Source organism: Eurosta solidaginis, chromosome 4 (assembly GCF_040869045.1).
Source record: "Eurosta solidaginis isolate ZX-2024a chromosome 4, ASM4086904v1, whole genome shotgun sequence".
NCBI lineage: Eukaryota > Metazoa > Arthropoda > Insecta > Diptera > Tephritidae > Eurosta > Eurosta solidaginis.
In genome coordinates, this window is record NC_090322.1 from 47,735,149 (window position 1) to 48,311,864 (window position 576,716).

Genomic DNA, 576,716 nt, shown 5'->3' on the forward strand with positions numbered 1-576,716 from the left:
CTTACCAGGATCGTAGATAGAAGTTTTAAAATGTAGGCCAAAATTTTCAGACGTTTGTGTTCGATACATTGATGATATAAGAGCTTATTATGGATGACCGCCTTCAGATTTCAGACTAGCTCGACTATCCCCTACGTTAGGGTAGTAGAACACCCGATCATTTGTTGGACTGTCTTAAGAAAGCTTTTGCTTCACCCCTTGGAGTGTTCCTGCGAAGGACATAGCATAACCTGGTTAAAAAATGTGCCTACATTTTCACATTTGTAGGAGGAGCCGTCACGTGTAGGTTATATTTAAACATGATTGATTTGCTCTATCCAATGTAATTCACTCCAAGGGACTAGTTGAGGACAGGGCCGCCAACTCTAGGAAATGTCAAACCGGGAGACTTGGGTGTTGAATGATGAAGTGTGAAAATCAAAATTAAGATTTCAGACGCTATTTTATAGTTCAGCAAATAAAGTGATTTTCAAACCTTTCTCATACGTGTTGAAGATACATGCAACTTACGTGTGAGCTGAGAATCATTTCAAAGGAGAATTTAAACCACTGGAGCCTACTAAAAGATTTTGCATCACTTGTTTCCTTTATTCTTTCAGCCAATCGGGATATAAATTTCGGTACCTCTTTCGGGTAACTTGCTTTTTTAACAAATTGAGGGCAATTTGAAAACATGTTCGATATTTTGGGGCAGTTTATTTAAATTCATTGTTCTTTATTAGTTTTTTGAAAAAATTGTGCGAAGTGAGCATTCAAATTTATTACATAACTTTTCTTTAAGTGTTTTGTTTTAATAACTTGGTGAATTCGGTGATGCGAAATCCGTGTTAAGCTGTCATTGAAAGCGCCTGTTTTCTCAAATAACTTTTGAACGGTTGGAAAGCGTCAAATTTCGCAATTGGATTTTTATAACTGGTAGTGATGCGCATCCCTTGATACCCCTTTCGACCTTATCGGACCGTTTTTCGAGATTAACAAGAAATGACCTAGACAGTCTTGAAAGCGTAGAAAGTATAGTGACATTCGGCGGCGGCGGCGGTTATCGGCGGTGTATACCTCTAATTGGCAGGAACCACACATCTAAATCTGCAGAGCAAAGGTAGTCTAACTACTGTAAAGCCATGTACCTCAAAAGCTGCAATGCAGAATTTGAAGGGCAATAGTGGCATGAGAGGCATGACAAAAAAGTTAGTAAGCTAAAGGGAGGTAATAATCAGACTCCGGCTTACTCGATGATACTAAAGGAAGCTAACATGAAACAACGGTAGACGTCCCAATCCGCTTGTGAGAAATCAAAAGGAGACAGGAGTTTTATATGATTCGTCAAGCAGGAAAGCGTAGACAGACATGCGGGACCGAAATATGCCTAGGGTCAAGGGCAATTCCTACGACGTTAGACTCAAAAAGTTGTTCATATCCCTAGGGAGGGAAGACTTGAGGCTCACGTTGGCATAATTGATCCTGCAGGTTCAGTAAAAAGAACCATTAGGGTACTGGTCCAATCGTTTCGAAAACGTTTTGATATGAACCAGGTGACCCTAAGCCTCGCCTGCTAAAAAGCAAACAGGATTCGCCACAGGAGTTGAGGCGTTCGAGAAGCTATAAACTGCACTAGCAATTCCTTGAAAGGATTGCCCTACACAATCCCTTGAACCCCGTCTATCATCATATCTTTGTCCACTTTTATCATGGAGACATGCAAACACGGAAAGCCAGGTATTTGACGAACCAAGGATAGACATATCGACGGTTATTTCTCCCTCTTCGAACTAGCATATTTGCGAACTGCCAAACATCATCACAGATTCGTTTCATTGCATACCATTAATATATAGATTAGTCAAGGTCTAAGCCAACATCATGTCAAGTATACTAAGATCCTCTCGCCTGACTACAGTCATTCTGCTCGAAGACGGCTTTTTCCATTATAACTCCAGCCAGGACCGAAAAGGCCATTATATATACTCTAATCTTAGATTTCGCGACCATTTTTGGACCTAGGCAAACTAAAGGGCAATGAGGCAAGTGGTATAAATGTACTTTGAATATATTCCGCTCTGTTTAGTTTTAGCATTCCGATCCATTGAAGAGTGTTTCGGGCGGAACATAGTCATAAACGAGGTCGCTCTTTAGGCCGGTATCTGTGCCAATTAACAGTCAAGTAGCGATCAAATCCCTTCATCAATCATGGCAATAGATTTTAAAACGAACTGGATTCGCAGCCTGGGGTCGTTGCTGTTGTGTTAACAGTGCTTTGCAGTTTCAACAGAGTTGGACCACAGAGATGCTGCTATAGGTCGGAGTTGCTTCTAGAGAAGTGAGATTTCGCTCTGTTACAATACAGAGCGAAGTTGAAACAAAGCGTCGAGTCTCTCCCTGGGTTGTCTTCTTTTCTCTTCCTCAAACGACTAAGTCAGTAAGTCCGGATGTCATCGTAGTGCAAGTGTCTCCATATAAGCCTCAGAGAAGGGGCTAGATTGTGGCAAACTGTTACCTCAGTGATGTGAGCTCCAATTCACAACGGTGTACTACGGCAAGCTAGCGCAGAATACCACTTAGCATAACAGTTAAGGAGCATCGCTCCTCTTGTTGCTAACTTCCAACACTGTCTCATGACTGATTTCACCAAGAGGGTTAATGCCAAATGTACACTGGAATGTACTTGAGAGGTGTCGAGCAAACTACACATGAACAACATGAAAACTAGCTTCTTAACTAATCTTAAACGTCTACATACTTGGATCTTAATAGGCCACTGTATGTTGGGAGTAAATAGTAAGCCTATTAGAATCGAAACTAATGGCTTCTGTCGCAGAAATTGAGACGAGGTGGAGATAGAAAGCATTAAATAAATTCTATGTAGTTGTTCAGCACTAACCAAGACACGTCTGGAATATCTGAGTCAGTAAACAAATAAATGGGCTGAATTATGCGATCCAGCAGCGTAAAAAAGTCGATATTCTTACGGTTATTGATCCGGTAGGCTCTGGAAAATAACACCATTAAGCTACTAGTCCAACCATCTCGGGAACGATTTAAAGTGTCCGCCTCCTTCCGAGTGGAACTTGAAGATGTCAGAGCCTCGGCTGCTAGATAAAGTGGGTTTGCAGAGTATGGGAGGCTGACAATTATGTTAGAGAAGCTATAAATTGCGCCGGTAATCCATCCATGTCGACGCAGCGTGCTTCGTGTACCTACCGTTAGACCGATCTTCATAAAAATCCATGAATGGCTATCTCGTATGAGTAGCGTAAATGTGTGGTATGTAAATAAAATCGATGCATCAAAACCACCAAACACCAAAAGGCAGGGAAAAGTGTGAAGAACTTATCGGGAATTCATTTAAAACCAAAAAATTAATAAATAGCTTAGTGCTACTTAAACGCTACATAATTGTGAAGAGGGGGAGTATATACGTATTCAAATAACAGCAAAACAAACAATTTTTATACATGAGAAAATGTCAATTTTTAACCACACATATTTTTTCAGTGCCACAAACGAAAAGAAGAAAATTAAGCGTCTTTGCAGCACGATCAACACTTTCAAGGCCAAATATAATCGCGTGGCCGCATTTCACATTTTTTGTTTCAGCATTCTTTGCCGTCTGGCATTTGTGGCGCTTACCTTTCTTTTGTGTACTCTTTTGTATGGCTTTCTTCATTTTGCTCAATAATTTGAAGACTTTTTTTGGCTGTGCCTCACCACTTCGCCTGGCATTCTTCTAACGACACGTTTGCCTGCAGGCCAATAAACTTTAACCGAAACTCTTTGTCTCGTCATCATCATTTCTACCGTCGTCTATGTTTGGGTCAGGTGAATTTGCTTTGCTACAAGAGGAAACTACATTTTCTCACTGCGCTTACGAACAAGTAGAGACATAATTGCTTTTGCTCTATGAATGTACACTTTTGTCTGCTGTGTTTCGTTTTCCGGTTTAAAGCCGCATTCAAGATCTTGTCGCACATTCATAGCAGAAATTGCGATCGACAGTTATCTTAACAGACTATCTAATGATTGCTAGTACAGTCACGAGGTTCGTTCAACAGGTATCCATGTGTGTTTTTCACAAAATCTCATTATGATAGGCAACACCGGCTACTGAAGGTGAGAAACTAACACAAGAAAATTTTTTTCTTATATGAAATTATTCCCGAGATAGACCCACGTGTTAGGCCGACACTCATCAGATCATTCTTGACATCCTACCATTGGATCTGGCTCATTATCGCGCAATAGCAACGTCAGCTTTGCGTTTAAGAGAGTTTTCCAATTGGAACAATAAGACGACACACTAGCATAATAAATAAAAAAGTTTTCTTCCTCCTAGCACAGAGCCCTTTGCGACCACAACAGGTGAGGAAAGCAACTTTGTGTACCAGTAGGTATGATTGGGCGTAGTCGGCTGTTGCCATGCTGTTGAAGGCAGCATTTCTATATACCAACAGTTCTAGGCAGAGTTGGAGGTGGAGTTTATTCAAGGTACCTAGACGTCCAACTCCCTCTAAGATCATACGATCCCTTTAGTGTCCTGGGCAGAAGTATCAGCCATCATGGATGCCGCAGTTTGGTTAGAGGCTCACAATTTCGGCAGCTAAATATTTATTTTCAGCGACAGCCAGGCTGTTATCCAAATCTCTTGGCTCTACTCGTTCAATTCTGAACTAACTCTAAACTGTCGCCGATCTCTTCAAGAGCTGGCTATTTATTTATTGTAACAAATTTTGGGAAATTCCTGATAATTATACACTTTGTGCTAACGTTCATATCGCTGAACTGCGAATAAATAACTCCAATATAAAGTATTGCAAAATAGTCTTTATTTAGACTATTTTGGGAGTAGTACTTCACAATCATCATTATCATATAATAGCGCGTGTAAATTAAACTGATTGCTGATTCCTCGGCTTGCGCTGCTTTTATACTCTCGGTTACCTCGTTCGCCCATTTCCCCTAAAGTCCAGACGTTTCACAAACATACCTTCTATATCAGTTGTATTTCATGCTTGATTGTTTAGCTATATACATTTATATCTGTAGTTTATGTTTTTCTTCTAGCTATATGCGTGTGTATATGTGAGTAACAACTTCTGCTCATAGCTGATGATAACGTGATGTGTATGTAAAATAATCTTTTTGCTTCAAGCTGCTGGTTAAAGCTGGAGTCATTGGTGCCGTTTGTCGTATCGCTGTAGTCGTATCCTAACGTAATCAGCTGTTTATCGTTACGACGGTAAACCAAAACCCAATTGGTTGGCTACGATACGGTTACGATCTTAGCGGCACCAATAATCGATTGCATTGATTCTCATAAGGTTGGTCGAATCAGCTGTTAAAAGGTTACCGATACGGATACCGATAAAGCACCAATGTCTCCAGCTTTAGTGTATGCGTAGCTACTTACTTGCTTTAATGTGTACATGTACATAAGTGTGGCTGCTTGCTTTATTGTTGTTGTGCATTTATTTAGTGGCAGCACAGTGATGTATAAAACTGCCAACATTCGCCACATTGTCAATTTAGTGCATTCAGCGGTGTACTAGGAGCAGGCCCGACGAGAGGGAGGGGGAATGGGGGGATTTCCCAGGGCCCTGGGTTGCTCAGGGGGCCCGCGATTTAGAGGTACTAAGACAAATTTTTTAAATCAGGAGAGTCTTTAGTTGTTCCATGTGCAATTTTTAAGCCGAATTTCAAAAGCAACGAATATCTGCATTTCGTTTTAATATTATAGTGAAGTGTGAATATTTTGAAAAGTCCTTTTCCTTAAAATTTAATAATAAATATTTCATTTGGCAGCTGGCTTAAAACGCTTTATAAAGTGCAAAACACCTGAGGGAAACTATATTATATCAACGCAAGAAAGCGAAGTATTTAGACTCGCCTGATGCTAGTCACGTTGATCAGACTACGTTCATTTTGCGCCCTATTTCAATTCGAGAGCAACAAATTTTACAATTCAAGAACGGTTTTTGCCTTTCGAGGATTTTAACTATTTCTTACTATTTCTTCTCGAACACAAGCGAGATTTTCGAGACCCGAGAAGTCGAGAACTCGACTATTCGCGAGTTTCTCGTGTCTCGAAGTATTCGTAAATCTCGCGAGTTTCTAGACATAAACTTAATCGCTGTATGGACAGTATTTATGCACTTGGTTTTTTTTTCTTGTGACTTCTTACTTGATTTTATTGCTTTCCAATGACATTTAACTAAAAACATATTTATTATACATATGATTTTGCTCGAGCTTGATGGCGGCCACCGTGGTGTAATGGTAGCGTGCTCCGCCTATCACACCGTATGCCCTGGGTTCAACTCCCGGGCAAAGCAACATCAAAATTTTAGGAATAAGATTTTTCAATTAGAAGAAAATTTTTCTAAGCGGGGTCGCCCCTCGGCAGTGTCTGGCAAGCGCTCCGATTGTATTTCTGCCATGAAAAGCTCTCAGTGAAAACTCATCTGCCTTGCAGATGCCGTTCGGAGTCGGCATAAAACATGTAGGTCCCGTCCGGCCAATTTGTAGGGAAAAATCAAGAGGAGCACGACGCAAATTGGAAGAGAAGCTCGGCCTTAGATCTCTTCGGAGGTTATCGCGCCTTACATTTATTTTTTTTATGATTTTGCTCACAATATTTTATTTTTTTAACGAGACATCGAGAACACGGCTTCACGCGAGATTTTTGAATCTCGAAATACTCGTAATACTCGCGAGCTTCTCGACTTTCAATTAAGTCCCTGCATTGGCAGTATTCTGTACATGTCGGTGTTTTTTACTAGTGGTCTTGTGGAAATTTCGCTTGTGCTCCAGAAGAAGGCGAGACTCGCGAAAAATCTCTTTTCGAACAAGTTCGAGAAATCGTAAGCTTTAAGTAAACATGAAATCCCATTAAAAGATTGTCCTGCACACGGGTACGAGAACGGCGCCAATATGAAAGGAGCTTACAACGGAGCACAACGTCACATTCTCGACAAAAACTCGAATGCTGATTACTCGCCTTGTGCTACCTACAGTCTCAATTTATGTGGTGTTGATGCTGCAGAATGTTGTACGGCTGCAATTACTTTCTTCGGAGTTGTACAAAAATGTTTTACTATTTTCAGCAGCAGTCCACAACGATGGGACATCGTCAAAAAAAATGTACCGAGCTCTCTTCACAGTCTTTCAGACACTAGGTCGTCGGCTAGAATTTGGCAATCAGACCATTCGCAAACCATGTTCCAAGATTAACACAAGCACTAAACGCATTACTTAAGCTAAATTTGACTGCACAAGCATACGGAGATGTTGTTACCGGCATTCTCAAGTACATAAACAAGTTCGAATGTATCTTGATGTCCTCAATTTGGTTCAAAATACTGACTACCATTAATGAAAGAAACGTGGTCCTCCAAGCTAGAGACGCCACAATAGATGTTGAGGTCCGACATCTAGATGCCTTATTAGCTGATTTGAACTTGATCAGGAACCAATGGGAAACAATTTTAAACGAATGCAAAACAGTTGCTGTTCAATAAAACATCTCGCCAAAGTTTCCGGACATTCGAAAGATAAAACCCAAAAGACGTTTTGAAGATAATGGAAATGAGATGATTGCGGATGATCCAGAGTCTGATTTCAAACACAATACATTCTTGATGATCGTTGATTCGGTAATCACTGACATTACTGAACGATTTGTAGGTATGAGAAATTTGAACGAGACGTTTTCCTTTTTGTGACAATTTGAAGACATGGATGAAACTACGGTTCGGCAATTTTGCAGAAAAATACAAGCCCGACGTTTCTCAAAGCTTAGAATGCGAAATAATACACTTGAAACACATTTACGAAGCAAATTTTGATATGTCACCATTGGAATTGCTAAATGCTGTCCATGTTCAAAATCTCTATATAATTTTCCCCAACATTTGTGTTGCTTTACGTACTTTAGCTGTCACTGTAGCTAGTACAGAACGTTCCTTCAGCGTCCTTTCAAGAATCAAAAACTTTCATAGATCGTGTTCATCTCAAGAACAAGTTTCGGGAGTTGCCATGCTTTGTGTTGAATCCGTTTTGGCAAAACAGTTAAATTTGATATTATTATAAAAAATTTTGCAGCGAAAAAAGCAAGAAAAGCGACTCTTTGATATCGGAACATTCTATATTGCATAATTAAAATTTATAATCATCATTAAATTTATCAGAAATGTATTATAATATTACCAAATAACTAGAAAAGATTATTTGAAACAATATGTGGCTGTTAAAAGAGAATTTTATTTCTAAGTTACAATAAAAATGTATAAATAGTAAATATTCTGTGTTAATTTTATTTTCAGCTCTTACATGCCAACCTAATATAAACGCACGCAAGTCATTTTCTGTCTCATGCACATACAACTTGTATGAGAGCAACCGAAATTGAAACCTAACTCGATTTCCAATTTTTGCTCTGCGTGACATTTAGATTTGACGTTTGCATACATGTTTTACATTATCGCAACGCATACTTATTTCGGTTAGGGCAAAAAACGCCAGTTGTTTGCGTGCTCTAAAAACACGTAGTTCGGTTTTATTAGGTTGGCAAAATTCATTTAAAAAAAAGCATAAAAAAATTTTTTTTTGATGTAATCCATCAATAATGATTCATGAATGGGACGTCATTAATTCAAATTAGTCAAATGTATTAGTGGATTTTTATAGGGGGCCCGTAAATTGTTTAGTCCTGGACCCGGATTTTCTCTCTACGGCCCTGACTAGGAGTTATCGAATGCCCCTCTCACATTAAATTACATACGTACAACTTTCATAGCACGCTTGTATATCATTCATTAATGCAAATATGAATTTCTGTTCTACATTTGTCGCAATGTAGAAACATAATTATAGTCTATAATTAAATTGGTTTACTTAAGCAATTATTTAAGTGCGCCGCAGTTCTTTGTGATTTCGATGCCTTTTCCGGTACCTACCTGTTCTACGTCGCTGTCAAGCTTTGTGTACTCATCACTCTAATCATTAGAGTCTAATGCATGTAGCCACTGTCGTATTAAAAGCGAATTGTCGTCGTCAGAATTATATTCCCACTTAAAGTTTCTATTTTCCGGTGAACTCGCTCGATTTTCTCGAATTCATGCCGAACTCTTGCTGCTCGATTAGATATATGTATGATAATCACTTCCATAATTGTTTAAGTACAGAAAATTGTCTTGTCCCAATTATTTCTCCAGTTGGTAAAAATACATAAAAGCCTATAGCTTTTGCTCGGCTTTGAGAATGTAAATATAAACGAATAAAAGTTCAATGATCTGACCATGTCTGACCCACTCATGTTGCAACTCTATATACATATTTACACACAATTGGCATACGAATGTCAAATAGATGAGTCACTCAATATTTCAGTTTATGAGCCTTTTAATTACTACCATTCTTTCTTTGTGTAATAAAATTCTGAAGAGTAAACACAATAAGCTTCTGGAGCTTTGACGTCTTTGAACTATATATGGGCGAGTAACTAAAAAAGTAACGTATTATCTTTCAGGCAAATGGAGAAGATTGCTCCAAAAGGGAAATTAAATTGGTGAAATTTGAACCATTACTATTACGTAATTTTGTATTTAAATTATATTATTATTATTATTATTAGGCCTGAAAGCACTGCGACCTTTGTGTTGATCTATTGTGCATGACCAGTCAGCCTAATTTTGTATGTGAACGCTTTTGATATATCTAAGTACCTCTTCGGGCTTTTTACTCCATATCACATAGCTGCCTTGCCAGAGCGACGCATTCGACAGAAAAATCAGTTAGATTGTTTAAGAATCTGTCATTTTTACAAAATATTGTTAACTTGATACTTGATACCAACAGTTTTTCTTCTGCTGAGATGACTAAACAAATTAGCTCTCTTGAAAACAAAAAACAAAAAACAGGCGTGATTACCAAGTACTCGTTAAGTTCGTTGTGTAAAAATATAGGATAATGTTTTCCAAAACAGATTGGTAACAAACACTGCAATAAGAAATCGATAACATTTTGAAATCAAATCGATAACATTTTGAAAATAAACCGATACATTATCGAAAAAAAATCGATAACTTTTCGATAAGAATTTAAAAAATCGCTTACAGGCTGCTAACAAACTAGTAATACAATCAATAACTTATTGATAGCATATCGATAATTTTTCATAAGATAATCGATAACTTTTTGTAAGATAACCTATAAGTTTTATATAATTAATCGGTAATTTTTTTTAAATTGAAAAAGTATCGATAACAATATGATAACAACTCGATAACTTTTCGATAACAATTGAAAAAATCGATTACAGGCTGATAACACACTAGTAATACAATCAGTAACTTATTGATAGCATATCAATAATTTTTCGTAAGATAAGCGATCACTTATCGTAAGATAATCGATAACTTTTTTATAATAAATGGGTAATCTTTTGATAAAAATCGATAAATTTCTATAAATAATCGATACATTTTCTATAACAAATATCTTTTCAATAACATATCGACAACTTTTCGATAACACACTGCTTACAAATCGGTAAGGTTAGGTTAGGTGCAAGTGCTTGCCTTCCACATCGGAGCGGCAAACTTAGGCCTTTATAGGCCCATTGTCAAACCACACGGATTTGTTCCTACTCTCCTAATCAAACCAATTCGTTGAATTTGTGAAGCTAACTCAGCTATATCAGCCAGATCTACGAGAAACATCTTGCCCATAAAACGTTGCCTTCTTCTACCGAGCGCTGGACCTTCACAGAGTAGATGCTTAACAGTTTCAGGCTCTTCTTCGTTGCTGCAGCTTCTACAATAATCATCAAATGGAGCGCCAATCCTTTCCGCATGCGGTCCAATACAAACATGACCAGTGAGAAGACCTACAACTAGGGAAAGATCCCTCTTACGGAGGGTGAGAAGCTCTCGCGGTATCTTCCCATTCCATTCCGGCCATGTGAGTTTTGCCATGTGCCACATATCATGATGCTTCCACCTGGCTCCCGCTTTCATCAGTAGAGCCTCCTCTATCTTGAGCTTGCAGGTGGAGAGCGGCATGCCCAACCTCTTCCAGGATGGCGAAAGTGGAAGGGAGGTACCCTTTCTCGCAAGATCATCTGCCATCTCATTACCTGGTATGCCCTTATGTCCCGGAACCCATACCAAATGCAGAGTAAACTGTTCAGCCATCACGTTAAGTGATCTGGGACAGCCTACTACAGTTCCAGAATTAGTTGTGACAGTTGCTTTCAGTGCTGCTTGACTGTCTCAGAAAATATAAATGTGCTTCTGAGAGACTGCCTTCTGCCACGGCGTCTTGTATGGCCTCAAGCTCGGCCTGAAATACGCTACAGTGATCCGGAAGGCGAAACGATCTTTGTATGACCAATCGTTAAGAATGGATACCCCCTCCGACCCTGCATTTCACCCGCCAGGTCACAGAAACGACAAATTTGAGCATCGGGTAGATTTAATTTACTTAGGTGATATCGTAGACCACAGTGTCCCGTATAGTACCCAGTGAGAGTTCGTAGGTCCTCCCGGCTCAGATTATTGAGTTTGGCTGATACTTTCGTTGCCATAGGAACAAACAGTTTGGCCTGTCTTTGCCCTGGGCAGTCAATTTAGTGACGTCTGAATTGTTTTGTTTCCCAGTTACTTGTAGTTTCCCTGGTGTGTGCTTTTGTAAGTCCACAAAAGGGCTCTGGACCATAGAATGTTGCTGTAGCACCCTGCTTTGCTAGGTAATCTGCATGTTTTTTTTTACCTTCATGTCCCTGATGTCCGAGAACCCATCCTAACAAAACCTAGTTTTTGACTCCTAATTCATTAAGGAGTACAATGCAGTCATCCATTAGCTTAGATGTAACTGTTTAGGATTGCAAGGCACGCAGGGTCGCCTGGCAGTCCGACATAATGTAGATGCTCTTCGAGGAAGAGCCTCTCCGTAGACATTCTCTACCGCAAATTTCTATTGCATGGCCTTCTGCCAGAAATATGGTAGGGTAGCATCATTTTGGTATCGATTTCTTGAAGTTCGGCCCATATATGCCAGCTCATGTTCTTTCGTCATCGAATTTCGATCCATCCGTGAACCAAACCTCTGAGTCAGGGTCATTATAAGGATTTCCTGTTTCCCAGTGGGTTCTGTTCACAATGGACAGTTCAAAGTTCCGTGAAATTCTGAGCTTAGGGGACATTACGTCACGCAGTAGTAATGTGGAAATTCCTATAAATTTTTTTTTTACTTTCGTATGCCCTATCATGTTTCCTAGCTTCCACCCCGAAATATTTTGAAGTCTTAGTGCGCCTTGTGTTTTGCCTCTTTCTCTATCAGAATACGGAAGGAATGTATTCCCACTAAAGCACTAAGTGCATCAGCAGGGGACGTTCTCATCACACCCGTTATGCCAACGCAAATTAGTCGATGCAGTTTGCTTACTTTTGCTGTTGCCGTCCTTTGTGTGGCCTTCTGTCACCAAACTTGGGAAGCATAGGTGACTATTGACTTTACAACAGTACTAAAAGTCCAGTATACCATTTTTCGAGATATCCCCCATGTTTTGCCGTAGAGTTGAGTATTTAAATACGTAAAGTTTACCGAAGTATTTTCTAAAGAGTCTTTAAACGATCAAAATCTCTAAATGATCCTGAAAATACTTCCGGAAATGTTCAGAAATTACAACGAAAATAATTCCGAAATGATTCTTGAATGCACCCAAAAATACCCGTAACGATCACGAATATAACCCGGAATTCATCTCGAAATAGTCCAGGAGTTATCGAAAAAAAAAATCCAAAATGATTCTGGAATAGTTTCAAACCAATCTGCGTCAAATTTAATGCCAGTAGTTCAAACAGACAGAGACGAGACAGTGAACCTATTTGCCGATTTCTTCAAATTCAATTTTGTGGTTGATTCTGACATAAATGATAATAGATATTGTATAGGTACAGCCAAATCGTTAGACTTTGAGTCCTTGTCGGTATCTAAAACAGATATCCTTAATGGAATATCCTCCTTACAATCCGCTCTGAAAAGAGACATTGATGGTTTGTCCTATTTTTTTATACTCACCGAGCTTTGCACACAGGGTATATTAACTTTGGTAAGATAACGGTTGGTTGTACAGGTACAAAGGAATGGAGATAGATATAGACTTCCATGTATCAAAACCATCAGTCTCGAAACTTGTGATAAAATAAATTTTACAAATATTATTAATCATAAATCGAAAACCTATCATAACTAAATTCGGCAGAGAGCTTTCTTTTACTATAAGGAATGCTTCGAAGAAGTAAACGGATCAACACAAAATTTGACTTTGACTTCAAAGCATTATAAAAAATATATGGCATGAAAAAGTTTGCTTTCCTATTTAGGAAACCGCTTGAGCGATATTTTTCAAAACCGTTGGTTTTAATTTTTACTTGAAAATGAAACAATTCAAATAAATATTTTTATTAACTTTTGCTATCGAAATAACTTACAAAAAAGTAGAAAATGATTTAAAAGTGTACACTTTTACTTTTTCTTTTATGTGCATAGGTACTATCCCTCAATAAACCCCAAATATAGTCTCCCATCATGTTTTCATTCTATTGGCCTTGATAACATTGTTCGAAGCTCATAATGTCCTGATGAAAACGTTCTCCTTGCTCTTCTGAATGCGCTCCCATGTTCCTTTTGAATTTATCTAAAGGAACGTGCAGCATATGTACTTTTAATGACATCTTGCAGCCCTCGCCTTAAAATTTTTTAGCATATTTTCAACTAGCTTTTCGTACTTTTCAGCTTTGTCATTTCCTATTCTATCCAGAAATCCAGAAACGACTGCTTTGAAACTGTTCCAACTCGCTTTTTGAGTACGATTCAGCAATGTTGGAAATTTTTCATCGGCGAAAAGCTGCCTGATTTGCAGCGGCGGATTTTAGTTTAGTGGGACCCCTGGGCACCAATGATGTGGAGGCCCCCTTGTAAGGGATTTTAGGGAGAAATAAATAAAAAAGGCGTGGAGGTAGTTAGGTTTATTATATTATTGATTACCTGCAATCATAGGAAGCGCTTCCGTGCCTTTTTTTCAGCGAAACGTTTTATTATATCGTCACTATTAATATCACGTCCAATGTCACGATCCATGCTTATAATAGTAAATTGATTCAATCTTTTTTGAGTCATAGATACTCTTAAGGAATCATTGACTAGATTTAATTTGGAAAAAGACCTCTCTCCAATACAGTTGCTTATCAATAAAGTTAAATTAATTCTTAAAACCATTTCAGTGTTCGGGAGCGTTTCTCGGACTCACTTTTCAATTATCAAGGAGTACATCGCTTGTTCTATGCTAATCCCAGAGTCAGGTTCGAATTCAAGCAATTCAGAACAAAATTTTTGAATAAAAAATTCCATTTCTAAATTAGAGTCAAGATCATTCTTGTAGATATTAAGTAACTTTTAGCACTCTCTGCTAATTCACATGGAGTCAATTTATCGGATTTCGATAAAAAGCCAAATCTCGATTCGATCATCTTGTATACCGCAATTCTCTCATTCAAAGCGCTGATAAAATTATCGACTAACGGTATAAATTCTAATATTCTAAATTTATCACTGGGAGTAAAATCAGCATTTTCTGCATAGCCATAATCGAGAGGACTCAACCTTACATTTCTTCGACGAACACGATCTTTCTTGTAATCAAAAATGTTTGTCCACTTTTTACCTAAATCTTCATAATTGTTTTTGTTTTTATCGGCCTATTGATAAATCATTCAAGGTTCGAATCGAGCTCAAGGCCAGAACAATAATTTTTTTCTAATGATAATTATTGTTATTTTTTAATTTTTCTAAATTTGAAAAATTGTATTTTGTTTTTGGAATAGTAAGTAGAAAATTTTTCAGACAACCTGCCATAGCTGCACAGATAGATCCATTTCGAAGGGTGCTAAGCCTTCATCATCAGTACGCTTTAGGCAGTGCACCAGATGGCGCAACACTGAATAAATATAGTTGGTAAAAAGAATAGAAGTAGCAAATTTGCCAGTCAAACAAACCACCGCTGTATAGCTAAATGGTTAGCGCAGCATGCCTAAAGCGTACTGATGATGAAGGCTTAGCACCCTTCGAAATGGATCTATCTGTGCAGCTATGGCAGGTTGTCTGAAAAATTTTCTACTTACTATTCCAAAAACAAAATACAATTTTTCAAATTTAGAAAAATTAAAAAATAACAATAATTATCATTAGAAAAAAATTATTGTTCTGGCCTTGAGCTCGATTCGAACCTTGAATAATCTTCATAACGTAAAAATAAATCTCTTTTATTGGCTACAAATTCTTTTAATGCTCGCATGCACTGCAAGGCTGTATTTAATAATACATTCGGACTTTGAATTGTTTTACTGGTATTATTGACATTATCAAGAACGTCATTCCAGAATGTTGCCATAATACCAATTTCCAGAGTACACATTTTTTTATAAATTCCTTCAGCTTGACATCGTATTTTTGCTTCATATTCTTCTCTGTTATTCAATATGGATAACAGAGTTTCCTATATTAATGGATAACTTTTCATAAAAGCTTTATTAGCTTCAGCTCGACTTGACCACCTAAAAAAAATTTTAAATTTATCTTTTTCACTAAACATTATTTCATAAAATATGTGAATTGATAGATTCAAATTAAATAAGATCTCATAATATTGTAACGAATTTACTGCAATTCCGCTTATTCCAAATCTTCTGCTAACGTCCGATTCACTAAATTGTTGAATAAATAACTTCAATATTGAATAATGCAAAAATGGTCTTTATTAGACTACTTGAAAATAACACTTATACTTCGCAACTGATAGCTTGCTTAAATCAAACTGATTGTCGTGCCTCAACTGTTGCTGCTTTTATATTGTTTGGTTTCCTCGTTGGCATATTTCTAGGCGGTTCTATTTCTAGAATTTACTAGTTAGTTACCAGCTATAACTACGTTTATAGCTTCTCATATGCACAAATTATTGCCTACTTTTGGGAGTATCTCAGATATATGCATGTGTTTGGGCGTTGCTCTCTGCTGCATGTATGGGCATATGTGTAGTAGGGCGGGTCGATTTAAAAATCGCTCATTACTCTGTGAAAATCGTATTCTAGGGATCAAAATAAGAAACTTTGCCGAAGGAACCATACCTCTAAAACGAATTCTGATGTCCCCCCTTTGGGTCGAACTTTTGGGTAGGGGCAATTTCAATTCTACCTGCTGTGTCTTGTGGTGGCTTAAAAAAAACAACACAAGCAATTTTACGATCTGCAATTGTGTCACAGTGATACCTTCATTTTTCAAAACGGTTGAATAAAAAATGTTTACGACATGCAAATGCATCACAGTGATGCCTTGGTTTTAAAAGGGGTTGTAAAAACGCTAATTTCTAATAATTTTTTTAAATTTCTTTTCTATTAGTAAATTAAATTCATTTTTTCATTTACACATGTTCTGACTAAATAAATTTCTAAAGAGAAAATAAACTCCAAAAAGAAAAAACATAGGCATTTCAAAGTGGGATTTTTCAAAATTTGCAAGTTCGACCCAAAGGGGGGGGACATCAGAATTCGTTTTAGAGGTATGGTTACTTCGGCAAAGTTTCTTATTTTGATCCCTAGAATATGATTTTCACAGAGCAATGGGCCTCCCCACAAATCGACCCGGCCTAATGTGTAGACATAATGATTAATTTGGTTATGTGCATACAAGTCACTGCTCAGTATCGGCTTAAAGTTGATATCCCTTAGTGTTGCTAATATTCGTAACAGTATTATACTTGTTAAACCACAAAAGAGTGAGAGAGAAATATTATGCTTTGTTTTTTAATAATTTAAAAATATTCCTCCATCTTTTATTTGTTGATGTATTGTTTTTTTATTATAATTTCATAGTATTTCAGATTTCTCCCCTGCCTGTTATAGGTTTAAGGGTTAAGAGTTAGGGTTTATTTATTATAATTTATTAGTATTTCTCCCCCGCCTGTCTGAGCCCGGCAGGGCACCTTCTGAATTTCAGTCTCGGACCTCACGCAGTTTTAATCCGCCACTGTTCTGTGGGGCCCCTTCCTTGTGTGGGCCCCTGGGCACGTGCCCCAAGTGCCCTTATGTAAATCCGCCGCTGCTGATTTGTGGACCAACAAAAACACCAGCTTTAATTTTTGCTTCCGATAACTATTGAAAAAATTTTCTCAAGAACTCAAATGCTTTTGAAGTTTGATCCAGTTTTTTGACAAATTGTTCCATCAACCTTAATTTAATGTGCAGAGGCGGCATTAACACTTTTTCTGCTTCAACAATTGCGTCAAATTTTACGTTTTCTTTCCCGACACTGTCCCGTTCCGTTCCCGTTCTCTTCTTATAACACGGATACTTTGTGTATCCGCTTTGAAGTCCTATAAAATCTCCTGCCAGTTTAACTCGCGAGTACTGAATGAGCAATTGTAAGACATGGAAATTGATTTCCTTTGTGAAATAAAACGGCTTCTAAGCTTTTTGTTCAGCTGTCAATGAATAAACGCCATTCGCTAGGAACACAAGGTATGCCAATTTCTTCGAACACACCTTTTATGCCATTACAAAAACAAAGTCCATCTTCTTTTGTGAAAAATGTTGACAACCCTTCAAAAAACGCGAGTACTCCATAAATAATGTAAGGAATACTCCTTTGGGAGTATAGGAGTGTTCCAAAACTAATCTGTATTCATACAAAAAATGTGCTCCAATTAACATTGCGATGTCCTAGGAGAGGAGTAGGTGATCCCACTCTCGCTTTGTTTGTGAATATTCCATAGAGTACATACGTGAGAGTACTTTCCAAAGTACTTTCACTGTTGTACTCCATGGAGCACCCACAGAGGATCATATGCCAAAGTACTAAAAAGGAATTGTGTCGGAAAGAATTATCGGAGTGAATTTAATTTAAAACGAAAGTAAATGAAGAGGGGCAATACAACTTTTATATTTTTTACTACGAATATTCTTATGTTATTTAGCATTTGCGTGAATAATGAAACTAATATTTCTCTATATTATAGTATGTATACATAAAACCAGTACGCATTTTATCAGAGTTGCCATAGTAAAATTTTATTATCAGTTATTTGTATGCAATATTTTACTTTTGGCAACTCTGTTCGATCGTCATCGTGTCGTGGTCACGGTCGTTAAAAAACGAGCAATGATCGGCTGATGGTGGTCCGCAAGCGCATGGCAAAGGAGTATTGTTAGAGTACTCCAACATGAAGAAAATGGAACACGTAATCCAACAATTTTTGCAGGGAATGTTTCATGCCTAGTCCGCTGATCAGTGATATTAACATCATCAAGCAAATTCCAGTTTTTTAAGCGAGAGCCTAAAAGCTCTGCTTTACTTTTTGATAAATTTAAATTTCTAATCAAATCATTAAAATCTTCCGTAGAGATGAAATTATGTTTTGGTTGTTCTGGTGTCGATAAAACTCCTTATTGGAATTGCTTTTATAAAAAATAAGAGATGAGCCACTTCTCTGCTATAATTTTTTCGGTGGCTGAAGTATTGGCTGTGTCAGATCGTGTGCAACTGCAGCAGAAGAAGATTCAAAATCAGGATATTAGATAGGTTTTGCATTTTTATCTCTACGTCTTTTACTGGGATTCACAATGTAAAAGTAGCAGTCTTTACCGTGATCTTTTGGTTCTCGCCAGATTCTTGGTATTGCAAATTTCAAATATCTTTTCTCACCTCGATACCAACCTAAAATATAGAAAGAAAAATCAATATGTATATTTAATTTAATTTACTATTTAAATAAAATTTGCTTACCTCCCAAACATATTTTACAATAACTACAAGCAACATGTGAAGCCCGCTTCCCAAGGCAGTCGGTTCTATGTACCGGAGCGACTTGGGATTTTTCCCGACCTTGGCTGTCATTTCAGTGTAACCCCATTTAATTTGTTGCATCCCTCCCACAAATTGTCATCCTCCCAGCAGCTCCTTGCAGCGGGACTGCTCCATATTCTCTTGCTCCGGGAAGGTATCGAATCCAATACAGGTCCGTCTCCTGACCCCGGTCCTGAGAAATGGATTTGCTGCGTCTGCCGGAAAAGAATCTTTTTAGGACGGTCATACTCTTGTTAGTGTGTCTAGTGCAAGGGATGGTTGCATCGGACAGGTTGTTCTGGGCTAGATCCCAAAACCCGACGTCCACGTAACTTTCACAATTCTTTTGTGGGCCCTTGATGTTCACGCCCAAGGGCGTCTCGTAGTCTACGCCTTAGCGCCCCCACTACCTTCCAGCAGCCCCGCTGCTCAGCAAGCCAAAACAAGTACCCACTGTTGCTCGCGCCCCACGGCACCACCAACTCATACGGCCGTTCGGGAGGAATGCCGAGCATCAGCCCCTACCCCCGTCTTCTTCCCCCTCTTTTCCGGCAGCAATCGTGTAGGTCAGGGAAACAGACTCTCAGTCCCTACCTCCTTTTGAATATATATGTTTGCGACATCCGCCCAATGCAGCACCTGCCTTGGACGGTGTCACTTTCCTAGATGTTCTGGTCTCCGCGACGGCAACCCCCCGGCGGGTTTTATAGCGCCATGTTGCCAGGCCGCAGACTCAAACACACCCGGTACCCCAATGCTTACCCAAACCCCGAGTGACGACGTCTCCCCTGTTGCACTTCAGAATTCTGCAGTTAAATTGTAATGGATTAACTGGGAAGATCATGAAGCGGCACAACATCCGCATTGCTGCGACTCAAGAGACTAAACTCACAGCAAGATCTGCTCTGCAGACTTGTTCTGGGTATAATGTCCACTCTGTGCAATATCATATATATGATCCCGACATCGGCCGCAGGGACAGTGTCTTAGAACGTCAAGGCTTATCTGTCCGGTCAGGCGATGCAAACCTAGAAATCATCAACATCTACATCCCTCCTGCCACCTGTTGCCCCAGTGCATACCGCCCTAATATCAGCGCCTTACTCACTTGTAATAAACGCATTATCTTAGGCGATTTCAATGCCCATCATGATCTATGGCATTCAAACTTGCAGGCAGACAGTAGGGTTGAGATATTGGCGGATCAAATAGAAGAAACGACGTTCTGCACAATAAACGGAGACGCCCCCACATGCATGGTAGGAATCTGTCACAGTTCGCCGGATATATCAATCGTGAGCGCAGGACTCATAAACTGCGTCAACTGGCAGCCGATGGTAACATTGGCATCCGACCATCTGTCTACACTCATTTCGTTCGAGCGTACCGCCGACTTCATCGTCACAGAAAAACGCACTTTCATAAACTTTAAAAAAGGAAAGTGGGATTAAGACAAATCCTTTACAGACAACCGCTTTGCTGCTCTCCCAATCCCAACTGATGCTCGCCAAGGGGAGCGTGCTTTTCGCAAGGTCATTGAATCCGCCTCGGCTCGCTTCATTCCCGCCGGTAGAATTCCCGAAATTCGGCCTCACTTTCCGTTGGAGGCCGCAAATTTAGCGAGAGAACGTGACCTTATAAGACAGCTCGATCCCCGCGACCTCCATATAAGGGATATAAACCAGTGCATCAAATTGCTTGTGGATGAACACAAGCGGGCGGAATGGGAGGAACACCTAAGCGATTGTAACCTCTCTGCCGGTGTAGGTAAGCTTTAGTCCACCGTAAAGTCCCTATCGAATCCGTCTAAGCACAATGACAAAATTTCCATCGCCTTTGGCGATAAAGTGCTGTCGGATGCAAAAAAATGTGCGAGCGCTTTCTGCCGGCAATATATAATGCATTATACGGTCGACAAAGATAAACGCGTCTCCAATTACCATCACCGCCAAAGAGGTTGAGGATGCCATCGGTCATGCTAAACCATCCAAAGCAGTGGGCCCAGACGGCATAGCCATGCCGATGCTTAAAGCCTAGGGAAAGAGGGTTTCAAATATTTAGCGCATGTCTTCAACCTGTCTCTTTCCACCTTCGTCATTCCGAAAATGGCCAAGATGGTCCCGCTACTAAAGTCTGGGAAACCAGCTAACATAGGAGGGTCATATCGCTCGATATCTCTCCTATCCCCAGTAGCCAAGACGCTTGAAACCATTTTGCTCCCCTACTTCAAAGCGAATTTGCAGCTAGCCTTTCATCAGCATGACTTCAGAAAACTCCATAGCATCACCACCGCGCTAAGTGCCATTAGCACCCAGGTAAATTGCGGTTTAAATCAAATCCCCCACCAAAGAACAGTACTCGTTGCGCTAGACCTATTAAAAGCTTTTGATAGGTCAATCATGGCACGTTACTGCAAGACCTGGAAGGGTCTACCCTTCCCCCATGTCTTAAAAGGTGGACAGCAAATTATCTGGGTGGTCGGCAGGCGCAATTTAGAAACGAAACATCAAAACCAAGAAACAAGGGTGGTGTCTTTTCCCAACTTTTGTTTAACTTCTACATACCAAAGCTATCTTCGCCACCAGATGGAGTTACTATGGTTCCCTACTCCGGCACAATAATGGCCACAGGCCCAGGCCCATAGATCGATGAGCTTTGCAACAGAATAAACCGCTACCTCCCTGATCTCTCCAGTTTTTTCGCCTCGCGAAACCTGGCGACTAAATCCTCCGCGACCTTATTTACAACATGGACGTCCCAAATGTCGACCATTTTGAACATCCATGTCGATGGCACTAGGCTGCCGACTGTCATACACCCCAAAATCTTAGGTGTGCCGTTTGATCAGGATCTACATTTTGGTGAGCATGCAGCCGCAATTGTACCGAAAATCCAGAGCCGTAATAAAATCCTCAAATCTCTTGCTGGCAGTACTTGGGGAAAAGACAAAGAAACGCTCATTACCACTTACAAAGCAATTGGCCATCCGATTGCATCCTAAGCGTCCCCTATATGGTCGCCAAGCCTAAAATGTACACACTGGAAGAAGCTACAGGCCTGCCAAAATACAGCTGTCAGAACCGCCACGGGCTGTCTTCTTATGCCCCCAGAACACCGTCTACATAATGAGGCGAGAATACTCCCAATCAGGGAGAGAAATGAGATGCTAACCAAACAGTCCCTTATGAATACCCAGAAACCTGGGAATCCCAACAGATATCTGATTGATGAGCCAACACCGCCCAGGGGCTTAAGGAATCATCTCCGTAAGCATTATGAGGAAATACGGCACCTGAGAACTCAGCCGTATGAAGCAAAAAAACACAAGCAAGTCCTCAGTGAACTCCACAAACAGGCGTCGGACCTCTTTGGCAGGAATTGCCCGGTGAATCCAGTTCTCAAAGAACAGTACCCAAAACTTGCGGAAGAGGAACTCACACTCCCCAGAGAAACGCGAGTCACTCTAGCTCAACTTCGCTCTGGATACTGTAACAGGCTAAACTCTTACCTATCGAGAAGCAACCCCGACATACAAAATATATGCCCTGCTTGCAATGTGCCCCCACATGACACCAACTATCTCTTTAGTTGTAATGTGGAACCAACGCCTCTAACACCCCCCCTCCCCCACCTTATGGTACACCCCTGTTGAAACAGCAAGTTTCCTTGGACCCCTTTAGAGGGTATTGATAACAATTTGTGGTCGGTCGCACCTATTGGATGGGGCGAAGCACTGCTACAACAACAACAACAACATGTTAGGCCAAAGTCTTGCCTTGATTCCAAACCGGACAGACAAAGTAAGCTTCACAGAGGACGAGAGATATATTAAATTCATATTTTATATCTATTTATACCATATTAGCAGGCCCGGCAGACGTTGTTCTGCCCTAAATTTGGTATATCTGCATATATTTTAATAAGCTTTTTCCGTCTAACTCTGCCCTCCCCCCTCTACACTTTTTCCTAATATTTTTCTTCACTCCTCCTTTCGTTCCTTCTCTCTTTTCCCTTCTCTCTTTTCTCTTATCTCAAGTTCTTCTTCATCCCTTATTGCCAGTACCAGAGGGTGGTACGTATTTTGTTCCAGTCCCATTCCGAGTCTCAGTCCCAGTCCCACTTCGAGTCTCAGTCTCAATCTCAGTCTCCGTCCCAGCCCTAGTCCTAATCCCAGTCCCACTCCGTCTCTGGTCTACTTCCCGGAAAAAAGCATCGCAAATACTAATATAGGCAAATTTATATACCAAATTTCAGGCAAATCGAATAGGACGTATGTAAATAGGTATGTGGATTATTATGAGTTCATGTTTTTATTTCGGCTTCGCATGCATATTTATCAGTTTTGCCAGGTTGATGCGACTAAATCGAATATCACAATGAAAGTCACTTTAAAGCTCTCAGCAACAGCCTCCATTTGATATGCATAATACACACAGATTCTAGGGGTATCCGGGTCCATGTTTTAGTCTATATCTCGATACCCTAGTCACCCAACAGTGTAAAATTTACTCTGTACTAAAGCACACATCAACAGCTTCAATTTGATACCCATAATGTAAAAACACATTCTAGGTGTGTCCTGGTCCACGTTTTGGCCTATATCTCGAGACCCCAGTCACCCAGCGGCGTAAAACTTACTCCGTACTAAAGCACACATTAACATCTTCAATTTGATACCCATAATGTAAAAACACTCTCTAGGCGCATATCTCGAGACCCTAGTTACCAGTAGGTATGAAAACTACCCTGTACTAAAGCACTCATCAACAGCTTCAATTTGATACCCATAATGTAAAAACACTCTCTAGGCGTATATCTCGAGACTCTAGTCACCCAGGGGTATGAAAATTACCCTCTACTAAAGCACTCATCAACAGCTTTCATTTGATATACATATTCTATGAGCACATTCTAGGGGTACCCGGACCACGTTTTGGCCTATATCTCCAGACCCTGTGCGGCGATCGCAAGCAAACCATGCGCAAACCACCGCGTGAGGTATACGCAACTTACGTGAAAGTTTGAACAAAATCGACCAGCGCATCTCTTCAAACACCGGCTACAAACTAACACACATTTTAGCCGACATTTTAGGTTATTCTAGATTTGTACAAAACACCTGATCGATTTTTATCACTCCAGCGCCATCTAGTGGCAGCGTGTAAAGGTAAAAACCGCACTCTAATCGCGCGGTATCTTTTAGTGTATTAAAAACAATTAAAATACGTAAAAAATTAAAAAAAATAGTATTGTTACTATAATTATTACGAAAGCAAACTTTATACCGAAAAAAGGTATTTTCTTTTAGTTTTTGTTTATAATAAAACAGAAAATCATAAAATAAACTTTAGGACAAAGAACGAAAATTTTTTTGCAGAGTCGTGGAATTAAAGAAAACTGGACCGCGCCCACTTGTATACAAAATATTTTTAAAAGGGATCGTGGTCGAATAAAACAAGCAATTTTTTGCAAAAAAGAGCTTTATATCAATTGTATTTCTTTTCCTAAGTGGAATTATAAGAAGAAAAAGGAAAAAATTCAAATTTTTGAAAATAGGCGTGGCACCGCCCCTTTTTTGACTAAGCAATTTTCTATGTTTCGCGAGCCATAACTCGAAGAAAAGTTACCAGGTCGTAATAAGATTGGGTACACATATTTTGGTTATAGCAGGAAATATTTATAATAAAATTGATTTCGGAACATTATTGAAACTATCCAAAAAGGTCCTGAAACTAATCCGATAACAAGCATTTACATGGTACACACAGCGTTCTCTAATTTCACATCGGAATGTACAGATTCCCAGAAACTGATTTGTCGCAGGTCTGTCATAGGGTGGAAATTGATCAATTCCAATAACAACTGCATGTTAAAATTGCTGGTTTCTTTCATTCCAAAGCTCCGGAACTGTAACAGATATCTTTTATCGGGAACCTTAAGAATTCTCTCTTTGGAGTTATGAGTAACTTTGTGAATGATTTGCATATGGTCATAGAATTTTTGCAGCCCAGCTCTTCTGCCTACGCCTGACTAACAATATATTTATTGATGCGACTACAGCTTAAGCAAGCTTTCTTCACACCTACAATTTCCTCGTCTGAAGAACACCGCTGTGATCTGACACTCTGAAGAATCTACTTATTTCTGGATAGCAGACCCGACCCCTTCCGTTAATTTGCAATCATCGTTTTGTATGTGTATAGTATGTGCTGCTACTTCGGCACCCTTGCGCCAACCTGAATGGCTTTATCTTGACCTCTAAAATTACCCATTATATATGTGAAACCAGACCCGTATAGGTCCGAAGTGAAATAATTCCTCAATTGTGTGGGACTGCTTCGATGATTAACAATTACCGCAAAGTCCGTAAATATTCTCGTCGCGTAGTTATCCTAAAATGTGCCTGAATAGGTTTTAACTGGCCCCAAATTAAAAGCTATCTTTGTATGAATTCAAGGTTGCCCAGCAATAGTTCGAAATGGTCCGAAAAGGTTGTTCCAGTGAACCTCACTCAAGTAGTCCTTCAAAAATATAACTTTGGTTAAGCAATGATACAAAATCGACCTTACCCCATTACATCTTACGATGCATGTAACTATTACTGAATGTGTCACCGGCTACTACCAAATGTAATCTTAGAATGCTGCGATAACGGTGCCCTATATGGCTTTGGCATCGTTGATATGCTCAAAAGTGATTCTTAGAAACATACGTGCGATGCCTCGGGTTAGGTTAGGTGGTAGCTGCCCTGATAGGGGAAACTCACTTGGACAACATGAAGGCCCGTTGTGATACCACATACAGTAAAATAACGGTGACGTCGATATAGCTACTTAGAGAATCGTTGGGTAGCAACGATAAAGTTCCGAATGATACCGATCTCAATCTTGTATAAATCGTCGGGAGATCCAAGTGAGTCGCGACCGAAGTACTTTCGCCTAATTCTGGCAAAATCTGGGCTATCAAGCATAAAGTGATTTAATAATTCCCCCTCATCATCCTCCATACAGCTGCAGCAGGATGGAGTTTCCAGTATATTGAGAGGTTCCGCATGGATACCCATTGAAGAGTGTCCTGTCGAAATCCCAACGACCATTGATAGGTGAGCCTTAGTGGACCCAATTATTACGGCAGACCTCCTGCCATCTCCGTTCGGCCAGAAAGATCTTGCCACCCTGCAAGAGGTGGTGCCCGCCCAAAGTTTGCTGAGCTGACTCGAGGCCCAGCTATGAAGGAGCAAACCACAGGTGGCCAGCGGAATCCCGAAGTTCCTACAGCCCTCTTCATCCGGTTCAGTTGTACCGATGCGGACTAAGAGATCCGCTTGACAGTTGCCCGGGATATCACTATGGCCCGGGACCCAGATAATCTTAAGTAGATGTTGAATTCCCTAACCGCAGTAGCACTGGATATCATTTCATCCACCGCATCCTTAATCGCAGCAACTTCCGCTTGGAATAGACTGCAGTGATCAGCCAACTTAAACTTGCGGCTTACATTTAGCTCTTGACAAAAGACCCCCCACCAACCTTTCTGTTCAACTTCGACCCATCCATGAAACAAGTTAACTGGTTCCTTGTCCCAGATGAATCCACTTCCCCATACCTCGGGTACTCATATAGAATTCTTGCATATATCATTTTGGAGCACAAGAACCTCCTATTCTGCCCACATATGTACATACTTTCTCTTTTTTAGAATCTGTGAATTTGATTTAAGGAAAGTCATTGTTATCACCGGCTTTAGAGAAGCCTCAAATTAAATTTTATTTATTTAATAAAAACTACAAAAAATTTTTGATGATCATGTTTGGCGCAGGAATGAAACAAGCATTATGCGTACATACTTACTTACGAGTAGATATAAGTGTATTAGGGTGTGCCATACATTACAGTCCTTGTTTAATCTCGGATTCGGTTTTCTAAGTTCAAAATATTTTACGACGAAGTAGCAGATGGAGATGTGGGACAAAAAAAATAAGGACAGCATGCTGCTTTTGTACCTACAGTCGCTTTTTTGGTAATTGCAGTGAACCTTGGAAACATTTTTCTCTTTATACCTTTCATGAACATGAAATTGTGGTCATATTAACTTTGAAATCTACCAAAAGAAAAAGAATACTTGTAGGTGAAATAATCAGGACGATGAGCTGGCGCGATTTAGCTATGTTCGCTATGCACCTGAGTGCTTGAACGCAATATAGGTAGTCTAAATTTTTTAATATATCCATGAAGTTTGTTCAGTTGTGGTACAACACTCAGCTGGGTATTGAACGAAACCAATTCTTTTCAAGAGGTTGATGCAGCGTGTGCTCAAAACAACTGGCACGATGAGGAATGTCACGCTGCCCTGAAAAAAAGGGCACTGCCTATAGAATTCAGAAGAAAAAAAAGTGAAGCAGAACGGCGTGAGAGCAAAAACCTTCAGATACTGGCTGAGAGGAATAATACCCGAAAATTCTACCAAAAATCCGGTTTATGACGGAAGGTTTCAAGGCCGGGGCAGACGTACAAAGTGTGTTATATTTGTGGAGAGAACACTTGTCCTCATTGCTATATAGCTGGGGAGAAGACAAACCCGATACCTGATATCCCCGATGACGGAAAACAATTACCCAACTATGGTAAAGCGAAAATGTCAATATCCCGGCTAAAGAATAACAAGGCGCCGTGTAATAACGAACTAAATGCCAAGTAGTTCGAGCACGAAGGCGAAGAGTGGCAAAAGAGCACGCATCTCAATTACTATACAAAATATTGTCTGACGAGTGCATGCGAACCGCGCCAATTACCGCGGAATCAGCCTGCTCAATATCAAGTATAAGGTCCTATCTAGCGTACTGTACGAAAGGCTGAAGCCCAAAGTCAACGAATTGGACCATATCAGTGCGTTTTCAGCCCTGGTATATCTACTAGCCACCAGATATTCACGATGCGTCAGATCCTGAAGAAGACACACGAGTGAATTGGCACTTTTGTCAACTTCAAAGCAGGCCTTGACAGCGCGATGATATCTGAACTAAGTCTCCCTTAGAACAAGACGAAAGAAGCAGAAAGAATCGGTGCATATGGACCTTGGCAGCAACGTCACTGGAATAACTCGAACTTATGTGAAGGACTTCGTCTATCTGGGAACTAGCATTAACAGCGTAAACAATGTCGGCTCAGACATCAAACCGAGAATAACTCTTGCCAAACAGTGCTATTTTGGACTGAGTTGGCAACTGAAAATTAAATTACTCTCTCGACGAACGAAAATTACGCTACAAGTCGCTCAGTATACATGCTCTGATGTGTGGCTCGGAATGGACGATGTCGAGTGACTTGTAACGAAAGGGCTAAAACCGCTAGGGTGGCTAAGCGCCAGAGAGAGCTCGCCCTTGCTGAAATTAAGCCACAAATAATTTCGCGCTATTTGAGAAGAGCTCCGTCGGCTTCTTATCGATAACGAGCTATACCGGTGAGTTATTGTTTTTAGTACTGACCTAGCGAAATTATCGTCGGGATGTCGGTTTGTTATCTTCCTGTTATCGCTGAGTTATCGACCGTTGAGTAGTCGTCAACACGGCGATATCAAATTGCCAAATTTCCGTTACAAATTGATAAATTTTCGTCAACAAACCGATAAATTTCGATAACAAACTTATAACTTAAAAGAGGACTAAGTCCTGTAATTTAAAATAGTATTTATTGAAGAGCTTCTGTCAATGTAGTTTTTCACAAACTGAACTTCTAAGCAATATATTTTCCACAAAAGTCATTTACAAATTAGTTATTTTTCAAGGCAATATCGATATTACATGCGTATATATAAAACACTTCATAACACGGCCAATCTGACATCTAATAGACCTCGATTACAGTCACAAATATTAGTATTAGACAATGATTCTTAATGACCTAGAACATAACACCATACTAAAGGCTATTCATTCAATGGATTCAGCATTATTATTCATTAACCATTTCCGCATTTTCTTAGCTTCAACAACTCCATCGTATGGAAGCTGCCTAAGTTGACAATTTTCTATATCCCTAATTACATAGCGGTCATTCCCAAGGATTTTGAAAACAACGTATGGTCCGTTATATTTAGGAACAAACTTTTTATTTGTCCCAATTACAGAATCCACATTTTTTATAACAACAAAATCACCAACCTCATATTTTTTAGCATCTATACTATGATTCAAAAAATAATTATAAGTATATTCTTGAGCATGTTGAATTGCTAACTCTAACTAAATCTCGTTTTACAGATAGGCCTAATTTATTATCTAAATATTCTGAAAATTCATCTACAAACTCTCCTCTCTGTTCTATGCCAAAAAGAAACATACTTGGAGAATTTTTAACCGTACTATGATGCGAATTATTAATTGCATGCTCTGCTTTCAATAGGCGATTCGACCAAATAAGCATGGTCTATTGGATCGGTAATTTTTCCTAACATAGATTTAATGACCCGATTAACTCTCTCCACTTGGCCATTGCACTGCGGAGACCCAACAGCAACTTTTATATGAACTATATTACGTTTAAGTAGAAGCTCACTAAATTCTAGTGAGGTAAAACAAGTGCCCCGGTCTGAAACAATTTGGCCTACTATAATAACTAAAGTACTTGTCTAAAGCACTGGTAACTTCTTTACTGCTAGTTGAATTTGTTGGATATAGTTTCACAAACTTTGTGAAAGCATCAACTAGTACTATATATTTTCTTTTATTATGCTCTTAGACGTTTTCGGCCTTACTTAGAAGGAGTACCGTTCAAAATTGTAACATATTGTACCTCACTAGCCCTAACACTTCAGAAAAAACAAATTAATGCTCGCATAGCAAGATGGGCATTGGAATTAGAACTTCTACCTGCCTCATTCAGCCACACAAATCGATCAGTAAACATCACCTGGGGCTCTGAATGAGCACACAGCACATGCTCATTAACCTACGAACTATAAATACAACAACAGATCAGAAGGAAAATTGACACGGATGATGGAACAGCAGCGGACCAGTTTGTCAAGGGATGACGGAAAATCGTTCCAATATACATCAATTATTCACCCTGTCGGAAAATCAACAAAACAAAATGAATCAGTTTTGACTTTGATTAGATCTTTCCTTTTCCCTCATTTTCTTTTTCCTTTGCTTTGCTTTCTTTTCCTTTCCTACGATTAACTGCTCTCTGTATGATTTCGCTCTTATTGTCATATAGTGTCGTATAGTTTTATAAGATCGCCAAATGTAGCATATGTCCGCAATAGAAGCAATTGTTCATATAAAAGAGTTTTGGTAAACTTTTTCCAATTTGCAGTTAGGCTAAATTACACACCCTAATGTGCCAACAAATAATTGTAAATAAACAAACAATTGCCGTTTACAACAAAAGTGTCTTACTCACCCCAATAAACACATTTCTTATGAGCTCGTCTTTTTATTTCATTACATTACTCCATGTCCACTATAATCATTGGATTACATTCCAGATGGGCTGTTTGTGTGGGTGTCGTCGAGAGCCATGTAGAGTAGAATATGCCAAGAGTTGCATTGTATGAATGTAAGCATGTATTTGTGTAGGTAAATGTTTGTTTGTCAATGCATATGTTTTGTGTGATCGCTGTTTTGTGACTTTTATTTGCTTTGCATTTCAATTAATTTAACTTAATAACTGGACGACACTTTGCTCCACAATAGAATGCACATGCGCGAATGTGTGTTTGGGTATGGGTATGTATTACAATATGTTTGCTTTTATTTGACACATTTTACTTGCATGTTAAATACAAATATTTGTTGTATGAATGACTTGATTTTACTTTGGATGGTTTCAGTATTGAATAACAATTGCACTCACTTTTTTCAGAAGCTTTTGCTTTTCATAGCTTAGTGAATATAATATGAACATTTTTCTGTCTCTTGGACTTTTTTGTGATATTCATACAAACATTTGTGCTTTTTATACTCAGCGTGCTTTGCACACAGAGTACCTATATTAACTTTGATTGGATAACGGTTGGTTGTACAGATATAAAGGAATCGAGATAGATATGGACTTCCATATATCAAAATCATCAGTATCGAAAAGAATTTGATTGAGCCATGTCCGTCCCTCCGTCTGCCCGTTAACACAATAACTTGAGTAAATTATGAGGTATCTTGATGAAATTTGCTACGTAGGTACCTGGGCACTCATCTCAGATCGCTATTTAAAATGAACGAAATCGAACAAAAAAAATCGGATGACGAACACGCCCACTTAAAAAAAAAAATTTTTTTTAAGTAAAATTTTAACAAAAAATGTAATATCTTTACAGTATATAAGTAAATTATGTCAACATTCAGCTCCAGTAATGATATGCTGCAACAAAATACAAAAATAAAAGAAAATTTCAAAATGGGCGTGGCGCCCCCAATTTCATTTAATTGTCTAGAATACTTTTAATGCCGGCCACCGTGGTGTGATGGTAGCGTGCTCCGCCTACCACACCGTATGCGCTGGGTTCACTCCCCGGGCAAAGCAACATCAAAATTTTAGAAATAAGGGGTTTCAATTAGAAGACAATTTTTCTAAGCGGAGTCGCCCCTCGGCAGTGTTTGGCAAGCGCTCCGATTGTATTTTTGCCATGAAAAGCTCTCAGTGAAAACTCATCTGCCTTGCAGATGCCGTTCGGAGTCGGCATAAAACATGTAGGTCCCGTCCGGCCAATTTGTAGGGAAAATCAAGAGGAGCACGACGCCAATTGGAAGAGAAGCTCGGCCTTAGATCTCATCGGAGGTTATCGCGCCTTACATTTATTTTTTTTTTTACTTTTAATGCCATAAGTCGAACAAAAATTTACCCATCCTTGTGAAATTTGGTAGAGGCATAGATTCTGCGAAGGTAACTGTTTTCTGTGAAAATGGGCGAAATCGGTTGAAGCCACACCCATTTTTTTTACATAGTCGGCCGTCTGTCCCTCCGTTCGGCCATTAACACGATAACTTGAGCAAAAATCGATATATCTTTACTCAGCTTAGTTCACGTACTTATCTGAACTCACTTTATCTTGGTATAAAAAATGGCCGAAATCCGACTATGACCACGCCCACTTTTTCGATATCGAAAATTACGAAAAATGAAAAAATTGCAAAAGTCTATACCAAATATGAAAAAAGGGATGAAACATGGTGATTGGATTGATTTATTGACGCAAAATATAACTTTATAAAAAACTTTGTAAATGGGTGTGACACCTACCATATTAAGTAGAATGAAATGAAAAAGTTCTGCAGGGCGAAATCAAAAGCCTTTGGAATCTTGGCAGGAATACTGTTCGTTGTATTACATATATAAATAAATTAGCGGTACCCGACAGATGATGTTCTGTGTCACCCTGGTCCACATTTTTGTCGATATCTCGAAAACGCCTTCACATATACAACTAAGGGCCACTCCCTTTTAAAACCCTCATTAATACCTTTAATTTGACACCCATATCGTACAAACGCATTCTAAAGTTACCCCTATTCCACCTTTATGGCGATATCCCGAAATGGCGTTCACCTATAGAACTAAAGTCCACTCCCTTTTAAAATATTCATTAACACCTTTCATTTGATACCCATATCGTACAAAACGCATTCTAGAGTCTCCCCTGGTCCACCTTTTTGGCGATATCCCGAAATGGCGTTCACCTATAGAACTAAGGCCCACTCCCTTTTAAAATATTCATTAACACCTTTCATTTGATACCCATATCGTACAAAACGCATTCTAGAGTCTCCCCTGGTCCACCTTTATGGCGATATCCCTAAATAGCATCCACCTATAGAACTATGGCACACTCCATCTTAAAATACTCTTTAGTACCTTCCATTTGATAAACATGTCATACAAATACAATGTAGGGATACCCTAGGTTAATTTTCCTACATGGTGATTTTCCCTTAGCTCTCAGCTGAGTATGTAATGTTCGATTACACCCGAACTTAGCCTTCCTTACTTGTTATTATAATTTTTCTTCAATTTCTATTTCAGTGCTGCCCGACCATCAAAAGAACGCACACACTAATAAACAATCTTCTTCTTCTTCTTTATTTTTTGTTTTGAATTTCCGGAAGATAGGGTCAGGCACGATCATAAACGGAAGGGGAAAACTAACACGAACACAACGTCACGGTTTCACTTCACTGCCCAGCGCATATGCAACACAAAATAACAATGCACAAGCTCATAATTTGCCATTGAATGCAATCATTACATTACTTGAAACATTACATTACATTGTAATGTACCTAAGCTGATTATGACGTTTTAACTAAATTAACCACATTTTTGCAGATTTTCGTTCATTCGAAAAAGGTTGATTAAAAATACTATATGAAGGTATTGTTATTTAAATTGAATTTAATTTCATTTATAGATTAATCACATTCATTTATTGTAATTAACTGATCTTAATTACTTTGTACTCAATTTCACTAAGCTCAGCATCTTTAAATACGAGTCATTAATTTTTAGTCGTTATAAGTTTTTCTATTTAATTTTATTATTTTGATTTTGACTTAAAAAAAAAAATGTAAGGCGCGATAACCTCCGAAGAGATCTAAGGCCGAGCTTCTCTTCCAATTTGCGTCGTGCTCCTCTTGATTTTTCCCTACAAATGGACCGGACGGGACCTACATGTTTTATGCCGACTCCGAACGGCATCTGCAAGGCAGATGAGTTTTCACTGAGAGCTTTTCATGGCAAAAATACAATCGGAGCGCTTGCCAGACACTGCCGAGGGGCGACCCCGCTTAGAAAAATTTTCTTCTAATTGAAAAATCTTATTTCTAAAATTTTGATTTTGCTTTGCCCGGGAGTTGAACCCAGGTCATACGGTGTGATAGGCGGAGCACTCTACCATCACACCACGGTGGCCGTCGACTCGATTTTGACTTAGGTTAGGTTAAGTTGAACTGAGCGGTCCATGAGGACCTCACATAGACTGAATGACTCCAAAGTATTTCACAAGTTTGTTTAACGATCAAACTGAAAAACCCTAGCATAAACCAGGACCTATGTATGTTATAAAATAACTTCGTCCCCTTGGTAAATACTAGAAGCTTTCTGGGACCTATATATGTCACTTGCTGCCTCTCGATATCACAGCTGTATCACTACTTATAGCTAGAGTTTTAGCCTGGCAAGCGCAGGGCACGAGTACAAACCGTGCTCGATCGTTTCCTCCTCCAACCCGCACTTCCTAAATCTGCAATCATTGTCTAAGCCTAATTAAAATGCTTCTGATGCCAGTAAGCAGTGTCCAGTCAGAATACCTCTCATGTTTAGACAGTCTGCTCTTTTTAATGACAATAGTAACTTTTGTAGTCTAAGGTTATAAGACCTACACATAATCTTCCACACTTTACAACCCACCCCTTGGTTTCACGCCTTTTCCGCTTGGGCGATTATGTGCAACTCACGCCTTCTCTTAATATCGCCCAATCTAATTGGGACGTCTACAGAGCAAGCTTCGTGGTATACGTCCGTTTAGCTAGTTCATTAGCTTTTCCATGTCTATCTATTCTCACCCTGGGACCCGATGTTGATGTAAGCTTCTTCCTATACCGATTATTTGCAGGGATTGCATACACTGTAACACACTTTTAGATGTTGTTCTATGCGAGTTTATTGCCCTAATTGCTGCTTGAATGTCAATATATAAGTTGACGCGGCTGCAGTTTGTGCTATTCTCCTTCAGTGTTTCTACTGCTTTAGTTACTGCTACATACTACTTCCACATGAAAAACACAACAGTTATCTTGCAGCTTGTAGGATCTGTTTATTCCCGATCCTACTCCTTCCATTGCTTTGGAACCGTCGGTGTGCACGTGTATTGGGTACGGAATTAGGTAGTCTATTTGTCTAATATTTCGCCGCCACGTTCACAGGTGGAATGTGTAGAATGGCATTGATAGCCTGCATACGCCCTCTAATTTTTGAGGTAGCTTTTTTTTTGTGTAGCTGTTCTCCAAACAAAAACTCTATATATAACTCTATAGTATAGGATAGGCTTTACAATTGCTGTAAATACCCAATGAGAGAGAGAGAGAGGGCGAAAGAGCACACGTACACCCACCATAGCATTATTTTACATACATAAAGAGCCGTCGAGGCCTTTCTCACTCTCCCCTTCACGTTCAGCTTCCACGACAACTTACTGTCTAGAATGATTCCTAGATATTTGGTGCAAGGTTTCTTCTGCAGGGTTACCCCTCCTAGCTGGACCACTTTGGGGCCTTGTACCTCTTAATAAAAAAAGAAACCATATCCGCCATCTCCGCATTGGTGGTCAATCCGATTTTAGAATCACAGATATGTGAACGCTAAAGCGCTCGATCCATCGTTGTAGGCGTGATAATATCCTGTCCTGCGTTGTGTTGCTGTTCACTGATTTCGTGGCCTCATACAATTCCGTTTTAGAGTAATCTACATGCAATGTAACATCCCTGCAAAAATCGTTGGATCATGTGGTCCACTGGAGTACTTACCATTGTACTCCATTGTAATGCAGCAATGGACCAACTCATATTTCTACACGAACATATTGTAAGCCGATCATTGCTCGTTTTTAACGATTGTAATCACTACACGATGTTTATTGAACTGTGGGTACTCCATGGATTACTTTGATGTAATGCGGAGCTGGAGTATATGGTCCCGTCCTAGGACATCGCAATGTTAATTGGACCATATTTTTTATATGAATTGTGGTTAATTTTGGAGCACTCGGTTGGTCCATAGCGAGTACTCCATACATGCATGCATGGAGTACTCGCGATTTTTGCAGGGATATAGCCGATCCATGTCGTTATGGTTGGATGTACTTCAATGCAACTAAGACCATCCATAATAGCCCTTTTAAAGACATTGTTGAAAGCCCCGGCAATATCTAAGAAGACATCTAAGGTGCACTCCTTATATCCAAAGGCTTTCTCCATGTTTATAACTACCCTCTGCAGTGCCGTGTCCACCAACTTGCCATTGGTGTATGTATGATATGTTGTAGAGAACTGTTTTTCATCCATGTTGGAATTTATATATGTACACATCTATCAGTCTGTCAAAGATTTTGAGCAGAAATTATATTAAGCTAATATGTCTGTTGTCTTTGGGATACAAATGACCGATCTTCCCCGCCTTTGATAGGAAAACTACACGAGCAGTCCTTCAGGTGTGGGGTATATTATTCAGTCTTATGCATCCATAGAATATTATTTAAAGCCATTCCAAGATCGCTCCACTTGAAATTTGTAGCATGACAGGGAGTATTAGTAGCATCTGGGCTCGACGATTTAAACTGGGAGACAGTCTTCACCGCCAACTCGATCTTGATATCGGTCATCAAGACCAGCACTACCCGCTCCGTTATCGGCTCTTCTGAATTGTCTACCGATGGAAAATGTGTGTCGAAAAGCGCATCAAGCGACTCTTCACTACGGTGTGGCCATTCACCGTTCTGTTTATGTAATAGTCCCTGAATTATATATCCCCTGCACTTTCCTCAACGGCGGGGTTTCGGTGGAGAAATGTTTCCATGAAACCCTCTTCGCCCTGAAAATTTCACGCTTGTAGATCCTCAATAGATCCCTATACCCGTCGCTGCACGCCTCGCTTTCCGCTACCTTTGCCAGTTTAAAAATGTCTTTTACCTGTCTTCTAAGAAGACTCAGCTCCTTGCTCCATCATGGCGGCTTTGCTTTTCTTCTAAATCTTCTTAGAGGGCAAGCTCTGTTCTTCCCCATTGGCAACCTCTTTGGGTTGCCGTAGTTTTATTTCTACATACGTCTTTACCGTCCTTAAGGGGATACTGAAGTTGATATACGCGTGGTCGGAGAAGGATGGACCATCCAATCAATATAATATCAAGAACATTGCTGGATATTGGACCAACATTTGTAGGGGCGAGTAGGAGGAAACTATACAGCACTACCCCTGTTGGCTATCTGCAACTTGATTTTGACTTATTTCAGAATTATGAATTCCATTTATTTAGTTTCGTTTAGTTTAATACAAGTTATTAGTTTAAAAAAAAAATAAAAATTATTATTAGTTTTTAATCATTTCTAATAAAGTCTATGTAACAAGCACCACTTAGGTATTAGCCCGAAAATCTCGGCAACCTTCTAGGCCATACCGCCCTCCCACCCCCTTGATCCATGAGGAACTTGGGGTCGCCAGAGCTTCGGATAGGATACGCCATATGTAGATGAGGTTGACAATTAGGTTGGAGAAGCTATATATTGCGCTGGCAACCCCTTGAGAGGGTTGCGCTACACTACCTCTTGAATCAATTTGGTATTTTAGTCGCCTCTTAGGACAAGCATACCTACAGCGGATATATTCTAAGCCCCCTAACCCGTTCTGCTCTCTTATTTTAATGCATTTTCTTTCACTTATTTTTTGCTTTTTTCTTTCTGCATATTTCCCCGCGCAATCTTCAGGATGCATACATTTCTCTAAATTTAGCTCACTTGTTTACATTCTTGCTTAATTTCGCAAATTTTGTTACACATTTACACATGTGTGTGTATGTGTGCATTTGCACACATTTGGGGTTTTACCGTTAATAATTTTTATTGCCGCATTTAATGACTCCAGCACGAGTTTATTACGAGCCTCTGCGACCTCCTCAACTCATTGCAAAACTTTTTTCAAAATTCGAAGAAAATATATTCACGCGCGCGTCACGCACCGATCACTTGATTATTCCATTCGCTGCGAACACAATCCATCAACTGAATTTTTCTTTGCATTTCCACTTCTTCACCAGCCAGTCAGCTGGTCTCGCTCGATTCCACTGCCATTGCCACCAGCTTCGTTGCTTACCCTATTATGGCTTTTCAATTTTCTGTCCAAGTCTTTATTTCTCGACACACAACTTCAACTGTCGCTTATGCATTCGTACTTGTCGACCGATCGGTTTTGTTGTGTTCTGAACTTACGTTGCACATTGAGTTTTCGGCGCTCTTGGCATTTTCTTTACACTAACGCCCATTTGAAACACCACCGCGTCCACTATCGCCACCACCGGCAATTCTTTTCAAAACAACTCTCATACAATGCGTTCATATGTATGTATGTATGTGAGCACGTGCATATGTGTGTGTGTATGTGTCGATGGTGGCTCATCCAACAAGGCGTGCTGAAGTTGTTCTCGTTTTTGGGCTACCATAGCTTAATTAGTTGATCCGAACTGCTACTGAATTTTCTGTGATGCCACAATTGTATAAATATTTACGTAATAAAAAAGCAGAGTTTCCCAAATGGTGCGTGTATTTATAGTGCTCCTACTTTTAGATTCTAATTTAGAAGAGCATAGCCCTCAGAACTGCAACAAGACCCAATGCTTCGATGCATCTAGAGCCCGGGCCATGCCGTGTTAGTAGCATAGCAACCACCTGATCGCGTATCTGCGGCTCGGCGGGTGTCTTAGAGATACAATAGAGGTGAAAGGTTCGTACACGGGCGCTTAGATGGCGGAGGCTTCCGAAAAATGGAGTGCTGATTGGGAAATAAACAGATCCTGTAAGCTGCCAGATCATTGTAGTGTTTTTCAGGCGTAAGTAGTAGCCGTGACCAAAGCAGAAGAAACACTGGAGGAAAATAGCAGGCAAGCTGAAATAAAGGCAATTAACTTGAATAGCACAACAATAAGTTCAGATGAGATGGCCTAAAAGCTTAGAAGCTTGTGCCACAGACGTCTAAGTCAGATTTGGCGAGATTGATAGAAGGCGAGAGTTACACATGATTGATCAAGGAGGAAGAGCGTTGAACCAAGCGCGGGGTAGCAAAGTGTCGAAGATCAAAACTGTCCTTAAAACCTTAGATTAAGAAAGAGGACTGTGGGCTTATGATGGGTATTTTTATGGGACACTGCCTTTTGACGTCGCATGCAGACGCATCAGCACTCGTCAGATATAGCAAGTATGGGAAATTCGGAGGAGTGAACTATCCAGCACGTTTTGTGCCCGTGCTCTGCGCTAGCTAGGCTAATACTCCGGCTTTTAGTAGTGGAACAGCTTTCAGATATATAAGCAGCAAGTAGCACGGGTCCTACGAAGATTTTATTATTGGCCAAGAGGAGAGGACGGAGATATTTTGTAACATGGGTTGTGGTTTTTGCTAGGGTTTTTCAGTTTGCTCATTGAGCGAATTTCTGGTAACACTATGGACTCATTCATTTTATTCCCCACGCGGCAGTCCGTTCAACCTAAGTTAACATTACGAGTTAGCAGTTCTCATATTTTGGCGAAACCTGTTTAAAAGTGTCCAAAACATTCTAGTCTAATCATAGTAGCCACTATATCCTGGCTGAAAATAGACATCCCTCCTTTCATTAAGTAATAAGGTTTATCAATGTATTCCTCTTCGGGAGTACAAAATGGCCTCGCTTACAGTGGAACCAAGCTTCGCCAAGAAAATACGGTTCTGATTAACTAATAGCGTTTTCTTTTCTGAAATAAATGGTTGCCTAAGTAAATGGTAAAGCCTTAATAGAGTTACTTTTACGTATTGCAATTAGGTTGGTATTGATTGAGCGCGAGGAGAATATAAATGTGAAAGCGATTCGGAACAATAAAGGGACAGTTCTAACCCTTTGGAGCTAATTGATTCACTGTAAGCTAAAAATTACTATTGTCAGCCCTTTTGAATAACAAGTTAATTTTTGTTTCAATTAGCTTTCGCCAATATTACAGGCTAAACAAGCCGGCATTCTAATATTGGCTAGATATTCTTACCAACTCCTTGCCACCATTGAAGCAAAAATTTGGAGTTCCACCAATTGTAAAGTTGAGTACATGTATTCGTTTTATCGCATAGGGAAAAAGCGTTGGAAAGGACGAAATGGGTATTAGTCAATCTTGTTCAAGTGATGTGTTCAACATTTTGGAACCGTCGCTTTGTCCACAATGGATAACTTGGCCGACTGATACGTTGTCATAAAAAATATAATTTACATACTTAGGAATACAGGAATTTCACTTTTTTCCACTCAGCTTCCGATTGTGCATTATTTATTGATGTATTTCTAATAATAAAAGTACATATAATCATAAGAGTATCAAATTTCAGAACAAAAAATTACTTAGCATTTTCTTTTCCTCTCGTTCGCCTGTAAAATATAAGTGAACAAATTTGGGCTGCCCCGCTGTTCATTTCGCCCGAACAAAGAGTTGCCGATAAGGAGGTGAAATCTTTTTCGAACACGAAACATTTTTTCGCCATCCTCTGCGATAGGGTGAACAAAAACTGTGAATATTTTCGGGTGAAAACAAAACTCGCGATAAGGGTGATTGTGTTTTATCGGGTTAGAGGATTTGACGGTTGACCACAATTTATCGACACCCGCAGAGAGGCTGTACAGTTCTTTAGATGCGCTTTCCACTTGGCACGTTTTGTGTTCATTTACCAACCGCATAATATCCACATTGGGTTTCCTAATGTAAGGGTCTTTTTGGTGGATCTCTCACTAGGGTTGTAGTTCAGCCGTGCAATGTGGTATAATTTCGGGTATTCTACCGGCCGGGATGAAGAGTTCCGAAGCTGACGTGAGGACTTTGTGTAACGCGCGCTCGCCTTGCCGAACACTAGTCGGAATGGTGAAAGCAACGAAAGTCCGCCGTTCAGAGGTGACGAAACTTGCTGAACGCTGTATTCAGAGGAGTATAAAAAGGTAGCCTGCTGTCATTTAATTCGGTTTATAAGTCCTGCGCTGATGATGGAAATGTTTCCAGCGATTCGAGTGGGGACATCGCGATTTATCGTGCGCAACATCGTAATGTGCTAGTTCCCTACCTCTGCTTACAGCTGCGAGGCTGAAGTGCCAGAGGTTGTTGTTGTTGTTGTAGCAGTGCTTCGCCCCATCCAATAGGCGCGACCGATCACAAATTGTCATCAATATCCTCCAACGGGAGTCCAAGAAATCTTGCACTTTCAACAGGGGTGGACCAGAGTGAGAGGAGTGTTAGAGGCGTTGGTTCCACATTGCAATTAAAGAGATGGTCGTTGTCATGTGGGGACACATTGCAAGCACGACAAACATTATATATGTCGGGTTGATTCTGGATAGGTAGGATTTTAACCTGTTACAGTATACAGATCGAAGTTAAGCTAGTGTGACTCGCGTCTCCCTAGGGAGAGTGCGTTCCTCTTCACCGAGTTCTGGGTATTTTTCTTTAGGAATGGGGTTCGCCGGTAAATCCCTGCCCTAAAGGTCTGAGTCCTGTTTGTGAATATCACTGAGGACCTGTTTTTGTTTTTTTTACTTTATACCGATGTGTTCTCAGTTTCCGTATTTCCTCATAAAGCTTGCTGAGATAAGTTCTCAAGCCCCTGGGAGATGTGGTGTCATCAATCAAATGTCTGTTGGGATGCACAGGCTTCCGGGTATTCAACAGAAACTGTTTGTTTTGGCATTTCATTTATCTCCTTTATGGGGAGTACTCTCGCCTCATTGTGTAGGTGGCGCTGTGGGGACAAAAGACAGACCGTAGCGGTTCTGAGGGCGGTGTTTTTACAGGCTTGTATTTTCTTCCAGTGTATAAACTTTAGGCTTGGCGAACGTGGCATGTAATCGGCCGGCCAATTGCTTTGTAAGTGGTAGTGAGCGTTTCTTTGTTTTTACCCCAAGTGCTGCCGGCAAGAGATTTGGGGATCTGGATTTTAGGTACAACTGCAGTTGTATGCTCGCCTGAGGTCGTGATGTAAGTTAAAATCGCCAAGAATAAGACGGTTTTCACCACCAAGGAGCAAGCTGAATTCTCTCGGAGTGTCTCTAGATTATTTCAGAACTTTCTTTCGATTATTTCGGATCATTGTGAAAACCATCTCTGGATAATTTCGGGTTTATCTGCGGACTAGCATTTAGGGATCTTTCGGGAGTATTTCAAGAATATTTTCTGAACTGCTTTAAGGATAATAACGGGGCTATAGACAATCAATTTGTGTATCGTGTAGACGGAACCGCCGCTAAAGGCCAGTCAGAAATAATATTTAAGCAATGTTATTGAAAAACTGCTTTTAATTTAAATTTCGCATACTTTTTATTTTTTTATTATTCACTTATAAATGTTAATTAAATTTTTTTATTATTTAATAAAGTATTTACACAGTAAACTAATAGTTTTTTACTTCACATTTTCGTACATTTTCATTTTAATTTTTTTTCTTTTTAGTTTCTTTCAATAACGCAACAAATTAAATAAAGCAAATACATACAAATAATAAATTAGCTTAGGTGAAATTTTTTAAGTTCTCATTTCGTTTTATTGCATACATAAACGCCAAAAAGACAAAAAGGGCAAACCATTTTTTTTTTTTTTTTCGAAAAAAGTATTTAATGCTTAAATTAGAGCTTATTTTGTTGAATAAACTTTAGCCAGAAAGGCAGCTAATGCATATATTGGTAAAATATCGAATCCTAACAAAAATTAAAAATCGCAAATTTTATCGCTTACGTCTTTTTGGCGTTTATCACGCGATATTTGCGGTGTTTTTTTTTTGTTTTGTTCATACATAAAACATACTCACAGGTGAGTAATAATTACATATTAATAAATGCAACTAAATAGAATAAAAATTTTATATACATACGTACTTACATACATACGTTTATACAAATTTTTTTGTTTAGTTTTTATTCCATACACATTTGCACACTTTTATGCGATAATTTTATTTGTTTTATTATTTTTTTTTTCTGTAGCTTGTTACAAATTTTGCTTATTAAGTTTTTTTATTTGCATACAACTTAAGACATTTTGTTTCCTTTTTTCTCTTTCACCTGTTTCTTGCATTACAAAATAAAAAGAAGTTTATATTTTTATTTTACTGCTATGTATGTATGTAGTAGTACACTAACTGTGAACACAACAATATCAGCAAATTTTTTTTTTTTTTATTTTAAGAATTGATTTATTTACTTTCGTTAATTTTGAAAAAGTTTGAATAATAAAGAAAAAGTTTTTTAAAATAATCAAAATTTCAAAAACTTTTTTAGAATTTCCAGAAACTTTTTGAATTACAATTAAAACTATTTAAATGAACTTCGCACTCGTTTTTGAAAAAATTCGAAGATTCCAAAATTTTTGTTTTTATCTCTTTATAGAACTTTAAAAACTTTTAATTCGAGTTTTCGATACCCGAAAATGTTCGGAAGTTCAAAAAAAAATATATAGCAATACATTTTTTATTTGGCGTTTTCAAAACCTTTTGAGTTTTATATACTACTAATGGTCTAATAAAAACACTTTAACAGAATCTAGAACAATTTGAAAAACATCCGAAAGATAAAGATGTTTTTCTAAAAATGTTATCAAATTTTCAAAATTTCATAGGAATTTTCAGAAACTTTAAAATTTTTTTTTGAATTACTAATCAAAACTATTTAAATGAATCTCGAACTCATTTTCGAAAACACTCCAAAATTCCTATAATTTATTTTATCTCTTCATACAGCTTTCAAAATTTTATTTCGAATTTTCAAAAGCTTTTTGAATATGCTATTTTTTAGTTCAATCAAAACTATGTAAACCAATTTAGGAAACTTTTTTGAAAATATTCAAAAGTTCAATAAAACTTTGAAGGTCAAGAAAATTCAAAAAGTTTTGTAAAATCATAAAAGTCTCAAAACTTTTATTAGAATTTCTAGAAGACATTTGAACCATCAGTCAAAACTGCTTAAATGAATACTCGTTTTCGAAAAAAATCGATGATTACAAAAAAAAAATGTTTATCTCTTTATAGAACTTTCGAAGCTTTTAATTTTCAGAACACACAGTTTTACTTCAATCAAAATATTCGAAAACAAACTCTGGAATTTCCAGACATTTTTGAAAATTTTTTTCTGACTTGTTTTCGAAAAAAATCGAATATTCCAATAATGTTTTTATCTCTTCATGGAGCTTTCAAAATTTTACTTCAAATTTTCAGAAACTTTTTGAATACGGTGTTTTGTTGTTCAATCAAAACTATGTAAACCAATGTAGGAAACTTTTTTTGTCGAATGACAGTTCAAAAAACTTTGGTGAAAACTCAAGAAAATGCATATGTCACTTGGAATCATGAAAGGGACCTATTGTGTGAAAATACCGTTGTTCACTTTTTGAGTGATTCTTATAGGAAATTTAACTAAAACTTAAATTTAACTAACACAAATCGCATTTAAAGCCAAATTGGGCCACAAATACGATTTTTTAAATATTTCGATCCATGCGCCACCTAACGGAGATTTTTTTCTTATTATTGTATTGTCATCGGGTTCTGAACTATATTCTAAGTTTAAAGCTTGTAGCTTATAGGGAAGTTACTTAAACTTTAATTACAAAATTCGTTCACAACGGCCGGCCGCTAGCCAGAATCAAGCTAAACAAAAACTTTAAACGCGTTTTTATCGAAAACTTGTTTTCGCACAATAGGTCCCTTTCATGATTCCAGGTCACATATATTTGTAATCACACCAAAACTTAAGCAATTTTTAAGCAACGTCACTGGAATAACTCGAACTTATGTGAAGGACTTCGTCTATCTGGGAACTAGCATTAACAGCGTAAACAATGTCGGCTCAGACATCAAACCGAGAATAACTCTTGCCAAACAGTGCTATTTTGGACTGAGTTGGCAACTGAAAATTAAATTACTCTCTCGACGAACGAAAATTACGCTACAAGTCGCTCAGTATACATGCTCTGATGTGTGGCTCGGAATGGACGATGTCGAGTGACTTGTAACGAAAGGGCTAAAACCGCTAGGGTGGCTAAGCGCCAGAGAGAGCTCGCCCTTGCTGAAATTAAGCCACAAATAATTTCGCGCTATTTGAGAAGAGCTCCGTCGGCTTCTTATCGATAACGAGCTATACCGGTGAGTTATTGTTTTTAGTACTGACCTAGCGAAATTATCGTCGGGATGTCGGTTTGTTATCTTCCTGTTATCGCTGAGTTATCGACCGTTGAGTAGTCGTCAACACGGCGATATCAAATTGCCAAATTTCCGTTACAAATTGATAAATTTTCGTCAACAAACCGATAAATTTCGATAACAAACTTATAACTTAAAAGAGGACTAAGTCCTGTAATTTAAAATAGTATTTATTGAAGAGCTTCTGTCAATGTAGTTTTTCACAAACTGAACTTCTAAGCAATATATTTTCCACAAAAGTCATTTACAAATTAGTTATTTTTCAAGGCAATATCGATATTACATGCGTATATATAAAACACTTCATAACACGGCCAATCTGACATCTAATAGACCTCGATTACAGTCACAAATATTAGTATTAGACAATGATTCTTAATGACCTAGAACATAACACCATACTAAAGGCTATTCATTCAATGGATTCAGCATTATTATTCATTAACCATTTCCGCATTTTCTTAGCTTCAACAACTCCATCGTATGGAAGCTGCCTAAGTTGACAATTTTCTATATCCCTAATTACATAGCGGTCATTCCCAAGGATTTTGAAAACAACGTATGGTCCGTTATATTTAGGAACAAACTTTTTATTTGTCCCAATTACAGAATCCACATTTTTTATAACAACAAAATCACCAACCTCATATTTTTTAGCATCTATACTATGATTCAAAAAATAATTATAAGTATATTCTTGAGCATGTTGAATTGCTAACTCTAACTAAATCTCGTTTTACAGATAGGCCTAATTTATTATCTAAATATTCTGAAAATTCATCTACAAACTCTCCTCTCTGTTCTATGCCAAAAAGAAACATACTTGGAGAATTTTTAACCGTACTATGATGCGAATTATTAATTGCATGCTCTGCTTTCAATAGGCGATTCGACCAAATAAGCATGGTCTATTGGATCGGTAATTTTTCCTAACATAGATTTAATGACCCGATTAACTCTCTCCACTTGGCCATTGCACTGCGGAGACCCAACAGCAACTTTTATATGAACTATATTACGTTTAAGTAGAAGCTCACTAAATTCTAGTGAGGTAAAACAAGTGCCCCGGTCTGAAACAATTTGGCCTACTATAATAACTAAAGTACTTGTCTAAAGCACTGGTAACTTCTTTACTGCTAGTTGAATTTGTTGGATATAGTTTCACAAACTTTGTGAAAGCATCAACTAGTACTATATATTTTCTTTTATTATGCTCTTAGACGTTTTCGGCCTTACTTAGAAGGAGTACCGTTCAAAATTGTAACATATTGTACCTCACTAGCCCTAACACTTCAGAAAAAACAAATTAATGCTCGCATAGCAAGATGGGCATTGGAATTAGAACTTCTACCTGCCTCATTCAGCCACACAAATCGATCAGTAAACATCACCTGGGGCTCTGAATGAGCACACAGCACATGCTCATTAACCTACGAACTATAAATACAACAACAGATCAGAAGGAAAATTGACACGGATGATGGAACAGCAGCGGACCAGTTTGTCAAGGGATGACGGAAAATCGTTCCAATATACATCAATTATTCACCCTGTCGGAAAATCAACAAAACAAAATGAATCAGTTTTGACTTTGATTAGATCTTTCCTTTTCCCTCATTTTCTTTTTCCTTTGCTTTGCTTTCTTTTCCTTTCCTACGATTAACTGCTCTCTGTATGATTTCGCTCTTATTGTCATATAGTGTCGTATAGTTTTATAAGATCGCCAAATGTAGCATATGTCCGCAATAGAAGCAATTGTTCATATAAAAGAGTTTTGGTAAACTTTTTCCAATTTGCAGTTAGGCTAAATTACACACCCTAATGTGCCAACAAATAATTGTAAATAAACAAACAATTGCCGTTTACAACAAAAGTGTCTTACTCACCCCAATAAACACATTTCTTATGAGCTCGTCTTTTTATTTCATTACATTACTCCATGTCCACTATAATCATTGGATTACATTCCAGATGGGCTGTTTGTGTGGGTGTCGTCGAGAGCCATGTAGAGTAGAATATGCCAAGAGTTGCATTGTATGAATGTAAGCATGTATTTGTGTAGGTAAATGTTTGTTTGTCAATGCATATGTTTTGTGTGATCGCTGTTTTGTGACTTTTATTTGCTTTGCATTTCAATTAATTTAACTTAATAACTGGACGACACTTTGCTCCACAATAGAATGCACATGCGCGAATGTGTGTTTGGGTATGGGTATGTATTACAATATGTTTGCTTTTATTTGACACATTTTACTTGCATGTTAAATACAAATATTTGTTGTATGAATGACTTGATTTTACTTTGGATGGTTTCAGTATTGAATAACAATTGCACTCACTTTTTTCAGAAGCTTTTGCTTTTCATAGCTTAGTGAATATAATATGAACATTTTTCTGTCTCTTGGACTTTTTTGTGATATTCATACAAACATTTGTGCTTTTTATACTCAGCGTGCTTTGCACACAGAGTACCTATATTAACTTTGATTGGATAACGGTTGGTTGTACAGATATAAAGGAATCGAGATAGATATGGACTTCCATATATCAAAATCATCAGTATCGAAAAGAATTTGATTGAGCCATGTCCGTCCCTCCGTCTGCCCGTTAACACAATAACTTGAGTAAATTATGAGGTATCTTGATGAAATTTGCTACGTAGGTACCTGGGCACTCATCTCAGATCGCTATTTAAAATGAACGAAATCGAACAAAAAAAATCGGATGACGAACACGCCCACTTAAAAAAAAAAATTTTTTTTAAGTAAAATTTTAACAAAAAATGTAATATCTTTACAGTATATAAGTAAATTATGTCAACATTCAGCTCCAGTAATGATATGCTGCAACAAAATACAAAAATAAAAGAAAATTTCAAAATGGGCGTGGCGCCCCCAATTTCATTTAATTGTCTAGAATACTTTTAATGCCGGCCACCGTGGTGTGATGGTAGCGTGCTCCGCCTACCACACCGTATGCGCTGGGTTCACTCCCCGGGCAAAGCAACATCAAAATTTTAGAAATAAGGGGTTTCAATTAGAAGACAATTTTTCTAAGCGGAGTCGCCCCTCGGCAGTGTTTGGCAAGCGCTCCGATTGTATTTTTGCCATGAAAAGCTCTCAGTGAAAACTCATCTGCCTTGCAGATGCCGTTCGGAGTCGGCATAAAACATGTAGGTCCCGTCCGGCCAATTTGTAGGGAAAATCAAGAGGAGCACGACGCCAATTGGAAGAGAAGCTCGGCCTTAGATCTCATCGGAGGTTATCGCGCCTTACATTTATTTTTTTTTTTACTTTTAATGCCATAAGTCGAACAAAAATTTACCCATCCTTGTGAAATTTGGTAGAGGCATAGATTCTGCGAAGGTAACTGTTTTCTGTGAAAATGGGCGAAATCGGTTGAAGCCACACCCATTTTTTTTACATAGTCGGCCGTCTGTCCCTCCGTTCGGCCATTAACACGATAACTTGAGCAAAAATCGATATATCTTTACTCAGCTTAGTTCACGTACTTATCTGAACTCACTTTATCTTGGTATAAAAAATGGCCGAAATCCGACTATGACCACGCCCACTTTTTCGATATCGAAAATTACGAAAAATGAAAAAATTGCAAAAGTCTATACCAAATATGAAAAAAGGGATGAAACATGGTGATTGGATTGATTTATTGACGCAAAATATAACTTTATAAAAAACTTTGTAAATGGGTGTGACACCTACCATATTAAGTAGAATGAAATGAAAAAGTTCTGCAGGGCGAAATCAAAAGCCTTTGGAATCTTGGCAGGAATACTGTTCGTTGTATTACATATATAAATAAATTAGCGGTACCCGACAGATGATGTTCTGTGTCACCCTGGTCCACATTTTTGTCGATATCTCGAAAACGCCTTCACATATACAACTAAGGGCCACTCCCTTTTAAAACCCTCATTAATACCTTTAATTTGACACCCATATCGTACAAACGCATTCTAAAGTTACCCCTATTCCACCTTTATGGCGATATCCCGAAATGGCGTTCACCTATAGAACTAAAGTCCACTCCCTTTTAAAATATTCATTAACACCTTTCATTTGATACCCATATCGTACAAAACGCATTCTAGAGTCTCCCCTGGTCCACCTTTTTGGCGATATCCCGAAATGGCGTTCACCTATAGAACTAAGGCCCACTCCCTTTTAAAATATTCATTAACACCTTTCATTTGATACCCATATCGTACAAAACGCATTCTAGAGTCTCCCCTGGTCCACCTTTATGGCGATATCCCTAAATAGCATCCACCTATAGAACTATGGCACACTCCATCTTAAAATACTCTTTAGTACCTTCCATTTGATAAACATGTCATACAAATACAATGTAGGGATACCCTAGGTTAATTTTCCTACATGGTGATTTTCCCTTAGCTCTCAGCTGAGTATGTAATGTTCGATTACACCCGAACTTAGCCTTCCTTACTTGTTATTATAATTTTTCTTCAATTTCTATTTCAGTGCTGCCCGACCATCAAAAGAACGCACACACTAATAAACAATCTTCTTCTTCTTCTTTATTTTTTGTTTTGAATTTCCGGAAGATAGGGTCAGGCACGATCATAAACGGAAGGGGAAAACTAACACGAACACAACGTCACGGTTTCACTTCACTGCCCAGCGCATATGCAACACAAAATAACAATGCACAAGCTCATAATTTGCCATTGAATGCAATCATTACATTACTTGAAACATTACATTACATTGTAATGTACCTAAGCTGATTATGACGTTTTAACTAAATTAACCACATTTTTGCAGATTTTCGTTCATTCGAAAAAGGTTGATTAAAAATACTATATGAAGGTATTGTTATTTAAATTGAATTTAATTTCATTTATAGATTAATCACATTCATTTATTGTAATTAACTGATCTTAATTACTTTGTACTCAATTTCACTAAGCTCAGCATCTTTAAATACGAGTCATTAATTTTTAGTCGTTATAAGTTTTTCTATTTAATTTTATTATTTTGATTTTGACTTAAAAAAAAAAATGTAAGGCGCGATAACCTCCGAAGAGATCTAAGGCCGAGCTTCTCTTCCAATTTGCGTCGTGCTCCTCTTGATTTTTCCCTACAAATGGACCGGACGGGACCTACATGTTTTATGCCGACTCCGAACGGCATCTGCAAGGCAGATGAGTTTTCACTGAGAGCTTTTCATGGCAAAAATACAATCGGAGCGCTTGCCAGACACTGCCGAGGGGCGACCCCGCTTAGAAAAATTTTCTTCTAATTGAAAAATCTTATTTCTAAAATTTTGATTTTGCTTTGCCCGGGAGTTGAACCCAGGTCATACGGTGTGATAGGCGGAGCACTCTACCATCACACCACGGTGGCCGTCGACTCGATTTTGACTTAGGTTAGGTTAAGTTGAACTGAGCGGTCCATGAGGACCTCACATAGACTGAATGACTCCAAAGTATTTCACAAGTTTGTTTAACGATCAAACTGAAAAACCCTAGCATAAACCAGGACCTATGTATGTTATAAAATAACTTCGTCCCCTTGGTAAATACTAGAAGCTTTCTGGGACCTATATATGTCACTTGCTGCCTCTCGATATCACAGCTGTATCACTACTTATAGCTAGAGTTTTAGCCTGGCAAGCGCAGGGCACGAGTACAAACCGTGCTCGATCGTTTCCTCCTCCAACCCGCACTTCCTAAATCTGCAATCATTGTCTAAGCCTAATTAAAATGCTTCTGATGCCAGTAAGCAGTGTCCAGTCAGAATACCTCTCATGTTTAGACAGTCTGCTCTTTTTAATGACAATAGTAACTTTTGTAGTCTAAGGTTATAAGACCTACACATAATCTTCCACACTTTACAACCCACCCCTTGGTTTCACGCCTTTTCCGCTTGGGCGATTATGTGCAACTCACGCCTTCTCTTAATATCGCCCAATCTAATTGGGACGTCTACAGAGCAAGCTTCGTGGTATACGTCCGTTTAGCTAGTTCATTAGCTTTTCCATGTCTATCTATTCTCACCCTGGGACCCGATGTTGATGTAAGCTTCTTCCTATACCGATTATTTGCAGGGATTGCATACACTGTAACACACTTTTAGATGTTGTTCTATGCGAGTTTATTGCCCTAATTGCTGCTTGAATGTCAATATATAAGTTGACGCGGCTGCAGTTTGTGCTATTCTCCTTCAGTGTTTCTACTGCTTTAGTTACTGCTACATACTACTTCCACATGAAAAACACAACAGTTATCTTGCAGCTTGTAGGATCTGTTTATTCCCGATCCTACTCCTTCCATTGCTTTGGAACCGTCGGTGTGCACGTGTATTGGGTACGGAATTAGGTAGTCTATTTGTCTAATATTTCGCCGCCACGTTCACAGGTGGAATGTGTAGAATGGCATTGATAGCCTGCATACGCCCTCTAATTTTTGAGGTAGCTTTTTTTTTGTGTAGCTGTTCTCCAAACAAAAACTCTATATATAACTCTATAGTATAGGATAGGCTTTACAATTGCTGTAAATACCCAATGAGAGAGAGAGAGAGGGCGAAAGAGCACACGTACACCCACCATAGCATTATTTTACATACATAAAGAGCCGTCGAGGCCTTTCTCACTCTCCCCTTCACGTTCAGCTTCCACGACAACTTACTGTCTAGAATGATTCCTAGATATTTGGTGCAAGGTTTCTTCTGCAGGGTTACCCCTCCTAGCTGGACCACTTTGGGGCCTTGTACCTCTTAATAAAAAAAGAAACCATATCCGCCATCTCCGCATTGGTGGTCAATCCGATTTTAGAATCACAGATATGTGAACGCTAAAGCGCTCGATCCATCGTTGTAGGCGTGATAATATCCTGTCCTGCGTTGTGTTGCTGTTCACTGATTTCGTGGCCTCATACAATTCCGTTTTAGAGTAATCTACATGCAATGTAACATCCCTGCAAAAATCGTTGGATCATGTGGTCCACTGGAGTACTTACCATTGTACTCCATTGTAATGCAGCAATGGACCAACTCATATTTCTACACGAACATATTGTAAGCCGATCATTGCTCGTTTTTAACGATTGTAATCACTACACGATGTTTATTGAACTGTGGGTACTCCATGGATTACTTTGATGTAATGCGGAGCTGGAGTATATGGTCCCGTCCTAGGACATCGCAATGTTAATTGGACCATATTTTTTATATGAATTGTGGTTAATTTTGGAGCACTCGGTTGGTCCATAGCGAGTACTCCATACATGCATGCATGGAGTACTCGCGATTTTTGCAGGGATATAGCCGATCCATGTCGTTATGGTTGGATGTACTTCAATGCAACTAAGACCATCCATAATAGCCCTTTTAAAGACATTGTTGAAAGCCCCGGCAATATCTAAGAAGACATCTAAGGTGCACTCCTTATATCCAAAGGCTTTCTCCATGTTTATAACTACCCTCTGCAGTGCCGTGTCCACCAACTTGCCATTGGTGTATGTATGATATGTTGTAGAGAACTGTTTTTCATCCATGTTGGAATTTATATATGTACACATCTATCAGTCTGTCAAAGATTTTGAGCAGAAATTATATTAAGCTAATATGTCTGTTGTCTTTGGGATACAAATGACCGATCTTCCCCGCCTTTGATAGGAAAACTACACGAGCAGTCCTTCAGGTGTGGGGTATATTATTCAGTCTTATGCATCCATAGAATATTATTTAAAGCCATTCCAAGATCGCTCCACTTGAAATTTGTAGCATGACAGGGAGTATTAGTAGCATCTGGGCTCGACGATTTAAACTGGGAGACAGTCTTCACCGCCAACTCGATCTTGATATCGGTCATCAAGACCAGCACTACCCGCTCCGTTATCGGCTCTTCTGAATTGTCTACCGATGGAAAATGTGTGTCGAAAAGCGCATCAAGCGACTCTTCACTACGGTGTGGCCATTCACCGTTCTGTTTATGTAATAGTCCCTGAATTATATATCCCCTGCACTTTCCTCAACGGCGGGGTTTCGGTGGAGAAATGTTTCCATGAAACCCTCTTCGCCCTGAAAATTTCACGCTTGTAGATCCTCAATAGATCCCTATACCCGTCGCTGCACGCCTCGCTTTCCGCTACCTTTGCCAGTTTAAAAATGTCTTTTACCTGTCTTCTAAGAAGACTCAGCTCCTTGCTCCATCATGGCGGCTTTGCTTTTCTTCTAAATCTTCTTAGAGGGCAAGCTCTGTTCTTCCCCATTGGCAACCTCTTTGGGTTGCCGTAGTTTTATTTCTACATACGTCTTTACCGTCCTTAAGGGGATACTGAAGTTGATATACGCGTGGTCGGAGAAGGATGGACCATCCAATCAATATAATATCAAGAACATTGCTGGATATTGGACCAACATTTGTAGGGGCGAGTAGGAGGAAACTATACAGCACTACCCCTGTTGGCTATCTGCAACTTGATTTTGACTTATTTCAGAATTATGAATTCCATTTATTTAGTTTCGTTTAGTTTAATACAAGTTATTAGTTTAAAAAAAAAATAAAAATTATTATTAGTTTTTAATCATTTCTAATAAAGTCTATGTAACAAGCACCACTTAGGTATTAGCCCGAAAATCTCGGCAACCTTCTAGGCCATACCGCCCTCCCACCCCCTTGATCCATGAGGAACTTGGGGTCGCCAGAGCTTCGGATAGGATACGCCATATGTAGATGAGGTTGACAATTAGGTTGGAGAAGCTATATATTGCGCTGGCAACCCCTTGAGAGGGTTGCGCTACACTACCTCTTGAATCAATTTGGTATTTTAGTCGCCTCTTAGGACAAGCATACCTACAGCGGATATATTCTAAGCCCCCTAACCCGTTCTGCTCTCTTATTTTAATGCATTTTCTTTCACTTATTTTTTGCTTTTTTCTTTCTGCATATTTCCCCGCGCAATCTTCAGGATGCATACATTTCTCTAAATTTAGCTCACTTGTTTACATTCTTGCTTAATTTCGCAAATTTTGTTACACATTTACACATGTGTGTGTATGTGTGCATTTGCACACATTTGGGGTTTTACCGTTAATAATTTTTATTGCCGCATTTAATGACTCCAGCACGAGTTTATTACGAGCCTCTGCGACCTCCTCAACTCATTGCAAAACTTTTTTCAAAATTCGAAGAAAATATATTCACGCGCGCGTCACGCACCGATCACTTGATTATTCCATTCGCTGCGAACACAATCCATCAACTGAATTTTTCTTTGCATTTCCACTTCTTCACCAGCCAGTCAGCTGGTCTCGCTCGATTCCACTGCCATTGCCACCAGCTTCGTTGCTTACCCTATTATGGCTTTTCAATTTTCTGTCCAAGTCTTTATTTCTCGACACACAACTTCAACTGTCGCTTATGCATTCGTACTTGTCGACCGATCGGTTTTGTTGTGTTCTGAACTTACGTTGCACATTGAGTTTTCGGCGCTCTTGGCATTTTCTTTACACTAACGCCCATTTGAAACACCACCGCGTCCACTATCGCCACCACCGGCAATTCTTTTCAAAACAACTCTCATACAATGCGTTCATATGTATGTATGTATGTGAGCACGTGCATATGTGTGTGTGTATGTGTCGATGGTGGCTCATCCAACAAGGCGTGCTGAAGTTGTTCTCGTTTTTGGGCTACCATAGCTTAATTAGTTGATCCGAACTGCTACTGAATTTTCTGTGATGCCACAATTGTATAAATATTTACGTAATAAAAAAGCAGAGTTTCCCAAATGGTGCGTGTATTTATAGTGCTCCTACTTTTAGATTCTAATTTAGAAGAGCATAGCCCTCAGAACTGCAACAAGACCCAATGCTTCGATGCATCTAGAGCCCGGGCCATGCCGTGTTAGTAGCATAGCAACCACCTGATCGCGTATCTGCGGCTCGGCGGGTGTCTTAGAGATACAATAGAGGTGAAAGGTTCGTACACGGGCGCTTAGATGGCGGAGGCTTCCGAAAAATGGAGTGCTGATTGGGAAATAAACAGATCCTGTAAGCTGCCAGATCATTGTAGTGTTTTTCAGGCGTAAGTAGTAGCCGTGACCAAAGCAGAAGAAACACTGGAGGAAAATAGCAGGCAAGCTGAAATAAAGGCAATTAACTTGAATAGCACAACAATAAGTTCAGATGAGATGGCCTAAAAGCTTAGAAGCTTGTGCCACAGACGTCTAAGTCAGATTTGGCGAGATTGATAGAAGGCGAGAGTTACACATGATTGATCAAGGAGGAAGAGCGTTGAACCAAGCGCGGGGTAGCAAAGTGTCGAAGATCAAAACTGTCCTTAAAACCTTAGATTAAGAAAGAGGACTGTGGGCTTATGATGGGTATTTTTATGGGACACTGCCTTTTGACGTCGCATGCAGACGCATCAGCACTCGTCAGATATAGCAAGTATGGGAAATTCGGAGGAGTGAACTATCCAGCACGTTTTGTGCCCGTGCTCTGCGCTAGCTAGGCTAATACTCCGGCTTTTAGTAGTGGAACAGCTTTCAGATATATAAGCAGCAAGTAGCACGGGTCCTACGAAGATTTTATTATTGGCCAAGAGGAGAGGACGGAGATATTTTGTAACATGGGTTGTGGTTTTTGCTAGGGTTTTTCAGTTTGCTCATTGAGCGAATTTCTGGTAACACTATGGACTCATTCATTTTATTCCCCACGCGGCAGTCCGTTCAACCTAAGTTAACATTACGAGTTAGCAGTTCTCATATTTTGGCGAAACCTGTTTAAAAGTGTCCAAAACATTCTAGTCTAATCATAGTAGCCACTATATCCTGGCTGAAAATAGACATCCCTCCTTTCATTAAGTAATAAGGTTTATCAATGTATTCCTCTTCGGGAGTACAAAATGGCCTCGCTTACAGTGGAACCAAGCTTCGCCAAGAAAATACGGTTCTGATTAACTAATAGCGTTTTCTTTTCTGAAATAAATGGTTGCCTAAGTAAATGGTAAAGCCTTAATAGAGTTACTTTTACGTATTGCAATTAGGTTGGTATTGATTGAGCGCGAGGAGAATATAAATGTGAAAGCGATTCGGAACAATAAAGGGACAGTTCTAACCCTTTGGAGCTAATTGATTCACTGTAAGCTAAAAATTACTATTGTCAGCCCTTTTGAATAACAAGTTAATTTTTGTTTCAATTAGCTTTCGCCAATATTACAGGCTAAACAAGCCGGCATTCTAATATTGGCTAGATATTCTTACCAACTCCTTGCCACCATTGAAGCAAAAATTTGGAGTTCCACCAATTGTAAAGTTGAGTACATGTATTCGTTTTATCGCATAGGGAAAAAGCGTTGGAAAGGACGAAATGGGTATTAGTCAATCTTGTTCAAGTGATGTGTTCAACATTTTGGAACCGTCGCTTTGTCCACAATGGATAACTTGGCCGACTGATACGTTGTCATAAAAAATATAATTTACATACTTAGGAATACAGGAATTTCACTTTTTTCCACTCAGCTTCCGATTGTGCATTATTTATTGATGTATTTCTAATAATAAAAGTACATATAATCATAAGAGTATCAAATTTCAGAACAAAAAATTACTTAGCATTTTCTTTTCCTCTCGTTCGCCTGTAAAATATAAGTGAACAAATTTGGGCTGCCCCGCTGTTCATTTCGCCCGAACAAAGAGTTGCCGATAAGGAGGTGAAATCTTTTTCGAACACGAAACATTTTTTCGCCATCCTCTGCGATAGGGTGAACAAAAACTGTGAATATTTTCGGGTGAAAACAAAACTCGCGATAAGGGTGATTGTGTTTTATCGGGTTAGAGGATTTGACGGTTGACCACAATTTATCGACACCCGCAGAGAGGCTGTACAGTTCTTTAGATGCGCTTTCCACTTGGCACGTTTTGTGTTCATTTACCAACCGCATAATATCCACATTGGGTTTCCTAATGTAAGGGTCTTTTTGGTGGATCTCTCACTAGGGTTGTAGTTCAGCCGTGCAATGTGGTATAATTTCGGGTATTCTACCGGCCGGGATGAAGAGTTCCGAAGCTGACGTGAGGACTTTGTGTAACGCGCGCTCGCCTTGCCGAACACTAGTCGGAATGGTGAAAGCAACGAAAGTCCGCCGTTCAGAGGTGACGAAACTTGCTGAACGCTGTATTCAGAGGAGTATAAAAAGGTAGCCTGCTGTCATTTAATTCGGTTTATAAGTCCTGCGCTGATGATGGAAATGTTTCCAGCGATTCGAGTGGGGACATCGCGATTTATCGTGCGCAACATCGTAATGTGCTAGTTCCCTACCTCTGCTTACAGCTGCGAGGCTGAAGTGCCAGAGGTTGTTGTTGTTGTTGTAGCAGTGCTTCGCCCCATCCAATAGGCGCGACCGATCACAAATTGTCATCAATATCCTCCAACGGGAGTCCAAGAAATCTTGCACTTTCAACAGGGGTGGACCAGAGTGAGAGGAGTGTTAGAGGCGTTGGTTCCACATTGCAATTAAAGAGATGGTCGTTGTCATGTGGGGACACATTGCAAGCACGACAAACATTATATATGTCGGGTTGATTCTGGATAGGTAGGATTTTAACCTGTTACAGTATACAGATCGAAGTTAAGCTAGTGTGACTCGCGTCTCCCTAGGGAGAGTGCGTTCCTCTTCACCGAGTTCTGGGTATTTTTCTTTAGGAATGGGGTTCGCCGGTAAATCCCTGCCCTAAAGGTCTGAGTCCTGTTTGTGAATATCACTGAGGACCTGTTTTTGTTTTTTTTACTTTATACCGATGTGTTCTCAGTTTCCGTATTTCCTCATAAAGCTTGCTGAGATAAGTTCTCAAGCCCCTGGGAGATGTGGTGTCATCAATCAAATGTCTGTTGGGATGCACAGGCTTCCGGGTATTCAACAGAAACTGTTTGTTTTGGCATTTCATTTATCTCCTTTATGGGGAGTACTCTCGCCTCATTGTGTAGGTGGCGCTGTGGGGACAAAAGACAGACCGTAGCGGTTCTGAGGGCGGTGTTTTTACAGGCTTGTATTTTCTTCCAGTGTATAAACTTTAGGCTTGGCGAACGTGGCATGTAATCGGCCGGCCAATTGCTTTGTAAGTGGTAGTGAGCGTTTCTTTGTTTTTACCCCAAGTGCTGCCGGCAAGAGATTTGGGGATCTGGATTTTAGGTACAACTGCAGTTGTATGCTCGCCTGAGGTCGTGATGTAAGTTAAAATCGCCAAGAATAAGACGGTTTTCACCACCAAGGAGCAAGCTGAATTCTCTCGGAGTGTCTCTAGATTATTTCAGAACTTTCTTTCGATTATTTCGGATCATTGTGAAAACCATCTCTGGATAATTTCGGGTTTATCTGCGGACTAGCATTTAGGGATCTTTCGGGAGTATTTCAAGAATATTTTCTGAACTGCTTTAAGGATAATAACGGGGCTATAGACAATCAATTTGTGTATCGTGTAGACGGAACCGCCGCTAAAGGCCAGTCAGAAATAATATTTAAGCAATGTTATTGAAAAACTGCTTTTAATTTAAATTTCGCATACTTTTTATTTTTTTATTATTCACTTATAAATGTTAATTAAATTTTTTTATTATTTAATAAAGTATTTACACAGTAAACTAATAGTTTTTTACTTCACATTTTCGTACATTTTCATTTTAATTTTTTTTCTTTTTAGTTTCTTTCAATAACGCAACAAATTAAATAAAGCAAATACATACAAATAATAAATTAGCTTAGGTGAAATTTTTTAAGTTCTCATTTCGTTTTATTGCATACATAAACGCCAAAAAGACAAAAAGGGCAAACCATTTTTTTTTTTTTTTTCGAAAAAAGTATTTAATGCTTAAATTAGAGCTTATTTTGTTGAATAAACTTTAGCCAGAAAGGCAGCTAATGCATATATTGGTAAAATATCGAATCCTAACAAAAATTAAAAATCGCAAATTTTATCGCTTACGTCTTTTTGGCGTTTATCACGCGATATTTGCGGTGTTTTTTTTTTGTTTTGTTCATACATAAAACATACTCACAGGTGAGTAATAATTACATATTAATAAATGCAACTAAATAGAATAAAAATTTTATATACATACGTACTTACATACATACGTTTATACAAATTTTTTTGTTTAGTTTTTATTCCATACACATTTGCACACTTTTATGCGATAATTTTATTTGTTTTATTATTTTTTTTTTCTGTAGCTTGTTACAAATTTTGCTTATTAAGTTTTTTTATTTGCATACAACTTAAGACATTTTGTTTCCTTTTTTCTCTTTCACCTGTTTCTTGCATTACAAAATAAAAAGAAGTTTATATTTTTATTTTACTGCTATGTATGTATGTAGTAGTACACTAACTGTGAACACAACAATATCAGCAAATTTTTTTTTTTTTTATTTTAAGAATTGATTTATTTACTTTCGTTAATTTTGAAAAAGTTTGAATAATAAAGAAAAAGTTTTTTAAAATAATCAAAATTTCAAAAACTTTTTTAGAATTTCCAGAAACTTTTTGAATTACAATTAAAACTATTTAAATGAACTTCGCACTCGTTTTTGAAAAAATTCGAAGATTCCAAAATTTTTGTTTTTATCTCTTTATAGAACTTTAAAAACTTTTAATTCGAGTTTTCGATACCCGAAAATGTTCGGAAGTTCAAAAAAAAATATATAGCAATACATTTTTTATTTGGCGTTTTCAAAACCTTTTGAGTTTTATATACTACTAATGGTCTAATAAAAACACTTTAACAGAATCTAGAACAATTTGAAAAACATCCGAAAGATAAAGATGTTTTTCTAAAAATGTTATCAAATTTTCAAAATTTCATAGGAATTTTCAGAAACTTTAAAATTTTTTTTTGAATTACTAATCAAAACTATTTAAATGAATCTCGAACTCATTTTCGAAAACACTCCAAAATTCCTATAATTTATTTTATCTCTTCATACAGCTTTCAAAATTTTATTTCGAATTTTCAAAAGCTTTTTGAATATGCTATTTTTTAGTTCAATCAAAACTATGTAAACCAATTTAGGAAACTTTTTTGAAAATATTCAAAAGTTCAATAAAACTTTGAAGGTCAAGAAAATTCAAAAAGTTTTGTAAAATCATAAAAGTCTCAAAACTTTTATTAGAATTTCTAGAAGACATTTGAACCATCAGTCAAAACTGCTTAAATGAATACTCGTTTTCGAAAAAAATCGATGATTACAAAAAAAAAATGTTTATCTCTTTATAGAACTTTCGAAGCTTTTAATTTTCAGAACACACAGTTTTACTTCAATCAAAATATTCGAAAACAAACTCTGGAATTTCCAGACATTTTTGAAAATTTTTTTCTGACTTGTTTTCGAAAAAAATCGAATATTCCAATAATGTTTTTATCTCTTCATGGAGCTTTCAAAATTTTACTTCAAATTTTCAGAAACTTTTTGAATACGGTGTTTTGTTGTTCAATCAAAACTATGTAAACCAATGTAGGAAACTTTTTTTGTCGAATGACAGTTCAAAAAACTTTGGTGAAAACTCAAGAAAATGCATATGTCACTTGGAATCATGAAAGGGACCTATTGTGTGAAAATACCGTTGTTCACTTTTTGAGTGATTCTTATAGGAAATTTAACTAAAACTTAAATTTAACTAACACAAATCGCATTTAAAGCCAAATTGGGCCACAAATACGATTTTTTAAATATTTCGATCCATGCGCCACCTAACGGAGATTTTTTTCTTATTATTGTATTGTCATCGGGTTCTGAACTATATTCTAAGTTTAAAGCTTGTAGCTTATAGGGAAGTTACTTAAACTTTAATTACAAAATTCGTTCACAACGGCCGGCCGCTAGCCAGAATCAAGCTAAACAAAAACTTTAAACGCGTTTTTATCGAAAACTTGTTTTCGCACAATAGGTCCCTTTCATGATTCCAGGTCACATATATTTGTAATCACACCAAAACTTAAGCAATTTTACTGGAATTGCCAGAAACTTTCTGAATTACCAATCAAAACTAATACCAATAAATTTCCAACTCGTTTTCAAAAAAAAAAAAAAACCGATTATTCCAGACAAATTTTTATCCCTTCATAGAACTTTCAACTCTTTTAGTTCATTCGAATTTTCAGAAGCTTGTTGAGCACGAAGTTCTGTGGTTTAATCAAATCTATGTAAACCAATTTTAAAAACCTTTTCGAAACTATGCGAAAGTTCAAAAAAACCTTGAAAGCCTTTATAGAAATAATTTTTTTTTTTAATTACTATTGAAAACTATTTAAATTAATTTCAAAACTAGTTTTCGAAAGATATCGAAAAAATTCAATTTTTTTTATCTCGTTATAGAACTTCGAAAACTTCTATTCGAATTTGCGGAGGCTTGTTGAATAGACTGTCAAAACTATATAAACCAATTTTAAAAACGTCTTCGAAAATATTCGAAAATGCAAAAAAAAACCTTGGAAATCCTTATAAAAGAATTTTTTGCAATTTTCAGAATCTGTTTGAGTATACGTTTTTTGGTCCAGGCAAATCTACAAGATTTCAACTACCCTTTCGAAAAATTCGAAAATCCAAAAAAGTCTCATGAAAATGGCAAATCAACTGGTTACAGTTTCAAAAGCTGTTTGAATGTGCGCAGTTTTATAATCCTCTCAAAAACGTTTTCAAAATAAAAAAAAACCAAAATTAAAGCAATTTTTGCAATTTCGAAGTAATAAATTTGGAATTTTTATAAACATTTTCGTTTTTAAATTCTTTTCTTACATTACAAAAAAAAAGAAAATTTTAAAATTACTGACAAAATTTTTTAGACATTTTTGCAGCTTTTATTGCGCTCACAAGTGTACATATGTTTGTATCAGATGTATATTTTATTAATTATTATATATGTATATGATAGCTAAATATATATATATTTTTTTTTTTTGCAATTGGGTGCTGGTGGTGTAGTAGTTGTAAGGTTTCTTGTTGTAAGTCTATTATTATTGTGGGCGGGTTTTATGTGTTATTTTGTTAAACAAAACCATAAAGATGAATCGAAATGGAACAACTCTGCAGCGCAGCCGCTCCAAGGGGCTGTCGGCGCAGTTATCAACTCTCCAACCCAATCGTCAACCTCACCTATGCGAGGAGATTGCTGTTACAAATATGAATCTAGCAGGCAGGGCTCTGGCGATCCCAAGATTTTCACAGTTTGAGGGCGTTTCACTCCCTAGAAGGTTCCACGTGCTTCTAAATTTTGAAAAATACTGGATAAATATCCAGCAAACGACGACACTCTCCAAAAACCTTCGCTAAAAGTATGATGCACTCAGAGTTTCTCCAAATCGATTTACCTACATAGTTGTGCATGTTACGCTTACTGTTGTTGTTGTTGTAAAAAAACAGTAAAACTCTTACTAAAACTGTGCGTTTTAAAAAATACAAATAATTGTGTTTACACGCTTATTTCACTTTCGTTCTAATTTCGTTTTTATCAACATTTTATTTCTAGTCTAAATTTAATCATGTTTCTAGAGCTATAAACTTGTTGAAAGATTTCCATAAGCGGATTTTAATTATTTCAACTGACTTTAGAAAAGTTCACGGCATGTGTGCTGGACTTTTACGCAATTTTTCGGCGATTGAGTTGAGGTTGGACTTACTTTGGGAACACGTTCCAAACGGCGTTACACTGAAGATGACCCCATATCAGAATTGAATCCTCAGTGTTAGCCTTAAGTATCTCAGTTGAAAAAGTTTGGAGTTTATGTGTGAGGTCTTTATTGAACGGCCAGTTCAACCACGTTTCGATAGTGCGTTTCGAAACAAATTCTGCGAAATTGCGTTTTATTGAGGCGACAGCCAATATAGAGTGTGTTTTCTTACACGCAGCCGTTGATATAATGCATAAATTGGTGTACTATTCTAACATTCTTTGTATATTTTCCCAAAAAAAAAAACAAAAATCCAATACAATTTAGTTTGGCAAATCAAATGTGACTAAGTTTATTCTATAATCATTTCGATTTGAATATTAACTGCTAAGTGGATTATCACTCTATCCCACCAGCCAGTTCAAAAAAGGTCAATCTGAATTTTTGTTGAGATAGGAGTTTTTTTTTTTTAATTGAGCGTTTTCAACTAAATTCCTCCCACGATTGGAATCTAATTGTTCTCTTGCTATTACACAAGAAGTGGAGTCCAGCAAACTGCGCCAACTAACGCAGAATCAGCCTTCCAAGTATCGCATATAAGGACCTGCAAAGCGTATTGTGCGAAAGATTGAAGCCCACCGTGAATCGTCTGATTGAACCTTGTCAGTGCGATTTCAGACCTGGTCGCCGATTGTTATAATTTTTTAAATTTTTTTTACATAATTTTTACTGATTTATTATCCAATGACTTATTCATTCGTTAATTTTATAAATGCTACTTAATTCATTAATTAATTACAAGTACATTACTTATATACTTTTAAGTTTTACGCTTACATCACATCAATTCTCAAATGCTATACATTTATATGTATTTTATTCAAATTGAAAGGAATGCTTTCTGCCGCCCTTACTGTTTAAATTCACATATCGACTGCTAAGTGGAATATCACCCTATCTAGGCTGCCATTTCGAAAATGTCATATATCAGAAATTTTTGAATAACGCCCTATTTTAGGTTTTGTTTCAAATCCGACCTATGTGAGCTTGAATTTGTGAAACAAATTCTTAAATAGGACGTTCTTCAACCGAATTCTTAAATAGGGCGTTTTTGAACTGGCAGCTGAGACGCTGTGTTGGTACAACAACAACAACATACTGTGATATTCCACTCAGCCGTCGATATGTGAATGGTATAAACTAAATTATATAAACGCTTGTATATGCAAATATTCCAATATATTCAATTCAATTAATTCATTACTTTACATACACATACATACATATTTTTTTATGTAGACATTCTTTTTAAGTATATATACAACATACATATATAATAGTTGCAGAAACATTCATATACATATAGTAAATACATACATAGCTTTAATTATATACATACATACATATATATTAGTATATATATATAAATCTAAGAATTTCCATATTTACATACAAATATTTTATTCTAATGGTATGGTTTCAAGTGTTCAACATAGTTCTGTGGTATAAGTCCCGTTTTACCGTTAAGCGTGCCTTGCAGCCAACCTGGCTCATGCGAGTAACGAACTGTACATATAAAAGAAGAGACAAATCAGTTATAAAATCTCATGTAATTTCAATTATAAATGAATATTTACCATTCGTGATGATCTGATTTGGTTCAAATGACAGCTCACCCTCACTTTCGCCCATACACGCATACAGGGTGCGCACACGCCTGCAAGAAATGAAAAAAAAGTAGTAATTTGAAATTAAAACAGTTTCTTTTTTTTTTAAGGAAAAAAAAAAAACTTGAGTACCAAGTACTCGTCAATACGGGCTGCGGGTAAGTCCAGCAAATGCAGAAGTTGTCCTGTTCACAAGAAAAACTATTTACCGAGACTAAACGGCACAACGATAAATATCTCTTCTGAAGCAAAATATCTTGCCATGATACTCAATTCCAAATTAAGCTGGAAGTTTAAGGAACCTTGAGGTGAGATCAAAGGAAGCTCTGGCAGCATACTACACCAGCAAAAGGGCTTTCGGAAGGAGCTAAGGACTGCCACCGCATACCATCCGCGGCTTGTACAACACAGTCATTTGAATGTTACTAACGTATGGATTTGATCCCGTATTGGTGCTTCGAAGGGCATCTTGGGGCGGCCACATTATAGATGGAGGGTTGGCGCAAGGGTGTGGAAAAGGCCGAGCACGCTATGCACGTGTATACCGATGGTTTCAAATCAACAAAAGGGGTCCGGTCTGCTGTTTACTGTGTCGACCCAGATTAGTGTCTACAGTGTCTTTCAGGCGGAAATTTTAGCCGTGAAGAAAGCAGCAGACATTCTGGAGAAAGCGTGCTTAAGCTTCAGTCGCGTCAATATATACATATTGTTACGAATATTAGCAAAACTAAGGAGTGCTGCCATCTCTAAGCCGATGCAAAGTAGTGACGCGAATTCACATCAATAATTCAATCATTATGTATCTACATAAACGAAACAATAATTGCGTCTACACATATGTACCATGTACGTATACGAGCAGCGGAGAGTCAATGCCCAAACACATGCATATATCTGAGATACTCCTGAAAGTATGCAATGAGAAAAGCTATAAAATTGTGCAATTGTAGTTACAGCTGAGAAGTTTGAGAGCTAATGGCAACTAGTAGATTCTGGAAGCGCCTAGAAGATGCAACGTTGAAATCAGAGAGTATATAAGGCAGCAAATGTAGAGGCGCTAGAATTCAGTTTGATTTGAGCTGTCAAGCAGTTTCGATTAAGACGCTATCTAGCGAGCAAGAGCAGTATTATTTTGAAATTCAGTTTCATTTCAGCTAACAATCAGTTTGGAAATGAGCAAGAGCGTGTCGGATGTAAAGAACGAAAACTTGCCCCGGCTATTGAATGTCCTGTGATATCTGTGTCGCAAATTGGAAGGAAATCAAGCAGTCTTACCGTCAGAGGGAATGTGGATGGTAAAGAACGTGTACTGACTGTAGATACGGGCGCATCTCATTCCTTGATCCGATCTGACTTGGTCAACAGGAGAATAAAACCGTTACCTGGAGCAAAGTTGCGTACGGTCACTGGCGAGTATAACCAAGTTCAGGGAGAAGTGATATGTGAAGTCTTGATTGGAAAGGTCACGGTTCTACACAAATTCGTTGTGGCGAAGATCGTTGAAGAAGTCATATTGGGAGTGGACTTATTGGTTGACCATGACATCAAGATCGATATGCAGAGAAGGGTGATGCGTTATGAGAACCAGGATATACCACTTAACTTCAGTTTGCGGAAAGGATTCAGTAGTAATCGAGTACTGGTGGAGAAGACTCGACAAAAACCACGGAAGTCAAAGGCAAATGTTAATAGGTCGAATGGGCCAAATAAAGCAAAACCAAAAGTACCTGCGAGAGAAACACTGGCATTGACAAAACCTAAAAGACGCAGGAAAACAAGCAACGAATTTCCGAGAAAGAATGCGAGGGTAGTTTCAAGCCGGAGCGCACTATGTTGTGAAATGTGGGAACGATACTGATTATGCGAAGCCAATCTGTCAAGCGCAAGCTCTACGAAGTAGTTCATTGGCCAAGCAACAGAGTGCGAGGGAACGTTCCCGGATAATGAGTAGTAAGATGAAACACAGGTACGACAAGGAAAATAATTTGGAAGGTTTCCGGAAGGGAGATTTGGTACTGCTATACAACCCTCACCGGCGGAAAGGTGTTCCATCCAAATATCGGTGCAGTTCGGAAGGCCCGTACAGAGTTGTGAAGACGATCAGTGATGTCGTCTACCGCATAGGTACAAGCAATTGGGAAATCACGAAATATAAGAGTGGTACATTTGGCGATGCTAGCAGCGTTTAGATCGAGAGATTTGTCTGATCGGGACGATCAGACTTAGGTGGAGGGCAGTGTTACGAATATTAGCAAAACTAAGGAGTGCTGCCATCTCTAAGCCGATGCTAAGCAGTGACGCGAATTCACATCTATAATCCAATATTATGTATCTACGTAAACGAAACAATAATTGCGTCTACACATATGGACCATGTACGTATACGAGCAGCGGAGAGTCAATGCACAAACACATGCATATATCTGAGATACTCCTGAAAGTATGCAATGAGAAAAGCTATAAAATTGTGCAATTGTAGTTACAGCTGAGAAATTTGAGAGCTAATGGCAACTAGTAGATTCTGGAAGCACCTAGAAGATGCAACGATGAAATCAGAGAGTATATAAGGCAGCAAATGTAGAGGCGCTGGAATTCAGTTTGATTTGAGCTGTCAAGCAGTTTCGATTAAGACGCTATCTAGCGAGCAAGAGCAGTATTATTTTGAAATTCAGTTTCATTTGAGTTATCAATCAGTTTGGTTATTAAGCAAGCTATTCGTTGCACAGTTTGAGTGTTATTGTGAAGTACTTTAATAAAGGTCATTGTGCATTATTACATATTGGAGTTATTTATTCAACAGTTTAGTGATTCGAACTTAGCAGAGGGTTGCAAATAATAGGATTTTCAGGAAATTCGTTACAATATATTGATAGTCAGACAGCGATGAAGGTAATAATCCAACACAGCACTTCATCAAGAAGTGTGCTGGAATGCAAAGAAGCATTACAGAGAGTTAGCTCCGGCCAGACCATACATCTATACTGGTTTTCCGGCCATAAAAGGATAGAAGGTATCTAATTGGAATTTTTCATTTTTGTCTTCAAACAATTTCTGGTAACACTATGGACACCATCAGTCTATGATAGGTCTTTATTGACCGGCCAGTTCAACCTAACCTAACCTAACGTATTGAGCTTTTGTCTGGCGAAAGTCGCTGAATAAAAGGAGTAGTAAACATAAGTGCGGAACATATAATATCCTTCAAGGGAGGAATGGGAGGAAGGCCTAGTCAGTGGTAGGAGCATTACAATGTACACAGACGGCTCGTAAATGGAAAAGGGAACTGGAGCAGGAATGTGCTTAAATCAAATGCAGGCAAATAGATCGTGCCAACTTCCTAACTTATGTCTTCCAGGCGGAGGTCTATGCCATAAAGAGATCAACCAGACTTCTCCAGAATAGTCTGTCCCAGACATCGATGTAACGATCGACAGCCAGGCTGGCTTAAAAGTATTAGAATCCTAAGTGATAAAGTCGGATACTGTGCGGATGTGTCGAGCCTCGCTGGCGTCTATAAGGCACCTAAATGTCTCCGTTTGCTGGGTTCCGGGGCACAACGGTATTGAAGGGAATGAATTTGCAGATGAGATGTCTAGTAAAGGTTCGGAAATGGCCAGCGGGGAGTGTTTTTCGCCGCCCTCAACAAACACTACTGAGAAAATAAGAGATATATTAGATAAGGGCAACGGACTAACTGTGGACCGCCTGGAATGATTGCGAGGTCTCAAGGTCTTTATGGTCGTATTTGGTTAGGAAAGGAACTAGCTTCCTTCTCAAGCTGGAGTGAGAGTACTTATGGGTCACTGTGCTATTGCACCAATGGTCCGAAGGTGGCGCATACCAAGAAGCTCCGTCTGCAGAAGCTGTGAGGATGAGGAGGGAGAGGAGTCGATTCGTCACTTTCTCTTCCAATGTCTAGGATTGCACTGGACGGGATGTTGACAGACTGGCAGAGGTTTGGAAGGTGGTTCTTTCAATCCTACTTAAGTTCATCAGAGAAACCAATAGTAAATCAATAACGAGCCGATAACGTTTCGATAACATGGCAATCAAAAACCGACAGCTCGCCGAAAAAGTCGATAGCTCGTCAAATAGAAAACATTTGAAAAAGGTTTTAGAATAATTAAAAGCCCCTGGGAATACCACAGGGTCCCACTAATCTTCCCCGTTGAGATTAAAAATTTGAGAAGCTTCCCAGCGTAACATGCCTGAGTTCCGGGATTGGCTCTAGAAAAACGGTTGTCCAAAAAGTTTAATTCAAATCTACTTCTTTATCGCTCTATCAAGTTCTGCAAGAGCGTTCAATGACCGGCGAGTACCGTGAATCGTTTCAATATTTGGTTCTTGAAATTCTATAGCACTGCCAGCACGACTATTACCAGCATCGCTTAAACAGATCAGAAAGATAAGTACCTTGATGAGTTTCAGGTGCGCAAGAGCGTCCTTCGCTTCTGCCACAACAAGAAGGGATAGACGCCGGGCTATCACATCGGGTATTTTGCTTCCCTGCATGATAATCCGACAGCCAAACTAGATAGGCGCTTAGTCGACTCACCAGGTTCCTAGACCATTGTTCCACCAGCTAGACAGACTTGATGTTTTATTTGCAGAGCTAAAAAGCCGAAAAACTGCATGATTATTAGGGAAAATGGCTACTCTGTTGCCGTTCCTATTTGTACCCACATGACTAATGAATAGCATATGATTTCGTATTGAAAAACGCTCGTTGAGCACGGAGATCGCACAAGCTATTTTACACACGTTCGTGAAAACGGAGATACCGAATCTCTATGTGAGCTACCCACCTTTCTAGTATTTCCTTGTAGGAAGGAGATCCAATGTTTTGTGTAGAAGCCTTTCATAGCACAAACATAGACCAACTTTGTTGTACTATAGATAACACTCAAACATAAATAAACTTATCTAACTTCAGCTAGGGCAAAGTAAGATTATTGGAGAAAGCAGAAAGTTTAAAGAAATGCGTCCGTCAATAATTCGAGCACAATACTTAGATAAGAGATAAATAAATAAATAGTTTACTTACGCTGTTCCCGCATTAAGCTCGCGTTGTATCTCCTTGCTACGATGCACTTTAGTAGGCACATATTCACCATCCTTTGGTGAGCTGCTGCCGCCGCCACCAATCATAGATGGTGCCGCCGTTGCTGTCACCCCATCATCACAGGTGGAACCCAAAAGCGTTGACAGTGAGGAGGCTTGCGAGGAATGTGGCACATAATCCAAAGAGTTTCCACCACCCAACAAACGACTGCCGCTAATGCTTCCGCCACCACCACCACCACCTCCGACAATGCCATTAAGCGACGATAAAGAATCACAGACACTCTCATTGGAACTAGAGGTGGAGGCCGCCGCTGCCACCGGTGAATAATGTTTCGCCTGCGCATACGAAATATGATTGCGGGAAAGCTGTGATTGGCTGCCGCCAACTCCTCCACTGCCTACGCCGCCGCCGCTACCCGTCAGTGGTGTCGTGCCATACAAAGCTTCGGCGCGCATTGCTATCGTTGGTGGGGAAACATTGTTCATATTTAGGCGTGTTGTGCTGCCTGCTGATGCTGTGGAGTAAATGCCACCACTACCACCAATACCTCCCGTGGACGCTGGGGTTGCTGTGGCCATTAGGTATTCTTGTCTCAGCTGTGTTGTATTCGCGGGTGTGGCGTGATGTGCTGTCAGCCCTGAGCCGTTCGTACCACCAAGTATGCCATACACCGCCTCAGCAGCGCTGCTATTGACGCTACCACCACCACCAACACCTACAGTACTACCGCCGCGTAAACTTCGCACGCTGATATCACTCTGTGACATGGAATGTAAATTTTTCACGCTGCCCATATTGACGCTCATGCCAAGACTTTTTGGACCGCTACTACCACCACCACCCCCGCTGCCATTGCTGGCGTGCCCGGTAATTAGGCCACCATTTGTGCGACTGGTAAGATTGGTAATGCCATTACCGCCGCCACCACCACTACCATGCGAATAGATGAGGCCATTTGGAATGTTTTGTAAACTCGATGACATCGGTGGATCAGTAAAATTGGACTTGGTTACAAGTCGGTAGACTTGCTGTTGTGGTGAATACATGGATGTACGTCCGCCATTGCCCACACCGCTACCAGCGGAGGATGGTGATTTACCGGCTTGACTAGCACGTGGCATGCGTGTCGGTGGACTAGTGGGATTTGTGGTGACGCTCAACAATGGCGCGCTCGGATCACTCTTAAAAATGCGATCGTAGTTCTCAATTAAAATATTTATAACAATATTGTTGAACTTGATGTCCAATATGGCAGCTACAGTTTCCTCTTGAGGGCGTAATAATGTCGGGCCGAACACGACACCCAAATTGAATACCGACATTTTGTTCTTTTCAAACTTGCGCGAAACTCTGTAAAGAGAAAGAGAGAAGAGAGTTTGAGAAACGAAAGGTAAAACAAACTAAATTCGGTTGGATCTGAACATTCTGCACGTCCTGCAGTTAGCGCGAAGGAAAGCCACGGTGTTGAAGTAAGGAGTTGATTCTTCTTAGAGGCCAGGTAAAGTAGATTTTTAACCTAGCAAAAGTTGCGGAAAGCGAGGAGTGCTGGGACGATCGGAGCGGATTTCATCGAAAAATTTCTGTGCGGGCATAGAATGCTCCAGCCAAGCGGCATGACAGAAGAAAATCCTATCTAAGGGAGACACAGTACAGGGACTGATCAAAAGGAAAACGGGAAATGGTCACGCAGCAGTGAAGAGTCCCTTTAGGCGCTACGTAACACACGCTTCCCATCAGGAGATGATGCGGAAGAGTTGTGTAACAACATTTACTCCCCAAATACAGAGCGAACAGTACCAGTATTGGCGACAAATACCAAAATTTAATGGACGATAAAAACGTTTGCCACGTTTAAATCGGCGGGTCCGGTGGAGAGTGAAGAATGGCCTAAAACAATCTTTGAGCGTTGCATAAAACTAAGCTATACCGAAAGCGAGAAGAAGTCTGCATCCGAAAGACTCCAGCCCCAACTCTATTGGGACCTATGCGAGGCCACAAAATCCGCAAACAGAGGAACCAAGCAGGGTGGCGTATTATCACCTACTCTGTGGACGCTGGTCATCAGCCAGTTGCTTAGGCAGATGACGTTTCAGTCGTAATAACTCCGATTCGTCAGGCGTTTCGGAATTTTTATATATGAGTGTTTATTTAATTAATGAAATAAGTTAATTCTTACATTTTAAAGTTAATGCGTCAAAGTATAATTGTTGTATATATAAATAATTTATTGTCGTGGCGCTGCCATCTCGTTTAATACATAACAGTTTTCCCTCCTCTGCAAGGGCTAAGGTGAGTATCCGACAGGTGCCCTTCTCTGTCTGGTTGATCGCCGTGGAATTTGAGGTATCCTACTTGTTTCGGGTGTTGTATGCGGTGTCGATGTAGGATTTTGCCCTATTGTACTATTGGCCGAAGCAAAGCCTTCAAAATCTTCCGATCGCACGATTCGTTTTGCGCCGTTTCAGTAAACACTGGTTGCGTTATTGCTTCAGTGCTACCTACTTCAGCTGATGCCTCGGTTTCATTAGTGTTGTCTTCGGTTGACAGCATCGCCTTGTAATAATCAACTTCCCGAGCTGTTTTATCAGGTCCAACCGGGGCTTTGCGTATTTGGTCCACATGCCGTTTTACACTTTTTCTATTGAAGAGTATTTCATAGTGCAGATCACCTAGAAGTGCGTTTATGGTTCCCCTGAGCCACTTACAAATTCGTGGATTTCCAGACAAAAAGTAAACATTTTGATTTGGTTCAAACTCTCTAATAGTTTTCTTGGACTTAACGTATTGCTTCTCTTCTACCTTCTTTGAAATGTCCTCTGGGCGAATCAGATTCAACCTTGTGCGCAACTGTCGCCCCATAAATAGTAGTGCTGGTGATGATCCTGTGGTTGCATGCGGTGCGTTTTTGTATTGCCTCAAAAATTCATTCAAATTTGTCTTTAATGAACTGCTCGTAGTACCTATCGCTTTCAGTGCTTTCTTGACTGTTTGTACGCTACGCTCTGCTTGTCCGTTAGTTGCTGGGTGATACGGCGCTGAATATTTGCGATATTTAACACCAACTGCTGTCAGAAAGTTGTTAAATTCTGCAGAAGTGAAATTTGTTCCATTATCAGAAACGACTGTTAGCGGTACGCCGAAAGCCGCAAACACTTCGTCCAACAACGCAAATGTCGCCGTTGCTGTTATAGATTTAGTAACTCTCACTTCTAACCACTTACTGTATGCGTCCGAGATTACCAGCAACATCGCTCCCTCGAAAGGTCCCGCATAGTCGATATGAATACGTTCCCATGGTCCCTTGGGGTATTCCCAATGATGATCCTCACTTTTTGACGGGTTGTTTGCTTGTCTTGCGCATGCATCACATTGGTTCGCAATATTCTCGATATCATTGTCTATGCACGGCCAGTATATGAATGAGCGAGCAATCCCTTTCATCTTAACAATTCCTAAATGCCCCGTGTGTAATTTGTCAAGCAGTTTGTTTCGATATTTTGGTGGAATACCAACACGAGGTTCGAACGTCAAACATCCGGAGGACAACTTATAATTAACTTCTGGGGATTTGTACCCTGCCCTTTTCAAGCACTGGCCACTTTCCAGTAGTTTAATTATCTTACCCATTCCTTCATCTTTTCTGGACTCTCTTGCTATGTATTCTGAACTTAGTGGTAATTTGTTGATTTGGCGAATCATGAAGTGGTCGAACTCATCATATTCGTCTAGATTCGTCATGGCTGTCTGCTGCAACTGCTTAATTTGTAATGATTTCGGTGGCTGAAAGTGGGCGCGTGAAAGATAATCGGCATTCGCGTTGTCCTTTGAGCTCTTGTACACTACCTCTTTTATATATGAGTGTTTATTTAATTAATGAAATAAGTTAATTGTTACATTTTAAAGTTAATGCGTAAAAGTATATCAATTGAAAGATAAAAAAGTAATAAAGAAGAAGAAAAAGAATGTTCTGGCAACACAGTTGCCAGATGTATATATAAATAATTTATTGTCGTGGCGCTGCCATCTCGTTTCATACATAACATTTTTCCCTCCTCTGCAAGGGCTAAGGTGAGTATCCGACAGGTGCCCTTCTCTGTCTAGTTGATCTCCGTGGAATTTGAGGTATCCTACTTGTTTCGGGTGTTGTATGCGGTGTCGATGTAGGATTTTGCGCTATTGTGTTATTGGCCGAAGCAAAGCCTTCAAAATCTTCCGATCCCCACAATTCGTTTTGCGCCGTTTCAGAAACCACTGGTTGCGTTATTGCTTCAGTGCTATCTACTTCAGCTGATGCCTCGGTTTCATTGGTATTGTCTTCAGTTGACAGCCTCGCCTTGTAATAATCAACTTCCCCAGCTGTTTTATCAGGTCCAACCGGGGCTTTGCGTATTTGGTCCACATGCCGTTTTACACTTTTGCCATTGAAGAGTATTTCATAGTGCAGATCACCTAGACGTGTGTTTATGGTTCCCCTGAGCCACTTACAAATTCGTGGATTTCCAGACAAAAAGTAAACATTTTGATTTGGTTCAAACTCTCTAATAGTTTTCTTGGACTTAACGTATTGCTTCTCTTCTACCTTCTTTGAAATTTCCTCTGGTCGAATCAGAATCAACCTTGTGCGCAACTGTCGCCCCATAAATAGTAGTGCTGGTGATGACCCTGTGGTTGTATGCGGTGCGTTTTTGTATTGCCTCAAAAATTCATTCAAATTTGTCTTTAATGAACTACTCGTAGTACCCATCGCTTTAAGTGCTTTCTTGACTGTTTGTACGCTACGCTCTGCTTGTCCGTTAGTTGCTGGGTGATACGGCGCTGAATATTTGTGATATTTAACACCAACTGCTGTCAGAAAGCTGTTAAATTCTGCAAAAGTGAAATTTGTTCCATTATCAGAAACGACAGTTAGCGGCACGCCGTAAGCTGCAAACACTTCGTCCAACAACGCAATTGACGCCGTTGCTGTTATAGATTTAGTAGCTCTCACTTCTAACCACTTACTGTATGCGTCCGAGATTACCAGCAACATCGCTCCCTCGAAAGGTCCTGCATAGTCGATATGAATACGTTCCCATGGTCCCTTGGGGTATTCCCAATGATGATCCTCACTTTTTGCCGGTTTGTTTGCTTGTCTTGCACATGCATCACATTGGTTCGCAATATTCTCGATATCATTGTCTATGCCCGGCCAGTATATGAATGAGCGAGCAATCCCTTTCATCTTAACAATTCCTAAATGCCCCGTGTGTAAATTGTCAAGCAGTTTGTTTCGATATTTTGGTGGAATAACAACACGATGTTCGAACGTCAAACATCCGGAGGACAACTTATAATTGACTTCTGGGGATTTGTACCCTGCCGTTTTCAAGCACTGGCCACTTTCCAGTAGTTTAATTATTTTACCCATTCGTTCATTTTTTCTGGACACTCGTGCTATGGGTTCTGAACTTAGTGGCAATTGGTTGGTTTGGCTAATCATGAAGTGGTCGAACTCATCATATTCGTCTAGATTCGTCATGGCTGTCTGTTGCAACTGCTTAATTTGTAATGATTTCGGTGGCTGAAAGTGGGCGCGTGAAAGATAGTCGGCATTCGCCTTTGAGCTCTTGTACACTACCTCGAATACAAATCTGCTTAAAAAGTCTGCGTAGTTCGCCAGTCTACTTATGCATAATACTGGAAGCGATTTGTCAGGTTGTAATATTTGTGACAATGGCTTATGATCGGTGATTAGTGTCCAATGACGCGCGTATAAATATTTGAAAAATTTCTGAACCGCCCACACAATTGCCAATACTTCTTTGTCTATCTCTGGATAGCGTTGTTCTGTAGCATTCAATGTTCGACTTGCGTATGCAATTGGTCGTTCGGTCTCGTTCTCTAAACGGTGTGAAAGCACGGCTCCTAGTCCTGTTGGACTCGCGTCTGTTGCCAGTAGTACAGGTAGTGTTGGGTCGTATGGCATCAACACTTGAGGTGAAACCAACGTCTCTTTCAATAGGGCAAACGCTGCGTTTGCCTCCTTAGTCCAGTAAAATTTCTCTCTTTTCAGCATATCCCGCAATGGCCGTGCACTTGTGGTCAAATCTGGAATAAAATCCTAAAAACAGCTGTAACTCTTCGAAAGTCGTTGGCCAAGGAACTCCACCGATGGTGTTGCAAAGACACACTTTGACTTGTTCAAATGCAAAGTATGTGATTTAATGCGATTTAGTGTCGTTTCCAAAACTATCAGTAGCTGCTCGAAGTTTTCAGCAAACACCAAGATATCATCAAAAAAATTTAAAACATTTGGGACTTCCAGTAACACAGTCTCCATTTTTCTTTGCCAGATAACTGGAATATTTGCTGCTCCATATATCGCACGAGTAGGTCGTATTAGCCCATGCGTCACTGTATTTAATGTCAATAACTCATCGTCAATTGTTAAATGCGTATATGCATCTATTATATCTAAGTGACAAAATATTGTAGCGTTTTTCATTTTATTAAACAAGTCTTCTGCTTTTGGAATCGGGTGTTCGTCGATGATCATTTTTAGATTGGCAGTGGGCTTATAATTACCGGTAATGCGAATACCCCCATTCTTTTTTGCTACTACGTGTGTTGTTCAGGCCCATTCTGCATGCTCCACTCTCTTGTAAAAACCTGACTGAATTTTACGATCTATTTCCTGGGCATACTCCTCTCTCAGCGCCATCGGAACATCGCGCGCTCGCGCGAAAACTGGTGTTGCTCCAGCTTTGAGCTTTACTTTTGCAGGTGGGCCACTCAACTTCCCAGCTGTCGTACTGAAGATGTCCTCAAAACGTGTAATGAGATGTTGCAGTCGCGTTTGTTGGTTTATTGATAGTTTTGGTGCTGTTGAATTTATAGTATTGATCCGGTTAGACGATGAAAACAGTTCAGTGAAGTTTATTTCTCGTGCGAATTGCGATATCCATTCTCGGCCGCAAAGTGTATCACAATTTCCTTGAACGACATACAAATTAAGTCGTCGTGAAGTTTTCCCCATTGTCGCAGTTGCTACGACCCGTCCAATGCAGTTCACCTTGTGGCCCGTATAGCTTGTAAATCGTCGATATGTCTTTAACAACCTAAAATTTGGTTTGCAACGTTTTGCAATTCATTACTGCACATGGTGCACCCGTATCTAATTCCATCTGAATTTGTTTCCCATCTATATATATATAGGAACCGTTTTTCTATCTACTGCATTGCATGCATTAACACTGTTTAGTTTTTGAACTGATTCACATTCATCCTCTGAAATCTGATCTAATTTGGTCTTACACACTTTGGCGATGTGGCCCACTCATCCACATGCAAAGCATTTGGAATTGTTAAATTTGCAGTCTTTTCTAAGGTGCTGCCCCCCACATCCGTAACAATTGGACCCTTTCTCTTTTGACCTCTGCATCGGTTCTTCGCCACTTGGGTTTTTCGAATTTGTATTTCTTTTTGTTTTAACTGGTGCTTATCCCAGTTTATACGTTCGCTCGCTTGTTTGTATCACTTCTGTGCCCTTTAGGTCTGTTGTGGCGTTTTGTGTTAATTCGATTCTATGCGCAATTTCGTATGCTTCAGCAAAATTTTTTGGTTTCTTTGCAATAACTTCATTACAAATAACTCTTGATCCTACGCCATACAACAATTGCTCTAGTAGCATTCTATCCAAGAATTCTCCATATTCACAGTGTACAGCCGCTTCTCTTAACCGAAATGCAAACTTGCAAATCGGCTCTCCCTTTTCTTGTTTGTTTTGCCGGAACTTGATACTTTCTGCATACTTATTCCTACAGCCATCAAAATGGCGAATCAAGATATTTTTTATTTCGCTGTAGTTGAGCGAGTCTGGTGTTTTTGGGCTAACAAGAATTTTTAGCGCTGTATTAAGCTGTGCCCCCATGTGTACACGTACGAACTTGTGCTGTTCCGCTTCTGGGACCTTGCTCAACTGTACACGTGTGAAATAATCCTGTACTGAGGATTTATCTTCCGATTTGTATTCCGTAATTCTAAAGGGTGGCGGTTTGGGTGACAACGAATGATTTACATTTGTATTTGCCGCAGCATTCTGTGCAGCCTCCTCCTTTTAAATCCTCCGGTGTAAGGCTCATTTTTAAATACACTTCTGACACCACTTTTATATATGAGTGTTTATTTAATTAATGAAATAAGTTAATTGTTATATTTTAAAGTTAATGCGTCAAAGTATATCAATTGAGAGAGTAATAAAGAATAAGATAAAGAATGTTCTGGCAACACAGTTGCCAGATGTATATATAAATAATTTATTGTATTGGCGCTGCCATCTCGTTTCATACATAACAGCAATGTATAGGCCTGGGCATCTGGAGCGGCGAAAAAACGATCTAGGATTATTTGCTAGGAAGTTTAAAGTCCCTAATTGGACTAAACATATGCTTGGAGCAGTAACACTTCAAGAAAAGTACAGCACAAAATATGTAGGAATTATACTAGAAATAAATTGTCATGGAAACTCCATTTGGATGAGAGAGCGAAGAAAGCCTCCGTGGCACTGTATGCATTCAAGGGGGTACGTGAGGCCTATCGGCGAAAATAACTCTTTAATTGGGTATTTACAGCAAGTGTCAAGCCCATACTTTACTATGGGGTCCAAGTTTGCTGGACAGCCACACAAAGAAGTACGTTTGCCAAAGAATTTGAGGGGGTATCCAGATTATCAATGATTTGAATAACGGAGGGCTAACAACTATCCCGACCACAGCATGGCATGTCGTTCTGCATATCCGACCTGCAGTGGGCTATTAAATGTAGGAACGGATTGTATGATCCAATGCCTTGGCGTCGCAACAGATCCTGGAGCCACAATGGAATTGGTGGTTGGCGCAAGGGTAGACGTCCCCATTCGTTTGGTAGAATTCAAAAGTAGGCAGGAGTTGCATATGATCCATGGAGCAGGAAAGGCGTCGACAAAGGCGCTGCAAAATTTCTAGGATCATGTGCAAATCCTACGACGTTAGACTCACAAAGCTGTTCATATCTTTAAAGAGAAAAGGCTAACAATGGCCAAAGAAACTGATCACTGCCTTCTGGCGTCACATGTTTATAAGTTAGGCCTCGTCAGTTATAGCAGATATAGGAAGTGCGAGCTGCAGAAAGAAACGGTTAAGAACGTTCTGTGTTCATGTCCTGCGCTAACGACATGAAGGCTCCAGCTACCATGTAGAGGTGGCAGAATTGCCAGATCTTGAAACAGCAATTAGGCTTGTATGGTATCTAATTGGGATTTTTCAGTTTGGTTGTCAAACAAATTCTTGTAACACTATGGACACATTCGGTTCATGTGAGGTCTTTATTTAGCGGCAAGTTCACCCTAACTTAACCCTTTTTCGAAAGTTTGCTAGCTTTACTGGGTATATACGCAGCTTAGAATATCTGGACTTACTCTGTTAAATGCCGTATGACAAGATCGAGCATCTCGAAGTTTGCTTGCGGTAGCTTGTGCACCAGTTTATGTACCTCATGCACGCGCTGATTCAAGCTCTCTTGTTCTGAATATAAAAAGAAGAAAAGAATTAGTTTTTCGAAATTCCAAAAACAAAAAAATACCAAACTACTCACTTGCAGCATCAATAAAACCGCTATGATAGCGATATGTCATCAATGGCTCATTTAAATTACGCAAATAGGTTTTCAACGCACTCGCTATGGTATTGCTCTCCATGAGATCACGATATTGCTCATCGCTAAAAACACTATCTGCCTTCTTGGGATCCATGCCCAGCGTTAGCAATTTCGAAATTTTAGTACCAACGCCACTTTTGCGATAGATACCCTCATCTTCGAGACCCCGTCGTTCCAGCACATCGATGCAACGGCGCACAAAAGCGAATCCCATGTCATCCAATTGATATTCCTCGCCAGCCTTCACTTTGCCTGGAGCAAAGTAGGTCTACGAAAAGAAATAAAAAACGAGTATGCATAAATTATCGAAACCTTTTTCGCACTCATTATTTTACTTACCGATTCAGTGCCATCCATTGCTTTTACCCACGCTTGTCGATCGTCCTCGCTAAGCGCTTGAAATGTATATACAATACCCGGTTTCTCTTTGAATGTCAAATCGAAGCAGAAACGTTTTTCAAATTCCGAATTGCGCGGATGACACGAGTAAAGCGTTAATTTTTCTTCTTCACGTCCCTCAGGCCGCGTTGAACTGTGATTCATTTGATTGAATTGCAGCATGGTGAATTCCTTTTTTTGTTTCTTGTATGTGCAATAGTATTTCGTCCATGTTGCTTTAAAGGGCTCTAAAAGTGAGATTTTCAACAAGGAGCCTATTTTAAGTGTTAATCAGGGGGGTCACGCACATCGAAAACTTAAGAAGAAATTAACTTATAATAACTTAAGTGGAATCTATAACTGAAAAAAAAAGCGCTTGGAGCCCGGACATTTACTTCATATAAATAGGTAGGAACTACAATTACATCTACTTAGAGACCAACAAAAGGTGGGGGAGCTAGAAAATTGTGGCATATGCTGATGACCTACCTATTGCCTTCAGAATCAAGTTCCCTTGTATGCGACTTCATGTAGCTAGCATTGCGAGAAGTTTCTCTATGTGCCTCCCGATGAAGGACTCACCGTCATTTTGAGCTTGTCTTATATACCAAACGATACAGAACACCACCGTTAAACTTACCAGAAGAGATAGTGTGCGCCTAAACCTAGCATTCAAGGCCAAATTCCTAGGCGTAGTTCTGGACAAAGAGCTGAACTGGAATACGTGTAAAAGAACCATTGGCAGAAAATGGGCATAGTCGTATTGTGGTTGAGAAAGGCAAGCCTAAACTTTTTGGGTAAAGTCCACAGATCTATTAGGTTCAGCATAAGTGGTGCAACGCCTAGCGAAGCTCTACAAATCATTCCTGTCATCCTACTCTTAGATCTAGCTGGCTACCGAGCAGCGGAATCGACAGCTCTGCGTTTAAGAGAGTTGTCAACTGGTTCACCAAAACCAAACGAGCCTTGCTGTTGATGGTACCATTTCTAAATACACTGAGGCTCTAAGCTAAGTGGGAGGAGTCTTTTCAATGGACCTAGACCCCCAACTCCAATTCACTGTTAGAGATACACAATATCGGCAACTACATCTTTATTTTTAGCGACAGACAGGCGGCTATCAAATATCCTGGAATCCAAAAGATACCGTCATGTTAACGCCTAGGTTGGGTTGAAATCTCCAAGCTGGTAGGAGTACCAACTAGGCACTGTCTTATAGCCAGTCATGCAGAAGGGCTAGGAATACGTTATCGTCGGTGCACCAGGAGTTCCAAGGAGGATGAAGGGAAAGTAATGGTGGTTGACCTCATCTGCAACTGCCCTCCGCTAAGTGGCGCGAGCCAGGGCTTCCTGGGAGCTCCCTTTCTGGATAATCTGCATCAGGTCGCGGAGTATGACATCAAGGACTTGGTAGCCTTTATTAGGTTCTAAAAATGGTTCGTAAAGGTAATAGTGTCTGTTCGTGGTATCGCAACGGGCCTCATTGCCACTGGCCTACATATGTGTGCCCTTGAGCATCGAGCTCAACCTAACCTATAGACCAATAGGATAGAGACCACTAGTCTGATGATTGTCAAACCGAAGCTACGTATCGTCCACTGGCAGGGTTCATCTCTTCCCCAAACGCACCAGAAGATATATGAATATATACACGGTTGAGGAAGCTCTGAAGTAATCGAATCCATGTAGTCTTATGAAAGCCATAAGAACATTCCCCTATCATTATCTCATTCCGGTACACACAATGTAAAGGCATCTACACTTTGCTCAACTTAACCTTGTCCGGCTACTTTATAGACGATTTAATTTTTTTCACAAACTGCCAACAGCTCAGAGATCATGGAAGTTACCTTAGATGGCCTTTTTCTATTTTGCAGCGCAATTATGCACAATAACGGTACAATAAAGGTAAAAGGTTCACAGCAAATCTTTATTCCACTTGCCGACAGCACTGCGGGTGGCGAGATAAAATTTTTGCTGTCTGTTTGGCGACAACACAACAACTAAGAACGATTTTACTAATATACAAAACAATCTATGGTTGGAGCTACTCTTCGCTAGATGGTCACATGCCACATGTAGAAATCTCCCATCTACTATGACTGGTAGGCACAACGCTGATCGGAAGACTTGGCGCTTCAATTACTTCCTCCCCACGCTTTTTTGTGAGACATGACTTCACATTTAAAATTTTCTGCATAACCCATTGGATGGAGCACTATGTGCGACCCAACCACGGGCAAAAATACTGCAGCGGGTAAAGGGGTTAAGAATATTGTCGCGGGAGGCAAACCGGTAGTTAGGCACGTAAAATCCATAGAATAGCGGGGTAAAAAGATCCGTTCGTAGTCGAGCTAGTACCAGGAGATGCTAGTATTGGAGCGTACCGGTTTCAAGGCCTGAGCGTACCAGTATCATATCCGTTATCCTACCTAAACCATCGTTTTTATTGTTAAAACAGAAGCGATGGACCTATGCTTACTTTTCATCGGGCCACTTAACCTTCAACGGACAAACGAAATAATCTACATAAGGTCGAGCATACGATGACTAGCTGGAAAGCCATTCTGGATAACTATTTGGCGGCCATCTCTACAGACTTCAGCCATAGTGAAAGAGTTTCAACACATCCTCGAAACTGCTTCGGAGTTCTTTGTTCTATTTTAGGCCGAGCTTCTTTTCCAATTTATGTCGTGCTCCTTTTAAATTTTTCTTACAAATTGGCAGGACTGGATCTACATGTTTTATGCCGACTCTGAACGGTATCTGCAAGGCAGATGAGTTTTCACTGAGAAGCTTTTCATGCCAGAAATACACTAGGAGTGCTTGCCAAATCACTACCGAGCGGCGACCCGCTTAAAACTTTCTTCTAATTGAAAAAAATTCTTTATAAAATTTTGTGGTTGCTTTGCCCGGGGCGTTAACCCAGGATCTTCGGTATGGTGGGCGGAGCATGCTACCACCACACCACGGCGCCCGCCAACTAGTAGCTTCGTATAACACTTAAACCGCAAACCTGCGGCCATGAATATCGTCGCCACTGCGCTAAATGCGACACTGACAGCCATGTCACACTTCTTGAGGTCCTCGAACGAATCAAACTGTTCACTAAAAAGAAGCACCAAAAATTATATGCATGGTGGACAAATACCTGTTTCATTCAGAGACGAGTCATCAAAGCCAGGACATGACTCAATGAGCTGCCTATGAGAATATTACAGATTAGTAGTAAATAAGAAAAAATGGCTGTCGTTCCTTTGTATGAAAGCACCTTGGTAAAAATAAAACAATACACAACAACAACAAGGAGGAAGGGTCATGCACGTTTCGCAATTTGTTTGATACGGATCTCGTTTTTATTTTGTTTCATAGGTCGGACAAACACATGATCTAAGCCAAAACTGATTTAACTAGGATTATCTTCTTCTTCTTGTAACGACGAAGCCACTTCCCGAAGGTTTTTTGGAGTGTTATTGATGCTGACGGTTCTTTATCGAATACAGGACATTAAGGTCCTAGCCCGACCATCTTGCAAACAACTCATTATGAACTAATTGAATCCCCTAGTGTCAAGAAAACACAATACGACAGTTTTAGAGAAGTCTGAAATAGCAAAACGACTGCTAGAAATCCAAATGTCCTATGTAAACTTCGTCAAACGGCTCTCATAGCCACAAACGTAATAAAGGTGATAGAAAAGCAAACAAAAACTACATTTCACATATATAAAAGAAAAGGCACTGCTACAACAAGAATAAAAGTAAACTAAGAAGGAGCTTGACATTGAACACGAAAAACTTACTTTTTTCCATCAAAAATAAATAGCCGCGTTTTGTGAATTTCTCCTCGGGTTTCTGAAATAAAAATTACATTCAATTCCTTTCTTTAATAAAAATAATTTTTTATGGTCCAAAATGTTAACTTCGTAAACTCGGTGTCCTGTATTTTTAAACGCGTTCCAATAACTAGCGTCTTCCTCACGGACCCTAGCCTAGTGTGTTTGCTTTGAAAACAAACCCAATTTTTATAGGATGCGATAGGTTGAACTGGCCGGTCAATAAAGAACTCACATAGACTGAATGCGTCTATAGTGTTACCACAATTTGCTTGACGACGAAACGGAAATACCAGGACTTACGCTATAGAATAACTTCGTCCTCTTGGCAAATACTAGAAGTTTTGTAGGCCACCATCTTAATTACCTGAGCGCATTCCACTAATACCAAATAATCTCAACCGATTCTCACTGCACCTCGCACTTCCTAAATCTGAAGTTAATGACGAGGCCTCACTTCTGGGCATGTGACGCCAGAAGACAGTGCCCAGTTAATATTCAAAAGACAACTCTCTTTAGAGAAATGATAAACTCTGTGACTCTAACTCGTAGGATTTGAACATGCTATAAGAAACTTTCCAGGTCCGCGCTTCTGTCCACGCCTTACCTGCTTAAGGGATCATATGCAGCTCCTGTCTCTTTTTAATATCTCCCAAAAGGAATGGTACGTCTATCGTCGATTCATTGAGTGCTGCACGCTCCTTTGCCAACTCGTCCGGCTTTTCGTTACCTTCTATGCCTTCTTGGCCGAGAACTCAGTATAGATGTATGGTCCGGCCGGAAAGTACCGGATCTATATCCGGCAAAGGACCATCAAATCGATAACACTCTCCAAAGCTTTCGGGGAGTGTCTTTATCGTTAATACACCAACAATAATATTAAGGTATTAGCCTCGGGAACGATTAATATGACCACATGAAACCTTCTAGGCCATACCACCCCCACCCCCTGATTCCGTGAGGGACTTGGGGTCGACAGAGCCTCGCCTGCTAAATTTGTGTATGATACATTGATATTTGTAGCCTCGCGTAGGTGAGGTTGACATTTGTATTGCGCTTATCAGCCCCGTGAATCCCACTTGTTTCTATGTCGACACAGTAAACAGCAGATCCGACCGCTTCCGTTAATTTGGAAGCTTCGGTATACTTAAATGGTCTTATTGTGGTTCGTTCGCCCTTTATTCAATAGCGCTATACTGCTATGGCCACGCGACCTGCAATCGCTATATTTTTGGTCATTAGGTCTGCAGGTGGGATGTGCAGAATTACATACAATGCTGCTATTGGCGTAGTTTTTTGGGATCCCGCTATGCTAATCATTGATAATCGACATACACCCTCAAGTTTTTTATATACGTCTTTTTAGTGTGGCTATGCACCAAACTAGGAGCCCATAGTAAAGTATGGATTCCTAGATATGTGGTCCTGTTTTTTTTTTTTTTGTTTTTTTTGTAGAGGGTCCTCTCCAAGCTTGGGCTAAGTCCAATGTCAGGCCTTATATTTCTAAGTAAATAATACTAGATCAGTTTTTTGCTAGTTGGCGGCTAACCCGACTCGAGATACCCAGGAGTTATACCGCAGCGCCTGTTACATCAGAGGGGTGATTGCTGGTAGACATCTATCGCTTATGATGACTGAAATGTCATCTGCATACGCCGTGAGTTTGCCTGGTTCTCTGTAGAGCCGCCAAAGCAATAGGTTGATGACAGATTTATATGATTGTTGAAAAAAAGTGGTTATGTTATGCATGGTCCTTAAATAATTGATCGTTCCAAAAAGAAAAGGCATTAACTCCCTGAAGAAGTTGTGGACGCGTTGAAAGGCGTAGGTGGATACAGGAAACCGATTTTGTTTTCGTTCTGATTTACTGAATTAATTCTTACCGTTCTCTTTTCCATATATTTTGTCTTCAGTTCAGTGACCTTCTCCCGGGTGCCTTCGAAATTCTCACGCGTCTATAAATGAAACATTTAAATTTAAATATTAACTTTGACTTTGTTGGCTTACAAATCATCTCAAATACCTTTTGCACTTTGTGCCTTAAATCTTGCAGATAATCACGATTATCCTCCGCTTGTTCGTGCGCCGTATGATAGAATACCAACCAACCAGAAATGAAACCAAGCAGAATTTCTACGAATTCAAATTTAATACGCTCCTGCACTTCCTGTATGCGTAATACGTAACTCAAGGATTCCTGTACATATTCACGTTCATGCATACCCAGGCTGGCATCAGCCTACGAGAAAGAAGAAACAAATACAATAAGTCAATTTCAATAGAAAATTGCAGGTGTGAGCTTCTGTGAAAATTTTCGAGATTCAAAAAATCGTAGCTAAGCCCGCCCACACAGTAATGCTTGCCAAATAACGCCTAAAAGTACACTACCAGTGAGACAGTGGTGAGGCGCTAGTATTTCATTGAAATACCAAAAGTTTGCACTTCGCAGTCACGTCATAAACTTCTGCATTCAAAGCTGCAGAATTGCTGAGCTGAGAGTCTTCGTAGGCAAGAGCCCCGGAAGGATAAAGAAACTGCCAAAATCATCGCTTTGATATCATAGATTATTTTCATACTTTACTCTTAAAATATCCACAATTTTTACCGCCTCGTTCCATATCCCATGAAGCAATTGTGAAGCCATCGGCTAAAGGTAGGAAAATGTCCAGTGCCTTCCTTATCGTGCTCAGCTGTAGAACAATTATGTTGTAGATCAACGGCTATCCATCCAATCAAGAATAATCGATCAATTCACCCGAGAAAATTAGTTTTTTTTAACCACTGCACCTCAGTTTAGATGACGTTTCACCCCACACATGAGTGCTTTAGCCATATGATGGTTGCTTCCCTGCAAGCACGGTGACAGCTGAATCGTAAAGAATGTCTATTACCACGGATTGCTGCAGTGGTAGTCGTTATTATTGTTATAAAGTCAACACGGTTACTGCATTTGAGTAACAACTTTGGATGGCTTCGATGCCTTTTCAACCAATTCAAAAGTATACATAGAGCGGCTTCTCTTAAACCTATCAGCTGAAGATGCCGTTGAGCTCCAAAGTAGTGGTCGCTAACAGCTTTCCCCTTAAACTGACTTTTTAATGTTAAGGAAAAGTCTCATGTTGATACTCGCTTAAAGTGATGGACACCACTCTCTTGCTGAGATTCGTGATTTTACCATCTGAAGCATCAAATTTTCATACCAAATCAATTGACGCTTCTGAAAGGAAATAGGCACGATTTTCCTTTATCTACTCAGCAATCAAAGTGGCGATAACCTACCTCGATATCAGCTGTGCATGTGTTTGTTGCGATATTAACATTCTACACTACCCCACAAAAAGGCGAATAAGAAGTTAACCCGCCAGCTAACATAAAATATATTCACATAAGTATTAATGGGTTAGCATAATTACCCAGAGACACGCATACGTGTTTACCATGTGTAGAATAACTATTATTTTCGGGCTCGGGACTATCGAATTAGAGAATAATGCGGCATAGTTTAAAATAAAGTTAAAGGCACTTAAAAGCACTCTCATAGCACTCTCTATCGTATAGATGAAAAAACTCAACAGTAGTTTGCGTATGCCGAATAACAGCCCTATCGAGCTTATTGTGAATGCCCCTATTTATGCCCCACCGGGTTAAATGTGGTGATAGCGGTAATATAATACAAATCCCGAACGTTTGATGTATCACTGAAACATCACACCACAAACTTATTAAGACCTCAAAAACTAAATTGAAGTTTTTAGTTGAGTTTTTTTATTAATTAATACGGGGGTACTAACAAAAGTTCGAAGAATCGGTGAATTTTTAATCGTTTTTTTTTTCACACCACAAAATTATTAAGACCTCAAAAACTAAATCGAAATTTTTAGTTGAGTTTTTTATTAATTAATATGGGGGTACTAACAAAGGTTCGCATAGTTGGCGAATTTTTAATAGACTTTTTTTATAGCCAATCATCTAGAGAAAAAATGGAAATCGCTTTCTCTCGGGCGTCAGTTCGAAAATATTCTACGCCCATATTTTTTAACATTCTACTTTAATATGTGGATTAAGTACCATAAATGCGTAGACCAAGGGGAATCTATAGATGACAAAGCGGAAGAATGTCAAGTCAAAAGAAAATTTGCATTGATTTCGATTAACTGAGGAATTTCTGAGCCAAGGCGTTGGTTGCAAATTATCAAGAAGAAGCCATCTGCTCATGGAACAAGAACACCCTGTACCGAATTTGCCTTGGCATAGACTAAACAAATTTTTAGCTAAGAAGACATTTTTGAAATAGGGAGCAATATAAAAGTTAGAAAGAACATTCTTCAATCTTTTGTAGGTACAGAAAGTCTTCAAACCGCCTGGCGAGATAGGGCGAACCTCCATTTAGGTGACCAGTTTCCACAGTTTCTAACCGATTGCTTGAAATGGGCGGAAGAAACTGCAAAATATTTCAGTTTTAAACGCATTAACTTTCGTCACTAATGTGAAGAGAAATTCTATGTGTGATTCTCGGTGTAAGCTACAGCCATTAAAAGTATTTAATGAACCTTTTCTATCGACTAATTCCTATCTAGTATCGAATTTAAGGAGATATTTAACCTAGACGTCAACGCCCAAGCAAGCCGACCAAAACCTTATTCTTAAGACAAAAGAAATGATTGCTCATGAACTAGACCAGCCTTAACTGATGAATTAGTCTCATAGAAGGGGGAGGAAATGGAGAAAGGATAGGCAAAATAAGGAGAAAAGGCAGAAATTGAAGAATAAATATGATTATGATGCTGGTAATAATGGGGATGATGATAAAATGAAGTCGGAGCTTTAAACAAAAACGGATACAAAGATAATTATGGAGAGTGGGACGAGAAAAGAGAATAATGATGGCAGTGATAGTGATGATGTGAAGACAAAATCATTGACTAAGGCGGGAACGTAGACGAAAATCGAGAAAATTACCATTAAGTCTCCTTACGGTCACAGTATGATTAAAGTTAATGATTACGGTTGAAGATTAGAACAGAGTTCTAGACTAAGGATATGGTTTCGGTTATGTTAAGGTAACGGTAACGGCCAGTCGGTTTTTACAATAAAAGTCACACTAAAGGTCACAGTGAAGGTTGCGGTTACTGAAGTTTACTGAAAAGTAATAGGATTAATAAAATGAAAATATAGTAACCATGCACGTTGTTTTTTTAAAAACCAACTAATTACACGCAAAGAATGCCAGAAAATACGGGTACCAATGCGTATACGTAGCATATATTATTTGGTATGCCGTGAAGGAAGGAGAATAATGTTACGAATAATTATGAGAATGGTAATTATAATGCTGTTGTGAGACGAAGACAATGAAAACTTCGGGAAAGTAGATAGAACCAAGGAAAGTTACCACTAAATCTCTTTACATATACATTGACAGTGACAATCACGATTGAGGTTAGTGCTGCGGTTACGGTAAGTGTACGGTTTAAGCTTAAGGTGCGTTTCAGATGACGGGTATAGTTATGGTTACGTTAAGAAATAAGGTAATAATTGCGGTACTGTTAGCTTGAGGCAACGGTCTCGGTTATAGTAAAGGTTGGGGTAAAGCGTTTATAAAATTCCTTTAACGATTACGACTACAGTTTACTGTGACCTGGTAGCAAAGAACAAAGCGTTAACGACCGCAACCAGGCTCGGTGCTTCGGGGCAGCTTGAGCGCCGACCATATGGCCATAGTAGTACAGCGTCATCAATCACAAGACGAACAGACTACATGATTCCCTATCTGCGCTTCGAGGGAGATCTTAAGGCCACAATAGAGGTGGACGGTTGGCGCAAGGGTGCGCAAATGGCGGACGAGGCGATACATGTGTACACCGATGGTTTCAAAGTAGTGGAAGGAGTAGGGTCTGCGGTATACTGCGCTGATCCGGATATAAGCAGATCCTACAGGCTGCCGGATTACTGTAGCGTTTTCCAAGCGGAAATATTAGCCGTAACCAAAGCAGTAGAAACCCTGGAAGAGAATAGCTTAAGCTGCAACCGTGTTAACTTTTATATTGACAGTCAAGCAGCAACTAAGGCAATATTCTCACATAGCACAGAGTCTAAATGCGTGTTAGAGTGTAAGCAGTCTCTGGAGAGAATCGGGACAGGGAGAAGCATACATCTATATTGTGTCCCAGGGCATATGGGAATAGATGGGAATGAAAAAGCGGACGAACTAGCTAAAAAGGGCGCATTCCTTGAAGCTTGCTCCGTAGATGTCCCAATTAGATTGGGCGAGATTAAGCGAAGCCGAGAGGTGCACATGATCGACCAAGCGGGAAAGGCGTGGGTTCAAGCGCGGGGCTGTAAAGTGTCGAAGATTATGACACTGCCTTCTGGCGTCACATGCCTTTAAACTAGGCTTGGTCAGTGATATCAGATGTAGGAAGTGCGGGTTGGAGGAGGAAACGATCGAGCACGTTCTGCGCTCGTGCCCTGCACTTGCCAAGCTAATACTCCAGCTATTAGGAGTGATACAGCTGTCAGATCTAGAAGCAGCAAGTGCCTTAAGTCCTAGGAAGCTTCTAGTATTTGCCAAGAGGACGGAGTTATCTTATAACATAGGTCCTGGTTTTTGATAGGGTTTTTCAGTTTGGTCGTTAAAACAAACTTCTGGTAACACTACGGACTCAATCAGTCTATGTGAGGTCCTCATGGACCGGCCAGTTCAACCTACCTACCTACGACTACAGTTACGCTAGCAGCTGCGTTGCACTTAATGCTTCGGTGATTGTAAGCCCTCGGTTAAGGATGACGTTGCGGTGACGTTTATGCTTATTGTTAAAGTAACATCTGCGATCACGGTTACGATTAGTGCCGCAGTCGCGGTTATGATTTCAGTTCATACAACGGTGCCAGTCACGGTTCCTTTCATGGCTGCATAAACTGCATCACATTACTGGGTACGGTAACTTTCACGGTTACAGTTATGCTTACTCTTACGGTGCCTTCATTCTGGCCCTTATAGTTACGATGCATATTATGAACACGTTTCCGTTTCACGATTATATCACCAACTTCTATTACATGGATTTCTGTCTGAAAAATAGTGGGGTAGCATGCCATTGGTATCGATTGCTTCAAGTTCGGTCCATAGATGCCAGCTCCCGTTTTTCCGTCATCGTCTGAGTCAGGGTCAGTATAAGAATTTCCTGTTTCCCAAAATATTCTTTCCCCAATGGCACCTTAAAATGCCGAGAGATTCTGAGCGTAGGCACCATTTTATCACGGGATTTTCTATGAATTTTTTTAACTATTGCTTTCATATGCGCTTTCATGTTTCTGCCCTTTAGCTCATTTTGAAGACTTTGTGCAGCATGTGTTGGCTCTTTCTCTATTAGAATAGTCACTGAGTGCCTAATGCATCAGCAGGGAACGTACTCAACGCACCCTTTATGCCAATACAAACTCGTCGACGCAGTTTGCTCAATACACATTCTAACTCTTATCTGAGTTGCAGCTCCTGCCACTTGTCTGTGATCATGATTACGTTAAGCAGTTTGAGCATAAATCTAGAGTAACTTTGATGCCAGGGATATACGGGCTGTAAGAAAGCTCATTGGATGCCAAGAAAGGTGGCAAGCAGGCACTCCTTGAGCTAGAGTAACTCCTCTATTAATACGTGGCTCTGTTGACCTGCGTAGGCATAGGCATGTCGTAATGCCGACAGCCACTTTACAGATATCCAACCAGATAAGTTGGAATCCATCAGGGATTACAACGTTTGTGAGGGTAACTATGATAGTGTGATATGTCTAAAGTAATTGCGAGAGATTTGGTTTCTATTTTGTCCAACTTGATAGATTTTGTTAGTAGTAAGAACTGCATTGTTGTCCAAAACAAAACCGCAAGTACGTAGTTCTTTAAAAGGCATCCACAAATAAGCAAAACTTAAACTCACACACACACTCAAATCGGGTTAGAAATCTCTTATACTCAATGAAAAATATAAATGAAAACAAACTGCCTGCCAATATGCAAACAATGACTTATCAAGTGCCAATTGAAGACCAAGAGGACCACAAAATGCATAAATCTTGGCACGCTCGCCGTCGCAGCAAGAAAATCAGTTAACACAGACTTTGTGGGGATAAGTAGAGTAAGTAGCAGCTGCAGTATGAATAGGTAAGTGGGACCGACTGCAAAAGTTCAAAGCGAAGACTAAAAGGACAACGAACACATGAGATGGCAAGCAAACCAAGTAGGTAACTAATATGCAAGGGCAAAACATGCCGATCAACCTAACATACACTGAAATTGTCCATAGTGTTACCAGATTTTGTTTGTGGACCAAACAGAAGACCCCCAATTAGGTACCAGGACTTATGTTATAAAATAACACCGTCCTCTTGGCAAATACTAGAAGCTTTCTAGGACCTAGCTTAATTGCCCGCTCTAATAGCTGGATCATTGTCCTGGCGAGCGCAGTACACGAATAAAGAAGCGCTCAACAGTTTCCTTCTGCAGCTCGTACTTCCTTCGTCTGCTATAACCGAGGATGCCTAGCTTATAACCATGTGACGCCAGGAGGCAGTATCCAGTAAGTATGCCCAACGTGAGCCCAAGGCTTTCTTTCTTCCTTTACAGATATCAGGAACTTTGCAGTCTAGCGTCGTAAGATTTGCACATGATCTTAGAAACTGTACAACCCCGCGTTTCTATCCACGCCTTTCCTGCTTGATGGTTCATATGCAACTCCTGTCTTCATTTGATTTCTCCTAAACGGATTGGGACGTCCACCGTCGATGCATGTAGTGCTGCATGTTCCTTTGCCAATTAATCGGCCTTTTCGTTACCTTCTCTGCCTTCATGTTCGGGCACCCAATATAGATGCGAGATCTGGCCAGACCGAATTCTTTCCAATGTTTCTTTGCGTCCCAAGAAACTTTGTGATGAAGTACTGTGTGCGATTATAGCCTTAATCTTCCTATAGAAATACTGCTGCTTTCTTCATGACTACAATTTTCGTCTGAAAGACACTGCAGCGGTCTGACAGCCTGTAGGATCTACTTACTTCTGGTTTGACACAGTAAAAAGCGCCCGACCTTCCGATAATTTTGAACCATCGGTATACCAGTGTTTAGTATGTTCTGCCGCAGCCTTGCGCTAACCTTCCGACTCTTTTATGGCCCATGTATCTCTTACGAAGCTCAGGTACGCGACCATGTAACCCAACTCCAGATGCCTAGGCATTTACATCCTGAAGCGCCTTACCCATCCCCAGAGCTGATTGTTGGTAGACATCTGCCGCTTATGATGACTGAAACGTCATCTGCATACACCGTGAGTTTGACTGGTCATCCGTCGCACCGCCTGAGCAATTGCTTTTCCCTTGAATATTCACAGGGGACAAGCTCTGTTGTACGCAGTTGCCTGCGCCTTCGACAATAAGTTGTTGCGCTGCTCCAACTCCTGTACGGTAGTGACTTATTTAGGTTGCCTCAGTCTCGCCGCTTCATATTTCTGGAATTTGTACCAGTTCGTCATCCTAGGCTGGAACTAAGTAACTGTTGATATATATAGCAGTATGAAAGCATAAAATTATTTATTGCATACTTCTAGGCGAGTAAGCATTCTTTCTGCGATATTTGGCGATACAGTTTGAGCGATGTGAATGTTAGAATCTCGCACTGAATTTAATAATTTTAGTTAGAGTACACTATAATCAGACAGAACAAACAAATCAAATTTGGTAAGGAAGCTCGAGCTGCAGACAATTGGTAAAGCACGCAAAGGGAAAAGCACAAATAAAATTTTCTTAGTTGGTATAAAAGATCCTTGAAAACACGCACATTGTGGCAGCTGGGTGCAAAGATCTACAAAAGAAGCGAAGACAAATGGGTGGGAATTAGGTAAATTTAATATGGAGGCGCAAGTTGGATAACTAGGAGAATCATCTTTATACTTAAATAATTAAATCGAGCATAGAATGTTGCTCACAACTTTTTTGTAATTTTTTTTACAATTTCACCTTCATTTATTTTTCCTAAAATACTTGAAAACGTATACTTTTCACACTTACTTCACTTACCAACACACACACGCATAGTTTATTGCGTTGCTTTGATAACTGTTTTTGACTTTTTTGCAGATGTTTGCTTCATTGCATAGTTTTAAACGCCTAAAAGCATGCTACAGTTGTTGAAATCGTCTTTTCTGTGTATAATTTGTAGTCCAAATATGCAAATTTTTTATTTAAACATTTTATTTTTACTAAAATAACTAATCAATTGAAAATCTAACTAATTTTCTTCGTCGTCGTCGTCGTCGTCGTCAACACGTCACGCTGCTTCGCGTCGTACAAACTAATTTTCCACATCTCAAAAACGCGTACGTAGCACATGGCTGCAGACGAGAGCAGGCGTTCGTTTTTCGCTAAGTCTCGCGAAAATTACGAATAACACAAACATGCAAATACATATATGTATGTCTTTTTGGAAAAACAAACAAACTTGCACACTTACAAACATACATAATTTGCTACAAATCTACGGGTCATACTCCCCTCCCAATTTTGTGAGACATCAAACCAAAAGGCAGCAAGTACACTAAAGCCAAAGGTCTAGCGTCTACAAAAAGGAAAATAGGAAAAGCTTATAGCGTATAATGAAGTGTTTGGAAAATAAAGTGGAAAATTTTACCTTTGTCTAACAAATGTCACCACGTTGCGCTATATAGAACAACAACAATAATGACAACAAAAGCGAATAACAAACAACCACCGTACGAGCGAGACAATGTCCGAGATTCATCGTGTCTACTTAGTATGTCATAATCACAAACATTGTAATACATAATGGCAACAACAACAAGAATATAAACAATGAAACAGAAGTTATTGTGTAAGGGTAATAATAACAAAGAGAGAAAAAAATAAAAGTAGAATACTTTGATAGCTAAAGCTGAGCTAAATAGAGAACGAGTACAGAAAAATTCTGAAAACCAGCTTTTTATGTACATAACGTGTATTATTTACAAACAACTTGGAGAGAGCATAGTTGGAAGCTTTCGTGAGAAAAAGCTTTGACAGCAAACGACATACGCATTGATGTATGCTTTAAGGCGTAGAGCATTGCCGTTCATTACAATGCACCCAGTTGGAAACTGAATGAAATAAAAACAAGTAAGAAAGGCTAAGTTCGGGTGTAAACGAACATTACATACTGAGCTTTACAGCTTGAAAAACTTTTAAATTACCTTCTTTTAAAAGTCGGCGGTGTCACGCCCATTGTCCAAAATTTTACGAATTTTCTACTCTGCATCATAAAGTCAACCCACCTACAAAGTTTCATCGCTTTATCCGTCTTTGGTAATGAATTATCGCACTTTTTCAGTTTTTCGAAATTTTCGATATCGAAAAAGTGGGCTTGGTTATAGTCCGATTTCGTTAATTTTAAATAGCGATCTGGTATGAGTACCCAGGAACCTAAATACCAAATTTCATTAAGATACCTCAAAATTTACTCAAGTTATCGTGTTTACCGACAGACGGACGGACGGAGATGGCTAAATGAATTTCTTTTTTCACGCAGATCATTTCGATATATAGAAGCCTATATCTATCTCGATTAGTTTATGCCGTTACGGGGTACCATTATGAGATCAAATTTAATATACTCTGTGAACTCTGCTCAGCTGAGTATAAATAAAAAAGTTGATGCCTAACTATCAGGGCGGATCTGGGACCACACAAGAGTGGAAGGTGCTTGAAGAATTTACTAGCGAAACAAATACATTTCTTTCTTAGTAGGGACAATTAGAGGAACCAGCAGATGGAACGTGGCAAAGCTAAACACGAAGCCCTAAACGCTGCCATCGACACATACCCGCTAAACAATCTCATCTCAGCAAATGCTGAAGAGCATGTTAAAGCTAGCGGGCTTGGCGTCAAACAGGCATGCAAGAAATCTATGCCAATGTTACCAAATAAACAGTCTAAAAAATGCGTTTACTGGTGGACGAAGAAATAGCAGAGATAAGACGAAGCTGTTTACACTTAATGCGATTATATAGCAGGCCCAGACGCTTGGAACAAGCTACTGTCGAAGAAGAGTCATACAAAGAAGAGAAAAGGCAACTGAAGGCTCCTATTATTAACAGCTCCAAGCGGAAATGGGAGGAACTTCGAGAAGTTGTCAATATTCATCCTTTTTGCATGGATTACAAAATAGTACTAAAAAAATGTGTAACAGGACGTCGACACCAGAGCTAGATACAGCTGAACACACGAAATAAGGGAAGATAGTGACTTCCACGCATAAGCACAGTTGAAGAACCTTCGCTTTAACAGTAATTGCAGTAAGAAGCTTGAAAAATAATAAGGCTGCAGGGCCACATGGCATCACAAGAGAAGCCCGTCAACAAATTGAAATGCTGACTGATTTGCAGACAACATTGCTGCAGTAATTACAGCCCGTAACACAGAATAAGCACGCATAAAGCTCAAGCTAGTCATGATACGCACAAAGGAGTGGCTAGACTTGCGCGGACTCCAGTTGGCAGCAAAAAAAAAGCAGAGGATAATGCTCCAAACAAAAAGCGTATACCGGTAGAAGTTTTCTTTTTCCGGAAATATAACATCGAAGAAGGTAGTCAACTAGGTAAGATTAGACTAACTTAACTATAACTTAGAAAGGCATCTAAACACGTATCATTGATAATGGCAAACATCGTAGCACCAACAGAAAGCAAAAGAAAGCTGCTGATGGACTTCCCTCTATCCACTTTACTATCTGCTCCGAACTGTGGACAACAACACTTCGTAAAAAGAATAGCTGAAAGCTTCTAACGGCTGTACAGCGAACAGCAGTTCTGAGAGTAGCTTCCATTTATACCACAGGACCAGCCGTACTAGTGTCAAAATTTTGAAATCTTTCCTAATTTGTCGGGTATTTAAGTGCGCTTTCGTACAATCCGACGCTCCTTGCATGCACCACTTTTAGATTCACGCTTGTTTCTTCGAGTTGGGTGTCTCCCTCTTCTTCGTACCAGTCATTAGTTATTTTGTAAGGGCTGGAAACGTGTGATGGCGCTTGCGGTAGTGAGTTGTGAATGAGAGGGATGTGCCTCCACTGTTCGGTACGGAGTAGTCATCAGGTGTATTGTTTAGTAGGCAGCTTCTCGACGGACAACAATTCTTTTATCTGACGAATATGATTTGGGGCAGATTTCGACCATAACAAAAAAAGCCGGTATCGCATGGCACATGATTGCGAGGCTGTCTACCGCACCTTGCGAGTTAATGTTATTAGCTTGGATATCATACGTGATAGCACACTTTGGGTCAGGGGTCGGCAGCATCCTTAAAGTGGGCATAGTGCTGAGATGACACATGCTGCACGAGGTGCTCCTGCTTTTACTAATAGCCGCAGATCTAGAGAAGACAACACAGTTAAACCCGCAGCCCTGAGCGATTGCGCCATGCTCACTGGCTATATTTAACGAAGGTTTTGATATCATTGATGCTGCTGCTATAGACAACGACGTGACCAATAATGCGAACCTACACATCCGGGCACAGATAGCGGTTCTTATATACGATGGACACAAGCTCAATGTGGTCGACGCTTGGTTGTGCAGATCCTGAAGCGGTGTGGCATTTAGAATGCAGTTTTGTTAAGGAGTAGACAATAACGGGTGGTGGCAACCGAGTGCTAGGAGAAGCATCGTGGAAAGTATTAACCTGCGCTTAATTGTTTAGTCTTACATTCAAAATCGTACCAGCTCTACTTCCATCAAAGTTATCGGGAGCTTTGGTTTAGCAAAAGCTCTGTGCTGTCAGTTTTCATTCTATAAAACAAATATGAAAAAAGCTTTATGCTTAAAAGAGCTTTTAAGTTTGAGCGCCATAAAACTGTAAGGAAGTGTAGTCCAAAACGACTTTCACCGAAAAATTCCTCCAGCTAACGAAGTCGGGAAACCGTTTTTGTTGTAATTATAGTAAAAGCTTGCATAAACTTAATTAAACACTTGAAGCTACTTTAGTGCATAACTTGATGGTACTTGAGCCATAAATAACAGCATCAGCAACGCTGGTTCTAACACACGTCTATGGATTTGTGTAATGGGCGACTGGATGTATGTAACTTTCTACACGTTTATTTGTTTATAGATCCATGTACATAAGTCAAGCACTGCATTTGTCAACTAATTGACAGCTAGAGTGCTTTATATACGCCCACTTATTAACAAACACCCGCATAGGACTGCGTTTCTGTGCATGAAGGCCGGCCGTGTTGTGGGTATTGAAACGCCGTATAGAGGAGGCTGATTCAGACAATACAAACAAAGATGAAACACGAAAGGATAAATTTGTTTGCGGTTTGGCTAGGATAATATAGATTTTGGATAAAGGTTTATATTCAATGGCAATATGCAGGTAGAAGAAGTAATACATATACATATGTATGTATGTGCACATTTGTATTTGCAGTTATATGGATTATACATGATATAATATAATAATAATATTTACTAGGTACAGGGTTACGGAAACTTTTGCTGAATATAAAGAAATTCAATATCATTAAAAACTCTATAAACAGTCTATCATAGAAAACGGTTGAAGAAAGCGTTCTAAGTAGGTACAGTTAGGTTAAAAAAGCGTGGGGGGAATTTTCCACACTTCCACTCAGATACATTTTTGTCCATTGTGAGTGCCGTCAGTGGAAGCCGGGTGGCGGCACACTCGTCCAAGCAGATTACTCCCTAGAGGTCCTGAAAGAACCACTTGATTCCTCTGATGAACTTAAGTAGGAGTGAAAGATCCACCTTCCCAACTTCTGCCAGACTGTCGAATAACCGTGCGTACAAAAATCCGCGTCGTCTTGCTTGCAGTCTTGAATATAGGCAGAGAAAATGATGAATCGACTCCTATTCCTCCTCATCCTGACAGCTTCCGCAGAGGGAGCTTATTGCTATGCGCCACTGTCGGAGCATTGGTGCAATAGCGCTATGACCTGCGATAAGTACTATCACTGCAGACTAATTTAACTTCAAAAGGAAGCTAGTTCCTTTCCCATTCATTTGAATCTTGAGACCTCGTAATCATTCGTCTAATCTCTCTCATATTCCGCGGGAGCTGTCAGCCTCGATTTTGATTATTTCGGAACCTTTCCTGGCCATCTCATCTATAAATTCATTCCTTTCAATACAGCTGTGTTTCGGAACCCAGTAAAGAGAGGCATTTAGATCCAAAATGAGGCTATTATTGAACACAGTGACTCGAAACCTCCGTACGATATATGCATGTACGACTTTTACGCGCTGGATTATAATGCGGCCTGGTTGTAAATAAAGATGTCTGGAGCCGTACTATCCTTTAGCAGGCTCGCTGCTCTCTATGTATGTCATAGACCTTCGCCTGGAGGGCACTGCGTGAGTCAGGAAGCCGGCACGATTAATTAGCAGCAGTTGCATTGAGTAAATTCGAGTTCCAGTTGCCTTTCCCATTTTTGAACAGTCTGTGTTGATTGTCATGCCCTACCACTGTCTAAGCCTTCCCACCATTCCTCCCTTGAAGGATATCTTATGTTCTGCACATGGAAGTCACAAACGTCGGTGTCGGACGCAAGGTCAGTTCCGATTCCGTTTGTCTCCTTGTCGCGTCATCTTATATTGTTGCGTAGCCGTACGTGGCAAACTCCTACACAAGCACTTACAGAGGTATCAATGGAAAGAGCGTTCTTAGTAAAACAAGCCACTATCTCAAACTCAGGCTATTAAACAAATTCTGATTAGCTAGGACGCAATGACAATTTGCTGAGGTGTTGCCTGTGCAAAATCAGTTCGAAGTAACTGACTCTACTGTCGGCACTCGGATATGCTCTCAGGGAGGTGCCTTCTCTCCCCTCTTGTTGGCCCAAGTCATAGACGCTCTTATTATCTTGTAGAAAACACTATGCGTCATAGAAAAATAGCGTAATATCAACCAAACCCTAATAAAACGATCTGATTTCATATACCTGGAAAAGATAGGGATTCTATCTAGCATGGGTTGGCGCCCGAGCACGTTTCAAAGAAACAAGCGAAATAGTGAAATGAAACTATCTGAAAGATTTGACTTGAGTTGAGATGGTTAAAACGGCCTTTACTGATGCACTTAATGCGATGAAGATGATGGAGAAGGACGTCAGGCCGAGTCTGTTAGCACTATAAAATATATTTGATCCGAAGTATGACGATAGCGAATATTCATAGATAATCCTTAAATGGTTATACGTCAAAAAAGAGATGAGGTCGTCCCTATTATGATCAGATTTAGATATCTGGTATACGGAAAAATCAAAACTAGTTGATGACAAATGCCCGCTGATTTTTACTTATCTAACTTCAAGAGGATAGTGACAGTACTTCGTTTTATTTCAGGCAGGATTCCATGCAGTAGAAGTTGCTGTAGAAAACTCCTTCAAAGAAGATTATTCTTGAAGCGGATTTATGTTACGTCTTGCGGCTTAAACAGTCTTACGCAGGTACATCGAAGCTTGCGTACATGAATTTATTAACGACATGCGAGCCGAAATCAAGATTTTGTTGAGATGGATTCCCGAATATAGGGGGTATCTTCTCTTTATACAGTTTTACTAAAGCACGAGAGGGGCAAAACAAACTGAGTGAGTCGCATAATAACTAAACTCGTCCTTTCCCTTCTTCAAATTGCCAAAACTGAAAGGCAAAACGACAAGCATCTCTTCTGAAGCCAAATATCGTGACATAATTCTAGACAAATAAAACTGGATAAGGAACGTTGAGGATATATCAAAGAAAGCTGTGGCAGCGTATTTCACCTGCAGAAGCACTTTCGGTAGGTGCTGGGGACTATCGCCCTATATTATACATTACATGTGCAATGGAGTCATTCGAGCATCCTTACTCGGTACCTCTAGATGAGTTCGTGGAGGGCTAGGCCGTAAAATGAGCTCTTGGACTGGAAGAGTACAATATGTGTGTAGATGTCATGGGAGGATAAAACGGTGTCCAAACTGACCTGAAGTGAGTTATTATGTTACGGCAATTTTTACTTCCAGATACAGAACATAAGGTATCCTACGACGAAGTCGACCGGCTCAAAAATTCGAAAGGGACTGAGGCTGATCTCTACTCGAAGTCAACCAGTCAGTTTTACCGCACTTCCAACTCTTGTACTACCTTCCAGACGAGGTACATTCCAAAAAGAGCAGCTATGATGCTCCAGTACTGATTTCTTACGGAAGTGCTGAGCTTCGCTGGCGTTCATAGGCCATTTCAATATCTTCCGCTTCAACTCACAGCTCTGTACGGCCACCACTGGGTTAACTCTACGGGGAAATACACCGCATACACTATGGAGGCAATGAAATCGCTGTGAACTAAGAGGCATGATTTTGGGGTATCAAGATCCCTATGGCCACGTTTGGAAAAGCGTTCTCGTCAAACTAAACAAATCTGCAGTGAGAATTCTGGCGTCCTCACAGGTCACAGTGCTATTGCACTCATGCTACTACATTTAACTCACCCTGTTTCTACACAAAACTGCACGAGAAAATAGCAATGTGAGTTTGGCGCTTTTTGCTCACAGCCGCTGTATTTAAATAGCCGGCTTATACATTATTGCCCTCGCACGCGCTCCTCTTTATCGTCAGCCTATTGAATCTCCCACCACTACCTCTTGTTTGTCCACGCTGGTGCTCCAAATCAATGTTTGTTATAGCAATCAACCTACTTAAACCTTTTTTCTTCTTAAACACACACAGCCCACCTCCTAAAATAGCCCGAATGCACTTGATGTATTCCCACTTTGTCCACCCTTCCTTTTCATTGTCGACTGTCCTGAACAACAAATCTATTTCGGTTCAATAAATGTAATTGTGAATAATGAAAGTACTTAAATAGAAATCGTAAATCTGGCTGGCAGATAGAGCCAATGTACAAGACTTAATCGGAAAAAGAATGTATGCGGATGGCAAGGAATATTGTTAGAGCAGGTAATTATTATGGATTAGATGTGAGGTTAGTTTTTAGAAGGTATATGTGTGTTGATTTATTTAAGTATGTATCTTGAAATTCAGAGGGCGTCAAAAGTCGAGGAAACAGTGCTCTGCGCTTTACTTGACATCGAAGGTGCGTCTCGTCCATACGTCTCATGAAAGCGTAGATATAGTACTGCAGAGACGAGAATATGGATAGACTCTCTATACCGCACGACAATCGCTAAAGCCTAGGTGGGGAGCACCGCAGTTCAGATCATTACCACGTGGAGGTGTCCCCAAGGAGGAGTTCTGTCACCCCTTATGTGGAGCCTAGTAGTGGATGCAAAGTCTGTCAGAAAATGGTATCAAATGCGAAGGTTGCGCGGATGATATAGTCAGTATTGCAAGGAGTAAATTCGAGAGCACGCTATGTGATGCCGTACAGACAACATCAAACATAACAAAGAGATCAAAGACGGCCATCATCCCTTTCACGAGAAGAAGAGTTTTATCAGCCCTACGAAAAATAACAATAGATGGCGTAGCATCAGAATATGGAACAAAAAGTAAAGAACTTGGAGGTCACCTTTGATACCAAGCTCCTATGAAAGCAACATTTTGAATCCATGTCGAGTCGGGCCACGAAGTCAATAATGGTATGCAAGTGTCTAGCGGGCAAATCATAGGTCTTGTCTCTCTTTTCGCGTGAGCGGTCGTGCTGTGTCATCCTCGGCTCAACGTCAATTTTCGGGCTTTTTTGCGTTGAGTGGAAAATTAAAATAGGTCTCAAGGTTGGCTTCGGTGCTCCCCTCGGGCGTTTTGGCGAAGTTAGGAGATGCGATACCTCCATGACCGGAGTTAGGGGGATATTCTTGCATTCCTAACAGGAATCAAAAATTCGTTGACAAAACATGGCGTCTAGCCACATATGGAAAACAACACACATCTACAAAGTGGAAAAACATGGCCTCTAGCCACAGAATGAAGAAACAAATTTATATAGAAGGAAATTCTCGAAATTTCCTTAAACAAATAAAATTTAAACTACAATTATAAAAGTACATTAAAGAATTGGCGACGGCAATGCAGCTTTCGAGCTGGCTAAGTAATTCGAATCTTATCGACCTTCATCCGGTATTATTATATACGGGCAATGAAGTAACTTAAATATAAAAAAAAAAAATAAAAAATCATAGGCATCAAGAACATTATCGATTGATAACTAGTCAAGCGCTGACAAAACCCCAACAACTGGCGCGTGTATGCATCACGGGGGCTATGCGTACATGCCCCACAACAGCGCTAGCGGCTATCCTCTACCTAACTTCGCTATGCATAGCGATCGAGCAATATTCCAAAGAAAAGCTCGGGCAAAGGAAAGGATACATGGAGGAAATAAGAAAGAAGGTTCCAATCGCCTAATACCCGAGCGATGATATTCTCAAGCATTTGGTATTTCATAAAAGATATAAAGTAGAATCGGGAGACAAAATGACATAGTATGCAGCCAGGCTAGAGAGCTTGCAACGAATACACAACAGTTCGTGTGGTACACAGGTGTCTTTGGACCCAGAGTCAGAATATAAGCGGAAGTATACGCCATGAATCAAAGTGTTGAGCTGAACTTTCAACGCGGATACCACGAGTGAATAAGATCGAGAGAGAGATAGAAAAGGCGTGGTGAAGGGGTGAAAGAGGAAGAGAGGTATGGGAGGGGCACATGCGGAGAAAAGGTTGATTGAGAGGGAATGGGAGAGGGAGGGAGAGATAGAGACAGCAACTTTGTATATACACCGCGACCACTCAGCCGCTCAAATTTTCAGGAGAGGTTCATAGAAATCCGAATAGGGTTCCAGTGAAGAAATTTTTTTCTGGGATATGGACAAGGTTTTAAAGCGTTTATTAAAGATAGGATTTGCTTGAGAAATTTGTAGAGAGAGAAAAAGGGAAAGGGCAAAGTAAGAGATGAAAGTTTTGTGAAAGTTGCTTAAAATTATGCAGGTCTACGAAACTTCGGGAAACATCTTACAAGTCTGCTATTGTTCCACAATTTCCTATTCGTTTTGTATGTCCTAGTAAGCGATTGCTCTGAACTACAAAACTATCACAAGACATTTATCTTCTCTTTTCGAGGGGTTCTTCTCCCCCTACTCTGAAGCCTCACTGTAAACATTTTTTTTGGATATTTTTATTTATTAGTTGCCAAGTCGTTGGGTCCACCGATGACAAAGTTTTAATTCAACACTAAGTTCTTTTGGTTCCCAGATGCGCAGGCTTTATGCGTATTTATGCCATGAGCCCAAACCGAATAGACGTCTTTAAACCATAAATATCAATTCGTTTTTAAATCTTAAAGCTAAATACAATTCAACAAATCACATTTCTATGCAAATTCCATAGCAGGAACCTTTTGAATATCAGGAAGTATCTGATGTCGCTGACACAAGCCTGAGGCTCAGACAGTTGTCAAAGTTAATCTTAATCAATCAAAATGCAAATGCGATAGTTGATAGAATCCCAATGATACGCAGAAACGTGCAACAACGCATACGCTGAAATACAAGGTCCACCATAAATACAGGTGGATGAGTATGAAACTGTTGTTAAAGCCTGCAACATAGTCCCCATACGGATCGCTAGTAAAAAATGCGCCGACAGGATTGTTTCCGTTGTCTCTTTATGTGGACCTTGTTAGCAGATTTTGTTATTGTGGTTCCGCTTTCTGTAGAGCCTACAAAGGCAGTGGAAATCTTTTTTAGTAGCGAAAAGGCGAGGATCTCTAAACCAACCACAGGTTTCTGCTCATCTGAAGCCTTTCCAATGAGAATTTCGAATCATCCCGATGAAAAATTACAAAAAAAAAAATAATTTCAGCAATTCTAATGTTTTTCTCATTAACGTGAAAAGGATACGCGAGTAACTGATAGGAGGGCTCACGCCTGTACTCAAGTAGTACCTCGGAGAAGTGAACAGCTACAAGACCTGCTTTAAGAAGATAGTAAGTACCAAGAGTTTTACAATGGAAGAGTTATCAACACTGCTGGCCAAAAATAAAACGTGTTTGAAATCGAGACCAATTAGTGAAATACCAGACCACAACGTACCTAAAAGCAGGACCTTTATAGAGCAATAAATATAGGAGTCGTCAACATAGGGCTTATTATAACTTAGTTCCTAATGAGAGGCAACTAGACTGAGTTGTGAACGATCCATTAGGAAAACGAAAACACATTCGCCTTGTAAAAATGCGTCCGACCTGCCGCGTGATTACACGGTCAATAGTGAAACTAGGGTCATTAAGAAAGTTTACAGCAGTGTAACGGATATTGCCAGTCCTACGGCAGCCGCCGTGGTGTGATGGTAACTTGCTTCGCCTGCCTCACCGAAGATCCTGGGTTCACGCCCCAGTCAAAGCAATATCAAAATTTTAGAAGCAAGGTTTTTCGATTATAAGAAAATTTTTCTAAGCGGGGTTGCCCCTCGGCAGTGTTTGGCTAACACTCCGAGTGTATTTTTGCCATGAAAAGCTCTCAGTGAAAACACGTCTGCTTGGCAGATGCCGTTCGGAGTCGGCATAAAAACAAGTAGGTCACGTCCCGCCAATTTGTAGGAAAAATTAAAAGGATATGAGTCCAGTACATTGCGAAACTAGCACCTTCTGGTACTACCTCATTGGCCTCATTTTTTTCGACACTGGAACCTACGCGAGTGTTGAATTTAGTCGGCTCCTTCGACAAGCAAGTACCGTCGCCTTTTGTCTGGCGGCAAAAGACAAAATGACACCGCTGAGGAGTTTCGCCGAATCTCCCTATGTTCTGCCGATTTACAGTCTACGTGTTCCAACAACGAGATAGTGAGATGAAAGCGGTAGCACAGACTCCACGTACGGGAATATCACCGATTAAAAAAACTCGGAAGCAAACCAAATAGAAGACCACGAACTTCGCTCGAGAGTTAAAGAGTGAAGCGAAGAAGTGCTGGGCGCCCACCTCACCAGAAACGATATTGCTTGCTTCAGAACAGCTTCAGTATAGAAGGGATACGTTCTCTGTGTTTCCTTTTGCCAAGTTTTGCAAGCTAAATATTACGAAATCCGGCCGAAGAAAATACATATTGGTCGAAAAGAGATATACATACAGTTAGTTGCCTTGAAGAGCAGGTAAATGGAAATGTTCAATGAATGGATTTAAATTGGATCTATGAAGATCCACACCTCGCACATATAGAAGTGATTCAAGATATACAAGTATATCAGACAAAACTGTCTAGCTTCAATTGGGCTCCTAAAAATCTACCTTCAGGCAAGGCTGAAATAAGGGCTCTCAAGTAGAACAATTGGAACATGGGTGTAACGGCGGACAATGTTGGATGTACACAGAAAAGTGGACCTAAACCTAATTAAAATTTCTCGGACGACATTTACGATGTTACCCTAAGTCCGGAAACTGCTGCAGTTCTTGACGGTGCCTGAATCGGAGTTTTGCCGTATCCAAATAACCAGGATATTAAAGGATGTACACAGACGCACCCAGTTGGAAAGGTGGCTTTTCGACGAATGGCGCCCGAGTAGGCACAACGCGCTGTCCTACGCAAATGACAGAGGCCAAGCGTCAAAACACTGAACTACTTCTTATTGGATGATGAATAAATTAGCCTAGGGAACTTAGCGTATGAGAAGTATTTCACCACTATTTCAGTCTCAATTCACAGAAATTGAAAATTAGATTAGATTAGAATAGATTAGATTTATTAATTTTCTTTCAAATCAAACAATATTTTTTAAATGTGTACAGAAATAAAAATGCCACTTAAATTAATACATTGCAATTGAATGAAAGAAAAGTAAGGCATTCTGTAAAGTTATATAAAACTTTAGTTTTGAACGCCATCTCGAAGTAAATTAATGAATATATGAATATGTAGAAATGTGTGTGGGTGAAAATAGTTAATAAGCTATAACCCAAGTTGAAGTTAAAGATTACAAATTGCAAAATAAAATGTATTCAGCGAAACTTTCTGCACCACCTAGTGCAAACATTTCCCATCTACAAAAGTCATGTGCACTGTTGCATTGGAGATGCATTTCGACATTTGAGCTGACAGCCATCGCCGAAACAATGATAGACATTGCCGACGAACACAATTAAATCCAAAATGATTTGCATGTTAAGTCCTTGTCACAGGACACCAACAAAAACTGGAAGTGAGTAGTTGAGAGTTTGTCGAAGGATTTTAAGTGGATTGAAAGTCTAAAAAAAAAACAAGAACAACAACAAACACAAAACAGCAGATGGGACTGTTAGGCGCATAGACGACCAAAGCGTGCAAAAAAGGTAGAACAAAGTTCAAAAATTAAATGAGAAATGTAACGCTGGTGGGATAACAAATGGAGTCTGGGGTTAATGCTGCCACAAACGCATCAACCCCCATTAAAGGGAGCTAGTATACCTGAGTCATCAGCGTTCTACCCGCAGGACCAACAAAAAAAAACGACTGGCATATATACTACACAGGTAAGAAAGACACGTTGATAAGCTTGAGGCGCAGAATTCGAGATTTTTTATTCATCAACAATTTACAACAAAAATTTGAGTTGCATGTTTTTAAGGGTGCCGATAAAAGTGAGTAAATGGATGGCAAAAGCGGTGTAAGAGAGGCAAGCTGCATTTTCAATTTCACAACTTTGAAGTTTTGTGTTATCTTTTTTCATTTAACAACATTCACACCTCTGAATTGGGGAGTGAGCCACTTCTTTTGCTGCATTGTGGCAGTAAAATCACCGCGCTTTAGGCGAATATGTAACAAAGGGCATCGCATGTTGTCTGCTTGCAACTTCAATTTAATGGAGGCTGAGAATACTGAAAAAGAGGACATAAATATACAAGGTCACGCGATTGAGCTTCTTATAACAATTCCAAAGGGTCTACATTGAAACCGATTCATCCAGGAGCGTAAGCATTTCTTCTCAATAAAAATCTAGAACTTTGTCATATAAACTCTCACGAAATGCGCAAAAAACAAATATATTAGCCGTGTTTTTTTTTACCCGCGTATACGTTTACGTTTGCGCGTAAAAAAAGCTTATCCTCGCTTAGATAATGCTTAGGAGACCCATCTAGCGGCAGTGGTTAAATAACTATCTACAGCACAGGGTGTACCGAAAAGCGCAGACACAAACCTCTGGTGGCCATAATGCATAACATACGGCTGAATCAGTTGCGATGAATTGTGGACACGCACCATTTTCAGAGGTGATACACAGAATTAGTGTAGAGGTGAAACATAGACACATATTTCAGTTACATCTGAATATGATGCGTATTGAAATTTAGGAGTATTAATTTTATGCGCAGCAATTTCAGAGGTGTATTTAAAATTTGACGCTTAGCAGTCCATATAAAGTTTAAGCGTACACGTCTATAGATGTAAAAAAAAACACAGCTATTTTAAGAGTTGAGATCTTCACACTAGTTACGCTTATTGGAAGCGTCTTTGCTCAGGGCTGGGAATATACAGCATAAAACTTTCTGATAAGACTGGTGGAGTGTTGATAGACCAAATTTGAACAAACACGTAAGCGAGGCTAAGTTCCGGTGTAACCGAACATTACATACTCAACTGAGAGATTTGAAGACAAAATAAGAGAAAATCACCATGTAGGAAAATGAACCTAGGGTAACCCTGGAATGTGTTTGTATGACATTGGTATCAAATGGAAAGTAATAAGGAGTATTTTAAAAGGGAGTGGGCCATTGTTCTATAGGTGGACGCCTTTTCGAGAAATCGCCATAAAGGTGGACTAGGGGTGACCCTATAATGTGTTTGTACGATATGGGTACCAAATCAAAGGTGTTAATGAGGGTTTTAAAAGGGATTGAATTTTAGTTGTATATGTGAAGGCATTTTCGAGATATCGGGATTCAGGGTGACCCAGAACATCATCTGTCAGGTACCGCTAATTTATTTATATATGTAATACCACGAACAGTATTCCTGTCATGATTCCAAGTGCTTTGGGTTTCTCTCTGCAGAACTTTTTCATTTTCTTCTACTTAATATGGTAGGTGTCACACCCATTTTACAAAGATTTTTCTAAAGTTATATTTTGCGTCAAAAAACCAATCCAATTCACCATGTTTTCGTATTTGGTATAGAATTATGGCATTTTTTTTCATTTTTCGAAATTTGCAATATCGAAAAAGTGGGCATGGTCATAGTCGGATTTCGCCCATTTTTAATACCAAGATAAAGTGAGTTCAGATAAGTACGTGAACGGAGTTTAGTAAAGATATATCGGTTTTTGCTCAAGTTATCGTGTTAACGGCCGAGCGGAAGGACAGATGGTCGACTGTGTATAAAAACTGGGCGTGGCTTCAGCCGATTTCGCCTATTTTCACAGAAAACAGTTATGGTCATAGCAGCTATGCCCTTACCAAATTTCACAAGGATTGGTAAATTTTTGTTCGACTTATGGCATTAAACGTATTCTAGACAAATTAAATGAAAAACGGCGGAGCCACGCTCATTTTGAAATCTTCTTTTATTTTTGTATTTTGTTGCACCATATCATTAGTGGAGTTGAATGTTGACATAATTTACTCATATAGTGTAAAGATATTAAATTTTTTGTTAAAATTTGACTTTTAAAATTATTTTTTTTCGTTATCCGATTTTGCTAATTTTTATATAGCAAACATATAGTAATAAGAGTACCGTTCCTGCCAAATTTTATCATGATAAGATATCGACTTCAAACTAAAGTTTACAGAAATTTTTGGCCCGTTTTTCATTTTAGCTGGACAGCGTATTGGTAACATTTCTATAACAAATCGATTACTTTTTGATAAAAAATCAATAACTTTTCGATATCGAACCGATAGCTCGTAGATAACAGTTCAGATTAGAGGCCATTACCAAAAAAATATCACTACGATAACAAACTGATAGCTTTTAGACAATATGTCAATAGCAATAAGTCGATAAATTTTTTTTATATTTCATTTGTTTCCTCTCCCTTTCTTTCTATCGTTTCATTTTTGCTTCTTTCCTCTCCGTTCATTCACTTCCCTTTCCTTTTTTCTTTTCCTTTACCGTCCTTTCCTTTCATTTAGTTTCCTTTGCTTTCATTTCCTTTCCTTTCTTGTTCTTTCGTAGTCTAGCTACGATAGCAAAATTGTAAACTTTTAAGAAGTCATATTTAAAAGGCACCATAGCCCCGCCCTCTCCCCTCTTCTCTTATCAATTCTTGCTTCAAAAAGTTGAATAAATAAAAAACCGTTGAACAGTTTTTAAGGAAGACACTTATCGTAGACCAAAGGTCTGCATTTCATGCAAAATTGTGCTCTGTTTGCGTATGGGCAAAATGGCAATCACTTTAAAATTTTGGAGACCCATGTCCTGGACCATAACCTGCGCCACCCTGTACAAATTTAAAAATCACAAGTTTTGAAAAAAAAAATTGACAATACAACCAGCTTGGAAGAAGAATTGTAGGCAACAGGATGAGCCTATAGCCTCTGAGGCAGTAAACACTGAACATAAAAAATGCGACAAATAAAAATGGAAGTAATACAAACAAGTAAGGAAGGCTAAGTTCGGGTTAACCGAGCATTACATACTCAGCTGACAGCTTTGGAGACAAAATAAGGGAAAATCACCATGTAGGAAAATGAACCTAGGGTAACCCTGGAATGTGTTTGTATGACATGGGTATCAAACTGGAAGGTACTAAAGGGTATTTTAAAAGGGAGTGGGCCATAGTTCTATAGGTGGACCCCATTTCGGGATATCACCATAAAGGTGGAACAGGGGTGACTCTAGAATGTGCTTTTACGATATGGGAATCAAATCAAAGGCGTTAATAAGTATTTTAAAAGGTAGTGGGCCTTAGTTCTATAGGTCGACGCCTTTTCGAGATATCGCCATAAAAGAGGACCAGGGGTGACTCTAGAATTTGTTTGTACGATATGAGTATCACATTAAAAGTATTAATGAGGGTTTGAAAAGGGTGACCCTTAGTTGTACATGTGAAGGCGTTTTAGAGATATCGACCAAAATGTGGACCAGGGTGACCAAGAACATCATCTGTCGGGTACCGCTAATTTATTTATATATGTAATACCACGAACAGTATTCCTGTCAAGATTTCAAGGGCTTTTGATTTCGCCCTGCACAACTTTTTCATTTTATTCTACTTAATATGGGAGGTGTCACACCCATTTTACAAAGTTTTTTCTAAAGTTATATTTTGCGTCAATAAACCAATCCAATTACCATGTTTCATCCCTTTTTTCGTATTTGGTATAGAATTATGGCATTTTTTTCATTTTTCGTAATTTTCGATATCGAAAAGTGGGCGTGGTCATAGTCGGATTTCGTTCATTTTTTGTACCAAGATAAAGTGCGTTCAGGTAAGTACGCGAACTAAGTTCAGTAAAGATATATCGATATATTTGCTCTAGTTATCGTGTTAACGGCCATGCGGAAGGACAGACGTACGACTGTATATAAAAACTGGGCGTGGCTTCAACCGATTTCGAACATTTTCACAGAAAACAATTAACGTCACAAAATCTATGCCCCTAACAAATTTCAAAAGGATTGGTAAATGTTTGTTCGACTTATGGCATTAAAAGTATCCTAGACAAATTAAATGAAAAAGGGCGGAGTCACGCCCATTTTGAAATTTTCTTTTATTTTTGTATTTTGTTGCACCATATCATTACCGGAGTTGAATGTTGACATAATTTACTTATATACTGTAAAGATATTAAATTTTTTGTTAAAATTTTACTTTAAAATTTTTTTTTAAAGTGGGCGTGGTCCTTCTCCGATTTTGCTAATTTTTATTAAGCGTACATATAGTAATGGGAGTAACGTTCCTGCCAAATTCCATCATGATATCTTCAACGACTGCCAAATTACAGCTTGCAAGTTTTAAATTACCTTCTTTTAAAAGTGGGCGGTGCCACGCCCATTGTCCAAAATTTACTAATTTTCTATTCTGCGTCATAAGTTCAAATCACCTACCAAATTTCATCGCTTTATCTGTCTTTGGTAATGAATTATTGCACTTTTTCGGTTTTTCGAAATTTTCGATATCGAAAAAGTGGGCGTGGTGTGGTTATAGTCCGATATCGTTCATTTTAAATAGCGATCTGAGATGAGTGCTCAGGAACCTACATGCCAAATTTCATCAAGATACCTCTAAATTTACTCAAGTTATTGTGTTAACGGACGGACGGACCGACGGACATGGCTCAATCAAATTTTTTTTCGATCCTGATGATTTTGATATATGGAAGTCTATATATATCTCGATTCCTTTATACCTGTACAACCAACCGTTATCCAATCAAACTTAATATACTCTGTGAGCTCTGCTCAACTGAGTATAAAAAGTTCTGATAAAAAAGAGCAAAACAAATCAAAAAAGAAAACATAAAGAAAAAGAAAAACACAAAATTACGACAAGTTCATAGAAAAACCTCACGTGCTGCGGAAGATGGAAAATCCCAACTACAAGCCAACAACACGAGCAAAAATAGTTGTAGTTCAAAATGGCTAAGAAACGATCAAATACAAAATCCCGATAATAGAGAGCAACAAAGACGAAAACGGAAATTAACTCTAAACGCCGAAGGTGTAGGATTAAGATGCGAGTTACTGCAAAGGGAGTTGGAGTTGGAGATGACAAAGCAAAACAAGAATATGAAAAAAAGACTAGACGAACGTAGAATCTAAAACAAAAATAAAAATCGATATAACACATGAGCTAAACACATAACAACGCGACGCGGGGGAGGCAGTAAGCAGTTGCAGGCAAATGTTGCTCTCATGCATATTAAATGAGCATAAGATGGGGGTAAGCAATGGCAGGCAGACAAGTGCGAAGGATGTACCGTTAAGGTGAGGCGGGTGAGAATGAGGTACATATATACATGTGTACCATAGAGATGTGGAGGTGGAACAACTGCTACGTACAATTAAAAGGGAAGGAAGCTGACTAAGTAACAATCAAAGGTTGGGGATGTTATCGCGCATAACGTTGTAGCGTAAATTGCTAGTCACTTCGTTTTCTACTTATTCAATCCATAAGGAGCAAACTATGAAATTATAAGCTGATGGATATTAAAATATATATTTTATGAAATAATAGACTACAACTTTTCGAAGCTATTATCAACCATCAAAGAGCTGAGCATTGACAAAGAAGGCTTTAAGTTTAAGTTTTAAAATAAGATTCGTTAAAAAATTTGACTCCAAAGCTTTGCGATAAAGAAAAATGACAACGCCGACGTTTTCAACATCTTCATCGATGATTCTGGTATTGGGAGCGCAATGAAATCGGAGCTATCGGTGTATGCCATTTTAAATCGGTTGAAATGGTTCCAGCTCATTTCACGGTCATGAATGATATTCTGTCAAGTAGTTTACTCTACATCAGAGGTGCACAACGTCAATAGCTTCGAATACAAATGCCACTTTTTTTGTAGTAGTATGTGTGTACAAGAAGAATGCTTGAGAATAGAGGTCACGCATAACATGTTTACTGCTTGAAGTACCAGCGAAAATGATTGGTTGCTTGCTTGCTTTGCTAAAACTGCGTCGCTGTGCTCACACGACGTGTAGGTGAGCGTCGAATGGTTTTCCGAAACTGTACGAAGCTTTCGATGGCATCTCTGTTGTAGATATTGGAAAAAGTCGTACGTATCGGATGGTTAGGTTAAGTTAGGTTGAACTGGCGGTCCCCGAGGTCCTCACACAGACTGAATGAGTCCGTAATGTTTCCAGAAGTTTGTTTAACAACCAAATTGAGAAACCGGGTAGAACTGGCCGGACAATAAAGACCTCACATAGACTGAATGAGTCCATAGTGTGAAAAAACAGGACCTATGTTATAAAATCACTTTGCCGTCTTGGCAAATACTAGAAGTTTTGTAGGACCTATGCCATTTGCTGCTTCTAGATCTAGTATCACTTCTAATAGCTGGAGTCTTAGCCTGGCAAGCTCGAGACAGGAACAAATAGATCGCTTCCTCCTGCCATCCACACTTCCTACATCTGCTGACCAAGCCTAATTAAAAGGCATGTGGCGCTAAAAGGCAGTGTCCAATCAGAATACCTGCATGAGTCTACAGTTCGCTCTTTTTAATGATGGGAGTAAGTAACTTTGTTAGTTCAAGGTGGTAAAACTCGCATATGATCTTCAACACTTTATAGTCCCTGCGCTCAAGCTGCCCCGAGGCACTGAGCCTCGCTGCAGTTTTTAACGCTATGTTCTTTGCCACCAGATATACAGGTGGAATGAGCAGAATGGTATACAAAGCAGTCGTCGGTGCTGTTCTCAGGACTCGCGTAATGCTAAGCATTGATAGCCTGCATACCCACTCAAATTTTTTGAGGTAGATTCTTTTTTTGTGTGGCTGTCCACTAAACAAGGACTCCATTGTGAAGGACACGCTTTGCAATCGCTGTAAGTAACTAATGAGAGAGAGGGCGACAAACCCCACGATTTCTAGACATTTTGTGCAAGATTTCTCCTGCAAGGTCACTCCTCCTAGCTTAGGTCTGGTCGAATTGGGTACCTTGCGGCTCTTAGTAAACAAGATCATATCCGTCTTCTCCGCGTTAGCGGCTACCGCGACATAAGATGCCCAAATATTTATAACACAAAGCGCCCGATCAGTCAAAGGGCTAATTGTTGGAAGGCACTTTCCACTTAAACCGTAAGTTTGACGGGCGCCTCGTCAAACCGTCTGAGCAGTTGGTTAGCGACCAGAATTCACAGCATAGGTAACAAAAGCTCGCCCTGCAGCGTGCCCCTGTCCACTGATTTCGTGGCCCAATTCATCCCCCATCATGGAGCAACTGCCTGCAATTTACCATGTAGCCGGTCCATCTGGCTATGGCTCGATGTACTTCAATTTCGTTAAGACCATCCATGATCGCCCGTTTAGAGACATTGTCGGAGGATCGGATAAACCTTCCAATGAATTTTTAAGACACTTCGCATTGAGCTACAGACTTAATTCCTCACATGTAGTTAATAACCCGATAACAAGGCATTAAAAATGGGAAAGTATTACCGTAGAAGGCGCTAAGAGCGAGATATTTAGAAGTTTGATACCTAACTAAAGAATTTTGTGATAGTTTTCGGGAGCTTTGCCATTGAGCTAAAACTTAAAACTCTGCAGTGGTTTTGCAAACACTCCGAGTATATTTTAGCCATGAAAAGCTTCTCATTGAACACTCATCTGGCTTGTAGCTACCGTTCGGAGTACTTATTCTACTTATTCTAAACATGTACATATGTAGGTAACGTCTCGTCAACTCCCTGGGGAAATTGAAAGGAGCAGGACGCAAATTGGAATTGAAGCTCGGCCTAAATCTCTCCTTAGTTCAATCCGCCATGTATTGTGATATTGATGTTGTTCTAATAATAAACTCGTTAATAACTCAGATGGTTTCATAACTTATTTAAACACTCAGAATGTCGACCAATTAGCTTTACTAGAGTTCGCCCAGTGGTTGAAAATCAACCACAGGAAAGGAAGGGACAGGAAAGGAAAGGAAAGGAAGGAAAATCAATGGAAGGGAAATGAAAATAAAAGAAATATAATTTGACATTTTAATATAATAATAGGAACATTCGATGGGTAATATAATGAATAAGTAAGCTCAAAATAGGGAAACTTTATATTGCTCTGGCAGGAAGGGTATGATTTAATCAATCTGCTTCTCGTAAACAAAAGGTAGGAAAAGGAAAGGTAAGGAAAGGAAAAGAAAGGAAAAGATGGAAAATCAATGGAAGGGAAATGAAAATAAAAGAAATGAAAGAAAAGAAAAGTAGAGGAATGGAAAGGAAAGGAAAGGAATGGAAAGAAAAGCAAAGGAAAGGAAAGAAAGGAAGGAAAGGAAAGGAAGGAATATGAATGGAAGAGAAATGAAAGTAAAAGAAAGGAAATACAAAGAAAATTAAAAGAAAATTAAAAGAAAGGAAACGAAAATAAAGAAAAGGTAAGGAAAGGGAAGGAAAGGAGAGCAAAGGAGAGGAAAGGAAAGAAAACGAACGGAAATGAAAGAAAACGAAAGGAAAGGAAAGGAAATGAAAGGAAAGGAAAGGAAAGAACAGAAAACAAAGGAAAGGAAAATAAAAGAATAGAATGGAAAAGAAAGGAAAGCAAAGGAAAGAAAAGAAATAGACTTGATGCATGATCAGCTACGTATTTTTGTTTAATTTTTATTGTGTACAAAGCAACACCTCGGCCATGCTCACGATTCAGTATAGTACACAAAAAGCAAGTACACACACACAGTGTGTCTACAGTGTGAATAAGTGCATGTGTAGTGGTGTGACTTTTATGTTAAATTTTTTATATTAAAATGATTTTTCAAATTTTTTTATTTATGGATAACACTTCACCTCAAAATTTCCTATCAATAAATATATAATTTGTATACCTTAGAATTATAGATTAGCAGAAAACGGTTCCACATTTTTTCATCTTGTCTATTTATATATAAGATATTCAAATTGTTTTTAATATTACTTTTTTAATTTATTTTCTTTTATAGCATTCAATTGTTTTGACATACATTTATTTATGCAAAAATCACAAAAAATATTAAAATACCAACAACAATGAAGCAACATGCAAAGCAAAGCTGTCAGCATAAATTAAAACGCCAAGTGCGATATGCGACAAAGCTTTCGAAGTGCATTTAAACAAAACTCAGAATGCAAATTAAATCACAAGGAAACATTGACCTGACAATTAAAATCGAATGAGGGATTTTTGTGTTTGCAAGCAGGAGAAAAAATTGCTGACGTTCTTAAAATTGTCAACTCTTTTTGCGTGCGTTCAATGAACTCGACGTTCGGTCAATGTTTTTGTAACGCGAGAGACTTTTAATGAGTGGTTGGGGTCCTTTTCTAAATGTTTACTCGAGCGCGTTAGTAATACAATAACAAACATGTCTAAATGTATCATAACTGAAAGTGGAGTTTTATATCGTAAACATGACCATTTAAATCGCAGCTCTCAATTTTCAACTCACGTCAAAACGTTCCGAGCGCTGTTGAAAGCTTAGAATGTAGGAAAAAGAACTTTACTCTCAAGTATGAGGTATGCAAGATATTTAAGGTATGTAGCGTCCAAAGAAAGTGAGATGTTTGAATAAAAATCTGATCGAGGCGAAAATGGGAAAAACGAAGGTTAGGTTAGGTTGAACTAGTCGGTCAATTAAGACCTCACATAACTTGAATGTGTCAATAGTGTTACCAAAATTTGTTTGACGACCAAACGCAAGAACATCAATCAGCTACCAGGGCTTATGTTATAGAATAACTCCGTCCTCTTGGGAGATACTAGAAGTTTTCTAGGACCTACCTTAATTGCTGTCTCGAGATCTGACAGCTCCTCAGCAAACACAGTTTCTAACGTTAGAGAAATATTGTAATTTTACATTAGAATTCTAATGTAGTTCTCTAATGCATTTCGAATCGAAAACTAGGTTAGAGAACTAGGTTAGAATTTGACAGTGAAACGATTCGAATAACACTAGAAATGCGGTGTTATGATTGCCGTAACAGTTATCGATTATTTGCACGACATGGTCACTCATTCTTAGTGTTATACAAACAAAATAAATATAGTGGAAATATTACAAGTTGCGAAATAAGTTTTTTATTTATAATAATAAATACTAGTATGTGAAAATGAATCAAAAAAAGTTAAAAAAGGAAAGCGAGCATATTATTGAAGTGCTATTTGAATGGCATGAAGAAAACGCTTCCTCATCCGTACCTCAAACCAATGCCGAGCTCAATTCTGAGGAAATAAGTGGAAGCGAAAATTCCAACACAATAACTAGTACTGAAAACTGTGAAACATACGATAGGATTTTGAATTATTTTTATTTTATTATAATTTATAAGCTTATAACCAAATAAAAGTATCTCTTATAATGAAACAATGAAAATTTCGCTGATTTTAAATAACTGAACTAAATTGCGCATCACTTAAAAATTCTCATTAGAAACCCATTAGCAATTGACGTTAGAATTCGATTAGAATTCTAACCCTTTTCTCGATATCGAGAACGAAGTCCCCTTTTTGTCGAGAATGCTATAATTCGCGACAGTTTCGCAAATCGTCCTCTAACCTTCTACCTTAGAGAAATACATAAGAATTCGATTCGTCTTCTAATCGTTTTCTAACCTAAATGTTTGTTGGGCCTGCCGCACTAATAATGACCTGGTGAGCGCTGGACACGAACAGAGAACGTGCTCAACCGCTTCTTCATGCAGCGCGCAGTTCCTACACCTGACGTTGCTGAAGAGACCTAACTTATCAGCATGTGACGCCAGAAGGCAGTGCCCAGTTAGTATGCTCATCGTGAGCCTTAAGTCATCTCTCTTCAGAGATGTGAGCAACTTTGTGAGTCTAATATTGTAGGCTTTGCACATGATCTTAGAAATTTTGCAGCCCCGCGCTTTTGTCCATGCCTTGCCTGCTTTTTTTTTTTTTTTTTTTTTTTTTGCGGGGAGGCTGAAAAATGCCTAATGCACCATAATTGCTGCCGTCGCAGCAACCGTGTGTCCGTAGACTAAAAAACAGCCCCGTTCTGGAACCGTCGCCCACCCCGGCACCACTTTCGCATTACTTCAGGGTGGCGTTCCATATTTCTCATTTTTTAAGAGCCTACTGTTGTCCCTGCGTCCAGGTTCCCGCTATTTGCTCTGAGTGTCCATTTAATCGCCACTGCTTCGCATGCGCATTTCTCTGCGCTCCCTCTCAGCATCCATCAGGCGTGTCATTACTATAAATGCCATTTTGCTCACTGCAGTCCAGCATTCTTTCCTGCTGCACATATGTGAAACTAAATTTCTCGTGGTAGGTTCCTCCCCAAAGACTCCATGCAAGGTGAGTCTTTCTTCGTGGAAACGGGGGCAGTAGAACATGACGTGTTCTACGTTTTCTAACTCTGTGGTACACATTGGGCAATGAGGATCTTCCTCTATCCTACGCTTCCATAAATACTCTTTGAAACCGCCATGCCCATCCATTATCTGCGTGAGATGGTAGTTCAGTTCGCCGTGCTTCCGCTCATTCCATTGAGCTACGTTCCAAACTAGTGTGAAAGTCCAACGCCCTTTACTCGAGGCCTCCCACCGTTCTTGCCACTTAGCTATTGTTTGTGTCCTTGCTCTTTTCTTGTCTTCTTCAGATGGTCGCTCGATATTAGTGTTATACAGATCGGCCATTTCGCTTGCCAGTAAGTCCACTGGGATTTTCCGGGTTAGAACCAGGATCGCGTAGTCGGACACCGTCCAATAAGCACTTGCTATTCTTAAAGAAGCAAGTCGGTACGCTGCTAAGATATATTTTTGATGGGTCTGTTTAGATCCATACCACACTGGTGCTGCGTATAGTATTATTGAGCTGGTTACTCTGGACAATAGCTGACGTATAGCTTCGCTCGGACCACCAATGTTAGGCATTATTCGCATAAGTGATCCATTAACTTTGGTAATTTTCTCCCCCACCGCTCTGAAGTGCTCTTTGAAAGTTAACTTAGAGTCAATGTGCACTCCTAAGTATTTTAAGGAATCCTTTGAGGTGATTTGATGATCCCCGACAGTTAAGACTAACTCGTTCGCCGACCGTTTGGAGCTTACTAATACCACTTCCGTCTTTTGGCTAGCCAACTCCAGTCCTGTATTGGTCAGCCATTCCTTTATTCTTGCTACGGCGTCATTACATAATGCTTGAAGCAGGTCCAGTTTCTTGGCCACTACTACCACTGCAATATCATCAGCATATCCCACAATTTGCGTGTTTTCTGGTAGATCAATCTTTAGTACCCCGTCATACATTACATTCCAAAGCGTTGGACCGAGAACAGATCCCTGCGGGACGCCTCCTGTGATTTTGTACTCTTTTGCTCCTTGATCCTTGTCAAAAGAAGTACTCTGTCTTTAAGATAGCTACCTATAATTCTGCGTAAGTAAGCTGGAGTGCCGAAGCTTTGCAGCGCTGCCATTATCTGCATCAAGTTCGCAGTGTTAAAAGCATTCTTGATGTCCAACATAATCAGTGCACAGAACTTCCTTTTATTTTGGCCTCCAGAGATAGCTTCTCTAGCTATATTGACGACTGTTTGTATTGCATCTACGGTGGATCTTGATTTGCGAAATCCATATTGACTATTCGATAAGCCACCTGGTCTTTCTAGAGTCAGCTGTAGGCGCTCACTAATTATACGCTCGAAAATCTTCCCTAGGGAATCCAGCATACAAAGTGGCCTATATGAGGATGGTTGGTCCGGCTGTTTACCACGTTTCAGCAATAGGACAAGACTTTGTCGTTTCCACGGGCGAGGGAACACGCCTTCTTGCATACGGGCATTAAAAAGATCAGTAAATAATGTAGCCCTAGTTGTAATCGCGGCTTTAAGGGCTATGTTTGGTACTTCGTCGGGTCCTGGGGATTTGTTATCAGCAACTCTTTTTGCAGCGTCCAGCACCTCTTGCTCTGTAATTTGCCGAATTTCCGTACTTTCTAGATCCTCGCTTCGATAAGTCCAGCGATCTTGCGCCGGGAAAAGTGTTTCAACAATAATGCCTTGCCTGCTTGATGGATCATAACAGTGCCTGTCTTCTTTTAAGTGTTGCACCCTCCTTTCCACTACGAGTGTATTTCTGCCATGAAAAGTGTCTCAATGAAAACTCATCTGCCTTGCAGATGTCGTGCGGAGTCGGCATAAAATAAGTAGGTCCCGTTCTGAAAATTTGTAGGAAAATTTAAAAAAAGAGCACGCCGAAAATTGGAAGAAAAGCTCGGCCTAAAAGCTCTTTGGAGGTTATTACGCCTTATATTTTTTTTTTATGCTGCAATGGCAATGGCCTGCACTCAAGCTTCCCCGAGGCCTTAAGTCTTGTTGCAGTTGCTAACGCAATGTTTTTGGCCATTAGGTCTGTAGGCTTACTTTTTAGTGTGGTTGTCCACAAAACAAGAACTCCTTAGTAAAGTATTGGTTTTAGAAGTGCCGTAATGAGGAGTTTGGTTGATAGGCCCACGTGCATTCTAGAGGATGTTCTTGCAGGGATACAGTGCCGCGGAGGTTTTCTTCGCTCTCTCTTCCAAAGGGAGTTTCCACGACAACTTACTATCTAGTATAACTATAGATACTTTGTGCTATATTTTTCGTGTAGGGTTGAGCTTAGGCTTAGTCCAATTAGGGACCATATATTTCTTAGTAAATAATACTAGATCGGTGTGCATCCCGAAGTACCTGATCCATCAGAGAGCTGATTGCTGTTGATGACTGAAACGTCATCTGCCAATGCGGTAGGATTGACAGGTCCACCGTCGAGCCGCCTAAGCAATTGGTTTATAACCAGCGTCCACAGGGAAAAGCGAAAGAAGAGAATAAACTAGAAAATAAAGAAGTGAATAATAAAGCTGATGATGATGAAGCAAACGAAGGGATTGCACTCATACCTTTCAAGAAGGGATTAAGTAATAACCCGACTAAATTTCCGCGATGTCACCTCGAGGTTTATTGCTATTATCACTGCAGCCACATCGTATACGAAAGCGACAAGTGCTTTTTTAGGTCGGTCGAGCTTTGGTTCGGATCCCTGGGCCGATTCTTAACTTCACATTAATCGACTTACGCTAGATACTCTTCCCTCAGTTATCCTTCAAACTATCTAGCAGTTATTGTGTTACCTTGAAACAGCGTCCTAACGTCTCATGGACGTCGTCCTACCTGGAGGAGTGAATATCTGTAGAACTCGGACATAAACGATTAAAGTAGTTGGGAAATAATTGTTAGGTTAATTGGGGTTGAAGTTAGTGACACTCTCTCCACTAATCGGTCGTTCGAATTATTAAATAAGTATGTACGCTTTAGATGTTTTTAGACGGAGGATGGCAGTTGGTTGTCAAAGTGGCCACTTTTCTCTTTATTTTCGGAAGTAGCTTCGAGGCATAGATAAGCTCACGAAGCATGCTTCGTGTCTGCTCTGCTGTCATGGTATAGGCTTTGGGGGGCATCGTGGTGGCTATGTTTGATATCAATATGCGGAAGAGTTGTTTAACTCAAAACTTGAGCTGCATTGCAACCCGTCGTTATAACCCGTATAACGGAAAACGTTTTAGACAGGTCTTCAAACCATACCAAGGTGATGGCGTGCTCACTTGCATCATCAATTGTGACCAAGGTAAGCGAGTATTGGCCGCTGATCAAATGTTGCTTTGACGCTGGGAATTGGTGCTTCGTGAGGTCGGGCGGTCAAACCTACCTACATACGTAAACTTAATCACTTCCACTAACTCTCTTACTTCTATTTTGTCACCTTTTGTGGAGTAGCCTCTCTAAAAAGCACGTTGTCGATGGAATAGTCGGGTCCTATGTTCTCATTATGGCTGCCGTGGGGGTTCCCTTAGAAGTATATCTATTATGCAGCATTGTACCCTTTGCGCAAGACAATAGGAATCTGGAGTTTATTTTGCGCCTCCTAAAGAAAACTAGGTGCCCTTCCATCTTGTTAGTTCTTTGCAGTTAGCTTTTTTGTACCCGCAGCCATTCTATTATCGCCTGTGACATTCTTAGCCTACATTATATGCAAATCTTAAAGCTTTTCCAATCCTGATTCCTTATCTTTATTCAATTGAAGCAATGTAATAATTCAAGGGAGTGCTCTCAATTTTCGTACAAGTATGTGGAATGTTTATGAAACTCTCAAGAGTTTATGAAACTTTGTCTTTCATCTTTAGAACCAGCTTTAAATGAATGAGCTTCGTTTGTTCGTATTTACGCATCACATTTCGGAAGCCGCTCGCTTATATCCTTTTATCAGTATACTTTTCCCCATTTTCTTTTACACAACTAATAGATGAAAGCCTCAAGTCTCAAGCGCGCGTAAAGAAGTAATTTATCTATGCTGAGCTCTTTTCGCTGACGGAAGCATTGAATGAAATATGTAAGACAAGACAAAGAGGAATAAGGAGCAATCGGCGCTTGTCAAAAGCCTAAGGAGTTAATGATGCGGCAAGATGGAAAACTAAGAATTCAAAGTGCCGGCAGAGGTTGGGTGAAGAGTGTGGAATATGATGCAAGCAAGCTGGGTGTGATACTTATTCTAAGTGAAATGCTGTGACTATCACTTCTCACTACGAGGAAAATATTAATACGTAAGTGGTTTTAACGATATTTGATTCTCTTTTTTCACATTTTGGGAAAGTGGGCTGAAGCGTTCAGCTTTTACAGCAGTGATCAGCTTTTATAATTACATGAATGAGTTTTGATATTTTTAAGCGGCTTTTTTCTTTTGTTTGCACACAATTCCTAGCTTGAGTGGCCTAATGACCGCATTTCCCCGTCTAAACACTACATACAGATGATGGCTTATAAGCAGCTGACAAAGCCGAGCGTTTCAAGTAGCAATGAAGCAGAGAGCAAAAAGGTGTGAAAATACGAGGCAGAGCGAAAGGCGAGAAGATTTATTAGTTGAGGCAACAGAAAAACTAAATACCTAACAGCAATAGTCGCTAATCACCAACAGCATAAAACAACAACAGAAACAAACACAATAGAAACAACATCATATCAACAGTCTTAGAAAACACAGGCGTGAAGAATACCCTGCAAAAATCCTTGGATCATGTGGTCCACTGGAGTACTTACCATTATACTCCACTGTAATGCAGCAATGGACCAACTCATGTTTCTACATGAACACATTGTAAGCCGATCATTGCTCGTTTTTATAAGCTTTTATTTAGTTTCACTTTTGTTGTCTGTAATGGAATCTTGCAAGTTAAATTTGAAACACTTCCCGGTGTCCGATTGAGCTGAAATTTTGCACACATGTATAACTCCGATGACAATGCAATATTACTTTGTTAGAATTGGATAAATTAATCGATAACACAGTTATCGGTAAAGATTTGTATTTACTTTGGCATAACAGCCTAAGTCCCATACAAACCCGCCGGTACCTATCCGTGGATTGTGATATTTGGACGTGGTGAATCACGCGTGTCACGCGTGGTGAATCTCAACGCTTGCGAAAAGCCGAGACACAACCCTCTGTTGTATTTCTGTGTATAACCAACAAGGCTGTTTAAGTCTGTAATCTTTTCTGTAATTTATTTTGCTTTTGGAAAAATTACGTATTTGAAAAAAACTGGCAGAAAAATATTGGCATAACAGCTTAAGTTAAATCAAGAATGGAAAAACTTGAAAAATTTGAGCAATTACGCGTGCCCGTTGAACGAAATATTGACAATCTATTGATAATCGCTAGGAAATTAGCGACATTCCATCAACTTGGCAGCACTTTAGCAATACTACTGTTATTATTTGGCCGCTCAAACACACCCATATTAATTGTGCATTAAATTTAAAATATACAACTCAAAAGCTGAACTACCAGCGCTACCGCCATCAGCTCTTTGTCATCATTGCCAGTAGCGCCAATAACACCAAACTCGTGCCTGACACACAAAAGTCGTTTCACTCAATAGCGCAAGTGAAATGTACTACGCACTCACTACTAAGTAACGTCAAATATTCGATTGGAGTCATTTCGTCAATGAGCTACCATTGAGCTGGCACCGCATTGGCGCTGGCGCCATGCAATTTACATCACTAAAATTGCACGAATGTCCAGGCTCATGACTTTGGTAATCCAGATGGTGAAAACGAAGACTCAAAGGAATGCAACCTTGCAAACAACAGCCGTCATTTTCAAAGTGTAAAAATTCTGTGATACAACGAACGCTAACGCCGTTAGGCTGTTATCGGTAAGTGTTGCATACTTTTCTGCGCACTTGATTTTGTTTTACAGATTTTTGGCGATGGAATTTTAGCTAAGCGAAAGTAGAATTTTATTTTAAAACAGATTTAACCCACAGATGAGAGATCTGCAATAAGTAGTTGTAAACTGAACGCGCCATAGGCAAAGTTAAGTTATTTAACACTGTTTGACATAATTTTATATGTGCTCTCTGTCAAAAATGCTTCAACTAACTTAGTCACATTTTATTTCGATTATGAATATGCCCCAATATATTCGGATTATGATATAATAAAATTAAAGAAAAAAATAAAATTAAAGAAAAAAAACTTTTTTAAAAATAAGCTTTTATTATTGGCTAATAAAATTAACTAAAAAGTAAGTTGATGCATTAAAAGAAATGGATAGAATGAGAAACGTTACAAATAACTAAGTAAAGATTACGTAACTAATTTAAACAATATTTTACCCTACTAAAAATTAAAAAAATTCCTATTTAAATTAAATTTAAGAAAAAGGCTTTTCTAAGAACAAGCTTCTATTACTTGTTAATAAAACGAACTAAAAAGTAAAAAATAAAATTAAAGAAAAAAAAACTTTTTTAAAAATAAGCTTTTATTATTGGTTAATAAAATTAACTAAAGAGTAAACAATAAATTGACTCTAAAGAAATATAACACTTTATAAGTTCATTGTAAGCTTTAACGAGAATTAGGCTTTTTCGTCTGCGACAAAAGAATTCTATATTGTACATAATTATATATTTTTAACATTAAAACTTTACACCTAAATTATTAAACCTTATAGTTTATATCACAGTTCTAATTGTTCTAATAAAAAACGTGTTGAATTTTGATGGTATAATTAAGAACATTTAGGATCTCCTTTTCTTGCTATCGCAATGTAACACGCTTTTATTAGAACAATTAGGACTGTGATATAAACTGTAAGGTTTAATAATTTAGGTGTAAAGTTTTAATGTTAAAAATATATAATTATGTATGTACAATATAGAATTCTTTTGTCGCAGACGAAAAAGCCTAATTATCGTTAAAGCTTACAATGAACTTGTAAAGTGTTATATTTCTTTAGAGTCAATTTATTGTTTACTTTTTAGTTAATTTTATTAACCAATAATAAAAGCTTATTTTTAAAAAAGTTTTTTTTTTCTTTAATTTTATTTTTTACTTTTTAGTTCGTTTTATTAACAAGTAATAGAAGCTTGTTCTTAGAAAAGCCTTTTTCTTAAATTTATTTTAAATAGGAATTTTTTTAAATTTTTTGTAGGGTAAAATATTGTTTAAATTAGTTACGTAATCTTTACTTAGTTATTTGTAACGTTTCTCATTCTATCCATTTCTTTTAATGCACCAACTTACTTTTTAGTTAATTTTATTAGCCAATAATAAAAGCTTATTTTTAAAAAAGTTTTTTTTCTTTAATTTTATTTTTTTCTTTAATTTTATTATATCATAATCCGAATATATTGGGGCATATTCATAATCGAAATAAAATGTGACTAAGTTAGTTGAAGCATTTTTGACAGAGAGCACATATAAAATTATGTCAAACAGTGTTAAATAACTTAACTCTGCCTATGCCGCGTTCAGTTTACAACTACTTATTGCAGATCTCTCATCTGTGGGTTAAATCTGTTTTAAAATAAAATTCTTCTTTCGCTTAGCTAAAATTCCATCGCCAAAAATCTGTAAAACAAAATCAAGTGCGCAGAAAAGTATGCAACACTTACCGATAACAGCCTAACGGCGTTAGCGTACGTTGTATCACAGAATTTTTACACTTTGAAAATGGCGGCTGTTGTTTGCAAGGTTGCATTCCTTTGAGTCTTCGTTTTCACCATCTGGATTAACAAAGTCATGAGCCTGGACATTCGTGCAATTTTAGTGATGTAAATTGTATGGCGGCAGCGCCAATGCGGTGTCAGCTCAATGGTAGCTCATTGACGAAATGACTCCAATCGAATATTTGACGTTACTTAGTAGTGAGTGCGTAGTACATTTCACTTGCGCTATTGAGTGAAACGACTTTTGTGTGTCAGGCACGAGTTTGGTGTTATTGGCGCTACTGGCAATGATGACACTGAGCTGATGGCGGTAGCGCTGGTAGTTCAGCTTTTGAATCAGAGAAAGATTAGTATGGCTTTGGCCGTGTAAATTATTATGTTGTATTTGCACCAAATAAATGCTGCGGACATAACAACCGGAGTCATTTTTGAGTTGTATATTTTAAATTTAATGCACAATTAATATGGGTGTGTTTGAGCGGCCAAATAATAACAGTAGTATTGCTAAAGTGCTGCTAAGTTGATGGAATGTCGCTAATTTCCTAGCGATTATCCATAGATTGTCAATATTTCGTTCAACGGGCACGCGTAATTGCCACATCTGCTCAAATTTTCCAAGTTTTTCCATTCTAGATTTAACTTAAGTTGTTACACCAATATTTTTCTGCCAGTTTTTTTCAAATAGGTAATTTTTCCAAAAGCAAAATAAATTACAGAAAAGATTACAGAGTTAAACAGCCTTAAAAATTCAGCTATGTTGGTTATACACAGAAATACAACAGAGGGTTGTGTCTCCGCTTTTCGCAAGCGCTGAGATTCACCACGTCCAAATGTCACAATCCACGGATAGGTACCGGCGGGTTTTGTATGGGACTTAGGCTGTTATGCCAAAGTAAATACAAATCTTTACCGATAACTGTGTTATCGATTAATTTATCGAATTCTAACAAAGTAATATTGCATTGTCATCGGAGTTATACATATGTGCAAAATTTCAGCTCAATCGGACACCGGGAAGTGTATCAAATTTAACTTGCAAGATTCCATTACAGACAACAAAAGTGAAACTAAATAAAAGCTTATAAAAAGTTTTTTTTTCTTTAATTTTTAAGGATTGTAATCACTACACGATGTTTATTGGACTGTGGGTACTCCATGGATTACTCTGATGTAATGCGGAGCTGGAGTATATGGTCGTCCTAGGACATCGCAATGTTAATTGGACCATATTGTATGTATGAATTGTGGTTAATTTTGGAGCACTCGGTTGGTCCATAGCGAGTACTCCATACATGCATGCATGGAGTACTCGCGATTTTTGCAGGGTATGAAAAATGTGATTGAACAACAAATATCCATGCATACAAATAACTAAATATACAGTGCTGTGCGAAACGATAGCAGTGCGTATTATTTTGATGTTATATTTTAAGGCTAGGCTCATAGTTAATTAAAATTTGTAACTCCCTAGTGACAACTAAACCAAAGGATATGGAAATCCACCAAAAGACTGTCCAAAGTTCCATCTTGTTGTTGTTGTAGCGATAAGGACACTCCCCGAAGGCCTTGGGGCGTGTTATCGGTGTTGATGGTCCTCTGACGGATGCAGATCCGATACGCTCCGGTAACAACCACCATAAAGGTACAAGCCCGACCATCTCGGTAACGATTTGGTATGACCACATGAAACCTTCTAAGCCATACCGCCCTCCCACCCCTAGATCCATCAGGAGTTCGGGGTCGCCAGGGCCTCGGCTGTTAATGAAACAGGATTCGCCACGGGTAGGTGAGGTTGACAATTGGGTTGGAGCAGCTATATATTGCGCTGGCAACCCTTTGAATAAATTTGGTATTTTAGTCGCCTCTTACGAAAGGCATACCTACCGCGGGTATATTCTAACCCGCTGGGGGTCTCAAAGTCCCTTTAGGAAGATAAGCTTATCAACATGATTGTTTGGTTGCTTTGTCGCATGGACACCAAAGATACGAGCCCAAGTAACGCAGGGGGCGCCATTTTGTTACACATTTCTCCTGTTTTAGTGTGACTAGACGGTAATCCGTTTGAAGCATTTGGTGCGTACAACGAACTTGCTGATATCTTTTACATAGCCTTTAGCTACTTCCTGAATTTCCGCCAGTATATATGTAACTGATCATAGTTAGAAACCTAGAGTGTTCTAGAGCTGGGCGTTCACACAGGTAGTTCGCGACTGTTTCTTCGCTTTCTTCCTCGCCGCAGTTGCGGCAAGTGTTGTTAAAAGGGCCAGTGTCCCGCGATTGTGGCAGTGATCCTAAATATTTCTATCCTTGAGATATTTATTTGGTTCTCTGTTCTCGCAATTCGGCCAGGTTTGTTTGGTTATCTTGCAGGTGTGCGTTTAATACCGATTCGAGACTGCTAACTCCTTGAATCTACATATGTATGTTTATTTGATTGATTCCTGTAAGTGAATGATACATCTCGACCCGTATGCACCTGTATGCAATGCTGGATGATTCTTGGAGCAGTGGACTTCTACCTAAACCTAGTCTTAACGACGCATAAAGAAGAAAATATGGAAGTAAAGGCATAGCAACGTGCACTCTTAACTTTTGGAAACGATGGAGTCGACTAGGCCATTTCCCCCGTCGTTCGCTGTGAATTCCGGGCACACTTTTCCCAACTCCGCGGATTGACCTATACGTTTGCGGTTAATGGAAAGCTCCTTTCATGCTAACACCTACTAAGCTAGCTAGCTGAGAGTAAAGAGTATTACCACTGCGCGGGTCACCCTTCGTTTGGCATGAACAAAGTCGAACTAATGTGTAAACAAAGAGGGTTGCTACTGTGCCTTCAGGTGCACTATCCTTAAGCACGCGTGTCGGCCGCTGGTAATACTCCGCTTTCCATTCTGTCGCATTTCACGTAGCGTGCGACTTTGAAGCCATTGCAAGAGAACTAGCGTTCAGGAACCAGAACCAAAGTTTCCACAGCCTTTATAGACAATAGACCCGGCACTACGACCTCCAGCCGCTCTCAGTTTTTCTGCAAGTCTCGCAGTAGTCTACGTCCGCTTAACTGCCGTTTGCCGATCTACACGCCGCAAAAGGAATCTTTGATCGATAAATTATACAAAATGAAGCGACCGCTACTGAATCCTCTTTATGATCAATGTTTCTGTATTAACAAACTCTTCTTGTTCAATATATTTTCCCACACTTGTATCATATGCCTTCGTTGCATCATAATCCGCCTGAAGATGATAACAGATTTTAGAATCCAATCTCGTAGCTAAGAGGTAGTGTAGACAGTTGTCAGATGCCACGCTATCCAATTGTCACCGTCCATATTATGAAAATATTTTCAAAGGAATTAAGCCAAAGCGACCAATCCCATGTGTTGCTATTATATTGCGCAAAAGTGTACATACATGCATACTAAAAACTATTTATCTACAATGTTGATTACCTCTCAACAACCAACAACAAAACGTCACATCTATTCAGATCTATGTAGCTATTAAGCTTTAACTATTTATTTATGGCAAGCGCGAATATCTCTTGACGCTGTTAAGCATCTTCTAGTGTTTTAAGTTTTTTGATCTTTTTTTTTTTTATGAGTTTAATATTTTGTTGTTACTACATGTTGTCATAGAACCTGCAACATCATCAACGCCTAAGGCTAGCAATTTGGTGATGAGCTGTCCCTCTGCGAGCTTTTCTTATTGGAAATCGGGTGTAATGGGAGCAAATGCAAAAAAAAAAAAACCAAGTAAGGACGGGACTGCCTTTGGCTGTGCTGAAGACTTATCCCATTCGTAATATCAAAATAACCGGCTGTATAAGATATGAAATATATAATGAACAGATGTACACACCTAAGCGATTTTTAAAATAAATATAAAATAAAAAATAGCTAGGTACTTTGTGTGAGGATGCAGTTTCACGTTTTTTGTGATCTATATGAAAAAACTATGACAATGAATACCTTATTTCAACAATATATGACGTAAGCATAAGCATTTGGTGCAATTTGAAGCTTATAGCTGTTAAAATGAGGCAGAAATTGCGAAAAGTGTCTTATCTGAACAATCGGTTGTATGGGATAAATACTATATATACGACCGATGTCTAGCGCTGATTGTGGCAGCACCTTTTCTGGATAATATTTTAATTTCAGGTCGTGGAGTCCGACATCAAGGACTTGGTAGCCTTTTTAGAACCTCGAAATGGTTCGAAGAGCAGAGGTCTTTTGGGGGTCTTTTCTTGATGTCATACTTCAAGCTAACCTCAACTTATGTCTGCTTTTTTTTTCAACGGTGGGTTTTCAAAAACGTCTGCTTCTTTCGAGCTTTTCTCTGAAACATTAATAGGACTTAACGAGGAACACAAACTTTTGCTTCTAATAAAGAAATTTCTACACAAGCATTTCTGTTAGACAGGTCAAAATCGATGAAGGTTTTACAATTCTCCCTGCGCTACTGAAAAAGAGAACTAAAAAATGAGTTGGTATTTCGTCAGTCACGAGAGTCACGATGCGTCTCATGAACAGTAGTTTATGCGATATCAGGGTACCGGAAAGAAAATTTTCTATACAAATCAATGATTAAATCATCTTTAGCTTAGATTCGGTTGAACTGGTCGGTCCATAAGAACCTCACATAGACTGAATGAGTTCGTAGTGTTACCAGATGTTTATTTAACGACCAATATGAAAAACCCTATCAAAAACCAGGACCTATGTTATAAAACCACTCCGTCCTCTTGGCAACTACTAGAAGTCTTCTAGGACCTATGCCACTTAATTCTTCTAGATCTGACAGATGTATCACTCCTAATAGCTAGAGTCTCAGCCTGGCAAACGGCAAGTGACGCCAGATGGCAGTTTCCACTCAGAATGCCCATCATGAGTCTACAGTCCTCTCTTTTAGATGATAGTTAACTACTCCTCCTTTTTGATAATTGTCATCCTATTCAACCTAGTTGAATGTAAATATAAGGACAGAATACTCTCCAGGAGCATAGAGGGCGAAAGTGTATCAGTTATGAAACTTCCTTATTTGGACGATATTAAACATGCAAATATCCAAACAAAAATGCATCTGTAAGGCTGCGCTGTGAAAGATCGCAATAAACACTCAGCAGGACAAGAAAATGGGAGGAAACGAAAAAGAAAAGGAGGGCAGAGGACGGGGAAGAATAGAAGGAAGGAACAGAACCGAAGCCGGCACCAAAACCGGCTGCAGTGTTATGAATTTTTTATGAAAGTGTTTTTGAGTTATCGGTTTCTTATCGATGGGACTTGGGCGTGTTATCCATTTATGCATTATCGACGAATTATCGCTTTGTTATCGGTGTGCTATAGCTTTGATATCGGTGTGTTATCGACAATGTGTAAATTTTTTAATCGATTTGTTATCGAAGTTTTATAAAGATTATCGACAAGTTAATGACTTTCTATCGACAAGTTGTCGGTTGGTTAACGATAAATTATCGATTTGTTATAGAAAAATTGTCAATTATTCACTCAAAAGTTATCGATTTGTAATTAAAAAGTTATTAATCTCTTATCGAAAGGCTATAGGAGTGCAGTCTCTTTGATATCGGCGTGTTATCAATTTGTAATCGAAATGTTATTGATTTGATATCAAAAAGTTATCGTTTGTTATCGGAGTTTGCCAATTTGTTATCAACGTGTTATCGACTAATCATCGGTTTGTTATGAAACAGATACCGATAAAACTTTAATAGAAAGCCGATGACACATCTGTAACCAGTGATTTGGAGATAAACTTGAGAACTATAAACTTCTTAAGGGCTAGGGAGATATATTTTGTCCATTTTCGCTGGGAAAATGGCTTCGTGATTTTTTTACTTGCACAAAATTCAGCCGGGTTTGCAGTAAAGCGCACTTCATTTTTTACAATATAGTAATGAGGTTTTGGATTCAAGTCCTGGGCAAAGCAACATCTAAACGGAGTCTGACCCCGGATTCTTGCTGGCCTTTCAGCTGCCATTCGTCGTCGGCATAAAACGTGTAGGGCACGCACGTCCCGTCAATTTGTAGGAAAAGTTAAAAAAAAGCACCTTGTAAACTGGAAGAGAAGCTCCGCCTAAATCTCTTCGGAGGTAAATCGCGCCAAGCATTTTTCTTTTTAATAAGGTCTTATAGCAAAATAATCCTCAATGGACCATTTAAGATTATCTTGTGTTTCTTACATTCAATCCCCTTTTAGTTGCCGCCTTTCTTTTCGTATTGATACTGCTTTCAACTCCTTTACCTCCTCCTTGCTCTCAGAGCAATCTCTCATCTTACTTTTCAGTAAAATCCAAAGTAGCACACCCCACGCCCAAATACAACAACTTTTGGAAGCACAAGTGGCGCTCTTAGTTCGCAGCAATGCAAGCAATATTTAGCGGCTGAAATAGCATTTTTGGGGCGTATTAACCTCTTTAATGTCGATTCAACAGTCGGTAATTGGAGCAGCAAATGAAAATGAACGATTGATACAAAATATTTTTAATTTGTGGTTGCTGGAAGTGTTGTTGTTATAATTCGGCTTGTTTGAAATGTAAACAAATAAATGGTTTGTAATAAAAGTAAAGAAGAGACTCTGATTGAGGAATTTTGCATTGAAACGCAATAATGCAGTATCAGCAAGGTATGTATACGAGGGGGATAACAAAAGTTCGCTTACCGCTGCCAAAGCCAGGAACAAAAACCAAAACCAAGAACATGGCAAAGACCGGAATAAATATAGGGAGAAAGACAAGGATCGAGAATGCCAAAACCCATAAAAAAGAGGGATGAATACCAAGATCTAGGATAAACCAAACCAAGGCCATAACCGATCCAAGAACACGGCCATCACCAAGAACAAGGCCAAGACCAAGTCAAAGACCAAGGCCAATACCAAGGCAAGGCCAGAAACCACGACCAAGAGTAATGCCAAGGTTACGACAAAAAACAGGGACAAAAACGAAGACCAGTAACATGAAAAAGACAGGGTCAAAGATAGAAACAAAGACAAGGATCAAGACAAAGAAAAGGAAATAGACGAAAAACACGAAGGCAAGAGCTCGAACGAGAACTAAAAATATTAAAAACGAAATCGAAGACGACGACAAGGACGAAAAATACGAATACAAATTTGAAAGTGAATACGAACTCTAAGGAAGAAGAAGAACAACATAAAGCAAATGCATTTCTGCTGACACTTGCAAGCAGATTTCTGAAAACGAGTATATGCGCCTAAAAAATAACGAGCCGACAAGACGATCATTGCACTACCACGCGGACACGAGCATCGGTTTGTCTTGACTTCTCTTGCGTTTTTTTATTTATGCTTGGGCCCAACTCACATCGACTCATTTCGTTTCGTTTCATCTCGTCTCATCTCGTCTCGTTTTACCTCTCTCTCGCCTCTTTTTTCCTTATCTTACTTATCTCGTCCCGTCTCATCTGATCTCATCTTAACTCATCTCATATCATTTCATCTCGTCAAATCCCATCCCATCTCATATCATATCATACCATCTCGTCTCGTCTCGTATCGTCTCATCTCATCTCATCTCATCTCATTTCGTTTCATCATATCTCATCTTAACTCACCTCATCCCACCTCCGTCCCACCTATCGTCCCATTTCATACCATCCCATCTCGTCTCAGCACATACTCCCTCATATCATATTATCTCGGCTCATCTTGTCTCATGTCATCTCATCCCATCACGTCTCATCTCATCTCATATCATCTTATCCTTTCTCATCTCATATTATATCATCTCATCAAATATCATATCATATCACCTTGTCCCATCTCGTCTCGTATTGTCTCATCTCTTCTCATTTCATCTCATCTCATCTCGTCCCATCTCATCTCATCTCATCTCCTACTATATCATTTTATCTCTTCTAAGCTCATCTCATCTCGTCTCGTCTTATCTCAACTGATCTGACCCCATCTCATATCTCGTATCGTCTCATATCATCTCATCTCTTCTCATTTCTTCTTACTACATCTCATCCTACTCGTATCGTCTTATCTCATCTCATTTCATCTCAATTCAGCTAATCCTATCTCGCATCGTCCCATCTAATCTCATATCATATCATATTTTCTCATCCCATCTCATCTCAATCATCTAATCTCATCTTATATCTTATCTCATTTCATCTGTTTTCGCCCCTTCTCGTTTCCTCCCGCCTAGTCTCATCTCTTCTCATTTGATATAATCTCACCCCAACGCCTTAATAAAGCTTTATCTTCAACGTAGCAAATAATTCCATTTTTCAGACCACCACTGTATTTCCACAATAGATAATGGTGTAAATGTAACAAATTCCACGAAATGATGCAAAAATGCATACCTAATAATACAACTCCACACATGAATATCTGTGGCTAGCATTCATGGCATGTTCTTTCATATCAGCGCCGTCGCAGGAATGCCTAAACCCACAATCTGAATAAACAAAAACTAAACGAGCGAACCAACGGTCAAAAGCACGATACAAGCAGCAAATCTATAATAGCTATGTAGGCCCATCCGCTCTACTGCTGTACAGTAAGCGTGTCGGCCGCATTTGGAGGAGTCCGCTTAGCCCCACTCAGCGCACATTTGCAACGGTAAGCCGTCAGCCATGCCTCGCCACATTCGATTGCAGCGTCACCATATCACGCCAACTAGTTCATTGTAATTTAAATATAATCAAAAATCAATTGAACAAATGCAACAACAACAACAAACATGTTTTATTTGTTAATATAAACAACAACTTATGACATTAACAACAATAGACACTGCCCACAACTGATAGTCATGGATATACGAGTATAGAGAAAACAAGTGCGCACATAGAGATTATTGTGTGTTGTTTGTTTCATCTCTAAGAATTTCGTTGTTGTGAGTATCGCATAGATATTTAACGGTTTCACAGCATTGCACTGAGCGGATTATTTGTGTGATGGTGATAACTGGTTAGATCTTAGCCATAAATTTTAAGAATATCAATGGTGTTTCTTATCCCATTACGTCCCGGCATTTCAGTCTCGCTTCATCCACTTTCATTTCTTTTCGTCTATTGCGACCTAGTCGCATCTGACCATGCCTCATCTAGGTTCATTTTCTCACGATTTGTTGGTAGCAGCATGTTATTCTATTTTACTTCGTCTAGTCTTGTCGTGTATATTCATGTCTAGTTTCGTCTCATCACATCTCGTCGCATCTCATTTCATTTCATATCAACTCGTCCCATTTCATTTTGTTGTTTTTATGGTGTTATATCACCTTTTTTGCATACGCTCAATCTTGTCTCATTTCGTGTTATCAAATCTCGACTTATCTCACCTTTGTCTTTTCATTTCTTTCCGCATTGAGTTTTCGTTGTTGTAACAGTATTTCGGCATGCTTAGTCACTATATCCATTCGCGGAAATGGAACCAAATTATAGCCCGAAACATTCCGGTACATAGCCTCGAAATTCCGTGGATCAGTATTTGTCTCAAATCGTCTTTTTTTCGTTTCCATTAATTTTCTCACTTCCCATCTCATTTTGTTTCATACAAAATCTGACTTACTGCATTTGAAGTAATACCAGCGAGTAAATTTTGGGCTTTGTGCAACATTTTCAAGATACATATGTACATAATCCAGAAGATATATTACATTTTTTAGGTATGGGAACTGGAAAGACTTTGGGAAATAGAGCTCAAAATGAGTTCACTCCGGTCTTTCTCACAGGTATGGTCATAACAAGACAGACCTTGCAGACGTTATTCTCCCCTAACTTTCGTCTAGCTGCATTACTTTTAATAGGTTTTTACCTCTTACTCTCTATCCCCCGTTTCTTTATCCTTTTATACACTCCTCTCTCTACGTCAATTTCGCCCTCTCCGTCTTTTCCATCCCTTCTTTTCTTTATAGCTCTCTATACTTTCCGCTTCATCTATTCCTATCTCTCTATCCTCGTCTAACTCTATCATTTCCCAGCATTTTTCTCCGGGGGGCGTTTCTCTCTAGTTCTTTTTAGTCGTCTTCATCCCTTATTCCCAGGATCTTCGGTGTGGTCGCCTGGGGTATGAAAAGTATATAGATTATCAGACGTACTCAATATGCTCACAAAATTTCATAAGTATCGGTCGAGCCGTTTCGAAGAGGAGTATTTCCACCGTTTGATTCAAACACGAGGAGAATAACATAAGTGACCATTGTGGAGGTGAAGCAGAAGAGGGTGTATGACACATTCGTTGGGCACATGCACCAAAATAACGAAAAAAATGCACAGGCGCGTGCGCTGTTATCGCCTGTGCAACCAGGCAAAATAATGAGATCCAAGACGCGTATTCAAGGTTCAAGGTTCAAGTGGCTGCCGTCCACATCGGAGCGGCACACTTAAGCCTTTATAGGCCCATTGTGAAAAGACGCGTATTAAAACATGCCGTTTCCAAGCCGCAAAATAAGCGAAAAAGGAAAAGATAGCGAAGGTATAGGTAAAAATTGGAGACAAGGCCTCTTCAACCTTAGAAATAACGACGCAGTATCTATATAGCGGCGTACAAGTACATAGTTGTTGTTGTTGTAGCGAAAAGGACACTCCTTGCAAGTTTTGGGGAGTGTACGGTCTTTAGTCTCAGTTTAACAAACGCCGCGCAACTACGAAAGTACTGCGCTCAACCCACCTCCCGACGGAATGCTATTTAAAACAATCTTCATTTAAGAAAAAATTTATTATAACAATAATAAGAAAACTAGCCGGACCCGTGCGCATCTTGTGCCACATATATAAAAGTATCATATGAAATATCAACAGAAATCTGCTGTTCTATCAATCAATCATCTATCAATAAAAACTTACATGCGCTTGCGCTGCCATCTGGCGAATGTTAGCAACTGCCGGTAATGCAGTGTTAGTTCTAATCAAATATTCACAATAGTGCCATAGTACAAATAGATGTCTTTGTGTGCTCACTAGCGTTTATCTTCAACAAATTATTTTAATAAAATATAGCTAAACAACAACACTACAACCAATAATGCCCAAAGCTCGCTAACAGCACGAATCTCCATCTTTACAACCAAAACTTTATTTATAGATTTGGATTCCAAATAAGAACGAAAACGGATGTGCACATAAAAACAGCAATTAGAAATAATATATAAGATAATTATTGTTCGGCCTTGAGCTCGCTTCGAACCCGCTATCTTACAAGTCAGTAGGCCGATATAACAGCGAAAATTGGTAGGAGTCCCACGCTGACCTTGATGTTTTCAAACCTTCCTCCTCTGAAAAAAAAAACAAACAACAACATATCCAGCAATTTTCCCCAATCATGCACCAACAAATTATAAATTCCAGACTAACAATAAAAACAGATCAAAACGAAAATTTACACTGAAGATGGCACAATCCAGAAGTCGGTATGTCTCCAAACGAAATTTTACAAGGACTATCAGAAAATTGTTCCAATATACATAATTTCCGCTGTCCGGCGTTTGCAATGCAGAGAGTCGCTCCAAATGAATCTTATCGATTTTTTCTCAGTGTATAATTATTCTATACAGAGAACGAAATGATGTTTGCACTTTGTTTCTTCAAAAACAGCAGCAATAACAATCAGCAACAACAACTGCTGGCATTTACTATTATGGCTAGTAACTTATTACTAGCCTATTTACAACAACAACAAAAATTATGTCTGAGCAATAAAAACGCAACACAATCATTTTTGAAACAACAACAAAATGTTTGCGAATCAATCAAATTCCAAACTAAGAGCAACGCCAAAGTGCAATAGATTTTTATTTTTGGGGCGTGTTACAGCGGCATAAACAAAAAGGAAACTACGAGACAGGGAGAGAGGGAGAGTGAAGAAAATGAGCATTCCAACTAATGGCAATGAACATTAAAACTGTTGTTGCTGATAGCCGTTACGCTAAGGCTCTAACCACAAGGCTGCGCATAGGCACGAAAGCTGGAAACACCAGGTGGTCACTGGGAGCAGAAGGTGATTGTAGATGGTGGCGGCGGCTGTTGGCTGGTACACTTGCCAAAGCGATTGTTTTTGGACATTAAAGAAACAAATGAACGGATGCTGGTTGCTGGTCTACTTAAGTACGGTTGCATGTGAAGCATGTTTACTAGAAGCGCGCCGTTAGCCCATCGTAACACAAATCGATACGTATGAGGTTTTGGAAAAGAAAACCAAATAAATCTCAAGTGTAAAAAATTTGTGCAGAAGGCGGCAGGCATGGAGCAACACAGCTGCAGCCTAAAACATAATTCAAGTGGATGTTAACAAATCGATACATTAAACTTGATCAGGAGGAGAGAGTAGTTAAGCACATGTGGTATGTAGTTAATGTATTTCGGTATGTTTACATGTAGGAGAAATTCCCCAAAACTGTGTAGGCGTATTCATAAGGGGGGACGCCCGAAGGTCAAAGCTTTCTAGTTCAAACTTAACGCCGTACCTTAAAAGGGATCGACTCTAAAATCTAAGAGTTCGAACTCTCTGACGTACTAGTACTTACATTCCGACCTCGGAGTGAGTGGAGCCAGGGTTGAAAAACTATTCCCAAAACCGGGAAAACTTTTAACTCTCTTACAATTCTTCCGATAAAAATCAGCTTTCCATCTTGTCGGAAAATCCACCAAAATAAAGGCTTATGCAAAACCCGGCACAAATTTCGGGATTATCATTCGAAAACCAGAACAACCCTGATGGTGGCCATCGCAAAATGAATGCAAAATATTTACTTTTATTTTTATGCAATTTTCGTCTTGACAATTTCTTCGCAAAGTCCAGTTCAGCCGCATACAAAATCAACAAGATTGTAAAGGTAAAGCGAATGTAAGGGCAAAGTAAACATTGTAGAGCAAAGTGTTGATACCGGTGGTATAATGATGAAGGGTATCAGAGATATATGATAATACGAAGCACAGTAAAGTATTTCAGGCAGTAAGCACAGAAAACCTTAACAGAGTACTGGGTCATATAATGCGACTCTGATAATTTGACGGCGGCCACTGTGGTGTGATGGTAGCGTGCTTCGCCTACCACACCGTATGCCCTGGGTTCACACCCCGAGCAAAGCAACATCAAAATTTTATAAATAAGGTTTTTCAATTAGAAGCGGGGTCGCCCCTCGGCAGTTTTTGGCAAGCGCTCCGGGTGTATTTCTGCCATGAAAAGCTCTCAGTGAAAACTCATCTGCCTTGCAGATGCCGTTCGGAGTCGGCATAAAACATGTAGGTCCCGTCCGGCCAATTTGTAGGGAAAATCAAAAGGAGCACTACTGAAATTGGAAGAGAAGCTCGGCCTTAGATCTCTTCGGAGGTTATCGCGCCTTACGTTTATTTTTATGTTTTAAGCATATCCGTAGTGCGGGGGCTTAAGCTGCTCTCGTTGGACTCTGGTCATACTGATTGAAGCAGCTTCGGTTTCTCCATCTGGATGGTCGGTTTGCAGTCGGCTGTATTATAACAGCGCTTTCTTAACATCGGGCCGCCGTGATGAGTAACTATGACCTTACCGCGTCAAGGGGCCCTGCTGCGGCATTCCAATTGAGTTCCCCCAATATAAACCATAGACTACAATGCTAACCTTGTCAAGCATGTGGTCGTACGAATAAGTTGATGAAAAACAACAACAAATCGGAAGGGAGAACCGCAGTAGGCAGTAGCAACAACGCCGAAGGGAAAAGCACGGCGATATAACCTACTCCCGGAGCTACTTATACCTCACAACGGAGGAACTTGGTCTCGTTGAGGAACATGATTAAATGTCCGAGAGCGAGATCGTGAAGAACGTGAAGAAAGACACCAGCAGAACACTACTAATTCGGAAAAAGGCTCTAAATAACACTCGACCACACACCACGGTGGATCAAGCCAAGTTGAAGCTGGAAGGAGTGGCCAAACTGCAAGCGTTTCATTATAGAGCTGGGGAACAAAGTTGCGTGGAACACTTCCAAACTAGAAGACCTCGACCAGAAAACCACTCTCACATGGCACACCAATGGTTCGAAGACACCGGACGGCATCGGAGCGTGGATATTCGGTCGTGCAACTAAGATATCCATAACACTCGGGCATTATACGAGCATATTTCAGACGGAGGTTGTCGCCATAAGCCGGTGTGCGGAGATCAACCTGCAACGAGGATACACAAATGACAGAGCGACAGTCAGGCCGCGCTCGCCAGTTGAGATTATATTATCAAAAGTCCTTGAGTGCGTGGAGAGTTTGAATCGTTTAGAAGCGGATTTGGCTTGGATATCGGTCCACAGAGGCGTGTTGGAAAACGAGGAGGGGAACGGGCTGGCGAGGAAGACATCGGCCGGAAGACATGTAAGGAGCCGAGCCCATCATGGCGCTAAGGTCTCACACAGTAAGAAAAGAGTTTACGCAGGAGAAGGCACGCCTCAAAGAACGACACTGGTGCGGAATTCCAGGACTTCGGCAGGCAAGGACAAGTGAATATAAAAAACAAGGCGATTTAAAGGCATGATTAACCTCCCAAAAAGCAGCCTTAGAATTTTTACAGGCATACTCACAGGTCAGTACAGACTAAATAGCTGCACGAATATTGTGTAATATCCTCTGTCGGTTCTGCGACAACGAGGAGGAGACTACAGAACTCATCCTTCTCGAATGCGATATCGTCGCGAGAAGCAGACTAAGGATCTTGTATCGCTACAATTAGAAAGTATGCATATACACTCTCTGAAGCCAAGCACCATCTTCGATTTCCACAGGGACCTTATTTTGGATGAGGTGCTGTAAAGAGAATGAGGGCTTAATCGAGCGATTGGAAGAAGAAAAGTATTCGCTAAATCCTACTGTGCCTCAGTGTCAAGTACACACTAAAAGCATTGACTGTCACCACCTTGCGGTTAGCGCAATTTTGTTACCATTACATAATCTTACAGGATAGATGGCTTTTGATGGGTGTGGAGTACAGATGCCCCCAAAACTATGCAAGCATAATCACTACAGGCGCATTATTGCAACTGTTACTAAGCTAAAAGCTAAGTTTAAAGTGAAGTCTATGTGATGGAATGAGGACGATCCACCAAAGGCAGACAACTACATAGACAAATATTTGCAAAACAGCGTGTTTAGATAGCACTATCACAAATATACACACATAGCTGAAATCATAGTTGCCGGTGTAATACGCAGATATAAGAGACAGCGAGGGAATATTAAAAAACCCTCTAAGAACAGCCAAACGCACGGAATTATTGCGAGTTCGTTGAACGAATGGTGTCTTGTAAGCTGTAGCGAACTAAGTTTTATAACTCCAGAATTTATTAGATATTCACAGATAGTGATTCCAAGCTATGCTGATGCTTCCCAGCAATATGCTTCACTTAACATGTCACAACGAGACTATTTGGCTTCTCCCTTCAGCACGTGGGGGCGTTCAATGTTTTTAAGTACCTCTTCAGGCCTTTTACTCCATAAGACAAAGGGATTAAGAGCCACGCCGCCTAGATGAGAGAGTCACTGCCATGTCAAAATTGTGAACCGGTGTTTCCTCCTCCAACTCACAAAAGCGGCAGACTTGTGTATCGGACAGATGTAACTTGCTTGCCAGTCACTGCCGAGGGGTGACCCCGCTTAGAAAAATTTTCTTCTAATTGAAAAACCTTATTTCTAAAATTTTGATGTTGCTTTGCCCGGGAGTTGAACCCAGGGCATACGGTGTGATAGGCGGAGCACGCTACCATCACACCACGGTGGCAGATGTAACTTAGTTAGGTGATAAAATGGACTACAGTATCCCATTTAGGATCAAGGGAGAGTTCGTGGGTCCTCTCTGCTTAGATTAAAGAGTTTTTGCTGATTTTCTCGTTGCTAGGAGTATAGACAATATGACCTGTATTTGCCCAGGAAAAAAAACTGCTTTGTATTCCAGTTTCTAATGGTTTCTCTGGTGTGTGCCTTGTGAATCCACAGAAGGGCTCCGGACCATAGAATGCTGCTATAGCACCCTGCTTGGCTAGGTAGTATGCCTGTTCATTACATTCAGGACCCTAATGTCCGGAAACCCTTTCTAAAAAGCCCTTGTTTTTGTCTCTCAGATCATTAAAGACTTCATGGCATTCATCCGCTAGCTATGAAGTAATTGTAGGTACGTAAGGATGCCTGGCTGTCTAACGTAATGAGAATACTCCCCGAGATTAGACTCTTCGTATACATTTTCTACTGCAAACTTTTTTTGTATGGATTTCTATCTGAAAATAGTGGCGTGGATTGCCATTGGTATCGATTTCTTAAAGTTCGGCTCATAGATGTCAGCTCCGGGTTTTTCATCATCACATTTTGATCAATCCATGTACCAGACCTCTAGAGTAAGTGGAGCTACAATGGACACCATAAGATTCTGAGCGTAGGGGCCATTGCATCACGAAGTTCCAATATGGGGTTTCGTCTGAATATTCTTATTACCTTCACATGCTCTATCATGGCCGTATTAGGATAGGGATGAAGATACTCCAAGTAAGGCACTAAGAGCATCAGCAAGAGAAATTTTTATCGCACCCGTTATGCCAATGAAAACTATTGGCTGCAGTTTGCTAAATTTTGTTATTGCTTTTCTTTGCCTGGTCTTCAGCAGCAAACAAAGGAAGCATAGTTGATCATTGGCTGTACAATATTATTACATCTCCAGTATATCATGGGAGATCGCCTCCATCTTTTGTCACAGAATCAAGTGCAGGCGAAGAAAGCGTTCTTTGCTTTGCTTAAGGTAGCATCTAGATGAGCATTCCACGTAAGGGTTCTATCCAGTTTTTGATGCCACCTAGGGATGGTTTGGGCATGGATAGCTTCCTTCCTTCTCCGGGTAAAAAGCACTTGCGGCAGTGTTGTTAGGATTGGTAGACACTCCTTTGGTATGACATAACATTTAAATAATGCGCAGGGCTTGTTGCATGCGATTGGGCCTCAGTACAAAAGAAGAGAGAGTACCGCTCCTTGAGGTCCCTAGAGGATGCCCACAATTGACCCAGTAGTCCCTCCCAACGAGATACTGATTTTTTTCTTTTTAGCATGGTTAGCAACCGGCTAAAGATCACTGCATTTATAGTAATGCAAATTATAGCTTGATCGATAACTTGATGTTTCGTGTTATCGAAAACTACTGTAAAGCTATGAATAGCCGTATCCGCTTCCTAGCAGGGAGTTTTTTTTAGGTTACCCTCCATAATATGCTGATGCAAAATTTTCTTCCTACACTTTAGAATAAGCGAACTGAGGCTTATTGGTCGATGCGACGAGGGTTGTTGGTCTGGTTGTCTGGTTTCCTGCCTTTGGAATGTAGAGTCTTAATTATTTACATGTTTTATTCTAGTTATCGATGCGTAAATATATTTGTCATGGCTAAGGAGCCTAGCTCCTTGTGCAAAAGTAAGCTTAACCGGTTAACTAACCGTTAAAGTAACCGGTAAGCTACCGATACAAGACAAGCGTGATGTTATCGAGTCTCTTAAATAGGTCCGTCAAGCTGGACCGCCCCCCCCCCCACGATGGATTCGAAATTTGGTAGGCCAGGTATTATGTGCTATTTATGTGCTAATTTGTTCCCAAAATAAAAAATTGTGTGCTCAAAATTTAAGTACCTACTTTTTTTTTAACCTCAAAATGGGGGGTCCAGCTAGACCCCCCCTCATAAGCACTAGGTCAAACAAAAAAATTTAAATGTGGGAATTATGTGCTATTTATGTGCTCCAACATAAGCTACGGTCTGCCAGAAAAAAAAAGGGGGGAGCGGGGGCATATAACCCCAGACGGAAAAATCGACACGGGATAGGTGCAGAATTTTGTGCTATTTCCGATAGTTCCAAAAACGATTCGTTTTTTTGACAACTTTTAATGTTTTTTTAAAACATCAAAAGTGGTGGGTACAGCTGGACGTCCAGCTAGACCCCCCCCCCCCCCCCCGCCTCGTAAGCCCTAGGCCCAACAAAACAATTTAAATGTGGGAATTATGTGCTATTTACGTGCTCATAAGCACTAGGCCAAACAAAACAATTTAAATGTGGGAATTATGTGCTATTTACGTGCTCAATAGTGCCAAAAAGAATTCGGTTTTTTGACAACTTTTAATGATTTTTTTAAAACTCCAAAAGTGGGGGGTCCAGCTGGACGTCCAGCTAGACCCCCCCTCGTAAGCACTAGGCCAAACAAAACAATTTAAATGTGGGAATTATGTGCTATTTGCGTGCTCAATAGTGCCAAAAAGAATACGGTTTTTTGACAACTTTTAATGATTTTTTTAAAACTTCAAAAGTGGGGGGTCCAGCTAGACCCCCCCTCGTAAGCACTAGGCCAAAGAAAACAATTTAAATGTGGGAATTATGTGCTCTTTACGTGCTCAATAGTGCCAAAAAGAATTCGGTTTTTTGACAACTTTTAATGATTTTTTTAAAACATCAAAAGTGGTGGGTACAGCTGGACGTCCAGCTAGACCCCCCCCCCCCCCCCTCGTAAGCCCTAGGCCAAACAAAACAATTTAAATGTGGGAATTATGTGCTATTTACGTGCTCAATAGTGCCAAAAAGAATTCGGGGTTTTGACAACTTTTAATGATTTTTTTAAAACTTCAAAAGTGGGGGGTCCAGCTGGACGTCCAGCTAGACCCCCCTCGTAAGCACTAGACCAAACAAAACAATTTAAATGTGGGAATTATGTGCTCTTTACGTGCTCAATAGTGCCAAAAAGATTTCGGGTTTTTGACAACTTTTAATGATTTTTTTAAAACTTCAAAAGTGGGCGTCCAGCTGGACGTCCAGCTAGACCCCCCCCCCTCGTAAGCACTAGGCTAAACAAAATAGTTTAAATGTGGGAATTATGTGCTATTTACGTGCTTAATAGTGCCAAAAAGAATTCGGGTTTTTGACAACTTTTAATGATTTTTTTAAAATTCAAAAGTGGGGGCTCCAGCTGGACGTCCAGCTAGACCCCCCCACGTAAGCACTAGGACAAAGAAAACAGTTTAAATGTGGGAATTATGTGCTATTTACGTGCCCAATAGTGCCAAAAAGAATTCGGTTTTTTGACAACTTTTAATGATTTTTTTAAAACTTCAAAAGTGGGGGGTCCAGCTGGACGTCCAGCTAGACCCCCCCTCGTAAGCACTAGGCCAAACAAAAAAATTTGAATGTGGGAATTATGTGCTATTTACGTGCTCAATAGTGCCAAAAAGAATTCGGTTTTTTGACAACTTTTAATGATTTTTTTAAAACTTCAAAAGTGGGGGGTCCATTAAAAGTTGTCAAAAACCCGAATTCTTTTTGGCACTATTAAGCACGTAAATAGCACATAATTCCCACATTTAAACTGTTTTGTTTAGCCTAGTGCTTACGAGGGGGGGTCTAGCTGGACGTCCAGCTGGACCCCCACTTTTGAAGTTTTAAAAAAATCATTAAAAGTTGTCAAAAACCCGAAATTTTTTGGCACTATTGAGCACGTAAAGAGCACATAATTCCCACATTTAAATTGTTTTGTTTGGTCTAGTGCTTACGAGGGGGGTCTAGCTGGACGTCCAGCTGGACCCCCCACTTTTGAAGTTTTAAAAAAATCATTAAAAGTTGTCAAAAACCCGAATTCTTTTTGGCACTATTGAGCACGTAAATAGCACATAATTCCCACATTTAAATTGTTTTGTTTGGCCTAGTGCTTACGAGCACGTAAATAGCACATAATTCCCACATTTAAATTGTTTTGTTTGGCCTAGGGCTTACGAGGGGGGGGGGGGGGGCGGGTCTAGCTGGACGTCCAGCTGTACCCACCACTTTTGATGTTTAAAAAAAAACATTAAAAGTTGTCAAAAAAACGAATCGTTTTTGGAACTATCGAGCCCATAAATAGCACAAAATTCTGCACCTATCCCGTTTCGATTTTTCCGTCTGGGGTTATATGCCCCCGCTCCCCCCTTGTCCCCCTCTGTTTTTCTGGACAGACCGTAGCTTATGTTGGAGCACATAAAGAGCACATAATTCCCACATTTAAATTTTTTTGTTTGACCTAGTGCTTACGAGCACGTAAATAGCTCATAATTCCCACATTTAAATTGTTTTGTTTGGCCTACTGCTTATGAGGGGGTGGGGGGGGGGGGGGGGGGGGGGGGGGGACCAGCTGACGGACCTCTCTTAAATATCGCCTGGCAAAATTATGAAGGGTTAGCAAAAAAAAAGGTTTATTGACGCTTAGACGTAAGACGAAAGTGACAGCTTAGTTAAACACTAAACACTTTTTTGTGTTCGCAACAAATTTCCGACAGGGTTTGTAGTCATACATATGCACACACAAGCAAACAAACGAATTAACATGAGAATATGATGGAAGAACTGAGAATAGTTCATACATAGTGGGAGTCCTGGGTGGATAGTGTAAACTTCCTCTACCACTCACACGCAGACACACATACATACAAGGGAGTGTACGCGTATTTTCAATGGTTTGTGGCATTTACGGTAAATAAATGCAAACTGTATATAGTCTTATATAGCACATATGTATGGGTGGTAAAATGGCAGTCAATGCAAATCCCATATATGGACATAGTCATCCATGTATATGTAGTAGTGTTCTATGTTTTTTCACTGTATACTCACATTCATTCATTCTCCTGTAGGTATGTATGTATGTGTGCTCACACGTAAATATCTACAGTAGTTTCAGTTGGAGGGCAGTAATGCAATTCTTTTGTTGGTGCAGGTCATGGAACTCTGCAAGTAGCACAAAAACTATTTACTATTTTCTGTCTGCCACATACAACGACATTGTATGTAAGTATGCCAAATTGTGAGCGTTAAGTATGTTTGTATGTATGTCTAGTGTAAATATAATATTTGCAGAAATTGGAAAATGGAAAAAGTTCAAGTAAATGGCAAATGAAAGTCTGTTGCAGCGGAAAGCCCAAAAGACTAAATCACGACAAGAGGGGTACAAAAGTAATTGTGAGGAAGCAACCGCTGGCTAAAAGACCAACCAAATGCATTTTGAATTTAGTGCATTTTCCGTTTTAACTCTTTCATATAGATTGGTTTTGTGAAAAGTTAACGACACTGAGAGAAGCTTTTTCATAGAAATATAAATGCAGGAAGTCGAATGGGATTGGAATATTGAGGAGAGTCGAGAACTTGGGACGATTTTATTTCCTTTCAAGAGATGACCCAACATAACCGTGTATACCTCACTTTCGTGCCGCGGCACAGGGGCATCGAGGCAAACTGCATTTGCAGACGAACTCGCTAGGCAGGTTACGACGAGGGAAATTCTTCCTGGCAAAGAATGGTTAGCTATGCCCTACGAGATGCACGCTAATGCTAAAATACCACATCTACAGTCAAGCCGACAAAAGACGACTACTAACACCGGAGTGTCGAACATTTAAACAAACTTGGACAAAGTGGGATCCTAAAACGTCTTGTCACGTTTACACCTTCACTTATAATCAGGCTTGCAGAAAAGTTAGGAATGCCTTATCGTCGTTGCTGCAGGAACTGCAAGGAGGATGAAGAGGAGTAAACGGTAGTTTACCTCATCTGCAACTGCCCGGCGCTAAGTAAGGCAAGACAGCGCTTCTTTAGAGCTCCTTTTCTAAATAGTATGGGCAGTTCAAGGATTTGTAGCCTTTAGCTGGTTCCCATAATGATAATGATGTCTTTTCGCGGTATCACAACGGGCCTCATTGGCACTGGCTTATGTTATCCTTGATGAAACGAAATAACGAAAACGATGGACTTTAATGGGCATAATCACAGTGCGTAGTAACTTTCCAAAACCAGCTGGGAAGATAGCTAGACTGTGCTGCTGAGCTGTGACGACGAGCTCACTATCAATAATGCGCTTTGTGAGATATCCTAGAAGGTTCGACATATTCAAATCATAGCCTTCAGAAGGCAGTAGAGCTGATATCTGAGCGTTGTCATTCGGAGGCACTAGCCAAGCCCAGTTGGGAATTGATGTATATTGGAACAATTTTTTTGTCATCCTGTGATTATTTTGGGCTTGGAGGCATAGCAGTTTCGGCGTTATACCATCTTTAGTGCCATTTTGGAAAAGGGATGAGAAAAAATCGTTCCATTGTATTTGATGTATAAATGCTGTGCTCTCTAAACTAAAGACAAATGCATAGGGTTTTGAAAGGCCACCATGACACGGAGCGTTAAGGATAGGGGGAATAGAGGTAGAGCTAAGGAGACGGACAGAGCAGAAAGTACTCGACGTAACACATTGAGTTGCCGATAAGTGCGCAGATTCCTATAGAGTGCCAAATATAGCCCTTAAAGCAGTGATAAGATCTAGAATATCAGTACTTAGGGATTTCTTTAAACCTGGTATCCAGGCAGGCTTCGTCTTCCGCTAATGGAGATGTTTAAGACAGGTCCTTTTGCTGAAACCTGGTAAGACACCCGACCAACCGCCCTTATAAAGGCCATTCTGTATGTTGGATTCGATAGGAAATAATATCGAGCGTATTATTAGTTAGTGTCTGCAGAATACCCAGGAAAAGCCCAGGAGGGTTTTCATATAGTCAGTTTAGATTTCGAAAATCAAGATCCACGAAAGATGCAATGCAAACCGTTGTCAATATAGCGCGTGCAGTCATAACCGGAGGTCAAAGTAGAAGGAATCTCTGTGCACTGATTACTTTGGATATTAGATCTAAGACTTCGAACTGCTTAGCAGCGCAGAGTAATTGGTATCTATTTTAGCGACTCCTTTTGGATACGGAGAGAGGCCAAAAACGCACAACATCGCCGACGGCGTCTCTCAGCCATAGGGCCAACGCTATAAAATGCGATATATCGCGGTGTACTATAAATCGATCTTCCCGGAGGCACGCAAATTGTCGGATATGCTGATGATATTTTTCGCCGTAGCAGTGGCCAAAAAAATGGATCTGCTCCACTATGTAATGACGCCTTAGAATAAAGGTATGGCTGACGATCTGACGATTATGGGGCTGGAGATAGCTAGCAATAAGACCTAAGTAGTTTTGGTGAACACAAACAGCAGATAATCAAATTAATTCTAAGACTTACTTGAAACATTTAGGAGAAAACATTGACTCAAAACTAACTTTTAAGGAGCACTTCAAGGCGGTGGGAGAGAAAATGTCTAAAGTTAGCCCTCATGCGAATAATGCCCAACATCAGCGGCACAGATTAAGCTAAACGTCAGCTATTGTCCAACCAGTGTGGCACGAATCTAAAGTGGCCCAACAAAAAGATATACTAGCAGCCTACCGAATTACTGCCATACGAATTGCAAGTGCTTATCGGACCGTGTCTGAGGTGGCGATTCTTGTTTTATCTCCAAAAATCTCAGTAGATCTTCTGTCAGGTGAAATGGTCGATCTGTATGACAATGGAATCGTACGAAGATACCAGGAAAAGACCAAGGTCACGAACAATAGTTAGGTGGCAAGAACGTTGGGAAGAATGGAGTAAAGTGCGCTGGACCTTCATGTTACTTCGGAATATAGCAGAGTGGTATGTGCGGAAGCACGGCGAACTGAACTATTACGGTGATTTGAAGGAAGTATTTACATAAGCGTAGAATAAAGGAGTCCACACTGTTCCACCGAATTGGATAACGTGGAACAGTGTCCTCGTTTTCTCAGCGAAAGACTCTCCGTACACATAGTTTCAGGGAAGCATGAACAGAATTAGCCTGGTTTTATTGGGCCACTTGAGCAGTATGGGGATATAATAGGGACAGGTTGAGAGACGCGTAGACAGTTAGAACGATTAGGATACCAGCAGCAACTGGAGGAATAAAGGAAAACGCAGTGGGGGACGGGGCAGAAATATGTCTGCCTGGTCTGTTCAAGTGCGGAAATTTCTCGCAGTGCATCCAAAGAAGTCTTTACCAACTAAAATGTAATAGTAAAAAGCTGACTTTATAATTCGTATATGGTTATAAAAAATAGCAACAAAAAATCAGATAAATCACAAATTCTACAGTTTTTATTAGATCGCTTTCCTTGCGCCATCTATCCTCCCGCTGCGCTCAACCACAAAACGACGAACTTTCCCCACTAAAAGCCGTAAAATACCTTTCCGCTACAGACATTCACGTGAACTTACCTCCTGTATTGTATTCTCTGGCTTTTTTGTTGACATATTCAGGAAACGTTCTTGCGTCTGGCAAAATTTTTCCGTTTTTTTGTCAAACTTTTTCTTATTCTCCTTAACGCCACCAATATGCTTCTTACGAAATTCCTCCAATGGCATTATAATGTGTTGATCCGCCAGCGTCAGCTGTAAAATTGTGCAGAAAATTGTTATTAGTTGTAAACTGACATACATAAAGGCATATGTGCACATAAGTAAATTTGTTTAAGCAAAAACTTTGTTACTACAAAAAAGTTTCAGCTAATCTTTTAGGTTAGTTTTGCCAGCATATCGAATACTCCACACTTTTAGTAATTGGGAGCAATGAAAGCTTAAGCGTTTGATAGTTTGTAAGGGTAAATATTTAAGCGCATGGGGCATTCTATGCCTACTCATCCCAATATGCTCGAAGTTTACAAAAAGAGGTGCGAATATCAGCGCAAATTATGTTCGTATCCTGATGAATGAGTAGACATGGAATGCCCCATAAGCATTTTTCATTTTACTTACCATTTTTTCACGCTCATCTTCTATCGTTCCAATTATGGCTGCAAAATGTTTCAGACTTTCACAAATGACATTCTCGTCATCTGTTTGCGCTGTGCCAATGCATTCGAAATTGAAATCGTCCAGCAAGTGGGCTAGTTGTTTCATGCGGGTTGACAACACTGTAAAGGGAAAAAATAAGTTATTATTAAGCGAATTAGTTCTATAAAAAACTATTTTAAATATTCACAGAGCCCAGATGAGTTGGCTTTAGTCCCATTGGAATTCACAGTCACTCACACATTAAATTGCCCAAGCTTCGCTAAAAAAATTGTACACTGAGTTTTTATGGTACAAAAATTCCGCGGCGCAATCTCAGTAGCCGAAAAATTTGCCTACACTGCATAAGCGAGTTTCTCTTCACTCAGAAGTGTGACCTAATATGTGCCATTGAATTCTCATTCGGTCCCAAGTTTGCCGCCTTCCACTCCGTATTTTCTTCCGACTTAGCTTCATCATTCTCATAATTATTATCTTCTTACTTGTTCACTCTTTGAAGTTCTTTTACTTTTGCATTTTCTTTCCATTGTCTCCACCTATCTTCTTTAATACAAGAATTTTCTTTTTTGGTTTATGTTCACTTACTTATTACTCTAAATCGCTCCTAGATTATAATGGGAAGTAGAGTGGGTGTGGCAGTTTTTTGCCAGGTATAAATCAGATATGTTCGGGTACGAGCATGTTTAGACTTCGTCTCGACTGAATACCTGCATTGCAACTAAACAGATCCATATATGACTCACCGCAGCTTTAAAAAAGCTTCCTAGATACTTTCGTTTACTAGCTAAGCACAGTCACCCCAGCGGGTTAAGGGGTTAGAATATATTCGCGGTAGGTATGCCTGTCGTAAGAGGCGACTAAAATACCAAATAGATTCAAGTGGTTGTGTAGCGCAACCCTTTCAGGTTGCCAGCGCAATATATAGCTTCGCCAAACCCAATTGTCAACCTCACTTATCCGTGGCGAATCCTGTTTCCTCATGGATGCAGGGGGTGGGAGGACGGGATGGTCTAGAAGGTCGCATGTGGTCATAACAAATCGTTCCCGAGATGGGCGGGCTTGGAACCGGAACGTACCGGATCTGAATGCGGCAAAGGACCATCAACATCGACAACACTCCCGAAGGCCTTCGGGGAGTGTCCTTATCGCTACAACAACAATAACGAATTCACTAGGTGATTCCCCCCCCCCCCCCCCCCCCCCCCCATGAAAAGGCAGCAAGTATTCAAGGGAATTACAAAGACGGCTGACCCTAGCGATTCATGTGGTTGATAAGCGCAATTCACATCTTCAACAACACAATTGTCAATCTCACCTAGGCGAGGCGAATGCTATTACAAATATGAATGTCTAATACACATAATTAGCAGGCGAAGCCTTGGCGACGCCAAGTTCCTTATGGGGATGGAGCGGTCTGGCCTTAAATGTTCAATGTGGTCGTACTAAATCGTTGCTGAGATGGTCTGGCTAGTACCTTAATGGTGCTTTAAACCGGAACATGCCGGAACTCCCCGAAACCTTCAGGGAGTGGCTTTATTGCTACAACAAAAACAACAACCCTGCCGGCATTAGGAAGTTGTTCTTGTAACCGAAGAAACTCTTCCCGCAGATTTTAGTAGTGTTACGATTATGAGCAGTTCTTTGCCGAATATGAATCCGGTCAGCTCCCGGTGCTTGGCCGATTCACACTGGAACAATTTTTTGTGGTCCCTCAAACTTTCGTTTCTATGGACTTTATTCGACTTTTGCGACAGGCAAGCCTTCATACGCGAATATTCTAAGCCTCTTAACCCGCTGGGCCAAATCTGTCGGCACAACTGCTGGTGTCTCAGGGTCTAAATTGGCTATCAAAGTAAGTATTGAATTGCGAAGCTGCAAGAAAATAAAATGCAGTTCACTTTGCCTGCTGGGCTCCGCGCGATCTATATCTCATTGACAACATTTTAATTGTACGGGATTCATAACTGGCAAAGGACTACTCTAACCGAGAAAGAAAGTGCAAAATTAGGAAAGTTGCCAGCTCTTAACACCAACAAAGCCCTTTCAAAACGGAGATATTTCAAGCACTCATAGCATCTTAAACATCACACATACTCATGCAAACGACAATGAGGCCTAAAAACGGTGTCGCGCATGCGCAATCAATAGGCATATGAATAATATTCTTGCGAGACTTTGCAAACTAAACAAGTAAGGAAGGCTAAGTTCGGGTGTAACCGAACATTACATACTCAGCTGCCAAATTACAGCTTGCAAAACTTTTAAATTACCTTCTTTAAAAGAGAGGACTGTAGACTCATGACGGGTATGCCTTTAAATTAGGCTTGGTCAGTGATAGCAGATGTAGGAAGTGCGGGTTGGAGGAGGAAACGACCGAGCACGTTCTGTGCTCGTGCCCTGCACTTTCCAGGCTAAGACTCCAGCTATTAGGAGTGATACAGCTGTCAGATCTAGAAGCAGCAAGTGGCTTAAGTCCTAGGAAGCTTATAGTATTTGCCAAGAGCACGGAGTTATTTTATAACATAGGTCCTGGTTTTTGATAGGGTTTTTCAGTTTGGCCGTTGAAACAAACTTCTGGTAACACTACGGACTCAATCAGTCTATGTGAGGTCCTCATGGACCGGCCAGTTCAACCCAGCCTAACCTTCTTTTAAAAGTGGGCGATGCCACGCCCATTGTCCAAAATTTTACTAATTTTCTATTCTGCGTCATAAGGTCAATCCACCTACCAAGTTTCATCGCTTTATCCGTCTTTGGTAATGAATTATAGCACTTTTTCGGTTTTTCGAAATTTTCTATATATATATATATATAGTCCGGTTTCGTTCATTTTAAATAGCGATCTGAGATGAGTGCCCAGGAACTTACATACCAAATTTCATTAAGATACCTCAAAATTTACTCAAGTTATCGTGTTTACGGACAGACGGACGGACATGACTAAATGAATTTCTTTTTTCGCCCAGATCATTTTGATAATAGGAAGTCTATATCTATTTCGATTAGTTTATGCCGTTACGGGGTACCGTTGTGCGAACAAAATTAATATACCCTGTGAGCTCTGCTCAGCTGAGTATAAAAAGTATGTGTAGGATGAATAAGCAAATATTTTGTTCTAGATACAAATGTTCATGCATAATGTACTTAACTTTGAACCGGTAGCTCGCCTTTAATGTGAAGAAAGCCACTTCGAGGCTGGATCGGGTCAAAAACAAAGCTGGAATCGACTTAAGATGCCAAAACAGGGTGTTTCAAATGAACAAGAAAGCCTAATCCAAACGGCAAGACGTTGCATTAACATGATAGTCGAAAAGATGGGTTTAAGTGCAAGACTTGACGGTTTTATTGAATATGGACTTACCTTAGATAGGGTCCCGGGGATCATGGCAATAGATGGAAATGGAAAAGCGAAATAGCTGGCCAAAAAGGGTATATCCCTCGAAACTTCTACCGTAGAAGTCATAATCGGATGAGGAGAGATTAAAAGAAGGTGAGAGGTTCACCGACTAAGCATGAAAGACGCAGAGCCAACCGTCATTAAAAATAGAGTAATGTAAGCTAATGATGGGTATGCTGACTGGGCACTGCCTTCTGGCGTTGTGTGCTTTCCAATTACACCTCGTCAGTCATAGACGATACAGGAAGCAAAAGGAAACGATCGAGCAGGTTTGATGCGTGTGCTCTGCGCTCGCCAGGTTAAGACTGCAGCTATTAGGAGCAAAACAGCTATCACATTTAGAAGCAACAAATCGCAAAGGTCGTGGAAAGCCTATAGTATTTGCCAAGAGACCGGAGTTATTTTATAAAATGGGTCCTTTTTAAAGGGTTTTTCAGTTTCAACGTTGAGAAAATTTTTGATAAGATTATAGATCCTGCAGAACGGCCAGTTCAATCTAACCCTTATCTTTCAAGTTGAAAGTTGCAGCACTGACCCGACTAGGCTCATAATAGACTGAAAGGTTTGCAGATATGCAGAGTCCATTTAGGTGTGTTTTGAATGAGAGCGGTATACGTAAAGTGTCACTCAACCCATGATATAGTACCAACTACCCTATTCGAAACTTCTTCGAGGTCCAACTGTGTTGGAACTGCTATTTTTTGCGACTTTTGTGAGAGGATGCTGATGCTAATTATGTGAATGGCTGTCCTCATTCAACGAGGTGCTACAACAACAAGAAGATAGTTTCCTTGCAAACCCTGTGAATATTTGGCTGCGAAGTGTTGGCGTCCTTGGGCCCGTTTCCGCCGCACAGGCCGCGAATCGCCCAGTGTAGAGCTGTCGTACCGCCCCCGGCACCTTACTTTAGTGTGCGAACACGGGATGGGCGATGTCCAGCGAGTGAAAGGGGTGCCGTCGTGACACTGATCACCCTTTGGCTTCGGGGCAACGGCCCTTTGGCTTCTCGTCCGTGCCCAAGCTAAGCGAGGGAGGCACTAATCTACCGCTCTGCCTTAAAGGTGCTCTTACCTTCACTACATACAGTGTTTCGGCTTGTACAACTCCGTACTCTGTCTCTGTGCAGTCTGCAGGTGGTGGTGCTCGGCGGGTGAACCAGCAGATATTGATTCCTCGTAGTCTCGTTACTGGGAACGACCCAGCATCTGCCCCGTGGAGAAGCCGCCACTGCCTCAAGAGATTCGGCGCTGCTGCGACTGTTTTCCTATTCACAATCATCTCCCTGCACGGTTAATCTCCGACATCATCCGTCGAATACTGCAACGTCAGGTCATCGCTCTCTCTAACCCCTGTCTTTGTACGAAAATCTGCCGCCCTCCTTACCCCTCAAGGCGTGTGTGTGTGCATTCGTCCTTAGCACATAAATATTATGTTAAGTGGGAGTTTGTGGAACCTCTGCTTGACTGAGTGCTATCTCAGCCCTAGGCAACACCCACCTCATAATTCGAATCAGTGAATTGACTGAGTGCTACCTTAGCCTTGGACGAAAGCCTCCTCATAATTCGAATCAGTGGAGAGCACACTAAACAACAAACTAATCAGGTGAAGTCAGAACGAAAACGCCTCTTTCAAGAATCTTGAGGAGAAAAAATAAGACATGCTCGCTTTGGGTTGATGGTCACCCTGTATATAACCCCAGATTGCGGTTATTTTCATATGAATATGAAAATCATATTGCACAAAAATAACAATACGTGATCACGTCACGCATAATCCGTTGTACCGTACACATATGTCGGTACCTACAAAAAGGAGAGCACAAACAGGGTGAGGCGCGACAGCGGTGCAGGTGAGATTGTCATGTTGACCCAATTTGGTATGTGTCGGTTTGAAGTTGTTCTTGATTACAATTTTTTCTTAAATGTTTTTTTTTGTAACGTCTTATCTTTACTGCGCTTCTTCGTCATAATTCTGTTGCTGTTTGTTGTTGTTGTGTGTTCTTGTGAAATCGCTAATAAAACGCTTAAACAAAACCATTTCCATGATGATGATGCTGTGGCATGGTGCGTTGTTGTTCGATGAAACTGATCTTTTAGCTGACCGCGCTTGCGAGTGCAGAGTACGTCGCGGGCTATAAGACGCGTTTCGAAAGAAATTTCAGCAAATAATAACAACAAAAAAGTAGCGTAAACAATATGTTTAAGAAACATCATTAATAAAAAGAGAAAATCAGAAAATTATTTCATTGTCTTGCCCTCTTTCTTGTAAACTTACAGCTAATTAATTGAACTATTCGTGCCTGCGGGTTCTGGCGATCGCGACACCAAAAGTTTCTCAGCTTAGCTCGCTAGCAATTGCTTGAAACTTCGCAGATTTTTACATTTTTGGCAGCGTAGACCCTAAGAAATTTTTATACTCAACGTGCTTTGCAAACAGAGTATATTAACTTCGGTAACTTAACGGCATAAACGAATCGAGATAAATATAGGCTTACATATATCAAAATGCTCAAGACGAAAAAAGGAATTGATTTAGCCATGTCCGTCCGTCCGTGTGTCCGTCCATCTGCCTGTGCACACGATAACTTGAGTCAATATTGAGATATCTTATCGAAATATGGTTTCCTTGGCACTCATCTCTCATCGCTATTGAAAATGAGCGAAATCGGTTGATAGCCATGCCCACTTTTTACATATAAAACCACAAAAAACCTGATTTTTAAGTAAATAATACACCTAGAATGTTGATTTGTGGACTGTTGTTGAGACTTGATAAAAATTTGCAAAATTTTTTAAATGGGCGTGGCACCGCCCACTAATGAAACAAATTTATTTTACAAATATTATTAAACATAAATCAAAAACCGTTAAACCTATCATAATAAAGTTCGGCAGAGAGATTGCCTTTACTATAAGAAATGCTTCGAAGAAAAATTAACGCAATCGGTTAAGGACCACGCCCACTTTTTCATAAAAGATTTTTACAGCGTATAAAATAAGCTATATCTTTGCAAAAAATAGCTTTATATCAATTATATTTCTTTTCTTAAGTGGAATTATAACAAGAAATAGGAAAAAAATTTAATTATTGAAAATGGGCTTGGCAACACTCCTCTTATGACTAAGCAATTTTCTATGTTTCGGGAGTCATAACTCGAAGAAAAATTAAGGGATCCTAATAAAATTGGAATACAAAGCAGGAAATATTTCTAATAAAAAATGGAGGGGTTGGTTAAAGACCACGCCCACTTTTATGTATAAAGGATGTTTAAAAGGGTCGTAGACTAGAATAATAAGCTATATCTTAGCGAAAAAAAGTTTTGTATCAATGATATTTCACTTACCAAAATTTTATTGTAAGAGGAAATTGGATTTTTTGTGTGTTTGTTTTTAATCGGTTAAAGACTACGCCCACTTTTATTTAATTAAGAGATTTTGGAAATTTTCGTAGATGAATTTAGTATGCAAAATCTATTCGAAACATCTTATATATTATTTCTAATTGCTGTTTTTATGTGCAGGCCCCTTTTTCGCTCTTATTTGAAATCCAAATCTATAAATAAAGTTTTGGTTGTAAAGATGGGGATTCGTGCTATTAGCGAGCTTTGGGCATTATTGGGCGTAGTGCTTTTGTTTAGCTGTATTTTATTAAAATAATTTGTTAAAAATAAACGATTGTGAGCACACAAAGACATCTATTTGTACTATGGTACTATTGTGAATATTTGATTAGAACTAACACTGCATTACCGGCAGTTGCTAACATTCGCCAGATGGCAGCGCAAGCGCATGTAAGTTTTTATTGATAGATGATTGATTGATAGAACAGCTGATTTCTGTTGATATTTCATATGAGACTTTTATATATGTTGCACAAGATGCGACCGGGTCCGGCTAGTTGTTTTATATCAGTGATATTTTACTTTCAAAATGATTCAAAATGTGCCTCAGTAGGATTAGAAAAGTAATTTATCTGAAACGAAATGTACAACTAAAGCTCACGCTGAGTATATAATGTTCGGTTACACCCGAACTTAGCCTTCCTTACTTGTTTTTTTTTTTTTTTTGACTTTCTTTCGCTGCCTCTCAATTTCTTTACTTTGGCGCTCCATTGCATACCCAAGTGGGGCTCGACACTTCCGAAAAGCGTTTATGTGCGCATAGTAAAAAAAAGCTTTTAAGTGAAAGTTTCTCTTTGTTGTGGTTGTCGATATTTAAGTTCTTTGATAGCATCAACACAAAGGAAACTTAAAATTTCTTTACATAGCCCTGGCAACAATGAGCGTTCGTTTTGCTAATGAAGTGCCGATTAATCGCATATGTTAATATCGTGAATTTCTCAATAAAAACTTTATAACAATGTTTATGCAAATTAATTAGTTAAATTTATCTTTAATAGTATTTATTTACGAATTTCCATTTGTAGTTATGCATGCCATTTTGTATCGCTGTCGACCAACATACCCGCCCTACTCCACTACCGTTCTCAGATCTCTTAATTTGAGTTGCCTCCTAATCGTGCACGTATTTTGTGGTTTTGTTTTGTTTTTTTTTTTTTGTTTATTCTCACTTACAATTCTCCATAATAAATAAGCATATTCAAGGTCAAATTTGCTGTTGTTGTTTTTTACAACAACTACAGCAATTAAGTAGACAAAAAAGGCACAATATAAAACTGAAAACAATACAAATATATAATTTACTTCCTCAAATTGAACGTCATCGCGCCCAGCTACTTTGCTTTACCCTCACTTTTAGTGACGTGTGAACTTAAGAGGGTGAGTGCTCTTGTTTATGAAAACGGAGATATATATATCAACTCCTGTTGACTAAGACATATTTGAGAAGTTGGTCAGCTAAAGGAGTTGTAGCCCAATGAAGTGAAAAAGCACTCAGAAACTGAACATTGAGTTTCATTGGGTTATGAACCTTGAGCCAGCACATTTCTATAGATGCACCATGAAATTTCCATTCCAGAGAAATATTGTTTCTAGGGTATTGTCCCCTCTGCTGTGCACGCTAGTTATCAACCAACTTCTCAGGCCGTTTGACGAGGAACCGATCAAAATTATAGAGTACGCAGATGACCTTGCAGTTGCCATAAGAGGAAAGTGCCTTTCAACAATCACATGATCCTTTCGGAACTATTTCTGGTTGTATGATTTGAAGATTAGTACCGGTTCGTACAACTTCTGCAGTGGTGTCGGTCCAATAGACTCCTTGTCCTACTTTCACTGTAGTCTAGCTCTTAAAATTGCACAGCCCGTGCTGCTCTTCCAATAATGCTAAGCTTTGTTCACGTAAAAATATCGAATTTCCCTCTTAGCTACTCCCGGTACTATAACCACTTCGACGCTGGTTATTCCCACACTTTCTTTCGTTGCGCCCCTACGTGCTCACTTCATCCGCGATCTCATTTACTTTCGATTCGCCTATGCCGCGGAACCAAGATAATGGATATTTCCAGCGTTACGGCTGAGCAGAGCTCACAGAGCATAACGGTACCCCGTAACGGCATAAACTAATCGAAATAGATATAGACTTCTATATATCAAAATGATCTGGGCGAAAAAAGAAATTAATTTAGCCATGTCCGTCCGTCCGTCCGTCTATTCGTAAACATGATAACTTCAGTAAATTTTGAGGTATCTCAATGAAATTTGATATGTACGTTCCTGGGCACTCATATCAGATCGCTATTTAAAATTAACGAAATCGGACTATAACCAGGCCCACTTTTTCGGTATCGAAAATTTAGAAAAACCGTAAAAGTGCGATAATTAATTACCAAAGAAGGATAAAGCGATGAAACTTGGTAGGTGGGTTGACCTTATGACGCAGAATGGAAAATTAGTAAAATTTTGGACAATGGGCGTGGCACCGTCCACTTTTAAAAGAAGGTAATTAAAAAGTTTTGCAAGCTGTAGTTTTGCAGTCGTTGAAGACATCATGATGAAATTTAGCAGGAACGTTACTCCTATTACTAAATAAAAATTAGCTAAATCGGATGACGAACCACTTTTTAAAAAAAATTTTTTTAAGTCAAATTTTAACAAAAAATTTAATATCTTTACAGTATATAAATAAACTATGTCAACATTCGACTGCAGTAATGATATGGTGCAACAAAATACAAAAATAAAAGAAATTTTCAAAATTGGCGTGGCTCCGCCCTTTTTCATTTAATTTGTCTAGAATACTTTCAATGCCATAAGTCCAACAAAAATTTACCAATCCTTGTGAAATTTGGTAAGGGTATAGCTTCTATGACGATAACTGTTTTCTGAAAATGGGCGAAATCGGTTGAAGCCACGCCCAGTTTTTATACACAGTCGATCCTATATCCTTCCGCTCGGCCGTTAACACGATAACTTGAGCAAAAATCTATATATCTTTACTAAACTTAGTTCATGTACTTATCTGAACTCACTTTATATTGGTATTAAAAATGGACGAAATCCGACTATGACCACGCCCACTTTTTCGATATCGAAAATTACCAAAAATTAAAAAAATTCCATAATTCTATACCAAATACGAAAAAAGGGATGAAACATGGTGATTGGATTGGTTTTTTGACGCAAAATATAACTTTAAAGCTTTGTAAAATGGGTGTGACACCTACCATATTAGGTGGAAGAAAATGAAAAAGTTCTGCAGGGCGAAATCAAAAGCCCTTGGAATCATGGCAGGAATACTGTTCGTGGTATTATATATATAAATAAATTAGCGGTATCCAACAGATGATGTTCTGGGTCACCCTGGTCCACATTTTGGTCGATATCTGGAATTGCCTTCACATATACAACAGCTCTGTGAAGTTGGCACCTACTTGGTCGAATAATTAAAAAAACCATATCTCATTCGTTTGTCCATGTTTGTCCAGGAAAAATTTTCGTTTGTCCACCTTTTGTTAAAAAGTTATTTCAAAAAAAAAATCGTGTGTGAAGTTGGCACCTCCATTTGCGAGTATTTAAAAAAACTAAATGCCATTCGTTTGTCCATCGTTTGTCCACGTTTGTCCAGGAAAAATTTTCGTTTGTCTACCTTTTGTTAAAAAGTTATTTCAAAAAAAAAAAAAAAATCCCGTGTGAAGTTGGCACCTCCATTTACGATTAATTAAAAAAACCAAATGCCATTCGTTTGTCCATCGTTTGTCCACGATTGTCCAGGAAAAATTTTCGTTTGTCCACCTTTTGTTAAAAAGTTATTTCAAAAAAACAAAAATCGTGTCGTTTTCCTGGACAAACGATGGACAAACGAATGGCATTTGGTTTTTTTAATTACTCGTAAATGGAGGTACCAACTTCACACACGATTTTTGTTTTTTTGAAATAACTTTTTAACAAAAGGTGGACAAACGAAAATTTTTCCTGGACAATCGTGGACAAACGATGGACAAACGAATGGCATTTGGTTTTTTTTAATTAATCGTAAATGGAGGTGCCAACTTCACACACGATTTTTGTTTTTTGAAATAACTTTTTAACAAAAGGTGGACAAACGAAAATGTTTCCAGGACAAACATGGACAAACGATGGGCAAACGACGGACATACGATTTAGCACAATAAAGCGAAACAAATTTTTTTTTTTTGGGTTTTTTCGAACAAAAATGTTTTTGTTATAACTTTTTAACAAAAGGTGGACAAACGAAAATTTTTCCTGGACAATCGTGGACAAACGATGGACAAACGAATGGCATTTGGTTTTTTTAATAACTTGTAAATGGAGGTGCCAACTTCACACACGATTTTTTTTTTTTTTTTTAAATAACTTTTTACCAAAAGGTGGACAAACGAAAATTTTTCCTGGACAAACATGGACAAACGGTGGACAAACGAATGAGATATGGTTTTTATAATTATTCGACCAAGTAGGTGCCAACTTCACAGAGCTATATACAACTACCACCACTCCCTTTTAAAAGCCTGAATAATACCTTTAATTTGATACCCACATCGTACAAACACATTCTAGAGTCACCCCTCGTCCACCTTTATGGCGATTTCTCGAAAAGGCATCCACCTATAGAACAATGGCCCACTCCCTTTTAAAATACTCTTTATTACCTTTAATTTGATACCCACATAGTACAAACACATTCTAGATTCACCCCTGGTCCACCTTTATGGCGATTTCTAGAAAAGGCGTCCACCTATAGAACAATGGCCCACTCCCTTTTAAAATACTCTTTATTACCTTCCATTTGATACCAATGTCATACAAACACATTCCAGGGTTACCCTAGGTTCGTTTTCCTACATGGTGATTTTCCTTTATTTTGTCTCCAAAGCTCTCAGCTGAGTATGTAATGTTCGGTTACACCCGAACTTAGCCTTCCTTACTTGTTTTGATTAGTTTCCATGTTAACACGCCGGTTCATCACTGAAGTTCATATTTGCGGTGTTAAATGAAATGAAATGCGATTTTGTGTGGCCGTTGTGACAAGGTAAGGAGACTGACTGTATATTTATGAGTGTTAATGTGCCTATTTCGGAACTTGTGTATCAGGTAATGAGAAGAAGGGGGAAAACATTTGCATACAAGCTCGATCGAACCTTACATACATTCATACATTCATACCAACAAATACAAATAAAATGTGTTTACCTGATCACTCAGCACTCAACTAACCCAGCAAACTGACTGCTAGATTTACTAATGAGCTGTTTAATTACAATTCAACTATACAATCTTTCAAATGCATGGCGTTTGAGAATAAACTATGTATGTATGTGTGAGTGAGTGCACTTATTTGTATAGCCATAAGATGTTCTACATAGTAAATCCATAGAGCAGTGGTGCAGGCTGAAGCATTCTAGCGCTACAAGGCTGCTGAACTTCGGTGACTTTTTAACAATGTCATGCAGTCTTATCAGATCGGGCTCGATGATAACAGCTTATTTAACGGCGACACCAGCTTCCAGTTATTTAATAAAGAGTTGTACATTGAACCGAATGATGCGTACATTATTTTATTACTAAATCAAACTAAGCAAGCATCGAATGTCATGTTTGTGAAAGCTGTGGGGCTTCAAGGGAGGATCTTTCGTCATTAGTTTATATTGTTATAGCAGGTCTTCCCAGTTTTTTCCTTTTATCGGTGCCATAATTATATCTGGGACAATCTTGATAGCCCTATCTAATAAGCGCGTTCCAGTTTTGCTGGATGGCCATGCTGCCTTCTCTGTTTTCTGAGCATGGACATTTCGAGGAAATTTCAGTTCGCTCCAACGGCTTTTAAAAAAATCGAATTCCTCCATATGTCAGTTCCATAGAACCTGTTCACATCTGCTACAATCTATAAATCTCCTTTTTTGTAAGCTGTGTATCATAATGAGACAAAAACTGATAAATCATTGATGGAGAATATACTTTGCTTTTAAAACCTTTCCTTTTAAAGAGGGACGCCTTAAAGGCATGAGAAACATTGACAAATATGAGATAAGGGCTACGGGGACAGAGTCATCAAAGGTGATTGCGTTACTGCACCAAAGTCCGACGGTGACGCATACCAACCAGCTCTCTCTGCAGAAGCTGTCAGAATAAGGCGCAAGAGGAGTCGATTCATCACTTTCTCTGTCAACGTTCATAACTGCTTTTCGACAGCTGGCAAAGTTTGGCAAGGTGGAACTTTCAATCTTACTTAAATTCATCACAGGAAGCAAGTGGTTTGTTGAAGACCACTAGGAAGTAATTTGGTTGCACGAATGTGCCACCACACGGCACTCACCAAAAACGCTCAGAATAAACAAAAATGTGTCCGTTTGGAATTGCTAACACCTTTTCTAGGACCGAAGTAAAGGTTATGATTCTAGCCGAGCTCGGTTTTATAATATAACAGCAAACCTGGCAGATGTTGTTCTGCCCTAAAACTGTTTCATCTGCATGACTTTAAAGAGGTTTTTCTATCTTACTCCTCCCCCCCTTTCCCCCTCTCCGCTTCCACTACTTTCTAGTATCTCTCTCTCTCTCTCCTGCCCCTATTTTATGTCCATTTTATTGTCCTATTCGGCTCGTTCTCCCTATCTGCCTCTCTCTGTCTATGTGTTCAGCTCTTCCTCTAGAATCTTCCCCCTCTCCCTTCCCTGCTCACTCTATCTTCGTCTAACTCTATATCTTCCTCTGTCTTTAAATTTTCTTCGTTTTACATTTCTCTTGCTTCCTATATCCAAATTTCTGGAAATCCACTTCCTATGAAAGCGTGCAAGATATTAACATAGGCGAATTATCCCTAGCGCACAAAATACGTGTGTATGCTCTTGCATAACGCATATTTAAGCGTTTGGTTTAGAGCGAACAAACACGCAAACAGCGAATAAGTCTCAAACTCATTAAATTTACGAATGTAATGGGTGAGTAGACGATTAAATAATTTTTAAGTGATTTCGGTTATATAAGAAAGTAATCATAAATGAATCTAACGATTTATATCTGATATCTAGAATCCAATACCAATTGTTTTCAGTATTGTATTGTACTACTTCTACTTCTAGCAGTATTTAAACATAAGTTGGCCGCCAACGTGGTGCACCACTGTTAGAGTGACGCGTTCTCATAACGATTGCGGCGTTAAGCGATTTCCACGAGCATTTCAAATCAGTCATAATTAGTTGAGTTGGGATTCAGTTCGTACTATTTTGCTAATTTCAATCTTTTTAAATCTTTCACGAATCACCGGTGTACGTCTAAGTATTACATAACTACAAGTACAGTTATGCAATGATATTTGATTTAAGATAAAGACTAAAAATAGATATAAATTCTTTCCGGAATCAGTTCTTTGCAAGTTGTTTGTTTTATAACTCAGACATTTTAATATGATCTATGGTTTGACGGCATTCCTAAATAGCATAACGTTTTTTAGCTGCCAGCATAAGTTGAACTGGCCGGTCCGTGGGAAGCGTAGTTTCTAATAGCCGCCAGTGTTTGTGTTTTCAAAACTGCTGAATGGCTAGCTCTTCTAAAACTGAGGCTATTGTGAGGTCATACTATGCCCACTTTAAGGTTTGTTCTCTTTAAACTTTTTCAAGCGTCGTAGCAGTTTAGCTTTTATAGCTACTTAAGTGATAGTTTTCGAAGCTTTTTAAGGCTATAATTTATTAATTATATTTATTATATTATATTATTTATTTTTGAGATAAGAGCTTTGTAGAGCTTAAGAAATGTCAGCTATGAAAAACTTTGAGTTTTCATAGAGGGAGAGAGGTCTTTAAACGATTTAAGCTATTGGAATTCCAAAATTGAAGCCATGCGGCTTTCATAGTTCTCAGTTTACAGATGTATGAAGCTTAAACAGGTTTTTGTAATCTGAAACGGTTTTTAAAACTTTAAACTTGCTGCAGCACCTATTGTATTTGTAATACCTGAATGTTCCGAAAACAAATCTTGTTCAAAACTCAAAAGTTACTACGCTGTTTATCAAAACTACGTTATTTTCCAATCTTTAAAATGTTATGAGCTTTTATTTTTGCAGATATTAGTATTTTTATTTTAAATGCTTTAGTATCTCAGAATTTCGTAGTAACTCTTAAGTCGCCTAAGCTAAGTTCATTATAACTTTGAGTTTTATAAATCCTTGGTATTTTAGCTTCTTCTTTCTTTAAGTTTCAAAGCTTCAAGTTAAGCTTTAAGCTTTTTAGGGATAATGATTAAAGCTTCAAACTTTCTGCCAATGTAAAGTTATATCCTTGAGCTTTATAAAGCTTTGAGCTTTTTTAGGCTTTAAGCTTTTTGACGTTTATAGTCTAGAAAGGAGATGATCAAACCATTACACGCGTATAAAAGCTCTACTGAACTTTCTCACTACAACTTCACACAGACATTACAAAAACTTGTTTACACGAAAAAAAATTCGTCTTCTCGAATAATATTTAATTCGAAGTGCAGCGTCTGACACAAAACAAAGCACTGCTACAACAACAACAACAACAAAACATAGAAATTTGCTTATAACATAAACCAATGTAGCTACCAGAGCTTATCATTTGCTAGAGTTTGGACGCCATTTAGTTCGCATGGCCCGGCTTTTATATTTGACTACTCTTCCTCCCATACAGCACTTTTGCCACGTGCCTTTGTTTATTTAATATTTCATACTAAATCCAATTTGTAATGTGTACGAGGATCATCCTCGGGTTACTTTGTCTACATGTCGGCATCATCTGTTTGTGTTTTTTGGCCTGTCAATTGAATTTAACATCATCGGTGTGCATTTGCGAAACTCCATTTACGGTGAAATTAATTTGGCAAATTTGTTTCCTTCCACAAGTAAACAAAAAAATGTATTTGCAAGCAAATGGACAGACGCGCCGCGCCATTGGGTATGAGGGTTTTTTGTATCTTTTTTTTTATACAGACGATGGCATTATAATTGGGCGGCATTTGTCATGTTGCAAGTAAAACAGAGAGCAAAACAAAAGCAGCTTAATGCAACATAAGTAACTGCAACTGCAACAACAAAATCATAGCTGCAACCAGCAAACATTTGTCGAAAAGTAATTGATGGCGTCCTGAAAATGTGCGACATGCATCAAGCCGTTACTTGCATACCTCCAGCGACAAGCTGACGGACGAACGCACGGAAGGCAGGGCAGAGCGAGCTAATCGACTGCGCTAAACATTAAGAGCTTTTCACGTATTTGACTGGTTTTTCGCATTGTTTAATTTCATTTTAGTTCGACTTTGACATTCCATATGGGCCACTAATAAGCCGTTGGCATCGCGTTGTTGCCATATTTACTCCGCCAAGCGTGCGGGAAGTTGGTTTCAATGTTGTTGCTTGAAATGCAATTTTGCAGTAAAATTTTTTCGTAACATTTAATTTTTTTATTTTTTTTTATTTTCTGTTATTGTTGTTGTTGTTACGCTATATGACGCCATCATTGACACGAAATGATTAACCGTTTGATTATATATGGTGGCGGTGCAATCATTTGTCAGTTGTGAAGCGCAAAGATGCGGAAGGCAAACATATGCCCATCCATGGTGAAATTTATGTAGGTAGACTAGCAACAACAACAAAACGAAATCATATGAAACAAGCAAGCAAGTCTAAGTTCGGGCGAAACCCAACATTATGTACCCAGCGTATGCTCTTATACATATATTAAGGATGTATTTGAAGCTGAGAGAAGCAACCCGTTACACGCGTGTGAGAGTTTTCTTGAACATACGTCCCCACACAGACATTTCAGCGGCTCGTTTACACCAGAGAATGTACACAAATATGTCAAACTATATATCAAATCTCATCACTTTATCGATCTTTGGTAAGAAACGATCAGATTTTTAAAATTTTTCGATATCGAAAAAGTGGGCGTGGTCGAATTATTTCCATCTTTCTAAATTTTAATATCGATTTTATCTTAAAGTGTTCGTGGTCGCCAACCAATTTTGATGAATTTCATATCAAAACCGATAATTCGTTGAACCCGACCTCCTCAGATTTTCATGAACTTTTGTATAGAGGTGCACTTTACCTATAAAGCACAACCTCATTTTTAGAAATTCCATTTTTATACACAGCGTGCTTTGCACACAGAGTATATTAACTTTGATTAGATAACGGTTGGTTGTACAGGTATAAAGGAATCGAGATAGATATAGGCTTCCATATATCAAAATTATCAGTATCGAAAAAAAATTTGATTGGGCCATGTCCGATCGTCCGTCCGTCCGTCTGTCCGTTAACACGATAACTTTAGTAAATATTGAGATATCTTCACCAAATTTGATACACGAGCTTATCTAGACCCAGAATAGATTGTAAATGAGCGAAATCGGATGATAACCACACCCACTTTTCATATATATAACATTTTGGAAAACACAAAAAACCTGATTATTTAGTAAATAATACACCTAGAATGTTGAAATTTGACGTGTGGACTGACATTGAGACTCTTGATAAAAATTTGAAAAAAAAAAATTTAAAATGGTCGTGGCACCGCCCACTTGTGATAAAATCAATTTTACAAATATTATTAATCATAAATCAAAAATCGTTAAACCTATCGGAACAAAATTCGAGAGGTTGCCTTTACTATAGGGAATGATTTGAAGAAAAATTTACGAAATCGGTTAAGGACCACGCCCACTTTTATATAAAAGATTTTTAAAAGCTTGTGGACGAATAAGATAAGCTATATCTTTGCAAAAAAGAGCTTTATATCAATGGTATTTCATTTCCCAAGTGGATTTATAACAATAAATAGGAAAACTAAGGAAGGGAGCCACAGCTCGAAGAAAAATTAACGGATCGTAATAAAATTGAGTACACAAATTTTCCCTATAGCAGGAAATATTTCTGGAAATAAAATAATTAAAAAAAATTTTTAAGTTAAACGGTTTTATTGAAAACAATACTTACATAAGTAATAATAATACTAAAAGCTAGAAAATAATTAGGTAGGTCCTAGGTACTAGTCATCACACTCCTCATCAATCTAGGGCGTTGATCAGGCAATTAAATAAAAGCGTTGGGCGCGTGATACTCACAAAATTGTGCAATCTTCAGCGAACTAATAAATTCTAGAAGGAGAAACGCCTAGAAATATGCCAACGAGGAAACCGAAGAGTATAAAAGCAGCACCAGCTGAGGCACGAGCAATCAGTTTAATTTAAGCAAGCTATTGGTTGTGAAGTACTTTAATAAAGGCCATTTTGCATTATTGAATATTAGAGTTATTTATTCAACAGTTTAGCGATACGAAAGTAAGCAGAAGGTTTCAAATAAGAGGAATTGTCCTAAATTCGTTACAATACACTATCCAACCCTTGCAGAAGAAGAAAGCAGGTTACCAAGGTAAACAGCAGTCATTCTGGCACCTGATTTAATCATGATCTGCATGAGGTTAACGCTGATATAAATATAGTGCAGTGGATAAGAGTCCAAGGAAAGAGGTTATGAGAATAATGAAAACGCTCCGGATAAGAGAGTATTCCTTTTGGCACCCGTCTTTAGAAGCAGAGGTTGGGCGAGACCTTCAATGAGGCTTGATGTCTTTTGGTGCGAGGTACGCAGTCAATGTCGTCCTCTAAAATCGCATTTAAATTCAATTAAAACGATTAATTGTAGGCAATGAGGTGGAAAAAACTTCAAAGAATAAAATTCGCATGTTATTTAAGCCTTTACTAAATTGGTCGTATACGATATTCGTTTTGATTTAACCAATTAACTGCAAGCGCGCACAATTAGCTGGAAACCAGAAAAAAAAACAAAGTTGGTGATACCCGTTCGATAGCTCAAAGCCAATTAATCGAGCGCAATGCAATCCAGCTAATCGACTAATGAATAAAAAGGCAATGAACGGTGTTCGCATGTTTGGCTGCATCAAAAACGTTGTTCATGATGAGTAAAACCAATAACCAAAAATAAAAAATTCTAATCAAAAAAAAACAAAAAACAATGTCCAAAACATTTAGATTTTTGAGAAACACAAGGTACGAACCGCTCAAATAAGAGGCTTAAAAGTCGGTGCAAATTGAATGGATATACCAGACACATACGAGGGGGAAGTGGTGACAAGTAAAGAAACAAGCCTACCCTGAAAGAAAAAAACTAGTAAAATCAACCGAAATACGGATCAATTCAACCGGAATTTCCGTTAATTTTTATCCATCGCAATAAGATGTTGAATCAACTGCGCACAAATCGTTGATTCGTAATTGATCGTTTCAGTAGTCAATTGAACAAAAAAAGTTGTTGCGATAAAAAAAATAAATGTAACCTCCGAAGAGATCAAAGGCCGAGCTTCTCTTCCAATTTGCGTCGTGCTCCTTTTTAATTTTTCCTAAAATTGGCGGGACGGGACATACTTGTTTTATGCCGACTCCGAACGGCATCTGCGAGGCAGATGAGTTTTTACTGAGAGCTTTTCATGGCAGAAATACACTCGGATTGCTTGCCAAACACTGCCGAGGGGCGACTCCGCTTAGAAAATTTTTCTTCTAATTGAAAAATCTTATTTCTAAAATTTTGATGTTGCTTTGCCCGGGGTGCGAACCCAGGGCACACGGTGTGGCAGGCGGAGCACGCTACCATCACACCACGGTGGCACTTACTAACCGAACTTCAATTGGGCGCACATCAAACATTGTACATTTTATTATTTTGTTTTATTAAACGTACTTTCACCAAATTTTATATTTTATAATTTACTTAATTTATAGTTTTGAACTTCGCTATGCAAATAGAAATCAAAATAGTAGTCACAAAACTGATTCTCAATTCTTTCAGTTGCAGCTCAGCTCATTCTCAATTTCTTCTCTCGCATGTAGTTGCCATACTTGATTGTGTCGAACAAAACTTTTATTATAGATGTTTGGCATAACATTTTAAATAGAGAACTTGTAAGTTATAGAAAAGTAAAGAATCAAATCGCAGGACGGTAATTCACCACTGGAGTTACTTTACATGTAATTCGGCAAGTTTAATTTTCGTAACACTTTATTTTGAAACGATTCCAAAACAACTTAAACTTTTATGTTGTCGGAAACATCAACATTAAAAAAGGGTGTTTTTATTATCTTATTAGATTCGTTCACGGGGATGAAAATTCGTAAAAACTTGAACAAAATGTTAATAACTTTGGAAAAATCCTGTTCGTTCAAACAAAACAAGAGGACGCAATTTTGCATTTCGTTTGGAGGAGAAGTTGCAAAATTGTACCCGATAAATAGGTGTCGCGGTATAATTTTTTGCAGTGTTATGCACAGTAAATTCAAAAAATGCTTTTTCGTTTTGTGTTGATAACTGAAAAACTTGTTTTTTTGTTGATTTCCCATTTTGTGTGTTTTTTTCGATTTGATGGTTTTCTTATTTTGGCGTTTTTTTTTTTTTTGAACAAGTAGCACCATCGTCATAAGTACAAAGTAGAGAGCGCAGTGAGCGTAAAATTCTCTTTGAAATTTGCTCATGTATTGACTCTTGATCGCTGTTGAAATTACCAGTGAGATCAGTTGTGTTAACAAAAAAATTAGTTTGATTGATTAGGAATCTGTCAATTTTACACAGCATTTTGTTAACTTTAGTGCGACAATTTCTGTTCTGTTGAAATGACTAAACTAATTTGTTCGCTTGACAAAGAACTCGGTCGAATTAACCATCATTCGATCAATTTCACCGAATCTCCGTTAAGTCAAGAACAACAGAACAGATTTGTTGATTTTACTAGCACAATTCGTTTCAGTGTAACAAGTCAACGATCAGAGTTTCGAAGTTACGCAGCAGCAACGCACTTGCTTCATTTTAGGATTTAAATCAGATTTCCAAATTGGTGTCAATTAACAAGCGCATAATAAATTGAAATGGGATGGGAGGAAACAAAAATATATGAATTAAGCACCAAAGAAGTATGCAGCTCAAGACTGTTCATCATTTGTATAGATATCACTCTTTCGGCCGGAAAACCACAGTTATGGCTGCTTAAGATGCTTGAGTTTAGATCAGCAGATAGATTGCTAGTTGAAGGCTATGGTCTGCCGGAAGTGGGGGCAAGAGGGGCATAGGTAGGTAGAGTGCCCTAACGCGATACATTGGCGGAGCTGCGCGTTCAATGTAAAGCTCGTCGAGCAGCTAATGATGTCTTGCCAACCATTAGTATGGGTTTATTAATTGAACTTAATTGTCAGGGAGCGTATTCCGTCATATGTGTACTTGGGGTGCGTATGGCTGAGGAGGGTTGCGATATTCGCTGCTACAGGAACCCTACACCATATACACTGGGGTGAGATGTCTTCCTGGAGGGTTCAGGGCTTTATATGACCTTCGACAGATATGAGGAAGTTGTATCTCGGTTTGTTCACACGGTCAATGAGTTTATTTTGAGAACTAGAAAAGTTTACTGCTAATTTTAAGTTTTTTTATAGTATTTTTAAAACCAAAAATTAGTTTTAAGAAATTTCTCAGATATCTTGCTTTTAATTTTAGTCCAAACGCTTGAAAAATATAATTTTCGATAAACGAAACAAAAAAGTTTTACCTGTACCGCGTTTTTAAACTTTTTTGGCCGATATTATAAATTATGAGTGGATAAACACTATTTTTAACATTATGCGGTATTTTGGGGATTTCTGATAATTATGCACCTTCCGCTAACGTTCCAATCGCCGAACTGTCGAATAAATAACTCTAATATTCAAAAATTGCAAAATGGTATTTATTTAGACTACTTTAGGAGTAGTACTTCATAATTATACTTCACCTGATCACTTCACTTCACAACTAATAGCGTGTTTAAGTTCAAACTGATAACTGATTCCTCAGCTTGCGCTGCTTTTATATTGTCGGTTTTCTCGTTCACCCATTTCTTCTAAGGTCTAGTTATTTCGCGAACAGTTGTATCTCATGCTTGGTTACCAGCTATGTACATGTATATTTGTAGTTTATGCTTTTTTACTAGCCATATGCGTGTGTATGTGTGAGTATCAACTTCTGATATTAGCTGACGACTACATATGCGTATGTGAGATATCTCTTCACTTCGGGCTACTGGTTATGTGTGTGGAATCTTCTTCGTTGCCTTGTACATAAGTGTCGCTGCTTGCTGTTTTCGTTGTTGTGATTATTTACTAACAGCATAGTGATGTCAACATTCGCCACAATATATTTGGGTTTAAATTTAAGTTTAGGCTTTTGAAATATGGAAATTGTCTGTACTAAAATTTAAACCAAAATGTTTCAATTCAAAAATAGTCATATGAGCTCGTTTCGTTTTAAATTTTGCAAGGTCTGCATAACCAAGAAGAGTTTAGTCATATATGTAGACCAAAAAGTTTAAGATTTAAACCAAAATTTTCGACCGTGCTCATCCTCGCTGGTTTATCAACAACACAGTTCCCAGGTACAGCACTGTGAACAGGTACCAGCATCAGCATTGTGGTGCACTGAGGGGCTAGTTCTTTCTTTAGCTTTGATCGCTGCGTGACAGGCAAAGTAAATTGTAAAGGACGGGAGATGAATTATATATAAATAGCTGCAGTAAGCTTCCATGACCAATCTCTTGTTGAACGAGAGCCCTTTGTTGGTAAATACTACCTAAGCGCTTGAAGTCCACTACGAAAGCCAAAATACACTTGTAACGTAATATTTCGGTAAATAAAATAAACAAAAAACTTAAGTTCTTAATGCGCCACCAAATTGCTACTGAAGCCCACGGTAAGCCCATTCAATACAATTTGGAACAAAGTTAAATATTTTGTTGATTTTTCGTGTGTTTACTCGTATTGAAATCAATTGGGTCATGCGACGATCCATCACATCAACCGATAATCAAGCCTGAGTTCAATGTAATTTGAGCACATACTACTTACACAAAACCACCAACAACACAAATGGATAGTCGATGAAAAGAAGAAGCGCTAAATGTAATGGGAAGCCAAAATCAATTCTGTTTTCGGAATTCGTGCCAAAATCTAAATATTTAATGACAATTAGCAAATAGAAATGATAACGTCAGCCGCTGAAAGAGAGCTGCTACTGTCATTTGTCACTCCTACTGCCCATAACAATTTGCAAATTAATAATATTGAAAAAAAAAAAAAAATATTGCTAGCTGCTCTTACGGTCTGATCTTTTGCTTTTATTTGTCAAAAATTTGACAGTTAAAAATTACATAAAAGTGGGTTATTGGAATAGATTAAAATGGTGATTTAATGAATGATGCTTCAACTTTTTGGGATTTATGTCTGTTAGTTGTTTTTTGTTTAAACTCATTTTTGATCTTCTCTCTCCATTTTCGTACACTGTAATCAAGTGGGCGTTTTTGTGTTTTTAATTTTTAATTTAAATCATGGCTTTTTTTAACTCGCTTATTTTGGTAAACAGGCAATTGATCTGTTGTCAGCGAAATTGTGTTGACTTTGCGAGGTTGATAGTAACTCGAAAAGGGCGTTGAGCTTGCACTAAACTCTTGCATCTACATATTACTATTCTTTCCATTGTCATTGGTCTGCTCTCTTTCCGCCTCTTAACTTCTACCTCTATCTCTACTTTCACCTCCACCTCTAAGCTTATCTTTAACACTACCGCTACCTCTATCTTTACCTCTACCTTCACCTCTGCGTCCACATCCACCAAGACCTCTATCTATCTACTCCTACCACTACCTCTACCTGTAACTATACCTCTACCTTTACCTCTACGTTTATACGTTTTTAACGGGACGGAGGCGATTGTGACATTAGCCAGAAAGCCGTTTTGATGGGGGTCACGTCATGTACTACGATTTTCGGATACCACAGCCGCCATCCCGTAGAAAATATATATATAACGTTAGTTCTATTAAACCTTAATAAAGACCTTACTGTGCTCAGTCTTAATATGTTCCCAAATACAAGCTTTCTTAATGTTTCAAGAGTTAAGAGGGGGGGGGGGGGGGGGGGGGGGGGGGTGTTCACAGGGTGCATGAGGCATTTTAAGCAAAACCCTCCTCGTCACAGTTATATTCCGAGCTGGCATGAAGGTCCTGCGCTTTTTCCCCGATTATTCCCACCTTTCTTGTTATTTTAGATCCATGGCACACTGGTTCTGCATATAATATTATCGAGCTTGTTGGACAATAGCTGCCGGCCAGCTTCGCCTGGTCCGCCGATGTTGAGCATTATTCGCATTAGGGCTCCACTAACATTACAAACTTTCTCTCCCACAGCGCTGAAGCGCTCCTTAAATGTTAGTTTTGAGTCAGTGTTTACTCCTAAATATTTCAAGTAAAATAAAAATAAATAAATAAATGTAAGGCGCGATAACCTCCGAAGAGATCTAAGGCCGAGCTTCTCTTCCAATTTGCGTCGTGCTCCTCTTGATTTTTCCCTACAAATTGGCCGGACGGGACCTACATGTTTTATGCCGACTCCGAACGGCATCTGCAAGGCAGATGAGTTTTCACTGAGAGCTTTTCATGGCAGAAATACAATCGGAGCGCTTGCCAGACACTGCCGAGGGGCGACCCCGCTTAGAAAAATTTTCTTCTAATTGAAAAATCTTATTTCTAAAATTTTGATGTTGCTTTGCCCGGGAGTTGAACCCAGAGCATACGGAGTGATAGGCGGAGCACGCTACCATCACACCACGGTGGCCGCCAAGTAAAGCTTTGGATTTATTTGATATTCTCCTCTGGCTAGGTCTAACTTATCTACTGTCTGGTTTGAGCTCACAAAAACAAAAACCACTTCTGTGTTGTTGCTAGCCATGTCAACCCCATATTCGTCGGCCTTTCTTTTGCTTGGAGCACATCAGGCTTTTTGGTCACTGCATAGCCGACAATTTGCGTCCCTCCGGGAAGTTCTCTTTCTCTGCCATCTTCGGGTGCGAGGAGATCGCAACCGGGCATCAATTCTGTGGTCACACGCAATAATCGCCTATGTCCTATCGTTTTACATGGAACTTGGGCGATTATTGCTGCTGACGACTGAATTGATGAGTATGTCTAGGGAGTCCTCCGCTGAGTCCGTTCATGACACATCCTCGTTTTTTAGGAAGTTATGGTGTTCCTTCCCTGAGACGATTGGCTGTTCTCTATTTAAGAGCAGGACTTCCAAAGGCTCAGGAGCATTTGCAGTTATAACAACGTCTTGCCGTTTCAGCATGGGATCCTCCGCAAGTTACAGCTATATTTATTCAGTTTTGCATTTTCTGGTTAGTTTAAATTTTTCCATCCTATTTTATTTTATTCCCCACGCGCTCTAAAAAATTTCCATCCAAACAAACATTTAATTCAAAATTGTCATGTGACACTTAGCAACATTCTATATTTACAAAGCGTAATAAAAGTAATGAGTGGAGAAAAAAATAGAAAAAAATAAGTGAAAGAACTAAATTGCGCATGCAAACGCCCACTAAAGTTCTGCTCCACATTCGCCATCATCGTACACCCATACATATTTATTATGTGTATGCATGTATGTATTCATCTGTCAGACTACCTCCGGAATGACCTAATAACCAATTACCATGTCGTCATGCCATTTACCGTACGTCAAATCGAGCTCTTGGCTTCATACATAAAGACACAAACTCTGCTGCAACGGCAAAGCACAATGTGGAGATGAGTCTTTGCGCTGCAGTTCATCATTTTTGCTGTCATTCGTGTCACAGTTGCAAATGAGTGAGGCGCGCTCACTCAGAAAAAGACAGACTCGCCAGGCAGACAGAAAAATTGTCTAACATACAGCTAGTTACTTCAGCGCTGTCAGTTTAGTCAACCCGTCAGCAGTCAGCAGAGTTTAGAGTTTTGAGCCAAGTTTTGTTTACAACAAACCTCTTCTAACTTCACATCATCTACGCATGTACATGAGCCACCAAATAAGCTGCAAGCTTAATAGGTCATTCATTGTAAGAATCCAGATTGAAGCCAGCCTACGCTAATACTTTTTAACGAGCGAACCCGGCATTCATTCATCAGACGCTTGTATAACCAGGTAGTCAACGAAGCCAACAATATTCTCTCATCTATTGATTCATGCATTTAGTGACTCATTTTGGTGCTTCCATCAGCAAGCGTTCCTCTAGCTACACTACTCTCTCTGTCCATCCGCGAGCGCAGCAGCATTGAAGTATGTGCCAGTTTGTCATGCACGCCCAAAGAAAGCACCAAACTCTTGTAAGCGCTCATAAGTTTTATAAAAATACGACTAAAAGGCTGTCCAAAAGTAGTGAGTTGTTTTTGTAGCAAACGCACAAAGACTATAGCTGGAGACATTGGTGCTTTATCAGTAACCGTATCGGTAACCTTTTAACAGCTGATTCGACCAACCTTATGAGAATCAATGCAATCGATTATTGGTGCCGCTAAGGTCGTAACCGTATCGTAGCCAACCAATTGGGTTTTGGTTTACCGTCGTAACGATAAACAGCTGATTACGTTAGGGATACGGATACAGCGATACGACATACGGCACCAATGACTCCGGCTTATAGACTGGTTTTAGTTCCGTATGCCGTGACTATACGGTCTTTGCCGTCAGTCAGTCAGTCAGTTCATATGCTGCACACTCAGTCAGTCAGCTATGAGGCTTTGCTTTGCTCGTCTGACATCTAATTTATTATTCCATCTGTTTATTTGTTACCACAACTGTTTTTCGAGTTTAGATGTCATGCAGTTGTTAGAGTCCCACGCGCAACAAGAGCAGTGGACAAAGCTGTTTTGTTTACAGAATATCAATGTTTACGCACATTTTCCTTAATTAGTTTAATTAATATATCATAAATAAGACTGATGCAGCTTGTCTGTCCTCAGATGGGGTAAAAACAAAAAAGTGAGATACATTACTACCTGGCGAAAACACACAAACGGAGACCTTTCAACTGTTAGGGTGTGCCAGCTTGGAACATATTGTAACTAATTCTGGGGATTTATGATAATTATGCACCTTCTGCTAACGTTCGAATCGCTGAACTTTATATAATAAATAACTCGAATATTCAGTATTGCAAAATGGTCTATATTTAGACTGCTTTGGGAGTAGTACAATTATACTTACAGTTATTCCTCAGCTTCCACTGCTTTTATACTCTCTGTTGCCTCGTTCTCATATTTCTCCCAGGGTCGAGACTTTTCACGAACATGCAAAAGTTGTATCGCATACTTGGTTATTTAGGTATATGCGTGTTTATGTGTGAGTAACAGCTTCTGCTCTTAGCTGATGACTACATGTGTGTATGTGAGATATAGCTTCACTTCGAGCTGCTGGTTATGTGTGTGGAATATTCTTCGTTGCCTTGTACATAAGTGTGGCTGCTTGCTGTTTTTGTTGTTGTGATTATTTACTAACAGCATAGTGATGTCATAATCATTCGCCACAATATTTTAGAGGCTTACGTATCTAAAGATTGCTTAGAATAGAGTAGAATTACTTCGCGTACGGATGTCGGACTGCTCAGGTACTGACAACACAGTGCAGTTAATATCACATAATATGGGGTTTCTTTCACTCCCCTTCTATGGAGTCCAGCTTCTGTTAGGTCACATAGAAAGGGCCGAGTAAAAATAGTGTCCAGTCCGACACTTGAGCCATAAGCGTTTCAACTTTTGGGTTTTATGCATTTCACTACCGACGTAAAGCTTATATTCGCATCATCGACAGATCTATAAATCTTCCTCGACACCCATGTTACCGAGCCATATATGAAGGAAGGTTTAATGAGAGTCTTATATAAATGTTTGGCCTGCGAGAGAGGACTTAAGTATTGCATATATCCTGTTCAGTCCAAAGTACGAAATGTTGACAAGCATGATTCTCCGTTTGGTTTCTAAGTGGGCATTGCTTTCGCCGTTAATGCTGGTCTCCAAAGAGAAGAAGTCTTACACAGTCTGGAATTCATATTCTGTTTTGTCCCCTTATACAATTCAGAAAAGGTTGCTATAGCTTTTATTTCAAGGTTCGTTCCCTCCATCAGATCGTTGCGAAATGGTTGACCAAAAGCTAGCTAAACCTCTTCTACTTGGTGTTCGACATTTACAGATACTGAGCACCCTCCTCCACTGCTGAATATCCAGAAACCTGGCCATCCTAACAGACATCTGTTTGAAGAGGCCCGCCTGCCAGGCACTTAAGAGATCATCTCCGTAAGAACTACAAGGCCCTCCTGAACAAATTTTAAAAAGTCGTCGGACCAGGGATTACCCGAGACAAATACCCTAAACTCACAGTTCAGGAAAGCAGGAAGACGCGCGTCACTCTAGCTCAACTCAGAGAATCAACCTCGACATACCCAATGTATGTCGCTTGTATCTTTTTAATTGCTATGTGGAACTAACGCTCTAACACCCCTTTCTCTCTGGTCCACCTTGTTGAGACAGCTAGTTTTCCGCTAGACGATATAGATGACAATTTGTGAAGGAATACACTTAATGGATGGTGCGAAGCACGGCTACAACAACAACAACAATATCACATTCCATTTGATTCGCTGTTCATTTTCACAGCGCTCTTGCCACAGCTTTTTTCTTTCTTCCTTGGCTAACGTCTACATGCGCCTTTTTCGATGGGGTTCGTTGTAAGGCTGGCCCTGATATAGTGCGATTAGCAAAGGCTACTCCTAGCACTTCTGTACACTGTACAGATGTTAGGACCTTGCAAAGATGCTTCTTGCTTTCTATAGGCTCTCCAGCAAAATGCTGTTTAAATTCCTTCTGAGCCTCATGTTGAGTTCGCGTCCAGTATATTAGTTGAAAGTCTAACCCCACGTTGAAATAGTTAATTACCTTCTTTGAGGTTATATTTTCAGAGAAGGTTTCAAAGCCAACTTTTAGCGGTTTTATTTAATTTTATTATTTTTTTCTGCAGCCGGCTGGATTCCACGCGAGTCTAGCAACTATCTAACTTGTGCGTATCACGACCTGGATGAACTCTCTGCGCGCTTTTTTCTTGTTTCGGGCTGCAATGACGAAATTTGATCCGTGTACTGCTCCGGATGTGACTTTCATGCTACGCGGTTTAACTAAAGTTTGGTGTATAAGAACCCGATCACTAAGATAGTTTCTGATGACGCTCTGTAGTTAGCGCTGTTGAAACCGTTTTTTAGGTCTGAAGATGCAGGGAAGACAACTCGGTAAGATATGGTATAACCTGGCTGTGCTGATTCTACGCTAGTGAAAACATCTTGGCTTGCTTCCAAAATGCATTTTCTATGATCAAAGCTATGTTGCCTGGGTGATAGTACTCCACAACTCGGACTGCCCTTAAAAAGGTTTCCACTTTAATTACAATTTCCCAGAATCCGAGACCAAGCTGCTTCCTTGTTTCTTTTGTTATTTGTTTTTAATACCTCATTACTTATGAACTCGTTATTACATAGCCTTTCTTTAAAGTTGTCGCCTATGCTCTACCTCTGTCCGCATTCATACATTTGCAGTCGACAACAACTAAGTTGTAAACATAACTCCAACAACAACTCTATGACTTTCATGATGCACATTTTAAGTAAACTAAATGCTAGTGAAAATTTCCATTGAGTTGCAGTCATTGAGCTTTTTCATGAATGAAATGGGTCTCCGTATTGATGCACGACAACTTTGCACCAGCAAAACCAGTGATGACATACACCGCTACACCTGTGAATGACGAATCGTGTTATTACCATTTAAAGTTCAAACAACTTTTTAAATATGAATTGTTTTTTTAGTAAAAAGTTGCTCCAACCAAAAACAAACAACTTACAACCCACACCAAACAAATCCGCAAAAGTCGGCTGACGTTGATTTCAAATGGCGGGAAATGGTCAAACTGCTGCAGCCGCTACGCCAACACAATGTGGGGACGGCAACTGCAACCCGAGCGTCGTGATCCGTTTCATAACGTTGTCGTATGCATTTTGGTGTAGGCGCAGCAACAAATGCTACTGTCATTGTCGTTGGCGCGACTTTTGTTGAGACTACCGGCTGGTGGACGAAGCGCTGATTGCTGGCAGCCGGCAGTGTTCAGTGCCAGCATCGCGTGGATTTTTTTTATGTCCATTATTGCGGGCGAAAACTTGCTTACATTGTTTTTGTTTTTCTTCCGCTTTTTGGATTTGTTTATTTTTATTACATTTATTTATGTTTTCTTTATTTTCCTCATGATTTTTTTCGCACCGAAACGAAATAGTTTTATGTGTAATTGACTTTCATTTCTTTCTATCTGTGGCTTTGACATTCAGTTTGGTATTAATCTTGAGCAATTAACTCATTTTCTCCGGTCTTGGAGCTTTGACCTCAATGTTCCGCGGCCAGAATCTGCAATGCATTGTTGACCCACAAAAGCAATTCATTCAAACTGTATTGAGGTTCAAAGAGTAATCACAGCCAGTTCAAGCCAGACAAGAAAGTGCGAAGGTCTCAGCTTTCTAGTGTTATGAGGGAAGGCGAAGCCATCTCAGGGGTAAAATCGCCGTGGCTGGCATCTGTAGTCACTGCGGTTTATATGGAAACCATGAGAGAGTTTCCTGAGCCTCGGCCGTCCTTGAGGTAGGTGGGATGGTGTCATGGGTTCCGGTTGGGTGCGAACGTTCATGAATGAAATGCGAACGTTCAGCGCATGATCTCAGGAAGATAATCCGTTTGAGCGTGTATAGGAGTCAGCTCCCTGTGGCCAAAAGCCACATTCGCAGTCAGAGAGGATTCTGAAGTTTGATGCACTATTTCAACCTAACCTTGTGGTTCATAATTGGAGCGTTCTCAGTGTAGAGGAGTTCGTGGGTCCACTTCGTTAAGTGCTGATACCCACTGTCCACTCACTGAGTGCTGTTTGCTTCAGGTTAAGGAGGGTAAGTATTCCGTTGCTGGAGGATTAGTGGGGCGTCTGCGATGATGTGGAGAATATGTTTGGTTAGAGAGGTCGTCTGCGCTTCGAGGGCGATCTTAAGGCCACAATAGAGGTGGACGGTTGGCGCAAGGGTGCTCAAATGGCGGACGAGGCGATACATGTGTACACAGATGGTTCCAAAGTAGTGGAAGTAGGGTCTGCGGTATACTGTGCTGATCGGGAAATAAATAGATCCTCCGGACTGCCGTATTACTGCAGCGTTTTCTAAGCGGAAATAGTAGCCGTAACCAAAGCAGTAGAAACCCTGGAAGAGAATAACTTAAGCTACAACCGTGTTAACTTTTATATTGACAGTCAAGCAGCAATTAAGGCAATAATCTCGCATAGCACAGCATCTAAATGCGTGTTAGAGTGTAAGCAGTCCCTGGAGAGGATCGGGACAGGGAGAAGTATACATCTATATTGGGTCCCAGAGCATATAGGAATAGATGGGAATGAAAGCGGATGAACTAACTAAAAAGGGCGCATCCCTTGAAGCTTGCTCCGTAGACGTTCCAATTTGACTGGGCGAGATTAAGCGAAGGCGAGAGGTGCACCAAGCAGGAGAGGCGTGGGTTCAAGCGCGGGGCTGTAAAGTGTCGAAGATTATGTGTAGGTCTTACAACCTTAGACTAACAAAGTTGCTTCTATCATTAAAAAGAGAGAACTGTAGACTCATGACGGGTATTCTGACTGGACACTGCCTTCTGGCGCCACACGCCTTTAAATTAGGCTTAGTCAGTGATAGCAGATGTAGGAAATGCGGGCTGGAGATGGAAACGATTGAGCACGTTCTGTGCCAGTGCCCTGCGCTTGCCAGGCTAAGACTCCAGCTACTAGGAGTGATACAGCTGTCGATGTAGAAGCAGCAAGTGGCTTAAGTCCTCGGAAGCTTCTAGTATTTGCCAAGAGGACGGAGGTATTTTATAACATAGGTCCTGCTTTTTGATATGATTTTTCAGTTTGGTCGTTAAAACAAACTTCTGGTAACACTACGGACTAATTCTGTCTATGTGAGGTCCTCATGGATCGGCCAGTCAACTTAACCTAATGTGGAGAGGTCATCAATAGTCCCAAGAGCAGGGAAGTTTTTTTGTGGCAGAAAATCCGGACTTCAGAATTGATCTGAAGAACCTTTCCGCTACTATGCTATGAGCCTCGCATTGCATTCTTACAGGGCAGGAACTTTGGCGAGATGGGGGTTGTGTATGCGAGTGTTGCGTGAGTACTGGCTGCATGTGTTATGTGAACGTTCGGAGTACTCGGTCATCAGGTGAATAATTTTTGGAGAGAGAAGGGTAAGTACAAGTGGGGCTCCCTTCTTAATAGGTACGCTTTACAGTGTGTTCGCGAATGTGCCATGGGTTCTATCCCCACCTCACCCCCTATCCCGCCGATACGAAGAGGGTGGATACTCAAACGGAAGTAGCTTCTGCTGCGAAAGTCCGACTCAATACTTTAAAACTGGTACCAGGTACAAGCCCATGCAGTTTCTACTTATTTGGGGTAGGCTCTTCGGGAGTAACGTTGGCAGCTACTCATGTACAATCGCTGTCCTATTTCTGTTGGAAAGGGTGTCATCGTCTATAGTATAGAACTGATGACAATAGCATCAGTGGAGGAGTGATGGAGAAATCTGATAAGGTTGATTAGTCATATAGACCATAAACATGGCCACAAAGATTGCCAAACATTTTGCTCAACCTTGTACAAGGCGTAGTGGATAAAGTCCTTGTCAGAAGCCGTGGCGAAGTAATCAAAAAATAGAATGTCATAGTGTATGCGGAGGCAGGTAGGTCGAGCTGATATGTACTACTAAAAATAAAGATTTAATCAATTGTTTTTTCTGGCTGATCTTTCGGCCCTACAAGGCACTTCCGCACTGAATGTGAATCCCAGTAGAGGCTTTTGGATTCCGCTAATAACTTGCTCTCTTATGCATCCGAGGGAGCCTTTTATCCAAGCTTCTTACTTTTCATTTCTGCGTCTTACAAATTCACGAAATTCATTATAAAACATATCTTCGAATCTCTCAGAGCGGAAGAATGCCCACCCTACCTTGCTTTTCATGTATTTTAAGTCAACGGAATGGTTGTACGGAAACCGAATTCCCTAAAGCTAACCGCGGCGTCAAGTCAAATCTTCCTTCACTTGCCTCTCCCAACTCAGTGGAGGTCTTCGCGTTCCTCTGTTTCTACTAAAATAGCTCTTTTGGCCGGAGCGTCTTCATCCATTCACATAATATGGCCCAGCCAGCGAAGCCTTTGGGTTTTTATACGCTGCGTTATCTTCATATCTGGGTAAGGTTCATACAGCTCATAGTTATACCACCTTTGATACTCGCCGTCGGCAATAGGGACAGGGACCATACATTTTTCGGGCATTTTTTCCCTCGAACACTTCAACAGCCTTTTAATATCTGCACATATAATAAAAAGCTACTCGCTCTTAAAGTCCACAGCATAGATACATTGGGAAAATCGAAATTTTTGGAATGAAAAGTAGAACTTTTGTTAAAACACCTTTTTTCTTCTTCTTCTTGTAGGGATAATGACATTTCCCGCAGGTTTTATGGAGTGTTCGAAGTTGATGGTCCTCTGCCGGATACTGTTCAGAGACGTTCCGGAAACTAGCACCATTAAGGCACCAGCGCGACCATCTCGGGATGAACTTGTCAAAACACCATTTAGGATCGATGTCTGCCCTCTCTTTAAGTGGTATTGAGCTTTAAACATTTTATTATCAGAATTTGCAGTGATTGTGGAAATGTTCGCTTTATTCATTCCACGCCTCTTTTCATATGTTTCAGTCTCTGCGGGGTCATTGAAGCCTCCGCTTATGCTTGATACATATTATTGCAGCCTTAGTATACGTGGTATATGTATAGGTTGGGACAATGAAAGTCCTTGCGACGTATGCGACTGAGCCTTCCTAGTCCTACCTTGGGATCTTTTCGGGGGAAGTCTTCCTTTGATCTCGACTCCACAATTAAGTTGGTTCATATTTCACTGACATTCATTCCAGACCTGGACAACTAAATTCCTCACAAGTATTGTCTTACACAACTCTGCCACAAGCCGGGCAAATATCTTACAAATCGACCGGCCATCAATATAATCAACTAAATTGCTGCGGAAGCGCAACGCAAAAACAGAGAACAAACAGCAAATAAAACTTAATTAAATGTATACATAAAAAGCTAAGAAATCTATTAACACTTTCGCCTTCGTGAACATTCCAGGCGAGCAAGCGAACAAGCCCTACTCAAGGTAAATACCAAAACAACCGACCGATAGGCGACGGAGAAACATTTCTACGCCTGCAGTTTCTCCACGCCCGCTATTGCTGGAACCCATCCTAACATCATCATCATATCAATATGTATATATCTTGTGGCAGTTGCACAGTTCAACGAGCAAAAAGTTTGTTGTGTGGAATTTCCAACCACAATGTCATGTCACACCTCGTATACACAAAATACATTTGACGACCATCAAGTATGAGAATTATTACCTGAAAATAAAGATAAAAAAAGAAAAAAGTGTTAATTTGCATAAACGCAATGAGCTACTCAGCTAAGTAGTATATAAATAGGAATATATTGAAGTCATTAAAAAAAGGCCGTAAGTTTAACACAGTTGAGCAAATAGCGCCGTCCGTCATTTGGTCGAGTCGCGCCGTACTGTGCAAGACAACAGCAGCCCAGCAGGCGTTCAATCAATTAGAACGCAATGTTAAAAGTCTCTAATTATCCAAGCAACAGTGGCATCATACGCCAACGACGCCCAAAACCGCCCTAACACCCGCCAACCGAACTAACTTCCAGCATCGTCCCACAATCGCTAACGCATTTCTCATTGTTTAAATGCATTTGAGCTCCACAAAGCAAAGATGTGCCGTGCCGCCTTTGCTACTTTAAATCTACTTAAATGTGCCAACAACTAGGGGAATAGGAGGATAGGAACAAGTAGCGCTGGCACCTAAGAGGCCTGGATGCCTTATGGTAGGGTGTGTTGCATGCCACATTGTCACCAGAATGCGCGGCTTACTTTGTGTTTGCAAAAGATAAATGTCAATACTATCGAAATGAAAAATGAGACATCATTTGTAATTTGCAATAAATGGCGGAAATTAATGTTGTTACATAAATGTCAAATGTAATGAATTGATAGTTGGAAAAGTAGATGAAAAAATAGAAAAGTAAGCGAATAGAAGATGAAGCGCTTTATAATATATAAATAACAAAGTAAACGTTGCACGTTGAACGGACCCGTTCATGAAGACCTCACATAGACTGAATGAGTCCAAGAGTGTTACAAGATGTCTTTTGAACGAACAAACTGAAAACCCCTATCAATAACCAGCATCTATGTTATGAAATAACTCCTTCCTCTTGGCAAATACTAGAAGCTTTCTAGCACCTTTGTCACTTGCTGCTTTTAATAGCTGGAGTGCTAACGTGGCGAGCTAAGGACACGAGCACAAAACGTGCTCGTTCGCTTCCACCTCCAACCTACACTTCCTACATCTGCTATCACTGATTAGGCCTATTTCAAAAGTATGTGACGCCATAAGGCAGTGTCGAGCCAGAATACACATCTGAGCATACAGTTCCGTCTTTTCAATGATAACAGTAACTTTGTTAGACCAAGGTTGTAAGTTTGTGGCTGGCTCAATCATTTGAAACTTTCGCCTTCTTTTCATCTCGCCCAATCTAATTGGGATGTCTACGTAACGGCCTTCGAGGGATGCGCCTTTTCTAGCTAGTTCATCTGCTTTTTAATTCCACTCTATTCCCGTATGCCTTGGGATCAAATCTATTCTTTAAGTGATAAATAAAAGGATAATTGAAATACATTTATTCCCTCCCATCTTTACGTCTTTAAACCACATCCTGCTCTCTATTAATCGATCATTAGATTTTTTTCAGTTAAGTATAGGCACCTATACAGATTATCTGGAAAGAATATACCAGGTTCAGAAGTAATAAATTTATTTCCAGTTGTTTTCTGCATTATTTTTAGAACTTCATCGGTATACGTTAAGATTCTTTTGCTTTCGGGGCCTGACTGTGAGCGATTCCGAATGAGAAACCGGTTCCAAAATATTAACAAAAGCGAAAGCAATAAGCCGTTCGAAAAAAAGGTACCATTTCGAAAAAATTAACAGTTCGACAAAAGGAAACGGCTCCAAAAAGTTTTACCCATTAAACGTCAAAAGAAAGAGTGTTACCAGTTAGAAAAAGTGTTACCGGTTCGAAGAGGTATAAACAGATCGAAAAAAGGAAACGGTTCCAAAAAATTTTACCAGTTCGTAAAAGTAACCGTATGGAAAAATATATCAAAAGTGTTACCAATTCAAAAAAAGAAAATCGTATCGACAAAAGGAGCCGGTTCCAAAAAGTGTTACCCATTAAACATGAAAACAAAATTTTCCAACCTTTGAGAAAATCATTGTTCTCAAGTTAATATCCAACATCAATCTCTTAATATTCTCCGAACTTCTTGTTCTCAAATTGATATTTAGAATCTTTCTCCATTTCTTCTCCAAACTTTGATACATTTTAAGTAACTTATTATTTGAGTGCTAGCTCAAGCATAAATGTTTACTGGATACTGGTTCGAAAAAGTAACCGGATCCAAAAAGAAAACGGTTCCAAAGTGTTGGCCGATTAACAAAAGAGAAACCTGTTACAAAAACGAACAGGTTCTAAAAAAAAAAAAAACAAAAAATAATCGGTTCCACAGCAAAGTACCCAGTTTAGAGAAAGTATGTTGATCGAAAAAAGGAACCGCTTAGAAGAATTGTAACCAGTTCGAAAGAGTGTTACGAGTTAGAAAAAGCGTTATCGGTTCGAAAAGTAATCAGATCGAAAAAAGTAACCGTCTCGAAAAATTGTTACCACCGAGTCTTATAAATAAAAATAAATATAGACCAGTTAATCTAGAATGTGTTTTGATTTTATGGGTATCAAATAGGATGTGTTAATGAGGCATTTAACAAGAGGGTTGTGGTTAAGAAAAAGAGGGGGGAGAGGTACAAAAAGCCATACGCTGGAAACAGAAACAGGAAAATAAGAGATCGGTGTGGAAATTGGACATGGAAAGAAAGAGGAGGGTGAGAGAAAGAATAATAGAGCGAGGAGGAGGAAAGAATAATAAAATATATTAATAATAAAATATAGAAAGGTTGAGTGATAGCAAAGAAGGTGGGAGCATAAGAGAAAAATCGAGAAAGTGAAAAAGGGAGCACACGAAGGAGGGACATGACTAAAACGTGGACGGAGAGGGAGGAGGCAAGAAGATACACAATTTTTTGTTTGCAAAAGCTACAAATGTCTCTGCCTACTGAAAAAGTAGGTACATCGTAGAGAGTGATAATATCGGACAGGAGTGGTTTATAAAAACAAAGATACTGAAATGGAGCGGTCAGCAGAAGTTAATTTTTACTTAGAGATTTCATATAAGAAGAAAGTGGGGTGAGAGAGGTTCGGGGAGTGGGAGTGGGACTAGGAGTGGAAGTGCAGTGCAAATTGGAGTGCTTGTGGGAGTAGGAGTGGGTGTCGGAGTAGGAATAAGGAATAGGACAAAAATAAAGAGAACAAGTAAAGGTGTCTAAGTTCAGGTGTAACCGAACATTATATACTCAGCGTGAACTTTAATTGTACATTTCATTTCAGATAAATTACTTTTCCACATAACACGTGGCACCGCCCGTTTAAAAAAATTTCGCCCCATTTCCTCTTACAATAAAACTTGATAAGTGAAATATCATTGAATCAAAATTATTTTTTGCTAAGATATAGCTTATCTTATTCGTCCACAAGCTTTTAAAAATCTTTTATATAAAAGTGGGCGTGGTCCTTAACCGATTTCGTAAATTTTTCTTCAAATCATTCCCTATAGTAAAGGCAACCTCTCGAATTTTGTTCCGATAGGTTTAACGATTTTTGATTTATGATTAATAATATTTGTAAAATTGATTTTATCACAAGTGGGCGGTGCCACGACCATTTTAAATTTTTTTTTTTGAAATTTTTATCAAGAGTCTCAATATCAGTCCACACGTCAAATTTCAACATTCTAGGTGTATTATTTACTAAATAATCAGGTTTTTTGTGTTTTCCAAAATGTTATATATATGAAAAGTGGGTGTGGTTATCATCCGATTTCGCTCATTTACAATCTATTCTGGGTCTAGATAAGCTCGTGTACTAAATTTGGTGAAGATATCTCAATATTTGCTGAAGTTATCGTGTTAACGGACAGACGGACGGACATGGCTCAATCAATCAATCGAAAATTTCGAAAAACCGAAAAGGTGCGATAATTTATTACCAAAGCCGGATAAAGCGATGAAACTTGGTAGGTGGGTTGACCTTATGACGTAGAATAGAAAATTAGTAAAGTTTTGAACAGTGGGCGTAGCACCGCCCACTTTTAAAAGAAGGTAATTTAAAAGTTTTGCAACCTGTAATTTGGTAGTCGTTGAAGATATCATAATGAAATTTCACAGGAGCGTTACTCCTATTACTATATGTGTGCTACATAAAAATTTGCAAAATCGGATCACGAATACGCCCACTTTTAAAAAAAAAAAATTTTTTAAAGTCAAATTTTAAAAGGAAAGTTAATATCTTTACAGTATATAAGTAAATTATGTCAACATTCAACTCCAGTAATGATATGGTGCAACAATATACAAAAATAAAAGAAAATTTCATAATGGGCGAGGCTCCGCCCTTTTTCATTTAATTTGTCTAGAAAACTTTTAATGCCATAAGTCGAACAAAAATTTAGTAATCCCTGTGAAATTTGGTAGGGGCATAGATTCTATGACGATAAATGTTTTCTGTCAAAATAGGCGAAATCGGTTGAAGCCATGCTCACTTTTTATACACAGTCGACCGTCTGTCCTTCGGCTCGACCGTTAACTCGATAACTTGAGCAAAAACCGATATATCTTTACTAAACTTAGTTCAAGTACTTATCTGAACTCACTTTATCTTGATATATAAAATGGCCGAAATCCGGATATGCCCATAAGAATATGAACCTAGGGTAACCCTGGAATGGGTTTGTATGACGGGTATCAAATGGAAGGTATTAAGAGTATTTTAAAAGGGAGTGGGTCATAATTCTATAGGTGGACGCCTTTTCGAGATATCGCCATAAAGGTGGACTAGGGGTGACTCTAGAATGTACGAACAGTATTCCTGCCATGATTCCAAGGGCTTTTGATTTCGCCCTGCAGAACTTTCTCATTTTCTTCTACTTAATATGATAGGTGTCACACCCATTTTCCAAAGTTTTTTCTAAAGTTATATTTTGCGTCAATAAACCAAAACAACCAAATATTTGATTTGTGCCCATTTCCTGAATCTAGAAGTTTCTACTTATTTGTTATTCACACAATCCACTAATGCATAAATAGCGCCACAAAACCGTCTAGATTTTTTACTCCATTAGGCACTCAATAAAGCAATAATGAGATAATTAAGAATTTGTGTTTTGTATGGAACATTGGGTTTATCAAGGGCTTTAATGTAGAAAACTTGGCTAAATATTTCATTAACCCTCAGTGTGAAATTGTTATAGAAATCTCTAAATTTTACGAATATGGGAAGGATGAACAGACGTTTAAGTCCAAAACCAACTAACGTCTCATTAACACTTAACACAGGATCTTGATGATGTCAGCCCTTTTAACTTCGAGCAATGTTGCTGCTCAAAACTTGGTGCACTGCTCCCCATTCTGTTGTTTTGGCGGTATAAAATAGACAGATTAGCAGTTTCGAAACAGATAAAACTAATTAGTGTTTAGAATTTTTGTTGTTATATCGGCCTACTGATTTTAAGATCGCGGGTTCGAATCGAGCTCAAGGCCTAACAATAATTTCAATTAGGAAAAAATTTATCATAACAATAATAATGATAAAAAATTATTGTTAGGCCTTGAGCTCGATTCGAACCCGCGATCTTAAAATCAGTAGGCCGATATAACAGCAAAAATTGTTAATACATCCCAGAGCACGGGGAAAAGTGTCAATAAAATATGACACTATGGCAGCATTGCCAACAAACAAGTCCAATTTCCACAACTATTCTGTAACAGATGTCGCAGTGCTGTGAATATCAATTGGCAAGAAACAGAACTGAAGTAGGAATAATGAAGAGAAACAAAAAAAAACCGCTGTGGTGGCTGAATGGTTATAGCAGCGGCGCTTAAACGATGCCGATGAAGGAATTTAGCAGTTCCCGAAATGGATCTATACAACGAGCTTTGGCAGTTGTCTAAATTTTTTCTTTCTTCTATTCTAATTTAAAAAAATTTTCAATTAAGAAAAAATTTATCATAACAATAATAATGATAAAAAATTATTGTTAGGCCTTGAGCTCGATTCGAACCCGCGATCTAATTAGTGTTTATTCATTAGAAATACAAACAGATACAACTAATTAGTGTAGCTTTTGTACTTTTCTGTGTTTGTTCATTAAAAATACAAACATTATATCACATGGCCTTTCTCAATTCAATAGCACAAATAAACTGTGCAAATATATAAAAAAAAAATTACGTGGAAATTTTCTTTGAAAACAGCCAAATATTTGATTCGTGTCTATTTCCTGAATCTAGAAGTTTCTACTTATTTCTTATTCTCACATCCCACTAATGTATAAATAGCGCCCACAAAACTGATCTTGATTTACTCTATATTTAACAAGCGTCTCAAAAAGTTATAATTTAAAATGAGTTTAAGAAATTATTTCGTCCTGTTGGTCGCGCATATTTTTTCTTTCACTTACACGAATGCCGAATTTCGCGGTGGAGGTAGCAGTTCTAGCCATGGAGGTAGCAGTTCTAGCCGTCCTGTGGTTACAGAGGATAAATCATATCTGGTGGCAGTATATCATGCCAAAAAATATGTTTCCACTGGATCATTGATAACTTTGGAATACGTGCTTACAGGTGAGGAATGCTTGAGAGAAGCCCTACTGGAATTGACTACAGTTAAAGCTGGTGTAGTAGAAAGTATATATGAAGGTGGGGATGTTCGCAATGCCTGTGCTCTAATGACACCCCGGGACAGCTACGAAATAGATTTAACTATAATTCAAGTGTGCCCCGCCTTTGGCCAAGATTCAGCAAGAACAATAGAACTTTGCAAAACTAAATTAAGACCGGACATGGAAATGCATGTTCATGGATGGTATTCATTTAGTGATAAGATCTGTTCTACTGTCGAAATTATAGTAAAGAAGGAATGTTGTACTCCTTATATCCATGTGGTAAGGAAAAGTTTTACAGGAACGGATTGTGCTATATATGGTTTACAAGGTTTAGCAGATAATGGAGCACCGGGCATTGTGGACGGAGCTCTTTGTGCTGTGGCATCACGTGTGTGCTCTTCGTTAAATACATATACAAATTTATCTAAAGGAAGTATTGCTCGACATTATATAAAATTAAGAACGGGATGTTCATAAGTATTATAAATTAAATGCTGTCTGTCATAAAATTATGTAATACTTCTGAATAAATAGTACAGAGAGGAAACACTCGCAAACATCAGAGTGTTCATATCTTTCTATCAAAATGTTTTCGTTTTTCTTTTCCATAAGGAAATTTACCTAAATATAATTTTTATTGTCAAATGACTGCTGACTGGAACATCGCCCTATCTCGGCTGAAAGCCCCATTACAGGATTTTTGTATAAATGCCTCAGCTCACGTCCAAACATTTTAAATTTATGCAGAGGTAGCGCGTTTTCGAAATGGTGGCTGAGATAGCGTGAAATTCCACTCAGCAGTCGAAATGGCGACGTTTTTATGGTATTATCTAGAAATTGCGATTTAATAAAAAGTTTTGGTTATATTCGTTGAATGTGTGATAAATTAAGTTGTTACTTAATTTACTGACATAAACCAAACTCATAAATTTATTTCTATTTCACCAATTATGAGTTCACGAAAAATTAATACCTTTCCCTACTCATTGAAGTACTTATCGCTATTTATGATATTGAACAAGGTAAAATTGACATCTCTCCAACCTCCTAATCAAGGATGCTAGGCACGGTCACTATTAAATGAATTGCAACCAGGGGGTATTTTCGGAAGGGAGCTTTCCCCATAACGGACCGCTTCGGGAAGTAATGATGGCCTTACCACAGCAAGGGGCGTTGTTGTAGCGGACGGCTTTTATCGCCACTTTTAATATTGGCGAACGCTGTGGTGTGATGGTAGCGGGCGCCGCCTACCTAAGATGCTGGGTACACGCCCTGTACAAAGCAACATCAAAATATTAGAAACAAGTTTTTTAAATTAGAGCGGAGTCGCCCCTCGGCAGTGTTTGGAAAGCACTCCGAGTGTATTTCTGCCATGCGTGAAAACTCATCTGTCTTGCAGATGCCGTTCGGAGTAGGCATAAAGTGTAGGTATGTAGTAGGTATTGTCCCACCAATTTGCAGGAAAAATTAAAAGGAACACGACTCAAATTTGTTACATAACAGGCTGTTGGTGGTACGTGGCATGGTGGCGAGGTAACCACGCCTTCTTTTTCGATATAGAAAATTTCGAAAAATCCAAAAAGTGTGATAATTCATTACCAAAGACGGATAAAGCGATGAAGCTCGGTAGGTGGGTTGACCTTATGACGTAGAATAGAAAATTAGTAAAGTTTTGGACAATGGGCGTGGCACCGCCCACTTTTGAAAGAAGGTAATTTGAAAGTTTTGCCAGCCGTAATTTGGCAGTCGTTGAAGATATCATGATGAAATTTGGCAGGAACGTTACTACTATTACTATATATGTGCTAAATAAAAATTAGCAAAATCGAATAAAGAACACGCCCACTTTAAAAAAAAAATGTGTTTAAAGTCAAATTTTAACAAAAAATTGATTATCTTTACAGTATATAAGTAATTTATGTCAACATTCAACTCCAGTATTTATATGGTGCAACAAAATACAAAAATAAAAGAAAATTTCAAAATGGGCGTGGCTCCGCCCTTTTTTATTTAATTTGTCTAGAATACGCTTAATGCCATAAGCCGAACAAAAATTAACCGATCCTTGTGAAATTTGGTAGGAGCATAGATTCTATGACGATAATTGTTTCCTGTGAAAATGGGCGAAATCGGTTGAAGCCACGCCCAGTTTTTATACACAGTCGACCGTCTGTCCTTCCGCTCGGCCCTTAACACGATAGCTTGAGCAAAAATCGATATATCTTTACTAAACTTAGTTCACGTACTTATCTGAACTCACTTTATCTTGGTATAAAAAATGGACGAAATCCGACTATGAGCACACCCACTTTTTCGATATCGAAAATTACGAAAAATGAAAAAAATGCCATAATTCTATACCAAATATCAAAAAAGAGATGAAACATGGTAATTCGATTGTTTTATTGACGCAAAACATAACTTTGGAAAAAATAGATGCCACACCTACCATATTAAGGAGAAGAAAATGAAAAAGTTCTGCAGGGCGATCTCAAAAGCCCTTGGAATCTTGGCAGGAACAGTATCATGGTATTACATATATAAATAAATTAGCGGTACCCGACAGTTGATGTTCTGGGTCACCCTGTCCACATTTTGGTCGATATCTCGAAAAAGCTTTCGCATATACAACTAAGGGCCACTCCCTTTTAAAGCCCTCATTAGTACCTTTCATTTGATACCCGTTTCGTACAAACACGTTATAGAGTTACCCTTGGTCCACCTTTATGGCGATATCTCGAAAAGGCGTCCACCTATAGAACCAAAGCCCACTCCCTTTTAAATAATCATTAACACCTTTCATTTGAGACCCATATCGTACAAACACATTCTAGAGTCACCTCCGGTCCTTCTTTATGGCGATATCTCGAAAAGGCGTCCACCTATAGAACTAAGGCCCACTCCCTTTTAAAATACTCATTAACACCTTTCATTTGATACCCATATCGTACAAACACATCCTAGAGTCACCCCTGGTCCACCTTTATGGCGATATCTCGAAAAGGCGTCCACCTATAGTACTAAGGCCCACTTCCTTTCAAAATACTCTTTAATACCTTCCATTTGATACCCATGTCATACAAACACATTCCAGGGTTACCCTACATGGTGATTTTCCCTTATTTTGTCTCCAAAGCTCTCAGCTGAGTATGTAATTTCGGTTACAACCGAACTTAGCCTTCCTTAATTATTTTTCGATACTGATGATTTTGATATATGTGTGCAAAGCTGAGTATAAAAATAGAAGATAAAATAGAAGACAATGAAATGGAGAACGAAGAGAGTAAGCAAGGCTCACTTTTGAAATGTAGGTAAACCGATTTTCGGACAGAACAAAGTCTGACGGATACTCTGGTTAATTCTGCTGCTACTACTTCTGTTATTGTAAACTACTGTTTTCTTTTTATTTGCACAATACACTTTCTTGAGCTGTATAAGAGATCTATGAAGTATTTCGTTATAATAAATGTTATCAGATAACTTTTCTTATATCGTTCAAATTTTTATTGCGAAAATCTCCAATTGACTGGTATAATAAATATTTTTTTTATTATACGCGAAATGTTTGCAAGAGTAGAAATCTGAAAAAAACTATTTAATCTTGAAGTGAAAAGGAAATTCTATGGCGCCTAGTCTATTACTCTTTTTTTTTTTTATTCTTTACTTTGATATTCATACGCTCAAACTGCTTCATATGTACTTATTCAATGATAAAATTAGAATTATATATATGTAAATACAAATTTGATATTATCGCTGTAAAAACAGCATTCGCTTGCACTTTTATGCACCCCTAAATCTTGACGTATCTTTATTTGGTATCTTAAAAAAAGGCATTAAATTACTACTTGTTGAGCATTGAATGCAGTTTTCTGGTGTCTGTGACGGTCTAAATTGCTGTGAATGCGTTAAATGACTTTTAATTGCAATATATATTTTAGATATTTGCATATATACATACAATTAATAAAGAACTTATCTAATGTTTGCTTTTAATAGACCAATTAAGCTTTGACTTGCATAATTTATGGCATAGCGAGTTCACTAAAATGAGAATGATGTCCGAATAGAAGGTCATTAACATACAACCGGGCATGAGCAGGCGCTTCAAGAAAGTCACGTAGCAACAAAAATCGTAGACGAACAGCGAGAGAGCTTAGAGAATGCAACAGAACTTCGAGGAAATCATTTACTTTGATAAGGAATGGAGATGTTATCAATAAGTTACCAACTTTACATCGATGAGTTCCTATTTAGTTATCGAAGAGGTATCGATTTATTATCGATAACTTTGTTTGTCGAAAATTTTTCGATGTGTTCGTAATCGGAATGTTGTTATTGAAAAGATATCGATTTGTTATAGAAAATGTATCGATTATTTATAGAAAATTATGGATTTTAATTAAAAAAATTATCGATTATCTTACGAAAAAATTACCGATATGCTATCAATAAGTTATTGATTGTATTACTAGTTGGTTAACGGCCTGTAAACGATTTTTTAATTGTTATCGAAAATTTATCGGTTTGTTATCATAATGTTATCGATTATTTATCGATTTTTATAAAAAAAATTACCAATCTGTTACATAAAATCGATCATCTTACGAAAAGGTATCCATTATCTTACGAAAAATTATCGATATGCTATCAACAAGTTATTGATTGTATTACTAGTTTGTTACCGGCCTGTAAGCAATTTTTTTAATTGTTATCGAAAATTTATCGGTTTGTTATCATAATGTTATCGATTTTGATCAAAAAATTACCGATTTATTATATAAAACTTATCGATTATCTTACGAAAAGTTGTCGATTATCTTACGAAAAATTATCGATATGCTATCAATAAGTTATTGATTGTTTTACTAGTTTGTTATCGGCCTGTAAGCGATTTGTTTCATTGTTATTGACTTTGACGTCATTGCCCGAAATTAGCCTGGCAGCCTTCCTAGACATAGAAGGAGCGTTCAATAACATCAAACCCGACTCAATCATTAAGGTACTGACTGATCTGGGCATCGAATCTCAGCTGGTGGGTCTTGTGCACCAATTGCTGCTATGCAGGGTAGTACAGGCAGAACTTGCAGGGGTATCGGTGAGCAGGTTCGTCAGTAGGGGAACTCCCCAAGGTGGAGTCCTATCCCTTCTGGTGTGGGTCTTGGCGGTGAATCAACTGCTAAGGGACATGGAGGAGGATAGGGGCTGTAAAGTTATAGCATATGCTGCAGGTGGAATTAAGAAGGGTCGAAGCATGGGCCGTTGATAATGGTCTGGGCGTGAACCCAAATAAAACGGAGCTGGTGCTATTTACGAGGAGATATAAGATACCACCTCTCTCAACTCCAGTGCTGGCAAACACAGTGCTTAAGTTAAGTGAGTCCGCCAACTATCTAGGGCTCACACTTGATAAGAAATTGAACTGGACACAAAACACCACGGAACGTGTCCGTAAGGCCACGGTTGCCCTCTACACATGCAAATGGGGTAATTGGACGGAAATGGGGTATGTCCCCTCTGATAGTGCATTGGATATAGACGGCGGTAGTTAGGCCAATATTGCTATACGGGGTGGCTGTATGGTGGCCCGCCCTGAATAAATCCTCGAGGGTTCTTGCTCTTCAAAAGGTGCAAAAATCTGCAAAACTATGCATAAGCGGAGCCATCCGCATAACGCCAACGGAGGCTATGAATGTAATACTGAACCTACTACACATAGATATAGTAGGTATAAAATATGCAGCATGTGCAGGTAGTTATTAGGCTGAGTAAACTGACCACATGGTCTCACTGCAACCATACTGAAATTCTCGATAGATTCTGCATACCAGAATGGACAGATTTTTGCAAACCATATACCAACTTTAACAAGGGATACGAGATATTAATCCCTGACAGGGAACAGTGGGTGAATGACCCTGATTGGCCCACTAACAGCATTCAGATCTACACAGATGGATCTAAACTGGATAACAGGGTCGGAGAGGGTGTCTATTCGGAACGATTGGACATACAAAGATCGTTTCGCCTTCCGGATCACTGTAGCGTATTTCAGCCGAGCTTGCGGCCATACGAGCCGCTGTGGCAGAAGGCAGTCTCTCAGAAGCACATTTATATTTTCTCATACAGTCAAGCAGCACTGAAAGCCCTTGACTCTGTCACAACTAATTCTGAAACTGTAGTAGGCTGTCGCAGATCACTTAACGTGATGCTGAACAGTTTACTCTGCATCTGGTATGGGTTCCGGGACATAAGGGCATACCAGGTAATGAGATTGCGGATGAGCTTGCAAGAAAGGGTACCCCCCTTCCACTTTCGCCATCATGGAAGAGGTTGGGCATGCCGCTCTCCACCTGCAAGCTCAAGATAAAGAAGGCTCTACTGATGGAAGCGGCAGCCAGGTGGAAGCATCATGATAGATGCCACACTGCAAAACTCACATGGCCGGAATGGAACGAGAGGATATCGCGAGAGCTTCTCACCCTCCGTAAGAGGGATCTTTCCTTAGTTGTAGGTCTTCTCACTGGTCATGTTTGTATTGAACCGCATGCGGAAAGGATTGGCGCTCCATTTAAAGATTATTGTAGAAGCTGCGCCAACGACGAAGAGCCTGAAACTGTTAGGAATCTACTCTGTGAATGTCCAGCGCTCGGTAGCAGAAGGCAACGATTTATGGGCAAGATGTTTCTCGTAGATCTGACTGATATAAAAAAAAAATAAATGTAAGGCGCGATAACCTCCGAAGAGATCTAAGGCCGAGCTTCTCTTCCAATTTGCGTCGTGCTCTTCTTGATTTTCCCTACAAATTGGACGGACGGGACCTAGATGTTTTATGCTGACTCCGAACGGCATCTGCAAGGCAGATGAGTTTTCACTGAGAGCTTTCCATGGCAGAAATACACCCGGAGCGCTTGCCAAACACTGCCGAGGGGCGACCCCGCTTAGAAAAATTTTCTTCTAATTTAAAAACTTTATTTCTAAAATTTTGATGTTGCTTTGCCCGGGGTGTGAACCCAGGGCATACGGTCTGGTAGGCGGAGCACGCTACCATCACACCACGGTGACCGCTGAATGATATAGCTAAGGTCAATACGCGACGCTTAGTTAGATTCACAAACTCAACGAAGTGGTTTGATTAGGAGAGTAAGAACAAATCCGTGTGGTTTCACAATGGGCCTATAAAGGCCTAAGTGTGCCGCTCCGATGTGGACGGCAGCCACTTGAACCTAACCTAACTTAATCGATTTGTAAGCGGTGTGTTATCGAAAAGTTGTCGATATGTATTGAAAAGATATCGATTTGTTAGAGAAAATGTATCGATTATTTATAGAAATTTATCGATTTTTATCAAAAAATTACCCACTTATTATAAAAAAGTTATCGATTATCTTACGATAAGTGATTGCTTATCTTACTAGTGTGCTATCGGCCTGTATGCGATGTTTTCAATTGTTATCGAAAATTTATCGGTTTGTTATCATAATGTTACCTATTATTTTTCAATTTTTAAAAAATTACCGACTAATTACATATATAAAACTTATAGGTTATCTTACAATAAGTTATCGATTATCTTACGAAAAATTATCGATATGCTATCAATAAGTTATTGATTGTATTACTAGTTTGTTAGCGGCCTGTAAGCGATTTTTTAATTGTTATCGAAAAGTTATCGATTTTTTGTCGAAAATGTATTGGTTTATTTTCAAAATGTTTTCGATTTGATTTCAAAATGTTATCGATTTCTTATTGCAGTGTTACCAATCTGTATTGAAAAACATTGTCCTATATTTTTACACAACGAACTTCACGAGTACTTGGTAATCACGCCTGTTTTTTGTTTTCAAGAGAGCTAATTTGTTTAGTCATCTCTGCAGAAGAAAAACTGTTGGTATCAAGTTAACAATAGTTTGTAAAAATTACAGATTCTTAAACAATCTGATTTTTCTGTTAAAATAACAGATTTCACTAGCAATTTCAACAGCGAGCAACTGTCAATGCAAATGCATCAGCTAATTTTCAAGAGAAAATTTTGCTCATGGTGCTCACTGGTCTTCCGCTCTGTTGCTCTTATGAGAATGGTGATGGAGAGCCTCCTAAGGCAAAGCCTCACTCGAGCATTAGAGGAGGGAGGAGGTATATCCGTAGAGGGCACTCCATAATCGATATCATAGCAGAAATGTAAAGTCGATACAGCGTACCACAGAGCAAGACCGAAAGTCTTGCTGACCGTGTTGGACGTCAATTACGCTTTTGACTCAGCCAGGTGAGACGTCATGCTTCGGGCGCTATGCTTATGCACAATCAAGGTACCGCAACATTTGCTTGAAATATTAAGGGACAACTGATATAGACAGGTATGTAATGTATGAAACCAATCACGGCCAATGAAAGGTAGAAATAAGAGACGGAGCAGCCCAGGGTTCGGTACTACGTCCCGATTTCTTGAATATTACTTACGACAGTTTCTTCGATTGAACATGGCAGGTCATGTGCAGTGTTATTAGGTGGATGGCTTATCACGGTCTCCAGCTAGCAACAGTAAAAACGGGAATCGTCATCCTCACAAAAAGTCGGGTTTCCACTATCAGGTATATGACGGATGGGGACCAGCAAATAAAACACGCAGATCGACGAAATATGCGGTTGAGCCTGCACAAGGGCTGCGCACACAATAGCGAGCCTGAGTAGATTAATGGCAAACACATACGGTCCAAAGCTGCTTACATGAGCCTCGGATTCTATACTCTTATGTGGTGCAGAAATCTTGGCGGACGCAATGATATACCGGAAGAATCGAAACGGCCTCACCTCGGTCCAACTCAGAGGGGCGCTGCGAATAGCTTCTGAATAGGTGGACTGAAGTGTTAGCTCTTAACGGTACGCTCGTTCCGGGCTAACACATCAATGACGTCTAGTAATCGCAATCAAATTCAGGGACCCAGATAATATTATTTTGTGGTTATTAAGGGTTCAATTCCGTACTATTATACGCACTGAAGATCAAAATCTTGCGAATCGGTTACCAAGTAAGGTCTTCATGGGCCGGCCAGTAGACTGGGTCGATTTATTAACCGATATTGCGCCATCGATTTTTCGATAGGATTTGGGCTTAGGAAATAAAGTTCCACTACGCATACCCAAAAAAATAATTTTCGAACCTGCGAAATTTCATTTTTAAGCTATTGCATAGATTTTATCGCGGGCTTGGCGACTAAATCAAAAAAAAACCCGTAACGGATATTTGTCAAAAAAGGTTCGAAAAGGTTCGGTGTTAGCAACAGGAAAAATACATAAAATTGGATCTCTATCATAAAGTTAAAGTTAAATTTAAAGTTAAAGTTAAAGTTAAATTTAAAGTTAAAGTTAAATTTAAAGTTAAAGTTAAAGTTAAATTTAAAGTTAAAGTTAAAGTTTCTTATCGGTCACCACGCTTAAAAAGTGTAACTTGAATTAATATCAAAGACAAAACTTGAATTAATATCAAAGAAAACAAAATGTTGCATAAATATTATAATTGCATAAGTTGATAATATGCAATAGCTTTACCGCGGCAGTCCCCGAGTGCCACACGTCCTTTTTTTTTACTTTTTTTCGACTTTGATTTTTAAGGATTTTTTCATGACCTACTAAACAAGTTTTCATTTGATTGTAAAATTTTCATGTATACATATGAAAATTTTTTTAGTAGGTCATGAAAAATACCTTTACAATCAAAGTTGAAAAAAAGTCAAAAAAAAAAAGAAATTTCGCAGGCTCGAAAATTATTTTTTTGGGTATGCGTAGTGGAACTTTTTTTCCTGAGCCCAAATCCTATCGAAAAATCGATGGCGCGATATCGGTTAACTCTCGTCCATACAAATCAACCCACCCTACCGGTGTGTATAAGAATTGTGAAAAAAAAATTCAGCATAGAATTTACGCATAAGATGTTTACTGCCTGAAGTACAAGCGAAAACTGTTTTAGGTACTGTTTGCTCTGCTGAATGTCTGTCGCTGCGCTCACACGACATGCAAATGAACGCCGAATAGATTTCCGATACTCAACGAAGAACTAGGCCAACGAAAAACTGCTCTACGTGGTTCTCAAGGTGCGAAACTAATCCAGCTTTGTGCTGGTGACAAACCACACAGATGCTGTTACCTCAAGAAGATTTCTATCACACAAATAAACTCAAAGTTTACTTAATCTGCGCACTTTTAAGCAGGTTATATCTTCTTCCAAGCCAGTCCTGGCAATTTACAAACGGAATCACTTAAATTTTCAGCGTATGTTTCACAGATGCGCCTACAACACCCGAAAACGGTTTACAAAACCGCCACATTCAATAAAAACCCACATAAGAGAACTCTCTTTGCGCTGTCACTTGACTCTACAGGGCATGAAAGCCATGGCGCCTACAAAATCTGACGCAATAGGCAGTTTAATTTGAAAGAAATACAATTCAAGGGAAAGTAAAGCTCCTTGGAACCTCGCCTCCAAGGACTACATGTCAGTTAATAAGGATGTTTGATGACATGCAAAATGATAACTGAAATATTAGCGCCACTTCATTAAGAGACATAAGCGAGTAATACTGAGAGATCAGTGTGTGAGTGCAAATCAAAGCACATTCCGTTTCTAAGATAAGCAGCATTTGCACGATAATTTTATTCGTTGATGCAACGCGCTAAAATTCTCAACGTAGTTATCTTATTTGAACATAACCCTTTAAGCCAGCTCATAACAAATTTATGATGCAAGAGTTTTAAGCTATTGCATAGATTTTATCGCGGGCTTGGCGACTAAATCAAAAAACCGTAACGGATATTTGTCAAAAAAGATCCGAAAAGGCTTGAAAAGGTTCGAAAAGATTTGAAAAGGTTCGTAAAGGTTCGGTGTTAGCAACAGGCCAAATACATAAAATTGGATCTCTATCATAAACAGCGGTGGGCACCACTACATTTACACGGTTACCAAATTGAGAATGTGTTAGTAAACACGAACGCGTAGCGAGCACGAATGCAAAATCAATTATTTATTTAGTTTGATTTCAATGCTTGAACGGTGAACATGTGTCACACGCACTCTTTGATACTCTGTTTTAAGCGCGCGTGCGACACTTCCTCACCGTACGACCATCGAAATCAAACTAAAAGAGCTGTCGTTGATTTTCACGAAGTAGCCATTATGCTATCGCTTATCGTATACATATATGGTCGCTTACAAGCATAGACGATACAAGGTGGCAGCATGGTGACATACCTACAAACATAAATAAAAATTTCATGTACATTGTTTTTGTAAATTCGATGGACAAATGTTAAAATCGTACTGCGCCGTATTTTGATGTATCAAATCAAATAAAAAAAGCCTAAAATCAGCTGTCCCATGCTGCCACCTTGTATCGTTGCGCCATGCTTACAAGCCAACCTAATAAAACCGCACTGCGTTTTTTTAGCGCACGCAAACAACCGGCGTTTTTTGCCCTAACCCAAATAAGCATGCGTTGCGACAATGTAAAGCATGTGTGCAAACGTCAAATCTAAATGTCACGCAGAACAAAAATTAGACATCGAGTTAGGTTTTCACGCAGCAAATTCAATTTGAGTTGCTCTCATACAAGCTGTATGTGCATGAGACATTTGTGACAGAAAATGACTTGCGTGCGTTTATATTAAGCCGGAGTCATTGGTGCCGTATGTCGTATCGCTGTATCCGTATCCCTAACGTAATCAGCTGTTTATCGTTACGACGGTAAACCAAAACCCAATTGGTTGGCTACGATACGGTTACGACCTTAGCGGCACCAATAATCGATTGCATTGATTCTCATAAGGTTGGTCGAATCAGCTGTTAAAAGGTTACCGATACGGTTGCCGATAAAGCACCAATGTCTCCAGCTTTAGGTTGGCTTGTTAGCAGGTGATAGCTCACGCCCACCCCGAATCATAAAGTTAAAGTTAAAGTTAAAGCGAAAGTTAAAGTTAAAAATAAGGTTAAAGTTAAAGTGAAAGTTAAAGTTAAAGTTAAAGTGAATGTTAAAGTTAAAAATAAAGTTGAAGTTAAAATTAAAGTTAAGGTTAAAGTTAAAGTTAAGGTTAAAAATAAAGTTAAAGTTAAAGTTAAAGTTAAAAATAAAGTTAAAGTTAAGGTTAAAAATAAAGTTAAAGTTAAAGTTAAAGTTAAATTTAAAGTTAAAGTTAAAGTTAACGATAAAGTTAAAGTCAAAGTTAAAGTTAAAGTTAAACTTAAAGTTAAAGTTAAAGTTAACGTTAAAGTTAAAGTCAAAGTTAAAGTTAAAGTTAAAGTTAACGTTAAAGTTAAAGTCAAAGTTAAAGTGAATGTTAAAGTTAAAGTTAAAGTTAAAGTTAAGGTTAAAGTTAAAGTGAATGTTAAATTTAAAGCGAAAGTTAAAGTTAAAAATAAAGTTAAAATTAAAGTTAAAGTTAGTCAAAGTTAAAGCTAAAGTTAAAGTTAAAGTTAAGGTTAAAGTTAAAGTGAATGTTAAAGTTAAAGCGAAAGTTAAAGTTAAAAATAAAGTTAAAGTTAAAGTTAAGGTTAAAGTTAAAGTGAATGTTAAAGTTAAAGTTAAAGTTAAGGTTAAAGTTAAAGTCAAAGTCAAAGTCAAAGTTAAAGTTAAAGTTAAAGTTAAAGTTAAGGTTAAAGTTAAATTTAAAGTTAAAGTTAAAGTTAAAGTTAACGTTAAAGTTAAAGTCAAAGTTAAAGTGAATGTTAAAGTTAAAGCGAAAGTTAAAGTTAAAGTTAAAAATAAAGTTAAAGTTAAAGTTAAAATTAAAGTTAGTCAAAGTTAAAGTTAGTCAAAGTTAAAGCTAAAGTTAAAGTTAAAGTTAAAGTTAAAGTTAAAGTTAAATTTAAAGTTAAAGTTAAGGTTAAAGTTAAAGTTAAAGCTAAAGTAAAAGTTAAAAATAAAGTTAAAGTTAAGGTTAAAAATAAAGTTAAAGTTAAAGTTAAAGTTAAATTTAAAGTTAAAGTTAAAGTTAACGATAAAGTTAAAGTCAAAGTTAAAGTTAAAGTTAAACTTAAAGTTAAAGTTAAAGTTAACGTTAAAGTTAAAGTCAAAGTTAAAGTTAAAGTGAATGTTAAATTTAAAGCGAAAGTTAAAGTTAAAAATAAAGTTAAAATTAAAGTTAAAGTTAGTCAAAGTTAAAGCTAAAGTTAAAGTTAAAGTTAAGGTTAAAGTTAAAGTGAATGTTAAAGTTAAAGCGAAAGTTAAAGTTAAAATTAAAAATTAACTTAAAGTTAAAGTTAAAATTAAAGTTAGTCAAAGTTAAAGTTAGTCAAAGTTAAAGCTAAAGTTAAAGTTAAAGTTAAAGTTAAGGTTAAGGTTAAAGTTAAAGTTAAATTTTAAGTTAAAGTTAAAGTGAATGTTAAAGTTAAAGTTAAAGTTAAAAATAAAGTTAAGGTTAAAAATAAAGTTAAAGTTAAAGTGAAAGTTAAATATTAACTTCTCATTTATTCAATAAAAGTAAAAAATTTGTTTTCTTATCGGTCACCACGCTTAAAAAGGTTAACTTGAATTAATATCAAAGACAAAACTTGAATTAATATCAAAGAAAACAAAATGTTGCATAAATATTATAACTGCATAAGTTGATAATATGCAATAGCTTTACCGCGGCAGTCCCCGAGTGCCACACGTCCTTTTTTTTTAATTTTTAGCGCCTCAAGCTAAACTCGCAACTCGCAATCGAAAGATTCACATTCTATTCATTTTAATTGGTGTATTATCTTTATGATTATAATTGGATTGGACAGTATTTGCTATTGTTTAACAGTCGATTGGTTATGATTGGATTATGCTATTATACGCGCCAGAACAAATTACAAACAATAATGAGTAATGAAAAATGGGAAATGCAGAAGAACCAATGCTAGAGGTGTGGAGCTACTGGCGACTGCATGTACTCAATGTAATTAGAGAAATATTTAGAATTATAATATCTTCCCATTTGCAATTAAGCACGCGTTTACAGCAAGGAGCAACAAGTGCGAAAAGAAACCGAGAGCAACAATACAAATAATATTTCAATAAAGAATAATGAGAATAATTGCTTATGAAAGGCTATAAAATGCAAACCTGCGTAAACCCTACGCACGCCACTAAAATGCATCCCTTACGCAACATAATTAGCAACCCAAAAGGATGAGCAAGAAAAAGAAGACAGTTGGATTTAGAGAGTTGTCGTTGCGGCTTCGTAGTCGGGAGATACATCGTTTTTTATTTAACTCAAACTCATTTAATAATTTTCCAATTCATTTTTCATTTATATTAATAAAAGTCAGATATAACTTAAGTTATCGTCTTTTAGTTCAGAAGTGAGACGGAACTCATGTGAATGTGCGAAGAAAAACAAATTTAATGGACAGTGACAATTATTTTCGAATAAAAGGTGTTGTGCAAAAGCATGAAAAAACCTGCAGGTTACATAAGTAGTGCATCAAAATTTTGGGAAGCGTGAAAACTTTTAGGAGTACACGAGTGTGAAAATTTATAGCCGCTACAGTAATTGTATGGTGCAATAGAATAGCGCATAGAATTCATCAAAAGAACGTGAGTGAGTTTTCTAATTTAACTTTGTAACCGAAACAAGTGCAAGATGAAAATTGCCGAGTTGAAAGTTGATCAGCTGAAAGAACAGCTACGTGGGCATGACTTGCCAACTACGGGAACAAAAGCAGAATTAGTGCTACGTTTGAGTGAGCATTTGAACAGTGATGAGATTGAAATGAGTGAATCCGTAGGTAATTTGCAAACTCAAGTAAACGAATTGCGAGGAATGTTAGAAAACATGAAGGCTATGTTGAATAATTTGTCGGGTCAAACGCAATCCAGTGGAAACAATGTAACAAGTGAGCGTATCAATATGTCACCACAAAGCACAGTGGGACGAAATGCTAGTGTGAAGGTTATTGCGGAAACAATACCTGAGTTTAATCCAACAGACGAAAATTCATTAACCGTCGAACAATTTATTGATGTGCCATAAACGCGTATGAATGGGACGAAAAGTGCTTGATACTAGCTGTGTATAGCAAATTGAAAGGCGTAGCGCGAATGTGGTTAGATGCAGCTCCATCGTTTTATTCTAACTGGAGTGCATTAGCATCTGATTTAATAAATGAGTTTGGTGTAGAGTTAAATGAAGCTCAAGTACATCAAAAGATGGCAAATATGACGCGTAAGCAAAATGAGAAGATTTTAGATTATTGTTTTCGTATGAGTGGTCTAAGTCGTCGTTATAAGCTTAGCGAAAAAGCAACAATAAAATATATTCGTGACGGATTAAAGCACCGGGAATTACAATTAGCAATCGCTGCTATACGGTTTGACTCTATAAAAGAGATGCGCGAGACAATCGAAAATTATTTGCAAAATTTGTCGGTATCGAAGTATGTAAAAAGCGAACATGTAAACAAATCAAATACGAACAGTGCAAAAGACGCGAATCAAAATGTGAGTGAAAAGAAAACTGTGACATGCTATAATTGTAATGACATTGGTCATATAGCTCGTAATTGCCCAAAGCCAAGACAATAGCGTCGGGTGAGCAATAATAATAATGAAATTGTAAAATCTGAGCAAAAAGCTAATGTTAAGTGTGCTCAATATCTGCAACTTCAGAACGTTTGCGAAAAGATAATCACTGTTAATGGTAAGTCATTATTAGCATTCGTAGATACTGGTAGCGAGTGTAGCATTATAAGACGCTCAATAGTAGACAATATGAATGGTAAACGACATCAATGCGCAATGGAAATTAAAGGTATATGCGGCGGTAAAAGAGTTTTGACTGAAAAGATCGAATCCAACGTAGATATTGATAATGTCACTATCAAAATAGACTTATTGATTGTAGACGACGATATGCTGACAACAGATATTCTTTTGGGACAGGACGTATTTAAAGATCAAGACGTCAAAGTAGAAATAAAAAGCGACAAGCTAACGTTCACATCGCAGGTAACGAGAGTAGAAAACAAACATGCAGAGGTAAATGTACGTGACGTTACATGTAGTATTGAAGATGAGATAGTTAAAAGCGAGCTACAAGAAGTACTCAAAAATTATAATGACGTTTTCGCTGAAAGTCTGAAGGGCATAGGAGTAACTAATGCAATGCACATGAAAATCGAACTGACTACTAACGTACCTGTAGCACAGAAACCGTACAGAGTGCCAGAACCTAAAAAGCAGCTAGTAAAAGATATGATTGACGAACTTTTGGAATGCGATATAATCGAGAAATCTGAATCAGAGTACGCAAGTCCAATTATATTGGTCAAAAAGAAAACAGGGGGCGAACGATTATGCGTAGATTATCGACGATTAAATCAGTACACAGCAAAAGAAATTTATCCAACCCCCAACATTGAAGAAAGACTGAGCGAAGCCATGAAATTTAAATATTTCTCTGTATTGGATCTAAATAGTGGCTATTATCAAGTGCCAATTGAAGTAGAGTGCCGTAAATATACCGCGTTTGTAACAACTGAGGGCTTATTCCAGTTTAAGAGAATGCCGTTTGGGCTGCGGAATGCGCCGGCGGTATTTCAACGCCTAATGCAAATTATTAAAGATAATACAAAACCTGGAGATATGATACAATACATGGACGACATTTTAGTTGGAAGTAACGAAATTAAAGAAATGATCGAAAAGCTGACGCGTATTTTTGAAACTTAACGTAAACTGAATCTTACACTAAATTTAAATAAATGCGAATTCTTCAAACAATCGATTGAGTTTTTAGGGCATAAACTACACCCGGGTGGTATAAGTCCTGGAAGTATAGAGACGGCAGCGGTAAATAGTTTTTCTACCCCTAAATCAGTGACAGACGTAAGACGTTTTCTTGGTCTCAGTGGATATTTCCGTAGGTTCGTACCAGGTTATTCGATTATTAGTGAGCCTCTACGTAGACTTTTGCGGAAAGAGCAGCCATTTGAATGGGCTGAGCCACAGGAAGAAGCTTTTCTCGCATTGAAACGAGCATTGACAACCAAACCGGTGATGGTAGGTTATAGAGTTGAAGCAGATCACCAAGTTCACACAGACGCTAGTTCGGTAGGCATAGCAGGTGTATTATTACAACGCGAGGGAAACGACTGGAAGCCAGTTGCTTATTATAGTAGATCAACAACCGAGAGCGAACGAAAATTCCATAGTTATGAGCTTGAAACGCTAGCTGTCGTGAGTAGCTTAGAAAGGTTTCGATATTATATACAGGGTAAAGAAGTTGTGGTTGTGACAGACTGCAATGCGGTAACGTCAGCAATGCATAAGCGAGAGTTAATACCCAGAATTGCAAGATGGTTTCTACGAATCCAGGATTTTGCGATAAAATTAGAACATCGAACAGGACGACGCATGGAGCACGTTGACTTTTTGAGCCGAATGCCATACGAAGAAAGTGTAGATTTTGATACTGCATCGCTGAAGATTGCAAAGGCAGATATAGAAATAGGCGATTGGGTATATTGCATGCAACATCAAGATTCTAATATTCGTGAAATTATTGAGAAATTATTGCAAGGTGACAAAATCTTAGAAAAAGAGTATAAAATAGAAAACGGACGCTTATATCGCAAGGTTAAAGATAAGAAGCTATGGGTTGTACCAAAGGCTATGCGATATAAAATAATCGAAGATATACATGAAAAAACAAATCATCTCAGCATAGAAAAGACAATAGAGGAAGCTGAAAAGTTCTTCTGGTTTCCTCGTATGCGCAATTTTGTAAAGTCGTATGTGAAATCGTGCGTTGAATGCACGTATAACAAACAGCGAGGTGGTAAGATCGAAGGAGAATATCATTACGACGATATAGAGCCAGTACCGTTCAAGACAGTACATCTTGATCACCTAGGGCCTTTTCCTCGTAGCAAGAAACAGAATGAACATATTTTAGTGTTAGTAGACGCTTTTACAAAATTCACAGTAGCACGGGCGGTCAAGAGCACCGCGACACGGCACGTTTTGGTACTTTTAAATGAGATAAGCAGTTATTTTGGGGTCCCGACGCGTGTAGTTACTGACCGCGGAACTGCGTTCACCTCCAAAGATTTTAAACAGTATTATACCGAAAATGATATTAAGCACATCCTTAATGCAGTACGAACACCTCGTGCAAATGGACATGCCGAGCGCACTAATAGGACGATTTTGAGTATGTTACTGCCATCGAGTAGCAATGATAGAAATTGGGACGATCAGCTTCGGGGTATACAATGGGCACTTAATACATCGAAGAATAAGACAACGCAACGTACACCGCAGGAACTACTCCTTAGTTTCAAACCCCGAGACATCCTGTAAAATAAATTAATTTTGGCATTACATAGAGATGAGGTATTCGACGAAGCTAGTACTAAAGAAATTCAACAAGAAGCAGCTAAGCGAATTAATCGGCAACGAAAGAAACCAAAACAGGTATTCGACAAGAAACACCGTAAACCAATTCAGTATTAGTTGTTGCTCAAAACGAACCGGCTAGTACAGGTGGTTCTCGTAAATTGGAACCATTGTACAAGGGACCATTTATCATCACAAAAGTTATTGGAAATGACCGATATCTAATTGAAGATCTGCCAGGGTCCAAACGTAAACAGCGGCATTACACATCGGTTTTTGCGTCTGATAAATTGAAACCGTGGTGTGAATTGCCAAATTTCGACGGATTTGATGACGATAGCGACGGAGACGAGGGCGCCTCCAATAATCAGGATTGGCCGAATGAAAGGCTATAAAATGCAAACCTGCGTAAACCCTACGCACGCCACTAAAATGCATCCCTTACGCAACATAATTAGCAACCCAAAAGGATGAGCAAGAAAAAGAAGACAGTTGGATTTAGAGAGTTGTCGTTGCGGCTTCGTAGTCGGGAGATACATCGTTTTTTATTTAACTCAAACTCATTTAATAATTTTCCAATTCATTTTTCATTTATATTAATAAAAGTCAGATATAACTTAAGTTATCGTCTTTTACTTGGGAAAACAACGCCAAAGACAATGAGATAATAACAATGACAGCAATGGAATAACAACAAAACCAGAGATGTCGTGCTTTGGCCAATTACCAGCAGAGACCAACTAATTGGCGAGTGAGAGAAGTAGCGTCGAAAGAATGGGTTGGTTGGTAGGATGGTTGGATAAATGAAGCAAAGCAAGCAAAATCTACAAATTATAAAGTCATTGGAGGGGTGGCAGCTTGTAAAGGCCAATCAAGTGAAAAAAGCGTATTAACATTATGGCGTCTGCTTGTGCTTCACATCATACGTGGTACTTTTAAATCTATGTGCCTTGACTAGAGGAGATGAGTTTAGCGAAACAAGTTGTCTTCAAGGTCTGCCAGATTTGTAGTTAAAGCATAAGTGTTGCATGCTTTTTGCTGAGGACAAAGCTTGACAAAGTGAGGGGTGAAGATGAGCTACGCTGCAAGACAAGCGTTGCCTATGTGGTGTGCGTTTACTTTAAGCTAACACGACAAGTTCCTCCAAAGTTCACAAACAGCTTTTAAATAACAATGCTTTTATGAGGTGTGCCTGCAGCAGCGCGCGCTGGAATTGCATGCGGTTGTCTGCTACTGGTTTTTTTTTTTTTTTTTTTTTTTTTTATGAAATGTTTCTTGTTGTTGATTTCTTCATCTCTTTTGTATTCAAATCATGACAGTCAGTCAAAAGTTGTCGAGTGCGCGCACGTTTTCACTTTTCTTCAAGCAATGCGCGTCAAATTATGCCGACAGTTCGTATAAGAGAAGAGCCAATAGACGTGCATACAACGCGCTCATCTCGAAGTGTAAAATGTCACGACGGATGAAACGTCAGGGCGTGGAATGCGGCATATGGGTAGCGCAGCGTTACACTATGGCAATTTGACGAAAATATTTAGTTAAAAAAAGAAGCAGTAGCGCTTTTTAGCAAAATTCCGCAATTATTATTTTAAGAAAAAACTTCTATGAATTTTTTAACTGAAACTATGCAAGCCAATCTCAAAAAAACATTTTCCAAAAAATTCGAAAATTCATGCAAGTTTTCGTAAATTTCGAATATTTTATTTGGAGTTCTATACATTTTATATTATGCAGGTTTGTAGCTCAGTCTGTTTTAGTCTTATTATAGGTCTCTCATAATTTGGATTGATTTTTGACTATTCTTCTTCAAGTGGTGTCTCAGAAATCTGTCACGCTTTGTTTTTCAACTTTCCACAAGTTCGAAGTTTTCGCAAAATTTTTATTTGGAGTTATCCGAATTTTTTTTGAGTACGCATTCTTGTAGCCCAATCAATTTTAGTACAAGTTATAGGTCTCTTACTCCAAACTGAAAAAACAAGCGGTAAGGATGGGTTTGATGGTGAATGAGGACAAAACGAAGTACATGCTGTCATCCAGCAAAGAGTCAGCGCATACGCGCCTTGGCAACCACACTACTGTAGGCAGCCATAATTCCGAAATAGTAAAAGACTTCGGCTATTTTCGAACCAGCATCAAAACTAGCAACAACATCAGCACTGAAATCTAGCGAAGAATCAATCTTGCCAATAAATGCTACTTTGGACTAGGTAGGCAATTTAAAAGTAAAGTCCTCTCTCGGCGAACGAAAATCATACTCTACAAGTCACTTATCGTACCCGTCCTGCTATAAGGGGCAGAAGCATGGACCATGACAACAGCAGATGAAGCGGCTTTGGGAGTGTTCGAGGGAAAAGTTCTTCGAAAGATGTATGGACCTCTACGCGTTGGCGATGGCGAGTACCGAAGAAGATTTAATGATGAGCTGTACGAGCTATACGCAGACATCAACATAGTCCAGCGAGTTAAAACGCAGCGGCTGCGCTGTATGCTTATGCGAATGAAAGATGATGCTCCGGCCAAGAAAGTGTTTCTATCGGAACCCGCCTATTGAAGCAGAGGTAGAGGGCGGCCCCCACTCCGTTGGAAGGACCAGATGGAAAACGATTTAAACTCCCTTGGTGTGACCAATTGGCGCCGGTTGGCGGAGCGAAGGAGCGACTGGCGCGCCTTGTTGGACGGCCATAACCGTTTAGACGGTTAAGCGCCAATTAAGTAAGTAAGTAAGTAAGTATAGGTCCCCCGAAACTCGCATTGAAAAAAATTTTTTTTCGAAGTGTGTTTCACATTTCCTTCGTACAAATTGTGGGGAATTTTTTTTTTTCTAAATCGTTTTTGAGATTTCTTTGCATGTTTTAGTTTGCTTGCCAAATTACTGCCGATGATCGACCCCGTATAGAAATATTTTTAAAATATCTTTGATGCTACTAAGCTTTTGATATGCCAAGCCAGCACACTTCCTCTATTCTATGACAGCCTTGTTGGCATCCGAGCAGGAAATCGAAACTTGAATTTTTTGATATTAAAAATTGATTGCTATAATATGCTTTACTATTTCGAAACAGAGAGAAAGTAAATGAAGCTAGAGGAAAGTTGTAGAAAATATCGCATCGAATCCCAAGCATTCTCGTTTATTCCCCGACTTCTGTTATCGTTCGTATCACTGAACTAAAGAATAAATAAATTCAAATGTCCTTTATTTGCAGCACTACTTTGGTAGTAAAACTTTACAATTGAAATTATTCGCGTACTTCACTAACAACGTGTTAAAATCAAACTGATTCGTACAGCATTCTTGGTTGCTTTTTACCTCTCTTACCTGCTGCATATAATATTCGCACTGCAGTCTATGCATATGTGTGTAGCTTATCTAATGTCAAATGCGCTCTTCATTGCTTTGTGCATGTGTGTAACGTCGTCAACGCTCTTAGCTGCTGTCTACATATGTACGTATCTGTTTGCGTTCTCATCTGCTTAGATTGCTGTTGTATTATTTAAATTGTCCCAATCAGACAAATTTCCCAATTCAAACCCTACTACTCTTTCCAAATGAACCACCGTTATTTTATTTCGTGGTTTCTCAGTTTTCGTATGCGGTAGAAGACATCGATTTACAACTTTTTAGGGTCTTACCAGTTACAATGAAATTGTGATGAAAAACCTTTCTTCCGGTGAGAATAACGGAGCCAAATCTCCCGCCAGGAAACCTTACAAATTTTTGGCATTTCGTAACTGTCTCTCATCGTTCTACTCGTGATCCTGCTGCGTTGTTCCACACTATACATTTTTTGGCCAATGGAATACTTCCAAGAGCTTAATGGATTGGCTTTGAATCAAACAACAACAGTACGTCCTGGCTTGAAATCATGCGTGCATCCTTTTTTGGGAAGTTCTTCTAATGCCAGCGTTTCCCGGCAGGTACATTTGGTTTTGATTTGTTTGTCCCATTCTTTCTATCAGTCTTTCCCGATGTACTGCCGTCAACTTTTGTGGTCTTTGTCGACTCTCCTTCACCAGCACTCGTTTACTGCTGAACCCCTGATCATAGCCAAACCCCTGGTATGCCGAGTGGCACATCCTTGTTCTTGTATCGCATAATATTTCTTTGCATGCCGATCAGAGATCTGCTTTGAGTATTAATAAAATTAATGCACTTAGTCATGTGTCTAAATGTGTACTTAGTCAAGTACAGAAAAATACTATGATTAGCACATAAAATAGAAATACACAAGAGTGGCCCGCAACACATATGTCCCATACATATATGACATTGTTGAGTATAAAATGAAATCATAGGCGCTTTAACTCAGTAGCATGTTGGTTTCGTGTGTAATACACTGTATACTTCGTTTATTATCGGTTTTTCTTTAGCGCTGTATTCAATTTAGTTTCGTGTACATCGTTGTGTTGCTAGCGTCAGAAGACTGATATGACTATATTCATTTTATTGCACTGTTAGTCTTACTGATACCAATTAGTGTTTTCGTATAACACAGTTGACTTTCTTGCTCAATAAGACAATTGAGTACTGAACTGCTTCGTGGCTTATGAGCGGTTATTCATTTTACGAAGCATGACTATGTAAATGTGTTTTAGTGGATATAAGTGCTTGATATTCTTTGTTTGTGTACGCACTAATATTCATTTTTTGGTTAGTAGTCCACATAATAGCCTTAAACGATGAATAATTGCAGCTCATTGATGCCGATCTTGATGATATGGTCAACTAGGAAGTCCAAGGATTTTTTTAGTATCGTTTGAGAAATTTCACGACCACTTCTAGTTGATTTCGAGACTTTTTCCGGATCAATTCGGAGCCTTTTCAAGATTGCTTTCTAGATTGATTCAGCTCTATTTCGAAATCACGTTAATATCATTTTGGGACTCTTTTAGAATAATTTCGGAATAGAATCAGTGCTATTACAGAATCAATTCGTAACTGCTTTAGGATTATTTCGAAACTGTTGCGGGATCACTTCAAGACTCTATGGTATTGTTTTCGGGACTGCTTCGGGGTGATTCTAGAACCGTTTCGTAACTGCTTTCGGAATCATTTTAGGACTTTTTTTGGAATCATGCAAAAATTGTTTCGGAATTATTTTAGGAACTATTTTGTGTTCATTCCAAGTCTCTTTGCAGATTGTTCTTAGGAGTATCTCCAGATCATTCAAGTACTGTGGCGGTATTGTGTTCGTGATTATTTCGGGACTACTTCGGAATCACGGCAGAACCATTTCACGTTCTGTTTTCCATGATCGGTCCTGAGCTTTTCGATAAAAATAACCCACAACTCGACTAGAAAAATTTGTTAACTCATTGATAAGCTTGGTTATCGGTAGAACATTTATAACGCTTCGATACCCTATCTGTAACTCGTCTATATCTTCCCGATAACACACCTATCACAAATCGGTAACTAGAAATGGATAACACGCCCACAAGCCCTTATAATCGATATCAAAGCGTTAACACGCCTTCCGCTTCGGGCTTCCGTTTTGACTTCTTATGCTTCCTTTTGTTTGCCCTTCACTCTTTCTTCTTCCCTTTCCTTTTCTTGTCTTGCCACGCCTTTGCCTTGCCTTGCCTTACTTTAGTTTGTTGCATGCTTTCACTCCTATCAGTTTGGTGGATAAATTTTATTGGAAGTAAGAGCGCTTTTGAACTCCAATGGCCACTACAAAAAAGCACCAGGAGAGGAAAACTTCCGTGGGGTAATCAGAGGTCACAGAGTTTCCAGCCAGATGATGGGACCTCTACAAAAGGTAAAAACAAATCAGTTATAATGAGAAATATGTTGGACTACCAGCAAAACCAATATAATCCAAACCAAAGGAAGCACACTAGATGAAACTGTAGGCCTGTCAAAACACCGTACGCAGAACTGTCACGGGATGTGTTCTTATGTCTGCAGAACATCATCTACACAGTGAGGCAAAAATATTCAACATAAACAAGGGAAATGAATTGCTAAACAAACAGTTTCTGTTGAACTCCCAGAAACCTGGGCATCTCATTGAAGAGACCCCGCCTCCCAGAAGTAGAAGAAAAGTAGCATGAAAAGGCCATCCATAAAAAGTCGCTTGTTACTAAGCCAACAATTGCCCGTTACACAACGTTCTCAAAGACAAATATCTTGAGCTGGCAGTTGTGGAAAGCAACCTTTACAGGGAGGCGCGCGCCACTCTAGCTCAACTTCGATCTGGATAATGCAAAAGATTAAACGCTTAATCACTTCAATTGCAATGTGGAACCAACACCTCTACTACCCTTATCTCTCTGGTTCAACCCCGTTGAGACAGAAAGTTTTCTCGGACTCGCATTAGAAGATATTGATGACAACTTGTGAGTGATTGCACTATTTGGATGGGGATAAGCACTGCTACAATAACATCAACAGCACAGGAATACCCTGTAGAGCAGCTCCTCCTTTTTATACCTTTCATGAAAATGAAATGGTATATTAACTTGGTCACGAATCTCAAAATTGTAAGTCCTTAAAGGAAAATAGATAGACCCACAAATAAGTACACCGAAATGATCACGATGAACATAGTTCTCATTATAACTGATTTCTTTTTATCCAACCTAACTTTGTAGAGGTCCCATCATCTGGCTGGAAACTCTGTGACCTCTGATTACCCCAGGGAAGTTTTCCTCTCCTGGTGCCTTTTTGTAGTGGCCATTGGAGTTCAAAAGCGCTCTTACTTCCAATAAAATTTATCCACCAAACTGATAGGAGTGAAAGCATGCAACAAACTAAAGTAAGGCAAGGCAAAGCAAAGGCAAGGCAAGACAAGAAAAGGAAAGGGAAGAAGAAAGAGTGAAGGGCAAACGAAAGGAAGCATAAGAAGTCAAAACGGAAGCCCGAAGCGGACTTTGTTAACGCTTTGTTATCGATTATAAGGGCTTATGGGCGTGTTATCCATTTCTTATCGACGAGTTACCGGTTTGTTATAGGTGTGTTATCGAGAAGATATAGTTGATTTAGCCATGTCCGTCTGTCCGTCTGTCTGTTTGTATGCAAACTAGTCCCTCAATATCGAAGCTATTCAAATTTCACGAGTTCTTGGTACTCACGTCTGTTTTTGCTCGAACACCGTTTCCTTTCTTCTTCTCGTCTTATTGATATTTTTATTTCATAAATTTTTTAATGGTGTAACTTTATACTTTTCTTTTTATTAAACTTTTTTCACCCAGTAAACATGTTTTATTTAAATTTTTTCTGGTTTTCACTTTTTATTTCATTAATTTATTTCATCCATTCTTTGCTGTTTGTAATTTCACCTTTTTTATTATTATTTTTTTTTCATTGTGTCATCAAGCTCATTGTGTTTGCTGTCTTTGTTTGATATAATTTAAATAATTTTATTAGCGCTATATTATTATTGAAATGTGTTGACTTTGCGCAGGCGCGGCGTCGGTAACACTTTTCAGATTGTTTCTACTTCATTTTTGTTTTTTTTTTTTTGCGTTTTCCTCACAGATCAGGAATATGAGCAGAGTAAAAACCGCACCTTTCGTTCTTCACTCATTACTTATACTTCGCTGTTCTTGCCTGGTGCCTGTTCTTGCCTTCTAGACCTCTTCTACGAAGAACTTAAGCATAATTCACGTTGTCATGCTGTCCTTTCCATTGCTGTCATTTATTAATTTTATGTTATCCTCGCTAACCGGTTGGTTGCTCTCAAGCGCCAATTATCTCTTCTTACAACAGCAAGGTGATGGCATTCGTACCCATTTCACTATTTTTTAATAGCGTTCTAAATTTGTTAGACAATTAGCTGAGTAGCCCGCACTCGATATTTCTTATCTCTCTGGTTCTTTTGAAAATTGGCATTACTAATAAAAATTGTACAATAAACGCCCGATAAAAATGTTACCAATGCACAGCATAAATATTCAATTTCAAGAGAATATCCTTTACCTTTTTAACGCTGGCACAGTAAGACTGAGTATCGCTCACAGTACTTAAATTTAGCTGAGTCAACCTGTTTCTTTTTTAAATACAAAGGTGCTGTAAGTTGGTGAGGTACACCACCTCCCCAAGCGCATGAAGTTGGAGGTACTGGGCACGGAAAGACTGCAATGGTTCAGGCAGGGGTGGCGCCTGCTGGGAGTGTGGACACAACGGCCACAAAGCTTCGGCCTGCACCGCAGCTCCAAAATGCTACTGGTGTTATTCACAAAAGTTCGATCATATCCCTGTTTCTAGAGCATGGAGTATTTTTAGAGCGGCACTCGCTGTTGCAAAGCCTTAATTGTCATGTCACTGATGATTCAAAGTAACCTAAACCGTAGCAAGCTTGCTGATGAGCTAATACAGCACTTGATCCTCGACCATTAAGCTAAATGCGTTATCATCAGTAAACTTTATAGAGCCAGAAGTGATTGGCATATTGACAACACAGCCACCGGCGCGAATTCGATAGCGGATTCTAACGCCAATGCTGTGAGCCGTGTTGCCTGACAAGTATACATCCGTCACCATAAGTAGTCAGCTATTACTTGTCCCCGAATAACCCCATTCAAACGTTCAGGGACAAGCTTGAATTTATTGAGGACGAATTGAGAGTTAACTGGTAACCTGATTTTAGTGGGAGACTGAACGCAAGTGCGGCTAAATGCGGAATTCCGGAATAATACCCGTGGAAGGTTAGTTTTCAAAATGGCAGCAAGACTCGGCCTGACCGTAGTCAACACTGGAACGACCCCAACATACCGACGGCCGGCCTTTGGATACTGGAACCCCGATATAGCTTTAGTTTCAGAAAGCGTGCTTGTTGTTGCTGTAGCGATTAAGGGACTACCCGAAGGTTTTGGGAAGTATTATCGATGTTGATGGTCCTTTCTCGGATACAGATCCGGTAACAAGCACCATTAAGGTACAAGCCCGACCATCTCGGAAAAGATTTAATATGACCACATTGAATCTTCTAGGCCATCCCTGTCCTGCGCCTCAGTGCCTGACGGAACACCCTCGGAGGCAATTAGGTTAGCTGAAAATATCTGCCCAGAACTTTTGTTCTGGATGCACAAGAAAAAAAATAGATGCGGCAAAAGTGGGTTTTGCGGTTGTACTTGCTATTATAAAAAAAAAGAGAATCTACGCCTTGGCAGATACGTCACTGTTGACGGATATGAATTCGAGACTGGAAACCAGCAATAACAGCGAAAATTTATCTTGGAAATCAAACCGAAATTCATTGTTGTCCACAAATGCAGCTTTGGACTGAAGGCAATCGAAAAGTCGCGTCCTGATGTACGGCTCAGAATGATGAACGGTGTCGAGGGACGATAGATCGCCTTTGAAGTGTTCGACAGGGAAGATTTCTAGAATTTTGTTTAGAAATCGGACTATTCACGAAAGATTAATCTACCAACTAAAACGAAACCACGAAACTTATACGTTCGTGGCGATCTTTCCGTAAAGGTACATCCATCCCCTTCAGCTTCAAATGTATTTTTTTTTGTTTGTTTGCAAAACAACTTTGTTTAATTTAACTAATAAAAAAAGGCGCCTTCATTTCAATTCAATTGTAGTGACATTCAAAAATCGCGGCATCTCAATTCAATTTCATTTTCAATATTTATTCGCAACCTGTCAATTCCAACATTGATCGCCACTTCAAGAGGCATTCCACAATGTGGAAAAAGGTAAGTGGAGGGTCCAACGCCATGGTATGCGATTACATAGCCGATGGATGAATGCAAACAAATATGGTTGTGGGGCAAAAAAAAATCGATCGAACATGTTAAGGTAAACACAAACGAAAACATCGCATGGTATTGTATCATATGAGATAGCATACAGGGTGTTATCGGTTTGAAATTAAAGCATTTTAAGAAGGATTAAAGGAATTTTGAGGGATGGAGAAAAACTGGAAAAAATATAAACAAAAAGTAAAGTAAATATGAGGATAAAAGAAGGACAAAGATGAAGCTAAAGATAAATATAAGAACAAAAATTTAGAAAAAGATAAAAATAAAGATTAATATAAAAATAAAGATTAAGATGAAGATAAAGATAAAAATTAAGCTTAGGGTAAAGGTAAAGATGAAGATAAAGATAAAAATTAAGCTTAGGATAAGGATAAAGATAAAAATAAAGATAAAGATGAAGACAAAGATAAAGATAAAGACAAACATAAAGATAAAAAATGATAAATATAAAGATAACGATAAAGATAAAGATACAGATAAAAATATAGATAAATATAAAGAAAAAGGGAAAGATAAATATAAAGATAACGACAAAGACAAAGATAAGGATATAATTAAGATAAAAATAACGATTACAATAGCCGTTATGATGCAGACAACGATTATGATGTAAATAGGCTAATATTTTGTATTTTAAACACCCTGTTAAAACTAAATAAGCATGAATTTCTGTTCAGTCTGCATTGGTACAAGCAAACATATACATTACTTAGGATAAAGATAAACACATACATATTGTTACGAATATTAGCAAAACTAAGGAGTGTTGCCGTGTCTAAGCCGATGCTAAGCAGTGACGTGAATGCACATCAATAATTCAATCATTATGTATCTACATAAACGAAACAATAACTGCGTCTACATATATGTACGATGTACGTATACGAGCAGCGGAGAGTCAATGCACTAACACATGCATATATCTGAGATACTCCTATAAGTATACAATGAGAAAAACTATAAAATTGTGCAATTGTAGTTACAGCTGAGAAGTTTGAGAGCTACTGGACTAGTAGATTCTGGAAGCGCGTAGAAGATGTATAAAATTGTGCAATTTTAGTTATAGCTGAGAAGTTTGAGAGCTCATGGACAATGCTAGTAGATTCTAGAAGATGCGAACGAGGAAACCAGGAGAGTATAAAAGGCCGCAGATGTAGAGGCGCTGGAATTCAGTTTGATTTGAGTTGCCAAGCAGTTACGACTAAGACGATATCTAGCGAGCAATAGCAGTATTATTTTGAAAGTCAGTTTCATTCAAGCTATCAGTTTGGTTATTAAGCTATTCGTTGCACAGTTTGAGTGTTATTGTGAAGTATTTTAATAAAGGCAATTTTTCCATTATTCAATATTGGAGTTATTTATTCAACAGTTTAGCGATACGAACCTAGCAAAAGGGCAAATAGGATTTGCAGCAAATTCGTTACAATTGGTGTCAGAAGAGGAATGGTTGAATAAATTCCAGAGGACAACAAGGACATGGTAAAGTTCAGTGAATTGAAGATCCAGCAACTAAAGAAGGAGTTGGAGAGCCGTGGATTGAATACAAGCGGCGTTAAACTTGAACTTCAGGCACGGCTACGAGAGGCAATGGAAGCAGAAGGAATTGATGTGGAAGAGTATGACTTTCATCTTGATGGCGAGGAAATAACAAAAATGGAAGAAACACCGCAGACAATGGCGAACACAGACCTGAACATGATATTGGCTGCAATATCGGCACAAATGTCCGAAATGTCATCACAAATATCTACCAACATGTCATCACAATTGGAATCACAGGAGGCAGGCATTTCAGAAATGTCGACACAGATAACATCCAAGATGGAAACTCAACTGGAAGAACAGAAAACATATATGGCATCCAAGATGGAATCACAGGAGACACGTATTGCAGAAATGTCGTCAGAAATAACATCAAAGATGGAAACACAACTGAAAGAACAAGAGGCACGCATAACAGTACAACTCGAAGAGCAGGAGGCGCGTATATCATCAAAACTCGAAGCGCGTATGGACGAGAAAATGACGCAGTTTGAGGAAAAAATCGAAGCCGAGGTGGATGCTTTGAGAGGTCGTATACAGGATTTGCAATTACATCGCCCAGCTGTTTCAGCGAGTAATCCAAAGGTAAAGACACCATCCTTTGACGGTTCTGTTCCTTTTCAGGTCTTTAAGCTACAGTTTGAGAAGACCGCAGCAGTGAACCAATGGAATGCTGAAGATAAAGTGGCAGCTCTGTTCGTGGCACTGAAAGGGCCTGCCGCGGAAATCTTACAGACTATTCCAGAGTACGAACGGAACAGTTATGACGCATTGATGGCTGCTGTAGAACGAAGGTACGGAAGCGAACACAGGAAACAGATGTATCAAATAGAATTGCAAAACCGTTACCAAAAAGCTAAGGAGACTTTACAAGAGTTTGCTTCAGATGTTGAAAGGTTGGCGCATTTGGCAAATGCGGACGCACCCGTGGAGTACACCGAGAGAGCAAAAATCCAGAGTTTTATAAACGGCATACGGGACGTAGAAACGAAGCGAGCGACATATGCAAACCCAAAACCCACATTCGCAGAAACGGTATCCCATGCGCTGACTCAGGAAACAGCGTCACTTTTGAGTAAGCCCACATACAAAGATCATCGCGTGGAAGTGGAAAGGCCAGACTGGGTAGACACAATTTTGGAAGCATTAAAAGGAATGCAGCAGAAAAACGATGGTGCCGTCAAATGCTTTAAATGTGGAAAGCCAGGGCACATTGCACGTTATTGCAATACCAATCCTAACAGTTCCAGCAATGTGGGTGGCCGTAAACGCAGAGCCGAAGGAGAGGAGCAAATCTCAAAATCCACTCAATCGTTAAACTAAAGCGAGTCAGCCGCAAGGGGCGACAGCTGGCTCCCTCAATTGAATGCCCCATAATCTCTATCTCGCAAATTGGAAGAAGATCAAGCAATCTTACTGTTGGAGGACGTGTGGATGGAAAGGAACGTTTACTGACTGTAGATACGGGTGCATCCCATTCCATCATTCGATCAGATTTAGTCAACAAGAAGATAAGACCATTGCTTGGAGCAATATTACGCACAGCCACGGGAGAGGACCCCCAGGTAATTGGAGAAGTAGAATGTGAAGTAGCAATTAGGAACGTCACGGTACTACACAATTTTATAGTGGCAGATATTGTTGATGAAATTATAATTGGAGTGGACTTCTTAATCAACCAAGGCATCAAAATCGATATGCAAAGCAAGACGATGCGATATAAGAACATGGATGTGCCACTTAATTTCGGCTACGAGAGAGGCTACAGCAGTAAACGAGTGATGGTGGAAGAGAGTCAGCAAATACCACCAAAATCAGAAGCAGTCATCTGGGCAAAGGTTGATGGAGATTGTGGGACAAACAAATTGTGGGTTGTCGAAGCAGCAAATATCAGCACTGAACATACTTGTAGGAAAAACCCTGGCTATGATAAAACAAGATGGACGTATTCCGGTAAGAGTACTCAATGAGTTCAAGTCACCATTCAATTTGACCAAAGGAGCTATTTTGGGAAGATGCCAAGAGGCCGAAGTAGTTATTAACTGTGAACAGCTCCAGGAACACGTTTCATCTAGTAATACTGATCTTTCAAATGATATCACGGCATGGACGCATGGGCTAGAGGAAGCCTATCAGAGTAAGGCAAAACAACTGCTCATAAAGTACGCGAACATATTTGACCAGGATGGTTCCAAACCAGGCCGCACCAATGTTGTGAAACATCAAATTGACACTGGAGATGCGAGGCCGATCCGTCAACCTCCACGTAGTGTTCCACTGGCGAAGCTGGAAGTTGTGAGTCAAATCATACAAGAAATGAGTGACAGCGGCGACATCGAACCATCAGCTAGTCCATGGAGCTCACCGGTAGTACTTGTAAAGAAGAAGGATGAAAAATGAGGTTTTGCGTGGACTACCGGAAGTTGAATGACGTTACGAAAAAAGATAGCTACCCGTTGCCAAGAATTGACGACACTCTGGACTCGCTATCTGGTACGAAATGGTTTTCCACACTGGACTTGAAAAGGGGCTACTGGCAAGTTGAGGTGAAGGAGGAAGATAAAGAGAAAACAGCCTTCAGTGTCGGTGATGGTCTTTGGCAATTTACAGTGATGCCTTTTGGGCTTTGTAATGCACCAGCTACTTTTGAGAGACTCATGGACCAGGTATTGAAAGGACTATATTGGAAAACATGCTTGGTGTACCTGGACGACATCATCGTATTGGGCAAGAATTTTGATGAACATCTTAAGAACTTGGAGGAAGTTTTCCAGAGAATAGCTGGCGCTGGTCTGAAGTTAAGTCCCAAAAAGTGTACGCTGTTTAAAAAGGAAGTAAATTATTTGGGCCACAAGGTAACGACAGAAGGTGTCTGTACAGCGAATGAAAAGATAGAGGCAATAAAGGATTGGCCAAGACCACAGAATCTGCATGAATTGAGAATTTTCCTTGGGCTGTGCACATATTACCGCCGATTTGTACCAAATTTTGCCAGCGTAGCCCATAGTCTCCACGAGCTAACAAGAAAAAATAAAGCTTTTGAATGGAATAAGGAGCAAGAAGTAGCTTTCCAAACATTGAAAGAGCGGTTGTGCACTGCCCCAATGTTGGCATACCCGATTCCAGGAGCAACGTTTATTCTAGATACAGATGCGAGCGGATATGCTATAGGAGGCGTTTTATCACAACTGGTCGATAGACAAGAGAAGGTAGTTGCATATTAGAGCCGTTCAGTTGGAAAACCAGAGAGGAACTATTGCGTTACACGGAGAGAGCTGTTGGCATTGGTAGAGTGCATTAAACATTTTCACCAATACCTCTACGGCCAGCGATTCCGTGTCAGGACAGATCACGCAGCGTTGAAATGGCTTCTGCAGTTCCGTAATCCGGAAGGACAATTGGCACGGTGGATCGAGCGACTACAAAGCTATGACTTTTCCATTGAGCATCGGAAAGGTAGTACCCATGGAAATGCTGATGCAATGTCACGAAGACCATGTAGTCTGGAATGCAAGCACTGCTCAAAGGCCGAGGCTAAAAAAGACATTATAGATGTCCGGCTAATGACTATAACGTGTACGGATGAATGGGACAAGGAACAACTAAGAAAGTGTCAGCTAGAAGATACAGATCTGTCACATGTTATGCAAGGGCTCGAACGAAACGAAAGACCAAGCAGAGAGGAGATGTCAGCAAAGAGTCCCATTGCGAAGTCATATTGGGCACAGTGGAACAGTTTAGAATTGATATCCGGTTGCTTGCATCGAGTATGGGAGAGTGAGGATGGTCACTGCAAGAAGAAACTGATAGTTGTTCCCAGGAAGAGGATTCCTGACGTGCTTAGCGAGCTGCACAATGGTTCAAGTGGAGGTCATCTTGGAATCACGAAGACACTCGAGAAAATTAAGCAGAGATTCTATTGGGTTGGTTGCCGTCAGTCGGTCACCGAGTGGATTGCCAACTGCGAGGTATGCAACAGAGCGAAAGGGCCCAAAACCCGAAGTCATGGCCAGATGAAGCAGTATATTTCAGGTGCACCATTTGAAAGGATCGCCATGGATGTCGCAGGTCCATTTCCTACTAACAACCGCGGAAACAAATACGTACTGGTGGTTATGGATTATTTCAGTAAATGGGCAGAGGTATACCCAATCCCAAACCAAGAAGCAGAAACAGTAGCAGAAGTGGTTAAAAACGAATGGGTTGCAAGGTATGGTGTACCAATGGAGTTACATTCTGACCAAGGCAGGAATTTTGAATCAGCTGTGTTCCAAGAAATGTGCAAGAAGTTGGGCATTCGAAAAACACGGACAACTGCATTGCATCCTCAGTCCGATGGTATGGTGGAACGCTTCAATAGAACATTGGAGGAGCATTTAAGGAAAGTAGTAGACAAGTACCATAAGGACTGGGATACACACATATCATTATTCTTGATGGCCTACCGATCGGCAGTACATGACACAACGGGCCAAACTCCCGCAAAGGTAATTTTTGGCAATGACCTTCGACTGCCAGCTGATTTGAAGTATGGGATAGATGCCGATGCGGAGGGGAATGTCAAGAAATCCACTGTTGTCTTGGAAGAAGAGCTGAGAGAGATACACGATCTGGTAAGGCAAGGGGAAAAGATTATGAGTGACAAGATGAAAGCGAGGTACGATAAAGCAATTAATTCGGAAGGGTTTCAGGAAGGATATTTGGTGCTGCTATACAACCCACAACGAAAAAAAGGTTTGTCCCCGAAATTGCAGTGTAACTAGGAAGGCCCAAACAAAGTTGTAAAACGGATCAACGATGTAGTGTACCGCATACAAACCATTGGCAAACCACGAACCAAAATGAAACTGGTTCATTTGGAGAGGCTAGCAGCGGTTAAATCGAGAGATTTGTCTAATCGGGACGATCAGACTTAGGTGGAGGGCAGTGTTACGAATATTAGCAAAACTAAGGAGTGCTGCCGTCTCTATGCCGATGCTAAGCAGTGACGTGAATGCACATCAATAATTCAATCATTATGTATCTACATAAACGAAACAATAACTGCGTCTACATATATGTACGATGTACGTATACGAGCAGCGGAGAGTCAATGCACTAACACATGCATATATCTGAGATACTCCTATAAGTATGCAATGAGAAAAACTATAAAATTGTGCAATTGTAGTTACAGCTGAGAAGTTTGAGAGCTATTGGACTAGTAGATTCTGGAAGCGCCTAGAAGATGTATAAAATTGTGCAATTTTAGTTATAGCTGAGAAGTTTGAGAGCTCATGGACAATGCTAGTAGATTCTAGAAGATGCGAACGAGGAAACCAGGAGAGTATAAAAGGCCGCAGATGTAGAGGCGCTGGAATTCAGTTTGATTTGAGTTGCCAAGCAGTTACGACTAAGACGATATCTAGCGAGCAATACCAGTATTATTTTGAAAGTCAGTTTCATTCAAGCTATCAGTTTGGTTATTAAGCTATTCGTTGCACAGTTTGAGTGTTATTGTGAAGTATTTTAATAAAGGCCATTTTTCCATTATTCAATATTGGAGTTATTTATTCAACAGTTTAGCGATACTAGCAAAAGGGAAAATAAGAGGATTTGCAGCAAGCCACAGTCAGGAACTTGGTGTCGTAAGATCGATGAAGTGGCTCCACATATCCTCGTTCTTATCTACCGTTTCTTCCGACAATATTATATCTTATATTTCTAAACATGCCTCAATTGAGAAGCGTTTTCTGGTGTGCATTAAGCTTGTGAAGAAGGATGTTATTGAAGGTGATCTAAGGAAAGTCAACTTTAAATTGGGTGTTGAAGATTGGTGTTATGAGAAGGTGTTAAATGCCGATATTTGGCCTGCGAATGTTAAACTTCGTCCCTTCCAGTTTTTTCGAAAGGAGGTGGTGTCTCCACTCAAACCATAAAGGCCCAGTCTCCGGTCATAATGCATAATAAGCCCTTGAAAATATATTTTCATAACGTGTCTGGTTTAAGAACAAAATCTAAAGTACTCTTTGACTTGAGCTCTCACTCGGACTATGATATTGTGGTTCTTATTGAGAACTGGCTCAATGAACATTTTTTTAGCAACGAATTCTTCGATCTTAAGCTATATAATGTTTTTAGGAAGGACAGAGACTTCGCGAAAACCAAGACTTCAAGAGGTGGAGGTGTACTCATTGCAGTTTCCGCGAAATATCGCTGTTCATTGGTTCCCTTGGCAAATGGGGACTCGCTCTTAGATCAACTTTGTGTATCAATTTGCAGCAGCTCTAAACTTCTAATCTGTGCATCGTATATTCCGCCGTCTAGTGCTGATGGACTTTATAAAGCACATATGGATAATATTTTAGCTTTATTTACTAAGCATTCTAACAGTAATTACTGTATTCTTGGTGATTTTAACCTGTGCAATATAAGCTGGAATAGACTAGATGATAGTTTTTCTTTGTTTCCTAATAATGTTACTAGTTTCGCTGAGTCTTATGTAATTGATAATTTGTTAAGTCTTAATCTTGTCCAGGTTAATAGTTTCATTAACAGACTCTTAAAAATTTTGGATCTTATATTTATTAGCGATTAATATGAATTTTTCATTAAATGAGTGCCTGGATCCTTTGTCGGCTGCAAATCAACATCATGTTCCACTAGTGTTAAACTTGGAATTTTATAATTTTAACTCTATTTGTGAAGATAACCATCCTACTAGTTTTTGTTTTAAAATTGCGATTTTGATTCTGTCAACTCCGAAATGTCCTCTTTAGACTGGGATTGTATTTTCTATGGTCTATCTTTACATGACTGCTTTGACATTTTTAAATTTAAAGTTAACAGCATCTGCAAGAGCATTATTCCTATTACTAAAAAAGAAGATCTTATAAAATTCCATGGTATACTAAAGACTTAAAGAAACTAAAAAATTTAAGAAACAAATTTTATAAAAAATTTAAGTCTTCAGGCTCTTCTTCCCATGGAGATCTATATCTGCGTTACTCGAAGGAGTTTAAATTCATGAGTAGGGTGCTACATAAAAATTATGTTCAGAAATATGAAACTGAAATCAAAACGAACCCTAAAGCGTTTTGGCTTTATGTTAAGTCTAAAAAATCGTGTTCTATTATTCCGTCTGAGGTATTCTATAAAGAAACCATTGCTTCGACCTCCTATGAGGCTGCAAATCTTTTTGCGGACTTTTTTAGTTCCAACTTTGAGTCTGACATTGAAGAAACTGAAAACCAGGGCCCAGTCGTTGACTCTGCTATCAATTTTGGTTCTCTCAACCTAATAATTGATGATGTAATAGATGGCATTAGGAATATTAGTTACACAACACAGACTGATGTCGATGGTTTATCGGCCTGCCTATTGAAAAATTGTGCAGCTTTTGCTTACCCTCTTTTAATTTTACTCAATAAATCGCTTGATAGTGGCGAATTTATCAATGCTTGGAAGATTACTTCTATTATCCCTATTTTTAAAAGCGGTAACAAGAATGATATTGCCAATTACAGACCCATCTCTAAATTGTCTACGGTTTCTAAATTATTTGAGTACATCGTTAAACAGAAAATGTTGTTTGCCATTAAGAGCTTGATATCACCTAATCAGCATGGCTTCCTGCCAGGAAGATCTACCACAACAAATCTAGCCATATTTTCAGAATTCTGTTTATCAGCTTTTGGTAACCGTTGTCAAGTTGACACCATCTATACGGACTTTTCGAAAGCTTTTGATAAAGTAAGCCACTCGCTTTTATTATCCAAACTAGCTAGTTTGGGATTTCACTCCATGTTTTTATTGTGGATAATGTCGTATCTTTCATCTAGAAGCTGTGTAGTAAAAGTTGACAATACGTCATCACGTTCTTTTTTTGCCTCCTCTGATGTTCCCCAGGGTAGTATTTTGGGTCCGGTGGTCTTTATTATCTTTATAAATGACATATCAAGCTGCTTTCGACACTCACAATTTCTGTTATATGCTGATGACCTGAAAATATTTTCGGCTGTCACCAGTCACCTGGACTCTGTTAAGTTACAAGAGGATCTTAATAACGTTGTAGCCTGGTGTAATAGTAACCGATTACATTTGAACATAAAAAAGTGTTTTCATATTTCGTTCTCAAAATCTCGTTCTCCCATTCCCACCTCATATTGTATCGAGGACTCTCAACTTTGCTCCCTTAGAGAAATTTCGGATCTCGGTGTTGTCTTTGACTCCAACTTCTTATTTCTTGGTCATATAAATTACATAATTGCTAAATCCTACTCAATGCTTGCATTTATTCGTCGGTTTGGCTCAGATTTTAAGGACCCTTATACACTGAAATTATTGTATACGAGTTTGGTACGTTCAAAGTTAGAGTATGCTGTCTTTATCTGGAGACCTTATTATGATTGTCATATCAATAGGATTGAACGAATTCAAAAATCTTTTATTCGATTCGCTCTTCGGTCGATTGGGTTCATGGATCCGTTACCCTCGTACACTGCTAGATGCCAGCTAATTAACTTAAAATTGTTATACTCCAGAAGAATCATTCTGTCACTTTCTTTTGTTTATGACATAGTTCATGGATCTATTGATTCCTCTGCCTTGCTGGAATGCATTTCATTTCATATCCCAGCCCGAAGCTTGAGGAGTAATGACTTCTTTTTTATTGATTCTGAGAGCATTAAGAGAATTTAATTTGTACTCAAGGGTACATGATGTTGATTTCTCTCTACCAAAAACTAAATTTAAATTGTTATTAAATAGGATCGTTAATTAATTTGTAATTTAATGTTTTTATTCTACTTAGTCTGTATGAAAATGTATATTTTCTAGATGTCTTAAATAAATAAATAAATAAATAAATTCGTTACAATATGTACGTGTTGTATCTGAAATATTGTCATACTTTGTACGTAAGTAAATAAAAATAAGTGCAATAACAATCCGAGTTTCAATCAAGCGAAAAAACACTAGAAATATCACAATACAGTAGCGGGCATAACATATCACCCGCAGAGTAAAATAATAAATAAGGAGAATTCTAGGAAAATTTTGCCCGTGTTAGATTCGGCCTCTGCTTCTATTTTTTTCATATCTCGACTTGAGTTTTATCTTTCGATTAAATTTTGAAACAAAAACACTTACCAAGTGTTTAGGCTATGAATATATATTTGGTTAAGACGATTTTGAAAAATTTTATCTTTTTTCGTTGATTTTACTTTAGAAAAAATGGCACTGAAGATGGCACTGAAGATGGCACAGTACCTCAGTAAGTCTGTTTCCAAACTAAATTTTACAAGGGTTGGGGTTAGCGATAAATACTTACATGTGTATAACTAGATGGCGGAAAATGGGCAAATTTTCAAAATTCAATCATAGTTTCAAATGAACGTGAGCTTAGCGTAGCACCTTCGGCGGATCAAAAAATTAATAGATCGCTATTTTGTCGCAAATTATTAGCTTATAAGCAAAAAATTTGCCGCGCTTTTCTTAGCACCTTTTTGTTTGGAGTGCAACTCTAAGCTCACGCGATGTTACCGAAGGCACCCTCGTAAAAAATGGCTTATACTACACTGATCGAAATGCGACATAGCTGGTATTTTGCCGCGTATAAGAAAAATGTTGTCACTCTTTTTTAAGTGTTTTTGTTTTGTATGCTTCGCTATGTAGATGTGAACTTAGCGAAGCTCCCGCGTAAAAACTGACTTACACTCACCTCCTGGCGATGCAGCTTAGCTGGTATTTTGCCGCATATTATGCGCTGATTAGATGCGGAAAGAAATATGTTGTCACTCTTTTTTAAGTACTCTTTATTTTGTGTGCTTCGTTTAATTCACGTAAACTTAGCGAAGGACCCAAAAAAAAAAAAAAACAATTAGAAAAGCGCAACACATGTTTTCTCATCGCAACTTATTAGCGCATAATATTCAATAACATACCGACCTATCATGATTCAATTACTAGAGGTTTGTTCTTCAATGACGGCAGAGCTTTGACACTCCCAAATTGAAAAATCTGGACGGGTTGCTTTTACGAAGTAAGAAAAACGGGTAATAATTCAATCCCCTTTAGCGAAAATTGTATTAGAAAAATACCTTTAGTAGAATATTAGTAGTGATAATAAATTTGTAAATGCCACAGGTTTTGGAGGAAATAATTCATTTTCTATTAAATATATCAAGACTTAATAAAGAGCTATGTTGGTTTAGAATTTTATTCAAAAATACACTATATGAAAATTTGTTTCAAAAACTCCCTATATGAGCATAAGTTCAATGCATTTTGACATAAGAGGGAGTTAATGAAAAACATTTTGAGGCGTTCTTCAATATAATTCTAATATAGGGCGTTTTTGTGACAAAACATGAAATGTGAAGTTTTTGAAAAATATTTTGAGATAGGACGATATTGAAAAGGCAGCCGGCATGGTCTGACAAAAAAAAATAAGAGAAAATGGCTTATTGTCTTAGAACTTTATATTCCGGTCTTGACTTTGACAGAAGAGTTCAGCTTTTATGAGATCCTGCTACACAGGGAGTATTCAATTTTTTATTCTGAAATTTCGGAAAGCTCCTTTACGTTAAGTATTCATGGAAGTGTTCCGGATAAACCGTTAATTTAGAATGTTCGGAACACGACCGTTTGATAATACATAATATTCAAAATATAAACCGATTTCCCATATTCTTAAATGGAGACGAATGTTCCGAACATACGGAATGAATAAGTTAACATGCTCAATGAGTACATTTCGTTATGGCATCTTCATTATTTACTAATGTCATTTTTACGTGAATCGATTTACTAGTCGAGTTTTTGACGTTGAACGATGAATTTTGAAGTGGTTTAGGTTTCGTATGTTCATAGGTTTACGAAAGTACACGATTCCTTGGTGTCCGTACTTTTCATAAAACCTATGTTCAGCTACACTAATAGATCATGGCATAGTTAAGAAATTCTTCATAAAATTAAAATAAACGTTCTAAGGAATTATGCAGTTCAGTACTTATCGGGTATTTGAAAACTGATTGCTTCCTATTTCTACTACTAATATTTTTCGAAAAATCGCAAAGAAACAACACATTTAACGGATGTCAATTCGATTTGGAAGCAAAATGGCTGCAATTGTCAAAAAATTTGTCTGTCGAGCAAACCTCTTGTGATTGAATCATGCCGACCTATTAATTTTCTGCCGAAGGTGCCTCGCTTACTTCACTCTCATCAATTTCAAACTACCTTTTTGTTAGTCAAAAAATTCTAAAACCATTGAAAACTTTTTATAATGCTTTAGAAGTTTTATGATTTCTTTCATTGTTCGAAGAGCAATTCCAACCAAATTCAGTGGAGCAATGAGCTGAGTCTTCTAAGAAGACAGGTAAAAGAAATGTTTAAGCTAGCAAAGACCGCGGAAAGCGAAGCGTGTCGGGACGATTACAGGGATCTACTGAGGATCTACAAGCGTGAAATTACCAGGGCGAAGAGAATATCATGGAAAAGTTTCTGTACGGACATAGAGTGCTCCAGCGAAACAGCATGGTTGAGAGAAGTCCTAGCAAGGGGAAATATAGTCCAAGGACTAATAAAGAAAGAGAACGGGGAATGGTCACGTAATAGTGAGGAATCCCTTGAGGTGCTTCTCGATACACATTTCCCATCGGGAGACGGTTTAGAAGAGCCAGCAGACATCACTCACACTTCGATCACGGAGCTAGTAGTGACGGGCTTGGTGACCGATACCAAGATCGAGTGGGCAGTGAAGACGTTTTCTAAGTTTAAATGGCCGGGCCCAGATGGTATATTCCCGGCCATGCTACAAGTCTCAAGTAGGGCGGTCGTGGAATGATTTAAAATAATATTCGATGGGTGCATAAGACTGAATCATGTACCGCACTCTTGGAGAACCCCTCGTGTAGCTTTTCTACCAAAGGCGGGGAAGATCGGTCACGTGTATCCCAAAGACTATAGACCCATTAGCTTAACATAATTTCTGCTCAAAACCTTTGAGAGGCCGATAGATGTGTACATAAAGTCCAACGTGGATGAAAAGCTGCTCCCCACAACACAGCATGCGTACACCAAAGGCAAGTCGGTAGACACCGCATTGCATAGGGTGGTAATAAGCACAAAGAAATCCCTGGAATATAAGGAGTATGCTCTAGGAGTATTCTTGGACATTGCCGGTGCTTTCAATAATGTTGCAAAATGGGCGATTATGGATGGTTTTAATTACATTAAAGTACATCCTGCCTTAATCAGATGGATCGGCTGCATGTTAAATTGCAGAAAGATTACATCACAATAGGGATTGTACGAGGCCACGAAATCAGTGGACAGAGGCACGCCGCAGGCAGGGGTACTATCACCTCTGCTGTGGACGCTGGTCATCAACCAACTCCTCAGGCAATTCGATGAGGGACCCGTAAAACTTACGGCTTACGCAGTAGACGTTGCAATTGTCATAAGTGGAAAGTGCCTTCCAACGATTAGTTCTTTGATGGATCGGGCGCTTCGGGATATTCATACCTGGGCATCTAATGTCGGGTTGAAAGTCAATGCGGAGAAGACGTTAGGAGGGGTGACTTTACAGGAGAAACCTTGCACAAAATATCTAGGAATCATTCTAGACAGTAAGCTGTCATGGAAGCTCAACGTGGAGGAGATGGTCAAGAAGGCCTCAACGGCACTCTATGCATGTAAAAGAATGCTGGGGAGTACGTGGGGCTTATCGCCCTCTCTTTCTCATTGGGGTTTTACAGCGATTGTAAGCCCTATCCTATACTATGAAGTTCTTGTTGGTGGAAAGCCACACAAAAAGCAACACACCTCAAAAAATTAGAGGGGGTATGCAGACTATCAATGCTTAGCATTACGGGAGCCCTGAAAACAACCCCGACAGCTGCACTGTATGCCATTCTGCACATTCCACCTGTAGACCTGGTAGCAAAGAACATAACGTTAACAACTGCAACCAGGCTCGGTGCCTCGGGGCAGCTTGAGCGCCGACCATACGGCCATAGTAGTATAGCGTCATCAATCACAAGACAAACAGACTACCTGATTCCCTATCTGCGCTTCGAGGGGGATCTTAAGGCCACAATAGAGGTGGGCGGTTGGCGCAAGGATGCTCAAATGGCGGACTAGGCGATAAATGTGTACACAGATGGTTCCAAAGTAGTGGAAGGAGTAGGGTCTGCGGTATACTGTGATGATACGGAAATAAACAGATCCTACAGGCTGCCGGATTACTGTAGCGTTTTCCAAGCGGAAATAGCAGCCGTAACCAAAGCAGTAGAAACCCTGGAAGAAAATAGCCCAAGCTGCAATCGTGTTAACTTTTATATTGACAGTCAAGCAGCAATTAAGGCAATAATCTTGCATAGCACAGCATCTAAATGCCTGTTAGAGTTTAAGCAGTCCATGGAGAGAATCGGGGCAGGGAGAAGCATACATCTATATTGGGTCTCAGGGCATATGTGAATAGATGGGAATGAAAAAGCGGATAAACTAGCTAAAAAGGGCGCATCCCTTGAAGCTTGCTCCATAGACGTCCCAATTAGGCTGGGCGAAATAAAGCGAAGGCAAGAGGTGCACATGATCGACCAAGCAGGAAAGGCGTGGGTTCAAGCGCGGGGCTGTAAAGTGCCGAAGATTATGTGCAGGTCTTAAAACCTTAGACTAACAAAGTTGTTTCTATCATTACAAAGAGAGGATTGTAGACTCATGACGGGTATTCTGACTGGACACTGCCTTCTGGCGTCACATGCCTTTAAATTAGGCTTGGTCAGTGATAGCAGATGTGGGAAGTGCGGGCTGGAGGGGGAAATGATCGAGCACGTTCTGTGCTCTTGTCCTGTGCTTGCCAGGCTAAGACTCCAGCTATTAGGAGTGATACAGCTGTCAGATCTAGAAGCAGCAAGTGGCTTAAATCCTAGGAAGCTTCTAGTATTTGCCAAGAGGACGGAGTTATTTTATAACATAAGTCCTGGTTTTTGATAGGGTTTTTCTGTTTGGTCGTTAAAACAAACTTCTGGTAACACTACGGACTTATTCAGTCTATGTGAGGTCCTCATGGACCGGCCAGTTCAACCTAACCTAACCATAACGAAAAAAACAATGCACTGAATTTCAGTGCTATTTTCTCACCCGCCACTGTATATGACTATATATGAGCAAACACTTGTTATGATAAATAACAATTCGTGCTGGTGCAAAAGTCGAGCGATAGAATGGAAATAAAAAGGGAAATAATAACAAAAAAATTGTAAAATAAAAAGTTGAAAAAAAAAATAAAATAAAATAAAAAACGAAAACTTAATTTAATAACAGTGATATACGCCAATGCGATAAAAACTAATGAAACTAAAATAAGTGCAAAAATTTGAAAATAAAAACACTCAACTTGAAATATAATGAACAATTATCATCAGCAATGGCGAGATTTGTTGGCTTTTTTTTTTTGCATACAATATTTGTTTGTTTTACGACTCATCTTTATATCTCCTTTGCTCTGCTAGTTCTAGTACTACTCTCGCTTTCTTGTGTGTGGGTGTGTGTGTTGATTAAGCGCTTGTTGTAACCACAAATTCTTCCAGCTCAAAGTCGATTAAATAGACTAAAAAAAACAATAATAGCATATTTAGTTACATTGCATTTGTTTATGGCCATGGGAGTTTTGTGTTTATGAGCTCAAAGCAAAGCTCATGATATCAGTTTTCCATGTTGCTAATAAGCGAATGTGCTGCATTAGGGTCATTTGTATTCACACGAATTAACTAAATATATTTATGTATCTTGATGAAATTTGGTATGTAGGTTCCTGGACACTCATCTCAGATCGCTATTTAAAATGAGCGATATCGGACTATAACCACGCCCACTTTTTCGATATCGAAAATTTCGAAAAACCGAAAAAGTGCGATAATTATTTACCAAAGACGGATAAAGCGATGAAACTTGGTAGGTGAGTTGAACTTATGACACAGAATAGAAAATTAGTAAAATTTGGGACAATGGGCGTGGAACCGCCCACTTTTAAAAGCAAGTAATTTAAAAGTTTTGCAAGCTTTAATTTGACAGTCTTTGAAGATATCATGATGAAATTTAGCAGGTACATTACTCCTATTACTATATTTATGCTTAATAAAAATTAGCAAAATCGGAGAACGACCGCGTCCACTTAAAAAAAAATGTTTTTAAAGTCAAATTTTAATAAAAAATTTAATATCTTTACAGTATATAAGTAAATTATGTCAACATTCGACTCCAGTAATGATATGGTGGAATAAAATACAAAAATAAAAGAAAATTTCAAAATGGGCGGCGCTCCGCCCTTTTTCATTTAATTTGTCTAGAATACTTTTAATGCAATAAGTCGAACAAAAATTTACCAATCCTTGTGAAATTGTTGTAAGGTGATAATGTTTATATCAGTGCTTCGCGAAATTTTGTATGTGAATGCGCAAGGCGAAATAAACTTCAATTGCCACGTCTGAAGGTCCTTCATATTTACAAACGCAACATCTTGGTTGATTGTGGCGATGTTATTGCAATGTATAAGCTTGTGTTAAACGCATCTATATGAAAAATGTCATTGTGGCACCGCCTTTGGATTCTAGGACGATAACCGTTTTCTGTGAAAAAGGCCGAAATTGGTTGAAGCCACGCCCATTTTTTATACACAGTCGACCGTCTGTCCTTCCGCTAGGCCGTTAACATGATAACTTGAGCAAAAATCGATATATATTTACTAAACTCTGTTCACGTACTTATCTGAACTCACTTTATCTTGGTATTAAAAATGGACGAAATCCGACTATGACCACGCCCACTTTTTCGATATCGAAAGTTACGACAAATGAAAAAAATGCCATAATTCTATACCAAATACGAAAAAGGGGATGAAACATGGTAATTGGTTGGTTTATTGACGCAAAATATAACTTTAGTAAAAAACTGGGTGTGACACCTACCATATTAAGTAGAATAAAATGAAAAAGTTCTGCAGGGCGAAATAATAAACCCTTGAAATCTTTGCAGGAATACTGTTCGTGGTATTATATATATAAATAAATTAGCGGTATCCAACAGATGGTGTTCTGGGTCACCCTGGTCCACATTTTGGTCGATATCTGGAAAACGCCTTCACATATACAACTACCACCACTCCCTTTTAAAAGCCTCATTAATACCTTTCATTTGATACCCATATCGCACAAACAAATTCTAGAGTCACCCCTGGTCCACCTTTATGGCGATATCTCGAAAAGGCGTCCACCTACGCAAGAACACCCTTCATTTGATACCCATAACGCACAAACAAATTCTAGAGTCAGCCCTGGTCCACCTTTATGACGATATCCCTAAATGGCGTCCACCCATAGAACAATGGCCTACTCCCTCTTAAAATACTCTTTAATACCTTCCATTTGATACACATGTCATACAAATACATTCCAGGGTTACCCTAGGTACATTTTCTACATGGTGATTCCCCCTTATTTTGTCTCCATAGCTCTCAGCTGAGTATGTAATGTTCGGTTACACCCGAACTTAGCCTTCCTTACTTGTTATTTTTATTTTTTTTATTTGTTTATACGATGCAAAATTCTATGGCCTTATATGTGGTGCAAGCTTATTACGATAATGAATGCAGTTAGAAATCACCAGTAATCCTGGAATCCTTAGAAATATATTTAGGGTTCGGTTAAAATGACCTCATGCAGAATCTATGGACTCTTTAGTTTGCGAAACACCTCCTCAAAAAATGAATGGGTCGGTATTTTGCCACGTATTAGGCGCTAATTAGTTGCGAAGGGAAAAAATGTTCGCGCTTTTCTAAGCGCTCGTTTTTTGTGCTTTGCTAAATTTACGTGAAGTTCGCAAAGCACCCTCAAAAAAGCTGACTTATATTACATTGATCGAAATGCGACTAAGCTGGTATTTTATTTATTGGGCACTTATTAGTTGCTAGAAGAAAAATTTTGCCACTCTCTTATGGGTGCCTTTTTTGGGTGCGTCGTGAACTTAGCGAAGCACCCTCGTAATAACTGACTTACACTTCCCTGATGGAAATGCGACTTAGTAGGCATTTTGCCGCGCATTGAGAGCTAATTAGTTGCGAAAAGAAAAATGTTGGCACTTTTTTTTATGTGCTCTAATTTCACGTGATCTTAAGAGGCAACCAAAAAAGCAGGAAACAAAAGTAACAAAACGTTTATTTTATCTACTAACGACCTTTACACAACAAAAGACCAGCTAAGTCACGTTTCGATCAGAGAAGTGTAAGCCATTTTGTATGAGCGTGCTTTGCTTAGTTCACTCTAAACACTTAGAAAATTTAGAAAAGAAATTTTCTCCCCGCAACTAAGTAGCGTATAATTTGCGAAAGAGCGATACGTAATTCCGATGGCTGTTTTATTTCGAGCGCAGCCATTGTTGATATTCTCTGCAAACTAAGCTATATCTTCAAGTTATAATCCTGCCAAAAGAACGGCTCCAGAACGGCCGCATAGTGTTGCAAACAAGTTTGAGTTTCTATACCAAGCCTCATCATCATCATTTAGGCCGCTTCGTAACAAGTCACGCCAGAGTACCAAGGTAGGTCAAGTCTTTCTCCACATGTATCTTCCAATTCAGTTGAGGCCTTCCCTTTCCTCTGTTTCCAAATTGCGATGTCGACTCAAATACTTCGTCCATTCGCATAATATGGCCTAGCCAGCGAAGCCTTTCCACTTTTATGCGCTGCACTATCTTCATATAAAGTAAAGCTTATACAGCTCCTAATTATACCTAATTCGGTACTAGCGGTCAGCATCACGGGCAGGAACATAAATCTACCGGAGAACTTTTCTCTGAAACACTCCAAGAGGCATCTCATCTTCTCTCGACACCGTCCATGATAACGAGTGATGTATGATCAGCAACTTATAAAGCGTGATTTTTGTTCGTCAAGAGAGGATTTTACTTTTCAATTGCCTGCTCACTTCAAAGTAGCACTTGTAGGCAAGTGTTATTCTCCGTTTGATTTCTAAGCTGAGATTGTTTTCGCTTTAAGTGCTGGTTCCCAGATAGACGAAGTCCTTCACAGTCTGGAATTTATTTACACCAACATAGATGTAGCTACGAAGAATTCGCTTCTTCTTAGATGACAAGAAGTACTTCGTCTTGTCCTCATTTACAGCAGGACCCACTTTTTTTGCTTCTTTATCTAATCCAGTAACGCAGAGCTTACGACAAGTTTGTTAAGTGTTGGTCTGAAGTCTCGATTGGTTTCGAATGGCTCGAAGAGGTCTTTTCAAACCTGGATCTGGTGGTGTTGCTCACGGTTTGGAGCAATTCTTCTTGATACATTGTGAAGATCTGGTCGATCTGGTCTTATACCAAGTCTAGCTAAACAAAAATTGCAAATGACATTTTTGGAAGCACGATCTCTGCGATGGGTTTCATGGGGCCACAATCGTAGGTCTAGTAGTTTTAAAATAACAAAGAAAAAGTAGCAACTTAAAACAAAGTTGAGCTTTTTCTCCCCCGCAGATCTAGAAGCACAGTTCTACCCCAAAGTCTCTTATGTTCACAGACAGCTTGTCCAAGTTTATAGCTGCTTGAATGTCTAATCACTGTATATTTTATATTTTATTATATAATAGTATTTAACAATAATAATGATCGTTATTTAATAATTGCGTTTTTTTGTTGACCTTGATCTCATTACTCAGGCCAAACACTTTCGAACATTGTTGTGGGCATACATAAATTGCTATGGTTATAGTCAACTAAATTTCTTAGTTCTGTTATTAATTTTCGTAATGACTAATTCGCAAGTTAGGTATTTGTTATTGTTTCTTTTAATGTCAAATTTGTAACCCTTTTTGTGACAGATTTTACTGTCAACTGTCAGTCAAACAAGCAGCGCTTACTTGTCAAAGTGTTATGCAGAATGAAAACGAAATAAAAATCACAAAATTTAAACAATAATAAGGTTCAACTTTAGCGGAGCACCTGATGCAACAATTGAGAAAAAAGGTAGGGAGGGGGGTCGAGGTATAAATAAGTATATGCGGTCGAGCGTTATATTCAGTATTTGATTTTACAATTTTTTAATATATCAATAAATATTGTATGTGTATAACATACGAGTACATTATCGGATAAAAGTAAAACACCAAAAATCCAAAATGCTGTATTTCCAAATCTTTTTTCGATGTAAAATGATATATTCCAAAGCTCTGAAGTTAGCAAGTAAGCGGGTCTAAAAATCAACGCTCACTCGCTAATGCTATGCTCTGGAACTCCTGATATACCGCAGAATTTGGAGGGAAATGAATGAACGTGAATTAACGAAGCACCTTCGGCAGATCAAAAAATTACTAGATCTGTATTTTGTCGCTTATTATGCGCTGACTATTTGCGAAAAGAAAAAAATTGGTGCTCTTTTCTAAGTATTTTTTTTTGCTAAGTTCTCGTGAAGTTAGCTGAACACCCTCGCAAAAACTGATTTTCACTCCAGAAAGAAAAGCGCTTAAAAGTTAGTGAAAAAAATGTTTCTTTTCTCCACTAACTAGTAAGCGGGCCTAAAGATCAAAGCTCACTACTATTTATTAGAAGAGGATATATTTTGCGCTCTTTCCTAAGAGTTTTTTTATTTTGTGCTTGCTAAGTTCACATAAAGTTAGCTGAGCACCCGTTTAAAAACTGGCCTGCACTACAGAAAGAAATGAACCACCTAAAACAGAGCAAAAAACTTTTCTTTTCGTAAATAACTAGCACCTTATTAGCGACAAAATACCAGCTAAGTCGCATTTTCATCAGTGAAGCGTAACCCAGTTTTTACGAGGGTGCTCTGCTAACTACAACTGAACTTGCGAAACACCCAAAAACAAGCCTTACAGCCTATGATACAAAGAATACTAAAAAAAGTGCATGTACTTAAAAAGCAGGGCCCGAAATAATCAGACAATGAGTCCTTTGAATAGAACAATCTAGAGCAGCGGAGTTACTTAATGAGTTAAGCTAACGAATAGCATGCGTAAAAGGAGTTTTACTTAAGTAATTTGTTCTGAAATAAGCGCAATAAAATAGATCGAAATTGCAGAGAGATCTCTGGGGAACATTAAATCGAATCCTTTCCATCAAGTATGGACAATCACTGTAGCCATAAATAGTATATGTGAATGACAAGCACAGAATATGAACTACGATTTTACAAAGACTTAGCCTTAAAAGCAAAAGACGAGCAGAGCAGGAAGGAACCGGCTCCAAAAAGTTTAACGGTCGAAGGGCATATTTAAGGAATTATTTTTCGAATTCTCTCAATTCTACTTATAGTAGTTTGATTGCTTGATCTCCAAATAAAGACAGCCTATACAATATGGGACCTACGTATGACGTGTAGAGCAGTTTAAAGGTGTAAGGGGCCGTAGCATATTGAGGCATTGAGCCGTAGAAATTCGAGCATAGAATGCAATTTGGAAGTAATATTATGTTAGAAACGTTGAATGAAAACCGAGAAAGCCTACTTTTCTTTAATAAGACGGTGTTAGAGACTGTCAAAAGCTTTGACAATATCAGTGTAAATACTAGCAACATGGAGTTCAGTAGAGGTGTTTGATGTTGTTGTGTTGGGAAAACCAGCAGGACTCATGCAAAAGAACTCAGATTTGATCTCGCAAGCAAATGAACAAATAATGTGTATATAGTTGTTTTGGTGGTAGTATAGCTCAAGAGTGAGCAAATACATGAGTAAATGTGCAATTTTCTTTGCTGATATTCAAAGTGTTTAGAAAAACAAACGAGAATGTTCAAGGTTAAGTATTTATTCGTTCTGTTAGTTGCAAGGAGGAAAGGAGATTAAAGAAAAAAAGAAAAAGAAAGGAAGGAAAGGAAATGAAGTGAAAGTAAATGCAAGGAAGTGAAAGCAAAGCTATAGTGCCGTCGGTAGTGGTTGAATTTCAACTGACTGGGAGAACTCTAGTATGTTAAATTTCGCTTATGTTAACTTAGGCGTTTTTTGCTTATGACCTCGTATATTCAAGTGTGTATTCGTATGTAAATATATTTTCGTTTGAAGTTGTTGTAACTCTCTTGAAGTGGATATTAATAATATGGTTGATTTCAAAAGGACTGACTTTGGCAGATTTATTCAAATTTTTTCCAACATAAAATCACTGCCATGCAACTTCTGCCGTTTCACCGTTATCCTTAAGTACCATATGGCATGATTATACACAGACAAATACATATATACATATTGAAATTCATTTTCTTTTCCTTTTTCTTGTCTGTCTACAACTTAGCTTTCGTAGCCACCATATGTTGTCCATCACCACAGACACAATAATCTTTAAAACAAAAAAAATAACAAAAAGGAAATAAAACTAAAAATAGATAAAAATCGCATTCACTTAAGTATTTGGTTTTTCGTTGTTTCATCTTTTACTTTTTTCGGCTTGATTTTGTTTGCCAAGAAATGTGCTAAGAAATAGGCAGTAAGTAACAAATGACTTGGCAAGCTTGATTATTGCCTTTTATGATTTTTTTATTCTTTCCTATTTTTGGCTGGCGTTTTCTATTTTAAATATATTTTAATGATTTCATGCTGTCGCATATTTGCTTGCCAAATTACAGTTCATTTTTTATTGATGAATGTGTTCAATTACAGCAAAAGGCAATCAAATATACATTGAGAATATTGTTGGGGGGACTAACAAAAGTTCGACAAATGTTTTTAGAAATGTTTAGATATATTTTTCTTATTAACAAAATTTTTTTATTTACGTTTTTTTGCCGCTCATTCATACATTTTTTCTATATAATTGTACTATTTACTTATCCTTGTTTTATTTTATTATATATTTTTTTTTCTTATTGATTTGAATTTTATTTTATTTTGTTTTTTTTTTTTTTGAGAATGTGTAGCGGTGCTTCATTCAAGTTGTTTTTTCTTTTTTGCTTTTTTATTTCACTATTTCATTATTATTTTATTTTATTATAATTTTTTATTTATTCAAATTTTTTTTCTTAAATATAGATGTGAAAATATATGTGGGGGACAAACAAAAGCTTGATAAATGCTTTTACAAACTCTTGTGTACATTTTCCGTATAAACTAAATTTTCTTATTGTGAATTTTTTTGTTTTTCAATTCAAATTTTTTCTTTTCTTTTATTTTTTCTTTATTTTTTGGTATGTTTATTCTATTTTTCATTTCTTCTATTAATTTTAACTTTTCTGTTTTATTACTTTCTTGTATTTCTTGCCTTTTAGTTAATATATTCAAGGTATGTTTTAGTCGACCAGGTGCAGTCATAAGTTCCTGAAGATGACTTCAGATTGAAGTCGAAATATCGGCAAGACAAACCATTCGACAAATATATATCTATATATATATATATAAACATATGTATATATTGGCCTAGAGCTCAAACATACCTTGAATACATTTTCTATTTTATTTCATTACATATTAATTTTAGAATCTGTGTCGGTCGACTAATAAAACTTCGATAAATCTGTTAACCTATTTGTTATATGCATATATTTTGTTTTTATAAACTATCTTTTTTTGCTTTTTTTTTTTTTTTTTTATTTTTTTAGATTTTATTTTCTTTTTTAATTTTTCTTATTAACCTTTTTATATTTTACTACAATTTTTTAATTTTTGTTTTATTTTATTGTATTTGTTATAAATTTTTTTATTTTCTTGGTATTTTTTATTATTTAATTTTTTTGTTTTCATCCTTTTAATTTTTTTTTTTTCTGTAGGAATGAAAACGGCGACCTTGTAACTGATGTCCAGAGAGTGCTTAGATTATGGAGGGAACACTTCTCTGCTCTCCTAAATGGAGGCAGCAATTCACCGCGCAGAGATGAAGAACCCGATCCCGCAATCGATGATGATGGAATATATGTCCCCCCGCCCGATTATGACGAAGTTAGAATAGCAATAACCAGATTGAAAAACAACAGGGCCGTGGGCGCTGATGGATTGCCTGCGGAGCTATTCAAGCTCGGCGGCGAGGAGTTGGTAAGGCGCATGCAGCAGCTTCTTAGCAAAATATGGGCGGACGAAAGCATGCCCGACGGTTGGAATCTAAGTGTTCTTTTCCCAGTCCACAAGAAGGGGGATACTGCAAAATGCACCAACTATCGTGGAATCAGCCTTCTTAATATCGCATATAAGGTCCTTTCAAGTGTATTGTGCGAAAGATTGAAGCCCACCGTGAACCGGCTGATTGGACCTTATCAGTGCGGCTTCAGACCTGGTAAATCTACCATCGACCAGATTTTCACAATGCGCCAAATCTTGGAAAAAACCCGTGAAAAGAGAATCGACACACATCACCTCTTCGTCGACTTTAAAGCCGCCTTCGACAGCACGAAAAGGAGCTGCCTATATGCCGCTATGTCTGAATTTGGTTTCCCCGCAAAACTTATACGGCTGTGCAAAATGACGTTGAGCAACACCATCAGCTCAGTCAGAATTGGGAAGGACCTCTCCGAGCCGTTCGAAACTAAACGAGGTTTCAGACAGGGTGACCACCTATCGTGCGATTTCTTTAATTTGATGCTGGAGAAAATTATACTAGCTGCAGAACTTAACCACACTGGAACAATATACTATAAAAGCGTGCAATTACTGGCATATGCTGATGACATTGATATCATCGGCCTAAACACCCGCGCTGTTAGTTCTGCTTACTCCAAGCTGGAAAAAGAAGCGGTAAAGATGGGTTTGATGGTGAATGAGGACAAAACGAAGTACCTGCTGTCATCGAGCAAAGAGTCAGCGCATATGCGCCTTGGCAACCACGCTACTGTTGGCAGCCATAATTTCGAAATAGTAAAAGACTTCGTTTATTTGGGAACCAGCATCAACATTAGCAACAACATCAGCACTGAAATCCAGCGAAGAATCAATCTTGCCAATAAATGCTACTTTGGACTAGGTAGGCAATTGAAAAGTAAAGTCCTCTCTCGGCGAACGAAAATCATACTCTACAAGTCACTTATCGTACCCGTCCTGCTATATGGGGCAGAAGCATGGACCATGACAACAGCAGATGAAGCGGCTTTGGGAGTGTTCGAGAGAAAAGTTCTTCGAAAGATTTATGGACCTCTACGCGTTGGCGATGGCGAGTACCGAAGAAGATTTAATGATGAGCTGTACGAGCTATACGCAGACATCAACATAGTCCAGCGAATTAAAACGCAGCGGCTGCGCTGGCTAGGCCATGTTATGCGAATGAAAGATGATGCTCCGGCCAAGAAAGTGTTTCTATCGGAACCCGCCTATGGAAGCAGAGGTAGAGGGCGGCCCCCACTCCGGTGGAAGGACCAGGTGGAAAACGATTTAAACTCCCTTGGTGTGACCAATTGGCGCCGGTTGGCGGAGCGAAGGAGCGACTGGCGCGCCTTGTTGGACGGCCATAACCGTTTAGACGGTTAAGCGCCAATTAAGTAAGTAAGTAAATTTTTTTATAATTTATGACTGAAAATTTTCGACATTGCATTGAATTCTGCAGTAATTTCAATAGTTTATTCTTGTGTTTTATTTTATTATTGTTTTGTTCTTTGTTTTACATTACTTTATTTCTTGGAATTTATTTCTTAAATTTTTTTCGTCTTATTTTTTAAAATTTTATATTATATTTCTGTTTTTTTAATTATTTTTTATTTTGTTTTTACATATTTATTTTTCTTTCTCTTTTGTCGAAGTTTTCATTTTTATTTTATTCGTTTCCATTTTCTGTTTTCCCTTCTTTTTTTTCTTTATTGAAAATTTTGTATAATTTGCTTTTATTTTTTTGTGTTTATGTTTTTCTTTTACTATTGTTTCTTCCTATTTTAATTTTTCTGTGTTTTTGGTTTGTAGTTTTTTATTTTTATGTTTTGTGGACAAACATCTACTGTTGACCTATATTTTGTTTTTATTTTTTTGGTTTTATTTTATATTTGTATGTTTGGTACTCGTTTTTATTATTTATATTTTTTTTATTTTCACTTTCTTGTTTTTACGTTTAATAGAATTTGTTATAACTTTTTTTTTGTATTTATTTATTTTTCTTTTTTCGTAATTTTAATCCTTTTTTACTTTTTGTTTTTATGTGTTTTGTTATTTTATATATATTTTTTTGAGGCTTTAGTATCATATTTTTTTTCTTTTATGTTTTTCTTTCATCTTTATATATTTTTTGATTGTTATTTCTTTGACATTTTTCATTATTTTAATTTTTTGTTTAATTTTTTTGTTTAAAATTCGGAAGCACAATTTTTTCTTATTCGTGAAGTTTATTTTTGGGGTTTTTTTTATTACGTTATTGTTACTTGCATTCCACTTTTTTGCATTTCTAATCCAGTTGTACTCTTTTTCATGAGCTGCTCACACCCTGTTTCAGACAAACCAACCGCTTTGTACAATCAGAGCACGTGACTCTCTTAATTAAAATGCATGCACTGATAATTAAGATATTTTTTTTAATTCAAGAGTTCGACGATTGTATTTCATTGTATAAGTACCTGTGTACCCCTTTTATTTTGTAGATATGCAAAAAAGAAGAAAAATGGAATGGCTCATACAAAAACTCATAGACCAAAACACAACTCGCCTCGGGCAATGACAACCGGAATCGTTAGATATTGTCTCGTTGACAAATGAGTGCCACATAACAATTTGTCATGTAGCAAACTGTTAGAGAAAGAGCAGAGAAAAAAGCGCGCTTAGCAACAACAAAAGCTGAAATAACCAAAAATATATACATAACGTGAGAGAGTTGTGGAATTTCTCAGCATTGTATGAAGAAATGCTTGCAGGGGAATGTTTTTTTCCCAATGTGCAAATGTGAAGGACTTTAAGCTGAAAGCAATGACAATGACAGCGAATTTGAAATCTTCGGTAGCTCTTCGAAGCTATTGGGAGTGTTATCGATGTTGAAGGTCCTTTGACGGATATAGATCCAGTACGTTCCGGTAACAAACAGCAGTACTACCATCTCGGTAACGATTTAATACGACCGCAAGGAACCTTCTAGGCCATCCCGCTCCCCACCCCCCCTATTTCACGAGGAACTTGAACCTCGTCTGCTAAACATGCTTATGATAAATTTATATTTGTAACAAGATCCGCCTCGAGTAGGTTAAGTTAACAATAGAGTTGGGGAAGCTGTGAATTGCGCTTATCAACTCCTGATCTATTGGTCATGTAGTTCTATAGCGACTGCTGGGTGGAATATCCCGCTACATCTACATGCTATATCTGAGAATATTTTTCAAAAACATCCTTTATAAGAATTTTTTTCATAAACACCTTAACTTATGTCAAACGGTATTGAAAATATAGGGCGCTTTTCAAACAAGTTCTGAGGTAGGCTGTTTTTGCATAAAATTTTGAAGCATAATGAAGAAATATAAATATGAAATACTTTAGGTATAAATCCGTAATGATTCATAGATCGTTCTGAAATTATCACAAAATTATCCGAAGTAGTGACGTAACAAATCCATAATTAGCCGCGTAATGGCTTCGAAATGATATTGAAATAATCAAAAGAAATTCGGTATTTCTCCCAAAAACCAAAATGATGATGTAATGGTTTCTTAAACTATATCCGTTTTCAAAATAGTACAGATGAAAAATTTGGCTGCTTAAAAGTCGGATATATGCTTTTGTGCCTAAATTTTGCCAGAACGTCTAACAAAATAAGGCACAATTTAGTACACGATAGCTAAGAGTGTTCAGATCTACGTTAATAAAGGAAATCGGGGTCGGTGGCCCCTTTTTACGAATTAATCCATGCAAATTCTCAAAAAGTTTTGAAACATACCGAGAGCAATTTGGAAATCATTTCCGAATGGTTCCGATGGATATGATTTTTAAACAATTTCAAAATGGCTACAAATAATAACCAATAAACATCTCGAAAAGGTCCGAAATAGTTCTTAAAAACTCGAAATAGTCCCTGAGTTACCCGAGATAATTCCGAAATTATCACTAAATAATCTTGAAATAATTGCGATATTTTGCGAAAACAACCACGAATATGATCGGGAAAAAAGTCCCAAGCTTTTGGTTTGAATGCCATTGCTTGAAAAAAGGGGAATATGAAGTCAGAAAGGTTTCTTAATACCACAAAATGTGGGACACTTATCTTAGTCCTGAAATAACCTTGAAACATACACGAAAAGATAAGAAACAAAATTCCGCAAGGTTTTCAAAATAGTAAAAAAAAAGTTATTGCAGTTGTCATGTATTGATATCCAGATATAGCGCAAACTGACTTCGAAACAACCCGGAGAAATTTCTATCTATTTCTACCAAGTCTGAAGCCGCACTGATAAGGTCCAATCAGCCGATTCAAGTTGGACTTCAATCTTTCGCACAATACGCTTGACATTACCTTTCTTGCGTTACTAAGAAGGTTGATTCCGCTATAGTAAGCTCAGTTTGCAGGATTCTCCTTCCAACACTTAGATTTTAATAGTTAGGCAAGCACTCATCTGACCATATTTTGCATAGAAGTTGATACATGTGCCTTACCAACTTCTCGCCTTCGTATTTGAATAGCTCCGCGGGGAATTCATCAGCACGAGCGGCCTTGTTGTCTTTAATTCTTGTGATTGCTATTCCGACTTTGTCATAATCGGGTGGGGGAACATTAATTCCATCAACATCGAAAACCTTCCGTGGGTCGCCAAAGTTTATCGTAAAGCTTGCTGAAGCACCTCGCACTCACGCCTTTCTGCCTCTGCTTTTTCTGTAAAGGCGTCCCGCTTCGCTTTTCAACTTGAGCTAGCGTTCACACACTCTTCTTGTTGAGTTCGCATTAAACGTACCCCTGGTGGCATTCTTCGTCGTACCAGTTGTTTTTCCGTTGTCGCCGGTATGACGTGTTTACTACGGATTATGAATAATAAAAATAAATTTGGAAAAGGCTTCGTATGATGCTTTTTCCCATTTATAATTGTTTAACGACCTTACGACCTTCTGCACTCATCAGATTAAATTATTTACATTATTAAACAAACAAAATTTCACCACCTCAAAGAAATGCATAAACAAGCTTGTGTCGCTCGGTCGCGCATGCGCACGTCAAGCCGAACCGATTACTGACAAGATGTCAACGCGCATTACGCTGCTGCCCCAGCGGATTAAGTACCAAGTAACAAAGTAATAAAAGTAATTTTATTTTTATTTGTAAATTTTACATTGCATTATGCATTCCAACAACAACCAAAAAATATGGCACAGCACGTTCCTTGAACAATTATTTCAAGTAAGCCCTGGTAATTAAAAATAAAGGTGGATATAAAATATAAAAAAATAACAATGAAATACGCTCGAGTATGCTTATCAACACTTTCACAGTCATACTGCTTCTTGAGTCACTTCTCTATAGCAAACGTTGAGGCAAAAGCACTCCACTTATGTTTTTGTAATGTGAGCCATTAAAGCGAATACGAAATTGAAAAGAAAGGGCCTTAAGTGGGAAGCGCCCAACCAAAGGCTCATTGCATTTTAAATTACCTCAAATTACTTAATTTTTTGTTTAATCGGTAGCAAACAATGCTGACAATGGCGCAATTGCGCATGCGCACAATTACTTGGAAGTTGATTGAAGAGTTTTGAGCCGCTTTATTATTTTGCAATCGAAAGTGGGGGAGCCGTTGAAATTTAAATCGACGGAAAAACGTATTTCTTTTACGAGGTTGCTGTTATTGGTATGCTTTATTTCGATTGGCTCTAAACTGTTCTATACGGTAGACGTCCCAATACCTTTAGGAGAAATCAAAAGGGGACCGGAGTTGCACATGATCCATTCAACAGGAAAAGCGTGGACAGAAGCGCGGGGCTGCAAAACTAACTGGGCACTGCTTTCTGGCGTCACATGCTTATAGGTTAGGCCTCTGTAGTAACAACAGATGTAGGAAGTACGAGCTGCAGGAAGAGACGGTTGAGCACGTTCTGTGTTCGTGTCCTGTATTAGTGGCGACAAAACTGCCAGTTTTCGAGGCAGCAATTAGGCTAGGTTCTAGAAAGCTTTAAGTATTTACGAAGTGGGCGGAGTTATTCTTATAAGATAAGTGCTGGTACCTAATTGGGGTTTTTCCATTTGGTTGTCAAACAAATTCTGGCAACACTGTGGACAGAGGTTAGGTTTCTTCTAATAGACTATGAGATAAGCTCACTCTATGTGTTTGATTTCAAACTTCAAGAGTACTTTTGGAGTTTGCCAGAAGAAAACACGAGTTTTAAGAAAGTTTTTATAGATCTTGAAATTTCGTTTCTTCGTCTTCTTTTCTGTGTTTCCCTATATTTCTATCTATTACCCTCCCTCTACTTCTTTCCTACTTTTTCTCTCTTACGGTCTTCTTTCTTTACTTTTTATCTTTTTCTCTATTCTTCCATCTTTCTCTACTTTTCTATCCCTTATCTCTTCTATCTCGTTATCTCTTTTTCGATTTTTTTTTATCTCCTTATCTTTCTGCCTTCTTTTTTCCTCTCTCCTTATCTCTCTCCCTATTTTTCTGACTCCTTGTCTCTCTTTCTATCGGCCGCCGTGCACCGCCCACCATACCAATGCTCCTGGGCTCATCTATTTCGGAGGTATATCGCACCTTGTATTTATTTATTTATTTTATCTCTCTTTCTCTATTTTTCTCATTCCTTATTTCTTTCTCCCTTTAATTTTCTGCCTCCTTATAACTTTCTCTATTTTTCCTTTTCCTTATCTCTCTCACCTTGTTTCTCTTTCTGCTTGTCTCTCTTTCTGCTTGTCTCTCTCCCTATCTCTATCTCTCCTTATCTCTATCTCTCCTTATCTCTATTGCTCCTTATCTCTCTCCCCTTATATCTCTCTCACATAGTAGATACACAAACTCGTCTGCTGTTACAGATACGCTAATACAAGGAATAAAAAGTCATTAAAAAGAGTTCGCTTTATCTTACTAGCAACAGCGCCCTACAGCCGATTGGATGCTTTACGGTGTGTTTTGCATGACGAAGAGTCGTTAAATGCGGTTTTGGTTGGTTGCTGTGCTAACTAACTGAGGCGACCGGACTCAAGTAACGTTCAAGGCGCAATTTTGACGTACATTCCAATGGTATAATTTACCTGTGTGTCAGATCAAAAAAACTTTTGTTGCCCTCCATGGAGCATTTTGACACCGCAGCAAAAAATTGCCAAGACTCCGGAGCCTCATATTCGCTAGGGCTGGGCACCCGCAGAGGAAATGTTTGACTGGCTCCTTACAAGTGTTCACACTACAGCTGCTGCACCTGTCATTACAGGGGATGGATGCCCATTCTCTATGCGTGTGGGTCAAATAAGTATCTTAAGCTAGCCCAACCTTTTCAGCCCAATCAAAAAACGAGACCGTACCAAATTGCACAACATTTAATACTAATTAAGTACGGGTTAATTAAATTTATTACACTTGTATTTTAAAAAAAGCTTAAGTTTAAGCTAGCCCCACCCATATGCACAATCAAAAAACGAGATTTTTTAAAATACAGGAGGTAATAAATTTAATTGAGCCGTACTAAATTAGTATTAAAGTTTGTGCAATTTAGTACGGTCTCGTTTTTTGATTGGGCTGAAAAGGTTGAGCTACCTTAAGAGACCTGGGTCAAATGACCAGTGCCCTGTAATGGCGGATGTGATCCTGAATATTTCTCCCTAGACAGTATATGCATATCTCACCGTAGTTTACTTCATTCTCTAAGAGGAAAGGACAGGGCCTTTCTAGTTGTGAGATACACGAATGAGTAATCTCTACACAAGGATATCCTTTCAGATAACAAAACTTAACCTCACATTGTGGTCGTCGCGTGGTATTTAGTGACGTCCCTTCTACATCAGCAGCTTTTGTCCCTGGCAATTAGAGGTTTACGCCGATCACTTTATCGGCGGCGGCGGCGTAGGCTCTATTATATACCGGCGGCGGCGGCGTAGGCGGCGCGCCGGCGTACGCCGGTGTTCTTACTTTAAAAGCTTGATTTTTCTATTTAAAAAAATAATATTTAGGAAAGTTTTTGTTTATATGTATTTAAGGAAATCAAAGTGTTGGCCATTTCGGAAAGATCCGATGTTTTTGCATCAAAATCTCGTAGACCGTTCAAAAAAATTTTAGGAATAGCTCCTTGCGAAGGGATTGTCCCTAGTTCGCATGCTCCAGAGAGGCTTCGAACCTAACCCCGGTCTTTGGAATTGGTACTGCTGCGTCTGCTGAAAAGAAATAGAGATACATAAAATAGTCACACTTTTGCCTGTATATCTCGTGCAAAGCGTAGTTTCACCTAGGGTTAACTCCTAATAATCGTCGCGAACACAATTTCTTTAAATCATTTGTCGCTCCTTGGCGGTCACGCATAAAGGCGACTTAGGGTTGCTATGAATGGTCTATTAATACTCATGACTAACGTGGCACAGGGCGCCTCCAGTTTTTTCCGCTGTTTTTAAGAGCTAAAATTTCCGATGTGCGAACAGTACGAATCCCTACCACCAGTCGCTACCACGCCTCCTGAGCCTCACACCATATGCCAGTACAGAAGCTATACGACTGCGACTTCGAACTCATACCTTCGTCGACGTCACATTCCTAGAAGCTATAGGTGTAGCTCCGAAGACTTTCCAACGGATGCTTTTGTTGCGCTATGCTGCCGAGCTACACTTTGAAACGTTAGGGAGTGACTATTCGGCCAAAGATGCCGCCCTCGAAATCATAAGCAGTCTAAGTGGATGTCGTTGCGTCATGGGTGAAAATTCGTATAATCCTCGGCGCATCTACATAATTAAAATTTTACAAGGACCCTGGATAAAATTTTTAAAATGTAGACCAAAGATTGCAGACGTTTGTGTTCACAACACTGATTTCAATAGTCTTCGTTAAATCAAATTTAGAATGAAAGTCGACGGATTTTAAGTTGAAAGTTGTTAACTACTGTTTTCCGCCCTTCCGATATAGGAGCTCATTATGGATAACCGCGTGCTTCAGTTTTCAGACAAGTTCGACTGTCCACTACTTTAGGCTCGTATCTCACACGGTCATTAGTTCCACTGCCTTGGAGAAGCTTTTGCTTCACCACTTTGAGTGTTCTTGCGAACGACAAAGCCTCACCTGGTAGATACATATATGTGCCTACGTATTCACAATTGTAAAAGGAGCCGTAACGTGTAGGTGATATTTAAACTTGGTTGATAGGCTATAATCAATGTGATTCACTCCAAGGGACTAGTTTTGGATAGGGCCGCCAACTTTAGGAAATATCAAACCGGGAGACTTGGGTGTTGAAGGATGAAGTGTGAAAATCAAAATTAACATTTTAGACGCTATTGCATAGTTTCGCAAATAAACAACAGATGTTTGAATGTAAGCCCAAGCGATTTTTTAAACCCTTCTCATATCTACATATGTATATCCTCAACTTAAGTATGAGGTAAGAATAATTTCAAAGGAGTGTTTATGCCCCTAGAACCTACTAAAGGATTTTGCATCACTGATTTCGCTTATTCTTGAGGACAGTTTAAAAACATGTTCGCCTTGGGCCCTTTTATTTGAATTAATTGTTCATTATTAATTTTTTCAAAAATGCAAAGTGAGCATATAAATTTATTATATAACTTTTCTTTTAGTATTTTGTTTTAATAACTTGCTGAATTGGGTGATGGAAATTCCGTGTTAAGGTGACATCGAAAGCGTCTGTTATTTTAAATAACTTTTATATAGTTATAGAGTTAAATTTCTTATAACTGGCAGTGATGCGCATCCGTTGATACATACCACTTTCGACCATATCCGACCAATTTTCGACATGAACAATAAATGGCCTAAACAGTCTTAAACGAGTAGAAAATATAGTAACGCGCCGGACGCCGCGCAGCCACGCCATTATTTTGGACATTCGGCGGCGGCGTGCGAAAAAACGACCATAATCGGCGGCGGCGGGGGCGTATATCTCTACTGGCAATGTATGCGTATGTGCACATATTTCTATTACTTCTCTTTTGAGCATCTTTATTTTTTGCTGAGTACAACTCATTCGCGAAACACGGTTCCAATTAAAGCATTTCTAATTTTTTCAGTGCATTTTTGGCATATTTTCAGAAACATTCTAATTGTTATTTCTTTGGCGTCTTGAATAAGTTAGAAGCTCCATTGAATTGTACAAAAATAATCTACCGGATGGATTTCCTGTTATTTGTTGCGCCGTATTGCTGGCTGCCAACAACAACTTGGATGCATTACATTTATAAAAATTTCGTTGCTAAAAATTCTTTATTTGTGTGACGCGCAGCTCAACGCGCTTTGCCGCGCGGCAACACAACATACTCACAGCATTCAAATGCTACTCTTGGGCTAATTTATGCGCGGCTATAGGCAATTTGAAATAAGAAAAACGTATTTTTTTTTTTATGTGAGTTTGTACTGGGAAGCGCTGGCCATTCAAGTGTCCATCAAATGAAAGGAAAGCAATGAATGGAATTTCTGTTGTTGAATGCGCGCAAAAGCCTTGGGCAACTGCAAGTCGTTGATCCATGATTGCATTGCGCGCGACAAAGCGCAGACAACGCGGCGAAAAACAAAATAGGAAATGTATGTAAGAATAAAGTGAAAGCCAAAGCGCTATGACGCAAACAGGCAACAACAAAGAGTATGAGAAGATTATCGTAGGTTGGACGCGCGCGTAGGGAATGTCGCGATGTGACAGATTTGTTAGCGCATTTGAAGCGCTGGCAGATGCTGGGGGGATGCGCGCAGTTATTGTTGGACGTTGAAAAGAAGCAAATATGATATTTCATCCTGGAACAGAAGTCGTTGATTGGGTTGTACATTGTATGTGGCGTACAGCAGACGCTCTTCACAATTATGCTTATTTAATGCGGTAGAAAGTCTGCGCGTTCAGCCCACCCCATCGCCTTAGGCAACTATGAACTCAGCGTGCTCTGGAATTCGGGCAACGCCTCAATTACTACTATGAAGTAGCATACTTATAGCGATAACGTAAGTACATATGTGTAATCATATATAAATAGACTTGCATGCATGTATATATGTTTGTACATATGTATGTAACGTATCTTGAACTTTTTATTGCGTCAAAGTTATGTACATCGCTAGCGCATTAGTAGAGACTTCAGGAGAGCTCCTATTGCGCGTATTGCTTACTCATTCATTTATTTCTATGCGAATTTCTTTAAGCAACAAATTGCAATATTTTTTCTTTTTCCTTCTATAATTTTTTATAATTTTTATTAAATTTATTCCCAGTTGGTGGGGCTGGAAATATGCACAGCAGCGCATTCAATATATTCTACTCCCACACCTTGTCGATAGTGTGAGGGATAGTCGAACTTTATAGCGCCCGACTATGTGGTTTAGAGCTACTAACTATTCGGCGTTCACCTACATTTCGCCTCATAGGAGGGTGGCGGGATATCCGTGACTCAAGAACTGCCACCCACCTTAATGCAGGGTGTTAGGCGGCCTGTACCTAACTAATAGGCAACAAATTAAATGGCCGCATCGGACAGTAACGAGGGATTTACCAAAGTAAGGGGCGCGGCTGTGGCAGACGGATTCTTCCCCATATTGAATATTAGAACGCTGATCCCGCCTTGTTGGGCAGGTGGTCGTATGATCAAGATGAACATCTCAGGATATTATAATAATAAGGAGGAGAAGGGGAGAAGTCAGTCGAGAGCGAAAGTAGTGGAGAGTCAAGGAGTTTCGTGATGGAAAATATAAACGAAGAAGTAGTGGGGAGAAGGGTGCGCAGAAGAGGGAAAACTAAGTGAAAACTCATCTGCCTTGCAGATGCCGTTCGGACGACGAAAATTGGAAGAGAAGCTCGACCTAAAATCTCTTCGGAGGTTATCGCGCCTTACATTTATTTTTTCTTTTTTTTTATAAAAGGATAAAATTAAACAATCATATATTTTTCGTTGCACAGAACTTGTTCCAAAACTTCTGGCTTATTTTTAATATAATTGTAAAATCCTGTGCAAGCCAGTCTTAAGTTGAATTTGCATTGAATAATATGGTCTAATGTGCTGATATTCAACGAATTTCTTTCCTTTGTCCATTGAGATGAAACAAGAGAAAAAATTCAATCCGCATTAGCATTATAACCAGGTATCGCATATAGATATTGAACTATTTTAAGTAAATTGTTTTTCTCTCCTTTTCTTTAGTTATGTTTTAGGAAGAATACTTTACATCTATATATGTGTACTACGCAATGTGCAACTATCTAGCGACGCTAGAATTTTACAATTAAAGTCGGTCATTGGTACTTGTATTCAGACTAGTTGGAGCGCACATTATAAGCAAACCGAATAGTTGGTAGATTTCATGACTCTTTATTTAGATTTAAAAGACGGGACACCTAAACGAAAACCGGGACATTTTAGGGTTGGACCGGGACACCGGGACAAATGGCCTAAAACCGGGACATGTACCGGAAAACCGGGACGTCTGGCAGCCCTACGCCTGAGGGCGGTAAATCTACCAGCCAGGCTTTCTGAGAGGTGATATAGGGAGGAAACACTAAGACTACGGCTGTTGGCGAGAGGATGCGTGATGTGGCGAAGCATTCACTGGATGATTAAACAATCAAACAAATTAACTAAGCCAATAATAATAAGGAACTAAAAGCTTTTTGATAAAAAAAAATAAAAAATTTAAAAAAAATTGTATAATTTGAATGAATAAAAAATAATTCAAAATAACTGAATAAAAAAAAAAACAAATAATTTAATAAAAAAAAACAATTGTTTTTGTTTTTATCGGCCTATTGATAAATCATTCAAGGTTCGAATCGAGCTCAAGGCCAGAACAATAATTTTTTTCTAATGATAATTATTTTTATTTTTTAATTTTTCTAAATTTGAAAAATTGTATTTTGTTTTTGGAATAGTAAGTAGAAAATTTTTCAGACAACCTGCCATAGCTGCGCAGATAGATCCATTTCGAAGGGTGCTAAGCCTTCATCATCAGTAAAATGGTTGCTGTATAGCTAAATGGTTAGCGCAGCATGCCTAAAGCGTACTGATGATGAAGGCTTAGTTAGCACCCTTAGCTATGGCAGGTTGCCTGAAAAATTTTCTACTTACTATTCCAAAAACAAAATACAATTTTTCAAATTTAGAAAAATTAAAAAATAACAATAATTATCATTAGAAAAAAATTATTGTTCTGGCCTTGAGCTCGATTCGAACCTTGAATGATTAATAAAAAAAAAAATCAAATAATAAAATATGTGACCCGGTCTATGAAAAGGTGGCTTATGACTCAAAAAAGAAACATTTTTTTCTCATTTACAAGATAATAGTAATTAACAGATTCTTAAATACAGTCCACTATTAGAAACTATATTTTAGCGATTGAGCGACCTATTCAAACAAAGATAAGCCATTCACACACAAACACATATATATAGATATGTAACAAATGAACCTCTGTAAATATTTATTTATACAACAACAAATTATAAGAAAACTAGGATAAGAAAAGTGTATATAAAATAAGATATTTTTGTAAATAAATCAGAATTCTTTGAAATCTCAAATCAAGCACTTCTTCTTTTAATACAAACTGCACCCCCCCCCCCACACCCGAGGTAAGAGGCATTTGTTTAAGATTTGATAACGCAATAGCTTCTCATTAGAAACATTGTTTTGCTTCTTTAAAGTAATCCTTGGGTCCCCCCACCAGCGGTAAGGGTATTTACTTTTGATATTTGGCAATTTACGACTGTCTTATATTTGAGATCCTTCAAAATCTCAATCTTACTCAACATAGTTAAGCAATCTACCCCCCAGCGGGTTAGGGGATCAGAATATACCCGCGGTAGGTATGCCTGTCGTAAGAGGCGACTAAAGTACCATATTCAAGGGGCTGTGTAGCGCAACCCTTCAGGTTGCCAGCGCAATATATAGCTTCTCCAAACCCAATTGTCAACCTCACCTATCCGCGGCGAATCCTGTTTCACTAACAGACGAGGCTCTGGCGACCCCAAGCTCCTCATGGAATTTGGGGGTAGGGAGGGAGGGAATGGCCTGAAGGTTTAATGTGGCCACATAAATCGTTCCCGAGATGGTCGGGCTGGTGCCTTAATGGTGCTATAGTACCGGAGCGTACCGGATTTGTATCCGGCAAAGGACCATCACATCGATGACACTCCCCAAAGCCTTCGGGGAGCAACCTTATCGCTACAACAACAACAACAACAACAACATAGTAGAATAAATTAAAAAAAAAAAAAACAATCCAATAATTAAAAGCAATCAAATGATTAACAACAGTAAAATAATTTAAATAAAAAATTTTATATTTGAAAGAAGTTAAATAATTGAAGAAATCAAATAGCGGTCAGTAGCCAAATGGTCAAAAACAGTTAATAAATGAATAATAAGTAAAACCAATCAGATAAATAATTAATTAATAAAGATTTTAATTAATTGACTTGATTTCACTAAACAAACCTTATCAATTTAATAAATATAAGCAGTTAAATAATTTCAACGAATCAAATAACTAAGAACAATCAAATAAATAAAATAATTGAAACTAATGAGCAATTAAGAATGTTTTAGTGATGCAATAACTAGATTACTTTTTATTATACAAATCAATTGAATAATGGTCACTTAATCGCTTAATTAGTTGATAAAAAATTTAAATAAATGGAATAATAAGCCACTCATCGAAAAATTTATTGAAATTTTCATATTTAAAATTAGAGAGAGAAATGTATGAAGGGATACCAAAGTTCGGGTAGTTAAGGTTGGAACAAACGTCATTAAAATTATTAAATATATTCAAATATTAATATAAATAAAAGTAATCAGACAAATTAAATAAGCCAATAAATAAAATTGACTCAATTATTAAAAATATTCGATTAAAAAAAAAAAATAACTCTCAAAGAACTAAAAGCTTTATGATAAAAGAAAACATCAAATATTTAAAAAATTATCCAATAAATAAAAATAATTCAATAATTAAAAATAATTTAATAAAAAAAAACAAATAATTTAACAAAAAGAAAACCAAATAATTTAATAAAAAAAAATCAAATAATAAAATATGATAAATTAAGTAAAATCAATGAACAATCTTACCAGTGAAATAAATCAAAAAAAAAAATCAAATAATTAAAAGCAATCAAATGATTAAAAACAGTATACTAATACAAAAAAAATTTAATATTTGAAAGCAGTTAAATAAATGAAGAAATCAAATAGTGTTAAGTAGCCAAATGGCCAAAAACAGTTAATAAATGGAAAATATAGTAAATTGTTTGGCGACCTTTCATATTTAATATATATTTTTGTCGGCTCGAGGTCAATTAAAAAATAAACACAAGTTTTCTTTAAAAATCCGATATATTTCGGTTACTCCGCGGTAACCGTCCTCAGGGATATAAACTGCAAAATCTATACAAACAAATAACATTATATAAACAAAATATTGATGAAACATATTATATCCCTGAGGACGGTTACCGCGGAGTAACCGAAATATATCGGATTTTTAAAGAAAACTTGTGTTTATTTTTTAATTGAACTCGAGCCGGCAAAAATATATATTAAATGGAAAATAAGTAAAAACAACCCACTACATAATTAAATAATAAAGATTTTAATTAAACTTGATTTCACTAAACAACCCTCATCAATTTAATAAATATAACAGTTAAATAATTTTAACTAATAAAATAAATAAAATAATTGAAACTAATGAGCAATTAAGAATGTTTAATGTTTTAGTGATAAAATAACTAGATTACTACACCGACTTTATACAAATCAATTGAATAGTGATCAGTTAGTCGCTTACTTAGTTGATAAAAAATTTGAATAAATTGTATAATAAGCAACTAATCGAATAATTTATTGAACATATAATATTGAAAATTTATGAAGTGATACCAAAGTTGGGGTAGTCAAAGTTGGAACAAACGTCATTAATCACTTTATTCGAATACATAATCCAACAGAAGAGTTAGTTTTTGATCATTACTAAAGCAAAGTTCTACATGATTGATGATTAATTAGAATAAATCGACTATAAAACTCACGTTTTGAGTACCTTGATATTGTTGCGAACGGAAACTATGCATTATATTAATGAAAATATTATGTAAACATTCTCGCTCTTAACACGCTTTTTCTTACCTCATTGCGTTACTTTATCACTGTGGCAAATCTGTGTAGCAACGATTACTTTATTTGCTGATGTTATCGCTCATTATTTTTCCATGTCATATGCAAGAATCGACGATGCGCAAAATAGCTCAATATAACAATCAAACAGTTCATCAATCAATCATTATTTGTATGTGTGTGTGTGTTTGAACTATATATATATATATACGTACGTAATAGCAATAAGTACATTAACAACAAATAAAAACTGTCCAATCAGTAAATCAACAGACACAAATAAATGAGAATGAGTGTAGAATGAGATATTAAAATAAAATGCTATAAAATATAAAGTAGGTAATAAAATTATAAAATTTATTTTAAGAGGCAATTTAATAAGTTAAATGGCGCGAATATATAAAAGCGAATTGCAAAGAAGCTAACTAAACTTAAAAATAAATGTTTTAATTATCTCATTTATTTATGTTGGGGACAAACATTTTTCGGCGCTGTGCCATCTTCAGTGTTATTTTTTGTTTTGACACTGAAAATGACGAAACTGACAATGGATTTCCAGTTCAACACAAGATCCACTTGTTTGCCTATTTTATTCAATCCAGAGTAAGCTCAACTAACAGTGCACCATTTTATTTAAACTCGCATAATTTTACACTTTCACCGACCACATTCACGGCCACCATAGATTAGATTAGTTTGAGAGAACGTGCATGACAATTTCCTACACTTCCGCTCGGGGAGTTCTGTGTTGGGGCACATTCGATCCACCACATACTAATTAATCCTCAACAAAGCACTTGATTTCCGTTATGAACCTATGGAGGAGTAAAAGACCCACTTCTCTACCTGCCACATATTGTCGCAGCAGTACTTCGCCCCATCCAATAAGTGCGATCACTCACAAATTGTCATCAGTATGCTCTAGTGAGATTCCGAAGAAACTTGTTGCATGGGATGTCCAGAATTCTGTGTATTCAGCAGAAAATGTTTTTTCACAATTTCTCCCTTTAATGGGGAGTATTCTCACCTCACTATGTAGATGATATTCTGGAGGCATAAGAAGACATTCAGACAGGCCTGCAGTTGCCTCCAGTGAGTTTCTTTTAAGCTCAGCAGACATATTGGAGACGCGCAGCATACAAGCCGTCGACCAAGTTTTTATAAGTAGCTATGAGCGTTACGAAAAATAAGACTTAAAAAAAATAGAAAATAAAAAAATTGTTTAAAAAAATTTTAGAGTTTGACGGTGATCCAACTCGCAGCACACAAACGCAACCGCATCTTAGCCGCTGGGCCACTGCAACTGCTTAATAGCGTGTGCCAAATGTTGTATTTAACATTGTAGTGCTTCCTTTTTCTTGAACTTAATTTAACGAGATCGTGCTCATTAATAGAATATTTGTTCATATTTTAAGACCAGCCGTTCTCTTTTCAAGAAAATGGTGTCAGTTCAAAAACAAGGTTGTTGTTTTAAGAACTGGTCGTTCGTTTTTCAAGAGCAAGTAAGAACATGAAAAGCTTGAATTAAGTCCGGTGCTGCTGGTTTTAGAACGGCGTTTTTCTCTGAGTGTATCTATCTCGATTACTTTATGCCGTTACGGGGTACCGTAATGTGAAAAAAATTAATATACTCTGTGAGCTCTGCTCAGCTGGGTATAAAAAGGAATTAAGGGAAAGGTTTGTAATTAATGTGTTACCGACGAAGTTTTGATGAGATATCATTACTAAGGTTACCGAGACTTTATCAATTTTTTTCGACGAGATATGGGTTTGTTATAGAAAAAATACAGATTTTTTAACAGAAAGTTATCGTTTATCTATCGAAAAGCTGTTGATATATTATCGAAAAGATACCGATGTGTTATCGAAAATTTATCGATTTTTTTTTTACAGAAAAAAATTATCGATTTATTGTAGAAGTGTTGTCAATATTTTATCGGTATGTAATCTAAAAGTTATCGATTTTTCAACAAAGATGAGTTAGCGAACATTCAAAGAAAGTTTATCGATTTAATGAATTAATTATTATCGAAAAGTTATATATGTATTATCGAAAGTTTATCGATCTTTTATAAAAAAAGTTACCGATTTATTATAGAAGTGCTATCGATATTTTATCGGTATGTCATCTAAAAGTTATCGATTTTTCATCGAAGATGAGTTATCGAACTTTCATTGAAATTTTATCGAAATTAATGAATTTGTTATCGGCGTATTATCGGTTTATTAAATAATACGACTGGTCGGCTTATTTTGCTACAGACACCGACAAAGCTTCAATATAAAATCGTTGGCGTTAACAAGCCGATAACTAACCGATAGTTCGCCAAAAAATATATGTTCCCAAATGCAGCGAATTCACAGTTCAGCGAATTTTAGCCTGAATTTTCTGGTACAAATCTCGTTTCAACCTTTTTTCACACTCGCATTTAATTTGTAATTGCTTTGTTGTAAACTACTAAGTTTCTCATAAAAAAAAACATTTTACTGTATTTTTTGTTTTCGTTTTCCGGTATTTATTGTCATGTGTTTTGTTTAGTTAATTTCATTGCCTGTGACATTACGCTTCCTCCATTTGACACGACAAAAAAGTAACAAATATGTGCAATAAACACAGATACAAAAACTTAAGACAACAACAAAAAAGTAGCAGAACATTTCATTGTGGCAACTGGTTGATTTGCCGCTTTTCTGTTTCTTCTGTTTTTTCGCGTTTGTTTTGTTGTTGTTAGCATGCAATTGACCAAAACGCAAAACAAAAACTTGGTTCGCTTGAGAAATGTGCAAATTACACGTTTTGTGCTACTTTTTTTGGGCATCGGCAGCGCAAAGTTTATGTTGATGTGGCAACAACAACAGTGTAGGCAGGCCAGGCCGTTTGTGTGAGGAACTTTGGAATAATCTAATTGACTTGTTGCTGGCAATTTGACTGCTATTGCATTGTTGTTGTTTATGTTTTTGTTGGCATATTTATTTGTTTATTGCATGCTGTTGATTGGTTTGTTTATTACAAACTGTTTTTTGAAAATAAAAAATTATAATTTGTTGTAATTCACTTTTAGGTAAGGTTAGGTTGAACTGCACGGTTCGTGAGGCCTTCACGTAGACTGAAGAAGTCCATAAGGCTACCAGAAGTTTGCTCAACAACCATGCTGATAAACTCTATCAGAAACCAGGCCCTTTGTTATAAAATAACTCCGTCTCCTTGGCAAATGCTGGAGCTTTCTAGAACCTATGCTACTTGCAGCTTCTAGACCTACTTTGTTAGTCTCAGGTTGAAAGATCTTCACATGATATCCATGATATTCGACACTTTACAGCCCCGCGTTTGGTTCCACGCCTTTCCTGCTTGACCGATCATGATCAAATCTCGCCTTCTGTTAATGATTGAGATTTCTATGGTAGAAGATTCGATTATAAGAAATACTCATCTGCATAAAAAAATAAATGTGTAGATTTTTTTCCAAGATAAGTGAATTCTTTTTCTAGTTAGGGGTGCTTATTCCCAATTTTTTTTATTTATTTATTCATGGAGGACTCAGGGGAGGCGCTGTTTTAATGCTTGTCCGTCAGAAGCACCGCGGCAGCTTATCAAAGACGAAGAAGTACGCTGATCCTTGTTGCTTTGTACGTGGAGTCCACCGATGCGCTGGCAAAAGCAGACCATAAGGTTGCGTGGCAAAGATGAAGGTATTTCTGGGAGACAAAGCCTCAGATGAGAACGGCTCTGAGGAAGTGGAAGGCGCAGGTCAACTGCTGCAGAGCGTCAGCATCAAAAGCGGATACTAAAGCAAACAACATTAATATTGTGGTGTTCATATCAATCTGAACTTGATAAGTGGAGGGAGTCAGACCAGCCCTCACTTTTTGACCAGCGCTGAATCTTCTATGACATAAAATTTAGATATAACCTTCCTCAAACAAAAAAAAAACACGAAATGGGATAAATTCATTAGTTTAGCATCAAAACCTCTTGAATGCGCTTAATATTAGCGCACTATCACCAATTCAAAAGAGCTGGACGATGCGGTAGATAATCTATGGCGCGCTCTCACAATATCCTATAAATCTACCCCGATCAGCATACAGAAGAAGAAATCTCCGCTTTGATGGAGCGGTAAGCTCAAAAGTACGTTAGCTTTACAATGAATGCTTCATAACCCAGATATAGCCCAGATGACGCACGAAAGAAGTACTAGAAAGCAATAAGGATAGCCAAGCCCGAGTCTTGGAAATCCTTCGGCACGCCGATTAACAACAGCCGTGAGTCGTGTAGGCTCAGCAAGATTTTGCACAAAGACCATCACAACCATCACCTCGTAGGAGGATAGGATGGGGTGTGGACCGAATCTGCTGAGGATTCACTAAATACCTCTTGAATACTCATTTTCCTGGCTGCGGTAGACCCGCAGTATGACTAACCAAAGAATAAATCTATGCCCAGAAGGCAATTGATAGAAGTTGCACAAAAACAAAAGACTGGTTTTGACTGAATGTGTTTGTTAACTGTTCAACCATCGCAGGAGTGTGGGTTCGAATCTCACTCTCGGGAGAAAAGCCTTTGAAGAGATTTGCAAGGTATAATCGAAAGATTGTTTTTTTTATGAAAACAGGGTTCTGGTCCCCTAGGAACAGTTACTTTCGAGTACTTTTTTTTAATAAATTTGTTACTCAATTACGCCAGATTTGTATAAATTGACAGATAGAAGACAATGTGGAAGGATCTACTGGCTTTACTTTTTTTTTTGAAAAAGTGGGGGTCCTATAACCTTTGGGAACAGTAATGTTTCAATTACTTTTAGCCGACATACCTTAATATACATAATATTGACTTTGAACAATGATATTATGATTTCGGGATATATTCATAGAGTTATAATAATTTAGGCAAAGTTTGCAAATTCTACCCTCCCCCGCTCTCCCTCTCTGTGACAGTATCTTTAAATTGCATAACTGTTCGCGTACTTGTCCCAGACCAATAGTATTTGATATTTGGGACTTACGAGTTCTGAGGAATTTTGGAAAAGTGAGGAGTGCGCTCGCCTTCTTCGCCCACCCACTTCCCTTTTTAACAAGTAAGGAAGGCTAAGTTCGGTGAAACCGAACATTACATACTCAGCTGCCAAATTACAGCTTGCAAAACTTTTAAACTACCTTCTTTTGTTGTTGGTGTTGTTGTTGTTGTAGCGATTAGTTACTCCCCGAAGGCTTTGGGGAGTGTTATCGATGTGATGGTCCTTTGTCGGATACAGATCCGATACGCTCCGGTAACACAGCACCATTAAGGTGCTGGCCCGACCATCTCGGGAACGATTTATATGGCCACATTAAACCTTCAGGCCATCCCTCCCTCCCCACCCCCAAGTTCCATGAGGAGCTTGGGGTCGCCAGAGCCTCGTCTGTTAGTGAAACGGGATTCGCCGCTCGAAGGTGAGGTTGACAATTGGGTTGGAGAAGCTATATGTTGCGCTACACAACCCCTTGAATCCCACTACCTTCTTTTAAAAGTGGGCGGTGCTACGCCCATTGTGCAAAATGTTACTAATTATCTATACTGCGTCATAAGGTCAAGCTTTATCCGTCTTTGATAATGAATTATCGCACTTTTTCGGTTTTTCGAAATTTTCGATATCGAAAAAGTGGGCGTGGTTATAGTCCGATTTCATTCATTTTAAGTAGCGATCTGAGATGAGTACCCAGGAACTTACATACCAAATTTCATTAATATACCTCAAAATTTACTCAAGTTATCGTGTTTACGGACGGACGGACATGGCTAAATTGATTCCTTTTTTCGCCCAGATCATTTTGATATATAGAAGTCTATATCTATCTCGATTAGTTTATGCCGTTACGGGGTACCGTTATGCGAACAAAATTAATATACTCTGTGAGCTCTGCTCAGCTGAGTATACAAATTATGATTAGTTCACCCTACTTCGTCCTAGATTAATAACTACTCGAGAGAGGTTTTCAATTACTCCACTTCATTCGATTATTTCGGAATTGAATATGCAAAGTACAACTAATATACATCTGAAAACTTAAGCTTCGTTCCAAAATTGTTAATTCAAACCATATAATTAGAAATTGTATAAACGATCACCTTTAAAACAAGCTCTAACATATCTACTGATGATATCATTCCTTGGAAGTATATAAAGACTGTCTTTGGTCGAAACTTCATAACAAAACGAATATTTTTCATGCACTCACCTGGAAAGATAAAGAAAATAAATAAAAGATTAGAACACATGTTTAAAAAAATTTGTTTATTTACGTTGAAATACAATGGAACTGAAAACACATATGTAGATCTAAATACAACTACACAAACAATAAGTGTGGAATACATGCGTACATACCCACTCAGCATTTAGGTGATTCAATTTTGAATTTCCCTACATATCAATACAATTTGATTACTCTTTCTGACTAAATAATGAGTTATCATACAATTGGACAAAAGAAATAATCAAATATGAATACTTTTGATGATGAAAAACTAAAAAGCATTTTTCGATCACTTTTCGGAATCATTTTTGAAGTTCTTTAATGACTAAATTTTAATATTTCATAAAAACCAACAAAAAGAATAATCAAATATGCTTACCAACTTTGATGATCAAAGACTGAATATAGTTTTTCAATCACATTTTGAAATCATATTTGAATCAAATGTGTTTACTTTAGGTGATCAAAAATTTATAATCATTTTTAATTCAGCTTTCTGAATCTTTTCTGACTATATTTGTTGACTGAATAATGAGTTTTATACTTGTTAAAATTTTACTTTTCATTGAAAATCTTACGTTTTCACATACGCACATTTTTTCAATCATGAAGTTCAGAAAAAATATGTATATACAATTTTTATTATTAAGACATTCTTCAAGACAATGTAATGCAAATGCCTCTCGTGCCCGAAGATTTCCCCAATCATTTCTCCACCTTCGACTTTCCATAAAATACATAATAGTTGGACAATACAAAAGTTGTGAGTTATTTGACCAGGTAAGTGAAACTCTCTTGACATATGTACCTGGATGTGTCTTCAACATCCCGTATCGTATCCGTATTTTAAGATGCAGACGATAATAGCTGATGTTGGATCCAAGTCGCAGGTGTATATCGGTCAAGTTTGTTTGCGAGTTAGCTGTGGTTCGAAAAGCTCACTTTCGCATGCTTTCTTCCCCTGATGATGAGATTATTATGTAGTATCCTATTTTGAATAAGATATGAAGATAAATGCATTGCAATGGCATTCAAAAATGATTCAAAAATCTCAACCAAAACGATTGAAATATATTCACGAATATGATCAGAAAATGACTGTGAAAAGCAGTCAAATATTACTCTAAAACAATTAAAGCTCAATTTTACAATGATATCAAATATGAATAAAAGGCGTTTCGAAATAGGAATCATAAATGATTATTCAAGAATAATTACATTTATGGTACATTTTTCCCACGACGATACGTTAATTTTCGAACAGAAAATGATTTTAAATTTGAACGCTTTTAATCATCTTGGGGTATGATATTTAAATATTTTTTGATCAAAATTTTCAAAAAATGCTGTCTGGGTACAGTTACGGAAAAAAGCATTGGCACAAGGATAATTTTCGCTTTTTTTTTATTAAAAAAATGTAGAAATATGTAATAAACTCGCAAAATGCGTGAAAGTTCGAATATGAAATATAAATATTTTAAAATTTTTACTACAAATTTTTAGAATTTTTCTGAATATGCAGTTTTTTAGAGCATTGAGTTTTAGTGTGATGAAGTATTAAACTTAATCGCCTAACAAATTTTCCTCATTTTTGAATTTTTTTTTTTTTTTGTCAGCTGAGTTCAGCATTTTCTTCCATACAAACTAAGCTGCCGAATAAAATTGCCAAAAATCAGGAAATTTTTTAAAAGGGTTTATGATCTAGGGTCAATGATCTACAAAACTGCATACTCAGAAAAATTCTAAAAATTCTTAGTGAAAATTTTAGAATTTTGCTAAAAAAAATCGTGTTTCAAATTCGAATTTTCGACGAATTTCGCGTAAGATCTTGAACGTTATTTTAGATTGACTTTATTACATATTTGTACATGTTTTTATAAAAAAATACCGAAAACTATTTTGCTAAAGCAAAACTTGGAAAAAAAAATGCAAAAACTCCATGTGCCAATACTTTTTTTCTTTAGTGTATTTACCAGAGGCATAAATAAAAGTCAAAATATCATGAGAAAAGACCGACTGCAGAGATAATTTTTCGTAAATTCAAGTTGATGAAGTCAATAAAAAATTGTTTATTGAAAACAGCTTTCGGTGAAAAAACGTAAGAAGCCAAAATCTGGTGCAAAACATAAATAAACCAAAATATTTAACATCGATAAAAGTGCGGTAACACAAATTTTGGTTCTGTCCAAAATAAGAAAATAAATAGAAATATTAATTTAACCGAAATTTGCGAGACGTCAGAGTATGGGTTTTCATTAGGGTGATCTTTAATTAGGTTAGGTTAGGTTAGGGTGGCTGCCCGAGGGCACACTTAGGCCAGTAGTATTAGGTCCGTTGTGATACCACGAAAAACACCGTTGCCTTTCCTCTTCGAACCATTTTGAGGACCTGATGAAAGCTACCAGGTCCTTGACGTCATGCTCCACAACCTGGCTCAGATTATCAAGAAATGGACAGTTGCAAATGAGGTGAACCACCGTTTCCTCCTCCTCATCCTCTTTACAACTCCTGCAGCAACGACGATAAGGCGCTCCTAACCTTTCTGCATGTCTACCTATGAGGCAATGACCCGTTAGTGCCCCCACAAGTGTGGAAATTGTATCCCTTAGGTTGTACACGTGACGGGATCTTTTAGGATCCCATTTAGGCCAGGTTTCTTTCGATGTTCTACACCCCGGTGTTTGTAGCCATCTTTCGTCGACTTGACGGTAGATGTGCTCTTTTAGAGTTAGCTTGCATGTGGACAGGGGCATACCTAAGCGTTCTTGCCCAGGAAGAAGCTGCCTGGTTGTACCCTGCCTAGCGAGTTCATCTGCAATGCAGTTTCCCTCGATATCCCTATGTCCAGGGACCCATGTGAGGTGTACACGGTTCTGTTGAGCCATCTCTTGAAGAGATCGGCGACAGTTTAGTGCTAGTTCAGAATTGAACGAGAGGGAGCCAAGAGATTTTATGACAGCTTGGCTGTCGCTGAAGATACAAATTTCTTTGTCGACATTGTGTGTCCCTATCCTAGCTGCGACTTCCATTATGGCCGCAACTTCTGCCTGTAATACACTGCAGTGGTCGGGTAGTCTGAATGAGAGCTGGAGGTCAAGGTCCCTTGAGTATACTCCACCTCCAACTCTACAGTTTAGCTTGGAGCCGTCTGTGTATATGGAAATGCTGCTGCCCATAGCGAGGCACTTATCCGACTCCGTTCAGACATCCCTGCTGGGTATGTTTATCTTAAAGTTTGTTTTCGCAACTGTTGTGGTCGCACAGCGATCCGTGCTAGGAGGAAGAAAGTATAGTATACTTGAGTGTCCTGTGGTCTTGTTGTTCTAACACGACAACTCCCTTAGACGCAGGGCTGACGTTGCCGCTGCTCGATGGCTAGCTAAATCCAATGGAAGGATGTCAAGAATGACCTGAAGAGCTTCGCTAGGCGTTGTTCTTAGAGCCCGCTTGCTTATCATGCTGGAGATCTTTAATTAGATGGAGAAAAAAAAATTATTTAGATTTTCGATCTCACAAGTGGCAAGTGCCTTCTAACAATTAGCTATTTGATGGATCGGGCGCTTCGGGACATACATATATACCTCAGCATCTAATGTCGGGGGTGGCTGCTAACGCGGATAGGACCGATATGTTCTTGTTTACTAAGAGGCACAAGGTGCCAATTTGAAACAGAACTAAGCTAGAAGGGGTGACCCTTCTGGAGATAATTTGAAAAAAAAAAAATAACTAGGAATCAGTCTAGACAGTAAATTGTCATGGAAGTTCAACATATAGGAGAGAGTGAAGAACGTCTCTACCGCACTTACCGCATGTAAAATAATAATGGGGTGTATGTGAGGCCTATCGCCTTTTCTCTCATTTGGGTGTTTACTGCGAATGTAAATCCTTTTCTATACTAGAAGTCCTCTTGTTTGATGGACAGTCCAACAAAAAGAACCTGACCCAAAAAATTAGAGGCGATATGCTGGCTTTCAATGCTTAGTACTCCGGGAGCCCTGAAAACAATCTCGCCGGCTGCACTGTATGCCATTCTGCACATGCCAACTGTAGACCTGGTTCTAAAGCAATGAAGGCAGTAGAGCCTCCGGTATACTCTGCTGATCCGGAAACAAACAGATCGATCTCACAAGCTGCCAGATCACTGGAGTGTTTTTCAGGCGGAAATAGCAACCGTTATCAAAGCAATAAAAATTCCGCCCACAGGAAATTAATTAAGCACCAAAGAAATTCAAAAATTCGCCCTCTTGAATATTTTAAATTAAATCGTTTTTGATTGTTCTAAAATTTTGCACATACAAATTTTACGGCTGTTTCAATATTTCCGTGGGGTGAGATTGAGAATTACAGCATCTTGTTAAATAAGGACCGCCCTAATATTCATATATCGCATACATGTCATCGTATATGCTCAAGTACAAAACATAAACAGCTTTCAAGGCGAATTGAGACGAGTCATAAAACTTGCGTCCGTCTGCTTGGGAGCTTGCTCACATAGGCAATGTTTGTATGTATATAAATTGATGATGTAAAATGATTGCTTTTGTAGTTCAAGCGTGTAATTTCAAAGTCAGGGTTCAATGTGGGTCATATAATTTTATTACTAAATAGTATCAACGTGAGTTAATGGAAAATTAAAAAAAAAAAAGGTAAACAAGTAAAGGTGTCTAAGTTCGGGTGTAACCGAACATTATATACTCAGCGTGAGCTTCAATTGCACATTTCATTTCAGATAAATTACTTTTCTACATAACACGTGGCACCCCCGTGGAAGCAGGTCCCCGAAACCTTCTTGAAATTGGACCATACAACATCGTCCCATTGCTGGAACAACAAATTTTCCACAAGAATCCCAGAGAGGAACGAGTGGGAAAACGGTGGGGAGCCGGGATCTTACGAAATCTCCATTTTTACAGATGGCGTTAAACTAAAGAACAGAGTCGGCAGCAGAATATTCTCGGAGAAACTCAATCTAAGCGAGAGCTTTCGCTTACCCGACACTGCAGTGTTTTTCAGGCTGAACTTATAGCTATCTGGGAAGGAGCCCTCTACCTTGCTAACCTGCAGGTGACCAATTCTATTTCAATTTTCTCTGACAGCCAAGCTGCCATAAAATCCCTGCAATGCAGTAACACCTCGTCACTAGTGGCATTGAAGTGCAGAGAAACCCTCAACAAACTAGCAGAAAATTGCAATCTAAGCATAATATGGGTTCCTGGCCACTGTGACATCTCAGGAAACTGCGCCGCGGATGATCTAGCTAGGGAAGGCACCAACCTGCAAACAATAACCTCCTCTGGTTGGGCCAGCCCTCCTCTAAACACTTGCAAACACTGCCTATGATCTCTATTCACGGATCAAACAAACGCCAGATGGGCGAAGGAACCTACATGTAGTATATCCAAGCAAATCTGGCCTAAGCTGACGAAAAGAGAACGCAATCGGTGATATTGTTACACCGTATCTTTATAAGCCCACTAGTGGGGCTTCTCATAGGTCACTGTCTCATGGGCACTCACGGTGCCTATATGGGCCTACAGACAAATGATTTCTGCCGCAGCTGTACGGACGAGGAGGAGATAGAAAGCGTAGAGCACTATCTGTGCCGCTGTCCCGCACTGTCAAAAACCAGGTACCAATGCCTCCACACACTCCTTTGGGTGCCTTGCGGAGCTTGAATCTACAAACGACATCTTGCGTTTCATCAGGCAAACGCGCTGGTTTAGCCTCACTGGGGTCTAAACTTTCTTCTTCTTCGAAAGTAGAGAAACAGGAAATAGGGGGCTCCGTGTGGTAGCACAACGGACCACAACGGCTACGTGAGTCTCCGCTCGGACAGCGGAGGCAGCCACTTTAACTTAACCTAACCTAACACGTGGCACCGCCGTTTAAAAAAAATGTCTCCCCATTTCCTCTTAAAATAAAACTTGATAAGTGATATATCATTGATTAAAAACTATTTTTTGCTAAGTTATAGCTTATTATTCTAGTCTACGACCCTATAAAATTTGTTTTATATCTAAGTTGCCGTGATCTTCAACCGATCCCGTCCATTTTCAGTAGAAATATTTTCTACTATAGGGAAAATTTGTTTACCCAATTTTATTACGATCCGTTAATTTTTCTTCGAGTTATGGCTCCCGAAACATAAAAAATTGCTTAGTGATAAAAGGGGCGGTGCCACAGCCATTTTCAAAAATTTTAGTATTTTCCAATTGAATGTTATAATTTAATTTAAAAAGTAAAATCCTATTGATACAAAGATCTTCCTTTTAAAAATCTTTTATATAAAAGTGGGCGTGGTCTTTAACCGATTTCGTCCATTTTTTCTAGAAATATTTCCTGCTATAGGGAAAATTTGTGTACCCAATTTTATTACGATCCGTTAATTTTTCTTCGAGTTATAGCTCCCGAAACATAAAAAATTGCTTAGTCATAAAAGTGAGGTGCCACGCCCATTTTTTTAAATTTGAAGTTTTTCCTATTTATTGTTATAAATCCACTTGGGAAATGAAATACCATTGATATAAAGCTCTTTTTTGCAAAGATATAGCTTATTTTATTCATCCACGACCCTTTTAAAAAATCTTTTATATAAAAGTGGGCGTGGTTCTTAACCGACTACGTTAATTTCAAAGCATTCCTTATAATAAAGGCAACCCCTCTACCGAATTTTGTTACGATGGGTTTAACGATTTTTGATTTATGATTAATAATATTTGTAAAATTGATTTTATCACAAGTGGGCGGTGCCACGCCCATTTAAAAAAATTTTCAAATTTTTATCAATAGTCTCAATATCAGTCATAACGTAAAATTTCAACATTCTAGGTGTATTATTTACTAAATAATAATGTTTTCCAAAATGTTATATATATAAAAAGTTGGCGTGGTTATCATCCGATTTCGCTCATTTTCAATACCAATCCATTCTGGGTCCAGATAAGCTCGTGTACCAAATTTGGTGAAGATATCTCAATATTTACTCAAGTTGTCGTGCTAACAGAAGGACATGGCTCAATCAATTTTTTTTCGACACTGATGATTTTGATATATAGAAGTCTATAGCTATCTCGATTCCTTTGTACCTGTACAACCAACCGTTATCCAATCCAAGTTAATATACTCTGTGTGCAAAGCACGCTGAGTATAAAAAAGTGCCGCGCCAAAATTCTTTCACAACGGCCGTGCAGCCGTGCAGCCTGTCAAGTCTACCTAAATAAAAACGTTTAAAAATTGTAAGCGGTGTGTACAATTTTATAGTTTTGTTCTTATTTTTGTACATCCCTTATTCCAATTATCTGCCTCCCACTCTCGAACGCTTTCCGACTTCAACTATCGCTCCCACTCACACTTCTACTTTCATTCCAAATTCCGTTCCTCCTCCCACACCCACTCCTACTACCTCTAACACTCCAATTCCCACTTCCACTCCTAGTTCCACTACCACGCCCACTCAATCAGCCATTCCCACTGCCTCTACCTTTCTCACTCACCTCAATTTCCGCATATATGAAAGTTCTATGCCTAATATGGAATCCACTTGACCGACCGATTTCAATATCATTCTTTTTATAAACCACTACGAAACTATATGACACTAACACAGATACATTCACTTTCTCAGTAAACAGAGGCATTTGTCATACTGTGCAATGCACGGACTTTACCACTTTATTGGTAGATCTACCAACTTTTTGACCCATTTTCATTTTCTCCCACTTCTACCACCAAAGCCCAAAAATCTACCAACACTACAATATATTCGCATTGAAACCAAATACCGCCATCATTAGGTTAAAATATTTATTTGCCGAGCACGCCCAAAAAACATTAAGAGGTGACACTAACCAACTTTGAAAAATTTGAGCATAAATTCAAACAAGAAATAAATTTTTATTTAATAATTGTTATTCAATTATTATTTTAGTTTTATTGGGAAAAACTGAAGAGCAGGAAACATTTACTGGCATATTGCGATGGTACCATTTCGAAAATCGCCACGTCATCATCGTCAGGCAATTTCGTAATGTATGTACTCATTATGCATTAAGTTGCTCAAGATAAGCTTGAAGTGTGCTTCAATTTGGTGGCATAGGAATGCACACGACAAAGCGTTCTATGTAAAACCGGCCAATAGCTATCGGCTCTGCTGGTGAGAGTTACTGAAAATCGATTGCCATTCACAGGGTGTTCAAACAAGCAAATTTTTTATCAGCGTTGCGTATTGTTATGAAAGTAAAAAAATTCAAAAATTCAAATCAAAGTACCAAAATCGGACTCTTCCTCCCACCTTTCTCTTTCTCTCTGTTTCCAATCCCCACTCCTATCTCTTATTTTCCCTTTCCCTCTCGCCCTTCTTCTTATATAAATTCTTCTTAAAAGCCTCATTGACATATCCTATTTGATACCCATATTGTGAAAACACATACCACTGGGATCACCCTGGTCCACACATTGGTCTATATCCCAGAAATGGGTCCACATACGGAACCAAAACCCCACACACAAACCACCTACGAAAACAGAGGTACCCTGTTCCGAATTTCATCAAATAGCACATTAAGCACCATAGAATAGGTCGACCCCTGGCCCACAGCAAACATCACCGTTAATTAGACCTTTTGAAATAGGACGATCCTTGGTCCACTTTCCGAAAAGAAAAGTTTCTCAAATAATAAGCCAGTCAAGGAAGTACCCCCCTACCAATTTTAAGGAAAACGCACTATAAATTATTATTTTTTAGAACACATCGGCTCCTGGTTCATTTCACGGAAAGATGGAAAAGAAAACCGATCCGCTAATTTTAAAATGCTTTTTTATCCCTTCGTATTAGCTCTTGTTCTCTGTCTTACATTTCTTATTCTTCTTTCAATGTCCTTCTACCATTTTCCGATATCGCTCTCCAGTTCACTCTCACTTCCACTCGAATTCTTACTCTCGCTCTCACTTCCTCACCAACTCCGGGTTTGCTCTAGTTCTGGTGTCGGTTCTGATTTTGGTTCCGTGTTTTAGTCCGGTTGTGGTTCTTCTTGCAGTTTCGTTTTCGGTTTGTTTTTTGATTTTGGTTCCGCTTTCCCTTCTAGTTTAGGTTTCGGTTCCAGATCTAATTCCCGTTCTGAGTTCATATCTATTGCGTTTATTCTTTTAGTTCTAGTTTCGATTTCGGTTTCAATTCCGATTTCGGTTTTATTCGCGGTTACGTTGCTGTTCGCGATTTTAATTCTAGATTTAGTACCCATTTTAGTTCTACTTTCGATTTCATCCTAGACTTCCGTGCAGTTTTCAGTTCTGTTCATTCTAAGTTCATCTCCGATTGTAGTTCTGGTTTCCATTATATATCTATTCGTTTTAGTTCCGATTCTAGTTCAAACTTCAGTTCTTCTTTCGATTTCGTTTCAAGTATCGATTCTAATTCCACTTTCCGCTCCGATTCTTGTTCCAGGGTTTTCTCCGATTGTGGTTCTAGTTTCCATTTTATTTCTATTCGGTTTTGATTCCGATTCTAGTTCAGACTTTAGTTCTTTCGATTTCGTTTCTGGGTTCGTTTCTAGTTTCCCTTTTCCTTACGATTCCAGTTTGGATTTCGGTTGTAATTCCAGTTTCAGTTCTGACTTCGATTTATACCCCAATTCAATTCTAATTCCAGTTTGTTTTTTTTTTTCTTTTTAGTTCAAGTTTAGGTTCTTATTCCGAATTCGATTCTGATTTTAGTTCCGATTCAGTTCTATTTCGAGTTTCTATTCGTTCTGGTTCCGAATCTAGTCCAGAATTCAGTTCTTCGTTCGATTTCATTTCTAGTTTTGATGCTTATTCCGCTTTCTGTTCCGATTCCAGTTTAGGTCCAGTATCTATTTCTAAATCAGTTAATACTTCGATTCATGCTCCCAATTCGGTTTTGGTTTCGATGCTTGTTCCAGGGTTTTCTCCGAATGTGGTTCTGGTTTCTATTATATTCTATTTTGGCTCCGATTCTAGTTCATTTTCTAGTCTCTATTATAATTCCACTTTCCGCTCCGATTCCAGTTCGGGTTTCGATTTATTACCAGTTTCTATTTATATATTTCAGTTCAGAATTCTATTCATACTCCCAATTCGGTGTCGATTCTTGTTCCAGGTTTATTCGATTTCGATTCTTATTTTAGCTCCGGTTCAGTTCTATTTCCAGTTTCGGCTTTCTTTAAAGTAAAATTGTTGTTATTCCTTTTTCGTTTTGATTTCAGTTCCAGTTTTGAATTTAATTCCAGTTTCTGCTTCTATTTCAGTTTAAATTTTGGTTCTTATTTCGGTTTTACATAGTTCAGCTTTCAGTTGCGGTTAAGATTCGATTCCAGTTTCATCTCCGGTTGTGCTTCAGGTTTCTATTCTATTTCTATTCTTTTCTGGTTCCGATTCTAGTTCAGACTTCAGTTCTTCTTTCGATTTTCTTTCTAGTTTCGATTTTAGTTCCACTTTCGTTTCCGATTTAAGTCTGGGTTTCGGATTTAATTCCAATTTCTATTTATATTTCAGTTCTTCGACTTCGACTTACACTCCCAATTAAGTTTCGGTTTAGATTCTTTTCCAGTTTCTTGTCCACTTTTCAGTTAAAGTTTTGGTTATTATTCCGATATCGGTACTGATTTTAGTTCCGGTTCGGTTATGTTTCTAATTTTGCTTTATTTTCTGATTTTGGTTCGACTTTTCTTCCAGTTTAGTTTCAGATTTATGTAATTCCTGGTAAGGGTGCCGTTTTCGATTTTCTATTTAAGATTTCGACCTAGAAATTTACAGTTTTGGTTTAGATTCTCATTCCAGTTTCATCTCCGATTCTTTCTGGTTTCTATTCCATCTAGTTCCGGCTTCAGATCCGATTTTGTTTCTGGTTTCGATTCTAAGTCCACTTTTCGTTCCGATTCCAGTTCCGGTTCCAGTTTCGATTTTAAATTCAGTTTCTGTTTAATATTCAATTCAGACTTCGAATCATACTACCAATTCGGTTTCGATAATAGTTTCAGTTTCATGTCTTCTTTTCAGTTCAAATTTTTGTTTTTATGCCATTTTTCGATCTGATTTCAGATCCGGCTTAGATTCTTATGCAGGTTTCTGTTCCCATTTCCATTTCAAGTTTCGGTTCTTACTCCGATTTCGGTTCGGAGTTCAGGCCCCGCAACCACAACCCATCATCGATCTAAAGAATGCTTTCTCTTTCGACAAAACGAGTCGCTTAAAAATTTTTCGTTTTCCTAAAGCAAATTTTTGTATTATATTATTTAAATTTTTTAATTTCTATATTTTCACTTTAAAAATGCAATTTTTTTAGAAATTTCAATTATGTGTTTAATTAAAAATAATACAAAATTATGGTAAAGTATAGGTGCATACATACATACATACATGCACACATACGAGTAGGTCGACTTGGCATGTGTTGAAATATTTTGTGACAATACACAATAGATCTATCAACCTTCATTACTGTTGAACTCGAAAAGGGAAAGTATAATACTTATTACAACAACAACAACAAACCCATAGTGGCATAAAGCTCACGCGAGTTAAACAAAAAAACCTAAGCGAACCATTTTATGAGCCAACTTGCATGACATTTTAGAGGCTTTCATTGTTAGTAATTCGCGCCCTTTGCGATGAAGGTGAGAATTTTCAGTCATAAACTCATATGAAAATGTCAAAAAATGTAGCAGAAAGTAAAAGTGTCATAGCCAATGACAGTAAATGAAAGGAGCAGTAAATAATGAAATCAAAAGTGTGAAATAAGCGGAAAATTGTAAAATTAAATTACAGACTTTGTCGTTATGAACTGAATGTTCAGTAAAGCGCGTAGAGAAATACGTATTTTGTGAGACGAAAGGGCAACAAAAAAATGGCGTGCGATGTTTTATGATGGAAATAGAACTCTGATTTATCTTAACCGAGAAGAGTCGCATTCGAACTCCTCTTGCAGAAGAGCTCGATTGCACCTTTTGTTCAGCACTTCGTTGGAAGTTGAGAGGGTATGCATAGTGTCTATGATTAGCATAACGGGAGCCTTAAAAACTACCCCGACAGCAGCACTGCATGCCGTTCTACACATCCCGCCTGCAGGACTAACGGCCAAAAACATCGCGTTAGCAACTCAAACGAGGCTTAAGGCCTCGGGGCAGCTTGAGTGCAGACCTTATGGCCACAGCAGTATAGCGCCATCTAATATCTGGAAAACGGAATATATGGCCCGTGCCTGAGTTTGGAAAAAGATATTGAGTCGGAGGCTTGGTGCCGTGGTGCAGAAATGGCAGAACATACTACACAGTCTAAGTGGGGTCTTTATTGACCGGCCAGTTCAACCTAACTTAACCTTGGAAGTACAAAATTTCTTCTATAGGCATGCAGTCTGTAAGATTTCTTATTATAAATTGACTAAAATTGTCTCTTCAGTGTACTATTTTGACAAAAATTGCTTAAGTTCTTCGGCAGACCTTTTTGCCTTAGATATTCTTTCAATGTTTAAAGGCTAAGTTAGGTTGACTGGGCGGTCCGTGAGGGCATCGCATAGACTGAATTAGTCCGTCGTGTTACCAGAAATTTGTTGAATGGCCAAACTGAAAAACAGTATCAAAAACCAGAATCTATGTTATAAAATGAGTCCATCCTCTTGGCAAATACTAGAAGCTTTCTAGGAAACATGGCACTTGCTGCTTCGAGATCTGCTGGATGTGTCACTCCTTAAAGCTGAAGTCTTAGCCTGACAAGCGCCGGACAAGGGCACAAAACGTGATCGATCGTTTCCTCCTCCAATCCGCACTTCCCGCATCTGCTTTCACTAACCAAACCTAATTTTAATGCATGTGACGCCAGAAGGTAGTGTCCAGTCAGAATACCAATCATGAGCCTACAGTCCTTTCCTTTTAATGATAATAGTAACTTTACAGACGTCTACGGAGCAAGCTTTAAGGGACGCGTCCTTCTAGCTAGTTCATTCCATCTCTTTCCATATGCCCTGGGACCCAATATAGATATATGCTTCTTCCTCTCCGATTCTTTCCAGGGATTACTTACACTCAAACACACTTTTAGATGTTTTTCTGTGCGAGATTATCAGGTACCTTAATTGCTGATGGGCTGTCAATATAAAAGTTGACATGGCTGCAGTTTAGGCTATTTTTTTCAGTAGTTCTACTGCCTTGATTACGGCTATTATTTCCACCTGAAAAGCACAAGTTAATTTGGCAGCTTGTAGGATCTGTTTATTTCCGGATCAGCACAGTATACCAGACACTACTCCTTCCATTACTTTCGAACTATATGTGTACACCTGTATCGCTTCGTCAACCACACTTGGGTACAATTGCGTCAACCATCCGACTCTATTGTGACTCAAAGAGCTCCTTCGAGGCACAGGTACGGAATCAGGTAGTTTGTTCATCCCGTAATTGATGACGCTATACTACTATGGCCGCTGCGCTCAAACTGCCTCGCGGTACTGTTAACGCTATGTTCTGTGCCACCAGGTCTACAGGTGGAATGTGCAGAATGACATACAGTGCAGCCTTCGGGGTTGTTTTCAGGGCCCCCATAAAGATAAGCATTTATAACATGAATGTTTAATTTTTTGAGGTAGGTTCTTTTTTTTTCTTTTTGTGGCTTTCCACCAAATAAGGACTCCATAGTAAAGGATACGCTTTACAATCGCTGTAAATACCAAATGAGAGAGAGAGAGGACGAAAACCCCACATGAACTCCAGCATTTTAAATGCACGAGGCCTACTACACTTTCTACTCCACGTTGAGCTTCCACGATAACTCGTTATCTAGGATGATTTTTAGATATTTTGTACAAGTTTACACCTGCAGGGTCACCCTTCCTAGCTTAGGCCTTATCCAATTTGGAACCTTGTACCTCTTATTAAACAATACTATATCCGTATACTCCGCGTTGGCAGTCATTACGATACTAGATACCCAGGTATATGTATCCCGAAGCACCCGACACAACAAAGAGCTTTTTGTTGAAAGGCAGTTTCCGCTAGTGACAAGGTTACCTGTGATGCCGCAAGCTTGACGAGTCCCTCTTCATACCGCCTGAACAGTATCCCACCCTGCGGCGTGTCCCTGTGCACTAATTTCATGTCCTCATTCATCCCCCATCATGAAGTAACTGCCTGCAATTTGCCATGTAGCCGGTCCATCTTGTTATGGCTGGATGTAATCTATAATATAAAAACAAGTCGGGGTTTCCTTCCTGACGCTATAACTCCCGAACGCACGAACCGATTTCCACGGTTTTGCATTCGTTGGAAAGGCCTCGGGCTCCGTGAGGTTTGTAGCAGAGAAAATTCAGGATCGACGCACATGGTCTCGAGATATAGGCCAAAACGTGGACCCGGGTACACCTAGAATGTGTTTATAGAATATCGATATCAAATGAAAGCTGTTGATGAGTGCTTTAGTAGAGGGTAATTTTCATACCCCTGGGTGACTAGGGTCTCGGGAGATAGGCCAAAACGTGGACCCGGGTACACCTAGAATGTGTTTAAAGAATATGGATAAAAAATGAAAGCTGTTGATGAGTGCTTTAGTAGAGGGTAATTTTCATACCCCTGGGTGACTAGGGTCTCGAGATATAGGCCAAAACGTGGGCCCGTGAACGCCTAGATAGTGTTTTTACATTATGGATATCAAATTGAAGCTGTTGATGTGTGCTTTAGTACAGAGTGAGTTTTACACCGCTGGGTGACTAGGGTCTCGAGAGATAGGCCAAAACATGGACCCGAATACCCCTAGAATGTGTTTTTACATTATGGGTATCATATTGAAGCTGTTGATGTGTGCTTCAGTACAGAGTAAGTTTTACACCGCTGGGTGCCTAGGGTCTCGAGAGATAGTCCAAAACATGGACCCGAATACCCCTAGAATGTGTGTGTATTATGGATATCATATGAAAGCTGTTGCTGAGAGCTTTAAAGTAATTTTCATTATGATATTCGATTTAGTCGCATCAACCTGGCAAAACTAATAAATATGCATGCGAAGCCGACATAAAGACATGAATTAATAATACTCACATACCTATTTGCATACGTCCTATTCGAATTGCCTGAAAATGGTATATAAATTCGCCTATATTAGTATTTACGATGCTTTTTTCCGGGAATTAGACCAGAGACGGACTTGGATTGGGATTAGGACTAGGACTGGGACTGAGACTCGGAGTGGGACTGGGACTCAAACTCGGAATGGGACTGGAACAAAATACATATCACCCTCGGGGAGTGACAATAAGATATGAAGAAGAATAAGAAAAACTTAAGAGAAGAGAAAAGAGAGAAGAAGACTGAGAAAGAGATAGAATGAGACGAAGATGGAGATAGATGAACCAAAAAATACGGAGGGAGGAGTGAATACAAAGATTAGGAAAAAGTGTAGAGGGCGAGGGCAGAGTTAGACGGAAAAAGCTTATTAAAATGTATGCAGATAGACCAAATTTAGGGCAGAACAACGTCTGCCGGGTCTGCTAGTTTAATGTAATTAAGACCATCAATGATCGCCCGTTTAGAGACATTAGTTAAAGCCCCGGCAATATCTGAAAAGACTCCTGAGGCATATTCCTTATATTTTAGAACCACCAAGTGTAGTGCCTTGTCTACCGACATGCGTCTGCTTTAAATATGTTTTGTTGTGGAGCAACTCAGCATCAAATTTTTCGCAGTGTAGAAATCATTGTCTAGCTTTCTGTTTTACATATGTAAGTAAATTTAATTTATTGATTTTATTATATCGCATAGCTCATTTATGACATCCGGCGTTGAATTGTCCGACCGCTGCTTGCGCTATCAGTTTGCGTGTTATTTTGATTAACATTTTTATTTTTTTATTATTATAATAATAAAATTTTCATTATTATTGCTGCATTGGACAAATTTATAATTTAATATTTGAATTGTTTTTTTTTTAACATTTCATATTTACGGGATCGAAACATCAAACATGTATGGGTCATGCATCAAATACGCCCTCGAATGGGTTTTCCGCTATAAACAAAATCGCTGTGGCTTTTATATCAATTTATGTGTTGTTAATAGAGTATGGAATAGCTGTAATTATCAATATTATTATTCCACTATTAATAAACTCATCAACGAGGATATTCCGTTTGTTATTGAAGTTATATAAGGGTTGCATAAATGGTTTCTTTCGATTGGAAAGTTTCTTTTGATTTGAAAAATAGTTCATTTTATTTGAAAAAAGTTTAATTAAAAAAAAAATTTCATTAGATTTGAAAAAAGGTGTATTTTATTTGAAAAAGGTTTCATTCATTTGAAAAAGTTTCATTTCATTTGACATGTTTTTTGTTTTTGTATGTTTTTTTTTTTTTGAAAAAGCTTCATTTGATTTGAAAAAAGTTTCATTTCATTCGGAAAGTTTAATTTAATTTGAAAACGGTTTCACTTCTTTTGAAAAAAGTTTCATTTTTTTTTTTTTTTTTTGGAAAAGTTTCATTCTAGTTGGAAAAAAATTCGTTTGATTTCAAAATAAATTTAGTTGATTTGAAAAAAGTTTAATTTGAAAAAAAAAAATGCATTTGATTTGAATATAGTTTTAACTGATTTGAGAAAAATTTAATTTGATTTGAAAACGGTTTAATTTTATTTTATTTGCAAACAGTTTCATTTTTGAAAAAAGTTTCATTTCATTTGAAAAGTTTAATTTGATTTGAAAACGGTTTCCTTTCTTTTGAAAAAAGTTTCATTTGATTGGTAGAATGTTTTATTTGTTGATTTGAAAAAGTTAAATTTTTTTGAAAAAAGTTTCATTTCATTTGAAAAAAAATGCATTTGATTTGAATATAGTTTTAGTTGATTTGAAAAAAATTTTATTTGATTTGAAAACGGTTTAATTTCATTGGAAAAAAGTTTCTTTTCGGGTTATTCCGGTCAATTTTAATAAATTTTAATATTTGGTTTTAGGCTATTTGACCTATTGTGGGTTCCAGCAGGAAATAAAAAGATGGCCATTTTTTTATTTCCTGCTGGAACCCACAATTGGTCAAATAGCCTAAAAACAAAATATTAAAATTTCTTTTCATTTTATAAAGGTTTCATTGGATTGGAAAAAAGTTTCATTTGATTTAAAAAAATTTCATTAATTGGAAGAATATTTTATTTGATTTGAAAACGGTTTCATTTCACTTGAAAAAGTTTCATTTTTTTCTTTGAAAAAAGCTTCATTTGATTTGAGAAAAGTTTCATTTGATTGGAAGAATGTTCTATTTGAATTGATATAGGTTAAGTTGATTTGAAAAAGGTTTCATTTGATTTGAAAAAAGTTTCGTTTCATTTTAAAAATGTTTTATTTTATTTGAAAATAGTGTTAGTTGATTTGAACTTTGAATTGACCTGGAAATGCTATAGCTATCTTAGATGTCACCTAGCACTGCGCGGGAACGCTCCTCATTGTGGCACAACTCTGAGTTCTGGGGCAAAGCAATATCGTAGGAAACGAGAAAGCTGATTATATGGGTAGCAAAGCTCCAGTAATAGATATGGAATATAAGAATAATCCGTAATGCAAAGCATTTCCCAAGAACCTAGCGGGATGATTGACCGTGTTTGAAAAAAACCGAGCTTAATTCCTAATTGAAGTCTTTAATTTTATTCCTTTTTCTATTAATTCTTGTCCAAGTAGTATGTAAGAGGACTTGCGGATGATATCATTAGACACTGTCGCATTGCACCAATACATCGATATGGTATACAAAGAAGCTACTTCTGCTAAGGATTAAGTTCGTTTTATTTAGTTCGGCGAATGCACTCTCTGCGCGAAACCACTGTTGTGTGATAAGTACTTTGGCTTATGCATGTTTGTTTAGCTTTTAAAGCGCCAAGAGTTCGATCAGCCATTTCAATCGCTGATGACAGTTTCCTATTCTGCAAAAAATTTGAGGTACTGGAATTTCTTTCGTCTCTAACACCACAGACAAGCCTCACCGTGGCTATATTCTAACTAGAGAGGTTAACGCAACGCCGGCGCCCCGTTTTCCGAAAAGCAGCCAAAAGTGAAAAAAGTTCGTGGAGATTTTATATATTTTTTTTTTTAATAAAAAAAAACCACCCAATTTCAATGCAATTTTTCGATATTTTGTCACAAGTAATGTTAACTCAAAATTAATACTAGTGAGAATGTGCGATGAGGTGTGACACATTATATTTTTTGTGCTTTATAGTGATACCTATGAACGTGAACTTAACGAAGCGGATCAAAAAGTGTATAGGTCGGTATTTTGCCGCATATTATTTACTAGTTAGGTGCGAAGAGAAAAAATTTTCCGCGCTTTTCTTAATGCTTTTTTTAGAGTCCTTCGCTAAGTTCACATGAAGTTAGTGAAGTTCCCTCGTAAAAACTAACTTACACTACACTGATCGAAATGTGACTTAGCTGGTATTTTGTTGCATATAAGGCGCTAATTAGTTGCGAAGAGAAGAATTGTGTTACTCCTTTTAAGTTTTTTTTTTTTTTGTTTGGTGCATCGTTATCTTAGCGAAGCACCCTCGTAAAAACTGACTTGCTTTTCTCTGATTGGAATGCGACTTAGCTGGTATTTTGTTGCTATTATGCGTTAAATAGTTTTCTTCGCTTTCTCGAAAACCCCTCAATTGTAGATACGTGGTTAATGAATAAACGAGACGATATCAGTCCTTATGAGATGACACACTGACAAAACTCAGATGTGTGCCTCCAGACAATATTTTAATTCCAAATAACATACTTAGTATTATACAGCAGAGTTTTAACTAACACTTTATGTAAGTTGGAGCTTACGGTGCGCCATTTTCCCTCCATTTCGACGCTCGACAGAATCTTGTCCTTTCCTAGTGTTCTATTTCATCAACCAACCATAACTTAACAGCTTAATCTTAAAATTTAAATCCCACCTGCTTTGTAACATATTTACCTATTTAAGGTGTTCCTACGTACCTAAACCGAACCAAAAGCATATTCACGAGCACTTAGACCTAACTGGTGGCTATTTACCCGCTGTCAATTAACTATGCATTTTTAAACTAAAATATTTAGTACACTTTATGCGGCGCATTGCCAGCCTCTAACAGGGTCGTAAGTCACATTAAGCTGATGGCGGCTAAGAAGCAACCACGAAGAACCAAGAACAACACGCTGACTTTGGACAGAGTGTCACCGCAGAGTTAACACATTTTTATACTCAGTTGAGCAGAGCTCACAGAGTATATTAAGTTTGATTGGATAACGGTTGGTTGTACATATATAAAGGAATCGAGATAGATATAGACTTCCATATATCAAAATAATCAGGATCGAAAAAAAATTTGATTGAGCCATGTCCGTCCGTCCGTCCGTCCGTCCGTCCGTCCGTCCGTCCGTTAACACGATAACTTGAGTAAATTTTGAGGTATCTTGATGAAATTTGGTATGTAGGTTCCTGAGCACTCATCTCATATCGCTATTTAAAATGAACGATATCGGACTATAACCACGCCCACTTTTTCGATATCGAAAATTTCGAAAAACCGAAAAAGTGCGATAACTCATTACAAAAGACAGATAAAGCGGCGAAACTTGGTAGATGGGTTGACGTTATGACGCAGAATAGAAAATTAGTAAGATTTTGGCCAATGGGCGTGGCACCGCCCACTTTTACAAGAAGGTAATTTAAAAGTTTTGCAAGCTGTAATTTGGCAGTCGTTGAAGATATCATGATGAAATTTGGCAGGAACGTTATTACTATTACTCCATATGTGCTAAATAAAAATTAGCAAAATTGGATGAAGAACACGCCCACTTTTTAAAAAAAAAATTTTTTAAATTCAAATTTTAACAAAAAATTTAATATCTTTACTGTATATAAGTAAATTAAGTCAAAATTCAACTCCAGTAATGATATGATGCAACAAAATACAAAAATAAAAGAAAATTTCAAAATGGGCGTGGCTCCGCCCATTTTCATTTAGTTTGTCTAGAATACTTTTATTGCCATAAGTCGAACAAAAATTTACCAATCCTTCTCAAATTTGGTAGGAGCATAGACTCTATGACGGTAACTGTTATCTGTGAAAATGGGCGAAATCGGTGGAAGCCACGCCCAGTTTTTATACACAGTCCACCGTCTGTCCTTCCGCTCGGCCATTAACACAATAACTTGAGCAAAATCCGATATATCTTCACTAAACTTAGCCCACGTACTTACCTGAGCTCACTTTTTCTTGGTATAAAAAATGGGCGAAATCTGACCATAACCACGCCCACTTTATCGATATCGAAAATTACGAAAAATGAAAAAAATGCCATAATTCTATACCAAATACGAAAAAAGTGATGAAACATGGTAACTGGATTGGTTTATTGACGCAAAATATAACTTTGGAAAAAACTTTGTAAAATGGGTGTGACACCTACCATATTAAGTAGAAGAAAATGAAAAATTTCGACAAGGCGAAATCAACAGCCCTTGGAATCTTGGCAGGAATACTGTTAGTGGTATTGCATGTATAAATAAATTAGCAGTACCCGACAGATGATTTTCTGGATCACCTGGTCCACATTTTGGTCGATATCGCGAGAACGCCTTCACATATACATCTAAGGGCCACTCGCTTTTAAAACCCTCATTAATACCTTTAATTTGATATCCATATCGTACAAAAACATACCAGAGTCACCCCTGTCCCACCCTAATGGCGATATCTCGAAAAGGCGTCCACCTATAGACCTAATGCCCACTCCCTCTTAAAATGCTCAGTAACAGCTTTCGTTTGATACCCATATCGTACAAACATTCTAGAGTCACCCCTGGCCCACCCTAATGGCGATATCTCGAAAAGGCGTCCACCTATAGACCTAGTGTCCACTCCCTCTTAAAATGCTCAGTAACACCTTTCGTTTGATACCCATATCGTACAAACACATTCTAGAGTCACCCTGGCCCACCCTAATGGCGATATCTCGAAAAGGCGTCCACCTATAGACCTAATGTCCACTCCCTCTTAAAATGCTCAGTAACACCTTTCGTTTGATACCCATATCGTACAAACATTCTAGAGTCACCCCTGGCCCACCCTAATGGCGATATCTCGAAAAGGCGTCCACCTATAGACCTAATGTCCACTCCCTCTTAAAATGCTCAGTAACACTTTTCGTTTGATACCCATATCGTACAAACATTCTAGAGTCACCCCTGTCCCACCCTAATGGCGATATCTCGAAAAGGCGTCCACCTATAGACCTAATGCCCACTCCCTCTTAAAATGCTCAGTAACACCTTTCGTTTGATACCCATACCGTACAAACATTCTAGAGTCACCCTTGGTCCAGCTTTATGGCGATATCTCGAAAAGGCGTCCACCTATAGAACTAAGGATTACTCCCTTTTAAAATACTCTTCACCACCTTTCATTTGATACCCATATCGTACAAACACATTCTAGAGTCACCCTGGCCCACCCTAATGGCGATATCTCGAAAAGGCGTCCACCTATAGACCTAATGCTCACTCCCTCTTAAAATGCTCAGTAACACCTTTCGTTTGATACCCATATCGTACAAACATTCTAGAGTCACCCTTGGTCCACCTTTATGGCGATATCTCGAAAAGGCGTCCACCTATAGAACTAAGGATTACTTCCTTTTAAAATACTCCTTACCACCTTTCATTTGATACCCATATCGTACAAACACATTCTAGAGTCACCCCTGGCCCACCCTAATGGCGATATCTCGAAAAGGCGTCCACCTATAGACCTAATGCCCACTCCCTCTTAAAATGCTCAGTAACACCTTTCGTTTGATACCCATATCGTACAAACATTCTAGAGTCACCCCTGGCCCACCCTAATGGCGATATCTCGAAAGGGCGTCCACCTATAGACCTAATGCCCACTCCCTCTTAAAATGCTCAGTAACACCTTTCGTTTGATGCACATATCGTACAAACACATTCTAGAGTCACCCCTGGCCCACCCTAATGACGATATCTCGAAAAGGCGTCCACCTATAGACCTCATGCCCACTCCCTCTTAAAATGCTCAGTAACACCTTTCGTTTGATACCCATACCGTACAAACATTCTAGAGTCACCCCTGGCCCACCCTAATGGCGATATCTCGAAAAGGCGTCCACCTATAGACCTAATGCCCACTCCCTCTTAAAATGCTCAGTAACACCTTTCATTTGATTCCCATATCGTACAAACACATTCTAGAGACACCCCTGGTCCACCTTTATGGCGATATCTCGAAACGGCGTCCACCTATGGAACTAAGGATCACTCGTTTTCAAAATACTCATTAACAGCTTTCATTTGATACCCATATCGTACAAACACATTATAGAATCACCCCTGGTCCACCTTAATGGGGACATCTCGAAAAGGCGTCCACCGATAGACCTAAGGCCCACTCCCTCTTAAAATGCTCAGTAACACCTTTCATTTGATACCCATATCGTACAAACAAATTCTAGAGTCAGCCCTGGTCTACCTTTATGGCGATATCCCTAAATGGCGTTCATCCATAGAACTATGGCCTACTCTATCTTAAAATACTCTTTAATACCTTTCATTTGATACACATGTTATACAACCACATTCCAGGGTTACCCCAGATTGATTTTCCTTATTTTGTCTCCATAGCTCTCAACTGAGTATGTTATGTTCGGTTACACCCGAACTTAGCCTTCCTTACTTGTCTTATTTTGAATTTACTTATAACCAAAAAAAGTAGCTTAACGCAATAAACATGGCTTATACTGCAACACATACGGGGCTGGCTGGCTGCAGCAACAACAGGTAAAATACCGCCAGTGGCTGATTTGATTGCCAGGTTGAACAGCAGTCAGCTAGTCAACGCTATTAAGCCGCTTGGTTAGGCCGTGCGCGCGCGGCAGTAGAAGCAGAGACAATTTTAAGATAGAGATGTTGCAGGCGCGCTGTGGTAAGTGGTGAATGTGACCTACTAGAGTTTTGTGAACCTTGCTTCACACTATTTTTCGTCCCTGCAATATCTCTATCTTAAAATTGTCTCTGGTAGAAGTAGCAAGTCGTATAGAGGCTGCGCTGTCTCTATTGACGTGGTCTTTGTTGGTACGGCACTTAGATCTAACTTAAAATTTGTATCAAGGACGCTTAGTTCTTTCAAGCGCGTCTGAAAAAAATGATAGAATGTGCACCATAGCAGAGCATTATTTTGTCAGACTGTGCGGCTTAGAATAGCATTGACGACGGCGATAAGAACGCGTTCAACGAATGACTGAAGACTTCGGTCTACAGCTGTGAGCTAACTTGTGACTTAACCAACTTTTTCGACTGACCAACCAGCTCAGCGGTTAAGTAATAAATTACTTGGAGGGTTAGCGGTATGGCTTGCAGTTCAATTAAATTTGCAGCTACTAATAGTTTTATTACGAACCAACTGCTATGGTTTTATGTTAACTGCAGCGCACTGGAGGCTAAGCAGGCAGTGACTCGTACTTTGTCCTAAAGTAAAGTCTAAGAACAACGATTTAAACTAATTAAGTTGAAGTAGTTCGCAAGTTAACAAGCTGGCAAACGTATAGATGGAGCAAAAAAAATCAATTAAAAGATAAAACCAAACACACAGCTAAAATGAAGAAATGTAAAACTGCAAGTTAAATAAGAGCCAAAGTTAGTTTCTTACTAGGTTAGTCGCGCATTTAACCTAATTTGACTAAACACTTTTTGTGTTTTACGGTCTTGCAAAATTGTCTACAATAGCGCGAATTTTTGATATGTAGTCACTGTAGTGAACAATGTACGTGGTAGAGTTGAGGTGAGCGATATCACTTCGTCCTCTTTGCAAATACTAGAAGCTTTCTATGACTTATGCTGATTGCTGCTTCTAGATATAATAGCTGGAGTCTTAGCCTGGCGAGCACAGGGCACGAGCACAACGCGCACTCGATCGTTTCCTTCTTCAACCCGCGCTTCCAACATCTGTTATCACTGACTAAACCAGACAGAATAACCATCGTAAAAATAACATTGCCCAATAATTGTAGTCTTCACCTTACCAAAGAGACAGAATTTGATAGGTTATTTGACAAGACAGAGCCTAGCCTGCCAAAAAACAGGATTCGCCACAATTAGGTAAGGTTGACAATTGCGTTGGAGGAGCTATAAAGTGAGTAGGCAACCCCTTGAAAGGGTGAAGCTAACCTACCCTTTGAATGCCTGTTACGGCAGACTCTGAAACAGTGCGATAAGCGAACTCAAAGCTGATGTTCGCCTAACAGCTGTTAGAAGCTTACAACAAATCTTCTTAGGAACCATGTATGCCTACCATTCGGAGCCGTACGGTAACGTAGATAGTGTGCTGCCGATCAGTAGTTTCCTGTTGCTTTCTGTTAATACTCCAATGTTTTCCATCAACCTGCTTAGCAATGCTACCTGTTTAGATGACTGTTCATTAGCATGTAGAATGTGCGTCATCCAATAGGCTCGTCGGGCGTCTAACTTTACTTCTAAACAGTTGACTACCTTCGTTGTTGTTATGTTTCCGTAAAAGGCTTCAAATTTAACTTCTAGCGGTATATGCTTTTTTGGTAAGAATATCAACTCTGTTTTTTCTGCTGCCAACTGTAGTTCGCGCGAGTCTAGCCACTCCTTTGTGCGTATCTGCTGTTCAGCAGAATAGTCAGCGAGAGGCTAGGTAGAAACAAAGCACCCATTCAATCTTCTGAGAGCCTAGACGACCGAGTACGGTCTCTGGAAAGAAGTTTTCAGGTAGAATATAGGATTGCCTGTGCAATTTCCAGGAGCAAGAAGACCTTCCCTCCGTGGTGGAACAATGACCTTAGCGATATAAGGTCAAATCTCAGGAAGGTATTCAATGTATGCCATTCAACAGGTGACTATTAGCAGTATAGGACCTCCATGAGGGAATACAAGAAAGCCATGCGCAGTGCAAGAGCAAAATCCTGGCGGGAACATTGCGAGACCATCGAGTCCACGAAGGACTCAGCAAGACTAGGACAGATACTTGCCAGGTGTCATTCAAATAAGACATTTGTTAAGCGCGCTGTGGGAGCATGGGCAGGATCAGCGGCTGAGGCACTAGACATTCTCATAGATGCTCACTTTCCGGATGGCTCCGGAGAGGTAGCTCAAGTAGAAGTAGTGGAACAGCAGGAGCCTACTGACCAACTTATAGCTAAGCTTAAAATAAAATCGCCTGGGCGATAAACAGCTTCTCGCCATACAAATCACCAGGGGTTGATGGTATTCTCCCTATCACGCTGCAGAAGACTCAAAAATCTTTGGTTAAGGAGCTAAAAGATATTTTCTCTGCATGTATACGCTATAGCCACGTTCCTTTCTCGTGGAGGAATACTAGGCTGGTCTTCATACCTAAGGCAGGAAGAAGGGGACACGACCTGGCCAAGGATTTTAGGCCAATAAGTCTTACATCTTTTGTGCTAAAAACTCTGGAGAGATTGCTTGTTGTTCATATAAGGGAACTTCTGAATAAGAGTACTCTTTCGACGGCACAACATGCTTACCTGAGGGGAAAATCTACAGAGGCTGCGCTACATGAGGTCGTGCGGACGGTGGAGAAATCCCTCATGCATAAACAATTCACTCTAGCCGCGTTTGTTGACGTGGAGGGTTCTTTTAATAACGTGAAGGCTGACGTGATAGGAGCAGCTCTCGGAAGTACAGGGGTGGAGGAACCAATAAGGAATTGGATCTCGTCTCTTCTCCTCAACCGCGAGATAACAGCTGAGCTCGGAGGGGCAAAAATTGGTAAGCAGATAAGTAGAAGCACGCTACAAGGTGGAGTGCTCTCGCCTCTGCTATGGCTTATTACCATGAACGCCATTTTAACAAAACTTGAAGCAAATGGGGCGAAGGTCGTGGCGTACGCCGACGATGTGGCAATCCTGATTTCGGGTTCTTTCCCTTCAGTGATGAGTGAAATCATGGAGAGAGCGTTGGTAGAACTAAGTAGGTGGGCACAGGGATGCGGGCTTAGGCTAAATCCGGAGAAGACGGATTTACTACTCTTCACAAAGAGGTACAAACCACCTACCTTTGAATTACCAATGTTAAACGGCCAGCAACTAACACTATCAAGCAGTACTAGGTACATGGGGCTAACAATAGACTCAAAACTCAATTGGAGAGCGTGCATCGAGGAGCGAGTGCGGAAGGCCTGCGTCGCTTTCTATGCTTGTAACGCGATGTTCGGTAAGAAGTGGGGTCTCAGGCCGAAGATGGTCTTTTGGCTGTATGAGGCAGTAGTGCGGCCAGTGCCGACGTATGGCTCTATAATGTGGTGGGAAGCTCTTAGCAAGAAGCGCAATTCACCAGCCTACAGAAGGTCCAACGTACTGCGTGCGTTGGGGCCACCGGAGCCTGCCGCACCTACCCTACTGCGGCTTTGGACCCCGTCTTAAACCTGCATCCGATAGACATGCACATACTGTGTACAGCGGCGCAGACCGCACTGAAACTTAAGACAGTCTGGGTGTTGGAAGGATACCCAGAAGGGGCATGGCAGCATTCTTAATCTACTCCCGACGGGAGTACTAAATTCCTATATAGATTATAATCCCCGCAAACTTCAGTTTAGGGCAACATCACCATTATCATCCCAAGTAGGAATGATTGGAAGAGGGGAGCGGCTACAGTGGGTAGCGGCATACTAATCTACACTGATGGCTCTAAGATGGACTCAGGGGTGGGAGCTGGTATCTTCTACGTCGCTCAAACTACCGCCATACTGCAGTGTATTTCAAGCAGAAGTCCTCGCAATTTGGCAGGCCTGTAAACTGCTCGAGGCCAGGAGCATAACTGGCAAAGTGTCTATCCTTTCTGACAGTGAAGCAGCAATTAAGGCGATAGCTGCACCATACACTAATTCAACGCTGGTAGGGTCATGCAAACAAATCTTATCGACGCTGACCGACACTCTGGAAATATCCATTATCAGGGTTCCGGGCATAGGGGAACTGGCACGTAGGGGCTCAGCAGAGGGGAGTGAGGGAATAGCCAGTGTCGAAGTAGGTATACCCCTGGTGGTGGCCAAGGGAGTTATTCGAGATTTTTATGTGAACAAAGCCCGGCAAAAATTGAGGGCACCGCGGGTTGTGCGATTTCAAAAACCATTTGGCCGGACTACAACGAAAGGAAAACAAGGTATCTGCTGGGGACATCCAGGGCCGACACCCATAGACTTATAGCGATCTGCACTGGTCAATGGGAATTAGGCACGCATGCGGAAAATATGGGTGTTCCGCACAATGACCACTGCAGAAGTTGTAATAGATGAAAAAGAGATTATCGAGCATTTTCTGTGTAAATGGCCGGCTCTGGCTAGAACCCGTTTAAGATCATTCGGGAGCCCTTTTTTGGAAGATCTAGGAAGATTTGCGGAAATAGGGATGGCAAACATTCTTGATTTTATAAACAACTCCGGTTAGTTGTAAAACATATCCATGTAGTACTCAGTAGGCTCAGACGAGTTTTATGGCATCAAAACGGCTTTTCATTAGCTACTTGGGCGACCATGGTCGCAGCCATTATACCTACCTACCTACTACCATTCGGAGCCGTACGGTAACGTAGATAGTGCGCTGCCCATCAGTAGTTTCCTGTGGCTTTCTGTTGATGGTCCGATGTTTTCCATCAAGAAAAGGTAAGGTAAGAATATCAACTCTGTTTTTTCTGCTGCCAACTGCAGTTCGCGCGAGTCTAGCCACTCCTTTGTGCGTATCATGAACAGATTAAGCTTTGTGCGTGCTTCTTTGTGGTTTCGGGCTATAATGACTGCGACAATTTCGTCCGCGTATCCAAGTCATATTTCCCTGAAATGAATCAGCAGGCATTTCAAGATTGAGAATGTTATTGTTATTGACGTTCCACAAGCTAGAGCCAGTGCTACTCTGCATGTGACTTTTATGGTACGCAAACCCTCTGAGGTTTGAAATATATGGATGTGATCACTGAGATAGCTTCGGATAACGCGCAGTAGGGGCCATGGTATTGGGAATTGCTGCTCTAAGGCGGCCAGCATGTCTGCCACATCTGCACTGCTGAAGGCATTTCTTAAATAGAAGATTGCAGGACAACTCGCTTGAATTTGACATAACCTCGGTGTTTTATTTTTACGCTTGTAAGCACGTCTTCAATTGCGCTTAAAGTGCATTTTTCAAGCCTGAAGCTAAATTGCCTGTTTGATTCTACTCCAGCTTATTCTACGGCTTCTGCAATACATGGTTTTTATGAGCTTTTCAAAAGTCGAATTCTGGTTGTTGTTGTTCTTGTTTCAGTGCAAGGAGCCACAACATATTTATAAAAGTTACGGAGACGTCGGGTATTGGAGTCTAGCCCAGAAGAACCTGCCCGATGCAGCCATCCCTTGCACGTGACACACTGACGAGAGTGTGACCGTCCTAAAAAGATTCTTTTCCGACATACGCAGCAAAACCATTTCCCAGGACCAGGGTCAGGGAGCAGGATAGTATGGCGCAGTCCTGCTGCAAGGATCTGCTGGGAGGATGACATTTTGTGGGAGGGACGCAACAAATTAAATGGGGTTACACTGAAATGACAGCCCTTGGTCGGGAAAAATCCCGAGTCGCTCCGGTACATAGAACGGGTTGCTTTGGAAGCGAATTTGGGTCCCCCTTGCCTTTACCAATTGATACAATCTGCTGCGTTTTCCATGTCACGAGGTAAATCCGTCCTTTAGTCATGCGTTATCAATATCCAGCATGAGATCTGGGTGCATTTTTGTAATGGCCTCCGCTGGCATACCACCTGGCCCTGGCGCCTTATTGTTTTTCAAAGCTCCTTACTGCTAGGTTTAACAATTTTAATGTGGTGATAAATTCATTGCGCAGTTCCCAATACTCCTTCCTCTCTTAGAAAGCGGTCTCGACAGCTGTGCCATCTATCTGACTATCTCAGCAATGGTTTGTTCGCTTGGTAAAGACATCCGAGCATAAAAAACACGTAGCAGAAACTAATACCGGAGTTTCTCAGAAGAACAAAGTACCTTGTAAATATAGTTAGCAACAAAAAAACAAGAAAAAAAGTTACACGGTCTTTGTTATATTTTCATCACAACCGTCAGCAATTAGCACCCAATTAAACTAAAAACAGCTAACACTAACAGTCAAATAAAAGCTAAAAAAAAACAAAAACGGAAACATTTTCACTTCTGTTTACAATTTAGTCTGAATTTTACGTATACTCAATTTTTGTTTTCTCACCACTGACAAAATAATGTTGATCTTCCTACTAAAATCTTTAGCTTCATATTTGGAGTTAGCTTTTTCAATCTGCATGCTGTGGCTACTCCAACAGAACTCACCTTTCAACAACTAACAAGGTAAACAACAAAAATAACAAGTAAGGAAGGCTAAGTTCGGGTGTAACCGAACATTACATACTCAGCTGAGAGCTTTGGAGACAAAATGAGGGAAAAACACCATTTAGCAAAATGAACTTAGGGTAACCCTGGAATGTGTTTGTACGACATGGGTTTCAAATGGAAGGTATTAAAAAGTATTTTAAAAGGGAGTGCGCCATAGTTCTATAGGTGGACGCAATTTCAGGATATCGCCATAAAGGTGGATCAGGGGTGATTCTAGAATGTGTGTTGTACGATACGGGTACCAAATGAAAGGCCTTAATGAGTATTTTAAAAGGGAGTGGGTCTTAGTCCTACAGGTGGACGCCTTTTCGAGATATCGCAATAAGGGTGAGCCAGGGGTGATTCTAGAATGTGTTTGCACGATATGGGTATCAAATTAAAGGTATTAATGATGGTTTTAAAAGGGAGTAGCCCTTAGTTGTATATGTGAAGGCGTTTTCGAGATATCGACCAAAATGTGGACCAGGGCGACCCAGAACATCATCTGTCGGGTACGGCTAATTTATTTACATATGTCATACCACGAACAGTATTCCTGCCAAGATTCCAAGGGCTTTTGATTTCGCCCTGCAGAAATTTTTCATTTTCTTCTACTTAATATGGTAGGTGTCACACCCGTTTTACCAAGTTTTTTTCTAAAGTTATATTTTGCGTCAATAAACCATTCCAAATACCATGTTTCATCCCTTTTTTCATATTTGGTATAGAATTATGGTATTTTTTTCATTTTTCGTTATTTTCGATATCGAAAAAGTGGGCGTGGTCATAGTCGGCTTTCGGCCATATTTTACACCAAGATAAAGTGACTTCAGATAAGTACGTGAACTAAGTTTAGTAAAGATATACCGATTTTTGCTCAAGTTATCGCGTTAAGGGCCGAGCGGAAGGGCAGACGGTCGACTGTGTATAAAAACTGGGCGTGGCTTCAGCCGATTTCTCCCATTTTCACAGAAAACAGTTATCGTCATAGAATCTATGCCCCTACCAAATTTCACAAATTTTTGGTAAATTTTTGTTCGACTTATGGCATTAAAAGTATTCTGGACAAATTAAATGAAAAAGGGCGGAGCCACGCCCATTTTGAAATTTTCCTTTATTTTTGTATTTTGTTGCACCATATCATTACTGGAGTTGAATGTTGGCATAATTTACTTACATATATACTGTAAAGATATTCAATTTTTTGTTATAATTTGACTTAAAAAAATTTTTTTTTTAAAGTGGGCGTGTTCGTCATCCGTAACGCACTTGCCAAAATACGGCTTGCAAAACTTTCAAATTACCTTCTTTCAAAAGTTGGCGGTGCCACGCCATGCCATTGTCCAACATTTTACTAATTTTCTATTCTACGTCATAAGGTCAACCCACCTACCAAGTTTCATCGCTTTATCCGTCTTTGGTAATGAATTATCACACTTTTTGGGTTTTTCGAAATTTTCGATATCGAAAAAGTGGGCGTGGTTATAGTCGGATTTCGTTAATTTTAAATAGCGATCTGAGATGAGTGCCCAGGAACCTACATACCAAATTTCATCAAGATACCTGAAAATTTACTCAAGTTATTGTGTTTACAGACGGGCGGACATGGCAAAATAAATTTCTTTTTTCGCCCATATCATTTTGATATATAGAAGTCTATCTATCTTGATTAGTTTATGCCGTTACGGATTACCGTTATGCGAAAAAAGTTAGTATACTATGTGAGCTCTGCTCAGCTGAGTATAAAAACCGGCACTGACTTTGAGGCGCGTCTGCTTGTTGATTGGACGCCTGTCTGCTGTTTACCGAGCCATTTTTTGGGAGCGTTGTACTCGCGCTTAACATAGATTTCTAATGTTTATTTAGACAACTAACTTTGAAAACAATAAAATAACTGAAACAAAATATGTATGAAGAAAAAAGCCCAAAAATTTAAACAGAATTATATGCGCAGCACAACAACAAAGCAAAAACTTGTCGATCTTTGAAAAAAAACAAAATTCGAAAAAAACAAGTAAGTACCGAACTGTCTTCGACTGTGCCGAAGACTTCATACCTTTCATGAATGGGGCTGAACAATAATCTTATCCCATTCGTAATATCCAAATAATCGGCTGTATAAGATATGATATATATATATATATTGAACAGATGTACATACATACCTAAGCGATTTTTAAGATAAATATAAAATAAAAAATAGGTAGATAGTTTGTGAAGGATGCAAATTTTCACGTTTTTTGTAGTCTGCATGAAATAGCTATGACAATGAATCACCTATCTTAACAAAATATAACGTAAACGTAAGCATTTGCTGAAATTTGCAGCTTCTATCTGTTCAAATGGTGTAGAAATTGCGAAAAGTTTCTTATCTGAACATTCGGTTGTAGGAGACATATGGTATATATACGACCGATCTCTTCGAAATTTTCAGCCAACTATATCTGCTATATACGAAAGCATATGGTGAAATTTGAAGCATCAATTTGATAAATTGAGGAAGATATGACAAAAATCCACTTTTCTGAAAAATCGCTTCTATGGGGGATATATGCTATAGTAGTCCGATCCGACCGGTTCCGAGAAATGTCTAATCGGACACATAAATATACTCGCTCACCAAATTTTATCAAGATATCTCAAAAATTGAGGGACTAGTTTGCATACAAACAGACAGACGGACATGGCTAAATCAAGTCAGCTTTCATTCTGATCATTTCGGTATACTTATTGGTGGGTCTATCTATTTTCATTTAAGGACTGCAATTTTGAGATTCGTGACGAAATTAATATGTATACCATTTCATTTTCATGAAAGGTATAAAAAAAGCTCAGTACTCATCACTAAAAACGCTAATAAGGTAAGTAATAAAGACAGCTTGCTATTAAGGTACACAGCGTCAATGTTTCTTCCAAAAAAAACCATGAGAAATATCGATGACTCTCCACATTTGCCTTTTTTTTATAATCAGTGGGCGCAGAGTCAGTCATTTTTTGGCGTTTAACGTTGACGTCTCCATTTCAAATTCGTATAGTGATGTCACACACCTCTTGTTGGGTTGGTTGCAACAACAATTTCATGCCATATCCAAAAAAAAACTAAATCATATTAGATTTTTCCTTACTGGGAGAGATCAGCAGTTAACTGCGCCGCTTGCCATGTTTTTTTTTTTCATATGAAAGCAAAATTGGGTAATGAGTTTTTAACACAAAAAAACCCAAAATAATATGAATTTTATCGCCACGAAGTGCTGAAAAACTGCACTTAGAATTTGAATTTAAATAATAATAATAATAATAACAATAAATAAGTTGTTGATGTTGCTCCGGGCGGGACTTGAACCCCCGACCTTCGGCGTGAAACGCGGAACAATCTACCACCACACCACGGCCTAGAAGGTTAAATCGTTCCCGAGATGAACGGGCTTGTATTTTAATGGTTTGCTCTGCGGGGAAGGGGTGCCGCAGTATGGTATCCTATCCCCGCTTTTGTTTAACTTATATATATCAAAGCTCCCTTCGCCACCAGAAGGAGTTGCCATTGCATCCTACGCCGATGACTGCACGATAATGGCTACAGGTCCCAGGTCACCCACTGATGATCTATGTAATAAAATAAAGCACTATCTCGTTAATATCTCCAGTTTGTTCACCTCGCGCAACCTGATATTGTCGCCGACCAAATCATCGGTGACCTCATTTACAACGTGAAGAAAATGTACCATATTGGACATCCACGTCGATTGCATTACACTACTGACTGCCTTACATCCATAAATATTGGGTGTGACGTTCGATCAGGATCTACATTTTGGCGAGCATGCATCCGGAGTTGTACCTTAAATCCATAGCCGCAACAAAATCCTCAAATCTCTTGGCTGTAGCACTTGGGGTAAAGATGAAGAAATGCTTAATTACCACTTAAAAAGAAATTGGTCGCCCGCTTGCATGCCACGCGTCTGCAGTGTGGAAGAAACTACAGGCCTGTCAAATTACCGCCCTCAGAACTGTTGTCTTCTTATGTCCCCAGAGCATCATTAGGAAGAGATGTGAAATGCTGAACGAACAATTTCTGCTTGAAGAATACCCTAAACTCGCAGTAGAGGAAAGCAACCTCCCCAGCAAGACACGCGTCACTCTAGCTCAACTTCGATCTGGATACTATAAAAGATTAGAGTCTAACTTCTCCAGAATCAAACCCGACATTGCCCGTGTATGCCCTGCTTGTAACTTGTCTCCACATGACACCAACCATATTTTCAATTGCAATGTGGAAGCAACGACTCTACCAGTAACATCTCTCTTATCCAACCCTGTTGAAACTGCAAGGTTACCCGGACTCCCGTTAGAGGATATTGTGGCGAACATTAGCAGTTCCATGCATCACTATGCTGCTAGTAAATAAATGCACAACAACAGCAAAGTAAGCAACCACACATATATAAACATCAAAGCAAGCAGCCACACATAGATGCAAACAGCGAAGATAAGAGCGAAGCGTTTATTTCACATATTTACATGTAGTCATCACCTAAGAGCAGAAGTTATTACTCACATATACACACGCATACAACTAGAAGACAAAAATGAACACCAGATAACTATATAAAGGAGAAATAAATAAGCAGCTGTTCGAGGTAACTGAGAGTATAAAAGCAGCGCAAGCTAAAGAATAATGGATCAGTTTGATTTTAACACGCTATAAGTGAATACGCGGGTGTTGTAAGAGTGAAGTACTACTACCAAAGTAGTGTTGTAAATAAAACACATTTTGCTATGTTGAATATTTGAGTTATGTTTTCGATAGTTCAGAGATTCGACCGTTAACAGAAGCTGCAAAATTTCCCAAAACTCGTTACAATACTGATAACAATTTGTGAAGGGTCACACCTATTGGATGGGGCGAAGCACTGCTACAACAACAACACCATGTTTACACAACAAGAAGTGTACAAGTAAGCTGACATTTTAGTGAGCAGTGACCACCCAACCTAATCTAGTAGAATTGGCTTGAGAACGATCTGATTATAGACTTTATTTAAGCTCCCTCTATACTGAGAAGAACATCTGGAGTAAATTATTTATAGTCACTCCCAACCCCCTCCGTGCCTCTTTATCACGCATTCAAATGAGGGCGAGTAGGGTATCTATAGGCTTGCTTTTGAAGTGTGCGTGGTAGGCTCTAAAGAGGTTTGTGGGTTAATACTATTTTTCATGAGCACGCCTAGAAGTATCATTAAGAGTTTCGTGGGAGTAACTTGGCGATTCGCGATTTGGGCCTGATTGAGAGCCTGTTGACAATACAACAAAATGTTAACATATAGGTGACGGCGCGGAAAAAGAGAGATATATTTGAAAAAAACTTACCGTTAGGTAGCGCTTGTGCGGATATATTTAAACAACTTGAATTTGAATCCTGACTTAGTTTATATTTATAACTACATTTTTTATTAAGAATGGCATCAACAATTAACTTCACAACTAAAGATAAATTTTCAATAGCAAATCGATAACACAACTTTTACAAATTGGTAATCTTCCGATAACAAATCAATAACATTTTGATAACATATCGACAACTTTTCGACAAATATTCGATAAATTTTCTATAACAAATTATATACAAATTGTCTATTACAACTCGATCACTTTTTATAACAAATCGATAACTTTCCTATAACAATCCCATAACTTATCGATAAAAAATTAAAGTCGCGAAAAATGTCTATGTATTTTGACAAAAAAGACTAAAATACCACCTCAAAAGTCCATTAACTTGAAAGTCAAATAAAATCAAAACAAAAACAAATAAATCACGAAAATACACTGCATGCAAGTACCTAATAAATAAAAATACTTAAAGAAATCTTAAGTCGCTGTCAGCTTTTTTGCGCTTATCAGCCAACTTTGAAAAAGAATTTGAAGATTTAATGCGCGGTAGCATTACAAACTTTGAGTTCAGTTTACTTTGGACTCTCGTGTCAACCATTACTATTTAAAGCTTTGGGGATTACGATAAAAAAAAAAACAAAACAAAAAAACAAAACAAAACAATTCAGCAGCTCCATTGAATTAAGAAACAAAACAAAATAAATGCTTTTCACACACGAGGTCATAGGTTGGAGTGCATTTTTACATACAAAAATATTTCTAATATTGATGATGCGCTGGGACATTGTTTACTATATATAGTTTGGCAGCTTAAGTAGAGGTTATGTTGCGAATAGAGTGGAAGGCAGTGGACTAGGCAGTCGAATGTCATATAATGAAGGAATGGTGTTCGGAGATTTTTCAAAGTTAAAAAAAAAAATGATAAAAGCTTTAATATAAATAAAACTATTGTTTTAATAACAACAAAAACGCCATATATATTCTGTATACAAAAATTTGTAAAGATTATCTCACTTTAAAATTTGAATTAAATAATCTAGTTTTTTTTTGAAACTGAGTCGAGAACTGTGCGTGTGAATGTGCGAATTTTCGCTGATCAGCTGTTAGTTGCGCTACTTGGTAAAATTTACAATGCGCTGGGATTTAGCAATGCCACTCATTTTATTTCATTTATGGTCACCACCCCAGTCGAGGCAAGTTAAATGCATACTCGCACCCTTTCACACTCCTTCCTTTTTTTTCCAGTTGAATAACATATGACGAAGTAATTTATCTGCACTGCCAAAATAACAATAACAACAAGCTGAAATACTCAGACACACCCCCACCGCACGACGCTAATCGCTTTATGAACGCCTTTACGCCTCGGCAATACTTTGGCTTGGCTGCGTGTCATCTTGCAACTCTGGAGCCTTAAAAACGCTGCCACCAACGTCGCGCCGTGTGGTTCGTTGCATCACAACAATAAATTTAATTTTAGCGTAGCCGAAGCTCACTCGTCAAGTGCTCAGACTTACTTATATAAGTGTGAGCGAGACAAAACCGGTAGCACGTATAGTTGGCTGCGATAAGTTTTTATACCTAGCTGCACTTGTAACACGAAGAGATAGAAACTTACAAGCTAGTTGCGTAGGATGGGGGAAGATGGGGTGTTTAGGCACCCGATTGTTGTAGCATCCGCTGGCGCATAGAACGCTTTTCAGCGCTCAAACAATAACAAAATTCAATAACTACCCAAGCTGACAAACGGCTATTATAGGAGTGAGCTCGAGGTTGTCGGAAGATGGCGAGTCGAAATCACTCAGCCCCTTTAAGTTCACCTGATCAACTTTTGAAAGGGGAAGGGGAAATAACTCGGTTTGTTTGTAATATAATTACCGGCAAACCTAGCCAGGTGCTGATGCCTATGGCGAAAACAAGCAGATTCGATTAGCAGCCATGTTCACTTTTATACAAAAATGCTCGAAGGATATCGTAGAAAAATAAGGTTAGCGAGCTCGGTCAGTTTTAATCAACTTTCCAAGAAGATATTTATACTACCACTACCAAATCTATATCCATGCAGACCGTTTTTAAGCGGTCCATAGTACATGCTTTCCATGGTAAAAGCCTTTTGAACCTCCTCCAGTAGACGGTGTTATCCAAAGAGCCAGCACTTAGCATGTTTCTGGCGAACCTCCGAGAAAAGTCGGGTTGTTGTTGATCCAGTAGGTTCCGAAAAAGAGCACCAATAAGGTGTTAAGCGCAACTGTCTCTGGAACGTGTTGATATGAAAACGTTGAAAATTCTAGGTCAACTAACTCCTCCTTCCGTGAGGAACTGCGGGTCGATAGAGCCTCGCCTGTTAAATAAATAGGATTCGCCATTGAGCCAATAGCAAACATGTGAAGGATGCCGTAAGCAGAACAGTAACATTCCCGAAATGTTTGACTGCGATGGGAGATGAGCGCGTAGGAACAGACCTACTAAATTTCAAGAATATATCTCGAAACATACGCAAGTTATCAAGTTTTCACAGAAGAACGCACGGATGAACCTTTCTAAATAAATTTCTTATTTCAATCTGATCATTTTCATACATGGAAGCCTATATGTATGCCTTCGCAACCTAACCAACAAAGTCAGCTGAGTAAAAAAAGCTATAAAATTACTCGAAACAAGTAAAGGTGTCTAAGTTCGGGTGTAACCGAACATTATATACTCAGCGTGAACTTTAATTGTACATTTCATTTCTGATAAATTACTTTTCCACATAACACGTGGCACCGCCCGTTTAAAAAAAAAATGTCTCCCCATTTCCTCTTACAATAAAACTTGATAAGTGAAATATCATTGATTCAAAACTATTTTTTGCTAAGTTATAGCTTATTATTCTGGTCTACGACCCTTTTAAACTTGTTTTATATCTAAGCTGCCGTGGTCTTTAACCGATCCCGTCCATTTTTACTAGAAATATTTTCTGCTATAGGGAAAATCTGTGTACCCAATTTTATTACGATCCGTTAATTTTTCTTCGAGTTATGGCTCCCGAAACACAGAAAATTGCTTAGTCATAAAAGGGGCTGTGCCACACCCATTTTCAAAAATTTTAGTGTTTTCCAATTTAATGTTATAATTTAATTTAGACAGTAAAATTCTATTGATACAAATCTCTTTTTGGCTAAGATATAGCTTATTATTTTTGTCTACGACCCTTTTAAAAATCTTTTATATAAAAGTGGGCGTGGTCTTTAACCGATCTCGTCCATTTTTTCTAGAAATATTACCTGATATAGGGAAAATCTGAAACATAGAAAATTGCTTAGTCATAAAAGGGGCGGTGCCACGCCCATTTTTTAAAATTTGAAGTTTTTCCTATTTATTTTTATAAATCCACTTGGGAAATGAAATACCATTGATATAAAGCTCTTTTTTGCAAAGATATAGCTTATTTTATTCGTGCACGACCCTTTTAAAAATCTTTAATATAAAAGTGGGCGTGGTCCCTAACCGATTTCGGTAATTTTTCTTCAAAGCATTCCTTATAGTAAAGGCAACCTCTCTGCAGAATTTTGTTACGATAGGTCTAACGATTTTTGCAAAATTATATATTAATTATATAATTAATATTTGCAAAATTAATTTTATCACAAGTGGGCGGTGCCACGCCCATTTTAAAACATTTTTTTTTTTTTCAAATTTTTATGAAGTCTTAATCATCAGTCCACACGTCAAAATTCAACATTCTAGGTGTATTATTTACTAAATAATCAGGTTTTTTGTGTTTTCCAAAATGTTATATATATATAAAAAGTGGGCGTGGTAATCATCCGATTTCGCTCATTTTCAATACCAATCTATTCTGTATACAGATAAGCTCGAGTACCAAATTTGGTGGAGATATCTCAATATTTACTCAAGTTATCGTGTTAACGGACGGACGGACAGTCATGGCTAATTCAAATTTTTTTTTGATACTGATGATTTTGATATACGGAAGTCTATATCTATCTCGATTTACCTGTACAACCAACCATTTTCCAATCAAAGTTAATATACTCTGTGTGCAAAGCACGCTGAGTATAAAAATGTACGAGGACTCTACTAACGCTCCAGAAAATGATTGCGATATGATTCCAAACACAACACCAAATGCCATAAAATGCTTCAAATTCATCAAATATCGGGTCGGTCAGCTAAATGGCTCTCTGCATTGCACTGGAGTAGAAGGAGTTCCAGCTCATTTAACAAAAGCTTGTTTATTAGCCCTCCCGTTGGTTAGCTGGACTGCCTTTGACTCACAATCAAACCTATTACAGACATACGTACTATATTTCTTTATTTTCTTATCAAACTCTTTGTTCAGGTTTTGCCATTTATATTCAATTCATTTAAGTGCAAATATATTTATTGACTCTCGCATTTACTTATGATGACACAACAGCCTCTTCCTCGCATAACCTCACGTTTCGGCTGCGTAATCGCCCTACCAATCATTCGTAACAAAACCGCGCTAACTCAGCGCACAGCCAAGCGCATACCAACAACAACAGCAACAATTTGAAAAAGCTGCGCTTTGCTTAATTCATTTAATCAGCGCTCAAGCTGTGATATTTACGTTAATGGAAAAACGTGATTAAAATTTATTAAGAAATTGAGATTTTTCTTTATTAGTAATCGAAGTTTATGAGTAGAGTTAAGCAGCGCCACGTAAGGCTATTGGCGGTTGCCTATTTTAAAACAGCAGGCAAACATAAATACTTTGGCTCGTGGCGCCAACAATAATAACTCCAAACAATCCTCCAACCACTAAATGGCTTCATGAATTTGCATAGAAATGTGAAGCGCGATAGGGTTAATGACTTAATTAAGCGAAGACGATGTAATTAAATATTAGCGCACTTAAAACCGTCTCGAGCGTTCAATGACAGTAATCTAGTAAACAAATCTCGATACATGTTTGTATTTTTGGCAGTGCATAAATATTGACAAAAGTTGATAACTAAGAAGACACTTTAAGACTCTGCAATTTTACGATTGCCACCTCAGCGGTACTGGCTCGTTAGGCTAAAAGTGTATATGACAGTTTTGGTACCACTGCAACTGGTGTAGGTTAAATTATAGTCAATTTCGTTCCCTGATTTATAAAATGTTAGCTAACTCCGCAGATGGTGGAATGCTTGATAAAAGTAAAAGCTAATCATATTCTCTACGCCCGATAGTGGGACAAAAAACTAAACTGTTCGCCTTTTTCCATTTTAACTCCCTCTCTCCTTACTCTTCCTTTTTTCTTTTACCATGTTTCATATCTCTATTTTTCTATTTCTACCTCTAGCGCAATCTTCTCTTTAGACTGCTCTCAGTTGTCCCAAAACAGCAATGGACGTGAAGCAAGCGAAGCACCTTCGACGGATCAAAAAATTAAGACGTCAGTATTTTGTCGCAAATTATACGCAAATTAGTAGCGAAGAGAAAAAATGTGTCGTCCTTTTCTAAGTGATGTTTATGCGGTTGCTGCGCTAAGTCCCCAACTAGCTCAACATATATGTAATGCGTAGTCCTCAACCCATAGCCACATTGATAGCAGGATGGACGTTACAACTATCTTTATTACCTACATAGCATTCGCAGGAAGCCCGCCCATCTTTGCACCACTCGATAACTTCGACCTTCAGCAGATCCACTTTGCTTTTTCTCCAAATTACACCCTTTTATCTACCCTTTCATAATCTTCCCCTCCTCAAAGATTGAACGGTCAATGCGCCATCTGTTTCGATTATACCTTGTGCATATCTTCAAAGCCTTTACGCCCGGTAGCGAGAGTCGAGCTACGATTGATGTGTTGACAAAAAAACTAGACACTGCGTCTTTTCCACTTCCAATTCTCGCGCTCTCAGGCTCACTTTTAAAGTTATCCAGTTTTGCTTCCCTTGTGTTTTTTTTTTTGTACACTGAAAGAGAAAGACTGGTAAAATCAACCGAAATACGGGTCAAATTAACCGAAATTTCTGTCAAATCGTTGATTCGTAATTGACCGTTTTAGTAGTCAAATGAACAAAAAAAGTTGTTGCGACAGCTTTGTATGAAAGTACCTTTGTTGCCATATAAATAACTAAATGTAAGGCGCGATAACCTCCGAAAGAGATTTTAGGCCGAACTTCTCTTCCAATTTGCGTCGTGCTCCTTTTTAATTTTTCTTACAAATTGGCGGGACGCGACCTACTTGTTTTATGCCTGAGCATTTCATGGCAGAAATACACTCGGAGTGCTTGCCGAACACTGCCGAGGGGGGACTCCGCTTAGAAAATTTTTCTTCTAATTGAAAAAGCGTGTTTCTAAAATTTTGGTGTTGCTTTTCCCGGGGTATGAATCCAGGGTCTTCGGTGTGGTAGGCGGAGCACGCTATCATCTCACCACGGCGGCCGCTATATAAATACGTAAATATGTGAATACATAAATACGCATGCTTGCTACATATACATCATAGATGGGCAAATCTAACTCACACGAGCAGTATGATCACCACACGTATTCTTACGCTCTTGTTGTTGTTGTTGTAGCAGTGTTTCGCACCACCTAATAGGTGCGACCGATCACAAATTGTCATCAATGTCCTCTAATGGGAGCCCAAGGAAACTTGCAGTTTCAACAGGGGTGAACCACAATGAGAGGGGTGTTAGAGGCGTTGGTTCCACATTACAATTAAAGAGATGGTTGGTGTCACGTGGGGACACATTGCAAGCGGGGCATACATTTTGTATGTCGGGGTTGATTCTGGATAGGTAAGAGTTTAGCCTGTTACAGTATCCAGAACGAAGTTGAGCTAGAGTGACTCGCGTTTCGCTGGGGAGTATGCGTTCCTCTTCCGCAAGTTTAGGGTACTGTTCTTTGAGTACTGGATTCACTAGGTAATTCCTGGCATAAAGGTCCGACGCCTGTTTGTGGAGTTCACTGAGGACCTGCTTGTGTTTTTTTGCTTCATACGGCTGAGCTCTCAGGTGCCGTATTTCCTCTAGGCGGTGTTGGCTCATCAATCAGATGTCTGTTGGGATGCCCAGGCTTCTGGGTATTCCAACATGAACTGTTTGGTTAGCATCTCATTTCTCTCCCTGATGGGAAGTATTCTGGCCTCATTATGTAGATGGTGTTCTGGGGGAAGACAGCCAGTGGCGGTCTTGAGAGCAGTATTTTGGCAAGCCTGTAGCTTCTTCCAGTGAGTAGTTTTTAGGCTTGGCGACCATATAGGGGACGCGTAGCATGCAATCGGCTGGCCAATTGCTTTGTGTGTGGTAATAAGCGTTTCTTTGTCTTTTCCCCAACCACTGCCAGCAAGGGATTAGAGGATTTTATTACGGCTCTGGATTTTTGGTACAATTGCGGCTGCATGCTAACCAAAATGTAGATCCTGATCAAACGTCACACCCAAGATTTTGGGGAGTAGGACAGTCGGTAGCGTAGTGCCATCGACGTGGATGTTCAAAATGGTCGACATTTGGGAAGTCCATGTTGTAAATAAGGTCGCGGAGGATCTTACTTACTTACTTACTTACTTAATTGTCGCTTAACCGTCTAAACGGTTATGGCCGTCCAACAAGGCGCGCCAGTCGCTCCTTCGCTCCGCCAACCGGCGCCAATTGGTCACACCAAGGGAGTTAAAATCGTTTTCCACCTGGTCCTTCCAACGGAGTGGGGGCCGCCCTCTACCTCTGCTTCTATAGGCGGGTTCCGATAGAAACACTTTCTTGGCCGGAGCATCATCTTTCATTCGCATACCATGACCTAGCCAGCGCAGCCGCTGCGTTTTAATTCGCTGGACTATGTTGATGTCTGCGTATAGCTCGAACAGCTCATCATTAAATCTTCTTCGGTACTCGCCATCGCCAACGCGTAGAGGTCCATAAATCTTTCGAAGAACTTTTCTCTCGAACACTCCCAAAGCCGCTTCATCTGCTGTTGTCATGGTCCATGCTTCTGCCCCATATAGCAGGACGTGTACGATAAGTGACTTGTAGAGTATGATTTTCGTTCGCCGGGAGAGGACTTTACTTTTCATTTGCCTACCTAGTCCAAAGTAGCATTTATTGGCAAGATTGATTCTTCGCTGGATTTCAGTGCTGATGTTGTTGCTAGTGTTGATGCTGGTTCCCAAATAAACGAAGTCTTTTACTATTTCGAAATTATGGCGTGGTTGCCAAGGCGCATATGCGCTGACTCTTTGCTCGATGACAGCAGGTACTTCGTTTTGTCCTCATTCACCATCAAACCCATCTTTACCGCTTCTTTTTCCAGTTTGGAGTAAGCAGAACTAACAGCGCGGGTGTTTAGGCCGATGATATCAATGTCATCAGCATATGCCAGTAATTGCACGCTTTTATAGTATATTGTTCCAGTGCGGTTAAGTTCTGCAGCTAGTATAATTTTATCCAGCATCAAATTAAAGAAATCGCACGATAGGGGGTCACCCTGTCTGAAACCTCGTTTAGTTTCGAACGGCTCGGAGAGGTCCTTCCCAATTCTGAATGAGCTGATGGTGTTGCTCAACGTCATTTTGCACAGCCGTATAAGTATTGGTCGCGGAGGATCTATTCGGTGATAATGCCAGGTTTCGCAAGGCGAAAAAACTGGAGGGATCAGGGAGGTAGCCGTTTATTCTGTTGCAAAGCTCATCAATCTTTGGGCCTGGTCCTGTGGCCATTATTGTGCAGTCATCGGAGTAGGAAACGATAGTAACTCCTTCTGGTGGCGAAAGTAGCTTAGATATGTAGAAATTAAACAAAAGTGGGGATAGGACACCACCCTGTGGCATCCCTTGTTAAATTCTTCTTGGTTTTGATGTTTCGTTTCTAAATTGCACCGATGCCTGCCTACCACCCAGATAATTTTCGGTCCACCTTTTAAGACATGGGGAAGGGACATGGGACCTGGAAGGGGGTCTTGCAGTAACGTGCCATGGTTGACCGTATCAAAAGCTTTTGATAGGTCTAGCGCAACGAGTACTGTTCTATGGTGGGGGTTTGATTTAAACCGTAATTTATCTGGGTGTTAATGGCACTTAGCGCGGTGGTGGTGCTACGGAGTTTTCTGAAGCCATGCTGATGACAGGCTAGCTGCAAATTTTCTTTGAAGTAGGGGAGCAAAATGGCTTCAAGCGAACTGGCGATAGGAGAGATATCGGGCGATATGACTCTCCTATGTTAGCTAGTTTCCCAGGCTTTAGTATCGAGACGACCTTGGCCATTTTCAATTTTTCGGGAATGACAAAGGTGGAAAGAAACAGGTTGAAGGCATGTGCTCAATATTTGAAACCCTCTTTCCCTAGCCTTTAAGCATCGGCATGGCTATGCCGTCTGGGCCCACTGCTTTGGATGACCGATGGCATCCTCAACCTCTTTGCCGGTGATGGTAATTGGTGACGCGCTGAATTTATGTTTATGTGCGTGTCTAATGGTCCTCCGTCTGTCTTTGTTGACCGTAGAATGCATTATATATTGTCGGCAGAAAGCGGTCGCGCATTTTTTCGCATCCGACAGCGGTGAACCAAAGTTCACCTACACCGGCAGAGAGGTTACAACCGCTTAGGTACTCCTCCCATTTCGCCGGCTTGTGTTCATCCACAAGCAGTCTGATGCGTTAGTTTATATCGGTTATTTGGGGGTCGCCGGGATCGCGCTGTCTTGTAAGGTCACGTTCTCTCGCTAAATTTGCGACCTCCGCCGGAAAGTGGGGCCGAATTTCGGGAATTCTACCGGCGGGAATGAAGCGAGCCGAGGCGGATTCAATGACCTTGTGGAAAGGATTTGTATTCGTCCCACTTTCCTTTTTTAAAGTTTATGAAAGTGCGTTTTTCTGTGACGATGAAATCGGCGGTACGTATAGGCAGGTGGTCGGATGCCAATGTTACCATCGGCTGCAAGTTGACGCAGTTTACGAGTTCTGCGCTCACGATTGATATATCTGGCGAACTGTGACAGCTTCCTAAAATACGTGTGGGGGCGTCTCCGTTTATTGTGCAGAACGTCGTTTCTTCTATTTGATCCGCCAACATCTCACCCCTACTGTCCGCCCGCAAGTTTGAATGCCATGGATCGTGATGGGCATTGAAATCGCCTAAGATAATGCGATTGGTGCCAGTGAGTAAGGCGCTGATATTAGGGCGGTATCCACTGGGGCAACAGGTGGCAGGAGGGATGTAGATGTTGATGATTTCTAAGTTTGCACCGCCTGACCGGACAGATTAGGCCTTGACGTTCTAAGCCACTGTCCCTGCGGCCGATGTCGGGATCAAATATATGATATTGCACAGAGTGGGGTATGATAAACGCGAGGCCGCCTCCATTTCCGCTCTCGCGATCTTTTCTGTGGACATTATACCCAGAACAGGTCTGCAGAGCAGATCTTGCTATTAGTTTAGTCTCCTGAATCGCAGCAATGCGGATGTTGTGCCGCTTCATGAAATCGACTATCACCGTCATCTTCCCAGTTAATCCATTACAGTTTAACTGCAGAATTCTGAAGTGCATGGGGGGAGACGTCGTCACTCTGGGAGTAAGTGACGGGTGACTACGACTGGATTGTGAAAGGCTAGGACGCAACTGCTGTGTGGCCCTGGGACTGGACGTCCTTGGGTAAGCATTGGGGTACCCGATATATTTGGGTATGCGGCCTGGCAAAATGGCGCAATGAAACCCGTCGGGGGGTTGCCGTCGCGCAGACCAGAACATTTAGGAAAGTGGCACCGTTCATGGCAGGAGCTGCATTGGGCGGATGTCGCAAACATATATATTTTGTGCTGGCAAACGGTGCAAAGGGAGGTAGGGACTAAAAGTCTGTTTTCCTGACCTATACAATTGCTGCCGGAAAAGAGGGGGGAGAAGACGGGGGCAGGGGCTGATGCGCGGCATTGCTCCCAACTCTACTACGGAGATCGTAGGTATGAGTGGGAGTAGCCGCATGAGTTGGTGGCCCGGATTGGGTTCGATACCTTCCCGGAGCAAGAGAATATGGAGCAGTCCCGCTGCAAGGAGCTGCTGGGAGGATGACAATTTGTGGGAGTGACGCAACAAATTAAACGGGGAAGCGTTCTTACGCTTCATTTTAGTCGTTGTTGACAGCGAAAAAACATTTGTGCCACAGTTGCGTAAAACATAATTTTCATATCAGTCGTTTCACAGACAGCAACGAGGTAACTTATATTTTATGAGATAGCAGTAGATGCGCGATTAAAAATGAATGACAAAAACTTTTTTATTATTTCGGATGCCTTTGGTAACGCACAATGTCTCTGTTGTATCACGCTTCTATAAAGGGGGCCCGGCAATATAATTTTAGAAGACACTATAATTATTTCCATAAAGATTTTTTAAATATAAAGGTGTAGGCTATGACGGCGTGCGGGATTCGAAATTTTGTGACTCTAGTTCAATTCTCAGCTCTAATTTCTAATTAAAAATACAAAGTTATCTGATGAAATCTTCGGCAGGATGGAAATAAACCGATTTAATTCTTTTCAGCTTTTCTGTCATAATAAAGCATAATAATTTAATTAAAACAGCTTTATAAATCATTAAAATTTACAAGCGTATAAGATGAAAATACGATAAAAATTCAAGACCAGTCCTTAAAGTAAAAAAAAAAACAGTTTCCAATAGCTGAGTGTTCCATTTTTTTTTTTTTATTAATCACATTTCCTTTCTTACACCACTGTAGCGCAAGTACTCTCACGTTTACCAATACACCGTCACGTTTCAATTTGCCCACCTATGATATACATACATATGAATATAGAAATGAAAATAGTAGTCACAAAACTGATTCTCAATTCTTTCAGTTGCAGCTCAGCTCATTCTCACACTTGATTGTTTCGAACAAAACTTGTAGTAGAAATGTTTGACGTAACATTTTAAAAAGAGAACTTGTAAGTTATAGAAAAGTAAAGAATCAAATCGCAGGAAGGTAATTCACCCCTGGAGCAACTTTACATGTAATTCGGCAAGTTTAATTTTCGTAACACTTTAAGTTGAAACGATTCCAAAACAACTCCACTTGTATTTTGTCGGAAACATCAACATTAAAAAATGATGTTTTTTTATTATCTTATTAGATTCGTTCGCGTGAGTGAAAATTCATAAATACTGGAACAAAATTTTACAAACTTTGGAAAAATCCTGTTCGTTCAAGCAAAACTTTTGCAACAAGAGGGCGCAATTTTGCATTTCGCTTGGACGAGAAGTTGCAAAATTGTACCCGATAAATAGGTGTCCCGGTATCCCATAATTTGTTGCACAGTAAATTCAAAAAAGGGGTTTTTCGTTTTGTATTGATAACTGAAAAACTATTTTTTTATTGTTTTCCCATTTTGTGTGTTTTTTCGATTTGATGGTTTTCTTATTTTGGTGTTTTTTTTAACAAGTGGCACCATCGTCATAAGTACAAGAGAGCGGAGTGAGCGTAAAATTCTCTTTGAAATTTGTTCATGTATTGACAGTTGATCGCCGCTGAAATGACCTGCAAGATCAATTGTGTTAAAAGAAAAATCAGTTAGATTGATTAGGAATCTGTCAATTTTACAAAATTTTGTTAACTTAAGAGCCACAATTTCTCTTCTGTTGAAATGACTAAACTAATTTGTGCGCTTGACAAAGAACTCGGTCGAATTAACCATAATTCGATCAATTTCACCGAATCTCCGTTAAGTCAAGAACAGCAGAACCGATTTGTTGATTTTACCAGCACCATTTCTTTCAGTGTACTATCCTTTTCATCTCTCTATTTTCTATCTCCATGGCAAATCTGCCTATAGCGCAAGCTTCACCTCTATACTGCTCTCAGATGTCCCAAAACGCCAAAACGTGAAGCTAGCGCAGCGCCTTCGATGGATCAAAAAATTAATAGGGCAGTATTTTGTCACAAATTATACGCTAATTAGCTGCGAAGAGCCGCGCTTTTCTAAGTGCTTTTGTTTTTTGGTTGCTACGCTAAGTTCATGTGAAGTTAGCGAAGCAGCCTCGTGAAAATTTACACACTTCTCTGATTGTTGCGTACTATTGTGTGACTATATAAGTTGTGACTTTTATAAGTGTTTTTGTTCTGGGTACTAACAGGACTTGAACTTAGCGTAGCAATCCAAAAAAAGGACTTAGAAAAGCGCGCCAAATTCTTTCTCTTCGCAACTAATTAGCGTATAATTTGTGACAAAATACTGACCTATTAGTTTTTTGATCCATCGAAGGCGCTGCGCTAGCTTCACGTTCATTGGCGTTTTGGGACATCTGAGAGCAGTATAGAGGTGAAGCTTGCGCTATAGGCAGCTTTTCCAAAGGGTGTTTTAGATTTTCTTCCCTTTAAAAAATAAAGTCACACCAAACTCATACGCCTCACGATTCCGCAAAAAAATGTGTTAGTTCATACAAAATACTTAAGCACATAGGAGTATGCTCGAAGAGGACGGAGTAGCTGTTTAATACAAAATTCCCCTCTTGACAACTCAATCGTTCATTGGTTGGCGCGCATGTTTATCGAGTTTTGCTACTTATCGCTGTCGCTGCACTTGTTTCACATATTTTACACATTTTTGTGTTGTCCAGTGACTTCTTTTTTTTTTTTATTTTTAATTCCTCTTATTTTTTGTGTAGTCGAACAAATTTTCAATGCGTTTTGAGTGCATTGACTTGCCTTTTATGCGTGCGAGCGAAGCGGCTTTCCCGTCTCACTTGTTGTTGGCCCAGTTTTTTTTTATGTCGTAGATTTGTTCAGGAAATGTAGTTTTCCTTAAAAAACAATTTTAGTTTTAGTAAATTTTCGCAAATAACTTCGTTTTAGTATAAGTTGTATGTTATGTACTGTTGTGTTGTATGCTTATGTCTTGCTTATGAGTACTCAACATATTTGCTTCGATAGCTATAAATTGTTTAGCCATAAACTGAACAATGTTGAGGAAGTTTTTTTTTCGTTCGAAGTTCGTTCACGAGTTTTTCCACATACTTGCATATATTTTTTGGGTGCTCAGCGTTGGTATTGCATTTACGCTAATTCGTTATTATTTTGCAATTGCTGATTTTTTTATTAGCATTCCAACATTACCACTTAATTTTATTGCAAAAAGTTTTATCACTTTATACAAATTCATGCTATGATTGTACAGCAGCGCGCACGAAAATATAATTGCCATTTTTTTTATCAAATTTTATCATTTGAATTCTGCTATTTTACTTTCGATAATTTAGATCGCGGGTTCGAATCGAGCTCAAGGCCTAACAATAATTTTTTATCATTATTATTGTTATGATAAATTTTTTCTTAATTGAAAAAATTTTTAAATTAGAATAGAAGAAAGAAAAAATTTTAGACAACTGCCAAAGCTCGTTGTATAGATCCATTTCGGGAACTGCTAAATTCCTTCATCGGCAACGTTTAGGCGCCGCTGCTATAACCATTCAGCTATCACAGCGGTTTTTTGTTTGTCTTCATTAATCCTACTTCTATTCTGTTTCGTGCCAATTGATATTCACAACACTGCGACATCTGTTGCAGAATGGCTGTGAAAATTGGACTTGTTTGTTGGCAATGCCGCCATAGTGTCATAATTTATTGACACTTTTTTTCCCCGTGCTCTGGGATGTATTAACAATTTTTGTTGTTATATCGGCCTACTGATTTTAAGATCGCGGGTTCGAATCGAGCTCAAGGCCTAACAATAATTTTTTTGTCTAAAATTTTTTCTTTCTTCTATTCTAATTTAAAAATTTTTTCAATTAAGAAAAAATTTATCATAACAATAATAATGATAAAAAATTATTGTTAGGCCTTGAGCTCGATTCGAACCCGCGATCTTAAAATCAGTAGGCCGATATAACAACAAAAATTGTTCGATAATTTAGGAAAAAACTTTATGAATTCTGTAGCTGAAACTTTGCACACCAATTTAAGAAACGTTTCCGAAAAAGTTCGAAAATTTGAGTAAGTTTTACGAATGTTTCGAACTTTTTATTTCTGCAGAGATTGCATTTAACGGCTAATCAGAAAAAGCAATTCGGTTTATCACGGATAGCAACCGATATTTATTTTTGAATTTGTTCGGTCATTCTCAGTGATTAATTTTTATTTTCAAATTTTTTCTCACTATCACTAAGATCGTATAGTGAGATTTATTACCTAAGGTTTTACTAAAACTGTTATGCAACCGAAATAGATTTCTAGAATGGTATATCTCTCTTCTGCTCTGTTAGAATTAAACTAACGTGTATTATTATAAGGGTCTGCAAGTCGTTGTTATTCCTGAAAGTTTATACGAAAAAACATACATATCGATCGTATATTTTGGGGATCATGCACGGAGTATTTCCAGAAAGAATTTTAGATAATTTCTGGACTGCTCGAAGATAATTTTGGGATCGGTTTGAGAAAATGTGTTAATGTTGAGATCTTTCCGGACTATCACCAAAGAGCATAAATCAACAAGAGACATCACTTAACATGTTTGCTTCGAACCCAAACTACTCGCTGATTTAGATTGTGGTTACTGACATTTCTTTTTAAGGCTGTCCGAAAAAATACGGCGAAAACCACGGTTGCCACTTCGGACTCCATTTGGTGCGCTGGTGCCTTTTTGTCAATTTTGGTGCTTTTTAAGGAAGTAGCCACGATTTTGGTATTTTTGTCTTTTTCACTACTGCACAGATTCAAAAATCGTTCAATCATTTAATTGCAGCAGAACAAAGGCAATTCGGGCACATAAAGGAGTAATATCGGATTTTCCAAAAAACAAATTTTGTATACATGTAATTGATGAAACAACGGACTTATCAGAACGAGAGGTCTATTTTTGGTGGTTAAATGTTTCGATCGATTAACAAACAAATTTTGTCATAGATTTTAGTAACTCAATTAGAGCCTAATAAAAGTGATACAACACTGAATTAAAAACTTATTTCAAAATCACGTTTGCCTCTTGGTAATTTTATAAAGCTTGCCATTGATGGAGCCAATAAGATGACCAGCGAAAAAATTAATTGAAAACAAAATTTTACATTTAGTGCATTCATACGAATTGACTTATTCTGTACGAAATATTGCCCTGATTTTGTTATGCCACGATTTGTATGCTGCCACGGCTTTGTTATAAGAAATGGTCACATTAATTCTCATACATCAGATGATGAATAGCACTGTGATATTGAAATATCTTGAGACTTATTTATATGTATGGGCAAGTCTGGGTTCCTGACGGGACATTTTCATGTATTTTATGAGAATCTTCCCGAAGCTTTGGCGAAATTTTACATTCCTTAGACGAGAGGCTGATGCTCGTAGATTAACGAACGCGACAATGTTAACTCAATTAACAACACTATATGACATTGAAAATATATTATTTTCAAGATATACCTCAAGCTTTAGGTCTAGTCTAGTACACAAAATCTGCATACTTGGATCATATACGCCCTCAAAATCCGGAGTTGGGGTCCAAAAACCCCTTTTAATAAGCGGAGACATCTACAGTCATATAACTTTCCATCTGTTTATTCTTCCATGTATTTTTACGTCATTTAAATTAATAAACTTTTGTGCTTGCAACGATGCACAAATGTAGCTTTAATTGAGAGAAATATAGGAGAAGCAGTATAAAATAAACCCAAAATTTGAATTTTTGCATTTTGAGTAACCGTTTCCTTTACCATTTTGCTTGCCACTAATCGACAAATATTTTAACTGCATTCATACACTACATTCAAAAGAAAAATGCTAGGTAGTTTGACTGCTTCCTTTTGTTTGTGCATATGCAATCGCCGACTACACCAACCTCTTTAAAACATTCATCCTAGACTAATCGCATTTTTTGCAGAGCTTATGGTTTTTATGAAAAAAATTAGTAAAACTCTTGAAAAGTTGCCTTTAACTTTTAGCTTTTATTCTTAGCTTTAAAAAATTTTATTTCGCTTCTTTTAGCCTTTAATTTTTGTACATATAGCCTTTTTTCTACAAAGAAGTTCTGGCAACACTGCTCTAGTGTTTTGACATGCGGCGAAAATTAAAACGAAAAGTAGGAAGCAACTGTCAGTAACCCCAATCTTTTGTAGCGAGTGTTTGATATCAAACATACGAACTGACGTCTCTTGTTATGTATGCTCTCTGCTATCACTACAAGATTGTTTTAGGAATTTATTTCGAAATAAATTTAGGAAAGTATTAGGAAACATTTCACGATTATTTCGAGACAATTTCGGGATTATTTCTTGATATCGTTATAGAACTAACTTGGAATCATTGCGGAGAAATTTCGAAATAAATACGGGATTATGTAAGCGACTATCTCTGAAACATTTTGGCACTATTTTGGGAATTATTTAGCAAGGTTCATAAAAATACATTTATGAATACGAACAATTATCGGACTATTATAATTATCACATTACTAACGAAATATTATTGGTTTGTTATCGACGAGTTATCAACTTTTTATCAATAACAACTATTTTTAAAGAATCGTGAATATATTATCCGTAAACTATAGACGTTTATCGACTTATTATCGTAAATTTTTCGATTTGTTATCGAAATTTTATCAATTCGTTGTCATAAATGTTGTCGACGTGTTATCGGAAAATATTGATTTATTATCGTAAAAAAATCGAAAAATTATCCATTTGTTACCAAAAAAATATCGATTCGTTATCAAAAATATTTCTAGTTGCTATCGAAAAATTATAAAAATCAAAAAATTATCAATTTAACAAATAATAACTAATCCATAACTTTTCGATAACTAATCGATATTTTTTCGATAACTTTTCGGTTGCAAATCAAAATTTTGTTTGATAGCTAATTGAAACCTTATTGGTTTGTTATCGACGACTTATCAACTTGTTATCAATAACAACTATTCTTAAAGAGTCGTCGATATATTATCTGTAAATTATCGACGTGTTATCAATTTATTATCGTAAAATTATCGATTATAAAACATTGTCGACGTGTTATCGAAAAATATCGATTTATTATCGTAAAAAAATCAAAAAACTATCTAACTTTTCGATTGCAAACCAGTATTTTGTTGATAGCAAATTGATGACTTTTTAAAACAAATCAATATTTTCTCGATAATAAAACCACAACATAACGTTTGCTATAAAAAAAATTATAATCATTTGATGAAAAATTGCTAACTCGTCTTATAACTTGCCAATAGCAAGAAATTTATAACATAAAGACGTACATAATTTCTGCTTACTGCAAACTGAAAAAAGAGGCAGAAAATATGAGTTTTATGGTGAATGAGGACAAAACGAAGTAACTGCTGTCATCAAGCAAAGAGTCGGCGCATTTACGGCTTGGCAACCGCGCCACTGTTGGCAGCCATAATTTCGAAATAGTGAAAGACTATGTTTAGTTGGGAACCAGCATTAACACAAACACCAATATCAGCTTTAGCCATCATCCAGTGAGTTTTCTAGCTCCGCATCACGCTCAATTCTCACGGGAATGCTCTGGATCATTTAGAGATTTGAGTTGCAGAGGTCGTGACTAAAGCCTAAGCTGCGACATCTATTTTTTAAAAAGTAGGTTTATTAAAGGCAGTATTGCCAAACTGCAGACAAGAAATTAAAAAATTATCTGGCTCACAAATTGAAACAGACTTCTATCTGAATTTATCTGGCTCAAATCGTTGTTGTTGCATTTACATGCAAAATTATTTATCTGGCTCCGGATCATTACGACGGGATGATGGCTTTTGACTAGGTAGGCAATGGAAAAGTAAAGTCCCATCTCGGCACACAAAAATCGTCCTGCTATATGGTGCTATATGACAACAACAGATGAGGCAGCTTTTTCTTCGAAAGATTTACGGAAGGAAATTTAATGAAGAGCAGTAAAAGCTTTACGTAGACATCAACATATTCTAACGCATTTTTAAAGAGTAGTCTGTAAAGAACTGTTTTAATTGAAAATATCACTATCGGAAACTCTTATTTACGATCTTTTGTTTTCTGAATTTTTTAGTATACAAGTAAAAGTTATATGTTCGCGAAAATTTGCATTGATTTTTGACAATTTATAATTTTCGAATGTACTTATTTGAAAACGTTTTGAAGTTTGGTTTTCACAGTTTCAGTTACGAAATTCATGAAAGATTTTTCCTAAACTATCAAAATAGAAAAAGTTGAGTTTGATTGACGATATTTGATAAAAAATTGCCACTGCTATTTTTTTGTATGCCACTGTATGCATTGATATTAAACCACGCTTCGCAAATCTTTCGGTATTTCTTAAGTTTATCTATTTGACTGCTGCATTGCTCATTTATTTCAATTTTATTTTATTATTTATTGTTTGTGATTGCTTTTTTTATTTTTTATTATTATTTTATTTTTATTTTTATTGTCTTTTAGTTTTCTTAGCCCATTAATTTTGTTTTGTTTTCACTAATCATATATGTAGTTACTTAACTGTAATTTATGTTTTTATATTGTTTTGATTTTTTTTTATTTCCTTTTATCTCACGTTGTCTTCCTCATTACTGGTTACTGCAAAGTTTGCGTGATTCGTCATTCTGCTTGTTTGTTGCTTTGTTGTGCTGTAATTTTTGGTAACCAATTTTGTTGTTTGTTTTTTTTTTTTTACATCTTACCTTATTCATTAAAATATCTCTCAATAATTTTTCAATTGTTGTGCATTGCCATTAAATTGGTTTTGCTTGCTTCACACTTCTTATTTCATCACTTCCACATACACGTATTTGCAAAATTAGTAGTGTAGAGATTTCTGGTTTTTTGAGTCGTTCAATCCATTTATTTCTTACTTAATCCAACAACATTTTGTCATGACTCATGACACCAACACAACTTTTTATTTTCTAAAAAAAATTTGTGTTTTTGTATTTTACAATTTCAAGTTATTTGTATTCTGTGCGCCTCCGAACTTCAAACATAAATGAAAACCAGATACAAGCGGAGACTATAAGGGTTAGGAAAAGTTTTGGGAATAAATTGCGTTCCTGAGCACGCGAAAAGTCTAAAACCTGGTAGAAATAGGTGAACGAGGTAACTGAGAGTATAAAAGCAGCGCAAGCTAAGAAATAGTCAAGAATTTTAAAAAGCTATAAGTGAAGTACGCTTATACATTAAATTGTGCAGATGTACTGCCAAATCTGGTAAAACTACGGACTCAATCAGTCTATGTGAGGTCCTCATGGACCGGCCAGTTCAACATAACTACTGCCAAAGCTGTTAATAAAGAGCATTTTATATACAGAACATTTGAGTGTATTTTTCGACAGTTCAGTGATACGAACGATAAGCAGAAGACGCAGAATAATCGACAGTTTCTTAAAAGGCGCAACAATGTGGTGAATCCAAAAATTTTGGAACTTGACTAACCTTAAATTTATTGTGTTTTATTAAGTAATTGTGTTGTTATGACTTACCTGCAAAGAAATTAAAAATAAGAGCATTGGTTAGTAAGTCATAAGAACATAGAAATTCTTACTTAGTAATTATATAAGCGTAATAAACTTTTCTGGAACATTAAGGGTATATATCTAACTGCAGTATAGAAGTGGTATCAGGTGTAAACAATACATATTTTAAGCAATGCTGAGTCAAAATTTTTGAACCTTCGTGGTACGGATGTGGGTGGGAGCGTGACATAAATGTCCCTTACTTCCAATAGATTATTGAGAGAATGTGCCCCACAAAATCCAAGCCGCTTTGTATAAAGTGATAGATCGACTCAAATTTTATACTCATCCTGACGGCTTTTGCACAACAAACCTGTTTGTCTACGCCGAGAGTGAAGTTACACAAAATAGAACTTCGACTATGCAGATTTTGTTACACAGCTTGCATGAAACTGAAGCTCAGCTAAGTGTACAGGTCACGACACACTTATTACAACAGCGTCCGAAATTTTTGGTTTTTTTTGTTTTCGAGCCGCTGTTCAAGTTATCTCCGCATTCGAAGGTTACTTTATGTCTAGCGTTTTTTCAGACTAAAGGTCAGACGTTGATATTGGTCGGGTGACTGTGTTGCCTACATCGTGAACTAGCAGACCCGTCAGACGTTCTTCTGCCCTAAATTAGGTCTATCTGCATACATTTTAATAGGCTTATTCCGTCTAACTCTGCCCCCCCCCCCCACTTTTTCTTAATCCTTTTATTCACTCCTCCCTCCGTCTTTTCGCTTCATCTATCTCTATCTTCGTCTCACTCTATCTCTTTCTCAGTCTCCTTCTCCTGCCATATTTTCTCTTCTCTCACGTTTTTCTCATTCTTCTTCATCCCTTATTGGCAGGCAAATCGAATAGGACGTATGTAAATAGTTATGTGGGTATTATTAATTCATGTCTTTATTTTGGCTTCGCATGCATATTTATCCCTATTACACACACATTCTAGGGGTATCCGGGTCCAGGTCTTGAGACCCTAGTCACCCAGCGGTACAAAAATTACTCTGTACTAAAGCACTAGTCAACAGCTTCAATTTGATAACCATAATGTAAAAACACATCCTAGTGTTACCGTGATCCACCGTTTTGGCCTATATCTCGAGACCCTTCACAAATAGGTATGAAAACTACCCTGTACGCAAGCACTCATCTACAGCTTTCATTCGTTATCCATTTTCTATAAACACATTGCATGTCCGTCTCCTGGTTCTAAGCTACCCCTCCACCAATTTTCATCCAAATATGTTCATCCGCTCCTTCCTCTTCAATCACTCTTTATCTATTTAAAAAAAAAAAGCGCATCAAAGTCCGTTGCGTATTTTTAAAGGTTTAAGCATTCAAAGAGACATAGGGACAGAAAACGCGACTTTGTTTTATAATATGTAGTGATGTACATCCATACATGCCTATAAACCTACGCCCGAAATTAAATAACGCAGCGAACGTTATATATGTGCCTATGTATGTGTCGCATCATGCCTCACTCAAAAGCAATTAGCGCGCACAGTTCACAGCGAACAAACACACATACGCATTTTTTGGTAAAAATGTTACTTTTGTTTAAACAATTTGGCTGATATAAGAAAGGAATCAAGTATTTTTATACTCAGCTGAGCAGAGCTCACAGAGTATATTAACTTTGTTCGCATAACGGTAACCCGTAACGGCATAAACTAATCGAGATAGATATAGACTTCTATATATCAAAATGATCTGGGCGAAAAAGAAATTCATTAGCCATGTCCGTCCGTCCGTAAACACGATAACTTGAGTAAATTTGAGGTATCTTCATGAAATTTGGTACGTAGGTTCCTGGGCGCTCATCACAGATCGCTATTTAAAATGAACGAAATCGGACAACAACCACGCCCACTTTTTCGATATCGAAAATTTCGAAAAACCGAAAAAGTGCGATAATTCATTACCAAAGACGGATAAAGCGATGAAACTTGGTAGGTGCATTGACCTTATGACGTAAAATTGAAAATTAGTAAAATTTTGGACAATGGGTGTGGCACAGCCCACTTTTAAAAGAAGGTAATTTAAAAGTTTTGCAAGCTGTAATTTGGCAGTCGTTGAAGATATCATGATGAAATTTGGCAGGCACGTTACTGCTGTTACTATTATATGTATGCTAAATAAAAAAGAGCAAAATCGGATGACGAACACGCCCACTTAAAAAAAAAAAAGTTTTTAAAGTCAAATTTTAACAAAAAATTTAATATCTTTACAGTATATAAGTAACTTATGTCAACATTCAACTCCAGTAATGATATGGTGCAACAAAATACAAAAATAAAAGAAAACTTCAAAATGGGCGTGGCTCCGCCCTTTTTCATTTAGTTCGTCTAGAATACTTTTAATGCCATAATTCGAACAAAAATTTACCAATCCTTTGGTAGGGACATAGATTCTATGACGCAAAAATCTATGGGCGAAATCGGTTGAAGCCACGCCCAGTTTTTATACACAGTCGACCTTCTGTCCTTCCACTCGGCCGTTAACACGATAACTTGAGCAAAAATCGATATATCTTTACTAAAGTTAGTTCACGTATTTATCTGAACTCACTGTATCTTGGTATAAAAAATGGCCGAAATCCGACTATGACCACGCCCACTTTTCCGATAACGAAAATTACGAAAACTGAAAAAAATTCCATAATTCTATACCAAATGTGAAAAAAAGAGATGAAACATGGTAATTGGATTCGTTTGTTGACGCAATATATAACTTTAGAAAAAACTTTGTGAAATGGGTGTGACACCTACCATATTAAGTAGAAGAAAATGAAAAAGTTCTGCAGGGCGAAATCAAAAGCCCTTGGAATCTTGGCCGGAATACTGTTCGTGGTATTACATATATAAATAAATTAGCGGTACCCGACAAATGATGTTCTGGGTCACCCTGGTCCACATTTTCAGCGATATCTCGAAAACGCCTTAACATATACAACTAAGGGCCACTCCCTTTTAAAACCCTCATTAATACCCTTAATTTTATACCCATAACGTACAAACGCATTCTAGTCACCCCTGGTCCACCTTTATGGCGATATCTCGAAAAGGCGTCCACCTATAGAACTAAGGCCCACTCCCTTTAAAAAATTTAAATGTGGGAATTATGTGCTATTTATGTGGACCCCCCACTTTTGATGTTTAAAAAAAATAATTAAAAGTTGTCAAAAAACCGAATTCTTTTTGGCGCTATTGAGCACATAAATAGCACATAATTCCCACATTTAAATTTTTTTGTTTGGCCTGGTGCTTACGAGGGAGATTCTAGCTGGACGTCCAGCACATTAAATTCTAGCTGGACCCCACTTTTGATGATTTAAAAAAACATTAAAAGTTGTCAAAAAAACGAATCGTTTTTGGAACTATTGAGCCCATAAATAGCACAAAATTCTGCACCTATCCCGTTTCGATTTTGCCGTCTGGGGTTATATGCCCCGCTCCCCCCTTGCCGCCCCTTTGTTTTTCTGGACAGACCGTAGCTTATGTTGGATTACATAAATAGCACATAATTCCCACATTTAAATTTTTTTGTTTGACCTAGTGCTTATGAGGGGGGAGGGGGGGGGGGGGGTCTAGCTGGACCCCCCATTTTGAGGTTAAAAAAAAGTACTTAAATTTTGAGCACAAAATGTTTTATTTTGGGAACAAATTGGCATATAAATAGCACATAAATAGCAGATAAGTAATACCTGGCCTACCAAATTTCGATTGCCTCCATTAACACCTCTCATTTGATACCCATATCGTACAACCACATTCTAGAGTCACCCCTGAACCACCTTTATGGCGATATCCCGAAATGGCGTCAACCTATAGAACTATGACCCACTCTCTTTTAAAATACTCTTTCATACCTTCCATTTGAAACCCATTTTGCTAAATGGTGATTTTCCCTTATTTTGTCTCCAAAGCTCTCAGCTGTAATAGGTATATAATGTTCGGTTACACCCGAACTTAGCCTTCCGTACTTGTTTTTGATGCAGATCTAAGGTAAATATTTCAAAGTTTTACTGAAAAGTATAATTTTTTAAATCCATCCATCCGTTCATGAGTTATAGCTGTGTAAACAAAAATTTAATGATTTTTTACTACATTTTGGCAATTTGCCACGCCCCTATAATATATACCTTCAAATTATATTAACTGTACCATCTCACGTAGCTAAGCTTTCAAATGCAAAAACCGTTTTAAAATCGAAGCATTCTGTGTGAAGTTGTGTGCATACATGGTATTTAGCGACTTTATTTTATAAGGTTTATAGATGATTAAATTATCTTATGGACGGCTCTTTTGCAAGGACAGTGCTCTCGATTTTCAGGGGATACGTCATTAATGACATTCAGTCCCTTTTGCTCTTCCCCATCTGAAGTTTCGAAGGTTATGTTGACAACTCTACTCCTTTTTGGTGTGCTCTAAGGTTTGAGGTCTAAAGGGTGTATCTTTTGGTATGACAGCGCATTTTTTGCTAGATTTTCAGAGTAATCTACTTGTGGTATTAGATAGGTGTTAGGAGTTTGATACGAGTTGAAAACAGTCTCGTTATACTAGCAGCATTCGGCGATAAACTGCTGTCGGATGCGTAGAAATGCGCGAACGCTTTCTGCCAGCAAGACGTAATGCATTCCTTGGTAAACAAATCCAGCCGGTAGGCCAACGCACGCAGCGCGTCTCCTATTACCATCACCGAACAGAGGTTAAAGAAACCATCAAAAGCAGTAGGCCCAGGCGGGATTGCCATGCTGATGCTTAAGGACCTTGGATTTGAGGGATTTAATTGCATGGCTCTTGTCTCTGTCCACTTTCGTCATCCTTGAAAAATTAAAAATGGCAAGGGTGGTACAGCTACTAAAGCCTAGGCCAGCTAATGTAGCTTGTAGCCATGACACTTGAAGCCATCCTGCTTGCCATTCATCACCTTGGTTTTCGAAAATTATATAGTATCATCGCCGCGCTCAACGCACAAATAAAAACCAAAAACTCCATACAGAACAGTACTCGTAGCGCTAGACTTACCAGAAGCCTTTGACGAAGGTGTCACAGAAATTTACTGCAAGACTTCCTTCCTCACAGAACTGCTGAGTGTGATGTTCGATCAGGGGAGGTTGAAAGGATGGATGAGCGCAATTCACAGCTTCCGTAGCCCAATTGTCAACCTCACCTATACGAGGCGGATTCTTTTACATTCATATTTGTATCATACACATACTTAGCAGGCGATGCTCTGGCGACCTCAAGTTCCTCACGGAGTTAGGGGGTGGGTGGCATATCATAGAGGGTTCAGTATCATATTAAATCCTTCTCGAAATGGTCGCGCTAGTACCTTAATGGTGCTTCTTACCGGAACGTACCGGATGTATATCCAGAAAAGGACCATCAACTTAGGCAACACCAGGCATGCTTAACCAACGAACCGATATCATTTCGTTACGATAATTAAAGTTAATAAGCGAAACAAAGTCATTTCGTTTCGTTTATTAACGTTAAGAACGTCAAATTAACGAAATGATTTTGTTTCGTTTTCTGCCATATCAAAACGAAATCAAACCGTTTATGTTGATTATTAATTTCAAACTATGCTGGCAAAGCTGATTGATGGCGGAGTCATTAATGCATTAGCCAAGCTGATTGCAACTTTTCTCATGAATTTTGACAGTACGAACATTTCTCAGAGTATTTTTGACATTACCACCAACGAATTACACAAACAAATTACATGGAGTTTGTGTGTATGTCCGCTCGCTGTTACCACCTTACGGCTTCACCATGGCTATAGAATTGCCAGCACAATTCAAACATAAAGTATCACGTTTTTGTTAACGTTTTTAACGTTAACGAAAGCTTTTCGTTTCGGTTAAAAACGAGATACAATTTATCTTCATAATTTCTTTATCGATAATATTTCGAAGTGTTTCAACGCAAACGGTGGAAATTTTTTGATAACCGATTGGCTTAACGTTAAGGTTCAGAGCCGTAACAAAATCCTCAGCTACAATCAATTATATGTCCCGTATCTCCGATATTGCCGCTGAGCTTAAAAGAAACTGGGAGAAACTGCAAACCTGTCGAAACATCGCGCTCATAACTGCCACGGGATCTCTTCATTTGCAATTTGAACATCATTTACACAGTGAGGAGAGAATACTCTCCACAAGGAAGAGAAAGTAAATGCCGAACAAAGAGTTTCTGTTGAATACCCAGAAATCTGGGCATCCTAAGAAAAAAATGATTGAAGAGGTTTATGAACAAAAGAATTATGATATTGAACCACATAAGCAACAAAAGGTTCTCAGAGACATAGACAAAGAGTCGACAAATTACTGTGCCAATGAATGCCCGGTTAATTCCATTCTCGATGACAAATAGCCGAAAATCGAAGGTATCTCCCCAACTGCAAGTTCCTTCGGATCGCACCTATTGGATGGGGTTATGGGGTTTAGCACTGCTAAAACAACAACAAAAACTCAGTACTAACATCGTCATGGGTACACCGGATTGCTCTTTTATATACAGCCAGTTGTTGTGATGATTGCAGAATGAAAGCTCTTAACGGCTTAATAAAGGGTGAAGGAATGGAAGTTGAAAGTAACGGGAGCAAAGACATTTTATTTCGTAGGTGCAGTTATATCTTTTTCATTTTTGTAAGGACGATTGGTTAACCAACCTCGGTTTGTGTAAAAGTCATTAATTGATTTAAGTGAGTTTATCGCTTTTCCCGTATACATATTTACAGTTACAATTCGTTGCTCACAAGAAATGATTTATTTCACTTCTCACACATCACTACATTCGCCTCTAAAAGGCCTAATATTTTTTATCAACGTTCATTAACTTAACCGCTTATCGGTCATGCAGTTTTCAATAAACAACTGTGAAGAGAACTTGTGTCACACTAAAGTATTTTGCCCACACAAAACCTTCAAAACTTTATCAGTTCTTAAACTAATAGCACACAACGAAACCTCATCCATATAATTGAAACTTAAAGGGTACAATCAATTACATAACGTGTGGCATGACAACGACCAAAGCTAAATGAAATATCTACTTAAGACTTCTTATCAAGACGCTTCCTCAAAGGCTAATGCGGTCATCCATCTTAGAGCTAAAGTCTTGAACTATGAAGGGTAGTTCATATAGTGGCTTGTTTGGAAAACATAAAAAAAATGTGCCTGAGGCGCGTTTTGCTCGATATTGCTGACCTCCAAGATAAACGGAATTCTCTATGGAGAGTTCGGCAGTGCTAAGATTTATCCCACTTAAATAAAATATTGAATATTGCAAAGTTTCTAGATTAACCTGTCGACCAACGACCTACCTTTATGATTCTGAATTATGTAAGCATGTATTCCAGTGGTCTCTCATGTCCAAGCAGCGACGAGACTCATGAAAAATAGCAAACCACATTGTCATTGTTGCAGCCGTATTTTGTTCGTCTTAGGTTCATTGATGGGCCGAGACGCATTAAACAGGGTTAGATTGCAATAACCGGTTTTGGTTGCGCAAAATCTGGTCCCCGATCAATGAGAACAAAACAATGCTCAGGTTAGTCAGGTTGAGCGATTGCTGCTTCTTGGTAGAAAAAGCTCACTTGCGAAGCATGCGGTTCCGTTAAGATATCAAATCAATAACGGTGACGTTGGCTTTATAACTTCGAGGACAGCTACTTTGAAACTATATTGATTTAACTGAGCTTCTCTTCAAATATGTGGTGGGCCTAGTGTTTAATGCAGACTCCGAAGAGCACTCGGAGAACTTGTCATATTGCTGAAGGAAGACCTCGTTTGTTGTTACTTCCCCAGTAAATTAAACCTGGGAACTTCGGTACTCTTTTTTTTTTTTTTTTTTTTGCGGGGAGGCTGAAAAATGCCTAATGCACCATAATTGCTGCCGTCGCAGCAACCGTGTGTCCGTAGACTAAAAAACAGCCCCGTTCTGGAACCGTCGCCCACCCCGGCACCACTTTCGCATTACTTCAGGGTGGCGTTCCATATTTCTCATTTTTTAAGAGCCTACTGTTGTCCCTGCGTCCAGGTTCCCGCTATTTGCTCTGAGTGTCCATTTAATCGCCACTGCTTCGCATGCGCATTTCTCTGCGCTCCCTCTCAGCATCCATCAGGCGTGTCATTACTACAAATGCCATTTTGCTCACTGCAGTCCAGCATTCTTTCCTGTTGCACATATGTGAAACTAAATTTCTCGTGGTAGGTTCCTCCCCAAAGACTCCATGCAAGGTGAGTATTTCTTCGTGGAAACGGGGGCAGTAGAACATGACGTGTTCTGCGTTTTCTAACTCTGTGGTACACATTGGGCAATGAGGATCTTCCTCTATCCTACGCTTCCATAAATACTCTTTGAAACCGCCATGTCCACTCATTATCTGCGTGAGATGGTAGTTCAGTTCGCCGTGCTTCCGCTCATTCCATTGAGATACGTTCCAAACTAGTGTGAAAGTCCAACGCCCTTTACTCGAGGCCTCCCACCGTTCTTGCCACTTAGCTATTGTTTGTGTCCTTGCTCTTTTCTTGTCTTCTTCAGATGGTCGCTCGATATTAGTGTTATACAGATCGGCCATTTCGCTTGCCAGTAAGTCCACTGGGATTTTCCGGGTTAGAACCAGGATCGCGTCGTCGGACACCGTCCGATAAGCACTTGCTATTCTTAAAGAAGCAAGTCGGTACGCTGCTAATATATATTTTTGATGGGTCTGTTTAGATCCATACCACGCTGGTGCTGCGTATAGTATTATTGAGCTGGTTACTGTGGACAATAGCTGACGTATAGCTTCGCTCGGACCACCAATGTTAGGCATTATTCGCATAAGTGATCCATTAACTTTGGTAATTTTCTCCCCCACCGCTCTGAAGTGCTCTTTGAAAGTTAACTTAGAGTCAATGTGCACTCCTAAGTATTTTAAGGAATCCTTTGAGGTGATTTGATGATCCCCGACAGTTAAGACTAACTCGTTCGCCGACCGTTTGGAGCTTACTAATACCACTTCCGTCTTTTGGCTAGCCAACTCCAGTCCTGTATTGGTCAGCCATTCCTTTATTCTTGCTACGGCGTCATTACATAATGCTTGAAGCAGGTCCAGTTTCTTGGCCACTACTACCACTGCAATATCATCAGCATATCCCACAATTTGCGTGTTTTCTGGTAGATCTATCTTTAGCACCCCGTCATACATTACATTCCAAAGCGTTGGACCAAGAACAGATCCCTGTGGGACGCCTCCTGTGATTTTGTACTCTTTTGCTCCTTGATCCGTGTCAAAAAGAAGTACTCTGTCTTTAAGATAGCTACCTATAATTCTGCATAAGCTGGAGTGCCGAAGCTTTGCAGCGCTGCCATTATCTGCATCCAGTTCGCAGTGTTAAAAGCATTCTTGACGTCCAACATAATCAGTGCACAGAACTTCCTTTTATTTTGGCCTCCAGAGATAGCTTCTCTAGCTATATTGACGACTGTTTGTATTGCATCTACGGTGGATCTTGATTTGCGAAATCCATATTGACTATTCGATAAGCCACCTGGTCTTTCTAGAGTCAGCTGTAGGCGCTCACTAATTATACGCTCGAAAATCTTCCCTAGGGAATCCAGCATACAAAGTGGCCTATATGAGGATGGTTGGTCCGGCTGTTTACCACGTTTCAGCAATAGGACAAGTCTTTGTCGTTTTCACGGGCGAGGGAACACGCCTTCTTGCATACAGGCATTAAAAAGATCAGTAAATAATGTAACCCTAGTTGTAATCGCGGCTTTAAGGGCTATGTTTGGTACTTCGTCGGGTCCTGGGGATTTGTTATCAGCAACTCTTTTTGCAGCGTCCAGCACCTCTTGCTCTGTAATTTGCGGAATTTCCGTACTTTCTAGATCCTCGCTTGGATAAGTCCAGCGATCTTGCGCCGGGAAAAGTGTTTCAACAATAATATTCATCAGTATCGGGCACGTAGGTTGCTGTGATATCGGTCCTTTAACTTTGGCCATCACAGTTCTGTAGGCTGATCCCCAAGGATCTAGGTCGACAGTATCCAGCAGTTCCCTAAAGCATAACTTCTTGCTCTTTTTTATGGCATTTTTAAGTGCCTTTCTTTGTGCGACATAGGTGCTGTGTAGCTCTGCATATCGTGGTGATGAGCGTGCCCTCTGCGCTATTCTTCGTGCTTTGTGGCATTTTCTACGCTCTTCCGCAATTGCGTCATTCCACCAATATACCGGAGTGCGCTGTGCTTTTCCGCGACTTCTGGGCATGGCAGCATCACATGCCATACATAGCAACTTAGTGATTTGAACCGACTGGTCTTCCGCATGCGATTCTCGTACTATGGCGTCCTTCTAGATAATTTCAAATATTTGTGGGTCGAAAAGGTGCTGTTTCCATTTCCTACTTTGTCGATGTCTTGCTGCTACCGTTCGTGGAGTTTCGAGCAGCTCTACGCTAATAGCTTTATGGTCGCTGTGTGTGTAGACGTTGCTTATTGACCATTTTGCTCGTCTTGCTATTTCGCTGCTAGCGAAGGTGAGATCTATAATGGATCGTCTGGTACCTGTATCGAAGGTATATATCCCTGGTTCATTTAGGAGTTCTAGCTTCAAAGAAGTAAGGCTTTCGAGGAGAACTCTCCCTCTTTCGTTGGTTCGTCTACTTCCCCACACAGATGACCATGCATTGAAGTCTCCACACACTAAAAGCGGGTGTTTACCTCGTGCTTCAGTGGTGATCCCGTATATCATGTCTTCGAACTCGGCGATGGTCATGCTCGGAGGGGCATAGCAACTGAAGACGTATATACCGTTGATTTTCGCCCACGTGAATCCTGCTACCGTTGGCGTTATAATTTCCTGTGGGAGAAATTTCCCTGGTGCCCAAATTGAGGCTTTCACTGCTGAATCTGAGAGCCAACCCTGCTCCTGGCGATTTTTGTATTGTTCAGAGAGTACCACTATGTCATATCCTACTTCATAGACTGTTTGGGATAATAGCTCTTGGGCTGCCTCGCAATGGTTTAAATTGAGCTGCAATACTCTCATGAGACAGTCATTTTGCTGCCCTCTCGTTGTGGGCATTTAAAACTGCCTGCTGAATGTTGTCCCCCACATAGCGCGCATTTCGGTGCATTTTCGCAACTTGCAGCCTTATGACCTTCCTGGCCGCATTTCCTGCATAGGCTAGACCTATCTACAGTCTCCTTACATTTCTGAGCTATATGCCCGTAGCCCCAGCACCTATAACAGCGTTTTTCTTGCTTGAGCTCTCTAATTCGGCAGGAAACCCATCCTACCCGGATTCTTTGAGTATTAAGAACCGCCTTGGCATCATCCGCTGTAAGGCTTATAAGTGCCGACTTCGTGCCACTGTACCCTGTGCGTATGCTTTTTATGGCAGCCACATCTGGAAGTTTGATGTTGCATTGCTGGTGGAGGGCGTTGCAAATCTCCTCGGGCGTAGTAATCTCATCGAGATCTCTGCACTGTAGCGTGACCATTTGGGACTTTGTTATAACTTTAGCCGAGTCCTTTAGTACCGCTTCAATTTCTGCTTGGTACGCGCTTGTTTTCCCATCTTGCGATTTTTTCAGCTCTAGTAACAGCTCTCCTTTCGCCGTTCTTCTAATCGTTTTGACGTCATTACCCAGGGATTTTAATTCGTCGCATCTTCTCACTTTACGCAATATGTCGGCGTACGTCGCATCCCCCGCCTTGGAGATGATGATTGCATCCGGCCTAGCCTTAAGTGATTTTTTCTTGCTCTTCTTTTTGGCTAACTGCCACTCTCCCGTCTTTTGGGCTGCAGTTTCCTCTTTCCGCTCCGTCTTCTCTTGCGTTTCTTGCCGTCGTTTGTGACCACCCACGTGCCCTGGTAAGACATCTTTTAGTGTAGTAGTGGGTTTTACCACGTTGTTCTCCTTGGTCGAGTACGAATTATTCCTCGGTCGCTTTCCTGGGGGTGATGGACTTCTATCCTTGGCGCATTCGCTTGCACGCAATTTATGTTCTAAATTCTTTACCTCTAGGGCCGACTCGATGTACAGCACTTTTATTACGGAGGCCAAGCGCTTGATTTCCGCGTGTATATTATTACGCCCTATGAAGAACTGCATCAAGTCCTCAATCGCCTTGCCTAGCTTGGTCATCTTTTTTTCTCCAGGGGGGTTTTGCTGATTTAACGCAGCTGACGCCTGCTTAATTAGCTCACTTAATAATGGTGTGCCTGTTTGAGCCTTGCTGTCGGAGTTCTTTTTGCAAAGCTTCGGTGTAGCACCCGGCGACAACGCTCCTTGCTTGCTTTCGGCCTCCGCTCCTTTGGGTTTCGTTACCACTTGCGACGAAATGTGAAGGCCCCCAGCCGATGGGCCACGCCCTTCTGGAGAGCGAGCTAGCTTCCTTCCTACAAATGGATTGAACGCCATTTCATTCTCCTTTGTTTGGTTTTTATACTCAGTTGAGCAGAGCTCACAGAGTATATTAAGTTTGATTGGATAACGGTTGGTTGTACATATATAAAGGAATCGATATAGATATAGACTTCCATATATCAAAATAATCAGGATCAAAAAAAAATTTGATTGAGCCATGTCCGTCCGTCCGTCCGTCCGTCCGTCCGTCCGTCCGTCCGTTAACACGATAACTTGAGTAAATTTTGAGGTATCTTGATGAAATTTGGTATGTAGGTTCCTGAGCACTCATCTCAGATCGCTATTTAAAATGAACGATATCGGACTATAACCACGCCCACTTTTTCGATATCGAAAATTTCGAAAAACCGAAAAAATGCGATAATTCATTGCCAAAGGCGGTTAAAGCGATGAAACTTGGTAGATGGGTTGACGTTATGACGCAGAATAGAAAATTAGTAAGATTTTGGACAATGGGCGTGGCACCGCCCACTTTTACAAGAAGGTAATTTAAAAGTTTTGCAAGCTGTAATTTGGCAGTCGTTGAAGATATCATGATGAAATTTGGCAGGAACGTTACTACTATTACTATATATGTGCTAAATAAAAATTAGCAAAATTGGATGAAGAACACGCCCACTTTTTAAAAAAAAATTTTTTTAAATTCAAATTTTAAGAAACAATTTAATATCTTTACTGTATATAAGTAAATTAAGTCAAAATTCAACTCCAGTAATGATATGATGCAACAAAATACAAAAATAAAAGAAAATTTCAAAATGGGCGTGGCTCCGCCCATTTTCATTTAGTGTGTCTAGAATACTTTTAATGCCATAAGTCGAACAAAAATTTACCAATCCTTTTGAAATTTGGTAGGAGCATAGATTCTATGACGTTAACTGTTCTCTGTGAAAATGGGCGAAATCGGTGGAAGCCACGCCCAGTTTTTATACACAGTCCACCGTCTGTCCTTCCGCTCGGCCTTTAACACAATAACTTGAGCAAAAACCGATATATCTTTACTAAACTTAGCCCACGCACTTATCTGAACTCACTTTATCTTGGTATAAAAAATGGCCGAAATCCGACCATAACCACGCCCACTTTATCGATATCGAAAATTACGAAAAATTAAAAAAATGCCATAATTCTATACCAAATACGAAAAAAGGCATGAAACATGGTAACTGGATTGGTTTATTGACGCAAAATATAACTTTGGAAAAAACTTTGTAAAATGGGTGTGACACCTACCATATTAAGTAGAGGAAAATGAAAAAGTTCTACAAGGCGAAATCAACAGCCCTTGGAATCTTGGCAGGAATACTGTTAGTGTTATTGAATATATAAATAAATTAGCAGTACCCGACAGATGATTTTCTGGATCACCTGATCCACATTTGGTCGATATCGCGATAACGCCTTCACATATACATCTAAGGGCCACTCGCTTTTAAAACCCTCATTAATACCTTTAATTTGATATCCATATCGTACAAACACATTCTAGAGTCAACCCTGGCCCACCCTAATGGCGATATCTCGAAAAGGCGTGCACCTATAGACCTAATGCCCACTCACTCTTAAAATGCTCAGTAACACCTTTCGTTTGATACCCATATCGTAAAAACATTCTACAGTCACCCTGGCCCACCCTAATGGCGATATCTCGAAAAGGCGTCCACCTATAGACCTAATGTCCACTCCCTCTTAAAATGCTCAGTAACACCTTTCCTTTGATACCCATATCGTACAAACATTCTAGAGTCAACCCTGGCCCACCCTAATGGCGATATCTCGAAAAGGCGTCCACCTATAGACCTAATGCCCACTCCCTCTTAAAATGCTCAGTAACACCTTTCGTTTGATACCCATATCGTACAAACCTTCTAGAGTCACCCCTGGCCCACCCTAATGGCGATATCTCGAAAAGGCGTCCACCTATAGACCTAATGCCCACTCTCTCTTAAAATGCTCAGTAACACCTTTCGTTTGATACCCATATCGTACAAACATTCTAGAGTCACCCTTGGTCAACCTTTATGGCGATATCTCGAAAAGGCGTCCACCTATAGAACTGAGGATTACTCCCTTTTAAAATACTCATTACCACCTTTCATTTGATACCCATATCGTACAAACACATTCTAGAGTCACCCTGGCCCACCCTAATGGCGATATCTCGAAAAGGCGCCCACCTATAGACGTAATGCCCACTTTCTCTTAAAATGCTCAGTAACACCTTTCGTTTGATACCCATATCGTACAAACATTCTAGAGTCACCCCTGGCCCACCCTAATGGCGATATCTCGAAAAGGCGTCCACCTATAGACCTAGTGCCCACTCCCTTTTAAAATGCTCAGTAACACCTTTCGTTTGATACCCATATCGTACAAACATTCTAGAGTCACCCTTGGTCCACCTTTATGGCGATATCTCGAAAAGGCGTCCACCTATAGAACTAAGGATTACTCCGTTTTAAAATACTCATTACCACCTTTCATTTGATACCCATATCGTACAAACACATTCCAGAGTCACCCCTGGCCCACCCTAATGGCGATATCTCGAAATGGCGTCCACCTATGGACCTAATTCCCACTCCCTCTTAAAATGCTCAGTAACACCTTTCGATTGATACCCATATCGTACAAACACATTCTAGAGTCACCCCTGGCCCACCCTAATGGCGACATTTCAGGCGTCCACCTATAGACCTAATGCCCACTCCCTCTTAAAACGCTCAGTAACACCTTTCATTTGATTCCCATATCGTACAACTAGAGACACCCCTGGTCCACCTTTATGGCGATATCTCGAAACGGCGTCCACCTATAGAACTGAGGATTACTCCCTTTTAAAATACTCATTACCACCTTTCATTTGATACCCATATCGTACAAACACATTCTAGAGTCACCCTGGCCCACCCTAATGGCGATATCTCGAAAAGGCGCCCACCTATAGACCTAATGCCCACTTTCTATTAAAATGCTCAGTAACACCTTTCGTTTGATACCCATATCGTACAAACATTCTAGAGTCACCCCTGGCCCACCCTAATGGCGATATCTCGAAAAGGCGTCCACCTATAGACCTAGTGCCCACTCCCTTTTAAAATGCTCAGTAACACCTTTCGTTTGATACCCATATCGTACAAACATTCTAGAGTCACCCTTGGTCCACCTTTATGGCGATATCTCGAAAAGGCGTCCACCTATAGAACTAAGGATTACTCCGTTTTAAAATACTCATTACCACCTTTCATTTGATACCCATATCGTACAAACACATTCTAGAGTCACCCCTGGCCCACCCTAATGGCGATATCTCGAAAAGGCGTCCACCTATGGACCTAATGCCCACTCCCTCTTAAAATGCTCAGTAACACCTTTCGTTTGATACCCATATCGTACAAACACATTCTAGAGTCACCCCTGGCCCACCCTAATGGCGACATTTCGAAAAGGCGTCCACCTATAGACCTAATGCCCACTCCCTCTTAAAACGCTCAGTAACACCTTTCATTTGATTCCCATATCGTACAACTAGAGACAACCCTGGTCCACCTTTATGGCGATATCTCGAAACGGCGTCCACCTAGGGAACTAAGGATCACTCCTTTTCAAAATACTCATTAACAGCTTTCATTTGATACCCATATCGTACAAACATATTCTAGAGTCACCCCTGGTCCACCTTTATGGGGATTTCTCGAAAAGACGTTCACCTATAGAACTAAAGCCCATTCCCTTTTAAAATACTCATTATCACCTTTCATTTGATACCCATATCGTACAAACACATTCTAGAGTCAGCCCTGGTCCACCTTTATGGCGATATCCCTAAATGGCGTCCATCCATAGAACTATGGCCTACTCTCTCTTAAAATACTCTTTAATACCTTCCATTTGATACACATGTCATACAACCACATTCCAGGGTTACCCTAGGTTCATTTTCCTACATGGTGATTTTCCTTATTTTGTCTCCATAGCTCTCAACTGAGTATGTAATGTTCGGTTACACCCGAACTTAGCCTTCCTTACTTGTTTATTTTAGTATTGTTGTTGCTCATCATTTATTTAATTGGGTCCCCACTTGAGGCCGCTATCTTGGTCCGAGTGTGCAGTTACCTATATAGATCCCGTGGTTGTCTATGCGAAGGCAGGGAGGCCACGTGAAGGTTGACGCAGTCCCTCATGAAGACTGCGTTCAGAGCCAGATCAGTATTAATCGGGAGGATCTCAACCGAACCTGCACCACCAACTTAATGATGACGGACTTTGAACGTACCCCAAGGCCTGCCAAGGTTTTAACGGGACGGAGACGAATGGGACATTAACCGGAAAGTCATTTCGACGGTGTGTCAAGCCGTGTACTGAGATTTCCGAATGCCACATACGCCAGCCCTTAACAAACATATCCGAGTCGTTGATTCCAGTATACCTTAATTAAGACCTTACTGGGCTCAGTCTTAATGTGACAATCACCTTAAATTTACAAATAATTTACCTCTTTACCTTCCTGAGTGTGTATCCCACGTCGTATAGTTGCCTCCCTATCTTGGGTAGGTATTCCCTCGAAGCAACCCCGTACTAGGCTGTGGATGCTTAATTCAGGGCGGCATCTACTCGCCCTGCCACTGGAGGTTCTCAGGGTGCTTTAGGCCTTTTAAGCCAAACCCTCCTCACCAGCAACTTCGGTACTCTAGGCCAGAACACAATCGCTATGCCATAGCATCGGCAAACGGTAACATCAGGGATAGATGAGTCTTGGGGAGCTCAAAGTCCAACAGCAGGCGGCTTTACAACTCTGGCAACTCCTAGTTTGCTCCTATCCGCCGATACAGAAGTATCTTGCTATGGTCTGCGGCCCAAATAGTACTTACGGTTCAGTCGGAGGCTACTTTACAATTCTGGGAAACTCATAGTTTGCTCCAATCCGCCAATCCAAAAATATCCTGCTATAACCTCAGACCGAAATAGTACTTACTTTAAACTAGTACTTTAAACTAGTTAGTTTTGAATCGTCTCTCACTAGTATCATTGTCATCCGTGGTAAAGAGGAAGACCACTCGAGTTTTGATCCATGGCATTATGGGTCGTGCGTAAGGAGCCACACCTCGTATGGAAGGATACATAATGTAAGCGTAAATGTAGTCACTGCACTGTAGCGTAATGTGGGTACAATGTACATAGTAGAGTTGATATGAGCGAAATCAGACAGCAAATGAAGGCAAAGCAAGGAAATACAAGGAAAGGAAAAGAAAGCAAATGCAAGAAAAGGAAAGGAAAGCAAAGGAAAGCAAACGAAAGGAAGGGAAAATAAAGGAAAGGAGAATGAAATGGAAAAGAAAGGAAATATTTTAATGAGTGTTTTATCGTCGACGTATGGACGAGTAATCGAATTGTTATGGAAGTGTTTTGAATTTGGTTTCGATTACTAAGGCTACCAGTATATTATCGACAAGTTATCAGTTTTGGTGGCGAAAAAGAACAGTTTTTTTTATCGAAAAATTATCGATTTTTTACCGAAAAGCTGTCGATTTGTTGTCCATGTGTTATTGAAGATAACTCGCTATTATTAAGTTATCGATTTATTATGCAAAAGTTACCGATTATTTATCTAAACGATATCGATATTTTATCAAAATATAAGATTTGTTATATAGAAGTTATCGGATTGTTATCGAAAATATATCGCTTTGTTATCGATTTATTAACGCCGACTCGTCGGTTTGTTTTGATACATATACTTCTAAAGCTTAAATATAAAATCGTTGGCGATAACAAGCCGATAACTAACCTATAATTGGACGAAAAATGTTTGTTTACACATCAAACCTCACGAGTACTTGGTTATGTTGAGCTGGTCGGTTCGTGAGCACCTGACATAGACTGAATGAGTCCATAGGGTACGATTGCTTGGTACTCACGCATTTTTTTAACCAAGCTTGCAGTGAATCGGTTTAATCAGCGCGCACGCCTTAGAACTTTCATTCGTCAAAATAGTTTATACTTTGTAATTAAACATTATACGGAACACCCTTCGCAGGCACCCCTGTCATCATTCAGTGCTCAGGTGTGTGTGTTACTATTCGTTGGTGTTCCACGTTGAATAAGTGAAGCTTTTAAATTTGAGCTTTTTATCATAGAGTGAATTTTCACATTTCAATTTATCTAAATCGGCGTTTTTTTCTAAATCCGTTGCTTTGTAGTTTGAGTTTAGAAATAGAAAAAGTGTGCGCAAGCGCGTCGCTCCATGCCATTTAATGCGGGTGCGATCCCGAAGAAGACCTTCAAAAGCGCCAAACGCGTTATCGCTGCCTAATAAGAAAAACTGATTGCGCGGCGCCACAAGCCAACCAACCCAGCTGTTGTCAACCTCTGCAACTCAACCGGCGCACACACGTTCAGCTTACTACGAGCATGCGTGGAGTTTTATCTTCTTTCCAATTATATTTACCGCATTTCTTTAAATGCACGCTTTTTTCTCTAAATTTCGAAGTCATATCTTTTTCATTTCTTTCTTAACTTATGAGCTTTGTCGGTGCAGTTAGTCAGACAGACAGGAAAAGACATTCAACCTTGCTGCTTGCACCGAAATGCCATCTGGTGAAATGTCAAATTTTTAGCTATTTTACTGTTTGTTATTGTTGTTGTTTGTCTCACTGTCATGTGATTACGCGTATCGGCCATTGACGTGTTGCTTGTGCTTTTCTTTTTATTGCCTCTTTTGCTGTTGTTTTGACTAAGCGGTCGTTGTGGTGTGACTATTTGCTTTCTTAACTCCGCAGCAAAGGCAACATCAAACTTCGTCAACTTTTCCAAAAAATCACATCAAAGATGAATATTTAAAAAAAAATTTTTTTCATAATTTCTTTCTTGTTGCACAATTTTGATGTGCCATCACCGCAGCTGGTTTTATTTATGACCGTAAAGCGGCTCAGCAACTGCAAAGACGTGGCGGCCACAATAGTTTCAACAATCGGTACTTGCGACGAGAAGTTAATGGTTCACGGTAGACGTCATAAAATTAGAACTATTTACGAGCAAGTGATCGCTCGTAACAACAGAAACAGTATACCAGATTTGTAGGAAATAGGGTAAAACGAAAACGTGGCCAGCTAGCAGATTGGATTTCTAAGTTTTCTAGTATTAGTATAAAAAGGGTTGTCTGAAGTCTGGAAGAGGCAGAGTGCAAGAATCGATAGCTGTTTTTCAAATATTGAAGTATGCATATCTGTCAATCGGTGGAAAGAAGAGAGTGAATTTGCCTGTTTAACTTATTGTGCCGAAGGTTTTGGAGATGCTGGCAGTGTGACAGTCTATTGTCGCATATATACACATATTATTAGCCTACAACCCATGTTCTTACTCATTAAGTAGTACAGCGCCATTCGAGCCCCTTAATATTTATTTTTTCAAGGAGTTAACGTGAAGTTAGCGAAGCACTTTGGCGGATCAAAAAAGTAATAGGTCGGCATTTTGTCGCAAATTATGCGCTAATTAGTTGCGAAGAGAAAAAGTTTGGCGCGCTTTTCCAAAGTGCTTCGCTAAGTTCACGTGAAGTTAGCGGAGCTCACTCCTAAAAACTGTCTAATATAGTACTGATCGAAATGCGACCTACCTGGTATTTTGTCGCATAATAGTCGCTAATAAGTTGCGAAATGAGAATTGTGTCACTCTTTCCGCCTGAGGAGCTTTTGTTTAAAGTTATTCCAAAAAAAAACGAAAAATGGCCACGGACCAGGTATGGAATATAAAATATTTTTTTCTGGGTAAGCTTAAGCCTTTTTATGGATTTCTAGGGCTCGGAAGCGGAAGAAGAAGGTCCACGACCACGAAGGCCACATACGCAGCAGCAAAGGCATCAATTATTTGTGGCTGGACTCTCGTGGACTCATGAGTGGTGCAAAAAGATACAAAAAAACACATGCCACTAAAAGTTGTCTTTGAGATATTTTCTGGAAATATACCATGAAAGAAGGTAGTAAGCTTGTTGAGCGTAACTTCCGATTAAGAAGGCACCTAAGCATTTATTGTTTCTAATCAGCATGCAGGCAAGCATTGTAGGACCAACAGAGAGCTAAAGGAAGCTTCGGAAGTAAGCTGATGAACATACTCATCGACTTAAATGTACGGCTCAAAACTGTGAGCAAACACAACAACAACAGAAGAATCGTTGTAACCCTTTAGCAGCTGTACAACGAACAGCAGCTCTGAGAGTAGCCTACGCTTACCGCACTGTGTCAGGACCAATGATTGCCGGAACAATAACCATCGACCTTTTTGCGATGGAAAGAAGAAGGTTATGAGAAACAAAAAAGCTGACGGGTGAAGAGCGCATGAAAATCGTCAGCAAAGAGAGCAGGGAAGAAACGTTTAGGATGTGACAAGAAATGCTCGCTGGACACGGATAATTTAAAACACACCTGGACAGAATAAACATGGAACAGAACATCCTAAGTGCGTTTACGGGATGCGACGAGGACGATCTTGAGCAAACCTTCTTCACATGCTCGCGATAGAACTAAAGCTGCATAGCCATATCGTCTCAACAGTCGAAAGAGCAATGGGATGATGAAATCTACTCTGAATTCTGTCCTAGTAGATTGTTTGGACAGACAATCTGTATGGTAGATTGAGATCCCCAACGTAGACAAACGTATGATGATGATGACGAGTTCTTAATTTTTTTTTTAATCTATATTTTAGGTATTGTTGTTGCAACTGAAATATATTCCTAGAAGTTTTTAGGGGTAGCGGCCGAACTGATAGTTCCTGGCCGTCCGGTCTCAATCAAGAGTAAATCAAGAATACTTTTACCGTAAGACTACTATGTGTCCTAGCTTAACTTGTGATCCTTCACCATGAGCACAATGCATCCTGATTGAGTTTCAGATTTACAAATTCAGTTCTTCAAAAGTCACACACTGTATATATATTTCAAGAGTTGTCAATGAAAACGGCACACAACGGTTAATGGGTCCTTGCTGGAACTTTTATGCAACTCTAACGGCGGTTGATGCTTTCGCAGGAGCTCTGATTAGTAATTTCTCTCAGCTGTCTCGGTGTGCGAGGTACGAGGTCTGAAGATAAGTTCTGGAAACTTAGTTATTGGGCCAAGGCAACGATATTGCAGTGGTACCACGTTTGGCACGTGATGTATATTTATATTTTCCTGTTGGCTGCTGTGCCGCCCGGATACCAAACACCCGACCCTGAGTATCGCACTGGGCACCATTTTGATGCGCATTCTAGTGGAACTAATTGCTGTTTGTTTGAACCTGCTGATATCTTTTATAGGGCATTTAGCTACTTCCTCAATTTCCGGCAGTATTTACCTGCCCATAGTTATCAACCTAGTTTGGGCTTTCACACAGTTAGTGCGCGACTGTTTCTCTGCTGTCTTCCTCGCCGCAGCTTCTGCAAATGCTGTTGAAAAGGATCCCCATTCTCTCAGCATGCAGTGCTAGGGGCTAGTATCCCGTGATTGTGGCTGTGACCCTAAATTAAAATAAAAATTTGTTTCCTTGACTTATTTAGTAGGTTTTCTGTTGTCCAACTATCGTAATTCGGCCAATTTTGCTTTTGAGGAGTACCAGTTGGAGACTGCTAAGTCCTTGAATCGGCCATGTATGTTTCTTTTGATTGATGTAAACGCCCTCAGTTTTCCTGTTACTAGGTACTCATGTTTGCGAAGTGAGCTACGGCTTGAATCGTCCTCTTGCAGCTGATGACGGCCTTAAACGAAGTGATGGGTGAGTTAGGCACATTGAGTGCTGCTTGGCTATCTGAGTAAGTGCACACCTTGCGCCCTCAGCAAGTAATGCGACAGGAACGTACACGCCCTCTCTCTACCCAGAACTTCTGCTTGGAAGATACTAGCTAAGCCGGACTGACAAAGGACACTTTGACATGATCACATAAATCATACGCTCCCACGCCGCATACCCTTTTGGAACCGTCGGTGTAAATTGAAATTGCGCCCTTCCTTTGCACCTTCCACCCCTTCCTTTGCACTTTCCCCCTTCAGTTCCGTCTTGAGCGAAACTTCACCTTAAGATACTTGACAAAACTTACTGATGGCGTGTGATATTCTGATGACGAAGCTACACCGGGAACCCTTTTGAGGAAATTTGGTTTGGAGACAAATCGCCTAAGTTGTAGTGCCATCTTCAGGGCAAACTTATTCAACGCACCCCATAATTTCACGCATTAGCGTTACTTAAAGACGCTGTTTTGCTGGTTGTTGCTTAAGCTGCTGATGATGCACAATGTATGATGGGGTTTAAGTTCAGTCGTAATTTTTTTCAAAAGTTGTTTGTGTCAGCTCAACGGTTATTGTGGTCGTTTTATTTGTATAGCATTTTACTTTGTGTTTTGGTTTCCTTCGTCATTGCTTACCTGCCGGCGCGTTATGTTATTGTTGCCAATTTATAGCAGTTTTTAACATCAAATAATCTGGGTTTTTCTTGTTGTTTGAAATTTCTTAACATCTTTCTTTTTTATCCGTCAATTGGCATTTGTCACTTTCACGTTAGTCATTTCATGCCTCCATTGATGAATCGCTGCTTCAAGTTCGTGTTTTAGACGACCTTTAATAATTTAATACGCCGCTACATACATTGGTTGTTATTCCATGTTTTTCATTGCTTTGGTATATTCGTATTAAGTGGTGAGTTTGATGATATTAAACTGCTCATCATCATCATCATCATCACCAGTATCATCGCACTATCACCGGCTATCTGTCAACAGCCTCTTCATAATTTCTTCAATCGCTGGTTTCTTCAACGCGGCAACCATCACTCAGCGAACATCGACGTTTTTATTGAAATTTTCCGTTTTCTTCGACAACTTTTAAATGATTTTAATCGTTTGATTTTTTTATTTTGGTTTAAGCCGGTTAGTGAAGAATTGTAGCTGTAATATAATATTTTTTGGTTTTTTATTATGGGTCTGTCACTTTTTCAGGCATTTTCAGTCCTTCAGTCTAGTTTAATTTACATTTGTCACAGCCACGAAATTAACATTGCTCTGGGAGTTTCTGGAGCCGGTAAGGCTCTGCAGGACTATTTAGCCGTGAGAATGTAAAACGGTATTAGGAAATAATTGGTTTTTTGCAAAGATATTGTGGCGAGAGTTAGCAATTTCGACTCAACACAACGCCGGCAGTAAATCAATGATGCGCAATTACAACACCAATCTGAGCAGATGCAAGAGCGAGCGCAGACATACTCGCACAGCAACAGAGAGTGCATATGACATTACATAAATTACAGACACACAAAGTAGATATGAGATACAGAAATGAGAAGTAAATAAGCAACTATTCGGGAAGGCTGTTCGAGAAGGGTTTCGACACTGGAAGAAGAGTTGTGACAAAACCAACTGATTGCTATATAAGCAGCGGAATCTGGGAAAGAATCAATCAATTTTATTTTAACACTTATAAGTGAAGCATGTTAATATATTTAATTGTAAAGTTCTACTAACATAAAGAACATTTTACAGTTCAGTGATTCGCACGATAACAGAAAGCAAAGGAATAATCGAAAACGGCTCATCTCAAAAAAAACGCTGAGATCAGATTTTTCTTGTTACTCCAGAATTTTATAGAAGAACTATCTTTTTCACAATAACTTTAAGAATTCCTAAACTCAGATTACATTTGAACACCAACTTCTCTTAATTTTTTTTGTGTCCGAAACATTCTAACTCTTGGTGACTTTCAGCTTTGGGAGTTTGCAAATAGATTGCGAGTAGGCCTCTTTAGAACAAATTCTATGATAGAGCATTCCTGAGTCCAATGTTGAGATGTGGCAAATTCTAAGATAGGGTGTTCTTCAACCAAATGCTGAGAGGCTGTGGTGTGTGTGTAACCAATTACTTAGTTTTAGTATCGGTAGGCTCGATAGGCCAATAGATAAAGATATGATAGCGAAAGAGAGAGATGGCGATAGGGCTAGAAATATGGATAAGGGAAGGGGATAAAGAAAGCATGGCATAGAAATGGTGATAGGTATAGGAAATGGGATAGGGATAGATATAGGGAAACGGGATAGGGATAGATAGGAATTGGGCCCAGAACCTTTGGTAGAAGGTGAGCAAGCTACCACCACACCACTGTGGCCGCCAAACAAAAATCGCCTCAATATAGAAAAATATGTCAAGTAGAAAACGTAGCGTTAAAAACCCGATTTTACTTAGTCTCAACGTCCAAAATACACTACAACATGTGACCAGATTTTTGCTTCGAGCTTATGAAAATGAGATTAAGATGGTGTGGCGACCCTGAAGCTAAACAAGATAATAATAATGCATTTTTATATATATACAAATTATTCGAGGCCAATAGCCAGTCTTATCTTATCAAGCATTTTTAAGTGGCAAAAATTCACACCTTTGTTACAGAAGCACAGTAATTGCGAACACAAATTCATACAAATTTGATAATTTCACACATTAAATCATAAGGAAATTTCGATACATCTATCTTATCAATATTTAATATATTAATTATTATTTTTAAATAACAACAAATAAACATTGACGTCATTATACGCTGAAATAATATAGCAGGCCTCGAGCTAACCCAAAATTAACTACATATTATTGTATTTGTTTTTTTCGTAAGCACTTGCCTAATAACAGAAAAAAAAAAGAGAAAACATTTGCCGTGTTTTTCTAAGTGCTTATTTTAGTGTGCTTCGATAAGTTCACGAGAAGTTAGCGAAGCATCTTCGTAAAAACTGACTTACACTTCACTTATCGAAATGCGAGTTAGCTAGTATTTTGTTGCGTATTAGTCGCTAATTGGTGTCGAAGAGAAAAATTGTGTCACTCGTTGTTATTGTTCTTTTTTATGGTGCTCTACTAAGTTCGCGCCTAAAAAAGCCCTCAAACTTACTTACTTAATTGACGCTTAACCGTTTAAAAGGATATGACCGTGAAAAGAAACGCTTCTTCGCTCTGCCAACAGGTGTCAATTGGTCACATCAAGGGAGTTTAAATCGTTTTCCACCTGGTCCTTCCAACAGAGTGGGGGCTGTCCTCTTCCTCTGCTTCCGTAGGCAGGTTCCGATAGAAAAACTTTCTTGACCGGAACGCCATCTTTCATTCGCATAACATGGCCTAGCCAGCGCAGCCGCTGCGTTTTATAAAAATAAATAAATGTAAGGAGCGATAACCTCCGAAGAGATCTAAGGCCGAGCTTCTCTTCCAACTTGCGTCGTGCTCCTCTTGATTTTCCCTACAAATTGGCCGGACGGGACCTACATGATTTTATGCCGACTCCGAACGGTATCTGCAAGGCAGATGAGTTTTCACTGAGAGCTTTTCATGGCAGAAATACACCCGGAGCGCTTGCCAAACACTGCCGAGGGGCGACCCCGCTTAGAAAAATTTTCTTCTAATTGAAAACCTTATTTCTAAAATTTTTGATGTTGCTTTGCCCGGGGTTTGAACCCAGGGCATCCGGTGTGGTAGGCGGAGCACGCTACCATCACACCACGGTGGCCGCCGCTGCGTTTTAATTCGCTGAATTATGTTGATATCTGCGTATAGCTCGTACAGCTCACCGTTAAATCTTCTTCGGTACTCGCCATTGCCAACGCGTAGAGGTCCATAAATCTTTCGAAGAACTTTTCTCTCGAACACTCTGCATACACTGCTTATTTTGGCACCGCTAAACCAGCAGTTGTTTATCGGTTCATCAGTGCACCACTATTCGCTAATCCCTTTACCACGCCACAACTCCTAAGGCCCGTCTGTGTCTGACTCAAATGCCATCAAGAAATTATCATGGTAGTGGGACCTCTACCCCAGCAAACAGTGTGGCCGAAAAAGGAAGAAATATTTATTTAGAAGTCTGGGCTGGCCACAAAGGCACAAAAACATTCTCCGCGCAGAGCGCAAACGCCGCTACGGTACTCTAACAAGGTTTAAGCAGGAGCTTCGACTAAAGAAGTCTCCGCTGCAACCATCAACAAATCAACAAAAGCGCTGAAGTGTCAGTGAAAATCATATAAGAAATTAAACGGAATGAGTTGCCGGTGATTTGCATGCGCAACATTTTCACATTCGAAGCTGCTGAAAATCACATAAAGTAGCAATAGTCTGGTATTTTTTCAGCCAACGCTGCGCATGTGCATTTTACCTTTGCCACTTTACAAAAAGCTCGTGATTGAAATGCTAAAATACAAAATGACGCGACTAGAAAAAAGTGAAATCGTCTCTGTAAGTATGTGTATGTGTGTATATGTGTTTTTTCACATATAACACACAATTTCTTGCAATGTTTGTTAAGCTTTTTCTGCCACCCTACTTTGCTTAGCCTAAAGGTGCTAATGTTGGCGCATGCTATATTCACATTTCTAATACTGTTGGTGGGTTGGCGGGAGCTCTGGTCCCTGTTGTTCAACAGTCTGCAGTTAGAATTTGAATCTTTAGAGGCTATATTTTTTTTTAGTATATTTTTTTTTAATTTTTCCACCGCTCGCCTTTCGCTTTCAGCGTTTGTTTGGCATTCTTTTTTCACCTGTAAGTCTATGTAAATAAGTATGTATGTACATATGTAGAATGATATTTTCGATAAATATGTATGCTAATTTGTAAGTTTAGAGAGAGTGTTTGTTGGTATATTTAGACGGTTAAGCGCCAATTAAGTAAGTAGGTAATTTGTAAGTTTCAACACGTATATGAAAAATTTAATATTTCAACCGACGATTGATTGGTCATAAATTTATTTGCTTGGCGTATTTCTGTTGTGCTTATTTGCTTTCTTTTTTAACGTTGCTTTTGTTTGTGATTTAATTTTTTTATATAAAACGAGTGTAGGTACCCCGCTGGCTGTTGTGCCTCAAAATTGGTTTGCCTACATTCAAAAAGTGAGCCTCGCATTCCCTCTTGCCTCTCTTTACCATTTTCGTCTATTTTATTCTCTATTTTTCTTCTTATTCTTATCCATCTCTTATTCTTTTATCTCCCTCAAACTCCAACTCTCACTCTATCTCCTATTCTCGCTCCCATTCACACCCACTCCCACTTCCACTCTCAGTCCCAGTCCCACTTCCACTCTCAGTCCCAATCCCTCTTCCATTCCCTCTACCACAACCACTTTCACGCTCATGCTCCCTCCCTTTCTAACTCTAACTCCCACTTCTGCACTAAAGCGAAGTTTTTCAATATCGGATGGAAAGGACCTTATCCTTACTCCTTCAATGTGAAACTACAAGACATACAATGCCTACCTCCGACATGATATTGAAATCATGCTGGACGACTATAACTCCGGGGTTCGGGAATTTGGTCCTACAGTCGGAAAATTAAGCCTCCGCGATAATACGTGAGGCAGAACGGCGTTAGTACAAGGTGCTTCAGATGCTGGCTGGTGGGAATCATACCCAAAAACTCTACCAAAAAATCCGGTGAATGATGGAGGGTTTCAAGATCGATGCAGATTCCTGCAGGAATGATAATGGCGACCTGGTAACTGACGTACAGAGTGTTCTTAAGCTGTGGAGGCAAGGCGGTAGGTAATGACGGACTACCCGTCGTGCTAAGGGTGAAGCCCGTAGTCAACGAACTGATTGGAGCTTATCAGTGCGGCTTCAGACCTGGTAAATCTACTATCGACTAGAACATCACGATGCGTCGTATTCTAGAGAAGACTCACGATAAGAGAATCGATACTAAACATCCTTGTGTAGACTTCAAAGCAGCGTTTGACAGCGCGAAAGTGAGCCGCTTGTATGCTGCTATGTTTGAATGTAAGTTCCCTGCACCTCTCTGAAGTTGGCAAGACAACTTTTACGTGGAAAAAAATTACCTATTGGGAAAATTGGCGTGAATTTGCCGTAATTTATCCGTGAAACAAAAAAAATTGCCGTGGCCATATTTTGGAAAATACAGGGTGGCACGCTAACTTCACGTGAAGTTGGCGTGCCACCCTCAGAAAACCACCTTAGAGACCAGCTAGGAAAATAATTCTTGCACACGAATTTGCCGCAAATTTGCCGTAGATAAGTGGCATATTTTATAAATTCGAAAAAAAAAAAATTCCAAATTTTTTTTTATGGTGCACCGCCAACTTCACGTAAAGTTAGGGTGCCACTTTTCGAAAACCACCTTGGAAACCAGTTAGGAAAATAGTTCTTGCACGTGAATTTGCCGTAAATTTGCCGTGAATTATCCGTGAAACAAAAAATTTCGCGCGGCCTTATTTTAGAAAATAAAGGGTGGCACGACAACTTCATGTGAAGTTGGCGGTGCACCATAAAAAAAAATTTGGATTTTTTTTTCGAATTTATAAAATATGCTACTTATCTACGGCAAATTCGTGTGCAAGAATAATTTCCCCTTACTGGTGTCTAAGGTGGTTTTCGAAAGGTGGTACGCTAACTTCACATGAAATTTGAAATTTTTTTCGACTTTATAAAATATGCCACTTATCTACGGCAAATACGTGTGCAAGAATTATTTTCCTTGCTGGTCCCTAAGGTGGTTTCCTGAGGGTGGCACGCTAACTTCACGTGAAGTTAGCGTGCCACCCTGTATTTTCTAAAATATGGCCACGGCAAATTCACGGAAATTTTCCCAATAGGTAATTTTTTTTCCACGTAAAAGTTGTCTTGCCAACTTCAGAGAGGTGTTCCCTGCAGACTTAATAGGGCTCTACGAAATGACGTTGAGCTACACCACCAGCGCAGTAAGGATTGAGAAGAACCGCTCTGAGCCATTCGAAACGAATGAGGCTTTAGACAAGGCGACTCCCTTTCATGCGATTCTTTAACATAATGCTGGAGCAGATAATTCTAGCAGAAAAACTAAAGCGTGATGATACAATCTATAATAAGAGCCTGAAATGACTGGAGTTTGCGTATGATATTCATATTATTGGCCTTAATAAAATCGCCGAGTTCTGCCTTCTGTGGATTAGATAAAGAGGCAAACCAGTGGGTTTTGCGATTAATGAGTATAAGTTAAGTATTCGCTGTCATCCAAGAAAGAAGCGGCGCATTGGCGCCTTGGCAGCCACGTCAATGTTGGCAGAGATAAGTTCTAGACTGTGAAGAACTTTGTCTATTTGGGAGCCAGCATTAATAGCAAAAACAATTTCAGATTAGAAATCAAACCAACAATTGCTACTGTGGACTGAGTAGGCAATTGAAAAGTAAAGTCCTCTTTCGACCAAAAAAAAATCGTATTTTTTTTTTCGAATTTATAAAATATGCCACTTATCTACGGCAAATTCGTGTGCAAGAATTATTTTCCTAACTGGTTTTTAAGATGGTTTTCTGAGGATGGCACGCTAACTTCATGTGAAGTTGGCGTGCCCCCCTATATTTTCTAAAATATGGCCGAGGCAAATTTTTTTGTTTCACGGATAAATTCACGGCAATTTTCCCAATAGGTAATTTTTTTCCACGTAAAAGTTGTCTTGCCAACTTCAGAGAGGTGTGACCATGTTGTGTTTCTCAATGCCATCTAATTTTCATACCAGGTTCCAAATTGTAGGGTTCAACACGCACTGTTGTCTAACAAATAGAAAATATGAGTTGATTCTTCCTTCAAATGGTAGTTTCGAATATTCGTGTATAAGGACCATATTTGTTGGAGCCTAGTTCCATCCAACATTCTATGGTTTCTGGTTTCTCAACACTTAGGCTTAGAAAAAATTCACACTGAGTAAATTGAGAAGCCGCAATTAATTGCCAAATCAGATAAAGCGCTACAAATATTTTCGAGGCAATGCCTCCAAAGCGAACCAACGAAAACGAAACGCAATGAAAACGAAAGCACCAAATCGGTGGTAGAGCCAAAAAGAGGGCGGGGGAGGAGTTAGGGGGCAGCCAACACTAAAATACGTATAAATACTTTTAATTAATAGTTAAAAAGCAAACCAAAAATTTATTAAGCTTTTGTTATTGTTTTTTTTTTTTAAATGGTTGACTATTTTTGGTCAAGAAATAACTTTCGATTGCTGAAACGTAGGCGCGCGTGCGCAATGCCACTAAACTCAATAGATTTGTATCGTACTTTTGCATGCGTGAGTTGTTAATATGGATTTATTTTGTAGAATAAAAATGTATTGTATTTTAAATAAATGCTTGCATGTCGCCTGTGATATACGCACAACCAATACAACAAATACATTTAAAAAAAACGCGAATCAGGTGCATGCGCCGTGCGCTAAGTTTAGTAGATCTAGGTCAATGTACAAAGGTCGTGCGTTTGGTCGATTTTAGCGAAAGCAGTTGGTTGGCAGAACTGCAACATATTGAAGATAACAAATATAATTTACGCAAGCAGGGAAGTCTGAGTGCAGGCGCTGTGGTGAGCGTTGGGTTGGCAGCATTCGAGAAGCCATCTGTAACTGTATTTTCTTTTTTTATGTAAGTATTTTTTTTTTTTATTTTTTATTTTATATAAATGAGTATATTTTTTATTTAAATAAGTATGTTTTTTTTTTGTTAAAATAAGTTTATTTTTTATTTTTTTATTTATAAAAGCATATATTTATTTAAATAAGTATATTTATTTAAATAAGTATATTTTTTTCTTTTTTATTTAAAAAATTACATTATATATTTTGTTTAAGTATATTTTACATTTTTCCTTGTAAATAAGCATATTTTTAATTTTTTTTATTTAAATAAGTATACTTATTTTTGGTTTATTTGCATTAAAATATATTTTAATTTTTTTATTTAAATATATAGCCACATAAGTTAATTTTTTAATTTAAAGTTTTTTTTTTTTTTTAATTTTTTGGTTTTTTTTTTTTTTTTAAATACCCTACAATTGGTATCAACACTCGTATATTTTTATCCATAATTTCATTGGTTCTTTTTTTTCTTTTGTTTCTGTCTTTTAGTTTTAAGGTTGCTTGTGGCAGAAAAGTTGGTGGCAGTTTTTTAATACCACTTAACGTCTAACCGAAGCAAATTGCACTACTAAATCAAGGTTTCTTAAAATTTAAAATTTCAACACAAAAATGTATGGGAAATAAATACTCAAAATAAGCAAAGCGAAAAACAAAAGATAGGTACATAATGAACCAAATAACGCATTAATGAATCGTCAACTGTAAGCCGTGAAGAGACTGGACTTAACGGCGACATCGACAATGACTATGACTTAAACCGGTTTAGGCAAGAGTAGGTGAATATATTCAACAGTCAGAAGAAGAATCAGTAACGATTTTCATGTTTTTGTTTTATTTGTTTTTTTTCCTGGCATGATAATGAAACAATTTTCCATCTTTGCTCAAATAACTCAACTATGAGTACCTCCTGCAAAGCGTTTAAAATATAAGATCGATTACAAAAATAAACAACAAGCTGACAAATATACCGAAAACCCGATACAAAAGAAGGTAGAAAAGGTTAGAGAAGAAATGAGAGCAAGAATATTTTGCAGGTAAAAAAAAAAATAAGTAAATACCAATAAAAAAAGCGCAAACATTAGCATTTGTAAACCAGATTTACTATGAGCTGCTCGCAAAACTCGAGGCATTTTTTTTTTTCCATTTTTTGGTTGTTTATTGACATATTTACAATCTATTTGTGTAATTAAGTATGTATGCATATTTGTTGACTTAAAATCTTTCGTCTCTGCTAATCAGCTTCATTACCATTCAAACAAATAGTTCGAGTATGCTATGTAAGTGATTTGGCCGTTGGCTGGCAGACGGACTTATCTCGGGTGTTAGATCAGAAAAGGCACGCAGTAAATTCGTATATAAATAAACAACTTGAAAATTATACAGACAAACATAAATAACTTTTATATGCGAAACGCATATTTATATAAGTTTAAGAGGGCTTAAGGCGATTTTTTGCTAACCCAAATTCGTGATGATCATCTTCAGATAGCAACAAATTGCTCCTAAGCTGTTCAAAATGAGGCCAAACCTCAAAAAGCGAAGACTGTTGAGTAAATATTAAAAAAATGCCAAGAGAGTGTCATCTTTTTTTTTTAATGCTTCAAATGAGTCTCCTTTTGCATAGCCATTTGAAAAATTACAGTTAAATAGCACTGCTTTGCTATATGCCCATTATTTCATTCCCTTGGTTCATAACTACAATTCTCAACCGCTCAATTGTGCTTTCGAAAATGGCTTTAGTCTTTGCGGCAGTAATTAAGCTACTTACTGCATATTTCCTTGGTTGAGCAGTTGCTTATTGCTAAAGCATATTCGGCTTCAAATGTAATCGTTTAAGAGAGGACGAACTTCTACCTACTATACTGACAACGCGAATAAATATGGCGAGGAATAAATATTTGGTCTTACAATCAAGCCTGCACGACGAAACATCTCACACAAAGCTCCCTGATAACCTACTGAGCGTTTATTTAGATCTATTGTGCTTGACCTTTCAGTGTATTACTATATGTGGAGGCTTTTTATGTAATAAAGTACCTCTTCAGACTTTTCACTCCGTATCATGAAGGGATTAAGAGTCACGCCACCATAATAGTATTCACGCATTCACAGAGAAAGTGAACCGGCGTCACCATCCTTCAGCTCACAAAAGCGACCGATTTGTGTATCGGACATATTTTCTTACTTGAGTGATATCGTAGACCGCAGTGTACTGTGGGAGTTCGTAGCCCCTCTCTGCTTAGATTAATAAGTTTGGCTGATACTCTCGGTGCTGGGAATATAAACAATTTAGCATGTCTTTGGCCTGCGCATTTCATCCAGTGTTGTCTGAACTGCTTTGTTTCCCAGTCACTTATGGTTTCCCTAATGTGTGCCTTTGTGATTCCGCAGAAGGGGTCTAGACTATAGTCTGCGTGTTCATTATTACCTTCATATCCCTGCTGCCCGGGAACCCATCCTAACAAAACTAGAGGTCCGTCAAGCTGGACTCCCCTCCCCCCCCCCCACGATTGATTTGAAATTTGGTAGGCCAGGTATTATGTGCTATTTTGTTCCCAAAATAAAAAATTTTGTGCTCAAAATTTAAGTACTTTTTTTTAACCTCAAAATGGGGGGTCCAGCTGGACGTCCATCTAGACCCCTCCCCCCTCCTAAGCACTAGGTCAAACAAAAAATTTAAATGTGGGAATTATGTGCTACTTATGTGCTCCAACATAAGCTACGGTCTGTCCAGAAAAACAGAGGGGTGACAAGGGGGAGCGGGGGCATATAACCCCAAATGGAAAAATCGAAACGGGATAGGTGCAGAATTTTGTGCTATTTATGGGCTCGATAGTTCCAAAAACGAGCCGTTTTTCGACAACTTTTAATGTTTTTTTAAAACATCAAAAGTGGTGGGTCCAGCTGGACGTCCAGCTAGACCCCCCCCCCCCCCCCCTCGTAAGCACTATGCCAAACAAAACAATTTATATGTGGGAATTATGTGCTATTTACGTGCTCAATAGTGCCAAAAAGAATTCGGTTTTTTGACAACTTTTAATAATTTTTTTTAAACTTTAAAAGTGGGGGGTCCAGCTAGACCCCCCCCCCTCATAAGCACAAGGTCAAACAAAAAAATTTAAATGTGGGAATTATGTGCTATTTATGTGCTCAATAGTGCATAATAGAATTCGGTTTTTTGACAACTTTTAATGATTTTTTTAAAACTTCAAAAGGGGGGGGGGGGGTTTAGCTGGACGTCCCCCTCATAAGCACTAGGTCAAATAAAAAAATTTAAATGTGGGAATTATGTGCTATTTACGTGCTCAATAGTGCCAAAAAGATTTCGGTTTTTTGAGAAGTTTTAATGATTTTTTTAAAACTTCAAAAATGGGGGGTCTAGCTGGACGTTCCCCTCATGAGCACTAGGTCAAATAAAAAAATTTAAATGTGGGAATTATGTGCTACTACGTGCTCAATAGTGCCAAAAAGATTTCGGTTTTTTGAGAAGTTTTAAAGATTTTTTTTAAAACTTCAAAAATGGGGGGTCTAGCTGGACGTCCCCCTCATAAGCACTAGGTCAAATAAAAAAATTTAAATGTGGGAATTATGTGCTATTTACGTGCTCAATAGTGCCAAAAAGATTTCGGTTTTTTGAGAAGTTTTAAAGATTTTTTTAAAACTTCACAAATGGGGGGTCTAGCTGGACGTCCCCCTCATAAGCACTAGGTCAAATAAAAAAATTTAAATGTGGGAATTATGTGCTATTTACGTGCTCAATAGTGCCAAAAAAAATCGGTTTTTTGACAACTTTTAATGATTTTTTTTAAACTTCAAAAATGGGGGGTCTAGCTGGACGTCCCCCTCATAAGCACTAGGTCAAATAAAAAAATTTAAATGTGGGAATTATGTGCTATTTACGTGCTCAATAGTGCCAAAAAAATCGGTTTTTTGACAACTTTTAATGATTTTTTTAAAACTTCAAAAATGGGGGGTCTAGCTGGACGTCCCCCTCATAAGCACTAGGTCAAATAAAAAAATTTAAATGTGGGAATTATGTGCTATTTACGTGCTCAATAGTGCCAAAAAAAATCGGTTTTTTGACAACTTTTAATGATTTTTTTAAAACTCCAAAAATGGGGGGTCTAGCTGGACGTCCCCCTCATAAGCACTAGGTCAAATAAAAAAATTTAAATGTGGGAATTATGTGCTATTTACGTGCTCAATAGTGCCAAAAAGAATTCGGTTTTTTGACAACTTTTAATGATTTTTTTAAAACTTCAAAAATGGGGGGTCTAGCTGGACGTCCCCCTCATAAGCACTAGGTCAAATAAAAAAATTTAAATGTGGGAATTATGTGCTATTTACGTGCTCAATAGTGCCAAAAAGATTTCGGTTTTTTGAGAAGTTTTAATGATTTTTTTAAAACTTCAAAAATGGGGGGTCTAGCTGGACGTTCCCCTCATAAGCACTAGGTCAAATAAAAAAATTTAAATGTGGGAATTATGTGCTATTTACGTGCTCAATAGTGCCAACAAGATTTCGGTTTTTTGAGAAGTTTTAATGATTTTTTTAAAACTTCAAAAGTGGGGGTCCAGCTCGACGTCCAGCTAGACCCCCCCCCCCCCCCTCATAAGCACTAGGTCAAACAAAAAAATTTAAATGTGGGAATTATGTGCTATTTACGTGCTCAATAGTGCATACAAGATTTCGGTTTTTTTGACAACTTTTAATGTTTTTTTTTTTAAACTTCAAAAGTGGGGGGTCCAGCTAGACCCGCCCCCCCCCCCCTCATAAGCAGTAGGTCAAACAAAAAAATTTAAATGTGGGAATTATGTGCTATTTATGTGCTCAATAGTGCATAATAGAATTCGGTTTTTTGACAACTTTTAATGATTTTTTTAAAACTTCAAAAGTGGGGGGTCCAGCTAGACCTCCCCCCCCTCATAAGCACTAGGTCAAAGAAAAAAATTTAAATGTGGGAATTATTTGCTATTTACGTGCTCAATAGTGCCAAAAAGAAGCTTGACAGACCTCAAAACTAGGCTGTCTGGTGGCATAATAAGCATACTTCTCGAGGAACTTCTCTACCGCAAACTTCTATTGCATGGATGTCTGCTTGAAAAATAGTGGGGTATGATCCCATTGTCATCTATTTATTTAAGTTTCGCCCACAGAAGCAGCTCCTGTTTTTCCGTCATCGAATTTTGATCAATTCGTGAAGCAGGCCTCTGACTAGGGCCAGGATATGGATTCCCTCTTTCGCAAAGAGTTCTATCCACGGACACTTCAAAATTCCGTGAGATTTTGATCCTGGGGGCCATTGCGTCAAGTAGTTACAATAATTCAACAAATTCTTTTGGACAGAGCTGCACAGGCTTTCACCGATTGCAATGCTCGCTGAGTACGAAGCCTAAGGGCACTTCGTGATGCCATTTCCTTGACAAAGAGATCAATCGGTGGGGCATTGCTTACCAGCCAACGGCTTATCTTGCCTGCACTTGGGTCATAATGCCGGTGGTGTACAAGGAGAAGGAAAGAAGACCAACGCATTTAAACCATACGTCCAATTGAGTTGTACTTTACCAATGACAGAATCAAGTAAGGGACACACGATTGGAGGGGAAGGTACCCAAAGAAAAAAGCACTTAAAAAAGAGTGGCAACAATTTTTTTTTTTTTGCACCTAATTAGCACCTAATACACAACAAAATACCAGCTAAATCGCATTTCGATCAGAAAAGTTTAAGTCAGCTTTTTAAGTGTGACTCGCTTAGTTCACGAAGTACAAAAAAAACACTTAAAAAAGAGTGGCAACATATTTGTTTTCGCACCTAACGACTAATATGCAACAAAATACCAGCTAAAGCGCATTTCGATCAGAGAAGTGTAAGTTAGTTTTTCCGAGGGTGCTTCGCCAACTTCACGTGAACTTAAACACTCAAAAAAGTGACACAATTTTTTTCGCACCTAATAAGCGCCTAATACGCGACAAAGTACTAGCTTAGTCGCATTTCGATCAGTTCAGTCAGTTTTTATTAGTGCCTGCTATGTGCAGGAAGCACCCAAATAAAGCACTTAAAAAAAAGCGGCAAAATTTTTATTTTCGCACACATTAGCGGCTAATACGCAACAAAATACCAACTTAGTCGCATTTCGGTCAGATAGGTGTATATCAGTTTTCACGAGGATGCTTCGTGAATTAAGCCATTAAGAGCAAGTATCTGAAATAGACAATTCACAGAAGAAACACCAACTGCGACCGAGGCAAAATTTTGTAATCCAAAATCAAAAGATCAGCACGCAAAGACAGCGCAAGCAAACAAATTCTAAAAGTAGCACGTCATAAATTCAAAGCAAACATCAAACAGAAAATTGTTGAATCTAACTTGAAACCAAACAAAAAGGATCTCACTTAATAACTGCTTCCTACACTTCATTAAGATGCAATAAAAAATGTTAATTTGTAGCTCTGGCGAAAGTTGTTGCTTAGTAAAGCGATTTGCATATATGGCAGTAATTGATATCTTGAAATTGACAAACAGATTTGGTCAACGACAGAAATTACAAAAAAAATGCAATAATAGCTTTGTTGACGTACACAAAGTTCGATTATAAACGCACATGTTAGCAGAACGCATATTCCACGAATTAGCGAAAGCTGTGCCGTAAGCCAAAGATTAATTCTTGCCCAAAAGCAAAATAACGACTAACAAAAAAAAACCCCCTAAAATACTTATTGTTGTTGTTTGGAAGCAAACATGAAAGTTAGCTTTCGTAAGTGAACATCAAGACAACAAATTAGAAAAACAAAAAAGGAAATAAAAGTTTATGACAAATTAGTTCGGCTGATTTAAGTAGATTTTTCGAGTGGTTAGCGTAAAAATTAAAAAAGTTTAAGCAAACTACCAAAATTGCAAAAACTGATTTAAACATTAGTGATACATAATCCAAAATAAATTCTAGGTCAAACTTTTAAGCAACAGAGAAAATATTTAAGTTTGATGATTCATTTTGCTTCCCGTTGATGTGAGAAGTTCATGTAAAGCGAGCAGAAAATATTTCGAACCTTTTTTTTTTGTTTTGGAGTACATGGATGTGGTCCACTTGTATTGCCTAAAGATGTTTATCATCGAGCTCGTACTCTATATATGAATTCGTATAGTCTTCCTGGTAGGGACCGCCGTGGCGTGATAGTAGCGTTCTCTCACGTCCCGGGCAAAGCAACATCAAAATTTTACAAACAAGTTTTTTCAATTAGAAGAAAATTTGTCTAAGTGGGGTCGCGCCTTGGCAGTGTTTCGCAAGCACTCCGAGTGTATTTCTGCCATGAAAAAATTTTCAGTGAAAACTTATCTGCCTTGCAGATGCCGTTCGGAGTCGGCATTAAACAAGTAGGTTCCGTCCCGCCAATTTGTAGGAAAAGCTAAAAGGAGTACGATGCAAACTGAAAGAGAAGCTTGGCCCAAAATCTCTTCGGAAGTTATCGCGCTTTACATTTATTTATAATCTTCCTAGTTAAAGTCGTAAATTCGTGAGGGAGACTACTCGCCGGTTTTCCTTCAGGTAAGCTTATTGGTTTGAGCTATTCAGTGAATTTTCCAAAATTAGCTGGTCCGATTTCACAGGTGATATTAATGAGAGTACCTTTCATCTTAACATTTCATTTCATAAATACATACCGTTAGCAGATACCTCGAAATCTACTTCATCAACTGCTTGACGCACTAAAAAGCTCAAAAGTCTTAAAAACATGGCACACCCACGCTCAAGTGACTCAAACTATATGGCACCAGCACTGCCTACGCTTCTTATGCTGTCTTACGTCACAAATACAACCGGTTAAACAGTAGTTACTATCAAGTGGTGTATATTCATAGGATTAAAAATTAAATTTTTTTTCAACCCAAAGTGAGTTTACAGATTCGTTAACTTCAAAAGAAAGATTAAAGGATTTTCTCCTACAATGAAATTCAACGATTTTATTCCTGATCAGTGAAGCGTCAGCGTCAGTCCTTTATATTGGCATTGGTAAGGTTTTAAGGCATCTTGAAAAAAGTTTCTGGCGGACCAGATCAAGTTCCATCCATTGTGTTCAATACCTTTATCATCAACCTCTTGCTTCTCGGTTTAGCGATTCCCTGAAGCAAGAAGAAATCTGTTATAATTACTTACTTAATTGACGCTTAACCGTTATAATTATTCTGTAATAATTATTCTTTATAAAAGTGGTGGCAGACCCTGTGTCACAAATTATAGGCGTGTTGCTAAGCTAAGTGATATTCCCAAGCTTTCGAGTTGATCATCCCAAATCAACTTGCGCTTAGTCTATCGTCAGCGATTGACTTATCATCTAAATCTACTTTGTCTAATTTTCTTGGGTTAACAACCCTTGTATCCGTTTCCGTTCTTGTCACTTCAGCCGAGTGGACGTATAGTGTCATTCTCATCAGGAGTAAAGGTTTCTGCACTCAGCGCGCGTGGAATCAGCGTTTATAACGCAAAGATTGAAAGCAGGGTTAGAGTTGCAGTCATGATAAAGAAAGACCTATACTCGTGTATGCTAGCTAACTTCAGCACCGAAGACCTAACGGTGGTCGCAATAGAGGGAAGAAAACGAACCATACACCATACAGAAGAGTTCAAAAGGCTGGTGGATCAAGAAGGGTGCAGAGAACGGATTGTTATAGGCGTCGATGCGAATGTGCATCACAGCGAATGGAGAGGGGACGCTTTTAACGATAGAGGTGAATCACTTTTTTGTTATATACTACAGAACAGTCTGCAGTAGTCGATTTACTCTCGAATATTATTATACAGAATTTGTTTGATCAAATGAAACTTTTTGGGTGAAAAAGAAAGACTCAAAAGCTTTAGATTTCATAAGTCAAAAAAAAAGTTCCATTTGATTTGAAAAAAGTAGCATTTGACTTGAAAAAATTTTAATTGGACTTGAAAAAAGTCTCATTTGATTTGAAAAAAGTTTAATTTGACAGTTTGATTTTAATTTTCAGTTGACTTGAAAAAAGTTTCATTTGATTTGAAAAAAGTTTAATTTGACAGTTTGATTTTAATTTTCATTTGATCTGAAAAAAGTTTCATTTGACTTGAAAAATGTTTCATTTGATTTGAAAAAAGTTTTATTTCACTTGACAAAAGTTTAATTTGACAGTTTGATTTTGATTTTCATTTGATCTGAAAAAAATTTAATTTGATTTGAAAAAAGTTTCATTTGATTTTGAAAAAAGTTTCATTTCACTTGAAAAAAATTTCATTTGTTTTGAAAAAAAGTTTCATTTGACTTGAAAAAAGTTATATTTGATTTGAAACAATTTTAATTTGACAGTTTTCTTTGACCTGAACAAAATTTAAACATTCTGTACTAGGAATGTTCCAAGCATAGCACTTAGGCGCTTGATCTCCCAATTCCACACAGCATGTCCCATCCCAATATGTCATGCGACTTTCAAACATACATACATACAATCAATATTGGCCCACAACAACTGACGTGCCACAAGTGTGCGAAGCAATAAAAGGGAAAAACAAGAAAATAAACTCAGGTTCTGAGGAATTAAAAGTAAAAGAACACACAAAAATACGGAGGGGAGAAATATGAGACGTCATTGCCAAAGGCAAATCTACAAATTATCAACGACGCTTCGGATATCTTATCGCGCACCCATAAATTTGTATTTACTTGTTGATTTTATATATTAGAACACATTTTTTTTAAATGTACATAAGTGGTTATATTAGAGAACAATAATAAAATGATAAATTTAATCAGGTGAAATATGAAACTTGACAACGAAAAGTTAAAAAGCAACAACACAATCACTTAAAGAGATATATTTTCTTCTTATTGATACAGTAGCTCAAAATTTAATAAAATGCGAAGAGGAAAGCGATGGAAAATTCTGATGAGAATTTGAGCAAGTGTTTAGTATTTGTTTAACGTGTGAGTAATAAATTAAATAAAAGTGCATATATCAAAATATATTGTCACTACTTTGCTATCAATTTCTCCTTCTATGTAATTAATCTTTGTTTGTTTCAGGGATTCTTAATCGTTGCGTAAGGGCAACGTACATAAATAGAAACAGATTAAATCAAGATCTATTCCAAAAGTCACGAAAAATGGTTCCAGAAAACTTGAGAACGTACATATGTAGTATTGCAACTGATGTGCTGTTATGGTGATGGATTGAACGGATTACATTGCTTATCTATCATAAAAGAACTAACTGTCAATAAATCTCGCTTGCTGGGGTCCTGCTATCGTAAGATCAAACTTTTTTTAAGTATTGCTGGATGTCTTCACTCTGTTAGAGGAAATGCCACTGCATATACCTGAGCGCCAGCTTTGCCTTTAACAGAAAGAATATTGGTGTGCTCTTTACAATAAAATTAATGATAAATGAGAATCAGTGTGTTCTAAGTTGAAGCTCGATTAGATATGCCGATATCGTTTCGGAATCGTGTTTTGACATGAAGTAGCAAGAACCTTTGGCGGATCAAAAAATGAATAGGTCGGTATTTTGCCCAAAATTATGCGCTTATTAGGTGCGAAAAGAAAAAAATTGTTCCGATTTTCTAAGTGCTTTTTTGGAGTGCTTCGCTAAGTACACGTGAAGTTAGCGTAGTACCTTTGTAAAAGATGACTTATATTACACTGATCGAAATGCAACCTAGCTAGTATTTTGTCGCATATTTTTTGCTAATTAGTTTCGAACATATCAAGGATTCATAACTCAAAAGATGCCGACCGATTACTTTGACTCTATTTTGGTGTTAATGGCAGTGATGTACACGGAGAAAGAGCGAAAATAATCGAATTTAGCTTCTACTTATAGTTGCGAAATTAAACGAGTGTGTTCTCACGAGGTGACAAAAATATCGCAAAGATCATTACGAAATGATATTGAAGGTGGCACAACGCCGTATTCGGATTGCCTCCAAATCAAATTTGATAAGGGATGCCGGAAAATGGTTCCAGTATACAGGAATAGTAAGTGTGAACAAAGACAAGTTAATGAGTCTTGTTTGGGCTCACTTGATATACTCATAAACTTCTGCGTTGGGAAGGACAACAAGCACGTCTGTTTGAGCTCTATTATTATTATTATTATTATTATTTATTATTTATTTATTATTTAAAGTCGACGACAAACTATGGGCGACTGCATAATATAAAAGATATATAAATATACAACTCAAAAGTTAAAATTTAAGATATGTCGAGATTTCAACCATGTTATATTACAAACAAAGATATATTATTGAACATTACAGTTTAATTTCAGAATTTAATAATAAGAAATATGAGCAGAAATAAGATCTTATACCGAAATCTTATACTGGCGGAATGCATCAGATTCCGCTCAATATGATTTCGGAAGGCAGTGGATTCCAATCTTGCTGTTGGAATGCAACAAGATTCCAATCAGCATGTCGTGTGAATCCGGCAGTGCTAAGAGTAGTGTAATGAGGATACGCCACCACAAGGCATAAAAAAGTAACATGACTTGTGTTGTTGGAATGCACCGGATTCCAATCAGCTCGATGCCTGACCCATAAGATTATACTGCGGAATGCATACGATTCCAGTCAGTGACTCATGAAAAAGAATGTTATGAACGTTGTTGGAATGCACCAGATTCCAATTAACACAGTACTGTCTTGTTCCTTCTTAAGGATACATGTTGATAAATGTTCCTCCATCCTTATACCATATAGTGCCTGTTTTTTACGGAAGATATAATGCCGGCAAATTAAATTAGCTTGTATATCTTAGATTAGATAGGTAAGTATTGCATTACGTATAGTGGCAAAAGGACATTCAAGACTGATACAGCTATACAAGTCATTGTAGTGCGCGCACCAGATAAGAAGAGGATTATTTTTAGCAAAGTTTCGTCGACAAAGGGGTAAATAAAAAGGAAAGTGGTGTCTGGATACTCTAGGGGTAACCGCAAAAAACAAGCGGCTGAGAAGGTCCGCAGAATCAATTTCTCCAATAACGAGCTTATGGATGAACAATACCCCCAGTAATATTCTCCGATTTTCTAGAGTGGATAAGTTAATAAGAAGTCTACTTCTGTATGGAGAAAGGTGGAGAATTCAGCCCCAATTAAGGCCGCGCACTGCGAATATCAAAAATTGCTTTTGAACTGACTCAAGACGCTTTATATGCTTTTGAGAAACAGGGCACCAAACGCATGAGCAATACTCCAGTATTGGACGAACCAGCGATGTGTAAAGAGCCTTAGTGAGGTACGGATCATCGAACTCTTTAGCCCATCTTTTAACAAATCTAAGTACACCCAACGCTTTGTTGGCAATAGATGAAATATGCATGTTAAAATTCAATTTCGGATCAAAAAGGACACCTAGATCATTTGCAATAGATATACGCTCCAAAGGCGTACCATCTATTACATAAGGTTTCAATGCTGGCTTCATTCGGTGAAATGTCATATGCTTACATTTAGAGCAATTTAAAGCTAGTAAATTTGTTGTGCACCAACATTGGAACGAGTCCAAGTGGGCCTAAAGAAGATCCAAGGAACTCAAATCGGTGGGACAGTAAGTGTAGCAAAGTTTTACATCATCCGCATACATTATAGTATAGGAATATAATATTGTCTGTGGCAAGTCATTAATTAAAAGGGTAAAGAGCAAAGGGCCTAGATGACTTCCCTGGGGTACCCCGGAGGAAACAACAAACGCTTCCGACAGATTGCACTTAAACAGGACTTTTTGGGTCCGGTTAGAAAGATAGCTTTTCAGCCAAATTAATAGGTGAAACGTAAAGCCCAGTAAATCAAGCTTAAGAATAAGGAACTCATGGTTGACGGCATCAAATGCTTTGCTGAAGTCCGTGTAGATGACATGCGTTTGCTTGTTCGCTAAAAATCCTTCCATAACTATAGAGGTGAATACAAGCAAATTTGTAGTGGTTGTAGATCTAAAGATCAGCGACAGCCCATTTCTTACTTAAAGAAGTGGTGACAAATGAAGATACAGAAATCGCATCGAAATGTATACTTAAAGGACCACTGAATTATCCGTTTACTTATTTGCGCGTGTTGGTGTCGAAGTTTTATTGTTCGTGCGTTCCGTGTCAGTCTAGTCTAAACAGTCTGCTTGTCTGTTCGCCTTGAATGCATACTACGATCTGTGTGTTAAGCTATTATTTAGCGAAAAGCGTCCACCACAGTAGCAAGAAATCTACCCGTAGCTCCTACCCAATTAAAATAAAAAATAAAAATAATAATAATGTGACGAATATTCACATCACTAAATAAATTCACAACAATAAAACCTTAAAGCAAGCTACATAAACACATTAATCATCATTTACACACATTAGGTTGGAGTGAATTTTTTTTTCGAAATCGCTTTTGGCCGACTTCCAGAAAGTTGCCTTGCTAGACCAGAAATAAGGTTGCCCCAACGCAACTAAACTTTGAAAAAGACGGTAGGTACAAATTGTTTTTTTTTTGTTGTTGTCATTGATTTACTTTCGCTTGTTGTTATTGTGCTCATTGATTTCAAAGCCTACTGATTTTTATGGCCTACTATGTGCCTGTAAAACTCTTACTTATACACTTGATTATAAAACTACTATTATCAACAAAAAACTGTAAAACACCATTTGAAAATTTGTCGTTTTTAGTTATAATATGTAATTTTACTAAAGTTATGTATATTAAAAAAGAAATAAAATAAGTATGTAAATAATGAGCTTTGTAAAATCGCGATTATTTTGCTCAACTTCTTGGGGCTGGGGCACCTCAAAACGCCATCCTACGAAAATAATATTTGGTTTTGGTTAACTCTTATAAAGACAACTTTTCCTTGCTAGGCCATTACAACAAAAAAAAATCCATAGGGTATCACTCCACCCAAACACACATACATACAAGCAGAGAGATACTCACAAACGCATTTCATCATCAGCCGAAGTAGTACTCACATATACGAGCGCATATGGTTACACACTACAAATACACGCGCGTATGGCTGGTGACCAGGTAGAGGATTCTATAAGAAGAAACATCTAGATATTTGGGCAAAGAGTATAAAAGCAGCACAAACTGAGTAGTCAGTAATCAGTTTGATTTAAACACGCAATTAGTTGTGAATTAAGAGTTATTGTGAAGTACACTCAAAGTAGTCTAATAAAAACCATTTTGCATTATTGAATATTGGAGTTATTTATTCAACAGTTTAGCGATTCGAACGTTAGCAGAAGGTTTGGAATAAGGGGAATTTCACTAAATTCGTTACAATAAAAAAAGCAAGACGCGATATACCTGTGAAGAGATTAAGGCCGAGCTTCTCTTCCGATTTGGGTGTTACTCCTTTTAATTTTGCCTACAAATGGGAGGACGGGACCTACATGTTTTATGCTGATTTCGAACGGCACCTGCAAGGCAGACGAATTGGAGATGAGAACGACCCCGCCTAGCCTATTGACTGTTAGCACAACGGCCATAACGCCTTTCAATAGTCAGCCTAACCAAGTATCAGGCCACTTGAGTCCACCGGACACAAGCCGCAATGTTGTACCTGCCCATCTGTCGACTCTGTTATTCTATGCACGAAGACAACCACATTTAGGGTTTGTTAATACCGTTCTTGAATCTGAAATCAAGCTCATTGGCGCCAAGCACGCTATTTAAATCACATGCCACGAAGTTGTATGCCTCGGATTCACCATTGAAACTATGAATGCTTGCTCCTACGCTCTATCCTCTCTACTAAGGTCATGGGGTGAGCTCCGCTCTCATTCAAACAGCCATCCAAGCAGGTATCAGAGTAGTTTTCATCTAGAAAAAGCTCTCCATTGTATGGGGTACTTTAGTGCAAATTTGTGGCCAAAGAGTAATGCTTGTCCATCCGTGAAGCGAGTGACGTTTTCGAGAAGAGAGGTGATGTTCATAGCCCAGCCCCAGAGTTAACACTCAATACCTATCATTATTTCGACGTAATCCATAACGAAATACCGCATTCATGTTGCCCAGATATTAAGGTACATGCTAGTAAGACATCCCCAGCGCAGAGATATATGGCCGTGCTCGAAGATTTTCCGCGGTTCTCATAACTTGGCACTATCAACGAGCAAGTCTTTGGCGACTTTATTTACAACATGGACAAAGCAAATGTCGGCAATCGGTTCGGCATCCACGACGAGGCATTAACCTCTGCGCCCTTTCTTCTGGGAACCATTTTGAGTACTTTATAGAGCCTACCAAGTAATTGATGTCATACTTAACAATCTGGCGTAATGATCCATAAAAGAGGCTCCCAGGAAGTGCTGCCTTGGGCCACATAGCGCAGGGCGGTTGCAGATGTTGTGAACCACAGTTTCCCTCTCTTCGTCCTCTTTACAACTACTGCCGCAACAACTATAAGACGCTCTTAGCTTTTCTGCCTGCCTACCTATAGGGCAGTGCCCAGTTATTACTACTATAAGTGTGGCAATCGTATGCATACTTAGGGTGAAAACGGTGGAAGTGCTCTGTGGGCATTAGCTTGCATGATGTAAGGAGCAGACCTAAGAGTTCTTGGTCAGAAAGAATCTGCCTGGTCGTCCCCTACCTACCAAGTTCGTCTGCAATGCACTTTCCCTCGCTGTTCTTGTTCCCCGGGATGCATGTGAGATGTTCACAGTTCTGTTGGGACATCTCTTGAAGAGATCGGCGACAGTTTAGTGTTGGTTTGGAATGAAATGAGTAAGAGCCAAGGGTTTTAGCAGCCTGAATGTTGCTAAGAATAAAGGTTTCGTTGACGATATTGTGTGTCCCCTATGCTAACTGCGGATAATACTTCTGCCTGGAAGACACTAAAGTAATCAGGTTTTCTGAAGGATATTTGGAGGTCTGGCTCCCTTGAATAGAATCCACCTCCATTGAAGGGCGCCTATCCGATTGCAACCAAGTACATATATTGACCATGGACCTTTTGTCTTTGATTTTTAACTTTGTTTATCGTTTTGTGCTCTTTCTTCTTTTTTAAATTCCGTATGAAACCAAATTAGTTGTTATGCTTGAAAAATCGGCGTGTTTTTTACGTACAATTTAGTTCACTTTCACCTTCATGATAATTATACCCCAAATGTCACGCAATTTCTTTAAGTCAAACACTTGTCATATGCCACAAATAGCTGTTCTAATAACGGTATTTACTTATAATTTTCTATTCGATTGATCGATTTTTGCGCTGCTGTTATATTGCCGCCCATGATAGTAGTGACGTTAAGTTCACGAGGGTTAAATAAGCTTAGAAACTTAGTTGGAGGCATTTGAATTTATACCAAATATTGTTGCAATAAGGTGACAGTACTCTGAATACTGTTAGATAATATATATGTATGTACATATTGTAACGAATTTACTGAAATTCTGTTTATTTGAAACCTTCTGCTTACGTTCTTATCGCTAAACTGTTGAATAAAACACGCCCAATATTCTGTATTACAAAATGGTCTTTATTAGACTACTTTGAAAGTACTTCGCAATTAAACTTCACTTCGCAACTAATAGCGTGTTTAAATCAAACTGATTACTGCCTACTCAGCTTTCGCTCCTTTTATACTCTCTGCTGTCTCGTTCGCATACTTCTAGGCGTTTCTTCTGCTAGAATTTTTACTTGTTTACCAGCTATACGCGGCGCGTGTGTATCTGTAGTTTATAGCCTCTCGCATAGTCATATGCGCGTGTATATGTGAGTAATGATGATTGCATACTTTTATGAGTATCTCAGATATATGCATGTGATTGTGCGTATCTCTCCGCTGCTTGTATGTACATATGTGTAGATATAATGATTGATTTGTTTATGCTTAGTATCGGCTTAGAGATGATAGTATTCCTTAGTGTTGCTAATATTCGTCACAATCTTATGTAGTAAACTTCGATATAAACATGTCATGTGTGTCTGTCGATATGTTCGTAATAGACTCAAAACCACAGAAACAAATGCCGTCAAGCTCAGGTCCTATTAAGGTGGCAGACACACTATAGCAAACAACAATATTATATATTAAATAATTTATACCTCATTTATTGGCAATTTAATACCGCAAAAAAAAATTAAAGCTGCGTCCGGTTCCGAGAAAAGGGAGTGTCTGCTAGCTTAAGACTCAAGCCAGCAGACACTTCGTGAAAACACGACCTACGACTTCCGAACGACTTGGATAATTGATATTACATTTATTGGCAATTTAATACCGCAAAAAAAAATTTAAAGCTGCGTCCGGTTCCGAGAAACGGGAGTCGTTAAAAAAGTTAAAATTTGAAGTGCTTCAAAACTAATGAACATGAAGTTAACGGAGCAAATTCGGCGGATTAAAGAAAATAATAGGTCGGCATTTTGGCGGAAGTTATGCGCTAGTTAGTTGCGCAGAGAACAAATTTGCCGCGATTTTCTAAGTCTACACAGCGAAGCTTCCAAAGCAAAAAACACTTAAAAGAGAGTGACATAATTTTTCTTTTCGCAACTTATAAGCGCCTAATGCGCAAAAAAATATAAGCTAAGTAGCATTTCAATCAGAGAAGAATGTCACTTTTTACGAGTTACTTCACGTGAACTTAGCGAAGCACCCCATAGGAAGCATTTAGAAAAGCGCGGCATATTTTTTCTCTCCACACTAATAAGCATATAATTTCGATGTATTACAAATACCGTATTAAAATATAATGTTAACAATGTTAAAGAGGTCATGTAATTATTTTGAAAACGTTCTCCATGCACAGTAATTCTGCGTAGAACACCTTTCTGCATAGACGGCCTTCGGCCGCGCTTATAAAAAATAACCCTGGGCTACGCCATGCCAAGTCCGGGTGTGTGGTATAGCCGTGGCTACCGCCACGGTGATGTCCTTCTGCGCAGTATACCCTTCTGCGTAGGCGGCCTTCCGCCGCACTTTAAAAAAATAACCCTTAGCCGATCCAACACCGGCTACGCCATGCCATGATTCCGGAAATTTGACTTCCCGAATTAAACATGAAGAATTTTGAAAAACCAGAATTTTAACAAGCAGAATTTTTTTGCAATTTACAGAATTTTGTCACCCAGAATTTTGTAATACAGAATAATGACACGCTCCTTAATAATTATACCCAGCTGTACTTGTACACAGGATATTATAACTTTGATTGGATAACGGTTGGTTGTACAGGTATAAAGGAATCGAGATAGATATAGACTTCCATATATCAAAATCATCAGTATCGAGAAAAAATTAGATTGAGCCATGTCCGTCCGTCTGTCCGTTAACACGATAACTTGAGTAAATATTGAGATATCTTCACCAAATTTGGTACACGAGCTCATCTGGGCCCAGAATAGATTGGTACTGAAAATGAGCGAAACTGAATGATAACCACGCCCACTTTTTATATATATAACATTTTGGAAAACACAGAAAACCTGATTATTTAGTAAATAATACACCTAGAATGTTGAATTTTGACGTGTGGACCTTATATTGAGACTTCATAAAAATTTTACAAAAAAAAAATGTTTTAAAATGGGCGTGGCACCACCCACTTGTGATAAAATCAATTTTACAAATATTAGTCATGATTCAAAAATCGTTAAACCTATCGTAACAAAATTCGTCAGAGAGGTTGCCTTTACTATAAGGAATGCTTTGAAGAAAAATTAACGAAATCGATTAAGGACCACGCCCACTTTTATATAAAAGATTTTAAAAAGGGTCGTGGACGAATTAAATAACCTATCTTTGCAAAAAAGAGCTTTATATCAATGGTATTTCATTTCCCAAGTGTATTTATAACAATAAATAGGAAAAACTTCAAATTTTAAAAAATGGGCGTGGCACCGCCCCTTTTATGACTAAGCAATTTTCTATGTTTCGGAAGTCATAACTCGTCGAAATATTAGTTCAGAATGGAACCATATGTATATATATTATTGCGCAGCCTTGTAAAACTATTAAGCACACAAAACAAACAACAACAGCATTTCAAGTGTACAGCTGGGTATGTAATGTTTGGTTTCACCCGAACTTAGACTTCCTTACTTGTTTTTTAAATTTTTTAATTTATTTTCCGCTTCAAAATAGGTTTAAGGTCATAAGATTAGCGTTAAATAAAAATAAACACCTGTAAGTACAAACACGTTTATAAAAATATGCATACAAAACATTAGTGCATACTCGTATAAATATGTATACTTATAGTACTATGTACATATATATGTCAGCAAATATACCTAAAAACGTATCTACATGATAGGGTGACTGATCTTTTTTTTACACAATGTAACCCGGAATTTCTTAAACTTTAAAGACGGTTCGTTATTAATATAATACAGAGAGTGTCGAGTGAAGGAATATACATGGATTATAATTACATAACTTTTATCTCTGCAGAAAGGTTTTTTGTTGATAAAAAATCTAATTAAACCAATTCGGCCGGTGCTGTACGGACTTGAAGTTAGCGAAGTACTTTCAGCGGATCAAAAAAATAATAGGTAGGTATTTTGGCGCAAATTTGGCGCTAATTAGTTGCGAAGAGAAAAAATCGTTTGCGCTTTTATAAGTGCCTTTTTTGGGTGTTTCGCTAAACTCACGTGAAATTGGGGAAGCTGAATTGTATTAAACTGATCGAAATGCGACTTAGCTGGCATTTTTTGCTTATTATTTGCGAAGAGAATTTTAAGAGCTAGAAAGCAGCTTTACAAGTTTAAATTTTTTGAATTACTCAAAATTGGGGTTGGCTTTTGGTATTGCAAAATCGAGCTCCCTACTACATGGTAAATAAATATGTTTGTATGAAAAATAGGTTGACGATTAAATTGCAAATAAGACTTCAATTATTTTAGCTTTTGAACTCTATCGTTGTTTTCAGGTAAAAGTTAGTTCCCAATACATAACAAATTGAAGTACAGTAAAGAAATAAAACAAAATAAGAGTATAACAAAGTAAATGCGTTAGCAAGTAAACAATATTTGTTAAATTAAATACGTAGATAAATAGGAAAAGGCCATTTAGGTTAGGTTGAACTGGGCTGGACTCTTTGTGAGGTCTTTGAATATGTCTATAGTTTTACCAGAATTTGTTTGACGACCAAACGGAACCTCAATTAAGTAATAGGACTTGTGTTTTAGAATAACTTCGGCCATTGGCAAATGCTAGCACTTGTCTAGGACCTGGCTTAATTGCTGCCTCGAGATTTGGCAACTCTGCCGCCCCTAGTAGCTGTAACCTTGATCTCGCGAACGCAGAACGCAAACACACAACATGCTCAACCATTTCTTCCTGCAGCTCGCACTTCCTACATCTGCGTAACTATCGAGCTCTTACTTATAAGCATGTGACGCCAGAAGGCAGTATCCAGTTCGTTTGCCGATTGTGAGCCTTAAGTCTTCTTTCCTTTGAGATATGAGCAAGTTACATCGTAGGATTTGCACATGACCTTAGACATTTTGCATCTCCCTTGAGCTTCAGTCCACGTCTTTCGTGCTTGATGGATCATATGCAACTTCTGTCTCCTTTTGATTTCTTCCAAATGGATTGCGGCCTCTACCGTCAAAATGCGAAATAGCCAAAATAAATATTAACAAGTAAGGAAGTCTAAGTTCGGGTGAAACCGAACATTACATATCCAGCTGTACACTTGAAATGCTGTTGTTTGTTTTGTGTGCTTAATAGTATTACAAGGCTGCGCAATAATACATATACATATAGTTCTATTCTGAACTAATATTCCTTCGAGTTATGGCTACCGAAACATAGAAAATAGCTTAGTCATAAAAAGGGGCGGTGCCACGCCCATTTTTTAAAATTTGAAGTTTTTCCTATTTATTGTTATAAATCCACTTGGGAAATGAAATCCCATTGATATAAAGCTCTTTTTTACAAAGATATAGCTTATTTTATTCGTCCACGACTCTTTAAAAAATCGTTTGTATAAAAGTGGGTGTGGTCCGTAACCGATTTCGTTAACTTTTCCTCAAAGCATACCTTATAGTAAAGGCAACCTCTCTCCCCAATTTTGTTACGACATGTTAAACGATTTTTGGTTTATGATCACAAAATCACAAATGTTTATCAAGTCTCAATATCAGTCCACACGTCAAATTTCCAAATCGCGCATTTTCAATACCAAACTATTCTGGGTCCAGATAAGCTGGTGTACCAAATTTGGTGAAGATATCTCAATATGTACTCAAGTTATCGTGTTAACGGACAGACTGACGGACGGCTTAATCAAATTTTTTTCGATACTGATGATGTTGATATATGGAAGCCTACATCTATCTCGATTCCTTCATACCTGTACAACCAACCGTTATCCAATCAAAGTTATAATACCCTGTGTGCAAGTACAGCTGGGTATAAAAATATTGAAAATCAAAATAAAAAATAAAAAAAATATGCGATCAAATGAAGTAAAAATTTACAAATTTTTTTAGTAAATTTTAAAAATTTTCAGTGCTTACATTTAAATAAAATTGCAAGTATATGATAATTGCTTGTACACATATAAAATCGAAAATAAGCACATACAGTAGCGAACACTAAAATAGCATTGGCAGTTTTCATCAAATTTTGTCCATCGAATTCTTTTTTTTTATTTTCGATAGTTTGAGAAAAAAAATTCTATGAATTTTTTAGTTAAAACTATGTATATCAATCTCAAAAATATTTTTGAAAAAATTTGGAACTTTTTATTTAAAATTCACAGAATTTTTTTAGTATGTAATCAATTTTAGTTTAACAAAGTACAAGTAATAGGACTCGCAATATTCGCATGGGATTTTGATTTTTTTCCAAATTTACTCGATTTTTTTTAATTTTTTCGAACATGTTTTTGAGGTTGGTCTGCATTATTTCAGTTACAAATTTCTTGAAAATTTTTTTGCGCATCACCTCAGCGGAAGCGCTGACACTATTTTTAGCGTCTTGCAAATAGATCTATTGGTCAAGCAAACAGGCCTATCGGCCTTTTCTGCTCTGTGGCTGGGAGCGCTATCCAGCTGGGAAGACAATGTGGATGGTCATGCAGCCATTCTTAAGGATCTCAATTCGCCTTCGTTGTACTATCGACTGTCTTTTTCGATGTGAAGTACGATGTTTTCAGCCCGGATAGAGACTATTGGTTGAAGGAGCTGTCGGACCTGGGCGATGGGCTCGCGATATATACTCACGTCTTTAAACTGAAGAATAAGGTGGGAAGCGGTAGTTTTGCACCTCAATCTGGAATCTTTCCTTTAGCCTACCCGATCATTGCAGCGTCTTTCAGGCGGAGGTCGCTGCAATTAACAAAATTAGTATTTATTCTGGCAGCCAGGCTCCACTAAATGCGCTCGGATCGGTCAGCTGTAGGTCCAGAACGGTATAGAAGTGCCGCAAATCTCTTAACGAGATTGCTGAGCAAATTTTTCTTAGTCTGGTCTTGGGTCCTGGACACTCGGATACACCGGAAAATGAGATGGCTGCGAATTTGCACAAGAGGGCGCACATCCATTCCGCTTTTGTCGTCCTGGAAGGATTTGAGCATGCCGCTCGCTACCTATAAGCTCATTATGCTTCTGCTTGGAAGAGGGGACATATTTCTGGTGGTCGGGTTTATAACCGGCCAAATAGCATTTGGGAAGCATGCACAACGCCTGGGAGCTCCCTATAATCCTAACTGCAGGAGCTGTAGAGACGAGAAGGAGTTAGAAACAGTTACGATTGTTTTTCGCTTTGACACAAGAGGAAGGCATTTTTGGGATCTTCCTTCTTTGATGATCTTTGTGACCTTGCTAATTTGGAACCTAGGAAATTTCTGAGTTTTTCTAAATCTGTTGGTTTGAGTAGGGGAGAGATCCACGTGGTATCACAGCGGGACCTTTGTGGGCCTAAGTGCACTGGTGCTCGCACCGGTGGCCATTTTAACCTTACTTAACCTCTCGAAGTTGACGAAATTTAACAACTATTTTTGTTTTCGCTGCTGTTGTTTGTTTTAAGTTGAACCCTTCCCTTTCATCAAAAGATTTATGGCGCAATCTTAGAAACTTGAATGTACATGGAAGACTGAAGTCAGAATGTAGTATTGATTCCAATGTACTAAATGAATATTTTAATAGCGCAAGTAAAAACAGGGATAGTCCTCCGACCCCAGACTTCACAGTGCAGCATGAACTGAGTGAGCAGTTCAATTTCGTTGGCGTCACTGAAACAGAAGTTGTTCCTTTATTCATGGCCATTAAGTCCAATGCAGTTGGAGAGGACGGAATTTCCTTAAAATTTGTTAAGCTGGTATTGCCTTTCATCCTGGGAACCTTGACAGATTTAATTAATCATATTTTCACTGCCTCATCTTTTCCTTCTGCATGGAAAATGGCTATCATAGTCCCTGTTGCGAAGAAGGGTCCTATTAAGGTGGCAGACACACTATAGCAAACAACAATATTATATATTAAATAATTTATACCTCATTTATTGGCAATTTAATACCGCAAAAAAAAATTTAAAGCTGCGTCCGGTTCCGAGAAACGGGAGTGTCTGCTAGCTTAAGACTCAAGCCAGCAGACACTTCGTGAAAACACGACCTACGACTTCCGAACGACTTGAATAATTGATATTACATTTATTGGCAATTTAGCACCGCAAAAAAAATTTAAAGCTGCGTCCGGTTCCGAGAAACGGGAGTGTCTGCTAGCTTAAGACTCAAGCCAGCAGACACTTCGTGAAAACACGACCTACGACTTCCGAACGACTTGGATAATTGATATTACATTTATTGGCAATTTAATACCGCAAACAAAAATTTAAAGCTGCGTCCGGTTCCGAGAAATGGGAGTGTCTGCTAGCTTAAGACTCAAGCCAGCAGACACTTCGTGAAAACACGACCTACGCCTTCCGAACGACTTGGATAATTGATATTACATTTATTGGCAATTTAATACCGCAAACAAAAATTTAAAGCTGCGTCCGGTTCCGAGAAACGGGAGTGTCTGCTAGCTTAAGACTCAAGCCAGCAGTCAGATTTAATTTTAAAATTTTTTTTGCGGTATTAAATTGCCAATAAATGAGGTATAAATTATTTAATATATAATATTGTTGTTTGCTATAGTGTGTCTGCCACCTTAATAGGACCCTTCTGATTACAGGCCGATAAGTATTTTTCCGACCTTTTCTAAAGTGCGTGAGTCTTTAATGGCCTCTCAAATATCGTCGTTTATACAAAAAACTTAATCTTTTGTCTTCTTTACAGTCAGGGTTTAGACCTAAGCATAGCTGTGCTACAGCTATGATGAAAATAATGGACGACATGCGTATAGAATTGATGATGGAGATCTGACTCTTTTTTGCCTTTTGGCTTTTTCCAAGGCATTTGACTTCGTAAGCCATGATCTACTTTGTAAAAAGCTGAAATACTACTTTGCATTTTCCAATAGTGCTGTTAAACTTATGGCCAGCTATCTTACAGGAAGATCTCAAAAGGTAAAGTGTAGAGCTGGGTCTTCGTCGTCAAGTGGTGTTGGATCCGGAGTTCCACAGGGGTCTATACTTGGTCCTCTTTCGTTTAGTCTTTTTGTTAATGATGTGTTCTCTGTGTGCCAGTATTTCAGTGTGCATGCCTATGCTGATGACATTCAGTTGTATTTGTCCCGTCGAGTTGGTCTTGTCGAGGATTTGTGCTTTAAAATAAACTGTGGTCTGCTAGCCATTTCCGAATGGGCCCGGAAAAATTGTCTCCGTCTAAACGCGTCCAAGTCGTATGCGTTACCCATCAGCAATAGTACTGTCCATGTTGAAGATATTCCCCAGCTTTTTGTTGGTAAAAATGTCTCATATTTACTGATAAGATAAAAAATTAAGGTTTTATTATGAATTCTTCGCTGAGCTGTTCGAACCATATACGCAAAGTTGTAAGCAACGTGTACATTGTTTTGCGCAGGCTAAGAATGTCAGCCTCGTTTACACCGTTAGACACAAGAAAAAAATTAGCTGTGCAATTAATCCGACCTCATATTACATATTCCGATCTTATATATAGTAAGCTGCACTCTGTCTCGTCTCATAAAATCCTAGTTCTGTTCAATAATGTTACCCGCTACGTCTACGGCTTAAAGCAATATGACCACATCTTCTTGTGGAAGAATAAACTTCTGGGATGCAGTATATTAGATTATCTTGCAGCTAGGAACTGTGCATTCCTGTATAAGCTTATTGAATTCAAAACTCCTAGCTATCTTTACGAAAAGCTAAAATTTACAAGATCTAATAGGCTTCATAATTTAATTCTCCCTAAATACTCCTACTTATCTTCTTGGCGGTTGTTCCTTGTTCATGCTGTGAGACTATGGAACTCCATTCCTGAATCTATTAAGGCAATCATAAATCGACGTAACTGTAAGATCGTTATACAGAATTACTTTGGTACTAATGGGTTAATGTAACTGCGGTTTAGCTTTCTCCTATTTCTATTTATATCTCTGTGTGCTATTCCAAGTCCTTACTTCTTTGACGTAAAATGTTCTTTTCTCCAACAAATACCGTGTTTAATTCTCATACATTCTAATAAAAACATACGCAATTAGTTATATATAAATAGTTTTAAGTTAATATTTTTAGTAATTCTTGCATTTACCTATAAGTTGATGTACTATAAAAGACTATGTCTTAACGATACAGCCATTCTTTACTATATAAATAAATAAATAAATATAAAATACGACAATATGTATATACATACATACATATATGCATATATGATTACTAATTTTGATTTTTTTATCGCTCAAGTGCGACGAAAGCAAAATCACGATAATAAAAAGGGTGTTCATAATACAAAGCAGCTGCGTTTGCTTTGTTTTTTTTTTTTCACTGCTGTGATAACCGATTTCTCCGCATTGACACTGACTCACACTAACGAGTCAAACAATAGTTCACACACAATCATACCTACATTTATACAACAATTTGTAATTATTCAGGTGCCTACTTTTACTTTGCTTCTGATTGTTTATTTTTATATGAGGAGCTGGTTAAAAAAAAAAAACAAAACATCGCAATTAAATTTTTCATTGTCAGTTCAGTTGAAAGTTTGCGAAAAAGTCGCAGCAATTTTTCGATTGTGATTTTCTGTTATGTATGAGTAAATAATTAAGATTTAATAGATGGAAAATTACTAGCAAAAATTTACAAATGCAATGAAATGTGTTATTAACATAAAAACACAAATAATATATTCTATTAAAATTGTTTTCAGAAAATAAAGTTTTATAAAGTTTAGCAAAGTGAAATTTAAGGACAAATGAACCATTTTTTTGAAAAAATTATAATTCAAAATTTAAAATTTTGTGGAATTAAATTGCTACCTAATTTATACTTAATAGGTTGTAACATAGTTTAACCTAACTCATGTTATGTTATTTTATGTCATGTTATGTTATGTAAAGTTGTTACATAAAGTTGTTGCATATATTTATTAATTTATCATAGCAGAGTTAAATCTAACTCATGTTATGTTATTTTATGCATACATAACATAACATATTCTTATTTTAAGCCATTACTTATGTCTATATTAAACGATGTTTCAGCTATGCTATGTTATGTTACGTTACATAATGCATCCGTGTAAATGTATGCCCTAAGTTATTGTAGGGATATACATACATATATGCTATGCCATGTAATGCCACTTTATGTCGTGCCATTTTATTTTGTGATTGTTATGTTAGTTTATGTTATGCAAAGTTATATGTATGTACATATATATGTCTTTATGTTATACTATGCCATGTTATGTTGTGTTATGTTTCCACTTTTTATTAAATATTTCATTTGTATGCCATTTTGTATTATGTCATATTAAGTAATTTTGTGAGACTTTGTCATGTTATTTCATAGTGCAATAAGTTCAGTTTTATATTATGTACTTATGTTTAGTTACGTTGTGATATGTTTTGTGAAGTTATGTTATATTGTTTTTTGTCATGTTACTGTACTTTCCTTTCCTTACTTTTTTCCTTTCCATGATTTACTTGTCCTTTCCATTAACCCCCTTTTCCTTGCATTTTCTCTCCTTTCATTTCCTCTGCTTTCTCTTTCTTACCTTTCCTTTCCTCTCTCCCGTCCTCTCTGTCAATTTCCTATGCAAAACTTAAGCTTCACAGCTACCGCAACTCAATCTATGAATCTAGCATACACTCATTTAACAGGCAAGGCTCTGTTAATCATGGAACTATAATATATAATAAAAATATCGCTACAAGAAAAGGAAAAAGTAGAATCAGGCTTGTTGACTATTTCTGATAATATTTTTGATATGTAAAGGTGAAAAATTTAGTGAGATTAAGTACATTTTACCCCTTCTTTAATCATTATAATGTTTACGAAAGGCAGGCAGCTGAAACGAGCAAAAAAAAACCCGAAGCTACAAAAACTAGAGGGCAAGCCAATAAGAATCACTGACTTCTACCTGCCAACAAATCACACCACAGCCATAAAGCAAACACACACTTAACGAGCATGTTCCACTCACAATACTCAGGAACTGACTACCTTTTTATACACGCGACATACATATCTTAGCGACTCTTTATATATAATGAAAGATTATAAGAGCTTACAACTAAACACGATCACGACAAAACGAAATTGGACACTGAAGACGGCATAACGCCGAAATCGGCTGGTCTCGCACTAAGGATTGCGTCTATCTCCTCATGCAACATGCACTCTTCTCTCTAACTATCACTACTTGTCACGCTCTCTCTCTATAACTCTCTCTTTCTCTGGCTGCACAGAGTCATTCAATATCGCCAAAATTCGATTACACCACCCAGCTACCACAAAAAACAATTAATTAAAAAAACGAGCGTTCTGCAATAAACGTCTGCGTCATATTTTGTTCAACACAACTAACTCTGAATTTATTATTGCTAATTTTTTTTCATTATTCAACTATAACTTATTATTTTTTTAATTTACTATCTTTGTATTCAATCATATAAGATTTTTCCCACCAACATTAACAATAAATGAGTGAGTAAAACAATAAATGATGGCAGTAGCGATAGCTACAAAAATAACAAGTAAAACAAGTTGCCGGTAGGCGAACACAACAACAATGTAGTACAACAACAACTTAGCACAACAACTATTCGCCATGTTTTCGAATGTAAAAATAGTAAAAAAAGCCTAAGTACACAAATCCACCTGCAGGCAATTGACTTACTGCAGCTACAACAAGCATTTTAATTATTAGCATAGTCAGCGCAACAAGAACAACGACAGCAGAACTGCAACAGCTGCAGCCAGCCGTCGAATCAGCCACTGTTGGCACTGTTGCACGCAAAGGTTGAAGAATTGAGGCATTGCCGCCAGCGTCATTCAGCATCTGATTTACAACAAAAATTCGTGCCATAGTGGTTGGTGTACGGGACGGAAGCGTGTAGTCAGCTGAGTTGCTTGATGGCTGACAGTGCCGAGCTGGTGAACAAGAGTCATTTTTCTGCATAAAGCAGAAGTGGCATTCGATGCCAACTCTACTGATGAATCGCCGATTTAGCATTTTAGAAAAGTTTTCACGAAATACGTACTATGGAAAAATTTGCTTTTTTGTTGTTTATTAAGTTGGTTTAACGCTCCTACCTATGTCTTTCCGGGTTCAGAGAAGGTGGAAGAAAGTGCTTGAAAACACAATAGCAACTGATTCGCAGGATATTTGAGTAAAAAAAGGGAAGGTGTAGAACAAAAGTAATGAAGGCTACGGAGAAAGATAAAGCCAACATATAGAAACCCAAAACGAACATCCTACAGTCTGATTCATCGAGCCCAACAGCAAATTTAGTGTAACCAAAAAATAAAATTTTTTTTGCAAGGGGTAAGTTTGGGGCATGGTCCCGTGTCTGAGTTTCGAAGTTTATCTTGGGGTCTTAACAGAGCCGTAGGTTTGACGCAATGATGCGGATATCGTAGAACTCACTATACACGTGTATACCGATGAATCCAAATTAACGGGACGTGTCGAGTCAAGTGTTTACTGTGTCGATCCAGAAATAAGTAGATCCTACAGGCCGCCAGATCACTGCAGTGGCTTTCAGACGGAAATTTTAGTCGTGAAGGAAGCAGCAGAAATTATGGAATTCTGCAGTCGCATCAATATATGTATATAGTCAGGTGGCGATCAAGGCAATATTCTCACACATTTTCAGGAATGTAAAGAAGCATTGGAGAGGCTTCGGTCAGGCCGGACCATACATCTATACTGATTTACCGGTCATAAAGGGATAGAAGGTAACGAAAAGGCTGATGAGCTGACACTCGATGAATCGACGGTAGACTCCCAATCCGTTTCATAGAACTCAAAAGAAGACAAAAGTTGCATATGATGCTGGAAAGGCGTAGACAAAAGCGCGGAGCCGCAAAATTTCTAAGAACATGTGCAAAGCAGTGTTAATACTAACCTTCCAAAGAGGAGTAATAGGAAAAGAGGCTTCATCGTAGAAGAAAAAATACACCAGAAACAATAAATTTAAAAAAAAATGTTGTTAATTGTTATTGAGAATAGTTAGTTGTAAATGAGAATAGTAAGTTGTAAATGAGAATAGTCAATTGTAAATAAGAATAGTCAATTTTAAATGCGAAAGCATCGCGGCCATATGAGAACAGTCGCATGTAGATGAGAAACTGTCTGGCGTAAAAACGAAGGTGTCATATGGAAAGACAATAGTTGGTTATAAATGAGAATAGTCAATTGGCAAACATCACTTCCATACAAGAACAGTCGCTTGACTGGCAGAAAATGCGTGAACTAAAATCAAAGAAACCTTAATCGAGGGGTTAAAAGGGGACTTAAAATTCAAACAAAATCAGTGATATAAATGATGAGTTTGACATGGAATGCACCATATGCTTGTTCGTAGGCATAGGTATGTAAACAAAACAGGTACATATATGTAAATCTGAAAAACAAAATTATATAAACATGTTTGTGTGTTTATCATACAGTAGCAACGACTGCTGCCTGGACTATGTGTACCCCTCGGTAGTTGTGTTACTGTTCTTTTTTTGGTGTTTTTGTAGTTTTTTTTTAATTTTTTGTTTGTTTGGTTGATTGGTTTCCACGGCATCAAGAGTCAACGTCAACTTAAGCGCCATCGTCGTTGGCAAAACAATGCGTGCCATGACTCACAGTCGTACGCTGTTTTTAGTTTTGTAGGTGTTTGGAAAACAGCTGTGAAGAATGTTGGAGCAAATAACCAACTCGATCAGTCAAAAACACGTAATTGTGCATGTATTCTAAGATTGAATACATAACAACGCTCACAATGACGAAGTGTTGTGAGAGAGTGCCTAGTTCTCTTACATGAATTACTAACAATGCCTTTTGTCGAGGACGTTTAAAGAAATGGTGAATAGGAACTGAAAGTATGAGGTTTAATTCGAATAGAATTGACTGCACAGGGTTGGAGTTGAATAGATTGGCCTGGAATTTACTGTATTGGACTACACACTGAACAGGAATGTAGTCTTCATTTGACTGGACTGCTGGCAGATAGCATGAATAGGATTGATTTTGACCTGCATTGGATTGGACTCTGGGCTCGAACAGAGATGTCCTTGAAGGAGTAAATAGAACAAGAATTAATTAGTTTTTAACGGACCCTGATCTTGAATAGAGATGGACCGGAAGTGATGCCAGGGCTGGGATTCAACGCAGATATTTTAGATTTTTCGAAAATGTCCATTTTTATTCAGAAAAGTGTCTTGTAAATGAGAATAGTCAATTGTAAATGTCAAAACATAACTTCGATAAGAGCACAGTTATTTTCAGATGAGAGAGCATTAAACGAAATTCGTTAATGAGAATAGTTGGTTGCAAATGAGAATAGTATATTGTAAATGTGAAAGCATAACTTCGATATGAGCACATTTACTTGTAGATGAGAGAGCATTAAACGAAATTTGTTAATGCGAATAGTTGGTTGTAAATGAGAGTAGTCGGTTTTAAATGAGAATAGTTAATTGTAAATACGAAAGCATCACTTCGTTATCAGAATAGTCGCTTTCGCCTCACTTCGATATGAGATCAGTCGCATATAGATTAGAAAGCGTCTGAATGAAAAACAAAGTGTTATATGGAAAGGTAGTCAGTTATATATAAATGGGACTGGTCAACTGTGAGATGAGAAAGCTTTAAATGAAAATTCGCAAGCGTAAATTCTTATTGAGAATGGAAAGTTTTATATGAGAATTGTAAATTTTTAATGCAAAAGCATCACTTATCACCTACGATAACAGTCGCTTGTAGATAAGAAAGCGTTGAATGTAAATTCGAAAACATTAATTTTTATTGAGTATAGTTAGTTGTAAATGAAAATATTAAGATGTACCTAAACGCATCACTTCGATATGAGAACAGTTGCATGTAGAAGAAAAACCACCTGACGTAAAAGCAAAAGTGTCATAAGGAAACAGAATAGTCAGTTGTAAATGAGAACAGTAAATTGTAAATGCGAAAGCATCACTTCAATATGAGGGGGGGGGGGGGGGGGGGGGGAGGGGATTCAAGGGGTTGTGTAGCGCACATATAGCTTCTCCAACCCAATTGTCAACCTCACCTTCGAGCGGCGAATCCCGTTTCACTAACAGACGAGGCTCTGGCGACCCCAAGCTCCTCATGGAACTTGGGGGTGGGGAGGGAGGGATGGCCTGAAGGTTCAATGTGGCCATATAAATCGTTCCCGAGATGGTCGGGCCAGCACCTTAATGGTGCTGTTACCGGAACGTATCGGATCTGTATCCGACAAAGGACCATCACATCGATAACACTCCCCAAAGCCTTCGGGGAGTAACCTAATCGCTACAACAACAACAACAACAACTTCAATATGAGAACAGTCACTTTAAGTTGTGAACACATCAAAAAATTTGAAAGCGTCAATTGTTAATGAGAAAAAATAAAAATAAATAGTTGTTAATGCGAAAGCATTATTTTGATAGGAGAATATTCACTTTTAGGTGAGAAAACGTGAAATGGCAATTTCATGGCATCAATTTTTACTGAGAATAGTAATTTTCAAACGACTCTTTCTCATTCATAAGTGTAAGAACTATGGACGTGGACTGAATAACATACTAAATCAGGCTGAAATCAACGTTTTTTGGCTACTTTAGACTGGATCCCATTGAACTTTATTTGACTCGATCGAATTGGACTTACTTAACCAGACTGCTAAGAGTGTATTTAAATTCAATAGAGCAAAAATGGAATGAATTCAACTGGGCCGAGTAAAGTTTGCATGAATTAGATTGAATGCAATGTATTGGTTTTACTGGAATATACTGGGTCCAGATTAAACAAAGGTACTCTGAAAGAAACTCCGAAGGACAAGCTTAAAATAGATTGTAGAACTTGGCATGCAGAATCAAACAGCAAAGCATTGACATTGAGTGAAGTGGTTTGAGGTGCAACTGACGAGATTGGACTGAAGTACGTAATTTAGTAGAAGATGTGTGCTCATCCTAAAACAAGTAATATAGAGCATGGCCTTCATCTTCTCTCCAATCAGATGTCTGTTGGGATGCCCAGGATGTGAAAGTCCATTCCCCTTAACAGACATCAGTCGGTATTTGGGGGGCAGCATAAAGATTATCTGTGTAAGCTTTATATTATTTTCCCCTTTCCTTTTTTAAAGTTGATCCAAGAATCCGGAACCAAGAAATTTCACAGAAGCAAGTAAAGTCATTGACCACGGTATCAATCTAACTTCCGAGGCAATCTCAACAGCGCCAGCAATTCATGGCACGCGTGAGCAGCTTAAGTATGAAAAAGAGCAATAAAAAATTGCCTCCGGGGTAGAAAACAGGACAAGGGAAGGGAGGTTGTAAAAAAACTATTGGCTAGTTGTTAAGGTTGAGATCAAAACAAAAGAATCGAAGGTGATTTCAACCATTCCCACTCATACACATTTCGACAAAAATTGCTGTAGTCAATAAATGCAGCAGCGGCAGCAGCAACGATGGCGCTCAACACGTCAATGCCAACCACTTGTTGCAGTCAAAGAGGCTGACGGACACATGCGGCGCGTGTTACCTTTGTAAGACAAACAACAAATATTGTACCTATGTATACCAACATGTGCATACATAGATTAAGACAAACATAACAACAACTAAATGTCTGTGATGCTGGTAAATGAGCTTATTATTGTTATTTTTTTTTTTTTTTAATATTAATTCATACATATGTATGTCTTTGCTGTTGGCCTTCTTTGCTTACCTGTTGCGATCAGTGATAGCTGATTGTTAGTGGTTTTTGTTTTTGTTGCTGGCGTTTCTTGCATGGAGCTCAACACGCAAATTGTAATTGTCTCCGATTCGCAAGCGAAAGACAAAAAACAGCTTATTTTTCTTAAGAAAAAAATTTAGCAAAACAAGAAATGTGTGCCAAACTGTGGTAAGAAAAAAATGCTGCCCAATCAATACAGCTACAAATATGTGTACGGGCAACATACGTAAATAGTAAGTAACAATAATATAAACAAAAACAACAATAGCAGCATATATTTAGTATTGCGAAAATTGAGTTGCATTTAAATTGCAGTGATTATTTGTGTTGTTGTTTTTTGTTTTTGTAATTTATAACCATTTGCTAGAATGTGGCGTCTAGGGTTGCCATTTTAGCATTTTTCTAAGGCAGATTAGACATCTTAGCTTAGCAAAAGAGAAACTTAAATGAAAAATTAAAAACTTCATATAAAATGTAAAAAAAAAAAAAAAACAGTTTTAAAACTATATGAATTTAAATACGATGACAAAACAAATAACAAAAAAACATAAATACTGCATTTGGCAAATAAAAAAAATATAATTAAACGAAATCACAAAAATTAAAAAATAAAGAAATTTTAAAAAAATTGAAATAAAAAAATTAAATAAAAAAAATATATTTAAAAATAAAAGTACTGCATCGAGCAAATAAAAAGAATAAATAAACAAAAGAGGAAATAAATTTTAAAATTAAAAATAAAATAGAAGTAAAAAAGAAAATTTAAAATTAAATGAATTTAAAAACCAATGAAAAACAAAAAAAATAATTATAATGAAAAATACTGCATCGAGTAAATATACAAAGAAAAAATTTAATTAAACTATTAAAATAAAAAAATTAATAAATAAAATTATCAAATTAAAAATATTATTAAGTAAAAATAAAAAATAATAAATTTAAAAAATAAAAATAAAAATAAAGGTCTAAAAATATAAAAACAAAAATTCAAAAATAAATGAAATCTTTAGAAAAACAATGGAAGGGTACAAACCATCTGCAAATCCATACTTCAACAATGTATTTTTAAAATTCGAGTTAAAAACAGCTATAAGACTGTAGATGAATTATTTTTACATAATTATTTTGAGAAAATTTGTCAGAAAACGGCAAGATTCAGTATAACAAAAACTTCAGAAACTCAAAGTGGTGGAAAATTAAAAAAAAATGTACAAACTTTTTCGAACAGTTGGATAAGATATTAAAAAAGCTTTTTGAATATGATGAAGCTTTTACAAAATTATTTACCTATGTTAAACTTTAAGACAACAAAAATAAATTAAGAAAAATAAAAGCTATTTAAAATTAAAAATACTGCATTCAGTAAATATATAATATACAAAAAAATATACAAAAAATAAAAAAATTAGTAATAAAAATTAAATAATTTTAAAAAATTTAAATTTAAAAATAAAAGTATAAAAAAATAAAAGCAACAATTCAAAAATAGATGAATTAAAAACTAAGGAAAACCACCAAGAAGAAAAATTTTAAAATAAAACTACGGCATCGAACAAATCAAAAAATATAAACGAGAATTAAATAAAATTAAAAAAGTAATAAAATAAATTTGGAAAAAAAAATTAATATATTGAACTCAAAAAAATAAAATAAAATAAAATATATATAAGATACTTTTTATTGATTAAAAAAAATAAATAGTTTGAAATTTTAAAAAATAAACAAGAGACTAAAAAATGTATTTGAAAAATGCTGGCAACCGTAGCAATTGTTTTTTGCTAACGATAAATGTTGTTGTTTTAATGCATGTGTGTTTTGTTGGTTGTTGTTGTTGCATTGCAATGTAAGATTTTGTAATTCTATATTTCGCAAACCTTATTTAGATGCATATTTGTTCGGTATATTCGGTTTTAGTGACTAATGCAAAGGCATTCAGTTCTCCCTATATACTTTTTTGATTTAGCGCCATTGTTGAGTTGTTGTGTTTCCTATGACGCTGCACATTGTAGTTGTAACATTTTTGTTTTCGGTTGTAGCAAATGAAGTTATTTTATATTTTGTTAAAGCAATTTTGGGGTGAACAAAAGTTATATATAAAATTGCTAATATATTACGTTACAATCAAAGTGTGAGCAATTTTTAATTTGCTTAAGGCTTGACTTGAATAGTTATGGCATATCTATGTATATATGTACTTTAAATTAAGAAGCTGAGGGGGTGCAGATTAGCTTAAAATAAAATAAATGTAAGGCGCGATAACCTCCGAAGAGATCTAAGGCCGAGCTTCTCTTCCAATTAGCGTTGTGCTCCTCTTGATTTTCCCTACAAATTAGCCGGACGGGGCCTACATGTTTTATGCCGACTCCGAACGGCATCTGCAAGGCAGATGAGTTTTCACTGAGAGCTTTTCATGGCAGAAATACACCCTCCCAAACACTGCCGAGGGGCGACCCCGCTTAGAAAAATTGTCTTCTAATTTAAAAACTTTATTTCTAAAATTTTGATGTTGCTTTTTCCGGGGTGCGAACCCAGGGCATACGGTGTGGTAGGCGGAGCACGCTACCATCACACCACGGTGGCCGCAGGTTAGCTTACTACAACGGTTATTGCGTTGATATTTCGGATGCTCTCATATGCCTTAAGCCTAATTCCTAGCTTTAGCTTTGAAATCCAGCAAGGAATCACTCTTGCCAATAAATGCTACTTTGGTAGTCATTTGAAAAGGCAACTTCGTTTTTATTTGATAATGTTTGAACTCAACTGGAGAGTCAAAAAATTCTCAAAGTTTAGAGAATAATGGGAGATTGATGTTACATTTCAACTTAAGAACTCAAAATTTCTAAAAGGTTGGAAAATGATGTTGAATATCAACTTGTAAACTAAAAATGTTTCAAAGATTGGAAAATATCCGGAGAATGACGTTGGATATCAACTTTGGCACGAAAATTTCGTAAACGTTGGATAATAACAGGAGAATGATGTTGAATATCAAATTGAGCACTAAAAATACTCAGAGGTTGGAGAATAACAGGGGAATAGTGTGGGATATCAACTTGAGAACTAAGAATTTCTCAAAGGTTGGAGATTGATTGGAAATTGATGTCGGATATCGACTTGAGAATTAAACATTTCGCGATGAGATTGAGAATAGTTTGAAAATTATGTTGGATATCAAATTGAGAACTACAAATGTTTCAAGGGTTGGGTGGTTGTTTGAAAATTCGTTGGATATCAACTTTGGAACTGAAAATATATTAATAATTATTGGAAAATGGTGTTAGCTACCAACTTGAGAACTTAAAATGATAATAATCTTCGATTATTCCACATTGATGTTGGATATCAACTTGACAACATAAATTTCCCAAAGGTTGGATATTAATTTGAAAATTATATTCAAGGGTTAGACGATTGTTTGCAAACTAGTTAAATGTCAACTTTGGAGCTAAGAATTTCTCAAAGGTTGGAAAAATATTTTTTCTATGACTGTATGTATAGTCACCAGCTCGTCACGCGTTGAAATTCGAAACTTATTTGCAGGTTTTATGAAATGCCTAACAAAAGATCTTACTATATAGACACGAAGGCAGCCGGTTATATGTACTGGATCGACTCGGGATTTTTACCAACCAAGCGCTGTCATTTCAGTGTAACCTCATTTCACTGCTACAACAATAACGTACATTGTAGAATACAAATTTCAATATTTTTTCCACAAACTCACCTTTTGCTGCGCTCATCAAATCTTTCACCTCCTTAATTATACGCTTTATTTGATGACTAGTGTGATCCAATTCCTTTTCGTGACGATTCAAATTATCACGAAATTCTGGACTATCCACAATACATTCCTCAAATTCGAGTGGCTCGAGGCCGCGACGCACATCTTTGCGGCCGCCCATTTTATTGCGACCCAGCCGTAATGTGCGTTTATTATTATTATTGTACTTTTTATGCTTGTTCTTATTATTGTTATTTAAATTAGTGTTGTTATTGCCGGTAACGGTGCTTTTTGTGTTGGTTGTTGATGACGAAGATTGAGTAGCTTTGTTTATTTTGTTGTTTTTGTTTGTGTTGTTATTGAATTTTTTATTAATATTATTTAAATAATTTAAATTTTTGTTGTTGTTATTATTGTTGTTGGTGTTAGTTGTGTTGGCGGTTGCTTTCGTTTGATTATTCTTCATAATTTCAAAAAACAAAAATGGTTTTGAAATCAAAATTAATGAGCAAATTTATATGAAAACTAAGAGTTCGGGTTTTTCATGTTTTTTTTAGTTTTTTTCGTATTAATTTAGAAAAAATCTAAGTTTTTTATTAGTTTTTAAAATAAATTTATTTTATATTTGCCTTGAAAAAATTGTTGCTAGCTCGAATCATTTTATTAAACATAATGTTTTGCTTCTCCAATATTTTTTTTAAATATTTTTTTTAGAAAATTTAACTTATTAACATCTTTTGTAGAAAAAATATTTGTTAAACAAATTATAAAAAGTGAAACGAGAAAAAAATTTAGGTACTCGAATTTTTAACGAATTTTTTATAACAAAAAATACAACCTAATTTTTGTTTTAACTTTTGGCAACTTTGTTTTTTTTTTTGAAGTTTTTTTTGTATTTATTTTAGTTTTTAACTTTTTTTAGTACTTATCAAGCTTGAGTGATGAAATTTTCCTCCCTCTTCACTTTTTTTTTAAATTATCACGATTTGTTTTTCACACAAATTTTTAAATCAATCACAAACTGCTTTCGTTGAGTATTTTTCGGGTTTCACACGCACGCAGAATTCCTGTCGATTTAAATTTTTTTTTTGCACAACTTTTTTTTGAAGCCACTTGTTGTTTTTGCATGCATTCCTTTGTATCAAACTTGCCAACTGTTAAATTCGCTTTGTTTTTTTGTTTTTGCAGCGGCTGTCGTTGCAACGTTTCCATTCATACACGCACACATCTACACAAAATATTTTCAGCTGCTCTACCAGTTCTTGTAAAATCAATGGCAGCGTCACACATTCGCTCTCATTCGTTTACGAACGCGCGCTGGTATCTATGCGATCAACACACTCGCTTCGTCTCTTTTACGCGCACGTTCCGTATTTGCTGTCCGCAGCCGCTCTGAAATTCTTCGACGTTGCTCTCAACATGTTTTGGCAAGTCGTTTCATCACTTGTTTTTTACAATTTATATTTCTTCTTCTTCAGCACTTACTCATTGCTTTTGAGTTAATTCGTTGCAATTTTAACTGGTGTTTTTTTTTTAGAAATTACTAAAAAAGTTTTAACGCAAATTGAGCTAAGAATGTAAAATTTTTATAGTCGCCAATTTTGCGCTGTAAATAAAATAAACAAAAAATTAAATTACATAACTTTAATTAAAAATAAATATTTATATTGCAAATATGCGGCGAAGTAAGCGTGTGGAGATCAGCGTTGCAGAAAGTAAAGAAACGAGCAAAACTTGTTTTCTATTTCACTGTCAGCAATTTCAACTGCAAAAAATCACTTTTTAACCACAAACACAAAATATCTTTTTTTTTTTACTTTCGCTTCAATTGGTTAATGCCTAAACCAAGTGTAATCAATAATCTTTTGACTTTTTAAATAAATACATATTTCACAAGCTCGCTGGTCTCATCATCACCACCCAACTTTTCCCCATTAAATTTCAATATCGTCATCCTTATAGCCCAAGCTTAATTTCGCTGCTATCTGTTAAACCTTCCAACCAGTTCGTCACAGCTTTAACGTATGTATATCTTATAGAAATCTCTTTGTATGAATGTGTGTGTATCCTCGATCATGCATTCCTGATGAAGTTAACAGAGTGCTCTTCGTATCCGAGCTGTGGACAGAAACGCGTTAACAGAGATGATTCGATATGACTTTCTATAAGCATATGGACTCAATTACAGTGACTAACCTTCGCGTGGTTTCTGCGTACTACATATCAGTTACAGAAGCTATCAAAAGGCCAAGCCCTCTAAATCAATAGGTCCGAACGTATTGTCATGCTAATGCTAAAAAATCTTGGCGATGTGGGAGTAAGCTACCTTTTGACGCGCGTATTCAATTCCTCGTTATGGCTAAACGCCATGAACACCCAGATAAATTACCGACTAAACCAGCAAAAACCCCATCATATAACGGTTCTCGTGGCGCCTGGTCCGCCAAAACCGGCACACTACTCCGAGACATGGGGTCGACCATTTTGAACATCCACGTCAATGGCACTACGCTACCGACTGTCTTACAACCCAAAATCTTGGGTGTGACGTTCGATTAGGATCTACATTTTGGTTAGCATGCAGCCGCAATTGTACCGAAAATCCAGAGCCGTAATAAAATCCTAAAATCTCTTGCTGGTAGTACTTGGGGAAAAGATAAATAAACGCTCATTACCTCTTAAAAAGCAATTGGCCCGCCGATTGCATGCTACGTGTCTTCGATATGGTGCCAAGCCTAAAGACTACTCACTAGAAGAAGCTACAGGCCTGCCAAAATACTGCCCTCAGAACCGCCACGGGTTGTCTTCTTATGTCCCAGAACACCATCTACATAATGAGGCGAGAATACTCCCCATCAAGCAGAGAAATGAAATGCTAACCAAACAGTTCCTGTTGAATACCCAGAATCCTGGACATCCCAACAGACATCTGATTTATGATCCAACACCGCCCAGGGGCTTAAGGAGTCATCTCCGTAAGCATTAAGATAAAATACGGCACCTGAGAACACAGCCGTATGAAGCCAAAAAACACAAGCAGGTCCTCGGTGAACTCCACAAACAGGCGTCGGACCTCCCCCCAGCGGGTTAGGGGATCAGAATATACCCGCGGTAGGTATGCCTGTCTTAAGAGGGGACTAAAATACCAGAATTAAGGGGTTGTGTAGCGTAACCCTTCGGGTTGCCAGCGCAATATATAGCTTCTCCAAACCCAATTGTCAACCTCACCTATCCGCGGCGAATCCTGTTTCACTAACAGACGAGGCTCTGGCGACCCCAATCTCCTCATGGAACTTGGGGGTGAGGAGGGAGGGAATGGCATGAAGGTTTAATGTGGCCACATAAATCGTTCCCGAGATGGTCGGGCTAGCACCTTAATGGTGCTATGGTCCCGGAGCGTACCGGATATTGATGACAGTTTGTGATCGGTCGCGTCTGTTAGGTGGGGCGAAGCACTGCTACAACAACAACAACAACACCCCTCTCATTATGGTCCACCACTGTTGAAACAGCAAGTTTCCTTGGACTCCGTTAGAGGATATTGATGACAATTTGTGATCGGTCACACCTATTGGATGGGGCGAAGCACTGCCACAACAACGACAACTCCGAGACATGGAGGGTTCGTCCCTTCCCGCTTGTCTTGAAAGATGGACAGCAAAGCATTTGAGCGGTCGGCAATAGTCGTTTCGTTTTAGGAACGAAACCTCAAAACCTAGGAGTATTAAATACGTCGTCCCACAGGGTGGCATCCTATCCCCGCTTTTAATATCTACATATCAAAGCTGCCTTCACAACCATAAGGAGTTACTATCACTTCCTATGCCAAAAGCTGCACGAAAATGTCAACAGAACCTGGCCTTCCGAAAAGCTATATCTGCAGTCTCGAATCAAATATTGGACGTTCACGTTAATGGTATTACGCTACCGACACTCAATCACCCAAAGATCTTATGGTTAACATTCGATAATACTCTCATCTTCAACGCGCATGCCACCTAAATTGTTTCTTAAATCCGCAACAAAATCAACGAGTCGTTTGCCGACAGCATTTTGGTAAAAGATAAAGAAACACTGCTAAAAACTTACAAAGCAGCAGACCAGTCGCTTGGTCTAAAATACATACACAGGAAATGACCACGGAATGTTGTCTTATGACCGGCTGAACATAATCTACATAGTGAGGCAAACGAGCTCAACATAAAAGAGCGTAACGAAATGCTGAACAGACTTGCTAAATTGTCACAAACCTGGACAACGCAAGAAAAAACTGATTGATCTAGCCCTGCCTGCGAGAGGGGGTGTCTGCGCAATTTATACCTTCTCCAACCTGATTGTCAACATCACCTACGGATGGCGAATTCTGTATCTTTACCAGCCGAGGCTCTAGTGACCCCAGGTTTTTCATGGAACTAGGGAGTGGGGTGCGGGACCACCTACAAGGTTCAATGTGGTCGTATTAAATCGTTCCCGAGATGGTCGGGCTTACATATTCGTAGGAATGATGTATGACAATGGTTAATGCCGACTCTGGCGTTCTTGATTTGTGACTCTGAACAAAATCATTAACTAAGGCGAAATATTAGTTTAGAAAATCTTGTGTAACATCGGATCAAGGGGATACTGCGGCAAAAGGATTAATTCAAGCACCGTCGTCTCACAAGAAATGCAGCTTCAAGTAATTTGCTGCATAGATGTCCGGTGATATTTGCAGTTGAAGTTGGCAATTTTCATGTGATTGTGGTAATGTTGTTGTGCACTGAAAAAAATTTTGCGTATTGGTGGTGCGACCAGGGTAATGTTTTATAAGCGCAGAAAGGCGCAAAAATTCTATGGATCCCACCCCGGGTTTCGGGGACGTCATGACGGTGGAAACTTGTTCATCAAGGTTTTTTCCCATTGCTATTCTGAAAGTGGTGATCATAATGCAATAATAAAGGTGATGTCAACAACATAACCTCACTTTTTCGGTAGCTCTATTTTCCGGTATTTACTTGTATTACAAAAGTATTAATGGGTTGGATTTTATATAAGCTGCCACGATTTTCAAAATTTTGTTTATTAGTAGGGGTAGAGGGGGTCCTAAAAATCACCAAAATGGAATCCGCAGCTCTAGGAAACTCTTAGTTTATGAAATATAAGCTTTTTAATTTCCAAATTTAGTAAAATTTCAACTTAAGTCCTGCACTTAAAATTCGGGTCGCACATGTCGATAGCGGTATCAAAAGACGCGTATTTGCGTCAAGATTCAGAATCCGAAAGCAGACACTATATTTTTTATCTCGTTTAAAAGTTATTCGCGGAAAACCCGTCGTCGATACTATTGTCGATTTTTTCGTAGTTGCAATTAAACAAACGAAAACAAATGAAGGTGGTGAATACTGTTACCAGCTCCGCAACAATCAGCCCAATTCTAAACGAAAATTCCGTGCGAGTTTTTTCCCTTCTGCCATTCCTCGTATTCTAAATAAAAATTCCTTGTGAGTTTTTTCACTTCTCCCTTTCCTCCTATTCTGAACAATGTTCGAAAAAGAGGAAACCGGTTATGGGAGAAAAGTAGGTATTATGAATGTGAGGGAGAGGGAGATTTCTCTACCATTTCATAGGAGTTTTTTCACTGGTTAAATTAAAGGGAATGCATCAAAATAGTTAAAGGAAATTGGTTCTTTTAAGAAAGAACACTTATTTGTACAAACTTGTGCTAAAATATGTATTTACATTCTACCCCAATATTCTCACTGTTAATACAACAACAACAACAACAACCACAATATTTATTTTAAGTCGAAAAGTATATCATAAGCAACGGTAGAGCTCTTGGTATACATATTTGATGCAGACATCCAGAAATTGTGCAAGGATTTTTTAATAAGGCTTAAATAGATTTTGGCATATGAAGAAGTAGGAATTCAACTCAACTTGGCCGCCAGAAAATTGCTTTGCTGAACGAAAGCCGGCAACTCCGGTAGATTTGTGTTATGCGGCCGTCTTCTTCTTATGTTCCGCTGTTGATGTTGCTGTGGCACCAATTCATTATTAATTTCAGTGAATACCACATGAAATGCAATTAATACTGTGCATTGTTTATATTTTATTTCTTAATTTCCAACAAATTTGCAACAATAATTAAACTTTTCAATCTTTTAAACAAAATAAGAAATGTGCAACGAAATTTCAATTGACAAAACAGCTGACTTCGAAAATTCGAAATTCCTGTTCCCCAATTATTGTTCTCCCTAGGAGAACAGAATTGGAGGAATTTTTCCGCGGGAATAAAAAAATCCGCGAGAACAAAATTCCGCGAGAATATTTAGAATTGGTCTGAATATCTTTTTATCTTGGTAGAACATTATAAGGTGGTGGCACGTCGACATAAATGAAAGCAAACATACCCTATTGATACCGCTATCGACATGTGCGACCCGAATTTTAAGTGCAGGACTTAAGTTGAAATTTTACTAAATTTGGAAATTAAAAAGCTTATATTTCATAAACTAAGAGTTTCTAGAGTTGCGGATGATTTTGTGATTTTTAGGACCCCTCCACCCCTCAAAAAAAAAAAAGTTGGAAAATCGTGGCACCTAATTCAAAATATTCCCCGCGGCTTATATAGTTATAATCAGACCAATTCTAAATATTCACGCGGAATTTTGTTCTCGCGGATTTTTTTATGCCCGCGGAAAAATTTCTTCAATTCTTTTCTTCTAGGGAGAATAATAATTGGGGAATAGGAATTTCGAAATTCGAAGTCAGCTGTTTTGTCACTTGAAATTTCGTTGCGCATTTCTTATTTTGTTTAAAAAATTGAAGTTTAATTATTGTTGCGAATTTGTTTGAAATTAAGAAATAAGGTATAAACAATGTACATTATTGCATTTCATGTGGTATTCACTGCAACAGCAACATCAACAGAGGAGCATAAGAAGAAGAGGGCGGGATAACACAAATCCGCCGGGGTTGCATGCATTCATTCTGCAAAGCAATTTTCTGGCGGCCAAGTCCAGTTGAGTTCGCCTTTCGCCATATGCCAAAATCTATTTAAGTCTTCTTAAAAAATCCTTGCGCAATTTCTGGATAGCTGCATCAAATATACGAAGAGCTCTTCCGTTGCTTATGATATACTTTTCGACTTAAAATAATGAATATTGTGGTTGTTGTTGTTGTTGTATTAACAGTGAGAATATTGTAGTAGAATGTAAATACATATTTTAGCACAAATTTGTACAAATAAGTGTTTTTTCTTAAAAGAACCAATTTCCTTTAATTATTTTGATGCATTCCCTTTAATTTAACTAGTGAAAAAACTCTTATGAAATGGCAGAGAAATCTCCCTCTCCCTCACATTTATAATACCTACTTTTCTCCCATAACCGGTTTCCGCTTTTTCGAACATTGTTCAGAATATGAGGAAAGGGAGAAGTGAAAAAACTCACAAGGAATTTTTATTTAGAATACGAGGAATGGGAGAAGGGAAAAAACTCGCACGGAATTTTCGTTTAGAATCGGGTTGAATATTTCTGGACGTATTTACTATACTATTTACTATACAACAACAACATCTGCTCCGATCGTAGTAGAACTCAAAGGCAGTTCTGTATGATAGACAACCCTCTAAAACAAAGCCGGCCAAAAGTTGTACAATGTTCAATTTGAGTTCGTATTTTCACACCGACACTAACGATGTGTAATCACGATCGTTTGCTTTCGCTTGTCACTCACTAAAATCAACAGTGAATGCAAAAGGAAAAGTCCATGCTACTTTTTGGGCACATAATAAAAACAATATGCTGCAAGGTGAAAATGACTCTTAATACGTTTTAGTTAGTATTATTAAGTTCCTTTGAACATACATATTAATAATGACAATTTAAATATTAATAATTAATAATAATTAATTAATTTTTAATAAATATTGACAATTTAATATAAGTAACTTTTTATACGTTCTACTTAGTTTTATTAATTTTTATACATTTTTTTTATTGAATAACTTTATGTTTGAAAATATATATTTCTATCTTTACATTTACTTTGTTTTATAGTTCTTTCTTAATGAAAAAGTGATTTTTTTAAGTAAATTTTGCATTGAAGAAACACCATACCTTCTTTTATAAAAAATTTTATCTGGCTAGCTCGACCTCCGCGTTCTTAGTTATACGAATATAAGTAAATATAGTCGGGATTAGCTTGAAATCAAATAACCAGAGTCCTTTTTAATTTCGAACTTCACAGTCCACATTTTCTTTTAACACACTGTGGGGAGTTGTCACTCAATTTTTACACACACTTATGCAATTGTTTTAGTATTTGTGTGGCCGGCTCTGCTCTAAAATATGCATTCCGAACTTCGTCAGAAAAGGGGAAAACGTCAACGGGATGAGGATACATGAATATTAATTTCATCATGGTCTCATAATAGGGGCCACAAATTTGTGAAAATGAAAATTGAGTTTATGCCATAAAATTTCAATTTGAAACCAATGTGCACTCTATGTAAATATAAAGACTGCTGTTACAGTGATGGCGAGTGGCGAGTTTGCAAAAACCCAAATATGCAAAACAAATCCATGAATTAATATTAAAACCAATGTGGCAAATGACAACCATATATGTAATACATATACGATGACAACAAACACACATACATATGAACAGCGTAAAAAAAATTCCAGCTCAAACATTTCGGTATTTGATTTGCGTATGTACAATTATGCAGAGTTAACAAAGCGACACACTCGAATTCGAGCCAAAGAAGGGGATGACAGTAGCGCAGGTGATCATGCAAAGAATATTGGGCAATATGGGTGTGCGAAAGGGATGAAGAGAGCGTGGTGGTGATGGTTGGAATTCTTTCGAATTGAGTTGAGCAGAAAACCATGGCATCGAAAAAATGAATATAGTAGAAGAAAATAACAAAACACAATTGAAATTCAGTGAATTCAAAGTTAAAACCAGAGAAACTGGCATGGTATGTTGCTATTAAATTGATGAAACTGCATAAAGCTATGCAAGAATTGTTTGTATTTTTTTTTAAATACCAATCCACATGCAATAGCATAGTTATGCAGGAAAAGAGCAGGTTTGATTGCTTTTGAAGAGGAAAGCATTACAACAACACTTTGCTATTTCTTTGCTTTTTGACGTACCCAAATTTGAGGTAAATTTCTTTCTTTTGTTTACTTGTATGGATATATCTAGGAAATAATAAATATATGTAGATAAAATAGTGATATTACAATGCACCAACCAACAACTTTTGATACGCGGTTTTACCTTCTACCGGACAGCAGCAGCACTTTTTCTATTTCATTTCTAGACACGTTTATGTTTTTTTGCTTGCTTTTCATTTACTTTGCGACTCCTTTCGTATTGTTGATGCTTGTTTTTGCGCGCATACAAACACACATAAAAAGCGCTTTTTCTGCAGTGTGCAGATCTTTATTATATATTTTTCTTAGTATCTACATTTCATTTTACTTTGTTTTCTACTTGCGCTTCACTCTTTAGTGTTTTCTCACACTTTTCAATCACTTCCACATGCATTTTTCATTGCTTCATATCCAAACGCACAAACATGCACGCACAATTTGCTGTCAATGCGCTCTGCAGTTATTTCTCATCAAAAATGTGCTTTAAAAATGAACGCGCAGGCTAATATGCACAATGCGGTTTATGTTTTTTAACAAACACTCGCACAAACAAGTATTTCAACTTCACTGCTATTTATGTATAATTTTTGGCTTAACTTTGTTATGGCCTTTCATTTCATTTATTGCCTTTAACGACCTTTGATTTGTTTCTGCATTTGCACACCTTGTAGATATTTATATATATATGTGTATGGATTCGTTTACTTGTTTTTTTTCTTTTATGCGCTTGCAAACGCAAGCATACACATTCAAACTCACGCCACACTACCGTATGTATATGTTTTTTTTTTTACTTCGAGAAATCGCGTTCAACCGTACATGCGTTAGCTACACATTCGTTTACTTCAAGCTCACAATTCGTATTGAATTGAATTGCGTTTGCTTCGTTTCAAGTTACAAGCCGGCAAATAAATTGTGTGTTTGACCAGCGTTACCACACGTGGTGATTATGGTTTGTTTATGCGTTCAGTTGGCTTATGTGTAAACGTTTACTTTTTGTTGAGAATACTAAACTATTTCAAAATTAAAACTCTGTGTGAAACCGTCAAATTAAATTTAAGATTCAAACATTAATAGTAAAAAAGCAGTAATGTAGCCACATGCAACACTTAGCGGAATATATAACTTCAAATCCCTTTTTTGATACATTTTTAAAAGCTAGCAAGTGGTAGCGCTTGCTCTCCAGCACTGGCGAGAACATGTTGCTTTCAACTGGAGAATTCCAATCAAACATGTTGTGGGCAGTGTTGCTGTGGAAGGCAGTGCCATTCAAACTTTTATGGTTTGGCAGAGGAATTTAACATAATTTAAGCACACAAAATACACTGATTGTAGTTTAAGAGCGTAAAAATGTAAATTCTTAACAGAAACAGATTAGCTGAATAAAAAGTGTACAAATAATTGTTAAATAACAAATACAGACAGTGGTAGTTTAACAAATTCTGCTGTGGTAAGTGGTGAATGTGACCCACTAGAATTTTGTGAAGCTTGCATGGTTCAATTATACAGGTTGGCTCATCTCATCAGCTGATTTTATTTATGTCATTGCATGGTCGAAGGGATTGTCAAAAGGAGATGGCAAACTCAAAATGAAACCAACACATTGGCAACATTTTTCTTACACATACAAAAACTGCTAAGTTTTATGTTTCCATTCCATACCATTCGCACCAACACCAATACACAGATTTTGACAATTTGAACAGGCATATTTTGTTGTTTTACAGATGAGCCAACCATGTATAGTTGAACCATGGAAGCTTGCTTCACACTTTTTTTCCTCCCTGCAACATCTTAAGGGACTTCACTTACAGTTCTGTTAAGTGAACTTTGCATGTTACTGATTACTCAAAACTTAGCAACGCTTAACTTGACTTAGAAGTTTGCTGAATTTTGATTTTCTGTGTAACTTCTAAGTGACGTTTACATTTTGAGATGCCATTTGTTTGTTTCCATTACATTTTGACATTTCGTCATACAAATTGACATTTATTTGAAAATAAATTTCAAAGCTGATTATGATGCCAGATTGCATGCGCTAAGTGGAGTATAATCGTGGGTAAGTTGCCAAGTTTACAAAGGTTGTTGGTAAAAATGTATTTATATTAACAACGTTTTGCCGACGGCAAACGCATATGCCCAATTCTCAATGAAATTAAAGATTTATTGGGTTTTTATCTTGACTATGGGTGGGAGGGTTGTTGGGTAAGTATTACTCAAAGCCTGGTTTCATCAGCTAAGTCGAAAGATAAAGGCACTTGACCAGCATCAATTCCACCCTTAAATATGTATGCATATGCATATATAAACAAGAAGCATGTGCCTGTCGATCAGCTGTTGAGCATTGTATCATTGAATATATGTGTATGAAAATACAAACCAAAGTAAAAAGTACAAATGTACATACATATAATACTCCAAGTAAAGGCAGACATGCATAAAAACTTTGGTCGCTTTGATACTGCGGCAGCGTTTTAAGATATTAATAAAACAACTTGCCACTTTCCGCGTTATGAAGCGACCAAATAATTTATGTAAATCCGCGTATACGGAGATGTATATGTAAATATCAATGCTCGTAGCCATTAGCCGACGAAATACAATAGGCACGAGCCAAATTATGTGTCGTCGGTGGTTAAAAGTGTTGCCGTTTGTACCTTTAACAACTCACAGCTAACAGGGGAATTTACTATTAATACTGTAACGAATGTTAGCAGCACTGAGCGATGCTATCGTCTCTAAGCCGATGCTAACCAGCGACGTGAATGCACATCAATAATTCAATCATTATGTATCTACATAAACGAATCAATAATTGCGTCTACACATATGTACACATTCCTACGAGCAACATTTACATACAAGGCAGCGAGAGATGAGATGTCACACACCGATGAATTTACTTATACGCTTATGTGTGTGCGGGAGACTGTAAACTACAAACACATGCATATATCTTATCTGAGTTGTCACAAGAGAGAGCAATAATTTGTGCACGTAGTTGTGGCTGGCGATTTTGTAGCCGAAACAACTAGTAAGTTCTGGAAATCGAAGAGCCTAGAAGTATGCAGCGTAAACTATAAAAGCGGGGCAAGCGAGTAAGAAGAATTCAGTTTGATTTGAGATTTGGATTAAGCGCTATCTAGCGAGCTATAGCAGTATTATTTTGAATAGTAGAGTTTCATTTGAGCTGTCAATCAGTTGGGTTATTAAGTAAGCTATTCGTTGCAAAGTACAAGTGTTATTCTGAAGTACTTGAATAAAGGCCATTTTGCATTATTACATATTGGAGTTATTTATTCAACAGTTTAGCGATACGAACTTAGCAGAAGATTGCAAATAAGAGGATTTGCAAGTAAATTCGTAACAATACTAAAATAAACGGATTGATTGCTCTTTTGCGAAATAATGTTATATTTCTTCGCAAAATTACTTTAATTCATTTCGCCGCTCCCATTTATTAATTTTTATCTATGAAAATAATGTAAAATTCTTACTTTGTACTGACATGTGATAAACAAGTCAGCACAAGCGAATTCCGGCCAGAAACGGGTAAAACACCTCTTTAATGTAGAAACTGCAACACAGTTGCTGCAAATTTGGCTGCGCGAACAATTTTTCGGCAGAATATGATGAGGGTTTTCACATAGCAAATAAAAATTGCCATAAGCTGTGTCAACTCTGCAATTCAACATATTGGAAAATTATTTGCAAATATTTATATGACAAATGCATGGAAATTTTTATATTATATTGATAATATGGTAGTGGACATTTACTAGGCAATATCCGTGCATATTTATTTGCATTTCTTTAATACCATATTAGTACTTTGATACAGTCATATAAATAGTTTGGTATTATTTCATAGGAAAAGTGCGGAGTTATGAAAGTAGTTATGCTCGTCATAATGAATGCCCCCAATATGCATCGAAGTTGGATTTTATAAAATCACAAAAATTTGTCTTTTGACGATTTTATCAAATGCAATGTTGCCGAATTGCAAAATGCCATGTTGCCGAATTCTATCACCAATTTGGACAACTTAAGAAGAAGCATTTATGAATGAAAAATCAAGAGGAAGCTAGTTTTTAGGATTTTGTGATATACATATGCACATATGCATGTATGCTTGTGCGTGTGGTATGTTGGTTGATATGAAGTTTGTTTTATTTTTGAACATGTGAATATAAAAACATTTCTTAGCTTACATGGCTTACATATGAACATACATACATATGCACGTACATATGCTTGTGCGTAAGAATAGTTTTTGTTGGAAATGGTTGGGTGAAAAGACGTTTGTTTTGTTTTTGAACAAGTGAATGTACAAACATACATATGTTAGCTTATGCATGGATATATTGGTATCAATAAAGTGGGTGGGAAATGAGGGTGTAGGTTGATCTTTAGTTTAGGAATATCTGTGTGTACATATATACCAATCTAGGTTTGTTTATACCCACTCACCATTTAGGTGATTAAATTTTCAATTTCCCTACATATAAAATAATGAGTTACCATACAATTGAACAAAAGAAATAATCAAATATGAATACTTTAGATGATCAAACTCTGAATATATTTTTTCAATCACATTTTGGAATCATATTTGAATCAAATGTGTTTACTTTAGGAAATCAAAAATTTATATAATTTTTAATTCAGCTTTCTGAATCTTTTTTGACTATATTTGTTCACTGAATAATGTATTTTATACCTGTGAAAATATTTCTTTACATCGGAGCTGCTCAACCCCTATACACTTGTAGCACTTTTGTTTTTGTTTTGCCCTAAATCATAGGCACAGATTCAAATTCACACTTTGAATATAAACAAAAAACAAGTAAGGACAGGACTGTCTTCGGCTGTGCCGAAGACTTCATACCTTTCATGAATGGGGCTGAACTCGCGGAAATGTCTACATTCGCTTTTAGTATGATTATTGAAACCCAAATTGCGACGATATATGTATGTATAATATGTTCCCACAAAACTTGAGGCTAGAGGTCAATGTAATTTTTCGCTACTTTCAGAATTAAATTTTTGGCTGTTGTATGTTGGTGATATAACTATTGACATAATATTTAAAGCAAATATTTTGTAACATGAAACCAAATATTCAACTTTTTCCGACCTCAAACAATTAAAATTTTTTAAATACAAAAAAAGTTTCAGTGCACATACAATTTTGTACATGTATTGTACACGTATTGTGATTCGCACTTCCATATAAAAAATTTTGAACAGCACTGCTTTTCATAGAAAATCTTATTTTTTTTCACATACACACATTTAGAAAAAATATATAAAAATTTTAATATTTATACAAAGATATTCTTAAAGACAAGAAATAATGTAAATTTCCCCAACCATTTTTCCACCTGCGGCTTTCCAGAAAATACATAATGGTTGGACAATACCTGCAAAGGTTGTGCGCTATTTGAACCCCATTTGAACAGGTGTATATCGGTCAAGTTTGTTTGAGAATTACCTGTGGTTCATCAAATAGTTCACTTCCGCATGCTTTCTTTCCCTGATAAAATCCCACACAGCATTTAGATGATACATTTTTGAACTTTCCTTCATATCAATACAATTTGATTTCTCCTTGCGAATAAATACTGAGTTTTCATACAGTTGAACAAAATAAATAATAAAATAAGATTACTTTTAATGACCAAAAACTGGAAATCATTTTTCGATCACTTTTTGAAATCATTTTCGAATAAATTTGATGAATAAATTTTAATATTTTATAAAAATGAACATAGAGAATAATAAAACTTGTTTGCTTTTGATGATCAATAACTGAGAACAATTTTTCAATCACAATTTGGAATCATTTTTGAATTTACTTTCTTTACCTTCGGTGATCAAAAATTTAAAATAATTTTTCAATCATCTTTCTTAATCTTTGCAGCAACTGTGTTGCAGTTTCTACATCAAAGAGGTGTTTTACCCGTTTCTGGCCGGAATTCGCACTGTGACGTCACACCGTATATGCTGACGTGTTTATCACATGTCAGTACAAAGTAAGAATTTTACATTATTTTCATAGATAAAAATTAATAAATGGGAGCGGCGAAATGAATTAAAGTAATTTTGCGAAGAAATATAACATTATTTCGCAAAAGAGCAATAAATTCGTTTATTTTAGTATTAATAATAAATTCCCCTGCTAGCTGTGAGTTGTTAAAGGTACAAACGGCAACACTTTTAACCACCGACGACACATAATTTGGCTCGTGCCTATTGTATTTCGTCGGCTAATGGCTACGAGCATTGATCCGTATACGCGAATTTACATAAATTATTGGGTCGCTTCATAACGCGGAAAGTGGCAAGTTGTTTTATTAATATCTTAAAACGCTGCCGCAGTATCAAAGCGACCAAAGTTTTTATGCATGTCTGCCTTTACTTGGAGTATTATATGTATGTACATTTGTACTTTTTGCTTTGGTTTGTATTTTCATACACATATATTCAATGACACAATGCTCAACAGCTGATCGACAGGCACATGCTTCTTGTTTATATATGCATATACATACATATTTAAGGGTGGAATTGATGCTGGTCAAGTGCCTTTATCTTTCGACTTGGCTGATGAAACCAGGCTTTGAGTAATACTTACCCAACAACCCTCCCACCCATAGTCAAGATAAAAACCCAATAAATCTTTAATTTCATTGAGAATTGGGCATATGCGTTTGCCGTCGGCAAAACGTTGTTAATATAAATACATTTTTACCAACAACCTTTAATAAATTCCAATTCAATCAATTGCCACTATGGGCTCTTTGCTATGTGCCTATATATTTATAACTAATTCCTAACATTTTAATTATCTTCAAACATAAAAGTTTTTAATATACATAGATTTCTAGAGTGTATATGCCGTCGGCAAAACAGTACTTACATGCATTTTTGTACTTTTTAAATTATTAATAAAAAGGAATGAGATATTTCATAAATGTATGAATAATTAACATACATTTCATGGAAGTTATACATTTGGGCATATTAATTGGTTTTTGTTCGTACAGAAATTGTCCAGCAGAAATAAACAAAAATTTCTGCAATTTGCTGCAACTTCACAAACACTCAATTCTGCAAAGAGCTCATTTCATTTTGGCATATTTCCCCACATTCATAATGGCGCGAGGAGAATACACCACAAATGAGTAAAATAAATGCGAATATCAACAGGCAACAACTATGTCTCAGCAAACATTCGTTGCTTCGTTCGAGCGAGCAAATTCGCTACTTTTTGACGATTGACGTCTCTTAATATATCTATCCTCTTTGGTTTAACACCATTCACAATTTGATCCAATGTTCTGTCTATAACGGTTCAATTTCTACCGCATACTGATGGGTAAATCGATCAGTGCTGATTAAAACCGATGAGTGTTCATATCTCTTGAACCAAGCAAGATGGAATCAATTTTGTTTTTGCATATTGTAGGTATTCACGTGTAGATTAATCCACAAGTTAATTCAAGGTTTTATCATTAACGGTTCAGGCGATACGAGGCTTAATCAGTTAAATCGGTAAAAATCGCGCGATGTTCTAAACCAGATTTTCTATTTTTAGGACATGGAGTGGGAAAATCTCACAAAGTTTCACTTTAGAAGAGAAAGGGGTTTCCGAGGACCCTTGACCATTGACGCATATAATGGCAAATTTAGATAGAAAGCTTTAAAGCTTCAAAAGCGCCATATTCTAAAAATATCTCAACTTTTAGACTCATTTCACATATGTTAAGCTTTGTGTAGAATAGTATACGTGGTGCCCTACATTGAACTTATCTGCAAAGCAAAGCAACAACAAACAAAATGCAACAAAGCGTTCAATGAAAATCCCACAAAAAAACGAGAAAAGGATAATGACATATACAAATATGTATGCGCGTACGCAAACAAGTACCTAACCATTTAAAAAATAACAAACCAACCATTAAGGTAAAAAGACATAAGTCAGAAAAAACCCTTTTTTATTTATAACGATGCTATTATATGTACATTTAATATTTCTTCTCTCTGTTTGTTGGTTAGCTTGTACTTTCCGTCTCTCACAAGCGTACTTTAGAGACATATCAACGCCTGTAAAAAATGTTTTATTATATATTTAAATATGACAAAGAAAACAAATCAAGCCATCAAAGTAACTACCCATGTCTATTCGTGAGGAACATATATATGTTTTATAGCCTCTATCAGCTTCTTGAAGGGGTCATCATGTTTCCTCAAAACTTATCGGCGCCACAAAAACTCTACAAGAATATCTTCGAAATTTGCAGGATGGTTATAATTTTCTTTGTAAAAATATCTCTTCACAACGCGTCATTGAGATTCTATTCTCTGTGTATGTGTGCCATCAGGTGCAACAAACGGGTTGCCTGGGTCGCTGTGGTTGACTTTGGAATGCAAATACTCATGTTTGGGTAAGCAATCATATGCCTTCCAAAAGTCTGTACGAATCGTCGTACCTTCCACCACATGTTTTTTAATTAGCGGTATAAACGCATCCGCTGACCGATCATTCTTCGGGCACACTTCTAGCCTTAGGTCGTCACTGCCATCTTCAATCATACCTAGGACCCAGTGACCTTCCACACTTCTACCTAAAATGCAATACGTTTATATAGATTTTATTTAAAGCTTGTTTATTGTTTAAAAAATACCTTTGTTGTATTACCTTTTGCCGAACTTGCTTTCGTCGATTTGAACAACTTTCCCAGGTCCACCAATCTTCCCCTTCTGCTTCTGCTGGTCAAATTGGTAAGTAAAAACCACCTCGCGACAGTAGTTAAACCAATCGGTTATTGTACAAGGAAAGCGTGGTATCTTCTACAAAATTCTCCAGCCTTGAGTCGGCAGTTGGCCATCGGCGTGCATAGGCGTACATAAGGTAGAAAATTTGGGGTAGAGATATCTTTGCTTTTTCAAACCAAGTTCCCTTTGCACGTGACAACCCAGAATTGGCCCGACAGGAGCCTTTGCGACACTGAAAGGTACCCAAAGAGTTGTTACCTTTACAAACCAATGGCATATTAACTTTATGTATTTTGCAGGCTTTTGATTTCAAAATAAGTCCTTTTTCTTCTGCAAAATAAATACATTTTTCAATGGACTCAAACCCCTTTATGACTTTTGCCAGATTAAGCATAGCCTGATTTTCGGCAGAAGAGCGAATAAATTTGGGAAAGCGTATGATTGAAGCAGAAATGGTAGCTCTGCATCTGATAGAAGGTATATCAGAATCTGTAAAATGAATTAAATGAATAAGTAACAGAACTCGTGAAATTTATGTATAGATGTTGCGAGAAAAAATTTAGGAAAAAATACATATATTTATATGGAGCAATTCACACTGTGCTTTGATTAAGATTGCTTTCATCCTTTGCAAGTGAGAATCGACTAAAAAAATGTTAAGAATGATAGAACATACCTTCGAAAGAATCACCAGTATCCTCAACAAAATCCCGATCGCGCGTGAAACGAAACTCTGATTCTGCAAACGAAATCAGTTAAATAAATCGGTTTTTAAGTATAATAAAAAATATAAACGAAATCTAAGTATCATCAGTGTCAAAAGCAACATTATCCTCAGCAATAACATCTATTTTAGTTGCATCGTTAACAGCAGAAGCTTCAAAAAATTCGACAGTTGTAAACGAAGCGTCTGCAATCAAAATAATAATAAATTCTTTTGTTGTTTTAGACTCTCTGCCCCCCTCTTCCTTTCTTTCTTTCTCTTTCCCAAATTCCTCCGTTTTCATCTGTCATTCTAATTCTGAGCCTCCCTCTCCTTTCCCCTCTTCCTTCCTCAATCCCACTCATACTCCCATCCAACTTCTATTTCCGAAAAAATGGAACAAGTGCAGAATACATTCATTTGTCATAAATAAAAAATCAGACTTTATAGAGGTTTTTATGCTGATCCCAACGGTGTATCTCTTTTTGGGTGAAAATGAAAGGTTTGGGGGTAATTCCATGTCAAAAAGCAAAATTATGAATTTTTCAAATCAAAATATCTCCGAAACTAGTGAATGGATTTCAAAAATTAAAAAATCGAAAAATAACTTATAAAAATACCTTTCATCTGATGTATATATATCTTTAACTTTTCTAGTCTTTATTTACCAAAAATTTGAAAAAACTCTTTTTTGCATTCGTGAACGAGCTGATATTACCTTATAACTCTTATGTTTATTGTTATGTTAGCCGATCCAACACCGGCAGCGCCATGCACAGTAATTCTGCGTAGAACACCTTTCTGCATAGGCGGCCTTCGGCCGCGCTTATAAAAAATAACCTTGGGCTACGCCATGCCAAGTCCGGGTGTGTGGTATAACCGTGGCTACCGCCACGATGTTGTCCTTCTGCGTAGTACACCCTTGACGTATATTTAAAAAAAAAAATAAATATACCTACATCGATAAAAATAATTGAACTCATATGACACCTTCTTTGTTTTCGCCCCTAAATAATCAAGTTATACCTTCTAATATAAAGATCTATATACCAAATTAAAGGTAATGAAATTATCTTCAACAAGATAGTATTAAAGTATTTTGTCAATAACACATTTTTTCGACTTATTATTCGATTTATGATAAGTTAGCAATCATTTTCCTATAAAAACATAATTTTATTATAGAAATTTCTTCTAAATATAGATGTTTTATATATCAAATAAACATTGTTTTATTACCTATCTAAAGACATTACAATTTTCAAGATTGACTCAATAGTTTCAAAGATATTTTGTTTTAAAAAAATGTAAAATTTACCTCTTGACGTGGAATTACCCCTATAGTTATTATTTGCACCAAAACAATTATACGGTTGAACTCACCATAAATACCACTACCGATACTCATATAAATTTTTTTGATGTGACAAACGTATGTATTCTGCACTTAAACCAAAAAAAATTTAAAACTGATTCTGTATCGCAAATTAACTAAAACATTAACTGACATGTCGCTGTACGATGGCTTTGTATAGGTTTTATCAAGAAAAGCAATCAGCTTATAAGATAACAACACCTTCTACTGAATTCCCCTCGATTTCAACCAACGCAACAATTTCCAAAACTTCTCTATAGAAATATGCAAAGATATATCTAAACTTGCTTTATATTTATGTTATAATTTCATATTATAATTTTAGCTTTTCAATAAATAAATAAATATCTAACCTTGAAAATAACCACCTGCAACATTATCATCAGCGGCGCTGTCAACAGAAGCTGTAGCACAATTGACGTTTGAACTAAAAACATCTGAAATTTAAATTATCTTAATATCCATTCAAATTCTGATATAGCAAATTGAATCTAACCTCCCAAATAAGCAACCGCATTATCATCAGTAACTGCAATATCGACAATATGACGATCGGCATTAGTAGTGGAAACATCTGCAATTAGACTTCTTTAATATACATTGTTTACAAGTTGCGCACCAGAAAACGTTAACACAACTGTTTAGTGATTACCATCTGAACGCACCATTTAGTATTTCCGCGTATTAAATAAGTTCGGACTAATATGACAGCAAAGTGTAAAACTCGATTAAGTTGTCACTAAACAGTTGATCAACTGTTATGTTTTTTGAATGCTAATTTATATCACTCACTGAATGAAGTGCTTCTAACGTATCACTCATTAGTGTGTATTTTAAATGCTTACAAATATTACCTTCATAACAAGCAATAGTATAACTATCAGTAGTTGTAGCATTTTGAGCACCAGTAACAAAAAATCACCACTCATAAAAGAAACATCTGTAATTGAAATTTCTTTCATATAATTTCTAATATTTTATACGAAAATATATCTAACCTTCAAAACAAGCGACAACAGTACCTTCATCAACAACAGGGATAAGAGCAGTTGGAGCACTAGCAACAACAAGTTCAAAATTATTTTCTTTATACTCCCTGAAGCATCGGGACACGAAGTTGATATATATGCCCAGAGGGCGGAGGGTTTTTAAAATATCATCTTCATCCATATAGCACCTATGTAATGCTATAACGGCAATACGGTCCTCATATTCTAACCACTGCAAAGTATTCCCTGAAACAATTATACAATTTGTATTCCACTACTAAATCATCATATTAATAGAAATGTAATACTAATTACCTGATTGGCTCATTTTAAAATATCAATTTATAAAGGATTTACTAAAAAACACTTTAATATTTTCACACAATGAAATCTCCGTTAGTTTAAAGTGCCAAACGATATCAACTATTAAATATTATAACGGACGTAGCCAATTTAATCAATTTATAAAAGATTTACTAAAAAACACTTTAATATTTTCACACAATGAAATCTCCGCTAGCTTAAAACGCCAAACGATATCAGCTATTAAATTATATAACGGACGTAGCCAAGGAAAGATATTCACAATTAAATAACGAGTAAACAGAGTACTTATTCCGGACTTGCATAGAACGCTTTGTAGCGTTGCTTCGCTTTAACGCTTTGGCAGCGCCATAAGAAATTAGTTAGTGAGTGAATAAGCTAATAAGTAAACATTAGATATCTCCATTATATCATCAATGACTGTTACACAACTAATATTTCCAAGTAATATTTAAAATCATTTAAAATATTTAAGAAAATTTTTATGATGTAGTTTTCCATAATATTCTTACCTTCAGGTCTGGTAGCCCCTTAACACATAAACGAACAGTCTACTCGTTCAAAATACACTCGCTCTGCCATATTATTTCGGTTGCAGATGACAATTCGATTATAAAATAAACAAACGAACTCGCCGACGCTGGTGTATTTGTTCAGTTTAAAGTTTCGTTAATTATTAAACTAAAACGCGTTGTGGCTTAATTGCTAACATCGGCAGTGGCTAAAATAACTCAGTTTAATGATATGAACTTATTCCAAGTGCGGTATTCTAAAGAAATCAGTCAGAACGCATTAAGTTTGTTCGGTGAAATTTACATTTTTAAACGCTTATATTTCATAAACTAAGAGTTTCCTAGAGTTGCGGATGATAATTTTGTGATTTTTAGGACCCCTTTACCCCTATAAATCAACAAAAGTTTTAAAATCGTGGCACCTTATATAAAATCCAACCCATTTTACTAAACGACCACCACTTATTAATTCATTTTTGAAAGAATTACTTCGTATTTCTTTTCTTCTTATTATTTTCAGCAATGGCCGACATTGCTTAAATTTGCACTTCACTTCACAGTTTCTTTTGTTATTTCACTTTTTAATCACAATTTCTTTTTTTAATCCTTTAAAGCACTTCACTTTTTAAGAACACTTTAGAACTTTGAACTTATTTAAATAATTATTCACTGATAAATAATTATTTAAATAAAACCAGAAACTACGCGACCGACCAAATCCAAAACAAAACTACACGAAAATCACGAAAATTCAATTAGAACTCGTTTTCGCCGTGCGGTGCGAAAGACGAGCCAAAGAGTATGGTGAACTCCACTAACATGCTCTTTCAGAAAATTTTTGTTTTCTCTCTGAATTTTGAAGCAGCGAGTTCAACCTTCTTATGTTTTGCATAGGAATTTAACAGAATTCTTTGGCAGGAATTTAACAGAATTCTGTGTTTGCAGAGGAATTTAACAGAATTCTTGTTTTGGCTTTGCATGTTGCTGCAGCAACATCACACACCACACCTCCCTTTCTCCACCTTGGCAAACACCTCCACAAACCACACACACCCACCCACCACACCCCCCAACATGGTTAAATTTTATTTTAATTTCGGAAATAGGAAATAGTAACAAAGCTAGAAAACAAAAGCAAAGCACAAAAGCAAACAACAATTATGCCTTCACGAATCAGCAGTCTCAAGTGTCCTCGCTACTGCGGAAAAAAATGATCTTGGATTGGTGGTATTCTTTGGTTTGTTTTGGTCCTTTTGGAGATACATTTTTTAATTGGCGCTTGGCGCTTAACAATTTAGGAGATGCTGGGTAACAAGGCACTCCAGCTAACCCTGTTCCGCGATAACTGGCGCCAACAGGGGGCACCAAGAGAGATCAAAGTCTTCCCCCACCTGTTTCTCTGAACCCAGTGGGATCTTCCCATTGCCCACGTCAGCAAAAACGCCGTAGCTCTTAGCAGCTTAGAACATGGAGTATGATAGTTCGTTGAGGCTTCATTTACGGGGCTGAACTGTCAAAGTCTGCCGCCGTGGTGTAGAGCTAGTCGATTATCCGCCTTAGCAGATAAAGTTTTTGCTCGGCGGAGACAGTTCACAGAAAAACGAATACACGATAATAGCCTTCGAATTGGATGCAAAGCTAGACCTTAATCTCCTCAGATATATATCACACCAAATTGTTGTTATTAGTAGATATGTATATGTAGATAAATTTCTAAACAATTCCTCAGAAGCATGCTATTCTTGAATTGAAATTTCATTCTGGAATGAGATTTCAAAAATTCGGTTTTGGATAAAATATCATAAAAATATATGGCGAATAAAAATAATGAGAATTTAAACATTTTTTTAACCGTCATTTCGGCCCACCGGGCACCGGGTTTACCTTGTAATATTTAACCATGAAAATAACTGTGAATCTGTCCCATGGTTGCTTTCTAATTTCAAAGAAGAAATTTCAACGGCTTTATTCATTATTGATTAATTGATTTATTCGGGTCGGTCGGTCGTGTTGAAATTTAGTTTTAGTGTCGTGTTCTCTCTTGTACTTCCGATAGTATATCAAAAAACATACAATTTTATTCCTTTCCAAGGAGTAATGACGATCAGCTAAAGTGGAGGGATAATCTCCAAATCCCCACTTACGAAAACCTTCCTCGGAAAAATTCTTTTGTTTGCAGCCGTCATTTCGAGGAAGGTGCAAGATCGGCGAAATGTTTAAAGCTTGGTGCTATCCCCATCCGTAATTTAGGTAAGTTCAATATATAATATACATAATTGTGTGTAGCTAGTGAATGGTGAATGCTACTACTTTAGCTCAAATTTCGTCCAAAAATATCGGTAGAGGTGTCAAACGACGCGCTTTGGACCCAGGATCAAGAATCCGAAAGCGGAAATGGAAAATTCTATTTCTTTCCGGAGATATTTGCAAACAAAATTGAAAATTTTCATGTGGTTCTGTAATTTTGATGATTTGTAGTGCCCCCAAAAAAATGTGGCTGATGGATGAAATACTTGACAATACTTTCTCAGAACTAAAAGAACAAAATAACACAAACATAAAATTTTTAGTGAAATATGTGGACGACATATTCGCTATAATTAAAAGAAATGACGCGGAACTCATCTTAAAAACTCTTAATAAATATCATGAAAGACTAAAGTTCACCATGGAAATGGAGGAAAACGGCAATATCCCATTTCTCGATGTCCGAATACACAAGAACAACAACAATATAATATTAGACTGGTACACCAAACCTACATCATCTGGACGCCTAATAAACTTTCTATCGTCACAGCCTAAAAAATATAAAGTAAATACTGCGAGAAATTTCATACACAAAATACTGACAATACGATAAGCAATAAGTCATCCCAAATTTCATGACGCCAACATTAAATTAATTAAAAGAACGCTAAAGAAAAATAATTACCCAGATCACTTAACCAATAAACTAATTCAACAAAAATAATAGAAATGCAAAATATAATAAATCCATCACCAACTACAGATATGACAAATGAACCCAAAAGATATTTTAGCCTCACATTCGTTCCCAGGCTCTCAGAAAATTTCACAAAAATTATACAAAAACCGAACTTATGCTTAGCCTACAAATCGAGTTGCACACTAGCGACATGCTTCACAAAAACAAAAGGCCGAATAGATCAGCAACAACAAAGTAATGTAGTGTACGAAGTAACTTGCAAAGGCAACAACAACGAGAATTGCAACAAGATTTATATCGGGACTACGAAGCGAAATTTAAGCACCAGACTACAGAGCATGAGGCTGATATAAGAAAACAAAAACACAGCACAGCACTATCACAGCATGCAATAACAAACAACCACACAGGTGATTTTGCCAACACAAGAATACTAGATAAGTAACGAAGGGAAAATACGAGATATACTTTGGAGAGCCTACGTATAATGCAGAAAAGGGAATATACGATTAACCCGAAAGAAGACACCGATGAAATAGGTGCAACTTCTTTGTTATGTTTATTGTTTAGTTTGGTATGACAAGAGTACCACGAATGATGGTATCAATATTGTATGTTTATGTTTTTGTAAAATTTAATGCAACAATATCATTGTTTAGTGTTTTTTAAAGTAAATATTTAATGTAACAAAAATCTACCACTTTCAGTGTAAGTTAGATATAAATGTTTAATGTGTGTTTTAAACTTTGTGCTCCTATATGTAGCACCTACTAATGTTGTTTTTGTATTTTTGCTCTTTTTATGGAAGATGCTAAGAAAATCTTAGCGAAACGTTGAGCACCCCACATAAATAGATCAGACCAGCTTATTATATATAAAATTAATTTTACAATCTGCTTAATTCAAAATATGTACAATTTAACCATTTAAAGAACTGGTTGATTTATTTACGTGTGTTTCAAGTGGCACAGTGAAATTAAGTGTACATCTAAAGCATACGAACCGCTAACTAGGTAGATAATAAGCATAAAAGGAAATGCGGTTATATGCACAGGAATGGGGATGTAGTAAAGTTACAACCGCATGTTGCAAACACTTTATATGCCCAAGTGCATGGTGAAACGGCATTGTTAGCCACAAAAAATTATACGGTCCAATAGCGGCTCAATTGGCAGCCATACCAACAGCAATACCAACATAGCTACCACAGCAATGCCACCTCCACATCTACAAGCCTGCCAAGTGGTCGCAGCCCACCACCATAACTTCACAACATCAACATCATAGAAAAAAAACCGTAAGTAGACCAGTGCGCAATATGGGTAACAAAATGCTAATCCCATTAAACGCCCACCATCACGCTCGAAGTCGCTTCGGCGAGCGTAATAGGTGCCACACGCAGTGACCATAAACGCCACTTATTTTACTTTTTTTTCTTTTCCCAGGAGCACCAAACTACCACCATCAGGCCCGCCTACAACACCTGCTACGACGCCGGCCAACGCCAACAATTGCCGGCACAACAACGGCAGGCCGCATACATAGGCCCGCCTACAACATCTGCTACGACGCCGGCCAACGCCAACAATTGCCGGCACAACATCGGCAGGCCGCATACATAGGCCCGCCTACAACATCTGCTACAACGCCGGCCAACGCCAACAATTGCCGGCACAACATCGGCAGGCCGCCATACATAGGCCCGCCTACAACATCTTCTACGACGCCGGCCAACGCCAACAATTGCCGGCAAAACAACGGCAGGCCGCATACCTAGGCTAGCCTACAACATCTGCTACGACGCCGGCCAACGCCAACAATTGCCGGCACAACATCGGCAGGCCGCATACATAGGCCCGCCTACAACACCTGCTACGACGCAGGTCAACGCCAATAATTGCCGGCACAACATCGGCAGACCGCATACCTACGCCCGCCTACAACACCTGCTACGACGCCGGCCAACGCCAACAATTGCCAGCAGAACATCGGCAGGCCGCATACATAGGCCCGCCTACAACAACCACCCAGCCCCAACAACCACCCGGCAATAACAACATCGACATACGTCCGTGAGTTCGTTCCGTAATACGGACAATTTTTGATATTAATATTGTTTCCTTTTTTAATCTAAACTTATTATTAAGCAATTAAGTTACCTTAGGATGACACTTTAAAAGAAAAACTTTATCATTCGTTAAAATTCAAATATTTAATAATAATTACAATTACGCCTAATTTTATGCTACATACATACGCTCGTAAATTAGACACAAATCTTGAGGCGTGTTTAACTGCTGCTCGCATTCAGCATATGCGCTATTTGTTTATAAGTTGAGTAGCAAGGAAAAGCAAATTTAATAACAAAAACAATTTTTTGTTCTCAACATAATTTGTAAGAGCTTTTTTTTTGTTGTTATCATTGTATAAAGCTCGTGGCCTAAGTTCCGAGAAGTTTGAAATTTCGAAAACTAATTTGAAAGTAAATCACAACTGGATACTGACGCCAATTTATAATATCGGAACTGTGCATTTAGCTGGACTACTTGATTGGTATAAAAGATGTATACCTTTGGTTCTGGATTTTACATGGGCCTCAGATTTCTTTAGCACCATCTCACTACCACTGCGCCTTGAATCGTTAATTTAACATATAAGGGAAATAACAAGTGCGACGGGCGCTTAAGCCTTATTTCGTGGTGCACTTGATTTCCTGAAGGAGGTATATATAAGTAAAAATTTTCTTCTGATTGAAAAAAACTTGTTTCTAAAGTTTTTGATGTTGCTTTTTCCAGGGCGTGAACCCAGGATCTTCGGTGTGGTAGGCGGAGCACGCTACCATCACACCACGGCGGCCGCAATTAATTAGATATTGTAACGAATGTTAGCAGCACTGAGCGATGCTATCGTCTCTAAGCCGATGCTAAGCAGTCACGTGAATTGACATCCATAGATCAATCATTATGTATCTACATAAACGAAACAATAATTGCGTCTACACATATGTACCATGTACGTATACGAGCAGCGGAGAGTCAATGCACAAACACATGCATATATCTGAGAGACTCCTATAAGTATGCAATGAGAAAAACTATAAAATTGAGCAATTGTAGTTACAGCTGAGAAGTTTGAGAGCTACTGGACTAGTCGATTCTGGAAGCGCCTAGAAGATGCGAAGATTGAAATCAAAGAGTATAAAAGGCGGCAATTGTAGAGGCGCTGGAGTTCAGTTTGATTTGAGTTGTCAAGCAGTTTCGACTAAGACGCTATCTAGCGAGCAAGAGCAGTATTACTTTGAATAGTAGAGTTTCATTTGAGCTATCAAGCAGTTTGCTTATTAAGCAAGCTATTAGTTGAAAAGTATAAGTGTTATGGTGAAGTACTTTAATAAAGGCCATTTTGCATTATTACATATTGGAGTTATTTATTCAACAGTTTAGTGATTCGAACTTAGCAGAGGATTGCAAATAAGAGAATTTGCAAGCAAATTCGTTACAATATAAATAAAGCACGCAGCCCTAAATTTTGAATTAATATTTAGGATGTATGTAGTAAACGCTAAAATATTGTAAATTAATTCTCGTAATTATTTCGAAAGGCTTCACATAACGTGTTTATACGGATTATCCAAAACATAAATATATATATATAATCTGAAATATCATGAACAAACCCCGAACAGAATAAGCTTAGCCAGACTTAAGTACTCATATTCCCATTCATCCCCACATACATACATGCATTATGAAAGTTAATATGAAATAAGCTATCATGTTATATTACAACAATAATTTTTTTTACTGTTTAGGTAAACCCAAGATTTAATTTTCGATTTATATTTAATAAAGTGTGAACTGTTGAATTATTTTTTTTTAATCTCTCTTTATACACTACATACACTTACATGCTTATTCGGGGTGAAAATAGCTGTTGCGCATACTGTAATTATTTACTCGTTTGCAATCTAAACCATGCCCTCACTAGGGTAGGCACCTTGTCGTTGGTGTGAGGGCTTAGCCGATCTCCATAGCGCCCGACTATGAGGCGGATCTGTTTCGGACTGGCATTTACGCCGTTTAGCCTCATAGGAGGGCGGCAGGATGTCGGTGACCAAGAACTGCCAACCCCCTAATCCAGGGTGTTATGCGGACCGTGCCTATTGGACGATTTGCAGCCAGGGGATAAATTCGGCTGTATTCGAACGGAGCCTTCCCGATACCGGGCCACCTCGGGAAGTATTGATGGCCTTACTACAGTAAGGTCGCGCTGCTGTGGCTGACGGTTCTTTCCCCGTATATAATACTGGATCGCTGAGCTCGCCTTGTCGGGCAGGTAGTTGTACGACCAAGATGAACGACTCATTACCAAATTGTAATAAGGAGGATGATAAGAGGAGGGCCGATTCGCAAGCCAAGGACGACGAATACGCATTAAGTGATGCGTCGGACTCGGGGAGCGAGAGTAGTGCTGATTCAATGAACTCCGTGTTGGAAAAGCACACAAATGAAAACGCAGTAGAAGAGTGGAGAAGGGTACGGAGCAGAGGAAGTAAAAGAGCTATCTCGCAGTATCGTGCAGCACTAAGAATTGTCCAACGCCTGGGAGCAGTGGTCGGCCAAACAGAAGTGGAGATCGAGCGCTTGGAATGGGCCCATGAGGCGGTAGAAGTAGGTCGAAGGCAGTTCAAAAGGTTTGCTGCTATAAACCCTCGGTTCTGCAACCGGTACGAGGAGGAAGAAGCGTCGAATGTCAGAATGAAGAGGCAACGTTCGGCGGAAGGCGACAAGCCTGCTTTCAAGAGGCAGAAAGGACCCAGTCCCAGAGCCGCGAGCAGATCATTCAGAGGGAAGTTCCAACTACGGAGGTAGGAGATAAGCCAAAGGAAGATAACGGAAAGGCTCCGGCTTTTTCGGAGGTGCTAAAGGGAGTTAACGCTAAGACTCCGGCTTTCTCGGAGTTGCCAAAGGGAGTTAACACCAAGACCGGCCTTTCCCGAAAAGATGAGTGATGTGGCAAAACAGTCAGTGACTGTGGCACTGGTTGATCGGAGCAGTCCTTTCGGACAGATGACTACTGAAAGGTGGAGATATGTAGAAAGGGAGCTTATTAGCTGAATGCTTAAGATGATGCAGGAACAACCAAGTAAGCCCCTTCCAACCTTTGATTCGGGGGGATGGTATAATGGTGTGAAGATGATAGCGTGCGACAACATCGCGAGCTTGCGGTGGCTTGGGGAAGTTGTTCCAAACTTCCAAAGGCAAGGCACGAACGCGCGGTTTGAAGTGGTGGATAAAGCGCAAATCCGCACGGTACCAAAAGTTAAGGTATGGATACCATGCGTGATGAAGTCGGAGGATACACTGCGACTTCTGCAGAATCAGAATCCGAACATACCGGTACAGGATTGGAAGGTACTTACTGTATCTCGGCCTACGGAGGAAAGTCAGTTCTACATCTTCCAAATAAACAAGAAGGCGGAGGATATATTGTACACGCAGCTTGGAAAAATGTTCTTTGGTACAGGCAAAATTTATATGCGACTCGGGAAAAGAAGTCCCGAGGATAAAAATTCCAACGCGCTGCAAGTGGGCGAATCCGAAAAGGACCTTAAAAGCCTGAGGGAAAAAAGACAGGTGGGGGTAGCCGACGTCACCACGAAGGTGTTAGAAGAGGACCAACATCCAGATGGTGCTGTGAGTCGCACAGAGGAACACCCGGCACAACAGTTACAAGAGGCTGAAGGGGGCTTCGAACACTCTAAACCAAAAGGGCAAGGGGAGGACGACGAAGGAGCTGGAGGGGGACAAACAGCCCAAAGGTGCTGCTAGTCCTACAGATAAACCTCCAACACAGTAAGGTGGCGTCGAGCGAACTCCTCCTAACCCTTGAGGAGGGTTCGTTTGACGTGGCGCTGATCCCGGAGACGTGGCTCTCATCGGGAGGAAAGGTTTCTGGACTTAGCGCGCGCGAATTTGGCGTTTACTATGCGCAAACGGAAGGACGGGTACGAGCTGTAGTAATGGTAAGGAAACAGCTGCATTCATATATGCTGCCTAACTACACTACTGTGAACTCGTAGTGGTGGCCGTTGAGCAAAGGAATAAGCAGGCACTTATCCTGGCATCCTGCTACATGGCTCATGCTGCGGAGGTTCCACCGATGGAGTGCAAGAGGCTAGTACAGGACGAAGGGCGCAAAGGGCGGTTGGTCATAGGCGCGGATGCAAATGCGCACCACAATGCATGGGGAAGATCAGATACGAACGAGAGAGGCGAATCTCTATTTTGTTCCATCCTGCAAACCAATTTGCAGATAGCCAACAGGGGAAATGTCCCTACATACATTGGTCCAACATCCAGCAATGTTTTGGATAATACACTGAGCTCCGAACGTGATATATCAAGGTATGATTCGATGGTTCTTGATATACCATCCTTCTCCGACCATGCGTATATCAGCTTCAGAATTCCTTTGAAGAGGGTAGAGAAGGGAGGAACGTTTAGGAACCCTAGGTCAACAAACTGGACTAAATTCCAGAAACAGGTAGAAACGAAACTGGGACAACCCAAAGAGGTTGCCAATGTGGAAGAACTGGAGGAGTCTAATGCATTCCTAACTAGGACGCTTATCACTGCGTATAACAAAGCTTGCCCTCTAAGAAGATTCAGAGGAAAAGCAAAGCCGCCATGGTGGAGTAATGAGCTGAGTCTTCTAAGAAGACAGGTAAAAGACATGTTTAAGCTAGCAAAGACCGTAGAAAGCGAAGCGTGTCGGGACGAGTACAGGGATCTACTGAGGATCTACAAGCGTGAAATTTCCAGGGCGAAGAGAATCTCATGGAAAAGTTTCTGTACGGAAACTAGGCATAGAGTGCTCCAGCGAAACAGCACGGTTGATAAAAGTCCTAGCAAAGGGAAATATAGTTCAGGGACTAATAAAGAAAGAGAACGGGGAATGGTCACGTAATAGTGAGGAAACCCTTGAGGTGCTTCTCGATACACATTTCCCATCAGGAGATGGTTTAGAAGAGCCAGCAGACAGCACTCACACTTCGATCACGGAGCGGGTAGTGCCAGGCTTGGTGACCGATACCAAGATCGAGTGGGCAGTGAAGACGTTTTCTAAGTTTAAATCGCCGGGCCCAGATGGCATATTCCCGGCCATGCTACAAGTCTCAAGTAGGGCGGTCGTGGAATGGCTTAAAATAATATTCGATGGGTGCATAAGACTGAATAATGTACCGCACTCTTGGAGAACTGCTCGTGTAGCTTTCCTACCAAAGGTGGGAAAGATCGGTCACGTGTATGCCAAAGATTATAGACCCATTAGCTTAACATCATTTCTGCTCAAAACCTTTGAGCGGCTGATAGATGTGTACATAAAGTCCAACGTGGATGAAAAGCTGCTCTCCACAACACAACATGCGTACACCAAAGGGAAGTCGGTAGACACCGCATTGCATAGGGTGGTAATAAGCGTAGAGAACGCCCTGGAATATAAGGAATATGCTCTAGGAGTCTTCTTAGACTCTGCCGGGGCTTTCAATAATGTCTCTAAAAGGGCGATTATGGATGGTCTTAATTACATTAAATTACATCCAGCCTTAACCAGATGGTTCGGCTGCATGTTAAATTACAGGAAGATTACATGACAATGGGGATTGTACGAGACCACGAAATCAGGGGACAGGGGAACGCCGCAGGGGGGAGGGTGCTATCACCTCTGCTGTGGACGCTGGTCATCAACCAAATGCTCAGGCGTTTTGATGAGGGACCCGTAAAACTTACGGCTTACGCGGATGACGTTGCAATTATCATAAGTGGAAAGTGCCTTCCAACGATTAGCTCTTTGATGGATAGGGCGCTTCGGGATATTCATACCTGGGTATCAAATGTCGGGTTGAAAGTCAGCGCGGATAAGACGGATATGGTCTTGTTTACAAAGAGGTACAAGGTCCCAAATTGGATCAGGCCTAAGTTAGGAGGGGTGACCCTATAGGAGAAACCTTGCACAAAGTATCTAGGAATCATCCTAGACAGTAAGCTGTCATGGAAGCTCAACGTGGAGGAGAGGGTGAAGAAGGCTTCAACGGCACTTTATGCATGTAAAAGAATGCTGGGGTGTACGTGGGGCTTATCGCTCTCTCTTTCTCATTGGGTTTTTACAGCGATTGTAAGCCCTATCCTATACTATGGAGTTCTTGTTTGGTGGAAAGCCACACAAAAAGCAACCTACCTCAAAAAATTAGAGGGGGTAATGCTTAGCATTACGGGAGCCCTGTAAACAACCTCGACAGCTGCACTGTATGCCATTCTGCACATTCCACCTGTAGACCTGGTAACAAAGAACATAGCGTTAACCACTGCAACCAGGCTCGGTGCCTCGGGGCAGCTTGAGCGCCGACCATACGGCCATAGTAGTATAGCGCCATCAATCACAAGACGAACAGACTACCTGATTCCCTATCTGCGCTTCGAGGGCGATCTTAAGGCCACAATAGAGGTGAACGGTTGGCGCAAGGGTGCTCAAATGGCAGACGGGGCAATACATGTGTACACAGATGGTTCCAAAGTAGTGGAAGGAGTAGGGTCTGCGGTATACTGTGCTGATCCGGAAATAAACAGATCCTACAGGCTGCCGGATTACCGTAGCGTTTTCCAAGCGGAAATGGCTACTATAACCAAAGCAGTAGAAACCCTGGAAGAAAATAGCCCAAGCTGCAATCGTGTTAACTTTTATATTGACAGTTAAGCAGTAATTAAGGCACTAATCTCGCATACCACAGCATCTAAATGCGTGTTAGAGTGTAAGCAGTCCCTGGAGAGAGTCGGGACAGGGAGAAGCATACATCTATATTGGGTCCCAGGGCATATGAGAATAGATGGGAATGAAAAAGCGGATGAATTAGCTAAAAAGGGCGCATCCCTTGAAGCTTGCTCCGTAGACGTCCCAATTAGACTGGGCGAAATTAAGCGAAGGCGAGAGGTGCACGTTCTGTGATCTTGCCCTGCGCTTGCCAGGCTAAGACTCCAGCTATTAGGAGTGATACAGCTGTCAGATCTAGAAGCAGCAGGTGGCTTAAATCCTAGGAAGCTTCTAGTATTTGCCAAGAGGACGGAGTTATTTTATAACATAGGTCCTGCTTTTTGATAGGGTTTTTCAGTTTGGTCGTTAAAACAAACTTTTGGTAACTCTACGGATTTATTTTGTGTGAGGTCCTCATGGACCGGCCAGTTCAACCTAACCTAACTTTGTAATCTATACTACAAAGTACAATTGAAATTGATATGAAATTGATATGACAAAACTAAATAAGCTTAGCATTTCGTTATACCCTGTAATCTATATCTATATCTATCTATCTATCTATATCTTCTATAAATCTTATAAAATAAAGTAGCTAAATGCCATGTATGCACGTAACTTCACACAGAATGCTTCGATTTTAAAACGGGTTTTTGCATTTGAAAGCTTAGCTACGTGAGATGGTACAGTTAATATAATTTGAAGGTATATATCAGAGCGGGCCACAGAAATGCTAAAACAATTGCATAAGTGTGTGTAAAAATTGAGTGACAACTCCCCACAGTGTGTTAAAAGAAAATGTGGACTGTGAAGTTCGAAATTAAAAAGGACTCTGGTTATTTGATTTCAAGCTAATCCCACCTATATTTACTTATATTCGTATAACTAAGAATGCGGAGGTCGAGCTAGCCAGATAAAACTTTTTTATAAAAGAAGGTATGGTGTTTCTTCAATGCAAAATTTACTTAAAAAAATCACTTTTTCATTAAGAAAGAACTATAAAACAAAGTAAATGTAAAGATAGAAATATATATTTTCAAAACATAAAGTTATTCAATAAAAAAAAATGTATAAAAATTAATAAAACTAAGTAGAACGTATAAAAAGTTACTTATATTAAATTGTCAATATTTATTAAAAATTAATTAATTATTATTAATTATTAATATTTAAATTGTCATTATTAATATGTATGTTCAAAGGAACTTAATAATACTAACTAAAACGTATTAAGAGTCATTTTCACCTTGCAGCATATTGTTTTTATTATGTGCCCAAAAAGTAGCATGGACTTTTCCTTTTGCATTCACTTTTGATTTTAGTGAGTGACAAGCGAAAGCAAACGATCGTGATTACACATCGTTAGTGTCGGTGTGAAAATACGAACTCAAATTGCACAATGTGCAACTTTTGGCCGGCTTTGGTATAAAACAAAGTCGCTTTTTCTGTCCCTATGTCCCTTTGAATGCTTAAACCTTTAAAAATACGCAACGGATTTTGATGCGCTTTTTTAAATAGTTAAAGAGTGATTGAAGAGGAAGTAACGGATGAACATATTTGACTGAAAATTGGTGGAGGGGTAGCTTAGAACCAGGAGACAGACATAGGCTAATTTTTATCCCGTTCTGGATAGGGTCTTGAGATCAAAACGTGGACCTGGGTAATGCAGGGATATGTTTGTACAATATGGGTATCGAATGTAAGCTGTTTATGAGTACTTTGATACGGGGTATTTTTCGTACCCGCGTGTAACTAGGGTCTCGAGATATAAGCGAAAACGTGGACGCATGAAAGCTGTTGATGAGTGCTTTAGTACAGGGTAGTTTTCATACCTATTTGTGAATGGTCTCGAGATATAGGCCAAAATGTGCATCAGGGTAACACTAGGATGTGTTTTTACATTATGGGTATTAAATTGAAGCTGTTGATGAGAGCTTTAGTACAGAGTAATTTTCATACCGCTGGGTGACTAGGGTCTCAAAATATGGGCAAACCCTGGACCCGGATACCCCTAGAATGTGTGTGTAATATGGATATCAAATGAAAGTTGTTGCTGAGAGATTTAAAGTAATTTTCATTCTGATATTCGATTTAGTTGCATTAACCTGGCAAAACTGATAAATGTGCATGCGAAGCCGAAATAAAGACATGAATTAATAATACCCACATAACTATTTACATACATCCTATCGAACTTTAGAGAAGAGAAAAGACGGAAGGAGAAGGAGAATGAGAAAGAGATACAGTGAGACGAAAATAGAGATAGATGAAGCGAAAATAAGGAGGGAGGAGTAAATAAAAGGATTAAGAAAAAGTAAGGAGGGGGAGGGGGCAGAGTTAGATGGAAAAAGTCTATTAAAATGTAAGGAGATAGACCAAATTTAGGGCAGAACAACGTCTGACGGGTCTGCTAGTAAATCTTATAAAATAAAGTCGCTAAGTGCCATGTATGAACATAACTTCACACAGAATGCTCCCATTTAAAAACGGTTTTTTGCATTTAAAAGCTTGGCTACGTGAGATGGTACAGTTAATATCATTTGCAGATATATATTATAGGGGCGTGGCAAATTGCCAAAATGTAGTAAAAAATCATAAAATTTTTGTTTACACAGCTATAACTCATAAACGGATAGATGGATTTAAAAAATTCTACTTTTCAGTAAAACTTTGAAATATTTACCTTCGATCTGCATCAAAAAAAATACTTGATTCCTTTCTTATATCAGCCAAATTGTTTAAACAAAAGTAACATTTTTACCAAAAAATTCGTGTGTGTGATTGTACGGTGTCAACTGTTCGCGCTAATTGCTTTTGAGTTATACTAGGTTCAAACACACACCAAATTGGCAATTTATACTATTTGTGCAATTTATTACGCAATTTGATATATAATAAATTGTAATAATAAATTGCCAATTTAAAAAAAATTGCTTAATAAATTGTTTCAAACTGCAAATGCAACATTGTAAAGTGTGTTTATTGCGTATATTTTAACGTCAGTTACGCATGGCTGAACTATGTGGTTGGCTCCTCTCATCAGCTGATTTTATGTCTTTCATTTCACTGGAGTAGGGATTGTCAAAAGAAGATGGCAAACTCAAAATGAAACCAAAACATTGAACAAATTTTCTTACAACACACAAAAATTTCAAAGTTTTATGTTTTCATTCCATTTCATTCGCCTAATAATGTGCGTGTTCATTTTGACAGTCTAAACAAAGGTATGTTCTTGCTGTAGAGATGAGCCAACCAGCTATCAAATTACTATTGTGTAAGCTAAATCGGGTTGTATGAACAGCACTCAATTCAAATCGAAATTTCCTCAATTTATTTTTCTGTTTGAACATAGTATTAGGTATGATGCGACACATACGTACTTATGTACATAGCATTCGTTGCGTTATTTAAATTCGGACGTAGATTGTGGTGTTAGTTACACTATTTATAACTCAAGAACGGATGAACAGATTTGGCTGAAAATTGGTGGAGGGGTAGCTTAGAACCAGGAGACAGACATAGGATACTTTTTATCCCGTTCTGGATAGGGTCTTGAGATCACAACGTGTAAAATGTGGGCATAAAATGGAAGCTGTTTATGGGTACTTTGATACGGGGTATTTTTTGTACCCGTGGGTGACTAGGGTCTCGAGATTGAGGCCAAAACGTGGACCCTGATACCCTAGAAAGTGTTTATACAAGAAGGATAACAAATGAAAGCTGTTGATGAGTGCTTTAGTACAGGGTAATTTTCATATCTGTTTGTGACCAGGGTCTTGATATATAGTCCAAAACGTGGACCAGGGTAACACTAGGGTGTGTTTTTACATTATGGGTATCAAATTGAAGCTGTTGATGAGTGCTTTAGTGCAGGGTAGTTTTCATACCTATAGGTGACTAGGGTCTCGAGATGTAGGCCAAAACGTGGACCAGGGTAACACTAGGATGTGTTTTTACATTATGGGTATCAAATTGAAGCTTTTGATGTGTGCTTTAGTACAGAGTAATTTATACCGCTGGGTGACTAGGGTATCGAGATATAGGCAAACGTGGACCCGGATACCTCTAGAATGTATGTGTAATATGGATATCAAATGAAAGCTGTTGCTCAGAGCTTTAAAGTAATTTTCATTGTGATGTTCGATTTAGTCGCATCAACCTGGCAAAACTGATAAATATGCATGCGAAGCCGAAAAAAAGCATGAATTGATAATACCCACATACCTATTTACATACGTCCTATTCGATTTGTCTGAAATTTGGTATATAAATTTGCCTATATTAGTATTTACGATCCTTTTTTCGGGGAAGTAGACCAGAGACGGGCTGGAAATGCGATTAGGACTAGGATTGGCACTGAGACTCGGAGTGGGAATGGAACTCGGAATGGGACTGGAACAAAATACAAACATACACCCTCTGGGACTGGCAATAAGGGATGAAGAAGAATGGGAAAAACTTGAGAGAAGAGAAAAGAGGGAAGGATAAGGAGACTGAGAAAGAGATATAGTGAGACGAAAATAGAGATAGATGAAGCGAAAAGGACGGAGGGAGGAGTGAATAAAATGGTTAAGAAGAAGTGAAGAGGGGAGGGCAGAGTTAGAAAGAAAAAACTTATTAAAATGTATGCAGGTAGACCAAATTTAGGGCAGAACAACGTCTGACGGGTCTGCTAGTTCCTATATAAGAAGAAAAAGAAAAAAAAACAGGAAGAGGAGGGAGAAAATATACAAAACAAAATACAATAAAATTAGATTAGATATATCCTAAATAAAACAAAATGTAATAAATTAATAAAGATTATAAATAGTAATAATAAAAATAAGATAAAATAAAATATAATAAGATAAAGCAAAATAAAATAAAATAAAATACAATAAATTTAAACTGAATATATGTACCAAAAATAAGAAAAACTATAATAAAATAGAATTAAGTGAAATAAAATAATATGAGGTAGAATAGGGTAAAACTAGAACGGAAGGGCTAATTAAATGGAAATCCTTATTAATAAAAGCTACTAATCCTTCGGCTTAGGTTTGAATTGAGAATTACGCTAGCTTCAGCAACGTTATGTACAATTCATACATACAATCTCAACAAAATATGCGCATATTTCTTTTTTTTTTGCTATTAGTCCCTGTTATATATATAATCATTATTTAATATGGAAAGATAGTTTTGTTTCATATATATCTGTACTTATCTTTATTATCTATTTTGGCCGAGGGAAAATGCTAAATGCAAGCATTTGCTGAGAAGCAATAAGGATAGAAAACCAAATCTGTAGCTTTGAGTGATTGTCGTTTTGAATGACTAATTCATAAAACATTTAAAATAATAGTTTAACATGTTTCCAACTCCCGTGCTTGACGCTGGCAGACGTTTACACTTGGCCCTAATTATATATAAATATTCCGATTTGTATGTTTAAATAAATAGCTTAAGGCTGCGCAAAAATTTATTTTCAACTCAATTAATACTTTGTTTTGAAAGTTCCACAATTTTTTTTATAAATCATGAATAAATAAGTTGTACTTTTAGATGGGAATGCTGACTTCTTAATTTTTTTAGAAGGCACATAGGGTTTCCTGGTAAGGGGTCACCGAAAAATTAGGTGCGTCGGTGGCCATGTTTTTTGAGTGTGGGAATAAGCACCGGGCGTTGCACAACACCCGCGGCGCCCCCTATGTATATTCGGCCTTGTTTTTTGTTTTTGCCCTTTTAGGCTTTTTTTAAATTTGGTTTTCAGCGATTATAGCCGGTCATCTCCGGTTGAGTTAATCTTTTTTGTACGTTTAGATTTTTTTTGAAATGTGAATTTTGAATGTGTAACGGTCTGTCCGTTGCATCCGGTTCGACCGGATGTCGTTTTATTTTGAAGTATAAGCGTTTTGAGTCGGCTCTGTGGTTCTGTCAGTTTTTTTAAAGGCATGATATGACCTTTTTTCTGTTTATGGTGCAGGACGGCAAGGTTGGCAAGAACCCCGCCCAGCCGACATGACTAGCCATAGAGATCATGCCGACTGCCTTCCTTGCTACTCCATTGTTACCATAACAGGATTTTGTAGGACTTCTTTTTCACTCTACGGCTCATGTTTGAACAAGTTGGGTTGACTTCTCTTCAAAGCATTCACTAACACCAAAATGTAATTGTCCCAATCAAGCAAGCTGAATTTATGATTGATTGCATCAAAGCTGTAATTCCTAAAACAATAATTATCAGATAGTGAATCTACGTCAATACTTCTAAATTCATAAAACTCCACTTTCAAGACAAGCCAAAGTTATGTTAGCTGAGTTCTTTTTACATGTACATACATATACACTTAACCTTTATAGGGACTGCCAAGTGTGTAATTTTATCTACACTTATGAAATTGTTGCTCAGAAAATTAGTACAGCTAATTTCAGTAAGCATTATACTCAGTTGCAACTGAAATGTGTCTCTCCATTTTATTTCTACACTATTCTCCTCTTCTATGATCGAACAGTGTGTGTGTTCACGTTTAATCGTAACCGATTCACTATGACCAACAGAGGTGCGTGTCTCCGCTATTAAGCACAACCCGTTTTGTAGCGAGTTATTTAACCACTTCAATAATTGCCGCTAGATTGGTCTCCAAAACAATACCTGATGATAACAATGAAAAAAAAAAAACAGCTCTTATTCATTCAATGTATGAGTAAATTCTCTCTATTGGGGAATTTTGTTGATTTTGTGAGTCCTTTTGTGACTTTGGATTACTGAATACCGAAATCATCTCAAATCATGAAATTTGTCTGTAATGGAAAATCTCAATTTTAGAGACTTGAGATGGGACTGGATTACAAACTTCAGGTGTTAATTTTGTTACTTTTAAAATTAATTTTGATAACTAAATATATTTTACAGTGGTAGCACTGCTAGTTAGAAGCACAAGTAAATATGTGTGCGCGTGTGTGAAAATTTAAACACTGAACTCAATAAGTATACCATTTTATTAGGCTCATTTTTGGCATAAAATCCAATGTGTAACAAAAGCCTAATTTGGACTGGAAATAATTCGCTACATAAACGCTTTGGTAGCTCCAAAGCGGGAATCTTCCAACAGATTTAAAAAAAAAACTACTCATTAAGTTTGAAGCACTTAAAGGAAAAAAATGAAACCGTCTTGCTATCAACACACAGATAAATTGTGGACTGAATCAAGAACCCAACCATAGAACAGTACTCTTAGCACTAGACTTACGAAAAGCCAACAGTCAATCACGGCACGTTAATGCAAAACTTGGAAGGGTCCCTTCCTCGCTGGTTACAAAGGTGGAGCGAAAATGTGGTCGGCAGGCATCGATGCTGTTCAGGAACACAATATCAAAACTTTAGAATAAGGAAACAGTGAGCACCACAGGGATAGGATACCACGCTTTTGTTTCACTTTAAGAAATCGAAAATTCCCCACCAGAAGGAGTTACCATTTTGTCCTACGCCAATGACTGCACGATAAGGGCCACAGGCCCAGGCTCATTCCTCGATGACCTATGCTATAAAATCAACGACTATCTCCCTAATCTGAAATGTGACATTGTCACCGCCTTATTTCAGCATTTTGGACATCCACGTCAACAGGACTGATTACATTCAGGACGGCGGCTACAAAGCGACATCTGCCAAATTATTTTTACACGTCTTATGAGGGTCATTATTTTTTACTCGACAAAGCAGCACGACAATCAATCACGAGTGCCGTTGTTGCCAGTTTAAGGCTAATTGTATTACAAGGCAGCAACAGTGAGTGGCGCGCTTTTTATTTTGTCAATAAAAACTAAAATAGAAGTAAATAACATATAGTAAAATAATAAAATCATTATTTTGAACGCATTTTTAGTATGATGAAGTTTGTTTCTTAATTTTTAGCCATTTTTTGCTTTCATTCGTAGTTAATGCTTGGTTACAGTTGTCGTCAAGCTTTGCTTTATTCTTTTTGTGGTCTGTAGACGCCGTATTGAATTTAATCAGCCCTGCTGGCATTAGGCTACCTACTGTCTTGCATCCAAAAATACTGGGTGTAACGTTCGATCAGCATCTACTCTTGCAGGCAGCACTTGTGGCAAAGGTAAAGGAACGCCCTTAACTACTTAAAAGGCAATTACTTCGCGACCCTAATGTGGTAGACGAGCCTAAAAGAAAGAAACCGGAACTTCAGGCCTGTCAAAACACTTTCGTTAGATAACGTGGCCAACAATTGTCCAGCGAACTTTACAAGGTTAAACTGAAATGTCGAACCAATAAAATGTAACCAATAACAAATAAAAACAGAAAGCTCCTCGGCCTTCCGTTAGAGGATATTGTTGTTGTTGTAGCAATAAGGACACTCCCCGTAGGCCTTGGGGAGTGTTATCGATGTTGATAGGCCTTTGCCGAATGCAGATCCGGTACGTTCCGATAACAAGCACATTAAGGGACTAGCCCGACCATCTCGGGAGCGATTTGGTATGACCACATGAAACCTTCTAGGCCAAACCCTCCCTCCCCCTATATATTGCGCTGGCAACCCCTTGATTGGATTGCGCTACACAACTCCTTGAATCAATTTGTTATTTTATTCGCCTCTTACGACAGGCATACCTACCGCGTGTACATTCTAAGTCCACTAACCCGCTGGGACTAGTAAGCTAGTAAGTGGTCGCAACTATTGGATTGCTACAACAATAACAATATGTGATATATTGGTGAAACAATAAAAACAAATACTTCTATGCATGCTGATTGTTATTATTCTTGTTTTATGTATTAGTATATAATTTTATAAAATAGCTTTAAAATCGCTAGATCATTACTTGTCTTCGAGTCTCTGCCTGGAATCCACAATGTTTAATATCCTTTTAACTCCAAATATTTTTTATTTGCCGAGTAAGGGAAGTGAAGGAATTGATGGTTTGCAGAAACATTTTTTGTTTGCGCTCAAGGGTTTAGTTGATGATGGGGCTGTATCGCAATCACATGACAATAAAGCCGGCACTTTGGAAATGGCAGTGTAAATTGGAAGTGAACTCATATTTGCATCCTCTGCTGCTGCTGAAAATATAACATCCACCGGCTTAGTGCTGCCAGTAAGTGCCATACTCGATACCTCTGGTTTAGAGTTAAAGATTAACTCAATTTGCTCAGCTTCTGCTTCTGTCTTATGCTTGCACTCACATTCCATTTCTACAGACTCACCGCTACAAACGCTGCATTTTCCATCCGTATTCTTAGGTTTGCAAACACAAATTAACGGACCACTTGCTGGCTCACAAGTCGTTGTTGTTTCCGGACTAACTACTTCTGTAGTTGTGGGAATTGGTGTTGTGCTCGATGGTGCACTGGAACTAGTGGGTGGAGGTACGGTGGATCCTACTGTTGTGCTCGATGGTACACTGGAACTGGTGGATGAAGGTGCGGAAGGCGTTGGATGAATGGTGGTAATTATCGGTTGTTGCGTAGTACTAGTTGATGGCGGTACTGTAACAATAGCTGTTGTTGTGCTCGATGGTGCACTGGAACTGGTGGGTGGAGGTACGGTGGATCCTACCGTTGTGCTCGATGGTGCACTGGAACTGGTGGATGAAGGTGCGGAAGGCGTTGGATGAATAGTGTTAATTATCGGTTGTTGCGTAGTACTAGTTGATGGCGGTACTGTAACAATAGGTGTTGTTGTGCTCGATGGTGCACTGGAACTGGTGGATGAAGGTGCGGAAGGTGTTGGATAAGTGGTGGTAATTATCGGTTGTTGCGTAGTACTAGTTGATGACTGTACTGTAACAATAGGTGTTGTTGTGCTCCATGGTGCTCTGGAACTGGTGGGTGGAGGTACGGTGGATCCTACTGTTGTGCTCGATGGTGCACTGGAACTAGTGGATGAAGGTGCGGAAGGCGTTGGAGGAATGGTGGTAGTTATCGGTTGTTGCGTAGTACTAGTTGATGGCGGTACTGTAACAACAGGAGTTGTTATGCTCGATGGTGCACTGGAACTGGTGGGTGGAGGTACGGTGGATCCTACTGTTGTGCTCGATGGTGCACTGGAACTGGTGGATGAAGGTGTGGAAGGCGTTGGATGAATGGTGGTAATTATCGGTTGTTGCGTAGGACTAGTTGATGGCGGTACTGTAACAATAGGCGTTGTTGTGCTGGATGTTGTACTCGATGGTGCACTGGAACTGGTGGATGGAGGCGCGGAAGGAGATGGATTATTGGTGGTAATTATCGGTTGTTGCGTAGTACTAGTTGATGGCGGTACTGTAATAATTGGTGCTGTTGTGGTAGATGGTGCACTGGAATTGGTGGGTGGAGGTACGGTGGATACTACTGTTGTGCTCGATGGTACACTGGAACTGGTGGATGAAGGTGCGGAAGGCGTTGGATGAATGGTGGTAATTATCGGTTGTTGCGTAGTACTAGTTGATGGCGGTACTGTAACAATAGGTGTTGTGCTCGATGGTGCACTGGAACTGGTGGATGAAGGTGCGGAAGTTGTTGGATGAGTGGTGGTAATTATCGGTTGTTGCGTAGTACTAGTTGATGACGGTACTGTAACAATAGGTGTTGTTGTGCTCCATGTTGCACTGGAACTGGTGGATGGAGGCGCGGAAGGCGTTGGATTAATGGTTGTAATTATCGGTTGTTGCGTAGTACTAGTTGATGGCGGTACTGTAACAAGAGGTGTTGTTATGCTCGATGGTGCACTGGAACTGGTGGGTGGAGGTACGGTGGATCCTATTGTTGTGCTCGATGGTGCACTGGAACTGGTGGATGAAGGTGCGGAAGGCGTTGGATGGATGGTGGTAATTATCGGTTGTTGCGTAGTACTAGTTGATGGCGGTACTGTAACAATAGGTGTTGTTGTGCTCAATGGTGTACTGGAACTGGTGGGTGGAGGTGCGGTGGATCCTACTGTTGTGCTCGATGGTACACTGGAACTGGTGGGTGAAGGTGCGGAAGGCGTTGGATGAATGGTGGTAATTATCGGTTGTTGCGTAGTACTAGTTGATGGCGGTACTGTAACAATAGGTGTTGTTGTGCTCGATGGTGCACTGGAACTGGTAGATGAAGGTGCGGAAGTTGTTGGATGAGTGGTGGTAATTATCGGTTGTTGCGTAGTACTAGTTGATGACGGTACTGTAACAATAGGTGTTGTTGTGCTCGATGGTGCACTGGAACTGGTGGATGAAGGTGAGGAAGGCGTTGGATAAATGGTGGTAATTGTCGGTTGTTGTGTAGTACTAGTTGATGGCGGTACTGTAACAATAGGTGTTGTTGTGCTCAATGGTGTACTGGAACTGGTGGGTGGAGGTACGGTGGATCCTACTGTTGTGCTCGATGGTACACTGGAACTGGTGGATGAAGGTGCGGAAGGCGTTGGATGAATGGTGGTAATTATCGGTTGTTGCGTAGTACTAGTTGATGGCGGTACTGTAACAATAGCTGTTGTTGTGCTCAATGGTGTACTGGAACTGGTGGGTGGAGGTACGGTGGATCCTACTGTTGTGCTCGATGGTACACTGGAACTGGTGGATGAAGGTGCGGCGGTGGATCCTACTGTTGTGCTCGATGGTGCGCTGGAACTGGTGGATGAAGGTGCGGAAGGCGTTGGATGAATGGTGGTAATTATCGGTTGTTGCGTAGTACTAGTTGATGGCGGTACTGTAACAATAGCTGTTGTTGTGCTAGATGGTGCACGGGAACTGGTGGGTGGAGGTACGGAATGCGTTGGATAAATGGTGGTAATTGTCGGTTGTTGTGTAGTACTAGTTGATGGCGGTACTGTAACAATAGGTGTTGTTGTGCTCGATGGTGCACTGGAACTGGTGGGTGGAGGTACGGTGGATCCTACTGTTGTGCTCGATGGTGCACTGGAACTGGTGGGTGGAGGTATGGTAGGTCTTGCTGTTGTGCTAGATGGTGCACATGAAGTGGTGCTTGGCGTTGGACTAACGGTAGTTACTGGTACTGCCGTAGTAGTGGTCTTTGGCAATGCAGTGCTAGTCGGTGGCCTGGTTGGTGTTGTTTCTTGTGAACAACCCAGAATACCACAAACAATACCACCACCTGGTTTTACTGTTGTGCTTGATGGTGCACTGGAACTGGTGGTAATTATCGGTTGATGCGTAGTATTAGTTGATGGCGGTACTGTAACAATAGGTGATGTTGTGCTCGATGGTGCACTGGAACTGGTGGGTGGAGGTACGGTGGATCCTACTGTTGTGCCCGATGGTGCACTGGAACTGGTGGATGAAGGTGCGAAAGGCGTTGGATAAATGGTGGTAATTGTCGGTTGTTGTGTAGTACTAGTTGATGGCGGTACTGTAACAATAGGTGTTGTTGTGCTCAATGGTGTACTGGAACTGGTGGGTGGAGGTACGGTGGATCCTACTGTTGTGCTCGATGGTACACTGGAACTGGTGGATGAAGGTGCGGAATGCGTTGGATAAATGGTGGTAATTGTCGGTTGTTGTGTAGTACTAGTTGATGGCGGTACTGTAACAATAGGTGTTGTTGTGCTCGATGGTGCACTGGAACTGGTGGGTGGAGGTACGGTGGATCCTACTGTTGTGCTCGATGGTGCACTGGAACTGGTGGGTGGAGGTATGGTAGGTCTTGCTGTTGTGCTAGATGGTGCACATGAAGTGGTGCTTGGCGTTGGACTAACGGTAGTTACTGGTACTGCCGTAGTAGTGGTCTTTGGCAATGCAGTGCTAGTCGGTGGCCTGGTTGGTGTTGTTTCTTGTGAACAACCCAGAATACCACAAACAATACCACCACCTGGTTTTACTGTTGTGCTTGATGGTGCACTGGAACTGGTGGTAATTATCGGTTGATGCGTAGTATTAGTTGATGGCGGTACTGTAACAATAGGTGATGTTGTGCTCGATGGTGCACTGGAACTGGTGGGTGGAGGTACGGTAGGTCTTGCTGTTGTGCTCGATTGTGAACTGGAACTGGTGGATGAAGGTGCGGAATGCGTTGGATGAATGGTGGTAATTATCGGTTGTTGCGTAGTACTGGTTGATGGCGGTACTGTAACAATAGGTGTTGTTGTGCTCGATGGTGCACTGGAGCTGGTGGGTGGAGGTACGGTGGATCCTACTGTGGTGCTGGATGGTGCACTGGAACTGGTGGATGAAGGCGCGGATTGCGTTGGATGAATGGTGGTAATTATCGGTTGTTGCGTAGTACTAGTTGATGGCGGTACTCTAACAATAGGTGTTGTTGTGCTCGATGGTGCACTGGAACTGGTGGGTGGAGGTGCGGTGGATCCTACTGTTGTACTCGATGGTGCACTGGAACTGGTGGATGAAGGTGCGGAATGCGTTGGATAAATGGTGGTAATTGTCGGTTGTTGTGTAGTACTAGTTGGTGGCGGTACTGTAACAATAGGTGTTTTTGTGCTCGATGGTGCACTGGAACTGGTGGGTGGAGGTACGGTGGATCCTACTGTTGTGCTCGATGGTGCACTGGAACTGGTGGGTGGAGGTATGGTAGGTCTTGCTGTTGTGCTCGATGGTGCACATGAAGTGGTGCTTGGCGTTGTTCTAACGATAGTTACTGGTACTGCCGTAGTAGTGGTCGTTGGCAATGCAGTGCTTGTCGGTGGCCTGGTTGGTGTTGTTTCTTGTGAACAACCCAGAATACCACAAACAATACCACCACCTGGTTTTACTGTTGTGCTCGGTGGTGCACTGGAGCTGGTGGATGGAGGCGCGGAAGGCGTTGGATGGATGGTGGTAATTATCGGTTGTTGCGTAGTACTAGTTGATGGCGGTACTGTAACAATAGGTGTTGTTGTGCTCGATGGTTCACTGGAACTGGTGGGTGGAGGTACGGTGGATCCCACTGCTGTGCTCGATGGTGCACTGGAACTGGTGAGTGGTGGTATGGTAGGTCTTGCTGTTGTGCTCGATGGTGCACATGAAGTGGTGCTTGGCGTTGTTCTAACGGTAGTTACTGGTACTGCCGTAGTAGTGGTCGTTGGCAATGCAGTGCTTGTCGGTGGCCTGGTTGGTGTTGTTTCTTGTGAACAACCCAGAGTACCACAAACAATACCACCATCTGGTTTTACTGTTGTGCTCGATGGTGCACTGGAACTGGTGGATGGAGGCGCGGAAGGCGTTGGATTAATGGTGGTAATTATCGGTTGTTGCGTAGCACTAGTTGATGGCGGTACTGTAACAATTGGTGTTGTAGTGCTCGATGGGGGACTTGAACTGGTGGGTGGAGGTACGGTGGATCCTACTGTTGTGCTCGATGGTGCACTGGAACTGGTGGATGAAGGTGCGGAATGCGTTGGATGAATGGTGGTAATTATCGGTTGTTGCGTAGTACTAGTTGATGGCGGTACTGTAACAATAGGTGTTGTTGTGCTCGATGGTGCACTGGAACTTGTGGGTGGAGGTACGCTGGATCCTACTGCTGTGCTCGATGGTGCACTGGAACTGGTGGATTGAGGCGCGGAAGGCGTTGGATTAATGGTGGTAATTATCGGTTGTTGCGTAGTACTAGTTGAAGGCGGTACTGTAACAGTAGGTGTTGTTTTGCTCGATGGTGCACTGGAACTGGTGGGTGGAGGTACGGTGGATCGTACTGTTGTGCTCGATGGTGCACTCGAACTGGTGGATGAAGGTGCGGAATGCGTTGGATGAATGGTGGTAATTATCGGTTGTTGCGTAGTACTAGTTGATGGCGGTACTGTAACAGTAGGTGTTGTTGTGCTCGATGGTGCACTGGAACTGGTGGGTGGAGGTACGGTGGATCCTACTATTGTGCTCGATGGTGCACTGGAACTGATGGATGGAGGCGCGAAAGGCGTTGGATTAATGGTAGTAATTATCTGTTGTTGCGTAGTACTAGTTGATGGCGGTACTGTAACAATAGGTTTTGTTGTGCTCGATGGTGCACTGGAACTGGTGGGTGGAGGTACGGTAGGTCTTGCTGTTGTGCTCGATGGTGCACATGAAGTGGTGCTTGGAGTTGGACTAACGGTAGTTACTGGTACTGCCGTAGTAGTGGTCGTTGGCAATGCAGTGCTTGTCTGTGGCCTGGTTGGTGTTGTTTCTTGTGAACATCCCAGAATACCACAAACAATACCACCACCTGGTTTTACTGTTGTGCTCGATGGTGGACTGGAACTGGTGGATGGAGGCGCGGAAGGCGTTGGATGGATGGTGGTAATTATCGGTTGTTGCGTAGTACTAGTTGATGGCGGTACTGTAACAATAGGTGTTGTTGTGCTCGATGGTGCACTGGAAATGGTGGGTGGAGGTACGGTGGATCCTACTGTTGTGCTCGATGGTGCACTGGAACTGGTGGACGAAGGTGCGGAATGCGTTGGATTAATGGTGGTAATTATCGGTTTTTGCGTAGGACTAGTTGATGGCGGTACTCTAACAATAGGTGTTGTTGTGCTCGATGGTGCACTGGAACTAGTGGGTGGAGGTAAAGTGGATCCTACTGCTGTGCTCGATGGTGCACTGGAACTGGTGGATGCAGGTGTGGAATGCGTTGGATGAATGGTGGTAATTATCGGTTGTTGCGTAGTACTAGTTGACGGCGGTACTGTAACAATAGGTGTTGTTGTGCTCGATGGTGCACTGGAACTGGTGGGTGGAGGTACGATAGGTCTTGCTGTTGTGCTCGATGGTGCACATGAAGTGGTGCTTGGCGTTGGACTATCGGTAGTTACTGGTACTGCCGCAGTAGTGGTCTTTGGCAATGCAGTGCTAGTCGGTGGCCTGGTTGGTGTTGTTTCTTGTGAACAACCCAGAATACCACAAACAATACCACCACCTGGTTTTACTGTTGTGCTCGATGGTGCACTGGAACTGGTGGATGGAGGCGCGGAAGGCGTTGGATGGATGGTGGTAATTATCGGTTGTTGCGTAGTACTAGTTGATGGCGGTACTGTAACAATAGGTGTTGTTGTGCTCGATGGTGCACTGGAACTGGTGGGTGGAGGTACGGTGGATCCTACTGTTGTTCTCGATGGTGCACTGGAACTGATGGATGGAGGCGCGGAAGGCGTTGGATTAATGGTAGTAATTATCTGTTGTTGCGTAGTACTAGTTGATGGCGGTACTGTAACAATAGGTGTTGTTGTGCTCGATGGTGCACTGGAACTGGTGGGTGGAGGTACGGTAGGTCTTGCTGTTGTGCTCGATGGTACACTGGAACTGGTGGGTGGAGGTACGGTAGGTCTTGATGTTGTGCTCGATGGTGCACATGAAGTGGTGCTTGGCGTTGGACTAACGGTAGTTACTGGTACTGCCGTAGTAGGGGTTGTTGGCAATGCAGTGCTTGTCGGTGGCCTGGTTGGTGTTGTTCCTTGTGAACAACCCAGAATACCACAAACAATACCACCACCTGGTTTTACTGTTGTGCTCGATGGTGCGCTGGAACTGGTGGATGGAGGCGCGGAAGGCGTTGGATTGATGGTGGTAATTACCGTTTGTTGCGTAGTACTAGTTGATGGCGGTACTGTAACAGTAGGTGTTGTTGTGCTCGATGGTGCACTGGAACTCGTGGTTGGAGGTGCGGTAGGTTTTGCTGTTGCGCTCGATGGTTCACATGAAGTGGTTCTAGGCGTTGGACTATCGGTAGTTACTGGTACTGCCGTTGTAGTGGTTGTTGGCAATGCAGTGGTTGTCGGCGGCTGCGTAGTTGTTGTTACAGTTGGTCGCTTAGTTGTTTTGTGTGAACAACCTAGAAGACCACATACAATACCGGAGCCTACCTTGCCAAGACCGCCAAAAAGTTGGGCCTGCACAGCATTGGCCAACGCTAAGACCACAGCGATTTTAAAGACGAATAATTTCATTTTTCGCTGTTAAATTTACTTGGACGAACTCCCGTTAGATAACTCGACCACAAGTGTAGAATTTTGAAAAAATTTAGTTGCTTTTATCCAAAAACCGTGGCATTTGCGGTTTGAAATTTCATAAATTTTCGTTTGTTTTTGCTCAAACAAATATTGGTAGAAATGCATTTGTTTAAAAAGAAATACACTTGTACAAACGAGCTAAAAAAAGGTACACAACATATTGGTGCTGGTTTTATATTTGTTGTTTAATTGCACCCTCATGACCTTAAGATATAGAAATGAATCCTTTGAAAGATCCGTGTATTTATAGAAGCGCGGAAAATAACATCGTTGACTCTAGAAATAATGTGGAAAGGAATGTTTAGCCAGCACTAGAGTGGTGTCCTTGCCGATAATAAAAATGCTGCCGATTAATTAGCTGACCGTGCACATAACTCTGTCATTGTACAAGATTAGCTACTCGTGGTAGAACATACACAGCTGTTTCGGAAATAGCCAAAACGAAGAAAACAATATTTGTTTTAAAATTTTTGAAACGTGCCGGTTACCTAAGAGAAAAAAAACTTTCAAGAGTGCAAGTTCTCAAGTTCTGCAAGTTCGAATAATATATAGCCAGCCGTATACCCCACTTCATACATATCAAGGATGCAACTACGGGAAAATCGCCTGAGCGATTTTGGCCGTTTCGTAACAAGCCCCGCCATCTATCTTTGTTTCGCGATAACTGACGCCAGTTGGAAACAGCAAGGGAGGTCAAGTCTACATCCAACAGCCTATCGCAATTCAGTGGAGGTCTCCTCCTTCCTCTGCTTTCATACTGTGGTGCCGACTGAAATACTTTCTTGGCCGGAGCATCTTCGTCCATTCGCATAACGTTACCTAGCCAGCGAAGACTTTGTGTTTTTATTCATCTTTATGCCTCCTTTCATACTCGCCGTTGGCATTACGGGCAGGACCTTAAATCTTCCAGAGAGCTTTTCTCTCGAACACTTAAAAAGCCATCTCATCTTCTTTAGATACTGTTCATGATGCCGTGGCATATATCAGGACAGGTATGGTAGCTACTTGTAGAGTATGAATGTAGAACCAACCGCAAGCTTCGTTTAGAATATATCGACGGCAATTCGTGACTGTTCGCCTCTAGTCCATAGCGCGAAGTACTGCTACAAGAGGAAGAAAATACCAAACCTTATATATACAGTATACAGACAAATACTTTGTAAGCCGACACTTTTTTATATTTTAGCCAGCAAAGGCTTTGGGCTTTCAAACATTGCACTGTGTGCATGATGAGAGACTTATTAGAGGTTTCGAAAATTTTACGCCCAATAAAAAGGCGTGACAACCAAAGCCGTTTCAGAACTTCCTGATCACTGAAATGTTTTTCAGACGGAAGTAGTAGCCGTGCAGTTTAAGTTGACTGATCACTGCAGCGTCTTCCAAGCGAAAATTGCCGCGATTAACGTTGCGGTGGATGAAATGATATCCAGTGCTACTACGGTTAGGGAGTTTAACATCTACTTGGAGAGCCTAGCGGCTATCAAGACCTTGGGTTCAACTATAATGCGATTGAGGGAGTGTTTGACTTCGCGTGCGGTTGCACCGAACTATTTGTATGATAACGATTAGCTGGGTCTCAGGATATCACTATGGCCTGGAACCCAGGCAAGCGGATCTTTTAGCCCCCATCTGTACAATTGAACCGGATGAAGATGCCTGCAGGGATTTCGGGATATCGCTGGCCACCTGCTTCTACATAGATGGGCCTCGAGTCAGCTCAGCTATCGTTAGGCGGACACCAGCTCTTGCAGGGTAACAAGATCCTTTTGACCGGAAATGGATGGTAGGAGTTCTGCCGAAATGACTGAATTCATGCTGGAGGATGAGGAGGAATCATAGCGTCACTTTATGTTTGATTTCCCAGATTTTGCCTTAACTAGGCGAAAGTATTTCGGTCGCGACTCACTTGGATATCCGGAGGATTTATCTAAGGCTGTGGTCGGTCTCATTCGAAACCGACTCTCTAAATGGCTAAAGCTTACGTCACCCATATTTTATGTTTTACCACAAAGGACCTTCATGATGTCCAAGTGAGCTTCCCTTACCAATGCAGCTACCACCTAAACTAACCTAGGATTGGACGAGATTTAAAAAAGACGAGAGCTGCACCTAATCGACTAAACAGGAAAGGCGTGGTCCGATGGCTCCAAAGTAGTGGAAGGAGTAGGGTCTGCGGTATACTGTGCTGATTCGGAAATTAAGAGATCCTACAAGCTGCCAGATCACTGTAGCGTTTTTCAGGTGGAAGCAGTAGAAACCCTGGAAGGAATAGCTTAAACTGCAGCCCTGTCAACTTTTATAATGACAGTCAAGCAACAATGAAGCCCATAATCTCGCACAGTACAGCATCTAAAAGTGTATTAAAGTGCAAGGAATCCTTGGAAAGAATCGGGACAGGGAGAGCAAACATCAATATTGGGTTCCAGGGCATATAAGAATATATGGGAAAGGAAAAAGCGGTTGAACTAGTTAAAAATGCCGCATGCATTAAGGCTTGCTACGTGGACGTCCCAATTAGGTTCAGCGAGATTAAGAGTAGGGCACTTGAATATATTCAAATAATTCGTTGATCGAGAACTCGATTTAAGAATAGAGTACGTTTAAGTGTACGTTTATTAGTAGAATTTCACTATTCGAATAGTTTGTTTATTTAGGTTATTCGAATAGTCGCAACTCAACGATTATTCGATTTTACCTAATCGAATTTTGAAGATCGAATATTAAAGCATTCTAATAACTCGAATATTCGATTAATCGATTACCACGAGCTCTATTTAAGAGAAAGCAAGAGTTGCACATGATCGACCAAGCGGGGAAGCCGTTGACCCAAGCGCGGGGCTGTAAAGTGTCGAAGATCGTGTGTCGGTCTTACAACCTTAGAGTAACAAAGTTATTCCAATCATTAAATGGAAAAGACTGTAGACTCATGTCGGGTATTCTGACTGAACACGGCCTTCTGGCGTCACATGCCTCTAAATTAGGCTTTGCCAGTGATAGCAGATGTTGCGTGTTGGAGGAGGAAACGATCGAGCATATTTTGTGCTCGTGTCCAGGCTAAGGCTCCGTCTATTAGGAGTAATACATTGTTATATCTGGAAGCAGCAGTTGGCATAAGTCCTAGAAAGCTTCTAGTATTTGTCAAGATGACGGAGCTTTTTTATAACAGAGGTCCTGGTTTCTTATAGGTTTTTTTTTTGTTTGGTCGTTGAGCAAACTTCTGGTAACACTAGGGACTCATTCAGTCTATGTCAGATCCTCACAGACCAGCTAGTTCAACGAGGACTCCTTAAAGAGACTTCATGCCAAAATCCGATACAACATTCTTACCCTCGCTTTGCTTGTACTGATTCCACAACGTTCTACCATGTATAATACGGCGCAAAATGTTTTTGTTGACATCTTTCGAAGTTAAATGCTTAGTCAGCTTATCGGAGCGTGCTTTTAACAATATGAAATCGTTCAATTGACTTGCAGTTTTAGATTTTGTCTAAGAAATTTTTCAAAAATATTTGATTAAGTTCATGTTATAAAACGTGCCCAAATATTTACAGTCCTATGCAACTCAGATTATGTTTATACTCGCATGTAAATACAAGAAGGGGTATTAGTCTGTCAATAAGACTTGGGAAAAAAGTTTGCATTTGTCTAAATAGAAGAAAGATCTTGTATTGTGCACAACCTTCGCCACTCAATGGAGCATTGCACGGTTGGTCCACTAGAAAGGCGTCAACGGTAGGTTGCCAGCGCAATACATATCTTCTCCAAACCCAATTGTCAACCTCACCTATCCGTGGAGAATCCTGTTTCATTAACAGACGAGTCTCTGGCGACCCCGAACTCCTCATGCATGTAGAGGGTGGGAGGGCGGGATGGCTTAGAAGGTCGCATGTGGTTATAACAAATCGTTCCCGAGATGGTCGTGCTTGGTACCGGAAAAGACCGGATCTGCATCCGGCAAAGGACCATCAACTCTATAACACTCCCCAAGGCCTTCGGGGAGTGTCCTTATCGGTACAACAACAACAACGCAAACCGCGCTTATTGACGCGGAATCAGCCTGCTTAATATCGCGTATACGGTTCTATCTGGGGTCCTGTGTGAAAGGATGAAGCCCAAGGTCAACAAACTGATCGGATCTTATCAGTGCACTTCAGACCTGGTAAAGCTACTGCTGACCAGATCTTCACGTTGCGCCAGATTCTGGAGAAGACTAGCGATGAGAGTATCGACACTTACCATTTTTTGTCGACTTTAAAGCAGCCTTCGACAGCGCGTAAAGAAGTTGCTGGAAGCTGCTTTTATGCTGTCTGAACTTAAGTTCCGTGCAAAGTTAATAACGATCCGCCAAATAACGTTGATTAAAAAGTCCACCCTAATATATGTACGTACATATGTAGGCACATCTCAACGCCTTGAAATAATACCAAATACACAAACTGAAGCGTGTCGAAAGTTCGGCAAGTCAACCAAATTGCTCCCATGGAAACCGGTTAGGTTAGGTTCAGCTCTTCGGTTATTAAAGACCGATGCAAATTCTTGCCCTATATGCGACAAAGTCATTTTATTTTAATTTAATTACCCTTTTATAAATTAAACTCTGTAAAACGGACAGCAAACTCATTTGACATGGTGACAAATCGTTGTCATTGATATGACAAAGTTTGTGGTAAAATTTGACTCAGGGTACGCCAAGCATTTGTTGATTCGACATTAAGGGCCTGTGTCAATCGACAGCAAATTACTATGGTTACAAATCGTTTAACTGTGGTGAGAATATTTGCCAATAGCAAACTGCAAGAACAAAAAATTATATTCACCTCATATCTGTTAAAAATTTCCATTCCAAGATATTTTGGTACCGGTTGACACAGACCATAATCTTTCTCTTTTGTTTGGGCAAGTACTTTTGACTAATGCTTGGTTTTCACAAGGTCAAATTTGACCCCAAAATTGTTCATATCAATGACAACGGCTTATCATACAACGTCAAATAGGTTTGCCCTCCGTTTTGACTTCAAAATGACAATTTAATTTACCAATTAGTGAGAACGGCAATTGCCCAACCCTATGGCAAATTTGACATTAAGATTTCATTTGCTAACATGTTGGCAATTTATTTTCGTTTGCCAGAGACTTTCTATCTATAAAAGTCAAATCTATTGAAGCAACGGGAAGTACTGAAACGGGGTTTTAAATAAATGAACAAAAAACACGCACTGATTTATCGACTTCGAGTCAGTTATGTGACATAATGGAAACTCTTTTGACACCAACAGATCAGGCATAAAAGACGACCTCATTAACTCAATTGTTTGTACTCGCAGTAATCAAAGAATCAAATACGCCATGGATTTCTAGTAGAGTCCGACATATTCTGATTGTATGCGTTCAAAGCTGTAGTCTTTCACTGAGCGCCTGTTACTACTAAAACAACAATCGGTATATTGCGCATAATAGGGGGACTCATGATAGCATATAAAATTATAAGGTGTAAAATTATATCCATTTACACACGCGGTTATATGAACGCACCTAGTAATACTCTTGATAAACTTGATTGTTTTTCAGCTGTATTATTTCCAAAAAAATTTTTTTGATTGTTATACAAATTAAAAAATACCAAGATTAAGTGAAAAATCAAAACTAAAACGCCTTTACTTGCTGATGTTGGAGATTTTTGATGAAAATGCCGTCTGTAATGTCTGCAAGGTTGCATTCCTTTGAGTTTACCGCGTTTACACAATGAAATGTGCGCGTAAATTTATACAAATTGTGTAAATGATTTTTCATACAAAATTTGACAGCTCGTGCGTAAACTAGATAAATTTATACGTTTACACACTTTATAAGGCATTTATACGGTTACATGAGTCCCCCTAATATCAATATATGTACATATTTGTGTATCAAGATAAACAATGTGATACAAATGTTGACATTTTTGAAGCTTTATTATTGAGCTCGGTTCTATCTTTTTAAAAGGTTTGATGAATTCCTTAAAACCTCACATCTGTAACATTGCGCTTAAGCGTGTTACTTAGGTTCGGTTTATGCTAGTTTAACTAGAGTTAAACAAAGCAACCAAGCTGAGATGAGCAGCAAAATTTTATGATATCGAGCAAAGTGGCAAGGTTAAACTATAGTCAACTTAGACAATACTGAAAAACCGGTGAGATGGTGTCTCAATATAAGAAATAATTGTACACAATTTTTCGCTCATAAACTTATTGTACGAGTAAGATCTCTCTTCACCGGTCCGTTTTATGACGCTCTACCATTTCTTTAATTTTCATGAAAGGTGCTTTTTAGTATCTACAATCGTCTTAGATATTTGATGTTGGTAGCACAGAGGTTCCTATCTCCGCTATTAAGCACAACTTGTTTTGTAGCGAGTTATTAGTCTTTGATAATTTCCGCTATATGGTTCTAACCATAGAGGATTGTGGGAGCCCTGCCAGCCACCTATCAACGACTAGCACGGAGTAGTAAACGAACAACCACAACAATACATTTTTGACATTTCATTTTATCTTGCTGTTATTATTCTTCTTATACTTTCTTAGCGTCCAGACGTGTCGAGTAACTTAAAATTGAATTAAATTAATCTTTGTAATTATTAATATGTGTTATTGAATAAATTGAATGATACACCAAAGTTGTGACCCCGACGTGATCTTCAACAAGAAGATTTTTCAGTTTTCGACAAGTTTGTAAAGCGTTTTACCAGCGATAGTGCAAAATCACAGAAAATTCCCAACAGCAAATTCAACGAGTTTTCGAGGAAGCGTATACACACATGCATCGTCACAGAATATTTTTAAAAGCAACGTTCAACGAATTAAGCTGCAGTTACCCACGAACGTACGTACAAAAACGTGTCAACTGACCCGACCTTACTTGTGAATCTGCAATGTAAACGAAAACTCACCCACGTGCAACGCACGTACGTACGTAGCCCGGAACGTAGAGATCAAAACAATTTTAACTTTTTCCGTAAGAACGTGTCAGCTGATCGCTCTCTTACTAGACAAGTTGTCTAGTAAAATTTTTTGCGCAAATTTTTAACCGTTTGCAGTTTTTTGTAAAAATACCTGATTAAAGCTTGAAAAATTGTGAAAATAATTCGAAATAATTATGTAAAAGTGCAGATTATAAATATGTAATCTATTTATACTTACCTATTTAATATTAATTCCAGCCTTTTACAACATCAAAAATTAAAACAGAAAAAGTTGATGTTTCCATAAGCACGCATTCAAACAGGTCAATGGCAACATTTTTTTCATTGCTACTACGGGCATAAATTTCGCTCAAATGTGTGTACGTATGGCATCATAGGAAACGTCCACCTCTATTGTGGCCATAAGACCTCCCTCGAAGCGCAGATAGGGAATCAGGTAGTCTGTTCGTCTTGTGATTGATAACGCTATACTACTATGGCCGTATGGTCGGCGCTCAAGCTGCCCCGAGGCACCGAGCCTGGTTGCAGTTGTTAATGCTATGTTCTTTGCTACCAGGTCTACAGTTGGAATTGCATACAGTGCAGCCGCCGGGGTTGTTTTCAGGGTTCCCGTAATGCTAAACATCAATATTCTGCATACCCCCTTTAATTTTAAGAAAGAGAGGGCGATAAGCCCCACGTACACCCCAGCATTATTTTACATGCATAATGTGCCGTTGGGGCATTCTTCACCCTCTGCTTCACTTTGAGCTTCCATGACAGCTTACTGTCTAGGATGATTCCTAGATATTTTGTGCAAGGTTTCTCATCTAAAGTCACCCCTCCTAACTTAGGCCTGGTCCAATTTGGGACCTTGTACCTCTTTGTAAACAAGACCATATCCGTCTTCTCTGCATTGACTTTCAACCCGACATTCGATGCCCAGGTATGGATATCGCGAAGCCCTCGATCCATCAAAGAACTAATCGTTGGAAGGCAGTTTCCACTTATTACAATTGCAACGTCATCTGCGTAAGCCGTAAGTTTTACGGGTCGCTCATCGCATCGCCTGAGCAGTTGGTTGATGACCAGCGTCCACAGCAGAGGTGATAGTACCCCTCCCTGTGGCGTTCCCCTGTCAACTGATTTCGTGGCATCGTACAATCCCCATTGTGATGCGATCTTCCCGCAATTTAACATGCAACCGATCCATCTGGTTAAGGCTGAGTGTACTTTAATGTAATTAAGACCATCCATAATCGCCCATTTAGAAACATTATTGACCCTTAAAAAACGGAAAAAAGTTGTATCTGTTTTTACAAGAAGGGTTCTCGTTTATATAAAATTTTCTAATAATACCGGTCCACGTCTAATACACTCTGCTGATATGCTCAAGAAGCTAGAAAACAATAATCCGGACAGGGACTGTTCCTTTCGTGTTGAGCCGAACACTTGCGACGATCACCAGGAGCTTGACAAATCTCATCAATAAATATTTTTTATATATTTTCTATCTAGCCGTATTCATTTCTTCTTTTTGTTCATACTTTACCCACATATTTTATTCGTTAAGTATATATTACATTTTGTTTGAGTTGCATAGCAGTGTAAATTTAATGTTTCTTTTTTTAACTCCTTTTAATGACTATGTCCTCTTCTAATGTTATGAGTTCCAAAAACTCTACTTATACTATGTTGCGTGTCCTTGGCAAGCAAGCAAGCGGGCTTAATATAATTCATATAAATACTCAAAGTTTATTTAAAAAGATTGACGAATTTAGATACCTTTTTGAAGATTCGGCAACCGACGTTCTTTGTGTTTCTGAGACGTGGTTTACCTCACGCCATAGTAGCAGTTTGGTGAAAGTAAATGCTTACAAACTTTACAGAGCTGATCGCTATGGTCATGGTGGTGGTGTTGCGATTTATGTAAAGGAAAGCTTGTCCTGTAGATTAAGTTGTGTTTCTAGTGAAGGTGATCCTGTTGAATATGTGTTTGTTGAAATAGTTTCTAATCATGATAAGCTTCTTATTGGATGTGTATACCGACCCAATCGGCAGGTGAATTTTATGGATTTCACCGAATTCGTTCAATCACTACTAGGCAACTACAGTAATATCATAATTGCCGGTGATTTCAACAGCAATTTGCTTGAGGATAACAGTTTAAAACTAAGTATGGAATCTCTTGGATTATATCCGACAAACACCTCTTCTCCTACTCACTTCACTCGTACTAATAGCACTCTCCTTGATTTATTCTTTGTCAGTGACCTCCAAAAAACCCTCCACTATAACCAACTATCTGCTTCAAGTTTCTCAAAGCATGATTTAATTTTCATGATTTACGACTTCCAGTCAACCAAAATACCTGTGTCCGTGACTTATCGTGATTTTAATCGAATTGATTATGAATCGCTTACTGCTGCAGTGGAGTTGGTGGAGTGGAGTCTCATCCGGAGTTTCACATCTTTTGAAGATAAAACAAACTTTCTGCAGGACAAAATCAACTGGCTTTTCGACTATTATGTCCCTATAAAAACTAAGGTAGTCAATCGGTGCAGTAGGACTTGGTTTAATGCTAACATTAAACATTTAATCAATGTGCGTAATAAAGCATACTCGCGGTGGAAAAGGTACCGTACTGCAGATACGTATAACCAATTTAAATTTGCTCGAATTACTGCTGCCAAAGCAATTAAAAGAGCGAAAAGTTCGTTTTATGATGAAAAGTTTAGCCTGGCCATGAACTCGCGGCAAACCTGGAATACCATAAGGGCGATTGGCGTGGGAAAACCCAAAGAAAGCCTACCTGTTCACACTGACTTAGATGAAATTAACGTTAATTTTGCTAGTTTGCCTGTGTCAAACCCTCGTGTTAGTCTTGACAACTACTGTGAACGTGTAAATGTTGGTGCCAGTCCTCTTGAATTTATGTGTATTGATGACTGTGATACTGTGCAAGCCATACTCTCCGTGAAGTCAAACGCTACTGGCTTTGATGGAACCAGTGCGAAGTTTCTCAAAATTATATTGCAAAAGATTCTGTCCCATATGACCCATCTAGTTAACTCCATACTAACGACCTGTGTATTCCCCAGGTGCTGGAAAGTTGCTAAAATCATTCCTGTACATAAGAAAAATAACGAGTACAGGCCCATTGCTATCCTTCCATTTTTGTCTAAAGTTGTTGAGCGTATCCTTCATAAGCAAATAATGTCATATGTGCATGATAACAGACTTCTAACAGACCGTCAGTCCGGTTTCAGGCCGAAGCGAAGTAGCACTTCGGCTCTGTTGGATATTATAGAAAGCATTAGGATGGAAATTGATGGTAATAATCTTGCTTTTCTAACTCTACTCGATCATTCCAAGGCGTTTGACTCAGTTGATCATGAACTTCTATGTCGCAAGCTACAAAATCTTTTTAATTTCTCTTCTCGTGCCACTGCTTTGATTAGGTCCTACCTCGTGCAGAGATCTCAGGCTGTGTATGTTGGTGGCAATAGGTCTAATTTTGTACCTGTACTCAGGGGTGTTCCGCAAGGTTCAATCCTGGGCCCTTTGTTGTTTGTGTCGTATGTTAGTGACTTACCGAATGCGCTAAGATATTGTAATATTGATATTTATGCTGATGATGTTCAACTATATGTGTGCTGTCCTCTTGATCGTGTTGGCATGTGTATTAATGATATTAACTCTGAATTGACGAATGTAAGTGCATGGGCATCTGCAAATGGTTTATCAATTAATCCTGCCAAATCTAAATGTATTGTCATTCGCAGAAAAGCCTTCGATACACGATACTTGGACAAGGTAATGCTAGACGGTGCAGTTATTGAATATGTTGACTCAGCGAAAAACCTTGTTTTGGTATCTAATCAAACTCTGACATGGAATAATCATACCATTAGTAGAGTAGGTAAAGTGTATGGAATGCTTCGTACACTATGGCTAACACAGTATTTCACTCCTTTACACATGAGACTTCTTCTTGCAAAAGCGTACTTAATACCTACGCTACTGTATGGCTATGAGATTTATGCTAATTGCAACTCTGTATGTAAAACTAAGCTTAATGTTGCTTATAACAACAATGTCAGATACGTATTTAGGCTAAAACGACTTGACCATGTGTCTGCGTATGCCGTAAAGTTGTTAAATATTTCTTTTGGAAATTTGTTAAAATTCAGAACAGTGTTGTTCATACATAAGGTTATTCATACGCAGGAACCAAACTATTTATACCAGAGGCTTCAGTTTCTTCAATCATCAAGGTCGGCACTGCTTATTTACACTACACACAAAACTCTGACATCTGAGCGTCAATTTTTTATCTACGCGGTACGTCTTTGGAACTCACTTGCAGTTAGTTTAAGGATTATTACTAATACACTGCAATTTACAAATAAAGTGTTTAGTTTTTTACAATGATTGTTAACCACTACAACTCCATTTTAATACCTTCTATATTATTGAATGTGAACTTTTACATATTATATTTCATTTTTTCAAAATATTTATACCTCATTTTTTTTTTAGTTTTTCTCCCTTTGGTGTTTTATTTTATAATGTATCCCTATTTCTCATTTTCTTACTTCTCCCCTTTTTTATGTTAAGTATTTTTAATTATCACTTATTGTATCATATGTGACTGGCACTGTTAAATAATTTTTTCAAAATTGTTGTGTCAGGATGACTATATATGTTAATAAATAAATGTTAAATGTTAAAAGCCCCGGCAATGTCCAAGAAGACTCCTAGAGCATATTCCGTATATTCCAGGGATTTCTCTATGCTTCTTACCACCCTATACAATGTGGTGTCTACCGACTTTCCTTTGGTGTACGCATGCTGTGTTGTGGAGAGGAGCTTTTCATCCACGTTGGACTTTATGTACACATCTATCAGCCTCTCAAAGGTTTTGAGCAGAAATGATGTTAAGCTAATGGGTCTATAGTCTTTGGGATACACGTCACCAATCTTTCCCTTCTTTGGTAGGAAAGCTACACGAGCAGTTCTCCAAGAGTGCGGTACATGATTCAGTCTTATGCACCCATCGAATATTATTTTAATCCATTCCACGATCGCTCTACTTGAAACTTGTAGCATGGCTGGGAATATACCATCTGGGCCCGGCGATTTAAACTTAGAAAACGTCTTCACTGCCCATTCGATCTTGATATCGGTCACCAAGCCCGTGTGTCACCAAGCCTGTGTAAGTGCTGCCTGTTGGCTCTTCTAAACCATCTCCCGATGAGAAATGTACTACTTCCCTGATCTCTCCAGTTTTTTCGCCTCGCGAAACCTGGCATTATCACCGACTAAATCTTCCGCGACCTTATTTACAACATGGACGTCCCAAATGTCGACCATTTTGAACATCCACGTCGATGGCACTACGCTACCGACTGTCCTACACCCCAAAATCTTGGGTGTGACGTTTGATCAGGATGATGGTGATGGTGAGCACGCAGCCGCAATTGTTCCCTTGCTGGCAGTACCTGGGGAACAGATAAAGAAACGCTCATTACTACATACAAAGCAATTGGCCAGCCGTTTACGTGCTACGCGTCACCCATATGGTCGCCAAGCCTAAAAACTACCCACTGGAAGAAGCTACAGGCCTGCCAAAATATCGCTCTCAGAATCGCTACGGGCTGCCTTGTTATGTCCCCAGAACACCATCTACATAATGAGGCGAAAATACTCCCCATCAGGGAGATAAATGAGATGCTAACCAAACAGTTCCTGTTGAATACCCAGAAACCTGGGCATCCCAACAGACATCTGATTGATGAGCCAACACCGCCTAGGGGCTTAAGGAGTCATCTCCGTAAGCATTTTGAGGAAATACGGCACCTGAGAACCCAGCCGAATGAAGCAAAAAACCCAAGCAGGTCCTTGGTGAACTCCACAAACAGGCGTCGGACCTTTATGTCAGGAATTGCCCGGTGAATCCAGTACTCAAAGAAAAGTACCCAAAACTTGTGGAAGAGGAACGCATACTCCCCAGGGAAACGCGTGTCACTCTTGCTCAACTTCGGACTGGATACTGTAACAGGTTAAACTCTTACCTATCCAGAATCAACCCCGATATACAAAATGTATGCCCCGCTTGCAATGTGTCCCCACATGACACCAACCTTAGAGGATATAGATGACAATTTGTGATCGGTCGCGGCTGTTAGGTGGGGCGAAGCACTGCTACAACAACAACAACAACATGAGAAATGTGTATCGAGAAGCACCTCAAGGGATTCTTCTTCATTACGTGACCATTCCCCGTTCTCTTTCTTTATTAGTCCCTGGACTATGTTTCCCCTTGCTTGGAATTTTCTCAACCGTGATGTTTCGTTGAAGCCCTCTATATCCCATTTGAGGGGTAATTTTAATTGATTCTACACATTTTCATGAGGTATTTTTGTTTATTTTAAGAGATTGTTTTAACTAAACAATTCATCCTCTTTCCAACAATCGGAATATATATTAACTAGTGCGCATCTTGCGCAACAAACATAAAAGTCTCATATCAAATATCAACAGAAATCAGCTGTTCTATCAATCAATCATATATCAATAAAAACTTACATGCACTTGCGCTGCCATCTAGCGAATGTTAGCAACTGCCGGTAATGCAGTGTTAGTTCTAATAAAATATTCACAATAGTGCCATATTACAAATATATTTCTTTGTGTGCTCACAATCGCTTACTTTTAACAAAATATAGCGAAACAAAAGCACCAAGACCAATAATGCCCAAAGCAGGCTAATAGCACGAATCTCTTTACAACCAAAACTTTTTTTATAGTTTTGGATTCCAAATTGGAGCGAAAAAAGGACCTGCACATAAAAGAGCAATTAGAAGTAATATATAAGATATAAACTTCTTAAAACTGTGTTGTCGTTGGCTCAGAATTGCGAATTTAACGCACCCAGTTGTAAACAATTGATGTCAGTTTCTTAGATGGTAGGTTGGGTAGTTTATTTCTAAATAAGGTTACAAGTTAATAAACTCACATTACAAAATGAAAAATTTCTTACTTACCGCTGCGTGACTTATCCGACTGCTTACCAACGAATGGCGGTTTTTCATATCACAAAGTGTGACTTGGCAGACAGCGGCGAGTTCACATTTCAAGGTTACCAGATTATAAAGTTACTACTAAAATTATTGAACACAGGGCGTTCTGCAACATTCCCGCACCAGTGAATCCCTCAATTCACCAGACTCAACGTCCAGAACGGCCAACTTGGCTACAGCTCTTCTCTTCACCCCAAAGTTCGTTCGCACATCAACTTGGAGGACAACTCCGTTTTTCGAAGGATACAATCGCTTCACCACGCCACGACCCCACTCTGTTCTTGGCACATTTGGATCGTGGACGAACACTAGCTCTCCTTATTTCAACGGTTTCGTAGACTGACACCATTTCATTCGATGTATTAGCATGGGGAGATATTCCAGCACCCCCAGAAGAGATCTCTGAGTTGACGAGCCACGGGACCTGCCGATACGCTGGCCACGCTGGGCGTATGCGCAGTATTATTCGGCCACAATAAGAAGTCATTCGGTGTCAATGGCTGTTCTTGGTCCGGATAGATTGGGCAAGTGCATTAGTGATATGATCCCGAGGTGCAACCTCTTTAAGCGTTTGACGCAAAACTCGGTTGACACACTGCACCATTCTCTCCCAAACGCCACCTTCAGCTGGGTTATACGGCGAGCTGAACACCCAATCTACGCCTCGTCAAGAAAGCTCGCCCTGGACACGCTCGCAATTGAATACCTCGGTGAATCACTTGCCTTCGTTGTTCACACCAACAAAGTTTTTCCCATTGTCTTACCTCAACCTTGTAGGGACGCCCCTACGATTAATAAAATTTCTGATTACGATGATGCAGGAGTCAGTGCTCAGGTCGTGAGCTACCTCCAGATGCACAGCCCGCGTGGTTAGGCATATGAATAGTACTACCCACCGCTTCTCTGTACTCCGCCTCACTGTTACGTTAAGTGGCCCGAAGTAATCCCTACCAGTGTAAGTAAACGGCATTAGGTAGGGCGTAAGTCAATCCACTGGCAACGGCCCCATTAATGGCGAGACTGGTGCTGCTTTGCGTAGGCGTAGGTACTCTCGGCGAATAGCGCATGTGATGGCTTCGGCATTTTGATGGTCCATGAGGATGTGATAATACTCGGTTATCAGTTTCGTGTGCACATGTTTTGGCGGCAATATTATAGGGCGTCTAATACATATCGGGAGCTAGCTGGCTGGATCTATACGTCCGCGAATACGTAGCACACCATTATCATCCATATACGGCGACAACTGCACCAAAAGACTCTGACTTGTTATTTCATTTCCATCTTGGCTCTGCTGGATTTCTTCACGGTAGCATTCGTTCTGAACGGTGTGGCATAGGAGAAGCTTCGCTGCTTCGCGATTGTCAGCTCTGAGACCATACGGATTCTTATTTTGGGTTCGGCGGCATATCTTGATGAACAGCACAACCCAGGCGGTAGTTTGTAGTAGCCTATTGTATGAAGAGTAGCGATCAAAGTTAATAAAATATTTACATAGATGATAAATGTATGATGTGTGCGCAATTCTTCATCATGAACAACATTGGTAGAGATTCCATCTTCAGTATGCCAGACATATTCCTCTTCGCGCAGACATTATGGACCTTGTACCCAACGAGTCGTAGGACTGAGCACGATGTTATGATTGGCTCGAAGGCTTCATCGGCCACGTTTTGTGCTGTGGGTATCCAGCACCAATAGGACTCCTGAGTAGCGGCTAAGATTTCGGCGTTTCTATGCTGCACAAACGGCTTATATTTACGATGTTTGCTTGGAATCCATTTGATCACTGTCCACGAATCACTCCAAAGAAAACATTTGTCAATTTAAAAGGAATGTGCTTCTCGCACAGCATGTTGAAGACGAGCTTCTAAAACTGCGGCCTGCAGCTCTAATCGTGGTATGGTCAAAGTTTTTAGCGAAGGCACTTTGATTTCGCGCAGATGAATGTGACCTCTATCTCACCTCCGGCATTCGTCGCTCGCCAATACGTGACAGCAGCAAAGGCATTTTCGCTAGCGTCGACGAATACGCACACCATCTCGGAAATAGAAGCGAGGGCAGGCATACTCCTTTACCGCTGGCAGTTGCTTTCGCCATCTTTACCATAATTCGGCTATGTTTGCTGGCAGTGGATCATCCTAATGTGTTTCGTGCCTCCACACTTCTCGCATCAATAACTTTGCTCCTATCACGAAGCTCACTAGAAATACCAGTAGGTCGAATATGGACATAACCACACTGAGAAGTTCCCTCTTTGTAGGGCACCTACCTCCGTTCACTACGGCCTCGCTTACTTTGTTAAACTTCAGTCCAAACCTAAAACAGTCCGTCGTAGAATGCCAATGCAACCCAAGAACTCCCTCAGTCTCCAGTCCATCTCTTAATCAGATGACCTTATCGACGTCCACTCCCCCCAATGCTGCAATCACTTCCTCCGAGTTTGACGTGAAATTACGGAGCTCAAAGTCGGTATCCTTGTGGATCTCTCGGCTTTGCAAGGGTTGTGGCTTCCTTTGCTGAGTCGAAACTATCTACCAAGTCGTCTACATAGTGATTTTCCAAGATCGCAGTTACGGCAGTGACGTATAATGATCGTCATCTACGTGTTCCCACGCATTTCGCGTCTTAACATAATGAGCCGCGCAAGGGGAGCAAGCAGCTCCAAACGTCATGACACACATTTCGTATATATCGGGTGGTTGGACAGAGTTACCATTACGTCACAGAAACCGCTTGGCACACCTATCTTCCGGACGTATTAATATCTGGTGAAACATTACCTCGCCACACAGGCCCACCGCTCGTTCACAAAAGCGGAAGAGAATCGAAGGCAATGGCTTATACTCCTGTGGTCCCTTAAGTAAGCAGCTATTCAAGGAGATATCATTGACCTGGCGGCGGATTTACTACGGCAAAATGGGGCAAGTACCAGGTACGCAAGAATGACAAGATAGATTTCGACGTGGTGAGTTTACGTGCGTAACCCTTCCCTATATAGCTATCAATGATTTGCTGATAAGCTTTAGCAAACTCGGCATCGATTGCTGGCGATGGTCTAACGCCAAAACTTTCAGTCTCGAAAAAATCGGCTACCATGTTATGAAGCACTTCATCTGGATTGCGTTTCAAAAAAATACATGTAGCTATAGAAGGAGGGCATTTGCTGACAGGACCAAACACTACCCAATCCAGTTCTGTTTTGGCTGCAAACGGACTGAGTTTCCTCACCGTGATGATTGTTGAACCTATGCCCAAGTGGCAGTTATCAATCCCGATGAGAAGTCGAGGTGTCGCTCCTGAGTGCAGCTGCACTGGCAGTTGACTTGCTTCCTGGTCGACTATTTCCAAGCCACTCCAACTAAGGATTTGTGTTGGCAGCTGTACGGCATGGACCTGTGGCAGATTTTGTTTTTTGTTCATACCAGCACCGCCTATTTGTAATTCGACTAAAGTGGCGGGCTCTTGAACCGAATGTCCCCTAAACCATTGAACGTTCAGGGCCGTCCTAATAGGTTTAACTCCTTCACGAGGCTGCCTTCCATCATCGTTATAGATGAAACTTCATCTAGTAAGGCATATGTATCCACGCGACGTTGCTTTCCGTACAGTGTGACAGGGAGAATGCGGTTGAGTAACGTAACTTTTGGCGAGTTGGTAGAACAGCTTAAAACGGTCGCTCCCTTATCGCTAAGTTGCTGCTGTTGAGCATTGTTTAGTGGCGACGTAGACCTGGACGTAACAAGGGAGGCGCTTTGTGACGACGATGTTGATGGAGCTGGCGGACGCCCTGACCGGGACTTATGAAGTAATTTATGATGTGCTCTACTGCATCCATCGATGCCGCAAACCTTTCGCCTTCTGCAATTGCTGGTGATGTGACCCCCATTTAGGCAGGCAAAACATAATCGCCGAGATTTAACTAGGGTCCATCGATCGGCTACCGTGGCTCCACTTAGGCGTTTGCACTCTGGTGGCTTGTGTTGACCTTGTCAAATAGGACAACTCCGCAGAGTAGTATCATCTACATGGAGAACTGTACGGCGTGAACCTAAACGCGAGTTGACAGTCATCACTAATGGTACATATGACATTGGCGAGTGAGGTGAGACAATCGCTAAAATGTTATATTCTGGCTTGAGCAGGTATGGTGGCTGCATGCCGACCCCACTCAATGCGTTTGCTCATGGGTAACTTTGCGACAAGTTCGTGGAGTAGCATCGGGTTGGCAATATGATATGATTCCAAAAGTACGCGGATGTTTTTTACCTTCATTGCAAACGATATAACTTTCCCGCGCTTCCCAAGGTTCTATGTACCGGAGCGACTTGGGTTTTTTTCCGACCAAGGACTGTCATTTCAGTGTAACCCAATTTAATTTGGTGTGTCCCTCCCATAAATTGTCATTCTCCCAGCAGCTCCTCGCAGCGGTACTGCGCCATACTCTCCTGCTCCGGGAAGATATAGAACCCAATCTGGGTCCGTCTTCTGACCCACGTCCTGAGATATGGCTTTTGCTGAGTTTGCCGGAAAAGAATCTTTTTAGGACGGTCATACTCTTGTCAGTGTGTCACGTGCAAGGGATGGTTGCATCGGACAGGTTGTTCTGACCTAGATCCCATAACCAGACGTCCTCTTAACTTCTATAAATCTTTTGTGGCTCCTTGCTACTCACGCCCAAGGGCGTCCCGTAGTCTGCGCCTTAGCGACATCGGCCGCAGGGACAATATCCTAGAACGTCACGGCTTATCTGTCCGGTCAGGCGATGTAAACCTAGAAATCATCAACATCTAAATCCCTCCTGCCACCTGCTACCCCATTGGATACCGCCCTAATATTAGTGCCTAACTCCCTGGTGATAATCGCATAATCTTAGGCGATTTCAATGCCCATCACGACCTATGGCATTCAACTTGCAGGCAGAAGAAACGACGTTCTGCACAATAAACGGAGACGCCCCCACTCGTATGGTAGGAAGCTGTCACAGTTCGCCAGATTATCAATCGTGAGCGCACGTAAACTACGTCACCTGGCAGCCGATGATAACATTGGCATCCGACCACCTGTCAATACTCATTTCGCTCGAGTCGGCGGTACTCATCGTCACCGAAAAAACGCACTTTCATAAACTTTAAAAAAGGAAAGTGGGATGAATACAAATGCTTTACAGACAGCCCCTTTGCTGCCCTCCCTATCCCGACTGATGCTCGCCAAGAGGAGCGTGCTTTCCGCAAGATCATTGAATCCGCCTCAGCTCGCTTTAATCCCGTCGCAAGAATTCCCGAAATTCGGCCTCATTTTCTGGCGGAGGCCGCAAATTTAGCGAGATAACGTGACCTTATAAGACAGCTCGATCCCGGCGACCCCCATACAAGGGATATAAACCAACGCATCAGATTGCTTGTGGATGAACGCAAGCGGGCGAAATGTGGCGGGGGGGGGGGCATCTAAGACGATGTAACCTCTCCCTCGGTGTGGGTAAGCTTTGGTCCACCGTAAAGTCCCTATCGAATCCGTCCAAGCACAACGACAAAATTTCCATCGCACTTGGCGATAAAGTTCTGTCGGGTGCGAAAAAATGCGCGAGTGCTTTCTGTCGACAATATATAAATATATAATGCATTCTACGGTCAACAAAGATAGACGGAGGGCCAACAGACACGCACATAAACATAAATTCAGCGCGTCCTCAATTATCATCACCGCCAAAGAGGTCATCGGTCAAGTTAAACCATCTAAAGCAGTGGGCCCAGACGACATAGCCATGCCGATGCTTAAAATCCTAGGAAGAGGGTTGCAAATATTTAGCACATGTCTTCAACCTGTCTCTTTCCACCTTTGTCATACCCGAAAAATGGCCAAGGTGGTCCCGCAACTAAAGCCTGGGAAACCAGCTAACATAGGAGAGTCATATCGCCAGATATCTCTCCTATCGCCAGTAGCCAAGACGCTTGAAGCCATTTTGCTCCCCCACTTCAAAGCAAATTGCCAACTAGCCTGTCATCAGCATGGCTTTAGAAAACTTCATAGCTCAACCACCGCGCTAAATTCCATTAGCACCAAGATAAATTCCGGTTTAAATCAAAACCCCCCACCATAGAACAGTACTCGTTGCGCTAGACCTATCAAAAGCTTTTGATACGGCCAACCATGGCACGTTACTGCAAGACCTGGAAGGGTCTACCCTTCCCATAAATCTTAAAAGGTGGACCGCAAATTATATGGGTGGACGGCAGGCATCGGTGCAATTCAGAAACGTAACATCAAACCCAAGAAGAATTAAACAAGGGGTGCCACAGGGTGGTGTCCTATCCCCACTTTTGTTTAACTTCTACATATCAAAGCTATCTTCGCCATCAGAAGGAGTTACTATCGTTTCCTAGGCCGATGACTGCACAATAATGGCCACAGGCCCAGGCCAACAGATCGATGAGCTTTTCAACAAACTAAACGGCTAACTCCCGGAGCTCTCCAGTTTTTTCACCTCGCGAAACCTGACATTATCACCGACTAAATCATGGGCGACCCTATTTACAACATGGACGTCCCAAATTTCGACCATTTTGAACATCGACGTCAATGACACTACGCTACCGACTGTCCTGCACCCCAAAATCTTGGGTGTGACGTTCGATCAGGATCTACATTTTGGTGAGCATGCAGCCGCAATTGTACCGAAAATTCAGAGCCGTAATAAAATCCTCAAATACTGGTAGTACTTGGGGAAAAGATAAAGAAACGCTCATTACCACTTACAATGCAATTGGTCAGCCGATTGCATGCTACGCGTCCCCGATATGGTCGCCAAGCCTAAAAACTACTCACTGGAAGAAGCTACAGGCTTGCCAAAATACTGCCCCCAGAACCACTACGGGTTGTCTTCTTATGTCCCCAGAACACCATCTACATAATGAGGCGAGAATATTCCCCATCAGGGAGAGAAACGAAATGCTAACCAAACAGTTCCTGTTGAATACCCAGAAACCTGGGCATTCCAACAGACATCTGATTGATGAGCCAGCACCACCCAGGGGCTTAGGGAGTCATCTCCGTAAGCATTATGAGGAAATACGGCACCTGAGAACACAGCCGTATGAAGTCAAAAAACATAAGCAGGTCCTCAGTGAACTCCACAAATAGGCGTCGGACTTCTATGTCAGAAATTGCCCGGTGAATCCTGTACCCATAAAACAATACCCCAAACATGCAGAAGAGGAACGCACACTCCCTAGGGAAACGCGAGTCACTCTAGCGCAGCTTCGATCTGGATACTGTAACAGGTTAAATTCTTAACTATCCAAAATCAACCCCGACATACAAAATATATGCCCTGCTTGCAATGTGTGACACCAAACATCTCTTCAATTGTAACGTGGAACCTACGTATCTAACACCGCTCTCATTATTGTCCCCCCTGTTGAAACAACAAGTTTCCTTGGACTCCCGTTAGAGGATATTGATGACAATTTGTGATCGGTCACACCTATTGGATGGGGCGAAGCACTGCCACAATAACAACAACATATAACGCTGGTTATATTCGAAGTTGCTATACAGATATACAGATATGCTGCCGTCGACTCTACGAAAGATGCTTAAAACATAGGCCAGGCCTCAGCCGTACCGCTAAATTCAGGCAAATCTAACACTTTTTTGGGAGGGTTCAAATTATAGGGTACTTCCCAGCAAACACAGTTTCTAACGTTACAGAAATATTGTAATTTTACATTGGAATTCTAATGTAGTTCTATAATGCATTTCGAATCGAAAACTGGGTTAGAGAACTAGGTTAGAATCAGACTGTGAAACGATTCGAATAACACTAGAAATGCGATATTATGATTATTGTCACAGATATCGATTATTTGCATGATATGAGAATGAGTGATTTCTTACTGTTATACAAACAAAATAAAAATAGTGGAAATATTACAAGTTGCGAAATAACTTTATTTATTTATAATAATAAATACTAGTAAGTGAAAATGAATCAAAAAAAGTTAAAGAAGGAAAACGAGAAAATTATTGATGTGATATTTGAATGGCATGAAAAAAAAGCTTCCTCATCCGTACCTCAAATCAACGCTGAACTCAATCTTTAAGTACGGTTTTAATTTATTATAATAGAAAAAGCCTTTGAAATATGTTCATTATTAATACATAAGATTATAACCAAATATATATATAGTGAAACAATGAAAATTTCGTTGATTTTAAATAATTGAACTTAATTGCGTATCACTTCAAAATTCACATTAGAAACTCATTAGAATTTGATGTTAGAATTTGATGTTAGAATTCGACTAGAATTCTAACCCTTTTCTCGATATCGAGAACGAAGTCCCCCTTTTGTCGAGAATACTATAATTCGCGACAGTTTCGCACATCGTCCTCTAACCTTCTACCTTAGAGAAATACATTAGAATTCGATTCGTCTTCTAATCGTTTTCTAACCTAAATGTTTGTTGGGTTACTGTACGTTATTGTAAGCCCCACTGGCTTGATGCGTCGACGTCAGATCGGCTGACGACTGAGCTGAAAATTAATTATTTGAATGTAGCGCAGAGGCATAGCACAAATTATGAGATGTTGCATTGGGTTGACAAAATTTTTATAAATTTCTAGAATTGGGTAGAGGTACACAAGGGGCTTTGATAAATGACGTAGAGGCGTTCGAATATGTGTTAGTTGGCATTGGCGACGGCTCAATCCGCTTCTGCGTTGACTGTGGCAGCACTGGAAGTGCTTGCGTTGACTGCGGCAGCATTAGCTGCGACTGCGCGACGATGCTGCTGTCGTAGGTAACAGAAGAACTACCGTTATTCAATCCCGTTGACCGAAGAGCATAATTCTGGGACTCCCATTCTTGTAACTGTACCTGAGTTACTTTCAGATGGAGCTCCAACATGGCTATACGTTTTCCATTTCGTCGTAGTTATGACCACCGCGGTTATTTTGGACATGGCTTGGCATCAGCGAAGTACCCGTGGTTATAACCGTTTGGCTGGCTGAGGCAATTGGGGCTCTATCATCGATGTGTACTGGTTCGGTTACCGCGGACTTACTATGGGCACTGTATACCTGTGTTTCTGAACGTGTCCTTGAAGCAGATTCAGATATGCTGGATGGCGTTTCCGTTTTGGGGATAATATGACGTTCCTATCCATGTTATTACTAGTATTCATAAGGCGGGCACTTCAACGTGGCGGTGTGTGCAAAATATGTGGAGGGTGTATTGAGGCAGTTACCCTACAAGAAACGCTGATAGTTTAACTAATACACTCACACTTGTAATTGACAATGCTGATCCTGCGATGACGTAAACATTGATACTCAAATTTACGTATGTTCCTTTGTTCGCACACGCATGTTCGCATGTACCCAACGACAGCCTATAATCATGAAAAAGCACTCAAACTGGGAAAGCTTCGGACACCTGGTACAGAACAAAAGAGCATACAGCAGATACCATTATTCATGTGAGACAGATACATAATTCTCAACGGAATTTTATGTATGCGAGAACAGTTTGTCCGATTTAATCATGTTGTCACTACTGACTGTCATATGACAATCAAATGATTATCACGGTTGTTTTGTTATTTTTTAAATTCCGCCATTTTCAACCGACGAAAACCATATAAAAAATAAGTTTAAAAAATGAAAAAGAGAGCATTTCAAAGCTCCATGCTAAAAGAAAAAAAATCGAAAACAATATTAAAAAATACCAAAAGCTGTCGGAATGTGTGGGACCCACTCAAAAAATTGATACGCGAAAAATAATAGTGGTTAGTGGTGATTCATTTTTAAATGTGTTTCCGCATGAGGAAAGCGCTCTTCTGTTGTTTTGTTATTTTCTGAATTTAAATTGAACATTCTGAACTCGAATTCTTATAAAACTATTTATTTTAAACAAATAAGAAACGCGTATGCTTTTATCACGTACAAAATTAAAAACGTAATGAAATAAAGTAAATAAAAAGCAAAAAACATTGTTTCATTTTTGGCGGAATATAACAATGGTCATTTATGATAGTATAACAGTCAAACCTGATATCTACAGTATACTATCATTTATGACACTTTTTGATAGTTATAGTGTCAGCACTGATCCAGGAAAAGGAATGAGAGTGAGCAGTACGGCTATATACTTAATCAGTAGGCCATGTTGGTGTATAAGAAACAGACAAAAACTCACACGTACACAGTTGTTTACATCACATTTGCGCAAGTCCCCTTAAGTTTGTGATAGAAAGTTTGTATGAGGCGCTGATCGTTAGGTTGACATTGCTGACAATCAGATGATAGTCATATGATAGTCAGTATTCTTGTAGGGTAATACAGAAGCATGGCTGTTTATAGGCAGATCCGTGGCTTAACTACGCAGATTCGTTACTATAAATTTAGTAATTACCCGAATCTTTATTTGATATATGTTGCTCAAATAGTAACGTATTTATTGCTTTGTGGCGGCGATGTTGGGAAATATAGGCAGAAATATGTATACATACATTTACCTTGCGTTGCGAAGTGGTGCTACGACTTTGCTAGTGCTGCGACGTTCGTGGCTGAGGCGGCGACGTTGACGTGGCGTTGTATTGGCTTTTCACGGTGGTATGTTACTGGCGTTAAATGGCGACCAATTACAAACATTGATATACACCTGTTGTACATTTAGACGGATAACGTTTTTTTGGCAATAAATGCTAGCTGCTGTTATGGGAAAAATATTACGGGCATGGTGTTGCTGATGTGAAGACGCAGTAAGCCAATTTAGTCAACAGCGAAATAAAAGTTTTGTCGTTGGCTCGGACTTGCGAATTTAGCGCAACCAGTTGTAAACAATTGATGTCAGTTTCTTTGGTAGGTTGGGTGGTTTATTTCTGAATCAGGTTACAAGTTAAAAAAATTACATTACAAAGCGACAAATTTCTTACTTACCGCTGTGCTAGCTGCTGTTATTGGAAAAATATTACGGGCATGGTGTTGCTGATGTGAAGACGCAGTAAGCCAATTTAGTCAACAGCGAAATAAAAGTTTTGTCGTTGGCTCGGACTTGCGAATTTAACGCAACCAGTTGTAAACAATTGATGTCGAGTTTCTTTGGTAGGCTGGGTGGTTTATTTCTAAATCAGGTTACAAGTTAATAAAATTCCATTACAAAGTGACAAATTTCTTACTTACTGCTGTGTGCCTTATCCGAATGTTTGCCAACAAATGGCGGTTTTTCGTATCACAAAATGGGGCTTGGCAGACAGCGGCGAGTTCACAATTTCACAGTTACCAGATTATAACATTTACTGCTAAAATTATTGAACACAGGGCGTTCTGCAACAGTGTAGAAGGTAATTTTTCTAACACCCGCTAATCAGGTACATTACAAATAAAAATCGAAGTGACGTCTCTTATTATATCTATCCTCTCTGGTCTAACTCTCTTTTGCGCGCCTAGCCTAGAGAGTTGCAAACAAGCATACATACAAGTTAAGCTAATATAAGCGTGTTAAGCAGCGTAGGCGATATTGCCATATTTTTCGTATATTTAGTTGCTGTATCTCATACAGTGTTGCGATTTTAGATTTTTTCAAGCTAGTTTTAGCTCTTTTTTTCTCAGTTTAGCTTGAAAAGTTGTGATTTAGCTTTAAGATTTTTTTAGTTTTTTTTTTTTAGAAATTGTTTACCTACCTCTTTTAAGCATTTTTCAAAATTTTAGAAAATCTAGATATATGTAGTTTGATGTAGATTCAATTTTAAGAACATTGAATGAATTTGGGCTTGATTTAAAAAATTTGAGGGCTAAGCAACGTATAATGTTGGCATTATGGTAGGCAGAGATCGACGCATAGTAGCATTATTAAGGCAACATCAAGCTAGTATCAATTTCGTTCCGTGTATTTACCACTCGATTGTCTGACGGTTTCGAAACCGCTTCCGATCGAAAATGAATTTTTGATTTCAGAAACATTTAACTGGTTGTCTCACATATGTAGACAAAAGAGCGATGCAATAATACTTATATGCTGCGTAAAACGACAGACTCGATGCGTTGCAAATCGCATCCACACGAATGGGATAACTCTTTGTTTTTCTTTACTTATGTACGTCAATAGGCATAATATTTATTTGGAAGATTCCGTTGTTTGTAAGGCTTATAGCTGATATAAAGTAAAACTTAAGGAATTATTATAAGCCATAAGGTAGAATATAACAACTTTATTATAAGGTTTATGGACCAACAAAAAGAAAGCTTACTTACATAAGGCCTTATTAAGAGAAACTAATTGCTGTATTAGGACCTTTTATATAATATACCTACGGGACACCCTTGGGCGTGAACAGCAAGGAGCCACAAAGATTTATAAAAGTTATAAGGACGTCGCGTTTTGGGGTATAGCCCAAACAACCTGTCCGATGAAACAACCCCTTCACGTGACACACTGGAAAGAGTGTGACCGTCCTAAAAAGATTATATTCCGGCATACGCAGCAAAACCATTTCTCATCCCGAGCTGGAGAGTATGGCGCAGTCCCGCTGCAAGGATCTGCTGGGAGGAACGCAACAAATTAAATAGGGTTACAATGAAATGACAGCCCTTGGTCAGGAAAAATCCCGAGTCGCTCCGGTACAAAGAACCGGCTGCCCTGGAAAGCGGAAGAAAAATACAGGACTAGCAGGGGAGGAATGCACTCTCCCTAGGGAAACGCGTGTCACTCTAGCTCAACTTCGATCTGGGTACTGTAACAGTTTAAACTTTTACCTATCCAGAATCAACCCCGACATACAAAATGTATGTCCTGCTTGCAATGTGTCCCCACATGACACCAAACATCTCTTCAATTGTATTGTGGAACCAACGCCTCTAACACCCCTCTCATTATGGTCCACCCCTGTTGAAACAGCAAGTTTCCTTGGACTCCCGTTAGAGGCCATTAATTTGTGATTGGGCTCACCTATTGGATAGGGTTCGTCCAGCCCAGAAAATGTCATGAAAATACTCCCTCCGAAAATTCGTTTGGAGTCGGTGTAAAACACGTGTGTAACAAAAACTTGAAAAAGAGGTTCTCAGACAGTGCGGAATGTACAATCTTTCATGGGTTCTTTAAAAGGACAAAAATTAGATTTCCTTATTGAAAATAGTCTTATCGGCGTTCTTATTTTGCAAATAAAAAACCAATTACCTCAAACATATTCCGAAAACTTATAGACTATAGTGGAGTTTCATTTATTATGTATCCCTTCTAAATTAAAACAAAAATAGCATCTGCTAACTATTTTATTTTATTTTTTATGAAATTGGAGTAAAAATTGATTAAAGTTTTTTATCCTTTTATGTCTTTTATGAAAAAAATTAATAAAACACATAGAAAGCTGCCTTAAACTTTTAGGTTTTCTTCTTAGCCTTAAACATTTTTATTTAGCCTTTTTAGCTTTTTATTTTTGTTAATCTAGCCTTTTTTCTGATAAAGTTCTGGCAAAGCTGACCTCATAGTTGGTTATTTAGCTATATGAATGTATATGCGTGAGTAACACAAATCACACAAGAAGATTGCGCATGTAAACATTGGATCAGCTGTTTTTTTACGACGTACGAATTGACTCTTTTCCTTTAGCTCTTGTTTTTCTCGCTTTATTTTTTTTTCGCTCAAGAGTCAACTAAGACGTCGATACGCGGAACGAAGCAATTTTGAACTCGTTAATTCGCAATCTGGGTAGGTGATTTGTGCGTGAGTAATGTCATCTTTGCTCTTGCCAAATAGGGCTGATTACATTCCACAAGCATTGGCTTGATTACTTTGAAAGCGGCAGCCACCAATATAAATTACAGGAAACAGTGGCCAAAATAATGATTTTAGCTTTTATTATCTGTAATTTACTTCTGTTTTAGTTTTTATTGACAAAATAAAAAGGAAGCCACTAACTGTCGCTTCCCAAAAATAGAAATAGGTTTTCGTGATTGATTGTCGTGCTGCTCTGTCGCGCCGAAAATAACGACACTCATAAGAACATGTGTAAAAATAATATGTCAGATGTGGCAGCTACACCGCCGTCTTGAATGTAATCAGCCCTAATTACAGGTATGTGCACGGTTGCCACTTTGTCCCTTCCTACCCCATTTGGTCCACCACCCTTTTTAACACGCTTTTATTAGCTTGGCCTGTATGTAACGAAATCTTTGAGCTTAATTTTCACTGGTTTCTAGACGTCTGATTAATTTGAAAGTTTGCATGCGTATCAGGGACCGATGACAATGCATTAATGTGGTGGTGTGGTGACATAAGGTCAACGGCCATAAGGTCAATTGGCCTTATTACCACTTTGAATGGCCATAAGTTTGATTGAAACTTTGCACACGTATCAAGGCCCAATGACAATGCATTAATGTGATAGTGCGGAGACATAAGGTCAACGGCCATAAGTTCAATTGGCGTTATTATCACTTTGAAAGGCCATAAGTTTGATTGAAACTTTGCACACGTATCAAGGCTCGATGACAATGCATTAATGTGATGGTGCGTTGACATAAGGTCAACGGGCATAAGGTCAGTTGGACTTATTACCACTTTGAATGGCAATAAGTTTGATTGAAGCTTTGCACACGTATCAAGGCCCAATGACAATGCATTAATGTGATGGTGCGGAGACATAAGGGCAACGGCCATAAGATCAATTGGCGTTATTATCACTTTGAAAGGCCATAAGTTTGATTGAAACTTTGCACACGTATCAAGGCTCGATGACAATGCATTAATGTGATGGTGCGGTGACATAAGGTCAACGGCCATAAGGTAAGTTGGACTTATTACCACTTTGAATGGCAATAAGTTTGATTGAAGCTTTGCACACGTATCAAGGCCCAATGACAATGCATTAATGTGATGGTGCGGAGACATAAGGGCAACGGCCATAAGATCCATTGGCGTTATTACCACTTTGAAAGGCCATAAGTTTGATTGAAACTTTGCACACGTATCAAGGCTCGATTACGATGCATTAATGTGATGGTGCGTTGACATAAGGTTAACGGCCATAAGGTCAATTGGCCTTATTACCACTTTGAATGGCCATAAGTTTGATTGAAACTTTGCACACATATCAGGGCTCGATGACAATGCATTAATGTGATGGTGTGGTGACATAAGGTCAACGACCATATGGTCAATTGGCCTTATTCCCACTTTGAATGGTCATAAGTTTGATTGAAACTTTGCACACGTATCAAGGCTCGATGCCAATGCAATAATGTGATGGTGGGGTGACATAAGGTTAACGGACATAAGGTCAATTGAACTTCTTTTTTTTTATACTCAGTTGAGCAGAGCTCACAGAGTATATTAAGTTTGATTGGATAACGGTTGGTTGTACATATATAAAGGAATCGAGATAGATATAGACTTCCATATATCAAAATAATCAGGATCGAAAAAAAATTTGATTGAGCCATGTCCGTCCGTCCGTCCCTTAACACGATAACTTGAGTAAATTTTGAGGCATCTTGATGAAATTTGGTATGTAGGTTCCTGAGTACTCATCTCAGATCGCTATTTAAAATGAACGATATCGGATAATAACCACGCCCACTTTTTCGATATCGAAAATTTCGAAAAACCGAAAAAGTGCGATAATTCATTACAAAAGACAGCTAAAGCGACGAAACTTGGTAGATGAGTTGAACTTATGACGCAGAATAGAAAATTAGTAAAATTTTGGACAATGGGCGTGGCACCGCCCACTTCTAAAAGAAGGTAATTTAACATTTTTGCAAGCTGTAATTTGGCAGTCGTTGAAGATATCATGATGAAATTTGGCAGGAACGTTACTCCTATTACTATATGTACGCTTAATAAAAATTAGCAAAATCGGAGAAGGACCACGCCCACTTTAAAAAAAAAAATTTTTTTAAAGTAAAATTTTAACAAAAAATTTAATATCTTTACAGTATATAAGTAAATTATGTCAACATTCAACTCCAGTAATGATATGGTGCAACAAAATACAAAATAAAAGAAAATTTCAAAATGGGCGTGGCTCCGCCCTTTTCATTTAATATGTATAGGATACTTTTAACGCCATAAGTCGAACAAAAATTAACCAATCCTTTTGAAATTTGGTAGGGGCATAGATTTTATGACGCTAACTGTTTTCTGTGAAAATGGGCGAAATCGGTTGATGCCACGCCCAGTTTTTATACACAGTCGTCCGTCTGTCCTTCCGCATGGCCGTTAACACGATAACTTGCGCAAAAATCGACATATCTTTAATGAACTTAGTTCACGTGCTTACTTGAACTCACTTTATCTTGGTATGAAAAATGAACGAAATCCGACTATGACCACGCCCACTTTTTCGATATCGAAAATTATGAAAAATGAAAAAATGCCATAATTCTATACCAAATACGAAAAAAGGGATGAAACATGGTAAGGTAATTGGATTGTTTTATTGACGCGAAATATAACTTTAGAAAAAACTTTATAAAATGGTTGTGACACCTACCATATTAAGTAGAAGAAAATGAAAAAGTTCTGCAGGGCGAAATAAAAAACCCTTAAAATCTTGGCAGGTATTACATATTTAAATAAATTAGCGGTATCCAACAGATGATGTTCTGGGTCACCCTGGTCCACATTTTGGTCAATATCTGGAAAACGCCTTCACACAACTCCCTTTTAAAACTCTCATTAATACCTTTAATTTGATACCCAAATCGTACAAACTCATTCTAGAGTCACCCCTGGTCCACCTTTATGGCGATATCTCGAAAAGGCGTCCACCTATAGAACTAAGCCCCACGGCCTTTTAAAATACTCATTAACACCTTTCATTTGATACCCATATCGTACAAACATATTCTAAAGTCACCCCTGGTCCACCTTTATGGCGATATCTCGAAAAGGCGAATACCTATAGAGCGAAGGCCCACTCCCTTTTAAAAATACTCATTAACACCTTTCATTTGATACCCATATCGTACAAACAAATTCTAGGGTCACCCCTGCTCCACCTTTATGGCGATATCTCGAAAAGGCGTCCACCTATAGAACTAGGCCCCACGCCCTTTTAAAATACTCATTAACACCTTTCATTTGATACCCATATCGTACAAACATATTCTAAAGTCACCCCTGGTCCACCTTTATGGCGATATCCCGAAAAGGCGTACACCTATAGAACTAAGCCCCACGCCCTTTTAAAATATTCATTAACACCTTTCATTTGATACCCATATCGTACAAACAAAGTCTAGAGTCACCCCTGGTCCACCTTGACTGCGATACCTCGAAAAGGCGTCCACCTATAGAACTAAGGCCCACTCCCTTTTTAAAATACTCATTAACTCCTTCCATTTGATACCCATATTGTACAAACAAATTCTAGGGTCACCCCTGCTCCACCTTTATGGCGATATCTCGAAAATGCGACCACCTATGGAACTAAGGATTACTCCCTTTTAAAATACTCATTAACACCTTTCTTTTGATACCCATATTGTACAAAAAAATTCTAGGGTCACCCCTTCTCCACCTTTATGGCGATATCTCGAAAATGCGACCACCTATGGAACTAAGGATTACTCCCTTTTAAAATACTTATTAAAACCTTTCTTTTGATACCCATATTGTACAAACAAATTCTAGGGTCACCCCTGCTCCACCTTTATGGCGATATCTCGAAACGGCGTCCACCTATGGAACTAAGGATTACTCCCTTTTAAAATACTCATTAACACCTTTCTTTTGATACCCATATTGTACAAAAAATTCTAGGGTCACCCCTGCTCCACCTTTATGGCGATATCTCGAAACGGCGTCCACCTATGGAACTAAGGATTACTCTCTTTTAAAATACTCATTAGCACCTTTCTTTTGATACCCATATTGTACAAGCAAATTCTAGGGTCACCCCTGCTCCACCTTTATGGCGATATCTCGAACCGGCGTCCACCTATGGAACTTAGGATTACTCCCTTTTAAAATACTCATTAACACCTTTCTTTTGATACCCATATTGTACAAACAAATTCTAGGGTCACCCCTGCTCCACCTTTATGGCGATATCTCGAAAATGCGACCACCTATGGAACTAAGGATTACTCCCTTTTAAAATACTCATTAACACCTTTCTTTTGATACCCATATTGTACAAAACAATTCTATGGTCACCCCTGCTCCACCTTTATGGCGATATCTCGAAAATGCGACCACCTATGGAACTAAGGATTACTCCCTTTTAAAATACTCATTAACACCTTTCTTTTGATACCCATATTGTACAAACAAATTCTAGGGTCACCCCTGCTCCACCTTTATGGCGATATCTCGAAACGGCGTCCACCTATGGAACTAAGGATTACTCCCTTTTAAAATACTCATTAACACCTTTCATTTGATACCCATATTAAACAAACAAATTCTAGAGTCACCCCTGGCCCACCTTTATGGCGATATCTCGAAACGGCGTCTACCTATGGAACTAAGGATTACTCCCTTTTAAAATAATCATTAACACCTTTCTTTTGATACCCATATTGTACAAACAAATTCTAGGGTCACCCCTGCTCCACCTTTATGGCGATATCTCGAAACTGCGTCCACCTATGGAACTTAGGATTACTCCCTTTTAAAATACTCATTAACACCTTTCTTTTGATACCCATATTGCACAAACAAATTCTAGGGTCACCCCTGGTCCACCTTTATGGCGATATCTCGAAAATGAGACCACCTATACAACAACCACCACTCCCTTTTAAAACCCTCATTAATAACTTTAATTTGATACCCACATCGTATAAACACATTCTAGAGTCACCCCTGGTCCACCTTTATGGCGATATTTCGAAACGGCGTCCCCCTATAGAACTAAGGCCCACTCCCTTTTAAAATGCTCATTAGCACCTTTCGTTTGATGCCCATATTGTACAAACAAATTCTAGGGTCACCCCTAGTCCACCTTTATGGCGATATCTCGAAACGGCGTCCACCCAAGCACTAAGGATTACTTCCTTTTAAAATACTCATTAACACCTTTCTTTTGATACCCATATTGTACAAACAAATTCTAGGGTCACCCCTGGTCCACCTTTATGGCGATATCTCGAAACGGGGTCCACCTATGGAACTAAGGATTACTCCCTTTTAAAATACTCATTAACACCTTTTATTTGATACCCATATCGTACAAACAAATTCTAGGGTCACCCCTGGTCCACCTTTATGGCGATATCTCGAAAATGAGACCACCTATACAACGACCACCACTCCCTTTTAAAACCCTCATTAATACCTTTAATTTGATACCCATATCGTACAAACACATTCTAGAGTCACCCCTGGTCCACCATTATGGTGATATTTCGAAACGGCATCCACCTATAGAACTAAGGCCCACTCCCTTTTAAAATACTCATTAACACCATTCGTTTGATGCCCATATTGTACAAACAAATTCCAGGGTCACCCCTGGTCCACCTTTGTGGCGATATCTCGAAACGGCGTCCCCCTATGGAACTAAGGATTACTCCCTTTTAAAACACTCATTAACACCTTTCATTTGATACCCATATCGTACAAACGCATTCTAGAGTCAACCCTGAATCACCTTTATGGCTATATCCCTAAATGGCGTCCGCCTATAGAACTATGGCCCACTCCCTCATAAAATACTCTTTAATGCCTTTCATTTGATACACATTCCAGGGTTTCCCTCGGTTCATTTTCCTACATGGTTATTTTCCCTTATGTTGTCACCATAGCTCTCAACTGAGTATGTAATGTTCGGTTACACCCGAACTTAACCTTCCTTACTATTTTTTTTTTTTTTTTTGCGTGGAGGCTGAAAACTGCCTAATGCACCATAATTGCTGCCATCGCAGCAACAGTGTGTCCGTAGACTAAAAAACAGCCCCGTTTTGGAACCGTCGCCCACCCCGGCACCACTTTCACATTAGTTCAGGGTGGCGTTCCATATTTCTCATTTTTTGAGAGCCTACTGTTGTCCCTGCGTCCAGGTTCCCGCTATTTGCTTTGAGTGTCCATTTAATTGCCACTGCTTCGCATGCGCATTTCTCTGCGCTCCCTCTCAGCATCCATCAGGCGTGTCATTACTATAAATGCCATTTTGCTCACTGCAGTCCAGCACTCTTTCCTGTTGCACATATGTGATACTAAATTTCTCGTGGTAGGTTCCTCCCCAAAGCCTCCATGCAAGGCGAGTCTTTCTTCGTGGAAACGGGGGCAGTGGAACATGACGTGTTCTGCGTTTTCTAACTCCGTGGTACACATTGGGCAATGAGGATCTTCCTCTATCCTACGCTTCCATAAATACTCTTTGCGTGAGATGGTAGTTCAGTTCGCCGTGCTTCCGCTCATTCCATTGAGATACGTTCCAAACTAGCGTGAAAGTCCAACGCCCTTTACTCGAGGCCTCCCACCGTTCTTGCCACTTAGCTATTGTTTGTGTCCTTGCTCTTTTCTTGTCTTCTTCAGATGGACGCTCGATATTAGTGTTATACAGATCGGCCATTTCGCTTGCCAGTAAGTCCACTGGGATTTTCCGGGTTAGAACCAGGATCGCGTCGTCGGACACCGTCCGATAAGCACTTGCTATTCTTAAAGAAGCAAGTCGGTACGCTGCTAATATATATTTTTGACGGGTCTGTTAGATCCATACCACACTGGTGCTGCGAATAGTATTATTGAGCTGGTTACTGTGGATAATAGCTGACGTGTAGCTTCGCTCGGACCACCAATGTTAGGCATTATTCGCATAAGTGATCCATTAACTTTGGTAATTTTCTCCCCCACCGCTCTGAAGTGCTCTTTGAAAGTTAACTTAGAGTCAATGTGCACTCCTAAGTATTTTAAGGAATCCTTTGAGGTGATTTGATGATCCCCGACAGTTAAGACTAACTCGTTCGCCGACCGTTTGGAGCTTACTAATACCACTTCCGTCTTTTGGCTAGCCAACTCCAGTCCCATTTTGGTCAGCCATTCCTTTATTCTTGCTACGGCGTCATTACATAATGCTTGAAGCAGGTCCAGTTTCTTGGCCACTACTACCACTGCAATATCATCAGCATATCCCACAATTTGCGTGTTTTCTGGTAGATCAATCTTTAGCACCCCGTCATACATTACATTCCAAAGCGTTGGACCGAGAACAGATCCCTGTGGGACGCCTCCTGTGATTTTGTACTCTTTAGCTCCTTGATCCGTGTCAAAAAGAAGTACTCTGTCTTTAAGATAGCTACCTATTATTCTGCGTAAGTAAGCTGGAGTGCCGAAGCTTTGCAGCGCTGCCATTATCTGCATCCAGTTCGCAGTGTTAAAAGCATTCTTGATGTCCAACATAATCAGAGCACAGAACTTCCTTTTATTTTGGCCTCCAGAGATAGCTTCTCTAGGTATATTGACGACTGTTCGTATTGCATCTACGGTGGATCTTGATTTGCGAAATCCATATTGACTATTCGATAAGCCACCTGGTCTTTCTAGAGTCAGCTGTAGGCGCTCACTAATTATACGCTCGAAAATCTTCCCTAGAGAATCCAGCATACAGAGTGGCCTATATGAGGATGGTTGGTCCGGCTGTTTACCACGTTTCAGCAATAGGACAAGTCTTTGTCGTTTCCACGGGCGAGGGGACACGCCTTCTTGCATACAGGCATTAAAAAGATCAGTAAATAATGTAGCCCTAGTTGTGATCGCGGCTTTAAGTGCTATGTTTGGTACTTCGTCGGGTCCTGGGGATTTGTTATCAGCAACTCTTTTTGCAGCGTCCAGCACCTCTTGCTCTGTAATTTGCGGAATTTCCGTACTTTCTAGATCCTCGCTTGGATAAGTCCTGCGATCTTGCGCCGGGAAAAGTGTTTCAACAATAATATTCATCAGTATCGGTCAATTGAACTTATGAACACCCCAAATGACCATAGATTTGAAACCTTGCACATAATGCGAAAAACGCATTCCTTTATTAATGATAGAAGTGGATGCATGGCACATTCACGAAAGAGCATACTGGAGCCCTTTTTAACACGCTTTTATTAGCTTGGCCTGTATCTATCTATGTATCTATGTATCCATGTATGTATTTAACGGAATCTGGAGTGGAGCCGAGAGCCCCGGTAATGCAGAGCTTCGAACTTCGTTGCACCTTTTGAAGCATTTTAAGATAGGTACTTTTAGCTAGTGCAGGCCACCAGACCACGGCACCATAAAGAAGAATCGGGCGCAAAATGGCTGGGTAAATCTAGTAGGTCACGTTAGGGGAGAATCCCCAGGAGGTGGCAATTGCCCTCTTGCAGGTGAACAGCTCTGCTGCTGCCTTTTTGGATCGCTCCACTATATGGTCACTCCATAATAGCTTCCTATCCAGAATGACTCCCAAATACTTGACTTGATCGCTAAACGCTAAGAACGTACCCCCAATTCTTGGCGGTGTAAGATTTGGTACTTTGTACCACCTAGTGAAGAGGATAAGCTCGGTTTTATCCGGGTTGACTTCCAAACCTGTGGTGGGTTGTACTCCTGAAGCAGCTCCACGATGTCAGCTGGGTCCGTTGGCGTCACTGGAACCCAGGCTCTAGCCCTTGGTCGTGAGGGGATATCACGCGCCTTTACTACCTTGAGGCGCGCGCCCGGATATACCACCCCTATCAGCGTGACGGCGGCCCTATAGAGGTTTACAGACCTGGGGTCGTCACAGGCAATTAGCTTGACATTGCCCTGGAACCACCCTGCAGCAGTGTAAGATGGCGGTGGACCAGAATTGTCTTTCTTAACCTTAACGGCCACCGTAGCGAGCGCGGCCTCGATCCACTTCCACTGTTGTTTCGGGATCCTGCCATCTTCGCTGCTCTCGTATATAATGCGAGTGATCTGCCGACCCTTGGCAACTTCGGCGAAAGACCGCGTCCCTGCGTCTTAGCCCTTTTCGGTGCCGTGGGGTTGGATTCATCTATGGACCGCTGGCGTTTCGAGGTTTCATCACTCTCGACTAAAACTTTTCAAATTACTTGAACTAAAAAATTAAAAATAAATTATAGTTTAAAAAAACTAAAAAAAAAACACGCTTTTATAGCTAACCGAACTAAAAAATAGAAAAAAATTTTCAATTAAAAAGAGTTTATATAACAGTAGTAAAAGGTCAAACAATCATTTATAGTTAATCACCTCAAAATAAAATTATAATAAAATTTAAGTTATTAACAGAATAATTTAGTTCACAGTAAAAAGCGTGAGGTGCTTGATATTGAATGTTACAATCATTCTATTGGCAACTATCTGAGAGGAAAGATATGAAATGTAGTCAAATGCACCCCACGCTTTTTACTCTGAATTAAATTATCCTGTTAATAACTAAAATTTTATTATAATTTTATTTTGAGGTGATTAACTATAAACGATTGTTTGACCTTCTACTACTGTTACATAAACTATTTTTAATTGAAAATTATTTTCTATTTTTTAGTTCGGTTTACTAGAAAAGCGTGTTTTTTTAGTTTTTTTAAACTATTATTTATTTCAATTTTGGTCCTTTTTAGGCAGTAGCCACGATTTTGGTACTTTTTTTCACTCAGGCGAAAATTCAAAATATTGTTCACAAAATTTGCCACACATTCATTAACTCACATATAATTTTCAATTTCATTCCAATTCTTACCACAAAAATTCACCTGGGAGATACATAGTTTAGGCGTGGCATTAAAAAGAGAAATGTTGGATCTTTGGGCAAACACATATTGTAATGACGGACTTATCAGAAAACAAGTAAGGAAGGTTAAGTTCGGGTGTAACCGAACATTACATACTCAGTTGAGAGCTATGGTGGCAACATAAGGGAAAATAACCATGTAGGAAAATGAACCGAGGGAAACCCTGGAATGTGTTTGTATGACATGTGTATCAAATGAAAGGCATTAAAGAGTATTTTATGAGGGAGTGGGCCATAGTTCTATAGGCGGACGCCATTTAGGGATATAGCCATAAAGGTGGATCAGGGTTGACTCTAGAATGCGTTTGTACGATATGGGTATCAAATGAAATGTGTTAATGAGTATTTTAAAAGGGAGTAATCCTTAGTTCCATAGGGGGACGCCGTTTCGAGATATCGCCACAAAGGTGGACCAGGGGTGACCCTAGAATTTGTTTGTACAATATGGGTATCAAAAGAAAGGTGTTAATGAGTATTTTAAAAGGGAGTAATCCTTAATTCCATAGGTGGACGCCGTTTCGAGATATCGCCATAAAGGTGGTGAGGGTTTTAAAAGGGAGTGGTGGTTATTGTATAGGTGGTCGCCTTTTCGAGATATCGCCATAAAGGTGGACCAGGGGTGACTCTAGAATGAGCTTGTACGATATGAGTATCAAATGAAAGGTGTTAATGAGTATTTTAAAAGGGAGTAATCCTTAGTTCCATAGGTGGACGCCGTTTCGAGATATCGCCATAAAGGTGGACCGGGGGTGACCCTAGAATTTGTTTATACAATATGGGTATCAAAAGAAAGGTGTTAATGAGTATTTTAAAAGGGAGTAATCCTTAGTTCCATAGGTGAACGCCGTTTCGAGATATCGCCATAAAGGTGGACCAGGGGTGACCCTAGAATTTGTTTGTACAATATGGGCATCAAACGAAAGGTGCTAATGAGCATTTTAAAAGGGAGTGGGCCTTAGTTCTATAGGTGGACGCCGTTTCGAAATATCGCCATAAAGGTGGACCAGGGGTGACTCTAGAATGTGTTTGTACGATATGGGTATCAAATTAAAGTTATTAATGAGGGTTTTAAAAGGGAGTGGTGGTTGTTGTATAGGTGGTCGCATTTTCGAGATATCGCCATAAAGGTGGACCAGGGGTGACCTTAGAATTTGTTTGTACAATATGGGTATCAAAAGAAAGGTGTTAATGAGTATTTTAAAAGGGAGTAATCCTTAGTTCCATAGGTGGACGCCGTTTCGAGATATCGCCATAAAGGTGGAGCAGGGGTGACCCTAGAATTTGTTTGTACAATATGGGTATCAAAAGAAAGGTGTTAATGATTATTTTAAAAGGGAGTAATCCTTAGTTCCATAGGTGGACGCCGTTTCGAGATATCGCCATAAAGGTGGACCGGGGTGACCCTAGAATTTGTTTATACAATATGGGTATCAAAAGAAAGGTGTTAATGAGTATTTTAAAAGGGAGTAATCCTTAGTTCCATAGGTGGACGCCGTTTCGAGATATCGCCATAAAGGTGGACCAGGGGTGACCTTAGAATTTGTTTGTACAATATGGGTATCAAAAGAAAGGTGTTAATGATTATTTTAAAAGGGAGTAATCCTTAGTTCCATAGGTGGACGCCGTTTCGAGATATCGGCATAAAGGTGGAGCAGGGGTGACCCTAGAATTTGTTTGTACAATATGGGTATCAAATGAAAGGTGTTAATGAGTATTTTAAAAGGGAGTAATCCTTAGTTCCATAGGTGGACGCCGTTTCGAGATATCGGCATAAAGGTGGAGCAGGGGTGACCCTAGAATTTGTTTGTACAATATGGGTATCAAAAGAAAGGTGTTAATGAGTATTTTAAAAGGGAGTAATCCTTAGTTCCATAGGTGGACGCCGTTTCGAGATATCGCCATGAAGGTGGAGCAGGGGTGACCCTAGAATTTGTTTGTACAATATGGGTATCAAAAGAAAGGTGCTAATGAGTATTTTAAAACGGAGTAATCCTTAGTTCCATAGGTGGACGCCGTTTCGAGATATCGCCATAAACGTGGAGCAGGGGTGACCCTAGAATTTGTTTGTACAATATGGGTATCAAACGAAAGGAGTTAATGAGTATTTTAAAAGGGAGTGGGCCTTAGTTCTATAGGTGGACGCCTTTTCGAGGTATCGCAGTAAAGGTGGACCAGGGGTGACTCTAGACTTTGTTTGTACGATATGGGTATCAAATGAAAGGTGTTAATGAGTATTTGAAAAGGGCGTGGGGCTTAGTTCTATAGGTGGACGCCTTTTCGAGATATCGCCATAAAGGTGGACCAGGGGTGACTTTAGAATATGTTTGTACGATATGAGTATCAAATGAAAGGTGTTAATGAGTATTTTAAAAGGGAGTAATCCTTAGTTCCATAGGTGGACGCCGTTTCGAGATATCGCCATGAAGGTGGAGCAGGGGTGACACTAGAATTTGTTTGTACAATATGGGTATCAAAAGAAAGGTGCTAATGAGTATTTTAAAACGGAGTAATCCTTAGTTCCATAGGTGGACGCCGTTTCGAGATATCGCCATGAAGGTGGAGCAGGGGTGACACTAGAATTTGTTTGTACAATATGGGTATCAAAAGAAAGGTGTTAATGAGTATTTTAAAAGGGAGTAATCCTTAGTTCCATAGGTGGACGCCGTTTCGAGATATCGCCATAAAGGTGGGCCAGAGGTGACTCTAGAATTTGTTTGTACAATATGGGTATCAAATGAACGGTGTTAATGAGTATTTTAAAAGGGAGTAATCCTTAGTTCCATAGGTGGACGCCGTTTCGAGATATCGCCATAAAGGTGGAGCAGGGGTGACCCTAGAATTTGTTTGTACAATATGGGTATCAAAAGAAAGGTGTTAATGAGTATTTTAAAAGGGAGTAATCCTTAGTTCCATAGGTGGTCGCATTTTCGAGATATCGCCATAAAGGTGAAACAGGGGTGACTCTATAATGAGTTTGTACGATATGGGTATCAAATTAAAGGTATTAATGAGATTTTTAAAAGGGAGTGGTGTGAAGGCGTTTTCCAGATATCGACCAAAATGTGGACCAGGGTGACCCAGAACATCATCTGTTGGATACCGCTAATTTATTTATATATGTAATACCTGCCAAGATTTTAAGGGTTTTTTATTTCGCCCTGCAGAACTTTTTCAGTTTCTTCTACTTAATATGGTAGGTGTCACAACCATTTTATAAAGTTTTTTCTAAAGTTATATTTCGCGTCAATAAAACAATCCAATTACCTTACCATGTTTCATCCCTTTTTTCATTGTCCAAAATTTTACTAATTTTCTATTCTGCGTCATAAGTTCAACTCATCTACCAAGTTTCGTCGCTTTAGCTGTGTTTTGTAATGAATTATCGCACTTTTTCCGTTTTTCGAAATTTTCGATATCGAAAAAGTGGGCGTGGTTATAGTCCGATATCGTTCATTTTAAATAGCGATCTGAGATGAGTACTCAGAAACCTACATACCAAATTTCATCAAGATACCTCAAAATTTACTCAAGTTATCGTGTTAACGGACGGACGGACGGACGGACATGGCTCAATCAAATTTTTTTTCGATCCTGATTATTTTGATATATGGAAGTCTATATCTATCTCGATTCCTTTATATATGTACAACCAACCGTTATCCAATCAAACTTAATATACTCTGTGAGCTCTGCTCAACTGAGTATAAAAAGTCTTGTTTTAGTGACTACATATTTCGATCGGTTACCCAACAAATTTCGTGACAGATTTTTATCAATTGTCGTAAGTAAATTAATGAAACTTATTTGTTTTATATTAAGTGTACTTGCCGCTCACTTAATTTATGTTCGAGCGTACCGAGGGTCATTGAGAGCTTATGAAGTACAACGTGTTAACAAAAAGGATGTCACGTACACCTGTTAGAGGTGAATCCGCCCCTTTGCGCATTCAAGGTGGAATGTTCCCCAGCTAGCTCAGGGCGAGAGGTCGGGGCCCTTAACCCTTGTCCACCTTGATGCGGCGCGGATGTCATAATCACCATGGTACTTACATCCATGCACCTCCCTCGCAGGAAGCCCACCCTGCCTTAGACCGCGCGATAATTTCGTCCGGCAGCGATTTCGCTTTTCCTTTTGCTCCAAATGACCCTACTCACTTACCCTAGCGTCATCTTACCCCTCCCCAACTGATTTCTTTCTAATTCACTTTAGCATTTTATTATTAAAATATCTTAAGCTTATACAAGAATTCAATAAAAAGGATTAAAAAAAAAATGTAAAATTTTAAACTCATTCCTATAAGAGCATATATGTACAAATCAGAATTTTAACGATTTTTTTTTTTTGACCAAGAGATCGACTCATATACGAAGGGAATTATATATATATATATAAACATTGTACACAAAAACAAAAAATGTATGTACTTATATACCAAAGAAAATTGTTTACATTCCCGATAAGCTACAAGCTTGAAACTTGGAATATAGGTCAGAACCTGATGACAATGCAATAATAAAAAAAAACTCCGATAGGTGGCGCATGGATCGAAATATTTCAAAAAATTGTATTTGTGGTCCGATTTGGCTCATATTTGGAACACATAATACATACAAGAATAGAAATCGACCTATGCTGTCCGATTTGGCTCATTTTTGGAACAAATATTACAGTACCTGGGCGACCGAGCTTTGCTCGGCAATCTTCGAGTATACCGCATAACATACTTTGTTCTACATGTCATCATCGCCGAATTATTAATTTCAAACATGTTTTTAGTTATACACTATGAAAGTCTCACAATTTTATTACATTCCAAAAACTTGTAAATTTCACGAATGACAACTTTCAGTTAGTTTAATTAAATGTCAACTTACTTCCCTAAGCGCCATCTGTTGGTAAGTAGCTAAATGGTTAGGTGTCGTTTTCAAATTGAACATATGCGTCTAGTGTTCAACGGTAGCAAATTACCATGGTGAGATATCTTTTTTCTGTGAGAAATTCCAATTATTCATTTCATATTTGCCAAAAATATGCATTTAAATATATTTAGCTAGAATTTGCCACGGTGCCTTAATATTGCTTAGCGTGTGTGATATTAAGAAAATTAAGTCGAATAATGTGTAAGATTTTTCACGAAGATTTTTAACTTTAATGTTCTCTTTTAAAGCTTTAATAGAGTATGAGTAAGGAAACATTCTGCGTGGCAACACCTAGGTAGAAAGCCTAGGAACGTGATACATTATCTCTGTGCCAAATATCATTTAAATCGGTTGAGCCGTTCCCGAGATCGTTCGGCCATAAAAACATACAAATATACGAATATATAAGAATTGCTCGTTTAAAGTTATAAGATATAGCTCGGTAGAAGTGACATCAAAATATTTTGGAGTTCGAGGAGGGACAAGCGCAGAGTCGAGTAAAGTCTTTGGAAGGATTATGTATTGAGGACTTAGATTGTAACAAATTGTCAGGAAATAGTCCTTGTAATTTCTATTGATAGTCATATATAAGACCAACTGAACCCTAATCAGGTTATGATACGCCTCACATTTTTAGAAATTTCACGCGCCCAACGCTTTTATTTAATTGTCTGACCAACGCCCTAGATTGACGAGGAGTGTGATGACTAGTACCTAGGACCTACCTAATTATTTTCTAGCTTTTAGTATTATTATTACTTAATGTAAGTACTGTTTCCGATAAAACCGATTAACTTAAAAATTGTTTACAATTTTTGCTGTTATATCGGCCTACTGATTTTAAGATCGCGGGTTCGAATCGAGCTCAAGGCCTAACAATAATTTTTTATCATTATTATTGTTATGATAAATTTTTTCCTAATTGAAAAAATTTTTAAATTAGAATAGAAGAAAGAAAAAATTTTTAGACAACTGCCAAAGCTCGTTGTATAGATCCATTTCGGGAACTGCTAAATTCCTTCATCGGCAACGTTTAGGCGCCGCTGCTATAACCATTCAGCCATCACAGCGGTTTTTTGTTTGTCTTCATTAATCCTACTTCTATTCTGTTTCGTGCCAATTGATATTCACAACACTGCGACATCTGTTGCAGAATGGCTGTGGAAATTGGACTTGTTTGTTGGCAATGCTGCCATAGTGTCATATTTTATTGACACTTTTCCCCGTGCTCTGGGATGTATTAACAATTTTTGCTGTTATATCGGCCTACTGATTTTAAGATCGCGGGTTCGAATCGAGCTCAAGGCCTAACAATAATTTTTTATCATTATTATTGTTATGATAAATTTTTTCTTAATTGAAAAAATTTTTAAATTAGAATAGAAGAAAGAAACAATTTTTAGACAACTGCCAAAGCTCGTTGTATAGATCCATTTCGGGAACTGCTAAATTCCTTCATCGGCATCGTTTAGGCGCCGCTGCTATAACCATTCAGCCATCACAGCGGTTTTTTGTTTGTCTTCATTAATCCTACTTCTATTCTGTTTCGTGCCAATTGATATTCACAACACTGCGACATCTGTTGCAGAATGGCTGTGGAAATTGGACTTGTTTGTTGGCAATGCTGCCATAGTGTCATATTTTATTGACACTTTTCCCCGTGCTCTGGGATGTATTAACAATTTTTGCTGTTATATCGGCCTACTGATTTTAAGATCGCGGGTTCGAATCGAGCTCAAGGCCTAACAATAATTTTTTATCATTATTATTGTTATGATAAATTTTTTCTTAATTGAAAAAATTTTTAAATTAGAATAGAAGAAAGAAAAAATAAAACAAGTAAGGAAGGCTAAGTTCGGGTGTAACCGAACATTACATACTCAGTTGAGAGCTATGGAGACAAAATAAGGAAAATCACCATGTAGGAAAATGAACCTGGGGTAACCCTGGAATGTGGTTGTATGACATGTGTATCAAATGGAAGGTATTAAAGAGTATTTTAAGAGAGAGTAGGCCATAGTTCTATGGATGGACGCCATTTAGGGATATCGCCATAAAGGTGGACCAGGGCTGACTCTAGAATATGTTTGTACGATATGGGTATCAAATGAAAGCTGTTAATGAGTATTTTGAAAAGCAGTGATCCTTAGTTCCATAGGTGGACGCCGTTTCGAGATATCGCCATAAAGGTGGACCAGGGGTGTCTCTAGTTGTACGATATGGGAATCAAATGAAAGGTGTTACTGAGCATTTTAAGAGGGAGTGGGCATTAGGTCTATAGGTGCACGCCTTTTCGAAATGTCGCCATTAGGGTGGGCCAGGGGTGACTCTAGAATGTGTTTGTATGATATGGGTATCAAATGAAAGATGGTAATGAGTATTTTAAAAGGGAGTAATCTTTAGTTCTATAGGTGGACGCCTTTTCGAGATATCGACATAAAGGTGGACCAAGGGTGACTCTAGAATGTTTGTACGATATGGGTATCAAACGAAAGGTGCTACTGAGCATTTTAAGACGAAGTGGGCATGAGGTCTATAGGTGGACGCCTTTTCGAGGTATCGTTATTAGGGTGGGCCAGGGGTGACTCTAGAATGTGTTTGTACGATATGGGTATCAAACGAAAGGTGTTACTGATCATTTTAAGAGGGAGTTGGCATTAGGTCTATAGGTGGCCTTTTCGAGATATCGCCATTAGGGTGGGCCAGGGGTGACTCTAGAATGTTTGTACGATATGGGTATCAAATGAAAGGTGTTACTGAGCATTTTAAGAGGGAGTGGGCATTAGGTCTACAGGTGGACGCCTTTTCGAGATATCGCCATTAGGGTGGGCCAGGGGTGACTCTAGAATGTGTTTGTACGATATGGGTATCAAATGAAAGGTGGTAATGAGTATTTTAAAAGGGAGTAATCCTTAGTTCTATAGGTGGACGCCTTTTCGAGATATCGCCATAAAGGTGGACCAAGGGGACTCTAGAATGTTTGTACGATATGGGTATCAAACGAAAGGTGTTACTGAGCATTTTAAGAGGGAGTGGGCATTAGGTCTATATGTGGACGCCTTTTCAAGATATCGCCATTAGGGCGGGCCAGGGGTGACTCTAGAATGTTTGTACGATATGGGTATCAAACGAAAGGTGTTACTGAGCATTTTAAGAGGGAGTGGGCATTAGGTCTATAGGTGGACGCCTTTTCGAGATATCGCCATTAGGGTGGGCCAGGGGTGACTCTAGAATGTTTGTACGATATGGGTATCAAACGAAAGGTGTTACTGAGCATTTTAAGAGGGAGTGGGCATTAGGTCTATAGGTGGACGCCTTTTCGAGATATCGCCATTAGGGTGGGCCAGGGGTGACTCTAGAATGTTTGTACGATATGGGTATCAAACGAAAGGTGTTACTGAGCATTTTAAGAGGGAGTGGGCATTAGGTCTATAGGTGGACGCCTTTTCGAGATATCGCCATTAGGGTGGGCCAGGGTGACTCTAGAATGTGTTTGTACGATATGGGTATCAAACGAAAGGTGTTACTGAGCATTTTAAGAGGGAGTGGGCATTAGGTCTATATGTGGACGCCGTTTCAAGATATCGCCATTAGGGTGGGCCAGGGGTGACTCTAGAATGTTTGTACGATATGGATATCAAACGAAAGGTGTTACTGAGCATTTTAAGAGGGAGTGGGCATTAGGTCTATAGGTGGACGCCTTTTCGAGATATCGCCATTAGGGTGGGCCAGGGGTGACTCTAGAATGTTTGTGCGATATGGGTATCAAACGAAAGGTGTTACTGAGCATTTTAAGAGGGAGTGGGCATTAGGTCTATAGGTGGACGCCTTTTCGAGATATCGCCGTTAGGGTGGGCCAGGGTGACTCTAGAATGTGTTTGTACGATATTGGTATCAAATGAAAGGTGGTAATGAGTATTTTAAAAGGGAGTAATCCTTAGTTCTATAGGTGGACGCCTTTTCGAGATATCGCCATAAAGGTGGACCAAGGGGACTCTAGAATGTTTGTACGATATGGGTATCAAACGAAAGGTGTTACTGAGCATTTTAAGAGGGAGTGGGCATTAGGTCTATATGTGGACGCCTTTTCAAGATATCGCCATTAGGGTGGGCCAGGGGTGACTCTAGAATGTTTGTACGATATGGGTATCAAACGAAAGGTGTTACTGAGCATTTTAAGAGGGAGTGGGCATTAGGTCTATAGGTGGACGCCTTTTCGAGATATCGCCATTAGGGTGGGCCAGGGTGATTCTAGAATGTGTTTGTACGATATGGGTATCAAACGAAAGGTGTTACTGAGCATTTTAAGAGGGAGTGGACATTAGGTATATAGGTGGTCGCCTTTTCGAGATATCGCCATTAGGGTGGGCCAGGGGTGACTCTAGAATGTTTGTACGATATGGGTATCAAACGAAAGGTGTTACTGAGCATATTAAGAGGGAGTGGGCATTAGGTCTATAGGTGGACGCCTTTTCGAGATATCGCCATTAGGGTGGGCCAGGGTGATTCTAGAATGTGTTTGTACGATATGGATATCAAATTAAAAGTATTAATGAGGGTTTTAAAAGCGAGTGGCCCTTAGATGTATATGTGAAGGCGTTCTCGCGATATCGACCAAAATGTGGACCAGGTGATCCAGAAAATCATCTGTCGGGTACTGCTACTTTATTTATATATGCAATACCACTAACAGTGTTCCTGCCAAGATTCCAAGGGCTGTTGATTTCGCCTTGTAGAACTTTTTCATTTTCTTCTACTTAATATGGTAGGTGTCACACCCATTTTACAAAGTTTTTTCAAAAGTTATATTTTGCGTCAATAAACCAATCCAGTTACCATGTTTCATCCCTTTTTTCGTAGTTGGTATAGAATTATGGCATTTTTTTCATTTTTCGTAATTTTCGATATCGATAAAGTGGGCGTGGTTATGGTCGGATTTCGACCATTTTTTATACCAAGATAAAGTGAGTTCAGATAAGTACGTGGGCTAAGTTTAGTAAAGATATATCGGTTTTTGCTCAAGTTATTGTGTTAACGGCCGAGCGGAAGGACAGACGGTGGACTGTGTATAAAAACTGGGCGTGGCTTCCACCGATTTCGCCCATTTTTATAGAGAACAGTTACCATCACAGAATCTATGCTCCTACCAAATTTGAGAAGGATTGGTAAATTTTTGTTCGACTTATGGCATTAAAAGTATTCTAGACAAACTAAATGAAAATGGGCGGAGCCACGCCCATTTTGAAATTTTCTTTTATTTTTGGATTTTGTTGCATCATATCATTACTGGAGTTGAATTTTGACTTAATTTACTTATATACAGTAAAGATATTAACTTTTTTGTTAAAATTTGAATTTAAAAAAATTTTTTTTTAAAAAGTGGGCGTGTTCTTCATCCAATTTTGCTAATTTTTATTTAGCACATATATAGTAATATTAGTAACGTTCCTGCCAAATTTCATCATGATATCTTCAACGAATGCCAAATTACAGCTTGCAAAACTTTTAAATTACCTTCTTGTAAAAGTGGGCGGTGCCACGCCCATTGTCCAAAATCTTACTAGTTTTCTATTCTGCGTCATAACGTCAACCCATCTACCAAGTTTCATCGCTTTAACCGCCTTTGGCAATGAATTGTCGCATTTTTTCGGTTTTTCGAAATTTTCGATATCGAAAAAGTGGGCGTGGTTATATTCCGATATCGTTCATTTTAAATAGCGATCTGAGATGAGTGCTCAGGAACCTACATACCAAATTTCATCAAGATACCTCAAAATTTACTCAAGTTATCGTGTTAACGGACGGACGGACATGGCTCAATCAAATTTTTTTTCGATCCTGATTATTTTGATATATGGAAGTCTATATCTATCTCGATTCCTTTATATATGTACAACCAACCGTTATCCAATCAAACTTAATATACTCTGTGAGCTCTGCTCAACTGAGTATAAAAATAGAAGAAAGGAAAAATTATTGTTAGGCCTTGAGCTCGATTCGAACCCGCGATCTTAAAATCAGTAGGCCGATATAACAGCAAAAATTGTTAATACATCCCAGAGCACGGGGAAAAGTGTCAATAAAATATGACACTATGGCAGCATTGCCAACAAACAAGTCCAATTTCCACAGCCATTCTGCAACAGATGTCGCAGTGTTGTGAATATCAATTGGCACGAAACAGAATAGAAGTAGGATTAATGAAGACAAACAAAAAACCGCTGTGATGGCTGAATGGTTATAGCAGCGGCGCCTAAACGTTGCCGATGAAGGAATTTAGCAGTTCCCGAAATGGATCTATACAACGAGCTTTGGCAGTTGTCTAAAAATTTTTTCTTTCTTCTATTCTAATTTAAAAATTTTTTCAATTAAGAAAAAATTTATCATAACAATAATAATGATAAAAAATTATTGTTAGGCCTTGAGCTCGATTCGAACCCGCGATCTTAAAAATTGTTTTTTAATTATTTTACTCTCCGTTTAGCTTGAAAAGTTGCGATTTAGCTTTAACCTTTTGTTCAGCTTTTTTTTTTAGAAATTTTTTAGCTCTTTTTAGCTTTTTTCGAAATTTTAGAAAATCTAGGTAAATAGTTTTATGTAGATTAAATTTTAAGGACATGGAATGAATTTGAGCTAGATTTAAAAAATTTGAGGGGCTAAAGAACAGATAATGTTGGCATTATGATAGGCAGAAATCGAGGCGTAGTAACTTTATTAAGGCAACATCAACCTAATATCACGTTCCGCGTGTTTGTCATTCGATTCTATGATTTCATCTGCTTCAAAACCGCTTCCCAGAGAAATTGAATTTTTGATTCGAGAAAAATTTAACCGGTTTTCTAAGTCCACATGTAGGCAAAAGAGCTATGCAATCATACTGTAACGAATTTAGGGAAATCCCGCTTATTTGAAACCATCTGCTAACGTTCGAATCGCTAAACTGTTGAATAAATCACTCCAATATTCGGTATTGCAAAATGGTCTTTATTAGACTACTTTGGGAGTACAATTATACTTCGCAACTGACAGCGTGTTTAAATCAAACTGATTAGTTTTAACTCAGCCTGCGCTGCTTTTATACTCTCTGTTGCCTCGTCTGCATATTTCTCCAAATGTCTAGACGTTTCACCTTCTAGGACTCTTGTAGCTCATGCTTGGTTACGTGTATATTTGTAGTTTATAACCATATGCGTGTGCATGTGTGAGTAACTACTTCGGCTGATGACTAGATGTGTGTATGCGTGTGATATCTCTTCGTCGCCTTCTACATATGTAAGTGTTGCTAGCTTTAACGTGGACATGTATATAAGAGTGGCTGCTTCATGTTTTTGTGGTTGCGTGATTATTTACTAGCAGCTTAGTGATGCTAATATTCGCCACACTGCCCTCCACCTAAGCCGGATCGTCCCGATCAGACAAATTCTACCGATCCAACTGCTGCTAGCCTCTCCAAATGAACCACCCTTCTATTTCGTTTCCCAATTGATTGTATGCGGTAGATGACATCACTGATCCTCTTCACAACTTTTTACGATCCTTCCCAGCTGCATTGAAAATTTGAAGAACAACTTTCCGCCGGTGAGGGTTATATAACATTACCAAATCTCCCTCCAGGAAACCTTCCGAATTGTTGTTCTTGTCGTACCTGTGTTTCACCTTACTACTCATTATCCTGGTTCGTTCCCTCACACACTGTTGTTTGGCCAATGAACTACTTCGTAGGGTTTGATCATGACAGATTGGCTTTGCATAATCAGTATCGTTTTTACGTTTCACAACAGTAATGCGCGCTGTCTTGAAACCACCCTTGCATTCTTTCTGCGAAATTCTTTCCTTCGTTTTAGTGTGTCTATTTCGGTTTGTCAATGCCAGTGTTCTTCCCGCAGGTACATTCGGTATTGATTTGTGTGTTCCATTCGTTCCACTAATCTTCGCCCGGGCTACTGTCTTGGAATTTCGTGGTCTTTGTCGAGTCTCCTCCACCAGCACGCGCTTATTGCTGAACCCTTTCTTAAAACTGTAGTTAAGTGGTACATCCTTGTTCTTATATTGGATAATCCTTCCCCGCATACCAATCCTGATGCCATGGTCAACTACCAAATCTACTCCCAATATGACTTCATCAATGATCTCTGCCACAACGAATTTGTGTAGAACCATGACCTTCCAAATTAAGACTTCACATACCACTTCTCCCTGGACTTGGTATACTCGCCAGTTACCGTACGCAATCTTGCTCCAGGTATGGGTTTTACTCTCCTGTTGGCCAAGTCAGATCGGATCGGTACATGCTCTTTGCCATCCACGTTTCCTCCGACGGTAAGACTGCTCGATTTCCTTCCGATTTCTGATACAGGTATCACAGGACATTCAATAGCTGGAGCAAGTTTACGAGCTTTGCATCTGACTCGGTATTGCTCATCTCCTCCAGCTTTGTACTTAAAACCACCCATGCTGTTGGAACCACTAGGGTCAACACCGCAATGACGTGCAATGTGACCTGGCTTCCCACATTTGATAACTCTCTCACTCTGCTTTCGAGATCCTTTCAGTACCGCCAATATTGTGTTCACCCTGTCTGGCCTTTCTACTTCCATACGGCATGCTTTGAAAGCTGGATTACTTAAAAGTGAGGCTGTTTCCTAAGTCAGTGCATGTATACCGTTTCAGCAAATGTTGGTTTGCATATGTAGCTCGTTTCGTTTCGACATCCCGTATTCCATTTATAAAACTCTGAATTTTAACCCTCTCGGTGTATTCCATGGATGCGCCTGCATTTGCGAGATGAGCCAATCTTTCAACATCCGATGCAAATTCCTGCAAAGTCTCATTCGCCCTTTGGGTAACGGTTTCGTAACTCAATTTGGTATATCTGTTTCCTATGCTCCCTTTCAATATCTGGAAAGGAACAGAGCCGTCAAAAGATGGAGTTCTCACCTTCGGATTACTCGCTAGTTGTAACTGCTCCATAAGATCTTTCGACGCTTCTATCTCGGCCTCGAGTTTTAAAATTTTTGCGTCCTGCTCTTCCAGTTTCGCAAAGAGCTGCGATGATACCTGTTCCGAAATATATGTCGACATCTCAGATATATGTACGTGCCTCTTGCGCTTCCAGTTGAGATGACATATATGTCTTCTTTCTTCCAATTGAGATGACACATGCGACGACATTTCTGAAATGCGTGCCTGCTGTGACCTCAGCTGAGATGCCATTGTCGATGTTTGTGCAGATATTGCAGCGGATATCATATTAAAGTCTGTGCACGTCACTGCCTGCGGTTTTTCGTTTTTTTCTTCCATTTTCGTTGTTCTCTTGTCTCTAACAGAATGAAAGACCTACTCTTCAGCATTGATTCCTTCAAATACCATAGCTACCCTTAGTCGTGTTTGTAGCTCGGATTTATTGCCAGTAGTATCCAATCCACGGGCTTCCAACTCCTTCTTCAGTTGCTGGATCTGCAATTCACTCAACTTTGCCATGTCCAAGTTGTATTCAAAATCTTCAGAATTTACTCAACAATTCCTCTCCTGCCACCAATTGTAACGAATTTAGCGAAATTCCGCTTATTTAAAACCTTCTGCTAACGTTCGAATCGCTAAACTGTTGAATAAATCACCCCAATATTCTGTATTGCAAAATGGTCTTTATTAGACTACTTTGGGTGTAGAACAATTATACTTCAGAATTATACTTCGCAACTGATAGCGTGTTTAAATAAAACTGATTAGTTATTACTCAGCTTGCGCTGCTTTTATACTCTATGTTGCCTCGTCTGCATATTTCTCCAAAGGTCTAGACGTTTCACCTTCTATAACTCTTGTAGCTCATGCTTGGTTACGAGCTATATACGTGAATATTTGTAGTTTATAGCCATACACGTGTGTATGTGTGAGTAACTACTTTTTTTTTTTGCGGGAGGGCTGAAAAATGCCTAATGCACTATAATTGCTGCCGCTGCAGCAACCGTGTGTCCGTAGACTAAAAACATTTTGGAACCGTCGCCCACCCCGAACCACTTTCGAATTACTTCCTGTTGTCCCTGTGTCCAGGTTCCCGCTATTTGCTCTGAGTGTCTTCTGCTTCGCATGCGCATTTCTCTGCGCTCCCTCTCAGCATCCCTCAGGGGTGTCATTACTATGAATGCCATTTTGCTCACTGCAGTCCAGCACTCTTTCCTGTTGCACATTTGTGATACTAAATTTCTCGTGGTAGGTTCCTCCCCAAAGACTCTATGCAAGGCGGGTCTTTGCTCGTGGAAAGGGGGCAGTGGAACATGACGTGTTCTGCGTTTTCTAACTCCGTGGTACATATTGGGCAAAGAGGATCTTCCTCTATCCTACGCTTCCATAAATACTCTTTGAAAACGCCATGTTCACTCAGTATCTGCGTGAGATGGTAGTTCAGTTCGCCGAGCTTCCGCCCATTCCATTGAGCTACGTTCCAAACTAGCGTGAAGGTCCAACGCCCTTTACTCGAGGCCTCCCACCGTTCTTCCCACTTAGCTATCCGTCCGATAAGCACTTGCTATTATTATTCATATTCATATTTATTGAGTCAATGGCAGAAACCTTACTGACTAGATTTATAAGTTTGCAAATTAACTTAAAACTAAATAACTAAAATTTATTCAAGGGTGAGAAAAATTGTCTCGATAGTAAGACCCAATCCGTAACTTAAACAAAGGCCTGGGCATTGCAAAGTCAAGATTTAGCCTTATAAAAGTTTTATTAAGCTCTTCGAGGCCTTTTATGAGAGGGGCAAAGCTAAGGTAATTGGTTCTCAGAACTTCACCTTAGGATATATTATGAGAGCGTAGAGATGTACTAGGAACAAGAAAATTTAACTGCCCCAACATAGCTGAGCAATCAAATAGTACCAGAGATAATATCGTAAATCATTAAATGTTGTACTGAACGTCTGACATGCAGTGGCATAACATTTATAAGCATGCACCTGTTTATATAAAGGTTAGGAGTGCAAATCGAATGAATTTATGTTGAACCCTTTCAATTCTAGCAGAGTACTCTAATTTAGATCGCACTAAAGAATTATACAATATACTCCTAGTGTATGGGTCCTTAAAATCCGTCGCATAACGCCGTAAAAAACTAAATTAGCATAAGCTTTTAGTATAAGATAGATAACATGGTTAACGAAAGTGAACGAAGAGTCGAAAATGACACCAAGATCACGAAATTCTTTGACCGAGGTAAGATACGTATTAGCGATATAGTATGTTGGCGTAAGTGCACTTGTAGATCTAGAAAACGTGATATGCCAACATTTGCTACTGTTAAGTCTAAGATGATTTTAAGAGCCCACACATTAAGAGCATCAAATCTCTCTGCAATGCATCAGATACAGGGGTGATACGCCTAAACAGTTTTAAATCATCAGCATAAAGTAAATAATTTGAATGCTTTAAATATAAGCCGACGTCATTAATGAAAATAACAAATAAGATTGGACCGAAAATACTACCTTGTGGCACCCCAGAGGTTACCAAGAACTCATAGGACCTCATATTCTCGATTTCAACAAATAAAATTCTGTTTGTCAGGTATGACTTTAACCATGACAGAAAGGTTGAATGGAAACCAATGTATTCAAGTTTCCGAAGAAGTATATTGTGGAATACTGTATCAAACGCCTTAGAGAAATGTATATATAGTATCAACTTGATACCCATCCTTAAAAGCAGAAACACAGTATTGAGAAAAACAGCTAGGTTTGTCACTGTTGAACGACACGCAACAAACCCATGCTGACATGGATCGATTATTCCTTTAATAGCAAAAGCCTACTTCTCCTTTACTACTTTCTCAAATAGTTTTGACAGGTTGATAGTTTAGAGATTTGCCTGTAGTTTGCTACCTCGCTTAATGATATGGCACAACGGCACGCATAGCGAACTACTACATTTTTTAACCAAAAAAGAAGACAGCCAATTAATATCTTTTTTTAAATAATATTGTAGGGACGAGATGCCAATAATAATATCTGATTCCGATACCAATAATGAGCCAAAGTCCAAGCAATTAGCTGTATCAGAACCAACCCAAACATCAGAAATATTAGAGTCTACAACAAAATTAGATTTGAAACAAGTAAGGAAGGCTAAGTTCGGGTGTAACCGAACATCACATACTCAGCTGAGAGCTTTGGAGGCAAAATAAGGGAAAATCACCATTTAGCAAAATAAACCTGGAATGTGTTTGTATGACATGGGTTTCAAATGGAAGGTATTAAAGAGTATTTTAAAAGGGAGTGGGCCTTAGTTCTATAGGTGAACGCCTTTTCAAGATATCGCTATAAGGGTGGACTAGGGCTGACTCTAGAATGTGTTTGTACGATATGGGTACCAAATAAAGGTATTAATGAGGGTTTTAAAAGGGAGTGGCCCTTAGTTGTATATGTGAAGGCGTTTTCGAGATATCGACCAAAATGTGGACCAGGGTGACCCAGAACATCATCTGTCTGGTACCGCTAATTTATTTGTATATGTAATACCATGAACAGTATTCCTGCCAAGATTCCAAGGGCTTTCGATTTCGCCCTGCAAAACTTTTTCATTTTCTTCTACTTGATATGGTACGTGTCACACCTATTTTACAAAGTTTTTCTAAAGTTATATTTTGCGATAATAAACCAATCCAATTACCATGTCTCATCTCTTTTTTCATATTTGTTATAGAATTATGGCATTTTTTTCATTTTTCGTAATTTTCGATATCGAAGAAGTAGGCGTGGTCATAGTCGGATTTCGTCCATTTTTGATACCAAAATAAAGTGAGTTCAGATAAGTGCGTGAACTAAGGTTGGTAAAGATATATCGATTTTTGCTCAAGTTATCGTGTTAACGGCCGAGCGGAAGGACAGACGGTCGACTGTGTATAAAAACTGGGCGTGGCTTCAACCGATTTCGCCCATTTTCACAGAAAACAGTTATCGCCATATGTCCCTACCAAATTTCACAAGGATTGGTAAATTTTTGTTCGACATATGACATTAAATGTATTCTAGACGAATTAAATGAAAAAGGGCGGAGTTACGCCCATTTTGAAATTTTCTTTTATCTTTGTATTTTGTTGCACCATATCATTACTGGAGTCGAATGTTGACATAATTTACTTTTATACTGTAAAGATATTAAATTTTTTTAAAATTTTACTTAAAAAAATTTTTTTTTAAAAGTGGGCGTGTTCGTCATCCCATTTCGCAAACTTTTATTTAGCACGCATATAGTAAAAGGAGTAACGTGCCTACCAAATTTCATCATGATATCTTGATCGACTGCCAAATTACAGCTTGCAAAACTTTTAAATCACCTTCTTTTAAAAGTGGGAGGTCCCACGCCCATTGTGCAAAATTTTTCTAATTTTCTATTTTGCGTCATAAGGTGAACGCACCTACCAAGTTTCATCACTTTGGTAATGAATTATCGCACTTTTTCCGTTTTTCGGAATTTTCGTGGGCTTGGTTGTAGTCCGATTTCGTTTATTTTAAATAGCGATCTGAGATGAGCGTCCAGGAACCTACATACCAAATTTCATCAAGATATCTCAAAATTTACTCAAGTTATCGTGTTTACGGATGACGGACAGACGGACGGACGGACATGGCTAAATGAATTTCTTTCTTCGCCCAGATCATTTTGATATATAGAAGTCTATATCTATCTAGATTAGTTTATGCCGTTACGGATTACCGTTATGCGAACAAAGTTAATATACTCTGTGAGCTCTGCTCAGCTGAGTATAAAAAAGAAGAAATGGTGGAAAAAGTAGTAGCAGTAGTAATAGAATGAAAATTTTGTTGAAAGAGTAGGAGAAATAGTAGCAGAAAAGTAGTGGAAATCTTACTAAAATTTAGTAGTAGAAAGTAGAAATAGGAAAAAACTAGTAATGAGGTGAGTGAGGGATTTTTTTGACAACTTGCTGTACTCGTTTCCTACTTGTTAAGAGCACTGCCTATGTTTTTTTGCTCGGCGTGCTAAAAGCCTTGTTGTGTGAGCCACGATTGAACGCTGGGTATACTTGTGTTAGATTTTTCGCATATTTCGCTTCATTGTATTACAGTAACAACCAAAGCTATGCCATACACGACCCAAAAATGTCAACCCCATTGGGCACTTCAAGCCGCAATACTCCATGATACAGAATGTTGCAGAAAAGAGGACCGAACCCGCACCCTTAGGGAACGCCGCCTGTTATCTGGGGCTTCTTCATACCAGCTGATATCTCCTATTCTAGCAGTCGATCTTCAAAGTAGCTGTATATGATCCTCCTGCAATGAAGTGATATACCGATGAGATCCAGTATATCTAAAATTCTTCACATCTAAGGTAACAATAAGGCAGTGCCGCTAATGGCCTCTTGGGCTACTTTTTTAGCGATGTTATTTGCGTCAATGGTGGATCTTGCTTTTGTAAACCCAAACTGGTTTTCAGTACCGAGGGGTACCTACCTCCTCGATTTCCTTTTCAGGACGATTATAAATGTCTCGAGGAATTTACCAGCGAAGTCGTGCAGACATATGGGCCCGCAACTGGATAGCTCTGCCGAATTTTTAGCAGGCTTTGATAACATTAAGAGCCTTTGACGCTTCCAGATTGTTGGAAATATCCCCTCTAAGCTAAGCACGCATTAAACAAATTCTCAAACGTTGGCGTCTTACAACTAAAAACCGCTTTAAGTGCTTTGCTGGCACGTGTAGTTAGCAAATTTATTCACAATTTTTTTGCACTATTTCAATATTTGATTTCCAACATATGTGTCAATATTCGGTCTTTTAAAGTAGTTTCTTTATTTATTTTCGTACTTCTCGAATAGATTTGTTGTTTTAGTATAATGTCTATTGTTTCTCAAACTAAAATATTTCGGGAATGTACATATTTGTTCTTTTTTTAAATTTTAAAGACAGTAACCCCAATACGATAAATGCAGTGGAGGTAGAAAAGGAACTCGAGACCTGAAAGTAGCGGCAAATGATGAGGGCATAGGCGTAGCGGTGGGGGTGTTGGAAAGGGAATCATCTCAATGGTACTGCCAGTCTTAAGAACTGAGGCAACGGTCGCATGTGCGTTACATGCACTCGTGGAATGCATTATCTTTTTGGGAGGCTTGATATCGCTGCAATTTGTCTCCTCCTCTCAGTGCCATTGCCTGGTGTAGTTCTGGACTTTTACACCAGTTTTTCTTGAACTAATCTCATATTGTATGGGACTCTATCGCCGTGATGTACTCGGGTTGTATAGGCTTTTTGGCCCCCGCCTTTCTGGCCAGATCGTCCGTCTGCTCGTTTCCACCCAGCCCTTTATGGTTCGGTACACACTCCAAAGTTTCAATTCTAAATGAGCTAAAGTGTTCTTTTTCTTTTGTTCAGTGTATTCTTTTTCACTTTAGCGGACTTTCTGTTCGCATATGTTGATTTGCAGTGTAGGCGCCGTTTCATTGGAAAAAGGGCGCCTGTTTTGACCACAATTATTTAATTTTTCACAGTCCATTGCACAATTAATTAATTTTTTCCAGTAAATGCACGCAATTTAACAAACAGAATCGGATGATAAAATAGAACACTGTGAATTTATCGGCAGTGAAAGACGACAACGGCCGATAACAATTCGGTGATCGGTTGAATTGTGCACACGCTCATCTAAATACATGTGCTTATTTTTATCGGACAATTACGACCGGTCTCGGTCCATCAAAATTGGTAACTATGTAAGCGTACCCTTAGAGAACAGAAAGACAAGGCAAATGCCAAATTTTATTGGCCACTACTAATTCACGCTACGGAGAGAACTCTACATTTTTTCTTGGGTGTTTTCTTTAGATGTGGATATTAAGCCTAAGTGGTCTTATGGCCAAGTCAAATTTGCCAGCAGCTTTAACAACAAATATAGCAGGAACATATGTTCCATGTTTGAATTAAATATTCTTTGAGATATTCAAATATTTGAAAAGGTGCTTAGCTTGCAGATACCAACAAAACCAATAAATAGCTGTTTATTTATATTGCGTGCAGCTTATTGACATAATCACATACTTATCTTAGTTTATAACAATGAACCGGTTACAAATATAACAACTGTTTGATGTCACATTTTGAATTGATGGTTATAAGTACAAATATTTACCTTAAAATAATAGCAAACAGTTAAAACAAATTAAAGAGTGGTTCGGCTTAAAATTTACGAATAACTATTTAAATTAAAAAAATTTCGCTCACTCAACTGATGGAAACAAGTTTTGCAACGTATCATCAAAAATTGTCTTCGTTGAAAGCGCCTATTATAACTGTTGTTAGAGCTAGCTACATATGTTCAAGAACAATGAGGCGACAGGATGACATACATACACACCCCAGCGAGTTAGGGCGTCAGAATATTCCCGCGGTAGGTATGCCTGTCGTAAGAGGCGACTAAAATACCAGATTCAAGGGGCTGTGTGGCGCAACCCTTCAGGTTGCCAGCGCAATATATAGCTTCTCCAAACCCAATTGTCAACCTCACCTATCCGCGGCGAATCCTGTTTCACTAACAGACGAGGCTCTAGCGACCATAAGCTCCTCATGGAACTTGGGGGTGGGGAGGGAGGGGATGGCCTGAAAGTTTAATGTGGCCACATAAATCGTTCCCGAGATGGTCGGGCTAGCACCTTAATGGTGCTGTGGTACCAGAGCGTACCGGATCTGTATCCGGCAAAGGACCATTACATCGATAACACTCCCCAAAAACTTCGGGGAGCAACCTTATCGCTACAACAGCAACAACAGGACGACATACAGACGCACATAAAAAAAAATTACATGTACCTTGTTTTTGTAATTCGATGTCAAAATCGTACTGCGCCGGAAGTGTCAAATCATATTAAGAAAGTACCAATGAGGTGATTTCCGGCCGCCACTTTTTTGGTTCCGCAATGTGTACCCGTTAATAGCGTATATTTACATTTTTATACTCAGCTGAGCAGAGCTCACAGAGTATATTAACTTTGTTCGCATAACGGTAATCCGTAACGGCATAAACTAATCGAAATAGATATATACTTCTATATATCAAAATAATCTCGGTAAAAAAAAGAAATTCATTTAGCCATGTCCGTCCGTCCGTCCGTCCGCCTGTAAACACGATAACTTGAGTAAATTTTGAGGTATCTTGATGAAATTTGGTATGTAGGTTCCTGGGCGCTCATCTCAGATCGCTATTTAAAATGAACGAAATCGGACTACAACCACGCCCACTTTTTCGAGATCGAAAATTTCGAAAAACCGAAAAAGTGCGATAATTCATTACCAAAGACGGATAAAGCGATGAAACTTGGTAGGTGCGTTTACCTTATGACGCAAAATAGAAAATTAGAAAAATTGTTCACAATGGGCGTGGGACCTCCCACTTTTAAAGGAAGGTGATTTAAAAGTTTTGCAAGCTGTAATTTGGCAGTCGATCAAGATATCATGATGGAATTTGGTAGGCACGTTACTCCTTTTACTATATGCGTGCTAAATAAAAATTTGCGAAATGGGATGACGAACACGCCCACTTTTAAAAAAATTTGTTTTTTTAAGTCAAATTTTAAAAAAAAATTTATATTTTTACAGTATAAAAGTAAATTATGTCAACATTCGACTCCAGTAATGATATGGTGCAACAAAATACAAATATAAAAGAAAATTTCAAAATGGGCGTAACTCCGCCCTTTTTCATTTAATTCGTCTAGAATACTTTTAATGCCTTAAGTCGAACAAAAATTTACCAATCCTTGTGAAATTTGGTAGGGACATATGACGATAACTGTTTTCTGTGAAAATGGGCGAAATCGGTTGAAGCCACGCCCAGTTTTTATACACAGTCGACCGTCTGACCTTCGAAACGATATATCTTAACTAAACTTAGTTCACGTACTTATCTGAAGTCATCTTTATCTTGGTATAAAATATGGCTGAAATCCGACTATGACCACACCCACTTTTCCGATATCGAAAATTACGAAAAATGAAAAAAATGCCATAATTCTGTACCAAATATGAAAAAAGAGATGAAACATGGTAATTGGATTGGTTTTTTGACGCAAAATATAACTTTAGAAAAAAACTTTGTAAAATGGGTGTTACACCTACCATATTAAGTAGAAGAAAATGAAAAAGTTCTGCAGGATGAAATCAAAAGCCCTTGGAATCTTGGCAGGAATACTGTTCGTGGTATGACATATATAAATAAATTAGCGGTACCCGACAGAAGATGTTTTGGGTCACCCTGGTCCACATTTTGGTCGATATCTCGAAAACGCCTTCACATATACAACTAAGGGCCACTCCCTTTTAGAACCCTCATTAATACTTTTAATTTGATACCCATATCGTACAAACACATTCTAGAGTCACCCCTGGTCCACGTTTATGGCGATATCTCGAAAAGGCGTCCACCTATAGAACTAAGGCCCACTACGTTTTAAATAATCATTAACGCCTTCCATTTGAAACCCATGTCATACAAACACATTCCAGGGTTACCCTAGGTTCATTTTGCTAAATGGTGATTTTCCCTTATTTTGTCTCCAAAGCTCTCAGCTGACTATGTAATGTTCGGTTACACTTGAACTTAGCCTTCCTTACTTGTTCGTTTTAATTTTACTCAGGTGGCAATCTTGTCAGTAAGATAGCTTAGAATGTAGCGCGTTACCAATACACAAAATTTTGTACAAATGGGTCAAGCCGTTTTCGAGATAGTAACGGATATACCTAGCAGGGCTGCAAACCGCCTCGAAAATCGAAGAAGTTCGGTTCAGTGGTTCGAACCACTCAGACAAAGTGTGAACCGGTTCGTGAACCGGTTCGCGGTTACCTCTGAACCGCTGAACTGGTTCCTTTCAAGTGGTTCAAACGTTTAATACTATAAAGCTTTCTTCTTTGCTTATTTCATATTTTATTTTAATATTTAAAAGTTGTTTTACTTATTACCAAATATTTTCAATGAATATTTTTATACATCAAAAATTAATATTAGAGAAAAGTATATAAAAACATATTTCAAATAATTTCAAACATAGTTATTTAAAAGTTGATAATGCTCAAGTGTATATTATGGTTTACAACTCGGCCAATCTGACTTAAGACCGTCCCCGGTCATACATATATCTTAAAAACTAAATTAAGTTTTAAAAAAAAATATTTTTAAAATTGTTTACATATTTTAAAATTCTTTATATATAAACAGTTAATTATAATTGAGATAACAATCCGATAAAAGCTAATATTTCATAACTCATTTAATTCTTCAGCAGAAACGACACCATTACTATTATTTCCAAGCCACTTTCTCATTTTATTAGCTTCAACAACGCCATCATAAAGTAATTGAGTCAACTGACAGTTTTCTACGTCTCGCACCACATATCTATCATTTCCTAAAATCTCATGTATTACGTAAGGGCCTTTAAACCTCGGTATGAGTTTTTTGTTTGTTCTTTTGCCCTCACTTTTTTTTAAGAAATAGTTTAAATTATATTCCTGCTTTTTCTTAATAGCTTCAGATGCATTTAATCTAATTTGTTCCAGATCACGCGTTTCATTAACATTTATTCTATTATCTAAGTACTCTGTAAACTCGTCCACTATTTCACCCCTCTGTTCTACGCCGAATAAAAGTTTACTAGGAGAATTTCCCGTAGTACTGTGAACAGATTTATTAATGGCATATTCCACTTGGAGAAGTTTGTTGGACCAATCTGCATGGTTAAGTGGATGACTAAGCTTACCTAACATTGTTTTTGCTTGTGGAGAGGCGGTAGCTACTTTAGTATGTAATATGTTTCGCTTCAATAAAAAAGTTTTCAAAATCTAATGACGTAAAACATGTACCTCTGTCGCTTACAATGCGCCTTGGACGACTATAATAACTAAAATATTTATCTAAAGCAGCAGTAACTTCTTTACTACTTGTTGAATTTGTCGGATAAAGTTTAACGAATTTTGTGAAAGCATCAATCACGACTAACAAGTTTTTCCGTTTAGATTGAATTGAAGGGAGAGGACCAAAATGATCAATATGAATTGTGTCAAATGGGTCAGGTTTTTTAGGTATATTAAACAAATTTCGTTTATTTACTCGAACGGGCTCTGCATAAATAATACACTTTAGGCAGTTTTGTATAAATTTTTCAACTTTTTGTTTAATTTTCGGAAACCAATAATGTAAGCATCACGTCATCACAGTTTTTGAACAGATTGATGCCCTATTTTTTCATGTATCAGTCTTATAATATTGTCCTCCATTTCTTTTGGCACATAAAGTGCTACTTTTCCTTCTCCTTTGTCTTTATAAATTAAACCATTTGAAAATTTAAAGTCTATTACTTCCTCTTTTTTCATGCGTTCTTTTAAAGCTCTTATTTCATTGTCACGTTCTTGGGCTAGCTGTATTTGAAATTCAGCTTCACTAATATCTATGCTGGAAACTTGACATCGACTTAACGCACCAACATGTCCCATGGATGCACCAATTCTATGTTGAATAGTATAATTAAAACTGTCAAGTTCTAGTGCCCATCTTGCAATACGAGCATTCACCTGTTTCTTCCCTAGAGTCAATGCAAGTGAATTGCAATCTGTAACAATTTTAAATGGAATACTTTCAAGATATACTCTAAATCTTTTCAACGCATAAATTATTGCTAGAGTTTCAAGTTCAAAACTATGGTATCTGCTTTCAGCACTTGTAGCAGTTTTTGAAAAATAAGAAACTGGATGAAATTTACCATCATCTTGACGCTGCAATAAAACTGCTCCGAACCCCAATGAACTTGCATCACAATGTAGTGCTGTTTCTTTTAAAGGATTATAAATAGCTAACACTGGACTTTCAGTCAATTTAGTTTTAAGTTCCTGAAATGCACTAACACACTGTTCGTTAAAATCAAAGCTTACATTTTGTTTAAGCAGTTGTTGTAATGGCTTCACAATCCGAGAAAATGATGGTACGAAGCGTCGAAAAAAGAAAAAAAGTCTTATGCAAGAGTGTAACTCCTTTTGGTTTCTTGGTATAGGATAATCTTTTATTGCCTTCAAATGAGTATCTGTAAGTAAAATGCCTTTAGAAGTTACTAAATATCCTAAATATTCAATTTCGTGATAGCCAAATTTACATTTGTTAAGATTTAACTTTAGGCCTTTTTCTGAAATACGTTTCAAAACTAAATCTAATAATTCTTTATGTTCCTTAAAATTTCGCGAAGCTATTATTATATCATCCATATATATAATTAGTTGTTTTGAATCAATCAAGTCTCTAAAAATCATATTTATAAATCTTTGGAAAACAGCAGGTGCATTTTTTAATCCAAATGGCATTCTTAAATACTCATATTGCCCATTCGGCGTTACAAAAGCAGTATATTGAACAGATTCTGGAGACATCTTGACTTGATGAAATCCACTTTTTAAGTCTAATACTGTAAATATATTTTTTCCTTCTAAATATTCAATGCAGTCATCTATTAAAGGTATCGGGTAATTATCCCTTACTGTCAATTTATTTAAACCTCTGTAATCTATACACATTCGCACTTTACCTTTTCTTTTAACTAAAAATATTGCAGAAGCATATGGTGAGTTACTAGGTCTAATAGGGATCCTTCACAAGCTCATCAATAGTAGTTTGTACCTCAGTTTTTTCTAAATAAGATAAACGTCGCGGGGTGCAATAAAACGGGGTTTCGGTCGTCAAATGAATTTTCATTTCATAATCGAGTGGACGAACAGTTATATCCTTTGGTTTAAGGTAGGATTTTGTTATTATATCATGCAAAATTAAATTCTTAGTTTTATCTAATTTAAGGTTTATATCTGGTTCTGGCAAATCGGAAAAAATATCAATGCAAAATATATCATTAGTATATATATCATTATGACATCCATTTACTAGAGATAAAGTAGGCTTCGGACTATCATTGATTGATCTTAAAAGATCGTATCTGCTGACATTAAGAGTTAAATTTTTTTCATTTACAATACCACAAGTTTTCCTTATTTGTATTAATTTTTCCTTTGAATATTTTAGTTTAAGTTTTTTTAAACAAATATTAAATTTAGACAGGAAATCTCGCCCGAAAATTACTGACATGAGCAAACATTCATCCGATACTATGAAAAACTTAATTGTTTTTATTTCATTTTTAAAATTTACTAAACAATCTAACTCATATTTAATTGATAATTTATTTCCTCCAACACCAATAAAATCTGAATTTAATGGACATCTGCTTGCTCTTGTAAGCTCAACTGGAACATCAGATTCACGAATCAAACTAACCGGACTACCGGTGTCAAAGAGAGAAATATATTTATTTAAAACTGCTTTTTAATTATTATGGAACTTAATACATACTTCATTAAATGCGTCTACTACTTACTTCATAACGGTCTACATCTTCGAAATCGTTAATTGCAGCTACTTGTTGCTTAACTAGCTTGTGTAAAATTTTCTTGTGATTTGGACATGAACGATACTCATGACCCATTTCCCAGCATCGGAAACAAGATCCTTTTGGTATCATACGGTATGGACAGTTAGGCTTTATATGTCCCGTTTGTGAGCAATTAAAACAGATATTTGTATGCATTTTATTTTCAACTTTGCTTTCCTTGAACGGTAGCTTAGTGATTTCTTCGCTTTCACGGCTCAAATATTTCCTTTCATACCGGGACACCAACATCTTTAACTCATTGCTCATTGCTTGTTCGAGCACTTAAAAGAAGGGTTATATTGGAAACATTATTCTCCAAACCATCAATAATAAATTCAATCACTTCTGATCCAGTGATATCAGAACGTCTTGCAATTGATTGCATGCACAGAATATAGCAATGAAGAGATTCATTCTTCTTCTGCCAACGTCGTTGACGCAACATCTTATATACATCCTGACGGCTAACACATTTGTCAAATACATTTATAAGTTGTTCACGAAGCTGTGCATAAGTTGTTGCAGATATTGTAGAAAGAAATACCCTTGCTGTGTCAGTAAGAGAACGGCGTAAAGTCAACAATCGAAAGTGGTCATCAGCGTTTATCGTATTCATTATTTCTTCAAAATCTTTTAAAAAAAATCTAACAGGATATGTAATATCATCGCCACTGAATTTTGTAAGGGCATGTTCGATATCACAAAAACTATTTTTATTATTAGCAGGCATTACTATGGCTTGTTCTAATTCACCCAAACGTTTTTTCAAAGTGGCAATTTCAATTTGTTTTTTTAAATAAGATAGTTCTTCGTCCACAGAACGAACGTTAGTATTAATAGCACTGCCTGTTTTCATGCTATTATCAACACAGCGACTTAATTGTCTAGCAGAATCAGCTCCATACATACGATTCAAACTAACCTCGTGTCCAAAAAGAGATACTTTAGGGATAGCACCAGTAACAGTAGAAATATTAGTAACAGAGACGGCAGGAGCGGAAATATCATTGATAGAGGTACTAATAGCGGAAAAATTACTGGAAGAGATACCATTAGTGGTACATCACCACTAGATATACCAACGGCAGAAGTATTAACGGCAGCGGTACTTTCGGCAGTAGTAACAATGGCAGCGGCATCAACGATAGCGGTACAGTCGGCAGTAGTACCAACAGAAGAAACATCAGCATTTATATCATTAACGGGAGATACGCCAGCGGCAGGAACTTCATTGGAAACTGAAACACCAACTATCTCAGTGGTCATACGCTTGAGTTGCGATAGCGTAGCAGTGGACGGGAATACGACGCCTGCGTCAGTTAAAATTTGTGCGTAATTTTCTTTTAAAGATGACATTAAAGTTGAATCGACCCCACACCTGATGTTATAAGGCTTTCTTCTTTGCTTATTTAATATTTTATTTTAATATTTAAAAGTTGTTTTACTTATTACCAAATATTTTCAATGAATATTTTTATACATCAAAAATGAATATTAGAGAAAAGTATATAAAAACATATTTCAAATAAATTACAAACATAGTTATTTAAAAGTTGATAATGCTCAAGTGTATATTATGGTTTACAATACTAAGTTTTGATAGTATGCAAAATTTGAAATTCGTTACTTGGTTATTGAGATCAAATCCATGTATGGATTTATTTATAAAACTTATCAAAACGGTTTGTTGATTATTATAAATGTAAGGAACGAAAATGGTATAATGCATGACTATACCTATAGGGAGTATTTACAACGCATATATTCTGCACATAAGAAAGTAGTCGTATTCTTAAGAGAAGAAGAACTATTAGTATTAGATGCTTTCAACATACATATTAACCATACCTACTAAATTTTAGATGCGAGATTACTACACAAACTAAAAGATATTCATGAAAATGTAAATGTTTTCTTTGCTTTTCTTAGGCATTAAGCTTATAAATGTTGATATACGGTTATGTGAAAAATAACATGGCCTCCCTTTAAAACGGTATTGTTCCCAAATTATGTCTATTTATTAGTTTTTAAGAATTCCAATATAAAATATCGTTCTAACTATAACACAAACTATATATATATATATACATTTCAAAGCTTACACAAAGCTCCCAACAATTAATCAAATTTTCATCAGTTTTCCAGACTTATTAAAAACTTTCAAAAAATTTCTGAATGTGCAGTCTTGAAGCTCATTCAATTGTAGTGTAATAATATGCAAGTTTCAATAGGGTGTTCGCATTTTTTTCCATACACCGCATGAACAAAATTTGTTTTCATATGGAAGATATGGGCAACACCCTCGGGAAAATTTTTTTAAAAATTAACGGTAATTCTCATCTACTTGAAACTTGCACATTATTACACTACAATTGAATGAGCTTCAAGACTGCACATTCAGAAATTTTCTGTTAATAAAAAGTTTCGAAAATTGATAAATGATATGTGGTTTGTGTTATAGTTCGGACTATGTTATAAATGAAAAAATTTTATAAATGAAAAATGAAAAACCTCTTTCATATACAAAGTTGTTATGCACGGGGTTTGAACTCATTATGTAAATTTATTTATTTTTTCACAAGCTTTTGACCACAGGCGCAAACAGTAGACGCTATTACTATCAAAAGTAACAACTCACAGCGTTGCCATCGAGAAAGAATGAATGCAATTTTATCTTGGAGTTGTATTTTCAAGTAAAATTGTGAATTAAATAAGTTAAGTGATTTTTGTTGAAACTTTATTTTGAACCGAAACGAACCATTTTTTTTGGGTGGTTTTCGGTTTGGTTTGTGGAGTTAAGAAAGAAAAACGGTTCGGTTCGTGGTTTGGTTCAAAGCACCAAAATAGCGGGTGGTTCGGTTCATGAACCGGTTTTCAACCCTGATACCTAGCATTCCAAGTTAAAATTTATCGCGCCCATTTTACATCCTAAGCATTATAATCCATATTGTAAGGTATAAAATGCACGTTGTGATTATAATAACCTTGATTCATTTTATGCCAGACGCATCGTCAGCGAGCTGGATGCTCCATTGAACGAGCACAACGAATTGTTGAAAATATTCAAATCACACATGCACAAATTACAAAGCGATAATCACGCTATCGTCATTAATTCTGATAAAACACCAGCTGGAGAGCATATTCGTAGATTCAATGCACCCGTTGTTGATGACGTTGCTGGAATCATGGTTGGCGATCGTACAGGTGCACGAGAAATTGTGATTCGTAGAAGAAATAATAACCTTCAGTTCATTGCTGATACACATCGTTCATATGACGCTCTCCAATATCCGCTAATATTCTGGAAGCGACAAGACGGATATTGCATAAACATGAAACAACGAGATCCCGTATCAGGTACTTCATTAATTATGAATTTGATCATTAATCATTTAACAAAACAATTAAATTATTGAACGTAATTAATTTAAATAAATTTTTATGAATATATTATTACAGGAGCTGAAACAAACAAGAACGTTAGCTCAAAGGATTATTATGCGTACCGATTAATGATTAGACGCGGCCTGGACAACGTCATTCTACGATGTCGTGAGCTTTGTCAACAATTCATGGTCGACATGCACGCGAAGATTGAGGGCGAACGACTACGATACTTACGATATAATCAACTAAAGCTGTATGCGGAAGAGTACATTCATTTGCGAGACCCTATCAACAACAACACGGACGTCGCCGAAATTGGTAACCATGTCAATTTACCATCATCGTACTTAGGCAGTTCACGTCATATGCAAGAATATATACAGGATGCTCTGACTTTCGTGCGCGAATATGGACAACCATGTTTATTTATCACGTTCACATGTAATCCAAAATGGCCAGAGATTGCATCTTTGCTATTGCCTGGCCAAAATGCAATACATCGCCATGACATTACAGCACGTGTATTCAGACAAAAGTTGAAGTCTTTAATAAGTTTCATTACTAAATTACATGTACTTGGTCCCACACGTTGCTGGCTGTATTCGGTTGAGCGAGGATTACCTCATGCACACATTTTGGTTTGGTTAATCGACAAAATCCGTCCTGAAGAAATCGATAGTATCATTTCTGCGGAAATTCCAAATCCGTCCAGACCAACTGCTGTTTGATATTGTTACAACAAACATGATCCTTGGTCCATGTAGTACTCTAGTTCATCGCCTTGCATGGCAGATGGAAAATGTACTAAACATTTCCCTAAAGATTTTACTAATGATACGGACACAAATGTCGACGGATACCCAATATATCGTAGAAGAAATCCCGGAGAATCATTTATTAAAAATATCAGCAACACATACATTGATATTGACAATCGTTGGGTGGTGCCATATTCGCCTCTGCTGAGCAAGACATACAATGCTCATATTAATGTTGAGTTCTGCAGTTCTGTGAAGAGCATCAAATACATTTGCAAGTATGTCCATAAATGATATGGCTGTGTTTAGAGTGAAAATACTAATGTGAATGCTCCTCCAGTGAATAAAAACGATGAAATAACGCTCTACCAAATTGGTCGGTACATCAGCTCCAATGAAGCTGCTTGGCGTATCTTTGGTTTTCCAATTAATGAACGGGATCCAGCAGTTGTTCAGTTAGCCGTCCATCTTGAAATGGTCAGCGTGTATTTTTATGAACGAGACAGCGATTGATCGTGCAATAAATCCACCTAAAACTATACTCACTGAATTTTTTGAATTGTGTAATCGTGTGGATGATTTTGGTGCCTTTGCACGAACATTACTCTATTCACAAGTACCCCGCTATTTCACATGGACTCAAACAAAAAAATGGATGCCCCGCAAGCAAGGCTAACCAGTTGCTGCATGTCACAATTAATTTAAATCAAACGCCTTGGGGCGATTATTTCCAGTCAATCCAAGACACACCGAGTGCTTTTATCTTCGACTGTTGTTGGTTAATGTTACTGGCCCATTATCATTGCAAGATATACGTAAAGTGAATGGGCAACACTATCCAACGTATAAAGATGCATGCCTTGCACTCGGCTTGCTGGAAGACGACAACCCGTGGGAATGTATGCTTGCTGAAGCTGCACCGAACTGTACAGCAATACAAATTCGTCTACTATTCGCTATAGTGTTGACTACATGTTTCCCAGTCCGAGCACAGATATTGTGGGATAATCACAAAGATTCAATGACTGATGATATATTGCATCAACATCGTACACGGTGCCACGATCTAACCATTAATTGCATTAATTGCTATTGAGGATCTTTGCATTGTCATTGCCAACTTACCACTCAGTCATTTTGGTATGAATTCGCCAAATCGAACTGCATCTGATTCAATGAACACTGAAATGAATCGTGAACTGCAGTACAGCACTGTAGAAATGGAAGCGATTGTTGCCCGCAATGCCGTTGCATCATCGGGCATTGCAGCAACTTTGTTGGATGGAGGCAAAATCGCTCATTCAGTATTTAAGCTGCCACTAAATATTCAGAATAACCCTGACGCAGTATGCAACATTAAGAAACAATCGTCCATGGCCACCGTGCTGAAATAGTGTAAAATTATTATCTGGGATGAATGTACTATGGCACACAAACATTCGCTTGAGGCGTTGAACAGGACATTGAAAGATATTAAAACCAACGACAAACTATTTGGCGGAACTCTGTTGGTCCTTTCAGGTGATTTCAGGTAAACACTTCCAGTCATTCCACGTTCAACATACGCTGATGAGATCAACGCTTGCTTAAAATCATCTGTGGATCTGCGATTATCTTGCTTCGTAATTTGAACCCGCCCCGGCTGTGCAACGGTACGCGATTAGTCATTCAAAAATTAATGAAAAACGTGATCGAAGCCATCATTTTAAATGGCAAGTACCGAGGTGCAAATATATTAATACCACGGATTCCTATTATACCTACAGATGTGCCAATTAAATTCAAACCTATTCAGTTTCCGATTAGATTGGCATTTGCAATGACTATCAACAAATCCCACGGTCAAACGATCTCTATTTGTGGCTTAGATTTGAGAACACCATGTTCTTCACATCCAGTTTGTTTGTGTTAGCTAAAGATGGACTAACAAAAAATATTGTTCACGCTATAGCATTAAGAGATTGATACTGTTTGTTAGTGTCAATGTCGTAATTGATTAATTAATGATATATAATTTTAAGGAAGAAACTATAATAACTTAAAAATAATGTTGGCCTTTTGTTATTTTTATATTCCCTCATCGTTCACAGCGCTCCATGCCTATTTCACGCATATACCACATTCTTACACACCTACAATAAGTAAGCTATTTTTTGTCTACACTAGAAATTACTCAAAAATTATTTATGTATATGGCAAAACAACGTTTGCCGGGTCAGCTAGTATTTTATAATTTATTTAATTTATAGTTTTGAACTTCGCTTTGCAAATAAAAAAGAAAATAGTAATCACAAAACTGTTTCTCAATTCTTTCAGTTGCAGCTCAGCTCATTCTCAATTTCTTCTCTCGCATGTAGAGTTGCCACACTTGATTGTTTCGAACAAAACTTGTATAAATGTTTGACATAACATTTTAAATAGAGAACTTGTAAGTTATAGAAAAGTGAAGAATCAATTCGCGGGAAGGTAATTCACCACTGGAGTAACTTTACATGTAATTCGGCAAGTTTAATTTTCGTAACACTTTAAGTTGAAACGATTCCAAAACAACTCAAACTTTTATGTTGTTGTAAACATCAACATTAAAAAAGGATATTTTTTATTATCAAATTAAATTCGTTCGCGGGAGTGAAAATTTTTAAAAACTTGAACAAAATGGTACTAACTTTCAAAAAATCCTGTTCGTACAAACAAACCTTTGCAACAAGAGGACGCAATTTTGCATTTTGGAGGAGAAGCTGCAAAATTGTACCCGATAAATAGGTGTCCCGGTATCTCATAATTTTTTGTACAGTAAATTCAAAAAAGGGTTTTTCGTTTCGTATTGATAACTGAATAACTAGTTTTTTGTTGTTTTCCCATTTTGTGTGTTTTCTTATTTTGGTATTTTTTTTAAACAAGTGGCACCATCGTCATAAGTACAAAGTAGAGAGCGCAGTGACCGTAAAATTCTCTTTGACATTTGCTCATGTATTTACTGTTGATCGCTGTTGAAATGACCAGTGAGATCAGTTGTGTTAACAGAAAGATCAGTTAGATTGACCAGGAATCTGTCAATTTTACAGAATTTTGTTAACTTAAGAGCGACAGTTTCTTTTCTGTTGAAATTACTAAATTGATTTGTTCGTTTGACAAAGAACTCGGTTGAATTAAACGTAATTCGATCAATTTCACCGAATCTCCGTTAAGTCAAGAACAACAGAACCGATTTGTTGATTTTACTAGCACCATTTTTTTTTTATTTTTTTTTTTTATTTCTTTCAGTGTATGTATGTTGAAATAGAAGGACATGATTTATAACTTGCTTTATGGTCGTGGCTTCATTTCTGCCAAAGATTCGATAGTAGAGAGAAACAAAAACTTAATTTTGCTAAAGACTGGGATGGGGGTTTTTTAAATGACAAGGTTGGTGGAGATTTGAGTGATAAACTTATTTTTTGCGCCGGAGTTTGCTAAACGGTGATTGATTATGCTATCGGCTCATTTCAGCGAGGAATCACATAACTAAAGTCCGTATTAAGAAAAACTTTTAGAAAATCTAAGTTAATTATTAAACAGACATAAAATTTGCTAACTATGGAGTTTATAGAATTAGGACACCTTATTTGCAATAATTAAGAAAAAATTGTTGCTTTTATTCAAGTATTTCGTTATTTTTTACATTTGTTTGTAAAATTGATGCAAAGATCGAAGGTATATATTATGCAATGCAACTCTGTTCTTCCCGCCGTTCCTCATTTCAAAGATGGCAACTGCACAAAATTGCCATTGATTGTACCTGCGCCGCATTTACAGAGCTTTTGCCGTCCATTAGATTTGACGATTTAACAGCACCATACGTTAGGAATGCCTTAACTTTTTACCTCACTCTACATTCTACAAACTTTGTGTAGCAAGATACATTGAACTCATCTGGCAGGCGGAGCAAGTCAACAAAGAGTTCTATGTAAATCCGGCATTAGCTTAAACACTTTGTCTAGTGCTTCGCTTTGTCAGTTGAGTAAAATGTATGGTATAGGTGCGGTCTTGCCACACAATGTTTGCGGAACGTAAAAAGAAGGAAAAAGTTGTGAGCTCTTTGCGTCCTCTTTAATCCGGCCTCATTGCAACATGTATTTTACACATCGAAATTTATATTGTATAGTCAGTTCAGAATCGAAACCCTGGAGTATCAATTCTTTTGATTCGACACAATCGAGTAGACAATATTTGATATGATAACTTTTGTCAACACTAAACTTGATAAAATAAACCCAGCTGTTATCGTTATCGATTTGATGAAAAATACATGGAATCTACTCATAACGCAAACGATTGTGTTATCTCCATCGTTCACTCGTTAGCGTTAAGCCTCGTTTTAATTATGGCATATATGTCGTCAAATGTTGCGAAAATAATGAAAACGGGCTGCCAAATAGTGTCAGTTGCGTTTGCAGTCAGGTTTGACAGCTCACTGTCAGACAAAATGGCATCCAAGTGAAAACGACCAAATTTCAGTTTGCCAGCGCTGTTGGAAACGTTTGAAACACAAAAAAGATTTGCCAACATGCTGGCAAATCTGTCATTAAACGAGCAATTCTTGTTTGTTTGTATAGCCGAACGATCTCGGGAACGGCTCAACCGATTTAAATGAAATTTGGCACACAGATAATGTACTTCGGTGTTGCCACTCAGAATGTTTCACAAGGTTGCTACCTATTCGAAATTTAAAAAAATTGCATGACATATACCGATATGGGTATCAATTGAAAGGTATTTCTCTCCGCAATACAATAGGGACATTTTTGAATAGGGTTGCCATTTAGGGTTGCCACCTATTCTAAATTTAAAAAAATTGCATGAGATATGCCGATATGGGTATCGAACGAAAGGTATTTCACCCGCATTACAATAGGAACATTTTTGAGAAGGGTTGCCATTTGGGGTTGCCACCTATTCGAAATTAAAAAAAAATTGCATGAGATATGCCGATATGGGTATCAAACGAAAGGTATTTCACTCCGCATTACAATAGGGACATTTTTGAGTAGGGTTGCCATTTAGGGTTGCCACCTATTCGAAATTTAAAAAATTGCATGAGATATGCCCATATGGGTATCAAACGAAAGGTATTTCACTCCGCATTACAGTAGGAACATTTTTGAGTAGGGTTGCCACCTATTCGTAAATAAAAATAAATTGCATGAGATATGCCGATATGGGTATCAAACGAAAGGTATTTCACTCCGCATTACAATAGGGACATTTTTGATTAGGGTTGCCGCCTATTCGAAATTTAAAAAAATTGCATGAGATATGCCGACATGGGTATCAAACGAAAGGTATTTCACTCCGCATTACAATAGGGACATTTTTAAGTAGGGTTGCCGTTTGGGGTTGGAGTAGTTGGAGGACGTAATGGATAAGTCAGCTTCAAATTCTGCAATTTTCGTTCACCCAGTCGGTAGTACCACTGAAAAAAGGTAGCGGGTGAGAAAACTGACTGAAAAATGGACAGCCGAGCAAACGGAGAGGCTATTGCAGGAAGTAGAGGTCAGAGAGTGGACCTTAAATTTTCCTTCGTCTCAATACAGGGGCCGGAATTTGAGGAAGGCTCAATGACAAGATGTGGCGGATATTTTAAGATGTCGCGATTTGAGGTATCTGCCAAGTGGAACAGCCTGCGTTGCTCTTTCCGCGGGAGTTCCTTTTTTCTTTATAAATATACTAGCATTTACCCGCGGCCCGTCCGCAAGGAGAAAATGAAATGTATGGGCTATTCACGTTAGCCTGCTTGTCAAGTTATCTGTTTAAACATTTTTTATGTCTAATGCACTTTATTTTTGTAATTGAGTAAAAAAAAAGATCTATATGACCTGATATTCTGATAGGATCCAACAAATTATCCCGAATTTATTCAGAAAAAGCCACAAATTGACCCCGACGATATCGCGGACGGATCCCGAAAACCATCCAGAAATGCCCCGGAAGGGTCTCCAAAAGTTCCCGGAATAGTCCCAAAACAACCCGAAATGACAACGACACGATTCTAGACTTATCCAGAGAACCACACAGAAATGATGCCGGAAGGGTCCCCAAACGATCCCGTACAGATCCCGAAAACCTTCCAGAAATGCCCCGGAAGGGTCTCCAAAAGTTCCCGGAATAGTCCCAAAAAAACGCGAAATGACAACGACACGATTCTAGACTTATCCAGAGAACCACGCAGAAATTATCCCTAAAGGGTACCAAAATGATCCCAAAATAGTCCCGGAAAAGTTCCGAAATGACCCTGATCTTAAATACCATCCAGAAAATATCCCTGAAAACCTCCAGAAATGATGCCGAAAGGGTCCCCAAATGATCCCGTATTAGTCTCGAAAATGTCCCGAAATGACCCCGACGGGGTCCCGGACGGATACCTAAAACCATTTAGAAATGATGCCAGGAGGTACCAAAAATGATCCCGAAAAATTCCCGAAATGACCCTTATGGGATCCGGGACGGATCCCTAAAACCCTCCAGAAATGATGTCGAAAGGGTCCCCAAATGATCCCGTATTAGTCTCGAAAAAGTCCCGAAATGACCCCCACGGGATCCCTGACGGATACCCAAAACCATCTAGAAATAATGCCGGAAGGTACCCCAAATGATCCCGTATTAGTCGCGAAAAAGTCCCGAAATGGCCACGACGGCATCCCGGACGGATACCCAAAACCATCTAGAAATTATGCCGGAAGGTACCCCAAATGATCCCGAAAAAGTCTCGAAATGACTCTGATGAGATCCCGGACGGATCCCTAAAACCCTCCAGAAATGATGCCGAAAGGGGCCCCAAATGATACCGTATTAGTCGAGAAAAAGTTCCTATATGACCCCGACGGGATCCCGGACGGATACCCAAAACCATCTAGAAATGATGCCGGAAGGTACCCCAAATGATCACGAAAAAGTCCCTAAATGACCCCGATGGGATCCCGGACGGAACCCGAAAAGCAACCAGAAATGATGCCGGTAGGTACCCCAAATTATCCCGAAATAGTCCCGAAATGACCCCATCGCTGTCAAAAATATTTACTTAACGTTTGACGTCAGTGGTGAAAACTGGATGTCAATCGACTGACACCACAATTTGATGACAGTCTTTGGCACACACTGCTATATCGGCTTCATGCCAGTTTTTAATATGTAATGAAAACACAATTGACACCAAATCGCCATGGTGACAGTTATGTCAGTATTTGATGTCAGTGATTTTGATATAGTGAAAACAAAGCATTACAGCCACTGATGACACGACAAATGTTAAGATTCCCTGTGAGAAACACTATAATGGGGAAAATGCAACGGCTTTTCCGTAATTAACTCATGGTCTAAATATGTTAAAGGTAGATTTTCGCCTTTTTAGATTTTTTTAAAAATTATTTTAGTTAATGTTTCAGCAGTTTCATTCAGAACTCACTTTTCATCTGAACCAAAAAAAAATGAACTTCTGCTCCGCAAGAAACACTGTAACGAGTTTTGGGAAATCCTTGATAATTATTTTGCAGCTTCTGTTAAGAATCTCTGAAATTTCGAATAAATAACACAAATTTTCAGTATAACAAAACGTTCTTTACACTGAAAGAAAAATACTGGTAAAATCAATCCAAATACGGGTCACTTCCACCGAAATTTCTGTCAATTTTTATCAATTACGACAAGATGTTGAATCAACTGCGCACAAATCGTGGATTCGTAATTAACCGTTTTAGTAGTCAAATAAAGAAAAAAAAGCTGTTTCATTATACTTTACCTATAGTTTTGTTAAATTAACAATTATTACTGTCGCTCTAGGAATACCAATCAAAACAGTTAATATGAAAGGGATTTCTGTTCTTTTGAAATTACCAGTGCAAACTGTTAAATTAACAGAGTTTATTGTCCAAATTCTACTACCAGTGAATTCTATTGGAATAACAGCTATTTCTGTTTTTTATAGATTAATAGCGCAAACTTTTACATCAACAGAGTTTTCTGTTCATATGACATTAATAACTGTGGAAAAAATAAAAGCCGGATAAATATATATTTAAACTTACGTAGTTTTTTTTTATCTGTATAAATTACACATAAATACATTTTATTTCTAATGATTTTATTGCTATATGTGACCCGGTCTATGAAAAGGTGGCTTATGAATCAGAAAATAAATTGCGAGAAACAGCTATTAAAGATAAACAATGCATTTCTTCAGGACGTTTGTGCTCTTCTTTTTTTTTTTTTTTGAGTCATAAGCCACCTTTTCATAGACCGGGTCACATAGCCGTGCTTTTTTCACACGCGTTTACGTTTGCGCGTAAAAAAACGTTTATCTTCGCTTAGATAATACATAGGAGACCCATCTAGCTACATAACAGAGTGTACCTAAAATCGGAGACACAAACCTCTGGTGGTAATAATGTATAACATCCCTACAAGACAGGTACCCGTTACCTAATCGATTACTTAATCGTCACCAATAACTTGTTCACCAGTTATCGTCTTAAAAACTTTTACATTGCTGTCGTGAAAAAGGTAACGCATGCGCTCTCGCAAAGTAGTGTACGTGTGACTCGCTTTCTCGCTCTTACCTATTGTGTTTTCGACATTGCTTCTCGCTCGATGTTATTTACATTTTTAAGTTACTTCATAAGTTATGTTTTCGTTATCGCTAACTAAAACATATGCAACAACAACAACACGGGTAACTGGCCTATCGGTTACCCGTATCGGTTACCTTCTGTCAAATCGCTTTTTCCATGAATGAAACACGTCCTTTATGTTCTGATAATACTTAATTATAAATAATTCATATATACAATGTTTTTTTACAATTTAAATTATTCCCTTATTACTCTAGTGAACTTTACATATGTGTATATTGATATGTACAAGCTAATTAGGTAAAATAACGTCTATTAATAGCTGTGCCCTTTCTGAAACTTTCGAAGCTCAGTGATTATGCACAATTTTTCCTGCGCTGGGGGTGTTGTTCAACATCAGTTTGCAGAGCCATATGAGCTTTGTAGGGATAATACCGGAAGCCCCAATTCGTGCTATCAAAGTCGATTTACAGGTGATATTGATCCTTTGGTCTTGACCCTTTCCCATAGTATGCTTGTTAGCGCCTTATCTGTGGTACTAAAAAGGCGGGGGGATAGTTGTCGCAGTTTTCTTATAATTTGAGCAAATTTATGTTCTTCCTTCAGCTATAGCTGGAATATTTGGAATATTGCTATGCGCACATCGTCAAAATTAAATTTCCTAGAATGAGAAAGAAACTAATATCAGTAAGGATAGAATAAAGTTTTTAATATATTTAACCCGAAAAGTGTTCTATAAATAGGGCTCCACAATTAGCTCTTTTCTGAGAGGCCAAAGGCACAAGGGACTCAAGGAGATATCAGATAACTAGAATCAGGGGTACCCGAAGATACTTCGCTGTTGCATTCATAGAGAACACAACATTATAACAAGGGATAATTGATTGATGTTACGAAGGAAATTAGACGTGCTACAAAAACAAACAAATGCAGATGATTGTTTAATTCAACAACAACAACAACAACTGTTTAATTCATTATCCGAAGTTCTTGTATGGACGTGCAGTATGAAAAGTGCAAAGTACTGCTAAAAATGATTTCCCCGAGTAACCCGGGAACGAATTGATGTGACTACGCCTATCCTTCTTTAGCAGCAGGGTTTAGAACCAGTTCCCTGTTGGACAGAAAAATAAACGTTTGGTTATCTCCAAGTTGATCATATGCTATTACAGAATATACTCGCTTGCTGCATCCGACCAGTACATCCAACTTTCCCAGATTTTCTGGGCTCAGCAAGGGTATCCTCCTGAATGGTGCATTTCTTGCACGCTGCTGCATGGCCGCTTACCCAACAACACAAGACACGACGGAACTTTCCTTGGGACACCCAAGGTCACTAACGCTTCTCATGGCTCCAGCGGGTTAGGTGGCTTAGAGTATACCCGCGGTAGGCATGCCTGCGTAAGAGGCGATTAAAATACCAAGTTGGTTCGGGGGGTTGTGTAGCGCAACCCATTCAATGGGTTGCCAGCGCAATATATAGCTTCTCCAACCCAATTGTGAACCTCACCTACCCGTGGCGAATCCTGTTTCTTTAACAGCCGAGGCTCTGGCGACCCCATGTTCCTTATGGATCTACATTTGAAAGCGCTTAGTTAGCTGACATCGCTTACTTAAACGGTTGATTCTAAAGTAAAAACCAGAACAAAATATAGGTTAGGTTGAACTGGCGGGTTCATGACGACCTCACATAGGCTGAATGAGTCCGTAGGGTTACAAGAAGTTTGTTTTAACGACCAAGCTAAAAACCCTATCAACAACCAGGACATATTATAAAATAACTCCGTCCTCTTGACAAATACCAGAAGCTTCCTAGAACTTAAGCCACTTGCTGCTTCTAGATCTGACAGCCTGGCAAGCGCAGGGCACGAGCACAGAACGTAATCGATCGTTTCCTCCTCCAACCCGCACTTCCTACATCTGCTATCACTGATCAAGCCTAATTTAAAGGCATGTGACGCCAGAAGGCAGTGTCCAGTAAGAATACCCGTCATGAGTATACAGTATACAGTTTAATGATAATGAAAATATGTATAAGAATCAGTGTTTATGAATAACATATTTTAATTAATATCTTACAACAACGTGATCGGTGGCTACATCGCCATGTAGATAGTGTGGTGTGTTCCACCTTGTATAAACGTAGGTACTGTATGTGCTCAACCGTGCAAATGGACATAAGCAGTAACATTATTCACATAAACATAGCTTGGTATTTGTGCAGGCATCAATATAGCATACATTGGCCCAGTTCGGTGTGCACCAGCCACTGGTACAAACACTTTTGAATGCATAGCTTTCATATAGATTGGATGTCCAGCAGTGCTCCGGTTGTGCCAAAATGTAATGGGCTGCTCAGTCTCTTGGTACGGCTGTATAGGTATGGGCGGGTGCAATGTATTACTAGTCTGCTCAAGATCGTATGGTACATAGATGGCTCGAAGACGCCAGAGGGGATTGGAGCCAGAGTTTTTGGACCCAGAGCCAAAATATCAGTAACTCTAAAAGCACATCCGAGCATTTTCAAGCGGAAGTATTCGCCATAAGTTAGTGCGCTAAGCTGAACCTTCAGCGCTGATACCCCAATGAAACAATTGCCATACTCAGTCAGGCAGTCAGGCCCCACTAAAGGCATTTGCGGCGTTCGAAATAAAGTCAGCACTGGTCCTTCAGTGCGTAGAAAAACTAAATCAATTAGGAGCACACAACGTAGTACTGTTGCCCTGGGTCCTAGGCCACAGAGGAGTAGAGGGTAATGAGTAGGCGGACTCAGTGTTTAATTTATTGCGTCCCTCCCAGCAGATCCTTGCAGCGGGTCTGAGCCATACTCTCCTCTTCCGGGAAGGTATCGACCCCAATCCGCGTCCTTCTCCTGACCCCGGTCCTGAGAAATGAGTTTGCTGCGTTTGCCGGAAAAGAATCTTTTTAGGACGGTCATATACATATATAAGGGCCTGAAATATTTCAATGAACTTCCTAATCACATAAAAAGTAGTAATAACTTCAATACTTTTAAAAAAGGTTTATTGGAGCATTGTAATACCCTTCCAATAAGATAAAGTTTTTCTCCTCTTATTTTTTACATGATATATCCGATACTGGAGCGCGAAAAGGGAATGGTAATATTGTAAGCAGCAAAATACAATGCATCCGGCCCTAAGGAAAAGAAAATCGGTCGCCACCTGTAACTGGAGACAGTTCCAACAACTAATTTCGCTGGAATTCGGTATTTCCAGCTGATATTTACTGTTGCTGATCGGAATCACTCGCATTCCGACAGCATTAATATAACAATAAAATTATATAATGTGTAACAAAAATAACGAAAATAAGGCCAAACAAAAGTTGGAGCAGGGGGGATTGGAAACACGTCCTTTTCAACCTCCCATTATATGTTGAGCTGTGCTAATCGGAATCTTCATGCATTCCGACAGCGTCTTTACTAAACAAAGTTGAGGGGTGATTGGATACACGTTATTTTCAATTTCCAACATCCAAAGACATGTTTAGCTGTGTTGATCGGAGACTAATACATTCCGACAGCTTAAAATACACATATAATTGAAAAATATAAGTTCCAAATTTTGTTGCCTTAAACTGGGAGCACTGGAGGATTAGAAACGCGTCCTTTCCAACCTTCCTTAAATGAGTGGCTCCCAGACTCGTCCCTTTGTCACGCTAGTAAATATGCTGATCGGAATCACATGGCATTCCAACAGCATATTCAATAGAAATAAGTGATATAATAATGAATTGTACTTAGTAGTTTAAGTTTTAGGCCTAAACAGCCGTAATAATCAATAAATTAAATTAAAGCAAGTAAGGACGGGACTGTCTTCGGCTGTGACGAAGACTTCATACCTTTCATGAATGGGGCTGAACAATAATCTTATCCCGTTCGTAATCTCCGAATAATCGAATGTATAAGAGAAGAAATATATAGTGAACAGATCTACATACCTAAACGATGTTTAAGATAAATATAAAATAAAAAATAGGTAGGTACTTTGTGTGAGGATGCAAAGCTTCACGTTTTTTGTGGTCTGCATGTAAAAACTATGATTACGAATCACGTATTTCAAAAATATATGACGTAACCGTAACTATTTGCTGAAATTTGATGAATTTTGAAGCTTCTATCCGTAAAAAAGGGGCAAAAATGACAGTTTATGTGGGGTATATAATATATGTACCACCGATCTCTATGATTTTTTCAGACAACAATATATACTATATACGTAAGCATTCGTTGAAATTTGAAGCCTCTAGCTCTTAAAATAGGGCAGTAGTTACGAAAAGTTTCTTATCTGAACTATATATACGACCGATCTCATCAATTTTTTCAGGCAACAATATGTGCAATATACGAAAGAAAATGGTGAAGTTTGAAGGTTCAATCTGTTAAATTGAGTAAGATATTACAAAAATCCTCTTTTTCTGAAAAATCGGTTGTATGGAGGATATATGCTATAGTGGTCCGATCCGGCCGGTTCCGACAAATGTCTAATCGGACACCCAAATACACCCACTCACCAAACTTTATCAAGATATCCCAAAAATTGAGGGACTAGTTTGCATACAAACAGACAGACGGAAATGGCTAAATCAACTCAGCTCTTCAACCTGATTATTTCGGTATACTTAATGGTGGGTCTATCTATTTTCCTTTAAGGACTTACAATTTTGGGTTTCGTGACGAAATTAATGTACCATTTCATTTTCATGAAAGGTATAAAAATAAATACTCTTGTCAGTGTTTCACGTACAAGGGATGGTTGCATCGGACAGGTTGCTCTGGGCTAGATCCAAAATCCACCGTCCTCGTAACTTTTATAAATCTTTTGTGGCTCTTGTTGTTCACGGCCTCATTACATTATGAGGAAATACGGCACCTGAGAACACAGCCGTATGAAGTAAAAAAAAAACACAAGCATGTCTTCAGTGAACTCCACAAACAGGCGTCGGACCTCTATGCCGGTGATTCCTGTACTCAAAGAACAAAACTAGCAGAGGAGGAACGCACTCTCCCTAGGGAAACGAGAGTAGTCACTCTAGCTCAACTTCGAGCTGGATAACGACATACAAAACATTGTCCTGCTTGTAATGTGTCCCCACATGACACCAACCATCTCTTTAACTGTATTGTGGAACCAACGCCTCTAACACTCCTCTCATTATGGTCCACCCCTGTTGAAACAGAAAGTTTCCTTGGACTCCTGTTAGAAGACATTGATGACAATTTGTGATCGGTCGCACCTATTGGATGGGACGAAGCACTGCTATAACAACAACAGCAGGCGGACAACCCGGAAAGAGAGGCAGCAACTGCATGACCCATCGATCCCGAGCCGTTCCTGGCAGTTGGCTCACTCAATAAATGCTCCTAATAGTAGAAGGAAGGGAAAAGAGAGAACACTGGCGGAATATGCCAGGCCTGAGTCAATCTAAGTTACTGTTATGGGGTTACAGCACAACTCGATATAGGGCATTAATAGGCTTCTCAAAAAGATAACCTAAGGATCCTAACGGCTATTCTTACAAGACACTGTAGACTGAACAGTCACATGCAAAAGCTGGGTATAATATCGAACAACACATACCGATTTTGTGATGGATCAGCAGACGGCGGACCATATCCTTCTAGATTGCGGCGCAATTTCAAGACGTAAGGCTAAGTTTATGGGCTCACCATGGCCAGAGCATTCCCACATTTAATCCCTCAAGCCAAGAACACTGCTGGGGTTCATCAAGGAAGTCGGCTAGGATGAGGTGCTGTGAAGGAGATGTGCAAGTCACTGTGCAATCCTCAATAAATTATCTATCTATCCACGTTCCGATAATAAGCACCACTGTGGTACTAGCCCCACCATCTCGGGAACTATTGACATGACTACATTAAACCTTCTAGGGATTGAATATTAATAATGACCGCAATGCGAAAGTCTGCTAAAATGTACCATTCTCCATGGAATGTTCGATATATAACTTCCCACGTTTTGAAACAGTGATGAAAAGAGAAAATTTACTAAAATTTGAACTGGCTGTGGGTAGTAAGGTGTTGAAGTCCTCTGTTAACGCAATATAATGACAACTGCGACGCAGGGAAAATGACAAAAATTTTGTAAATCTACTGATAATAATTAATTAATTCCTCCCCTTCTATGCAGTTCTATGCATACATAGATATGTATTTTTCTCTCCAAACGCTAATTAAAAAAATTAATTGGTTTTCACATGAACTTCGAACTCTGTCGTATTTGCATTCTTCAGATGATTATCAACAAAAGCATGACAAATTATTTAATATGGTAGCCAATTTACTTACCCTTTCTGGTGCGATGATTCCTGGACAATCGGGCCTGACTAGACGCGATTTTTTTTTGCCTTAAGAGAGCGTGCTTAACGCGAATCATATCATGTTATGGCACACCTTTGGTGATGCAAACAATCAGACATTTCTGCTTCTAATGCTTCTAGGATAGCAGCAGCAGCTCCCTCTGGCTACCTATTCAATTTTAATTCGCATTACATTATCTACTATTGTAATTTTTAATCAATACAAATCAATATAAATTACCGAAGCAAATACTGGAAAACCAAGATGCGTAGTTCCCCCCTTTTTTAGGGAAATACATCCAACCAGTTGGTTGTAAAGTACCTTGTATCCTTGGCAAATGACACGTGAATCTGCATTTAATTGTAGATTTCCTCTGATTTTGGCATATTCTGAGCTGCATCGCAACCCGGCGGAGATGCTATCTATTAGAATAATATAACATTTTTTTTTATTATTTAAAAATGCACATACATATGAATGAAAATAAGAAAGTAAAGGTAGTAGTGCAGTTTACGGTACCCACCCTAAAGTTGGACCAAGATTTTCAAGTGAGGTATCAAAAGACGCGTATTAATCTCGAGAACAATAATCCGAAGGCGGAAAAGAAAAATTTTAACTCTCTCCGGAGATATTTGCAGTTGAATTTGGCGATTTTAATGTGGTTGTTGTTGTATTGTACCCACAAAAAAATTGTGCTTCACCGTGGCGGTAGCCACGATTATACCACACACCCGGACTTGGCATGGCGTAGCCCATGGTTATTTGTTATAAGCGCGGCCGAATGCCGCCAACGCAGAAAAGTGTTCTGCGCAAAAATACTATGGATCCCACCCCCGGTTACGGAGGGACCCGCGGGTCTTTTTTCGGTTTTTCGTTAATCTTTTGAACAGGTAAAAAAAGTTAACTTCCGCTTTCGGATTCTTGATCTAGACGTGAATACGCGTCTTTTGATACCTCACTCGAAAATGTTGGCCCAAATTTCGGTGGGTACCGTAAACTGAACTATTACCAACACCCCTGCAAACCCATCAGCTGGCGGAGTTTGGGAGCGAATGGTTCGTTCCGTGAAACGTGTTTTGTCTTTCGTACTTAAGGAAAGGGCACCACAGGTGGAGACGCTTACGTCATTACTAATCGAGGCTGAAAATCTGATAAACTCGCAACCTTTAACACATCTTCCGTTGGAAAGTGAAAGTGCCGAGCCATTGACGCCGAATCATTTTTTACTCGGTGGCCCAAACTTCGTGCAAACGCCAACAATAAACGAAAAAGTATGCTTGCGTAAGCAATGGCATATCCTTCAACAGCTTAAGCAAAGCTTTTGGAAAAGGTGGGTTTTGGAATACCTTCCTGAACTTACGCGCCGAACTAAATGGCATCAGAATGTAAAGCCTATTCAAGTTAATGATGTAGTTATAGTCTGTGATGACAACGAACCCCGAGGCGAATGGAAGCGAGGGATCATTACCGAAGTATTTCCGGCAGCCGATGGGCAAGTAAGGTCCGCAATAGTAAAGACCCCGATGGGTTTTCTTCGCAGACCTGCTTCCAAACTTGCGGTACTTGACGTGATGATTGGTGAATGCGGATCTAGTTCTGAATCCCGATCAGATTCACGGGAGGCGGGATATTGAGTAAACGAACCTGTAACCGACTCTTTATTTGATTTTATTGTATCTGCGTTATAAATTGACAATCTAAATTTGAATCAAACTGAATTTTTATATTTTATGTTTTCTATGCCACCCTGTAACATTTTGCCTTAACATTCTCGAACAACTACTTGAAAGAATGTGAAAAATTGTATCAAAGAAATGCTGGTGGAAAAATAATAGCAAATAAGTAAGTTAAATTACTTGGAAACTTGTCTTTTGTTAATTTGCATTATTTAATACAGATAATAAATTCCACTCCACATATTATACGTACTTTAGTGGGTCTTTTATTTTCAATATTTGGACATAAAACGGAGTTCTGTTATACTTGCATTGAATTCCCAACAAATAGTTTGAATATAAATGCAATGATTTATTGCAGGTGTGGATCGATTGGAAGTGCTACATCAAACGCAAGTTTTCTAGCAACAAAAAGGAAATGATGGGCACCGGTGGCGGTCAGCGTAGAATCCAACGCATAAGTCCACTTCAGGAGAAAGTGATTGGGCTAACTGGGCTGGAAACATGCACAAGCGGTGCTCGAGGCGCGCAAGATTTCGGTGGAAGGGTAGCGGCTGAAAATGAACAGCTGTCTGAAATGGACATTTCCAACCGTTCCTTTTATGATAATCTACCTTCCACTAGCAAGTAGCCAGCCCAGGGAAAGAAGAGCAGTAAAGGAGACCACTTCGTTCTTGCTGCAAGAACAATTATCCATTCAGAGTGAATTTTATACAAATGCCACGAAGTACCATGAGAATTCTTTGAATAAAATGGACAAAATGTGTACATATTTGCAGCGAATGAATCAATCTCTCGAAAGTGTGGCGGAGACTGCAGCGAAACAATTCAAAGAACATCAACGACACAACAGAATTAAAGAGGAGCTGTTACAGCGAAAAATTGAAATAAAAATGAAGATGCTGCAATTAGAGCACCCTGAATATGACGGAAATAATTAAGCTTAAAGAAAAAACTAATTCCTTTATTTTATTGATTTTTTATATTTGTAAAACGACTGAATAATCAAAAGACTGAAATATTTAAATATACATAACATATACAATGAAACATTAACTAATTATAATTGTTTAAATAGATGAAGAATCAATAAAGTTAAAAATTGAAATTTTATGAAAATAAATTTTTATCTTTATCTGTTTTGAAAAGAAGCAAGTATGTTATTACGTATACCATTCGCTATGGATGAATAATCCTCGTCGTTAGTGTCATGATCTTCATAAGAACTCTCAAAGTTCAATTCATTGCCATCTAAATCTTCCACTCTATAATAAATACAAATGTTGTGGAGGCACAAGCAACATTTATAATCTTGCTAGCTTTTAAAGGTGAGTAATGCAGCTGTCTAGCACCAAATAAGCAACGGAAACGGTTCTTCAACACTCCAATCGTTCGTTCAACAATATTCCTGGTTTTGGAGTGCCGCATGTTGTAATTGCTTTCTGGACTTCCTTCATGAACAGACCGATAAGGAGTCATTACCCAAGGAAGCAAGGGATACCCAGCATCGCCTGTCAACAAAATTATTGATTTCAATTAATTTTTTTTAAATTTTGTATTGATTTTAATTAAATGTACAATTATTTATATATATAGTAAAGTAATACCTAAGAGCCAGGTATTTATTTCACCTTCCTCATATCATATTCATGTAGAAGAGATCTAAGGCCGCGCTTCTCTTCCAATTTGCGTCGTGCTCCTCTTGATTTTCCCTACAAATTGGCCGGACGGGACCTACATGTTTTATGCCGACTCCAAACGGCATCTGCAAAGCAGATGAGTTTTCACTGAGAGCTTTTCATGGCAGAAATACACCCGGAGTGCTTGCCAAACACTGCCGTGGGGCGACCCCGCTTAGAAAAATTTTCTTCTAATTGAAAAATCTTATTTCTAAAATTTTGATGTTGCTTTGACCGGGAGTTGAACCCAGGGCATACGGTGTGATAGGCGGAGCACGCTACCATCACACCACGGTGGCCGCCAATACTATAAAATGCTTTTCTATTGTAGTATAGGAAATCTTCTTCACTTGGCCTAATTATTTTTATATGTGTTCCGTCTACACACATAATAACCCCTGGAAATCCAGCCTTTGTATAGAATTCTTGCTTTGCCTGCAATTTTTCTTCCTCTGTTTGCTCAAAATTAATCCATTCATGACAAAGCTTTCGTTACATTACATTCAGAAAGTGCGACAATGACTTGGAAACGGTTGGCTGTCGCATTCCAACATTGTAATCTTTACCAACTCCGTGCTGATAACTACCTTCTGCGAAAAACCTTAGAGCGGCCACTACTTGGTTAAGCGGCAGCGGTGTAAGCGAAGTTAATGAATTTGATTGTGCTTTGGGGTAAAAATATCCAAAATATATTTAAAGGCATGTTTATTTAGCCTAAAGTTCTTCCTGAATCTAAAAAAATAAAGCAAATATAAAATCTGAGTTCGCATATGCTGACCGTTAAGTAGGTCAGTAGGTATCCAATATCGAAATACCGAAAGTGTATTGCACTGCAAATGAGTTGAGCAATCTGAGGTGGATGACTCAGGCGATATTGTTATATTTTAAAAATGTAATTGCGCTGATTACCGTTGTCCATTACAACGCTATAGTGAAGTACACGATAATTGTAACTGTGAAGTACTCCTCCTAAAGTAGTCTAAATACACTGAAAGAAATGACTTAACGGAGATTCGGTGAAATTGATCGAATTATAGTTAATTCGACCGAGATCTTTGTCAAGCGAACAAATTAGTTTAGTCATTTAAACAAAAGAGAAATTGTCGCTCTTAAGTTAACAAAATTCTGTAAAGCTGGCAGATTCCTAATCAATCTAACTGATTTTTCTCTTAACACAACTGATCTCACTGGTCATTTCAACGGCGAACAACAGTCAATGCATGAGCAAATTTCAAAGAGAATTTTACGCTCACTGCGCTCTCTACTTTGTACTTATGACGATGGTGCCACTTGTTTAAAAAAAACACCAAAATAAGAAAACCACCAAATCAAACAAACACACAAATTGGGAAAACAACAAAAAACTAGTTTTCAGTTATCAATACAAAACGAAAAAACCCTTTTTTGAATTTACTGTGCATAACACTGCAAAAAATTATGCGATACCTGGACACATATTTATCGGGTACAATTTTGCAACTTATCCTCCAAAATGCAAAATTGCGCCCTCTTGAAAGAGTTTTGTTTGAACGAACAGGATTTTTCAAAAGCTAGTAATATTTTGTTCAAGTTTTTACGAATTTTCACTCACGCGAACGAATCTAATAAGATAATAAAAAACATCCTTTTTAATGTTGATGTTTCCGACAGCATAAAAGTTTGAGTTGTTTTGGAATCGTTTCAAAATAAAGTGTTACGAGAATTAAACTTACCGAATGACATGTAAAGTTACTCCAGTGGTGAATTACCTTCCCGCGAATTGATTCTTTACTTTTCTATAACTTACAAGTTCTCTATTTAAAATGCTATGTCAAACATTTATACTACAAGCTCGAAACAATCAAGTGTGGCAACTCTACATGCGAGAGAAGAAATTGAGAATCAGTTTCGTGACTACTATTTTCATTTCTATTTGAAAAGTGAAGTGACGCGCCGCGAAGTTTAAAACTATAAATTAAATAAATTATAAAAAATAAAATTTGGTGAAAGTGCGTTTAATAAAAGTGTATAATGTGTAATGTATGCCAGCATATTTGATGTACGCCCAATTGAAGTTCGGCTATTAAGTACATACATGTTGTGATGAATATTAGTATTACTAAGTGATACTCACATCACTAGGCGGTTATTAAGTACAGGCATAACAACAATAAAGCAAGCTGCCGCTCTTGGTACGAAAATAAATCAATCATCATTTACACATGTACATACAAGGCAGCAGAAAGATACTCACCATTAGCAGAAGTTGTACTCACATATACACACGCATATGGCTTTGCCAGAGACTATAAACTACACATATACATGTACATATATGGCTGGTAACCAAGCATGAAGTTTCCGAAGTTACTAGACCTTAGGAGAAATGGGTGGACGAGGCCACAGAGAGTATGAAAGCAGCGAAAGCTGAGTAATCAGTAAGCAGTTTGATATAAACACGCAATTAATTGTGAAGTAAGAGTTATTGTGAAGTATACTCAAAGTGGTCTAATAAAGACCATTTTGCATTATTGAATATTGGAGTTATTTATTCAAGAGTTTAGCGATTCGCACGTTAGCAGAAAGTTTGGAATGAGGGGAATTTCTCTAAATTCGTTACAATATTTACTTATTTGTTCGATTTTTGTTTTAAATTCAAAGAAAATGGAAACATTTTATATCAAATGTGCGTACACAAATATAACTATAATTATAATATAACAATATGGTGAAAATTTAAAAGTTCTTGAAACCGACGCCAATGTGTTTCGCTAGAGTATGTAGTAACGCGTGTGTGAATATGTATATAGGAAATATATATGTAGCAATCATGCGTATTTCACATATATAAGAGTATATATGGCAACATATTTTCGTACAAAGCTGTCGATGATACATAACTCGGAACAAGTTTTGTTTATTTGAATTCACATTTAAGTTATTATTATTTTAATTAATATTAGCAATGTTTTTTTTTACACCTATAGACGTTTACGCTTAAACTTAAATACACCTCTGAAATTGCTGCGCATAAAATTTGTATATACTCAGATGTAACTGATATATGTGTCTATGTTACACCCTCTACACTAATTCTATGTATTCAGCTATATCCCTACAAGACGGAGGTAACCAGTTCACCGACACATTCAAAGCTTTTTTCGCTCTCCACTAACACATCGACGTTTCATGCTGTCATCAAAATGACAGTTCATTAATTATTCCGGGAAACTTTGAAACGGAGAAAAAATAGCATTGTTTACAACGACAAATATCTTGTGCTTTTAGTTGTGACATGTGACGGAAATTAAAAATTTTGTTGCAGAGAACACCTTTTTGCGTTGGCGGCCTTCGCCCAAAATAATATTAACACCCCTATTATGGATTTTCATACGATAGACGATAAACGCTTGCTAGCGTATCGTAAAAAAATAGTTTTCATATTGCGATTTCCACACGCCCGATAGATGTACTATTGTGAATGACAGCATAGTTTTGTTTACAAATTTTTGTGAATCTGTACGAAACAGATAGCAAAATAAAACGTAAATACTAACAATTCATTTGTTTTGTACGTGAAAGTGGCAAAAGTTTTTAAAAGCTGTAATAATAAAATGTTTTGTGCAACCTCTGTTACCTTTTATATAAACTCAAATGAACAAATTGACGAAACTTGCATAGATGCCATAGAAAGAAGACAATTGAAAGATGCTTCTTTTGGATTATGTAATAATTTTATATTTACTTTTATTTAAATTATTATATTAATTTGTTGTCTTCAAGACCAACTTAATAATTTTTGTAAAATGTATATTTTACAAGTTATATTAAATTCAATAATTATAAATAGAAAACGAGTAAATTAGAAAAAACAAAGTTCATAGACCATATAGCCGACTATTTCAAAACCCATGACGGTTTATCATCAGCGATCCACACATTGAAGGCTTGACGCTTTAACGCATCAGGCCATTAATGCACTTTGCAAGTTTCTGAAGACAACAAATTAATATAATAATTAATTATTTACAGACCAATAAAACCAAAACATAACCTTTTATTTAAATAGTTCCCAACGTATCGTGGAAAAATTTATCAACGATAGTTAGCGTATGGCAATACTACGATAAACGATAAACACTAACGATCGGGTTTCACACGCTAGAATTTATTTCATAATACGGTAGAACAGATTGCAAGTGTTTATCGTGTATCGTATGAGTTCATAATAGGGGTGTAAGTTAATTTTAGTTGTGACATGTGACGGAAATTAAAAATTTTGTTGCAGAGACCATCTTTTTGCGTTGGCGTTCGCCCGAAATTATATTAAGGGTAACGTTTTACAAGACGGTGCACCACCTAATTTAAAAATATCAAATAATAATAAAAACGGAGCTCGAGGCGCGTCTTTTGATTCCTCGTTTGATAATTTGGTAATAGTGCAGTTTACGGCACCCACCCAAATTTGGGCCAAAATTTTCGAGTGAGGTATGAAAAGACGCGTATTCACGTCTAGATCAAGAATCCTCGTTCAAAAGATATTAACGAAAAACCGAAAAAAGACCCGCGGGTCCCTCCGAAACCGGGGGTGGGATCCATAGTATTTTTGTGCAGAACACCTTTCTGCGTTGGCGGCCTTAGGCCGCGCTTATAAAAAATAACCCTGGGCTACGCCATACCAAGTCCGGGTGTGTGGTATAACCGTGGCTACCGCCACGGTGATGCACAATTTTTTTGTGGGTATTGACACAACAACAACCACATTAAAATAACTTCAACTGCAGATATCTCCGGACAGAGGTAAAATTTATTACGCGTCTTTTGATACCTCAATAGAAAATCTTGGCCCAAATTTCGGTGGGTACCGTAAACTGCACTATTACCGGGGTGTTAAATATCCACGCCGCGCCCTGCACACTCCCCGCCACTAATTTATCAATGAATGCCAACTCCTCCTTGCTAGCACCCACAAAATTCGTACCCCTATCACTCCTGATCCGGACGGGAACTCCTCTTCGGTTCATAAAATTTCGTAAGCATATTATTGTAGAGTCTGCAGATAAATCTTTAGCGAGTTCTATATGTATTGCTCCAACAGACAAGCACGTGAATAGAGCTGCCCACCTCTTTTCATGACGACGCCCAATCGTCACCAAATACGGGCCGAAATAATCTAGGCCCGTGTATGAGAAGGCTCTGACAAACGGAGTAAGACGACCTTCCGGCAACTGTCCCATGAGAGGCGGCTTTGCCTTAGCAGACCTATTTTTACAAAGTTGGCAGTTCACCCTGGCCGATCGAACAACTTGCCTTATGCATGGAATCCAGAACTTTCGACGAATAGCTGAACAAATAGTCTCTTGATTTTGATGTTGATACAGCTCATGAAAATAGCGTACAATCAATGTAGTTATAACGTGAGCTTTCGGCAAAATTATAGGTCGTTTTGTGCTTTCGGCGACGCATGTTGCTCAGTCAATACGGCCTGCCAGACGAATGATATTATCTTTATCCAATATTGGTGTTAAACTATAAATTGCGCTACCCTTTGGTAAATGTTTTCCATCTGCATTTGTATCTCCTCTGCAAAGACTTCCCGTTGGACTAAATGGCAAACTTTGATTTCAGCGTCTTTCAATTCTGTTGCCGTTAAATAAACGCAGCTTTCTGCATGCTTTTTACCTTTGCCTTTAAATTTGGCTATCGCACGACGAACCCAGCACATCACTCTTAAAAGTTTATAATAGTTCGAGTATCTTCCAAATTCAATACATCGTTCCTTTTCCGAAATCGTTAGCAAGCTTTTAGAACGCCTTTCATTTTGCACTGAATGCTGGCTTATGTCAGGTGGGAGAGACGGCCACTCATCTTTCGGACGCTTTAGAAATTCTGGGCCCGATATCCAACGCGAGCTGATCGACTGTTTCTTTGTATTTGCTCGGGTCGCATCATCAGCGGGATTCAATGACCCGGGTACCCACTTCCATTGCTCAACGTTTGTTGAATCTAAAATTTCTGCGATGCGGTGTGCCACAAATTGCTTGTAGCATCGACTGTCAGACCTTATCCAATTTATGACCGTTTTTGAATCAGACCAAAAAACTATCTCCCTTGGCTTCACATCGTGGCTTTAAATAATTGCATTCGACAATCTAACAACCAGTACTGCTGCTTGCAGCTCTAATCTGGGAATCGACAGGGGTTTAATCGGACTACACCTCGACTTCCCAACTACGAATACTACATCGACTACCTTTTGACTAGAAATCCGCCAATAAACCACGGCGGAAAAGGCCACTTCACTCGCATCAACGAAAACGTGCAAGTCGATATGAGAGCTAATATCAGTAAAATTGCTATGGTAACACCTTGGTACGCCTATTTTTTCGACATTTGATAACTCCGAGTACTAGTCATACCACCTTTGGTAAATATCATCTGGGATTGCTGTATCCCAACCCACATTTACTCTCCACAACTCTTGCAGGAGTATCTTTGATTTTATAACTACGTTAGCCAAAAACCCGCATGGATCGAATATGGACATTGTAAGGCCCAGTACCTCACTTTTAGTGGGACGGCGCTTGCCACTTAGGACTGCTGGTGATATCTTCGCAAACTTCAATACAAAACAAAACTCATCGCTTTCGGGGCGCCAAAACATGCCCAATACCTTCTCAGTCACTGTTTCGCTATTAAACCTGCTCGTTAAAACATCGCCTGATCCTGTTGGTGTTTTATTCAAAGAATCGCGAACTTTTATCGAGTTAGACAAAATCCTCGTAGTTCAAAACCTGCTTTATCGTGAATATCCAAAACATTGCTTGTCACCTCTATGGCCTCGTCAACACTGTCAAAACTGTCGACATAATCGTCTACATAATGACGTTTTATTATTGCTTCTTTCGCCCTTTTACGCATGCCCGCCCAATTCTCAGCGTTTATATTTTTAACGTATTGTGCTGAGCATGTGGAGCTGACTGATCCAAAGATCATTGCGCTCATTACATAAACATCTGGTTCTACTGATTGATTACCGCTTCTCCATAAGAATCTTTGAGCGGTCTGATCGTCTTCTCTTATTTTTACGCGGTGAAACATTTCGCATATATCCGCACAAACCCCTTTTTTGCCCTGACGGAATTTAAATATAATTGCCGTAAGAGGCTGTGGCTGGTAGGTATTCGGACCTTTCATTAATCGCGAGTTGAATGATACACCACTTACTGATGCGGCAGCATCAAACACTAAACGTCTCTTGTTTCCTTTATTTACGTTACATACAGAGAAGTGCGGCAGATACCATGTATGTGGTTTCACTAATTTCGCTTCATTAACTGACAACTTTCTTGCATACGATTTGGCAATGTAACTATCGATTGTACCCTTATACCATTCGGCGAGGTTATTATCATTTCTTATCTTCTCTCAATTATTTGCAAGCGACTCAAAGCCATAGAGTAGCTCTCTTGAAATTCAACATGGTCTTTTCTCCATAGCAAACCGGTTTCATATTGGTTTCCAGCCCGCTGGGCCGTCTCTAAAAGTATTCGTTCGGCTCGCTTGTCAGCTTCCGAAATAACTGGCTTCAACGAGTTTACCCCGAAATCCTCAATGGTAAATTATTCGGACACTTGTTGCTGAATTTTATTATAACTGTCTTGTTCACAATCGATACGACAAACAAATTCTTCGGAACTATCTTCATTAGAACCAAAAAGTATGTAACCTAATTTTGCTTTGTGTACTGCAAAATGTTCATCTAAATTAATAACTTATATTGGCCCTACAAGCTGTATATGTGGAATACCTATTAACATTTGCGGCAAAACGTCAACATAGTCTTCGACGGGCAAATTTTTTAAACAATCAAATTTATTTCTAAAATTTTCCAAATCTAATGTTTGCGAAGGTAATTCTAATTTTTTTGGGTTCTAACATTTCTCATTTCAAAGGTATTAGTAGAAATATTTGCACTTGAAATCTCAATATTCAAGCGTTGTATTGTTGTTTTACCACCAATCCATCGCAGTGACAGTAAGTCAGCTGGCCCTTTTAACCCAACTGATTTGGCAATTTGTTCTTCGATAAGAGAAATTTTTGAGCCGTCGTCTATGAATGCTATAACTTTACGGCACCCCTTTGGGCCTTTTATTATCACTGGCAAAAATTAAAATAGCGTTTTCTTATTAAATTAATTTTCAAATGTAGTAGCAACGTTCGTAGTTTCATTTGGATTCACTTCTTCTCTCACTGCATTTGACATTTTCTCTGTGTTGCTGTTTTTGTCAATAGCAGCTGTTTGTTTACATTCTTCATGCAACAATGGATGGTGATATTTCTTACAATAATTAATACCACATTCACGGCGTTTTGTACAATTTGTTAAATTGTTACCACCACGAAGGCAACAAAAACAAAGACGATTTGTTCTGGCTATTTTCCATCTTTCACCAACAAGACTGCGGCAAAACTTTGTGCATTGGTAAATATCGTGCTGTTCGTGGCAAAGAAAGCACACCTGTTGCTTTTCTTCGGTAGTGATTGCGTATGTACGCTTGGAGATTCTATCTCTTCGTGTATTGAGCACTGCATCAGTCTTAGTTGGCTCAGTATCTGCGGCGATTGATATGAACATGGCGACATTTTGGAACCACTGGCTAAAATCATTATACTCGGATAATCCATTCTATTTGTATAAATGTAACGTACCCACTCTTCTCTTTTTAATAAAGGCGACTTACCTACAAGCTCATCTAAAAGTGTTGGATTATGCAGATGTGGTATTGCACATGCATTCTGCAAAAATACTGTCAGATTCGACACCATTGTACTATAATCAACCATATCGGAAATTCTCGAATTTGAAATCTGTGGGAAGGCTCTCGCTTTCGCTAATTGACTCTTAATCAGTATTTGTGGCCTTCCATAGTGCATCTCCAATGTGTTCATGACCATGTTAATGCTATCTGGGTGTATTAAAAAGGCTTCAACTTTCGATTTTGCTGCGCCCTTAAGCGCCTTCTGCAGCCGTGTCAAATTCTCTAGATTCGTGTAGCGATAGGCATCTGTTGTTTCTTTGTATGCGATGGCAAACATAGGTCATTGCTCTGGCAGACCTGAAAATTCTGGGAGATCTTGTAACTTACGTATGACGTGGCTGTATTGTTGAGGTGGATTACTCATCTGGAGCGGCGTTGTTGAGTTTATAGGCAATGTGGCAGGAGTCGTCCAGGCGGTTGACGGTGGTCCTATCGGCATAAAGTATGTAGACGTATACGGTAAACATGATTGCTCGAATACTGCTGGTCGATTAGTCGCAATTGGAAACGTATATTGGTACGTCGGCAGAGTTGACGTGGTGTTGGCAGTTGGTACACTTACGTGTCCCCATTTAGAGTACGTCGGCGGAATTGACATGGCGTGGTGAGTTGTAGTCGCTGCATATCCTACAGTGGAGTATGTCGGCACAGTTGACATGGCGGGTGCAGGCATATGCGGCAAGAACGTTGACACAGGCATGCTCGTGGTGAATGAATTCGGCAAAGTTAAAATATGTGCTGGAAAACTTGAAGGGGCTGTTGTTGGCGTAAACAGCTGTTCGAGTTTAGCATTCTTTATATTGGATTCTTGCAACAAATGCTGCAATTCTGCAATTTTCTGGTGAAGTTCAGTAGCTTCGTTTTGTTCTACTACTGTTTTTTCTTGTTCCTCATCGCTGAGAGTGGCATTAAGTTTTTCTGAGGACATTTCCTTGTTACGATTTTTTAATCTCTCGCTGCGACGAGGCATAAACGATTTATTTGGCAAATCAAATAAATAATAAAGATGTTGTGAATTCAATGCAAGTATAACAGAACTCCGTTTTATGTCCAAATATTGAAAATAAAAGACCCAGTAAAGTACGTATAATATGTGGAGTGGAGTTTATTATCTGTATTAAATAATGCAAATTAACAAAAGACAGTTTCCAAGTGATTTAACTTACTTATTTGCTATTATTTTTCCACCCACATTTCTTTGATACAATTTGAATGTTAAGGCAAAATGTTGTAGGGTGGCATAGAAAACATAAAATATAAAAATTCAGTTTGATTCAAATTTAGATTGTCAATTTATAACGCAGGGTAAAACAGATAAAATAAAATCAAATAAAGAGTCGGTTACAGGTTCGTTTACTCAACACTATTAAATTCTCGGCAATCTCTTACCTTTTTCCAGGCAATTGAATCCTTCTTTGGCGGACCAAGTGCATTTAGTGTACGCGCGACCTCCTCCCAAAATGCTTGTACTTCTTCTTTTGGGCGCTTTTGAAATCCTTGGGCGATGTCCCTCTTATTTTCCAACATTTCGGCGAGTTTCTCATATTACCCGGGTGTTGTTGTTATTGACCTACCAACAATCAAAAAAGAAAGCACCATAAAATCAAACCAATTGAAAATTTTTAGTTTAAATTTATTTTACAGTGATTAACAAATATTTAACTTACATTTTTTTTTATAAATTTTTATCGTTTAAAAGCGCGCAAAACACAAATTGAAATTTTCTACGTCAACAAATTTGCAACGGAGAAAAACGGAGGTACGATCGAAATGTAGAATAAGCAGAATCGAAAGATTCGAACATTGATCGAATGGGATTGAAACGCAGAATACCTAAAGTTGCCAGATTGGAAAAAATTCGATCCAAGTAGAAATGTAGAATAGGGGTGAATAAAATTCCACTTACTGTGAAGTTGACAGCAACATTGAGGACACAGATGTAAGTAAGGCAGACGAGGGTGAATTAGAAAAGAAAGAAACGGAAAACTATCGAAGGAAGAACAAAATCGACATAATGGCTACCACAGTTTTAAGTTGAGGAGCAAAGATTCTACCCGAATTCGATGGAAAACTAGAAAGTTTGAACAGATTTATCGATGCACTTTTAAAGGTGCAGTGGCTGTGCAACTAGTCAAGATTAAATTGGCTGGCGGCACACGGCAATTTATAACCAACGAGGATACACTAGCTAAAATTATTGATAAACTGAAATAAGCAGTGAAAGGTGAGGCGACTGAATTGATAACAGCGAAAATTTTGAACATAAAACAAGGTAGTAAAACGGCGAAACAATTCGCTGACGAGATAAATACACTGTGTACTAAGCTTGAGGGAGCGTATATTTCTGAGGGTCTAAGTGGTGAACTGGCCCAAAAGTACACTACCCAAGTAACAGTAAAAGCTCTATCTAAAAATTCCAATTACGATAAAATAAAATTAATTATGGAAAGTGGCCAGTTCGCTAACCGAAATGATGCTATCGCGAAATTTATCAGTACCAATAACATTATGTTTTATCACAATAATTATAGTTCTCCCCAAGGTTACAATCGTGGGCAAGGACGTAGCCGCGGCCGTTATAATCATAACAATAACCTTGGTGGCAGTTATAATGGAGGTAGGGTCAGTTACAATAACAACCAGCGCAACCGTAGTTATAACAATAATGACTACGGAAATAGAATCGGCCAACGCGGACAAGTAAGCAAGCTATTCGTTGCACAGTTTGAGTGTTATTGTGAAGTACTTTAATAAAGGCCAATTTGCATTATTACAAATTGGAGTTATTTATTCAACAGTTTAGTGATTCGAACTTAGCAGAGGATTGCAAATAAGAGGATTTGCAAGTAAATTCGTTACAATTGGTGTCAGAAGAGGACTTGTTGAATAAATTCCAGAGGACAACAAGGACATGGCAAAGTTCAGTGAATTGAAGATCCAGCAACTGAAAAAGGAGTTGGAGAACCGTGGATTAAATACAACCGGTAATAAGATCGAACTTCAAGCACGGCTACGAGAGATAATAGAGTCGCAAGGAATTGATGTGGACGAGTTTGTCTTTTATCCTGATGGGGACGAGACAACAACAAAAATTGAAGAGAAAAACGATACATCGCAGACAGTTACGAGCACAGACTTGAACATGATTTTGGCTGCAATATCTGCACAAACATCGACAGTAACATCAATGTCGTCGCAAATATCAGAAATGTCGACACAGATTACATCCAAGATGGAAACACTGCTCGAAGAACAGAAGACATATATGGCATCCCAACTGGAATCACAGGAGGCACGCATTTCAGAAATGTCGTCACAAATGTCATCTCAACTGGAATCGCACGAGACACGCATAACATCACAGATGGAATCGCAAGAAACACGCATAACATCTAAGATTGAAGCACAGGAGACGCGTATTTCCGAAATGTCGGCACAAATTTCAGCACAGATATCATCTCAGATCTCCACACAACTAGAAGAGCAGGAAGTCCGTATATCATCGAAACTGGAAGCGCATATGGAAGAAAAACTAACCCAGTTTCATGAAGGCTTCAGGGGTCGACAGGATAAAATAGAGGCAGAGATGGATGCTTTGAAAGATAGGATCCAGGAATTACAATTAAATCGCCCAGCTGTTTCAGCGAGTAATCCAAAGGTAAAAACACCATATTTTGACGGTTTTGTTCCTTTCCAGGTCTTTAAGCTACAGTTTGAGAAGACCGCGGCAGTGAACGACTGGAATGCGGAAGATAAATTTGCTGCACTCTTCGTAGCATTGAAAGGACCAGCTGCCGAAATCTTACAGACTATTCCAGAGTACGAACGGAACAGTTATGACACATTGATGGCTGCTGTAGAACGACGTTATGGAAGCGAGCATAGAAAACAGATATTCCAAATTGAGTTGCAAAACCGCTACCAAAAAGCAAATGAGACATTGCAGGAGTTTGCTTCAGATATTGAAAGATTGGCTCATCATGCAAATGCGGACGCACCCGTGGAATACACTGAAAGGGTAAAAATCCAGAGCTTCATAAATGGCATGCGGGATGTGGAAACGAAGCGGACTACATATGCGAATCCAAAACTAACATTTGCTGAAACGGTATCCCACGCACTGACTCAGGAAACAGCGTCACTTTTGAGTAAGCCCGCATACAAAGCTTATCGCGTGGAAGTGGAAAGGCCAGACTGGGTAGACACAATTTTGGAAGCATTGAAGGGTACGCAGCAAAAGAATTATGATGCAGCCAAATGCTTTAAGTGCGGAAAGCCAGGGCATATTGCGCGTTATTGCAACGCCAACCCTAACAGTTCCAATAATGTGGGTGGTCGTAAACGCAGAGCAGAAGGAGATGAGAAAATCTCCAAGACCACTCAATCGTTAAACTAAATCGAGTCAGCCGCAAGGGGCGGCAGCTGGCTCCCGCAATTGAATGCCCTATAATCTCTATCTCGCAGATTGGAAGAAGATCGAGCAATCTTACTGTTGGAGGACATGTGGGTGGAAAGGAACGTTTACTGACTGTAGATACCGGTGCATCCCATTCCATCATTCGATCAGATTTAGTCAACAAAAAGATAAGACCATTGCTTGGAGTAAGATTACGTACAGCCACGGGAGAGGACACCCAGGTAATTGGAGAAGTAGAATGTGAAGTAGCAATTGGGAACGCAATGGTATTACACAATTGTATAGTGGCAGGTATTGTTGATGAAATCATAATTGGAGTGGACTTCTTAATCAACCAAGGCATCAAAATCGATATGCAAAGCAAGACTATGCGATATAAGAACATGGATGTGCCACTTAATGTCGACTACGAGAGAGGCTACAGCAGTAAACGAGTGCTGGTGGAAGAGAGTCAGCAAATACCACCAAAATCAGAAGCAGTCATCTGGGCAAAGGTTGATGGAGATTGTGGGACAAACAAATTGTGGGTTGTCGAAGCAGCAAACAAATCAGCACCGAACATACTTGTAGGAAAAACCCTGGCTATGACAAAACACGATGGACGTATTCCGGTAAGAGTACTCAATGATTTCAAGTCACAACTCAAACTGACCAAAGGAGCTATTTTGGGAAGATGCCAAGAGGCTGAAGTAATTATTAACTGTGAACAGCTCCAGGAACACGTTTCATCTAGTAATACTGCTCTTTCAAATGACATCACGGCATGGACGGAGGGGCTAGAGGAAGATTATCAGAGTAAGGCAAAGCAACTGCTCCTAAAGTACGCAAACATATTTGACCAGGATGGTTCCATACCAGGCCGCACCAATGTTGTGAAACATCAAATTGACACTGGAAATGCGAGGCCGATCAGTCAAGCTCCACGTAGTGTTCCACTGGCGATGCGGGTGGTTGTGAGTCAAATCATACAAGAAATGAGCGACAGCGGTGTCATCGAACCATCAGCTAGTCCATGGAGCTCATCGGTAGTACTTGTAAAGAAGAAGGATGGAAAAATGAGGTTTTGCGTGGACTACCGGAAGTTGAATGACGTTATTCAAAAGGATACCTACCCATTGCCGAGAATTGACGACACTCTGGACTCGCTATCTGGTACGGAATGGTTTTCCACACTGGACTTGAAAAGCGGCTATTGCCAAGTTAAGGTGAAGGAGGAAGACAAAGAGAAAACAGCCTTCAGCGTCGGAGATGGTCTTTGGCAATTTACAGTGATGCCTTTTGGACTTTGTAATGCACCAGCTAATTTTGAGATTCTCATGGACGAGGTACTGAAAGGACTACATTGGAAAACATGCTTGGTGTACCTGGACGACATCATCGTATTGGGCAAGAATTTTGATGAACATCTTAAGAACTTGGAGGAAGTTTTCCAAAGAATAGCTGTCGCTGGTCTGAAGTTAAGTCCCAAAAAGTGTGCGCTGTTTAAAAAGGAAGTAAATTATTTGGGTCACAAGGTAACGACAGAGGGCATCTGCACTGCGAACGAAAAGATAGAGACTGTAAAGGATTGGCCAAGACCACAGAACCTACATGAATTAAGAAGTTTCCTTGGGCTGTGCACATATTACCGCCGATTTGTACCAAATTTTTCCAGCGTAGCCCATAGCCTCCATGAGCTTACAAGAAAAAATAAAGCTTTTGAATGGAAGAAGGAGCAAGAAGTGGCTTTCCAAACATTGAAGGAGCGTTTGTGCACTGCCCCAATGTTAGCATATCCGATTCCAGGAGCAACATTTGTTCTAGATACAGATGCGAGTGGATAGCTATAGGAGGCGTTTTATCACAACTGGTCGATGGACAGGAGAAGGTAGTTGCATATTACAGCCGTTCGATTGGAAAACCAGAGAGGAACTACTGAGTTACGCGGAGAGACCTGTTGGCATTGGTAGAGTGCATTAAACATTTTTACAAATACCTCTGCGGCCAGCGATTTCGTGTTAGGACTGATCACGCAGCTTTAAAATGGCTTCTGCAGTTCCATAATCCAGAAGGACAATTGGCACGGTGGATCGAGCGACTACAAAGCTATGACTTTTCCATTGAGCATCGAGAAGGTAGTACCCATAGAAATGCCGATGCAATGTCACGAAGACCATGTAGTTTGGAATGCAAGCACTGTTCAAAGGCCGAGGATAAAGAAGACATTATAGATGTCCGGCTAATGACTATAACGTGTACGGATGAATGGGACAAGGAACAACTAAGAAAGTGTTAGCTAGAAGATATAGATCTGTCACATGTTATGCAAGGGCTCGAACAAAACGAAAGACCAAGCAGAGAGGAGATGTCAGCAGAGAGTACCATTGCGAAGTCATATTGGGCACAGTGGAACAGTTTAGAATTGATATCCGGTTGCTTGCATCGAGTATGGGATAGTGAGGATGGTCAATGCAAGAAGAAACTGATAGTTGTTCCCAGAAAGAGGATTCCTGACGTGCTCAGCGAGCTGCACAATGGTCCAAGTGAAGGTCATCTTGAAATCACGAAGGCACTCGAGAAAATTAAGCATAGATTCTATTGGGTTGGTTGCCGTCAGTCGTTCACCGAGTGGATTGCCAACTGCGAGGTATGCAACAGAGCGAATGGGCCCAAAACCCGAAGTCATGGCTAGATGAAGCAGTATATTTCAGGTGTACCATTTGAAAGGATCGCCATGGATGTCGCAGGTTTATTTCCTACTAGCAACCGCGGAAACAAATACGTACTGGTGGTTATGGATTATTTCAGTAAATGGCCAGAGGTATACCCAATCCCAAACCACGAAGCAGAAACAGTAGCAGAAGTGGTTAAAAATGAATGGGTTGCAAGGTATGGTGTACCAATGGAGCTACATTCTGACCAAGGCAGGAATTTTGAATCAACTGTGTTCCAAGAAATGTGCAAGAAGTTGGGCATTCGAAAAACACGGACAACTGCATTGCATCCTCAGTCCGATGGTATGGTGGAACGTTTCAATAGAACATTGGAGGAGCATTTAAGGAAAGTAGTAGACAAGTACCATAAGGACTGAGATACACACATATCATTATTCTTGATGGCTTACCGATCAGCAGTGCATGAGACAACGGGCCAAACCCCTGCAAAAGTAATTTTTGGCAATGACTTTAGACTGCCAGCTGATTTGAAATTTGGGATAGATGCCAATGCGGAGAGAAATGTCAAGAAATCCACTAGTGATTTGGAAGAAGAGCTAAGAGAAATACATGATCTGATAAGGCAACGAACAAAGATTATGAGTGACAAGATGAAAGCCAGATACGATAAAGCAATTAATTCAGAAGGTTTTCAGGAAGGAGATTTGGTGCTGTTATACAACCCACAACGTAAAAAAGGTTTGTCCCCGAGATTGCAGTGTAATTGGGATGGCCCATACTAAGTTGTAAAACGGATCAACGATGTAGTGTACCGCATACAAACCATCGGTAAACCACGAACCAAAATGAAAGTGGTCCATTTGGAAAGGCTGGCAACGTTTAGATCGGGAGATTTGTCTAATCGGGACGATCAGACTTAGGTGGAGGGCAGTGTTACGAATATTAGCAAAACTAAGCAGTGCTGCCATCTCTAAGCCGATGCTAATCAGTGACGTGAATTCACATCCATAGATCAATCAATATGTATCTACATAAACGAAACAATAATTGCGTCTACACATATGTACCATGTACGTATACGAGCAGCGGAGAGTCAATGCACAAACACATGCATATATCTGAGATACTCCTATAAGTATGCAATGCGAAAAACTATAAAATTGTGCAATTGTAGTTACAGCTGAGAAGTTTGAGAGTTGCTGGACTAGCAGATTCTGGAAGCGCCTAGAAGATGCGAAGGTTGAAATCAAAGAGTATAAAAGGCGGCAATTGTAGAGGCGCTGGAATTCAGTTTGATTTGAGTTGTCAAGCAGTTTCGACTAAGACGCTATCTAGCGAGCAAGAGCAGTATTATTTTGAATAGTAGAGTTTCATTTGAGCTATCAATCAGTTTGGTTATTAAGCAAGCTATTCGTTGCACAGTTTGAGTGTTATTGTGAAGTACTTTAAAAAAGGCCATTTTGCATTATTACAAACTGGAGTTATTTATTCAACAGTTTAGTGATTCGAACTTAGCAGAGGATTGCAAATAAGAGGATTTGCAAGTAAATTCGTTACAATATTTACATATCTTTAAAAGTATTTAAAAGTATTATTACTAATTTTTTTTTAATAAAACAGCTCACTTAAAACTGATTCTAAATTTTGCAATAAATTTTCCACATTTAAAATCAATCTTAACTTAACAAAAAATTTTAAAAATATTTTTATTTGCCTTCAAATATATTATAATTTATTAAATTTTGATGAGCTCGAGGCAGTTTAAAAAAAGTGAAACACAGTTTAAATGTTTGCATTTCTAATTTTATTTGGTCGATATTTCGATCTCATTCTGAGATCATCTTCAGGAACTGTGGACAAAAACAACAATTAGTTAACATGTAAACAATTTTTCACCCTAAATATAATACCACTTACACAATTGAGTATGTTTTACCGACTAACAAGATATACGAAAAAAGAAAGCGTAGAAGTCAAATAAATATGAAAATATAAACAGTTTAAAACACCGTAAGTATAAACAAACATCTGCAAAAACAACAATACATAGAATGACGAACAAAAATACATAATCATTTGCATTAACATACAAATGTACATATGTACATATATATTGGTCATCCCACTGCATTTGTTGTGTTGAGCTGCAATTCTAACTAGAACAGTGTTGTCTTAAAACTAAAGGCTCCATTACTGATACTTAACATAGACTTGACTTAGCTTGCGAACTGTCACTTCCAGTTCTGTTAAATGAACATTGCATGTTACTGATTACTCAAAACTTAACTTGACTTTGAAGTCTGTTGAATTTTGATTTTCTATGTAAGTTCTAAGTGACGTTTACATTTTGAGATGCCATTTGTTTGTTTCCATTTCATTTTGACATTTTGTCATACAAATTGACATTTATTTAAAAATAAATTTCAACGCTGATTATGATGCCAGATTTTATGCGCCAAGTGGAGTATAATCGTGGCTAAGTTGCCAAGTTTACGCCAAGTCAAGTCAAGTCTATGCTAAGTATCAGTAATGGGGACTTAAGTCGCGGTAAACTCGCGCCAGCTGATCAGTGTCTATTTTATAATTCTTTTTCGTGTCATTAGGGGTGCTCGTAATGTGCAGCATTTCTAAAGTATATCTTTTGCCGTAATTTTTCTCCTCGTGTAAAATGGATACATTATCGAAATCGGGATAATGCCCGATATCCTTGCAATGTGATGACAATGCCATCTTATTGTCCGAAAAACTGCTTCTTAATTTCACATTTGACCTGTGAGTGGAAATCCTTGTCTTGAGTTTCATTTTTGTTGTCCCCACATATACCTTATCGCATAAGTGGGACCCGTCACCATTACACGGAATTCTGTAAACTACATCAGACTTCTCTTGTTTGGGAATTCTATCCTTTGTATTGTTGTAGAGTTTTCTTAGCGTGTTTATAAGTTGACGCGATCTGATATTTATCTCTGTCATAGAGCTTTGAAAATTTTATTCTTTCCGATATTCCTGGAACATGAACTACTGATTTGTATATTTTTCCCTTTCCTTTGGCTATGTTGGTTCTCTCCTTATCTTTGGTAAAGTATGTTCGCAGTAATTGATTTACGGTTGTCATAGGGAAGTCATTCTTTGTCAAGGTTACTTTTACTTCGTCAATATTCTTTTCGTGAAAAATCGTGTCGCTAATCGAGAGAACTCTTCTAATGAAATTGCTTGCGGCGTTTATAATTTTTTTTTTTGTCATGTTTTGAATTAAAATTAATAAGTCTTCCAGATGCCGTGGGCTTTTTATACCAGTCAATCAACAATTTGTTATTGTTTCTGATAATAAGAGTGTCTAAGTAGGGTAGCTCTCCATCTTTTTCCGTTTCTATTGTAAATTGAATTGATTTATTGAAGTTGTTAAGATCGTTGAGCATCTTGTCGACATCTTGTGTCCTAACAATCGCGAACAAGTCGTCAACGTACTTAGTTAGTAAGCGCGGCTTGTTGGCAGTTTCCATCATGAATTTGGATAGTAGTTCCTCCATGACTATATCAGCTACGACAGGTGATGCTGGTGATCCCTTAGGCATTCCTGACCGTTGCTCATATATTTTGTCATTATATTTAAAGTAACGAACCGCAAGCAATTTCATTAGAAGAGTTCTCTCGATTAGCGACACGATTTTTCAGGAAAACAGTACAACAACGAGAGAAAAACCGTACAACCAGAGTATACAAAAACATCAAGCATAACAATGACGCTCAGACCAATCCCCCAGCGGGTTAGGGGGGGTCAGAATATACCCGCGGTAGGTATGCCTGTCGTAAGAGGCGACTAAAATACCAGATTCAAGGGGCTGTGTAGCGCAACCCTGCAGGTTGCCAGCGCAACATATAGCTTCTCCAAACCCAATTGTCAACCTCACCTATCCGCGGCGAATCCTGTTTCACTAACAGACGAGGCTCTGGTGACCCTAAGCTCCTTATGGAACTTGGGGTTGGGGAGGGAGGGGATGGCCTGAAGGTTTAATGTGGCCACATAAATCGTTCCCGAGATGGTCGGGCCAGCACCTTAATGGTGCTGTGGTACCGGAGCGTACCGGATCTGTATCCGGCAAAGGACCATCACATCGATAACACTCCCCAAAGCCTTCGGGGAGCAACCTTATCGCTACAACAATAACAACAACAACGCCCAGAACAACATATACATTAAACACTACCAGCATGTTACGAAACAAGTCACAAGACTAACAACATCAACTAAATTTTTAGAAAGGTGCAGAAGAGATGGCTTAACTCCTAATTTTATTGATAATGAGAAAAAAAATATCATGTACATTACTAATAATACCAGCAACAACAAAATACCCAAACAATTTTCCAAAGTGGTGGCCACATTTATAAATAATGTGAAAAGCAAACTCATCAACCTTCTAATCAACATCAAGCATGAACTTTTAAGACACAACAAAAAAGACGTAAATAATATTGAGAACACTGATAACTCAATCTCTTGAAGCAAACATTCCACTAAATTTTTTCAAAGTGAGGAGTTGTTAGCGACCAAACAAACGGCGCAGATTAAACCAATCAAATTAAGAAATACGAAAATCTCAAAAGTAGACAAAGAGAAAACTTAAATATGAGGGTGGTCCCAGAATGGTTTCATAATATTTCATATATAGATTTTCCCACGGACATTCGTTGGCTCTTATCTCTGGGTCCGAAATATGCCCTTCCAATTCAAGATAAAGAGTTTCCTTTATTCCAACTTATAGCAGACAGGGAGAATGTTATACGCACTATTGAAGACAAAGAAAAACCAGAAATAGGAAGAAGTAATTTTACTAAACTTATACACGAGCATCTTAATAGGAATAAAATTTCTTCAAGGGATACATTTATAAACAAAACGGTACTAGCCACAAAAACATTTCTGAAAAGGAATAAAGATATACTGATTCTAAATGCAGATAAGGGTAATGTAACGGTGGCGTTGGAAAAAGCCGAATATGATAGAAAGATGCAAACAATTGTTAACAACATTTCAACATATAGAGTGTTAAAACGAGACCCTACTAGTAAATTACAAGAGAAGAACAATGCGTTAGTTCAAAAAATGATTCTAAATGCAGATAAGGGTAATGTAACGGTGGCGTTGGAAAAAGCCGAATATGATAGAAAGATGCAAACAATTGTTAACAACATTTCAACATATAGAGTGTTAAAACGAGACCCTACTAGTAAATTACAAGAGAAGAACAATGCGTTAGTTCAAAAAATGTTTGATAACGATGTTATCAATGAAATAGAAAAACAACGACTTTTAAGCAAAACTGCCAACCCACCTAGAATTTACGGTTTGCCTAAAATTCACAAAGAAGGGGCGCCACATCGACCTATTTGTTCCTATATCCGCTCACTAATATAATGAAAAAATATATGAGCAACGGTCAGGAATGCCTATGGGATCACCAGCAGCACCTGTCGTAGCGGATATAGTCATGGAGGAACTACTATCCAATTTCATGATGTAAACTGCCAACAAACCGCGCTTACTAACTAAGTACGTTGACGACTTGTTCGCGATTGTTAGGACACAAGATGTCGACAAGATGCTTAACGATCTTAACAACTTCAATAAATCAATTCAATTTACAATAGAAACAGAAAAAGATGGAGAGCTACCCTACTTAGATACTCTTATTATCAGAAACAATAACAAATTGTTGATTGACTGGTATAAAAAGCCCACGGCATCTGGAAGACTTATTAATTTTAATTCAAAACATGACAAAAAAAAAAAATTATAAACGCCGCAAGCAATTTCATTAGAAGAGTTCTCTCGATTAGCGACACGATTTTTCACGAAAAGAATATTGACGAAGTAAAAGTAACCTTGACAAAGAATGACTTCCCTATGACAACCGTAAATCAATTACTGCGAACATACTTTACCAAAGATAAGGAGAGAACCAACATAGCCAAAGGAAAGGGAAAAATATACAAATCAGTAGTTCACGTTCCAGGAATATCGGAAAGAATAAAATTTTCAAAGCTCTATGACAGAGATAAATATCAGATCGCGTCAACTTATAAACACGCTAAGAAAACTCTACAACAATACAAAGGATAGAATTCCCAAATAAGAGAAGTCTGATGTAGTTTACAGAATTCCGTGTAATGGTGACGGGTCCCACTTATGCGATAAGGTATATGTGGGGACAACAAAAATGAAACTCAAGACAAGGATTTCCACTCACAGGTCAAATGTGAAATTAAGAAGCAGTTTTTCGGACAATAAGACGGCATTGTCATCACATTGCAAGGATACCGGGCATTATCCCGATTACGATAATCTATCCATTTTACACGAGGAGAAAAATTACGGCAAAAGATATACTTTAGAAATGCTCCACATTACGAACACCCCTAATGACACGAAAATGAATTATAAAATAGACACTGATCAGCTGGCGCGCGTTTACCGCGACTTAATTTTAAGACAACAACACTGTTCTAGTTAGAATTGCAGCTCAACACAACAAATGCAGTGGGATGACCAATATATATGTACATATGCACATTTGTATGTTAATGCAAATGATTATGTCTTTTTGTTCGTCATTCTATGTATTGTTGTTTTTGCCGATGTTTGTTTATACTTACGGTGTTTTAAATTGTTTATATTTTCATATTTATTTGACTTTACGCTTTCTTTTTTCGTATATCTTGTTAGTCGGTAAAACATACTCAATTGTGTAAGTGGTATTATATTTAGGGTGAAAAATTGTTTACATGTTAACTAATTGTTGTTTTTGTCCACAGTTCCTGAAGATGATCTCAGAATGAGATCGAAATATCGACCAAATAAAATTAGAAATACAAACATTTAAACTGTGTTTCAATTTTTTAAACTGCCTCGAGCTCATCAAAATTTAATAAATTTTAACGAAAAATTAATTATTTACCTTTTAAGTTTTCCAGAAACATGTTGCACTGCGGTAAATGAACGAATCCTGGGTTATAACTACCCTAAAGCATGCAAATTTGTTCATTTACAACAGTTCAACTGAATTAGAAAAAGCATAAGAAATACTAAAAATACATATATATACTAATTTAATGATATAATAAAGCGAATGACATTTTGTTTGTTTGTTTTTTTGAATTCTTTTTCTTTTCTTTTCTCCAAAAAGGGAAGGTGTAATGGACAACGGTAATCAGCGCAATTACATTTTTACAATATAACAATATATATATGAGTCATCCACCTCATATTGCTCAACTCATTTGCAGTGCAATACACTTTCGGTATTTCGATATTGGATACCTACTGACCTACTTAACGGTCAGCATATGCGAACTGAGATTACCCTTGTCCATTCACACCAATCATCATTGACTTAGTCATAAAAATTACATACCTTTTAGCTTTAAGTTATAAATAGAAGAAAATATTAAATAAAGTCAGTTTTTTTATTTCCTACAAGCCAAAGCAACGTGTTTCACTCCACAGCGTGTTAAAATCAAAACTGATTGATTATCGCTTGCACCGCGCTGCTTTTATTCTCTCAGTTAGCCTCGTTCACCTATTTTTCTTAAGGTCTAGACTTTTCACGAACATGCTTTCTGGAACATTTGTATCTCATACTTGGTTATTTCGCTATATACATGTATATCCGTAGTTTATGTTTTTCTTTTAGCTATATCCGTGTATGTGTGAGTAACAGCTTCTGCTCTTAGCTGATGACAACGTGATGTGTGATTGTTTCTCTTTCTTCTGAAATAATTTCTTCGTTTCAAGCTGCTGGTTATGTGTGTGAAATAATCTTTGTTGCCTTCTATGTATGTGTGCAAATGTCTTACTGCGTTGTGTTTATTTACTAACAGCATCGTGATGGTAGAAATGCTAATATTCGCCACAATACTATAGAATGTTTAAAGTAACTAAGCAAAATAGTCAAATGAACACATGAACAATAATTAATCTTTGTCTTTTTTAAGTCAGCCATATATTTTTTAAACATTGTTAGGGTGTGGGTGTTCCCCGCGTTGGGCTTTGAGCGCACCTTGTCCCGCTCGAGTGTGGCAGCAGGGCCCAAAGCCGGAGCCCCCTAGTTTCCGCACTGTAAAGAAAAAAATAACAAGTAAGGAAGGTTAAGTTCGGGTGTAACCGAACATTACATACTCAGATGAGAGCTATGGTGACAACATAAGGGAAAATAACCATGTAGGAAATGAACCGAGGGAAACCCTGGAATGTGTTTGTATGACGCGTGTATCAAATGAAAGGCATTAAAGAGTATTTTATGAGGGAGTGGACCATAGTTCTATAGGTGGACGCCATTTAGGGATATAGCCATAAAAGTGGATCAGGGTTGACTCTAGAAAGCGTTTGTACGATATGGGTATCAAATTAAAGGTGTTAATGAGTATTTTAAAAGGGAGTAATCCTTAGTTCCATAGGTGGACGCCGTTTCGAGATATCGCCACAAAGGTGGAACAGGGGTGACCCTAGAATTTGTTTGTACAATATGGGCATCAAACGAATGGTGTTAATGAGTATTTTAAAAGGGAGTGAGCCTTAGTTCTATAGGTGGATGCCGTTTCGAAATATCGCCATAAAGGTGGACCAGGGTTGACTCTAGAATGTGTTTGTACGATATGGGTATCAAATTAAAAGTATTAATGGGGTTTTAAAAGGGAGTGGTGGTTGTTGTATAGGTGGTCGCCTTTTCGAGATATCGCCATAAAGGTGGACCAGGGGTAAATTTGTTTGTACAATATGGGCATCAAACGAAAGGTGTTAATGAGTATTTTAAAAGGGAGTGGGCCTTAATTCTATAGGTGGACGCTGTTTCGAAATATCGCCATAAAGGTGGACCAGGGGTGACTCTAGAATGTGTTTGTACGATATGGGTATCAAATTAAAGGTATTAATGAGGGTTTTAAAAGGGAGTGGTGGTTGTTGTATAGGTGGTCGCATTTGCGAAATATCGCCATAAAGGTGGACCAGAGGTGACTCTAGAATTTGTTTGTACAATATGGGTATCAAAAGAAAGGTGTTAATGAGTACTTTAAAAGGGAGTAATCCTTAGTTCCATAGGTGGACGCAGTTTCGAGATATCGCCATAAAGGTGGGCCAGGGGTGACTCTAGAATTCGTTTGTGCAATATGGGTATCAAACGAAAGGAGTTAATGAGTATTTTAAAAGGGAGTGGTGGTAGTTGTATATGTGAAGGCGTTTTCCAGATATCGACCAAAATGTGGACCAGGGTGACCCAGAACATCATCTGTTGGATACCGCTAATTTATTTATATATATAATACCTGCCAAGATTTTAAGGGTTTTTTATTTCGCCCTGCAGAACTTTTTCATTTTCTTCTACTTAATATGGTAGGTGTCACAACCATTTTATAAATTTTTTCTAAAGTTATATTTCGCTTCAATAAAACAATCCAATTACCTTACCATGTTTCATCCCTTTTTCGTATTTGGTATAGAATTATGGCATTTTTTCATTTATCGAAAAAGTGGGTGTGATTATAGTCCGATATCGTTCATTTTAAATAGCGATCTGAGATGAGTGCTCAGGAACCTACATACCAAATTTCATCAAGATACCTCAAAATTTACTCAAGTTATCGTGTTAACGGACGGACGGACGGACGGACATGGCTCAATCAAATTTTTTTTCGATCCTGATTATTTTGATATATGGAAGTCTATATCTATCTCGATTCCTTTATATATGTACAACCAACCGTTATCCAATCAAACTTAATATACTCTGTGAGCTCTGCTCAACTGAGTATAAAAAGAAAAGAAGAAACATAATTATTATGCAGCATACATACAAAAAAAAGAAACATGTAACCTTTTCTTTTTGCACAAACGGTGGTGCGCGAACACAGATGTCTAAAGTGGTTACAGACACCAACACCAAAGGATCCGGTATACCAATGGCCAAAACCCCTTTGTACACAAAAATGTTCCCTAAGTAGATACAATAAAACTACAATAACCATAGGAAAAATGAAACTTCAAATGCAAATACTACCTCTTAACCGTGTCAAAGTTTTTGTTTTCCGCATCTAACGTAACGCTCCCGAACTCTACAGGCGCAGTTTGACATCTCTGTCAACATTTTGTAGTGAGGATTAGTCACACAATGGTCGTTCCAACCCCCAGCGGGATAGGGGGTTAGAATATACCCGCGCACAGTGTTTCGTGTAGAACAAGCTAGCTGGACAAAACTATTTTATGAGATTTTCCGTTTCATATGCAGTCATTTATTACAACTACGTCATTTTTTTATTATTATTTTTTTATTTTTTTTTCCAAAATTTTACTTCATATACATACATTTGCTTATTTCATATACAGTAACTAATGTGAATAAGTGACATAGATCCAAAAAAATTTAAAGGACTTAAGAATATTACTTTATTGTACTTAAATTGAATTGACTACAAATCTCAATACTCTAAAAAATTCCGAAAAAAAAAATTAAAATTTTGTATGAAAATTCGTCGAATTTTTCAAACATTTTTTAAATATAATTTAGTTTTTGTTATAGATCGTGACAAACTTTCTTATGGGAAATTAGTTAAAATAAATTTGCGAAAACGAAGATTGTAAGAATTGTCCAAAAAGGGGTGTATACGTATTTATGTGAGTGACTGTACATATGTACATACATATTTTGTATTTATTTGAGTATTTATCCTGGCACTACAATTTTTACAAAATTATTTTATAGTACCAGTCAGGAATGTAAAAGTGAATTACAATAATAATAACAACAATGTAAATAATTAAATTAATTATATGAAAATAAATTATTACAAAAACTTAAAAGTAAAGTATAATACAAAGTAGAAAGGACAATAGATTTAAATTAAATAAAACCTGATCCAACAAAAAGTTATAGGGTAGGTTATCTTTTATAATTATGTTATTATTCGCTATCATCACTTTCATTCGATGAGTCACTTGTGGAATAGTCATGAGCATCAGCAACACTACTATGAAAGCTTGAAACAACTGGGGTATTTATTGACTCCTCAACATTATCGGGGGACAGTAAATTTAAGACTTCTGACGTCAGACTTTTAAATTTTTTCTTAGGTATCTCCCTAAAACTGTTAACTAAAGGATCCGATGTTATAAGCAACATATTCATAAGATCTCTATTCGTGGCTTCACGCGACTGCTTTTGTGTGTTATCATCCCTGAATCGTCTCAAATCTTTGTTACGGGCTTCCTGTGCTTCCTCAGAAAGTTGACCAATAGGTAAAATTGCTGATTTTATAATATCAGTACTATGTACTAAGATTTTATGAACTGTAACAGGCATATTAAACCATGGATAGAGATCAATGTATAGTTTTTTACCGCAAATTTTTCAAATCTTTGGATATTTATATTGTACCCAGATGCTAATGCGCGAAGGAGAGTGTCGAATCTTTTGATGAGCGTTAGATCCAATCCCGTAATCTCAGCACTAGCCTCAGAATTTTCGAAAAACCTACGAGCAGTGTTGCCGTCATTGGTATTGCCGAAACCTGGTTTTGGTTTATCTACTATCAATCCAAGTACACTTTTAAATTTATTCTGGATTTCGTTGGAACGTAGCTTTACACTCTCTTTATCTGCCTCATTCCTAAGCTGCCACTTTTTTACTTCGAGGCTTATATGAAGCAAGCATTCAAAACATCTTATCCATGCATGGAGATTAGACAAACCAAAATCAAGATTATCTCGGTTAAGCGTAAAGTCCCGTAACTCATTATTCATATCTTTTGGAGTGGCACCACAAATATAACACTTTTGTGCGGAAGAAGTTTCAGTCAAAGCATTGCAAACTTTTCCGTCAATCATTGTTAGAAGCATATTGTGATTTACGGAAACTTCGTATTCTTCGAGCATGTACTTTGTTGGCAACAACGCATTTATCTCCTCTAAAACTTTGTTCGTTTCAAAAACAATAAAATCTTTTGTTTCTTTAGAAAAAATAAATTTAATTGGACGACAATACATGGTAGAAGAAGGTCGAAGATTCTGCCAAACAATGTTACCTTTTTCATCCTGTAATTGAAGAGGAACGAAGGAAAATATAAACAAAAATTCATCAGTGTCAGAACTGCATGTAAACTTTTGATTATATGTGCTATGGCCAGAGCTTCCATCGCAACCCCACTTTCTGATTAAAGTATACGTCAAGTTTGTAGGTAATAAACTAACAAAAACTTCTTGATTTGCTAAAACTAAACGCTCAACAGTTTTATCTAATACGGACTGGACTTTAATTTCCGCACGTGTTTCACCCACATCAACTTCATTTGGATAGCATTCTTCCTTAGCTTTTCTTAGACTATAAAATGATGGATAAACCTTATGGCCTGCCTTGATGCTCCACTTCCGAGTCGTTTTGTACCCATGAGTCGTCGACTTGCTATCTACGTAGTATGCTAAAGCTTCTACATTGCTCAAGCATCTTAGCATCTTGCATCTGGCTCACATATTTGAGTGGTTTCCTGTGATTTTTTTATAATGTTAGCAACATTTCTGTTGCCGGACATACGCGTTGATACTTCTGCCGCATAAAGTAAATCAGCAGGACTTCTAGATTGCAAGCGGTCATCCACTCGACGCCGTTTGGTTTTTTCACTGCAGCTAACAAAGTCCTTCATTCCTCTTCCGGGGCCGGGGTTACCTGAAGAAGTGGTTGGTTGGTCTGATGGCAACTTTGAATCCACCGTTATTGTAAATGTGAAGTCTGGACCCGAAAGCCACTCCGAGTTTTTATTCAAAAATCGCTCCTTATGTCTTCCAGAGGTGTTCCACTTTTGATCCAGCTTCGACGAATATGCCGATATTTGTAAGCTTAAACTTTTTTTCGAATACTCAGCTGCTTCGCTTAAATCGTACTTAAGTACAACAAAACTCAATAATTCTTTATATCTAGTTTCCTTCGAATGTTGAACCCAAATGTCAAAAAACTCTGTTCTTGGTACGGTTATAACTAAACTGCTTTGTGTTTTTGATTTTCCGACAGGGTGAATAGTTGATGATTGCTGTGCTGCCATCTTAAGTGTCGTTGATCGTTCTGATTTGTTATCAGTTGCGCAGTATTTATATTACATTCAGGTATTGGCGTAGATGCTACCAAATGGGGTTGTTTTGTGTAGCATTCCTGTGTGGTTATACCTGCATTAGGACCTGCATATGTACCTGTTTTTATGCCTTGGTGACTGGTGCGGTAGGTTGTGGCAGGTTGAAGTCAGTGATCTTCGCCTTTTTGCTTTTGGTGTGCTCTTGTTGACCTTGCGCATTTATTTTTGTGTGTTTTATGGCTACGTGTTTGTTCCCTGTACCAGGGAATTGGTTTTGCCGTTTGTAGATCAGCTTTAAAAGTTCAAATATCTCGTCGGAGCTGGTACGTACATACATCCTATTTGATATGTAGAGATAACTAAATCTACAAAAAAAAAATTTAAAATAGATGTGCAAAGAATTCGCAATGGTTTTTTCTTTCGACTATTAGAGAATACTTGCGACTATAACATATGTAAAATTTAGCTCGGATGTCGGCGGATGTATGTAACTTTTTTGTTCCTAAAGTTAAAAATATAGAGAAAAAATACCTTTTCTTCTTAATAACGGAATGTTAAATATATTGAAAATACTCTAATTGTGAAAGAATTACTATTAAAAAATTTTACTTACATTCGAGCTTAGAATCCATCAAAAAAATTATATAAAAGTGTTCACTTAAAAGAAATATGAAGCTTAATATTCAACAAGAATTTCGCAAATTAATCAATGCATTTTACGGCCACTCCTGCCTTCTTACTTCAATTACTCAATATATATGAGCAAAAATATCAAAAAAAAAGCAAAAATCCCGTTATTTTGTTTGTTTTCTTTCATTTCCCATTACACTTTTCTTGGAATAAGAACTTTGTTTTTGTCCAGCTAGCCTGTTATACACGAAACACTGTGCAGCGGTAGGTATGCCTGTCGTAAGAGGCGACTAAAATACCGGCTTCAAGGGGTTTGTGTAGCGCAGCACTTTCAGGTTGTCAGCGCAATACATAGCTTCTCCAAACCCAATTGTCAACCTCACCTATCCGTGGCGAATCCTGTTTCATTAACAGCCGAGGCTCTGGCGACCCCGAACTCCTCATGGATCTAGGGGGTGGGGGGCGGGATGGCCTAGAAGGCTGCATCTGGTCCTAACAAATCGTTCCCGAGATGGCCGGGCTTGGTACCGGAACATACCGGATCTGCATCCGGCAAAGGACCATCAACTCGATAACACTCCCCAAGGCCGTCCTTATCGCTACAACAACAACCATTGTTCCAAACTTTTAATATTTTTTTTACATTTCTTTTGGTCCCTGCGCCCTGTACTATATGCGTGGCAGTAGCCTCCATCACAGCTAGCCCATCGTATACAAAGGGTATCACAGGTCCCTGTTGGGCCTTTTTTTTTACACATTGTGACGGACTTATTTTCGCTGAGGTATGCCCAGTCCGTCCAGGGTTCCTATAATCGCTGGGAGAACCTATTCCTATCACAAGAAATAAAGAAGTGCTGGAAACGTTATAATATTTATTTAAAACAAAATATCCTTAATAGCTATTCCTACTCTCTGGCCCTGTCTCAATAAGAATAGCTGAGGTAGAACCCCTCTGCCAAGCTCTCCGTCAGTTGGAGTATAAACCCCCTACTGAATATGAAACTAAACACGGAATGAAGAAGAAACCTTCAGCTCGCGTTTCTGATCATTGGTAGAAGCCCACTGACTCATATGCCTATCTCGTAGCTTCTCCTTTTATTTTCAAACTTGTCGCCCTTATATGCGATTTTCGCACGTCGGCGGATGGTTATTTCATACAAACAACGCATTATTAGCAATTCCTCCGTTACAAAATTACATAGAGCTGCACGCAGGCAGTCCTTTATTTTACAATAACAATTATAACAAGTAAGGAAGGCTAAGATCGGGTGTAACCAAACATTACACACTCAGCTGAGAGCTTTGGAGACAAAATAAGGGGAAATCACCATTTAGCAAAATAAACCTAGGGTAACCCTGGAATGTGTTTGTATGACATGGGTATCAAATGAAAGGTGTTAATGATTATTTAAAACATAGTGCCCTTAGTTCTATAGGTGGACGCCTTTTAGAGATATCGCTATAAAGGTGGACCAGGGGTGACGCTAGAATTTGTTTGTGCGTTTTGGTACCAAATTAAAGGTATTAATGAGGGGTTTAAAAGGGATTGGCCCTTAGTTGTATATGTCAAGGCGTTTTCGTGATATCGACCGAAATGTGGACCAGGGTGACCCAGAACATCATCTGTCGGGTACCGATAATTTATTTATATATGTAATACCACGAACAGTATTCCTGCCAAGATTCCAAGGGCTTTTGATTTCGCCCTGCGGAATTTTTCATTTTGTTCTACTTAATATGGTAGGTGTACAGTGTACACTGTACACCCATTTTGCAAAGTTTTTTCTAAAGTTATATATTGCCTCAATAAACCAATCCAAGTGCCATGTTTCCTCCCTTTTTATACCTTTCATGAACATGAAATGGTACATTAACTTTGGCCCGATGTTTGTAACGTTGAGAAATATAGAAGATATACTCACCATTAAATATACCGAATCAACCAGGGCGACGAACTGAGTTGATATGGCCATGTCCGTCTGTGAGTCCATCCGTCTGTCTGTTTGAACGCAAACTAGTCCCTCAAATTTTGAGATATCTCAATATAATCTGGCACAAGGATGTATTTTTGTATTATATTAGACATTTGTCGGATCCGGTAGGATCGGACCACTATAACATATATCTCACATACAACCGATCGTTCAGATAAGACGATTTTGGTCATTCCTGCCGCAATTTAGAAAGTATAAACGTAAAACTCGGTGATATATATTCTAATATATCATAGAAGATATCCTGAAAAAATCTCTTTGATCGGAGCTATATATTGTTATATCCCATACAACCGATCCTTCAGATAAGGGGGTTTTTTGCCATTTTTTATTTTATATTTATCTTAAAAATCGTTTAGGTATGTACATCTGTTCACTATATATTTCTTATCTTATACATCTGATTATTTGGAGATTACGAACGGGATAAGATTATTGTTCAGCACCATTCATGAAAGTTATGAAGTCTTCGGCACAGCCGAAGACAGTCCCGTCCTTACTTGTTTCATATTTGGTATATAATTATGGCATTTTTTTCATTTTTCGTAATTTTCGATATCGAAAAAGTGGGCGTGGTCATAGTCGTATTTCGGCTATATTTTATACCAAGATAAAGTGAGTTCAGATAAGTACGTGAACTAAGTTTAGTAAGGATATATCGATTTTTGCTCAAGTTATCGTGTTAACGGCCGAACGGAAGGACAGACGGTCGACTGTGTATAAAAACTGGGCGTGGCTTCAACCCATTTCGCCCATTTTACAGAAAACAGCACACATATAGTAACAGGAGTAATGTTCCTGCAAATTTCATCATGATATCTTCAACGACTGCCAAATTACAGCTTGCAAAACTTTTAAATGACCTTCTTTTGAAAGTGGGCGGTGCTGCGCCCATTGTCCAAAATTTTACTAATTTCTGCATCATAAGACTAATAAACCTACCAAGTTTCATGGCTTTACCCGTCTTGGGTAATGAATTATGTAATAAAATTATGAATTAAATAAAACACCTAGAATGTTGAAATTAGAGTTGTGGACTGATATTGAGACTCTTCATAAAAATTTGGAAACATTTTTTAAAATGGGCGTGGCACCGCCGACTTGTGATAAAATCAATTTTACGAATATTATTAATCATAAATCAAAAACCTTTAAACCTATCGTAAGAAAATTCGGCAGAGAGGTTGCCTTTTATATAAAAGATTTTTAAAGGGTCGTGGACGAATAAAATAAGCTATATCTTTGCCAACAAGATCTTTATATCAATGGTATTTCATTTCCAAAGTCGATTTATAACAACAAATAGGAAAAACTTTAAATTTAAAAAATGGGCGTGGTACCGCCCCTTTTATGACTAATAAATTTTCTATGTTTCGGTAGGCATAACTCGAAGAAAAATTAATGGATCGTAATAAAATTGGGTACATAAATTTTCCCTATAACAGGAAATATTTCTAGCAAAAATGGACGAGATCGGTTAAGGGTCACGCCCACTTTTATATAAAAGATTTTTAAAAGGGTCGTAGACGAAAATAATAAGCTATAACTTAGCGAAAAAGAGCTTTGTATCAATAGAATTTTACTGTCTAAATTGAGTTATAACATTAAATTGGAAAACACTAAAATTTCTGAAAATGGGTGTGGCACCGCCCCTTTTATGACTAAGCAATTTCCTATGTTTCGGGAGCCATAACTCGAAGAAAAATTAACATATCGTAATGAAGCTGTGTACACATATTTTCCTTATAGGAGAAAATATTTGTAGTAAAAATGGACGGGATCGGTTAAAGACCACGCCAACTTAGATATAAAACAAGTTTACAAGGGTCTTAGACTAGAATTATAAGCTATAACTTAGCAAAAAATAGTTTTGAATCAATGATATTTCACTTATCAAGTTTTATTGTAAGAGGAAATGGGGAGCTATTTTTTTTTATACGGTCGGTGCCACGTGTTATGTAGAAAAGTAATTTATCTGAAATGAAATGTACAATTGAAGCTCACGCTGAGTATATAATGTTCGGTTACACCCGAACTTAGACACCTTTACTTGTTTTTCCTACAAATTAGCGGGATGGGACCAACTTTGTTTAATGCCGAGTCCGAATGGCATCTGCAAGGCAGATGAGTTTTCACTGAGAGCTTTTCATTGCAGAAATACAATATATACATGTATAAATATATGTAAAATTGTCTTCATAACTTCGAAACGATCATAAAACACATTCTCATTCAAAGTTGTCCGCGATGGTAGCTTATACAGCGAAAAGAGGGTATATACAATGTTACGACACCCTTTGTCATCCACTATGGGAAAAGGTCGAACGTCTGCGGTTGCTAAACCCTAGTAGGGTGCTGTCAAAAGCCTTTTTACGTGATGATGGATCTTCATATGTTTTTTTCATATAAAAATCAATCTTATTTTGTGAATCTAAATTTGCAGTTGTAAGCGATCGTTCTAGATGGTGAAACAAATTGGACGTATTACCACTAGTTTTATAAAATTTTTTGCAATAGTATTACTGATTTTGTCAAAATAGATCCAAATGCATTACTTTGTACTTCCTAGCTTTTTGGCAACACAATTTTCGTCTTCCAACTCAATGATGTCTTCTGTTGCGTGTATATATGCATATACGAATACATGTATATCTTAATATATAAAAATTACGTGTCACTATGTTTGTTCCCGATGTACTCCTAAACTACTGAACCGATTTTCGATCTAAATTGAAATACAGGGTAGGTTATATCTCAGTTTATATTCGCAATATTATTTTATTTCAATTTTTTTATTTGTTTATACGTAATAAAAAAATGTTACGTATACGCACCGGCACTCACATTTTCAGGTGGTGCGGATAAACTTCCGTGTAATTGGTTGGTGTTTAATTAAACAACGTGCTTATCAATACAAAATATTATAGCGAATGATATCAAGTATAGCACACCACCAGGCCCGCCGAGAGGGTGGGGGAGGAGGGGGGTTTCTGAGGGGACCCGCGATTTAGAGGTACTATAACATTTTGTTTTTAAATTCAGGAGAGTCTTTAGTTGTTCCACGTGCAATTTTTAAGCCGAATTTCAAAAGCAACGAAAATCTGCATTTCGTATTAATATTATAGTGAAGTATGAAAAATAAAAATCTATATACATATATACAAAGAAAGGCTAAAATGTGTGTTAGTTGGTCGCCGGTGTTTGAAGAGATGCGTCGGTCGATTTTGTTTCACACAAGTTGCGTAAACCTCACGCGGTGGTTACTACATAGGTTTGGTTGCGATCGACGTACAGGGTCTGGAGATATAGGCCGAAACGTGGATCCGAGTACCCCTAGAATGTGTTTATAGAATACGGATAAACCATGAAAGCTGTTGATGAGTGCTTTAGTAGAGGGTAATATATTATCCAGAGACGGACTGGGACTGGTATTAGGACTAGGACTGGGACTGAGACTCGGAGTGGGACTGGGACTGGGACTGGGACTGGAATAAAATCTGACATAATGTATGTAATTTTATTTATTCATGTTTTATTTGCCTTACCAAAGTTTTAGACGCTGGTCAGTCTGCCACTAAAAAAAGGAATAAAAAATTGGAATACAGTACTCGATATTTAGAAAAAAACATCGATAATCGCACCATGAACCTAGTACTCAATGTATCGATATTCGAATTCTGACCGAAAGTTTTGTATAAATATGATCCCCCCCATTGCTTTTTAACTAGTTTTATTTAGCAATCGCGAATTTTATCGCTGTTTCGCTTACTAATGATAGACGTGACCGAAAGTAAAATTAGAGCTGACAAATTAGTTGATTATCCAGTAAATGCCGAGCTTATCGAATCTTTAGTCAGGGCTGACTGATCAGCTGTTAGCTGTTGGGACGTCAGAACTGATGCAGAAACCATGTCGTGCTGATGCCAAAAAAAGACAATCATAATAAAAATTTAGTTTGAAACTTGTCTAATTTTACTAAATATAAAAAACCGTTTTTTCATTCCGTATGCCTTCCTCTCTCCGATTGTCATGTATTGTGGTGCTTTTACAGAATCTTCACCAACGGTTTATCAAATAGTGAGCGCCATACACTTTTCACTCTGGTTCCATCAGTTTATACCATTTTCGGTGCAAATGAACCCCAGCAGAAAATTGGCGACGATTTAATTTAATAATTATATTTTTTTTTGTTCTTCTTGGGGTTTGTTCAAAATTGTTTAATATAATTTTTGCAGAAAATTTACGTGTTATTTGCCGCGTCCGTTTCTGTAAACTGCATTTTCATTGGTCTGCAAAACAGCACAGACTGTGGAACCAACCAACCGCATATTAGTTTTATTAATGGATTTCGCCGCCACCGTAATTTCGCTATTGTTCTTAAATTTTTGGTAAAAAGGTAGGGGGTTCCCGCCGCCAATTCATCAAACTTTTTACTGCCACTTAAGCTTTGACAGAATTTAAATAAAACGAACTATACATTTTCGGACACGTCCGTCCACGAGCTTGCCGGTTAAATAACTTCATTTCTTTATTTCGCCTCTTTCGTTTCCTGTAGCTAGCTACAATTGCATTTGAGTACGGCATTGCCAACAGCAGGTGCGTCGTCAAATGCAACTTAAGCTACGTACACATAAGTCACCATCCACGGGATTGCCCTTGGTCATTGGGAGATTTCAGAAGCATAGATCCTGATATTTTTGTACACATGACTTGTGATAGGCAGATGTCGTCAAATACATAGCTGGACAGGGCTTTTTATGTGCTACTAAGAAGGTTAATTGTTGCTGTTTACAGGAGCCATCTTCATGTAAACTGGGCAAGGAACACTTACATCTCATTCGTCAGACATGCACTCACCTGACCATATCTTGCACATAAGTTGATGCATACCAACTCCCCACGCTCATGTTTGAATAGTTCCACAGACATTTCTTCAGCGCCCGCATCCTAATCCCTCCATAATGAAAGTTCACTCCAAACATCGATCGGTTTCAAGGTCGCGGTTTTAATTCCTACAGGAGTTTTCCCCGGACATAAAAACTACCGTGTGTCGCCGAATTTTTTGATAAAATTTGCGAGCTTTGGATCAAGCTTTTCGCTTCTTGGAAAGCGTCGCGTTTCTTATCTCAAATCGCGGTAGAGTTAACCTACTATTCTAGTTGCGTTCGATCTCAACGTTCCCAGTAGGCAGCGCCACTTACAACGCGTCATTTTTAGTCGTACCAGTTGTTTTTCCCTGGCCGCCGGTAACCAATGTTTCCTTGCCAGCGGTACCAAGTCTTCTAGGGATATGCTTCCACCTCTCCTGTATTCGGCCGGGATAACTTGTGCTATCAGAGGGCAGGTTTTAGAGAGGGAGACTCTAGACGCATACCTTTAAAACAGAGGCCTTTAAACGCTTGCAATTGTCGGCATTAGAAAAGATTGTCTTATTTTCCCAAGGGTGTATATTGTTTACATTGGAATGTAGCCATATGTGGAATGGAGCAAGCCCGCTCAGCGGTGATTAAAGTATGCCTGCACTCATTTGAATAGCGAGCCGCAGTATAAGAAAGAGAAAGAAACACATGCCCGCTTGCAGCCGCAACAAATGGAGGGCAGACGCTGCCAATGAAATCCTCCATCTAGCCCTTAATCCGATTACGTCGGATTGGCCTACCCAGGTTGTCGCCTTCCCATATAAGCTTGCCACCACTAAACTGATGTTTCGTCTAATGTTCACTGGCTACCCAGCGGACACTTGGTCGAAGACGACCCGAAGTACGTGAACCGTATGTAAATAAATCGACGCAACCATTTCCTGGTGAATGGCGGTCAGAATCCTAACACACTTATATAAAAGGAAATAATGAATGATTTGTTCGGCATTACAGGAAGTACTTCCAGATTAAGAGATGTATTGGACACATGTGCTAAGATTTGCTGCCCAATAACTCGTTGGCTCAAATTAATCTAGTATTTTGTTCGGTTAAAAAGTGTTTATGCACCCTTTAAAGTCCTCTCACTAACGACTCAACCAAAAATAACTACATAAAACGTTCTACCCGTCATCATTAATTAGCGGTTAACCGCCTATACGATTTTGGACGTTTCGTAACAAGTAACGTCAGCTATCCCTGTTTCGTAATAATTGACGCCAATTGGGAGCGCCACGGGAGGTCAAGTCTTCCTCCACCTGCCTCTGCCAACTGCGTGGAGGTCTCACCCTTCCTCTGCTTCTAAGCATTGGTGTCTACTGAAGTAGTTTCTGGGCCGGAGCGTCTTCGTCCATTCGCTAAACATAACCTAGCCAGCGAAGCCTTTGGGTTTTTATTCGCTGCACTATCGTCATATCTGCGTAAAGCTCATACAGGTGCTTATTATACCTTCTTCGATATACGCCGTCCGCATCACGAACTGGGCCATACATCTTCCAAAGAACTTTTCTCTCGAACACTCCAAGAGCCATCTCATCTTTTTTCAACACCGTCCATGATTCTGAGCCATACATCAGAACAGGTATAATAAGCGGCTTTTATAGCGTGATTTTCGATCGTCGGGAGAGGACTTTACTTGTCAATTGCCTATGTATAAAATAACCCCGTCCTCTTGACAAATAGTTACTAGAAGCTTTAAAGGATCTTTGCAAAGTTGCAGCTTCTAGATCTTATAGTTGTATCACTCCTATTACCCGGAATTTTAGCCTGACAAGCGAAGGCTAACAAAACCTGCTCTATCGCTTTCATCTCCAATCTGGATTTTCTTCATTTGCTACCAGTGGCTAGGTCTTATTTTAAAGCATATGATGTTAGAGGACAGTTTCCATTCAGAATACCCTTCACGAGTCTACAATTCGTTCTTTTCGGTTCTTACTTTATTATTGCTTCGACTTAGCCCATTTAAATCAATCAGCATATCTAGCTTCTCGTTTTTAATCGCTGCTAATTTCGGTTAACTCTTTCACTGAGAAATTTCAATCTATTACATTTCATCGCATGTGGATCATAGTTAGTTCGCCCTTTTGTCAAAATATGTTGTGCTTCATCTACATTCGGTGTTTTACCACCACCCTTTCTGCCTTCTATTAGTTTCAAGTGGTTTGTTATCTGACCAATCGCGCCAGCTCCTTAATGAAAGAACTCAAAAACATACTTACCCCTAATCTTGTTTTTCTTTTTGGATAATATATCGTAGAAAAAAATCCAATGCCAAGTCGCAGCACTGAAATGTTGCTATAAAATACAATTTTTTTAATGTCAAAAGATAAATTATTTATTTAAAATATGTATTAATATATATATTTTTCTATTTGTGAGCTCTAGGCCGCTTTTAAATAAAACAACTCGGTTTGTTGCTAGTATTTAATTTTCGATATTTCGATCTCAATTTGAGATCATCATCAGGACTGTAATAAAAAACAATAAAAACATACATTAAATTACACATAAAAACATATCAATCTCTTAAACATGATGCATAAGCGCGACTTACATCTTCCGTTGTGATACAAAGACTAAAAATTGTCAAGAAAAGTGATTATCGGAACAAACTAAACAGAGAAGGTACATTAGACTGGGTTGGTCCCCATACAAAAAAAAAGTTGCTACTGTCCGCCCCTAAATTTGAAGATTCTGTTGAGAGGCTTTCGGAACAATTTTAAAAAATTTTTCTTGATCCTTCGAAATACCCCCAAAAAGGATTTTTCGTTGTAACTTGGTTATTTGACGTCCGATTTTTAAAAAACCTTTTTGGCTGCATTTCGAAGGATCAAAAAAAAATTTTCCGAAACCCTCTCAATATAATCTTCAAATTTAGGGGCGGACATTAGCAAGTTTTTTTTCGACCCAGTCTAGTGTACATATGTAGATATTCAAATGAAATACCGTAATTTTAAACAAAAATTGAGAAACATTTACAACAATAATATGGCAAGCGGCGAAAATAATAATGTAGGTATGCAAAGAAGTAATCAGGTGTATAGTTATTGTACCAAGGCGCAGAAACTGTTTGAGTGTGCATGTGCAGAGAACGGAGCAAATTATAATTATTATACCTTTCATGAAAATGAAATAGTATATTAATTTCGTCACGAAACCCAAAATTGTAAGTCCTTAAAGGAAAATAGATAGACACATCATTAAGTATACCGAAATCATCAGGATGAAGAGCTGAGTTGATTTAGCCATATCCGTCTGTCCGTCTGTCTGTTTGTATGCAAACTAGTCCCTCAATTTTTGAGATATCTTCATAAAATTTTGTGAGCGGGTGTATTTGGGTGTCCGATTAGACATTTGTCGGAACCGGCCGGATCGGACCACTATAGCATATATCCTCCATACAACCGATTTTTCAGAAAAAGAGGATTTTTGTCATATCTTCCTCAATTTAACAGATTGAAGCTTCAAACTTCACCTTATACTTTCGTATATTGCACAGCTTTGCATCCTCACACAAAGTACCTATCTATTTTTTATTTATTTTAAAAATCGTTTAGATATGTTCAAATTTCACCAAATGCTTACGTGTATAGCATATATTGTATATATTATATACTTCATATAAACTGTCATATTGACCCCTTTTTTACGGCTAGAAGCTTCAAGATTCATCAAATTTCATCAAATAGTTACGTTTACGTCATATATTTTTGAAATACGTGATTCGTAGCCTTAGTTTTTACATGCAGACCACAAAAAACGTGAAGCTTTGCATCCTTACGCAGATTACCTACCTATTTTTTATTTTATATTTATCTTAAAAATCGTTTAGATATGTTCAAATTTCACCAAATGCTTACGTGTATAGCATATATTGTTGTCTGAGAAAATCATAGATACCGGTGGTATATATAGTATATATCCCATACAACCGATTGTTCAGATAAGAAACTTTGCGCAATTTCTGCCCCATTTTAACAGTTAGAAGCTTCAAATTTCACAAAATGCTTACGTATATAGCATATATTGTTGTCTGAAAAAATCATAGAGATCGGTCGTATATATATTATATACTTCATATAAACTGTCATTTTGACCCCTTTTTTACGGCTAGAATCTTCAAAATTCATCAAATTTCATCAAATAGTTACGTTTTCGTCATATATTTTTGAAATACGTGATTCGTAGTCATAGTTTTTACACGCAGACCACAAAAAATATGAAACTTTGCATCCTCACACAAAGTACCTACCCGTTTTTATACCTTTCATGAAAATGAAATGGTATATTAATTTCGTCACGAAACCGAAAATTGTAAGTCCTTAAAGGAAAATAGATAGACCCACCATTAAGTATACCGAAATAATCAGGTTGAAGAGCTGAGTTGTTTTAGCCATGTCCGTCTGTCCGTCTGTCCGTCTGTCTGTTTGTATGCAAACTAGTCCCTCAATTTTTGAGATATCTTGATAAAATTTGGTGAGCAGGTGTATTTGGGTGTCCGATTAGACATTTGTCGGAACCGACCGGATCGGACCACTATAGCATATATCCTCCATACAACCGATTTTTCAGAAAAAGAGGATTTTTGTAATATCTTACCCAATTTAACAGATTGAAGCTTCAAACTTCACCATATACTTTCGTATATTGAACATATTGTTGCCTGAAAAAATTTGTGAGATCGGTCGTATATATAGTATATATCCCCCACAACCGATTGTTCAGATAAGGAACTTTTCGTAATTACTGCCCTATTTTAAGAGCTAGAGGCTTCAAATTTCAGCGAATGCTTACGTATATAGCATATATTGTTGTCTGAAAAAATCATAAAGATCGGTGGTATATATAGTATATATATGGTGGTATATATAGTATATATATATAGTATATATATATAGTATATATATATATATTTTCGCAAATTTTAGCCCCATTTTAATAGCTAGAAGCTTCAAATTTCACCGAATATTTACTTATATAGCATATATTGTTGTCTGAAAAAATCATAGAGATCGGTTGTATATATAGTATATATCTCATACAACCGATTGTTCAGATAAGAAACTTTTCGCAATTTCTACCCCATTTTAACAGCTATAAGCTTCAAATTTCACCGATTGCTTACGTATATAGCATATATTGTTGTCTGAAAAAATCATAGAGATCGGTTGTATATATAGTATATATCTCATACAACCGATTGTTCAGATAAGAAACTTTTCGCAATTTCTACCCCATTTTAACAGCTATAAGCTTCAAATTTCACTGATTGCTTACGTATATAGCATATATTGTTGTCTGAAAAAATCATAGAGATCGGTTCTATATATAGTATATATCTCATACAACCGATTGTTCAGATAAGAAACTTTTCGCAATTTCTACCCCATTTTAATAGCTAGAAGCTTCAAATTTCACCAACTGCTTACGTGTATAGCATATATTGATGTCTGAAAAAATCATTGAGATCGGTGATATACATAGTATATATCTCATACAACCGATTGTTCAGATAAGAAACTTTGCGCAATTTCTGCCCCGTTTTAACAGTTAGAAGCTTCAAATTTCACAAAATGCTTTCGTATATAGCATATATTGTTGTCTGAAAAAATCATAGAGATCGGTGGTATATATATTATATACTTCATATAAACTGTCATATTGACCCCTTTTTTACGGCTAGAAGCTTCAAGATTCATCAAATTTCATCAAATAGTTAAGTTTACGTCATATATTTTTGAAATACGTGATTCGCAGCCATAGTTTTTACATGCAGACCACAAAAAACGTGAAGCTTTGCATCCTCACACAGATTACCTACCTATTTTTTATTTTATATTTATCTTAAAAATCGTTTAGATATGTTCAAATTTCACCAAATGCTTACGTGTATAGCATATATTGTTGTCTGAGAAAATCATAGATACCGGTGGTATATATAGTATATATCCCATACAACCGATTGTTCAGATAAGAAACTTTGCGCAATTTCTTCCCCATTTTAACAGTTATAAGCTTCAAATTTCACCGATTGCTTACGTATATAGTATGTATTGTTGTGTCAAAAAATCATAGAGATCGGTGATATATATAATATATATATGATGGTATATATAGTATATATATAGTATATATATATTTTTTTTACGATTTCGGCCCCATTTTAACAGCTAGAAGCTTCAAATTTCACCAACTGCTTACGTGTATAGCATATATTGATGTCTGAAAAAATCATTGAGATCGGTGGTACACATAGTATATATCTCATACAACCGATTGTTCAGATAAGAAACTTTGCGCAATTTCTGCCCCATTTTAACAGTTAGAAGCTTCAAATTTCACAAAATGCTTACGTATATAGCATATATTGTTGTCTGAAAAAATCATAGAGATCGGTCGTATATATATTATATACTTCATATAAACTGTCATTTTGACCCCTTTTTTACGGCTAGAATCTTCAAAATTCATCAAATTTCATCAAATAGTTACGTTTTCGTCATATATTTTTGAAATACGTGATTCGTAGTCATAGTTTTTACACGCAGACCACAAAAAACCTGAAACTTTGCATCCTCACACAAAGTACCTACCCGTTTTTTATTTTATATTTATCTTAAAAATCGTTAAGGTATGTAGATCTGTTCACTATATATTTCTTATCTTATACATCCGATTATTCGGAGATTACGAACGGGATAAGATTATTGTTCAGCCCCATTCATGAAAGGTATGAAGTCTTCGGCACAGCCGAAGACAGTCCCGTTCTTACTTGTTTATTTTATATTTATCTTAAAAATCGTTTAGTTATGTACATCTGTTCACTATATATTTCTTATCTTATACATCCGATTATTTGGAGATTACGAACGGGATAAGATTATTGTTCAGCCCCATTCATGAAAGGTATGAACAGTCCTTACTTGTTTTTGTTTTATTTTATCACGAGTATTGGTTGTGCTTTAAAATCAGGTTGCGGTAGTCGTACGCACAATGATCCGTGTTAGCCTTAAATTTCATCCTTTTATCATTACTGACTGTCCTACACCCCAAATTCTTGGGTGTGACGTTTGATCAGGATCTACATTTTGGTGAGCACGCAGCCGCAATTGTTCCGAAAATCCAGAGCCGTAATAAAATCCTCAAATCCCTTGCTGGCAGTACTTGGAGAAAAGACAAAGAAACGCTCATTACCACATACAAAGCTATTGGCCAGCCGTTTGCGTGTTACGCGTCCCCTATGGTCGCCGACTGTCCTACACCCCAAATTCTTGGGTGTGACGTTTGATCAGGATCTAAATTTTGGTGAGCACGCAGCCTCAATTGTTCCGAAAATCCAGAGCCGTAATAAAAATCTCAAATCCCTTGCTGGCAGTTCTTGGGGAAAAGGCAAAGAAACGCTCATTACCACATACAAAGCATTTGGCCGTTTGCGTGTTACGCGTCCCCTATAGTCGCCGACTGTCCTACACCCCAAAATCTTGGGTGTGACGTTTGATCTGGATCTACATTTCGGTGAGCAGGGAGCCTCAATTGTTCCGAAAATCCAGAGCCGTAATAAAATTCTCAAATCCCTTGCTGGCACTACTTGGGGAAAAGACAAAGATACGCTCATTACCACATACAAAGCAATTGGTGAGCCGTTTGCGTGTTACGCGTCCCCTATATGGTCGCCGACTGTCCTACACCCCAAAATCTTGGGTGTGACGTTTGATCAGAATCTACATTTTGGTGATCACGCAGCCGTAATTGTTCCGAAAATCCAGAGCCGTAATAAAATCCTCAAATCCCTTGCTGGCTGTACTTGGGGAAAAGACAAAGAAACGCTCATTACCACATACAAAGCAATTGACCAGCCGTTTGCGTGTTACGCGTCCCCTATATTTATTTATTTATTTATTATTATTATTACAGCTTTTATGCCTAGATTTACAACATATAAACTTATCACATGTAATATGAAATCTCTATCGTATCACAGTTGTGCGACAATATAAGTATAATTTATTTTTAAACATATTTAAGTCTTCACAGTTTCTAATTTCTGCAGGAAGCTCATTAAATCTTTTTAGACCTTTATAAAACAAGTTAAGCTGTCCTCTTTCCGTTGTAAAGAGCGGAAGTCTGAGGCTATTTTTATTTCTCGTATTAATATTGTGAACGTCTCTTTGATATACAATATTGTTGCTCAAATACTCTGGTAGATTACCTTTTTTAATATTAAAAATAACAAGTAAGGAAGGTTAAGTTCGGGTGTAACCGAACATTACATACTCAGTTGAGAGCTATGGTGACAACATAAGGGAAAATAACCATGTAGGAAAATGAACCGAGGGAAACCCTGGAATGTGTTTGTATGACATGTGTATCAAATGAAAGGCATTAAAGAGTATTTTATGAGGGAGTGGGCCATAGTTCTATAGGTGGACGCCATTTAGGGATATCGCCATAAAGGTGGACCAGGCCTGACTCGAGAATTTGTTTGTACGATATGGGTATCAAATGAAAGGTGTTACTGAGCATTTTAAGAGGGAGTGGGCCTTAGGTCTATCAGTGGACGCCCTTTCGAGATATCGCCATTAACGTGGACCAGGGGTGACTCTAGAATGTGTTTGTACGATATGGGTATCAAATGAAAGGTGGTAATGAGTATTTTAAAAGGGAATGGGCTTTAGTTCTATAGGTGAACGCCTTTTCGAGAAATCGCCATAAAGGTGGACCAGGGGTGACTCTAGAATATGTTTGTACGATATGGGTATCAAAGGAAAGCTGTTAATGAGTATTTTGAAAAGGAGTGATCCTTAGTCCATAGGTGGCCGCCGTTTCGAGATATCGCCATAAAGGTGGGCCAGGGGTGACTCTAGAATGTGTTTGTACGATATGGGTATCAAATGAAAGATGGTAATGAGTATCTTAAAAGGGAGTAATCCTTAGTTCTATAGGTGGACGCCTTTTCGATATATCGCCATAAAGGTGGACCAAGGGTGACTCTAGAATGTTTGTACGATATGGGTATCAAACGAAAGGTGTTACTGAGCATTTTAAGAGGGAGTGGGCATTAGGTCTATAAGTGGACGCCTTTTCGAGATATCGTCATTAGGGTGGGCCAGGGGTTACTCTAGAATGTGTTTGTACGATATGGGTATCAAACGAAAGGTGTTACTGAGCATTTTAAGAGGGAGTGGGCATTAGGTCTATAGGTGGACGTCTTTTCGAGATATCGCCATTAGTGTGGGCCAGGGGTGACTCTATAATGTTTGTGCGATATGGGTATCAAACGAAAGGTGTTACTGAGCATTTTAAGAGGAAGTGGGCATTAGGTCTATAGGTGGACGCCTTTTCGAGATATCGCCATTAGGGTGGGCCAGGGGTGACTCTAGAATGTGTTTGTACGATATGGGTATCAAATGAAAGGTGGTAATGAGTATTTTAAAAGGGAATAATCCTTAGTTCTATATGTGGACGCCTTTTCGAGATATCGCCATAAAGGTGGACCAAGGGTGACTCTAGAATGTTTGTACGATATGGGTATCAAACGAAAGGTGTTACTGAGCATTTTAAGAGGGAGTGGGCATTAGGTCTATAGGTGGACGCCTTTTCGAGATATCGCCATAAAGGTGGACCAAGGGTGACTCTAGAATGTTTGTACGATATGGGTATCAAACGAAAGGTGTTACTGAGCATTTTAAGAGGGAGTGGGCATTAGGTCTATAGGTGGACGCCTTTTCGAGATATCGCCATTAGGGTGGGCCAGGGGGACTCTAGAATGTTTGTACGATATGGGTATCAAACGAAATGTGTTACTGAGCATTTTAAGAGGGAGTGGGCATTAGGTCTATAGGTGGCCTTTTCGAGACATCGCCAATAGGGTGGGCCAGGGGTGACTCTAGAATGTTTGTACGATATGGGTATCAAACGAAAGGTGTTACTGAGCATTTTAAGAGGGAGTGGACATTAGGTCTATAGGTGGACGCCTTTTCGAGATATCGCCATTAGGGTGGGCCAGAGGTGACTCTAGAATGTTTGTACGATATGGGTATCAAACGAAAGGTGTTACTGAGCATTTTAAGAGGGAGTGGGCATTAGGTCTATAGGTGGACGCCTTTTCGAGATATCGCCATTAGGGTGGGCCAGGGGTGACTCTAGAATGTGTTTGTACGATATGGATATCAAATTAAAGGTATTAATGAGGGTTTTAAAAGCGAGTGGCCCTTAGATGTATATGTGAAGGTGTTCTCGCGATATCGACCAAAATGTGGACCAGGTGATCCAGAAAATCATCTGTTGGGTACTGCTAATTTATTTATATATGCAATACCACTAACAGTATTCCTGCCAAGATTCCAAGGGCTGTTGATTTTGCCTTGTAGAACTTTTGCATTTTCTTCTACTTAATATGGTAGGTGTCACACCCATTTTACAAAATTTTTTCCAAAGTTATATTTTGCGTCAATAAACCAATCCAGTTACCATGTTTCATCCCTTTTTTCGTATTTGGTATAGAATTATGGCATTTTTTTCATTTTTCGTAATTTTCGATATCGATAAAGTGGGCGTGGTTATGGTCGGATTTCGGCTATATTTTATACCGAGATAAAGTAACTGTAAACTGTGTAACTGTAGTAGTAAAGATATATCGGTTTTTGCTCAAGTTAATGTGTTAACAGCCGAGCGGAAGGACAGACGGTGGACTGTGTATAAAAACTGGGCGTGGCTTCCACCGATTTCGGCCATTTTCACAGAGAACAGTTACCGTCATAGAATCTATGTACCTACCAAATTTGAGAAGGATTGGTAAATTTTTCTTCGACTTATGGCATTAAAAGTATTCTAGACAAACTAAATGAAAATGGGCGGAGCCACGCCCATTTTGAAATTTTCTTTTATTTTTGTATTTTGTTGCATCATATCATTACAGGAGTTGAATTTTGACTTAATTTACTTATATACAGTAAAGATATTAAATTTTTTGTTAAAATTTGAATTTAAAATTTTTTTTTTTTAAAAAGTGGGCGTGTTCTTCATCCAATTTTGCTAATTTTTATTTAGCACATATATAGTAATAGTAGCAGCGTTCCTGCCAAATTTCATCATGATATCTTCAACGACTGCCAAATTACAGCTTGCAAAACTTTTAAATTACCTTCTTGTAAAAGTGGGCGGTGCCACGCCCATTGTCCAAAATCTTACTAATTTTCTATTCTGCGTCATAACGTCAACCCATCTGCCAAGTTTCATCGCTTTAATTGCCTTTGCCAATGAATTATCGCATTTTTTCGGTTTTTCGAAATTTTCGATATCGAAAAAGTGGGCGTGGTTATAGTCCGATATCGTTCATTTTAAATAGCGATCTGAGATGTGTGCCCAGGAATCTACATACCAAATTTCATCAAGATAGCTCAAAATTTACTCAAGTTATCGTGTTAACGGACGGACGGACGGACGGACGGACATGGCTCAATCAAATTTTTTTTCGATCCTGATTATTTTGATATATGGAAGTCTATATCTATCTCGATTCCTTTATATATGTACAACCAACCGTTATCCAATCAAACTTAATATACTCTGTGAGCTCTGCTCAACTGAGTATAAAAATCATCACAAAGAAAAGGATCCGTTGTTTTACACTAAGCCATTGCAATTCGTTTAGCATTTGTCTTGTCGGAGTATCGTATTTTTTCTTTAGAATAAACCTCATCGCTTTATTTTGCATTTTTTGTAAACTGTCTATCACACTATCTGCCACTAAAAACAATATGGTAGGGCAGTAATTAAAATGAGGTTCCACGATTGTTCTATATACAAGAATTTTATGCTTTTTTGAAACAAATTTACATGATCTGTATAAAAAGCCTATCTTTTTTGCAATCTTTTGCTTCAAGTCGTTTACATGATCTTCGAATTTCACTTTATTATCAATAACTATACCTAGGTATTTTATTTTATCTACTTCCATAATTTTGCAGTTTCCGATTTTTAGTTCATTTGTATTACTAATAAGTGTTCTACTTAAGATCATATATTTGGTCTTATCAGCATTTATCTTTAATTTATTTTGGCACATCCAGAGATATACACTATCTAAATCTGATTGCATTTTTTCAATAGCTACATTGAGATTTTTATCGCTTATCATAATAAGGGTATCATCTGCAAACAATTTGATATCACAATGGTTTACTGCTTTGACTATGACATTTATATATATTTTAAAAAGTATTGGTGCAAGTATCGATCCTTGTGGAAGGCCGATATTAACAGCTTCTTCACTTGATATAGAAGTACCATTAATTAATGTTTGTTGACGTCGGTTGGAGAAATAACTTTTAAACCAGTCCAGCGCTTTGTATCTTATGGTCACCAAGCCTAAAAACTACCCACTGGAATAAGCTACAGGCCTGCCAAAATACTGCGCTCAGAACCGCCACGGGCTGCCTTCTTATGTCCCCAGAACACCATCAATATAATGAGGCGAGAATACTCCCCATCAAGGAGAGAAATGAGATGCTAACCAACAGTTCTCAGAAACCTGGGCATTCCAACAGACATCTGATTGATGAGCCAGCACCGCCTAGGGACTTAAGGAGTCATAACCGTAAGCATTTTGAGGAAATATGGCACCTGAGAACTCAGCCATATGAAGCAAAAAAACACAAGTAGGTCCCTGGTGAACTCCACAAACAGGCGTCGGACCTTTATGCCGGGAATTGCCCGGTGAATCCAGTACTCGTGGAAAAGAACCCAAAACTTGCGGAAGAGGAACTCCCCATGGAAACGCGAGTCACTCTGGCTCAACTTCGTGCTGGATACTGTAACAGGTTAAACTCTTACATATCCAGAATCAACCCCGATATACAAAATGTATGCCCGCTTGCAATGTGCCCCCACATGACACCAACCATCTCTTTAATTGTAATGTGTAACCAACGCCTCTAACACGCCCTTCATTATGGTCCACCCCTGTCGAAACAGCAAGTTCCCTTGGACTCCCGTTAGGGGATATTGATGACAATTTGTGATCGGTCGCAGCTATTAGGTGGAGCGAAACATTGCTACAACAACAACAACACAAACTAAAAATAAAGTGAATAGAAGGTAGATTTTAAAATAAATAACACCAAATATACGGTGAATTGAATA

At 38.7% G+C, this 576,716-nt stretch overlaps 1 protein-coding gene and 1 pseudogene across 6 annotated transcripts; both read right to left on the bottom strand.

Moving 5' to 3' along the window:
• Positions 1-58,364: 58,364 nt before the first annotated feature.
• Positions 58,365-399,006, bottom strand: Graf (GTPase regulator associated with FAK). Of its 6 annotated transcripts, none has more exons than XM_067781465.1 (14): positions 398,280-399,006; positions 389,636-390,612; positions 389,010-389,466; positions 150,322-150,479; positions 149,785-149,958; positions 85,123-85,338; positions 84,983-85,054; positions 83,067-83,118; positions 79,226-79,512; positions 78,824-79,154; positions 78,648-78,753; positions 69,194-70,564; positions 64,120-64,199; positions 58,365-64,048 (listed from the first exon to the last, which is right to left on the bottom strand). In XM_067781465.1, the coding sequence occupies exons 2-14, from the start codon at positions 389,675-389,677 to the stop codon at positions 63,948-63,950; spliced, it is 3,447 nt and encodes a 1,148-aa protein (XP_067637566.1). In that variant the 5' UTR covers positions 389,678-390,612; positions 398,280-399,006; the 3' UTR covers positions 58,365-63,947. The 6 variants fall into 6 exon arrangements, with proteins under 6 accessions (XP_067637566.1, XP_067637563.1, XP_067637564.1 ...); XM_067781462.1 differs by having other exon boundaries at positions 79,226-79,539; XM_067781463.1 differs by having other exon boundaries at positions 79,226-79,539; positions 398,254-399,006.
• Positions 399,007-406,339: 7,333 nt separating this feature from the next.
• LOC137248494 (uncharacterized) lies at positions 406,340-407,330 on the bottom strand (annotated as a pseudogene).
• Between the last annotated feature and the right edge of the window lie 169,386 nt (positions 407,331-576,716).

What these genes read in the sequence shown, in the direction of transcription:
- Graf (XM_067781462.1), bottom strand. Translation starts at nt 389,677, where the DNA reads ATGTTTAATAAAATGATTCGAGCTAGCAACAATTTTTTCAAG. An exon ending in AATATATGGAAAAGAGAACG is followed by an intron (nt 83,119 to 84,982) that starts GTAAGAATTAAT and finishes TTTTTATTTCAG; the next exon opens with AAACCCGAGGAGAAATTCAC. An exon ending in GAGCTTAATGCGGGAACAGC is followed by an intron (nt 64,200 to 69,193) that starts GTAAGTAAACTA and finishes CATTTCTTGCAG; the next exon opens with GCGTGTGCGCACCCTGTATG.